The sequence below is a fragment of the Cetorhinus maximus genome, chromosome 9 (genome assembly GCF_964194155.1).
Source record: "Cetorhinus maximus chromosome 9, sCetMax3.hap1.1, whole genome shotgun sequence".
Taxonomy (NCBI): domain Eukaryota; kingdom Metazoa; phylum Chordata; class Chondrichthyes; order Lamniformes; family Cetorhinidae; genus Cetorhinus; species Cetorhinus maximus.
Window position 1 is genome coordinate 94,822,642 of NC_135887.1, and position 570,748 is coordinate 95,393,389.

The 570,748-nt window shown below is 43.0% G+C and overlaps 5 protein-coding genes and 1 pseudogene across 14 annotated transcripts in view; 5 read left to right on the forward strand and 1 right to left on the reverse strand.

The window, feature by feature from the left end:
* Window positions 1-36,680, forward strand: part of ush1c (Usher syndrome 1C) — a 279,860-nt gene extending 243,180 nt beyond the window's left edge. For both annotated transcript variants that reach the window (XM_078549127.1, XM_078549128.1), the window contains 3 exons: window positions 19,168-19,277; window positions 29,519-29,574; window positions 34,238-36,680. In XM_078549127.1, coding sequence (XP_078405253.1) covers window positions 19,168-19,277; window positions 29,519-29,574; window positions 34,238-34,250 — 179 coding nt within the window. In that variant the 3' untranslated portion in view covers window positions 34,251-36,680. The remainder of the gene's footprint in view (window positions 1-19,167; window positions 19,278-29,518; window positions 29,575-34,237) is intronic.
* A 21,230-nt stretch (window positions 36,681-57,910) lies between these two features.
* abcc8 (ATP-binding cassette, sub-family C (CFTR/MRP), member 8) lies at window positions 57,911-349,738 on the forward strand. Of its 4 annotated transcripts, none has more exons than XM_078549123.1 (41): window positions 57,911-58,038; window positions 68,088-68,250; window positions 68,360-68,501; window positions 75,043-75,164; window positions 93,668-93,834; window positions 113,883-114,125; window positions 126,044-126,232; window positions 130,275-130,439; window positions 162,216-162,371; window positions 181,266-181,400; window positions 183,961-184,123; window positions 212,469-212,509; window positions 213,598-213,743; window positions 215,816-215,921; window positions 216,207-216,317; window positions 225,408-225,483; window positions 240,564-240,669; window positions 243,004-243,027; window positions 249,616-249,654; window positions 252,117-252,215; window positions 263,442-263,526; window positions 265,432-265,512; window positions 273,589-273,726; window positions 278,312-278,437; window positions 279,478-279,583; window positions 284,287-284,534; window positions 296,574-296,740; window positions 299,721-299,790; window positions 302,618-302,775; window positions 305,045-305,137; window positions 320,529-320,631; window positions 325,556-325,669; window positions 328,153-328,273; window positions 328,391-328,521; window positions 331,527-331,605; window positions 334,476-334,584; window positions 337,112-337,215; window positions 343,348-343,481; window positions 344,639-344,701; window positions 349,187-349,346; window positions 349,522-349,625. In XM_078549123.1, the coding sequence occupies exons 1-40, from the start codon at window positions 57,952-57,954 to the stop codon at window positions 349,319-349,321; spliced, it is 4,845 nt and encodes a 1,614-aa protein (XP_078405249.1). In that variant the 5' UTR covers window positions 57,911-57,951; the 3' UTR covers window positions 349,322-349,346; window positions 349,522-349,625. The 4 variants fall into 4 exon arrangements, with proteins under 4 accessions (XP_078405249.1, XP_078405250.1, XP_078405252.1 ...); XM_078549124.1 differs by having other exon boundaries at window positions 349,187-349,350; window positions 349,522-349,611; XM_078549125.1 differs by lacking the exons at window positions 57,911-58,038; window positions 349,187-349,346 and adding an exon at window positions 59,127-59,449 and having other exon boundaries at window positions 349,522-349,738.
* Window positions 349,739-357,580: 7,842 nt separating this feature from the next.
* LOC144684838 (ATP-sensitive inward rectifier potassium channel 11-like) lies at window positions 357,581-358,922 on the forward strand. Its single transcript, XM_078549129.1, has one exon. The coding sequence runs from the start codon at window positions 357,649-357,651 to the stop codon at window positions 358,882-358,884; it is 1,236 nt and encodes a 411-aa protein (XP_078405255.1). The 5' UTR covers window positions 357,581-357,648; the 3' UTR covers window positions 358,885-358,922.
* A 22,868-nt stretch (window positions 358,923-381,790) lies between these two features.
* Window positions 381,791-398,921, forward strand: LOC144684230 (uncharacterized). 2 transcript variants are annotated; one of them, XM_078547866.1, is made up of 3 exons: window positions 381,791-382,380; window positions 396,168-396,344; window positions 397,555-398,921. In XM_078547866.1, exons 1-3 carry the CDS (start codon window positions 382,206-382,208, stop codon window positions 397,740-397,742), a joined length of 540 nt encoding a protein of 179 aa, XP_078403992.1. In that variant the 5' UTR covers window positions 381,791-382,205; the 3' UTR covers window positions 397,743-398,921. The 2 variants fall into 2 exon arrangements, with proteins under 2 accessions (XP_078403992.1, XP_078403993.1); XM_078547867.1 differs by having other exon boundaries at window positions 398,541-398,921.
* An 8,087-nt stretch (window positions 398,922-407,008) lies between these two features.
* accs (1-aminocyclopropane-1-carboxylate synthase homolog (Arabidopsis)(non-functional)) lies at window positions 407,009-463,840 on the reverse strand. 5 transcript variants are annotated; one of them, XM_078549131.1, is made up of 17 exons: window positions 463,671-463,834; window positions 460,864-461,043; window positions 459,851-460,525; window positions 452,883-453,529; window positions 450,346-450,405; window positions 447,419-447,489; window positions 444,264-444,333; window positions 430,484-430,550; window positions 428,021-428,118; window positions 427,290-427,367; window positions 424,425-424,525; window positions 422,994-423,083; window positions 422,045-422,090; window positions 418,339-418,480; window positions 416,411-416,553; window positions 413,805-413,958; window positions 407,009-412,671 (listed from the first exon to the last, which is right to left on the reverse strand). In XM_078549131.1, the coding sequence occupies exons 3-17, from the start codon at window positions 460,509-460,511 to the stop codon at window positions 412,391-412,393; spliced, it is 2,709 nt and encodes a 902-aa protein (XP_078405257.1). In that variant the 5' UTR covers window positions 460,512-460,525; window positions 460,864-461,043; window positions 463,671-463,834; the 3' UTR covers window positions 407,009-412,390. The 5 variants fall into 5 exon arrangements, with proteins under 5 accessions (XP_078405257.1, XP_078405256.1, XP_078405258.1 ...); XM_078549130.1 differs by having other exon boundaries at window positions 460,864-461,058; XM_078549132.1 differs by lacking the exon at window positions 460,864-461,043 and having other exon boundaries at window positions 463,671-463,840.
* Window positions 463,841-543,832: 79,992 nt separating this feature from the next.
* Window positions 543,833-544,347, forward strand: LOC144684231 (large ribosomal subunit protein uL24 pseudogene; annotated as a pseudogene).
* Window positions 544,348-570,748: the final 26,401 nt, after the last annotated feature.

The following is a 570,748-nucleotide window of genomic DNA, read 5'->3' on the forward strand; positions in this document are numbered from 1 at the left end:
TAAAGTCAAACTAAGACAGTTATCCAAAAATGCAAAATAAACATATGTATTATTTCAAATTGTGACAAGAATTATGGGCAGGATTTCCCCCCATCGGGGGCGAAGTTGAAGTGCGCGCCTCTGGGCGCCATTTTACGTGGGCGGAACAATTAAGACCCACCCAGCGTGACATCCGCACAGAAGCACTATGTGCTCCCTGTGCGGGCAGGGGAGGAGGGGGAATCCCTAAACCTGAGAGTGCACTCTTTCACGCATGCACACAAAAGAGCGCACTCATCTCTCTGAGCCTAAGTGCTGCCTCAGGGAGATCGGCTGTACTGTCAAAAATATTAAAAATAGAAAAAAAAAATCCCTGACATGTGACACTGTTACATGAGTTGGGACATGGCCATAATTTTTTTAAAAACTTTAATAAAATTTTTAAAAACCTACATGAAACCTCATCCCGCCAATGGATGAGGTTTCATGCTTTTTCTAATTCCCGCCAAGGCTCCTGGCCTGCCCGCTAACCTTAAGGTTGGACGGGCAGGTCCATTAATTAGTTAAATGACTCTGTCAATGACCTCAATTGGCCATTGACAGGTCGGCGGGCACACAGCTGGTTTTGCTGCGCTCCCGCCTACCTGAAAATTTAAATGGGGCGCAGTGACATCAGGAGTTCTGCCAGACATTACCGCGCGTCATTTTACGCGTCAGCGAGTGGGCCCCTGCCCCTGCTCGTCGATGGGAAAATCCTGCCCTATATTTTCAGAGATAATCCTTTGTAATGGTGAAATAGTGCCTGTCTCAAAAATCCTTGGTAATGAACTGAAACCAACTCAAATATGAACAACTTTATTCTGAGACTTGAACATTTTATTTTCAAAGTTGAATAAGCTCTTGACAGCCCCTGTGCAACTCCATGAATAGATGAACTTCACTCTTTTAAGGACTTGAAAGGTTGAGAGAGAATTCCTAATTGAACCAGTGAAGTATCATGTTTTACTAACTTTATTGGAAACCTGTCCTTATCCCAATTTAGATAAGCTCTGATTTCTAATTCAGTTTGAGTTTCATCCTGATCAGCATAGAATCCTTGCTATATTTGGTTGTATTGAGAATATGTCATTAGGCTAGATTTTATGAAAGTTGTAAGTAAAATGTGAGCTAGACGCCTTAAACTTGGAAGCTACCTCAGTGACTGTAGCATTCCTCTGTCTCGGGAGTTCAATATTTTGAAATTAGATAAATGTGTCAAAACCAATGGCAACATTTAAGCCAGATAAGTCTCACTTCGGGGCTTGAGTACAAAAGTCAAAGCTGCAATTCCATTGCAGTACCAAGGGTACGCTGCAATGTTGGAGGTGCCATCTTTTGAATGAGACATTAAACCAAGGTCCCATCTGCCTCTTTGGCTGAATGTAAATGCTCCAAGGCACTGCTTCGAAGAACACCAGGGAAGTTATATCCAGTATCCTGGCCAATGTTTATCCCTCAATCGACATCATAAAAAAGCAGATTAGCTGTTCATTCTCACATTGCTTTTTGTGGGAGTTTGCTACGTGCCTATTGGCAGCCCCGTTTCCTACATTACAACAATGACCACACTTCAAGGAAGTATTTCATTGGCTGTAAAGTGCTTTGAGATGTCAGGTGGTCGTGGGGAAAAAAGCACCATGTAAATACAAGTCTTTCTTTTTTCTTTTTACATATGATTGTGCAATAGTGCGAGCACTGATGCATTAAAATCAAAGTGCCCATACAGGAAAAAACAAATACAATAAACTCCAAAAGAGTTGCCCCAATACATGCAATAAAAACCCCAAAACACTCATTCATGAAAAAGAGAGACCCACATTCAGAAGAAAGTCCCACATAGATGGACAATTGGTGAACACAAGTTAAAGTAAATTTTATTTGATCCTCAAAACTTAAATTATTCAGAGCATAAAGTTTAACCTCCCAGCTGCAAGCCACTGATCGATATTGGCACAGTGTTACTTCAGTCCTCAATTAGGCCACACCGATAAGGAACTGGAAACAGCTATTTGACTCGAGGCTCATGGTCATCAGTCCAGATGCAGCCATGCCTATGGGAAAGGCATGTACTCTCAACATTTGTCTGGAGGCAGTACTGGGACAGTAACAACTTTTTGAACGTCATTTGACTTAGCTTATACCTTAAAAAACTTACCTGCTGTCAGCCTTTGCTCAGATTGGGAGCAGTTTATGCAGCCCTTACAATGACCTCTGACCAACAACACCAGCAGGGGCAGCAACAGCAGCTGACATTTCCACAGCCACCTGATGCTCCACATTGGCTTGCTGAAAATTAGATTCAGATGCCTTGACAGATTTGGCAAGGGTGGGCATCCATCAGTGTGCAACATATGTCCAGAATAGCAATTGTCTGCTATGCTGTGCACTATATGGAGTTGCAGGAAGAGAAAGCTGCAGACCACTTGGCATCTCCTGAGGAGGAAGAAGAGGAGCATAATGTGGCCAAGGTCGCTACAGCCGCACATCTAGCTTCCAGTAAGCCCGCAATAGCTTCATTGAGGCACAGTTCAGGAAGGCAGTGGCATTGTCCCTGAGACCCAGGGACCCGGGACTCTGAGGACCCGGTCTTGAAACCCACCATGGTGGATGGTGAAATTTGAATTCAACAACAATCTGCAATTAAAAGTCTAATGATGCCCATGAAATCATCATCAATTGTCATAAAAACCCATCTGGTTCACTAATGTCCTTTAGGGAAGGACATCTGCCGTCTTTACCTGGATTGGCCTACATGTCACTACAGACCCATAACAATGTGGTTGACTCTTAAATGCCCTCTGAAATGGCCTAGCAAGCCACTCAGTTGTACCAAACCACTACAAAGTCCATAAGGACTGAAACCGAACTGACTACTCAGCATCAACTTAGGTGCCGGAAACGACACCGGCAAACTCAGCCCTGTTGACCCTGTCTTCCCTAGTAACTTCTGGGGGCTAGTGCCAAAATTAGGAGAGCTGTCCCACAGACTAGTCAAGCAACAGCCTGACATAGTCATACTCACAGAATCATGCCTTACAGATAATGTCCCAGACACCAGCATCACCATCCCTGGGTATGTCCTGTCCCATCGGCAGGACAGACCAGCACAGGTGGTGGCATAGTGTTATACAGTCAGGAGGGAGTTGCCCTGGGAGTCCTCAACATCGACTCCGGACCCCATGATGCCTCATGGTATCAGGTCAAACGTGGGCAAGGAAACCTCCTGTTGATTACAACATATCACCCTCCTCTGCTGATGAATCCATACTCCTCCACGTTGAACACCACAGCCTTGGTTCAAACATGGACAAAAGAGTTGAACTCCCAAAGTGAAGGGAGAGTGACTGACCTTGACATCAAGGCAGCATTTGGCCAAGCGTGGCATTGAGGAGCACTAGCAAAACTGGAGTCAATGGGAAGCAGGGGGAAAACTCTCCACTGGTTGGAGTCATACCGAGCACAAAGGAAGATGGTTGTGGTTGTAGGATGTCAGTTATCTCAGCTCCAGTACATCACTGCAGGAGTTCCTCAAGGTAGTGTCCTAGGCCCAACCATCTTCAGCTGCTTCATCAATGACCTTCCTTCCACCATAAGGTCAGAGGTACAGATGTTCGCTGATGATTGCACAATGTTCAGCACCATTCACAACTCCTCAAATACTGAAGCAGTCCATGTCCAAATGCAGCAAGACCTGGACAATATCCAGGTTTGGGCTGACAAGTGGCAAATAACATTCGCGCCACACAAGTGTTAGGCAATGACCATCTCCAACAAGAGAGAATCCAACCATCGCCCCTTGATGTTCAATGGCATTACCATCACTGAATCCCCCTCTATCAACATCCTGGGGGCTAACATTGACCAGAAACTGAACTGGACTAGCTATATAAATATTGTGGCTACAAGAGCAGGTTGTAGGCTAGGAATCCTGCGATGAGTGACTCCCCAAAGCCTGTCCACCATCTCTGAGGCACAAAAGTCAGAAGTGTGATGGAATACTCCCCACTTGCCTGGATGACTGCAGCTCCCACAACACTCAAGAAGCCTGATACCATCCAGGAGAAAGCAGCCCGCTTGATTGGCACCACATCCACAAGCATTCACTCTCTCCACCACAGTAGCAGCAGTGTATACCATCTACAAGATGTACTGCAGGGATTCACCAAGGCTCCTTCAACCGCACGTTCCAAACCCATGACCACTATCATCTAGAAGGACAAGGGCAGCAGATAGATGGGAACAACACCACCTGGAAGTTCCCCTCCAAGTCACTCACCATCCTGACTTGGAAATATATTGCCGTTCCTTCACTGTCGCTGGGTCAAAATCTTGGAACTCTATTCCTAACAGCACCTACACCACATGGACTGCAGCGGTTCAAGAAGGAGGCTCACCACCACATTCTCAAGGGCAACTAGGGATAGGCAATAAATGCTGGCCCAGCCAGCGAAGCCCACATCCCACAAATGAATTTTTTTAAAATATGAAGTGCTGAGGGTGGCAAGGGCACAGGATATACTCTGGGGAGGGGATTTCAATGTCTATCACCAAGAGTGGCTTGGTAGCGCCACTACTGACCGAGCTGGTCAGATCCCAAACAACATAGCTGCTAGACTGGATTGGCAGCAGGTGGCGAGGGAACCAACAAGAGGGAAAAACAAATTTGTTCTCATCCTCACCAACGTGCCTGCCCCAGATGCATCTGTCCATGACAGCATCAGTAAGAGTGACCACTGTACAGCTCTTGTGGAGACGAAGCCCCATCTTCACATTGAGAATACCCTACACTGTATTGTGTGGGACTACCACTGTGCTAAATGGGATAGATTTCAAACAGATCTAGCAGCTCAAGACGAGGCATCTATGAAGCACATTGGCCATCAGCAGCAGAATTGTACTCAACCACAACCTGTAAACTCATGGGCCGGCATGTCCCCCACCCTACCACTACCACCAAGCTAGGGGATCAACCCCCTGGTTAATGAAGAGTGCAGGAGGCCATGCCAGGAGCAGCACCAAGCATACCTAAAAATGAGGTGTCAACCTTGCATGCCAAGCAGCACATGATTGACAGGGCTAAGCGATTCCACAACCAAAGGATCAGATCTAAGCTCTGCAGTCCTGCCACATCCAGTTGTGAATGTTAGTGGACAAATGAACAGCTCCATAGAGGAGGAGGTGCCACAAATATCCCCATCCTCAATGATGGGGGAGCCCAACACATCACTGCAAAAGATAAGCCTGAAGCATTTGCAACAATTTTCAGCCAGAAATGCCGAGTGGATGATCCATCTCAGCTTCTTCTGGAGGTCCCCAGCATCATAGACGCCAGTCTTCAGCAAATTCGATTCACTCCTCGTGATATCAAGAAACACTGAAGGCACTGGATACTGCAAAGGCTGTTGGCCTTGACAATATTCCAGCAATAGTGCTGAAGACTTCTACCCGGCAAAGTGGAAAATTGTCCACGTATGTCCTGTACTCAAAAAGCAGGATAAATCCAACCCAGCCAATATGCCTCATCAGTCTACTCTCAATCGTCAGTAAAGTAATGGAAGGGATCATCAATAGTGCTATCAAGTGGCACTTACTTAGAAATAAGCTGCTCACTGATGTTCTATCTGGGTTCCGCCAAGATTACTCAGCTCCTGACTTCATTACAGCCTTGGTTCAAACATGGGCAAAAGAGCTGAACTCCCAAGGTGAGGTGAGAATGGCTGCCCTTGACATCAAGGCAGCATTTGACTGAATGTGGCATCAAGGAGCCCTAGCAGAATTGGAGTCAATGGGAATCAGGGGGTTAACTCTGCATTGGTTGGAGGCATACTTAGTACAAAGGAAGATAGTTGCGGTTCTTGGAGGTTGATCATCTCAGCTTCAGGACATCACTGCAGGAGTTCCTCAGGGCAGTGTCTTTGGCCCAACCATCTTCAGCTGCTTCATCAATGGCATTCCTTCCATCATAAGGTCAAAAGTGCGAATTTCACTGATGATTGCACAATGGTCAGCACCATTCATGACAACTCAGATATTGAAGCAGCCCATGTCCAAATGCAGCAAGACCTGGACAATATCCAGGCTTGCGCTGACAACTGGCAGGTGACTTCGCTCCACACCAGTGCCAGGCAATGACCATCTCCAACTAGAGAGAATCTAACCATCACCCCTTGACATGGCATTACTATTGCCGAATCCCCCACTATCACCACCCTGGAGGTCACCACTGACAGAAACTAAACTATATAATAGCCGTATAAACACTGTGGCTACAAGAGCAGGTCAGAGGCTGGGAATTCTGTGGCGAGCAACTTACCTCCTGACTCCCCAAAGCCTGTCCACCATCTACAAGGCACAAGTCAGGAGTGTGATAGAATATTCTCCACTTGCCTGGGTGAGTGCAGCTCCCACAACACTCAAGAAGCTTGACACCATCCAGGACAAAGCAGCTACTTGATTGGCACCCCATTCACAAACATTCACTCCCTCCACCACTGATGCACAGTGGCAGCAGTGTGTACCATTTACAAGATGCACTGCAGCAACTCACAAAGCCTCTTTGGACAGCACATTCCAAACCACGACTGCTACCATCTAGAAGGACAAGGGCAGCAGATGCATGAGAACACCATCACCTGGAAGTCCCCCTCCAAGTTGCACACAATCCTGACCTGGAAATATATCACCATTCCTTCACTGTCACTGGATCAAAATCCTGGAACTCTCTTCCTAACAGCACTGTGGGTGCACCTACATCACATGAACTGCAGTGGTTCATAAAGGCAGCTCAGCACCACCTTCTCAAGGGCAATTAGGGATGGGCAGTAAATGCTGGCCTAGCCAGCGATGCCCACATCTCTTGAATGAATAAAAATACACATACAAGCGTAAAGCCATAAGTAACACTGCATGCTCTGGCCCTATCATGCCCCAGCACAAAGCATTCCCGCAGTCATAAATTGCTCCTCTCAAGCACATCGTCCACACGTATTCCACTCTGGGTGTGCCATTCTGATGAAGGCTTTTGTCTACTGGGAAATTGGAATGCATCAGTGAAGAGGGAAAGGCATTAAAAAAACTTTCCTTGTTTAATTTTTCACAAATGAAACAATATTTACATAGTTAGAGACAACTAAGTGACCCCCCCCGTGCAAATAAGAAGTCAAAAATCTTTCTCTTCCGCTTTCTTCACTTCGGTTTAGTGATACTGTTGTGTCTTCAGCAGAGCTAAAGGAAGGTTGCCCATTCCTTTGCTTTGACAAATGAGATGCCTGCAGCCGATGCCCTCTGGGGTTTTGAACCCATGAGGGCCCTGCCAAAGACTTCCCACCTGCACCTGTGAAGGGGCTGGAAACAGCATGTGGGGCTCTACCACCGTGCTAAATGGGATAGATTTCAAATGGATCTAGACGGGGCATTCATGAGGCACTGTGGGCCATCAGCAGCAGCAGAATTGTACTCAACCACAACCTGTAAACTCAGGGGTCGGCATGTCCCCGACTCTACCACTACCACCAAGCTAGGGGATTAACCCTGGTTAATGAAGAGTGCAGGAGGGAATTTCAGGAGCAGCACCAAGCATACCTAAAAGTAAGGTGTCAACCTGGTGAACCTGTAACACAGGCTTCTAGCATGCCAAGCAGCATAAGCAGCACATGATTGACAGGGCTAAGCGATTCCACAACCAAAGGATCAGATCTAAGCTCTGCAGTCCTTCCACATCCAGTCATGAATGGTGGTTGGCAATTAAACAACTCAATACAAGGAGGAGGCTCCACAAATATCCCATCCTCAATGACGGGGGAGACCAGCACATCACTGCAAAAGATAAGCCTGAAACATTTGCAACAATTTTCAGCCAGAAATGCAATTATTGAGCATCAGCAATGGAGAGATGGGGGTGGTCCAGAGACCTGGTGACAGCATTAGATAATACACTGCCACTTGATACTTAACTGTCAGTCATGTTGAATTCATGTCCCCTATAACAGAACTGTTATGATCTGCACTTTGCTGAGTTTGTACCCTTTCTCAACGTCAGCTCTGACACACGTCTTTTGATGTCCCATAATTCATTCATGGGTGATGGAGAAGCTGCTGAGGGACTAGGTTGAGGAGATCTAGAGGGGGTGAACATTCTTAGGTTGTAAAATGATAAGGTGCTCATCACATTTGAGTAGGAGCAGGTGTGGGAGACAGGGACAGTAGTGGAGAGTTCTCATTGGAGGATGTAGCACACTCCAAGCTCTGCTCAGCTGGACACAGATGCTGAGCATTGAGGGTTATCCTTCAGGTGTGAAATTATGTTGCAGCAGTGGGAAATGTGTGTGGTTTTGTCAATATTTCCTGCAGGCTGTGCACCCTCGGAGATAGACTGGAGGAGTCCATCCCAAACATGAGTACCACAATGTCTCAGGCACTTGTGCTGGTGTCCACTTCCATGGAAAGAGCATCACGGAGTATCATTTACAGAATGGCACCAATAACATGGCAGCTCAGACCAATGACCTACCCACTCTCTGCCACTTTACAGTGGATGGAAGAAAGCTTTGCCATAGGTGCTCAATTGCATTAAAAGGGAGGCAGAGGTGACAAGTTGGACTCTTGACTTAGAGACAGTCTTTCAGTCTTCAGCATCTGTCATGGTATTATCAGCTTCTGATTTCTTTTGATGACGGGGCAACAGCTGGGAGAGATAGTGTTACAAGTAATGTAACCAGGCCTGTATTATGTGTCAGAGCAATACACAGTGTATCAATTTGCATATTTAGTGAACAGTAATAGTAGCTATTATATTTATACATAATTAATTGCTTTGTAAAAAGATATAATGCACAGACTTGTTTTCAAGAAATCTGCATTCCCTTAAATAATATATTTTCTGTGCGCTCATGTTTATGTACGTCATGCTGCTCTCACTAGAACCATGTCCAATGGTGCAGTTGTCACCATTTGCTGATAAGTTGATGAGGTGAAAAGTGAAGCAAATTCTGCTGCACTCCATATGCCCCCCCCAAAGGACTTTGAGCTCACAGCATGGAATGCTTGTTTTCGAGAAGTCTCATTCACAGAATTTATGTCAGAATATGAAGGGCTAAACCTTTATAAATAACCTTTAAATTATATAATTTTACACCATGAAATCTTAAAAACATTTGTTACAGTTCCATAAAATTGACTATTATTTCAATCTAGTTTTTACTGAAACTCGTTAAAATGAAGTGTTAAGTTTCAGCTTCCCTTGAAATAGCTTTTAATAGCATTAACAGATTATTAATACAATTGCTACAATTTTATTGTAATCTACAAAATTTGAATTTATGGATATGTAGATGGTTACACAACATTACGCAAAACCTCTATCAATGATCATGTTATGCAGAAGAAAGGTTGAGGACATTCATTGAGGCTTGGCAATAGTCCAAACAGGAAAGAGGCAATGCTATGGCAAGTAACAGAGAGGCTGCTTGATGGTCAATGAAATGTTTGTGTGGATTGTGGTCACCATGGGAGTAACGGATGTTGATTATAGTCAGTGAGGGTGCTTTACTGTGAAACGAGACTAATAATAGTGCTGAAATTAAAGATTTTCATTTATGGTAAAGTTATTGTTAGCAGTTTACCATGCAATGGAGAATATTGGCTTCAAAAATGTCTGTTGGTTTAGGACCATCATTGACCATGTATTGTGCAATCTCCCAATCTTCATCCTAATAAACATCATGGCATAGACATTTTTATTTAGAGACAATGTGGGAAAAATTCACAAAGCACTGGTTTCTGGCACAAACTGAGCAGCGCTATTGCAAATAAGGACCTCAGATCTGACCTGCATGAATCCATCAGGCTGTGGATGCTAATCAGACGTCCTGAAGCACCTTGCTAGGTTTGCCTTAGGAATTTTAGCTGATTCCAATTGCAAACTGGTCCACTGGGCGTGGGGAGGGAAATAAACCAGAGCAGGCAGAGTCAGACAGGTCTTCCTTATTTTTGTAAATTGTAAAACAAACACCTTATTCCAATGTAGTTGGAAACTCTTTCGAGTTACCAACAGTCACAGATTGCAACTTCTTTCGAGTACAATCACAGTTCTTGGTTTTTCCAGGAGTGGGACATGAACCCACAACCCTCTGATTCAAAGGCGAGGGTGCTATGAACTGAGCCACAGCTGACACACCTTATTGTGTCCAACCTCCAGCAGTCTCTTTAAGTACTGCTAGTTATCCCATTGAAGACCTGGACAACACAACCAGGAGGAGAATGTGCAGCACAAGCTCTAACCAGTTGATGAACAATACTGATTGGGGTCCTATTAACATTTGCATTTTCAGGGCAACTAACATGTGTTTTTTAACTAATACGTGCACACCTGGATGTTACTGGCTTCCAATTTGTCAGCTTCACTTGAAGTAACTTTTAATAGAATTAACAGATTATTAATACTATTGCTACAATTTTATTGTAATCTACAAAATTTGAATTTCTGGGTATGTATGCGGTTACACAATAGGGAGACGGAGAGCTAGAGATCGTGACCCAAGAGTTGTTGCTAAAATTTCATAGTAATGAATGGTGTCCTAAACAACCTTCTGTCTGTGAATGAAATTAACAATTTACTGATTCATTGTTCATGTATCAATGTTATATAAACATTATGCATTAGTCCTCATTTAGTTGTGGAAAATGGTGATTTCCTAATTTACAATACTGGATTGGGGTTAGGAGAAATTCCATTACTCAAAGTCGTTGAAACAAGGAATGGTTTGGCACAGTGAGTATTTGAGGTAAAGTCCATTGCATCATTAGAAATATTGGAAGAGAAGTAAGCTATTTAGTCTTTCAAGCTATTCAGTTATATCATGGCTGATGTCTACCTCAACTCCATTTACCCACCTTTGCTCCATATCCCTTGATAACCTTACCTGATAGAAAATTATCTATCTCAATCTTGAAGCTTTCAATTAACTCTATTAAAGGAAAGTGGATAAAGTAGAAAACTATACAGATCTATAGTAGGGCATTAAGATTAATTTTGAATTGCTCTAGCAAAGAACTGACATGCATAATGGGCCAAATGGCCTCCTTCGATGCATAAAATGAGAAGATACATGACTTTCTGTGTATATCTTTTTCTCTGTCTCCTCGTACCTCAGGTGTTTTTTTGTCTGTTAGCATTAATTCAACTGTTTTACTTCAAATGTTGGTTAGGAGTAACCTATGGAGTTCCTCCTTTCCCTCTGATTTTCCTCTCCCATGCTACCTATCAAGAAGGGTCCAAAGTGCCAACTTGTCATGTGCAGGATTATAGTTATGAACTACCCTGCTAGTAATTCATGGGAGAATATATAGGAATATATGTTGGGAATTATTGCTTGAATAATTTATGGGCAAAAAGACCATAAGACCATAAGGTGTAGGAGCAGAAGTAGGTCATTTGGCCCATCAAGTCTGCTCCGCCATTCAAGGAGATCATGGCTGATCTGATAATCCTCAACTCCACTTTCCTGCCTTTTCCCCATAACCCTTGATTCCCTTACTGATTAAAAATCTGTCTATCTCAGCCTTGAATATACTTAACGACCCAACGTCTACAGACCTCTGCGGTAAAGATACACTACCCTCTGAGAGAAGAAATTCCTCCTCATCTCTGTTTTAAATGGGTACCCCCTTACTCTGAGATTATGCCCTCTGGTCCTAGACTCCCCCACAAGGGGAAACAACCTCTCAGCATCTACTCTGTCAAGTCCCCTAAGAATCTTATCTGTTTCAATAAGGTCGACTCATTCTTCTAAACTCCAACAAGTACAGGCCCAACCTACTCAACCTCTCCTCGTAAGAAAATCCTTCCATCCCCGGGATCAACCTAGTGAACCTTCTCTGGACTTTCTCCGATGCCAGTATATCTTTCCTTAGATAAGGAGACCAAAACTGTTCACAGTATTCTAGGTGTGGTCTAACTAGTGCCTTGTATAGCTTTAGCAAGACTTCTCTATTTTTATACTCCATTCCCTTTGAAATAAGGGCCAACATTCCATTTGCCTTACCTGCTGAATTTGGTGAGTTACTCTGTAGTTTTTTTGTATCCTTTATAAGAAAGGTGAAATGGTGCAGAGAAAATAATTTATTTGTTAGCTTTACAAATTTTCTTGCCTTTCCTCATCTGAAGACCATAAACTATGGCTCCAGACTAAAAAGTGAATGCCAACAACTGCTTACATCGGTGGCACATTCGAACGAGACCTGTTCCATCCTCAACTAATCTTCACATACATGCACTTTCCAAAAGGTGTCAATGGATAGTGTACACAAACATGGCGTTTGGCTATATCATTTTTCTTCACACCAAGGATACTGAGGCCACTTACTGCCTATTATCGTTAATTTTTCTTCTCAACAACTTTCTTTGTTCAAGTTAGTTACAGTTCCAATAAACAGTGTCATGAAAATGTCATAATTTTCATGATATTATTGTGATTTATTGTAAATGTAGGTTAATAGTGAGGTTTGGATTATTTTTTCTGTGTGGATGTATGTGTGGGGGTTTTAATTGAATTAGAGACAGCTAGTCTGGAGCTTTTGAGTGATCAAAAGGGAAGCTAGGTTTGAAATGTTAAATATGTAAACATGGCTGAAGATTTAGAATGTGAGGTGTGAGGGACATTTGCATTTTTAGATAAACCAGAGTAGTTTGAATTTCAAAGAGATGATGAGATGTTACACCTAGTCATATGAAGCTGTCAAACAGTGTATTTATTTTTCCCAAAGGCTACTGATAATATGAGTACTATGAAAGATTTATATTATGGAAAAAGTAAAATTACAAAGACATATTGGAAGAATGGAATTTATATTAAAAAGGGAGAAATATATATAAAGGAAATGAGGTTATGTGTAAGGAGGAAGGAATTCTAAGATCTAATAAGAGTGAAAAGCCTCCAGCCTCTATGCATCAAGCTGCTGTCTACAGGAACTGAAACTAAGAGAATTCACTCTGAATATCACTGTCCAGGGTATTGTGTGCTTTGCCTGGGTCTGTTAAAATCAATTCTGTTCTTACTGTTGCCTTAACGGAGGTGTAACTGGAATTTAGATTAATTAGGGGATTTAGGAGTTATTATAATAGTAATTTATAGACCAATGCATGTGCTTAAAATCTTTTCTTCTGTTAATAAATATTTAATTTATTTTTGAAAAAAAACCTCTAAGAGTCGATGGATTTGTTACTACTGAATTCAAGGTATGCGCCTCGAAATAAAATACAAATTGAAAAACAGTTGTGGCAGCTGTTTCAAGTTTCCCTCTGGGATTTGAGCAGCTCGACATTTGCTATCCGCTGTGCCATAACAATAGACTAAATACCTTAGAAAACAAACTTGCAGCTCAGTTCTCTGCCACAGGCAGATTAATGTAACCCGGATGATTTTGATTTGAATAAAGCCAAGATAGTCTTATTTTGTGCCCAGGGGAGATTTTATTAATTGTAAAGTAGTAATTTAGAGATAGTAAACTATTTATTATTTTTTTTGTGAGGAGTTATCATAGCATAACATCTATTGTATTATATTAGTGCTATTTATTCACTTGCTCATCTATTATTTAATAAAGTCATTTACCAATTAAAGCCTAAAGCAAGGTCTGAAATGATGCTCCCCTACTTCTCAAAGATGTGAGAAAGATCCTGTGGATGCATGGGAAATTTCCATTAATTAAAAAATAAAAGTTTCTATTCATTAGTCTGGGCACGTTATCAAAAGCTTATATAGATATTAGGCCCATTGAAGATACTGTCAAGACTGAAGGGAGATAAGCCTCAACCGTAGGAGTAATGTATGAAATATGAGGGTAGATCTTAACTTTTGGACAACCAATCAGTGAAGACTGCTCCCCATCCTGGCTCTGAAGGGATCAGTACCATTTTGAGGCCCAGGCCTCATTAAAGTTGAACAAGCAAACTACCCACCTGAAATAAGCATCACACCACTGCTCACCTGATTCAGGGTGGTGCAATATCATGAGGCTTCACAGCCACTTGGCCGGCAACAAGTTAAATTCTAGGTGAGATCACACTTGTTGAGGAGTGGAAGCTTGGGCTGGCAGCAAAATAATATATAACTTGCCCTTGTCTGGGGTCTCCTCAGCAGTATCCCTGGTAAAATTGGTTAGAGAGGACACTGGGTACCATCTGATCACATCTGGCCTGATATGGTAATTGGGGTCCTATGTATGTCCTAGGACCCCAATTTGTATATTAAAAGACAACTACTGCCTAAAACAGGTGAGAACTTCAGCCACCCATCATTAGGCCCCTGTAAAAATAATAGCAGAGAGACCATTGCTGTTTATGGAATATTAAATCCACTGGCACTATCAACACTGATTTTGCTACTTTAAAATCAACACCACAAGCTGAATAACCTGGAGTAAGAAGAGCAGGAATAAGTGTATTCTCCAATAAGCAGTTTATGATTATTTGAAGAGAGTGATTTCAAATGAATGTGAATGCCCCAAGACAGACAAATATGGCTGTAGCCACAACTGCAGTCTCAGAGCAGCATTGGCATTACCAGTGGTTATGAAAGTGACCCTGGCCATGAAACTTTATGCACCATGCTCTTTCCAGGCCGCCTTGCCAGAGAGAAGCAGGTGAAGCCGGCATGGAGCTTAAAGAGGATTGTAGGTTTCCCCTACAATGCAGGGTGTCTTTGAATACACACGGGTTACTTTGTGCGTGTCTCATGTCAACTCTCAGATGTACCATACATAGAAGAATTACACTCCCTCAAAATCTAGATGGTGTATGACCCTACAAAATGCATGATGCAGGTCATTGCCAGCTTTCCTGGCAGCAGTGATGATGCCTTCATTCTGTGACAGTGGATATACAATTTGTATTTGAACCACTAAGATAAACCAGAGGGTGGTTACGGTGGGGGCAGGGACTATCCTTTAACAACAAAGCTCATGTCTCCTCTACAACCTACATACACGAGTAGCATGCAAATAACGAAAGCCATGCTGCCACACAAAATGTAATAGAGAGGCTATTAGGGTGCTTAAACTATGCTTCTGCAACCTGGACTCTTCTGGAGGAGCTCTATAGCACTTGGCAGAGGACATGTCAAGAATCATGATAGCCTGCTGTAATTGTAAAATCTCACCATTAGAAAGGCACAGCCCTTGCCAACAGCTATATAACAACCAACTGAGGAGGACGAACAGGAGGAAAAGAGGAGGCAACCAATGGCCAGGTTGTCGAGGATTGACATATTTAACCATGGCATCAGTAAATGGGATCCCAATTTCCCATTTACTAACAGCCCCACGCCTTGTCTCCCCTCTGTGCTGACCATCACAGCATCCACTTGTCCGTAATGCAAAAATCAATGCTACCACAACATAAATATTCCAAATCAAATTTGTAGATCAAACCACGCCATATTGCAACAAGTGTCAACTAATCATTTGTAGCTACCCCAGTGGACTCAGATGGCTGGCAGAAAGCTGATGATTTTTGGTGAGTGTGACTGCAGGTGGCCTTACAGGGCAACTTTGAGCAGCTCTTGCCCTAGAAGGCCCATTTCAGATTGTGTCATCTTGGCTTGGTGGCATCAGTCAGGGCTAGCTAGCTGGCAGGCAACAGTAAGTGCATTGGCGGAGTTACAGTAGTGGGAGCACGAATGGTGTCATCATGAGGAAGGACAGCAGGTTCTTGCTCAACAGAACTACTGTCGTTTCCAGGGTGATGCTTCACCAATCCTAGTGATGCATTGGAGGACAGATTTCTGGGCTGCTTGACACACTACAAACCGTTTTGAACACTGGTATCCTCAGCCATAATGGCAGTAGTCTGAGCTGATCTAGCAATGACTTCAGTCTGAGCTTCTACTGCAGCAATCAGATGTTAGGTTTCTTCTGCTTGTGCTGCAATAGAAGCTGAAACATCAGACTTGGGGTTGGCATCCAGTTCCACACTGGATTGGATGGGCTCCAAGCTCTGTTTAAAGCCCTGTGTCAAGTTGGTGCAGGACTTCTCCATGTTCCATAACATTGACCACAGGCTATCTAGTAGGCCAATGCACTAAGCGTTTCATTGTGCACACACATCGGCCTTCTTCCATAGGCCACTTTGCGAAAGTATCACCTAATAGGTGCAATAGAACTTGTGTGACCTTATCCTCTAACAGGTTGACATCTGTATTACCAAGATCACCTGCCCTTGTTTGGACCTCTTGTGCTGGGTGTCTCACTGTGTAGATACCTCCTCTAAGCTACCTTCCTAAGTACATGCAGCATCAGTATCTGAACTGGTGGCTGAGAGTGTGAGAGTTAGTGAATGTGCTGCTTCTTCATTGTCTTTCTGCTCTTCTGCCTCTTGCTCTTCCACCACTGCCAGGCCAGGTGGAGCCCTTGCATATCTGAAATGCAAAAGGCACAAGAGTAGAGTTGTGAGGGGCAGGAGAGAGGGAATGACAAGAGCTGCATGCTTTCACCATCTGCATCTTGTAAACCAGAGGAAACTATGGAATGAGGGGGGAAATGGGGTGTGAAAAAGAGGATTAAGTATGAGCATGCTATCATGTCGATGGTTATAACCAAGTCACTGACCATGGCCTCAGTCATTGCCTCTCTAAAATGACAACCACCATCTCTTCCATGGGAAATACATGCAGCCGTGCCTGTATCCCTCCAGTTAGACACTGCTTCCTCTGGTAGTATAACGTATTGGGCAGGAGAATGTCTATGCTTATTTAAATGGACTTCCAGAAGGCATTTGATGAAGTTCTTTATAAGAGACTGTTAATTAAGGTTGACACTCATAGGATTGAAGATAAATTATTGAACTGATTAGGAAATTGGCTGAATGGCAGTCAACAGAGGTTGGGGATAATGGGCAGGTGCTGGCAGAATGTGACACGGATGTCTGCTCACTATTCCAGGATCATTCTGGAGTGCAAAGAGTGTTCACTTGATCCTATTCCCACTAAACTGCTGATCACCCAACTTCCCCTCCTGGCCCCCATGTTAGCCAATATTGTAAATAGTTCTCTCTCTTCAAGTGTTATCCTGCTCCCCTATAAATCTGCCGTCATCATCCTTTCAAAAAACCAGCCTATGATCCTTCTGTCCTTGCAAGCTACCATCTCATCTGCAAACCTCCCCTTTCTTTCCAAAGTCCTTGAAAATGTTGTTTCTTCCCAAATCCATTCCCATCTTTCCTAGAACTCGATGTTTGAATCCCTCCAATTGGGGTTCCCTTACTCCCACAGCACTAAAATGGCTCTTAGCAAAGTCACAAATGATGCCCTATGTGACTGTGACAAAGCTAAACTTGCCCTCCTTGCCCTTCTGAACCTGTCTGCAGCTTTTATCATGGTTGGCCACACCATCCTCCTCCAGTGCCTATCCAGTGTCATCCAGTTGGGTGGGTCTGCCTTCAAGTGGTTTGATTCCTATCTCTCCAACCCAGAGACATAGAATCACTTGCAATGGCTTCTCTTCCTGTTCCTGCGCCGTTACCTCTGGTGTCCCCCCCAAGGACCTAACCTTAGCCCTCTCCTATTTCTCATCTACATGTTGCCCTTGGTGACATCATTCAAAGGCAGGATCTTAATTTTCACATGTATGCTGACGACACCCATCAAGCAATGTCTTGATTTTAAAATCCTCAACATTATCCTGCCTTGCCTTGCTCCTCCCCATCTCTGTAATCTTTTCCTACCCCACAATCCTTCAAGATATGTGGGCTCCTCTAAACCTGACCTCTTGTACATTTCCAGTCATAGTTGCTTCACCACTGGTGGCTCTGCTTTCAGTTGCATAGGACCAAAGATTTGGAATTGCCTCCCTACACTTCTCCACCTCTCAGCCTCATTAATACCTCTATGTGGCTGGGTGTCATACTTTGCTTTATAAAACCCTGTGAAGTGCCTTGGGATGTTTTATCATATTAAAGGCACTACATAAATATAAGTTGTTGTTGTGTCCTGCAAGAATGTGTGTTGGGGCCTCAACCCCATAATTATTAATCACTTAGTTGATAGGATAGAAAGCCACACATTCAAATTTGCCGATGATACAGATAGTGAGTATTATAAGTGGTGTAGATGAAAGATTAAGATTACAAAGAGATAGATATTAACAGATTAAATAAATGGGCAAAATTACAGAAAATGGATTTCAGTGTGGGCAAATGTGAGGACCTAAAAGCATAGAACAGCACACTCTCTAAATAATGAAAAGCTAAAAAACAGTGAAGATCCAAAGAGGCTTGGGCGTGCAGCAACAGAGATCATTAAAATGTCATGAACAGTACAGAAAATAATTTAAAAGGCTGATGTAATTTTGGCGTCATATTTAGAGGATTAGAGTACAAAGGAATAGAAGTCATGCTTCAGCTACACAAATCCCTGATTAGACCACACCCGGAATACTATAAACAATTCTGGACACCACGGTTTAGGATGGATGTATTGGCCTTGAAAGGAGTGCAGGTAGATTTACCAGGATGATATCTGGACCCCAAGAGTTAAATTACAAGGAGAGATTACACAAACTAGTATTCCCTGGAATTTATAAGATTAAGGGGCTGACTTGATTGATGTTTTCAAGATCTTAAGGACAACATATTGTGTAAGTAGAAAGAAACTATTGCCTCTATTTGGGGAGTCTATGACTTGGGGCATAACGGTAATCAAAAAATTAGAGCCAGACCTTTCAGAAGTCAAACTAATAAATACTTGTACAAGCAAAAGGTGTAGAAGTTAGGAAAACTCTTTCACAAATGGCAATTGATGCCAGATCCATTGTTAAATTTAAAACTGAGATTGATGGATTTTTGTAAACTAAAGATGTTTTGGGATTTGGGGCAAAGGCAGGTTTGTGGAGTTAGGTCACATATCAGCCATGATCTCACTGAATGGTGGAACAGGCTCAAGGTGCTAAATGGACTAATTGTTTTCTTTCTTGCTCAGACTGACCATGGCTGTTGTGTCCAATTTCAAATTATTGCGTTTTCACGAGCCTCATTTAAAAACAGTCAAAGCATAGATGTTGTGCAACCAATGCAAAGCTTTAATGGTGCACTGAAATAGATTATAATGCTTTTTGTCTTGAAATCTAATCTTTGTTATTTTTTCCAATTGTCTTCTTTAGGTGGAATTGTGAGGGGAGATCAAATAATGGCTGTCAATGGAAAGATTCTCACTGATGCCACCCTACATGAAGCCCAGATGACACTGGCAAAGTCTTGGAATAGTGGTGGTGTAAGTATTCTTATCCTTCATATTGGTTATTTAACGTGTGACCAAAAAATAACCTAGCAACGTTTTTAATAAAGGAGCAAATTGGATCTAATTCAATTAACTTCAGACACAAAATTCACTATTTTTGTCCCCTCCCTGCAGAGAAACCTCTAATTACTCATGGTCCACAAATATAGTTAATTTTCGCTAATGACACTCAGGTCTACCTGACCACCATATCTTTCAAACCCTCTACTTCCTGTGTTGTGACACTCTTCTCTAACATCCAATCTTGGATGAGCTGCAACTGAACATTGGGAAGACCGCCATTGTATTGACCGCCTGTAGCAAACTCCATATTCAATCAATGATTCGAATCCCTTCTGTAGCCACTGTTTCAGGCTGAACCAGACATTTTGTAACTTCAACATCCTATTTAATGTAATGATGAGCTTCTAAACTCATATCTTTCTCAACCACGAACACTACCTACTTTCTGCCTCCAAAACTCTGCTAATCATATCCTTATCCAACATTTTGTCCTGCTCACCCTTCACTTGCATTGTATTATGTTCCCCAACTTCCCTTAACACCAGTTTCTTTGAGCAAACTTTTTATCTCACATCCTAATATCTCCTCCTTTAGCTCACTTTTTTTTTTGTTATTATACCACAGTGAAGCACATTTGGATGCTTTCCTATACTAAGGCCATAGACATGCAAATTGTTATTGGCCTGGATTTTGTGGTGTAATTAATGGTTAAGCCATCAGTGCTCCCCATTATTAAGGAGTAAACCAGGCAGCAACTGCCAGCCTCCATACGTGTGCAATTAAACATGGAAATCATGAAGTTTTTGATTGATTTGCCCTGCTTCTCTACAAGCTTTGCTGCACTGCTATCTCGCTGAGAAGTTTAGCATTCAAATGCATGAAGAGCATGAGATTGCTGTACTTACCCACTAGATATTCATTAAGCATGCTAGCGAAAGTTAGGGCTTGTCTATTCAAGTGTAAGTGACACTAAAAGTTTACTTTTAGAAGTATGGAATCTCATTCCTTCAGATTATAATAATTGTAGGAGATACTATTAAAAATTAAAGTAATTTTATTTAACTTTGTTCCATTTCTCTCTCTCTTTTAATGCCATCTTTATTTCATTTTATTCTGCTTCATGCACATGATTTAATATTGAATTAAATATACTTAAATTTCCTGGTTTAGACACTGCGGGTGGAATTTTCCCCTCCAGCCCGGGCGGGTCTGAAAAATTTGGAGGGAGGCCAAAAATAGGAAACCTGCCGTTGGGAAAACAGCCTGGAATTTTCCCTCACCACTTTCATGGCATGATGGTGGCGTGTCGGGTTTCCCAATGATCCATAGCAGGAACCTCATTTGCATGCATTACAATGTCATGAATGCTCATTAAAAACACTACTCGCCAGAATCACGTAGTCCCTCCAATCTAGCAGCACGTCAGTCAGAAATTAGACTGGTCTGAATCACTTTTGGAAATAAGTGGCGTGCAGCTGTCAGCTCTCACTTCACTCATGACTTCAAGGTGAGTGCAACACTCGAAGCCTACCTGCAACAGCACCACTCCGAGTTCTCAGCAATGTCAGTGAGATGCTACACTGATGGGGGTGTAGGATTTCTCTCCTCACTGATTTCCTCCCTTGTCCAGAAGGGTGTTATCTGGGGCTCAGGCAGGGAAGCAACCCAGACAGAGACCTGGGTGGGGAAGTAGAGGGAAGGAGACACGGGACAATAGTCAAAGGTAGGTTTGGGGGAGTTGGGGGGTAAGGAGGGATAGAGACACGGGAGACAATGGGCAAAGGTTGGTTTGGGGGAGTGGGGGGAAAGGAGGGCAGGAGACATGATGAACAATGGGCAAAGGTGGGCTGGGAACATAACTACACAAATTAGAGGGGAAGCACGCAGACTCAGGAATATGAGTGGTTGTGTTAGTTTGGCACAAGAAGGTAAGGTTTGGATTTCCAGAAGGCATTTGATAAGGTGCCACATCAAAGATTGTTACAGAAAATAAAAGAGCATGGTGTAGGGGGTAACATATTAGCATGGATAGAAGATTGGCTGGCTGGCAGAAAGCAGAGAGTATGCATAAATGGGTCTTTCTCTGATTGGCAGGATGGGACGAGTGGAGTCCCATATGGGTCTGGACTGGGGCCTCAACTTTTTACAATTTACATCAATGACTTAGATGAGGGGAGTGAAGACATGGTAGTTAAATTTGCAGATGACACAAAGATAGGTAGGAAAGTATGTTGTGAAGAGGACATGAGGTTTCAGATGGATATAGATAGGTTGAGTGAGTGGGCAAAGACCTGGCAAATGGAGTTTAATGTGGGAAAATGTGATGTTGTTCACTTTGGCAGGATGAACAAACAAGCAAAGTATTACTTAAATGGAGAACGGCTGCAGAATTCTGAGATGCAGAGGGATCTAGGTGTTCTAGTACATGAGTCACAAAAAGTTAGTATGGAGGTACAGCAAGTAGTTAAGAAGGCAAATGGAATGCTCTCCTTTATTATGAAAGGGATTGAACATAAAAGGATGTTAAGCTTCAGTTACACAGGGCATTGATGAGACCGCACCTTGAATACCTTGTGCAGTTTCGGTCTCCTTATTTAAGGAAGGATGTAAATGCATCGGAGGTGGTTCAAAGGAGGTTTACTAGATTGATACCTGGAATGAGTCAGCTGTCTTATGAAGAAAGGTTGGACAGACTGGGCTTGTTTCCACTGGAGTTTAGAAGAGTTAGGGGGGATTTGATTGAAGTATACAAGATCCTGAACAGCCTTAACAAGATAGACGTCGAAAGGATGTTTCCTCTTGTGGGTGAGTCCAGAACTAGGAGGCACTGTTTTAAAATTGGGTGTCGCCCTTTTAGGACAGAGATGAGGAGAAATGTTTTCTCTGAGGGTTGTGTGACTTTGGAACTCTCTACCTCAGAAGGTGGTGGAGGCGAGGTCATTGAATATTTTTAAGGCAGAGGTAGATAGATTCTTGTTAGGCAAGGGAATCAAAAATTATTGGGGTTAGATGGGAATGTGGAAATCGACACACAAGATCATCAGCCAAGATCTTATTGAATGGCGGATCAGGCTCAAGGGGCCGAATGGTCTACTCCCGTTCCTATTTCTTATGTTCTTATGCTTGCACAAAGACTCATGGAGGTGGGGGGGGGGAAAGGATTTCACATGAGGGACAGGTTGCACAGAGACTCATGGAAGGTGGAGGGACACTGTGTTGTCAGCAGTCAGGTGGTCTCCTCTATAAGTGACCGTGCACACAGCCTCGAGATGGGAGGGGTGATATCCAAAGTTTGCATTGGGACATCTACAGTTATGGTTTCAGGTGGAGGATTAGAATATCAACCACAATGACAATGGGATCCAGGATTATTGGAGGAGGCTAGAAGATAACAGGAGGCATCTCTACCTGCACACTGTGGGGTTCCAGGAAGATTGGAGGGACAGTGGCAGTCATGCAGGAAGGGTTAAAGTTGGTCTCATAGTAGAATCTGAGCACCACCATCTTGGCAAGTTGAAGTTATGACTCAGTCAGAAATCGAAACTGGAAAAGAATCTGGACAGGAGGGGTCGGAGTCAGTGTGGGAGCAGCCCAGGGCTGCACAAGAGGCCCCATTTCATGGGGTAGCCTCAACCTGCTTGCGCTCAAAACATTGAAATGAAGTCAGATATGAGAGAAAAATGGAAGATCACTTTGAGAAGGCTCCATTGGAGCCATTGCCATTTTTAGCACTCTAAAGAGAGACTGCAGAAATCATTGGCTTCAGAATGCGGTCACTCCATTTGAGCATCAACAGAGAGGTATGTGAGAATGTTAATGAGGGCAAGCATCAAGGGGGCACAGCTGCTGCATATGTGCCACATCATCAATGAAAGCTTGTAGATGCATATGCACAATGCTTTCAAATGACAAGACCATTCTCATGAACAGCAAGCATATTTACAAAAGTGCATGATACTTACAATGATTTAACATCCGCGACCCAGAAGTGAAATCAAAGTTTCTTAATTTTTCTAACCCTCCCGTTACGTCTAGGTACAGCCTCGACATCTGCAGCAGAGGTGGAGATATCCTGCAGACTGGTACACCTTGTTGTTTTTTATTACTTTGATGATGACCTCTAGAGGGTTGGGAGCTGGAGGCCCCCGGCCAGCTTTGGGTGTCCTGCTGTGGAGCAGGTGCACCCTCCTCGGCCTGCGGAGCTGTAGCTGATGGGGTCACAGGCAGAGGGGATTGGGATCGGTGGGACACTCTCACAGTCACATGAGTGGATGGCCCTGGGTTGTCCAGCTGCTGGTCCTCCTCCCTGTGGGTGCCCAAGGGCTCTTGCCTGACTCCCTGGGGAGAAGGAGCATCTGGTGGGAGGTCAAGGTGCACACCACCCGCCCCCCCGCCCCCCACCAACCCGGCCCAGCCACTGATGGATCCCACCAGTGTCTCTAGTGATGGAATGCAGGTCTGAGTGCAAACCCAGCAGCATCTGCAGGACCAGGGTATCCAAGGCAGTTGCCACCCTTCCCATGGTAACCTTGAGGCACTTGCATGTTGGAGTCACGACATCAGACAAAATGCGAATTGACTCCTCCATCCTACACTCTAGTCTGCTGACTGCCTCTTGCAGCTCTACCTGGTTTTCTGAAGCCTGTTATTTCATCTCCAGCATGTTTGACAAGGTCATTTTCGGAGGTGCATCACCTGGCTCAGACTCAGCTGATGCCTGTTCTCCAGCAGTCCTCCGACTGCCAGAGAGCTGGGCTGTCACTGCTTCTGACTGCCGTGGAGAGATATCTGTGAGGTGTTCCCTAGAAAGTGACCGCAAACCTACTCTACAATTAGGATCCTCTGAGCTGGTGGAGGATGCAGGTGAATGGAGTGACATGTCTTTCTCGAATGGATCCTCAGATTCCTCGTCTGAGGTGGCCTGGGTACTGGAGCTTGTGTTGACTCTGCTGGTGAGTCTGGGCTTGCTGCTGCCTGTAAGAGAGAGCAGCTGGATTTACTCCATGAACAGACTCAATACAACATTTCACGTCACTCACTGAGAATGCCAAGATGTGATGAACTTATGGAGGCCTCCATACTGGCTTGCTGGGAGAAGCCGATCTTGCCTTCCCCACAGGAGAGGTCCCTGTCCTCCCCTGCCAACTTAGTGGTATCCTCCTCTGCTGAGGTCCTCAACCCTCCTTCCTCTGGTCTGGGATCTCTCCCTCTTGTGCGCAAGCTTGACCTGGAGGAAGACAAGTAGATGCAATATGATAAAAAGAGATGGAGAAGAGCTTGGGATGTATGCATGTCTACTATGTGTGCTAACCTTCCCCAGTAAGGGGTGAGGGTGGAGTTTGTGCATCATGATAGCTGAGATGCTGGTGATGTTATAGTGCCCGTGAAACAATCAATGGTGATGTGTCCCCCACTGATATTGTAAGAGATCCCTGAGCAATGTAACACTTTGCGTGCATGATGTCATAATGAGACTGAGAGGTTGGAGTGAGGAGAATGTTGACTTACCCTGGTGGAGTGGATGAGATCATTCATCTTCTTCCTGCACTGGATTGCATTTCGAGAGTGGCAGCCCAATGCGTTCACTGCCCTTGCAATGGCCTCCCAGGCCAGTGAGGTAAGGCTGGTGGGCTTCCTGGAGCATCCCTGGGGTAAAGGGCATCCCTGTGTTGCCATACACCTTCTATGAGAGAGCCTCCAGGGATTCAAAGCAAAACCTAGGCTTTCTTCTTTGCAGCAGCTATTTCCACACGACCTATCCTGAAAGCTGGGCTGAAGAGAGTGAGGGTGGCATTTAAATATGGCGCCCGGACCATCGAGCCCATTAGGTGACAGTGGGGCGAATGAGTCAGTTCCCAACCTGCCCCATGATTCGGAGAGAAACTGGCCTATGCATAATTAATTAGCAAAAGGAGCGCGAAACCGGTTGTGATTTCCTGCCACACCACCCAGTGGCAAATGTGTCGCAGAACCCGTTTACCTCCGCACTTAGTTTCAAAAATGGAAAATTCCACCCTCCATGGCTCAATAAAGATTATTTAACCTGATTGGTTGAAAAGACACATTGTTACTTGTCCTGTTCACACTGGTCCCAATCCCTTGTAGAGTACTCTGTGCTGTATCAGATTCCCAATAACCACATTGCAGGTCAAAAGCCCATGAGAGCTTTTGGGCAGAATATGTATAATGGATGGTGAGTGCCATTTGTTCACCACTGACCACAAAATCCAGGCCAATATGCTGTTTGCAGGACCATGGCAGTAGGTAGTAGTTCTTCCTTAGCACTCCCCATAGCAAGCTAGGTACTGACTTAAGTTATATGTTGACAGGAGCATAATAGCACATAACATATTGTGTACTTCCAAATTTCTTTCTTTCACTCTCTCTTTCCTTCTTGAGCTTCTAATTTGGCCTCTTTTTCCACCCTTTTTTCCTCTATTGCTGGAACTCACCTTTCTCACTGTATCTCGCTTGTATCATCCTGATGACTTTTATCTTTCATTGTTTCCACCTCATTTATTCTGCCTTTCCACCCTCCCCGTCCCATCCCTGACACCACATCTCTTCTGTGTCCTGAATATTTCCATCTTTGTGTGGGTCTCACACGTATTCCTGCATTGACAGGCTGAATATGCATCCCTTGTTTTTTGAAAGGCTTAATAGTGTTTACAGAAAGAGGGAACATGCATTGAGTTGGTTGTATCTACAATTGTGTTTGTCGACATTAAAGATAGAGAAATATACTGATCCAAGGGTTATTTTTTTGTTATTTTCCTGTGACTGCAAAAACAAAATTGATTTCAGTTTTTTCTTTATTTGTATATTGACTGGAACACTGTGGTGGAAAAAAGTCACAGATGGTGAAACAATAAAACTGTTTCTCTGACGAATGGTTTTAATGAATTCCAGCTTTCAAAATCTCCAGTGTCATTAAGTAATTGATTACTTTAATTTCCAGGTGATAAGGTGTACATAATGGCTATATCTGGAAAATGAAATAGCTTGTATTTAAATAGCACTTTCAGCATACAAAAACCTCCGAAAGTACTATACAGTAAAGAGTAAAAAAAATCCTTGCCCAAGTTAAAGGAGGTATTAGGAAGGATGGCCAAATGTTTGATCAAAGAGGTGATTTTAAAGTACTGCCTTAAAGAAGGAGAGGGGAAAATGGAAAGGCAGGGGTCTAAATATTTGCTTGCTCCCGTTTTGAAGCATGGAGATCACAATTCACACCACTCTGTCCACTCCTGGTGCCATTGAGGTAGGCAGCCAGGCAAATTTTGAACTGCTTTCTCCTCTCCATGATTGTAGTGTTCAGCTGATCCTGCTGACTGGCTGAATGCTCAACAGGGAGCCTAGAGGCACATGAGGCTAGCACATGTTCCAGCTAGCCTCCAACTCCTAAAGGCAGTCTGACTCCCTAAAAGGGAGCTGCACTGACTGAAAGCGGGCAGCTACTGACTGAAACAATGCAATTGTCTGTAATTGGAACCAAAGAAAATGGAACATCAGGACAGAGAAAGAGCTCCCAGGTACCTGGATGCAGTGCTGGAGGCTGGAGGCAGTCATGAAGGCTGACAGGATGAGACGGGCCATGTTTCTGCAGAGGTCCAGGAAGCCCTCATGGAATACCCTTTGAAGGAATAGGAGTGGATGAGCAAGGAGGTCAATCCCCAGAGTCTGGGCACAAGGACCTGGCAATAGTGCTGAAAGAAGTTTAATGATCTCACATAGGTGGTCAAGGTCAGTCAATGCATCTTCAAAGGACATCTCCAACCACCAACCTCATGCTGCTCATTGCACCACACCCCCATCTGCAGTTCCTGGCATTCAAAACTAGATCTAACATAATCAGTACTGCACCTCATCCTCACATCTTCCAATAACACCAGACTCACACCTACCTCTTGCTGCTTCCACATACCTTCAGCTATTCAGCTGTACTAGGAATATCAACCAAAAGCATTGCAACACAATAACTGACATTCTTTCCTCTTTCTTGCAGGACAAGGTCATCCACAATAGAAGGAAACAACAGAGAACAAGCTGGAAACTGGTGCACCTGCATCCTCTAAATAGATGATGCTCCTCTAGGGTGCCAGCTGGGCAGGACCCGAAGTATCTGGCATCATAAAGAACATTCAGGATGACAGGATGTTCCTGTCTTATGCTTCTTTTCAACTCCCACCTCACCATCATCCTGCTACCTGTGAATTGCAAGTTGCAGATGGTATGACCTTGAACCTCTTGCTTTCCAACCTGCCCCCTTCCCTCAACTGTGCCTTTCTGATTTTCTGCTTTTAGTTACCCAAGAACAGCCAGCTGACCAACCACAATAGCCTCAGGAGAAAGGATGAGAGCAACACATACCAGTGATGAAGAAGCCCGGTCACTCGATCTCACTCACACAGCCACCAGCTCAGATACTGGCACTGTGTGAACTGTAGAGGCTGACATAGAGTTGGTATCAGTACTTGGTGAGTCACCAGGCATGAGTGGCCTGCAGCCAAGCTAGGGGAAGGATAACACATACTCATGTGCTTGTTCATCGGAGGGCAAGGTCACAGATGAGGCCAGCTACCTGGACTCAGATAAGGTCTTTGATGAGGCGGCGTGTAGGAGGATACTGATGAGAATGCACACTGAGATGCTTGGTGCCTTGACAAGCCTGTTAAACAGCCTCCTGTCACCATCAAGGAACTTGAAAGAGTCCAGCTCCAGCATAGTTGAAGGCATCACATAAAGCTTGGTGCCTATCTTTCTATCATGGAAGTAGTGGTCAGATCCATGACTGCAGTTGTGGGCCCAGCCATGATGCAGTGTCTGGTAGCCACTGTCTCAGCTTCCACTGCAAGATAGGTGGAAGCTACCCAGCATCTCAGTGCTGCAGTGGAAGCTCAGACATAGGTCATAAGATCCCTGCTTGTGCATTGCAGTCTCAGGCTGCTGCCATCATAAGCCACATAAGGAGGTATTTGAACAGATGTCCAAAAGCTAGGTCAAGCAGGTAGGTTGTAAAGAGTATGTTAAAGGAGGGAAGGGAAGTAAAGGGGCAAAGAAGTTTAGGGAGAATTCCAGAGTCATGGCCCAGGTAGCTGAAGGCACAGGTGCCATGCTGGAACGATTAAAATTAGGGATGCTTAAGAGGCCAGAACTGTAGAAGCAGGTTACACTGATTGAGATGTCCAAGAACATTGGAGTATTTGGAAACAAGGATGAAACTTTTAGCATTGAGGTGTTGCCAGCCTGTTCATCTAAGTGGATCAGCAAGGACAGGAGTGCTGGATGAACAGGACTTTGTGTGAGTTAGGAGGCAGGCAGTAGAGCTTTGGATGGCATTGGAATAATCAAGTCTAGAAGTAACATAGGCATGGTAAGGGTTTCAGCAACAAATGACTGAGATGGGCGGAGTCAGGCAACGTTACAGAGATGAAAATCAGCAGCCTTAGTGATGGCGCAGATGTGTGGTTGGAAGTCCATCTTGGGATCAAAAATTACACCAAGGTTGCAAGCAGTCTGGCTCAGCCTCATACAGTTGCCTAGGAGAGGAATGGAGTTGATTGCTAGGGAACCGAGTTTGCGGCAGGCACTGAAGACCATAATTGGATGTGCATGGTACCCTTTCACCCTAAGTTTAGCACTGACCATATTATGCTTTGCTCAAGCAATCTGTTGTTTAGTTTAATTTACCATAAAACGCCATAAATCTATTGGAAGTAAATTGGAACTGTTAAAATACCCCAGAAATTCCTTTCTATAAAGCTCCAGTGCAAGAAATTGAGAGGAATCCAACACTAAGTGTTTTGGTCCCAATTCCTAAAACCTGATGCTGGGTGGCCACGCCATTGGTACTGGAAATCCTTGGATTCTTTGTTCATTCCTCTGGCTAGACATTTGACCAATTGATGCATGACAGTGAAACTGGATCCTGTCATCAACTGACATGCCCAGACACTTTCAGGAATTAACTGGATTCCAATCAAGGGTAGGATCAGGCTGATTTTCCCTTTTCTGACTCTTAGGAGATTTAGATTATGTTTTTCGCTCCTTTCAAAGCCTGGCTGAGACCACTTAAGTCAGCACAAGCCTCATTCTTCCTGGTCTCTAAATGGCTGCTTTTGTCCATTAGAGAGACACCAAAAACCTTTTTTCAATAGTAACTTAAACCTTATTTTATTACCAACTGTAAAGCTGTTGTATTTCTGTTACAGGACTGGATAGACCTTGTTATTGCTGTGTCCCCACCAAAGGAATATGAAGATGAAGTGTAAGTTTAAGTTTATAGCCAGACTTTGGCGAATCTCTCCCTCGTGCAGTATTAATTGGTTATGCAAATTACCATTTTTATATTCATCTTTAAAATATTTTCTCTCTTTTTAATGTCACCACTCTACCCCTAACTGCTCTTCAAAAGAAAGAACAGGCAAATGACTTGTCTCTAGGCCTCCGCAAATACTGCTGTGAAAATGACCTGCAGCCCGAGTTGGGGTGAGGACAGGGAGGGAGGAGGATGGAGGTACAATGTGCTTGTCACTTAACTGCCCTCTGAAGTGGCCTAGCAAGCCACTCGGTTATATCAAACTGCTAGTGGTTCCAGAAGAAGACCCAGCACAACCTTCTTAGGGCTATTAAGGATGGCAATAAATACTGGCCTTGCCAGCAATACTCACATCCTATGAATGAATAACTTTTTAAAAGCTGTTAATCTTAAATGAACACCAACTACTGAACACATTGTGTGAATAGGTATCATAAGCAAATCATGAACACTGTGGCTCAAACAAACATGCAGGTTCCTTGAACAGAACAGTGTATTATGGGTAATTTCAAGGCTTAGAAGTAAATTGGCAATGATACCTTGCACATCTGTCACCCTGACTTCAGGAAACATGAAGTTTCTAGCAGGGATTGGCTTTCATTTAAATCTTCATTAATTCTAAGTGAAAATCTGCGGTTGCTTAAATGTATGTAGGAGGCACATGAATTAACCAGGCTTTTAGTTACCTCTTAATCAATAGTTGATGACAAAGCAGCTGAATCCTGTTATGTCCACTACATGTATTAAAATGTTGTTGCATCATTAAAGTTCAGGGCAGTGAGACTTACATTGCTATTTGTTGTGCACTGAGGATATTTTTTTTTTATTCATTCACGAAATGTGGGCTTCGCTGGCTGGACCAGCATTTATTGTCCATCCCTAGTTGCCCTTGAGAAGGTGGTGGTGAACTGCCTTCTTGAACCGCTGCAGTCTATGTGGTGTAGGTATACCCACAGTGCTGTTAGGGAGGGAGTTCCAGGATTTTGACCAGGCTTTAGTTACCTCTTAATCAACAGTTGACGACAAAGCAGCTGAATCCTATGATGTCCACTACATGTGTTAGAATGTTGTTGCATCATTAAAGTTGAGGGCAGTGAGACTTACATTGCTATTTGTTGTGCACTGAGGATAATTGACTGTGTTTGGACCAGACAGTACAGCTTAGTTTACAACTTTCTGCTGAACCTGATCACCATTATCAACTGATCCTCAACAATGTCCAGGTAGCTGATTCTGTGCAGTATTTCTGTTGTTTTGGATCAATTGTTCTTAGGATGGTGCACCTCCTATACTTTCTGTGCCCCAAGTCGCCAATGCTGCTGCTAAACTAAAAAGTAACTCACATTTGGTGCTTCATTCGTCTGTCGAACTGAAAACTCCCACATGCTCTCATATCACTGCTGTAGTAAAGTACTGCAAATTCACCACCCTAAGACCCATAATTTTGGTGCTGCATGCATCATTTCGTGTCCAAAATGGCATCTGTACCATGTACCAGTTTAGCTGCAGCCACACTACCCGCATTTTGAATAGGTCAGTTCTAGAAGCATGTGCTGGATGTAGGCAGATAGTGATTTCCTTCAGCATGAAAAGCCGATTTGACTCTAGCAGTGCCATTTGCAGCTGCAATGGTCCAGCTGGTGCCTGCTCTTAACTTGCACACCTGTCATGCATTCAGCAATAGGAAGGACTCCCACCAGCACTATTTAAAGGGATCGCCAACTATTCTCAGGTTAGTTGCTGATTGATTTCTATGGGCTGCTGTTGAGTTAGTACAAACCAGCCAATACTTCTTTTGTCATTTAAAGTTGGCAGAGTTCAAAGTGGTTCTAACTTTAAGGGTTCTGCTCAGACCACTTGCTCCCAGCCATGGGTGGTGTTGTTTCTGTCTTGCTTGCCTGCTCAAAGAGAGGGCGAAGGAGGCCATATTCATCCACGGTCTTAGGGGAGCAATTCTCCTACCTAAACCTCATTGAGGAACAATGCATTAGATGCCTTCATTTTGCTAGTAAAGTGTTCATTGAAATTTGCCACTTGTTTCAGGCAGATCTGTAACATCAGAGCAGGGCAAGGATAGCACTTTTAGGCTATAGCAGGAGCCATCTCCAACGTCTCGCAGTTCGCTCTTCACTGCTGCATAATCTTGGCACTCAGTATGCAAAGGGAGACAGGCAGAGTGTGCATGTAGCTTTGCCAGGATAACAAGCTTCTCCATAGTGCAGGGCACCATTTACTGCATCTAAATTCATAGATGTAACGCAACGCAAAGGGTTCCAATCCTCAATGTGCAGTTGGTGTACAATGATGTTCAGTGCATCATGCAGATGCCTTTATTCTGCTGTACCGTCAGCATTTCAGACACCACAGGAGACCAGAGGATAGTTACTGGGTAATGAATCTTCTGACCATCTGGCTCATGACTCTGATGTGCAACGCACACATACATGGACAGCATGCATTTAATGAGAGCCATGCCGTCACACACAATGTCATTGAGTGAACCATTGGAGTGCTCAATCACATTTCTGATACTGCCTGTTGGAGCTCTACAATGCTCTGGTTCATCATGGCCTTGCATGACCTCACCATCATGAGGACACAGACCTTGCCACTAGGTATATGGCTAGCAGCTGAGGAAGAAGAGGAGGAGGAGAAGGAGAGGAGGAGAAGGAAAGGTGGAGGCAACCAACCTATCACATTTCTGGACAACCTGTCCATGATTAGCTCATCTGACTGTGATACCAATGAATGCCATCCCAATTTCCCATTCAGCAATGGTCCCGCACCTTACAAACAACAACAGCATTCCTTTGGTTCAATGCTGGAATAAAGGCCACCACAAAACTAATGTTACAAACCACCTTTATCAATCAAAACTATGCCATATTGCATACAAAAGTCAACTAATTACCCTTGTACATTCATTTGTGCCTATCTTCCGTGTGCCATCTTCTGAAGTGTGCACAGTACAGTATCTGAGCTGTTTGCTATGAGTGAGATTGAGTTACAGTGTTTCATCAACATCTGTCTCATCTTCCTCTTGCATTTCACACTTCTGCACCACTGCCTGGCCAGGTTACGGTTCTTGGATTTATGAAAGGAGATGTGTGTAAGGGTAGGGTTGAGAGGAGAGGAAAAGCATGAGGTGCATACATAGACCATCTGTAGTTTGTAAACCAAATGAGATTGTGGGAAGAGGGGGGAATAGGATGTGAGGAGGAGGATTATTTATGAGCATACCATCATGTTTGATGCTTTCAGCCCCACTTCTGATCATGGGCTTAGTGATGACCTCCAATGATGGTGCACATGATCCCCTCGACTGGGGTAAGAACATGCAGCCATGCCAGCCCCCTACTGGTTAGCTCCTGGTGAATGCGGTTGTCCTGAGGGAGTAAGGGAAGTGCGTCAGTGAGTGTGGTGCAATGTGCTTTATGTGCAGTGATGTACCTATCATTGTCAAATAGCTGGCCAAGTGTAAAAGCTATGAGGCGTGCAATAGTGCTAAGTTTGTGAAGTTGAGGTGAAGCTATGAATGTGATGTATGGTTCAAGATTGGTAGCAGATGTTGGTGGGTGAGTGATAGGGGTGTAGTGCACTGAGCAGTGTATGAGGCTAGTGGTGCAGTTGATGGGATATAACATTTGAAGATACATTTACTGACCTTCACAACTCATGTGAGATTATTGAAGTTCTTGCAGCACTGCATCCAGGTCCTTGAGGCTACACCTGCGACTTGGCAATCTGGTCCCACTGCCTTCTCAGGGTTTGCCTGAAGGGCCTTGTGACCCTCTGGATAGAGGATGACTTCTCTCCTCTCGTCCTCCTGCTGTACCAAGGCCTCCAATGCTATGTCAGAAAATCTTGGCGCCCTCTCTCTGCCATGTTGCACCATTCCTATGTCTTTCCTGGATCAAACTAACCTCAGGAATTATTCCCAGCAACTGGTTTTACAATGCATAGGCTAGCTTGAACTCATAGCCATTCAGCAGCACATTTACTGATGGTTTCATGCTGCAATCATTTAAATGAACAAGAAGGATGAAGTTTGCAGCTACCTACTTGGAAGCAACAGGGTTGGGTTAATCACGCATCATGATCCCCGCACCCGTTTTTGCTGCAGAAGTTCATTGGAGCAACTCCAGGTCTGCTCTAGAATTCAGAACTCTCTTTTTGTTTATATCGAAATCGTTTTTTGCAATTTGTTTTCAGTAAAACGTTTTATTCTTCAAACAGTATTACAAACTGGTTACAGTTTAAGTTTGTCGACCTTGTTGATAATGTTTCTTTCTGACCTATTGATAACTTTGGAATTGATTTGGGGTTATGTGAGAGGTTAATTTGCAAGAGAAGTAAAACAGGAGCCCAACCCACATCAAACCTACCCACCTCCAGTTGTAACGGAGGCAGGAAAGGGCAGTCCCCAACCTGCTCATGGTTTCAAATGGTTGCCAAAAAGTAGCATTGGATGAGACCCTGAAACAGGTCAGCTGCTGATTAATCTAAGGCTTGAATGGTAGATTGCACAGGGAGACCAAGCAAAGGGCAGAGAAACCATTTTTTTTAAGTATGTGAAAAATTGAATTAATTCAACACTTATTTTTTTTTATAGGACATTCTTTTGACAATGAAGAGACATAAGTCACATTACAAGGACGAATCCTCCTAGAATCAAATCATTCCCATAAAGGCCAATGTTTGAATGTATGAAAATAAAATTGAAGAAAGTAAATCAGATTAATTAATTTTAATGTAATAATGATAATGTTGAAAGATTATTGCTATAAGTAGTAAATAGAAATTGAACATATTTTTTCTAAATGGAATTAACAGGAATATTTAGTTGAAGTTTGTGATTTTTCATGTACCTGTGTCAAATTTGTTTTCATTTGGAGATCATATTGGAAGGTATAGGCAAGAATGATCTGACATACATTTTCAAAGAAATCTCTATTATGATGCAAAAAATGAACATAAAGCTGAATTAAATGAACCATTATGAGCAGAAATGTATACTAAACCTCATAAGCCTATTATAATAAGGTTTGACTGTAGTATCCTAAAGCTGCTCTAGATCTGCATGTCTCTGATGTTGTTCTGCTGCCAGAATTATATAGGTAGGCTTCCATGGGTTGAATCGCTGCAAGGCTGGATGTAGAGATGTACACCAGTTGAGCTATCTGCTTTTATCTGATATTGAAAGCCAATGTACCAGCTAAGAAAAGTACAGTTGAGGTCCAAGAATGAAACCTCACCTCAAAGCCAGATGAGTAAACCTTCTATTGCTCGATAAGAATAAACTCCACTGATCTGAGAGCCTTTAACAATGCTTTTCAAATGGAATCATCAATGATGACATTATTCCAGTGCTTTTGTTGAAAGTAGTTGATTGACAAACTGAAAGCAGGAACTCAGGAAGGGAAGTGTCTTGTGAGAGAAGGGCTCAGGTGGGAAGCAAGAGGTTCATGGTCACACCATCTGCAACTTGTTCATTATGCCAAATGGCAGAATGTGTGTGTGCTGGGAGTCAGGAAGGAACCTGTTGTCATCCTCAGTGCTCCTTACAGCCAGTACCCTAATACAAAAAACCACCTCCTCTGTAGAGATAAGGAGACACAGGTGTCCTTGTCCTCTGCCAGCTCTTCCCTGTTCCTTTCTATTCTGTTCCACCTTGTCCTTCAGGAGAGATGACAGAATGTCATTATCTGTGTAGCACTGTGATTGGGTGATGTGCCTGGCATAGCTGAATAGCAGAAGGTATGCAAAGTTAGTGACGGGTGAGTGTGAGGCTGGCAGCATTGACAGGTGAAGTATCTGGATGTTATTTGTAAGTCCTGAGTGCCAGGGCATGCTGCTGGGTGAGTGTTTGGGATGTGGTACCTTAAGTAGCATGAGAGACTAGTATTGTGGCAGGTCGGTGATGTCATGTGAAGATGCACTCACCGACATTGACCACCCATGTGAAGTCAGACCTCGTGTGGCACTGCTGCCAGGAGCTCGGATTCAAACTATAGGAGTTGGCCTTCTTCACCATCTGCTTCCACTCCCTTTGACAGGTAAGCTTTGAGAGTCTTCTGCCCCCCTGCTGGACCTTGTGTCTCTTCTCCTCCCCTCTCTGCACCACTAATGCCTCCAACGTGCCATCCCTCAATCTCAATCCTTCTGTGTGTCCTGGTGTTCTGTTTGTAGAATTTCCATTGCAGCAGTCTTTTTTCCCCATCTGCCCTTCAAGAGGCAGCCAGTCTTTAAGAAAAACAGGCTGCCCATGTCACAGGGTGCGTAGCTATTCTGCCAGTGCCTCCTGCTAAGTGCAGAGCTTGCCAGCAATGTTCAGATGGGGGGACCAATGTTGGGGGCACCGGAACTTGCGCAACAATCATTCAGATGAGGTGTGCAGATTAATTTAATGTCTTACCCACCTCCATCTGGACAGGTGTCCACACACCACAAATTGCAACTCATGTGCCCAAAAATTGGTGCTAATGAATTTGTGACCCACACTTGCATATGGTATGGCTCCACATCAGAATGGAACTTGATTAATCTTGACCACACTATTTATCGACACTCGCCACTGTAATTTCTAAAAAAAAATGCATCCCATCAATTGTTCTGAAGTGATTCCAGTGATTTTTGATCAGTTACAGTTTGTACTTTTTGTACAATTAATATGTGACATGAAAATTAGGCTCAACAACAATATACATCAGTATAGAAGATTGTATATATTTAATTAATTAAAGTTATGACTGCTGAATCACTTACACACAAGAATTAAGTGGGTGTATTTCTAATAAAGTCTGCATTATTTAAAAAATCTTAGATTAAAAGTTTGAGCACACAAATAGCAAATAGTTTAGTTATCTATTGTTCTTCACACTGAGTATGTTGATATTAAAGTTGCATTGATCCAAATTTCTGATCATAAATGTTTTTCAAATTAATTCCCTGGAACCATGGAAGTCAAATTTCTTTATGCATGTGCTTAAATACATAGTAACCTAGTGCTCCTAGGGGATGGTTGTAACCATAAAACTATTAAGAAAACCATAACCATTCACAAGCTTTTAAGATGGGGAATACTTCTGCTGCTCAGCTGTTCTAAATGAAAACTGTAATACTTGTTTTATTGTTGGGATTATTTATATTATCCATAATTTGGATATATGTGGACCATGAAAATTGAACTCCAAGCTTGTGGTCTAAAATTCTGCCTTCGTAGGGCATTTACCAGCTTGATGGACCATATTTGACAAAACATTTTTTCTTGCATGCTTGGTTACTTAATGGAACTGTGATGCTGTGATATATTTGGTAGTTCCAGTTAAGGAGCTATCACTGACATAAGTGCATTGGGCTGGACAGTTTCATTCTGCACTGCAATTTTTATGTTCAACAAGTTCAAAAAATGTTTTGGTTGCTTAACACCTGAAAGTAGCCCTCACATTCAAAAGGAATGACTGTTGTTATATCAGATATGGAAGATTTCTAACTATCATAAAGCCACTTACGTCTATTACTCTCCATCCAAACAGGCATATGAAAATTGTATGAGGAGAACATATAAATACAGTCTACAGGTTTATATACCCTAGCCAAGAAGGAATAATTGATATTCTAGGAGCACCCTTGCTGCAAAGCATTGTTGTATTGATTGTAATATTATCACAAACCTCCAATTTGATCTTGGGTAAATAATCAAAGAAACTGATACCTTTTGCATTCAGCAAGTCAATAAATTGTTCCATGGCAGCTTTCCCAAGGCTATAGAATTTCAAAAGCATATATCCTATTTTTGATAAATGAGTAACATCAGTGGTAAGACTGGTGAAAGATTCTATATCATCATCTTTTGGGATGGGGTATTTAACATATCAGTCAGGATACTGATCAACCTTTGAGCATCTTTCTCATAATTTCCCTGCTTTTTCCAGTTATGTTTTGTGATAACATGTTCCATCATCAAGTATGTCAAGATGTCTTATTTATGTTGAAAGATATGTTCTAAAACAAGTTACTAGGAACTGCTAGTGAACTCCACTCTGTTGAATTGAAAATTAATTCTTCCTTTGGTTTTGCTGTCAATTTTTAGCCTGCTCCAATGCCAACTCAAGCCACTCCTGGCTGAAAGAATTATTGTTTCAAGAAACAGGATAGTTTCCAAGTAGAAATTAGTGTAGTGGATTTCACATACTGTATCTCACAATGTTTACGAGCAATACAGCTTATTGTCCTTTGTTTTTGTAGCTCAAAGGAGTTTGAATGGTATATTTGAGGCTGACTTTTCCCAACTAGCAGTCAACCTGAGACCATAAGAATACAAATGCCAGGAATTTTCTCAAAGCTGCTCCCAATGCATCACAAGTTCACCAAAACATAATTTTTGCGTGGCTATGTTACATCAGTGGAGCTGGAGCAGCTCCGAGGAAATTATTGTCCAAAGTTAAGAGGCTCGGTGGTAGTAATTCAGCATTTAAGGATCAATTTTATATTGCAGATCAGTGTTGTTGGCATCTTGAGAATAATCATTTGTAATTACTGTAACAGATAACCTGGTGTACAGTCTTTTTGACCCTGGGTTGCAAAATATTTACCTAGATATTGGCAGGCAAAGGCAGACCCTGGACCATAAAAGACATGAGACCTGCTTAACGGAGTAATCAGTGGCGTGCATCCAAAGAAAGTATCTAGTATAAAAACCCAAAAACATACCAATTGGCTTCATTAACAAGCTAAAGTTAGTGACTTTACAGGAAAAGAGATACGGCAACTAGACCAGAGAATAACTCACACTCTTTAGCCTTGCAAGTGGTAGAGAGCCTTTTAGGGATTAGGAAGTGAGCCACTCTTCATAAATACCCTGGTTTTACCCTGGTCTTGTACCCACAAGAATAGGGCAGAAGATGGATATTGTGACCTATTGTGAGGTCCAACCCACCATCTCACCGTGGCCTACGCCCTCTTTCTCCAGATGTAGCCCCTGCAGTGGTCACCACTCCTGGGTGGTGAGGTTGCTGAGCTGCTGACCCTCTGATTAACTGGCAACTCTTGGCATGTTGCCCACCCTAGTGACAGCTGACAAAATGCAGCCCCAGGACCTGCTGTCCGCTAAAACGGTTTTGAGCCCCTACCCCCACAATACTCAGACCCACCAGCACTAAATCCAGCTCAGATTTCCTCCTAAATTCTCATACTGCTGTAATACAGGCCATCATCTACTCTGTAACCTCCTCCATGGAGATGGTCATAAGGGATTTGGCTCAAAATGTGAGGGAAATTGTGTTCTCATTGCTCATCAACACACCCAGCCTGAGGTCTAACAACCCTCGGACATCAAAAAGCATGAGCCCAGTAAAAGGAGAATATGGAAATAGTTAACAAATATTAGTGTAATTCCTCCAGATTGTTCCAGTTACACAGTAGCCAGCCTTTTCCCTCATTTACTGATGATCAGCCTGAAAACACCACATAATTTACTGAGCTGAAAACACAGGCTATTAGGCAGGCTATTTGGAAGAGGAAAGACTCAGGAAGAGTTAGATACAGACAAGATGTAACATTAATCCATAGCATGTTTAAATTCAATTCATTGTTAAAAGACTGAGGTTTTCAGGATGGTGTTTTGCTTGAAGTGAGAATTTGTTTTTCTAGATGTCTAAAGACTCTCCAATTATAGAGGCAGGCCAAGATGAAGCGATTAAATTAGATTGTTAGATTGTATAATAGCTTTAGGGGACAGTATCCAGAATGTGGTTTCTGTATTAATATATACATCATTCTCAAGATGTGGATATCATTGACACGGTGCTGGATAGTTTAATAAAACTGAGTGACTTGCTAGGCCACTTCAAAGAATAGTTAAGAGGCAACCACATTTGTGGGGGACTGGTACCACGTGTAGGGTAGATCTATTTTTGGAAAGATATCAGTAACTATTTGGTTTTTCACAACAACCTGACAGCTTCACAATCAATCACTTTTATTGCCATGTTATTTCCATTTAAAAATAACTAATTCAAATTTGAACTCATATTGCTGGATTGCTTACTAAGACGTCTGGAATACTAGTCCAGTTGCAAAACCATCACGCTATCATGCTTCTCAATATCATTTCCTGTTGCTGCCTGCGTGCTTTGGGGCCTTTCCAGAGTTGTTTCCACTTCAACATTTCCACTTTTTCAGAACTGGCATCTTCCTGGTCAGCCAGCTGGCTTCCACTATCTTTTGAAATATTATGCTATAAAAATCCTAGTTACCCTGGAACAATCTATGCACTTAAACCTCGGATTCAGAATCTCAATGATGTTCTCCACAGGTACTCTGGTTAAGATATGAGTCTCATGTGTTTCCCTGGACCTGTGGGGAAGCCTACATGTCTGTCAAAGTTAAGGGCGTGGACCTGCTGCTCCCTGGCATCCAATGAGAAAATTGAGTACGTTGGTTAGCCACTGAAAACAATAAATTGAAGTCTGCTGGATGCAACATAATTAATGGTAGGAATAACAAAAAAAAGAAGTAATAAATCTAACAATAAATTACCTCTCCCTTCAAATTGTTGGTCTCTTGGGCCTAAAAGCACTCAAAACAATATTTGCTCTTCCTTAAAATCCTGTTTGCATGTGAGTAGTCTGTAGATGACCTGTGAATTTTGCTAAACCAGGAAATCAGGTCTCAGATCATTGTGACCTTGTCAGCGAAAACAATCAGACTCATTGCAAACCACATTCTGGTGCAGCCATGTGAAATCCAGATAAATATACTACCGGAATCTAGGGGACAACGCTATGGAATCGGTGAAGCGGTATTCCAGGTTTGCACCCATATTTCTGGTTTGTTGTGTCACTGACCAGAAAAATTGGTCTAGTTATTTGGTTTTGCATTCCAATAAGAACCTATATTACAGATTGGCTAAAATAAATATAAGAATTTTCTCCATATAATTTCTGCATTGTGAGCATTTTTCCATCAAAGGACGTCCTCATCTAAAATATGGAATATGTAATTATGAGCTTCTCGGTCCAGGATGTAAAATGAGGTGAGTAGCAAAGTTATCTCGTCTATCAATATTGCTATTACATGAGGGTTGTTGGCCTCAAATAGTACAATGTACCAGGGTACATTTTTTAAAAATCTTGATTTGCATCTTAATGTTACCAATAACAAACTGAAGGTCCAAGTTCTTTTTTGTCTGCACTCCTGTTAACTGACTTGCACTTATTAAAATAAACCAAGATTAGACTAGTACTTTTTCAGTATTATAACGACTTTTTCCCATCATACCTATTTAACATTCACAGCAAAAAGGCAGTACCCATAAAAAGTCCAAGTCTCCAATGAACTGAAACTTACACATTACAGGACTAACAACCACTCTTTTATCATAGAAACCAAATGGAATGACACACCAGTAAATAAATATATGTTTGCCATCTAATGACTTGTTTGTTTTGATCTGGGCCAAAATAGAACCGATCCTTAGGGCAAAGTTTTCTTGATTTCATACCTACAGAGTCAGGGTAGGACTTTTGGCTGCAGACCTGAATCTGCCATGATGTTCACTCAGTTTCTTGGGCTAGAGGTCATTTTACTTTCATGACAGGCCCTTAGGGGTATCCCAACAACAAGTGGGAATCAGCAATGGCTATCAAGGGTATCCAAGAAGTGTTGGACTGCCAGTGCAGCACTAGAATTAATTTATTGAGGCATAAGAGCCCCAAAATGCTTCAATGCATCTCCCATTGAAGGCCTTTGTGAAGAAACAACTCTTCAGGAAGTAAGAGCTAGGTAGGGACCTGATTGGAGAGATGGAATGCCTATCCTAATCCCTCTTCATTTATCATGTGGGGCCATTCCAAATGCTGTCCCAGACCAAACCTGCAGCTTCATTTGGTGGTCCTGCAGTGTAGGCCAGCAGATGTCCCAACAGGAGCTGCTAGGAGAGCGGCAGAAGAGATAAATTGAAGTTGGAGTGGTAATAAAGGAAAAAATCTCCCAAATCACTAATGTCTGATTTTATTCCACAAATAAAATACCGATTGACTTACAGGGGATCAATAGTTAGATTTGATGGCGTTCAAAGGCTACTGGATAACACAACTGGAATTTTCAAGCCACAGATACAATGAGTTTCCTTTGGAAAGCTGAACAAAATGTTTGATTAAGAATAATGTTTACGGTGTCATGAACATAAAGTTAGGTGAAAATGTGATAAAGGCCTTTGAAACCTCAGTTTTGATGTCTTATTTATATGGAATGTGCACTTTGGAAGAGTAAATATATTGGCCTTGATTTTCCTCCTAACATCCCAAAATAAGTCAGGATAATATTGGAAACAGTGCAGAAAATCAGGTGGCAAGACCTAAAACTGTCACCCTGACAAAATTTTGTTTTTTCTTCCATTGCGACCACTAGGGCCAATGTGATGAGGCACAGGTTCATGGCACATTTCCTTTCTGTGCACCATGTTTTCTCTGCTGCCTGAGACTCCAGTGAAAGTTAACAGTAGGCCTGGAATCAATGCAGTAATGGCCACAAATGTTTTAAATGGAGCAAGAGAGCTCATTGGAGGATTCCATTTGATAGATTGCTTGCCAGCTGAATGTCTCTATCATGGCTCATCCTCTATCTCAATGCCATACTCCTGCTCTCTCCCCATGCACCTTGACGCCTCTAGAGTCGAGAAATCTATCTATTACCTTCTTAAGTATATTCAGTGACTTGGCCTCCACAGCCTTCTGTGGTACAGAATTCCACAGGTTCCTCTTGCAATAAATGCCAACATACAATTTGCCTTCTTAACTGCTTGCTGCACCTGCATGTTTGCTTTCAGTGACTGGTGTACAAGGACACCCAGAGCCCTTTGCACATCAACATTTCCCAATCTCTCACTATTTAAATGATACTCTACCATTCTGTTCTTCCTACCAAAGTGGATAACTTCACACTTATTCACATTATACTGCATCTGTCATGTATTTGCCCACTCACTCAACTTGTCTAAATCACCTTGAAGCCTCTTAACATCCTTGTCACCACTCACATTTCCACCTAGTTTTCTTTTGTTGGCAAACTTTACATTCACATTTGGTTCCCTCATCCAAATCATTAATATATATTGTGACTAGCTGGGACCCAAGCACTGATCCATGCAGTATCCCACTGGTCACCACCTGCCACTCCAAAAAAAGACTCATTTATTCCTACTCTGTTTCCTGTCTAACCAATTCTCAATCCATGCCAATATGTTACCCCCAACCCATGTGCTTTACTTTACACACTAACCCCTTATGTGGAACTTTATCAAAAGCTACCTGAAAATCTAAGTACACTGCATCCACTGGTTCTCCCCCATCTATTCTGCTAGTTCCATCCTCAAAAAACTCCAGTAGGTTTGTCAAACATGATTTCCCTTTCATAAATTCATGCTGACTTTGTCTAATCCTGTTGATATTTTCTAAGCATCCTGTTATCACGTCCTTTATAATAGGCTCTAGTATTTTCGCTACTATTGATGTTAGGCTAACCGGTCTGTAATTCCTTTTTTTTCCCACCTTCCTTTTTTACATTTTCCGCCCTACAATCTAACAGTACTGTTCCAGAATCTACTGAATTCTGGAAGATGACAACCAACACATCCGTTATTTCAATGGCCACCTCCATTTTCACCCTGGGATGTAGATTATCAGGCCCTGGGGATTTATCAGCTTTCAGTCCCATTAATTTCTCCAGCACTATTGTTTTACTAATACTAATTCCCTTCAATTCCTCTTTCTCACTAGACCCTTGGTTCCCTCGTATTTCTGGGAAGTTATTTGTGTCGTCTTCCATAAAGTCAGAACTAAAGTAGTTGTTTAATTGCTCTTCCATTTCCTTGTCCTCTCTTATAAATTATCCTATTTTGGACTGTAAGGGACCTACATTTGTCTTCACTAATCTTTTTATTTTTACATACTTTTGAAGCTTTTGCAGTCCATTCTTATGTTCCTTGCAAGTTTACTCTCATGCACTATATTTCCCCTCTTAATCAATCTCTTGGCCCTCCTTTACTGAATTCTAAACTGCTCCATATCCTCAGGTTTGCTTATTTTCCTAGCAACTTTATATGACTCTTCTTTGGATTTAATATTATCCCCAATTTATTTTGTTAGCCATGGTTGGGCCACTTTTCCTGTTTTTTTGCACCAGAAAGGAATGTGTAACTGTTGCAGTGCATATATTCATTCCTTAAATATTAGCCATTGCCTATCCACTATCATGCCTTTTAATGAAGTTCCCAAATCTATCATAGCCAACTCACCCTTCATACCTTTGTAGTTTCCTTTGTTTAGATTTAGGACCCAAGTTTCAGATTGGACTAGTTCACTTTCCATCCTAATGAAGAATTTATCTTGTTATGGTCACTGTTCCCTGAAGGACCCTGCACAACAAGATTATTAATTAACCCCTTCTCATTGCACAATACTAAATCTAAGATAACCTGTTTCCTAGTTGGTTCCTGGACATACCGGTCTAAAAAATCATCTCGCACACATACCAGGAATTCATCCACCAAAGTATTACTTCTAATTTGTTTTGCTCTGTCCATATGCAAATTAAAACCACCCAGGATTACTGTAGTACCCTTCTTGCATCTCTAATTTCCTGTTTAATGCAGTCCCCTACCTTACCACTGCTGTTTGGAGGCCTATGGACAACACCCACTAATATTTTCCGCCCCTTGTTGCTCTTAGTTCTACCCAGACTGACTCTCCATCTAGATTTTCTGAGTGAATATTGTTTCTCACGATTGCACTGATTTCATCCTTAGCTAACAATACCACCCCGCCTCCTTTTCCTTTTTGTCAATCCTTCCTAAATATTGAATACCCTTGGACATTCAATTCCAGCCTTGGTCACTCTGCAGACATGCCTCCACAATCAAAATCACATTGTGCCCATTTACATCTATTTGCACTGTTAATTCATCTACTTTTTTTACAAATGCTCTGTGCATTCAGATACAATGCCTTTAGACTTGTCTTATTAACATTTTTATACTTTTTTTTTACTATGGCCCTATTTGCTGCTAACCCTAGTTTCGTCTGCCTTACACTTTTGCTTTCTACTTTTTTTGCCTTTCATTTCTATCTTTGTTTCCTTCTCTCATGTCTCCCCGCTCAGATTCCCAACCCCTGCCACTCTAGTTGAAACCCTCCAACACAGTACTAGCGAATGCCCCTGCAAGGATATTGGCCCCGGTCCTGCTGGGTGCAACTCGTCCAGCTTGTACACGGCCCATCTTCCCCAGAATCAGTCCCAATGCTTCAGGAATCTAAAACCCTCCCTCCTGCACCATCTCTCCAGCCACGCACTCATCTGGTCTATCCTCCTATTCCTGATCTCGCTAGCACATGATACTGGTAGTAATCCTGAGATTACTACCTTTTGATGTTCTGCTTTTTAATTTATTTCCTAGCTCTCTATATTCTGCTTTCAGGACCTCTTTTTACCTATGTCATTGGTACTGATATGGACCACGACTTCTGGCTGTTCACCCTCTCCTTTCAGGATGTCCTGCAGCCGCTCAGTAACATCCTTGACCCTGGCACCAGGGAAGCAACCTACCATCCTGGTGTCACGTCTGTGACTGAAGGATCATCTATCTGTTCCCCTTATGATATCACTATTGCTCTCCCACTCTTTCCCCCTCCCCACTTTGTAGCTGAGCCACTCATGGTACCACAAATTCGGCTCTTGCTGCATTCCCCTGATAACCATCTCCCCCAGAAGTATCCAAAGTAGAAAATCTGTTAGAGAGGGAGATGGACCCAGGGGACTCCTGTACTACTTGGCTTGTGCTTTTACTTTGTCTGGCAGTCACCCATTCCCTTCCTGCTTGCGCACTCTTTACCTGTGGTGTGACCACCTCACTGTACATGCTATTCACGAAGATCTCAACCTTGCAGGTGCTACACAGCAACTTCAGCAGCACCTGGAGACACTTCCTGCACACACAGTCGCCCTGAACACTAGAAGTGTCCTTGACTTCCCACATCATACGGGGGAACATTCCATGTGGTCCAACTTCCCTGCCATGACTGGTTCTTAAGTTACTCCCTTTACTTTTACTTCCTCTAGTTTAAGGAATATTGAGGACACTAGAAATACTCACCAGGTGCTACTTACCAAGATCGCCATTCCTCTTGTGCTGGATCCCAGTCCCACACTGGTCTTGGGCCTGGTTCTCCCTTGCTCTTTAAGGCTGCCACTCCTCCCACGTTATCAAATGCCAAAAGCAAGGAGCATGTCTTTTGCTTCCTCCTCTAACTCCCTTAATCACTCAACTCCCAGCACTCCATGCTAAGTTGCACTACATGGGCTGCCTTTATATGCTCCTAAAACAAAGGCTAGCTGACCCAGTTACAAGGACCAGTTTCAGCTGCTTCTTTAATTAACAAAGCCCAACTGCTCATCCAGTAAAAACGTTGTTAAAACCCTGCTTAAAGCTGGGAACTTTAGAATTTAGATTTCAGTTACATGGTCATGACATTAGATTTTTACAGAAAGATTTTAAATATATATTAAGACTCCTTACTCACCATCCGCTAGCATCTAGTCCTATACTTAGGCCTATACTTACTGTTATGACAATAGTCGATGTTATTTGCTGAGCAAGCCAAATCCCAGAGGGAAACTTATCTTACTGATCATAACTTTTTTTGTATTAGAAAGTGAAGGGAAAATTACTGATCCCAGAAGCATTGAAACCCAGAAACATTTTTTAGTATTTTAAAATTAAAATATTTATGAACACAAAGGAAAAAAACAAACACATAAGGTTAACATTACACAGTTGAATCGGTCTTACAAAACATTCCCCAAAAAAGCCCACTTGGTCAGAACACACAAGTAAACTACTTGGCAACAGCTCCCTTATAGATTTTCAACCATAAAAATCCAGTAATATTACCCGAGGCAAAAACTGCTGCTACTTTAATAAAGTATACCACACGACTTCTCACTCTTCTGCTCTGCTGTGGAAATCCAAAGGAGGTTCAGAAACAGACTGCTTTCTGAAAACAGACTTTTCTGGATTGAAACTGGATGGTTGCTTCGAATTTACAACTTTTCTCAGCACAGAGGTGGTCACATGACAACTTCCCCACATAGCAACCTCAATTCAACTCAACATTTCCCTTAAATATTTTTTTTTCCTTTCATCATAAACTCCATTGTCCTAAGCACCTCTTTGAACTCAACTTTTCCAAAATATAAAAATCTTTCATGTCTTCTTATTGCCTCCACTTTTGGGTCAAATGAAATTAAATTGCCTCCCCTTGTTTAATTATGAAACCTTTGCAAGTTGTAAAATTCCCTTAAACTCCCTTTGAAAATTAGCAGCTGAAAAGTTAAGTCCGTACCTATCACCTAATGCAAATCTTAAAACCCAACCTATTTACTTATAATTCCAACTTCATTATAGTCTCTCATTACAAATGCGTGCATCTGACACCTTCACCTTTTATCTCTCAGTTTCCATATTTATGCTGTTTTTTATTAACCTTCCCCCAGTTTAATTAATTATGGACACAAGCACACACATAGCCTCTTTACATAATTCTGCATATTCCCAAAAATATTAAAATAATAACATCCATCTTCACACTTACTAACCAATCAACTTACGGGACTCCTGTGACGTCACTTTTAGATTTTATCTGTAAACGCCTGGTTCTCTCTATCTGAACTCCTGCTTTATGGCCATCCCCTGTAGCAAAGTAAGAGCCAGCTACTGGAGGCTGAGGAAAGGTAGAAAATGAAAGGATCACCATCCCTCTTCGCCAAACTCCCTCACTCACCAACTCTAATGTAAGCACACTAATGCAGCCAAAAGCAGCACTCCAGTGCAGACGCCTGCCATCAGTGCATAATGTCTCCCATACAGCAAACTGAACGAAGTTTATGGCAGGCTCAGGGCAGCAGATGAAAATCCTTCACATGTCCCTTTGGACAGGAAAAATAAAATTCAGTTAATTATATTTTCCTAATGCCAATAAAAATTAAACACACAAAGCCAATGAATTCAGGAAACATTATAACATTTTCACTTGCCTAGATTAAATGGTTTAACCTTTGTTTATTAGGTACATAATTTAAAGGTAATTAGATGATTAGATGAAAGTCTTCCTTTACTTTCTGACAAATGTTGCCTTTATTACAGGAGTGTAACCGTCACCCATAATTTGTCTAGTTTGGAAATAAATGTATCAATATTATTTCTTCAACCCACAACAAGCTCACCAAGATTCTGGAAATCCATGGATTCTGCATTGGGCAGAACAGCCTTGGGCCTAGGAAAGTGGTCAGAAGTTCATCCAAGAGGGGAGCTTTGTGCAAAAACCCCAAGAATTTCAGAGTGAGTTGATACGATCACTTTTGGATATTCTCAGAAAAATATAGTAATGAATTCAAAGATGGCGGTGCCAACCCTGGTTGGACATATTCCCGGAAGGTTTGCCACATGATCTCCTGCCTCCAACAGCCCTATTCCTGCCAATTTTCCTGCCATTGGTTGCCCAGCATATCCATCCTAATGCTGCCCTGCATTCCCAGCCCATTTGAAAGTATAACCATTCATTACTCAATTGGATTACACTTGACTCTCATTCAAACAACCTTTCTTTCATCTTCAATATTCTTCTCATTAATGAACAGAAATTTAAAATGAAACACACACGCACAACACTTTCTTATAATGTCCTTATGGCTTTTTTTCCAGGTTGCTTGTAGTAGTGTCCTAGATCTAATCTTCAATTCCCAGAAATTCCAGGCCAATCCTGAAAGGTAACCCATAGTGTGTTTAACTGACTCCAGAACATCTAAGATGATTGGTATGAGTTTGATCATGTAAGTGACAAGAGTGCTTTTCTAAAATATGTTGCATAGATTTACAAATATTGCCCTTTGTTGCAGCTATTCAAAAGTTTATGAAACTTGCGAGCATTTACAAAAACTTGTATTTTTATCTTACCTGTGTGATGCCACATCAAACAGACAACAACTGTACATTATATTAATCATGAAAAATATGGTTACGGAGTTCCAATGCCTCATCCCAGAGCTAGCATTTGAACAAGATTTCCTTGCATTTCCCCCAACTTAGTCTACTGCATTCGTTGCTCCCAATGCGGTCTCCTCTACATTGGAGAGACCAAACGCAAACTGGGCGACCGCTTTGCAGAACACCTGCGGTCTGTCCGCAGGAATGACCCAAACCTCCCTGTCACTTGCCATTTTAACACTCCTTCCTGCTCTCTTGCCCACATGTCTGTCCTTGGCTTGCTGCATTGTTCCAGTGAAGCTCAACGCAAACTGGAGGAACAGCACCTCATCTTCCGACTAGGCACTTTACAGCCTTCCAGACTGAATATTGAATTCAACAACTTTAGATCTTGAACTCCCTCCTCCATCCCCACCCCCTTTCCGTTTCTTCCCCCTCCCTTTTGTTTTTTCCAATAATGTATATAGATTTTTCTTTTCCCACCTATTTCCATTATTTTTAAATTTATACCTTTTATGCCCTGTTAGTCTTATTTCACCCCACCCCCACTAGAGCTGTACCTTGTGTGTCCTGCCATCCATTCTTAATTAGCACATTCTCTTAGATAATATCACCACCTTCAACACCTCTTTGTTCTTTTGTCTGTGACATCTTTTGATTATCTGCTCCTATCTGCTTGCTTGTCCCTACAACCACCCCCCTCCCCCACTTCTCTCCCCCCACCTTAAACCAGCTTATATTTCACCCCTCTCCTAATTTTACTCAGTTCTGTCGAAGGGTCATGAGGACTCGAAACATCAACTTTATTCTTTTCCACCGATGCTGCCAGACCTGCTGAGTTTTTCCAGGTAATTGTGTTTTTGTTTAAGATTTTCCTGATTTGGGTGGGTTTTTGCCAGATTTCAATCCCTCCTTCAGTGCACAAGTAAACTGCATGTCTTATCTAGTGAATAACTTTAAGGGAAACAATTGTTTAACGGAAAAATCAAAATTATAACGCAATGTTAAATTGATGAAGTTTTCAATAACCTTGGAGATAAGAATTTATTGCAACTGAATACCTGATTCTAATAATTTATCATTCACTTCATGTATACTAATATATGGAGAAATGTTGCTTTGCTACACCAAAGATCGTAATGCAACATTACTGAAAACTAAGATAAAAAACTAGGGGCAGAATTTTCTGGCTGACGTGCGGGTGGCGGAGCCCGCACATCAGTGCTTAAAATGTCGTGCGAGCGTCCCGATGTCAGCGCACGGCATCGCAATATTTTGGTCGGCGGGCGTGCTATGCGGACGGTCGCGCGCCGGCCATTAATTAAAGGCCTCGTTAAGGCCCTTAACTTGCCAATTTTGACGATTTTGAGGGGCCCGTGCGAACTTTAGCTCGGCGCATGGGCGCAGCGGGCAGGCGGGTAGGTGATATTTTATTAAAACTCATGCACTGGCGGGATATGTGGACTCAGAGGGGTTGTTCATGTTTTTCATGAAGTATTTAATGCAGAAAGTGTTTTAAACTTGCCTGTGTGATTGTTAGTAGTGCACATCGATTTCCAAGAGCTTTTTGTGTACTTTGAAGCTTCACCTCACCAGTCTGCAGACAGTTATCTTTATCGGGCCTGCAGCTTTCCGGAGGCCTCCATTTAGCCTGAGTATGGGTTCTGACATCTCCAATGGAGGCAGCTCCTCTGAGGAGGAAGAGAGGGATAGAATAAGGAAGAGGCCAGGAGTGGACAATCAGCCTCCAGGGGAGCCACCTTTGGCAGGGCCAAGAGGTCGTCCAAGGTGGAAGAGGCCGCAGAAGACACCACTATCCTGCTGCCAGGTTATACAGGCGGTGAAGCAGCAACCTCAATATGACTGAGGTGCAGTGCCGAAGGAGGCTCCGTCTCTCAAGGGAGACAGTCAACTATATCTGTCAGATGATTGGCCCTGAGATCTCCCCTAACTGTGTGGGTGGACACCCCATGCCAGCGGCTCTGAAGCTCACAGTTGCCCTCCACTTCTATGCCTCTGGCTCCTTCCAGGGCTCAATGGGTGATCTTTGCGGTGTCTCCCAATCAGCTGTCCACACTTGTGTCAAGCAGGTTACAGATGCTCCGTTCAGATGGGCATTGACCTTCATCCACCAGGCAACTCAGGCACAGCGAGCCAGAGGCTTCACTGCCATTGCTGGCTTCCCCCGCGTCCAGGGTGCAATAGACTGCACACATGTGGCCATCAAGGCGCCAGCAGGTGAGTGCGGTGCCTTCGTCAACAGGAAGGGCTTCCACTCCATGAACGTGCAGATAGTGTGTGATCACAGGATGCAGATTCTACAAGTTTGTGCAAGGTACCCAGTCAGCTCCCACGACGCCTACATCCTCACACACCCCGAGGTGCCGGGGCTCTTCAGTGCTCTGGCTCGGCTGGATGGATGGCTGCTGGGTGACAAGGGCTACCCCCTCAGAAGGTGGTTCATGACGCCACTACGCCATCCAAGAACAGAAGCTGAGGAGCACTACAATAGGAGCCACGGCACCACAAGGGCTGTGGTGGAGAGAGCCATCGGTCTTTTCAAGATGCACTTCCATTGCCTGGACCGCTCAGGGGGCGCACTGCAGTACCCCCCAGATCACGTCTCTCTGATAGTGGTAGCATGCTGTGTTCTGCACAATCTTGTGCTGGAAAGGGGGGACGCAGTTGACGATGAAGACCTTGACGCAGTGGATGAGGCTGCACATGATGTATCCAGCAGTGGCCCAGAGGATGAGGAAGCACAGGGCGATGATGAGGGGCACCATGCCGACCCGCTACTACACCAAGGAGGCAGGGACACCCGGGACAATTTAATCCAGTGAGTCTTCAGCTAGCTCCACACACATGGATCAGCAGGACCAGCATTGCCTGGCGCTTCCACACGTGGCACTTATGTGCTACATCTTCCAGCTCATCAGCTGCAACTAAGGGCTTAGTGCAGAAACATCAATGTACACTCAAACACTCATGATATGTCTGTGAAACATACAAATGCAGCACAAAGAAACACCCTCAGTCATGGTCAGAAAACTGGACTTTATTCCGTCCAACATCAAAGAGAAACGTCTCTATGACAAATATAACTGTTTGTTTCCTAATCAAGGGCCAACACAAAATCACCAGTGACATACCCGTGGAGTGCCTAACATGCCTTATGCTTTCGTTTGCGGGCGCTACGTCTTGGTGCCGCCCCATCACTTGGAGTGGCTTGTGAGACAGCCTGCTGACTCTGCTGTCCTGTTGGCGTCGATGACCTTGGCGGGTGTCCTCTGGCCTGTGGAGCCTGTGATGGCCCCGCCTGGGAGGGAGTGGCCAGTTCCAGAACTGGCACCTCCCCAGTTGTCACAGCCTCAATGGATGCAATGGTCACTGGCAGAGAGGCGGAGGAGCTGCTGCCCTCATCCGGAGTGCCCTGAGAGGAGCTCGCAGCAATGACAGGCAGCTGCTGCACCAACGTGAAGTCACATTGGACCTCCCTGCTCACCGCAGATGCATGGGCACTGAGCGCCAACAGTTGGAGCCCAGAACATCTCCCACATTGGGAATGACCACCCGTGGCCATTGCCGCTGTGAGGGCTTGAAGGTCAGAACGTAACCCAATCAGAAGCTTCTCCATCCGATCGAAGCCCCTCTCCATGAGAGTCGCCAATCTCTCAGTGGAGGAAGCGTGAAGCTCTGTCCTGAGGTTCATGCCTTCACTGACACTCTACCTGGATTCCTCCACCACAGAGACCAACTAAAGCACACTCCTCATGCAACCCTGCCAGATGCAAACGCGAATCCTGCCGCTTGTCCTGCAGCTGCTGCATTGGTGACAATTCCAGAGGCACATCATCACTGCCCGACTCAGCATGTGCCTGGTCCCCTGCAGCTCTCCGACCGCTGGCACCATCGGCACTCTCTGTCCCTGCCATCTCCTCCAGCGATTGTGAAGTGCCCTCTCCACTATGACCCAGGACACTAGCCGACGTTAAATTCCCCACCGAAGTGTTTGTGGCTGCATTGGTGCCTGGCTGGCTAAAATAATGTGCTGCAAGTTGCACGTATTGGCCCTCAGGTGTGGAGGGGGGGCTCCGGTCTCGTTGGCTCCAGCCACACGGTGGTGATGCTGAAATTAACAACAAGGACAGTGCATCAGTTAGCATACAGTCAGTTAAACCTTCCATCCCTTTCTCCCCCAGCCTCATAAGTCGCTCACCCTTCAAAACCCTAAGGAGACGAACATTGGTGGGGTGGAAAAGAGTCAAGAGGAGGCCCAAACATTAGATACGCATACAGACAGGCTGGTCAGATGGCCTAAGGAATGCCACATGGAATGTTATGTGCCATTGGAGTGGGGAGAGTGCAGAGGTACCTAACCTGGATGCATGCTGGCCTGTTGCGGTGATGAGGAAACATTGCAAACACTTGCGACATTTGCCGTGGAGCACAGGAGATTGACAGGTTACATTATTGACCTTCATACAGTTATGAGGGGCATAGAATGGGTGGGCAGAAGGCAACATTTCCCCTTGGTGCAGGGGTGAGTAACGTGGTGGCATTTATTTAAGTTGAGTGCCCTGAGGTTGACGGGTGAGGTGCTGAGGACCTTTCGGACAGAGTAATGTGGGGCGCACTGGCTGAAAGGGTGGTGGAGGTACCAACCCCCCTAAGAGGCAAAACGTCTTTTGCTGTGCAGCAGCGATGCCATGGCATGTTAGGCCATGGGGATAGTGGTCACACATGGGATAAGGCGACTTTGGAAGGTGCTGGAGATGCGCATCCTCAAGGGGATGAGAGACCTTTGTATATGACCCACACGTCAGAGTGTCTCAGTCTGTGAATGAGCAGCGTAGCTGCATTAACGATTGCAGCAACCATTAGTGCTTTAGATGGTGGGCAGACAAGTGGATGGGACTGTGGACTTCAAATACCTGGCCACTGCACCCCAGCCTCACCGAGACCTGTCACTCTGGCCGCCTGCCTCCTCCCCAGCTCCATGGCCTGCTCCTCAAAGGTCGTGAGGTGCTGGAGCACGGCATGCCCACCACCAGTCCTCTGGTGCTCCCTGAGATTGTGCTCAGTTTTTGCCTGCAGAACAGAGAAGAGGATTTATTGGGGCTGATCACTCATGTACTCTGCACACACATGCCACATCCCAACCACAGTGGCCCATCTGAGGCCTCCAGCGGTTCCTGTCCACACTACTGGTGATCAGTCCCTAGAAGATAGTACGGCTGGTCCCAACCCCTCCCCCAACGGCCACTTTACACACATTTGGTGTCCATCACTTTGAATAACACATGAGTCTTAGCGCCCATGGCAAGGAGGCGCAACTAGGTGTGGCGCCGAGGCCAGCAGATGGCTCTTGGCCACAACACCTTGAGGCTCCCCTTCCACCATCTCATCACCATCAATAAGACATGTGTTGGAGTTCTGAGTATGTGTCTAGCTGCCTCCCCTGTAGGTTGCCCCCACACTACACAAATGCGACAAACACCAACATATGCTGCAGGGAGAACCCATCTTCTTCTCAACCACTAAGGCTGATGTAAGCATGGTCACTATCTGTTTGCCCACCCAGCATGCGCCAAATGCCCTATGCAGTAACAACACTAAGACGTGGTGGGGGCAAGGGGGGGGGGTGGGGGGGGTGGCGGGGGTGCTCAAAGGCTAAGGCTAAGGCTACCTGCTGGGTCAAATGGCCAAGGCTGACATGGTACTCAACCTCACCCTTCCAGAGTGCAACAAATTATTGAAGCGCTTGCGGCACTGTGTTCCGGTGTGCTGCACATCGTCATGGGCACTTACTGCATCATCCACCTCCTCCCACGCCTGCCTGGTGACATGGGGGGCCCTCCTCCTCCCATCCTCCAGATACAAAATATCCTGATGGCTGGACACCTCTTGGAGGAGAACAGCAAGGCAGGCATCTGAGAACTGAGGGGCATAATGGCCCCCCGCTGGCCTATCCTGCAGCCTGCCCCCCTCCTCCTGCTCCTGTTCCTGCTCCTGTCCTCTGAGAGCAGCCTGTCTCTCTCTGCGAGTGGCCATGGTGCACTGCCTCAACAAGGCTGCCTGGTCACTCTTTATACAGACTGTGGGTTCCCCATTGGAACCGGCGTTCTGAGCACGCCCGCCTCCACAATGATTTTCCCGTTCTACATGGGAGTCACTAACCTGCTGGGTGGGCCTTAATTGGCCCGCCCACGCAAAATGGCAGCACAGCCCGTTTCGGCGGCGGCAATCGGCAGCCCGCCCGCCGCCGAGTCGGTCGAGCCCGCCCGCCCGTCAAGGGCAAAATTCTGCCCGATATTTGTAAAATATCTTCACTACAGGATTTGTTATTTTGATTCTGCTTTGTTTATGCTACACCACAAAACCTGGTGCCAAGGAGCTGTGATTGCTGCTCTAAAACCAATCACAAAGAACCAAGAAAGAATATAGAGGAGAAGATTGATTGATTGAAGATTGAATCCTGATTGTCATTTCAGCTGTGTACCAGTTTAGCATCAGCAGCTTAAAAATTTGATTCTATTTCTGATGCTTATTCATTCATTTTTAATATTTAATAGGTATTTCCTACCTATGCAGCCTGAATACTTTGCAGTCCTGATGCTCATTTGTCAACAGAGTGTGAGTACTTCTCATTCTGTTTTCTACCCAGATGCCTTTCTGATGCATGCATTCATTTGTCCTCCCAGTCTATTTGCCTTGAGTGGGACATGACCACCTGTTAACTTACCCAGTGCAATTGTTTCCTGGCTGGCGCATAGTAAAAAAAAAAGGAGCAGAAGATGGACAAGGAGAGTGCAAAAGCAGATACTAAAGAAGGTGAGTGAATGTGAAGGAGAGATGAAGTGCGGAAGCAGTGATGGAGAAGAATGAAAGAGTAAAGTGGAAGTAAAGGAGGAAAGTGAGAAAGACAAGAATTGAAGGGAAGCCAAAATTGGCGAGTCAAGGAGTGAGCAGTGAAAAAAAACAGAGGAGTGAATGAGATGAGAGACAAAAAAGATATGGGGAAGAAGGCCAAAATGGACAGAAGTAAAGACATAGAGGTACTTTTTTGCACACTTAGCAGTACCCCTATGCTTAGCTAGAGAAGCTAAGCATTTTTGGACGCTTAAGCTCAAAAGTGAAATGTAGAGAAAAGAGCTGAATTCCAGAGGTAGTGAGGGAGAGTGACTGCTCTTGACATCAAGGCATCATTTGACCAGGTGTAGCATCAAGGAGCTCTAGCAAAATTGAAGTAAATGGGAATCAGGGGAAATTCTACACTGTTTGCAGTCATACCAAGAACAAAGCTAGATGGTAGTGGTTATTGGAGGCCAATTACCTCAGCCTCTAGACACCAATGCAGGAGTTCTTCTGGGTCATGTCCTAGGTCCAACCACTTTCAGTTGCTTCAGCAATGACCTTGTCTCCACCATAAGGTCAGATTTGGGGACATTTACTGATGATTGTACAGTGTTCAGTACCATTTACAATTCCTCAGATATTGAAGCAGTTCATGTCAGTATGAGCAAGACCTGGACAACATTCAGACTTGAGCTGATAAATGGCAAATGACGTTCATGCCACACAAGTGCCTGGCAATGACCATCGCCAACAAGAGAGAATGTAACTATTTGCCCTTGTCATTCTATTGCATTGTCATCACTGAAACTCCAACATCAACATCTTGGGGGTTACCAGTGACCTCAAACTTAAATGGACCAGCCATACAAGTACTGTGGCCATAAGTGAAGGTGAGCAGCTGGGAATTCTGCAGCACGTAACTAACCTTCTGACTTCCTAAGGCTAGTCCTTCATCTACAATGTCAGGAGCATGATGAAATAATCTCCACTTGCCTGGGTGAGTGCAGCTCCAACAACACTCAAGAAGCTCAATAACATCCAAGACAAAGTAGCTCGCCTGATTGACACCCCATCCACCACCTTAACCATTCACTCCCAACATCACTGGCACACAGTGGTAGCAGTGTGTACCATATAAAAGATGTACTGTAGCAACCTGCCAAGGCTCCTTTGACAACACCTTCCAAACCTGAAAGCTCTACCAGGTATTAGGCAAGACAACCAGAAAACTGGGAACACCACCACCTGCAAGTTGCCCTCCAAGTCACTCCATCCTGACTATATTGTGGTTCCTTCAGTGTCGCTGGGTCAAAATTCTGGAGCTCCCTCCCTAACAGCACTGTGGATGTATCTACACCACATGAACCCCAGCAATTCAACAAAGTGCCTCATCACCACCTTCTTAAGGGCAATTAGGTCTGGGCAATATATAAAAACCTTTCCAACAAAATTGGAGATCTATTTCAGAGCCCTGCCAGGAGATATAGGGACATGCTTCAATTAAGCTCATTCCTTACATCTTCACCCTGCTTGCCCTATCTTCAAAGCCTCTTCAGCTGTGCATTCTCTATAGCATCTCTTGCCTACTGCTGAATGCTTCTGCTTATCACTATTGCTACTATTGAGCCACTGGAACATGCCTCTGTTCTGTACCTTGTCTGGCTGTTAACAGGCTTGGACTAGTACTTTTGTCCTGGACTTATACTTGAAGCCCAACCATGTTTCCTACTCTCCTAAACCTTCCAGCTCTACCTTCACCTCTCCGACCCCTATGCTCCCAATCTCCTATTCAATGTTCCCAGAAGCTGCTCCTTCCTTCACAACACCCAGCCTTATTCTAGTTCTGATTTTATTTTAGTGTCTCCCAATTTGCTTCCATAAGGCAGCACACGTCTAGACCAGTGTACCTGTCCCCAGTGTTATTCTCATCTATACCATACTTTTCAAGGCTAAGCTGCTTCAACTGACTTCATACCCATATACCTCTTGTTCCCAACCTCTCCAATGTATCTATCATCTCTGACTGATTCCATATCCCAATGCTTCCCAGCTCTCCTTGAACCTCAGCTTAACAGGTACTATTGATATCCAAATTCCCTCTTAAATACCTCCAATCTTTTGAGAACACCCAGGTGCCAGCTCCATCTCCGCTTACCTACTTCTCTGAGGCCTCGAATCTGATCCTGAGAATATTCCCCTGGCTGGCTGCCTTCCCACGCCAAAACTTTAATACTCCCAGAGTCATGGCACTATCAAAATATTTCCAGGTCAAAGACAACAATCTAACTGAGTTTTGTCAGATCACAGGTTCAACTGTTGCCCACTCTGCCTCAGGCCATGAGGGGATCTCTTCCTGCTCTTCCCCATGCTAGTGGCCAATCCTTTGAATCCTGGACAGATCCGTATCCACAGCTTCTTCGCTGCAACCTATGTTGCTGTACATCTACAATCCAGCCCCATCCGAGCAGCTGCACTTAAGTTGCCTCCCGTCCTGTGCATCACATTGTCTTTCAGAGGTAAGACGCTCTTTTTTAAAACTATGGCAGCAAAAGAACGCCTGAGAGCATCATTAAGACCTTCAATACAAGGGAGAGGGGTTACTGCAGAAAGAGTGAAACCGAAATAATGGGAATTAAGGTCGCGATAAACAAAGGGATACCAGAATGAGAAAAATATGTGATCCGCATCACCAAAGGATGGGGGCGGGAGAGAGGGAAAGAGTGTGGAAGACAGTGTGAAATTGCCGCCAACATAGGGTGCAAAATAAGCAGAGATAGTCACAGGAATATTCTGTGTTAATGATCGGTGATGTCGGAGTTTGACTGAAATGCTAGACATATGATAACAAGCAAAAATTGTTTGGAAGGTTTCTAATAGCGGGACTTTGAAAACCTCCAGTGTGAGGTTGGATTGAGTTTAATTGTTTCTAAAACAAGGTAAACCTTTCTGTGACTATTTTAAATCCCAATATATTTAGATCAACTTCTATTTCTTTAAGAGTTGGAATCGTGATGGATAAACTATGTTAAATAAGAAGTGATGAAACACGAATAAGGCTTGCAAACGTGAAGTCTTTATTTATCCTATTAATGATGTTTCTGTAATGATGTAGTTGGAAAAAGTTCTAGATATTTGATCTTGGGATACTTGTTTGTTTACTAAAGGGACATGCTGATGGACTTTGGGTTGCGAGTGTTCTTTTTGAGCATTCCAGAAACCTGGGATACCTGTCCGGTAACTTGTGTGAGACTAGCTATAAAGGTGCTCCCAAACTGGTACAATGTTGGCCTTTCATTTGCATTGAAGCGAAAGAAATACACATTCTGTAAGCAAGTATGACATCAGATTGCCTAACCCCAGGGTAGCCGTTTTTTTTACTCCTTTACCTTGCTCAAAGCTTCCGCCAAATGATGGCCAGTACCACGGAGAGCGTTCGCCCGCTCTCTGCTCCATATACTCAAACACCTTCCCGCATTGTTTAACATTCAAGCGGCCACGGCCCAAACCAAAATGCAGCTCGCCAACGAAAAGGGATCTATTTCTTAGCTCTCTTTGTGTGTGTGTGTGTGTGTGTTCCATTCGCTTTCCTGTTGTTAGTACGATGGGCAGTGGCATCGGGAATCCAGTTATCAACCTGAACTCAGCCGACCAAAGCGATGTGGACAGAAGCTGAGTGCGAGCCGCTAAAAATATAATCCGAACGAGGGAATGTCAGTGTCGACCTACTTCGGGAAAAAAAAAGATGGAGTTTAAAGCATAAGAAAGCAGGATATTTCGGTGACAGGTTTCACTGCCATGTTACTGTGCCGTTTCCATTTTCGCGACTGGTTCTTTTAGCGATGTCTTCAATGTGCGTGAACGTCTTTGTAATACTCAGTATTTACAGCCTAAAGTCTGCAGTAAAAAATGATAAGCAGGTATAAAGAGGTAAGTTTTAAGAACATCAGCGTTTCATGATCATCGCAATTATGAAAAACTTGCGTTGTGTCGCCCTTCAGTAAGAGTTGCCTTTGTGCAGTTTGGGTTTGGAAGTACCTGGTTAGAGTAACCAGGAGGTACATGGGAATCGTCCTCCCGGCTCTAGAGGCCTGCTGCAGACATGTTGTCAGCCCCTTCTCAATGTGAATGCTCATTCATCGTCTTGCCTATTATATCCATTTTTAAAAATGCTATCTGTTTTAAAACAGAAGTGAATCCCAAATTGCAAAGCTCGGTAGGTCCCGGAGAGTCAGTCCAAAGTGGGGCATTTTTTTCTTAAAATGACGTTTAGCACGAAGACGCCACTCCAGTTATTGAACCAATGAGTGAGGGGGAAGGGGAGGGACAGGAATACTGCAGCTGGGCATGAGGGAAGGTCAGGTAGCGAGATTAAGTCATCTCTTTTCAAGGAATCACCGAATTCAGCCGCGTTTGAAACGAACACCGTTAAATGCAGTCGGCATGTGCACTGCAGTATTTCTTTCCTATAGAGCTCAGAGTCACTTTTTTCCAGAGCGCCCTTTAACCTTTCATCATTATTTTTAATATTGAATATTTTTAATTCTGCTACTTATCAGAATGACATATTGATGTACTTGAAAATTCACATTCTTCCAGCAAAAAAGCACTGGAAAATTAAGACAACGGGAAGAAAACATTTCTATCCGTTACACATTTTGTATCATCTGGTCATGTTTAGGTAGGTTTTAATTTATGTCTGGTTACATCATCAACTTAATGCTCATAAGAATGCAGTATGTAGGTCAGCTTGATGTAAATTGGACAATGGGAATTGATGTCAACATCAACATAATGCACACATCCTGGTCCATGGACTTTATATTCTTTATACTTGTGTACAATAGATGGCACCCCGCCAGCTATATTGCTTGTTACACAACTGCGGTCTTGATTTTGTTTTCAGCTCTGTTTCGCCTCGATTATATCACATGGCAAGGAGTCCCATGCTGCGAATGAAGTATAAACGGGTTCGCTCTAATTCTATCAGTGCCATGCTTGGAATCGCTACTAGTGGGTGTGTAATGCGATGTGGCTGTAAATATATCCTGACTAAAGGTCTCACAAAATATTTCCATTCTTATGTTTAACATTACTATCTGAATAAGTAGCCCAAATGTTGGCAAAAGTACTATAAGTTAATTAGCAAGACCATGAAAAGATGGTGAGACACCCATGTCCTCCCAGAGGAAGCAGTAGCAGCTGGTGACAGGGACCTTTTATCCCAGCCATTTTCCCATTGCTGGTTTGTACAGATATATCCAGCAGATTTATTTTATTCATTCATGGAATGTGGGTATTACCAACAAGGCCAACATTTACACGATATTACATAATGCAATCCGAGTGTAATTCACTGCTTTAAAAACCAGTGCTTAAATTGAATTGGCCCTTTTGTACACTTTTAAGATTCTTCCAATCTGAGGGTGTAAATCAGGCTTGTCCAACTGGTGGCCCACAGGCTGACTTGTGGCCCTTGAAGCAAGTTTTCAAATGCCAGTCAGACAGGGGAGGATTCTGCAAGGAGCTGCTCCTCCTATCACAGGCTAATCCTCATGCACGTTTGCTGTAAGAGGCTCAAGAGGGAAAAAAAAAACTGTGATTGGAGGAGCAGTGAACACCAGCAGTGGTGAATTTGCTGTGGAGAAAGAGGTTTGCTTTTGGGGGGACCAGAGTGCCAGTGCTCAGGGGCGGACCAGAGTGCCAGTGCTCAGGGGCGGACCAGAGTGCCAGTGCTCAGGGGCGGACCAGAGTGCCAATGCTCAGGGGTGGACCAGAGTGCCAGTGCTCAGGGGCGGACCAGAGTGCCAGTGCTCAGGGGCGGACCAGAATGCCAGTGCTCAGGGGCGGACCAGAGTGCCGGGGCTCAGGGGCGGACCAGAGTGCCGGGGCTCAGGGGCGGACCAGAGTGCCGGTGCTCAGGGGCGGACCAGAATGCCAGTGCTCAGGGGCGGACCAGAGTGCCGGGGCTCAGGGGCGGACCAGAGTGCCGGGGCTCAGGGGCGGACCAGAGTGCCGGGGCTCAGGGGCGGACCAGAGTGCCAGTGCTCAGGGGCGGACCAGAGTGCCAGTGCTCAGGGGCGGACCAGAGGGCCAGTGCTCAGGGGCGGACCAGAGTGCCGGTGCTCAGGGGCGGACCAGAGTGCCGGGGCTCAGGGGCGGACCAGAGTGCCAGTGCTCAGGGGCGGACCAGAGTGCCGGGGCTCAGGGGCGGACCAGAGTGCCAGTGCTCAGGGGCGGACCAGAGTGCCAGTGCTCAGGGGCGGACCAGAGTGCCAGTGCTCAGGGGCGGACCAGAGTGCCAGTGCTCAGGGGCGGACCAGAGTGCCAGTGCTCGGGAGCGGACCAGAGTGGCAGTGCTCGGGGGCGGACCAGAGTGCCGGGGCTCGGGGGCGGACCAGAGTGCCGGGGCTCGGGGGCGGACCAGAGTGCCGGGGCTCGGGGGCGGACCAGAGTGCCAGTGCTCAGGGGCGGACCAGAGTGCCAGTGCTCAGGGGCGGACCAGAGTGCCAGTGCTCAGGGGCGGACCAGAGGGCCAGTGCTCAGGGGCGGACCAGAGTGCCAGTGCTCAGGGGCGGACCAGAATGCCAGTGCTCAGGGGCGGACCAGAGTGCCGCGGCTCAGGGGTGGACCAGAGTGCCGGGGCTCGTGGGTGGACCGGAGTGCCGGGGCTCGGGGGTGGACCGGAGTGCTGGGGCTTGGGGGTGGACCGGAGTGCTGGGGCTTGGGGGTGGACCGGAGTGCTGGGGCTTGGGGGTGGACCGGAGTGCTGGGGCTTGGGGGTGGACCAGAATGCCAGGTTCCGGGGCAGACAAGGCTGCCGGGGGGCCGGGGAGGAGAGGCTGGCTGCGAGGCCTAGGAGTGAGACACCATGGGTCAGTGGGGGTATGGGGCAGTGGTGGAGGGAGGGTAGGCAAGAGGCTGGCTGCTGTGTGAGAGATTGAGTTTGTGTGTGTGTGTGTGTGTTGGGGGGGGGGTGGAGTGGAAGATTGAGTGGTATGTGGGAGGGTGAGTATGTGTGTGTGTGTGTGTGTGGGAGGGAGGGAGAGAGTGAGTGAGAGTGTGTGCGGGAGTGAGTGATTGAGGGTGTTTGTGGGCATGAGTGTGTGTGTTTGGGAGTGAGAGAGTGAATGTGTGTCTGCCTTACTCCTGTCTCAGGAGTGTCACTCACTCTTACCACCACACGCCAACAAGTATGCACACGAACTCTCAGTGGGCGAGGGTGTGTGTGTGAGTGAGTAACTTGAGACTGGGAGTGAGCCTGGCAAACACACACTGATCCTCTCACTCTGGTCATTTTGATTAATTACTCTGTTTTTTAACTTAACAATTTGTTGCCATGACATTGCTTTATTTTTGCTCAGCAATTGTTTATTTTCTTAATACCTCAACTTTTTTTTTTGAAATTCAGTTTAATGTGCCAAGCCTCATCTCCCCAAATTTTGCTCATTGGCCCTTTGAGTGAGAAAAATATGGAAATATGGCCGCCCAAGCAAAAAGGTTGGACAAGCTATCACTATTATGAAAAACATTCCAGCAGCCAATGAGCTTCAATGTAGAACCTCTGATTGATCCTAAAGTATATTTTTTTTATATGGGGTACCTATATATTTGGCAGTTATCTGCTGAAAGTTATGAGCAATCCTACTGTGAAATTCATGCCAGTTTTCAAAGTAATTGTATCTAATGGGTAGTTTTCTTGAGTGAGTGTTATTACCACTAGATGAAAAGTCAATTGTCTATTAATATTAAGGCTTTCAGGTAGATTATAATTTAACAGCATTCATAGAACTGGGTCAAATACTTTACAGTTACACTTAGCTCTAGAAGTTGAAAGTAGCTGCCTTGAATTTTAGGATTTTAATTGGCAAATAGTTGCTTCCCATTTAATTGTAAAAAGGGGCAATCAATGCAGAAGCATTTGCTTTAATTGCTTTAAAGTTACTGTTCTCAACTTAGAACCTATTCACTAAACCAAATATTTATAAATGTTATTGATTACTAGGTCTCAAAGTATCAATATAAGGGGCAAAAGTGTATGGAAAATAGCAACTAATCAATACTGGTGGGCAAATGTATCCAGTGAGTAATGTTAGAGGTGAAAATATAGAGACTAAAAAGTGATTACTGTTTACCACTGTTGTGAAGCTTAGGCTATCATGTAAGCAAAGGTAAAACAGATTCTCATTATGAATAAATGTTTTAAATCAGCAGCCAGAGACAATAAACCAAGTATTGACTGTAAAGGCTATGAAATAAACTGTTAGGGTTCTGAAGTAACTTTGAAATAATATCCTTAGCTATTGCTCCTGGCTGTTTTGGTCACTTCCCTTTTGATATTAAATCAGTTTTATTTTTTTGCTCAATTCTCATTTGATGGTAAATAGTTTCTTATCTGCCACAGTCAATATTTGTATGTATTATGTAACTAAATTTATGTAGTCAGATCTTTATGGTTATAGATATAAGCTATTGGCCAGGAGTCACAAGGGTGGGAATTTTGATGCTGTGATAAATTATTATTGAAATTTTGGATTAATCTTACAACCTAAAGAATAACAGTTCATTTTACACTGCCTGGAAATTGCACTGCACTGTACATGTTGATTTATTATATCATGGATCACAAGTTTATTTCAAAGGTAGGAATTATTTTCACTGTCAATGTTGTTATTTATTATTATGTGGGATGTGCGTATTCTGGCAAGGCCAGCATTTGTTCCTTATCCCTAACTGCCCTTGAGAAAGTGGTGGTGAGCCGCCGCCTTGAATCACTGTAGCCCATCTGGTGTAGATACACCCACAGTGCTATTAGGGAGGGAATTCCAGGATTTTGACCCAGCTACAGTAAAGGAACAGCGATATAGTTCCAAGTCAGGATGGTGTGTGGCTTGAAAGGGAATTTGCAGATTGAGGCGTTCCCATGCTGCACTTGTCCTTCTAGGTAGAGGTCATGGGTTTGGAAGATGCTGTCAAGGGAGCTTTGTCGAGTTGCTGCAGTGCAGCTTCTATATGATACATACTGCTGCCGATGTGCATCAGTGATGGAGGCAGTGAATATTTAAAGTGGTGGAAGGGGTGCCAATCAAGCGAGCTGCTGTGTCCTGGATTGTGTTGAATTTCTTGAGTGTTGTTGGAGCTGCACTTTTCTAGGCTAGTAGAGAGTATTCCATCACATTCCTAACTTGTGCCTTGTAAGTAGTGGAAAGGCTTTGGGGAGTCAAGAGGTCAGTTACTTCTCAGAATTCCCAGCCTCTGACTTGCTCTTGCAGCCACAGCATTTATATGGCTAATCGAGTTCAGTTCCTGGTGAATGGTAACCCCCAGGATATTGATGGTGGAAGCTTCAGGGATAGTAATGCCATTGGATGTCAAGGGGAGGTGGTTAGATATTCTCTTTTTGGAGAAGGCCATACCTTGCATTTGTGCGGTACTTTCCACCTTTAAGCCCAAGCCTGGATATTTTCCAGGTCTTGCTGCATATGGGCAGATTGCTTCAGATCTGAAGAGTTACGAATGGTACTGAACAATTTGTAATCATCAACTTCTGACCTTCTGATGGAGGGAAGGTCATTGATGAAGCAGCTGAAGATGGGTGGGCCGAGGACACTACCTGAGGAACTTCTGCAGCGATGTCCTAAGACTGAGACAATTGACCGCCAACAACCACAACCATCTTCCTTTGTGCTAGGTATGACTCCAAACGGCGTAGAGTTTTTCCTCTCATTCCCGTTGACTTCAGTTTTGCTAGGGCTCCTCGATGCCACATGTGGTCAAATGATGCTTTGATGTCAAGGGCAATCACTTTCACCTCACCTTTTGAGTTAAATTCTTTTGTCCATGTTTGGTCCAAAATTGAAATGGGAAATGAAGCTGAGTGGCCCTGGGGGACTCAAAATGAGCATCGGTGAGCAGGTTATTGCTGTGTAAGTGCTGCTTGATAGCACTGTTGAATGACACATTTCATCACTTTATTGATGATTGAGAGAAGACTACTGGAGCAGTATTTGCCTTTCATTCCTGGGATCATTCTCGTGAACCTTCTCTGGACCCTCTCCAGGGCCAGCACATCCTTCCTGAGATATGGGGCCCAAGATTGCTCACAATATTCTAAATGTGGTCTGACCAGAGCCTTATAAAGCCTCAGCAGCACATCCCTGCTTTTATATTCTAGTCCTCTTGAAATAAATGCCAACGTTGCATTTGCCTTCCTAACTACCGCGTCAAACTGCAAGTTAACCTTAAGAGAATCCTGGACTAGGACTCCCAAGTCACTTTGCACTCCAGATTTCTGAATTCTCTCCCCATTTAGAAAATAGTCTATGCCTCTATTCTTCCTACCAAAGTGCATGACCTCACACTTCCCCACGTTGTATTCCATCTGCCACTTCTTTGCCCATTCTCCTAACCTGTCCAAATCCTTCTGCAGCCTCTCTGCCTCCTCAATACTACCTGCCCCTCCACCTATCTTTGTATCATCTGCAAACTTAGCCAGGATGCCCTCAGTTCCTTCATCTAGATCATTGATATATAAAGTGAAAAGTTGTGGTCCCAACACTGACCCCTGTGGAACTCCACTAGTCACCGGCCGCCATCCTGAGAAGGACCCCCTTATCCCCACTCTCTGCCTCCTGCCAGACAGCCAATCTTCTATCCATGCTAGTACCTTGCCTCTAACACCATGGGCTCTTATCTTACTGAGCAGCCTCCTGTGCGGCACCTTGTCAAAGGCTTTCTGGAAGTCCAAGTAGATAACATCCATTGGCTCTCCTTTGTCTAACCTACTCGTTACCTCCTCAAAGAATTCTAAAAGATTTATCAGGCATGACCTCCCCTTGATGAAACCATGCTGACTTTGCCCTATTTTACCATGCACTTCCAAGTATTCTGAAATCTCATCCTTAATAATGGACTCTAAAATCTTACCAACGACCGAGGTCAGGCTAATGGGCCTGTAATTTCCCGTCTTTTGCCTCACTCCCTTCTTAAATAAGGGGGTTACATTAGTGATTTTCAAGTCCTCTGGGACCCTCTCTGACTCCAGTGATTCCTGAAAGATCACCACTAACGCCTCCACTATCTCTTATCTCTTCAGCTATCTCCTTCAGAACTCTGGGGTGTAATCCATCTGGTCCAGGTGATTTATCCACCTTCAGACCTTTTAGTTTTCCTAGCGCCTTCTCCTTGGTAATGGCCACCATACTCACCTCTGCCCCCCGACTCTCTTGAACTTTGGGGATGTCACTCGTGTCTTCCACTGTGAAGACTGACGCAAAGTGCCTAATCAGTTCCTCCACCATTTCTTTGTTCCCCACTACTACTTCTCCAGCGTCATTTTCCAGTGGCCCAGTGTCCACTTTTGCCTCTCTCTTATCCTTTATATATCTAAATAAACTCTTGCAATCTTCTTTTATATTACTGGCTAGTTTACCCTCATAGTTAATCTTCTCCTTCCTTATTTCTTTTTTAGTTGTCCTCTGCTGGTCTAAATATTGGTCATTAGGGACAACTCCCCTTCTCTTCTAAATGGTGTTATGGGACATTTTATGTCAACACAAGAGGGCAGTTGCAGTCTGATTAAAAGTCTCATGGGAAAGATGGTATTTCCAACTGTACAGTACTGCACTAGGGTCAGCTTTATGATTTTTGTACTCAAACCCTGGAGTAGAACTTGAATTCACAACCCCCTGACTTAGAGGATAGAGTGGCCACCAAGCAAGTCGCTGTTCTGTTTTTTCGTCTGGGTGTTAATACTTGTCTTGTTATGCATCTGTGAAGCACTTTATGATGTTTCATTGGGTTAAAGGCATCATATAAATGCAAGTTGTTAGGTCTGAGGCATGGATAAGGAAAACAAGTAGGTGGAGCTGATCCATGAAAACGGGAGGGGCTTGTTGGATCTAAGGTTGATTTTTCTGTTCCTAAAATTTATTATGTCGCAATGTCGTATTTTTTTCAGCAAGAATTCCCCCTCACTTTGCTTGTCGAAAAAGTATATCTGCTTACCATTTCTCAGTGATGGCGATACCCTTGTAAAACGTGACTTTTTCAGAGCAAGGAATAGCCCGAACGGTCACGCACTACTTAGTAACTGCATAGCACAGTTCACGTTAAAAAGGACTTGTTTAAAAAATGAATTGTTTAGGTGTGTAAAAGTTTGTTCACGGCTATGCTGAAAAATTATTTTCAGTTTTAACTTCCAATACTAATTATTGAATGCTTCACAACACCGCATATTCTGATTAAATGTCTTTGTAGATAGCGCTCGTTTTATCTATGCGTCCCTGGCCAACTCTGAGCGGCTGGCAGATTTGCTTAGGATTGCAGAAGTGAGTCGCTGCTGCAGTCGTTGAAGTTGGATCCTGTTCTTGTTTTATCAGCGAGAAGTACTGATGTAATGAGAGAAATGGATCTGGACACTCACTAGTCGGGAACGCTGACAGCTCATTGACAGCACATCCTGCTTGGGGATTCTCGTGCTTTCTTTTATTTTGTCCCGGATCGTTTTCGTAATGGTACTCTGAAAATGTGCTAAAGCTTGTCCTTTACCCCTCTCCGATTTGACCAGAACCCCAGTTCGACCATGTCCTTGTCGTTTTGTGGCAATGACAACGACACGGCTGCCTACAATGTGGACAAAGGAGTGCTCAACAACGGCTGCTTCGTGGACGCTTTGAATGTTGTCCCACATGTGTGGCTGCTCTTCATCACCTTTCCCATATTATTCATAGGTAAGCTATGTGAAGCAGAAGCTATTTCGATTGAATGAGATGTTTACATATTCACAGCATTGTAATTATAAAAATCTATCTAAAATGTATGCACTCTTTTGGGTTTAAGGTTGGGGAAGTCAGAGTTCCAAAGTCCACATTCATCACAGCACGTGGTTGCATTTTCCTGGGCATAATTTGCGATGGATCCTCACTTTTATACTCATGTTTATCCTGGTGTGTGAAATAGCAGAGGGAATCGTTTCAGATGGGTAAGTGACCGCATGTGTTTTCTAGATCGCCTGGGGCTATTTTTATTGATTGAGCTGAGCGCGTTTTTCGTCTCACTGCCTGCGCCAGTTGTCATCTTGCAACTGTTAACTTGAGCGCCAGAGAGAGGGAGAAGTGTCTTGGGTTTGACCCTGAGCAGAAGTTGCATCGGGAAGCCTGTACCATGGTTTGAGTAAAAGAACCTGTAGTGGGTACATGTTGGCTTGGTTATGGGTGCGTTCCCTGTATCGAGTTTAAAATAGACACGGGCATCATAGCTTTTCTTTAAATTATAAATTAAACAGCGCGCAAAATGCCTCCAGAATATTTAAATACGGGCACCTTTCAATGTGTCAACATTGAATTCTTCACAACTTTGAACTAATTTTTTAAATAAAGTTTTAAACTTCCACAAGATTTCCACCTGGGAATTTTTTTTAAAAGGAAGACCTAGCTTAAATAAAATCATGAAGAACCAAATATAATTTGCAACTAAGTAATTGTTTAGAAGAACAGACTTTTTCAATTTTTAATATTAGTTACTTTTTAAAGACCATTGAATACAGTCAGCCAAATCCCTTCAAAAAGGGAGAAGTAGCTTCTCATTGAAAACTATGAAAAATTTCTACCATCAGGTTATATTGATAGATATAGGCAGAATTCAGAACAAGACAGAGATAAATCAAATGAATTGAGGTGGATCCTGTATTTAAATCAGCACAGATAGGATAATACAAACTCTGGAGAGTGAACCCAAAGTAAAATTAATCTGGGGCCAACTGAATCGATGCCCCAGTGTGCCTGAGTTCACAGGACAAACCTTTACATAATTTGGCCCTAATTGTGTGCTTTGGAACTGTGAAGGCCACTGTGGAAAATTGAAATCTCATACTGGTTCATCAGGGGGGTGCTATTCTCTGTTTATGATTAAGATACAACACTCAATAGATTTACTCTGCATTTAACCCATCTTGTACTTGACCAGGAATTGGTTAATGCTGAGACTCTAAAATGTGAAAGGAGTCTTGCTCAAATATTGGCCGAACTAATGGTTAGATGAAAGGTCTTGAAGGTCTCTAGAAGATATTAGCAACAAATCTCAATACTTCCAATATGGTCAGGTTTCCAAAGGTATAATTGTATGGTTTGACAATACTAATACATTTTGATTTAAGCATGTACAGATGAAAAATACAGTGATTGATCTTTCCCAATTACTCAAGTTTTGATGTGTATTGTCATGGTCTAATATGAAGACAACAATACCTGCTTTAAAACAGAGCAAACTGACAATGATGAACTTCTTATTGCTGCTACTATGTTCCTTCCTGGTCAGGGAAAGTGAAGTTTGCTGTATGCATGCATTCAATTCTGGGTTACATTCTAATGCTAGTAAAAAGAGATCAGTGCTGTCAGCTCTTTGCTGCCACTGGAATGTTTTGAAATTAATGTTCAGGAAGTTTTTGTTGAGCAGATGCAGTTACATGTGGTTACAGGCAGAATGAAGCACAGAGTCTGATCAGGGACTTTACTCACACCCTCTTCCCCAGAAAGTGATGGAAGCAGGGTCATTGAATATTTTTAAGGCAGAGATAGAAAGATTCTTGACTAGCAAGGAAGTCAAAGGATATCGAGGGCAGGCAGGAATATGGAGTTGAGATTACAATCTGATCAGCCATGATCTTATTGAATGGTGGAGCAGGCTCAAGGGGCTGAATGGCCTCTTCCTGCTCCCGATTCATATGTTTGCATGTTTGTCTGTCCCACATGTAATGTGGTTTACTTCCAAGTATATTACTGCAAACTAATAGTGGAACCAGACCATTATAAAAATTGCTTTTTATTGGTCACAGAATATTACCTATAATTGTTTGACCTGTGGAGAGTAAAAATTGCAAAGGGGTGTTTTGCAAGATTATAATGTAGCCAAAACTTTGATAGGATTTCAGACTGTAAAAATGAAACTAGAAAAGTTTTTGTGTGTAACCTGAGTACTGACTTTGTGTATTGGGTTGAAAACCCCTGTTATGCATTGCTTTGTCATTGCTTGCTTTATAGTATCACTCAGAAATCATTTGCAAATATTTACTATTGGGTAGTTGTTATGTCATGTGACTGAATAGTGAGGTACAGCAATAGTTAGAATAATATATATATCATGCTGGTCCAAATTTTCAGGTCAATGGCAAAAGAACAGTGCTCACTATTCATCTTGCTGATAGCTTCCCACAATGTTTTTGTGTGTTTAAAACAGAGACTTGCTCTCATCTGGTGTCAGCATGGCACCCTCTACAGGGCATCTGTGGCTTCTGTGAGCAGGACAGGAGACAGCAAGGTTCTTCAACCAATCAGTTTGAAGAATCCTCACTGAGCTGTGCAGTGTTGAACCAGGACGTATGACCTAGGAAGTATAAATTAGATTTAAATCATGTACAGAAAATGTAATAAAGATTGGGAAAGAAAGATGGGATTAAGAGAGAGGGACAAAAGAAACAGACAGGAAAATTAAAGACAAAATATAATTGGTTTTAAATCTCCAACACTAAATTAACTTCCGATGAAATGAGATTCCACAATCTAAAATTAAATTTTCACAGCCAGAGAGGTTGTTCGGAAGTAATTATCACTTATCACAATGTTAAAAATCCACTTATCCCTGAATGCACCAACCATAATATTTTCCAGCCTGTTTATAGGGGAACTATAGGGAAATTGCCTGAAGTTCACACCATTACATTTATTTCAGTGTTCATTCTATTGGTGAGGACTGTACCGGTCATCCTGTGGAAGAGCGGAACATCTCTGACAGCAACTTATGGAATTTTGTGTTTAACTATGTACATATAGACATTAGAATTTGCTGTCTAATTTACTGTGCTGTTCATCTCACTGTTATTATCCATACAAAAACTGGTCTGTAATGTAACACAAATACAATAAAATCTGGTTTTCTAGTAGTTTTTTCAAAAGTGAAAATCATCACCAGAGCTGAAAGATCAGTATAAGCAGTACTCAATTTGTAATGCCATGCATTGTTACTTCATACTCACTGGCACATTAAATAGATGATTAATTATCTGCTTAGTTGCTGCTTTTGATATCAGTTGTTAAGGCCAGCTGCTCTTAATATCACTTTTTAAAATCGTGTTCACTCAGTCCTATATCATCATCCTGAGCAGAACACAGCTCAGATTTTTGAAAATCTGGTTGGGGCCACAAAACATTTTGCGCAGTGTTAATTTGGAACTGGATGCGTGAAATGGAAACAGTAGTAATAATAAAAGCAGTTGATATTAAAAGAACAGATACAAAGAAGAAAGGATGAGCAGCTGATTAATTGGAAATTAACAAGAAGCTTGAGTTAAAGGTGTCTGCACCAACAGTAAATTAAGATATTATAATTGTTACAATCTCTGTAGAGACCCAATAACTTTTAAAGAGATTCAAACTTCCAGTCATTAGCTGAAATGATGACATAACAAGATTTCACATTTTAAAACGTTTAATGACTATGGCCCAGCAAGCCAACAAATTAAGAAATATATGGAGTTAACGTTAATGTTAACTCTGTTTCTCTCTCCACAGATGCTGCCAGCACTGCTGAGCTTTTCCAACATTTTCTGTTTTTATTTCAGATTTCCAGCATATGCAATATTTTGCTTTTATTTTAGTGACTAAAAGCACCGTTGGCTAAACATTATTTTCTTTTTGTAGGCACTTATACTTTGACCCTATGCTCCTGATCTCTCTGTGCTCCTGATATTTCCGTGCTCTTGCTCTCCTCATGACTCTCCTCTTCCCATCTGCCAGCTCTCTCTGTTCTCCTGCTCCCTTAGTATTCCTGCTCTCCCCTTGCTCCTGCAGTGTCTCCTCCATGCTCTGTTTTCCCCATGCTCCTGCCCTCTCCATGTTCTGTTTCCTTTGTGCTCCTGCTTTCTCTGTGCTCCTGCCAAAGATAGTCAGACTTAGCATTGAGGAGCAGGCACACCCATCTCACTAATATCTTTAAGTAAATGCTTGTTATCTTAAAAGCATTATGAAAACATTCTTTACATGTAGCATTTTCATGTTATGAGTATTATATAGTAGCATAGTATTACAAATCACACAAGGGGTCTGCAATTACTAACCCTTTTGAAAAGGGGTGCCTGAACCACAATTTTTAATAACCACTACACTGGATTGATTCCTGGGATGAGAGGTTTGCCCTTAGAGGAGAGATTGAGAAGAATGGGACTATGTTAACCGAAGCTTAGAAGAATGAGAGGGTGATCTCATTGAAATATATAAGATTCTTAGCAGGCTTGACAGGATAGATGCTGTGTCCCTACCTGGAGAGTCTAGAACTAAGGGTCATTGTCTACAGATAAGGGGTTGGCCAGTTGAGACTGGGATAAGGAGAAACTTCTTCACTCAGAAGTTTGTGAATCTTTGGAATTCACTGTGCCAGAGGGCTGTGGATGCTCCCATCAGTGTCTGTATTCTAGACAGAGATCCATAGGTTTTTGTGCACTAAGGCAATCAAGAGATATGGAGATAGAGCAGGAAAGTAGAGTTGAAAGGAAATTTCAGCCATGATCTTATTGAATGGCGGAGCAGGCTTCAAGGGACTATATTGAATGGTGGAGCAGGCTTCAAGAGACCATATGGCCTACTCCTGTTACTCTTTTTTATCTTCTAATGATACTAAGTAACTATCCATTTTCTGAGTGCACCCAATATCCTAAAGGATTTGAAATGCCAGAGGTACTTGATAAGCTCACAATTCGCAAGACTAGCAAATCTGAGATAAATGGTATATTAGCTATAGTGAGGAAGGAGACCAAAGAATAAACTACTGAATATGAAACATAGGTGCCTAATATTTCATTTATTCTTTCATGAGGCATGGGTGTCACTGGCAAGGCCAGCATTTGTTGTCCACCCCGTAACTGCCTTAAACTGTTGGTTTGCTAGGCCATTTCAGAGGGCAGTTAATTATTAACAAAAGAAAAGATTTCAAGCACAAACATAGGTCTACAAATTTCTACTATAATAACTCCTAAAACCCCTGATTAATCTGGCTTCCAGTTACACCCATGTTAAGGCAACTTTAAAAACAAATGGATTTAAACAGAACCAGACAAGTCACCAGAGTACCCTGGACAGTAGAATTCAAGTGGCTTTTCTCAGCTTCAGTTTCTGTAGACAGCAGCTTAATGCACAAATACTGTCAGCTTTTCACACTTCTGATAGATCTTGCAATGCTTTCCCTGACACATAGCCTCATTTCCCTCTATACATGTTTCTCCCTTTTAATGCAAATTCCATTGTTCCCATATGTCTTTGGAACATTACCTTTCTCATAATATAAATCATTTCACGGTGCTAATATTATTAGTAACCTTGGGGAAAAATAAACACACCGCTTGGCCTAGCTTCTCTGGCTAGGCATAACATCTTGCCATCTCCTTGAAATTCAAACCACCCTGATTTATCTAAAAATGTAAATTCTCCTCACCTCACATTATAAAACTGCAGCCATGTTAACCCATTTAACATTTCAAATCTAACTTCTTTTGATGAATCAAGGCCTCCAGACCATCTGTCTCCAATTCAATGAAATCCTGCACATACACTCACACACACAAGCTATCTAAACCCCATTATTAACCTACTTTTACAATAAATCACAACAATATTATGAGAATTATTATACTTTCATGACATGCGCTCATATTGTGGTTAAAAACTTCATAAAAAGTTAAGCCTTGTTCAATGCGGTGTTACTGGGTTTTTAATGGTAATCTGGCAAATAACTACTGCTGAACAACTGATCTGGTCCTTAAAAAATGATTTTCTATTTGTGGAATGGTGCTATATGTCTCGATTATTACAAAATTTAAAAAGTATATATTTTTAAATGTTTGTCCATAATATAGCAGCTTCAACCTTAGCCCCTTGTATATGTTCCAAACTTTATTTTGCTCTTTTTAAAAACATGATGTCAATATTAGTGCTTTTAATTTCCTGGTTAGACATGTGTGAAACTTCTTTAGTGTAATTGACAGCTTGATGACATCACTGCAGCTTGACACTGGGAATCCCCTTTAAATAATGCTACAATCAATTGCATGCCAAGAAAGGTAAAGTTCTCATCATGATTGCTAAATCTCTCAGCGCTGCTTTCTTCAAGAGCAGCAGCTTCTCTGCTGACTGCAAAATCAGGGCCATTTGTGAACATTATTCCTCTCAGTGAAAAATTCCTTTTCCAAATGCGCTACAAAATTTACATCACCAGGAATTTCCTCAGAGGTTCTCCCTATTAGCCACTGTAACTGCACAGAAATCCTGTCTATTCCTGGTTTCTGCTGCTGTCCTAGTGAATTTACAACAGTTGATTGAGAGAACCCCAGAGGAAATTTTTGGGAATAAGTGTGTGAACGGTAGTATGATAGGTGTTAAGAACCTTTAAAATAATTACATATTCTGATTATTTTATAAGTATTGTATTGACATTTTGCCAAGTTCACGATTTTGTATCCCTTTGTTTCCATGTTCTAGGTTTACTGACTCACGTCACTTGCATCTCTATATGCCGGCTGGTATGGGCTTCTTGGCTGCAGTAACATCAATTGTTTATTACCACAACATTGAAACATCAAACTTTCCCAAACTATTACTAGGTAGGTTTTTCTTTACGAGAAGAGACACTGTGAAACTGAAGCATATCTATGGGACAGCAAGACAATCAGAAAGTCAGTGGCATTTTTTTTTTGCATAACTGTTGGGTCAGAAAAGCACTCTGACATAAATGAGATGTCCTTTCAGAGGTAACAGTAACACAAATAGCATACTCAATTACAAATCTGATGAAGCTGCTATCTTTAGAATATTAATTTGTCAATTATTGTCGTTCTTAGATGAGTGACTACTAATCCATTATGTGGACCTGAAAAGGAATGGCTACCCTATAAGATCTCAACCTGATGATTTATTTTAATATAAGGTAGTTTGTATATAGATTGAGTTTATTTGTCCATACCTGGAGCATTTATTTCAAAATAAATTCAATACTCTGAGGTCGATCAGCCCCAGCATCGAAACACACAGTTTGCAGGAGACAATTCAGTCCATTATGTCTGTGCCCGCTCTTTGCCAGAACAATCCAAAACTAATCCAATGATGCCTTCCCTATAGTCCTGTGTCATCCTTTTCTATAAAGCGTTATCCACTTTTTCTCCTTAAATGATTCCATAGTCTGAGACATTACAACTTGCTTTGGCAAAGCTTTCCATCTGTAAGACATTTGTTCTTCGCTTTTTCCTCTTTCTTTTAGCGACAATTTTAACGTGATAGCTTTTCATCACTGATTTCTCAACTAGGAACAAAACTATCTCTTTAGTAACCCTTTCAAGACCATCATGAAATTTAAAAAGTGAACCCCTTTTTATCCTACCCTGTGTATCTTAAATTTCTCCTCATAAATGTAGATGATAATTACAGCTATCATCCTATTAATGAAGTTAATAGAGAGGAATGAGAAATATGGCATTGTGTGACTACTTGTGTAGTAATTTCATCTTTATCTTTCAGAATGTAGGAATCAAGCTACACATTACATAATATAAAGGATGTCACTGTAATTCTTCCCTGTTGGCATTCAGATCAAAATGAAACAATTTATCAAACTAATGAGGCAGATTTGTGAAAGTGGAGCACCGACAGCACTCCCTTGGAGTTATTAAAGTAGCTAGGGCCAGGATTTTACAGTCAGCGTGTGGGGGCAGGCCTGACACGCCGGCACGTAAAGTGACACGTGATGACGCCGGGCGTGTGTCCCAATGTCATCGCGCTGTCTCGCAATGTTTTGTTCAGTGGGCGTGTGCCATAGTTGGCTGCGCCTGCCAATAATTGATAGGCCTATTAAGGCCATTAATGAAGTAATTAATTTCAAGTTTACACTGCCCGTCCAACCTTACGGTTGGCGGGCAGGTGAAAAGGCCAAGCGGCCTTTATGTTTTTTAGGAAACCTCATCCACGAGCGGGATGACATTTCCTAAAGCTTTTATGAAAAAAAGTTTTTCTGAAAAATGAAAAGATGTCCCATCTCATGTGACACAGTTACATGAGAGGACATGTTTCATTAAATGTTTATTACATTCATTTATTTTTTTCGAAAGTGCTTCAGTCTCCCCGAGGCAGCTCTGTGCCTCCGCTGGACCTGACTCTCCCTCCTCCCCCCGCCCTCACAGGTAGTGCTCAGCGCTACTGCTCACATATTACACTGGGTGGGCCTTAATTCGCCTGTCTGCGTAAAATAGTGGTGCAGAGCCGATCGTGGGCAGCGGTTGGGTTCCCGCCTGTTCCTGCTGAGCCTGCCTGACGCGGGAAAAATTCAGGCCTAGATGTTCAGCTGCAACTAAATATCATTGTTTTTGAATGCGTGGATTAAATGTATAATCTTAAGGATAAGATTACTTGAATGCCACAGATTTTTGGCAAACATTTGGATGTTGTCTACCATTTAAGGTGCTGCATAACAGGTACTCCTTAAACAAGAGGAACATTATCATATTAGGACAAATGATCATTACTGTAGTTGAAGTGTACTGTTGCACAACCATGCTATGCCATGTTCTCACCTTGCATCTACAAGTATACTTTCCAGCAAGAATTACAATCAGGTGTTCGAATCTTGGCTATTTTTTTCACCCATCTCTGCTCCAGTGCCATTAGAGTCAATTGTAATCCCTCAATTGCTCTCCTAGCTAAGATCACAAGAATTTAGGTGTTATAAGATACAAGATGAGGATGGTCATTTATCCTAATTCATCTATGAGAACAATCGTACCATCCACCCATTTCTCTTTCTACTCATTCCTTAAAAGGTTTCAAGGCTTTTGCCTTATCTAAGCGCCCAATCCGAGTGTTGTTCACTTTTTGTTTGGAGAAGAACCTCTTGGCCTCAGATCCAAAGTTTCTTAAACTCATTTAAAAATGTGCCTCTTTGCCCTATTCCCAAAGTTTAATTTAAAGTAGCTTCCAGATGACAGCTTTCAAAGCTATATCTCAGTGAGAAGAACAGACGCAGTACTCAAAATGTAGTTTGGGCAGAGCACTGTACAGTTTGCAAACTTTTCTGCCTTGTATTTTATTATTTTGGTTCTGTAGTTCAGTCAATACAAATTCAGGATCAATCTGGACAGGCTGGAGTAACTTTAACCTAAAAGAGCGAGTGGGTTTTGGAGTGGGCAGGAGATTAAAAGTGCTGAAATTGACCACATACTGCTAAGCTAGCTTGAGCCCACCAACTTCTACTTTTAATTGCGTTGCGTTTGGCTGTGCATGAGATTGCACCTTGGGTTGGTTGGGTTGCCAATTTCAATATTTTAAGAGGTAATTAACAGCTATTTTAACTGGAGTTTTTAACTTTAACTGTGAGTGCATTGGTTTTGCGTTCAAAATGAGCAACAGCATCAACAGGCACAGCACGAGTGGAACCAGCATCCCCTCACTGACATGCTGCTCCACAGGAAAGAGGGGATGAGCACAGTGATGAAGTTTGCAGGAGATGATAGCCCCAACGCAAGTTATGTAGGTAGAGTTCCAAGCTTCCTGGATGTGTCTGAACACTGGCGTCTCAGGAGGCTCATGGTATCACATCAAGTAGCCACAGATATTTGCAGCCTGGTAGAAGAAGACCTGCTGCCAAGTGGAGCTGATGCTACGTTTTGCCAATGCTTATCAAAGTGACCACCACCCTCAACTTTTTTTGCCTCTGAAACCTTCCAGGGATCTGGAAGGAGATATCTGTAGCATTTCAAAATCTGCTGCCAAAAAGTGCAATTGCATCACACCGGTGACTGATGCCAAGCTTGGGAGTACAGGCTATTATAAACACTTTGTCATCAATGATGCCAGTCAGAAGAGCAGACATTGCAGCTCTGGTTGCCTTCCCACAGGTCTAGGAAGTCATTGACTGCACATGGGGCAATCAATACACCCTCAGATCATCCTGGAGACTTTGTTAATTGCACTCCATCAATATTCAGCTTGTGTGCAACCATAAAAATGGTCATTATACATGTAAGCGAAATATTCCTGAGGATTTACCGTGATGCTGTTGTCCTGCACCAGTCCACCCTCCCTGAGCTCTTAGGAGCTTGCCGCAGAGTTAGTATCTGGCCCTTTGGAGACAAGGGCTACAAACTGAAGATATGACTGGTGACATCTGTTCAGAATCTAAATAAATAAGGTGCAGCAATTGGAATGCTGAAGATGTGGTTCAGGTGGAGAAACTTAAAACAACCATTATCACAAGAGAAAAAGTACTAGGCAAACTAATGGGACTAATGGCTGACAAGTCCCCTGGATCTGATGGCCTGCATCCTTGGGTCTTAAAGGAAGTGGCTGCAGAGATAGTGGATGCATTAGTTGTAATTTTCCAAAATTCACTAGATTCTGAGGAAAGTCCTAACAGAAAGCCACAAATGTAATGCCCCTAATCAAGAAAGGCGAGAGACAGAAAGGAGGAAATATAGGCCAGTGAGCCTAACATCTGTCATTTGGAAAATGCTGGAATCTATTACTAAAAATGGAGAACATTTAGAAAGTCACAGAATTGTTACAGCACAGAAGGAGGCCATTTGGCCCATCATATCTGCACCAGCTCTACAAATGAGTGATTCACCTAGTGCCATTCTCCCACCTTCTTCCGGTAACCCTGCACACTCTTCCTTTACAGATAACAGTTGAATTCCCTTTTGAATGCCTTGATTGAACCTGCCTCTATCACACTCTCAATCAGTGCATTCCAGACCACTCGCTGCATGAAAACATTTTCCCTTATGTCGCTTTTGCTTCTTTTGCCAATTACTTTAAATCTGTGCCCTCTCATTCTTGATCCTTCAAGAATGGAAAATGTTTCTCCTTATCTACTCTGACTAGACCCCTCATGACTTTGAATACCTCTATCAAATCACTTTTCAGCCTTCTCTTCATAACTGTTCCTTGTCCTTGGAACCATTTTCATGAATCTTTTCTGCACTCTCTCCAATGCCTTCACATCTTTCCTAAAGTGCGCCACCAGAACTGGACTCAATACTGCAGCTGAGGCCGAGCTGGCGTCTTATACAAATTAACCATAACCTCCTTGCTCTTGTACTCTATGCCTCTATTAATAAAGCTTAGGATACTCTCTGCTTTATTAAACACTCCCTCAACCTGTCCTTCCACCATCAATGACTTATGACGATTACATCCAGGTCCCTCTGTTCCTGCAACACCTTTAGAACTGTATCCTTCATTTTATATTGTCTCTCCACGTTCTTCCTACCAAAATTAATCACTTCATATTTCTCTGCATTGAACTTCATCTGCCATTCGTCCACCCATTCCAACTTGTCGATGTCCTTTTGAAGTTCTACACTATCCTTTTCACAATTCACAATGCTTTCAAGTTTCGTATCATCCACAAACTTTGAAATTGTGCCCTGTATGCCAAGGTCTAGGTCATTAACATATATCAGGAAGAGCAAGAGTACCAACACTGACTCCTGGGGAACTCCACTACAAACCATCCTCCAGCCTGAAAAACATCGATCAAGCACAACTCTCTGTTTCCTGTCACTCAGCTGATTTCATATCCATGTTGTTACTTGCCTTTTTATTCCATGAACTATAACTTTGCTCACAAATCTGTTGTGTGGTACTGCATCAAATATCTTTTTGAAGTCCATGTACATCACATCAACAGCACTGCCCTCATCAACTGTTACCTCTTCAAAAATCTCCAGCAAGTTAGTTAAACATGATTTTCCCTGAACAAACCCATGTTAGCTTTCTTTAATTAACCCACATTTGTCCAAGTGACTATTAATTTTGTCCCAAATTATTGTTTCTAGAAGTTTCCCCACCACTGAAGCTAAACTGACTGGCCTGTAGTTGTTAGTTGCTGGACTTACCTTTACACCCATTTTTTAACAAGAATGTAACATGTGCAATTCTCCAGTTCTCTGACGCCACCCCTGAGCCCAAGGAAGACTGGAAAATTATGGTCAGTGCCTCCGCAATTTCCATTTTCACTTCCCTCAGTATCTGTGGGTGCAACTCATCTGGCTGTGGTGCTTCATCAACTTTAAGTATAACCAACCTATCTAATATCTCCCCCTTTTCAATTTTAAATCTTAGTGTATTAATTACCTCCTCTTTCACTGTGGCCTGGGTAGCCACCTCTTCCTTGGTAAAGACAGATGCAAAATATTCATTTAGCTCCTCAGCCATGCCCCCTGCCTCTGTGTGTAAATCCCCTTTTTGGTCCTTAATCATCCCTACTCCCCCTTTTACCACCATTTTATTATTTAGATATCTAGGGAAGATTTTGGGATTCCCTTTTATGTTAGCTGCGTGTCTCTTTTCATGCTTACTCTTTTCTTCCCTTATTTGCTTTTCACTTCCCCTGTGAACCTTCTATATTCAGCCTGGTTCTCCATTGTACTATCCACCTGACATCTGAGATAAGCATATTTTTCCTTCTTCATCCTAATTATCTCTTTTGTCAACCGGGGAGCTCAGGATTTGTTTGCCCTACCTTTCCCCTTCAAAGGAAGATACCTTCAATGTGCCCAAACTATCTCTTCTTTGCAGTAGCTCATTTTTCAGCTACTTTTTTCCTGCCAACCTTTGATTCCAATTTACTCGACCCAGATCCATTCTTACCCCAGTGAAGCTGGCTTTCACCCAGTTAATTATTCTTACTCTAGATTGTTCCTTGTTCTTTTCCATTGCCAACCTAAACCTTATGATACAATGATCACCACTGCCCCCTAAAAGTTGTCCTACTGATATTTGATCCACTTGGCCCACCTCATTCCCAAGAAACAGGTCGAGCAATGTCTCCCCCTCTTGGGTCCCCGGGGGAGGTCCCCCAATTTATTAACATCCCGAATGGGACCCTAATTTTGTTATGCTCCTGGGTGAGAAGGAATGAGCTGACTCCCCTTCTTTATTCAACCCTCTCAGTTGGTAGCAACAAGGTTAATTTAAAAGGGATCCCTTCCCCCATGGATACCTTTTTGTAGTCCAAGTGCATTATCTTTTAGAAGGAGCCAATTTAACAAGGCTTTCTTGAGTCAAACCTGAGAAAAATAATAAAAATGCAACAAACATACACACAGATCAGAAATGAGAAGTTAAGAATCCAAGGGCAGAATTTTCCCTTTGGCGTGCGGCAGCGGGCCCATAGACATCTGCATGTAAAATGACGCGCGGTGATGTCGGATGAGCATCCCGATGTCACCGCGCATGATCGCGATAGTTCGTTGGGCGGGCACACGATGAAGTCCGATGGGCGCCCGCCATTAATTAACGGGCCACTTAAGGCCCTTGACTCACCAATCGATGCCGATTTTTCGGCGCCCGTGCAATCCTTGGGTTGGCGCAACGGACAGGCGGGTAGGAGACACTTGTATAAACCTCATCCACGGGCGGGATAAGAGAGCTCACTGGGGTCGCGAGTGTGCACTGTCAAGTATTTATTTTTCAAAGTTATTGAAACTTGCCTGTGTGATCTGCAGTACTTCAAAACGCATACCAGCTGCTTCGTTTGGACTCTTAACCTTCAGGTCAGCACTCTGCAGTGAGGAATCTTTTTTGGGCCTACAGGTTTCAGGAAGCCTTCCCATAGCCTGGGAATGGGAGCTGAACTCTCCACTGGAGGCTTCTCCTCTGAGGAGGAAGGGAGGGCTAGAAGGGGGAGGAAGCCAGGAGTGCACATTCAGCCTCCAGGGGAGCCACCTTTGGGAGGACAGGCACAAGAGGCACAGGGCCAAGAGGTAACCCAAGGCGGACGGGGTCGCAGAAGACGCCACTATCCTGCTGCCAGGGTTTACAGGCGGCGAAGCAGCTACCTCAATATGTCCGAGGTGCAGTGCCGAAGGAGGCTCCGTCTCTCAAGGGAGGCAGTCAACTATATCTGTCAGATGATTGGGCCTGAGATCTCCACTGTGGGTAGACACCCCATGCCAGTGGCCCCGAAGGTCACAACTACCCTCAACCTCTATGCCTCTGGCTCAATCCGGGGGTCGTTGAATGATCTTTGTGGTGTCTCCCAATGAGCTGTCCACACTTGTGTCAAGCAGGTTACAGATGCTCTGATCAGGCGTGCATTGACCTTCATTCACTTCCGTTGGGACCAGGCAAGCCAGACACAGCGAGCCAGAGGCTTCGTGGCAATTGCTGGCTTCCCCCGCGTCCAGGGTGCAATAGACTGCACAAATGTGGCCATCAAGGCGCCAGCAGGTGAGCCTGGTGCCTTCGTCCATAGGAAGGGCTTCCACTCCATGAACGTGCAGATAGTGTGTGATCACAGGATGCAGATTCTACAAGTCTGTGCAAGGTACCCAGGCAGCTCCCACAATGCCTACATCCTCAGTCACTCCCAGGTGTCGGGGCTCTTCAGTGCTCCGGTCTGGCTTGATGGTTGGCTGCTGGGTGACAAGGGCTATCCCCTCAGAAGGTGGCTCATGACACCTTTCGTCCATCCAAGAACAGAAGCTGAGCAGCGGTACAATAGAAGCCACGCCTCCACAAGGGCTGTGGTGGAGAGAGCCATCGGTCTTCTCAAGATGCGCTTCCAAAGCCTGGGCCGCTCAGGGGGCACACTCCAGTACCCCCCAGATTGTGTGTTGGTGATAGTGGTTGCATGCTGCGCTCTCCACAATCTTGCGCTGGAAAGGGGGGATGCTGTGGACGATGAAGACGTCGACGCAGTGGCTACGGCTGCACACGATGAGCCCAGCAGTGAGTCTGAGGATGAGCAAGCACAGAGAATTGCTGAGGGGGTAGACGCTGACCCGGGCATACTGCAGGGAGGCAGGGACACCTGGGAGCTTTAATCCAACGAACCTTCAGCTAGCACACCACAGATGGACCTCCAGGACAAGCCTGGGATGTAATCTCCATACTTGATGCTTAAGTGCAAAATCTTCCAGGTTAGGAACAGTAACTAAGGGCCTTGTTAATAAAGCTGAATGCCCAACAAAGCACTCATTACATTTTTGGAAACCATCCACATGCAGAAGAAAAGAGGCAACCTCAGCCATGGTCACATATCTGAATTTAATATGTCAAGCAAACAAAGTTATGCAAAAAAAAAAGACAACAGTGTTACAAATCAGAACAAATCATAAGGACCTCATCTTGGGCCAACACAAAAGCACCAGTGAAAAACCCATGGTGTGCCTAATGTGCCTTATGCTTTCGTTTCCAGGTGCTATGTCTTGGTGCTGCCGCATCGCTCGGAGTGGCATCTGAGACAGCCTGCTCACTCTGCTGTCCTGTTGGCCTCGATAACCTTGGTGGTCATCCTCTGGCGCATGGAGACTGTGCTGGCCCTGCCTGTGAGGGAGCTGCCAGTTCCACAGCTGGCATCTCCCCAGTCATCGCAGCCTCACCGGATGCTACGGTCAATGGAAGAGGGATGGAGGGGGTGCCGCCCTCATCCGGAGCGCCCTGAGAGGAGCCCACAGAGACGCCAGGCAGCTGCTGCACCTACATGATGTCGCTTCGGAACTCCCTGCTCACCATGGATGGATGGGCACTGAGCTGGGAAACTTGATGCCTAGACCATTTTCCACACTGGAACTCACCAGCTGAGGTCAATGCTGATGTGAGGGCTTGCTGGTTAGAGCGCATCCCCAGGAAGCCCTGATGGGTCTCCTGGAGGAGCCTCTCCATGAGATTCACCACTCTCTTCATGGAGGACATATGGCGCTCGGATATGTGGTTCATTGCTTCGGCGATCGTCTGCGTGGACTCCTCCACCACAGAGACCAAGCCAAGCATAGCCTCATGTATCTCCCCAAGATACTCCCTCACACCTGGCCGCATTTCCTGCCTCTGCTGCGCCGTGGACGATTCCAGAGTCACATTATCAGGCACCAACTAAGCATGTGCTTGGTCCCCTGAAGTCCTCAGACTGCTGGCACCATGGACACTCTCTGTCTCTGCCAGCTCCTCCAGTGACTGTGAAGTGCCCTCACCACTGTGCCATGGGACGCTAGCCGTTGTTTGACTTCCCACCGAGTATCTGCACTGGTGCCTGCCTCGCAGAGATGGTGTGATGCTGGTGAGTCCGAGACTTCAGGGCCCTCAGGTGTGAGAGGGGGCCTCTGCTGCTCCTCCTACCGGCCCTGCTCTGATAATGCTGAAAGGAAGAACAAGGACATTGGATCAGTTACCGTGGAGACAATGACAAAGTGCATCCCTGTTCACGGATGTTGTGAAGTACGCTGGGCAGGCCTTAATTGGCCCGCCTGCGTAAAATGGCGGCGCGGACCCGATCGTGAGCAGCGATCGGGTCCGCACTGCCCGTGCCCACTCCAGCTCCACCCGCCAACCAGAAAATTCAGCCCCAAATAAAAGTTTTTAAAAATATACAAATCAATCTTTGGCTTGTCTGTGATGCATAGATGGTGGTACATTGTGGCCGTTAAGTTGGGTGATTCCGGTAGAGCTGACTTTGGCAGTTTTGCAGTTGGTTTGGAGACACTTGGCTCTGTAGGATAGTGAAGAAGCTGTTCTGTTTCCTTTTTGATTGTGGCTTCCACTGAGCCTCACCTCTAGCAACAGAGAGGGAGGGAGCGAGCGAGAGAGAGAGACTTTGCCTGCAACTGCAGGGGTGACTAGTTGGTCTTCTTGTGCTGTCACTCTCACAGCACACTAGCACACACTGCACTGCTCTGCAGCTAGTTTAACCCATCTTCCCGTGTGTATTCCTGTAAGGGAAAAAAAAAACATGTCTTGCACATGTTTTCGTTCATCTCCAACCATTTTACACATTCTGAGATATAAATCAACAGAAGATGGATTTTAGATGACCGCTGAGACATGGTAATCAGTCTTTTGTCTCTGCAACCACAGGAGATTAAAGTTCAGCCCTTTGCATCTTTCCTATCTCCCTTTCAAGTGTCTCTACTTGAAGAAGCCCCTGGCAACTTTTCAGGTGCGACATTCCATGGAAAAGAATCTGCACAGGAGGGGTCTGAGGCAGTGTTGGGGGAGCTCAGGGCTGGACCAAGGGGCCCTTTCAGGGGCCACCCTCAAACTGCTTAGAGTCTCAACATTGAAATAGAGTCAGAGCTGAGAGAAAAGAGGAAGACTCCCTTTCAAGTGTCTCTACTTGAAGAAGACCCTGGCAACTTTTCAGGTGCGACATTCCATGTTCTCTCAGTCTGTCAGTTTAATCCACACAGGAATTTTTCAGAACTTTACGCCACTTTACATTATCAGCCATCTTTTGCTCAATGTCCATGCTTGTATCGACTTTCACTTCCCAGAGCACAAAGATACAGGGTCCGCCACTCATCTTTCCAATGATCGGGGCCTGGTGAATCATAAAGGTTGAAGGCGCAATTCCGAATGCTAAACTTGTTCTCGATGTTACTTCTGGTAAAGGCCTTTCAGTGCACTAGCATGGCACCAAGGGACAGAAGCCTGTACCTTACCCCTCTTGGAATCTTGTGACTAGCTGTGTGGCATTGGTACATCTTCCACATTGTGCTTCTTCGATGGCATCTTCACGTGGAAGCAGACCCTCATCTCCCAATTCAAGTTGCTGCCCTTGCTGTTCTTCATCACCCGAGGAGCTCTCAGCCTTAATGCCTCCCTCTGGGAAGGGATCCCCCCTTTGAAGCGCTTGGTTGTGAAGGGCACAACAGATCACGATGATTGGGGACATCTTCTGTTGAAGAGTACTGCAGAGCCGTACCTGAGCAGTTCAATCATCGGAAGCACATCTTAAGGATGCCAATGGTCTGCTAGATGGTGGACCAACTTATTCGCCACATTGCATCTCTTCTCCAAGTGACTCAGAGGACAAAGCACAGGTGTCATGAAGCATTGTTTGAGCGAGTACCTCTTATTCCCAAGCAGCCATCCCTGTTTTCACTGAGGCCCTTTGAATATATGAGGCACCTGGGAGTGACTCAGGCTGTTTGAGTCATGGTAACTTCCAGGGTACCTGGCACAAAAGTGCATGACGTGCTTCTGATGATGGCACACCAGTTGAGTGTTGATGGAGTGGAACCCTTTCCTGTTAATGAACATCAGGAGCTGGTGCCATGGAGCTCTCAATGCCACATGTGTACAATCGATTGCACCCTGAACTCTAGGGAAGCCTGAGATAGCAGCAAACCCCAGAAACCTAGGAGCCTGGCTAGCTTCAAGTGTGAACTTTACTTAAAGATGAGCCTTACTTACTAGAGGGCATCTGTCATCTCATTTATACATTTATGTGTGGAGGACTGTGAAATGCCGCGTAGGTCCCCTGTGTATCCCTGGAACGATCTGCAGACCAAAAAATTGAGTGCGGCAATGACCTTCAGGGTCATTGGCAGGGGATGTCGTGCCAGTCTTTGGGGCATTAGATCCTACCGCAGAACATGGCAGATGTGATCCACCACATCTCTTGACAAGTGCAGACAGGTGCGGCATTGTCTTTTGCTCATCTCCAGATAGGAAAGTCTTCTTCAGTAGACCCTTGGTCGTGCGAGTTGCCTCCATGGGATAGAGGTCTAACCGCCTCATCCTCTTGGGTGTTTCTGGGGCTCCCCTGAACCATTGACCTGAGGCCGGGCCTCCTCTCGAAGCTGGATTAGATGTGGACCCTCCTTCTCAATCAGATCACTGCCACCAAGAAGGCAGCATTGAGCACAGGCTCCATTATTCAATCCTCCTCCTCCCTGGGGACGGATAGATCCAACAGATTAATGAATACTGGGCAAATATAGTAGACATCCAACTCGCAAACAGAAAGCCACTGTCATGCCCTAGAGCTCCGTCTGCACTGCTAGCTGTTTGCTGATACAGTCTTGTAGCTGAGGCACACACTCACAGATCTAGGTGACCATGATGCCAACCCTGATACTTGACATCTGAATTCCACAGAGGTTGGAAGAGGTTTGGATGCTTTCTTGAAATGTGCACCTCACCAAAGGCATTTCTGCAATTTATGATGTGGTTTGCTGATCAAGCCCAACTTCTCAACTTGCACTTCAACAATGAATGGATACCCTTTGGCCTGTTAACCATGCCAGCTGGAGAACACACATTAGAGGTTTTAATTGCTGATCTCACAGATATTCAGCAGCTGCGCTTCCATTTCGGTTGCCTGCATTTTCCATTCTCACATACCTCTCTGCTAATGCTCAAATGGAGTAGCTGTATTGTGCAGCCTATGACTCCTGCAGCCTCTCGTTAAAGTGCAACAAAATCCAATGGCTCCAATTGCACCTTCTCAAGGAAGTCTTCCTCTTTTCTCTCAGCTCTGACTCTGTTTCAACGTTGAGACCCTAAGGAGTTTGAGGGTGGCCCCTGAAAGGGCCCCTTGGTCCAGCCCTGGGCTCCCCCAACACTGCCACAGACCCCTCTTGTGCAGATTCTTTTCCAGTTTCAATTTCAAACTGTGCAATAATTTTGGGCTTTCAAGATGGTGGTGCTGCATTTTTATTTCGAGACCAGCTTCAACCCTCTCCCTGTCAGTGATCCCTTCAATCTTCCCGGAACCTCACGATGTGCAGGTAAAGCTCTTTCTGGTTATTCCCCAGCCTCCAATAATCTTGAATCCCATTGTAATTGTAGTGGATATTCCAGCCCTCTACCTGAAACTATCCCTGTTGATATCCCCATGCCCCATGTGGACTTCACCTCCCCCTACCTCGAGGCTGTGTGCACAGTCACATACAAAGAAGCACCCCCACCCACACCCCCCACCTCAGGAGAGCTTTGAATATCCCCCACTTTATTATGTTTTCCCCATTTACAGGCTGCAGATGCCTCCCCTAACCATGACCATCCCATCTGCAGCCCAGTATCAAGCTAGACAACCCCATGGCCACTGACTGTAAGACCAGGACCGCACCCTGCACACCAAGCTGCGCCTTATCCCAGTTGAGCACACAGGTGTTCCCCCTCCCTGGAGCAGGACTATGACATGTGTGACATGCATAACCCTATAGCATGGCCCACAGAGCCCCAGGACTGCCTTTAAACTCTCACCCCTACCTCTTGGTCCCAGACCAAGGACTATGACTGTCTTTCAATGAGCTCTCCCATTCCTTCTTTACTGATGACAGCACAGTGTCCCTGCCACCACTCCATGAGTCTCTGTGCAATACATCCCTCTTGTGCCACAGTAACGCAACCCGCGCCGCGCCGCCCCCCACACCCCTCTCCCCCAGCCCTCTTATTCCAGAGTCTGCATGCATCCCCTCCCATTTATACAGTTCAATTCCCATCTACCCCCTTCTGTGTCTCCGTTCCAGTTTTCCAAGTTGGGCTCCAGCTTCCCCACCCCCAGTCTCCCCTCTGCCTGCCATTTTCCCCTTCCCCCACAACCCCACCAATAGCCCATTGTCCCCGTGTCTCGGTCCTCCTCCCTCCCCAACCCCACCACAGCCCATTGTCTCCCATGTCTCGTTCCTCCTCCCTCCCCAACCCCACCATAGCCCAATGTCCCCCATGTCTCGTTCCCCCGTGTCTCAGCCCTCCTCCCTCCCCAACCCCACCACAGCCCAATGTCCCCCATGTCTCGTGGTGGTGTGGGGGGGAGGGGGTTGGGAATGGTGCTCTGTGCACATCGGGGGCAGTCCCCCAAGGTGTTACACCCACCTTTGTCACTTCCCTCCTGGCCACCAAATCCTTATGAAATATGTAAGATTATAAGGGGGCATGACAGGGTAGACGCTGAGAGGATGTTTTTCCATCATGTCAGAATCTAGAAGCAGGGGGCATAGGTTCAGAATGAAGGGTCTCCCATTTAAGTCTGAGATGAGAAAGAATTCCTCCCTGAGAGTCACGAATCTTTGGAACTCCATACCCCAGGTAGTTGTGGAGGCTGAGCCATTCAATATCTTCAAGGCTAAGATAGACAGATTTTTGAATTACATGGGAGTCAAGGGTCATGGGGAACAGACAGGAAGGTGGAGTTGAGGCTACAATCAGATCAGTCATGATCTTATTGAATGGCAAAGCAGGCTCCTATTTCTTATGTTCTTACACTATAGGCAGGATTTTCCCATTGGCGAGCAGGCCCCAACCCCACTTGCTGACGCCTAAAATGACGTGCGGTGACATCGGGCAGAACTCCTGTCGTCACCGTGCCCCATTTAAATTTTCCGGTAGGCGGGGGCGCAGCAAATTCAGTTGAGGCTATTGACAGAGTAATTAAACTAATTAGTGGACCTGCCCGTCCAACCTTAAGGTTTGCGGGCAGCCAGGAGCCCCAGCGGGAATTAGAAAAAGCATGAAACCTCATCCACGGGTTTTTAAAAAATTTTAATAAAAGTTTTTGTAAAAATTATGGACATGTCCCAACTCATGTGACAGTGTCACATGAGGGGACATGTTAGGGAATTTTATTTTTCTATTTTTAGCTTTTTTACATTTAGAGCCGATCTCCCTGAGGCAGCACTTAGCCTCAGGGAGATGAGTGTGCTGTTTCATGCACATGCGTGAAATAGCACACTCTCGATTTTGGGAATCCCCCACCCGTACAGGGAGCGCACAGCGCTTCTGTGCAGATGTCACACTGGGCGGCCCTTAATTGACCCACCCACGTAAAATGGTGCCACGCCCCCAATCAGAGGCACCGATCAGAAACGCGCCTATGCGCGCCCGCCCTTCAACTTTGTCCCCGATGGGGGGAAAATCCTGCCCTATCACCTTTTCTGACCTGAGTAGGTAATTAAAACCCTTCTGGCACTGCATCCAGGAGCATGGCACCACACTCCTGCTGTTAATCTCCCCTGCAATCTGCAGCCACACCTTTGAGTTCTCTAGGGCAGGCTTCTTCTTTCCATTGGCAGGGAAGAGAATCTTCCAGAAGTCTCTTACAAACTGCTACATCAGCTCTAGGAAGACATCTGTGAAGGGAGATGCACGTTGCCACATTGGGAACCCATTTCTGCAGTTTCTTCCGTTGTTGAAGTACCTGGACAATTCTTCAACTTTCATCTTCGCAGTGTCTCATTAAATGGTTCAACTGAAACAGATTTATACAGGTCAGCATCATGCCCGCTTGAGCTAATTGGTCAGAAATACCAGAAGTTAGATGCCTATGCAGTGATTGGATTAACAAGTCTTTGACAAACATGCTGCAGAAATGTCCAGGTTCTCCATGCTTTATCTTGCTCAAGCACGTGGCCCAGTTAAAAATCCAACCATTGTCTTTATGATGTAGTACTATATTATACAGCGTGCTTGATCACTAAGTTATTGAGGAAGCCTGAAGAGGCTTTCCTATTATAAACTACTGGTTTTGCACATTCTCTTGACATTCTGTGCAGTATGAATTTAATTTGAATTCTTGAAACTCTAGTATTATGAGACAGGCAATTATATCCAGTTATGGCTATTGAGTCATTTTTAAACTTAGCTTTTGACTGTTAAAAGTTAAATTTAGGTCCACTCAGGACAAAAAAAATGTTTAGAAATGATAAGTAGAATTATGTTTAGCTGGACTAGTTTTATAATGCTTTCATTCAAGGAAGGAAAGGAATAAAAATATTATTATTGTGAATTACTGCAGGTATTCATTTGATTTAATAGGGATAATTATCTGAGGACTGGTTCACTTCTTGCAAAGTTATGTCAGAACATTAGGGTGAAAATACTGTGGTCCCAGCTCTGGGCTTCCTAATTTTCGCTGTCTCATACTGGCATGTCATCTCTGCAATAATCAGTGCCAGAGGCAAAATAGGAATTAGAAACCAGTTGTAAAAGTGCATTTAAAAGTTTAACTATGGACTTTGTAAAAAGATGGAAATTATTTCCGTTGTAATAAATTCCAATTTTATTCATGAGTTAGGAGGCAATTATTTGGGAGCCTAATGTAGTACATATTTAACGTGTCATCAGTTCCTGCAGAATTACTGATTGGAAGTGTTATAGTGCTGAATTTACACATTAGTGTTGCTTAGTTTGTAATTCCATCAAAATTGGTCCTTAAATAAGACTTGTGCAATTTTTTTAAGGTTCATCCCTTGCATGTACAGTGCCTTCCCAACAATTATTCAAAACTAGCATTGTAGAAAGGCTCTGAGTGCTTATCTTTTGTGGCAGATAATTTGATTCAGAATGGAGTTGCAACACACAATATTTTAATTAGAATGAGCATCAGATTCAGTGCTACACTCGTACTGCAGTTGCCTATAAAGGATCAGCAGAATAACAGAAAACAGCCATCAGTGATATTGGCCCAGATTTTTGCCAAGTCAGGTCAACACAGAAGCCATATACAAATGGCGGGCAGGACCTGATTCTGGGATTTCTGCTCCCATTCCCATTTCCAGCAAGTTTCACCAGCACAGGATAAGCCAGCACAAAGTACTCCTGCCCTTTCCTGCTCGATTACAGGGTTAGTCAGTTCAGACATCCCCTACGCTTACACTTTTGGTGGATTTGAGCCCCTTCTGCAACATTCACAGCGTCTCAGAGGAGTCACAAACCATGAGGGAACTCTAGTCTCGAGTCATCAACCAAAAAAAAACAGCCTTTCAACATTCCCATTGAAGTACATTGGCCCTTTTACCTTCTTATAAAGCTGTCAATCACTGTCATTCTCATTATCAATGTCAGAAGCTTTTCTTCACTTCACACCTCTTGATCTTCTGTAAATAAACACACAGGCAGTTCAAAAAAATCTTCAAAGAAACAACAGGTTATTTCAAGGTAATAGACATGCCAATCAAACAAAGCCTTCCCTCCCCTCTGCAGCTGTATATACATTGCTTGCTGACATCTAAGTGCATTAGCCATTCTTGGAATTCAACAAAACATTCATACTGAGGCCATCTGGTCAGCCTGCTTTTGCTGATAGTCTCAGATGTCTCCAGAGATGCAGGCCTGACTCCATCCCGCCCCGCCTCCACGAAGCAAAAATATAGCGGGGTGGGGCGGGGCTCCTTGTGGTTTGTGGAGTTGGGAACTTCACTGACGCCTGATTCCCGTCTCCCTGACAAAAATCTGCCTATTCAGTAGCACACATGATGTGCATTAAGAGCCAGAAAGCATGTAACGCAGTGAATATGGTTTCCTGGGTAAAACAGTTTAGGAACAACGAGGAACTTTGAGGAAAATGTGGCTAAAGAGAACGATTGTCATTGAAATGCATTTCTTTTCAATCAAGACTTTTGGGTGCATTCAAAAATCTGTATAACAGTGCCAACGCCCTAAGAGTTTGAAGAGTTACTGACTGCATGCGCATTGCCAATGAAATCTCTGTGCACAATTCAATGCCCTTCATCAACTGTTAAGGATTTGATTCTATTGTATTTATGGCTAATTTTTGGTCATATTCCCCAAAGATGTCAAAGTTAAGGGGATGAACTGATTTGGTGTGTTTAATACAATGGAGGAGTTTGGAACGGTACATGCCAAAGAACAACTCTTCTGTTACATTAATTGTAAAGAGCTAGGAACTAATTGTTATTAGAATGTACATCCAGGGTGCCACATTTACTGCAGGTGCGGAGCTCAATGTATCAGTCCACCAGCTATATTGAGAGCTGTAAGAAATATACTCGATGAAGTTCCAGCATTTTGAGTCCAAAAATTGTGGTTATTTCAAATTCTGTCATTGGAAGACATAACACATTCTATTTTTCAGATCAAGGATAATTTTTGCATTTTATATAATTTTTAAAATAAAACACTAAAACATTCTAAAAGTAAATCTGGCAATTTTTTTTTCTCATGAGAGGGCATGGATGCAAACCATGAATGGAAAATAAGATTAATTATGGAGAAAGGATTTGGATTAAAAAGATCAGCAAAATGCATCAGCTAAGAAAGAGGGTAAGGGTAACGAGGCTTTGATGGACCAAATGGCCTACTCCTGTTCTTATGTTTCTATTTGGGAGCTTCTTAAACACAGATTAAAACATAGATTAAAAAGTTAACAATTTAACAGCACAAATCTGCAGATATCAAAGCCATTATTAAATCTTGATATATGTTACTTAAAGGCTTTTGTTTAAAATTTATTGTTTTCATAGACACAAGACTTGAATTATGAACTCTGCTGTACAAAAAATGTTAATTGTTATAACTGGGGAATTACAAGTTTGTTTGCATTTTTTTACAGTTTAATAAGATGTTGCTATCAGTTACCTGTGTGTTTGTTTTGCAGCTTTGTTGGTCTACTGGACTTTAGCTTTCGTTACAAAAACTGTCAAATTTGCCAAGTTTTGTGAGCATGGAATTGGACTGAGCCAACTCCGGTTCTGTATTGCAGCACTATTGGCCATATTGTATGGTATGTTATTGGCTGTGGAAGTCAATGTCATCAGAGTACGGGTAAGTGAGCAGCCATTCTTTTTCCTTTTCCAATTTTCTTCTCCATGTCCAAAGGCAGTGTGACATCTAGCCTTTACCACCTCATCCAAATGACTATTCTGCATGTACAACACCACCCAGTGAGGATCAGCAGGCTATTTGATCCTAGGGGATTCTCATGTGAACCAAGTCCAGTTCCTCATCCATCATTAATGGACATGCATTTTTGCTAGGGAGTCACAATTTGTCATAGGAACAGAGTAACAGGGTGAGGCCATTTAGCCCCTCGAGACCATTCTAGCCTTATCCACCTGCATTGTTTCTATATCCTTTTATATCCTTGGCTAGTAAAAGTCTATCAATCGCAGAGGTAAAATTATTAACTGACCAGCTTTTTTGTGGTTCCACACTTCCAGCATCCTTTCCCTAAAGAAATGTTTCCTAACTTTTCTGCTGAATGCATGGCTCTAATTCTAAAGGTATGTCCTTTTGTCCTAGACACTCTTACCAGGAATTTGCAGATAATAAAGCAATTATTAAATCTTGATGTATGTCACTTAAAGGCATGGAGATTTTTGTTTTCTCCCCATCTCTAGTCTGAAACATTGAGGCAATCCTAGCACTGCTAGAGCCATCCCAACTGGAATCAATTTATTCAGTACAAATCATAGAAACGCAGTGGGTAGATATTTACCATTGAATAGTCTACCCATTCAGCTTCCCACAAGATTACCCTGATATACAGTATTTCTAAATCTAATAGCTGAATCTTACAAAGAATCTGACTTTAAACATTGCTGGTGTGTTTGATTTAGTAACATACGGGATGTTTCAATCATCCACTAAGCTATCAGAGAAGCTTTGAGGGTCCATTCATAAGTTCACTGCAAGTTGATGAGAGTTGTTTTATAACTACCTTGCCAGTTAGTGAGACTTAGCATAAATTTTGCAGCTTATAATGTCACAATGTGGATTGGCCTGACTCTTACTTAACCACATAACATATTACTTTAAAAATAATGTCATCCAAAATCTAACCTCTTCAATAATAGATAAAAACAGAAATTGCTGGAAATAGTTAGCAGGTCTTGAAGCATCTGTGGAGAGTGAAGCAGAGTTAACGCTTCAGGTCAAGGACCTTTAGTATTGCTGAAAAAAGATACATGTCAAAGCTTTTCATCTTGCACTCATCAGGACACTTCGCAAAAATACCAATAATAGGGGGAAACAACAATTTATACTGTATGAAAAGAGAGTGTTGATTGGTTGGCTAAGTTGACTCTAATTGGTAGAGACAATGCCAAGGACCTTTCTTCAGAACCTCTCCAACTTGGCACCAGATATCAACAGCATACTTCATCTGGATAGTGTCATGGCTGGTCACGCAGTAATTCCTCTGGCACGTAATGTAAATGTAATTACTAATGCAACCCACTTAACGTGAGAAAGATCACATGTTGTTTATCAATTTGAAAAAATGTGCAAGATAATGGACTACTTCTGAACATAGATTCTTGATGCACATTGCATGTATGTCACAAGCATAAAACTGGAGGTAACTGTAACTTAAATGAGTTAATGAATTGATACTACTTAAAAAGTGGACAGTAGATCATACTTCAGCCAGGTTTATTTGCAATCTAAACAGTAGAAGGGTGACTTTTATAAAGCTTCACTTTCAATATAGGATGCAGAATCAGCCTCTTAATGCTATAACTCTTTCTTGTTTGGACAGGGGCAAGAAGCTGCCACTACAACAGGGACCTTCATTGGTTGCCAGGCCCAAGAGCCGAGAGCAACCAAGGAGACAGACTGCAACAACTGGGAGAAACATACACTGTTTAACTAATCTTCTCTCGCTAATAAAAACATCTCTATATAAATGTGTGCACATACACAGCTAAACTGTATCTCCCATGTTGGTGTTACGGACACGCGCTGTTATGTAAAAAAGCTGAACACCAGGAGAGGAGTCTTGTAACGTTCTCCTTAGATATAATCAATTTGAAGAAATATATAAAAATTAAATAGAAGTATTTCTCTGCATAGAATGCAAAGCTTAATTTTAAAGAGCTGTAATACTCCTGGAGAGGCTGAGCAAACCAAAATATAAAAACTCATTTTTAGACTCCGATATTTAATAATTAAAATACAGGAATTATGCAATTACTAAATCAGTTAGTCCAGAAATGTTATTAAAATAGAAAGAACTTGCATTTCTATAGCACCTTTTGCATCCTCAGGATGTCCCAAAGTGCTTCACAACCAATTAATTGCAGTAAAGTTCTGCAGCTCACGACTTCTTCTTTCATGATATCATTTACCCATGCAAAAATCCTTATTCACATGATCGCCCATTGCAGCCCCAAATCTTTGCCTATCCACGATTTAAGCAAACTAAAAACAATGAGCTCTTGTAACAAGTCAGTTCTGCGTGCGTGTGTGTGTGTGCGTGTCCGTAACACCAACATGGGAGATACAGTTTAGCTGTATATGTGCACACATTTATATAGAGATGTTTTTATTAGCGAGAGAAGATTAGTTAAACAGTGTATGTTTCTCCCAGTTGTTGCAGTCTGTCTCCTTGGTTGCTCTCGGCTCTTGGGCCTGGCAACCAATGAAGGTCCCTGTTGTAGTGGCAGCTTCTTGCCCCTGTCCAAACAAGAAAGAAAGGGAGTGTGTGTGTGTGAGAGGGAGAGAGGGGGGGCCAGCAGCAGCAGCAACTTCAATTCTCCTGACTGTCACTTGCACAACAACAACCAGCAACAGAACAACAAGCAGCAACTTTTTAAACATACACCTTCTCTCACCCAACGTCACCCTGAGCCAGGCGGGGAGAAGAGAGCACTCATTAAAGAGAGAGAGGGGCTTTAAAAGGGCCATCGATGAATGGGATCCCGGAATTTGACCAAGGTTAAAGGTTGAGAGGAGGAGTAAAGGGGTTAAATGTTGGTATTATAGACAGTGAGCTGTCTCCATACTGGACAGCAATATGATGTTGTCAATAACTTGGAGAGAGAGAGGTCTAGTCCTATAAACCCCGCTTTATCATCTCTCTCCTGTAATGGTGGAGTGAAAGGAATTGGCTCAGGCCTCAGACCATGATTTTTGCGTTTGGTTTTCTGTCATGAAAAAGCAAACAAGAAAATAAATAAGGAGGAAGGGAAGAGGGGAACTGGATCGGAGAGAGAATCATGTTTAAAGGTGAAAGGATCAGCTGGTGCCTTCAGTACATGAAAGTCTCTCAGTGAGAGAGAAAAAACCCAATTGACATTCAAATTTAAGGATGGCTGGAACCTATCTAATTCACTCCCATTATAAAGTATGTCTGCCATTCGTGATTTCACCCTTTGGGAACGTAACCCCTGTGAATGGCAGGACTTCACTGTACTTTGAAGGCCATCATTGTTACCAATTTTCACACAATGAGCTGAATTTAATGGCCATGGTGGTGGCCTCATTCACTGGACAGAAAACCAGTGGCAACCTTGCCATGGCCATTTCTGGGAGTCCCAACAGGATTAAATACCTTACAAGCAGCCAGCTGCCTACTGCTGGTGTTCTCAAGCCTTTAATGGCAAAGGATCTGCCTCCAAGAGGTGCTGACCAATCAGATGGCTAGCTTCACTTCCAACAGTGCCACTAGGAACTGTGGCAACAGCTGAGGCTGCAGTGATAGAGGCCTGAGAAAAAGGTAAATTCAGCGGGCTTGCCAGAGACATTTGGCAGACCCCAGTGAGGGGCAGGGCTGTCATTCTGGAGCTGTTTTGCAAAGTAGGCCTTGCAATTGGGAGGGTCCTCAGTGGGGCACAGGATGCCCAATGAGGAGCACCCCCCCCCCCCTCCCCATGTGGCATGGGCTCTCTCTCACTGCTGGTAAAATGCCAGCGACAATGGGATGAGGCCCTTAAGTGGCTCTCAATAGTCCTAGGGGCAGGAAGGCTGAACTCAACCTTCTCTTCCCCTGATTTAATCAGGGAGGGGGAGCTTGGAAGGCGATGGGCTCTCCACCCCACACCTTTCCACCTGATTATATACACCTATCCCCAACCCCCCCCACTTCTGCCTCCCAGGCCTCTCCTGGGATGTGGGCATTAAATTCTTCCCAACTTGTCCAATTAAGCAGCATTTCGATACGTGACCAGGTAATCTGTTCTTTTGATATTGTGGGTTGAGGGATAAATGCTAATCAGGACAATGAAAAACTCACCTGTTCTTCAACTAGTGCCAGCCAAACCTGTGTCCACTTGAGAAGGCAGACGAGGCCTTCTTGTCTCACCTGTGAGATTGCACATCATACAATTCAGTATTTCCATGGGACAGCATTCAAATGGCAGGTTTAATGTGCTTTAGTCCTGGAATGAAGCATAAACCAACAACCTTTTGACTCCAAAACAAAAGGGGATACCATTTATTCCCAGCTGACACTTTAGATGAATAATTCGATGATTAATTAATGATTTTTAAAAATGAGGATAGGCTGCCTATCTTTTCTCTCTGTGAATTGATACATTTTGGTAGGAAGAACAAGGAGAGGCAATATAAAATAAAAGGTGCAATTCTAAAGGGGATGCGGGGACAGAGAGACCTGGGAGTATCTGTACACAATCTTTTAAGGTGGCAGGACAGGTTGAGAAAGGTATATGGAATCCTGAGCTTTGTAAATAAAGGCGAGATGTACAAAAACAAGGAAGTTGTGATGAACCTTTATATAACACTGGAGTGTTGTGTCCAATTCTGAGAACCGCACTTGAGGAAGGATGTGAAGGCTTTAGAAAGTGTGCAGAAAAGAAGTACGAAAATGGCTCCAGGGATTAGGGGCTTCAATTACATAGGTAGATTTTAGAAGCTGGGATGTTCTTCTTAGAGAAGAGGAGATTTGATAGAGTTGTTCAAAATCATGAGGGATCTGGACAGAGTAGATGGAGGGAAAATGTTCCCAATGGCAGAAGAAACAAAGGACCCAATATAAGATAAATGGCGAAAAAACCAACAATGATACATGGATATTTGTACGCAGTCAGTGTTTAGAATCTTGAATGCACTCCCTGAGAGTATGGTGGAGGCAGATTCAAAACAGAATTGGATAAACACCTAAGGAGAGAGAAATTGCAGGGCTTTGGTGAAAGGGCTGGGGAGGGGTCTGGCTGATTTGCTTTTGATTGAGGGAGCTGGCACAGACATGATGGACCAAATAGCCTCCTTCTGTGCTGTAACAATTCTATTCTATGTTTAGCTAACAGTGTACAGAAGGTGAGCACCTGTGCCCAAACCTCTGGCACTGCTGTTCTGAGGGGAATTGAATGAGAGCAATCCAGGACAGCTTTCTCTCTGATCTTTCTCTCTCTTTTTAGGGAAACTAACGTAACTTACAGTGTAATCTCCCCACCATCCAATTCAACATCAGCGGCATTGAAATGAGTTAATGTTCACTGTGCTTTTCCACTATCCCATACTTTCAGACCCAATTGATCTACATTTTAACTAATGCTGTACAATTTTTAAAAATCACTCAATGCTTAATTTAAAAAAAAACCCAATTTAAGCCAACGTACCTTTCTAAAACAAAAGCAGAATCACCTGGAAAAACTCAGCAGGTCTGGCAGCATCGGTGGAGAAGAAATCAGTTAACGTTTCGAGTCTTCATGACCCTTCTAACTCCTGTGCTGATTTGAATACGAAAACACTGATGCTTAATTCCTTGTGCATCACTTAATACGTTTGTGTTAAATTCTTGCTTGAGCTATTTTAATGTGGTGATTACTACATCAAAATAAACAGATTAATTATAGTGTAGAATGACACACAGGCATTTAAACAAATTTGCTGAGTAGTGTGATCAAAATAGGAAATGGGAAAAATTAATATTCTTTAAAATATAGAAGTTGATATCTGCAGTTTCATTTATGCTGAGTTCCCTGACCTCTGTTGGTGGCGTTATGTGGAGGAGAAAACGTGGGAAGCAGATTATGTGTTTTCTCATCGGGGTAAAGCAACCCACGTCGCTGTTACAGAATTTAAGGTTCAGAGCGGCATTGGCTAAGGCCTGGTAACATGCTGCTTACCTGTCTTTTTGACGAAGAGAAACTGGAAATTATGTGTTATGTAAGGTGATTTAAAAGTGGCAAAGGAAAATAGTAACATATTGGAAAGCAATGTAAATAATTTCCAAGCACAGACACACAGAAGAATACAAGGGAATAGATGCATAAATCTGAGACCTCCTTGTGCAAGGGAAAATTGGGTAAACATTTGAAGCAGAGAAAGATACAGGATAATGAGGTGAGGAGAGGGAAGTGATATCAGTTTGGGCTAGCTCTAGTAACAAACAAGACATAATGGACTAAATGGCCTCTTTGCCGTAAACTTTTATAGCTCCAAGGGTGGAAAATAATCTTTAAGTTTTAATAGGTTTCTGAAAAATTTCATATTTCTGTAGTTTCCATGCTGTATGCTTTCTTTACATTATATTTACACCCTCTGGCAAATCTATGACAGCTATTGCACCCAATTTCTATGCATATTATCACTGGCGTTTCACTGTTCCACTCCTTTATGTCTTCAGCCCATACTGTACAGCCAGCAGCTTGAGAGAATTGATATAGCATGGATGAAAAAGCACGCCAAAAAGGGATCGATTAAAATGGTTATACTCGAGCTTGTGGTTAACTGCTGTAAAGGGGAATCCCCTTCAGCGTGAAACATGAGCTCATATACAGCGACGTACACGTAAGGCCCTGGACTCACCAATCGACGCCGATATTTTGACACCCGTGTAATCTCCGGGTCAGCGCAACGGGCAGGCGGGTAGGACACATTTGTATAAACCTCATCCACGGGCAGGATAATATGATCGAAATGAAAATGAGCAGCTTTGGAGCCTGCAGAGATGATCTTGAAAATGTGTCATATTGCACACAAAGACAGTCAATTGGTATATGTATAAAGTAGGAAGCAAAGTTCCACAAGTGTTTGGAGTTTTGATTTGTGAAACTTAGGTGAGTGTGGGGGTAGGGGAAATGCACTGGCAGAAACTTTAAGTAAGTTTTCCGCATAACATTTTATGAGTTGAATGGAACCGAAATAGTACAGCATAGTTTGTGAAAGGGACAGGTTTATGGGTTTAATGGCCACCTCTTACTTTGTACTTTCCAGTGTATGTTAGTCTTTTCATAGGATTACATTCCCTTTGTGGTATAGTTTGTAACAACTGCTTTAGGCTAAATTAATAATATACAACCCTTCTCATGTTTTTGTATTTAGTATGTTTGTCTCTGTGCATTTCTTAAAAAAAACCTACTTTTAAATACTCATGTTTGGAAGTTTGCAGGAGATTTTCCCCCCGGGGCAGAGTTTTCCCGTTGGCATGTGGGGGCGGGCCCCACACATCTGCGTGTAAAATGATGCTCGGTGACGTCGGGCGGGCGTCCCAACGTCACCGCGCGCCATCTCAATATTCCGTTGGGCGGGTGCGTGATGGTATCCACTGCGCGCCCGCCATTAATTAATGGGCCACTTAAGGCCCTGGACTCACCAATCGACACCGAGATTTCGACACCCGTGTGATCTTCGGGTCAGCGCACCGGCGCAACGGGCAGGCGGGTAGGACACATTTGTATAAACCTAATCCACGGGCGGGATAAGAGGGTTCAGTGTGGTCATGACTGTGCTCTCTCAAGTATTGATTTTTCAAAGTTACTGATACTTGCCTATGTGATCTGCAATACTTCAAAACGCATACCAGCTGCTTTGTCTGGACTCAACCCTCAGGTTAGCACTCTGCAGATGAGGGATCTTTTCTAGGCCTGCAGGTTTCAGGAGCCTTCCCATAGCCTGGGAATGGGAGTTGAACTCTCCACTGGAGGCACCTCCTCTGAGGAGGAAGGGAGGGCTAGAAAGGGGAGGAGGCCAGGAGTGCACATTCAGCCTCCAGGGGAGCCACCTTTTTGAGGACAGATGCAGGCACAAGGGGCACAGGGCCAAGAGGTAGTCCAAGGCAGAAGGGGCCGCAGAAGACGCCACTATCCTGCTGCCAGGGTTTACAGGCGGCGAAGCAGCTACCTCAATATGTCTGAGGTGCAGTGCCGAAGGAGGCTCTGTCTCTCAAGGGAGACAGTCAACTATATCTGTCAGATGATTGGCCCTGAGATCTCCCCTAACTGTGTGGGTGGACACCCCATGTGAGTGGCTCTGAAGGTCACAGCTGCCCTCACCTTCTATGCCTCTGGCTCCTTCCAGGGGTCGGTGAGTGATCTTTGCGGTGTCTCTCAATCAGCTGTCCACATTTGTATCAAGCAGGTCACAGACACTCTGTTCAGGCGTACATTAATCTTCATCCACATCCGTTGGGACCAGGCAAGGCAGACAGCGTGCCAGAGGCTTTGCAGCCATTGCTGGCTTCCCCTGCGTCCAGGGTCCAATAGACTGCACACATGTGGCCATCAAGGCGCCAGCAGGTGAGCCCGGTGCCTTCGGCAACAGGAAGAGCTTCCACTCCATGAACGTGCAGATAGTGTGTGATCACAGGATGCAGATTCTACAAGTCTGTGCAAGGTACCCAGGCAGCTCCCACGATGCCTACATCCCCAGACACTCCCAGGTGCCAGGGCTCTTCAGTGCTCCAGCCCAGCTTGATGAATGGCTGCTGGGTGACAAGGGCTACCCCCTCAGAAGGTTGCTCATGACGCCTCTCCGCTATCCAAGAACAGAAGCTGAGCAGCGTTACAGTAGGGGCCACGCCTCCACATGGGCTGTGGTGGAGAGAACCATCAGTCTTCTAAAGATGCACTTCCGATGCCTGGACCGCTCAGGGGGTGCACTCCAGTACCTCCAGGCCGTGTGTTGGTGATAGTGGTTGCGTACTGCGCTCTCCACAATCTTGCACTGAAAAGGGGGGATGTTGGCTGCGGCTGCACGTGATGAGTCCAGCAGTGATTCCGAGGATGAGCACGCACAGGGAAATGCTGAGAGGGTAGACGCTAACCCAGGCATACTTCAGGGAGGCAGGGACACCTGAGAGGCTTTAATCCAATGAGCCTTCAGCTAGCACACCACATATGGACCTCCAGGACGAGCTGGGCTGTGGGCTCCATACTCGATACCTAAGTGCAAAATCTGCCGGGTTAGGAACAATAACCAAAGGCCTTGTTAATAAAGCTGAATGTCCCACAAAGCACTCCTAATATTTTTGGAAACCATCCACACGCAGAAGAAAAGAGGCATCCTCAGCCATGGTCACATGTCTGAATTTAACATCGCAAGCAAAGAAACCTAAGCCAAAAAAATGACAATGGTGTTCCAATTCAAAACAAATCATAAAGATTTCACCTCGGGCCGACACAAAGCACCAGTGATAAACCGGTGGTGTGCCTAAGGTGCCTTATGTTTACGTTTCCCGGTGCTATGCCTTGGTGCTGCCCCATTTCTGGGAGTGGCATCTGAGACAGCCTGCTGACTCTGCTGTCCTGTTGGCCTCGATGACCTTGGCAGTCATCCTCTGGTGCATGGAGCCTGTGCTGGCCCCACTTGGGAGGGAGCTGCCAGTTCCAGAGCTGGCATCTTCCCAATTGTCGCAGCCTCACCGGATGCTATGATCACTGGGAGAGGGGCGGAGGAGCTGCTGCCCTCATCTGGAGTGCCCTGAGAGGAGTCCGCAGAGACGACAGGCAGCTGCTGCACCAACGTGAGGTCACTTCGGACCTCCCTGCACACTGTGGATGGATGGGCACCGAGCTGGGAAACTTGGTGCCCAGACCATCTCCCACACTGGCACGGACCAGCTGAGGTCAATGCCGATGTGAGGGCCTGCTGGTCAGAACACATCCCCAGGAAGCCCTGATGGGGCTCCTGGAGAAGCCTCTCCACGAGAGTCGCTACTCTCTCCATGGAGGACGCTTGGTACTTGGGCATGTGGCTCATTGATTTAGCGAGCGTCCGCGTAGACTCCTCCACCACAGACACCAAGCCAAACATAGCCTCATGTATCTCCCCCAGATGCTCCCGCACACCCGGCTGCATTTCCTGCACTTGCCGCGTCGCGGGCGACTCCAGAGGCACATCATCAGGCACCGACTGAGCATGTGCCTGGCCCCCTGCAGTCATCCGCCTGCTGGCACCATTCGGCACTCTGTTTCTGCCAACTCCTCCAGCAACTGTGAAGTGCCCTCACCACTGTGCCCCGGGACACTAGCCGATGTTCTAACTCCCACCAAGGTGCTAATATCTGCGCTGGTGCCTGCCTAGCAGAGATGGTGTGATGCTGGTGAGACTTCAGGGCCCTCAGGTGTGAGAGGGGGCTTCTGCTGCTCCTCCTCCCAGCCCTGCTCCGCTGATGCTGAAAGGAAGAACAAGGACATTGGAAGAGTTAATGTGGAGACAATGACAAAGTGCATCCCTGTCCCCCGGATCATTATGCGCTCATCCTGCCAAAAGCAATGGTCAAGCCATGTTGCAAAATTAAATCACTTAGCATTCAGCACTGCTATGGCTGTTGGGAGAACAATGCTAAACTCACTGCTGGGCCTACATATCTGGCCGTGGCACCCCAGCCTCACCGTCATCACTGGACCTGTCCGCATGGCACCTCTCCAGATCCAGGGCCTCCTGCTCAAACCGGCTGAGGATGGGTAACTGCGCCTGGCTGCCACCAGTCCTCACACGCTCTGCCACATTATGAGCATTCTTCTCCTGAAATGAGAGAAGAGCATTGATTTGTGCAAGTTGTACATGGACTCTCTTCACACACGGCCCACCCCAAACAGAGTGGGATATAACAGGGCTCCAGTGCCTCCTCACCCTGCTGCTGCCGAACACACACAAAGATGCTTGGTCTGCTCCCCATCCCCCCTCCCCCCACTTGGACACATGCTGCCTACATCACATTAGGCACCACATGGTATATCCTTCCATAGAAAGGAGGCACAGGCACGTGGAACACTGAGGGGATCAGATGATTCGTTGCCACGCCACCTTGAAGCTCCCCTCCACACATGTCATCACCCTGACTTGGACGTGTCCTGGAGTTCCAGCACTGCGCCTAGGTGCAGCTCCTCCAGGTTGCCCTCAAAACAGTCAGGTGGATCTCAGTGTACCACATGCTGCAGGCGCAGAACCCATCTCTTCACCACCCTCTCAGGCTGTCCTTGGCATAGGCAATATCTTCTGGCCCACCCAGCAAAGCACACATGCCGTCAATGATTCAATGCAGTCACTACACTCAGACTTGGTTGGGGGCAGGGTGGGGAGGTAGGCAGCAGGTGGGAAAGCCGACCTGCTGGGTTAAGTGACCAATTCCAACATTGTCCTCACCCTTCCTGAGAGCAACAGGTCGTTGAAGCGCTTGCGACACTGGATCCAGGTGCGCTGCACCACGTCGTGGGAGCTCACCACCTCCGCCACCTCCTCCCAGGCATGTTTCACCAGGTTGGAGGGCCTCCTCCTCCTGTCCTGGGGAACCAGCACCTCCCGCCGTGCTGCCACCTCTTCGAGGAGGGCAGCAAGGCAGTCATCGGAAACACAAGGGGCAAGAATGTATGAGAAGGTATGGATGCCGGACAAGGTATGACCAGGGTTTCTTGGTCTTGAAGGGATCGGGAACCTTTGGGAGTGAGGTGGGAGAGTGAGGGGATGAGGTGCAGGTTTCGGAGGCCAGACAGGGAGGCACAAAGTTGGGGCGGGGGTTACAAGCTGGGGGTGGGTGCTCCTGATGCGCACAGGACACCCTGCAAAAGATGCATTAACTGTTCCTTCCTGCCCTTTCACCAACTTGGTGAAAAAACAGTCCTTGTCACTCTCACCCACCTTCCACTGCCAAGCATATTATGGCAGTGGAGGTGGATTGAAGCCATTAATTGACACTTCATTAGACAATTAAGGACCTCAATAGGTTTGAAGACTACTGGGCACCTTACCCACCACCCCATACTATGGGGACCAGGCTGGGGGTGGGCAGGAATTGATAGGCTACCCATCCAACCTATTTTACTTGCTCCCCTGCTGAGAACAGGCCTGCCAAGGAGCTATAAAACTCACCCCAGGATTCTATTCTATGTATTCTGTTCTGCCATAGATGGATCTTCCACACACACTCACATGAAGACATATCAGAGGTAGCTTCCGAGCTACCCTAGAGTGACCTCAGCAGAACACTTATCAGTTAAGACCTGGTGTGAATCCCACTGAGGCCCCAGAAAAGATCTGGGAAGTAGAAATAAATAAGTAATAAATCCTGGACCAGATTACTGACCTGAATTTAAATGTTAGTGCTTGCCATTGTAGTTGTAAACTTAAACAAAAACAAAAATACCTGGAAAAACTCAGCAGTTCTGACAGCATCTGCGGAGAGGAACACAGTTAACGTTTCGAGTCCGTATGACTCTTCAACAGAACTAAGGAAAAATAGAAAAGAGGTGAAATATAAACTGGTGTAAGGGGGGGGACAAGTAGAGCTGGATAGAGGGCCAGTGATAGGTGGAGATAGCCAAAAGATGTCATAGACAAAAGGACAAAGAGGTGTTGAAGGTGGTGATATTATCTAAAGGAATGTGCTAATTAAGGGTAGAAAGCAGGACGAGCAAGGTACAGATAGCCCTAGTGGGGGTGGGGTGGGGGGAAGGGTTCGAAATAGGCTAAAAGGTAGAGATAAAACAATGGTTGGAGATACATTTAAAAATAATGGAAATAGGTGGGAAAAGAAAAATCTAGAAAAAAAGCAGCAGGCCATGTTCCAGTGAAGCTCAATGTAAACTGGAGGAACAGCACCTCATCTTCCGACTAGGCACTTTACAACCTTCCAGACTGAATATTGAGTTCAACAGTTTTAGATCATGAACTCTCTCCTCCATCCCCACCCCCTTTCCGATCCCCCCCTTTTTTCCAATAATTTATATAGATTTTTCTTTTCCCACTTATTTCCATTATTTTTAAATGTATTTCCATCCATTGTTTTATCTCTACCTTTTAGCCTATTTTGAACCCTTCCCCCCACCCCACCCCCAATAGGGCTTTCTGTACCTTGCTCGTCCTGCTTTCTACCCTTAATGTCACCTATTAGCACATTCCTTAGATAATATCACCACCTTCAACACCTCTTTGTCCTTTTGTCTATGACATCTTTTGGCTATCTCCACCTATCACTGGTCCTCTATCCAGCTCTACTTGTCCCACCGCCCCGCCCCCCCCCCCACCTTAAACCAGCTTATATTTCACCTGTTTTCTATTTTTCCTTAGTTCTGTTGAAGAGTCATACAGACTCGAAACGTTAACTGTGTTCCTCCCCGCAGATGCTGTCAGACCTGCTGAGTTTTTCCAGGTATTTTTGTTCTTGTTTTGGATTTCCAGCATTTGCAGTTCTTTGCTTTTATCGTAATTGTAAACTTCTTAGCCTTTTTCTGACTTTGATCTTCTTGATAAAGCGGCTCAGCTTCCAATGAGTGGCGACCGCCTTTGATGTACCCTTACAAGTGCAATTCACTTGCGAAAACCATATTAATTATCCCACCTCCGCATCGAAGCCTGATTTGGGCAGCATTAAGTTCTGCTTTGCTGCAGTTGCACCAGTGGAGCAGGCCCTCAGAATTCTGGTCTCTGACTATATTGCAGGATATTCGCTATTTTGTTCGGAAGCTATTGCCATGCCTGACCAATCTTTGCTTTCCATTGTCATCAGCTTTATATCCAATTGCTACTTCATTTTTTGTGTTTCCAAAAATTAACTTGTTTTGATCATTTTTAATGAAAGTGGAAACCCCTGGTAAAGACATTTTTATGTAAATGAATCATTTACTCCTAAAGTTAAACATTTTCTAATTCAATCCATATGTATTACTGCTCAGGTATTGCTGCCAGTGGTCCAATAGGCAAATAAAAGCAATCTATTTTAGTGCATTAGTAACATTAAAAACATAGTTTGTTGTACTTAACCTTCAGAAACACCTAACTGACGTTATTTAATGAACGGAAGCAACAAAGCAAATGCATAAGTGTGTAGATGTGTTTTTTATTTGATCGTGCTGAGGACTTCAGAACTGTTAAAAATAGCACCAACATCCAGATGTACAAACCACTTTTAACTCAGTGCTGCAGTTAGTGATTATGCAAAGTTGCTAAAATCATTTGAATAATTTAGTGTGAGAAATATTTCATGCTAGTATCCTTTGAAGCACAGTAGTTTCCATTTCATAATTCATCGCAAATAGAGGTAACACTGGTTTCGTGCTTGGGTGAGATTGTGTACTTGCTGCAGACATGCTTCAGTGAGCAGTCTGTGCCCTGACACAGTAACCCGTTGAGGATTATCAGAACTGAACACAAAAACGTAAACTCAACACATGGATATCTAGGTCTGGCAGCATCTGTGGAGAAAGAAACAGAGTTAACGTTTTGAGTCCATATGACTTCTTCAGAGCTAGAGTCATATGGACTCGAAACATTAACTCTGTTTCCCTCTCCACAGATACTGCCAGACCTGCTGAGTTTTACCAGCATTTTCTGTTTTTATTTCAGATTTCCAGCATCAGCAGTATTTTGCTTTTATCATGGGGGTTGGGGGTTGCCTGTGGGGTGGAGGAGGGGCTAGGGAGAGAGGGGGTGAAACCAGATGCTAAATGGGTAGCTCTGAAGATGAGTCATACGGACTTGAAACGTTAACTCTGTCTTTCTCTCCACAGATGCTGTCAGACCTGCTGGGCAGAATTTTACGAGGTGGCAAGCGGGGGCGGGGCCCGCTCGCTGACGAGTAAAATGACGTGCGGTGACATCGGGCGGAACTCCCGATGTCACCAAGCCCCATTTAAATTTTCAGGAAGGCGGCGTAGCAAAATCAGCTGCGCGCCTGCTGACCTGTCAATGGCCACTTGAAGCCATTGACAGATCAATTAAAGTAATTAGTGGACCTGCCCGTCCAACTTTAAGGTTGGCGGACAGGCCAGGAGCCCTGGCGGGAAGTAGAAAAAACATGAAACCTTATCCACAGGCGGGATGAGGTTTCATGTAGGGTTTTAAAAATTTTAATAAAGTTTTTATGGAAATTATGAACATGTCCCAACTTAATATTTTTGAACGTAGAGGCGATCTCCCTGAGGCAGCACTTAGCCTCAGGGAGATGAGTGCACTCTTTCATGCACATGCGCGAAAGAGCACACTCTCGATTTTAGGCATTCCCCCTCGCCTGCACAGGGAGCGCACAGCGCTTCCCTGCGGACGTCACGCTGGGCGGACCTTAATTGGCCCGCCCATGTAAAATGGTGCCGCACCTCCGATCGGGGCCGCCGATCGGAAGCACGCCCACATGCGCCCGCCCATCAACTTGCCCCCAATGGGGGGAAAATTCAACCCACTGAGTTTTTCCAGCATTTTTTTGTTTTTGTTTCAGATTTCGAGCATCCGCAGCATTTTGCCTTTATCTTGCTAAATGGGTGCATTGCTAATAAGGCTAGCCTGTTTGAAAGTCTGAGTTAGCACACAATCCTAATCACTGGTTGCCTTAATTTGAATTTGCCCGGAGTTGCTAAACCAGAAATCTGCAGGTTTAGCACTCAAGTACTGATTAGATGCAATTTTTGTGCAGCAGTAAATGTGGACTCCTCACACTCACTTTCACAGAAGGTGTGGAGTGCTCTGACTGACACACAGTGCCACGTTGCAGGTTGACTTGGGGACCAAGGGAGACAGCATACTGGTATTCAGGTGCAGCATTGGATGTTCTGGTGGAGGAGGTCCTGAGGGGATGTCCTTCAGGGGAGAAGGTGCAATTCCACCCTCTCATCCCTCTTCTGCAGCAGCTGGTGGTAGAGTAACACAGCACTTACTCTTCTTAGGTGAAGTCCTGAGAGAATTTATGGAATGTTGCTGGTGTATTGATGAAATCTTGAGCTACTATCCCAGGAAGTCTCCTGGCATGTTTCCGAGGTCTTCTTCATATCTCTAGCAGAAATAAATATGAAATGATGAGTATCCCTTTAAATAGTTCTTGAAATCAATATCAACGCTGTGTTTATTCTCAAACAGCTAGATGCTGTAAGGAGACGGTGTTAGTTGAAGTGCTTGTCATTAATATGCCATGCAGCCACTTTAATGATGATTAGGAGGGATTTTAAGTGACAGTCAACTTTTAAAGAGCCTCTGAGTGTTCATTCCTAATGCTGACTTCAACTCTTTTCCCAAGATGACTTCTTAACAAATGCAGGCTAATCAGCAGCTTGAGACCCCCACTTGGCCACCTTGGAGGCTCTTTAGCACCTAAAGTGTTCGGCAGAAATAGTTCTGACAGATAGTGCAGTATATTGCTTTAAGTTTCCAACACAGAGCATCTATAGTCTTGGCTTCAATGCCAGCAGGAAACACAAGTAAAGGCATGACAATTCTCAGAGGAAAAATCTGAATGGTAGAACCATAACGTTTGGAAGAAAATCAACACTTATATAGTTTGGGAAGCAAACTTGCTGGTGAGATGGGAGAATGATATAAAATATGTACAAGACAACATATAACTTTGGCTTAAAATTTGCAAGAAGTAATTGCCAGTATATCCTGCACTGTTCCACTCAGCCAAGTTATCTCTTACTGTTCATAACCAGTTCAATTAAATTCTTTAAACAGCTACAACTCAATAGAATCTCATGCAAGCAACCCCAGAAACCCCTGTACATTTAATGTTATATGGAATAAAATAAACAACGTTGCAGTGTATCTTGGCAACATAAGGTCAAAAACTCAAGCTTTGCTCCCATGGTTTCTGACATTATGTGAATGTTTAGCAGATTCTTCTAAGTACCCCTTTAGTTTATAGAGCAAAGTACTATACTTATAAAAAAAAATCATGAATTTTCTAACCTGATTGGAGACATTTAAATCAGGACTTCCTCTCTGTAATGTTGCTCATGGCATTATTACCTCTATTCCAAAGATGATCCACTGAAATCAGTGAAGGTCGTGAATCCAGATCAGCCAAACATGATTAATAATCAACTAAGTTGTTGGGCCGGAAACCTATTTCCATGTTGTAACTTTTATGTCTTTCTATATATGTTGCGCATTTGCCCTGGAACTCCAGGGTTGAATCACTTAATCAGGTTTCCAGCCCTGCAATAGTACCAAAGCAGCTCTTACCAAAGTAATAGTTTGGTAGTACAGAATTTGAGTATTGCTGAAAAAAAAATTTTTTGTTGAAGCTTTTTGTCTTGCACTCACCAGGACAATTTGCAAGAAAATACCAATGTCAGAGGAAACAACATATTCATACTGTGCGAGAAGAGAGTGCTGATTGGTTGGCAAGTGGACTCTGATTAGTAGAGGCGTTGCCATGGAGAATACACCAGTTGATGGTGACTGAACATTAACTGTCAAGCATTGTTTGAAATTGAAATTTACACCAGGCAGCTTGACTCTGATTGATCAAGACATTGCACTGGGGGATGAAACTGTGAATGGCTGCCACTTATTTTGTTTAGCTGAAACAGGCACAATGTATGTACATGTTCTTTCTGTCTGCAAAGACAGGGCCCTGTGTATTAATATATGTAGCTTCCAGTACATGCAAATGTGCCACACTGTGAGCCCAGCTAACAATCTTAAATTGGTTGTCAGCACAATTCTTAGCACATGTTGGATAATTTAGAAAATGTTGTCCAATCCCAGAACCACATCTAATGTTGGACACTGTTTTGAGTTTTGCAAGCACGGGCTGGTTGGGTACGGTCTGTACCCTGCTCGTTGCGAACACCGGAAGGGACGTGCTGTTTGATATGATCTACCAGTCTTTAGGACGTACAGCCTACATATCTAGCATCACACTGGAACTGAAATTCATATACCCACATTACTCATTTGTGTGATAGGCAGAACGTCTTTTTGGCTTGATAGCAGAATCCTGTTAGTGGTGAATACCACTCGTGTTGCTACTGCATAGTAGCAGCATGAAACAGCTAGCTACACCTGTTGCTCAAATTTTTGAGATACCTTGTCCTTCCAGTGTAATCTGAGGTAGACTGGGCACTCTTCAGGGTCAAAAGTGACGGCCTTGGGCCAATTCATGAGTTTGCGTGATATACAGCGCAGAATGATGTGATCAGGGTAGCCATTATCTCGCAGGATATCTCTGATGCGTCCTATTTCAGCATCAAGCTTGCATGGTGAGCAAATGGCTCGGGTTCTATTTACGAGGTTGGCAATAAAGCCAATCTTATGGTGCGTGGAACTGTAGGAATCCCAACTCACATATTGACCAGTGAAGGTAGGCTTGCAGTAGACTGTGGTAGAGAACCCCCTGGCGGGTTTCTGAACTAGTACATCACGGAAAGGGAGTTCATTTGATTGCTCCATTTCAAAGGCACAGGATGAAGCCTATTAAGACACACAAGGCTTAAGACACACTGCCACTATGCAGTAGCAACACGCGCGGTATTCACCACTAACAGGATGCTGCCATCAAGCCTAAAAGACGTTCTGCCTATCACACAAATGAGTAATGTGGTATATGAATTTCAGTGCCAGTGTGATGCCAGATATGTAGGCCATACCTCTCAAAGACTGGCAGATCATATCAAACAGCATGTCCATTCCGCTGTTCGCAAAAGGGCAAGTTACAGACCGCACCCAAATAGCCTGTGCTTGCAAAACTCAAAGTACAGTGTCCAACATTAGGTGTGGTTCCACAGTTGGACAACATTTGCTAAATAATCCTCAGTGTGCTAAGAATTGTGCTGATAACCAATTTAAGATTCTCAGTCGGGCTCACAGTGTGGTGCATTTACTATAAGCTAAGTATATTAATACACTGATCCCTGTCTTTGCAGGCAGACAGAACATGTACACATATTGCACTTGTTTCAGCTAAACAAAATAAGTGACAGCCATTTGCTGGTTCATTCCCAAGGGCAATGTCTTGACCAATCAGAGTCAAGCTGCCTGATTTAAACAATGCTTGACAGTTAACTGTCAGTCACCATCAACTGGTGCATTCTCCCTGGTAACGCCTCTACTAATCAGAGTCCACTTGCTAACCAATCAGCACTCTCTTCCCATACAGCATAAATATGTTGTTTCCCCCTGACATTGGTATTTTCTTGTGAATTGTCCTGATGGGTGCAAGATGAAAAGTGATGACAAAGAAGTCTCTTTTTTTCAGCAGTACTTTTACCAAAGTCACAATTGACATAATCTGTGACTGTGACAAAGGTAAACTTTTCCTCCTCATCCTTCTCCAACTGTCTGCAGCCTTTGACACAGTTGGCCACACCATCATCCTCCAACAACTCTCCACAGAGATGGTTGAGACTGTTCTCACCTGGTTATCATCTATTAACAGTTTATGTGGAGGATAAGCACCAGCATAGAGCTGTTAGATCAAAGGGCTTGTTTCTGTCCTGTAAATACTATGTAATATCTAACATTCAGGCCAGACGCATTGGATATGATGCATATATTAGATATAAAGTAAACAAATGAGATTGATCTAGTTATAGCACGGATGAAAGAAATAATTCATACATTCCTTATTATAATTGATACCTTTGTCAAAATTCTTCTTCCCCATAAGTTGACTTGGGTATGGTTTTCATTACTAAATAAAGCTTGTTTACTCCTTCATGCTGAGAAACCATTGTAGAATTCTATTATGTATATTTAAGCAGAAGGATAATATTCACCCCAAGCAGAGTGTGTGTGTGTTGTGTGTGTTTGTGAGAGAGAGGGTGTGAGTGTGTGTGCCTGTCTGTGTGCACGAGAGAGATCAGAAATAGCTTCTGCTGTGATGCTGCTCCACAGTCAGAAAGCCTGCTGAAACTCACTGTTTGGACCCACACTTGGCAAACTGATACCTGTGTGAAGCACTAGGGGATTATTAAATAACATGAAACTCCACCCCCATTATATTCAGCACCTTCAGGGGAGAAGGGAATAAAATTGGGGAGAAAAATGCACAGTGTGTACACACCTTTTTTGCATCATAATGTTAACAAAGAATACTAACGACTCTTAATTTACTAAAATTAGGAAATATTGTAAACTTTCAACTTTATTACTGTTTACACAGAAACAATCATTAACTCCAGAATTTATTTTTCCTGCTTTAGCGCTATATCTTCTACAAACACTCACGAGAGGTGAAACCTCCTGAAGACCTGCAGGATTTAGGTGTCAGATTCTTGCAACCATTTGTGAACCTACTCTCCAAAGGCACTTACTGGTGGATGAATACCTTCATAACAACGGCACATAAAAGACCTATTGACCTTAAAGCCATTGGCAAGCTACCTTTTGCCATGAGGGCTGCGACCAATTATATGCACCTTAAGGATGCATACGAAGCATTAAAGGTAGAGCACTCAAATATTTGACAGCTTTTTGTTTAGTCTTGCATTTTATGCTTTTTTTTAGAGTTTATTGCTGTGTAATCGGCTCCATTAATTATTCAGTTTGCAACTATACCTTGAGACTTGGCACTGGCACATCAGGAATTTCATAGAATCAGCTGCAAGTCTATGCTCTGCTAGCCTATTTTACCCAGGGAAAGGAGTGGAAGTGTCACAGATTACCTCAGTGCAGCCAAGCCAGGGAGGAAAGACTAAGCCTGATTCCCTGCTTCAGATCACGTACAAGTGACACCTGCTACAAGGCATTCATATGTAAATATCAGGGAGAACCATTTATGGCTTGACTGTGAAATCCTACAATGGTTAAGCAGCCTATCAACACTCAGTTTTAAGGTCAGACTGAACAGTGGCCAATTAGTTGAGTATCACAGATGTACTGCCACCTATAATGCAGCACCCCTACATGAGCCACCACTCTCAGAGAAGTTAAAAACTGATAGAAAAAAAATGAAATGACAAAGAAGCTCATTTATTTGTCATTAATGCTTCTAGACCAATCTATCAATAAACCTATTAAAAAAAAATCTGAAACTGTATAAGTTACTCACATCTACACAATCGCCACACATCCTAGAAATTGGTTACTAAAATGATTGGCACATTTTGTTCATAACAGATATCACTTGTGAGGTTTCATGCTTAATGACAGGGCCAAAGGGTTGATTTTCCAACTACATATGGCTGGCGGATGAGGGCCTCTCATCTGTTGGGAGATTTAGTGTCAATTCTTAAAAATGGTAGATTTGATTGATTTGAATCTTACCAACAGAACATCCACTACTTCTGAGCAGGTGAATTTAATGATGATATCTATTTCACTGACAAAGTCACAAACTGATGCTATTGACTTAATGATAGTAGCCCCACTGTTTTACCATTATTCTGTTTGTTGCATGGGATAAGGGCTCCCCGATGGCAAATAATTCTAACATTCTTTCTGTAAATAAATAGTCTCCATATTTGCTGACTCTGGAAAGTTAGAATTTTGTTTCTGCCAATTGATAATCACTTATGGGGCAAATTATGAACTTCCCACAGTTTCAGATTTGATTTCAGAAGGACATCTTCAGTATAAGTAGATCATTCACCCATTCATTCTTCCCAAATGTAAGCAGAACTCTCAGGACTGAGACTGCAATTAAGAAGTACCCTTAAAAAATGTCCTGATAATCAAACAAACTAAATGAAGGCTGGCTGAAATCCAATTTGCTTGTGACATTAGCTTTTTACTTTTGACTCCAAATGAACGCTCTTGGACACCAACCCAATTTATTTATGACTTGAACTTGTATCAGAAAAAAGCCAGCCTGTGCTGCTTTCAAAGACAAGTAATCATTGTGACAGGTTATGTCAAAGGCACCACTGCTCCAGCTAGATAAATAGCCAATCTAATTACTATCACCATTTTTCAAGATCAGGGAGCTCCATTCTGTCAGCTATGCTGTAGCCAACATCTAGATATCTTTATTAATAAATTCCATAATTTCTGGAAACTATGATATAAGTAAATTATATTCCATAGGGTGAATGCAAAAATAGTCCCCTGTAGCTTCATACTACCGGCTGTGAAGAATTGTGAGTTGTAGCCTTTTTGATTTTTCAATACGGCCTTTGGAGAGGAAGTCATCTGTACTACACTACGTTACTTCATACCAGCATTAATCATTGGCACAATTGTAAATATCTTCATAACAGCTGCAGATCTCCTTTCCCTTATAGCCACATTTCATGATTCACATTCAGAGTAACCACCCAAAAATAAAATTATAAAGACAACTTAAGAATAAAAGACGTAGAGTCAATTTTCCCACTGGCATGTTTTGGCACTGTGCCATACCATGCCATCTGATGGCAGAATAGAAGAGCTTTTGGTTCTATAAAGAAAGAAAATTAATTTTCCAGAATCTATTTTATATCTGATGTTGCACCAGACACTTGTGCATGTCATATATTGTAGTAGTTGGCTTGCAGATGTTTGAAAAGCTGGATTTTTGATACTATTCTCTTTGGTGTGCCATTGATAGCCAATATGGAATTACATATAGAAATCCAAAGTGTTAGCCCTAGTCATATAATGAAGTACCTAATGAACTATTGATATTCCATAAAGACATCACAAAAAAAGATTTGAATTATCAGAAACAATCTGTCAGTATGAAAATCTATATTTGTTCATCTTGTAAGGTTACAAGGGCTAAACTCTGACCATTCAAGTGATTGTTTGATGCTGTGATGATGGATTGTAGGGTTCTGTGGAAGGGGGAGCTAAATGGGTGAAATGGCTTCCCTTATCTGTATTTTTTAATAAAGAAAATTCTTAAGATCTGAAATATAAATGGATATTGCTGGAAATGCACAACTGCTCAACATCTGAAAGAAAATAAGCTTACATTTCAAATGTAACTCTTTATTGGAGTGGAGAATTCTGACATTTAACAAAATGAAGTGATTTTTTTTTCTTCATTCATGGAATGTGGGCTTCACTGGCTGGGTCAGCATTTATTGCCCATCCCTAGATGCCCTTGAGAAGGTGGTGATGAGCTGCCTTCTTGAACTGCTGTCGTGTAAGTACACCCACAGTGCTGCTAGGAAGGGAGTTCCAGGATTTTGACCCAGCGACAGTGAAGGAATGGCGATATATTTCCAAGTCAGGATGGAGAGTGATTTGGAGGGGAAGTTCCAGCTGATGGTGTTCCCATCTGTCTGCTGCCCTTGTACTTCTAGATGGTAGTGATTGTGGGCTTGGAAGGTGCTGTTGAAGGAGCCTTGGTGAATTCCTCCAATGCATCTTGTAGATGGTACACACTGCTGCTACTGTGCATCGGTGGTGGAGGGAGTGAATGTTTTGTGGATATGGTGCCAATTGAGCAGGCTGCTTTGCCCTGGACAGTGTCAAGCTTCTTGAGTGTTGTGGGAGCTGATGTCATCCAGGCAAGTGGGGAGACATCACTGTTAATTTTAGCCAATGTTTATGATTCAGCTGTTCCCACAAAATACCTATTGAAATTCAATTGGGAGACCCAGATCATAGAATCATCTCTCAGACACGTCTAAAGACACCCAGGAAGGTATAAATTCTCTTTTATTGCAGAACAAGGGTGCCAAATTTTCTTTGTACTTTATGATCTGTTATCAAAATCATATTGTCAGAAATCTTGTTAAAAAGGCAATTTCATCAAAATTCAGAAAACTATTGTATAACTCTGACTCCTTGAGCCTTATGTTCAATCCCTCACTTCAGAATTCATGCTTTCTAGTGGTACAAGTTAAGGGATAACAAAAAGGTTACTTTCCGGTCGAAAGTGGACCAGCATTCTCTACTGTCCCCTCAATTACACAAGGGGTAAAAATTCCATAAGGGTTTTTCTGACCTCCATTGAAATTTAGACAGAAATCCTGAAGAAACAGCGTAATAAAGATTTATGCCATTTCTCCTGGGTAATGGCCTGAGTTCCGAGAATCCCGATGGAAATTCTGTCTCTTGCTCTCTTAATATTTTTGTCTATATAACTACGACTGCACTTGCAAAGTAATATTTTACATAAAGCACTTTGAGACATTGAATATGATAGGTTATTATATAAATGCAAGAATTATTGCTATTTATCAGATGAATCAAACTAAATTTGGTAAAATCACAAAATTGGATTGGTTCTGACTTTTTTCCTGAAAGTTTTTGTTTTAATTCCATCTTTTAGAGAATAGAACAATGCCTTTGGTATCCTTATGTGTCTACCACTAGCTAATTATGTATCATTTTAAACCTAAATTAGCAAATGATTCACCCTGTTGCTTGTTTCCTATACCTGTGGTTTGCCTAATTACATCAGTATTTGATGTAATGAAGGAAATGCGAGAGCCAAGAGCAAACCAGATGATCTCTGTATCAGTTAGAGAAATTACTACTAATTCCTTGAACTTCAGGGTTACCTGTGTTGTGTATTTTTATTTAATGTTTCACAATAGTCATTCTTCCTTATATGTTCTTTCCAAACAATGCTGAATCCAGTGAAAAGAATTATAAAAGCTCACAATAGATATTCAGTGGAGATTTTTAGCAAGATATTAAAAGTTTGGGTATCCTCTTTCATTAAGTTTCAAAATCAAATTTCAAAACCCACAAGAAGTGTGCCTTCCAAATATCTCTGGCACCATTTAATTATCCAAGTAGCTTTATTGACATTGACTTCAACTTTGAAGATGAGATCACCCTCTAAAAATAATACAGTACTTGGGCTATATAAAGATACACATACACACACAGAATGCCCTTGTCTCTGTGCAATGATAGGGTTGGAACATATCAACCTCAATGCACTAAAGATTGAAAGCATGATGCAGTCTATTTTTATCTCTGTATAATGACCAAACCAAGAGCCATACTGATTCTACCTAGGGATAGGATTGGCCATTGAACCCCCCAGCTCATTTCATCGTTCAGTTAGATTATGGCTAAACTGTACCACTTATCTGCCTTTGTTCCACATCCGTTGATATGCTTGCTTAACAAAAAAATTCTAGTGATACCAGCTTTGGAAATTTCAATTGTCCAAACAGCCACAGCCTTTTGAGGGAGAGAGTTCCAAATTTCCACTACCTTTAGTGTGGGTACTGCTGACTGCCATTGGATCAACAAACTCCACCCTTCTCTGCATCTTCCTCCAGCATGTCCATTCACTTCTGAACAAGGCCTTAACCATCCATAACCTTATTGTGGATGATGGCATTGACATCACAGACTTGATAGAAATTTGGCTCACAGCAGATGGCAGCTTCTCATACTAGGCTATATTTACCATCACCAGCCAGGTCCAAATCAATGCAATCAAAATCCTTATTAGCTCCCACCTAAAATCAGCAAGATATTCTCACTCCTCCGCCCCCATCCTTTGCACCAAGCAAATTCTCAACCTCAATGATTTTTATCCCCAACTAAACTCACCTTGCCCGCTAATATTCTCTTACCCAAATTCATGGCCTCCCCTTCACTATTTCACATGGCCTCTCTTTTTCCATCATCTCTAGTTATTTCCTTGTGTCCCTTACCACTTGCATCTCCCACCAACCACACTTCCTCCCCTGTCTGCTTCTGGGGGGGGGGAAAAAATCTCCAAGTCACTTAAAACGGCATTTTCAAATTCCTAACTGTCTAGCCTTTGGCCCTCATTTGCCATGATACTTCTAACCATTGATTTGCTCAATCAGACCCTCAATGTTGCCCCTGATGCCCTTGTACCCAGCAACTAATCAGATTCATAAGTTGCATCCTCTGTGATTGTGACCATTTTGCACTATTATTCCTCATCCTTCTCAACCTGCCTGCAGCCTTTGACCACACCAACTTCTTCCAATGCCTCTCCTCCCTTGTCCAGCTTAGTGAGACTACCACGCCTCAATTTTGAAATTCCATCATTGTCCTACATGATCGCTATAACCTCTTCTATGCCAACAACTCTCCAAGAACTCTGCATTTTTCCAATCCTAGACTCTTATGCACCCCCCATTCCCTCCAACCCACCATTTATGACTGTTGTTTAGCTTTGGTACTGCCTAACTAAAGCCCTCCTTTGAGACACTGTTTAAAACTTACCTCTTCAACTGATTTTAGACAGGTAGATCTTTAGTTAGCTGATTTCTCCTTCCCTACCTAAATAATTTAGTGACATTTGTAATTTTCAATCCGAATACATAATTCTTGAATGTAGAGTGCCTTGGAAAAATCTGATCAATTCACCTGCAATTTTCTCCCCTGTTTATCTTAATGCTCTGGCTGGGAAACCATTACTTCCTGGACACGTGTACATCTAACTTCCCATTATTTTCTCTACCTCCATTTAAAAAAAAGGGTGGAATTTTCTCTTTGGGCGCAATCAGCAATCTAGGCGCAAATTGTGCTAGTTTTGAGAAGAGGTTTTTTTCCCCTCAAATTTCCATTCCAAGTCATTTACATACCTTTAAACAGAAAATCAGCCATGAACGAATACAAGTGAGCAGTACTTTAGAACATCACACTTTAAAAATGTTGTTTCAAAATATACTCCTTAATATATTTAAATGGTAACTTGGTTATTAATGTAGCTGAAAAAAGAATTTATCTCAAAAATAAGCATTTTATTCGGTGTTTATTCCATCATCTGTGAGTAAATTGATTTTAAGTAACTGAAAATGGCTTTAGAAAACCAAACAGAACCATTTTCAACTTGTATTAGTGTACAGTAGTCAGTTTTGCAGCAAATTAAAAATAAATATGTTCAAAAACTTCTAAAGTGGGCCTATAGGTGTTCTTATGTCTAAAAAAGAAGCTTAATTATTGGAACATGCCCAAAGGCACGCAAACAGGCACAATTAGCAGAAACTCACATGCCTTACTTCAACTTGGGAGTGTGGACAGTTTTGTAGACAGGTTTGGCTTCTAGTGTTACTTTTTTTTTTAAAAGTAGCACTAAAGATTACAAAAGCCTGATCTTCAGATAACTTTTCTCAGCAGAAACATTTAACTTTTACAAGGCAGCAGCAGCAACTACACGTGTGCATCAAACTCCATAACTAAAGAAGAACTTTCTTCTAGAGGTTCCCCACGCAGTTAACACATTAGTTTGCATAGATCATGTGATCTTACAACACAGGATTATTCTAAAAGCTACAGTCCTACATTTCCCAAATCTATAATTACTACTTTCCCCCCCCTTTAACTTTTTGGTACATTTTGCATTTACAAGGATATTTATCTCATGACATTACAATATTTACACAGATCATGAAATTATAAGGTGGTTTCCAGATCCGTGTGGAACTGCACAGCTCCATGACTTCAGATTATTTTGTAGGAAACACATTCTCTGGAACCGCATTAACATCTGGTACCTCATTAGTGTCTTCCGCTCCAACAGAGACATTGGGTATTCTTTGTCCTTGGTTAAGCAGCTTCAACAGGAACTACCGGTTCAGTAATGCTTACAGGTGGAACATCATTTTGTTGGGGTATCTCTCTTTTCCTTAAATGATTCACATGCTTACGGGTGATCCGGCCCTCCACTTCCATGTGGTACGACAATGGTCAGGTCACAGAACTCACTTTAGCAGGTAACCACTTTGGTCCTCCACCCAAATTCTTTACATATACTGCATCTCCAACAGTAAATTGTCGCTCACAACTATACAAATCATGAGTCACTTTTTGGTTCCCTTGACTGTTCTCCACCTTCCCCTCCAAATTGGGAAGTATTCAGCTTAGTCTAGTCCGAAGACAGCACCTCATCAGTAATTCTGCATCTGCTTTCTACAAGTCTTCTTTTTACCACAGAATTTAGTCTCAGCCTTCTTTTTGACTTCACTGTCGGCCAGACTTCTCTCAGATGCAATCTCAACTTGTTTTGGTTCAGTAGTTGAACTACCCATGACTTCATTATCTGCTCACATCTTGGAAAGTTCTATGACTTTTGCTTTTAAAGCCTCTTTAGCTTCATTTAGCTGATTCTTCAGCTCCTTTGTCTCATTCTTATATCTGTTGGCTTCTTCCTGGAAACTTAAGCATTGCTGCATCTTTCCCGCCAACTGATTCTTCAGCTTGTTCAGAGAGGTGTTAAATTCTTCCTGTTTCTCTTCATAATTTTTCAGAGGCACAAACTTTGACCGGAGGGATTCTTTTGTAGTGTATGAAGGTCTTTCAACAGGTTTTCTTTTTCTTCCCAAAGTTCGCTCACTTCACCTTGAACTCTGTCATTCAGCAGAGTCTCTTCGGCTTCTTCTGTTGTTTTTCCATGCCATTGTTTAAAACAGTCTTCATTTCTTCAGGCTGCTGAATGCTTACACACTCTTTTTTCATCCTATTGCAGTCCTTGGACTCTTCAGGCTTTTTCTGAAGTACTTTGCCTTGTTCCTTTCTCAAGAAAGGAACTCTTCCAGTTTCCTTTTGAAATCTCACCGGCCGATCAAGGTTAATTTCCCTCAACCGATTTCGACCTAGAAGGCTTGGTCTTCAGCCTTCTAATACTATCACTGGTAGTTGTGCCGATTGGTGTCTTTAATGAACAGTTGCTCTGGTGATACCTTTTACTTGGATTTCTTCGTCTGTGTACGTTTTCAACTTGGCAGATATTTGTTCCAAATTTAATTGTTGATCACCTTTATTTAAATATCCGAAAGTGTATTCTTCTACACTATTACAGTGATAGAAGCACCCATGTCTACTTCCATTGTTAATGGTTTACCATTCACTTACATTGTAACAAACATTGGCTCTGTCTTCCTAACTTATATATTGGATAATGAATAAATGTCAGAATTGGTTCTTTCTGGTTCTTCCTACCTATAGACTTCATTGGACTTCATTTGTTGTTTGGAGGCCTGTTTAAATCTTGCTTTGCGCTGCCTCATTATATGCCCACTTCTGCGACAAAAATAACATTCTACTTTTTAAAATTGCCAATCGCTAGAAGACTGATTGTTTCCACGTCAATGAAAGTTATTTTTCAATTCAGTTGCCAAGCTCTTTCCTTTCATTTTTCAGTTAGCGGAGACAGTTTCCCGTCCGACTAGGAGAACGACATCATTTTGCACCCCTTGAATTGCTTGTGAATCCCTTACAGTGTTTTCCATCGCCAGCGCTATTTCTAACGTTTTCTTAAAATCAAGATTCACTTCAGCCAGCAATCTCCGCTGAACAGAGTCTTCCTGCATGCCACATACTAAACGATCTCTGAGCATGTCATCCAGGGTTTCACCGGAATCACAATATTCCATTAGTTGTTTTAATTTCATTACATAGGTAGCAATTGTCTCCCCCAGGGCTCTATTCCGTGAATTGAACCTGAACCTCTGCGTTGTGACTGAGGGCTTAGGTTGAAAATGACCCTTAACGATGTCTACTAATTCACTGAAAGTCTTCAAATCTGGGGCACTGGGGGCCATTAAGCTTCAAATTAAACTGTAGATCTTGCTCCAACAAATACTCAGGAGAATCACTCTCCTGTTTTCCTTGCCTGTGATTTTGTTTGCTTGAAAGGAGAATGCAAGACATTCTATATATTGAGACCAATCATCTGTGGCTGGCTCAATGGGATTGATTATGCCAAAGTCTGGCATTTCAGATGGGTATATCTTCTTTAATTTTTAACGAACTTAGATACTTAGAATCGCTGGTCAAGGTACAGCACTGAATCTGATTTATCCTCATCACCAGTCTGTTATAGAGTTGATCTTCAGACAACTTTTCTTAGTGGAAACATTTAACTTTATTTACAAGGCAGCAGCATCAACTACATGTGTGCATCAAACTCAATAACTAAAGAAAAACTCTCTTCTAGAGGTTCCCGCAGTGCTAACACATTGGTTTACACAGATCATGTGACTTATAACACAGGATTATTCTTAAAGCTGCAGTCCTACATTTCCCAGAACTATAATTACTACAGCGACCCAACAGAAACCCCTGTGTTCAGTCCCCTAAACTCCCCTTCCCCCTCTCACTTTGATGTATTTGTCAGTTCTCTTTTACTACTGGTATTTTGTCATGCACCGTGAAAACAAGTACAAATTTAACTTATCGTTATTTTGCATATAACCTCAGCAGCAACCGTCTTTCATGAGCCATAATTCCTCGTTGCCGCTTTCTTTTTCTTAACATATATATATATAAATAAAAGCTTTCACTGTTAGTTCAACAATTATTCTGCTTCTCTCATTCTATGTGAAAATCAAAATTTCCCATTATATCACCTTCAGCCAGAAATACAAAGTGGATGATCCATCTTAGCCTCCTCCTGAGGTTACCACCATCATAGATGCAAGTCTTCAGACAAATCGATTCATTCCACGTGACATCAAAAGATAGCTGAAGACACTGACAACATGACAGCTATAGTATTGAAGATTTGAACTCCAGAACCTGCCATGCCCTTAGCGAAGCTGTTTCAGTGCAGCAACAACAGTGGCATCTACTGACAATGTGGAAAATTGCCCAGGTATGTCCTGTATACAAAAAGCAGGACAAATCCAGTCTGGCCAATTACTGCCCAATCAGTCTAATCCCAAAAATCAGAAAAGTGATGGAAGCTGTAAATGACAGTGCTATCATGCAACACTTACTCAGCAACAAACCTGCTAACTGATGCTCAATTTGGGCTCCGCCTAGGCTATTCAGATCCAGACCACATTACATTCTTAATCCAAACATGGACAAAAGAGGTAAATTCCAGAGCTGAGTGACTGTACTTGACATCAAGGCAGCATCTGACCGAGTGTGGCATGAAGGAGACCTAGACAAATTGAAGTCAGTGGGAATCAGGGGAAAAGCCCTCTGCTGGTTTGGGTCATACTTAGCACAAAGGAAGATTGGTTGTGGTTATTGGAGGCCAATCATTGTTAGCCTAGGATTTTGCTGCAGGAATTCCTTAGGGTAGTGTCCTAGGCTTAAACATCTTTAGCTGCTTCATCAATGATATTCCCTCTATTATAAGATCAGAAGTAGGGATATTCATTGGTGATTGCACAATGTTCAGCATCTTTCGCAGCTCTTCAGATATTGAAGCTGCCCGTGCCTACATGCAGCAAGGCCTAGATAACATTTAGGCTTGGGATGATAATGGCAAGTAACATTTGTGACACACACATGCCAAACAATACCATCTTCAACAAGAGATAATCTAACCACATCCGCTTGACATTCAACGTCATTGTCTTCGCTGATTCCCCCACCATCAACTTTCTGTGGATTACCATTGACCAGAAACTTAACTGGAAGAGTCAAGAAGTACTGTGGTTACAAGAGCAGAGGCTGAGAAATTTTGTGGTGAGTGACTCCTCCTGAGGGGGGAGGCAGTGGCATAGTGTTATTGTTACTGGACTAGTGATCCAGAGACCCAGGGTAATGCTCTGGGGACCCAGGTTCAAATCCCACCATGGCAGATGGTGGAATTCAAATTCAATAAAAATCTGGAACTGAAAGTCTGATGATGACCATTGTCATAAAAACCCATCTGGTTCACTAATATCCTTTATAGAAGGAAATTTGCCATCCTTACCTGGTCTACATCTGACTCCAGACCCACATTAATGTAGTTTACTCTTAAATGCTCTCTGAACGAGGGCAACCCCACATCCCGTGAACAAATTTTTAAAAATTCTATCCACCGTCTACAAGCCACAAGTAAAGAGTGTGATGGAATACTTTCCACTTGCCTAATGATTGCAGCTCTAACAGCACTCAAGAAGAACAACACCATTCAAAACACTACCTTAAACATTCACTCCCTCCACCATTGGTTCACAAAGACAGCAGTGTGTCCTCTCTAAAAGAAAAACTGCAGCAACTATGCAGATGCTTTTGCAGCAGCACCTTCCAAAATTGCAAAATTGTTGTTCTTTCATTGTCAAAATCCTGGAACTCCCTCCCTAACAGCACTGTGGGTGTACCTACACCACATGGACTGCAGCGGTTCAAGAAGGCAGCTCTCCACCCCCTTCTCAAAGACAATTAGGGATGGGCAATAAATACTGGCCAAGCCAGTGACATTCACATTTCAAGAATGAATATAAAAAAATGGAAAATATTAATAACAAAACTACATTTTGTTTTGCTACAGGTTTCCTTGATCTCTGTATTTATACATCTTCCCTACTATGTCACCACTATCAGGAGATTAGCATACATCTCCATTCTTTACTGTTTCTGATTCTACCCCGTATTTCCACTGTCCGATCACCCTTAATGAAACTTCTTCTTTCCACTGTGGTAATTAACAATATTGCAAAAAAAGATATATCACAAAATGGTTTGATTTGTTTCAAGTATGGTGGTCAGTTATGCAACTTTATTTGCATAAAATAAACAGCAAACGTTGTTCATTTTCCTTCTCTTGCAGAAAAAGAGTGGTGTCAGCCCTCAGGGCTCAAAGCTGATCTGGCGTGTGCTGCGACAGGCATTTGGTCATCCCATCGTTCTCAGCAGTACATTTCGCATTCTGGCAGATTTGCTGGGGTTTGCAGGCCCACTCTGCATCTCTGGGATTGTACATCACCTGAGTGATGAAAACAAAACCTTCCGTCCACAGGTATGGTAATTTAATCACTGTTGCAAAACACAGTTCTAGCACCAGGCTAATGTAAAATCTGTTTTATACAACTCGTGTGGTGAATTCCATCCATCTATGAATAACCAGCAAACGAGCATACAATACTTATTTTTTTAAAGCAAAGTACTGCAGATGCTGGAAACCTGAAATAGAAACAGAAAATGCTGGAAAAAGTCAGCAGGTCTGGCAACATGTGTGGAGAAATAGTTAATGTTTCGAGTCCAGTATGACTTCTTCTAATGCCGAGTTTTTTTCCAGCATTTTCTGTTTTTAATACTGATTTGGCCTGATAGTTCACATAAGATCAGTCACCGTGGTCTTGTTCACAAATGGAATAGATGGAGTGTTCCTCCAATTTGTTTAGAATGAGGACTAATTACAAGTAATATTAAAATTTCTCCATGCTATGTTAAACTCACACCCTGCAAAATGCAATTAAGTTGGAATATTTCCCTTTGCATATTATTTCCATGGCCCTTGCTGCACTGTAACCACTAGCATTTGATTAACTCTGTGGTACAACCCTTAGTGCCATTCCTAGCCAGATATTCTTACAGTTCTTTCAAAAAATTGCTAATTTTTGCAACATTTACTGATCTATCTGGACTCTACACACATCCACCGGAAAAAAAACCCCTTCTAGTCTCACTCTTGCTTGTCACTTATTAATTTGATCCTTACCTTTCTCAGTTCTATGCTGAAGTCCAAAACAGATAATTGGGATCTACAATATTCACTCTATGCAGTGTTTCAGAACCCTTCTTTCAATTTGCCTCTCTCAAATGAAAATCCCCTGATAGTATCTGATACCAATTGATTCCTCCATTAAATAACCCTGCCTATCATTATTCTCTCTTTCATAGTTCTGTAAATTCTGATGGTTCTCTGTATATCTGGAAGCCAATTAAATTTTTTGGAAATCATTTGATTTCTTTATAGCAGTTCAACCCAGCACACAATGAGACAATTCAACTAGACTTCAGATCAGCCTTAATATGGATGAGACACAATGGGCTGGATTTTAAGTTGCCAATGGACAGGGTGGGGGCTCCAGTAGCAAACTGATAGTCCAGAGGTCATACAGGTGGATTGATAGAACCTAAGTGAATCTTGCAAAGATGAGGGCATCTTGGGTAGCAATGTGCACTGCTGCTGGTGCCTTAACCCCATCATATTCTGCCTCCGCCTCCTTGGAGTTATCTGAGGAAGCTTTGTGCTCTGCGCCTTGTTACAAAGGACCCAGACCTCGCTGTCACTTGCCATTTCAACACACCACCCTGCTCTCATGCCCACATGTCTGTTCTTGACCTGCGGTAATGTTGCAGTGAAGCTCAACACAAACTGGAGGAATAGCACCTCATCTTCCAACTGGTCACTTACAGCCTGCCAGACTTAACATTGAATTCAACAACTTCAGATCATGAACTCTCTCCTCCATCCCCACCCTCTTTCCAATTCCCTTTTTCCAATAATTTATCTTTTTTAATATATTTTTTCTTCACCCACCCATTTCCATTATTTTTAAATGTATTTCCATCCATTGTTTCATCTCCACATTTTAGCCTATTTCGATCCCTTCCCCCCACCCCACCCCCACTAGGGCTATCTGTCACTTGCTTGTCCTGCTTTCTACCCTTAATGTCCCCATTAGCACATTCCTTAGCTAACATCACCACCATCATCACCTCTTTGTCCTTTTGTCTATGACATCTTTGGTAATCTCTTCTTCGCCTCCACCTATCACTGGCCCTCTATCCAGCTCTACCTGTCCCACCCGCCTCAACCAGCTTATATTTCACCTCATTTCTATATTTCCTCAGTGCTGATGAAGTCATACGGACTCGAAACATTAACTGTATTCCTCACCACAGATGCTGTCAGACCTGCAGAGTTTTTCCAACTATTTTTAGTTTTGTTTCAGATTTCCAGCATCCGCAGTATTTTGCTTTTACCTTAGTTGTAACAGCTATTGGTTTTCAAATGTATTATGTAGAATTTTCCCTATTAGAGCATTGCTAAATGAGGATTAGCAGGGTTTTTTTTTACCAGTTACTGTGCATCTGGTGATTTCTTCATCATTCATTTCTTTAAATGATGTCAGCATACTTTAACTTTAATTATGTCAGTGATTGGCGCCATAATTTTAGGATCCCCATTGAAACCGATAAATTTTAAAAAGATAGTTGAATTCCCAGTGACTGACTTAAATGAATTGTCATGATGTCAAGTTTTAAGACATTTACTGTAAAAAATAAACTAAAAGCAACACACATCGACTAAACATTTCCCAGTAGGCAACTAAAACTCTAAACTACAGAAAAGATAACCCTTATTAATGTTTTAACCTGACTGATAACACCACACTGAATTCATATACAATACAGCCCATTCTGCACAGGATTACAGTCCTTATAGAGAAAAGTTCACCATCACTCCCAGATTCTAACAGTTTCATGTCTCCTTACTTCAGTCGTAATGTCAAGTGACTGTTGAGAGGCGCTTCCTTCATCGCTCCCAGCTTCCATCGGTTTCATGTCTCCTTGCTTCGCCGGTCGTAATGTCAAGTGACTGTTGAGAGGTGCTTCCCTCAGTTTTTGGAGAATTTCCAAACCAACTACCAGCAGTAAGATCCACTCTGGCAGTTTCTCCTCCTGACCTAGCCAGGGCAAATTATCCAGTGTCTTTAGATTACCATGGGATCTTCGACCAGAGACTGTCCTCCCTCCCACATTTTGCCTGTTAACCTGCAGAGAACTTGCAGCCTTTATCTCTCTGCTAACCACACCAGCTGCAGCTTTTGTCTCTCTGAGACCTCTCTCTCTTTTTCTCTCCAAAAGCTTGGAGATGCCTGTCCACAGTTAGCCCAGCTGCTCCTTTGTTTTCAGGTGTGAACATTCTGCACATTGCTCTGAGTAAGCCACAACCTGGGCCCCCTGGCCTCCATAATAACCAAGTCAAACAGGCTTGTTGGGCAGAACTCAATAGAATACATGCCCCTCTTCACTACGTCATTTTGCCTTCAGTTAAAGGGAGAGTTTAAAAAATAAAAATCATGTAAAATCTTGCATTCATATCACAATAGTCCTTATCAAAAACACTAAAAATAGTTTAAAGTGGTCCTGTGATGACTCACTTCTTGCTCAATTCGAACATTACAGAAATTGCTGTTAACATAAAAATGCTTAACAATAATTCAACACAAATTGTATGATATGCCCTTTTAGTGTCTGTTTTTTCAGTGAAGGCATTATCCAATAGGTTAGCACCTCCACTAAAATAGTGAACTTAAGTCTTTAATATGAACATTTTAAATGTTCATACAGTAATATTAATAAGCTGGATTTCAAGGTACAAGGTAGGTCTGATGTTCAGCTCAGCATGAATCCAGTCTAATCTGAACCTGAATCTGAATAAGCCCTAGAGTTCTTTTGAATGGATGCCTCAGTTATACCTGACAACTTTGATCAAGCTCATTAATGCTGGCAGAATGATTCAAGGCAATACAGTGCCCTGACGTTTCAATTCTGAATGTTAAAATTATATGCACTCTCTTTGAAGTTAGAAGTCTTCAGATTGATGTCATTCAGGTTAGTCCAATGCCACAATAGCTGGATAGATTATGTTCCTTGGGGAATGCTTTCATGTTTTGATGCATGATGCGATTTGATTTTTAATAAATTCTTTACAGCTTATTGTTATTGAATATTAAAAACTAAAGTTGAATGCTAATTCTGTGTTGTGGCTACTTGGTGATTAGCCTAGTTTCTGCGAAGGGGCAAACACAAAACACTGAAACCATGAGTATGGATGTGGTTAAAGCAAGATTGTCTAGCTCAGGATTGAATCACTGTTTAAAAAAAAAACATTTTAACTAACTTTACCTCCATGTCCTTATTTCTGTCCTACTAATAATTTTACTGAACCAAATTATTTTATGAATGTTCTAAGGAAATTATATTTTGCAGGTTTCACAGTACAGTCATTACTGCTGAATATTTACAGACTTTTTTGGTTTTTATAGGTCAAATTGCTGGGTGTTTACTTCATTTCCTCACAGGAGTTTTTGGCCAATGCTTATGTTATCGCAGTCCTTTTGTTTCTTGCCCTTCTTCTGCAAAGGACATTTCTTCAGGCATCTTACTATGTTGCTATAGAAACCGGAATTAACCTGCGAGGAGCAATTCAGGTATTGTTTTTATATGCTTTCCATTCAGGAGATCCAAGATGAGCAATTTCCATTAGGCTACTTTCTCATTCAAAATGTAAAGAATTTTCCTTCCCAACAAATGGTCTTAGAATAATGTAATTGTACATTAAAATTAGATTCCTGGAATATTCACTTTAATAGAAAAGATTGTTTTTCTACATATACATTATGCTGAGTGGACGGTGTGGTGAATTGTCACGTTGTATATTCTCCACCAGGAGAATATATAACCAATGGGATGAAATTCTTCTCTTTCTGCCTTCTGTAACTGTAAATTAAGTGTTGGTAAATCCAAACATAAAGTGCAGCATCAACACCAAAATTGACAAAAGCAATCTCAAGTTGACACTAAGGAGTAATAATAACTCCAATGTCCTTGCTGCTGGTATGTGCCCGGAATTCAAGTCACAAATTTGCACTCTCCTCGTCCTAACTTTCTCTTAATTATCATTAATAACTATGAAGAGGGAGAAATCCGTTCACTAGTGCTACTTGAATTGATGTCACACAGACTTAAGTCGATTCCCCATGGACGTGCATAACCGTGGGACACCACTTGTGTGCCCTGCACCGGTCTCCTCATTGAAATCAATGCATGGGCTGATCCTGCGATGCTGCCTTTCCCCCAGGGAACTGACATAATTTGTGTGGCACTCCTTGAAGCAGTGCTGCGTGAACAAATGTTTTCCCCAAACTTTCAAGCTGGCAATGCATATTTTTGCAATATTTGCTCTTGGTACAAACCAATGTGCACCAGAACTTTTACCTCTGAATTGTCAGTCTGAATTGGAGAAAGCTGTAAGAGTGATTTATGGCAACTGGGAAAAGTTGTGCTGTTATAGTAGAGGTATCTTGCTCAGGGATTCCTTTGCTTAATCTGCAAGCACTTGGTCCAATTGTCAATCCCATGAGCAATGAACCTGTGAAAAATCGAGCAGCACGATGAACCAAAGAACAAAGAGCCTTTATCCTAGCATTGAAACCTTGATAAATGTAAAAAAAGACATACAAATATGAAATTAAGAAATATATTGCAAGTCTTGTGTCAGTTTGGGAAGCGACTCAAGCATTTTCACTTAAAAATTCACCCACTTAAGAAAGGAGATCTAAGCAACTGAAAATTTGGAAGATCTTCCTGAAATTACACTCGTGGCAACAAATGAACAGCAAATAGAAACACTGGTCAAATTATTTTATCCAAAATTATTAGTAATGTTATGAAATTGCTATGCATGCCTCAACTACTTCCATGATATGTCAACCTCACAGGGAAACTTTCAACTGTTGGCTATATCAGTCTCTCACCTGTGAAACATATGATCAGCAGATGAAAATCTGTCAGGGGCCTTATGTGCCCATTCACCCACCTGAATCAATCTTCGGGTAGGTTATTAAATGGGAATCCAGTGTACCTTACAACTGCAGACAGAAAGCTACATAAAGCTTCTAATCAGGCTCCAACATCTGTTGCAGAGCTCTGCAACTTTTTTTGCAGAAATGAGCGAATCGTGTGTAACACATGCCAGACCCGCTTTCACTGTGGTCCTTAAAAGCACTGCTGGAGGTCTCTTCCAAAAAGGTGTTTTGGATTTTGGAAAGATTTGTATGGGGCCAGACAAAAATCTTCTGGCCTGCTGCTCATCTGTTATCACCCCAATCAGCATAGAAATGCACTTTAAATATTCATCTGTGCTTTTGCAGTATATATGCCTGAAAATGTAATTGAAACTGCTTATTAAACAAAGTCCTATTACAAAGCTCCTGAACTCTGCCACTGCATCAGGCTGAAGTTACCTATTATTAAGTGGAGAAGCTAAAAATCCCTGATTAAATTTCATAGGAAACAAATTGTTCTGGAAGGGTGACATGCTGGCACATTATAATGAAATATCAAAATACAGTACCACCAACCACTGGGGCCTGATCTTGCATTGTAATTTTCTCACGCTACTGGGTGCCATTATTAACTGTATAACTGGGTGAATGGAGAGAGAAATGGAAAGTAAAGCAAGCTTAACCTCAGAATGCATTTTCTCACAGACAAGAAAGGACAATTAGAAGAAACTAATTGTGCATATAAAGATTCAGTCACACTGCTTTTACTCTAGTTTACATAGACTATTAAGGAGTCCAACCTTATATATCATACAGCCATGTAAGAACATTCTGAACCCTTCTCCACTAATAAACAGGGGCTACAATATTAACTATTAGCAGATGGAACCACATGGCAAGAAGGCTGTTCCAGTGCATTTACCACTGGACTCAGGTAAGAGTGGGCAGGGAAACAATGGCAATGAAAGGAGAAGGGATGCAGAACAATGCATGGCAGTGAAAGGTGGTGAATGACTGAAAGGGGAGTGGATAGCAGTGAGAAGGAAAATGTATAGTACAGAAAAGTAGAAATAGATTAGTTTAAAAGAAGGGCAAATGGGTAACAGTTAAAGGAGGAGCGTTGATTACACAAAGTGGTGGGAAAGAATGGTGATGAAGGCAAAGAAAATGAGAAGTGTTAGTAGGAAGGTGGGGATTAGTGAAGATGCTGGTACTTTGGCAAAGAGGAAAGAAGTTGAAAGTCATGCATTGGGATAGAACAGGAAGAAGAGTACCACAACTGACTGAGGATAAGTGAGAAGGATGTGAAGGAGAAAGATGTTCACCAATGTGAACAATAGGGACAAGAACAGTGTCAGGTTAAAATAGGTAACCAGGAGAAGATTATCAGATGTTCTAAGTTGGAGAAACAAAGTACCACATTGAATTGATGTAAGAGATGTAAAAGACTGCAAGTATGAACTAGAAGGTTTAAGGAAAGAAAATATTCTGGGAAATGGTATGTGGTTGGATGAGGTTGTGGCCCAGATATTGGGTTCACATTGAGGTTATCAACGCCCATTGTTGTTAAGGAGTAAATTGGACACCAATTTATAGTATCTACATGGGAGGTGTCAGCTGTGGCTCAGTTCATAGCACCCTCGCCTTTGAGTCAGAAGGTTGTGGGTTCATGTCCCACTCCCAGAAAAAAAAAGTCAAGAACTGTGAATGTACTCAGAGTTACACAGTTGTTGGAAAAGATTTATAGCATCTACATGGGCCTGAATCGCGTAAAATTGCACGAAATGTCGTCAGGATGTGTGCAATATTGAGGTTGGCAGGCGCGTGCAGGAGTCAGAAGTGCACCCGCTGACAATTAAGTGGGCAATTAAGCCCATTAGGAGGTAATTGTCAGTGGTTTCACACGGCCCGACTACTTTTATGGTTGGCGGATGGGCCAAACGGCCAGGCGGCCTTCACATTTTCATTACAAACTACATCCAGGGAGGGGTTAAATGTCCAGGGTTAAATAAAATAAAAGAAGACGTTGGAGGGATGACCTACATAGTCTGCTACCAGGTGTTTGAAATTACAGTATTGTCACAGTTTGCAGCAGTTTATTGAGCTCATTTCATGTTTAAATTACTGCAGCTTCCTGTGGCAGCTCCACAGCAGCTGTCAGCCTTCAGGGAGCACAAGTCCACACTCTCCCTTCTCTCTGGCCGTTAATTGGGCAGCCAGCATGAAATTGCGTTTGGGGGCCGATCGCAGGTGGAAGCGCATTTCGCTTCTGCTTCCGGGCCCGCCAATCGTGCGCGCCCAACGAAACCAAGATTCAGGCCATGTGCATGGTCAAACATGAAAATCAGGAAGTTGTAGGCCACTTTGCTCCGTGTCTCCTCAAGCTTTGCAATCCCAGTACCTCACTAAGAGATTTCACATTTAAACACATGAATGACATGAAGTTTCAGTGCTTACCCCTAGATACCCACTAAGCACATCTGAAAAAGTTAGGTCTTGTCCATTCAAGTGTAAATGAATTATTAACAACATGATAATTCTTTATCATTTAAAGATTCCTGTTAATGTTTATTTAATTCATGATTCGTTTGATTTTTAAACATTGTTGGAGATTTTTTTCAAAAATTAAACTTAATTTTGTTTAACCTTTACTTTCTCTCTCTTAATCCTACACTTCCTTTCTATCTATTTCACTTTCTATACATGATTTTTCATTACTTCAAACTCACACTTCCTAGTATAGGCTCTCCAATCCCAGTGAGAATTCTTCAATCTGTTTTGTTGAAGAGGTATGCTGTCGCTTGCCCTGTTCACATGGGTCCTAGGTCCGCTGTAGAGGGCGCTACCTTGTATCAAATTCCCAACGACTGTAAAAAGCCACTCAAATGTCCACAAAAAGTCTTTGGGTAGCTGTATGCATAATGAATGGCAAGTACCATTTGTTCATTATTGGCTATAAACTCCAGGACATATTGGGCTGGGTTTTCATCGAGTTGGGATGATGCGGAAGCTCCTTAAAAATGGCAGATGTGTTCTGATTCCAGGATTCTGGACCCCATTCCAGAGTTTCTGATTTTTGGGAGTGCTCTTTAAGGGTGCAGGCTGGTTCAAGTCATGAGCCCACAGCCTGCACTCCCGACCTGGCCGGCTCCAGTATGGAGAGAGGCACATCCTAGTACACCACAATTTTCAAGGAGTTGCTTTTCAAAGGGTTATGGTTTACAGTACCTCAGAGGTGTCAAGAACCATAGTCTGCTTGGGGGAATCTTTTGAAAGGTAAGTTCAAAAGGTCCTCCTCATGCCTCCCATGCAAAGGTATGCCCCCCCCCCACCCCAACACACTACCTATGACTCTTTATGTGCCCCATGCCAAGGTATGCTCCCACTCAACTCCTATTGCACCTCATGCCTCCATGCAAAAGTAGACCCCATCCACCCCCCATGGCCACTCATGCCCCCAATGCCAAGGTATGCCCCCCACCCAATTGCTATGGGCCCTCATGCCCCCATGCCACGTATGTCCTCCAAACAACCCGAAGACCACTCATGCCCCCATGCCTCGCTATGGTACATCCATGTCTACTCACCCACTATACACTGTATAGAAGCAATCAATGCTATAGTGTCAGCAGGATGTATAAAAAGCTTTTTAAAAAAGTGATTGATTGAAAACATTCCACTTAAAAAAATGGAGTTTTATTACAGCCCAATAAAATTGTCAATCAGCCAGATCGTTTAAAGTATCAATATCTGAAACTGCAAGCACTTGAAACTTCTTTAACTTGCGTAAATAAACATTTTTTTATTCATTCATGGGATGTGGGCTTCAGTGGTTGGGCCAGCGTTTTTTGCCCATCCATAGTTGCCCTTCAGAAGGTGGTGGTGAGCTGCCTTCTTGAACTGCTGCAGTCTATGTGGTCCATGTACACCCACAATGCTGTTAGGGAAGAAATTCCAGGATTTTGACCCAGCGACAGTGAAGGAACGGTGATATATTTCCAAGTCAGGATGGTGAGTGACTTGGAAGGGAACTTCCAGGTGGTGGTGTTCCCAAGTATCTGCTGCTCTTGTCCTTCTAGATGGTTGTGGGTTTGGAAGTTGCTGTCGAAGGAGCCTTGGTGAATTCCTGCAGTGCATCTTGTAGATGGTACACTGTGCGTTGGTGGTGGAGGGAGTGAATGTTTGTGGATGTGGTGCCAATCAAGCGGGCTGCTTTGTCCTGGGTGGTGTCCAGCTTCTTGAGTGTTGTGGGAGCTGCACTCATCCAGGCTAGTGGGGATTATTCCATCACACTCCTGTCTTGTGCCTTGTAGATGGTGGACAGACTTTGGGGAGTCAGGAGGTGGGTTACTCATCGCATGATTCCTAGCCCCTGACCTGCCCTTGTAGCCACAGTATTTATATGGCTAGTCCAGTTCAGATTTTGGTCAATGGTAACCCCCAGGATGTTGATAGTGGGGGGATTAATTGATAGTAATGCCATTGAACATCAAGGAGCGATGGTTGGATTCTCTCTTGTTGGAGATGGTCATTGCCTGACACTTGTGTGGTGTGAATGTTACTTGCCACTTGTCAGCCCAAGCCTGGATATTGTCCATGTCTTGCTGCGTTTGGACATGGACTGCTTCAGTATCTGAGGAGTGGTGAATGGTGCTGAACATTGTGCAATCATCAGCGCACATCCCCACTTCTGACCATATGATGGAAGGAAGGTCATTGATGAAGCAGCTGAAGATGGTTGGGCCTAGGACACTACACTGAGGAACTCCTGCAGTGATGCCCTGGAGCTGAGATGACTGAACTCCAACAACCACAATCACCTTCCTTTGTGCTAGGTATGACTCCTACAAGTGGATAGTTTTCCCCCTGATTCCCATTGACTCCAGTTTTGCTAGGGCTCCTTGATGCCACAATCTGTCAAACATGGCCTTGATGTCAAGGGCAGTCACTCTCACCTCACCTCGGGAGTTCAGTTCTTTTGTCCATGTTTGAACCAAGGCTGTAATGAGGTCAGGAGCTGAGTGGCCCTGGTGGAACTCAAACTGGGCATCAAAGATCAGGTTATTGCTAAGCAAGTACTGCTTGATAGCACTGTTGCTGACCCCTTCCAATACTTTACTGATCATCGAGAGTAGGCTGATGGGGCGGTAATTGGCCGGGTTGGATTTGTCCTGCTTTTTGTGTACAGGACATAACTGGGACATTTTCCACATGGCCGGGTAGATGCCAGTGTTGTAGCTTTACTGAAACAGCTTGGCTAGGGGCACGGCAAATTCAGGAACACAAGTCTTCAGTGCTATTGCCGGAATATTGTCAGGGCTCATAGCCTTTGCAATATCCAGTGCCTTCAGCCATTTCTTGATATCATGTGGAGTGAATCGAATTGGCTGAAGATTGGCATCTATGATGCTGGGGACCTCTGGAGGAGGCCAAGATGGATCATCCACCCAGCACTTCTGGCTGAAGATTGTAGCAAATGCTTCAGCCTTACCTTTTGAACTTATGTGCTGGACTGCTCCATCATTGAGGATGGGGATATTTGTGGAGCCACCACCATTCATGACTGGATGTGGCAGGACTGCAGAGCTTAGGTCTGATTCGTCAGTTGTGGGATTGCTTAGTCTTCCTATGACTTGCTGCTTATGCTGTTTAGCACGCAAGTAGTCCTGTGTTATAGCTTCACCAGGTTCACACCTCTTTTTTGGATATGCCTGGTGCTGCTTCTGGGATTCCCTCCTGCACTCTTCATTGAACCAGCGTTGATCCCATGACTTTATGGTAATGGTAGAGTGGGGGCTATGCCAGGCCATGAGGTTACAGATTGTGCTCAAGTATAATTCTGCTGCTGGCCCACAGTGCCTCATGGATACCCAGTCTTGACTTGCTAGATCTGTTCAAAATCTATCCCATTTAGCACAGTAGTAGTGCCACACAACACGACAGGGGGTAGCCTCAATGTGATGACAGGACTTCGTCTCCACAATGACTGTGCGGTGATCACTCCTAATGTTACTGTCATGGACAGATGCATCTGTGGCAGGCAGGTTGGTAAGGATGAGGCCAAATATGTTTTTCTCTCTTGTTTGTTCCCTCACCACCTGCCGCAGACCCAGTCTAGCGACTATGTCCTTTAGGACTCGGCCAGTAGTGGTGCCACCAAGCCACTCTTGGTGATGGACTTTGAAGTCCCTCACCTAGAGTACACTATGACCCCTTGCCACCCTCAGTGCTTCCTCCAAATGGTGTACAACATTGATTCATCAGCAGGAGGTTTCCTTGCCCATGTTTGACCTGATGCCATGAGACTTAATGGGGTCTGGAGTCAATGTTGAGGACCCCTAGGGCAACTCCCTCCTGACTGTATACCACTGTGCTGCACCTGTCCTGCCAGTGGGAACAGGACATACCCAGGGATGGTGATGTTGATGTCTGGGACATTATCTGTAATGTATGATTCCTTGAGGATGACCATCAACATGCTGTTGCTTGACTAATCTGTGAGACAGTTCTCCCAATTTTGGCACTAGCCCCAAATGTTAGTAAGGAGGACTTTTCAGGGTGTTGTCATTTTTGGTGCCTAGGTCAATGCTCAATGCTGGGTGGGAATGTGTCGTGGGAGTCATTTCTTTTTTGTGACTTTGTAGCCACAACTGAGTGACTTGCTAGATGGGAATGTAAGTGCAACCACATTGCTGTCAGTCTGAAGTCACATGTAGGCCAGACCAGGTAAGGACAACAGACATTAGTGAACCAGATGAGGCAGTGGTTCCATGCTCATTGTTAGACTTTTAACTCCAGATTTTTGTTGAATTCAAAATCTGCCATGGGGGGTTTTGAACCCAGGTCCCGGATCACCCTGGGTCTCTGGATTACTAGGCCAGTGACAATACCACGATGCCATCGCCTCTCCCTGGAACAGATAGTGTAGATTAAATAGCCAGACCTGTCAATCAAGCAATGTTTCCCTTAGTCTTAAGTGTTTCAACAGGCTAATGGATTTCTGGGCTCTCACCCAAGAATACATAATGAGGTAGCATGGATGGGGCATGGGAGTGTGTGAGGCTGAGGTGAGGACAAAACAGGTGAGGGTTGGAGGGCTTCTCTATTGTTTTATAACTGGGAAGAAGCCCCACAACACCAAGGCAGACCATTTAAACAACATGCCTCCACATCCAGAGCCTCCGTGGCTGTCTCCAAACTTTATCCTGGGTCGGTTGGCCTGACTGCAGCCTGCACCAGCCCCTCACCCCCCACCCATAATAACAATCTTCCTCTTGTGGGCACTTTCTCCCAAGGCGGGTGTGCTGAGCCAGGAATTTACCCGACTCCCGCTACCCATCTCAAGGATGAAAATCCAGCCCAACGTCTTTCTGAATTGGTAGAAAGGGTTAAAGTGTATTTGTTAATTGGTGTAATGAGAAGTTAGATGTGAGAGGGTGATTGTTGAGATAACATTTGGGTAATAGTCCTGTTGGTTTTTTGCAAATCCAATTGCCATTTTTTAAGTAATTAATTGTGAAGTACAGAAGTGCTGAAAATGAAGCCAGGTTCATCATTTGCAGTGTAAAAATTCAGAATATCTGGGCAGCCCATACCATCAGATTCATGAAAAATTGACCATCTAGTTTACCCCAAGTTTAACATTTGAGTCCAAGCTTTTATGCACTTATCTACTTCCCCCTCCAGTACAAGGAAAATGATATGCCTCCTTTCCTTACAAGGTGTAGCCCTTGAACAATTCAAGTTCTGAACACTATTTAATACATATGACATAAAGCAAGGCCACACAGTATGTCTTTCATCTCTTTAACTCCTGGCCTCTGTTGAACCTTCCCTTTTATGCCTAGCTGGCTGGGGAAGGTAAGCTTCCAGTGCAGGTGCATTTATCTTTAAAGGTGAGTTACTTAAAGTGACCATACCCTTCCTCTGGGTGCAAGATTGACGTTGAGGGTTTTTCCATACGTTGATGGGAAACAGACTGTTTCCAGGTCCTAAACTTGCCCCTAGAGGAAACAGTTACACATTGGGATTAACACAGAGGAATGCCCTTAATTGGCATGGAGATAAGTTCCCCATCCAATTTAATGGAGGCAGACAGGCTGTTGAATCTGGAGGGCCACCCTTAAGAGGACCAGCAAGCTGGAATGGCAGGTAAGTAAAAGAGAGTGCACTTCAACATGGAGACCAATTTTTAAAAACTTTAATTAAAGGTTCTTGCAGCAAGGCCATCACTTTGAAGAGGGGAGAACGTGGAGGTCCTCTACAGGGCAGCATGTGGCTGGTCTCACACCCAGACTGACAGAGAGAGCCTCTCGATCAGCCTGGAGCACTGGCATCCTTACATGCTGCTGAGTGTCCACCTCCAGGCACATAAATTGGCCCCCGTTGGTGTGGGTGACTGGAACCCAGTTGTAAAATTCCAGTTGGCTTCCTTCAATTGGACTTAACAAGCTCTTAACGGGACTAATCATCTACCCTCCAAATGGGGGCAGGTAGCCCTACCAGTCCTGAACCTGTCTCAGCTAAAATGGCCAGCGCCAAGAACCCCGTATGGAAACTGGCACCCAGGCCGGACCTGAAAATTCAACCCATAGGCCTTCAATAGCTGTCACACATCTACATCCCACCTCCTCCCACCCAACTCCCACCACTCAGCATGGAGCCATCTGGCAGCTTGCACCATGTGCTGGAGGGGACATTGGCATGTGCATCAGTCTGGTGCTCCAACTCAAAAGACAAGGACTGGAGTGACAAGAAGCAGCAGGCAACATGCACATTTTTTTTTGTTTGTTGGACTGCATTCATTTGAAGGTCACTCTAAGAGAAACTGACACCCCAGCTACTAGTACCTTAAGATAGTACCCAATGATCTATCTAAGCTGTGTAGGAACCCAGGAGTTACTGTACAGGCTCCTCGCAAGCTGTCTCCAAGATACTGTGTGTGCAAGACTGTGCAAAAAAAATTAACAGTATATGGTATTGAAATAAGTAGACCACGCACAATAAAAACAATTTAGAGGGATCGTTTATAGTGCCCTAAGTTTTATATCGTCTATTTAACTAATCGGCATTCCTTCTCAAGTGTAGCATACCAATGTTCTATACTGTAGTGTACCAGCACTCAATCATCCTGCTACAATACCTACAGATTAATTTCCAAATCCCCTATAGTTACATCGGGCCATCCTTGAGTTATCAAACTTGTGGGACTATACAGTGGTTTGTAGCTGTTGGTCAGCTTTTTCAGGTTAGTTTGTACACACTGTGTTAGCTGTGGCTGCTGAGTAGTATAGGGAGAAGGAACAGGAAAAAATAATGTTAAAGATAATCTAACCTATTCTGTCAATACCTACATATTGGAGTATCTGATTATGTTAGATCACAGGGATTTAGTTCAAAGTAAATTATTTATATTAAGGAAAAAATGTACTGGAAGACAGTACCCAAGGAATAAACTAGATGTATAACTTCTCTTGAAAGGAGCATTATCTCAACCTCTTGTTCCCCCACATGTTTCGTACTGTTTTTACAATAGGAGCAACTGGGAAACATAATAGTTTTCTTTGCATGAATTCTCCCTGCTATAACAAAGCATCTTAATTGCCTTTTTAAATATTTAACTGGACTCTTACAGCATTTATAAGCTTGAAGGTATAATTGAACCAAAATCAGCACAACAAATATATCCACTAACACGCCACTAGATACGAGTTACATTCACAGTACATATCATTATGCATAGCTTCTGAAGTTTGAGGATATATTGTGAACAATTAAGACTAGGACTATTAATCCAAGTCTAGATGAAGAAAATGTAGTGCAGTGCAGAAACAATGGTCTGTGCTAAAATCAAATGGTTCTGTGGCTTGTGACAGTGTTCCAAATAGAATCAGTCAAGAATCAGTCATAACAATCAGAGTGCACTGCTATGAAGGTCAAATAGATAATTCAAAATATAATTGATAGGACACATTGCAAATCTCAGGAAAGCAAACAACTTCTTTCGGTCTCAAAACGTGTCCCGATATCTAGATAAATTCTAATAGCATGCTCAGACTAACAAACTGGAAATATTTCTGTTAATTATTTTAGCTACTGAGGCAATCTTGTACTTCCACATGAATTTTCTTCTATGTTCTAAAAAAGCATCATATCAGACTTCATGTTAGGTTTTTAATGGCTAGCTAGCTGGCTGCAAGACAGATAGTTAAGATTTGGGATAAAGGTGGATATTCAGAGTGGCAGAAGTTGGAAGTGGGAATCCCACAAGGATGCATGTTGGAAACTGTTGTTGTTTACTGTTTATATTAACAATTTAGACTTTGGAATAAAAAACATATTTTCTAAAATTATAGATAATAGTAAATTGGGGGTGTGGGGATGGGGGGGGGGTTGCGAAATAGTCAAAACTGAGGAAGACTGCAACCAATTATAAGAAAATGTTAATAATTTTTAAATTTGTTCTTGGCATGTGAACATCTCTGGCTCATCACTGGTTGCTCCCGAAAAGGTGGTGGTAAGCTGCCTTCTTGAACCACTGTAGACCATGTGGTGTAACTCTTTCGAGTACATTCACAGTTCTTGGCTTTTTTTTTTGTTCAAAGTCCTGGAGTGGGACATGAACCCACAACCTTCTGACTCAAAGGTGAGGGTGCTATGAACTGAGCCACAGCTGACACCTCTAGACCATGTGGTGTAGGTGCACCCACACTGCTGTAAAGGAGGGAGTTACATTATTTTGACCCAGTGTCAGTGAAGGAGTGGCAAAATAGTTCTGAATCAGGATTGCAGAGGTCTGTCAAGAAGATATAATAATTTTCATAATGTCATTGGAATTTATTGTAAAGGAGTAATAAAAGGGTGGGTGTGTGTCTCTTAATTGAATTAAAGGCAGCTGGTCTGAAGGCCTTGATATGTCAGAAGATAAGCTAGGCTCAAAATGTTAAGTAGGTAAACGTAGGCGTAAAGAGAACACCTGCATTTTTAAATAAACTAGACTAGCTTGAATTCAAAAGAGGGGGCTGAAATGTTTCACTTAGCCAGGAGAAGTTAAGGAACAGTGTGTTTATTTTTCCCAAAGATTACAGGTAAAATTTGTACTTTGATGGATTTATATTATTAGAAGTAAATGTCCAAAGACATAATAAAACAATGGGAATTTGCACTCAAAGAAGAAATATGTATAAAGGAGTGAAGGTTGTGTGCAAGGCAGGCATTCTAAGATCTAACACAAGTGTGAAAAGCCTCCAGGATCTAAGCCTCAAGCTACTGTCTACAAGGAACTGAAGCTGAGAAAAACTCACTTTGAATTCAACTATTCAGGGTATTGTGTGTTACTCTGCCTGGGTCTTTTACCAACCTATGTCACTGTTGCTTTAACGGAGGTGTAACTGGAGTTTAGATTAATTCGGGGATTTAGAAGTTATTGGAGTAATTTGTAAATCTATTATGTGCTTAATATCACTTATTCTATTAATAAAGGTTTAATTTAGTTTTCTAAGAAACCTATAAGACTTGGTGGCCTTTTCACTGAATTCAAAGTGAGGAAGGCTGGGAACTGAATATTTAGGATGGACAGGCAAAAAGGAAAAGGAGGTGTTGTGGCATTGTTAGTTAAGGATTAAATCATTGCAATAGTGAGAGAGGATATTGGCTCAGAAAATCTAGATGTAGAATCAGTCTGGGTGGAGTTAAGAAGCAACAAGGGGCAGAAAGCATTAGTGTGAGTTGTCTATAGGCCTCCAAACAATGGTGATAAGGTAGGGGACAGAATTAAACAGGAAATTAGAGATGCAAGTAAGAAGGGTGCTACAGTAATCATGGGTGATTTTAATCTACATATAGACAGAGCAAAACAAATTAGTGATAATACTGTGGCAGATGAATTCCTAGAGTGGTTTTTTAGACAAGTACGTTGAAGAACCAACTAGGGAACAGGCTATCCTAGATTTGGTATTGTGCAATGAGAAGAGGTTTATTAATGATCTTGTTGTGCGGGGTCCTTTAGGGAATAGTGACCATAACAAGGTAAAATTCTTCATTAGGATGGAAAGTGAATTAGTCTGATCTGAAGCTAGGGTCCTAAATCTAAGCAAAGGGAACTAAGAAGGTATGAGGCATGAGTTGGCTAAGGTATTTTGGGGAACTTCATTAAAAGGCCTGACAGTGGAGAGGCAATGGCTAATATTTAAGGAGTGAATATATGCATTGCAACAGTTTTATATTCCTTTCTGGCACAAAAACACAACAGGAAAAGCGGTCCAACCATGGCTAACCAAAGAAATTAAGGATAGTATTAGATCCAAAGAGGAGTCATATAAAGTTGCTGGAAAAAGTAGCAGGCCTGAAGATTGGGAGCGGTTTAGAATTCAGTAAAGGAGGACCAAGAGAGTGATTAAGAGGGGAAAAATAGAGTACGCAAGTAAACTTGCAAGGAACATAAAAGCAGACTGTAAAAGCTTCTATAAGTATGTAAGAATAAAAAGATTAGTGAAGACAAATGTAGGTCCCTTACAGTCCAAAACAGGAGAATTTATAATAGAGAACAAGGAAATGGCAGAGCAATTAAACAAGTATTTTAGTTCTGTCTTCAAGGGAAAGACACAAATAACTTCCCAGAAATGCTAGGGAACCAAGGGTCTAGTGAGAAAGAGGAATTGAGGAAAGTAGTATTACTAAAAGAATAGTGCTGGAGAAATTAATGGGACTAAAAGCCGATAAATCCCCAGGGCTTGATAATCTACATCCCAGGGTACTAAAGGAGGTGGCCATGGAAATAGTGGATGCGTTGGTTGTCTTTTTCCAAAATTCTGTAGAATCTGGAACATTCCCGGCAGATTGGAGAGTGACAAATGTAACCCTGCTATTTAAAAAAGGAGGGAGGGAAAAGCAGCAAATTACAAACTGGCTAGCCTAATATCGGTAGTAGGGAAAATGCTAGAGTCTATTATAAAGGATGTGATAACGGGGGACTTAGAAAATATCAACGGGATTAGACAAAGTCAAAGTTAACGTTTCGAGTCTGTATGACCCTTCTTCAGAGTTTCTTCAGCTCTGAAGGAGGGTCATATGGACTCGAAACGTTAACTTTGTTTCTCTCTCCACAGATGCTGTCAGACCTGCTGAGTTTTTCCAGCATTTTCTGTTTTTGTTTCAGATTTCCAGCATCCACAGTATTTTGCTTTTATCTTAGTCAAAGTCAACATGGATTTATGAAAGGGAAATCAGGTTTGACACACCATCTGGAGTTTTTTTGAAGATGGAACTAGATAAGGGAGAACCAGTGGATGTTGTGTATTTGGATTTTCAGTAAGCTTTAGATAAAGTCCCACATAAGATGTTACTGTGTAAAATTAAAGCACTTGGGATTGGAGGTAGTATATTGGCATGGATTGAGAATTGGTTAACAGACAGGAAACAGACAGTAGGAATAAATAGGTCTTTTTCAGAGTGGTAGGCGGCGACTAGTGGGGTACCACAGGGATTAGTGCTTGGGTCCCATCTATTCACAATATATATTAATGTTTTGGATGAGGGAACCAAATGTAATATTTCCAAGTTTGCTGACGACACAAAACTTGGTGGGAACATGAGTGATGAGGAGAGTGTTAAGAGGCTTCAAGGTGATTTTGACAGGTTGAGTGAGTGGGCCAATACATGACAGATGCAGTATAATGTGGATAAGTGTGAAGTTATCCACTTAGTTAGAAAAAAAGTTTTTGTTACAGATGCTGCTAGACCTGCTGAGCTTTTCCAACATTTTCTGTTTTTGTTTCAGATTTCCAGCATTTGCAGTATTTTATTTTTAATATTTAAATGGAGATAGATTGGGAAATGTTGATGTATAAAGGTCCCTGGGTGTCCTTGTACACCAATCACTGAAAGCAAGCATGCAGGTGTAGCAACCAGTTAAAAAGGCAAATGGTATGTTGGCTTTCATTGCGGGAAGACTTGAGTACAGGAGCAATGATGTCTTACTGCAGCTGTACAGGGCCTGGTGAGACCACACCTGGAGTATTGTATGCAGTTTTTGTCTTCTTAACTAAGAAAGGATATACTTGCCATAGAGAGGGTACAGCGAAGGTTCACCAGACTGGTTCCTTGGATGGCAGGATTGTTATATGAGGAGAGGTTGGGCCAACTAGGCCTATATTCACTGGAATTTAGAAGAATGAGAGGGGATCTCATTGAAACACATAGAATTCTGACAGGGCTGGACAGACTGGGTGCAGGGATGATGTTTCCTCTGGCTGGGGGTCTAGAACAAGGGAGCACAGGATACAGGGTAAGCCATTTAGGGCTGAGATGAGGAGAAACTTCTTCATTCAGAGGGTGGTGAAACTGTAGAATCCTCTACCATAGAAGGCTGTGGAGGCCAAGTCACTGAATATATTTAAGAAATAAATAGATAGAATTCTGGTCGCCAAAAGCATCAAAGGGTATGGGGAGAGGGCGGGAGTATGGCATTGAGAAAGAGGATCAGCCATGATCATATTGAATGGTAGAGCAGGCTCAAAGAGTCGAGTAATCTACTCCTCCTATTTTCTATGTTTCTATGGGGTGCCAATCAAGTGGGCTGCTTTTTCTTTGGTGATATTGAGATTCTTGAATGTTGTTGAAGCTACACTTATCCAGGCAAGTAGAGTGTATTCCATCACACTCCTGACTTCTGCATTGTAGATGGTGAAGAGGCTTTGGGGAGTCAGGAGATGAGTTACTTGCTGCAGAATTCCAAGCCTCTGACCTGCCCTTGTAGCTACAGTATTTGTATGGCTGGTCCAGTTCAGCTTCTGGATCAATGGTAACCCCAGGATGTTGATAGTGGGGAAATCAGCAATGGTAATGCCATTGAACGTCAAGGGCAGATGGTTAGATTCCATCTTATTAGTGATGATTATTGCCTGGCTCTTGTGTGGTGCGAATGTCACTTGCCACTTATTGGTCCAAGTCTGAATGTTGTCCAAGTCTTGCTGTATACGGACACACACTGTTTTTGTATCTGAGGATTTACAAATAGAGCTCTTTAAATTATAAAAGGTTTTAACTGAATAGACACAGTAGGAGTGTTTACACTTATGGGCAAGAGCAAACTATAGGTCTTCATTTCAAGATAGCCACCAAGAAATTGAATAGGGAATTCAGAAGAAATCTGTTTACCCAGGAAGTGGTGAGGAAGTGGAACTTGCTATCAAAGGGCAAATAATATACATACATTTATGGGAAAGCTAGATAAGCACATGAAGGAAAAGGGTGTAAAGGGTTATGCTGATAGAGTTAGAAAAGGTTGCAAATGCAATTGCGATTTTAATACCATGTTAAATTTTAATTACTGCCAAACTACACTCTGGCGCTGAAAATTTAATTTTACAAGTGTGGCATCTCATTCCTTCGGATGTAATTATTCTTGAAGATGTAAAATATATCTAAAAGATTTTTCTTCCTTCTTTCTGCCTCTTTTATCTCTCTCTTTCACATACACATTCCCATTTTCTTTCCCTCCTTATTTTGTCTTCTGCACATGATTTTACATTGAATTTGGTATTCTACCTTTCACTTCCTAGCTCAGATTCTGCATTCCTCAGTAAGGATTCTTCAGTCTGATTGGTTGAGAAGACATGCTGTTGCTTGCCTTGTTCACACAGGTCCCAGATCTCCTGTAGGGGGCATTGCGCTGGAATGGATTCTTAATTGCCGCAAGTTCCAATGCAAAAGCCTGTAGAAATTCTGTGACCAGGTGTAAGTAAAATTCTGGCCACAGTATTTCTTTGGTTCATTATGGTTATATCCTCTCCCCAGCCTTTCAGTAAGAAAGTCCAGCTGGATGTATTTGTAAGATTTTTACACCATTAGGCTGACCGTTTCCCCTCAGATTGCAAATTTTCCTGGGCCTAAAAGACAAGGTAAAGGTTAATGATTCACTTAACTGGTCTCTACTCCTTTATGCTGCCTTAAGGTTTCAAAAACTTTCATTGGTGGTGTTGAAGGGGATTGAGCTGGGCCTGTGGCTACCTTAGGCACAGACAAGTTGAAGCCATGTTAATGAAGTGGAGGCTATTCCTGGCTCCCCTCCTCATTCTTCTAGGTCTTACAAAACAGAGGCATTCTGATAAATAGGACACTATGGTCTGCCTTTGAGCCCCTGCCTGAGGGTATTCAGAGGGTCACATGACAAGTCAAAGATTCAGAGTTAAGTATAGATCCCCCAACCCTGATATTTAAATCTAATGGAGATATCTGGGATATCCACCAGCAGCCAGAAAGTCCCAAATTTGGAGGCCAGATATATGGCTGCACGCTTAAAAAGTCTGCAGCTAAAAGAAAATTACTTGGTGCAGGATTTTACAACCGAAAAGGTCACTGTGAAACCTGTTGGAGTTCCAGTGAGCTGCCTACTACCAATTTATGCTCAGAGGAGCATTAAGTCACTCAGGGTGAAATTTTCGCCCTCATTTGGGGACGGGGTACCACCCCTGAGAGCTGCTGGCTAGTCTGATTGGCTGGGAGCTCACTGGTCCCAGCAGCACCACTGGGTGTGGTGGCCACTGCTGGGACTGCATCTAGTCACAGAGAAGAAGAGCCAGAAACCAGATGACAGATAAGTTGTGGAGGAGGGAGAGATGTTCTCAGCAGAGCCAGGAGATGAGATGCTGGGGAAAGCTTTGTGGGGAGGGGGGCTGTGGAGGGTGCATGGGCCAGTGATGGAGGGGTTACCAGGGGTTGCACAGACCTTGGGAGGGCTTTGATCAGAAAAGGAGGGAAGTAATGGAGGTGCCTCCCCCATTTCCGCCAAGGCCCAAACAGGCTTGCCTGCCTGGCTTCCCACTCATTGCCAACCTTCTCTCGCCAGTCAAAAATTTGAGGCTGGGTGGGAAGTGACCATTAATTGGACACTTAAGGGCCTCAATTAGGTTCAGGTGGGTGAGCATATGAACAAGGAATAGGAATAGGCCATTCATCCCCTCGAGCCTGCTCTGCCATTTAATAAGATCATGGCTGATCTGATAGTAACCTAAAATCCGCATCCCACCTACCCCTGATAACCTATCACCCCCTTGCTTACCAAGAGTCTATTCACCTCTGCCTTAAAAGCATTCAAAGACTGTGCTTCCACCACCTTTTCAGGAAGAGAGTTCCAAGGACACACAACCCCTCTGAGTGAAAAAATTTCACCTCATCTCAGGAGCACCTGAGGCCTGATAAATCACAGCCAAGTCAGGGGCAGGCAGGCGGCACCTTCAGCAGTGCAGTACCCCCTCAGTACTGCACTGGAGTCTTAGCCTTGATCTTTACTCAACTCCCAGAGTGGGACTTGAACCCGCAACCTTCTGACTTAGAGGCAAAGATGTCACCAACTGAGTCATGGCTGACATAGCTGTACTTAAGTTTCCTGCGTCTCCCATTGGCAATTGCAAGGCTTGCTCTGGGCTACCCTGAACTATTTTAATACCTCGGGGCAGGAATTCACACACTTTGGGCTCTAGATGGGGGCACTACCTTCTCAAGGGCAATTAGGGATGGGCAATAAATGCTGGCCCAGCCAGCAAAGCCCACATCCCGTGAATGAATTTTTAAAAAAGGAAAATTACTCTCTCATGCCTTGTGACTGAGGTGAAGGAACCTCTACCAAGTGAACACAGAATTAATGATCTAATTTTGTCAAGAAAATGTTCTGACTTTCTTTTCACCTTCTGGTGGGAATTTTATGGCATGGTGGCAGCGGGGTTGGGGCCATAAAACGCGTCGAGCCATTATAAACTCCATTGACTTGGTGAGAATGTAAAATCCCACTGCCATAAGAATTCCACCCTCTGTGTGTAGATATGGCTAATGATATGGCTGAAAGCAAAAATTCAGCAGACAACTAGAGGATGAAATCTGTGTAATGCTCCATCTACACGTGTTTCAAAGTGAAACACTAAGGTGCTGTCTCCTAATGTTAGTTTCCTCATTGTTCCATCGGGGAGAATTTTCGGCTCTGGGAGGTTTCTGCGCTCTTTCGCGCACTCCCGAATCAGGGAATACCCCTCCCCCCCCCCCCACCGCCCGCACAGGGAGCACACAGCGTTTCCGCGTGCGCGTCACACTGGGCGGGCCCATAAAATAGCGGCACGGACCCAATCGGGGGTGCCAATCGGGACCGCGCCCACCTGCCCCCGCACAACCCCCCCAACGGGCGGAAAATTCCCTCCATAAAGTAATTAAAGAGGGTACAAGCCTCATAACCTTAAGGCTTCATAACCTGATTCTTTCATGGCAGAGCTTGATTCTCTTCTAATTACTAAGTTTGGATGAAAAATAAAGCAGTTTATTGAGTTACAGCAACATTATGAATCATGAGCTACACTTAAATTAAGCAGACATAGAGACTTGCAGGGAACATTAAGGCAGCAATTAAAAGTCATTTAAACCTGATAACTGGGAGTGTGGAGGTGATGGGGAGGGGGTAGTGGTCGTGCGAGAAGGTGTGAAAACCAGACTCTAGACAGGACAAACTGTAGGGTGAAAGCTAGTTAATTGCTAACTTTGAACATAGTAACGCAGAGAGACATACTTGGACCAGAGCCTAGGAAAAAGCAGACACTGGCAGATTTAAGAGAACATAAATCCATTTTAAGGTACTAATATACGAACACTGGAAGCGTGAAACATAAGATGCCAGAGCTACAAATAATATGCAATTTAATAGACTGTCTCAGTAATGTGTTGGAAGTTTTTCGATCTCTTTCAGATTGTCAAAAGCCAGCCAATAAATTAGAATCACGAACAACAACACAGGCAGCCTTGCTTTTGAAAGAGAATGCTGTACAGGCAGTCAGGCATCAAAAGACTTTAAGAAGGAAAGAATACAAAAGAAAAGGTTTAGAAGATTAACTATAAATCAACCAAAACAACCTGCTGAAATTGAGTGGTGTTGTATATTTGTCATATCTTATGCAAAAGCAAATTGAATTGATAGAAATAAGTGAATACATTTGTAATTGTTCTGTGCGTTTACCAATTGGCAAATGAAATAGCTTAGCAATTGATATTAAGCCTCAAGTTAGTCAACTTCCAGAAAAAATAAAGCACAGACCTCCTTTAATGTAGCTATTCATGCCACTAAGCCTAAGGAGGTATCTGTAATAGACCCAGATTAGGGAGGTTCACAAGAATGATCCCAGGAATGAAAGGCTTAACATATGAGGAACATTTGAGGACTCTGGGTCTATACTCGATGGAGTTTAGAAGGATGAGGGGCGATCTGATTGAAACATACAGAATACTGAAATGTCTGGATAGAGTGGACGTGGGGAAGATGTTTCCATTAGTAGGAGAGACTAGGACCCGAGGGCACAGCCTCAGAGTAGAGGGAAGACCTTTAAGAACAGAGATGAGGAGAAACTTCTTTAGCCAGAGAGTGGTGAATCTATGGAATTCATTGCCACAGAACGCTGTGGAGGTCAGGTCATTGAGTGTTTTTAAGACCAAGATAGATAGGTTCTTGATTGGTAAGGGGATCAAAGGTTACGGGGAGAAGGCGGGAGAATGGGGTTGAGAAACTTATCAGTCATGATTGAATGGCGGAGCAGACTCGATGGGCCAAATGGCCTAATTTTTGCTCCTATGTCGTATGGTCTTATTAGTAACATGGGTAATTGAAGTCATTAGAAAGGAAAATCAGGCAGCATATATATAATGAGCAGCCAATTTTCTACCTCCTGTTTTGTTGAATTTTACTTCGTAGTCTCTCAGTTTCTGTGTTACTTGCAGCATAGGGCCAATCAAGTTAGAAATAAAGCCAGAGATTTAAACTTCACAGTGATATTAAGTGTCTTGGTTAAGCAAATTGATGAACTAGTGTAAACAGTCTGAATTAAATAAACCTTGCTCAGAGCCTTGTATTTATCCAAGGATCTATCCTTGTCCCTTCCCCTCCTATTTTTATCCACATGCTGTGCTCAGCGACATCATATAAAAACACAGCATGAGTTTCTGCAAGCAGACAACGCCCAGTTCTACCTCAACACCAGCTCTCTTGATCCCTCCAATATCTCTAAATTGTCACACTGCTAGTCTGACATCCAGTAGTAGACGAGAAGAAATTTCCTCCAACTAAATATTGGGAAGACTGAAGCCATTGTATTCACTCCCTACTTAAAACTCTGCTCTGTAGCTACTGACTTCATACCTTCGCCTGGCAGCTGTCTGGAGGTGAATCAGAAATCTTGGTGTCGTATTTGACTCTGAGTTGAACTTCGAACCACATAGCTGCGCCATCACTAAGACTGCCTATTTCCACCTCTGTAACATTACCCCACTTCACCCCTGCCTCTGCGCATCTGCTGAAACCCTCATCCATGCCGTTGTTACATCTTGACTTGAATATTCCAACATTATCCTCATCTGCCTCCCATGTTATACCTCCATAAGTTGAGGTCATCTGAAACTTTGCTGCCCAATCCTAACTCACACCAAGTCTGATTCATCCACCACCCTTGAGTATGCTACTCCTACTCTGACTCCCAGCCCAGGAATGTCTCAATTTTAAAATTCTCAACCATATTTTCAAATGCCTCCATGGCCTTTTCCCTCCCAAACTCTAGAAGCTCTTTCAGCCATACAACTCTCCAAGATATCTGTGCTCCTTCAATTCTGGTCTCTCAAGAATCCCTGATTTTAATCAGCTCACCATGGCAGTTGTGCCTTCAGCTGCCAAGGCCCTGAGCTCTGGAAATTCCTCACTTAAATTCTTTGCCTCTCTGCCTCTCTTTCATCCTTTAAACACTCATTAAAACCTACCTCTTAGACCAGGTGACCAAATGTTTGGTCAAATATTAAACCTAATTTGATAATATTCCTGTGATATGCCTTGAAAAGTTTTGTTATGTTAAACTCACTGGGCGGAATCGTCTGTGCCTGCTGGTGGCTGGCGTGATCAGTGGCATGAGTGGACAATGTGGCGAGATGGCCAGAAATCGGTTTCACAATGTCATGAAACCAGTTTGCGATCGTCTGCTCTGCCTTACAATGGCGGGCCATGTTTCCCACTGTTGGACGACAGGAACCTCATCGTATTACATCTGCGACTCCTCAGATACTGAAGCAGTCAATGTCCAAATGCAGCAAGACCTGGACAATATCCAGATTTACGCTGACAAGTGACAAGTGCCAGGCAATGACCATCTCCAACAAGAGAGAATCCAACCATTGCCCCTTGATGTTCAATGGCATTAACATCACTGAATCCCCCACTATCAACATCCTAGGGGTTACCATTGACCAGAAACTGAACTGGACTAGCCATATAAATACTGTGGCCACAAGTGCAGGTCAGAGGCTAAGAATCGTGCGATGAGTAACTCACCTCCTGACTCTCGAAAGCTTGTCCACCATCTACAAGGCACAAGTCAGGAGTGTGATGGAATACTCCCCACTTGCCTGGATCAGTGCAGCTCCACAACACTCGAGAAGCTTGACACGATCCAGGACAAAGCAGCCCGCTTGATTGGCACCCCTTCCACAAACATTCATTCCCCCCACCACTGACGCGCAGTGGCAGCAGTGTGTACCATCTACAAGGTGCACTGCAGGAATTCACCAAGGCTCCTTAGACAGCACCTTCCAAACGAATGACCACTACCATCTAGAAGGACAAGGGCAGTAGATAGATGGGAATATCACTACCTGGAAGATCCCCTCCAAGTCACTTGCCATCCTGACTTGGAAATATATCACCGTTCCTTCACTGTTGCTGGTCAAAATCCTGGAACTCCCTCCCTAACAGCACTGTGGGTGTACCTACACCGCATGGACTGCAACAGTTCAAGAAGGCAGCTCACCACCGCCTTCTCAAGGGCAATTAGGGATGGGCAATAAATGCTGGCCCAGCCAGTGAAGCCCACGCCCCATGAATGAATAAAAAAAATATATCATTATAAGCCCAGCCTGTTAGAATCATTTCGCCCCCCCCTGCCGCTGGATCACTTGCCCCAATCATGCCGATGTGTTTCACAACAGCATATGAAAGGCGAGCACCTGGTGGGCTGCACTTTGAAGGGAACTCAGAGGTGAGTACACAGTAACGTTGCGAAGCGCTCGCCCAGGTCACCTGTTGGACTTCAAGGTTGAGACGCGTTGTGCGGGGTTGGGGGGCGGGGGGGGTGGGGGCGCGGGTGGCAAGGGCTGCCCTGTGGTTGTGGCGAAATGGGGGGGAGAGGCAATGCAGAGGCATGAATGTGCCACCAAGTGCTCCAGAGCTTTTCACCCCTCGGGCACAGACTGCAAATTAATGAGTGTTTCAGTGGACTGCAGAACAGTTGGATGACTGGGCAAGTTGTACAATCTCCTTGCTAAAGCTGGCTGTGGAGTAGTCACTGGCGGAGGTGCTCACAGCCCCTTACAATGTCATCATCCCGGTTTGGACCAGTCTCCCCCATGGTTCAAGCTAACAGTGCAGCCTTGCAGTGCGGGTTAGGAGAATGCCTACGCCTGAGATGGGAGTACAGCATGCAGTCCAATGGGCAAAGCTGCTGCTAATCGGCCAGGTAGAGTGGGACGGAGGCAGTTGGGGTTTTGGGCAGCCATGCAGCTGGTCATCTCTGGCCATCCAAGTGGTGGCCAGCAATCTCTGGGATGCATTACGGGGCCTTCAGACTTAACCAAGACAGATTTTTAGTACGCCCATGCTAACCCACGTGTCTCTGTCTTTTATCCTGCAAGAAGAGCACATCAGGATCATGGAGCCTGGTGACCTAGCTGTATGCCTCATGGCTTACAGGGAGCGAAGACAGTGGAGAAGAGAGTGACTGAGGCACCTGGCTGTGCAGAGGGAGGAACAGCACCCTCAGGAAGAAGGGGCAGTTGGGGCTCTCTAGCTAGACCCAGGGTCTATAGACGCCACCTTTCATTCCTGCAGATGGCCAAGAACCAGTGTCACCGAAAACTGTGCATGTTTAGGGAACTGGTCGGTCATACCTGCCACTTGCTGCAGGATTTGACGCCACAGTGACATGGAGGGCATCCGCTGCCAGTGGCCACGAAAGTGACTGCATTACCCAGTTTCTATACCAGTGGTTCCTTTCAGGGCTCCACAGATGACCTCTGTGGGATATCACAAGCCTCCACCCACGAATGCATCCTTGAGGTCATGGATGCCATCTTCGTGAGGGCACACAACTTTGTTCATTTTGCCCGGGACCAGGACAACCAAGATGCAAGAGTGATTGGATTTGCCCAGATTTTGGGTTTCCCACAGGTGCAGGGTGCCATCGACTACACTCACGTGGCACTCAGATCTCCATCACAAGATACGGTAAACGACATCAACCGCAGGGATTCCATTTGCTGAATGTGCAGCTGGTGTGCGACCACCACAAATGCAGCCTGCAGGTTCCCAGGGAGCGTGCACAACTCCTACATTCTCAGTCGGTCACAGATCACTAATGTCTTCCAGGGTCCACAGAAGCTGCAGGGATGGCAACTCAGGAACAAGGGCCACCCACAGAGGATGTGGCTGATGACGCCTGTTCAGACTGCAGCAGAGCAAAGATATAGCAAGGCTCATGCTGCAACTTGCAGCTTGGTGGAGCAAACCGTTGGGATGCTGAAAATGAGGATCCGGTGAATGGACCGGTCTGGTGGACTCCTGCAATATAGTCCACAGAGGGTGTCACTCATCATCATTGTCTGCTGCGCCCTTTACAACCTGGTGCTGCAATGGGGAGAGGAGCTGGCTGAGGAGTAGATGGATGTGCAGCTGGTGTGCGACCACCACAAATGCATCCTGCAGGTCTCCTCCGATGAGGAGGATACTGACAGGGATGAGGCTGAGGAGGTCCTTGAAGGCGACAATGACACGGATGAGGCCTTCACACTGCCAAGATGAAGCAGGTATGCTCGGGAGGCCTTCATAGCTGCTAGATTTGTGGAGGATGATGACAACATGCAGTGAGGAGACCCTATAGATCCTCACACTGCATCGATAAACGTTTGACTCTAGTTTGGCTTATGGCAGTGCACATACCCTCCATGATAATGTTCCTTTCATGGAGACGCAGTGGAGGCCCAAATAGTCCCTTGATTGCAGAAGGATTGTGAGGACATGTAGTGAGGACACTTCATAGATCTTCACATAGCCTCTGAGAATATCTGGCTCCTGTTTGGCCGAGGGCAGCTCGCTTGCAGTCTGTGATCAGGGTTATATCATGGACATGCAGCCATGAAACTGTAAAAGCATCTGATTCTTTGTCTGCCATCAGCACCTGACCCCTTCAGGAGCACAGCGTCACTGGTCACAGATGCTGAAGCGATGGAGGCCAGCCCCACCTTAAAGGTGCTGACAGCACACAGAGAGAATGACAGTACTCTGCGACGCCTGTCCACAATATTCTTGTAGGAATGACAAGCACTGTCAAGGTGCAGGCATCAGTAATGTGTCCAGGGAGCCTGAGGCTGGACCATCACTTTGGTCTGAATGCTGCACGAAGCACAGGGAAGAGGCCCTGGACTGAGACACCTGCCCTTTAACTTGTGCAGAAATGTTTCACATCTGATCAACACGATCACTGCTCATCAGAACAAGGTACCATAGGCAGGGAGACATTCTTCGGAGCTTATTGACAATAATGAAAGGTACGTACAAGTGATTAACACCTGTGCCAGGCTGTGCAACTACATCTTCTTAACTTTCCTAACCCTGCCACTATGTCTTGGTGCTCCCCAGCCATCCTCAGCAGAGGCGGAGGCAGCCTGCCGACTGCTATGTGCTGTCTGTGATGACTTTGGCAGGCATCCTCTGGAGGGCTGAGACTTGGAGGGCCCTGACCTGCTTCTGGGGTCCTGCTGTGCGGCAGCGGCACCCTCCTCGGCCTTTGGAGCTGGAGCTGCTGAGGCCACAGGAAGAGGGGATTCGGATGGGCTGGTCACTCCCGGAGTCACCTGGATGGATGGCCCCAGGGAGTACACATGCTGATCCTCCTCCCAGTGGGTGCCCAAGGGCCCTTGGCTGACTCCTTGAGGAGAAGGGGTAGATGGAGTGAGATCGAGCTGCCCTGCACCTCTCTCGCGTACAGACTGTTGGAGGCCAACTATGGCATCAGTGATGGAGTTCAGCCCACGTAGCAGTGCAGGAGTGACGTCCTGGACCAAGGTCTCCATGGCAGCTGCCATCCAATCTGTGTTGACCTTGGTGTGTTGCCATGCCAGCAACATCCCCTCAGCCTGAAGGCGGACGGACTCCTCCATCGTGCCTTGCAATCTGAGGAGTGCAGCGGACATCCTTTCTTGGTGTTCCCGAGCTTGCCTTTGCAGCTCCAGCAACTGTGACATGACCGAGTTCAGAGGCTCATCATCTGATTCGGGCTCAACAAATTTCTGGCCTTGAGCAGCCCTCCGAGTGCCAAGAACCTGGCAAGTTCCTGTCGCTACCTGCTGCAGATCAGACAGTGCCTTGTACTCACCAGATTGCGATCCCGGGGCTACTCTAAAGCTAGGTCCCACCGAGGGGTGCTTCTCTGCACTGGTGAGGGTGCGGATGAGCGCTGTGACGGGACTCCAAGGGTGCCTCCAGTTTCCTCTTCAGAGGTTTCTTTGGGGCTTGATTGGAGGCCCTGGGTCGTGGACTCCCGTCAGCTGTTTCCCAGATGTGCCTGCAAAAGCAAAGAGAGATAATTACCACATGGCAGTGGCCTGTGAAACAGGACACATCACTCACAGCATGGTTGTCTGATTGATGTTGCACTACTGGATTCTCACTTGGTAGAGCAGCGCCGATCTCACTGTCAGCACAGGAAGGGTCCAGATCGTCGCCAGACAGCTGGATGGCTGTTTTCAAAGTCTGTGAGGACCTTGATTTCTGGCATTGCTCCACCGGCCTGCAACCTCTCCCTCTTCTGCCAACTTATTCTGCATGAATAGAGATGGAGAGAGTGTAAGCAAGACGCCTGCCAGGCCAGATGATAAGTACGCCTGGCATGTGTGTGTGGCGAGTGCTCCTTCGGGCAGGATGAGGGTAATGACAGTGTGTGTGAGACAGTGAATGGTGATGTCCCTTGAACTGGCAGTGAGTGAGATCCCTGAGGATGTGTAATGGGTTTGTGAGTATGCGCGTGAGTATGCAATGAGAAGAGTGACTTACCCTGGTGGAACGGAGGAGATCATTCATCCTCTTGCGGCACTGGGTGGCTGTCCTCTTTTGTGGGGCATTGGCGCTGACCACCGCTGCCACCATCTACCAAGCCAGATTGGCGAGGTTGCGCCCTATCCTGTAGCCAGAGTGGAGGTAGGGGACATCACGCTGGGCCTCCACTGCATCCAAAAGGTGCTCGAGGGATGCGTCATTGAAGCTGGGGTCTGCAGTCTTCTTGTCTTTCAGGACCATGTCTTCTGTGCAGCAGTCCTGGGCTGGAAACACTGAGCGGTGTGTGCATGGCTGCACTTTAAATATGGCGCCTGGCATGCTGAAGCAGCAATGTGATGGTGGGCGACTGAGAGCCTGCCCGCCATGAAAACGGCATGTTTCCCGGGAATGCATAATTAATGCTGCGGGTTTGGGACAATACAGCATGAAAAGCCGCTGTTGTGGCTACCGCACTTAGTGCAAATCTGGGACAATTCCACCCACCATATCAATACAAGGCGATGATGTTGTTTGCTCAGTGTATGCAAAAAGTCACGGTGAGTTTTAGACAGTGAGTTTAGACAGTAGGCCATCAAGGAAGATGAGTTTTGCTTGGTTGAAGGATCTGACTATGGAAGGAGAGGAGTACAATTTTTTTTTTTCCCTGTGGCCTCAATCTCACTTCTGAGGCATGTTTCTTGCGGGAGTTAAAGTTAAGAACAAGAAACCCGCAGGTTACCTGTATTTTTAAATTAAAACTGCAGAACATTTTTGATTTTCTTTTTCTGTAGTTTCCCACCTTTGGCCAGCCTATTGACTGGGGTTGTTGGGGTGCGAGTGCCTGGAGGTTCCAATCGTGGGATTGGAGGGGGTGGTGAGATGGTTATTCACAGTGTCTGATTGTGGTTAGGGTGGAGTTGATCACGGCGTAGGTGGGAAGATGGTGTTGGTTGAGTGGAGAAGATGTTGGTCAGCGTGGGAATAGACAGTGGGGGACAAGGTGGAGGTCAGGGGAGAAGTTTGTGGTTGTGGGGAGCAGATGTTGTTGAGAGGGTGCAATCAGAGACAGGAACCCAATTGTGCAACAGGGAGGATGAGAAGCAGACTGACTACAGCAGCTGGGAGGTTGGTTTACTTTGTAAGCTTGTTGGGTCTGGAGGAACCATTCCTGGTTCTCCTGGCCCATTCGCACTGCTTTAAATGCACTTACTGGTTTCATCCCTCCTCGTTCCCTTTCACCTGCCAAGTTTCCCCAGACCTAGGAAATACTGTGGTTAAAAATAGAATCACCAGGCACCACATTTAAAGTGTAGCCGCACGCACACCACTCAGTGATTCCAGCCCAGGACTGCTGCAAATAAAACACAGTCCCATGTGAGGTTGCTGCACATCCTGCAGCGAGAACAGGGTAGAGGAATTCACAGTGAGCCTCCACTGCACCCAAAAGGCACTTGAGGGACGCCTCATTGTATCTGGGAGCTACAGTCTTTTTGCCTTTTAGAGCCATGTCTTGGGTGCAGCAGTCCTGGGCAGGAAGCAGAGAGGTGTGTGCACGGCTGTACTTGCTGCAAATAAGACATGCCGTATTGTCCCAAGCCCAACTTATCAATTATGCATTCCCGGGAAACATGCTGTTTCCATGGCGGGCGGGCTGTCAGTCTCCCGCCACGCCATCATCTCGCCACTTCATCACGATGGGCGCCATATTTAAAGTACAGCCGCGCGCACACAGTGCTTCCAGCCCAGGACCGCTGTAAAGAAGACATGGCCCTGAAAGGCAAGAAGACTCCAGCCCCCAGGCTTAGTGAAGCATTCCTCGAGCACCTTTTGGATGCTGTGGAGGCTCACCATGATGTTGTCTACCCCCGCTCTGGCCACAGGAGGGGCAACAACATTATCATTCCAGCTTGGGTGGCGATGGCAGCGGTGATCAGTGCTGCACAGAAGAGGTTGGCCAGCCAATGCAGGTAGAGAATAAATTATTTCATCTGTGCCACCAGGATAAGGCAACCATCTCCACTCTCTAAACTCACACACTCAAGCCCATCCCACATTCACTGGCATCTCACTCACTGCCAGCTCAAGGGACATCACCATTCACTCTCTCACAACTCCATCTGGCCTCATCTGCCCTGGAGACTGCCTGCTCAGCCCACACCATCTTGAGGCCACTTGCACAGATCACCTTGTGGCCCCATCCAAACCCTGGGATACCCCCCTTCCTCAATACAGCCCTCACCCTGTAGCCTCTTCCCTTGCCTGAGGCCACTTCTCCCCCTTCCACAAGCAAGCCCTAGCCCTGCAGCCATACAAAGCCACCCCCGCCTTATGGCTGGCCTGGTAGGTAGAGTCCTGCCCGTGAGCCCCCTTAAAACTGTTGTGGTGCTGTCTGCGAAGCCTGGCACTGATGACTGCGAGTGCTGCCTGAAGCAAGGTAGGCAAACAAACCTCAAAGTCTTGAGTGAAGTGCAGCTCATCAGGTGCACATCACTTACGTGCGGTTTTGAAACATGTCAGCGTGCAATCACGCTGACCTGGGCGGATGTTCCATCATGGGGGCATGAGTCCTGTGGCCCAGCCTTATAATGATGTGCTGATGTATTACAATGGGGTTCCTGGTTCCCAATGTCCAATGGTGGGGAATATGGCCCACCATCAACGGGCTGAGCGGAAGATCACAAACTGGTTTCACGACGTTGTGAAACCGATTTCTAGCTTCTTGCCATGTGGTCCATCACGCCGCCAAGCATATCCGATGCCAGTGGGCACAGACGATTCCATCCACTCGTTAGAATGAAGGCATGGAGCCTCATTAGAATACTTAAATGACCAACCCATGCAAGTAGATTGGTCAACCCTCCCCTTGTCCTTTCTCTGTTAAAACCAGAGGTGGGTGGATTTAAGATAGGCTGGGTGCCTCATTCGGATTTTAACTTTTTAACCTCCACCTAAATCAAACCCACCCATTTTGGGGATTAAAGTTACTCCCTATACTTCTGTTCAGAGGCAAGTTTGTCTGTAATTTGGATGAAGCTATTTTGGTGGTTGTGGTCCTATAGAATTAAATTCCTCTAATTGATGGTGAATAAATGAAATAGAAAAAGAAGAGGATGTTGCATCACTAGAAATGGATTATCATTCACTGATGATAGAAGTTACTGTAATTCTTTCTGGAGTGTGGGAAACGATAGGACTGATTTTAGCTTGGTTCACCAGCTGGGAACAGCATCGACATTGGCAGTCTACACTTAATGCCCCATTCCCAATCCAATTCCTCCCATCACAATATTGCCCAGGGCCTTTACAAGGCTGGTCCAGTTGCCTAACTGAATCAGGTGTGGGCTTCATTAAATTATGCAAATCCAGTTTCTGTGACATACAGGATCCTGATGACAGTTTCAAGGTACTCACAAGTAGGACGTGCGCTGTACACTCTCCACACATTTGTATTGAGTGCTGAGCAGCCGAACCAGTGGTCTTTAAGGGGCCACTGGAGGCCATTCACAAAATAACCCAAGAAATAGGGATTTCTTTTTAGCAGACCCAGTATTAGCAGGAGATTCCATTAAAAAAACCCTGGCTGCTGCTGACCTTCCTAGAATTGCTTCCCTTTCACATGGTCAGGCTATCGGCTGGTCAATTTCCAGTCCTTCTAGAAAAAAATGAGCTGCAGTAAGATACCTGTAATTCACAGGCGGAATGGAAATGACTGGATGTGACTGTAACAGTTATCAACAATTACGCTTTATCAGAGAGACCAAACGTGTTTCAAAACCGCACGTAAGTGATGTGCACCTGATGAGCTGCACTTCACTCAAGACTTTGAGGTTTGTTTGCCTACCTTGCTTCAGGCAGCACTCGCAGTCATCAGTGCCAGGCTTCGCAGACAGCACCACAACAGTTTTAAGGGGGCTCACGGACAAGACTCTACCTACCAGGCCAGCCATAAGGTGGGGGTGGCTTTGTATGGCTGCAGGGCTAGGGCTTGCTTGTGGAAGGGGGAGAAGTGGCCTCAGGCAAGGGAATAGGCTACAGGGTGAGGGCTGTATTGAGGAAGGGGGGTATCCCAGGATTTGGATGAGGCCACAAGGTGATCTGTGCAAGTGGCCTCAAGATGATGAGGCTGAAACTCCTTTTTCTTTTTTCATTAAATAAAATGTATTTGAGTTCAAACATTTCTACTTTGTTTATGGTTATTATCGCTTCAAATTCTTCACTTATGCAGCCACTTAGTTTTACTTGGTTCAGAAGTTGAAAATTCAACTGTGAAGGATTTTTCTGATGGTTTCTCACACCAACTGCATTTCATTTTCTTTTTACTTCAGACAAAGATCTACAATAAGATTCTTCGTTTGTCAACCTCAAACATGTCCATGGGGGAGATGACCGTTGGACAGATCTGCAATCTGGTCGCCATAGATACAAACCAGTTGATGTGGTTTTTTTTTCTCTCTCCAAATCTATGGGCCATGCCTGTGCAGGTAATAACATGATACATATATGTTAAATCTCTGTAGTCACGGACATCCCAACTTTAATGATGGTTGTGCAGATATATAACATCAATCAAGATTGTAGACGTACCTGAAAATGAGTACAATTTGCATAAATGAAGTATATACACATTCCTACTAAATCCACTGGCCCGAGAGACTACAGCCCTTCCAGTGTCCTCCCAGTGTAACTTTAACAGGGGTTTGCCAGAGGGCTAGAAATTAGGCCAGACTGAATTTAGCAGGCCCTGGTCCTGCACTGCAATTCCTGCCTTTTCCCCCTCATGAGGCAGAGAGTCCAAAGATGGGGAACTGAGAACAGTAACAGGCTATGAGAGAGTTCTCATACCTCTGTCCTCTCAGTCAGTGGAGACGAGGTGAACAGCGGTTGTGTCTGAGGAAACCAGGTGTACCTAGCTACTGAATGGCAGAAGAATAACCCTGGAGGGCCAGACTCAGATTGGTGACTTTTTAAAACATCTTTACATGTGACCTTCTTACAAAGCACGGTTGCTGAAGATGTCTTCTGAATGACAAGGCCCAACATCTCTCCATCAGATCAAATATACCAATTTCTTTACTGAAAATGGTTCAGGATCTTGGAATAGCATATTTCAAATGGTAGAACTCTTACCTCTGAGTTAGAAGATTGTGAGTTAAAGCCCACTTCAGGACATTAGCACATAATGTACAATAGAACATCTGAATTAGTTCTTCATTGTTAACATCTCAATGCTAAATATGAATCTTAAGCCAGAGCCTTTTCAGGTAGAAGTAAAAGATCCCGTGGCATTGTTCAAAAAACAGGCAACTCCCATGGTGGCCTTGCTAATATTTTTCTAAACTATCACCACCAGATTAATTGGCTGTTCATCTCATTTGCTGTGTGCAAATCAGTTGTCATATCTGCCTTCATAACAACAATAGCTGCACTTCACAAAGTAATTTATTAGAATTATAGTTCTTTGGGACATCACAACCCTGACAACATGATATGAACACCTTAAAAAGGTAAATCATTTCATTCATTCTTTCACCCTTTCTGTTTTATTTTGTTCATGCAAAAGTTGAGTTTTGGTTAACAAATGGCATAGACATGAAAATATTGCTGCTTTCTGTGGTGAGCACAAACATGTTGTAAGAATTCTAAATCTCAACAAGGATTAGTTAATGGAACACTAAAGTATCTATGGCTTGGATATTAACAAGGGAAAGTTACATAGACAGGAGGGGGCAAAGAGGAGAAGGGTCATGGAGGTTCATCTCGGAAGCCTGGGTTTCTGCCCATGATGTGGAGTTCAAATCCACAGTGCTCATCTTTTGCACTGGACAGGTTCCCTACCTGGAAGTCAGCCTGATTGGCGGGCTTGGTTTATAGTTGGGAAGTGAGGACTTTGGCGCAGGCTGCAGGAAAATAGAGTACTGCTGCATGACTCAGGGGGTGTGGGGGAGACTCCAACTCCAATCCTCGACTTTGGGCTAGATTTATGATTGGAGGGCCAGGGAGGAAGCACCTTTGTTCCTTCTGGCCCACAAGAAGTGCTGTAATAACACTTAACTTTTTCCCCTTTCAGCTGCAGAGTTTTCTAAGGTCTGTGAAGCCTAGTCGACCACTGTAAAGCCAGTGAAGCAGATTAAATCAGAGGCTGCCAGCCTTATTAATTTTGTAGTACAGAACTTGAGTATTGCTGAAAAAGGACACATGTTGTCAAAGTTTTTTGTCTTGCACTCATCAAGACAATTCACAAGAATACCAAATGTAAAGGGAACAACAAATTATACTTCATGAGAAGAAAGTGCTGATTGGTTGGCAAGTGGACTCTGATTGGTAGAAATGTCCCCATGGAGAATGCACCAGTTAAATAATGACTGACAGTTAAATGCCAAACTTTGTTTAAGTTCAAATCAGGCAAGTTAACTCTGATTGGTCAAGGCATTGCCCTGGGGAGTGAACCAGAGAATAACTGTCGCCTATTTTGTTTAGTTGAAACAATTGCAATGTGTGTACATGCTCTTTCTATCTTCAAAGTACAGGGCCATGTGTGTTAATATATGTAGCTCCTAACATGCATAAGTACGCCGCGCTGTGAGCCAAACTGATAACTTCAAACTGGTTGTCAGCATAATTCCTAGCACACTCGGGGCAGAATTTTGCCCTTGGTGGGTGTGCGGGCCCCAACGGCTCGGAGGCGGGCAGACAGCCGACCCCCGCCGCCAAAACGGGGCCCGCCGCCATTTTGAATGGGCGGGCCTTATTTGGCCCGCCCAGCGGCCTGCCCGATAGGAAGTGCTGTGTGCTTCCTGTGTGGGGGGGAGAGGGAATCATCAGCTGTCAAAGTGCGCTCTTTCACGCATGCGCACGAAAGAGCGCACTGCTCCCTGAGACAAAGTGCTGTCTCAGGGAGATTAGTGACAGTCAAAAAAACTTTAGAAATAGAAAAATAAAAATATTATTAACATGTCCCCCTCATGTGGCAATGTCACATGAGATGGGACATGTTAATAAATATAACATTACATTTATTAAAGTTTTTAAAAACGGACATGAAACCTCATCCCGCCAGTGGATGAGGATTCATGTTTTTTCAGAAGCCCGCTGGGGCTCCTGGCCTGCCCGCCAGCCTTAAGGTTGGACGGACAGGGCCTTTAATTACTTTAAGTGCCCTGTCAATGGCCTCAATTGGCCATTGACAGGTCGGCGGGCGGACAGCTGATTGCACTGTCCGCCAGCCTTCCTGAAAATTTAAAGGGACTGGGATGACGTCAGGGGCTCCTCCCAACGTCATCCCGCATCATTTTCCAGTCAGCGATCCGGCCCCGCCCCCAAATCGCCGACGGGAAAATTCTGGCCAGGGTTGTTTAGCAAATGTTGTCCAGTCGAGAAATCATTTGGTGAGCAATAAAAATTGTAGTGTTGTGGACATCCTGAGAATGAGTTCAAATAAAAAATATATTTTTGATAATAGATCTAGAGATTCCTAAGAAGAGTCTTTTTTTTGCCAGACAAAGGTAGGCTATATCCACATGTCCAGAATGCACAAGATTGAAAAGATAGAATGCTTACATTGCTTGATCTCTTTAAAGGCTTGAGTGAACACGGTTAACTCTGGAATGGAATTGTGCAATGTCCTTGGACTACCTTCAACATTTTTGAGACCAATGGGCACCACAAGATACAAGTTGTTTTATTGATGATGGAAATAATATCATATTCTTACTTGATGCACAGGTTTCTAGTTTGTTAGAAGCAGTTGTTTTAATGGGGCTCTCCCAAGAAGACACCTGTTGGGAATTGGTTATGTCTGTGACATTCACTGATTTTGATAAATAAACAAAGGAAGGTAGGCTGTGTGATTTACTGGGGAGTGCCATTGCCACTATTTCCTCTGCATTAGGAGTTGAGAGCATCACAGTACTAATAAAATGCTTAACATTTCACATATTAACATACACCACAAATTTCCTGTCATCAAACCCATTGGGAAAATCCCAAAAGTTAAAGCATCAGGATACTCAGAGGGTGAATCCAAAAGGCTGTCTCAAAATCATTTGTAAAGTGAGTGCACATATGCAGGCTAACGATCCTCTCTTTTGCTGCACTTATGTTACAGTTCCACTGCCGTGAGAATACAGCCTTTGGTTGCAGTGATGTAATATAAATGAGGCGCTATTAATACTTCCTGTGGAATAAAATTTTATCTTGAGAAATGCTTTTGGTCTGCTCTGCGGATCCAGGCCAGCCATGTGATTTTTTACATTGCTTCTAGAAACCATCCCACAGCAGACAAATTCCAGACCACTGGCAGCTATGGGTTACTGCAAATAGAAGATTCAATTCACAAAACAAGGCAACTTGAATGATGTAATCAGATTTCCCCATTTTATATGTTTATTTATGCTGACTTTTAAGCTATCATTGGTGACGAGACAAAAGTATATCCCAATGTGTTTCCTCTTTCCAACATCAAAAGAACCTACCTCAGTTACTTCAATCCTGACCTTGTATATATAATATTGGTTGAAGATGGAACCAAACATCAAATCTGTGTAGGGTGGCCGAGTTGTACTATTAGTGATGGAGTTGAACTGCAGACACTTCTTGGTTGGAAACATTAAGCTTATTTACAATATGCTCAGCAGAAACTACACGTGTGCTTTCAACTCCAATTGCATCTCTACACTCACTGTGGAGGTAGCCCGCGCTACTTTCCTATTGGTTATTACAGATCATGCGATCTTCGTTAACAAGTATTATCCTTAAAGGTACATTGCACACTAAATAAAATCATAATTACTACATTCCTCCTCCTTTAACTCGACTATACATATTATATTTACAAGTACATATTTTTCAAGACAGCATAATAACTGGATAAGGAATTTGCAAGTTGTCTTTCAGGTGGTTTCCTGGTATGTGTGGAATGTCACAACTCCACAACTTCAGATTCTTTGTCAGGAACCTCCTTTTCCAGAGTTGCCTGAACATCAGGTGCTTCGGTGGGCACTTGGAGTTCTGTATCCTCAACTCTTACAGGGACATCAGACATGTCAGTCCTGGGTTGAGCATCCTCAACAGGAAATGCAGATCTGGTCATAATCACTGGTGGAACCAAATCTTGGTGATTTGTCTCTCTCCTCCTTAAATGGTCTACATGTTTACGGATAATCCGACCTTCCAGCTCCACATGGTAAGATAAAGGTCCAGTCACCGCACTTATTTCACCCGGTAACCACTTTGCCTTCCCTGAGGTTTTTCACGTATACTGGCTCTCCCATGGTAAATTTCCTCTCACGACTATGCCAGTCATGTCAAGTTTTCTGGCTTCCCTGGCTCCTTTCCCCCTTCCCCTCCAAATTTGGCATCGTTAAGCTCAATCTTGTCTTGAGATGGCGTTTCAACAATAACTGCGCAGGTGTGTGACAACTTATGTTGTGTGAGTGGTAGCCCTGTAATGAAAAAGAAAGCGTGCTAGGTTGATTGCCGAGGAATCACCAGTTAGCTTTTTCATGCCTGCCTTGAACGTTTGAACTGCCCTTTCAGCCAGTCCGTTTGAGGAAGGGTGGTACGGTGCAGTTTTCACATAAGTGATACCATTGAGGCTGATAAACCATTGAAATTCAGCACTCATAAATGCTTTACTGTTATCGGAAATGACTATTTCTGGTAGTCCGTGAATGGAAAAACCCTGACTTAGTTTCTCAATTGTAGCGCCCGACATTGGTGTCTTCACCTCATATACATCCAACTATTTTGAATGGGCATTGATAATGAGCAGAAACATTGTTCCCAGGAAAGGTCCAATGTAGTCAATGTGTAACCGCACTCAGGGTCTAGCTGGCCACTCCCACGGGTGAAACGGAGCTGTCACTGGCAACTTTTGCAGTTGCAGACATTGCACACACTAAACTCTATTTTGCCATCCATCCCAGGCCATCGTAAATAGCTGCGTGCTATGGTCTTCATTTGGAAAATTCCTGGATGGGCACTGTGTAGCTCAATTAAAAGTGGCTCCCTTCCCTTTGGAGGAACTATCACTCATACTCCCCACAATAAGATGTTATCCTGGCTGGTTATTTCATGTCTTCTGTTAAAGTACAGTTTCATTTCATCAGATATGGGGGCCTGTGACCAACCATGTAGCACTTGTTCTCGTACCTGAGATAGGACTGGGTTCCCACCTGCCCAGTCTCTGATCTGTCGAGCACATACCGGTAAGGAATCTAAGAAATTTAACAGTAAAACAAGTTCCTGTGGAACTGGGACATGTTCATCATTTTCTTGTAAAGGCAATGACTGAGGGCATCAGCGTTTGCGATTTGATTGCCAGGCCCATATACAAAAGTGTATTTGTATGTTGCCATAATTAAGTTGTATTCTTGCTGAGGCTATGGATGGCATAGCCTTGTCCTCACTAAACAACCCTAGCAATGGTTTGTGGTCTGAAGCAATTGTAAAATAGCAGCTGTGTATGTACTGGCGAAATTTCTTGACACCAAAGATGATGAATGGGCCTTTTTCTACCTGCAAGTGTCCTTTTTCCGCTGTGGTGAGCATTCTTGATACAAAATCTATTGGCCGTTCCATGCCGTCGTCCATCCGATGAGAGAGCACTGCTCCCACTCCGTAGGGATGTGCATCACATGTCAGCACTAATTCTTCCATCTGGTCGTAATGCACTAATAGATTGTACAAGTGCAGCAATTGTTTCGCCTTTATGAAAGCTTCTTTTGGGGGCACCTCCCATGACCGACGTTAGTTCTTTTTGAGTAGAGAATGCGGGGGGGCCAGCACTGTAGACAAATTGGGTAAGAACCGCCCCTAACAGTTGATCATTCCTAGGAATGAGCTCTGAGGCGTTATTTGGTCCAGGTGCCTCTCTTATGGCTCTCATTTCTCCTCAACCGGGTGGAGGACTTGTGCCTCAAATAGATTACCTTCTTTGCTTGAAACATGCACTTTTCTTTTTTCTAGCACAGACTTTGATCTCAGCCTTCTTTTTGACTTCACTATTGGCCAGACTTCTCTCAGATGCAAGCTCAACTTGTCTGAGTTCAGTGGCTGAGTCTCCCAAAATTTCATTTTCTGTCTGCTTCTTGGAAAATTCTGCGACTTTTGCTTCCAAAGCCTCTTTGGCTCCAGTTTGCTGATTATGTTTGCTAGACAATTAGCTTCCCTGAGCTGGCACTGCCTTGGAGTTTATCCGAATTCATGTCTCCTCGCTGTATCCAGCTATACATGACTCCCAGGGCTTCCTGTGAGCCCTCTTCGATTATTAGAGCTGGACCTGAGCCCTCTGATCACCAGGGCTTCCCCTGAGCCCCCTTCGATCATCAGGGCTTCCCCTGAGCCCCCTTCGATCACCAGGGCTTCCTCTGAACCCCCTTCGATCACCAGGGCTTCCACTGAGCCCCCCTTCGATCACCAGGGCTTCCACTGAGCCCCCCTTCGATCACCAGGGCTTCCACTGAGCCCTCTTCACGTTTCTTCTGCTGTGCTTTCATTCTCCTGTTTGAGACGGCCTTCATTTCTTCATATTGCTGAATGATGACGCATTCCTTTTGTATTTGATCTTGAACGACAATCAACTATTCTTTCAACTGTTTAATTTCTTGTTGTCCTCCCTCTGGGGTCTCCTGTTGCCCTTGGCGGAGTTGCCCTCTCTCTGGGGTTTCTTGTTGCCTTCCACAGAGTTGCCCTCTCTCTGGGGTCTCTTATTCCCTTCTGTAGAATTGCCCTCTCTCTGGGGTCTCTTGTTGCCTTCCACAGAGTTGCCCTCTCTCTGGGGTCTCTTATTCCCTTCGGCAGAGTTGCCCTCTCTGGGGTTCCTTGTTCCTTTTGCCAGAGTTGCCCTTTCTTTGGGGTCTCTTATTCCCTTCCATAGAGTTGCCCTCTCTCTGGGGTCTCTTGTTGCCTTCCGCAGAGTTGCCCTCTCTCTGGGGCCTCTTATTCCCTTCCGCAGAGTTGCCCTCTCTTTGGGGTCTCTTGTTGCCTTCCGCAGAGTTGCCCTCTCTTTGGAGTCTCTTATTCCCTTCGGCAGAGTTGCCCTCTCTCTCTGGGGTTTCTTGTTGCCTTCTGCAGAGTTGCCCTCTTCTGGGGTTTCTTGTTGCCTTCGGCAGAGTTGCCCCCTCTTTGGGATCTCTTATTCCCTTTGGCAGAGTTGCCCCCTCTCTCTGGGGTCTCTTCCAATTTTCTGTCCATAGCCATTTTTCATGTATTTACCACTTTAAGTGTATTGCCACTGCCAGTCACCATTTTTGTAACTTGGGCTGTCTCTGCAGCTGTCGGCTTTTCTGTGCTGTATTTCCTGTGTTTTTCGGGTTTTGGCGGGATTCCCGTGATCGTGAGATTTCTTCTATTTTAACTTTGTAAAACTTCGTTCCTGTTTGGAAAAAATACAGCAGTGATTTCTTCTCCCTTTTCTGGGCGATTCTGCAGGGTTTTTTTTTAAATCCAAAACTGTAGCACTGCTCTCTGCCCTGATTGTTGCCTTTTTAAAAATGTTTTGCTCACCCATCTTGTGGATTCTCACTCAGGGGTCTTGCAATTTGATATATTTTTTTAAACATTGGGAGTGCTCTGGGAGATTTCTCAGCCATTTGGATCGGGGCCCATTTTTTCATTAACTTAAAGCGACAGCATACCTGGTGAGTATATCTTCCTTTCTTTATAACTTGATTTCTTCTGTTCAATCTTGTTTTATCCTCATTGCCAGTTTGTTGTGGGGTGGCCGAGTTGTACTATTAATGATAGAGTTGAACTGCAGACACTTCTTGGCTGGAAACATTAAGTTTATTTACAATATACTCAGCAGCAACTACATGTGTGCTTTCAATTCCAACTCCATCTCTACACTCACTGTGGAGGTTGCCCGCGCTACTCTCCTATTGGTTACTACAGATCATGTGACCTTTCTTAGCAAGTATTATTCTTAAAGGTACATTGCACACTAAATAAAACCATAATTACTACAAAATCCTTATTTATTTCTGCTTATTTTTCTTATTTTGTTGACAATTTTCCTGAACTCTCTGAACACTGCTAATTGATCTTACAGTTGTGGAAATTTAACCCTTCTACTCTAACCACTGATTAATTATCACTAACGTTCTACTTAACAACAATGGCCTTCTATCTGAGTGCCTACCATGCCTTCTTAACAGGCGGATTTGGATCAGAATGAGAGTTTGGCACCAATCTGGAATCTTGCAGAATAGTTTGAAGATCATGACAATGATCGATGCAAGTGTGAGATGTTTACAGGCTCCTGTCAGATTTGCCACACATGGTTAGAGCTTTCATTGTCTGTGTCTCTGTTTGAAACCTCAAAGGACAAAGATAGTTATCCATGTTAACACTACCATGCCTGCTCATCTAACTGGAGCTCCATGTGTCGTCTCCAATTTTATGGTTACATAAAAAAATGTCTTAAACTTGTGTATAGGGTATTATTTGTCGAATCCCAACTGCAGTTATATCATGAATTAGAATAGTGAGTTATGAATAATTGTTCCAACTTTTGAGGTGCATAGTTATTCTCTGTTTTGCTTCTCTTGTCATTTTCTGAGACCCCCTGTTTGACGCAGCAGCCATGCATGTGACAGCAGGCGGACGACATGTTCCTAGACATCTGTTAAGACCATTTTTAATGCTGTAGTAGGAGGGGACAACTATTCCATTCTGCCTCTTTCCCTAGGGATGAAAGTACCAAATATTCATTCATTATCTCCCAAGTATAATCACGAACTCAAATTTAAGATTGGGTGGCAGGGATAGGAAAAGAATGTTCATGTTGAGATAAGACAAAGGTGCTGAGCTAACTTTAGAGCTAAGGGATGTAATGGGAGCTTGGTGCTGTATTTAACTCGTGCTGCAACTGATCTGATGCTCGACTAATCAAAGGGGTAAGATGTTCCATTCTCCAGCCCAAACATAATTCATTGTGATGAAAACAAAAATTCACCCAAAAACTGGAATTGGAAAAAAGATAGTTAGCAAAGCAACATTCACTCACCTGTGTGAGTCTTGTCAAGAGACTTGTTTTTCTCAATGTCAGCTCGCTATATATTTTCGCGGAATTTTAAGGGCTTCTCTGGGAATGAAGATAGAAACAATGCTTATCCTGCCCCAGGCGTAGGTCTATCATTGGCATGCAAATGAGTTGGGAAGAACCGCTTGCCTCGTTTTCCTTAAAAGATGTTCCAACGCAGGGCGTCCAGTGAAAATGGGGGCTGTGGCCTGTATCTGGATTCCTATCAATCAAGGAGCAAAGCCAAAAGTTGTGCAATAATTTTGAATGCTAACCCCACCCCCTCCACCAGGGTGTTTGAATACAGTCACCGCTGATCTCCATCAGCAACCAGAAGATCCTAATCTCAGAGGCCCAGTAAGCTGCAGATTTGTAAATGGCCAAATTGCTCCTGGGTCTGGACAGCAGCAGTGCACTTCAGACTTACTGCCCCTGCCTAAAACATGAAGGCGGTGAGGGGTCGGGTGGGGGGGGGGGGCAGTGAGGAGGTGGCTGCGACATGCAGGAGCAGGAAATTCAGCTCTACCATCTAAAAAGGAAATTGTATGGTCATCCATACCTCACACAGAATTTCATTATTTTTAAAAGCTAAAATTGTTCTAAAGCAAATATATAAATCAACTGCATTAGCTTTTGCATTCCAACCATATATTCATGTCATCACTGACACACCTATTTCTATCTCTTTGACATTATCTGACTCCACCTGCACCCAGCTTAACGGCTGCTGAAACTCTCACCCATGCCGTTGTTACTTGTACACATGACTATTTCAATGGTCTCCTGGCCAGCATCCCACATTCTATGCTCCTTAAATATGATGTCATTTAAATCTCTGTTGCCCATGCCCTGATTCTCATCGAGTACTGTTCACTCATCACCCCTGAGCTCACTGACCTAAAATGGCTCCCACCTAAGCAACTGCTAGTTTTTAAACTTTTCATGCTTGTTTTCAAATCCCTCTATGGCCTCACACCACTGCCACCCCCACCCCCACCCTACCCTCAACCTCCATCTTTGTAATCTCCTCCAGTCCCAAAACCCTCTGAGGTATCTGTACTCCTCTAATTCTGGCTTCTTGAGGATCCCTACTTTTAACCCATTGGCTGCTGTGCCTTCAGCAGCCTAGGGCCTAAACTCTAGAGTTCCCTCCCTAAACCTCTCCCGCTCTCCACCTTACTTTTCTTCTTTTTTGACTCTTCTGAAAACCTACCTATTTGACCAAATATCTGCCCCAATATCTTCTTATGTGGTTTGGTGTCAAGTATTATAAGGTTGTTGTGACGTGCCCTTAGAAGTTTTATTAAGTTAAAGATGCTATGTGAATACAAGTTGTTGTTGATATTGTGTATTTTTGACCTTTTTTTGGCTTTTTGTATTTCAATAACATTTGCTTGAGGGAGGTGTCCTAGGATTTATTTTTTGGTAATCACATGGATGGAAGGGCCTAACTGTCAGAGATTTAAGCTCCCTCAAGCTGCAAGGCATGTGACAGCCAATAGTAGTTCAGTGGAACAGAGGCTTTGAAGAATTTGAAGACTGTAGTTTAATTTCCAGAAAGAGATCAAAAATCCACAGTGCTGCCAAAACATCAGCACATGGGTGTTGGTGAAAGATAGAGACAGATCTAGAAGCTGGTGAGAATTTGCATTTGGACCTGCAAACAATTTCAGAATTGGATGTGATTCTATGGGCTGTGGTTATACAGTTTACTCTATCGGTTTTTGAATGGTAGCTAAACAATACAGAATGCAGCCAGCAACAGCCCTGTTGTGCTGCAGGCTTCTCCTTGCTGAAAGTTACACTGTCCAACTGAACATCATGCAATGAAGCTCCGCTCAACTGGCTGATAACTTCTCATTTTTCTGAGAGTGCAGATGGGTACACCTGCTTTCTGAGAAAACCAAGAAAAAGCCACTACACGTTTAAATCTGCCTCCATTGGAATTATACTTCTACAGTTCCAAACCCAATAAGTGAATAATGACATGACTCACTTACACTAAATTTCTGCCCTGGAAAATGAACCCAATGCCATAGTGGATTTTTCATACACCTAGCCTGGTCATCAATAAATCAAACAAAATAACACTGCCTTATTTAGCAAAGGAAATAATCTGTAGAACTTTAGACTTTTGAAGGATATTCAGTAAATTGCACCACTTTAATGCCTACATCCTATGGTTACTTTTTAGACATAAGACTTTAATTGTTTAATTATTAGAATTGTCAAGTTAATATTCCCTTATTTCTACTCCATGAGGCTATGTCAGTTGTTAACTTCTGAAGCCTCCAAAGAATTAATTGCAAATTGCTGGGCAGTAAAAATAAGCGCTGACTACATATCTGAGGATTTGCATTGCTGTGCACTAAAAAAACACGGTTTGATGTGGATTTTAGATGGAAAGAAAGCCAGTTACAATTGTGTAAATGAGACCATCAGACTGCAATATGAGGAATTAGAAAACTTTACATCTTGTGGCAATATTGTAGGAAGAAATGACAGGGAATTTATAATTCTTTTAGATAAATCCTCACATCTTCCTGTGCGTTATTTATACCAGGAACAAGATTCGATGGGGAGATTTATTGTAATTGAGCCTCTGGGGGCTAAAGCAGAGCTATATTTTACCTGGTAGTTAAAAAGATCATCAACCTTAGAACAGCTGATGAAGATCACGCTCCAATAATAAAGTCAATGACTGCTACACAACATCAGCAGATTCCATTTAATTGACATTCCTCAGCAAGCAGCTGTTGTGAAACATTATCCTGTTGTCACATTTGAGATCTGAAGGCTGACATTAACTTTTAGCAATGGCAGAGAACAGACCGTAGAGAATCAGCTGCCCATTTACACACCTCGCCCAGTTTTCCTCTTGAAGTCAGTGGAAAGGAAAATTGAGCTGGGTGAATAATTTCTGCCCAATCTGCTACTGCATATTTATTATCACCACTAAAAGTTAAAGAAGGGAATTTTCTGGTCCTGCCATCGGCAGGTTTTGGGGCGGGCGGGAGCGGAAAATTTGGAGAGAGGCAAAAAAGTGGATTCCCGCTGCCGGGAAATCAGTTCAGAATTTTCCCCTCACCACTTTCATAGCGGGCTGATGGCAGGTCGGATTCCCTGCTGATCCATGTTGACAACACCATTTGCATGCATTACATGTCATAAATGCCCATTAAAAATGCTACTCACCGGAATCATGGGGAGAATTTTCTCCCCATCAGGGCGGTTGGGAGGGAGCAGGCACGGCTGGGCACTGCCATTTTGCGTGGGCGGGCCAGTTAAGGCCCGCCCAGCATGACGCGCACCCGGAAGTGCTGAGCGCTCCCAGTGTGGGCGGGGAGAGAAGGCTGAGTTGGGGCCTGCGCTCTTTCGGGCATGCGCGCTAAAGAGCGCAGAAACCTCCCTGAGGCACAGAGCTGCCTCAGGGAGATTAGTTTGATTTTTAAAAATTTTAATGAAGAAAAAAAAAATTTTAAGACATGTCCCCTCATGTGACAGTGTCACATGAGCTGGGAGATGTCAATGAATTTTAATAAAAACATTTATTTAATTTATAAACCCTTCATGAAACCTCATCCCCCCTCATGGATGAGGTTTCATGATAAATTTGAAGGCCGTCTGGGCTCTTCGCCTGCCCGCCAACCTTAAGGTGGGATGGGCAGCTCAGTTAATGATCTTCATTGGAATCTAAATGGTCTTAATAGGCCTTTGACAGTTCAGCGGGTGCACAACCGACTCCACTGCGCGCCCGCCGAACTGAGGATCTGAATGGCCCGCGGTGATGTTGGGATGCACGCCCAACGTCACCGCCCATCATTTTACGTGTCGGCGAGCGAGGCCCACCCCCGCTCACCGAACAGAAGATTCTGTCCCATGTTCTCCCTCCCAATCTTTGCAGTGGGAAATTAGACCAGTCTGAATCACGTTTGGAAATGAGTGGCATATAGCTAGCCGCCCTCACTTCATTTGTGATTTTGAAGTGAGTGCAGCATTCAAAGTCTACCTGCAATAGCACTGCTCCTGTTTCTCAGCATTGGCAGTGTAACGCCACACTGGTGGGGGTGTGGGGTTGGTCTGCTCATGGTGGGTCCTCCATACTCCGGGAGGACAACACTCAGTGTGTGCAGTGGCTCTCAGACAGGGCTTTGAAACAGACCGGCATTGCAACCGGCTGCTGGGGGGTTGGGGTGAGGGTAGATGATGGAAACATGGGGGTCAGTGGGGTTGGAAAGGGATGTGGGGAAAGGATGATGGAAGGATGAGTTGGACAGAATTCTCTTGGAGTGGGTTAGGAGGGAGATTCATTGAAAGACAGTCATAGTCCCTGGCCTGGGGCCAAGAGATCGGAATGAGAGATTAAAGGCAATTCTGGTGCTTTGTGGACCTCATAGTCAGGGTGAGAGATTAAAGGCCATGCTACAGGGCTATGCACGGCATGCACATCATAGTCCCGCTCCAGGGAGGGACAAGGCCTGTGTACTCAATTGGGAGAAGGCACAGCTTGGTGTGCAGGGCATATTCATCATCTTACAGTTGATGGCGATGGATCTCTCTGGCTCAGTGCTGTGAACATACAAATATATGAATTAGGAACAGGAGTAGGCTGTTCAGCTCATGAAGCCTGCTCCCCCATTCAATAAGATCATGGCTGATCTGATTTTAACCTCATATTCCTGCCTATCCCCGATAACCTTTCATCCCCTTACTTATCAAGAATCTATCTACTTCTGCCTTAAAGATATTCAAAGACTTTGCCTCAACCACCTTTTGAGGAAGAGAATTCCAAAGTTTCACAACCCTCTGTGAGAAAAACATTTTCCTCATCTCTGTCCTAAATGGACGATCCCTTATTTTGAAACAGTGACCCTGAGTTCTAGATTCCCCCACAAGAGGAAACACCATTTCAAAATTCACCCTGTCAAGACTCCTCACGATCTTAAATGTTTCAAACAAGTCGCCTCTTGCTCTTCTAAACTCCAGCGAATACAAGACTAGCCTGTCCAGCCTTTTCTCATAAGACAGCCAGCCCATCCCAAGTATTAATCTAGTAAACCTTCTCTGAACTGCTTCCAATACATTCACATCCTTCCTTAAGTCACGAAACCAATATTGAACACAGTACTTCAGATGTGGTCTCAGCAATGCCCTATATAACTGCAGCATAACCTCCCTATTCTTGTATTCAATTCCTGGGCTGCAGATGGGATGGTTATGATTAGGGGAGGCATCTGTAGCCTGTAAACGGGAAAAACATAATAAAGGGGGGGATACTCAAAGGTCTACTGGGGGAGCTGTCCTCTGTATGTGACCGTGCATGCAACCTCGAGGTGGGGAGAGGTGAGGGGCAGAGGGATGTTAACAGTGATGGGTTCAGCGGGGAGGGCTGGAATGTCCAGCAAAATGACAGTGCGACCTAGGGTTGCGCGGGGGGTGGGGTGGGGGGCGGTGGGGGGGGCTGGAGAATAATCGGAGGGAGGTTTACTTTGGCCTCTCTCTTCCTTTTTATGTATTTAAAGAAGCTGTTACTGTCTGTTTTTATATTATTTGCTAGTTTACCCTCAAAGTTTATTTTCTCCCTCCTTATCCTTTTTTTGGTCATCTTTTGTTGGTTTCTAACACTTTCCCAATCCTCTGGCTTACCACTAATCTGTGCCACATTGTATGTTTTCTCTTTCAATTTGATACTACCCTTAACTTCCTTGGCTAACCATGGTTGGTTTATCCCCTTCCTAGAATCCTTCTTTCTGACTGGGATATATTCTCTTCATGAGAATCTTCAGGATGCCAATGGTCTGCTTGATGGTGGACCATATCGAGCTATACGCCACATTGTATCTCTCTGGCACTTTGAGGATGACGCACAGGTGTCATGAGCTATCTTTTACGCGGGTACCCCTTATGCCAAGCAGTCGTCCCTGTATTCACTGAGGCCCTTTGAATATGTGAGGCGCCTGGGAGTGACTTAGGATGCATGAGTCATGGCAACTCCCAGGGTACCTGGCACAAAAGTGCATGATGTGCTTCTGATGATTGCACACCAGTTAAATGTTGATGGAGTGGAACCCTTTCCTGTTAATGAACATCAGGGGCTGGTGCCATGGAGCTCTCAATGCCACATGTGTGCAATCGAATGCACCGTCTACTCTACGGAAGCCTGAGATAGGAGCAAACCCCAGAAATCTATGAGCCTGACTAGCTTCATTGAGTGTGAACTTCACTTAAGGATGAGTCTTGCTGTAGAGGGCACCTGTCACCTCCTTGATACAGTTATGTGCTGAGGACTGTGAGATGCCACATAGGTCCTCTGTGCATCCCTGGAACAATGTGCATTCAAAAAAAATTGAGCGCAGGGTGACCTTCAGGGGCACTGTCAAGGGATGTCCTCCCAGTTTATGGGGCATTAGATCCTCCCGCAGAATGTGGCAGATATGATCCACCACATCTCATGACAAGTGCATATGTGCATGGCACTGTTTTTTGCTCATCTCCAGATAGGAAAGTCTTCTTCGGTAGACCCTTAAGCATGCGAGTCACCGCCGTGGGTTGGGAAAATAATACTGAGGAACCAGGAAATGGCAGATGAGTTGAATCAAAATTTTGCATCAGTCTTCACTGTAGAAGACACTAATAGCATTCCAAAAATACTAAATAATCATGGCACAAAAGTGGGGGAGGAAATAAATACAATAACTATCACTAGAGAAAAAGTGCTAGGGGAACTAATGGGGCTAAAGCCTGATAAGTCCCCTGGACCTAATGGGTTGCATCCTAGGATATTAAAGAAAATAGCTGCAGAGATAGTGGATGCAATGGTAGTAATCTTCCAAGAATCCTTAGATTCTGGAAAAATCCCAGAAGATTGGAAAACTGCCAATGTAACGTCCTTATTCAAAAAGGGAGGGAGACAAATAACAGGTAACTATAGGCCAGTTAGCTTAGCATCCCATCATTGGGAAAATGTTAGAGTCTATTACAAAGGATGTAATAGCAGAGCATTTAGAAATGCATTATATAATTAGGCAGAGTCAGCATGGCTTCATGAAGGGGAAATCATGCTTGACAAATTTATTAGAATTCTTGAAGGAGCTAACAAGCAGGATAGATAAAGGGGAACCAGTAGATGTAATATATTTGGATTTCTAAAAGGCGTTCGATAAGGTACCGCATATAAGGCTACTTAATAAGATAAGCGCCCATGGTGTTGGGGGTAGTACATTAGCATGGATTGATGGTTGGCTAACTAATAGAAGACAGAGAGTTGGGAAAAATGGGGCATTTTCAGGATGATAACCTGTAACTAGTGGAGTGCCACAGGGATCAGTGCTGGGGCCACAATTATTTACAATATATAATGACTGTGATGAGGGAAGTGAATGTAGTATTGACAAGTTTGCGGATGACACAAAAATAGGTGGGAAGGCAAGTGGTGAGGATGATACAAGGAGTCTACAGAGGGATATAGACAGGTTAAGTGAGTGGACAAAAACTTGGCAGATGGAATATAATGTGGGAAAATGTGAGGTTATGCATTTTGGCAGGAAGAATAGAGGAGTTGAATATTATTTAAATGGAGAAAGACTGCAGAAAGCTACAGCACTGAGGCATTTGGGAGCCCTCATGCATGAATCCCAAAAAGCTAACATACAAGTTCAGCAGTTAATAAGGAAGGCAAATGGAATGTTGGCCTTTATATAAAAGGGAATGAAGTATAAAAATAGGAAAGTCTTGCTAAAACTATACAAGGCACTAGTTAGACCACACCTAGAATACTGTGAGCAGTTTTGGTCCCCTTATCTAAGGAAAGATATACAGACATTGGAGGCAGTCCAGAGAAGGTTCACTAGGTTGATTCCGGGTATGGAGGGATTTTCTTACGAGGAGAGGTTGAGTAGGTTGGGCCTGTACTCATTGGAGTTTAGAAGAATGAGAGGCGACCTTATTGAAACATATAAGATTCTTAGGGGGCTTGACAGAATAGATGCTGAGAGGTTGTTTCCCCCTGACGGAGAGTCTAGGGCCAGAGGGCATAATCTCAGAATAAGGGGCCACCCATTTAAGACAGAGATGAGGAGGAACTTCTTTTCTCAGAGGGTAGTGAACCAGTGGAATTCTTCAGCGCAGAGGGCTGTAGAGGCTGGATCAGTAAGTATATTCAAGGCTGAGATAGACAGATTTTGAATCAGTAAGGAAATCAAGGGTTATGGGGAAAAGACAGGAAAGTGAGTTGTGGATTATCAGATCAGTCATTGAATGGCGGAGCAGACTCGAAAGGCTGAATGGCCTATTTCCGCTCCTACGTCTTCTGGTCTTTTGGCCAGAATTTTGATGTTGGTGTGCAAGGGCGGGCCTAACACACCGACGAGTGAAGTGACGCATGGTAACATCGGGCATGCATCCCAACATCACTGCACGTCATTTACATCTTTCGTTCGGCAGTTGCGCACCACTTTTAAGAGGCCTGTTAAGGCCATTAAAAAACCAAATAAAGTAATTATCAACGATGGCCATCCAATCTTAAGGTTGACAGGCAGACGAAGTGCCTAAGCAGCCTTCGCGTTTTTCAGGAAACCTTATCTAAGGGCGGGATGAGTTTCCTGAAGGATTTATTAAATAAATAAATTATTATTGCATAATTCATAAACATGTCCTAGCTCATGTGTAAATAATTTTTATGTTTCTTTGTTCAAAAATTTCAACATGTACTTAATCTCCTTGTGGCAGCTCTGTGCCTCAGGGAGATTTCTGCGCTCTTTCGCGCACATGTGCGAAAGAGCACAGGCTCCGACTCTCCCTCTTCCCCCCCCCTGCACAGTTAGTGCTGAGCGCTACTGGCCATGCCTTAATTACTTACTGGCCTTAATTGGCCCGCCCACGTAAAGTGGCGATGGAGAGCTGAACGCGGGCAGCGATCGGCTCCGCGTCTGCGCCTGCTCCCGACCAGCCCGCCCAACATGGGGAAAATTCTCCCCTATGATTTTAAACATGGCTGAGTTATGCAGCAGACTCCCATTGTGTTTAAAACATACTTTGAGACCATTGTAAACAGCTCAGATGTTTCTACTGCAGTAACAGAAACAGCGCCTCTTACAGCACAGACTCAGGAATTGAATACAAGACCTTTCTAGCCTATATAGCTCAATTCCACACTGGAACCAGTCAGGGGAACCCTGATGTCTGAAATCTTATTACACAATGATAACTTTTTTCTTGATGAGGAGTGGTATAGAATGATACAGAATGAAGATAATGGCTATAAACTCAGCAAAATATGGACCACATGGAATTCAGGTAGTTTAAGTTGTAGAGTTAATTGAATATCTGTCTAAATGGTCATTTTGTTTTATTGCAGATTATTGTAGGTGTGATTCTTCTCTACTACCTCCTTGGAATTAGTGCCTTAATTGGAGCAACAGTTATTGCAGTGCTGGCCCCTGTCCAATATTTTGTAGCAACCAAATTCTCTCAGGCCCAGAGAAGCACTTTGGTGAGTTTTACTGAATCAAATGTTGGTTTGTTTATTGGAATTATTTATGTGATTTTTATCCCCTCACAGCCACAAACGTTGTATTTACCAATGATGCAGGCAAGCAAGAGACCTGATCCCAAAATCATACCCATGCTGCTCTGTAACAAGCCACTCATTGGTAGGGTGAAAGTGAGTAGTACAGGTTAGTCCAGCATCCAGTTCATCCATTCTGAGAGAAGGATCTTCTATTTGGCACCCCTCTTTTAATGACGCAATCAAGAATGGAGCTTTGTTATTTGTGCTAAACTGTGCTGTTCTACAAATCCCAAAATATAGAACTGCTTACATTCCTGAGTAATAATAGAGAATAGAAGGATGTCAGTGGCTGTCAAATCCTTAAAACTCTGAAACTACAAATTTCCTTTCATCTGTAGTTTTCTTGGCAAAACTATATAATTTTTTTAACAATTTTTTTCAATAAAATTAAACCAATATGAAGGGGGTGTAGCTGGCACAATGTACTGTATAGTACCAATGTGCCATGCTTAGTACCAATGTGCCATGCCACAGAGTGTTGGGACACTTCAACATTCGCCTGAGTGCCTATTTTTAGACACGTTGCTTTGAAAACATACCGAGTGGAAGCAAACATTTTAACACAAGAAGGTAAAGATGGACTAATTCCAATTCTTTTCTTACACAGCTCCTTACAGCTCCTTGTAGCTGAGAACACCTTTAGCAGAATTCTAAGGGGAGTCACCTGATTTCACTCTTGTTGTTTGTCATTCTGTAGCTGGGGGAGAAAATAAAAGTATTGAAACTCCCACCTGAATGAAACTATTAGGCCCACCCAAGTTTCTTTTTGTTTTTTTATGAAATAATATAACACAGAGATCTACACCTTGTTAGAAATGGAAAGTAATACATTTGCTGATAAGTGGGTGGGCAAATTGAAATAAGTTTTGGACAGAAAAAGCCCATTTTCTGAGATAATATGTTTTCAGCTCCTTGACATCAATTAAAAGGTGCAGGTGTTTGGGGACGGAATGGTGAGTTGGATCAGTTATTAAGATAAAATTTCATCCTGGACAGTGCTACAAGTTGGGCAGAAACATGTGGTCTGCCTTTTGTATAGCCCATCCAATATTCTGTATCATTGGAATATAAGGGGCAGACCATGCAATTCAGCCTGCTTTTGACTACTTTCCCAGGGTATATCAATATCCCAGTCTTTTACAGCTGAGACTATGGTTTAAAACCACTTAAAATAATGGACAAATACCTCCTCAGTCTGTTATGTAAAATTAGTGTAGTTAGTCCTAAACCAGCTTCTAGGGAGAATGGATCAACAGGATAAACTGACCTTGATTTGGCAAACATGGCAGATCTGTATTGTAGTTCACACTGCTCTAAGTCTAAGACATCTAGATGCTGCAACCCTAATGCTCTGCACATCCCGACATCAGTTCATGCTCCCCAGTAGCTAATTTCTTTTGTTAGAAGAGTGCAATGCAACCATCCATTTAACTGCTAACATTTAAACATTCCATCAGAAGTTTTAAAAGTTCTCAAAATCTGTGGTACAGCAGACTGGAGTTATAGCACAGCTGGCATAAACTCAAATTGGCTTAAAGAGATCACCCACAACTTGATTTCAATGCATTTGGGTGTTATATTAGTTTTTTTATGTGTGTATACTCAGGAAACACACTGTGCATCTATATGAAAATGGCAGCGTTACTATATCGTAAACATCCTATGTAAAATGAGTTTGAGCCCCCCTCTCCCTATCTCTGTAACCTCCTCCAGCCATACAACCCTTAAAGAACTGTATGTTCACCAATGTGACCTCTTGTGCAGCCCTGACTTCCTTCACTGCACCACTGATGGCAGTACTTTCAGTTGGCTAGGCCATTGACTCTGGAATTCCCTCCCTAAACTGTTCTACCAATCTATCTCTCTCTCCTACTTTAAGACAATCCTTAAAACCTACCTCTTTGACCAAATATTTGGTCAGCTACCCAAATGTCTCCTTCTATAACTTTGTGTCAATTTTTGTCTGATTATGCTCCTGAGGATATTTTGCTACTTTTAAGGCACTTTATAAATGCAGATTGTTGTTCTGTGTTGTTGAGTCAATCTGAGCACAATTCCTGACTGGCAGAGCAAAATGCTACACAGAATTAACAAAAATTGAAATTCATCTCATTGAGAGAGATCAGTACAGTGTGTGAACTAAGAGAGAGAACTGGTGCTTTTAAAGCACATTTCTCTTCTCAGGCTAAAGCACATAGTTTGAGCAGAATGGAGAAATCTTTATTTTTGCATATACCTATGGAACATTGGAATGCTTGGTGCTGATGTTTGTTACCGAATGGAAATGTGCTCCATTCTCCAGCAATGATTTTTCTATCCTTCAATAGCAAAATTAAATAATGAACTTGAAAGAAAAGGACAGTATCATATGCAGTGAGGTAATCATCAGGGCTGACAGACTGTTGTTCTGGTCCTTAGATGTTCCTGTTAAATTAATTTGCCCTTCTTCAAGTCCAAATGTTGGTTTTCTTTCCTCTTGCAGGATTATTCAAGTGAGCGCTTGCGGAAAACTAATGAACTGCTACGAGGAATCAAATTACTTAAGCTCTATGCTTGGGAGCAAATCTTCCATAAAAGCGTGCAAGAGACTCGACACAAGGAACTAACAAGTCTCAAGTCTTTTGCCCTCTATACGTCCATATCAAGTAAGAATCAGTTTACTTTCATTTTAAAAAGTGCAAAATCAGTTTGATGTTTACTTATGTTAAGCTGTCTTGCGCTTATTGAATGTGTTGGATTTGTTTCATTTGCTTTACACTTTGTATAACCAGGAGAGGTTATGCAATCATAACAGGACTACTTTTTACAAAAGGGAAGCAAACTGCATAATAAGGTTTAATTAAAGTTTAATGTGTAATTCCATCTCCTTAGCTGAGATTAAGTGGTTGAGAAATAATTTATTCTATAGTTATTGAAAAGAGCTACATGTTAGATATGAATGATGATTTGAACATTGTTACCCAGAACAGAGTTCTAGAAGGTCATAATGAATAAACTAATCTGACAATAAGGATGTCAAAATTAATTATATATATTCTTCTTGTACATAAACGTGTCACCAATCAAGAAGCTGGAACAAGATGCCTTTCAACTTGTTTCACAGTGCCCCATCATCTGATCAATTCTGTAAGAAACTTGTGGATTCAAAGTAGTTTCTTTTTATAATATTTTTTATGCTCATCATGCTGAAAATATCTTCCCGCCTTACAAAAGATCAAACATTTTAAACAAAGTTTGTTGAATCCCACTTATTGTTTCCTGTTAATAATAGTCATAATAATTAAACCTAAGTTGTTTTCTTTTTGGCCCAGCAATGGGGAATTGCATGCAGATATATCTCTGATTGTCATGGAGCTCTGCTTCAGAGGCCGTAGATGCTGATGGGGAAGCCATTCGAGTGGGGGAGGGAGGGCACAAAGGAATGTAATGGTAGTAGGAGACAGTATAGTAAGGGGGATTGACACTGTTCTTTTGATAAGGAGGGAAAAGTTAGAATGAGAGAGTAAGCTAGCTAACAATATAAAGATGGATAGCAAGAGTTTCTATAGATATTTAAATAAAAGATCTCTGACATCTTCCAGAGTTCAAAGAGACTGCAGGGCTGGCTCCTCGGGGACAAAGGATAACCACAGCAATCTGGTTTACTCTTAACAGTCCTCTGAAATGGCTGAGCAAGCCACTCAAATATGTTGGCATGCCGGAATTCAAGAGCAATTAGGGATGAGCAACAAATGCTGGCCTTGCCAGCAATGCCCACATCTCATGAAAGAATAGAGAGGAAAAAAATTTACATAAATGATTTGGACCCAGGAATCCAAAGTACAATTGCAAAATTGGCCGACGACACCAAATTGATAGGTATACTTAATACAGAGGAAAACTGTAACAAAATACAGGAATATGTTAATAAACTTGCAGAATGGAATTGGCAAATGACCTTCAATATAACTAAATGTGAAGTGGTATATTTTATTAGGGAGCATAAGGAGGCCAACTCCCTTGGAAAATAAGTGTCCAAAAATGAAGTAGAGGAGCAGAGAAATCTAGGGTACAGATATACAAATTGCTGGAAGCAGTAATGCAGATTTATATAGCCATTAAAAATCAAATAAATCACTCGTGTTCATTCCTATAGGAATAAAATTGAAAAGCACAGAAATTATGTTAAACTTGTGTTAGACCACATTTGGGGCACTGTAAACAGTTCTGGTGTCCATATTATAAAGAGGTTATGGAGGTACTGGAGTAAGTGTACAAGCGATTTACAAGAATGATACCAGAGCTCAGAGGTTATACCTATCAGGAAAGATTGAACAAGCTGAGGCTGTTATCTCTTAAAAAAAGAGAGGACTGAGGGGTTACTTGATAGAGATCTTTAGTACTATGAAAGGCTTTTAAAGGGTGAACGTAGAAAGGATGCAGATAAAACATGACCTAGGGGCCATAAATAAAAGATAATCTCTATTAAATCCAGGAGTTCAGGAGAACTTCCTTTACTCAGAGAGTGGTTTGAATGTGGAAATCGCTACCACAAGTTGGGGCAACTAGTATTTAAGGAAATGCTTGATTAAACACATGAAGAAGAAAGGAATAGTAGGCTATGTCACTGGGCTTATATGAAGAAGGGCGGAAGGAGGCTTGTGTGGCGTATGGTCCTGTTGGGCTGAATGGCCTGTTTCTGATTTGTAAATATTATGCGATATCTTTTACACATAGAGATAAGGCTTTAATAGCTTCTCTGATATACCCAGTCCCTGTGTAGTCAGTGCCATATCTCATATCATATCTAGCCTATTGTATATGGACCTGCTGAGTGAGCCAGCAACTTACGCTTTCCTCATAACAACACATACTGGACAACCTATTCGTCCCAGTAGTTTGTTGCGATCTTCGAAAATTACTTTTCAAAAATTACTTTCTTACTGCTGTTAAAGAATTGTTTTGTTTGGAAAATTGAATTTTCAAGCAAACAAGTGATTCCAAACTTTACCAAGGCCCCAAATAAAGGTGCGAGATAACTTTCAGCCAATACTTTGATCAAACTCACAGGTGAAGAATGCAAGGTACTGCACCAAAATGAACCCAAAATATCAGTGAGCATGTATTGAACTGTCTACACTCGTAAGTACTAAAAGCTAATCGTACCAATCATCGGTTATGCTTGTGCTGCTTCTAATTTTCCACAGAGTTTGCTGCAGTGTATTCAAATGACAAATCCAGCAAGTTTTCAAGTAAGACAAAAGCAAAATACAGTGGTTGCTGAAAATCCGAAATAAAAACTGAACATGCTGCAAATATTCAGCAGGTCAGGCATCAGCTGAAGAGAGAGAAATAGAATTAATGTTTCAGGTCAATAACCTTTCATCATAACTGGGAAAAATTAGAAATATAATAGGTTGTAAGCAGGTGAAATGGAGGAGGGTGGAGAAATAACAAAACGTCTGTCCTTTTACCTCCTCTCTCCTCACCATCCAAGACCCAACACTCCTTCCAGGTAAAACAGCAATTTACGCTGTTTCAATTTAGTATACTGTATTTACTGCTCACTATGTGGTGTGCTCTACATTGGGGAGACCAAACGCAGATTGGCTGACCACTTTGCAGAGCATCATGTTTTAGTCTGCAATCATGTCCCCAAGCTTTTGGTCATCTGTCATTTTAATTCTCCAGTTTAGTCTCACGCTAACCTCTCTCTCTATCCTCTGCATCCTGCAGTGTCCCAATGAAGGTCAATGTAAGTGTGAGGAATAGCACCTCATGTTTCCATTAGCGACTTTACAGCCTTTTGGATTCAATATTGAGTTCAAAAATTTCAGGTCATAGCCTGAAATTCACCTGCTTATAACCTATTATATTTCTAACTTTTTCCAGTTCTAATGAAAGGTTATTGACCTGAAACGTTAATTCTATTTCTCTCTCCTCAGCTGCTGCCCGACCTGCTGACTATTTGCAGCATGTTCAGTTTTTATTTCGGATTTCCAGCATCCACAGTATTTTGCTTTTGTAATACTTGAAAACTTGCTGGATTTGTCATCTCCTGCCCTTGCATGGAGAGGTGCTGTGAGAAGGGGAGGTGGTACTGGGGGCATTGAGGAGTGGATCAGAATGTCACAGAGGGAACAGTCTCTTCAGAATGCTGAAAGGAGGGGAAGATATGTTTTGTGGTAGCTTCATAGTGGAGATGGTGGAAATGGTGGAGGATGATCCTTTGTATAACAAGACTGGCGGGGTGAAAGGTGAAGACAAGGGGAACTCTATTATGGTTCTGGCAGGGAAGGAAAGAGGTAAGAGCAGAAATATGAGCAATGGAATGTTCATGGTTGAGGGCCCTGTCAACCATGGTGGGGGAATCTTCAGCTGAGGAAAATGGAAGACATATCAGAAGCACTAGCATAGAAGGTTGCATCTTCAAAATAGATGAGATGGGGACAGAAAAGCTGGGAGAGTGGAATGGAGTCCTTACAGGAAACATGGTGTCAGAAAGTATAGTCAAGGTAGCTGTAGGAGTCAGTGGGCTTATAGTGAATATTCATTGATATTCCCCAGAAATGGAGACGGAGAAGTCGAGGAAGGGAGGAAAGAGTTGGAGATGGACCAGGTGAAGGTAAGAGAAGGGTGGAAATTGGAAGCAAAATCGATAAAACTTTCCTGTTCAGGCTGAGAACACTGCAGGATGCAGAGGATAAAGAGAGAGGTTAGCGTGGGAGTAAGCTGGAGAATTAAAATGACAGATGACCAAAAGCTCGGGGTCATGATTGCAGACTAAAACATGATGCTCTGCAAAGTGGTCAGCCAATCTGCGTTTGGTCTCCCCAGTGTAGACCACACTACATAGTGAGCACCGATACAGTCATCAAGATGCCAAAAAAGAGCTGAGGGGGGTCTGAGTTGGATTAGAACACGGAATGTTCCACATATCCCACAAAGAGTAAAGCAAAGGTAGGACCCATGTAGGTACCCATGGCAACACCTTCTATTTTGGAAGAAATGAGTTGAGTTAAAAGAGAAGTTGTTCAATGTGACAACAACCTCAACAAGGCAGAATGAATGTGGTGGCGGATGGAGAGCCCTGAGACCGTCCTTGTGGGGGTTGGAGGTGTTGGGAATTGGGGCGTTTGTAGTGAAGAGGTGCTGGTTAGGGCCAGCAAATTGTTTTAGAGTAAGTTTGTGATGGCGAGATCAGTGTGCAGAAAGGCAAAATCAATCTACCTGGTTATTTGGAAAATTTCCCAGGAATGCCCTGTACACAAAAAGCAGGACAAACCCAACCTGGCCAATTACCACCCCGTCAGTCTACTCTCCATCATCAGTAAAGTGGGAAGTGGGAAGGGGTCATCAATAGTGCTAACAAGCGACATTTGCTTAGCAATAACCTGCTCACTGATGCTCAGTTTGGGTTCCGCCAGGATCACTCAGCTCCTGACCTCATTACAGCCTTGGTTCAAACATGGACAAAAGAGCTGAACTCCAGAGGTGAGGTGAGAGTGACTGCCCTTGACATCAAGGCAGCAGTTGAATGAGTATTTCACCAAGGAGCCCAAGCAAAACTGGAGTCAATGGGAATCAGAGGAAAACTCTCCACTGGTTGCCTAGCACAAAGGAAAATGGTTGTGGGTGGTGGATCATCTCAGCTCTAGACATCACTGCAAGAATTCCTCAGGGTAGTGTCCCAGGCCCAACCATCTTCAGCTGCTTCATCAATGACCTGTCTTCCATCATAAGGTCAGAAATGGAGATGTTCACTGATAATTGCACAATGTTCAGCAGAATTCTCAACTCCTCAGGTATTGAAGCAGTCCATGTCCAAATGCAGCAAGATCTGGACAATTTCTAGGCTTGAGCTGACAAAGCAAGTGGCAAGTAACATTCACGCCACACAAATGTCAGGCAATGACCATCTCCAACAAGAGAGAATCTAACTATTGCCCCTTGAATGGCATTACCATCGCTGAATCCTCCACTATCAACATCCTGGGATTTACCATTGACCAGAAGCTGAACGGGACTAGCCATATAAATACTGTGGCTATAAGAACAGGTCAGAGGCTAGGAATCCTGTGGCGAGTAACTCACCTCCTGATTCCCAAAGCCTGTCCACCATCTACAAGGCACAAGTCAGGAATGTGATGGAATACTCCCCACTTGCCTGGATGAGTGCAGCTCCAACAGCACTCAAGAAGAGGGGCACCAGCCAGGACAAAGCAGCTCACTTGATTTGTACACCTTCCACAAACATTCACTCCCTCCACCACCGATGCACAGTGGCAGCTGTGTATGCCATCTACAAGATGCACTGCAGCAACTCACCAAGGCTCCTTAGACAGCACCCTCCAAACCCACAGCCACTTCCAACTAGAAGGACAAGGGCAACAGACACATAGGAACACCACCACCTGGAAGTTCCCCTCCAAGCTACACACTGCCTGACTTGGAAATATATCAATGTTGCTTCACTGTCACTGGGTCAAAATCCTGGAATTCCCTCCCTAACAGCGCTGCTAACCTACACCACATGGACTGCAGCGGTTCAAGAAGGCGGCTTACCACAACTTTCTCAAGGACAATTAAGGATGGGCAACAAATGCTGGCCCAGCCAGCGATGCCAATAACCCATGAATGAATTAAAAAAAACTCCCGATCTGCAACTTTTATTCTATTTTTCTGTCCTCATCAGTGGAACTGTGCTTCTCTGATAGTGAACACACTTGCTGTTCGTATACTAATTCAAATAATGAAAACCCTGCAGATTCCTGGGCACCTCCCTGTAAGTAAATCACAAACATAACATTTTCTCTAGCCTTAAGTGTTTAGCATATGAGGGTAGCATATTGTCAGATTGGCAATAAGCTCCTCTACCAGCTCATTCATTTGAGAATTGTATGAGTTAGATCAACATTGCTTTATTTGGAACTTTCGGCATAATTGAGTGACTAGCTAAGGCTTAAAATTTGATTCGTGGTCAGGCAGAACCTCTTTTGGCAGCCAACTCAAGTCAACATTTGCAGCAATGTGTAGGCCACAGATCTGCACTCATGTTAGCAAGAGCGATCACACCTAGACACCTCACACTCAAAGACTGAATTTCCACAAATGTTCTCCCAATCGTCTGTTGTAACTCCATCTGGACAGGAAGATTATATATCCGTAACAGAGTTAGCCCAACTTTCTACTTTGATAAGTCCGGAGGACATACAGTTCTTCAAATGGTTACTGTAAATACTGGTATAAAGGTTGAATTTTTGAGCTGAAGCTTTTAGGCCAATAGTCATGGAGTCAACTTTTACATGAGTAATATTTTTGAAGGACTGGCATATGTGCTTGATTTGGGCCAAATTGACCGGATAACCTCTAGTGATCAGGAGGCTGAGGTATTGCTAAATTAATTTCAACAATTTTTCATCCATTATAAAAGACAGCTGAAACCTGTTAAATAAACTTTTCAAATATGACCCTCTGCTCAATATTCTTAAACATATACTGATGCAAACAAAACCTAGCCTGTAATTGTATTTCTACTGCATTTTATAAAAATATTCTTCCTTTGCTATAATTTTTGAGTGATATTATAGTGAGCCTACCTTCTCCTGTTGCACTATGCAAAGTTCCAATATTCTCTCCCCTTTTCAAAAAAAAATAAATCAGCATTTCTAATCTCAGCCACTAACCCATCACTGTAATTATCTCTAACTTTTATGACTACTGGGAATTATTTTTTGCTATCGTTGCGAAGTATTTGATTGGTTTCACTCTTACCTTTCCAATTGTAGCCTGAGCGTTTAAAGCAATGGCTTCTCTCTCCCCAGTCGCACATTCCATTTGGTTCTGTAATTTTTGGGCTTTGATCCCTGAAAAACTAGGGTTGACTTTTACATGAGTACATACGGTACAAAAAGGTAGTATACATGTGTCATGGTGCTGTACTTGATGCACGTTTGTGTGACATTGCAAGATTGAATCAGTGAGTGATGCAAAAAAAAGAGAATGGTGTCACTCAGGTTGGGGAAAGTCTTAAAATTCACCTTACTTCACTTCCTTTGTGCTTTAATTTCCAATGATTTTGACAGTTGCCTTTTTGAACGTATGCGTTTCTTCTCCCTCCTGATACACGTCAGCACCTCCTCCAAGTGGAGAAGTTGCCTAGAATTTCTGCAATCATCTGTCATATCTTCAATGGAAGATGGGTGGAAGCCCTGGAGAAAGGCCATAAATCATAATTAACACTGCTTCTCTGGGGCTTCCATCAATATTCTGTCAAAATTATGGCGGAGTAATAGCACAGAAATTCTACCTCCTATAGTGTTGAAATGTCAGATGTCTCAAGGGTACATGCAATGACATCGAAGTGCTAATCCTAGCATCCCAGTGTGTGTTTATGTAAAGGAACAAATGAATATGTCGTGTGCAGCTAGGTTTTATTGGTAGAATTCATTTATGACAAGTATGGCATGATTGCCAATTGTGACTTTATGATTGAAAGTGCTTCAGTCTACAATATGGGCTCACATATTGAATAATGAAAGAATTGTGAGGTTATCTGAACACATTGCATACGGCAGCAGTCAATGTTTCATATTTTGAGAGGCAATTTTTGTATGTCATGCATATTTTTCCAATCTATTTGCAACTTGGTTTGTTTTAGCTTGGCAAATATTTTGATACCTGAAAATAGCTTGTACATCTGTCTCTATGTGCACTACACTGTGATTTTGACATTCACAATAATCATCACCTAGGCACTCTTGACTCTGAAACCCAAAGTGCGTAGGCCAAAAACATTTCAATACTTAGGGTAGGAATTTGAACTGCCTGCCTTTCTACTACTACAGAACCCACAAAGAAGTGATAGGTAGCATAAGAGAAACCTATTGTAATTCACCAAGGAAATGCACGAGTGATAAACAAAATGTTACATTATGCTGTTAAGTTTCTTTTTCTTACAATAACATATAAAATTTATTGCCTAACACCATTTCTACATCTTGCTTATTACTGTATCCTGAGGGTCAATTTGCCCTTTCATTTCTTTCATGATATTACATGACAGGACCTATTATCAGACGTGCATTGGGTGGATGTGTGGTTGAAAGATTCTTTAGTGCAAAGAGAAGGTGCAAGGTGTTAGTGCTGGAGGTGGGCCAGAGGATTTCATTTGTGATGTTTTCCTGTGCGAGTCACCACTTGCTGAATTTTTGAGCTTTTAGGACATCCATGGCACCCCAGGCAGCAATGTATGTAGTTAGGAAATGGTGCCCCATCTTAGTATTCCTCCACCTCAATGTTCTCTTTATCTGAAGATGAGTGATGAGTACCTTCATTCACCTCCACCTGCAATGATCTTTGTTGCACGATATTATGAAAGACACAGCACACCACTATCATTCAGTACCACCTCACTGTGAGTACCGATGAGCCCTTCCAGACCTACCTGGGCACCTAAAGTGCATTCTCAACATTTCATTGGCTTCCTTCATGATGCACCTGGTGGACACATGGTCTGGTTGGAACACTCCTGCTCCTCACAGGTGCTATGAGCTAGGTTTGAAAAGGACATCCTTTGCCTCCTATTTATCAGCCCTTAAGTCTGCTGGCTCGAACAAAAAGCTCTGGAATGTCCAACTGCCCCAGTGTGAAAACACCATGGTGCACACCAGCATGAACCTCTTCTTGAGGTTCTACGCCTCTGCACTGATATAGTAATATCCCTTGTCATTGATAAAAACTCATGGTTGCTATGGCAGCACTCAGATTGGCACATGTCTGCAATAGATTGCATCCCTTACCTTCAACAGAACTGAAAGCTGTTTTAACCCGTTGTTTGCTGATCCTAAACAGCAAAGTACACTGAAATAGTTGTGTATGAATCCACATTCCCACTCACTCTTGCCACAATGGTAGTGTCTCCTGTGACCTTAACTCCTCCCTTGTGCACTTCCCTCCTGTGCACCTGCTAATCTCACCACAGTATGTCATTGCTGCCCTGAATGATGATAATCTTCCTATTCTGATGTATTGTCACAAACATCCAAGGCACCTCCCATCCCCTGTGAAAGCCTCCAAAGTTTTCTCATACCTGTAAGACGACAAGCACCCTCTGGTAAGCATTCATGAGAAAGAATTGACAAATCAGTTGTAAGAATTCAGCATTTATTAAGTTCAGGTTATCTGGATTTGATGAGCCTCCATGAGATGTACCTTTTTACCGGTCGGTCTTCCAAGGCTCAGGGAACCGGTGCTGGAGACCGAGGAATGTTAAAATTCTGTGAAAAGGCTCTCATTTGCACTCAGTTATCACCTTAAATAATGTCTTCAGTTCCCACCTGCCTGAGCTCACGTGCAGATTCTGGTGAACAGATTACTCCCTGCAGCCAAACACTCTCAACAAAACCCAAAAGTCAGGTTGCGGTTGTGGTTATTTTTTTTCTCCAAATTTAACTGTGCATCCAATCCTAGCCAATGTTACCTGTAGCTCCTATTTACTGTGTGCAGTCTGAAACAGTCAACAGGCACCTACCAGTCCTGTTAAGATTACCCATGTGTGTGACCCATTAGTACCTGATTGGCATAATCCTGACTGTTGCGCAGCTGCACACTTGCATAGCTCAGAGGGAACATTATCCTCTTACCCACACGTTCCTGCCTGTTAAATTTTTCCCTCAAATTAATTTTAGCCATTAATCTTGTAAGACAAAGGAAAGTCCAGGTTGGTGAAACTAATCTAAAGCAAAATGTGATTCAATGTAGTTTCGCACTGCACCAGGGTAAATAGGAAAAACTCAAGGGGGAGAATTTTCTCCCTGGCAGGGGGGGTTGTGCAGGAGCGGGTGCGGGGGTGCGCGCAGCCAGTCATCGCCCGTGATCGGCTGGGCAGCACCATTTTACATGGGCGGGCCAATTAAGGCTCACCCAGCGTGACGTGCACCTGGAAGCGCTGAGCGCTCCCTGTGCGGGCGGGGGGGCCTGTGCTCTTACACGCATGCGCACGAAAGAGTGCAGAAATCTCCCTGAGGCACAGAGCTGCCTCAGGGAGATTAGTTTAAGTTTAAAAAATTATAATGAAGGGAAAAAAAAATTTTCAGGACATGTCCCCTCATGAGAAACTGTCACATGAGCTGGGACAGCTCTATGAATTTTATTAAAAACTTTTTCAAACCTTTAAAACCCTTCATGAAACTTCATCCCACCCTTGGATGAGGTTCCATGAAAAATGTGAAGGCCGCCTGGGCTCTTCGCCTACTCGCCAACCTTAAGGTTGGACGGGGAGCTCAGTTTATTGTTTTAATTGATAGTTAACTGGCCTTAATAGGCCTTTGACAGTTCAGCGGGCGCGCAGCCGACTCGGGTGCGCACCCGCCAAACTGAAAATCTGAATGAGGCACGGTAACATCGGGACGCACGCCCGAATTCACCGCACATCATTTGACGCCTCGGCGAGCAGGGGATTCTGCCCAAGATTCTGCCCAAGCTTTTGAAACCCAGTCTGATACAGCACAATCTTTGATACAGTTTGCACTGCTTCCAGCTGCTTCACTGATCTCTAAACCATATAAAACATCCTATAAAATACCACATGAATTCCCCTACTGCAACATGTATTTTTATGTGGCTCTCAAAGACAACATCAATTGATGTAGTGAACCTTAGACCACAGCACAAAACTGCTGAGAGTTAAGTGCTAATTGCTATTAAATTACCAATCTCACAGGAGCCCACAGTATGTGTTATGTGGGTAATGGTTTATGGAGATGCTCCTCTCAGCTTGGAGCTAAGACACACTATTGGGATAGAATAGCCTGATTCCATATCTAACTGTGCTGTATATGTGAGTGTTTGATGCTCACATTGTGTGCAAAAATAGAAAAAAATATTCTATTCTTCAGCTCTATTAGCTGTCCCATCACTTGGTTCCCATTAAAATTTAAAATATCAATTTACACATGACTATTTTGCATGATTCTCATTAAGGAAGTATGAGATGAAGATATATACTTTCCAGCTCAATTGTTTTCTTGTTGATATGGTCAAGTGGTCAGTGTCTGTTTACTTAACATTTCAAGTATATTGGCAGCACCAAAGAAGGGCAATACTAACAGGCAGAAATATGCTTGGTAGTAAACAGAATGGTTTGCAGTATTCAATATTAACATATAAAGATAGGCAGATCCAGCTTCATGACCAATGATACCCATGTCTAAAAATAATAAGGTCTAAGACAAATCAAATGACTAAAGACAAATCAAATGACTAAAGGTAAATATTACTTTTGTCAAAGTGTTGCAACAAAAATATGAGGCCAATGAGATTGAACATGACTCGATCACAAGACTGCCTCTAGGAATACCAGTAGATACTGAATTAGTCTCATGCAATCACAGAATGCTATTTATATAAAAATATTGTATAGATATCACTAGAGCCAATCACTGCAAACTCGTGAAAGGACCAAGTATGAGCAGGCTCTGAAGAAGAGTCATATGGACTCAAAATGTTAACTTCATTTTTCTCTCCACAGATGCTGTTAGATCTGCTGAGTTTTTCCAGAATTTTCTGTTTTTGTTTCAGATTTAACGCATCCACAGTATTTTGCTTTTATATAAGAATAAGAGGGCATAGATTTAAAGTAATTGGTAAAAGAAGCAAAAGCGACAGCGGAAAAACTTTTTCACGCAGCAAGTGGTTAAGGTCTGGAATGCACTGCCTGAACATACGAACACTGCACGAACATGTAAATTAGGAGCAGAAGTAGGCCATTCAGCCCATCGTGCCTGTTCCGCCAATTAATAAGATCATGGCTGATCTGTTTGTGTGTCGAATTCCACATCCCTACCTACCTCCGATAACCTTTGATTCCCTTGCCCAATAAGAATCTATCTACTTCTGCCTTAAAATATTCAATGACCCTGCGTCCACCACCTTCGGATGCAGAGACTTCCAAAGTCGCACAACCCTCTGAGAGAAAAAAATTCTCTCATCTCTGTCGCAAAAGGGCAACCCCTAATTTTAAAACAGTGCCCCCTAGTTCTGGACTTACCCACAAGAGGAAACATCCTTTCTATGTCCACCTTGACAGTACCCTTCAGGATCTTATATACTTCAATCAAGTCACTCCTCACTCTTCTAAACTCCAGTGGAAACAAGCCCAGTCTGTCTAACATTCCTCATAAGACAACCCAATCAAATCTAGTAAACCTCCTTTGAACTGCCTCCAACGCATTTACATCCTTCCTTAAATAAGGAGACCAAAACTGCACACAATATTCGAGATGTGGCCTCACCAATGCCCTGTATAACTGAAGCATAATATCCTTACTTTTATGTTCAATCCCTCTCATAATAAAGGATAGTATTCCATTAACCTTTTTAATTACTTGCTGTACAGCATACTGACTGTTTGCGACTTATGCACTGGAACACCTAGATCCCTCTGCACCTTGAAATTCTGCAGCTGTTCTCCGTTTAAGTAATACTCTGTTTTTTTATCCTTCCTGCCAAAATGAACAACTTCATATTTTCCTACATTACGCTCCATCTGCCAGATTTTTTGCCCACTAACTCAACCTATCTATCTCCGTCTGCAACCTCCTTATGTCCTCCTCACAGCATACTTTCCTATCTACAATAAAAGCAAAATACTGCAGATGCTGGAAATCTGAAGCAAAAACTAAAATTGCTGGAAAAACTCAGCAGGTCTGACAGCATCTGTGGAGAGAAGGACAGAGTTAACGTTTCGAGTCCATATGACTCTTCTTACTTCCCTACCTATCTTTGTGTCTTCTGCAAATTTAGCTACCATGCCTTTACTCCCCTCATCTAAATCATAAATTCTGATATAAATTGTAAAAAGTTGAGGCCCTGGCACAGACCCCTGCAAGACTCCACTCGTCACATCCTGTCGATCAGAAAAAGACCCATTTATACATACTCTCTGTTTGCTGCCAGCCAGCCAATCTTCTATCTTTTCTACAACATGAACTTTTATTTTCCACAATACCCTTTGATGTGGCACCTAATCAAATGCCTTCTGGAAATCCAAGTACAGTATGACTACAGGCTCCCCTATATCCACAACGAATGTTACTCCTTCAAAGAACTCTAATAAATTGGTTAAACTCAATTTCCCGTTCATAAAACCGTGCTGACTCTTCCCTTGAGTTTCTCTAAGTACCCAGCTATATCTTCCTTAATGATTGATCCTAAAAACTTCCCCACGATAGGCGTCAAGCTAACTGGCCTATAGTTTCCTGTTTTCTGCCTCTCTCCTTTCTTGAATAGAGGAATTACATTTGCTATTTTCCAGTCTAATGGGACCTTTTCAGAATCTAGCGAATTTTGTAAAATTAACACCAACGTATCTTCTACCACATTAGCCACCTCTTTGAAGACCGTAGCATGAATTCAATCGGAGACTTGTCAGCCCGCAGCTCCATCAGTTTGCTCAGTATCACTTCCCTAGTGACTGTAATTTCACCTTCTAGCGCCACCTATTACCGGAATGTTTTTTTACCTTCTATAGTGAAGACAGAAGCAAAATATTTGTTTATTTCATCCGCCATTTCCTTATTATATTCTATTAATTCCCCACTGTCACTCTCTAGAGGACCACCATTCACTTTACCTATTCTTATCCTGTTTAAATACCTGAGACAGAATTTTGCCGTCGGCGAGCTGGGGGCGGGGCCCGATTGCCGACGCATAAAATGATGCGGGATGACATCGGGTGGAACCCCTGGCCACTTGAGGCCATTGACAGGATCAATTAACCAATTAAAGGACCTGCCCATCCAACTTTAAGGTTGGCGGGCAGGCCAGGAGCCCCGGCAAATAGAAAAAACATGAAACTTCATCCACCGGCAGGATGAGGCTTCATGTAGGGTTTTAAAAATTGTAATGAAGTTGTTCTTGTCACATGAGGGGACATGTAAGGGAATTTTTTTTTCCTATTTTTGATATTTTTAAAAGTCCAGGTGATCTCCCTGAGGCTGCACTTAGCCTCAGGGAGATGTGTGCTCTTTCATGCGCATGCACAAAAGAGCGCACTCTCGATTTTAGGGATTCCCCCCCGCCCGCACAGGGAGCGCATAGCGCTTCCTGGCAGACGTCATGCTGAGCGGGCCTTAATTGGCCCGCCCATGTAAAATGGCGGTGTGGCCCGCTTCGCTGGCGGCGATCGTCTGCACGCCCGCTGGAGATTGGGTCAGGCCCGCCCGCCTGACAGGCAGAAAATTCTGCCCCTGTAGAAACTCTTGCTGTCCATTTTTACCTTTCCAGCTAGCTTCCTCTCATGCTTTAATTTCTCTCTCCTGATAACCTTTTAGTCATTCTCTGCCATTCTTTATATTCTGGCCAATCATCTGGCCTGCGTAATGCTTTCCTTAACTTCTTTAGTTAACTATGGATGATGGGTTCTGTCCTTAGAACTTTCCTTTATAGTCGGAATATACTTATTCTGAGTATCCTAAAATATTCCCTTAAATGTCTGCCACTGCTTCTCTATTGATCTATCCCCTAGCCTAGTATCCCAGTTCACTTCAGCTAGTTCAGCTTTTATGCCCACATAATTGCCCTTATTTAAGTTTAAGATACTAGTCTTAGACCCCCGCTTTTCTCTTTCAAACTGAATGTAAAATTCAACAATATTGTGATCGCTGCTACCTAGTTGGGGGGCTCTGGGGTGATTAATTAACCCTGTTACATTACACAATATCAAATCTAATATAACCTGCTCTCTGGTTGGTTCCAGAACATGCTGCACTAAAACACTATCTCAAAAGCATTCTATGGACTCCTCATCCAGGCTACTACTGCCAATCTGATTTTTCCAGTTTATGGACAGAATTTTTCATTTGGCGGGAGCGGCAAGTGCGGTTGCGGAGCCAATCGCTGCCCACGATCAGCTCCACGCTTCCATTATACGCAGGCGGGCCAATTAAGGCCCGCCCAGCGTAGTACACGACTGGTAGCGCTCAGCGCTACCTGTGCGGGCGGGGGAAGGAGGGAGAGTCGGGACCAGCGCTCTTTCACACATGTGCGCAAAAGAGCACTTCAATCTCTATGAGGCATGGAACTGCCTCAGAGAGATTGAATCGATATTAAAATTATTAAATGAAAGGTTTATAAATTTATTTAAACATGTTCCCTCATGTTACTCTGTCACACGAGTTGCAACATGTTTTTTATATTTATGAAAAATTTTTATTTACTTAATAAAAGCTCTAGGAAACCTCATCCCGCTCGTGGATGAGGTTTCCTAAAAAACGTGAAGGCCATAAGACCATAAGACATAGGAGCAAAAATTAGGCCATTCGGCCCATCGAGTCTGCTCCGCCATTCAATCATGGCTGATAAGTTTCTCAACCTCATTCTCCCGCCTTCTCCCCGTAACCTTTGATCCCCTTACCAATCAAGAACCTATCTATCTCGGTCTTAAATACACTCAATGACCTGGCCTCCACAGCCTTCTGTGGCAATGAATTCCATAGATTCACCACTCTTTGGCTGAAGAAATTTCTCCTCATCTCTGTTCTAAAAGGTCTTCCCTTTACTCGGAGGCTGTGCCCTCGGGTCCTAGTCTCTCCTACTAATGGAAACATCTTCCCCACGTCCACTCTATCCAGGCCTTTCAGTATTCTGTAAGTTTCAATCAGATCCCCCCTCATCCTTCTAAACTCCATTGAGTATAGACCCAGAGTCCTCAAATGTTCCTCATATGTTAAGCCTTTCATTCCTGGGATCATTCTCGTGAACCTCCTCTGGACCCTCTCTGGGGCCAGCATATCCTTCCTGAGATACGGGGCCCAAAATTACTCTCAATATACTAAATGTGGTCTGACCAGAGCCTTATAAAGCCTCAGCTGCACATCCCTGCTTTTATATTCTAGTCCTCTCGAAATAAATGCCAACATTGCATTTGTCTTCCTAACTACCATGTCAACCTGCAAGTTAACCTTAAGAGAATCCTGGACTAGGACTCCCAAGTCCCTTTGCACTCCAGATTTCTGAATTCTTTCCCCATTTAGAAAATAGTCTATGCCTCTATTCTTCCTACCAAAGTGCATGACCTCACACTTCCCCACGTTGTATTCCATCTGCCACTTCTTTGCCCATTCTCCTAACCTGTCCAAATCCTTCTGCAGCCTCCCCGCCTCCTCAATATTACCTGTCCCTCCACCTATCTTTGTATCATCTGCAAACTTAGCCAGGATGCCCTCAGTTCCTTCATCTAGATCATTAATGTATAAAGTGAAAAGTTGTGGTCCCAACACTGACCCCTGCGGAACTCCACTAGTCACCGGCCGCCATCCTGAGAAGGACCCCCTTATCCCCACTCTCTGCCTCCTGCCAGACAGCCAATCTTCTATCCATGCTAGTACCTTGCCTCTAACACCAAGGCTCTTATCTTACTGAGCAGCCTCCTGTGTGGCACCTTGTCAAAGGTCTTCTGGAAGTCCAAGTAGATAACATCCATTGGCTCTCCTTTGTCTAACCTACTCGTTACCTCCTCAAAGAATTCTAACAGATTTGTCAGGCATGACCTCCCCTTGATGAAACCATGCTAACTTTGCCCGATTTTACCATGCATATCCAAGTATTCTGAAATCTCGTCCTTAATAATGGACTCTAAAATCTTACCAACAACCGAGGTCAGGCTAATCGGCCTGTAATTTCCCGTCTTTTGCCTCACTCCCTTCTTAAACAGGGGGATTACATTAGCGATTTTCCAGTCCTCTGGGACCCTCCCTGACTCCAGTGATTCCTGAAAGATCACCACTAACGCCTCCACTATCTCTTCAGCTATCTCCTTCAGAACTCTGGGCTGTAATCCATCTGGTCCAGGTGATTTATCCACCTTCAGACCTTTCAGTTTTCCTAGCACCTTCTCCTTGGTAATGGCCACCATACTCACCTCTGCCCCCCAACTCTCTTGAACTTTGGGGATGTCACTCGTGTCTTCCACTGTGAAGACTGACGCAAAGTGCCTATTCAGTTCCTCCGCCATTTCTTTGTTCCCCACTACTACTTCTCCAGCGTCTTCCTAGGGATGAATTTTTGCTGTGTCTCCCAAATTACTCCCAGAAACTCCTGCCATTGCTGTTCCACTGTCTTTCCTGCTAGGCTCATCTCCCAGTCAATTCTGGCCAGCTCCTCCCTCATGCCTCTGTAGTTGCCTTTATTCAACTGTAATACCGTTACATCTGATTCCAGCTTTTTCCTCTCAAATTGCAGGGTAAATTCTATCATATTATGGTCACTTCCTCCTAAGGGTTCCTTCACCTTAAGCTCCCTTATCAAATCTGCCTCATTACACATCACTAAATCTAGAATTGCCTGTTCCCTAGTGGACTCCACCACAAGCTGCTCCAAAAAGCCATCTCGTAGACATTCCACAAATTCCTTTTCCTGGGATCCACTACCAACCTGATTTTCCCAGTCTACCTGCACATTGAAATCCCCCATGATCACTGTAACCTTGTCTTTCTTACACACCTTTTCTATCTCCTGGTGTATCTTGTGCCCCACATCCTGACTACTGTTCGGAGGCCTGTACATAACTCCCATTATGGTTTTTTTACCTTTGCGGTTCCTCAACTCTACCCACACAGGTTCTACATCATCTGACCCTACATCATTTCTTGCTATCGATTTAATTTCGTTTTTTTACTAACAAAGCAATCCCACCCCCTCTGCCAATCTGCCTATCTTTTCAATAGGATGTATATCCTTGGATATTTAGCTCCCAATCCTGATCCCCTTGCAGCCATGTCTCCGTAATGCCCACCACATCATACCTGCCAATTTCAATCTGTGCCACAAGCTCATTTACCTTATTTCGTATACTGCATGCATTCAGATACAACACCTTCAGTCCTGTATTTCCCGTTCCCTTTCTCATTGTCATCCCTTTATCTGATGTGCTTGAAGTTAGATTCCTAGCCCTTTTCAAACACTCTGTCCTATTTTGTGTTCTGGAGACTTTAATAGCCTCTCCTGGGCTCTCCTTTCTTTTCAGTTTTTTCATAATTTTCCATGAAGTTGAATCCACCCCCCCACACGTTAACCTGCTGCTTTGTTTCCCATTAGTCATACTTCTTGGAGTTTTACCCTTCCCCCCACCCCACCCACTTTCTAGTTTAAAGTCCTGTTGACCACCCTATTTACCCTTTTCGCTAGAACATTGGTCCCAGATCGGTTCAGGTGGAGACCGTCCCAACGATACAGATCCCTCCTGTTCCAATACTGATGCCAGTGCCCCACGAAATGGAACCCTTCTTTCCCGCACCACTCCTTTAGCCATGTGTTTACTTCCCTTATTCTCGCGTCCCTATGCCAATTTGCACGTGGCTCGGGTAGTAATCCGGAGATTATAACCCTTGAGGACCTATTCTTTAATTTAGTTCCTAGTTCCTGATAATCCCCAAACAAGTCCTCTTTCCTAGTCTTATCTATGTTATTTGGCCCAACTTGGACCACAACAACTGGATCCTCCTCCTCCCTCTCCAATATCCTTTCAAGCCGGTCAGAGATGTCCCTCACCCTGGCAACATACCATGCGGGACTCTTGATCCTGTTTACAAAGGATGCTATCAATTCCCCTAATTATAGAATCCCCTACAACTACCACTTGTCTTTTTGCTCCCCCCTCTTGAATGGCCTCCTGTGCCACGGTGCCGTGGTCAGCTGGCTCATCCTCCCTACAGCCCTCTTCCTCATCCACACAGGGAGCAAGTACCTCGTACCTGTTGGACAAGGTCAAGAGCTGAGGCTCCTCTGTTCCTGAACACAGGATCCCTCTACTTGCCTCACTTGCAGTCACACCCTGCTGACCCTGACCACTGACCGGACTTGAGGTACTTAATCTACCGGGTGTGACCGCCTCCTGATACAAAGCGTCCAGGTAACTCTCCCCCTCCCAGATGTGCCGTAGCGTCTGGAGCTTGGACTGCAGCTCATCAATTCTGAGCTGGAGTTCCTCCAGCAACCAACACTTGCTGCAGATGTGGCCACTTGGTCTTTTCGCCTGCCCGCCAACCTTAAGGTTGGACGGGCAGCATTAACAAGCACAATAATTACTATGTTAATGGCCTTAATAGGCCATTTACATTTTGGCGGGCGCGCAGTCAACTCCGGCGTACGCCCACCGAACGAAATATCGCGGGACTGCACGATGACATTGGGACGCATACCCAACGTCATCGTGCGTCGTTTTACGCATCGGCATGTCAGGCCCGCTCCCACTGAAAAATTCTACCCTATATGTAGATGAAAATCAGCCATGATTATTGCTCTCCCTTTGTTACAAGCACCCAATATTTCTTCTTGTACACTTTGTCCTACATTGTGGTTACTGTTAGAGGGCCTGTAGACAACTCCCACTAGTGACTTCTTTCCTCTACTATTCCTCATCTCCACCCAAGCCAATTCTGATCTCCTGAACCAAGGTCATCTCTAACAATTGCACCAATGCCATCCCTGATCAACAGTGCTACCCCTGTCATCCTGCAGCCATGTCTCTATAATGACTATCAGGTCATATTTATTTACTTAAATGTACGCCATCAATTTATTTACTTTGTTATGAATGCTACATGCATTCAGATACAGAGCCTTTAGTTTTGTCTTTTTTGTTATCTTTGTAACATCTAGGCTTGACTATTACTGTATTCTTAGGTTTTATCTCTCTGTCCCTTCCTGCTATTCTATGACCCTCATTTCCCTTATTACTATTATGGTATCCTACCTTGAATCTACCCCTTGATTTGTCACATCCCAAGCTTGATACCTCACCTCCATAGTTTATTCTAAAGCTCTCTCAACTTCCCTAGCAATGTGATTCGTGAGAACACACATCCCAGCATTGTTCAGGTGTAGACCGTCCCAACAGTACAGCCCCCACTTTCCCCAATACTGGTGCCAGTGCCCCACAATCTAGAGCCCACTTCTCCCACACCAGTCTTTGAGCCACGCATTTGTCCCTCTAATCTTTTTTGCTCTATGCCAATTTGCATGTGGCTCAGGTAATAATCCAGAGATTAATACCTTTCAGGTTCTGCTTAATTTGGTTCCTAGCTTCTCATAATAACTGTGCAGAAACTCCATCCTTGTCCTGCCAATGTTATTGGTACCTACATGGATCACAACGACTGAATCATCCCCCTCCCACTGCAAGTTCCTCTCCAGCCCCGAGCAGATGTCCCGAACCTGGCACCGAGCAGGCAACACAACGCTCTGGACTCTTGTTCTTTGTTGCAGAGAACAGTGTCAATCGCCCTCACTATACTGTCCCCTACTACCACTACATTCCTGTTGTCTCCCACTTGAATGGCTTCCTGTACCATGGTGCCATGGCCAGCTTGCTCATCCACCTTGTAGACCTTACTTTCGTCCGCACAGGTTGTGAGTACCTCAAACCTGTTTGACAATTGCAATTTGACATGTGCAGGATTATAGGGTGAAAGCAGGAGAATGGTACCAAATGAAATGCACATTTGAAGAGCCAGTGCAGACATGATGGACTGAGTGGTCTCCTTCTGCCCTGTAACATTTCTGTAATTCTATTAAAGGTATTAATTGCCAAGCACTCTGATGGATAAGCTTGAAATATGAGTTTCTGCATAAAATGGCACAGTTACATTATAATTTTTCATTGGGTAGAATTTGCACAACTGATTTCTCGGCAACCCTGTTTGATTCCTAGTGTGCCCCAATAAATATTGAATGAAGTCTTTCATCCCAATTTTAACCCTGCTTGCCTGGCAGAATTGATGTGGGAAAGGGGCTAAAATAGTGAGTGGGCACTTCCTGTTACGTTTGTGATTTTAACTCCTGAGTTTTCTGGACCTTTGAGGTCATCCGTTGCAGACAGCAAGGCGCCTTATTAATATAGAAATGTCAAGGTCCAGTGATATAATTCAGAACCCAGTGTGATTTTAACTGCAGATTGCTTGCTGAAGGCCAGGAGAGACCCTGGCAAATGCTTTCTTAATTGAAAGTTTTCGTTGAGTGTCTGGAGGAACAGGAGTGGACCTCCTAAGTCTTGAGTTCCCCCACATCCCCATTCACACTTACCATTGGAACCCCCCCACCCCACTCAATAATTTACTTTAGTGTTAGGGACCATTCCCTAAGTGCCCAGAGAGTTCTACCATGCAAAATCCTGTTCATGGTCTGTGCTTCACCCACACAGCTTTCAGGAAGGGTTAATGCAGAAATGTATAAAGGAGGTTCGAAGGTTCTGTTTGCCTGGGCCTTAACTGAAGCCATTGTTGGCACTTCCCTCCTGCCACAGTGCCTGCACAACACAATCCTGCCCAATGTTAACATTGATGCTGTTGTAGTGTCCAGGTCAAGTTTCCGAACAAAATCTGATTTCTTACCCAAACTTAAATCTCTTGATTCAATATTGAATCAGGAATCGATCTAATTAGCTTTTGAATACTTTAACTGAGTTAACACTCACCGCACTAGGTGGCAGTATGTTCCATAAATTGATTATTAAGCATGAATACGTTGCCCTTGTGGGTTAACTTGCAGTTTCTTTGATTTTTATTGATCTCCTTTAGTTCCTCGAGTTTGGTTTTGCACATTAAGAAGCTCTCCATTCACTCCATTGGTTCATAATGGTTCAAGTCCAATCTAACCAGTAGGGAGAAATCTGGCTGGATAACACTGGCAAAGCCATCATACATCCATTCACATTACCTTGCACTGGGACTCAAGGAGTCTATTATATTTTATATTTTTAGTAACCTCATTTCAGCAGCCTTTGTTAGTTTTAATTTTATTTGAGCACCTTTAACAATGACGTACAGGATAACAGAGAACTAGAAAGGAATCAAAATTATTAATTCAATTGAAACCATTGATAATGTTTCTTAATGTATGGTTGTCAAAATGCCCCAGCATCTAAGTTCTCCTGAAACTTTACTGCAACCCAGATGTTATGGAACAAGAAATGTAATTGATAAGTTCTTTATGGTCTGTATTTTCTTTAGTGAAACCACATACTTTGGGGTTTTGTAGCAGTGGTAAACAAAGTAAAATAGATGGAAGGCATATTATCAGAGCCCAGTCCCAAAGAGTGTTCTTCTGGTAAACCCAACACTCAGTAAGGCTGAAATAAGAACAGAAAATGCAGGCCAAGCAGTGTCTGTGGAAGGAGAAACAAAATTAATCACTGCACTTTCCCGCAGGCATCAGTACCCTGATGTCGGACCCATATGGGGGTCCCAAGCCCGTCCATGTTGTCAGTGCACCATCCCATTAAGGACAACAGGCAGGGTCCTGATGCTGCAGGCCCAATCAGAGGGCCCAGTGCAATGTAAGGCCCCATCAGGAGTGGTGGGCACTACCAAGGCAGCAGGTGAGCAGAAGGGTGACACAACATGGAGGCGCCCTTGGCTACCTGCATTGAAGTCATAAATTAAAGGCACAAAGCTGGTAAACCATCTTATTGGGTGAGGGGGCGAGGAACTGTCCACAGACCTAGTCACTGATTGGACAGCAATCTTTCAACTCTGCAGCTACATCATCCAGGCATAGAGTCTCCAACTCTGTTGGCTCCCTTGCTTATAGCTGTGAGGCTGCCTTGATTGAGGTGATGACCTCCACACACAACGGGGAGGCCGCTCCGATGTCAGTAAAATATAGGCGCCAGCACAAAATGGCTCGAAAGTGGGGCCTTAATTTGACTAATTGGCTGCCTGCTTCCATGTAGCAGTCAGGAGAGCCAATTCTCAGCTCACCCTAGGAATGTGCCCTGGAGGTTGGAAAGTGTTGGGAAGCCATCCCAATGCTGCCAACCCATATTTTCTATGAGCCCCCACCTCCAATCCCATTGCCACTGGGTCAGGAATTCCAGCCCAATGTTCCAGGTTGATGAAGATTTATCAGAACTGGAAAAATGTAGAGATGTAACAGAGTTTAAGCAACAAAGCAAGAAGGGGAGATAAGAACCAAACGGAATGTCTATGATTGGGTCGAAGACAGGAGTGATTAAAGGACAAAAGAGATGATGGAGCAAGGCCAAAGTGAATGGTAATTGGATGAATAAAGAAACAAAAGATAAGTCTAGAAGAGATGTAAATGGGAAAAGCAGAATCAGTACCAACAGCCTAGTGTCCAAAACAAAGGGGACAGAGTTTATGATCTGAAGTTGCTGGCTCATTGTTGTGTTTGAAAGGCTGTAAAGTGTCTAATTCAAAAGATGAAATGCTGCTCTTTGAACTTACATTGAGTTTCATTGGAATGGTGTTGGAGGCCAAGAACTGAGAGGTCAGAGTTGGGAGTGGGGCAGAGGATTAAAATGATAGATGGCCAGTAGCTCAGGGTGATTCTTGCAGACTGAATGGAGGTGTTTCACAAAGCTGTCACTCAATCTGCATTTGGTTTCTGCATTGTAGAAAAGGCCAGATTGTGAGCAATGAATACAATATACTAAATTGGAGGAGTAAAAGTAAATTACTGTTTCGCCTGGAAGGAGAGCTTGGGGCCCTGGAAAGTGGGAAGGGACGAGGTAAAAGGGTACGTGTTGCATTTCCTGTGCTTGAATGTGAAGGGGGAGAGGGGAGATAGTTGGGAGTGATTTAGGAGTAGACCAGAGTGTCATGGAGAGAATGATTCCTTGAGATGCTGAAATGGGCAGGGAGAAGAGATGAAGATGTGTTCAATACTGGCATCTCGCTGGAGGTGACAAGGTGAAGGATGATCCATTGAATGTGGAGGCTGGTGGGTGGAAGGTGAAGACAAAGGGAAACCTATTGTGCTTCTGAGAGGAAGGAAAAAGAGTGAGAGCAGAAGTGGAGGAAATGGGATGGACGAGGACCTTGTTAATCATGCTGGAGGGGAATCCTTAACTGAGAAGAATGGAAGACATAGTGAAGCATTGATATGGAAGATGGCATCATTAGAACAGATGAGATGGAGAAACTGGGAGAATGGAATAGAGTCCTTACAGGAAGTATGATTGGAGGAAGTGTAGTCAAGGTAGTTATCAGAGTCAGCAGGCTTACTATGGGTATTGATCAATGGCCTGTCATTCAAACTGGAAATAGAGAAGTTGGAAAACACAATGATCTGTTGCAGTAATACTTCATGAAAAAGACAATTAATTTAACATTTTCTTTAGCTATTATTTCATGACGTTTACTATGAAAACCCATATCCTAAACAGTTGGCAGTAAAAGTAAAAACCTGCACCGTATCCTTCATGCAAGAGAAGATGGGAGTGTACACTCTGCCCTCATTAGAAACAAAAACCTCTTGGTTCAGCATAAGCAATGTGTTGTTCTTTAAAAAATCTGCCATCTTGCAGATGAGTCACTGTTTGGGTAAATTTTCCATGCCCGCTGGTGTGTCGGGCATGCTTGGCAGCAGACAATATGGTAAAAAGGCCAGAAATCGGTTTCACGATGTTGTGATCGTCCGTTCAGCCCATCAATGGTGGGCCGCGTTTCCCACCGTTGGACGTCGGGAACCTCATGGTAATACATCTGCATATCATTATAAGGCCAGCTCGCTGGAATCATATCCCCCCCAGTGGATCGTCTGCCCACGTTGGTGTGATTGCACACTGGTGCAGAACACGTCTTGACAAGTGTGACATGCAAAAGTCAGGAATTACCACCAGGGCCTTGCTCACATCGCGCACATCCGTTGGAAAGTTACTGTTGAGAATCTGCTCACAACGGATGATGGTCAAGGGAGTGGAGAGGAAGGTCTAACTGTGTTTGGGAGAGGAAGATGTACCGGGGGTGGGAGAGGAAGGCCTAGGATCGACTGGGAGAGGAAGGGGTGTCACAGAGGGGTGAAGTTGGGAGGAGGGGGGAAACAAAGGTGTCAGGATGTGGTGAGGTTGGGGAAGGGAGAAAATTTGTCAGGGGGAGGTTTGGAGGGGGAAGGAGTATGAGGGGAGGACAGGGTAACTTGGGACGGCAACTGGGGGGGTAGGTGTAAGGGGGGTGGAAGATGTAAGGGAAGGAGTTCGGAGGGTGGAAGGAGTTTGTTGGGGGAAGGAGTGTGGAGAGGGGAGTGAGTCCAGGGGGAAGAAGGAGTGCAGAGAGGGGAAGGGGTCCAGGGGGAGGAAGGCACATAGAGAGGGGAGGAAGTCCCGGGGGTGGAATGTGCGTGGAGAGGGGAGGGAGTCTGAGGAAGAAGGAGTGCATAGAGGGGAGGGAGTAAGGATGGAGGAAGGAGTATGGAGAGGGGAGGGAATAAGAGTGAAGGAAGAACTAAAGGTGGAGGAAGGAGTCAGGAAGGGGGAAGGAGTTAGGCTGGAGGAAGAAGGGTATCTGAAGGAGGCAGGAAGGGGGAAGGAGTGAGGTTGGAGGAAGAAGGCTGGAGGTAAGAGTCAGGGAGGGGAAAGTACTAAGGGTGGTGGAAGAAGTAAGGGCACCTGTAGGGGTCAGGAAGGGGAAAGGACTAAGCGGGGGTGGTGGGGAGTCCAAGGTGGGGGAGGACTAAGGGGGCAGGAGTCCAGGTGGGGAAGGAGTTCCAAGGGGGGAAGGGTCCAGAGGGGGGAAGGGCTGTGGAGGGGTTAAACGTCCAGGTGAACGTGCAAAGGTGGCCTCTGATGAGTCCATGACTACCTCCTGGGGAGCTAACTGAGGGTGGGCGTGGTACGAGGAAATGGTGAGAATGACAGAGGGCAGAGTGAGGTGGTAGGGTGAGGGTTCAACAGTAACGGTAGAAGGGACGGCGAGGGTGGTTGGTGGAGGCGGACACGGACCCTTGGGGTGGGAAGGAGGAGGTCGGGGAGGTGAATGTGGATGGGGGTGGGATTTTCAGGTAGGTAGGGGACGTAGACATTCATGTGAACATCCCTGAAAGCAAAGGGTTGTGGCTGGTAGGTCACGGAGGGGAGGTAGAAGTTGATGCTGAGTGGGGGGCAACTGTGTTGGAGGAGAGGAAATGAGTGACTGGGGGAGGGGAAAGGATGGTGGGGTGAATGAAGAACTGAATCAGCACCATGTTGTTTAAATTGAAAGTGAAACGAGAGTCGTAGTGGACAAGATCAGGTGCTGCATGGAAGTGTGATCAGTTGGTGGGCGGAGATGCAGGTCAGCTCAGTTAGACAACTGAAAGTTAGCCTCAGCAGGCAGCATAGAAAATGCTCAGGACATTGAGGTGAGTATGATACGTGAAGGATCTGCGTGTGTAGGAGAGTGCTTGCACGAGGCTCCAAAAGGCCCTGCTACACACACACAAATCCCTCCAGAATCACACATTGGCTAGATGCTCCCTCTGCAGTGACAGGGGATGAGGTTGAGGGGCTCACAGGCAAAAGGGACTCGGAAGGAGAGGACAGCCTCTGAGGTTACTGAGCGGATGACACATGGGTGTCCAGCTGCCATTCCCCCTCCCATCGGATGCCCGGGGGCCCCAGCCTGACTCCTTCAGGGGAAGGACCACCAGGTTGTGAAGCCGAGCCTGCTCTAGATTTAGGTCCCACCGAGATGTGTGTCTTTGCACTGGTGGAGCGTGTGGATAAGCGCTGTGACAGGCCATCCAGGCTGCTTATTTCCAGCTCTTCAATGGAGGAGGTGTCCTCTTGGTTGGAGATGAGGACCTGGATGGAGCTGAGGGATTGGCTGGCTAAGGGTGTCAGTCGCTTGGCAGAGCTCCCTGTGAACCAGAGTAGAGATAACTAGTGCGTAGCAGCAGAGTCAAAAGCAGGAGAGAGAGCACTCACTTTTACATTGAGAGGTGGATGATGTGGTACAGGATCCTCACGAGGGTGTTTGCTGCCAGCCTCACCATCACCGTAGGCACAGTCCAGGTTCTCACCAGTCACCTTGATGGCATACTCCTCAAAATGAGTGAGGGGCTTAATGTGGGCCATTCCATCCCCAGTCTGGGACCTTTCCCTGCTGATGTGTGTCAGCTTCTCCTACATGGAAACAGGTGGAGAGAGTGTGAGCAGGACATATGGCACTGCATGGAATGTTGGTGTGGTGAGTGGAGCCATGGACAGGATGAGGACACGAGCTTGAAAGGTTATGAGCCTGATGGAGATGTGAGGGTGTGTGTGAGAGTTAGTGGTGTTGCCACTTGAGGTGTGAGATCCCTGTGGATGTGTAATGTGTTTGTGAGTCTGTGAGTTGAGAGTGATGAGAAGAGTGACTTCCTTGGCGGAATGGATGAAAGCAATCATCTTTTGCGGCACTGGGTGGCTGTCCTCTTTTGCGAGGCATTGGCACGGACCACCACTGCCACCACCTCCCATGGTGGATGGATGGTGCTGCTGGCCCTCCTGCAGCCACAGCAGGGGTAGAGGACATCATGGCGGGCCTCCACGGCGTCTAAAAGGTGCTCGAGGGATGCATCGCTAAACAGGGGGGCTGCAGTCTTTTTACCTTTCGGGGCCATCCTGTCTTCTGTGCAGCAGTCCTGGGTGGAAGCAGAGAGGTGTGCTTGTGCCTGGACTTTTAATGTGGTGCCTGGCGTGATGAAACGACAAGGCGATGGCATGGTGGGTGAATGAGAGCCCGCCCACCATCGATATGGCGTGTTTCCCCAGAATGCATAATTAATGCGGCGGGTTTGGGACAATACGGCGTGTGAAACCTCCATTCCAGCCAGCGGGCAAAATGTCGTTTTCTCTGCCCACTGCCGCACTTTGTGCAAACCTGGGATGATTCCGCCCTTTGTCTTTGTAGTTTAGTAGTAACATTCCCCCACTTCAATCTCAATGTGACTTTGCAGCAGGCTGGTTTTTTCAGGTGGTCCCCTTTTGGTTCTACTATCAATGAGGATGGATGGACAAGGATAACTGTAAGTGAAGCAAGTAGATGTCTAAGTTACTGCGACAGGCATGCATCATAGTGCAACACTAAAGTAGATGCTCCCAAATTGCAACTAACCTGTGATAATTTAGAACCCTGGGTCCTATGTCCTGTAAAATTCAAGCCACGTTACCAGAATGAAACACATTACCTGTTGTACTGTTAGTACTGAGCTGCTTTTACCTTGTAGCTTCACAAGGTTTTCTTTTATTTGCAGTTTTCATGAATGCAGCAATACCCATTGCAGCAGTTCTCACAGTAAGTAGCTGGTATTTAATTTGCTCTAACACAATGTATGATTCCTTTGCAAATATTAGCCTTGCACTATGGAGGCTGAAGTTATCAATATGTTAATAATTCAAAAATACACACAGATACAATTTACTAAGTAACTAATTTCTAAATCTTTTTTGGAGGCCAAGACTCCTTTTATTTAACTATCTGGCCTATGCCGCAAGTGGCTGACCCACTTCCGACTCTGCTTATTATCCCCCTGGGAACTGATGAGGCTAGTTTATCTAAAATTGCCATGTGTCTTATGCTCCGAATGTTACACCTAAATATTTCCTAAATATTTTCTTTTAAAGTCCTGATGGTCTTCTGGTGCAGTGCAGTCTGGCAAATATGGTGAATGAGACCCAAGCCTCAAAATTGCTCCAGCCTCTTCACTGCTGGTATGGGGTCAGTTGGCAACCCAAAAGTTAAAATCGACCTCCTTGAATTTTTGTACCTTTAAACGATGATTAATAATGGCCACACCTACCCGGAAAGAGTGGAAAGTAGTTGCCAACCTCAGGAAAATTAGTTCAGGCGCAGGGAGACCTAAACTTTCCTTGTGATCGAGGTCGCGAGGAGCACTCCTGCTGCTCTTGGTCCCACCAAGGAAAAGTAAAAATCCTACCCAAAAGACCTCTTTAGCTTTCTGATACACTTCACGCTGGTCTTCTTGTGGAAAGGTTGTGGCATCTGTGTCATGGTCTGTTTATAGTATTGGCTCCCGATGAACATGCATGACTTAGGAATCTATCGACTTTGGCATGGCCACTTAGCTGCCTGTACAGAAATATCCATTAGTATCTTGGAAAGGTGGGATCCAGGCAGCTTTCTGGCAAGTAAGTAACCCAGGCATTTTTAATGCTCACCCTCCTGCTTTTCATTGGACAGTTAGAATTAGAATCTCCAACTAAAAAGTGTTTAAATCCAAGACTCATTTCTGTTCAGGAAAGACTGAATTGTGCTTGTTCAATTTTTTGTGTGATTGCTTTGCAAATCTAATTTTGACTTCAAATGTATTTTTATTCACTCATGCAGAGGTGATTTCAATTATTTTTCTAATTTTCCAAAAGACTTTTGTTGTTCACACCCGCCTCTATGAGAATGCAGACCTCTCGCCAGCAGTGGCCTTCGCCTCACTCTCCCTCTTCCATATCCTGGTCACACCCCTCTTCCTGCTCTCCAGTGTGGTTCGCTCTACTGTCAAAGCTTTAGTGAGGTAAAATACCGTTCAAAGACCATAATGTTTGATCCTTTGGTCCACTTGATACTGTCACAATGCATGGGTGCTAAAACTGAGACAACAACAACAAGAGCAACAAGTGCACTTATGCAGTGCCTGAAATGCACAGCGCCCGAGGGAAGCTCAAATCAGCAGATCTGTCTCCATATAACTCCCCCCCTCCCCCCACCCAACACGCACCATTTTCACTTTGAGGAGGCAGGGGCGGGATCGAGTCAAAAATTGCAGGCGCCGGGAAAGAGGGCAGGAATCCTGGAATCGGGCTCCCCCGCAATTTTAAAAGGCCTCCAGAGTTGGCCCGACTCGGTGAAAATCCAGCCCAAATAATCAATTGGACCTGCAAACTGGCCATAGGTAATTGGTTTTATAATGCAGTGTTTTCCAAATTTTTTCCCATGTGACCCCATCTTAATACCTCAGACTTCATGTGATGCCAGAGTGAAAATATGGGGGGTGCAAGAGGTTTTGAGCATGGAGGGAGGCTTCAGCTGTTGAGTGGGGGCCCTTGTAGCTGTCGGAAGTCAGTCCAAGCTCCACAACATCCATCGCTGCACCTGAACAAAATCTCACCTGGGGTCACAACTCACCATTTGGAAAGCCATGTTATAGCCATGTAATCAATTATGTCTTCATCCCACATATTTTTCCCTTAATACCTTCTTTAGGGTGGGGCTGGAAGCTCAGGGGGCAGCTGGAAATTGGCCCAGGAACCTTAGGAGTCCAGGGACCCACCGGAACTGTCCTCAGCATATCCTCAGTTCTGCCAAGGCCTTTGGTAGTTTAAGTTCTCGCCAAGAATGAGAGGCAGGGGAGACCCAAGGACTCCTTGAGGTCCTTGGCTGTGGAGGTGGTGGGAGGGGAGGAAATGGAGGGCAGTGCGTGGGAGGACTCCTGCTCGTCCTGTACCACAGAGTCTTCATTAAATAGAATATAGTGAAAAATTTACCTTGGTCTCTTCTAGCCAGTTAACCCTTCTTCTCCTGGGTTGCATGTTGGGTCTCACACAATGCAGGACACCTCCTGACACAATGTTAAAATCACTATTGAGCCACAACTTCTGCACTTAAGCATGCCCATAGCTGACTGTAGCAAGAGCCTTGGTTGACTGGAAAGTCAGGGAAGATCAAATGGTGCCAGGCAGGAATGGACCTCTGACTGGTAAGTTGACTCAATCCAGTCTTAACACCTCTGAAGCACCATTCTTGCTGAGTGGGGGGAGTGGGGGTGGGTGGGGGGAGTGGGGGGTGGCTAAATTTAAGTCAGTTTAAAAACTACTGGCCAGAAATAATTCGGATTAACTTTTATATCATTTAATCTATAATGCCTATACCAAAGCATTGATGGCACCAAGCGGAGAGACTTACCTAAGAGGAGTTACTAAGTCGAGCAGGCAACTGAATTGATATGCAGATTCTGAAAGGAAAATTAGCATAGGTTTCTGTTTCGGACCACATTGCAGTAAGTGCTGCTGAAAGATGCATGTTTAGGCAATAGCTGGTATGTTTTACTACACATGCTAGTGTTAGCAAAAAAAAGTCAAAATGTGTTTCGTAAGCTTTAACCAATAAAGGAAAATATATAAAAGCAAAATACTGCGGATGCTGGAAATCTGAAATAAAAACAAAAATAGCTGGAAAAACTCAGCAGGTCTGACAGCATCTGCGGAGAGGAATACAGTTAACGTTTCGAGTCCGTATGACTCTTCATCAGAAAATATATTCCTGAGTTAGAACTGGATTAGGCCAATTGAAAACCCTCTTCTCACTCATCCCAGTTGGCTGAATAACCAATCAATATGCACTACATACAACAAAAATACATATTTAGGCAACAGAATGGAATGCAGCCAATGCCTGTGGACCTGTACTGCAACAAGTGTCCAAGAGAAAACAGGGTAACATTTTTAAAAGGGTTTGAAATATTTCTCACATCAGATTAAGCTGTTTTATCAGTTATCAATGCATGGCTAAGTAAGTGCACTGTCACATGTTTTCCTGACCCTCCCAGTATCTATTGATCCGCTATAAGTCATTATATTTTTCTTTCAGTGTGCAGAAACTAAGTGAATTCTTCTCGAGTGAAGAAATTGGAGAGGATCACAGTAAGGTTGTGTTGCAGCTGAACAGTGAAAATAATAGCAAGTACCAGACTGTGGTGAGTATAAATTGACATTGCTGCAATGCTGCCAGCCAGCTCCTCAATGCTATCACCTCTTTCTATCATTCCTGCATCCTCACAATCTGCCATGAAATGGAGTGACCCAGTAACTGAAATCCATCACATTCATTCCTTATATTAATCGCATCCGTATTGCAATTCACAAGCTATAACAAATGTGTTTATAGAATTCAAGCTATATGTGCCTGTGTATATTTATTTAATTAGCACTTCTCATGCTATGAACACTTACCCTTCCGTTTTCCACTCACTCCTGCACAGCCCCTTAAAGTTATTAACCGCAAACGGCCCAGCAAGGAGGAATGGCACAGTTATGAACCTCAGTCCAGACAGCAGATAAACATCACAGAAGGAGATGACGTTTTTATAAAGGTGAAATAATTGTCAATTATATCTACCTCTACAACAATTACTGTACTTGCTTTTTTTTATCTTTCTGAAGATGAAGATTGTTAGTTTTATAGTTTAGGTTTATTTGTTTTTATGATGCGCTTATGTTTTAAAAGAAAGTATTATTATTGTTGCAATTATGTCAGGTCTATGAAGGGCAAAAAAAAAAATAGCTGCCGGAGATGTAATCTGAAATAGTAAAACAGATCACAGATTCATTTGAAAAATTGGAGCACCACCTACTTTAAATTTACAACGAATGACTTCCATCAAAACTAGGTAACAAAATATGTGGGCGTTATTTTTAATTAATGAAATTTAACAGGCTTGTTCTGCACTTCTTTGAGTGAGTAAATGATTAAAGAAGTAATCTCTGTAATTTAAGCCATGATAGAAACATGCCAAATGCTGAATAACACCCATTAAAGACAACAATGTGCAGTGCTATTTGGGATCTACAGTAAAGTACCTGCCCCTGCAATAAATGCTTTGGGTCCAGTGTCACCCTACATTTCTGCAAAGCTCATTACCCCACATACAGTAGTTTCCCCTTTTAGTCATTTTTGTGTTTCTGATTGTTTAGGATTGGGGGAATTTTATTTTAAATCATAGGCATCATGAAGGACATAGAGGGTTCAAAATACATAGGTATATGGCACTAACTATGTTTTCAAGTGTTGCTGAATAGACTTATCTTTCTGGATAAGTACATTGCATAAACTGTGTTTGGCAATAATTTATCTGTGAAGAAGGTAGGACTCTATGCAATTGTTGCACTATCTCTCAGAGTTTCAAAGTTCAAAATTTACCACAACTTCCATTACCCTAAATCACTTTCTCTGATCAATCCAGTTTCATCTTGATCGTGCTAGTATTATACACTTTGCTGATGGCCATTGATACATATAAGGCAAAATAATATTTTTTATGCACCAGAATTCTGCATATCCTGAGACAACTGAAACTGGTTTTTATTTGGTTTGAGTAACAGTACTATGGTGTATGGCTGGTTCAATAACTCTTGTTACTTAAATTGTAAGAAACAAATTCAAATGGAGTTCAAAAGAGGCCTCACACCACACTTTAACAAATGACTGAAGTCACAGCTAGCAAAAAGGAAGATGGCTGAGGTTGTTGGAGGTCAATTATCTGAGTCCCAGGACATTGTCTCAGGAGTTCCTCAGGGTAGTATGAAGGTTAGTTGGATGGCCCAACCATCTTCAGTTACTTCATCAATGAACTTTGCTCCAGCATAAGTTCAGAAGTGTTAATGGTTGCTGATGATTATACTGTGTTCAGTTCCATTTGCAACTCTCCAGATAATAAAGCTATTCACAGCTGCATGCAACAAAACTTGGACAGGTCTGATAATGGCAAGTTATATTTGCATACACAAGTGCCAGGGAATGATCACCTACAACATGAGAGAATCTAACACTCCCTTGACATTCAACAGCATTGCCATCACCAAATCCCCACCATCAACATCCTAGAGATCACCATTGACCAGAAATTTAACTGGACCAGCCAGATAAATACTGTAGCTACCAAAGCAGGTCAGAGGTTGGGTATTCTGCAGTGTGGTAACTAAGTCCCTGACTCCTTAAAGCTACCATCTACAAAGTGTAAGTCAGGAGTGTGATGGAATACTCTCCACTTGTCTGGATGAGTGCTGTTCCAACAACACTCAAGAAGCTCAACACCATCCAGGACAAAGCAGCCTTAAACATTCAGTCCTTCCACCACTGGGGCATTGTGACTGCAGTGTGTACCATCCACAAGATGCATTGCAACAACTTTACCAGGGCTTCTTCAACAATACCTCTACCACCTGGAAGGACAAGGGCAGCAGGAACACCGCCATCTGCAAGCTCCCCGCCAAGACAAACACAATCCGGCTTGGAAATATATGACCATTCCTTCATCAGCACTGGGTCAAAGTCCTGGTACTCTTTAATTAACATTACTGTGGGTGTACTTACATCACACTATAGCATTTCAAAAAAGCATCTCACCATCACCTTCTCGAGGGCAATTAGGGATAGGCATTAAATGCTATGCCAGCAATGCCAACATCCCATGTAAACAGAATAAAACAAGTGGAATCCAACAGAGTTGGCTCCAGTCACACTTCCATGTTTCAGAGAGTCACCTTCCTCCCAAAATGTGCCTTTAATTCTCCAGATAAGGCAAACATAACAAATTAAAAATGGGCAGCAAATAAAACCTGATTTTTAGAAGAAATATACATATACCCAATTTGCATGTGCTATTTTTACTCATGGGCTGGACAACCGATGTTTAGAAAAAAGGAACACAAGGAATAGGAGCAGGAGTAGGCCATTCGGCCCCTTGGGCCTGTTCTGCAATTCAATACGATCATGGCTGATCTGTGTGTGCTTTAACTCTACTTTCCTGCCTGTGCCCCTTAACCCTTGATAATCTTGTAGGTCAAAAATTTGTCTAACTCAGTCTTGAATACATTAAATGACCCAGCCTCTACTGCTCCCTGGGGTAGAGAATTCCAAAGATTAACGACCCTCTGAGGGAAAAAATTCTTCCTCATCTCTGGCTTAAATGGGAGGCCCCTTATTCTGAAACTGTGCCCCCTAGTTTTAGATTCCCCCTTGAGGGGAAACATCCTCTGGCATCTTTGCTGTCAAGCCCCCTCAGAATCTTACATGTTTCAATAAGATCACCTCTCATTCATCTAAACTGCAATGAGTATAAGCCCAACCTGCTCACCTTTCCTCATAAGACAATCCCTTCATCTCAGGAATCAATCTAGTAAACCTCCTCTGAACTGTCTCAAATGCGAATATCTTCTTTTCTCTTCCCACACATAGTAGCACATGAGGCAGATGAAGCACATGCATACTGTTTATTCCTGGAATGGGTCGCTAGCTTATGGCCAAAGGCTATAGCTTGAGGGGTGCCACTCTGCATCAAGCATGGCTGACCAGGTGAATCTCCCACTCTTATTGTCTGACATAGCCATATTGGAAGGAAATTACAGGTTGATAATCAACCTGTTTGACCACATTATGAACACACCGTCCGTGACCATCAAGTCCTGGAATGGGACATGAACCCAGAACTTCTGGCTCAGTGGCAGGGATGCCACCCACTGCACGACAAGACCTCCAAAGCAAGTATATCCCTCCTTAAATGAATAGGCCAAAATGGTATGTGAAAGTTTAGGTGTGATCTCACCAATATCCTATACAGTTGTAATAAGACTTCCCTACTTTTATACTCCATCCCCCTTTCAATAAAGGTCAGTATTTCATTTGCTTTCTTAATTACTTGATATACCTGCATGCTAACGTTGTGTGATTCATGTATGAGGACACCTAGAACCCTCTGTACTGCAGCATTCTGTAGCCTCTTTCCATTTAAATAATATTCTGTTTTTCTATTCTTCCTACCAATGTAGATAATCTTACATTATACTCTATCTGCTGAACTTTTGCCCACTCACTTAACCTATCTATATCCCTTTGCAGACTTTTTATGTCATTCTTACAACATGTTTTCCCATTTGTTTTTGCACCTTACGCAAATTTGGCTACAGTATACTCTGTCCCTTGGTCCAAGTCAATAATATAGATTGTAAATAGTTGTAAATAATATCCACTTTCCTCTATGCCTCAGAAACCTGGGCAATAAGTAAAGACCTGTGGAAGAGGCCTTTGAAACATGGATACTGAGACATAAGCTAAAAATTGCTTATTCAGGCCATAGGACAAATGAAGAGGTGCTTGAAATAGCAAGAACAAAAAGAACTCCAAAAGTAACATCTAGAAAAGAAAATGTCAGTATTTGGCCATTTGAGCAGGGCTGAAAAGCTACAGAGATCTCTGCTAGAGATGACAAACATCACAGAGCAGTTGCAGACGAGCTATAGCAGATGTGTGGATGGCACAAGACGGATGAGCTTGACATACCATGACACCAGATCCCCTGATAGGAATAGCTACAAACAGCAGCAGAAAATAGTTGAGGCCACAGCACTGATCCCTGTGGTCCCATTTGTTACAGTTTGGCAATCTGAAAAGTACCCAATTTATGCCAACTCTAATTCCTATTAGTTAACCAGTCTTTTATCCAAGCTATTATGTTATCCCCAACACCAAGAGCTCTTGTCTTGTGCAGTAACCTTTTGCATGGTACCATTGGAAATCCAAATACACTGTTTCTATTGTTCCCTTTGATCCACCTTGCTTGTTAACTCTTCAAAGAATTCTCTTAAATTTGTCAACCGCAATTTCTCTATTATAAAATTATTTTGATTCTGCTTGATTGTAGGATGATTTTCTAAATGTCCTGCTATTACTTCCTTAATAATGGATTCCAGCATTTTCCCAATGACAGATGTTAGCCTAACTGGCCTACAGGTTCCTGTTTTCTGTCTCCCGCCTTTCTTGAAATAAGGGCATTACGTTTGTGGTTTCCCAATCTGCTGGGACCTTTTCAGAATCTAGGGAATTTTGGAAAATTACAACCAATGGATTCACTGGACGGAATTGTCCCAGATTTGCACTAAGTGCAGTAGAGGACGTAAAAAAAGACATTTTACCAGCTGGCCGCAATATGCAGCCACAGGAAACTTGGCATCTCACTGGCAGATAGCCTCCGATTTTCCCGCCACGCCGTTTCCTCACTATTTCCTCAAACCAGGCGCCATATTTAATCTGCAGCTGCAAGCACACTTCTCAATGTTTGCAGCCCAGGGCTGCTCCAGTGAAAACATGGTGCCAAAAGCCAAGAAAAGTACAGCCCCCTGATTCAGTGGTGCACCCCTGGGAGGCCTTCTGGATGCCATGGAGACCCGCTGCGATGTCCTCTAACTCCGCTCTGGCTACAGGAGGCCCATTAGTCTCACCACTCCAGCTTGGGAGGCAGTAGCAGAGGTGGTCAGTGTCAACACTGCACACAAGAGGTCAGACATCCAGTGCAGAAAGCAGATGAATGATCTTATCTGTGCCACTAGGATAAGGTAACATCTCATCACTCTAAACTCTCATATCACAGGCCCATCACACATTCACTGGCATCTCACTCACTACCAGCTCAAGGGACATCACCACCCACTGTCACACACAAACCCTCAGATCTCCATCTAGCCTCATCTCCTCTGGAGATTGCCCCCTCACTTTCACCATCTTGAGGCCACTTGCACAGATCAACATGTGCCCTCACACACACCCTGGAGTACCCTCTTTCTCCATTACAGCCCTCGCCCTGCAGCCATTGAAAAGCCACCCCCACCTTATGGCTGGCCTGGTAGGTAGAGACCTGCCCGTGAGCCCCCCTAAAAGTGATGTGGTGCTGTCTGTGAAGCCTGGCGCTGATGACCACAAGTACTGCCTGAAGCAAAGTATGCAAACAAACCTCAAAGACCCGAGCAAAGTGCAGCTTGCCAGGTGCATGTCATTTGAGTTGTGAACCACGTCGGCATGATGCCGAATGATCCAGCATGGGGGATGATTCTAGCAAGCTGGGCTTATAATGGGATGCTAAGGTATTGAAATTGGTTCCCAACGTGTGGTGGCGGGAAATGCAGCTCGCCATTAATGGGTGGAGTGGACGATCGCAAACTGGTTTCACGATGCCGTAAATCCAATTTTTGACCTTCCCACCATATTGTCCGATCACGCCCGCTGCCAATGGGACCGGACAATTCCGCCCACTATCTCTGCAGTCACTTCTTTTAAGACCCAAGGATGCGGGCCATCAGATTCAGAGGACTTGTCAGCCTTTCATCCCATTAGTTTTGCTGGTACTTTTTCTTGAGTGATAATAATTGTATTAAGTTCCTCCCTTTTGCCCCTTGATTTTCTACTATCCTTGGGATGCTTTTAGTGTCTTCTACCGTGAAGGCAGGTACAAAATCCTCGGTCAAAGTCTCTGCCGTTTTCTTGTTTTGGATTATTAATCCCCAGCCTCATCCTCTAAGGGACCAACAATCACTAAAAGAGTGACTACTAATGGAGCAAAGAAACAACAATAAGCAATGGAACAGTCAGTAGGTATGTCTAAGGGCTAAGGTTAGTAATAACAGAGGATTTTGAAAGCAAACCTTTATATCAGTGTCCTGAAGCACAGGGAGCCACTGGAGCCAGGGAAGTGTTACATTTATGGATAATGGATGAGGCTTCACCATCATGGGGAAAGGGAGACATGGAACAGTGCAAATGGAGAAAGCAACAATTCTAGTAACATAGAAAATTAAGATGGCTTTGTTTTTGCTGAAATTAAGCTACGTTCCATTCACCCATCACCCTCACACTTACCAACCTACTTAGGAGCTCCCAATTAAACAACACCAATGCTCTTACCATGTTCTCAAATCCCTCCAGAGCTTTGGTTCTTCCTAACACTAATCTCATCCAGTTCCACAACCCCCCCAAAAAAACGTGATCATCCAACTATAGCCTCCAGAGCATCCTCAATTTCAATCATTCCCTCATGATTGACCAAAGACCTAAGCTCTGGAACTGTCCCCACCCAAACCCTTCCTTCCCACCTCCTCTCCCCTCTCCAAAGACACTTCCCAAAATATACGTCGCTTACTAAACCCTTGGTTCTCCCCTCCAGTGGCTCAGTGTCAGAATCAACGACACTCCTATGAAGCACCCAATTCCATTACCTTAGAGGCACTTAACATAAAAACGAACAGATTACACACTCCAATGATGGACATGATATGGTAATTCACTAATGAAGATCAATAAAAGTGACGGTACTGGCTTTAGGGAAAATCTTGTTTGGCAAATAGAGATTAGTGTAAATTAGGTATGAGAAGTGACGTTGAGTTTTGTTTTCTTTAGTGCACCTTGTCAAATAGATTTAAAAACCTTAGTTAGATCCAAGATGTATGCTTGGTCATCATTCTCTAGCATTATGAATGAAGTTTTTCATAACCAATCAATAGCCCTCATCCAAGACCATTCATTGCAAGTACACCTAGGGATAAATCCTTTGCCTGAACGAGTGCATGTCATTTAAATTACAGCAGCGAGCTGCAGACACCTAATAAGTGACCTCAAGCAGCTTGCTGGTGAAGAAGATTTGAAGAGCAGGCTTCTGTAACGTAAGCATGGCCCTGGGGAAAGTGATGAAAGGGGAGGCGACTGGGAAAGAGGGTGATTGTGTCAGGAAGGGTAGCAGAGGTCAGGCAGGAGGGATCAGGGTGGGAGGGTGGGTAGTGATTAATTAGGTTTAGGGATGATAGAGGCAAGGATTAGGGCTAGAAGGCTGTGTGGGGAATGTGAAGGCTGAAGATGGAGGTCGGCGGAGGACAGAGGCTGTGATCAGGGGAGCCAGAGGGAGTTGGGGGTTAGTGACATTGCTGCTCCTCGCTGCTCCTCGCTGCTCCATATTCAGTTAAGCATGTTTTTAAACATTTACCCTTTTGGTAGTGGCCTGAAATGGTCCTACTGAGGACTGCCTGATAGGATATATGTAAACCTGATTTTCCTGAATTCAGTGACACTGAAGCTAGCATCAGCATCAGCTGCCTCAGAGGATGCTGATATTGCAGAAAGGGCTTCAAACAGATGATAGGCCTCTTATTTGTATATCCAAAGGAGCTAAAACCTGTTTCAGGAATTGGCCTTGGATACCCAGGACTGAATGTTAGTTCGGAGACAGGAGCAGGAGTAGGTGCTGTTTTGAGGTCAGGAAACCCAGAAGTATGGCTTTTCAAAAAACTGCAGTGTGTCTTTAATTTTTTTCTGTAGGTTTCTGCCCACAGAGGCTGGCCTTGTGTCGGGTAAGAGATCCTGCAGCACAAGGTGGCAGCCGAGATGGGCTGAGAGCAGCTAGGTCTAGTGGGGGATGTGAGAGGGGTGGGAGAGATCATGGGGGCTGGTAGTGGTGGTCAGAGTGGGGAGTCTCCAGTTGTGAAGTGGTTTGCCACTGTGGAATGGAGGTCCGATCAGAGGGGGATCGAAATACAGGGCTTCAATTTGCAGGTGGTGGGGATGATTCCTGTGGTGGGGGGAGATAGCAGACTAATGAGACTGATTACAGGACTGATGGGTGTGATGGTGATTAGATGGTGGTTGGGGGAGGGGGTCCGATTGTTGGAGGGTATTACTGGATGGCTAGCTGGGCCTGAAGGAAAGCCTGCTGCTTCTGGCCTACAAGGAATGCTGTAAAGATAATCACCTCATTAAGGCCATTCTTGCCTCATTTTGTTTGTTTGGTTTCCCTGTGCTTCTTCAATTCTATTCTTGGGAGGTGTCAGCTGTGGCTCAGTTCATAGCACCCTCGCCTTTGAATCAGAGGGTTGTGGGTTCATGTCCCACTCCCGGAAACCAAGAACTGTGATTGTACTCGAAAGAGTTGCAATCTGTGACTGTTGATAACTCAAAAGAGTTTCAATTCTATTCTTGGGAGGTGTCAGCTGTGGCTCAGTTCATAGCACCCTCGCCTTTGAATCAGAGGGTTGTGGGTTCATGTCCCACTCCCGGAAACCAAGAACTGTGATTGTACTCGAAAGAGTTGCAATCTGTGATTGTTGATAACTCAAAAGAGTTTCAATTCTATTCTTGGGAGGTGTCAGCTGTGGCTCAGTTCATAGCACCCTCGCCTTTGAATCAGAGGGTTGTGGGTTCATGTCCCACTCCCGGAAACCAAGAACTGTGATTGTACTCGAAAGAGTTGTAATCTGTGACTGTTGATAACTCAAAAGAGTTTCAATTCTATTCTTGCAACACTCAAAGATGCAGAACAAATACTCTCCCAGGTATTTGTGGCGCGGCTGAGGCTACTGAGCTGTCGGCCAGCAGCTCTTGGGGGCTGGCTGTTGTCCTTAATTGGGTGGCAGCCACTTAATTAGTTGCCGTCCACAAAACTCAAGCCCCACTGCCCGTCTGTGCAAGCTGGGGACAGGCATTTCCTCCCAACGTTGGGAGCTCCGCACAAATGGTAAATTCCCGGTGAATGTCAGCGTATTCTGGGCATGTAAGAATAGCTGTTCCTGAAACTGTAATGTTGATCCCTGATGTTTAAGAGCTAATTGTATTTTACAGGTTTTCCTAATACATTTTAATGTGACTGCAGGTGACAAATGGATTTTTTACCTGGACATCTGATGGAGCCCCAACTTTGTCTAACATTGAAATCAAGATCCCTCATGGTAGGACAGTGAATGAATTAAATTAATAATGAATGAAAAATGTCTCAGTAATAAACTTGTTGTATTGACTGGGCACATGCACTAACCAGCTCCTGTTACCTGTGGATAGTGTAGAGTTGAAGCTGCTGAAATCAGGAGTTGTGCATTCCATTCTGTTGAACCTAGTCGTGCTATTCAGCTGAGTTTGTAGAAATGTCCAAATTCACATTCTGAGGTGCATTGAATTCTTGCAAATTTGTGACGAACAGGAACCAGTTAACCCCCAAGTTCGCTTTACCTTGAACTGCCAGCAATGTCACTGCGATGAATCTCTATGATCCGCCTTTGTTTATGGATTCTGAAATGGAAACAGAGATAGCCATGATTCTAAAACTAGGGCTGAGTAGTGTTAATAACATTTAAAAATTCATTGATTTAGAATACTCTATCACCAAAGCATTGCAGCCTGGGCCCTGCAGGATTCCAGCGCACTCCCAACAAAATTGTAACATTGGAAAAGGCTCAAGAAATATATCAAAGATTCAAATACATTGGGTTCAAAAGTTTACAGTTAGTTTTCAGGAGGACTGTCTGGGGTGGATGAGACATAGCAGCTTCCTGAAGGGCAGAAATGGGCCCCACCTCAAAATGATAACTTTGTCAAATAAAAAATTAAAATCTACATTATCAGGCATTGTTAGAGGGCTAAAATAACTAAAATTGCTGGAATGGGTTGTTGGGTAGTACCGTGGGGAAGCTAGGTACCTCACATCTTTAGATTGGAGCAGATGTTAGAATTTTTGGCCTCTTTAGGCTGATGGGCACCCATGATGGGCTCATAATAACCCAGGTGCTTGCTGGCCCCATGGTAATTAGGTGTCCCATCACAGAATCACACAGTACAAAAGAGGCCCTTCGGCCCATCGAGTCTGCACCGACACATGAGAAACACCTGACCTACCTACCTAATCCCATTTACCAGCACTTGGCCCATAGCCTTGAATGTTATAACGTGCTAAGTGCTCATCCAGGTACTTTTTAAAGAATGTGAGGCAACCCGCCTCCACCACCCTCCCAGGCAGCACATTCCAAACCGTCACCACTCTCTGGGTAAAAAGGTTTTTCCTCACATCCCCCTAAACCTCCTGCCCCTCACCTTGAACTTGCGTCCCCTCGTGACTGACCCTTCAATTAAGGAGAACAGCTGTTCCCTATCCACCCTGTCCATACCCCTCATAATCTTGTACACCTCAATCAGGTTGCCCCTCAGTCTTCTCTGCTCCAACAAAAACAACCCAAGTCTATACAACCCCTCTTCATAACTTAAATGTTTCATCCCAGGCAACATCCTGGTGAATCCCCTCTGCACCCCCTCCAGTGCAATCACATCCTTCCTATAATGTGGTGACCAGAACTGCATACAGTACTCCAGCTGTGGCCTCACCAAGGTTCTATACAACTCCAACATGACCTCCCTACTTTTGTAATCTATGCCTCAATTGATAAAGGCAAGTGTCCCATATGCCTTTTTCACCACCCCACTAACATGCCCCTCCGCTTTCAGAGATCTATGGACATGCAGGCCAAGGTCCCTTTGTTCCCCAGAACTTCCTAGTTCATTGAATACTTCCTTGTCAAATTACTCCTTCCAAAGTGTTTCACCTCACACTTTTCAGGGTTAAATTCCATCTGCCACTTATCTGCCCATTTGACCATCCCATCTATATCTTCCTGTAGCCCAAGACACTCAGCCTCACTGTTAACCACCTGGCCAATCTTTGTGTCATCCTTGACTTTCCCTGACTATCCCTGACTTTATCCCTGACTTTAATACTTTGGTGGAGTCAGTGCTAGAGCACACAGGCAGGCATGTATTTTTTATTTGTTTATGGGATGTCGACAGCGCTGGGAAGATCTGTATTTATTGCCCATCCTTCATTATCCTCGAGAAGTTGCTGGTAAGCCACCATCTCAGCCACTGCGGCAGTGTGGTGTAGGTATACCCATAGTGCTGTGAGGTTTGGAGTTCCAGAATTTTGAGCCAGCAATAATGATGAAGGAATGAAATTATATTTCCAAAGTCAGGATGGTGTGTGACTTGGAGGGGAACTTGGTGGTGTTCCCATACCTTTGTTCTTCTAGGTGGTAGAGGTGACAATTTTGGAAGGTGCTGTCAAAAAAGCCTTCGTGAGTTACTGCAGTCTATCTTGAGAATGGTACACACTGTAGCCATGATGTGCTGGTGATGGAGGGACTAAATGTTTAAAGTGGTGGATGGGTTACCAGTCAAGCAATCCACTTTGTCCTGTATGGTGTTGAGTTTCTAGAATGTTGGCACTGCACTCATCTAGGTAAATGGAGGGTATTGCATTGGAAGTCCTGTGTAGCTGTTAGGATTGACTCGTCAGGCAATTTTGGGGCCATTATTTATTACTACTGAATAGATTTCAAGAAGAAAAGTTTTGCTTGAACAACCTTATAGAATTATTTGAGAAGGCAACAAAGAGAAGGCAAGTGTAGTGCTGTAAATTTCCAAAAGGCTTTCAGTAAAGTATTATATAATAGACTAATGAATAAAGTCAAAGTATTTGGAGTTAGGTGACAATTAGCAGAATGGATAGCTGGCTGGCTAAAAACAAAAAGCAGAGAGTAGGGGTAAAGGGTATTTATTCAAAATGGCAGAGGGTGGGAAGTGGAGTTCCATGAAGATCAGTGCTGAAACCACTGCTATTTACAATTTGGAATCAAAAAACACAATTTTTAAATTTATGAACAACACCAAACTGGGAGGATTCCCGAGTAGGACTGCAATAAATTACAAGAAGACATTAACAAACTTGAAAAATGGGCAAATAGTTTGAGAATGAATTTCAACGTAGATAAATGGGCAGTATTGCATTTTGGTACGAAAAATGCACAGGTTACTTGGAAGTTAAGAATCCAAATGGGTTAGATCTAGAACTACAAATACACAAATTACTAAATGTTGTGATGCAAGTCAATAAAGCCAGAGTAAACGCCAGAAATTAATGCTAAACTTGTATCAAAGCTTTGCCAGATTACATTTGAAGTACTGTGTGCAGTTCTCGTGCTGGCTTAATTCATCAAACATTTACAAAAGCAAAATACAAGTACAGCAATGTCATCAACATATTAGTTGTATGGTAAGTTTTGGCAATGGTATTAGCAAATTAGCTGTAACCCTGCGACACTTCACATAGTTCTATTTGAAGTGCAAAAGTACATTTTTTTCATTTGTGTATCCCTAATTGCCCTTGAGCAGGTGTTGGTGAGCTGCCTTCTTGAACTGTTGCAGTCCTTCTGCTGTAGGTACACCCACAGTGCTATTAGGGACAAGAGTTCCAGGATTTTGACCTAGGGACACTGAAGAGATGTCGATATATTTCCAATTCAGCATGGTGTGTGACTTGGAGGGGAAATTGCAGGTGGTGGTGTTCTCACACACCTGCTGGCCTTGTTCTTAAAGGTGGTAGAGGTCAAGGGTTTGGAAGGTGCTGCCTAAGGAGCCTTGATGATTTCCTGCAGTGCGTCTTGTAGATGATACACACTGCTGCCGCTGTGCATCAGTGGTGGAGGGAGTGAATGTTTGTGGGAAGGGGTGCCAATCAAGCAGGCTGCTTTGTCCTGGATGGTGTCAAGCTTCTTGAGTGTTGTTGGAACTGCACTCATCCAGGCAAGTGGAAAATATTCCATCATACTCCTGACTTGTGTCTTGTAGATGGTGGACAGGTTTTGGAGAGTCAGGAGGTAAGTTACTCACCGCAGGATTCCTAGCCTCTTGTAGCCACAGTATTGATGTGGCTAGTCCAGTTCAGTTTCTGGTCAATGGTAACCCCAAGAATGTTGATAGTAGGGGATTCAGCGATCGTAATGCCATTAAATGTCAAGGTGCAGTGGTTAGATTCTCTCTTGTTGGAGATTGTCATTGCCTGGCACTTGTGTGGTACGAATGTTACATGGCACTTGTCATCCCAAGCCTAGATATTGCATTTGGACATGGACTGCTTCAGTATCTGAGGAGTCGCCAATAGCGCTGAACATTGTTCAACCGTCAGCGAGCATCCCCACTTCTGACCTTATGATGGAAGGAAAGTTATGATGGAAGGAAGATTACAATTGACTTCAGTTTTTACTAGAACTCCTAAAGGCCACACTTGGCCAGTGGCAGTGTCTTCACCTCACCTCTGAAATTCTGCTCTTTTAACTATGTTTGGACCAAGATTGTAATGAGGTCTGCAATTGAGTGGTTCTGGTGGAACCGAAACTGAGCATCAGTAAATAGGTTATTGCTGAGTAAATGCCATTTGGTAGCAGTGTTGACAGCACAATCCATCACTTCTCTAATGTTTGAGAGTAGACTGATGGGGTGGTCAGTGGCCGTGTTGAATTTGTCCTGCGTTTTGTAGTCAGGACATGCCTGGAAATTTTTCATATTGTCGGGTAGATGCCAATATTATGGTTGTATTAGAACAATTTGATAAGGGACATGGCTAGTTCTAGAACACAAGTCTTCATTATTATAGTTGGGATGTTGTCAGGTCCCATCGTCTTTGCTGTATCCAATGCACTCGGCTGTTTCCTATCATCAAGTGGAATGAACTGAATTGGCTGAAAGCTGGTATTTCTGATGGTAGGGACCTCAGGAGGAGGCCAAAATGAACTATCCATTCCACACTTCTGGCTAAAGGTGGTTGTAATCACTTCAGGCTCATTTTTACACTGATAAGCTAGGTTCCGTCAACTTTGAGGTGGGGATAGTCATGCAGCTTCTCACTGGTTGCATAGTTATCCACTATCATTCACAACAGGAAGTGGCAGGACACAGAGCTTTGATGTTATCCATTGGCTGTGGGATTGTTTATCTCTGTCTATCGCATTCTGCTTCCCCTGTTCGTAGTCCTGTGTTGTGGCTTCACCAGATTAACATCTCATCTATGGCTATGCCTGGTGCCACTCTTGCCATCCTCTCCTCCTTGAACTAGTGTTAATCTTCTGGTTTGTTGGTAATGGTAGAGTGAGGGATATGCTGGGCCATCAGGCTATGGATTTTAATGGAATACAGTTCTGCTGTTGCTGATGACCCACAGTGCCTCAGATGCCCTGATTTGAGTTTCTAGATCAGATCTGAATCTTTTCCATTCACCAGTTTGTCCCACTCCCCTGCCGTTTTTTTTCTTTTCAAATAATTATCCAATTCCCTTTTAAAGGCCACAATTGAATCTGCCTCCGCCACACTGTCAGGCAACGTATTTCAGATCCTAACCACTCACCGTATAAAAACGTTTTTCCTTATTTCACCTCTTTTTCTTTTCACACTTACCATAAATCAGTGTCCTCTGGTTCTCAAACCTTGCGCCAATGAGAACAATTGGGAACAATTTCTCCCTATCTATTCTTTCCAGACACCTCATGCGCAGCATTCTGTTCTTTAAGGAGAACAGCCACAGCTTCTCCAATCTATCCTTATAACTGAAATCCCTCAGCACTGGAAGCATTCTTGTAAATCTTTTTTGTGCACTCTCTAATGCCTTCACATCCTTGCTGGTCCTTCCTAGAGCGGAATTTTCCACTTATGTGACTAAGTGCAGTGGCAGGTGGTTTTGGCGGTGCCCACCCCACTGACTGGCATGGCGGGAACTCGTGCCCAATTCAGCGTTTGGAGGATCGGGCCGAATCACCTGGCAGGTCGGGAGCTCATTCGTCTGCCCGCCGTCAGCTGGCAGGGTCGTAAGTTCAGGTGTCGTATTTAAAGGCCAGCCCAAAACATAATCTCACTCTCTTCAGCCCTCCTGTCTGTAGACACATGCAGAGATGTCTTGCAGCCAGAAGAAGAAAGCCAAGACCCTAGATAAGAAGGCAGCGCCCTGCTTCACTCACCAGGTCCTCCAGGCCTTGATCAGAGGGGTGCAGGTGCACGGGCAAGCCCTGTATCCCAGGGATGGCTGCAGGAAGCGCAGCAGCCTCGCCTCTCCAGCCTGGGAGGCCATCGCTGAGCAGGTCAGCGCTGCTGGCTACTGCACCCGAAATGTCACCCAGTGCAGGAAGAGGATGAATGATCTCATCCACTCTGCCAGGGTAAGTCATCCTTCAACACCCTCCAGTATTAAACTCTCATCATGGCATCATGCACTCAAACAGCTACTCTCCTCAGGGATCTCACACAACCATTAGTGGGAGATACATATCAACACTCATTCTCTCACCAAGACTTTCACATCTCCACCATCCCATCTATCATGTTGCTCACACTCTATCCTCTGGCCCTTCTGGGGAGGGCTCACCACACACAGGGGACATGCATCTCACCCAACCTCCGCTCCATCCCTTCTCATCACATGCCTTTCTTTCCTCTGCATACAGGTCAAGCTGGCACACAACAGACACGAGAGATCGCAGACCGGGCGAGGGACAGCCGACATTATTGCCCTCAGTGAGTTTGAGGAGGCTGGAGCTGAGCTGGATGGAGAGGACAGGGATTGATCCTGTGGGGAAGGTGAGATCGGCCTCTCCCAGCAGCCTAGTAAGGATCACAGCTCCATCTCCTCAGCAAATCATGATATTCACAGTGAGTCACATACAGTCTTATCTAGCTCATGCTCATTAACTGAAATTCTATTTTCTATTTTCTTGGCACCAGCAGATTGAGGACCACAAGCCAGTTGAGCACCAGTGCGAGCCCCCGGACCATGTCCGAAGACGAAGTTCTGGAAGAACAATCATGGCGCTCACATGCACCCTCCACCAACTCAGACACACATGTTCGTGGGGCACAGATATAGATTAGGCTTAGCCTCACTTTCTAGAGAACACCTCACTGACACGTCCCTGCAGCAGTCGGAGGCAGGGACAGCCCGGGGCTCTGGCACTTGGAGGGCTGCCGGAGACCACCCACCCACTCAGCCCAAGTCAGATGATGAGCCTCTGGAAGCGGGTGCCACTCAATGCTGGAAATGCAATGACAGGTGGCGGAACATCAGGCAGAGATTCCACAGTCACTCAGCAGACTGGAGCGAGCAATGGAGGAGTCCGTCTGCGTTCTGCCTGGTATCGTGGCTCCGACATGCAAATGCCTCAAGGTCACCATGGGAAGGCTGGTGACCACCAAGGAGACCCTGGCTCAGCAGGTCTTGCCGGATTTGTGTGTGATGCTGCACTCCATGGCCTCACATCCTGCTGGGCACCATCAAGATGTAGGTGACATGGGGACGAGGCGCCTTGACCTCCCTCCGGGTGTACCATCTCCTGCAGGAGTCAGGCCCTCGGGCACCCACAGGGAGGATGAGTGTCAGATGTACACCCCGGGGGCTTCGTCTCAGGAGGCAGCCGCTCACAGCGCCGTCTGCCTGTGACCCCATCCACTCCAGCTTCTTAGGCTGCCGAGTGTGCTTCTGCCCCTGAGCAGGTGACCCTTATCAGGCCGGGGTCCTCCAGGCCTCGGGCCACCAGAGGATGTCTGCCAAGGTCATCACAGATACCAGGCCGTAGCAGTCAGCAGGCTGCCTCCACCGCTGCTGCGGATGTTGGGGCTGCACCCAGGTGTAGTGGAAGGGTTAGGAAAGTTAAGAAAAATTGATGTCAGTTTTGAGTCATGGGTGTGCTAAACATATGAAGAAATTACACTTCTGTTAATTCATTTGATGGTTATGTGAATATTTTGGGCAACTGAAGGTGTTGTGATTTTGTATTTGGAATCCTCTTATTTTGATGTTTAGCCTTCCTCCCACTCAGTGATGGTGTCCCAATGTGAGATTCACATTCCTGTGATGTCAACCTCAGTTGAACTGGTCTCTGCACCCCCTTGTGTGATGTCAGGGAGGTGTGTTTAAATCTTTATTGGATGTGTGTGATGTAAGCATTTCTAACCCTTCTTCCTCAAGGAACACCATTGAGTGAGGGCAGCTCATCAGCATTGATATTCTAGCGGAATTTGTGTCTCCTCAGTGGTAGTGGCAGAAGAAAAGACATGTATGGGAGGAGGAGATCTCTAGGCATGAGCACATCTCAGTCGCAGCAGTGTTTGCATCGTTAGATGGCGGCAAAGGCTTCAAGTCTTCTCTTGCATCACTCTTGTTCCTAAGTGGGCTCTCAGTTCCCAGAGTGAGCTCACTCACAGGCTCCCAAGGACCACAGCAAAGACCATGGCCTGGCGATTCATGGGCAGAATGTGCAAGTGTGAATGCGGGAATCGTCCTCACTGCAAGTGGGTGGATGTCCCCGGAGATGAAAGGAAATGGAATTGAGGCTAGGAGAGATGTGGCCTTATTCCCTCACTTAACTTTACTTTTCCTGGACCTGTCAATGATTAACGTATCACAGGCACATCTCCATGTCTTCCTTTCTCCATGGTGTGATCGCACTCATACTGACCCTCAGCAGCCATGTGGGCCTTTGGATTATCATCCTCCATTGAGCTCTCATCCTCCTCCAGTTCATCCTCTGGCAGGGGGTCACCTCTTTGCATTGTCAGATTGTGAAGGGCACAACCCCTACTGCAATGATGTGGAAAACCCTGTCGGGGGTGTACTGTACTGAGCCACTTGAGCGGTCCAAGCATCTGAAGCTCATCTTCAGAAGCCTTATGGCTCCTCCATTATAAGGGAGCAGGTGGAGCTGTGAGCAGCATTGTACCTCTCCTCAGAATGACTCTGAGGGCAACACACCAGTGTCATCAGCTAGCGCTTCAGTGGGTACCCCTTATCCCCAAGCAGCCATCCCTGTAGACATAATTGCTTCTCGAAAATCTCAAGCCCCTGGGAGTGACTCAGAATGTAGGAGTCATGGCAACTCCCAAGGTACTGGGCAGAAATGTGAAGATCCAAAGGCCCAGGAACCTCACATGGCTGCTGAGGGTCAGTATGAGCACAAATGTGCAGTATGTGCTTCCGGTGATCACACACCAGTTGTACATTGATGGAATGGTAGCCCTTGGGGTTTATAAATATTAGGAGCTGCTGCCATGGAGCACGTATAGCCACATGGGTGTTGTCTATTGCACCCTGCACTCTGGGGAAGCCTGAGATGGCAGTGAAGCTGGTGAATCTTGCAGCCTGGCTACATTCACTGAGCAAACCTGACATAGTGATGGGCCTTCCTGTAAGGGCATCTGTGACCTCCCTTATGTATCGATATGTTGCGGACTGAGAGATGTCGCACAGCTCCCCTGTTGATCCTTGGAAAGAACTAGAGGCCAAGAAATTTAGCGCTGCGGTCATCTTCTGAGATACCATCCAACTCCATCGGTGTCAGGCCTTCACGAAGAATGTGGCATATGTGATGTACCAGAGCCCGGGACAACGCAGACGTGCACAGCATTGCCTCTCACTCATTTATAAATAGGAGACTCTTTTACCATAAACCCTAAAGACAAAATTTTACATTTGGCATGCAGGCACATGCCCGACACTCCGGAATATAAAATGACACGCGATGATGTTGGGTGTGCGCCCCTACGTCATCACGAACTCGTGCAATATTTCGTCTGGCGGGCACATGCTGGAGTTGGCTGTGTGCCCGCCAATAATTGAAAGGCCTATTAAGGCCATTAACTAGGTAATTAAGTTGAATTTTACGCTGCCCATCCAACATGACAGTTGGTGGCGAGGCGAAAAGGCCAAGCAGCTTTTAAGTTATTTAGGAAACCTCATCCACGAGTGGGATAAGCTTTCCTAATGCTAATACTGATGAAGTAAAAACTTAATTTTGAAAATAAAAGCATGTCCCACCTCATGTGACACAGGGACATGAGGGGACATGTTTCATTAAATTTTTAGTGTCCTTATATATTTTTAAAAGGTGCTTCAATCTCCCTGAGGCAGCTCCGTGCCTCCGGGAGATTGAAGCGCTCTTTCCCATGTATGTGCGAAAGAACGCTGGACCCGACTCTCCCTCCTCCCCCTGCCTGCGCAGGTACCACTCGCGATCCACGCAGGGCAGGCCCCGCCTGTGTGAAATCGCAGTGCAGAGCAGATCGCGGGCGACGGTTGGCCCCAATACCACCCCTGCCCGCTGCCCCTGAGCCCGCCCCGCCCCTGCTGAGCCGGCCCCCCCGCTGAACCCGCCCCGCCCCTGCTGAGCCTGCCCCCCTGAGCCCGCCCCCCCGCTGAACCCGCCTCCCCGCTGAGCCCGCCCCCCGCTGAACCTGTCCCCGCTGAGCCCGCCCCCCGCTAAGCCCGCCCCCCGCTGAGCCCACCTCCCCGCTGAGCCCGCCCCCCGCTGAACCTGTCCCCGCTGAGCCCGCCCCGCTGCTGAGCTTGTCCCCGCTGAGACCGCTCCCTGCTGAGCCTGTCCGACGACTGGGAAATCCTGGCCTAGGTCTGGCATGTGGACCCTTTTGTCTGGGCCTCTCCTCCTGACTCTCCAGTTCATGCTTTGGCTCCACTTGACCATGTCCCTCCTGTTAGAGCCCGCCCCCCCCGCTGAGCCTGCCCCGCCCCCAGCTGAGCCCGCCCCCCCCAGCTGAGCCCGCCCCTGCTGAGCCCACCCCCCCGTTGAGCCCGCCCCCCCGCTGAGCCCGCCCCCCCACTGAGCCCGTCCTGCTGAGCCCGCCCCCCCCGCTGAGCCCGCCCCCCTGCTGAGCCCGCCCCCCCACTGAGCCCGTCCTGCTGAGCCTGCCCCCCCCGCTGAGCCCACCCCTGCTGAGCCCGCCCCCCCACTAAGCCCACCCCCCCCGCTGAGTCTGTCCCCCGCTGAGCCCTCCCCCCGCTGAGCCCGCCCCCCGCTGAGCCCGCCCCCCGCTGAGCCCGCCCCCCGCTGAGCCCGCCCCCCGCTGAGCCCGCCCCCCGCTGAGCCCGCCCCCACGCTGAGCCCACCCCCCCGCTGAGTCCGTCCCCCACTGAGCCCGCCTCCCCGCTGAGCCCGCCCCCTGCTGAGACCGCCCCCACGCTGAGCCCACCCCCCCGCTGAGCCCGCCCCCCTGCTGAGCCCGCCCCCCGCTGAGCCCGGTCCCCGCTGAGCCCGCCCCGCTGCTGAGCCTGTCCCCGCTGAGACCGCTCCCTGCTGAGCCTGTCCGACGACTGGGAAATCCTGGCCTAGGTCTGGCATGTGGACCCTTTTGTCTGGGCCTCTCCTCCTGACTCTCCAGTTCATGCTTTGGCTCCACTTGACCATGTCCCTCCTGGTAGAGCTGTGCGTGGAGTCGCCTCTCCCTCCTTCACCTTGTCTTTTGCATTATGACCCTGACAAAGGTAGCATTGAGCCTGGATCCATCTGTGCGTTTGCCTTTTCTCTGGAAGGAAACACTGAAGACATTAATGATTCAAGGGGCAAGAAAATAAAGCTCAGAAGATGAAACGCATGGAAACTGTAAGGATCCATGGCTTTTCCTGCCCTACTTTCATGGTGGCTGATGCCACCTTGTCTCTGAGACACTAGCACACACATCGAGGTGACCAAGATGGCATCGCAGATATGTAACATCTTGAGCCCTGTGTGGGATACTAAAGTTTAATTGAGATGAGTGACTCAACCTAGATTTGTGCTCCAATCTCTGATGTAGCATATTAATGACCAGTTTTTAAAAATTCATTTACAAGATGTGGGCGTCACTGGCTAGGCCAGAATTTATCGTTCATCCCTAATTGCCCTTGAGAAGGTGGTGGTGAGCTGTCTTCTTGAAGCGCTGCAGTCCCTGTGGTGTAGGTACACCCACAGTGCTGTTAGGGGAGGTAGTTCCAGGATTTTGACCCAGTGACAGTGAAGGAACAGCGATGTATTTCCAAGTCAGGATGGTGAGTCGCTTGGAGTGAAACTTCCAGGTGGTGGTGTTCCCATGTGCCTGCTGCCCTTGTACTTTTAGATGGTAGTGATCATGGGTTTGGAAGGTGCTGTCAAAGGAGCCTTGGTGAGTTTCTGCAGTGCATCTTGAATATGGTACACAATGCTGCCACTGTTCATCGGTGGTGGAGGGAGTGAATGTTTGTATCCGGGGTGCCAATCATGCGGGCTGCTTTGTCCTGGATGGTGTCAAGCTTCTTGAGTATTGTTGGAGCTGTACTCATCCAGGCAAGTGGAGAGTATTAAATCACACTCCTGACTTGTGCCTTATAGATGGTGGACAGGATTTGGGGAGTCAGGAGGTGAGTTACTCGCTGCAGGATTCCTAGCCTCTGACCTGCTCTTGTAGCTACTGTATTTATATGGCTAGTCCAATTCAGTTTCTGGTCAATGCTAACCTCCAGGATGCTGATAGTGGGGATTCAGCAATGGTAATGCCATTGAATGTCAAGGGACGATGGTTAGATTCTCTCTTTCTGGAAATGGTCATTGCCTGGCACTTGTGTGGCACAAATGGTACTTGCCATTCATCAGTCCAAGTCTGGATATTTTCCAGGTCTTGCTGCATTTGGACATGGACTGCTTCAGTATCTGAGGAGTCATGAATGGTGCTAAAAATTGTGCAATCATCAGTGAACATCCCCACTTCTGATGTTATGATGGAAGGAAGGTCATTGATGAAGCGGCTGAAGATTGTTGAGCCTAGGACGCTACCCTGAGGAACTCCTGCAGTGATGTCCTGGGACTGAGATGAATGACCTCCAACCACAACATGGTCAATGAGTGGCTACCCTTGGTGAACGGGTGACAGGCCTTCATTGATTGAATGCTACATATGTTACAGCTGTACTTCCTTTACTATTGCTTGCACTCTCAAATTCTACATTCCTGTGTGTTACTATTGAGATACAGCGACTGTGATGTGATGCCACTGAGTTCTGAGTAGCCCCTTAACAGTGCTAATGAATCAATGGGTACAACTGATCCAAATTTCACACTGTATGTTTTATATGCAGTACCTACCATGATTGCATTGTAAAGAGATAAGGACTTGCTGAAGCTCTGCACCTCTAACTAACAGAATCACCATTCAATGGGCTATATAGCATTTCATTGATAAATTAAGGAATATGATGGCTATGGACTCTCAGATTTTGTGGTAAGCAATGATGCATAATATAAAACTTAAGAAAAGCTCAGTGTCATGTGTCTGCCTAACAATGACTCAACCTAGAGCTTTTCAGTGACCTTATAAGGAACGGAAGACCGTCCTGCTTGAAGGGAGGTAAGCAGGATTTCTTTGGGGTCAAGATAGTTGTAAGATAGCATGACTGGTGATAGAACATTAGGAGAGAGTCAACCTTCCATGGTAGATTTAGTTATCTACTCCTTGAGCCAGATAGCTCCAGGTTGTTCCAGAGTACTCATGAACACTGACCAGCCAGCATGGCTCACTAATGGGCAGTAGGAATCTTTCCATGCAGTTCCAGATAACCCTGTAAGGACCTGCCGAAATAGAGGGAGTCATAACCACCTAGATGTGCAGTAGCAAACTTGCCAATGTGCAGGTAAATTACTTAGTTTTAGCAGTCTGATCTCTAGAAGTAAGCCTATGCTTTGCCAACCTATGCTTCAGCTTTCTGCTGGGATGATGAGGAAAATGTTTGCACCACATATAGACAAACAGAAACTATACCTGCGTAGTTTTCTAAGCTGCTCAGTTTTCAACCATTAAACATAATGGATTTCTGCATGTTTTAGATCAAATTTAAAATTTTGTGCCCGCACTGGGATATTATGTAGAGAAAACTATTAGATTGAGCCCTGAAGAAGACCATCATGGATGCTGTTGCCCTATTAAACTTCAGGTGAGCTACTTGAACACTGAGAAACAGGTTTTATTTGGGTCATCTGCACAAAACTGTGTGGTCATGCTAGAGATAGTGTTGAGCCTAACTACCCTGGTGTGTTTCTTCTGATATTCTGATAGCATTATTCTTCAATGACATTTGGCCAATTAGAAATGTCATCACCATGTCACTTAACATGTTTATAAATGGGATTGTTTATAGGTGCAGGGTTACATTTTGTATCTCATATTCAAATATCACAATATATTCATAGATGATGATGGTCATTCAACATGTTCCAACACATCCATCCAGAAGAAACCTACACTGCCCGAAAGCTGTTAGTACTTGTTTCTTAAATTATTCTGGGATTTTCACCTCCACCATCTTTCACCTCCACCCAGAAGTTGATTCTAAATGTTAAACATTCTTTATGTCAGAACCTTCTGATAACACTCTTGAAATTACATTTTACTCATTTGAGCTTGTGTCCCCTTGCCTTACTCTCAAAGTTCAATTTATGTGTTGTCCAATACATTAGCCACATGTAGATAATTGAGAATATAGAAGTGAATAACTGAATTTATGATTCATAAATAAAAATAATTATAGACATGTTCATATCTGGCACATGGTATGGAGGGGAGAGCTGTCTTCATGGTCAGCTTGACCAATTGGAATAATTGCTCCAGCAGAAGAAAGCAAGTTCAATTAATAACCAGCAGCTTCAATAGGGTGCCACATGGTAATGGACAAGCAGCATCCAACCGAATAGAGAGTAGGGATGGGTCTGCTGTATTTTGTTAAGTGAATCAACATTCTCATCAATCAGTCAAAGGAAGCCAAAGTACCATTCACAACTCCTGGAGAAAAATCTAGAAGCTGCACAGAGATATGCTGTGCCGGATAAATTTGTGGCAGAATTTCAAGAGAAAGACTGCAAAATTTTGCAATGAATTATAGTAGATATTTGTAAATACACACATGAAGTGAATTCACCTATATTGTGTGAATGTATGTCATTTTGTACCAAATTTAGTGCACATGGCCAAAATGTTGTCAGTGGAGCCATACATGTGGCTAGTCAGCTATGGGACAACAATGACTTATAATAATCTTCTGGATTCACCTTTTTGATACAATTTATGATCCTATGTCCTTTAAAAGAATCAGCTTTCTGACATCTCCTTTCCAAGCTGAAAATCCTGAACATTTCAAGTCTTTTCTCATAACTCAGACCTCTGACGCTAGCCCGAAAGCTCCATGAGCAGGTGATTTTCTCCATCACTTAATCTTTGTGCATTTTGGTTATTAGAATAAAGCTGCAGAGAAAAACTAAACAAGAGCCAAAATTACCTTCTCATTACATGTTCATTGACCAGAAACAACTCAAACTGCAAAAAATGCTGAATCAATGTATAGGTAATGTACAGTTAAAAAGTTTCCCTCTTTTCTCAGGACAGCTAACTATGATAGTTGGTCAGGTCGGGTGCGGCAAATCATCCCTTCTCTTGGCGGTTCTTGGAGAAATGCAAAAAAATTCTGGAAATGTCTACTGGAACAGGTATTGAAGCTGCTGAATGATATTAAGATGTGTGGTCATTTGGTAGTACAGAATTGAGTATTGCTGAAAAAAGAGACATGCTATCAAATCTTCTTGCCTTGCACTCATCAGGGCAATTGCAAGAAATTTCCAACAGTAACAGGGAAGAACAATTTATACTGCGTGAGAAGAGAGTGCTGATTGGTGGAGGCATTGCCATGGAGAATGCAGCATGGAATAGTTAACTGCCTAGCTTTGTTCAAATTCAAACCAGTCAGGTCGACTCTGATTGGTGAATGCATTGTCCTGAGGAATGAACCAGGGAATGACTGTTCCCTAAGCTTTTATTTAGTTGAAAAAGGTGCAATGTGCGGATATGTCCCTTTTGTCTGAAAAGGACAGGGCCCTATATGTGGCTTCTAGCATGTGTAAGTGAGCCACACTGCGAGCCTGACTGGTGATCTTAAATTGGTTTTCAGTGTAATTCTTAGCACAATCAGGATTCTTAAGCAGGTGTTGTTCAATCAGGAAATCACATCTAATGTTGGATATTATATTTTGAGTTTTGCAAGCATGGGCTGGTTGGGTATGGTCAGTACTTTGCCTGTTGCAAATAGCCAAAGAGACCTGCTTTTTAATACGATCTGCCAATCACTGGGATGTCCAGCCTAAATACCTGGTATCACTCATTTAATCTCCTTGGCAACACCTCCACAAATCAGAGTCCATTTGCCAATCTCTTCTCATGCAATGGAAATTGTTGTTCCCCCACTACTGTTGCAAATTTCTTGAGCTATCCTGATGAGTGCAAGATGAAAATCTTTGATAGCATGTCTCTTTTTTCAACAATTAAGATGTGTCCTAAAATGTAACAGCTTTGGTAATATGTTGAATCCATTATAATCAGCCATAGGCTTCATGAATGTTCTCCAGACCTTTATATCCCAGAGCCACTTTTGCTTTGCTCTGTGAACTAAATGATATTCAAAAGTTCCACACCCAGATTATAATTTTAAGCAATAAGGAGACAAAATAAATGTAATCATGGAATTAACAGGGAAATTATACTTCAAATAAAAAAAAATTTACTTTAAATAATAGATATAACAAAGATATGTTTTATACAAACTCAATCATTCCCCTTTGGCATATATGGCATTATGTAGCTACACAGCTACACTATATGCATTCTTTATTCATGCAAGGTAGGTCAGGAGTCCTATCCAACAACAGCATTCACCACCAGACTTCATGGATACAATTATCGTCAGGAAGGCACACTTCTGTGAACCCTCTCTTCCTTGGGTCATGACAGTCCTGATGGTGTAGTTTTCCACAGTTTCTTTTCAACCAACCAACCAATAACACCCCATTCATGGTTTGGCCACTTTTGGGAGAATAACTAGCTCTTTATCATCTCCGAAATAGTCACACAGCTTTCCAGATTTAAAACCTTTTTAGCCAGCTCACACAGTATCTCCAAGAACTCCTGCCTCCTTTTCTGCCAAACAGAAAAAAACTGGCCTCTTCCTGAAAGTGATTTGCTTCTTCTCCTCACAAGAATTCCATGTGTTCCTCTTTCGGTCTCTGTCTACTTTCTCTTTGTGTCTGTGTCTGTGTACTGATCTCCTTCACCCTCCAGCTCCTCTTTTTGTAGCTGTTCTTGTTGTGTACAACTCTCCTTTGTGTCTGCCAGCTACATGGCTTCTTTTTTAACTTCCTTCCTGTTGGTACTGATTCCAAGTCAAGTTGCCAGGACACCATTTGAACTAGTATTGCGCATTATTCAAGAAAATTACAATTGATCCCTTTACAATTGATGCAATCTCTTAAGTCCTATACAGACAATCTTAAGACTTAAATATTCAATATTAAATATCTTAAATATTCCACAGATATTTGAAAGAGTTTACTGTTCTGTTTTCAGGTTAAAAGTTGTCACACAATTATGTGGTATCTTTATTCATTCTGTTTGTCTTTTGGATGAAATATGAACTGAGGCCCTCTGCTTTCTCAGGTGAACCATAAGATCCCAAGGCACTATTCAATGAAGAGTAGATGATTTTTCCCAGTGTTCTGGCCAACTTTTGTCCCTCAACTGATATGTAAAAATAGATGAACTATTCATTTATTTCTTGGTTGGCAATGGGACCTTGCTGTCAGTAAATTGGCTGCCACATTTCCAATATTACAAAAGTGACTAACACTGCAAAAATACTTAATTGGCTGGAAAGCACTTTGGAACATCCTGAAGTTGTGAATGGTGCTACATACATGCAAGTTCCTTCTTTTTTTAATTCTTTATTCTGTTTTTCTAACTTGTTCGCCTTTATGCTCCTCTGGCATTCCTGACAGTGAACGCATGGAAGGAGAAAGCAGGTATGGTCTCCAATTCTGTTTACTGTATTCTACAGCCCCAGTACACTTCAGCTTTAACTCTTCAGTTCAAGGACAAGATTTAAAAAAAGATTATTTTAGTCAAAAGCATAATACTGCAGATGCTGGAAATCTGGGGAAAAGATGGAAAATGCTGGGAATACTCAGCAAACCAGGCAGCACCTGTGGAGAGAGAAACCGAGTTAATGCTTCAGCTTGATGTCCTTTCATCAGATAAAGCGTTAACTCTGTTTCTCTCTCTATAGATGCTGCCTGACCTGCTGGTGATTTTTGTTAACTTCCCTTTATCACACTCTGGCTTGCTTATGACCACGTGTTGTTTATTTCCATGGATTGGTGGTTTATAAACAGAGTTTTTTGTAGAAAGCAAAATACTGCAGATGTTGGAAATCTGAAATAAAAACAGAACATGCTGGAAATACTCAGCAGGCCAGGCAACATCTGTGGGGAGTGAATGTTTCAGGTCAATAATCTTTACCCTGAGGTGTCAACCTGGTGAAGGTACAACACAGGGCTACTTGCATGCCAAACAGCAAAAGCAGCATGCAATAAACAGAGCTAAGTGATCCCACAACCAACATATCAGGTCTAAACAAAAAGCCACTGCAGATGCTAGAAATCCAAAACAAAAACAGAATTACCTGGAAAAACTCAGCAGGTCTGGCAGCATCGGTGGAGAAGAAAAGAGTTGACGTTTCGAGTCCAACATGACCCTTCAACAGAACTGAAGTATAGTTAGGAGAGGGGTGAAATATAAGCTGGTTTAAGGTGGGGGGCGGGGGGAGAAAAGTTGAGGGGGGCGGTGGTTGTAGGGACAAGCAAGCAGTGATAGGAACAGATAATCAAAAGATGTCACAGACAAAAGGATCAAAGAGGTGTTGAAGGTGGTGATATTATCACAGATGCTAGTCTTCAGCCAATTCAATTCACTCCAACAAATGGCTGAAAGCATTGAATACTGCAAAGGCTTTAGGCCCTGACAACATTCCAGCAATAGTACTGAGGACTTGTGTTCCAGAACTAGCTGTGCCCTTAGCCAAGCTGTTCCAATATAGCTACAACACTGGCATCCAGCCGGCAATGTGGAAGACTACTCAGGTATTTCCTGTACACAAAAAGCAGGACAAATCCAATCTGGCAAATTACCTCCCCATCAGTCTACTCTCAATCATCATCAAAATGATGGAAGGGGTCAGCGACAATGCTATCAGGCAGCACTTGCTTAGCAATAACCTGTTCATTGGTGCTCAGTTTGGATTCCACCAGGGTCACTCAGCTCCTGACCTCATTACAGCCTTGGTTCAAACGTGGACAAAAGAACTGAACTCAAGAGGTGAAGTGAGAGTGTCTGCCCTTGACATCAAGGCTGCATTTGACCGAGTCCTAGAAGGAGCCCTAGAGAAACTGAAGTCAATGGGGCTCAGGGGGAAAACACTGGTTGGAGTCATACCCAGCACAAAGGAAGATGCTTGTGCTTGTTGGAGGCCAGTCATCTCAGTCCTGGGACATTGCTGCAGGAGTTCATTAGACCATAAGACCATAAGAGGTAGGAACAGCAGTAGGCCATTCGGCCCATTGAGTCTGCTCCACCATTCAGTGAGATCATGGCTGATCTGATAATCCTCAACTCCACTTTCCCACCTTTTCTCCTCAACCCTTGATTCCCTTACTGATTCAAAATCTGCCTGTCTCAGCCTTGAATATACTTAACGACCCAGCCTCTACGGCCCTCTGCGGTAAAGAATTCCACAGATTCACTACCCTCTAAGAGAAGAAATTCCTCTTCATCTCTGTCTTAAATGGGCGTCCCCTTACTCTGAGATTATGCCCTCTGGTCCTAGACTCTCCCACAAGGGGAAACAACCTCTCAGCATCTATTCTGACAAGCCCCCTAAGAATCTTATATGTTTGAATAATGTCACCTTTTGTTCTAAACTCCAATGAGTACAGGCCCAACCTACTCAACCTCTCCTCATAAGAAAATCACTCCATACCCAGGATCAACTTAGTGAACCTGCTCTGGACTGCCTCCAATGCCAGTAGATCTTTCCTTAGATAAGGGAACCAAAACTGTTCACAGTATTCCAGGTGTGATCTAATTAGTGCCTTGTATGGTTTTAGCAAGACTTACCTATTTATACTCCATTCTCTTTGAAATAAAGGCCATCATTCCATTTTCCTCTACTGATGATCTGCTGATCTTGTATGCTAGCTTTTTGTGATTCATGCAAGAGGACCCCTAAATTGCTCTGTGCTGCAGCTTTCTGCTGTCTTTCTCCATTTAAATACTATTCAGCTCCTCTATTCTTCCTGCCAAAATGCATAACCTCATATTTTCCCACATTATATTCCATCTGCCAAGTTTTTGCCCACTCACTTAACCTGTCTATATCCCTCTGTGGACTCTTTATGTCATCATCACCACTTGCCTTCCCACTGATTTTTGTGTCATCCACAAACTTTGCGATAGTCATTCACTTCCCTCATCCAAGTCATTAATATATATTGTAAACAAATGTGGCCTCAGCACTGATCCCTGTGGCACTCCACTAGTTACAGGCTGTCATCCTGAAAATGCCCCTCTTATTCCAACTCTCTGTCTTCTATTAGTTAGCCAATCCTCTATCCATGCTAATATATTATCCCCAACACCATGGGTTCTTATCTTAATAAGTCGCCTTACATGCTGGACCTTATCAAATGTCGTTTGGAAATCCAAATATATTACATCTACGGGTTCCCTTTTATCTATTCTACTTGTCATCCCCTCAAAGAATTCTGATAAATGTGTCAGGCATGATTTTCCCTCTATGAAGCCATGCTGACTCTGCTTGGTTATATTATGCATTTCTAAATGCACTGCCATTACATCCTTTATAATAGACCCTAACATTTTCCTAATGACGGATGTTAAGCTAACTGGCGTATAGTTTATTTTGTTTCCCTCCCTTTTTGAAGAAGAGTGTTACATTGGCAGTTTTCCAATTCTCTGGGATTTTTCCAGAATCTAAGGATTCTTGGAAGATTACTACTAGTGCATCCACTATCTCTGTAGCTACTTCCTTTAATACCCTAGGATGCAACCCCTCAGGTCCAGGGGACTTATCGGCCTTTAGCCCCATTAGTTTCCCTAATACTTTTTCCCTAGTGATAGTTATTGTAGTTATTTCCTCCCCCCACCTTGTGCCCCTTGATTATTTAGCATTTTTGGAATGCTATTAGTGTCTTCTACCATGAAGACTGATGCAGAGTATTTATTCAACTCCTCTGCCATTTCCTGCTTTCCCATTATTATTTCCCCAGCCTCATTCTCTTAGGGGCCTATGTTCACTTTGGCTTCTCTCTTCCTTTTTATATGTTTAAAGAAGCTCTTACTGTCCGTTTTTATATTACTTGCTAGTTTACCCTCAAAGTTTATTTTCCCCCTCTTTATTTTTTTTGGTCATCTTTTGTTGGTTTTTAAAACTTTCCCAATCCTTTGGCTTACCACTCCTCTTTGCCACATTGTATGTTTTTTTTAAAAATTTGATACTATCCTTAACTTCCTTGGTTAACCATGGTTGGTTTATCCGCTTCCTAGAATTCTTCTTCCTCACTGGGATATATCTTTGTTGTGAGTCATGAACTATTTTCTTAAATGTCTGCCATCAGGGTATTGCCCTAGGCCCAACCATCTTCAGCTGTTTCATAAATGATCTTCCTTCCATCATAAGGTCAGAATGGGGATGTTTGCTGATGATTGCATAATGCTCAGCACCATTCGCGACTCTTCAGATACTGAAGCAGTCCATATCCATATGGAGCAAGACCTAGACAATATCCAGGCTTGGGCTGACAACTGACAAGTAACATTCATACCACACAAGTTCCAATGACCATCTCCAACAAGAGAGAATCCAACCATCTCACCTTTACATTCAATGGCATTGCCATCGCTGAATCCCACACTAACAACAAACTGGGGGTTACCATTGACCAGAAACTGAACTGGACCAGCCATATAAATACTGCGACTACAAGAGCAGGTCATAGGCTGAGAATTCTGAGGGAAGTAACTCACTTCCTGACTCCCCAAAGCCTGCCCATCATCTACAAAGCACAAGTCAGGACTGTGATGGAATACTCTTCCCTTGCCTGGATGAATGCAACTCCAACAACACTCAAGAAGCTCAACACCATCCAGAATAAAGCAGCCCACTTGATTGGTGCCCCATCCACCACCATCAACATCCACTCCCTCCAGCACCAATGCACAGGGTCAGTAATATGTACCATCTACAACATGCACTGCAGAAGCGCACCAAGGTTCCTTCAACAGCACCTTCAAAATCAGCGACCTCTACCACCTGGAAGGACAAGGGCAACAGATGCATGGGACTACCACCACTTGCAAGTTCCCCTCCAAGCCACACATTATCCTGAATTGGAACTATATCACCATCCTCTCACTGTCGCTGGGTCAAAATCCTGGAAATCCCTCCCTAACAACACTGTGGGTGTACCTACACCACATGGACTGCAGCGGTTCAAGAAGGCAGCTCACCACCACTTCTCAAGGGCAGTTAGGGATGGGCAATAAAAAATGCTTGTCTAGCCAGTGATGCCCACATCCCGTGAAGAGAATAAAATATAAATAAATAAATAAATGATTTTTCCTTTCAGTTTGCTGTTCGTTAGTGTTCTTTGTGTTGTAAGAAGAGGAGGTGTTGCTGGCATTGTACAACCTAGGTGACACTGAGGTGTTCCTACCAACTGCTATAATTTTTTTTGAATACTCTAATATCATTCCAGCCTAGGACTTCTGCACAACAGTCTGCCCCCACTCCCAATCATTTGAAACACTTTACTAAAGGTTAAGCGTTGTCAGCTTTCTTTTATTTTGATGTCTCTTGAGCAACTGGTGCTCATTTTTAAAATGCTAATGCAACTTTCCAAGATAGATTAGGCAAGTATGGGAGCTGTAGCCTTTGGTATATGTGTCTAGACGAATATTCAATGGGCTGAAGATAATTTTCTTGACCAAGATATCATGTGAAATAAGGCTTACACCTAATAGACCTAAATATGATGGTAAATTTTCCATCATCTGTGATTTCTCAATCGTGAATAGATGAAAAGTCACATGGTAGAATGTGGAATTTCCAAATGTTTCCTCTGAGCATTTACTGCAAGCACAGATGCAGAAATTTTGGTCTCTAATTCATAAATAGAGATTTGTTCTTCACACAAGGGACGGAAAAGGGCAGAATAATATAATACATTGAGCATAATATTGATGCAGATCAACAGATATAACATTATATTTGGTGCATATTTGTTGCAATTAAAATGAAGATAAACTAAGATTTCTTACTTAGAATTCCATTGAATTTACAGCACAAAATAGACCATTCAGCCCAACTGGTACTATGCTGATGCTTATCTCCCAGAGGAGCCTCATCTTACTCCATTTACTTCATCTTTCACTATCAACATATCGCTCCGCTACATTCTCACTCATGTAATAACTAGCTTCTTCTCAAATGCAAAAACCTATTCCACCTCAACCACTCAATATGGTACAAAGTTCCACATTCTCACTACTCATAATAACCAAGTTCATAAAAATTACTCTTAAATTTAACTATTGCAGGATACTAATTGGGATTTTCATTGTAAAACATGTCACCGTAAAACAAAATGTGTCTCTCTTGATTATAAGGAGTTCAATCATAATAGGCTTTTTTTTATTTCAAAGGAGAACCAAATTTGACAATTTTATAAACTGGGTAGTGAGTTTGGAACAAGACAGTTGAAGCAAATTAATTAATTTAATTAAGTGTTCTATCTGTTGGACTTCTAATTCTTTAATCTTAATATCACTAGTACATGTTTCACCCAATGTTCTTGCAAAACTCAAATGATTAATCAGCTCAAAGTATTTCAGTTTGAGCTCAGGACCTGTCAACAGTTCTCTGCCTCCAACCATCCCAAGAAGAAAATGGCTAGTTTACCAAAGAATGGTAGAAAAACAGTCTAATGTAATGTGTATTTAACAAACATCTGTTAAAGATTTCAAAACTGGAGCATCAAATCCCCTGCTGGCAGAGCCCTTGATTAAACATTATGAAAAAGCACTGCCATCTGTTTAAAGCTGAAGTGCAAGCCGTATGTTTGAGGAATAAGAACAGAAACTATAAATGATGAAATTCAGCATTGAAACAGTAGAAGCTTGAAATGACAATCCAATCAACATCTGAAATAAAAATATGGGTTAATATTTTCAATCGAATCATTTGTCAATTCTTTTTCCAAAATGGAAACGGTAGAGGAAAACAATTGGTGGATATAGTATGCATTTTTTGCAAAGGAGCAGTAATGAATTGGAAAGCCGTGTAAATGGCGACACACTTGTACAAAAGCTATTCTCATTCTCTTGAAAGGTGCAGATGCAGGCAACTGACCAGCTGTGTATCTCCTGCATTTTCTGTTTGTATTTATGCATTTTGGAGGAATTAACTGAAGTAGTAAATGCTCCACTGTCCTAAAGAGACATAATACTTTGTCCTCTTTCTGTTTAAAATATTGCAGCAGTACCGAGGAGGACACAGCTGTTGATGTTGAAGTGAGGTATATCACTTTCTTTCCTGATCACTGGAAAGTTGTCCTCTTGCCCAAATCCCTCCTGGTGTTGCTTCACAATTTTGGATATTAACAGATTTTGTTGGATGTGTCTCCTAGGTTAGGGTTGCCAACTCTCTGGAATTCCCCTGGAGTTTCCAAGAATTAAATATTAATCTCTAGGACACTGTTATGAGCAAACCTATAATATCATAGGGACATTTTTAAAACATTGTAATTTTTTCATTTTCTTGGAATGTTTATTTGTTTGAAAATATTAGAGATGAGATCAAAAGGCCGTTTGACTGGGTAATTAAGGGCTGTTTACTTTCAAATTGGTGTGGGAAGGAATACACTGCAAGGATAGACATGGTTGGTGACCAAGGGTAGGAGTGTGGGATAGGAGGCTGTATGAGCCCTCCAGGAATATGTTCAACCAGAACTGGCAACCCTACCTAGGCTGCTCTTGCTCACTGGTGATATCTTTGCATCCTCTGTCTAGTTGCCTGTCATTAATGCTTTTGTGGCAGGCTTCATTGGTCCTATATGTGTTCTGTGTAAAGTTAAATTTTTAACTTTCATTTTAAATTCTTTGTGCATTGTTCACACTGCTGTGTTTTGTTGTGCACTAAACAAATATACTTGTAAGTTGGTTTTTTGAAGTTTAGGTTCTACAGCATAAAAACATATTACTATACTTAGGAGTTATGTTTCTGGACCAAGAAATCTCCTCTCAAAAGGTCTGTTTAGTTTTGCATTCTAGCTTTATTTTTTCCATCAATATTTTTGCTTCCGCTGCAAGTCTTGGTAACTTTTTCTCTGCAATTTCTTTGAAACCCAAATCTAAAAATGCAAAGGAATGAGATCAAAACAAGCACACATGCATATTCTTAAAGTGCCAAAAATGTGTGAAGTGTCTGGTTAAATGAATATATCATCAGCATTCTCATGCTGTTGAATTCTATAAGCCCTCACCGAAAACATTAGTCCTTTCCATAAAAGGAATATTTTCTTGCTCAACTTTTGGCAATGGAAAAATCTGAAATTGTAGTTTAAGTTATGAGAATATTTCTTTGGGAAAATTTTTCTGAAATCCCTGAAAGGTAATGACAATTAAACAAATGCCACAAGGTTATGCATTTGATATTGTATCAAATATTGGAAGTACTATCAGGTAAGAGATCTATAAAATTGGCGTCGTTGTACCTAGTATTCATAAACATTGTTAAATAGCTGTCAGCCTGTATTGGTGCTTGTAAATTTGACAATTCTAAGCACAAGAGTGGACAAGTCCTTGATATTGTTACAATTATGAGGTTTATAAGATTGTTATATTTTGGGACTGTGACTTAATTTAGGGTAAAATGAAGGGGATTGAATGACCTGTGCTGAAGTCTGCTTGACAACAGGCCTAGATGATCAGTGTGTTAAAGATTAAAGGAAGGCCCAGATTGTTTTCCTGGGAAGTTGTAAGGTCTTCACACCGGGAGGCAATGGCAGCAGCATCTGTGTTGACAGTGGTCTGACTGTTAGTCTCCAAAGTTTTAGTAAGGTGTTGAAAAATCAAATTGTAAACAGCTGTGCTTTAAACTGTCCATTTGATCCCACGATAGAATAGCTGGGGTCAAAAGAATAGCTAATCAGCATTTCTACCTGGGTACAAGTCCCATGTGAGTCACATTGTCATGGAGGCAGGCTATAAGAGGGGGAGGGTTTTTACTCACAAACAAGTTAGTCTGCCAGGATCTGGGAGAGAAGGAGTAGCTAGAGGCTGGAAAGCTCTATGGTTCACTGTGCAGAAATGTGGGTGGAAGCTTGCGCTCACGTTGGAAAGACCAAATTTGTGAGAATTTGAAACAGAGCTGGGAAATTCACCTAGCTGACGCTAGGGAGAGAACCGTCAAGAAAAACCTTCATCCATGGAAGACAGTTTTTGGGTTGGAAAGGAATTGAAGTAAACCGTTGGGAGAGCTAAGAATCAACGTGACTCAGTCCAGGAAAATCGGATGACTACTTAAGGGACAATGTAAAGTATACCTGTGAAGTGGGTTTTTTGGCTGAGTTGGGAATAAAAGGGGAAAGTTCTGTTCTGTAGTTTAAAGTATAAGCTGCTGACAACAATAGTGTTTCGTTAATGGTGATTTTAGTCTGCTACAGTATAAGCTTTAAAACATGAAATCTTGTTGTGTACAAGAGCTGAAAGAGAATAAAAATCTCTTCAAGTGTCACACAGGACAGGATCCTGGAAGTTCTGAATAGATGATTGTGATCATGAGCAAAAATGCACCACAGTCTCTCAAGTGTGGCTGCGCCATGTGTTATAATATAATCAACCAGGGTACTGGTGAGGCAAGTCTTTGCAGTGTGTCTGTCATCTAAATATATGACACACACTTTATTAGCACATATCATAGCAGTTTATTGATGTGCACTGTGCATGTATTTTATAAGCTGTTTTTGTTATCCGCTAGGAGAAGGAGTGCTGTAGCTTATGCTGCACAGAAACCCTGGATATTGAACACTACAGTAGAAGAGAACATCACCTTTGGCAATCCTTTTAACAAACAAAGGTAATAAACCTTGTGTAAAGTGTAATTTGTAGAATAGGCATGTAGCAGCATATACTCTTTAACATGGAACCTCTTCTCTCTATATTTACTTGATCTAGTTCATTAAATAATGAAATGAGGGTTTGACATTAGTGCATTGGTATTTTGTAGACTGGAGGGAGCAGGATTCTTGCACAAAGTTTCTATATGGCAGGTCCCAGATCTTATTTAGATTTGATTCAAGGAAAGTCACAGGGATCGATTATAACCCTATCAGCATTGTAGAAACTGGGTAGAAAGGCTATTAAAAACAAGCACATTAACTATCCAGTCAAGCCCTTTGTTCTGTGTCCCATTTTAATCTGCAGGCAGATGAAGTGCCAACTTAAAGCAGGCAGAGTTCTCATAGATTAATGCAAATCGGGGTCATATTGAATCTATTGTATTTTACCTGGGCCCTGAGCAGAAAAGCCACCATGGCTTTTGCACCAGACGGACAGCTGTCAGAAAAGACTGAACAAGCTGGGAACTTTCTATAGAAGAGAGAAGACTGAGAGGGGACTTGTTAGATGTCTTTAAAATTATGAAGAGGTTTGATAGGATCCATATGGAGTAGATAGCCTCGGGTCCCACTGGGGACAGGGTAGGTCAGATGGGAGACATGAAGGCCCTGGCCATCTTAAAGACAGGGCCTTACTTGAATAAATTTCTGCAGGGTCCCACCTGACACCTAGCCAGATTGGCTACCTGGCCGGTGGGAGGTGGTTGAAGTCATGTGAATGGTGTTATGATCCTTGGATGGACCCCAGCATGCAGTGGGTGGAGATCCGGCTATGGACCAATTATATTTTGTTTAAAGTAGTTAACGGTTGAGATTCAAGACACCTGCTTTTGGAATAAAGCCACAAGATTCCACTGTTTTTGAACAAACAAAAACATAATTTACTAGACAAATTCAGAAAGATAAAACAATTTACAATATGTGCCTTATACACTAACATTCGGGGTAAGTATGAGGTACATGTGAATTAACGGATGAACTGTAGTCAAACACACCACATTACAGAATAAGTGACAGGTGCAACCAAAACAGTGTCCATGGATTTCTAAAGAACCCACCCAGACATCAATAATCACCAAATCAAACAATCTTGTTGAAATTCTGTCTCACAAGGGATTCCCAGCTTCACCTTTGAAGAACTCTCCTTGGAATTCTCTCCAAAATTTGCTCCCACTCGGATGGCTTTAACAATAGCCCACCTCAAAGTGTTTCAATCTCACCTTCTGAGATCCCTTCCCCCTGGATTACCAAGCCTGCATTTCAGCCTCTACTTACTGGCATAATTTCAGCTCTTTGCTAGACAGCTAGCTTCAGCTTCACTGAGCTGGCACGGCTCCTGAGTTTATCCAAACTTCTCTCTCCCAGCTGTTTCCAGCTATATATGACTCACAAGGCTTCCTGTGAGCCCTCTTCAATTACCAGGGCTTCCCCTGAGACTTCTTCTTAGCTTCTCAGGGCAAACAGCAGCACTTTGGCTGCATGGAGCTTCTTCCTCCTGCTCCTGACTCTCCTGAAACTGACTGCCTCAAGAAGAATTGTTCACTGACCCTTGAACTGTTCTGGTGACCTATGAAAACACTCTCGGAGGGTCCCACCCTTGTTACCAGGCAGGAACCAATGTAACAAGCATTGGAACATCCTGCACCTTAAATGTTACAATCTCCACAGATGGTTAATTTAGCACCCATGGACACACAGATCAATGGATTTCATGACAACAGTCTTTGGCAGTCACGGAGGGATGGGTGGTGCTCTGGGCAGGGCTGGTGGGGATGGGGGAAGAGAGGTGCAAGGAGATACCTGCAGCAAAGATTGAGAGGGATCGGAAGTCTATGGCAGAGATGGTCCTGCTTCAATTCCATAACTTTACTAGAAGTGCCGTGAAAGCATTGACAAAGTTAGCAGGACCAACTCCAAGAAATATCCAACTCTAGTCTAAAGTTTTCTTCCCATTAAAGAATGTATATATCAGATGAAGATTTATCAATACAAGATGAAGATTTCACAAACATCACCAAGAGGAGTAAAGAAAGCAAATCAGTTCAATAAGTTCAACAATTCAGTTGTGCCCTGTGCTGTTTGTATTTTTCTCTCAACAATCAGAAAATAGTAGATGGCATGTAAGAAATAGAAAAAAAATATTTAATTTATTGTTTTCTACTTTTAACTTTGTGAAGTTAAACTTTAGATTGAGCCAAGAAAATATCCCCTGCACAATGTAGGATAACCTGGTCTATTACATTATGACCCATTCGTGACATCTGAATGCCTACCCTATTCTCAAGAAAAAAAAATCAAATGATTGTGATTAAATAATGTTAGGCTCCTCGAGTTCTTTTCACAGAAATTAAGGAAAGTTGTTCATTTTTATGTATTTTTGGAAGTTTTCTTTGTGATTGTTCATTTTTCTCCAGAGATTAATAAATTGGACAGAGTCTATACAATTGCAGTTCAAAGTAAAGCTAGCTATATCCCTTATTTATTGTGTTGTTCAGTAGGATTGAAACAGTTTATTAAGGCAGATAACAACCAATAAACAAAATAGTATAGTAACTTAAACCATGTGTATAGAAACAGAGCAGAGGTTGAATCAATTTAAAAAGAAACTGAATCCATTACCACTGGTAATTGAAGAGGGCTCAGAGGAAGCCTTGGGAATCATATATAGATGGATATAGCCGGGAGACAGGAGAACAGAGAAACTCATTCTCTCTCATAAAGGGAAACATCCACTCTGTCAAGTCCCCTCAGGATCTTACATATTTCAATAATATCACCTTTGATCATACATAAAATGGATTCAGTTTATTTTAAAACTTGATTCAACCCCTGCTCTGTTTCTGTACACACAGATTAAGCTATTATACTAATTTGTGTATCTGTTATTATCTGCCTTAATAATCTGTTTCAATCCTACTGAACAACAATAAATAGTTTTACTTTGAGCCTCCATCATGTAGTTATGTCCAATGTATTAATCTGTGGAGAAAAATGAAGAACCACTAAGAAAACTTCCAAAAAGACTTGAAAATGAGCAACTTTTCCTTAACTTCTGTGGACAATCCATGAAAAGAGTCAAGGAGATATGAGCCTAACATTATTTAATCACAACCATTTGATATTTTTCCTGAGAACAGGATAAGCATTCAGATGTCACCAACGGGTCAACAATAACGTATTAGACCAGGCTATCCTAGATTGTGCAGGGGATATCTTAACTATACTTTAGAAAAAATGTTTACACTTTTATACTTTTACTAAGCTGTATAAATAGAAATGAAAAGAGCTAGAGGTACAAAGATTTGCATTTCCAGAACTTGGCTGTATTTTGGCTACCATTTGGTTCAAGATTGCTTCAAGATTGGATTGAAAGCTATGGAGTCAATGGACATAAAAATAGGAAGAGATATAAAACAGGCTGCTTAGTTGCTATCACCCATTTGGCACTATCACACCCACACTCTCACACACACACACACACTCTCACCTCAATCAGCTCCCATACGAGTATACGAATTTAGAGTAGGAGTAAGCCATTCAGCCCCTCAAGCTTGCTCTGCCATTTGATAAGATCGTGGCTGATCTGATTGTGGCCTCTACTTTCCTGTCTACCCCATATACCCTTTGACTCCCTTGTCAGTCAAGAATCTATCTAACTCAGTATTAAAGATATTCAATGTCCCTGCCTCCACTGTTCTCTTGGGAAGAGAATTCCACAGACTAACAACCCTCTGAGAGAAAAAAATTATCCTCATCATTGTCTTAACTGGGAAACTCACTAATTTTAAGCTGCAGGTGGAGTCGTCTAAGATTTGCATAAAGTGTGGTAGCGGGCAGGAAAAAGGACGTTTTACCCGCTGACCGCAATGGTGGGTTTTCGTTCCATCATTCCATTCCTGGTGCATCCCACCTCATTCATAACTCATTCACGGGAAACACATCAAATCGCTGGCAGGCGGGCTCAGAATTGCCCACCATGCCATGACTTCAGCCCTTCCTCACTCCAAGTGCCATGTTTAAAGAGCAACAGAGCACATGCCTACTCCATGTCTGCAGACCAGGATTGCTCAGGGCGACAGATGGTCCCAAAAGCAAAGAAGATGGCAGCCCACCTCATCAGTCTCAACTCACACATTCACAAAGCCATTATGTATCCACAGGGATCTCACACCTCAAGGGACAACACCACAGCCCTCACATCTCCATCAGGCTCATATCCCCTGGAGCTCGCGTCCTCATCCCACACATGGTTCCGATCACCACACAAACATCCCACGCAGTGCCATGTATCCTGCTCACACTCTCTCCACCTGTTTTCATGCAGGAGAAGCTGGCTGACAACGGCAGAGGGAGATCCCAGACCAGGGGTGGAGTGGCCCACATTAGGCCCTTCACTCACTTTGAGGAATGTGCCATCGCACTGACTGGTGAGGATGTGGATAGTGCCTGCAACGACAGTGAGGTTGGTGGCACACACCCACATGAAGATCCTGCACCACATCATCATCTCTCAATGCGGTTGTGAGTGCATGAGTGCTCTCTCTCCTGCTTTTAACTCTGCTGCCATGCATTAATTATCTCTACTTTGGTTCACAGAGAGCTCTGCCAAGCGACAGATGACCTCAGCTAGCCAGTCCCTCAGCTCCATCCACGCCCTCACCTCCAGCCAAGAGGACACCTCCTCCATTGAAGAGCTGGAAATAAGCAGCCTCGGAGACCCATCACAGCGCTTACCCACACCCTGCATCAGCACAGAGACACAAACCTCGGTAGAACCTAGATCTATAGCAGGCTCAGGTTCACAATCATACACGTGTCCGCAGCAGGAAGAGGCAAGTTCAACCAAGCTCCCTGGCACTTGGAGGACTGCTGAGAAAGAGGCATCTGTGAGGTCTGAGTCAGCTGACGAACCTCTGGATTCGGCCTTCCAACTCATCCTGGAGAGCCAGCAGAAGGCAGAGGAATATCATGCAGAGCTGCTGGAAGTTCTCAACAGACTGGCATGCAAGTCGGAGGAGTACGTCCACCTGCTCTCTGGTGAGGTGTGGCCCATGTGTGCGCGTATGGAGGTCTCCCTGGGAAGGACAGCGGACACCGTGGAGACCCTGGCCCAGCAGAACACGGAGATGCATACAGACCTGCGCTCCAATGCGGTAGCTATGGGTGAGTTCCTGCAGTGGCAATGCGAGAGGGAAACGGGGCACCTCAATGTCCCTCCAGGTGCTCCTTCGCCTCAGGGAATCAGGCTGGTGCCCTCGGGCACCCAAAGGGAGGAGGAGTGGCAGCTGGGCACCCCTGGGTCATCCACGCAGGAATCTCAGAGGCTGTCCTCTCCTTCCAAGTCCCCTTTGCCCGTGAGCCTCTCAACCTTGTCCTCTGTCACCGCAGAGAGAGCAGCTATCCCACAAAAGGACAACCAAAGCAAGCCGGGGCCCTCAAGGCTTCTGCTCTCCAAACGACGCACACTGAAGTCATCAGAGGCAACAGGGCCTTGGGCCAAACATTGCACAGGCTGTCTCCACCCTTGCTGTGGATGTCAAGGCAGCACCTAGAAGCAGTGATGGACCTAGAAAAGTTACAAAATTCCAATCACAAGTGGTTACACAGATGAACACCTTTTGCCACTTTATAATCTGAAAATATATTCACTTTCACTGAATAAGGTGTAATGCTGGCTTTCAGCTTCATTGACAGGCTTTGCTAGTGCTCCCACTGCAACCCACACCGCCCCCCCACTCCCATCCACATGGACCTCCCTGACCTCCTCCTTCCCACCCCCAGGATCTATGTCTGCATCTGAGTCCCCCCTTCATCACACTCATCTCACTGTCTTGAACATTTTCAATGCTGCCTGCTGGGGTTCTCTTTCTGTTGTCCATCTGAGCTGACCTGCATCTCCACCCATCCACCGATTACACTCCCAAGAAGCACCTGTACCCGTCCAACATGAGGCTCTGCTCACTTTTGATTTCGACAGCCATGTAGCTGTTAAGTTTCTCATCAGCTCTCCGGTCCTTTCCCCCATCACTGTTGACCCACTGGCATCACCTTCCACCTCCCCAGCGTCACCTACCAACCTGAACCCTTGTCATTCCAGGATGTCCAGATGAACATGCACGTTCCCTACCTTCCTGAGAATCCCACCCCCATCCACATTGACCTCCCTGACCTCCTCCTTCCCTCCCCCAGGATCCGTGTCTCCCTCTGAGTCCCCACCAAGCACCCTCACCATCCCTTCTGCCGCTACTGACGCACCCTCACCCTCCCACCCTTCTAGCTCACTCTGGCCCCTCTCATACTCACCATTCCCCCCTACCACACCCACCCTCAGTTCGCTCCCCAGGAGGCAGTCATTGACACCACAGACCATTCCCTTATCCGTTCACCTGGATATCCGCCCACTTACTCCTTCCTCCATCCTTCCTCTTTCCTTCCTCCGGACACTTCCCCCCTCTGAATTCCTTCCTTCCCTTGGACTCCTTCCCCCCTCCAAACTCCTTCCTCCCCCAAACACCTTCCTTCCCTCCGGACTCTGTCCCCCTCCGAACTCCTTCCCTTACACTTTCCTCCACCTTTACACCTACCTCTCCACTTGCTGCATTCTCCCCCATTAACCCTACTCCCCCTATGCCCCCTCCTCCGCCCTCCCAATCTCACCCTCCCTGACACCTTTGTCCCCACCCCCCCAACCTCACCCTCCCCACAGCATGTGATGTACATGTTCCCCCAGGGTCTGATAGCTGTAGGGCTCTAGCATCTTCTGCTCCTTGGATGTTCACAAACTGAGCAAGGCCCTAATGGTAAGTCCAGACATCTGCATGTCACACTTGTCCAAACATCTTCTGGGCCGGCATGTTTTCCTGCCGGCGTAACGGTAAATCTGGCGTCGGGGGGATGATTCCAGCTGGGCTTTACTTTGCATCTCATTAGCAGGATGCAAAGCGGATTCGTGCTGGCCTCCAGTGGGATTGGTGTTCCACCAATGCAGACACTATCAGATGATCCCACTGAGATTTCACACCAGCGTGAAACCGAATTTTGGCCTTCTCTCTACATTGTCGTCCCTCTGCCCCCTGGCCTGCCTTCACACCTGATGCCAATGGGACAGAAAATTCTGGCCTGTGTCCCTAGTTCTAGTCTCTCTCATAAGGGGAAACTTCTTTTCAGCATCCACTGTCAAGTCCCCTCAGGATCTTACATGTTTCAATAAGATCACATTCTTCTAAATTCCAATGGATACAGGCCCAATCTGTCCAACCTTTCCTCATAAGACAAGCCCCTCATCTAAGGAATCAGCCAAGTGAAGCCGTTCTGAACTGCTTCTGGTGCAATTATATACTTTTACTTAAATAACGAGACCAAAACTGTACACAAGTGGTCTCCCCAACACCCTGTACAACTGTAACAAAACCTCCCTACTGTTATATTCCATTCCCCTTGCAATAAATGACAACACTCCATTTGCCTTCTAATCACTTGCTGTACCTGCATACTAACTTTTTGTGATTCAGATTCCCCTGTACATCAGAAATCTGCAATCTCTTTTCATTTTAATAATATACTGCTTTTCTATTCTTCCTGCCAAAGTGGACAAGTTCACATTTCCCCACATTGTACTCCATCAGTCAAATTTTTGCCCACTCACTTAACCTATCTAGATCCCTTTCTAGACTCCTTATGTCGTCTTCATAACTTACTCTCTTAACCTATCTATCATCAGCAAATTTGGCAACCATACTTTTGGTCCCTTCATCCAAGTCATTGATATAGATTGTAAACAGTTGAGGCCCCAGCACTGATCCCTGTGGCACTGCAGTAGGTACATCTTGCCAACCTGGAGGTGACCTATTTGTCCCTACTATCCATTTCCTGTTAGCTAACCAATTCTCTATCCATGCTAATATGCTGCATCCTACATCTTGAACTCATATTTTGAGTAGTAATTTTTGATTTGACACAGGGAGGTGGTGGCATAGTGGTACTGTCACTGGCCTATTCCAGAGACCCAGAGTTTGAATCCCACCATGGCAGGTGGTGAAATTTGAATTCAATAAAAATCTGGAATTATAAGTCTGACGATGACCAAGAAATCATTGTTAATTGTTATAAAAACCCATTTGGTTCACAAATGTCCTTTAGGGAAGGAAATCTGCTGTCTTTACCTGGTCTGGCCTACATGTGACTCCAGACTCTTAAATGCTCTCTGAACAAGGGCAATTAGGGCTGGGCAATAAATGCTGGCCTAGCCAGCGATGCCCACATCCCATGAACGAATAAATTTGAAATAAACCTTGTTAAATGCCTTTTGGAAATCCAAGTACATCTACAGGAGTTTCCCCTTTATCCACATTGCAGATTATTTCTTCAAAGAACTCTAATAGTCAAACACAATCTCCCAACTCTCAATGTTGTTAAGACTTGTCTATCTGGAACTGTGTGGCATTTTTTGCAATCAGATCTGTCACAGGTGATCCAGAAAGCTCATGGATGACTGTGAAGAAATATTGGGAGGAATCTTGTTGAGGTGTGGGGGTCTGACCTGACGGCTGGAGAGCTGGGGAGAGACCTGTGCTGCCTTGTTTTGGGAAGGCCCACAACCACAAGCCAATCAGGCAGTGGCGAGGTCAGCGGTGGGTGTTCCCCTGGAATGAAGACCTCGGAGGCGTAAGACTCGCCTACTGAGAGCTGCCAGCCAATCACCGACCAGCAGTTCTTGTGCTCAGCAGTGCCACAGGGGAGTCCACAGTTGCTGCCAGAAGGACAGGCACCGGAGTCCCAGGATCACGGATCGACCCAGGTCATAGGCAAGTAATGTGGAGTGGGGAGAGGGGTAGAGGGGTGCAGAACGTCATTATCAAGGGCTGGGGAGGGGTGCCTCTCACCAGCATCCCCCCCTCCCCTCCTTCCCTATGCCCAGTCCCTCGAGTGCCATTGATCAAGGGAGCCCCCCCAGTGGTAGGAAGCTGTCTGCACAGTTTTACCTGTCATGCATGCCGCATGTCAATAGGCCCACCTGCAGCTGGGTTAATACCAGCGGTGGCAGAGTAAGGCCCTTAAGGGCCTCAATTAGCAGCAGGGTGGGAAGGTTGACCATGGGCTTTCCTGCCCAGAACATAACTCTGGCAGAGGTGGGAATGCGGTGTGGTACACTACCTTCCTGCCTCCAATCCCACCACTGCTTCCAATCCCACCACTAGCAAGAGCAAAAGGTCCTGGCCATAATAAGCATCTTTATCAGATGCTCTACAGTTTAGCGTACATTTGTAAATGCCTTTCTTTCCCCTTCCATCAGCCAGAGAGAGCCTTACAGTAATGACCTAATGCTATTAACTATTTTAATGGTATTTGCTTAGTTTGGGTCATAATGATGCACTATACTTCACATATGGTGCTTTTAATGAAGGTTGTACTGTCACATCAAACAGTAAATGCCTCTCTGTCAATATTTGCAGCATTTTAATGGCTCAGTAAGCGACGTCTAGCAAGATGGCAATGTTTTGCAAACCATGATAGATGGTGTTTTTTTAGGTGCTGCTATTAGATAGTTTGTTCAATAGTTTGATAACAATATATTTCTCACTGAGGATACAGTGGATTGGGGAAGAGTTGTATATATCCGAAGTCTCATGAGTTGGGAGCACACAAAGAGAAATAATTGAAATGATTCAGTATTTACACCAAGTTTGGTGAATAGAATAACGTAGAAATCTTGTGTTTCACCTTGATGGCATAGGCTTTATTGCAGCCAGGGTGGATGGAAAAGCAGCTCTCCTCGTCAATGACATATTCTCTATGTGAACTGAAGCTAGCCAAAATCCTCTTCTAATTGGACATAGGTCCACAAAACAGTATTTTTCAAAAAAAAAAACCTAGGCCGGGATTTTCTGGTCCCACCCGTGGCAGGGCCTGTCACGGGCGGGACAGAAAATTCGGAGAGGCAGCCAAACATCCATTGACTTTTGGCGGGAATTTCCAGCCCTGCCACAGGCGCGATGTCTTGTGCTAATTCAGCTGTTGAGCAACTATTGGCCATAAGATGAGTCTTTTATGTTCCTTCAGTTTGTTTTCTTGTTCTTCCATTGGGGATGGGTTGCTGGAGTAGAAGTAAATTCTGAATTTCATCTACCTTGAGATTTCAGGGGTATTACTAGCACCCTGTTTTGAGTCAGATGCTACCACCTTAGTCCTGCTGTTTGACCAAACAAAACTCCTCTCGTTAACATTAGAATGCTGGATAAATCTTATTGTGAAAGAACCAACAAATCAGTAAGTCAATTCTTTGTCAACCTTTAAACTAAAAGAATAAGAAGCAACCGCTGCAGGTTAGGGTTTTTTTTGTATTTTACTTTCTACTCGTAGATTATTGTGACATATTACACCATTCCCTGATGTTGAGAGTGGGAAAAGAGCTGATCCCACGTCACAGGTAATCTCTTTACAGTTGGCCATTATGAATGGTGTTTGCATGGCTTATATTCATTTCCACCCCTGCCCCCCCTCCCCCCCAACCTTTCTTCTTTTGGGAAAGCATTCAGCCCCTGCTTAGTGATAGTAAGGCTTAGATAGAAAATTACAACCTGGATGTCATATCATTTTAGTACAAGGCACAATATGTAATTATTATTGATTTTGTTAAATATTATTTTCCCCTTCCAAGCATTAAAGGTAAAAATGTTTTAAATGTCATTCATCACTACATTCTTTTATACTGCACCAAGTGTAATAGTGAAGCAATGTTAGACTCCCTGTTTGATTTTAGTTATAGACTGGTTAGACTTCAGGGTTTATGTTAATCCAGAGTTAAAACTGTTACATATGGATCGGGTAACAAAACTATAAAATAATTTTCTAATATTTTGGGATGAGGAGTGAAATATGGTTTAATCAGCCCTACACACAACAAGAGCATAGGAATAAATCACTGCCTTGTAATAATTATATCACTTACCTGGATTAAATCATTGCTTTCTTTCGCTCTGCTAAAATATACAAGATTGTGGAAAATAAAATATTGCCACTATCAGCAAAATAATGCAGAGCTGTACTCTTGATGTCACTAGGATCTATTAGGCTTTCAGATAAAATCAGTGATTGCCAGCTGAGCAGTATGTGTTTGATTTCCCCTGAATCAATTAGCTAGATATAATAAATTCATCCTCATTGACTCTTTGCTGCTCTCTCCACAGGTATAAAGCAATAATTGACGCTTGCTCACTTCAGCCAGATATTGACCTCCTTCCGCAGGGTGATCAGACACAGATTGGGGAGAGGGTCAGTAATCACATTGCTTATGTTTGCTTCTTTTTTTAAAAAAATGTTTTTATTAAAGAAAAAGAAGTATGATTGAGTAGAAGCCTATCACTGGGTTTTAGCCAGAATTTGTTTTTCTTCGTTTTTCCATGCCTGACAATTGATAGAAACAGCAATTTACAAATATTAGCTGTCCATTGAAAGAGTGATAGGGCAATTGTTGTGGGAATCACACAAATATCCAAAATAACACAAACCTATGAGAAACAGCCACTTCCAAGATCTACCACACTCCAGCAAATAAAAGGAGGTACATAATGAGAAAATGTCATTTCTGCCAAGCCTGTTTCTCCATATCTATGCTATCAGATACTTGGCTCTACACATTTAATTTCATCCGGGAAAATTCCACATAATGATTTAACAATCCGCAAATGTAATCAAGCAAACCTCCAGAACATTTACCCACTCATCAACCCTTCACAAGCGATATTCTCACTGGCTAATAGCACTGAATATATCATTTACTACAGAGTACTTCCCATCTCATACATGTCCGTATAACCTCCAGAGATTTTCATCACATCTTAAGAAAAATAAGAGCTTATATTTCTATTGCATTTTAACGCATTTCTGAAAAATCTATCAAACAGCTTTGTAAACAATTAATTACTTTCAAATGTAAGCAAACGTAGCATCCACTTTGCACACAGTAAGGTCCCATCAATAGCATACAGATGAGCAAGGAGTTAAAATCAACTCTTTTCTTCTCCACCGATGCTGCCAGACCTGCTGAGTTTTTCCAGGTAATTCTGTTTTTGTTTTGGATTTCCAGCATCCGCAGTAGCTTTTAGCTTTTTGTTTTTATCTAAGGAGTTAAAATCGCTGAGCCCTAATGCTGCTGAGATCAGGACCCTTTGCCACTCACTTCAGTCCTGTCTGTTGGAATCCCACCCATAGTTAGAATTAAGGCTATTCAGTCACTCTAAATGCATCGTTTTAAACATTGGCCGGGATTTTCGGGACCCGCAAAGGGGGATGCAGCAGGCCAGCCAAAAGTCCGTTGACTTTCAATAGGACCGAAAGGTCCCGGCAGCAGGTGGGGCTGGAAAATCCCAGCCAAAATCAGATTGCCCCAGACTCAGCACGTCTCTAAAGTAAGCAATTTAATAAGCAATTGTTTTTTGGTGATGTTGGTTGAGGGGGGAATGTAGGCTAGGTGCCAGAAAAAAATTGCTGCCCTTCTTGGAAAATAAGATCATTGACACTCATTTGAACTCATGAAAAAACCAGGCAGGTCCTCGGTTTAATGTTTCATTAGAGGGATAGCAGCCACTGTTACTGCACTGAAGTGTTAATGTGAGCCCATACTCAAGTCCTGAACTGCAGTTTTAAATCAATGGCTTTCATGATTCAGAGGAAAGTAGGCTACCAGTTGAGCTAAGTTGAGTTGTAGATCTTTAAATCATCATTGTGGCTTTTTATGAATGCTTTTCGATATATCATTGTGCTTAGGTACTCCGTAACTGGGGGATCCCCCACAGGATACCCTGAAGTTGTTGCTTACTCTCTACAGGCACCCCACCCATCTTGCATGCCTGCACAGATGCCAGAGCAATACTATTACATGTATTTTGCTATCCCCTGTGGAGCTCTAATGGATATGTCTAGGAAGGGAGGAGATAAGAAATGGGCAGTGTCTTGTTAAAATCCTTCAGTCCATTGGGTATATCATCAGGTTAAGTAAGTGTTTTACTGGTGTACTAAAATTGAAGGATGTGAGCCTCTTCATTTCATTCTTTTTAAACGTTAATGGGTTTGTGGGGAATTAACTCATGTTTATATACCTTGTCCCCCTTGCTGCAGTTAAGTGGCTAAATTGAGATTCTCATGGTTTGATTATTTTTTTCCTCTGATGTTCCCCAGGGAATTAATTTGAGTGGTGGACAGCGGCAGCGTATTAGTGTTGCAAGATCCCTATACCAACAAACTAATGTGGTATTTCTGGTGGGTTCAGTTATTTGTTTGTTTCTATTTAAAATGCATGTGTTATGCACTGGATTTCTTTATGTTAAGTCACTAATTTTCATTTTCTAACCAGTAATTAAATATTATAGATTAAATATATATTCAGATTCAATTTAAATACAATCCACAAATATCAAAAATTGTCTGTTTTTAAAGGACTTAAGGTGGAATAACTTTTAACATAACAACATAAGAAGTAGCATTAGTAAGCCATATGACTGCTAGAGCCTGCTTCACGTTGAGTAAGATCATGGCTGATCTTGTACTTCAACTCCGCTTTCCCACATGATCCCCATACCCCTTGATTCTCTTAGAGTCCAAAAATCCATTATTTCATTCTCGAATATACTCAGCAACTGAGCATCCACAGCCTTCCGGGGATAGAGATTTCCAAAGATTCACAAAATTCTGAGTGAAGAATTTTTTCCTCATCTCAATATTAAATGGCCAACTCCTTTTCCTGAGATTATACCCCCTACTTTTAGACTTTCTAGTGAGTGGAAACAGTCTCTCAACATCTTCCCTATCAAACCATCTCAGAATCATACATGTTTCAGTGAGATCACCTCTCATTCTTCTAAATTGCAGAGAGCATGGGCCCATTCTACTCAACATATCTGCATAGGCCAACTTTCTCATCACAGGAATCAATCTACTATATCCTTAGATACAGAAATGAAAACTGTACACATTACTCCAGGGGCAAAATTTTTAGTTCGGCAGGCGGGCGCATGCCCAACCCGCTCGAGTGTAAAATGCCACACGTTGACGTCAGGCAAGCGCCCCGACATCAACGCGCAGATGCGCGATATTTCAGTTGGCGGGCACACGCTGGAATCGGCTGCATGCCCGCCAACAATTAAAAGGCCTGTTAAGGCCATTAAAGTATCAGTTGACTGATATTTTTCGCTGCCCATCCAATCTTATGGTTGGCCTTCGCATTTTTAGGAAACCTCATCCACAGGCGGGAAGCGCTTTCCTAAAGCAAATGAAAATAAAATAAAAATTTTTAAATGTAATTAATAATCATGTCCCTGTTCATGTGACAGAGAGATTATGAAGTGTGTAACAATGATATATGCTAAGTTTGTGCTCGCCACCACTCACCGTCCCACCCTGCCCACACAGGCAGCACTGAGGGCTGCTGCTCGCATTTCACGCTGGGCGGGCCTTAATTGGCTCACCACCGTGAAATCGGCTTCCAGCCTCGATCGCAGGTGGCGGTTAGCTTCCCAACAGCCCCCGCCGAGCCTGCCCGACAAAGGCAAGATTCTGCCCCAAGTGCATTCTCACCAAAGCCATGTACAATCTCAGCAACACTCCCTTATCCTTGAACGCCAACCCCTTTGCAAGAAAGGCCAACATACCACTTGCTTTGCTAATTGTTTGCTGTACTTGCATGTTAACTTCTATGTTTTCTGTACAAGTCCCTCTGAACACCAACATTTAATAGTCTCCCATCATTTAAAAAAAATCTGTTTATATGTTCTTCACACCAAAGTGGGAAATCATCACACTTCCACACATTGTACTCCACCTGCGACCTTCACACTCACTCACTTAACTTGTCTATATCCCTTTGCAGATTCCTTCTATCCTCCTCATAGCTCTTTCCAAGCTAGCTTTGTGTCACCAACAAACCTGAAAACTTTCCACTCATTCTTGTGATCTAACTCATTAACATAGATTGTAAAAAGCTGATGCCCCAGCACTGATCCTTGTGCCACCCAACTAGTAACAGCCAATCAGCATAAAATGACCTGTTTATTCCTACTTTCTGGGCAGGATTTTCTTTCCAAGAGTGGGAAGTAGAAGTTGGGACAGTTTCCAGATCATGAAAACTCCACCCTCCCCCCAGGGGAGCTAGGGGCGCAGCAAGTTCCGGAGCACAAGACTTCAATACTATTGCTGGAATACTGTCAGGGCCCACAGCCTTTGCTGTATCCAGTTCTTCAGCCATTTCTTGATGTCACCTGGAGTGAATCAAATTGGCTGAAGGCTGGCATCTGTGATGCTGGGAATCCCTGGAGGAGGCCGAGATGGATCATCCACTCGGCACTTCCGGCTGAAGATTGTAGCAAATGTTTCAGCTTTATCTTTTGCACTGATGTGCTGGGCTCCTCCCTCATTGAGGATGGGGATATTTATGGAGCCTCCTCCAGTGAGTTGTTCAATTGTTCACCACCATTTATGGCTAGATGTGGCAGGACTGCAGAACACCTTGTAGATGGTACACACTGCTGCCGCTGTGTGTCAATAGCGGAGAGAATGAATGTTTAAGGTGCCAATCAAGCAGGCTGCTTTGTCCTGAATGGTGTGAAGCTTCCTGAATTTTGTTGCAGCTGCACTCATCCAAGCAAGTGGAGAGTATACCAAGACTTGTGCCTTGTAGATGGCGGACAGGCTTGGGGAGTCAGGAGGTAAGTTACTCACCTCAGGATTCTCAGCCTCTGACCTGCTCACGTTTATATGGCGTTTATTTATATGGGTACCAGTGAAATTTCTGGTACATGTGCATCCTTCATTGATGCTAAGAGGTTACTTGTTCCAGGCTGCGTCTTCAATGAATATGTTAACACAGGCAGCTCAGAATGAGTTTCAGGCCATGCCATTGCTCCCATTACTGAGAGGTTCGCTCAAACCGAACTGGAAGCAGATGATCCCTGACATAAATGGCATCCTGACAAGACCCACCTCCCTTTGCAGCAGGGTCACCTTGGTGTTCAGCATCTTCTTCCTTTGTGTCCTCTTCCAAGCCCTGCTCCTCCTCTTCCTTTGATGATTTGTGTCCTTCCAGTGCCTCACACTCTTCAAGGTCCACAACTCTCTGGAGGGCCATGTTGTGGAAAGTGCAGCAGACCACCACAGTGAGCGAAAACCTTGCAGGAGGGCATTGCTGAGCATAACTGGACTGGTCCAAGCACCAGAACCACATCCTTACAAGCCTCATGGGGTCTGCTCAGTGTTATCCTCGTGAGCAAATGACTTTGTTTGTATCACTTCTGTGTCTCTGTGTCAGACTGTCGTGGAAGGGTGAAAGCCATCTCTTCAAGGGATATCCCTTGCCCCCAAGAATCCATCCCATCTCTAGGAAGTAGAATTAAGAATGGCGGGAGCCTAGACTGGCGGAGGTTGAAGGAATCATGGAAGCTACCAGGAAAACGAGCGCACATAAGTTCTTGTCACAGACAAACTGAGTGCTGAAAGAGTGGAAGCTGTTCCTGGTGATAAATTTCATTGGCTGGTCTCTGGGCTCCTTGATAGCTACATGGGTGTGATTGATGATGCCCTGCACCTGGGGCAATCCAGCCATGGCAGCAACACCCACTGCCCTCTAGATGCCACATCTGCCTGGAGCCGAATGTACTGCCCACTGTTGCAAATAGGGCATCAGTGACCTGCGAGATGCAGTGGTGTGCAGCCATTTGCAAGATGCCACCAAGATCTGCAGCTGATTCTTGGAAGGAGCCAGAAGCAAAGAAATTCAATGTCATAATGAGTTTGATGGCTACTGGCAGGACATGGTAAGCAGAGCTGCGAGTATGAGGTCTTTTGATGTCAAGGGCACAGATCTCTGTAATCGTTTGCCTGGGGAGTCACAGTCTCCTGCAGCGCTGGTTCTCTGACATCTACAGATTGCTCTCCCTTTGACAGTCTTATTCCTGTCCCTCGTTCCTCTCCCCTGCCATCCTCATGCCTGGGGCTCTGCCCTTCCTGCAGGGGATGTTGCTGTTCATTGCCACTGGACCTGAAATCTGAGAGTTTGCCCCCATTCACCAGCTTCCTTTTGTTCAGATGGTCCCCCAGTGTATTTGGCAGCCTTTCCCCTTCTCTTATTCCTCCTATGCTGTTCAGGTGCTTAATGCCCACTCTTCCCACAACCTGCTCTCAGCCGATGGCACCTGTTTCCCAATGGCTGAATCCTCCTCAATATTGTTTACCCTTTCATTGGGATCATCTAATTACCTGCCTGCCAGGACTGGCTCCCCACTGTGCATCCACCTCCATTCAGCTGGTTTGCCCCAGACAGCAGTAGCAGCCCATGTGCCCCTGTGAAAATCAGAACTTGCCCTTAACAAGCTCTCAATGAGCCCTCCAATAATGTTAATAGACCTTCCTAATTGATTCGGTGGGATAGCGTGGCCGCCCTCCTCCTGCACTGATAGAACTCGCCAGCAGCAGGAATGGCATTGGGAAAGCACACACGCCTGCCAGTGCTGGCATTTTGGTACCTCACACACCTTTATTCCTACCTCCAGTAAGGCCTGAAAATTCAGCCCTCTGCTTCTGCCTTTTAACTAATCCTCTACCTATCATAATTTATTACCCCAGACCATGTGAGCCCTTATCTTGCATAGCAACTCTTCATGTGGCACCTTATCTAATGCGTTTTGAAAATCCAAATATACTACATTCACATAAGCTGAAAATACTTTTGGCATAAGAAAATAAGAAGTAAGACATAAGAGTAGGTCGTATGGATTCTTGATCCTACTGCAACATTCAATAAGATCATTGCTAATCCCATTATTCATCCTGCTAGCTATATTCTCAAAAAATACAAATAGATATGTCATTTTCCCTTTCTTAAAATCACGTTGACTCTGCGTAATCATATGATAAGTGTTGTGCTACCACTTTCTTAATAATGGATTCCAGCATTTTTCTGATGTCAGGCTAACTATCCAGTAGTTCCCTGTGTTTTTCTCTCCTTTCCTTGAATAGAAGTGTTATATTTGCTACTTTCCAAACAATTGGGACCATTCCAGAATCTGGGGCAATTTGGAAGATCACAACCAATGTTTCCACTATCTTTGCAACCACCTCTTTTAGAACCCTAAGATGTAGACTATCATGTCCAGAGGATTAGTCCCATAAATTTCTCTGGTATTTTTTCTTATATTAATTACTTTAAGGTCCTTACTCCCTATTCCTCACTATTTCTGGTATGCTGTTTGTCTTCTACTGTGAAGACAGATACAAAATATTTGTTTATAGTCTTTGACATTTTCTTATTTCCCATTATAATCTCTCCTGTCTGAACCACTATGGGGTTCACATGTAGTTTTGCTACCCCACCTTTTTTGCATATTTATAGAAATTCCTATAATCTGTTTTTATATTTCTTACTAGTTTACTCTCATATTCAATGTTTTTCCCTCCATAATGTTATTCGGCCAACCTCTGCTTGTTTTCAAAACTTTCCCAAGCCACGGGCTTACTATTCTGCTTGGCAACATCATAAGCCTCTTCCTTTAATCTCATAATATCACCTGCCTCTTTAGTTAGCGATGATGGAGGGATCACTTTTCCCGTGAAGATTTTATTTCTCAATGGAATCTTTATTCGTTGAGCATTATGAAATATTCCTTTAAATTGTCACCAATACTTAGCCACGTTCATACTTTTACTCTAATTTCCCAATCTATCTTAGTCAAATTGCCTCTCATACCTATGTGTTTGCCATTCGTTACCTTAGTGTTCCTTGTTTCAGACTTAAGGATGCCACTCTCGAACTTAATGTAAAATTCTATCATTTTATGATCACTCTTCCTCAGAGGATTCCTTACTATGAGATTATTAATTAACTCTGTCTCATTGCACAAGACAATATCTAAGATGACTCCTTCCCTGTTCAGTTTCATGAGGTATTATTCTAGGAAACGGTCTCAAATACATTCTATGAACTGGCCCTCCAAACTACTTTTGCCAATTTGGTTTGTCCAGTCTATATGAAGGTTAAAGTCTCCTATATTTATTTCATATCTTTTGTTACAAGTTCCTTTTCTTTCTTGAATGATACCATGTCAAACAGTATAACTACTGACAAGAGGCCCATAAATTACTCTCACTAGTGTTTTCTGAACTTTGTTATTCCTCAATGCCACCCATAGAAATCCTACTTCCTATTCTTCTGAACCAAGAACCTTTCTCACTTCTGTCCATATGTCATCCTTAATTATCAGGGCTACACCCCCCCAGCCCCATACTCTTTCATTTTGGCTGTCCTTTTGCAATATCAAGTACCCTGAAGTATTTAATCCCAGCTTGGGTACTGTGTAACCACATCTGTGTGACGGCTTATCCATTTATCTTTATTTGTGGCATTAATTCAGCCTAACTTGTTACGAATGCTTTGTACATTCAGATAAATTATCTGTAATTTAATTTCTTACTATTTTCCCTGATTTGACCTAATTCACTGATGCACTATTAGCTGACCCATCCGTTCATTCTCTACTTGTCTTTACCCAAATAACTACACTGCTTATTGCCTTGACTTCATATTTATAAATTTTTCCTCACCTGAACCCTTCCCACGCCTACCTTGAGGCTAATTTAACCCTCAAAAATGGCCGGTTTTGGGGCAAGTGAAAAGTCAAAATTTAAAAACTTGCAAACCAGTTTTAACAGAGGCAGGGCAGGGAACTGGCAACCAATTCATTCTCAGAAGACATCCAGGTGATAATACCTTTTGAAGAAGGATGCGTGTCTTCATTTTAAGTGCATTTTTATTTGTAGGTTGTGTTGATCACATTTCCAGGTCCTGGGAGAGCCAGCAAGAAGGGTTCGATCTGAAAGCTAATTTCTTTCAGTTCTCGTGATCTGGAGGAGGAGTGCTTTTATTGGCCCAACCATCTATCTGACCACCCCAACTACCATTTCCTTCCCTTTTTCCCTCAACAAGAACTCCATCACCTCCCAGCTCAACACCGGTCTCTCATTGCCTCCTTACTTGCCCTTGGCTACGTTGTTCTGCTGCAGGCTTTCCTGCCAATAAGGCTGGGTGTTGGGCAGGAAACAAGCAGAAAAATATACAAAAGATATCCCACAGTTAAAAACATCAGTATGACTGGGAAACTCACACTTGAAGTTTCCATTTCATAACTTTTTGCTCCATGGATCCAGCCCTATAAATATCAGGGCCATTGAGTCGGATCTTGCTGCAGAAATAATAGCATGTTAATGACACATGCTGGTATTAATTCACAAATTAGCCATCAAATTCAGGGATTAAGTGACACAGTTTGAGTTGCAAATCTCCAGAACTTGCTGTTTAATTTACAACACACTGCCTTTTGCATCACATAAGCGACATCTTGCCTTTACCCTCTCGTTATTTTTGAGAACTTGCTGCATTTGCACACTAGTTTCCCATGAAATTTGTCTCAGAAATTTCAGGCAGTAACTTAAAGTGGCCGGCCTGTATGCAGCCTGGGAGGGATCTTTTCAGTTGCCATGTGGCCAAGCAACTTTGAGGGAACATTGGTCCTTGATACCCCATAACCCTCACCGTGCTGTATAAGTTTGCTCCTCCAGCAAATTGATGCAAAACCTTTGAACTGAAGGGTGCACGAGAAAATCTAACTAACTTACTCACCAATTCCAGTGAAATTTGGTGCATTAATTTGCAGGAAACTGAACCAAAATAAATGTAGCCCTTTTTCTCGCATTCATTTTATTTAAATGTTCACATCTGAGAGCTTAAAATAAGATATTCAAGCATTGGTGATAATGCAGAAAAGAGCTAAAAGGGCAATCCCTAATGTCAGAGAGACTGAGGCATGTGGAAAAGTTTTGACCCAAGAGGGACCAACATAGGGCACCTGAAGGAGAAAAATAAGATATTAACCAGTAGAGTAAAGGTAAGCCTAAAATGTCACTTCAAGTCAACCCATAAACAGAGAAGAAAAGAGCACAAGTTTAATCAAATGAAACACAAATTTAGTACTAATTTGGGAAGTTCTTCACACAATGAATGATCAACAATTGGAATGGATTTCTGATGGAGTAGGTAACAAGAGAACTTTAAATTAATTTAAGGAAGAGCTGCTATACATGGATCTCTTGTGAAGTAAAGTTTTAGACCTTTTTCTCTGCTTTTCTAACAGGCAATCAAGAAGCAATAAGCCATAAAGATGTGTTAGCGAATTTTTGGCAAAGCTTATAAATTCACACAATATTTTTGTTATACATAGGTCATTTTAGTGCATCCTCCAGTGAAGTTGAGAGAAGGTGCTAAATTGAATGTTAATCAAATTTTGGTTTTGGTAGGATGACCCATTCTCAGCACTAGACATCCACCTGAGTGATCACCTTATGCAAGATGGAATCCTGAAGCTGCTGCAAGAGGAAAAACGGACAGTGGTGCTGGTCACTCATAAGCTACAGTATCTGCCTCATGCAGACTGGGTGAGGCAGCCTCCATTTTATATTTTTCTGGTTTTGTAGATGATGTTTAGGGGGCTGCTAAGCTCAGTTGATTAGACAGCTAGTGTGTGGTTGAGAATAATACCAACTGTGTGGGTTTGATTCCAGTTCTGGTCGACTTGGGACCTGTCTTCTTGCCCTGTCCCTGAGAGTGGAAGGCAATGGTAAATCACCATTGACAAAAAAAAACTGTCAACTTTAAACAGCTCAGGATGAAGCATCAACTGACATTGAGCCAAGGACCTGCCTTCAGGCAGATCACACATTAATGATATGATGTCTGCAAAAATCTGATGATTAAGCCTCTCTGTATTGAAAACATCTATAGAGTTTTAGTATAATTTTGATATTTATTATATAAGGAACTACCTTGAAATGATTAGAAATTATGGTACAACATTTTCTTTGTTAAACATGCACCTTAGAAACTTCCAGTAGTAATCATTGTAAAGTTATACAGTTATTACTTAAGGTCATAAATCATCTATTTGTCATGTAAAAATTCCTGGTGCGTGAATATGAGTAGAGAGGGAGCCAATGTAGACCAATGGAGGAAACTTGAGGGGAGAAAATACATGTTGGGGCAACAGGTGGAAACTTACCTTGGAATAAAGTACTGTTGTTTTGGCCCATGCCTGAGTCCATTTAACAGAACTCTTAAATAAAAAGTTGCTTTTTATCTCTAATCATTTATATACATCTGTCAATATTGAGAAGAAATGTGGGATGGCAGCAATACTGTGCCACAGCTGGAGAAAAAGCTTAGAGGAGTTGCTGGAGCATAGATTGCTTTGCTGCTAGAGGGTATTTGAAGCAGACATTATTGCATCCTTCAAAAAAAATGCGTTACATGTTTTAAGCAAAGGAAATTTCAAGGCTCTGTGGAAATTGCATTGGGATTTGTTTTGGACTGTTCTAGCAAATAGCTGGCACAGGCATGATAGGGCCAAGTGACCCTCCTTCTATGGCCCTATGGATACTTCTGTGCCATTTTTAAATTTGGAATCCTGAGACGAGGTGCACACTCGGAGGCCTGCATTCTTTTTCCTCGAATCCAGCAACAGAGTTTGGAAAGCTAAGTGCAGCACAACTAGTGATAGAATAATAAAAACAGAAAATGCTGGAAATACTGAGCAGTTACGGCAGCATCTGTGAAGTGTTAATGTTTCAGGTCAAGGACTTCCTTCAGAATCCCAGAAACGTTGGCTGGAATTTTCCGGCCCCTCACACCAGCGGGATCTTCTGGTTCCACTGAATGGAAATTTCAGTGACTTGCCAGCCCTGCCACTGGGGAGGGGGGCCGGAAAATTCCAGCCATTAGCTCTGTTTCTCTCTCTCCACAGATTCTGTCAGACATGCTGAGTATTTCCAGTATTTTCTGTTTTTATTTGAGATTTCCAGGATCTGCAGTATTTTGTTTTTGTTCTGGGGGCAGAATTATGATCTGTTTCGATAATCAGTTCAGCATGATTTACAATTGTGGGATTTACTAAACTGTTCGTGAACAATAATATTCCTTTGGATAAAATGTTAAACCAAGGCCTCACGTGTCTACTCGGGTGGACATAAAAGATCCCATGCTACAATTTTGAAGATGTAATATTCATACTGCACCAACCTTTATGTTGATTTTGCATTGTAATTCTATCCCAAATGATACTTTCTATGGGCCCAATTAGCAAATCATCAGTCTGTTGGATGGTTGAATTTGCAATTAAGTGCAAAATTTTATACACTTTTGCAGGTGGGTTTACAGGCAGGTATCCCGTAAAATGTCATGGGTGCCTTTCCTGGCACCTACCTGTCCACCCATGCTCCCGCTAAATTTTACAAATGGCGGGGGAGCCCTTGGGCAGCCCACCTATCCTTGTGCCAACTGAGGCCTTTAAGTGGCCATTAATTGGTCATCTAAGGGCCACCTGCCACCTCTACCAGTATTTTATGAGCAGCCGGCTGAGGCCTGCCAGGTGGGAATCACAGCAGGTAACACTGCTGAGGGCATGTGGCAGGAAGAGGGCAGTTGCCGCCTTTATAGACCACCTGTTTCCATCAGATGCCCCACCACCCATGCTTTTATCAAATCCACATTTCCCCTGCCCCACTTCCCTGTCCAACCCAGCCCCCATCTCCCTCACTTCCCTCACTGGGTCCTGCCAGTCTGGCCTCGTTGATACCCACCCCCACCTCCAATTAGCCTTCCATTTGGGTCCAGCGACGATCCTCGTTGGGGACTGGCTGCACTTCCCGCAGTGGCCACTGAACCTGGTGGTGCTGCTGGGATCAGAGATATGCTGACCATTTGATTGGTTGGCAGCTCGTGGAGGCAGAATTTCCTCCTCAGTTGGGGGCGTAAGTCTTATCGCTAGCTGATTAACAGCCCGACAGATATTAAATTGCTGCAGGAGGAAGGGACTGGGCGGGAGAGGATGATACGCTTGACTGTGCTTCCGCCCACGCTACCCATTAGTTCCCCATAAAATTCTGCCGCAACACTGTTGCTCACCTAACATATATTTAAGAATATAATGGAGGAAAGCGTTGTTAATGTTCACACTGCAATAACTTTTGACACCATGGTCTATTACTTACTATGGAGATTTGCTTTGCAAATCAACAGAATGGGCATTTTGGAGCAGGATATTTCAGGAACTGAGGCCACTGAAAACTTTACAACGCTGCAAAACCAATTCATTTTATTATTCTGCTGAGGGACATAGAAAATACACTTCGGCCAGAATTTTGACATCAGCGTGTGGGGCAGGCCTGACTCGCTGACGTGTAAAATGATACACGGTGACGACAGGCATGCATCCTGACATCAGCACTCATCATTTACATATTACGTTCGGCGGCTGCGCACCCGCCAACCTGTCAACGGCCTATAAAGGCCATTAAAAAAAACAATTAAAGTAGTTATCAATGCTGCCCGTCCAGCCTTAAGGTTGGGGGGCAGGCAAAGAGCCCAAGCGACCTTCGCATTTTCCAGGAAACCTCATCCACAGGCGGGATGAGGTTTCCCGAAGGTTTAATAAAATCAAATTCTGCTAAATTGACAAACATGTCCCAGCTCATGTGACACTGTTGTCACATGAGGGGACATGTGTAAACAATTTTTACCTTTCTTAATTAAAAAATTTCAATATGTACTTAATCTGCGCCCTTTCGCGCAGGCTCCAAATCTCTCCCCCCCACCCTCCCCACCCCCCTGCCGCCCGCACAGGTAGCGTAGCACTACCAGCCGTGCGTCATGCTGTGCGGGTCTTAATTGCGGGTCCGCCCACATAAAATGGTGGCGCGGAGCCAATCCCAGGCGGCGATCGGCTCCATGCCCTCCCACACCTGCTCCCGACCAGCCCACCCGACATTCAGAAAATTCTCCCCTTAGAAGTTATTTTGATCCAGTTTATATTCTTTTTAGGTATGATGGGCTGGACTTTACGTGTCCCCACAAGGCATGTTTTCTGTTGGGGGGGGTGGGGTGGTGGCACATAAAAATAGGGTAGATGCCAACCCCGCCACCTTCCCACTCACTCCCAAGATCACCCCCATAATACGGGGGCAGGGTGAGTGCCAAAATTGGGGTATTTAAATAAATAATCGAGGGTCAATTGAGCTTGTTAACAAGCCAGTTGACCCCGATGATATGCTGTCCACACTGTAATACGGTTAACATGGGCAGTCGGGCAGGAATGGGCAGGACACTTCTTTTAAAAAAACTTATTAAAAGGGTGGGAAGGAATGGGAGGTGCTATCTTCGGGGGGAAGTGCCCTTTATGCATCGGGGAAGGCAGCACCCCCCTAAGATAGTACTACCCCTTTCTTCCTATCTGCCTGCTCTGTACGACTCACTAACCACATACCTCGCATCTCCCCCCAACCCCAAACAAGCTGCTCAATCCCTCCCTTATACCCAATACCCCAGACTTCCCTTGCTCTGGGTTCCACATGCCTGCTTTTTGGGCCAGCTTGCTGTCCTGGCAGTGCCCAGTAATGAGCTCTTGGTGCTGCCGCTGCTGGGACTGTTGGAGCTGCCAGCCAATCAGATTGGATGACAGCTCCTACGGGCAGGACTTCCTCCACAGTGAAGGGCAGAAGTCCGACATTGCACCAATTTAGCCCGCCCGCAGAGCATTATGGCTGTGGGGCAGGCTGGCATGGAGCATGTTGGCTCCATGCCCAACTTTTCTTCTGGCAGGGGATGGGGCGTGGGTGGGTGGGGGGGTGGCGTGGGTGGTGGGGGGTGGAGAGCTTGGGTGGGTGGGGGGGGGGGGTGTGGCAGTTGTCCATCACCCCATAAAATGCTGCCTGATATTTCAGCAATTCATCCAAATTACAATAAACCATCTAATTTCAAAAGGTTTGCTTTGAAGTCTTTTTCTCATGTACAAAATGATAACCAGTTTAAGACCCCCATTCTTGTTCCTAGTTCAGGATGCATGTGCTGTTTATTATTTATTATGTTTAGGTCACATAATATTTTCATATAGAGTATAATTCTCAATAGCATTTACCATTTGCACTATTTATAATTTCTATGTTTTCTTCAATGTGATTTGTATTTCCACAGATTATAGCAATGAAGGATGGCACAATTCAGAGAGAGGGAACTCTCAAGGATATCCAGAATTCTGATCCAGAACTCTTCGAGCTTTGGAAAACACTAATGAACAGGCAGGATCAGGAACTAGAAAAGGTCCTTTAATCTTCAGATAGAAAGATGAACTTATATTATCATACCGAAACAAGTTTGAGCCATTTTTGGCGACTGACCCGATTAAAAATTTTAACCTAAGTGACAAAAAGAAAAAAACACCACAATATAATACAAAAGAAAAATGCTTCATTTTGTCACAAGCTAAATAGATTGGTATTTTCTTTATCAGTGGTGATCCAGTGTACATCATATTTTTCCAAAGCAAAGGGGAGAATTTTCTCCCCGTCGGGCAGGCCGGTGGGGAACGGGCGTGGGCGGGGGCGGAGCTAATCTCGGCCCGCGATCGGCTGTGCGCTGCCATTTTACATGGGCGGGCCAATTAAGGCCCGCCCTGTGTAACACACACCCGGAAGCGCTGAGCGCTACTTGTGCGGGCAGGGGGAGGAGGAAGAGTTAGGGCCTGCATTCTTTCACGTGCGCAGAAGTCTCCCTGAGGCATGGAGCTGCCTCAGGGAGATTAACTTAAGTTTAAAACGTGGAAAAAATAAAATTATTCAGACACGTCTCCTTCATGTGACAGTGTCACATGAGCTGGGCCATGTTTATGAATTTTCATAAAAATTTATATTTAATGAACGAAACCTTCATGAAACCTCATCCTGCCGTGGATGAGGTTTCATGAAAAATGCGAAGGCCGCCTGGGCTCTTCACCTGCCCACCAACCTTAAGATTGGACAGGCAGCTTTCACAATAGACTTAGTTAGTTCATTAATGGCCTTAGACAATTTGGCGGGCGTGCAGCTGACACCACTGTGTGCCCACCGAACAGAAGATCAAAATGACGCGCAGTGACGTCGGGACAGACGCTTGACGTCACCCCACATCATTTTACACGTCAGCATGCTGGGGCGGGCCACACACGCCGAACAGAAGATTCTGCTCAAAGTACCTGTATAGCACCAAACTTTCATTCTAGGGGTTAGTGTTGAATCCAGTCTTGGCTATTACTTCAAATATTGCTTTTTATTGTTTGCTCATGTTGAGCGGTAAAAAGATAAAATTGTTACTTTGTTCTACAGGAGACTGTAGCTGGAAGCAAAACAGCATTGGAACGGAAGAACCTGCGGAGAGCAATGTATTCCCGGGAGGCCCTCCTTAAAACGTTGCAAGAGGCTGAAGATGAAGGTATTCATCTAATTTGTAACAATCAAACAGTGGGCAGAATTCTCTGTAAAATTGGATTCATGCTGGTGTCCTGTGTAGTACAACTCACATACATATAAATAAATGAGAGGCAATATGAAGAACACTCCTTTATGAGCGCTTTCTTTTTGAAGTTTGAAATTTCAACAATTTGCCCAAAAGTGTACAAATAGAAATGGTATTGCAAGAAATTACTTTTAGCTTCTGTTCTGGGTTTGATTGCACACTAGGAAGTTCTGAGGAACAAAGGGACCTTGGCGTGTGTGTCCATAGATCTCTGAAGGCGGAGGGGCATGTTAGTTGGGTGGGGAAAAAGGCATATGGGACACTTGCCTTTATCAATCGAGGCATAGATTATAAAAGTAGGAAGATCATGTTGGAGTTGTATAGAACCTTGGTGAGGCCACAGCTGGAACACTGGGCAGAATTTTCCTGTCGGCGATTTGGGGGTGGGGCCCGCTTGCCGATGGGAAAATGACGCGGGATGATGTCGGGAGGAACCCGCAACATTTCCCCATCCATTTAAATATTGAGGAAGGCGTACGGACAGTGAGATCAGCTGTCCACCTGCCGACCTGTCAATGGCCAATTAAGGCCATTGACAGGATAATTAAGCTTGTTAAATTCCCTGCCCGTCCAACCTTAAGGCTGGCGGGCTGGCCAGGAGCCCCAGCGAGCTTCTGATAATACATGAAACCTCATCCGCTGGCAGGATGAGGTTTCATGTCCGTTTTTAAAAACTTCAGTAAAGTTTGTGCTTCTTATCAACATGTCCCATCTCATGTGACATTGTCACATGAGGGGGACATGTTAATAATTTTAATTTTTTCAATTTTTAAACCGTCAGTAATCTCCCTGAGACAGCACTTAGTCTCAGGGAGATGTGCACTCTTTCGCATGCATGCACGAAAGAGTGCACTATGACAGATGGGGAATCCCTCCCCCCTCCGCACAGGAAGCGCATAGCACTTCCTGTTGGCAGGCCGCTGGGCGGGCCTTAATTGGCCCACCCACTCAAAATGGCAGCGGGCCCCATTTCGGCGGCGGAGTTCAGCTGCCCACCCGCCGCCAAGCCGGTGGGCCCCGCCACCCATCAAGGTAAAAATTCTGGCCACTGTGTGCAGTTCTGGTCGCCGTTTTCGTTGGAGCAGAGAAGACTGAAAGGCGACCTGATCGAGGTGTACAAGATTGAGGGGCATGGACTGTGTGGATAGGGAGCAGCTGTTCCCCTTAGTTGAAGGGTCAGTCACGAGGGAACATAAGTTCAAGGTGAGGGGCAGGAGGTTTAGGGGGGATGTGAGGAAAAACTTTTTTATCCAGAGGGTGGTGATGGTCTGGAATGCACTGCCTGGGAGGGTGTTGGAGGTGGGTTGCCTCACATCCTTTAAAAAGTATCTGGATGAGCACTTGGCACATCATAACATTCAAGGCTATGGGCCAAGTGCTGGTAAATGGGATTAGGTAGGTAGGTCAGATGTTTCTTACATGTCAGTGCAGACTCGATGGGCCGAAAGGCCTCTTCTGCACTGTGTGATTCTGTGATTCAGACTGTTAATTGAAGTGTATTTGGGCAGTACAACCTAGTATTTAGTGATCATAGACCAATAATCAAAATCGCCTTTAATTCCATGCTGATTTTAAATTAGTCTTTCCCAGAGGAAGATCACAAACATAGCTGCTGTAGGAAATGCAATTATCGCACTGGAGGTATTTTTAGTTGGAAATGTGTTTGGAAGAGAACAATAGACTGTACGATGTAATAAATACATGCTGTACCTCACTTGAAAGTTCTTTATTGAGTACTGAAGTGGAAAAGTGTTCCATTCACCAGTACAGACATTCCTTACTGTAATGAGCACAAAGGTGCATCTAGATGTGGGCCCATGCTAGAACAGATAGTTCGCCTGAATTTCCCTACCTCAATATCACTGAAATCAGAGATATACCTAAGAATCAGGAAGTAGAAGAGGAAGACCATAGTGGCTAGTTGCAAGAGGCCACCCAGATCATCTGGTGGATTACAAATAATCAGTAAATTATTTTCTAGAAATGTGTCACCAACTGCAAAATACCTATCTCTATTTGAAAATAGAACAAAATATTTTTCTTGCTGTATAACCCAGGTTTGCACATGTTAGGTGCCACTGTTTCCTTTACTGTAGATTGCCTTTATACACACAAGTTTTAGTTCAATGCAATAGGTAAATAATGAGAAGCATTCAATAATTATCCATCCTGACATATATTATCTTCCAAATAAGGTTTCCTTTAATGGCTTGTGATTTTAATATCAAAGTTTCTGTTATGGAGGAAAATGTCTTCTAGAGCTGTTCTCTCTGAAGATAGGAAATCACAGGGCCTGAGAAGATAATAGCACACGATAATAGTGAGCAAATTTAGCAATCGCATAACAGAATAAGGAATATTTTCTACCATCTAATCACACAAAAATAATTTAGAAATGACACAGTGCCAAAAAACTATAATTGCAAAATTTCAATACAAAGCTACTAAAGCTTCAATGGGGAGGATTTTCCCCTCGTCGGGTAGGTGCAGCAGGCGGGCCTAAGAGCGGTTGCGCAACAGTGCGCTAGCCGTGATCAGGCACTGGCCGCTATTTCACACCGACTGGCCAATTAACGGGCAGCCAAGGTGAAACGTGCGCCGAGAGCCTCAGTGCTGCTGGGCCGGGCGGGAGGAGCAGGGACATGTTTTTAATTCAAGTGTAAAATTTTTATTTGATTTTTATTTGCTTTAGGAAACCTCATCTCGCCCATGGATGAAGTTTCCTAAAAATTTTTCACCTGTCCGCCAACCATAAGGTTGGACAAGCAATGTAAATTTGAATTTAATTACCTTTTTAAAGGCCTTAGCAGGCCTTTTAATTGTTGGCAGGCGTGCTGCCAACTCCAGCGTGCACCTGTCGAGTAAAATATCGTGGGATTGCGCGATGACATTGGGACGCTCGCCCAACGTCATCACACATCATTTTACGCTCAGTCGGGTTGGCGCTTGCCTGCCCACCGAGCTTAATATTCTGCCCACAAGCACAAGAAGGAGGTAGGAGGGAAAAGTAATTTAAAACAGAGAAAAAAAAAACAAAGATAGGGATATTAATTCAAGTGAATGTTAGAGTCCAAATGTTAGAGTCCAGTGAGGGTTCCTTCATGTAGGAGTCATAGTTCAGGCAGGTTCAGCTAGCTGAAAGCAGGAGTTGCCAAATTCCTTCAAGGTTGGTAATGATGCAGCAAGGTGAGGTTGGTATACAGAGACTTAATCCGTTATACAGGCAATGGCAGGAATCTTCCAGAGGAGCAAGCCTTGAGGAGGCTTAGACTTGAGGCAGGGTTTATTGTCAGTCTGGAGTCCTGCTTTGGTGTTGACAGGCTGGATGTTAACAGCAGACTGCCCTGGGAGTCCAGGAATGTAACATTAAAACTTTCCAAAAGCCAAAGGAGCTTCGGTCATACGGTGTTGCCCATTGATGAGTCAATTTCAGGTTAACAATCAGTTTCTATGGGGAGAATTTTCTCCCCATCGGTGGGGGGGGGTTGTGTGGGAGCAGGCACGCAGCTGATCGCCGCCATTTTATGTGGGCGGGCCAATCAAGGCCCGCCCAGCGTGTCATGCACCCGGAAGCACTGAGTGCTCCCAATGCAGGCGGGGGGAGAAGGCTGAGTCGGGGCCTGCGCTCTTTCGCCCATGTGTGCAAAAGAGCACAGAAATCTCTCTGAGGCACAGAGCTGCCTCAGGGAGATTAGTTTCAGAACCAAAGATTTTAACAAAGAAAAAAAATTTAAGACAAGTCCCCTCATGTGGAAAGTGTCACATGAGCTGGGGGACGTTTTTGAATTTTATGAAAATTTTTTATTAAGCTTTAAAAACCTTCATGAAACCTCATCCCACCCGTGGATGAGGTTTCATGAAAATTGTGAAGGCCGTCTGGGCTCCTTGCCTGCCCGCCAATCTTAAGGTTGGATGGGCAGCTCAGTTAATTGGTTCAATTAGATTTCAAATGGCCTTAACAGGCCTTTGACAGTTTGGCAGGTGCACAGCTGCCTCTGGTGCACGCCTGCTGAACTGAAAGTCAATATGACGCGCTGTGACGTTGGGACGCACGCCCGATGTCACCGCGCGTTATTTTACGTGCCACCGAGCAGGCTCCGCCCCTGCTCGCCAAGCTGAAGATTCTGCTCTATGTTTCGGGTCAAAGCCTATTGTTCACCTAGGAGATAGATGGTGGATATTAGTGCCTCCACAGATATAATGAGTTTTAATGGCTCTCTCTCTCTCTTTGTTACAAGTCCAGGCTGGGGAGAGAGATCACCTGTTGCTCCCTTGTTTCGTTGATTGTAATGGGTCCACAAAATGATAGGAGTGAGATCCACAAAAATGAGGGTTGAGCTTTGTCCCGTAATTACTGTTGGAAGTTTCCAGAACTGTAGCCAAATTGCAAATCATCTGCTCTGCAGCAGCCATGTTTTTAGTCCAGCATAGTCCATTTTTAAAAAAACAGAAAGTAATGTTTGATTTAAACAGTTTATGATCTCTTTCATGTCTTATGGATATGACAGGAAACCTTGCACATTCTTGTCTGTTCGGTTATAGGCATTGCAGCAAATGTGAAGGAAAAAATGATATATTAGCCCACTGTCCTTATGACCTCCTTTGTATATTTGTTACAGAAGATATTACTGAAAGTGATGATGAGGACAACCTTTCATCTGTCCTGCGCCAGAGAGCAAAGATGCCATGGCGCGCTTGTGGGAAGTACCTGAGCTCTGCAGGTTGCCTTTTGCTGCCCCTGCTGATCTTCTCACAGCTCTTCAAGCACACAGTGATGGTGGCAATCGACTACTGGCTAGCAAAATGGACCTCAGATGCTATTCAAGTTAAGATTGAAGCAGAGAAAAGAAACTGTTCTCTAATCCAGGTAAAGACTGCAAGATTTCATAGTGAGCTTTTCAGCCATTCTCCCATTATGTATGTCTCTCTTTACCACGCCCAGCTTTACAGACAAATGTCAGATATTCAGCTTGCTTCAAAACTCTAGAAGAAGAAACATTGCAACGTAGTTAAGACAGGATTTGATTCTGTACCCCCAGACATATTGTGGTTTGACACAATCAGCTTGGCTTTCACGCAATATTTATACGATAATTGCAATGTAAATAGCTTGGAACAAAGGACTTAGCAGCAGGAGCATCAATTTGATCCTTCAAGCCTGCTCTTCTATTCAATAAGATCCTGGCTGATCTGATTGTGGTCTCAACTCCACTTCCTGTCTGCCCCCATAACTCTTAGACTATCTTGTCTATCAAAAATCTATCCAATTCGGCCTTGAATAAATTCAATGCCCCAGCCTCCACTGCTTGCTGGGAAGAGAATTTTGCAGACTAACAACTGTCTGAGAGAAGAAAATCTCCTAATTTCAGTCTTAAACTGTATCACCTAGTTCTAGTCTCCCACACAGAGGAAACATCCTCCCTATCAAGGCCCCTCCAGATCTTATATGTTTCAATAAGATCACCTATCATCCTTCTAAACTCCAATGAGTATAAGCCCAACCTATTAACCTCTTCTCATAACATAAGCCCTTCATCCCAGGAATGAATCGAGTGAACTTTCTCTGAACTACTTCTAATGCAATTATATCCTTTTTCAAATAAGGAGACCAAAACTGTACACAGTACTCCAGATATGGTCTCACAAATGCCCTGTAAAGCTGCAGTAAAACGTCCCTACTTTTATATTCCATTTTACTTGCAATAAACACCAACATTCCATTTGCCTTCATAATCACTTGCTGTACCTGCATACTAACTTTTTGTGATTTGTGCACCTGGACACCCAGATCCCTCTGTACCATCAAGTTCTGAAATCTCTCTCCATTTAAATTGTTTACTGCTTTTCTATTCTTCCTGCCAAAGTGGACAAATTCACATTTTCCCACATTATACTCCATTTGCCAAATTTTTGCCCCACTAATTAAACCTGTCTATATCCTTTTGCAGACTCTTTGCCAACTCTTGACCAACTTACTTTCCTACCTACTTTGGTGTCATTGGCACATTTAGCAACTATACATTCAGTCCCCTCAACCAAGTCATTGATATAGATTGTAAATAGGTGAAGGGCTAGCACTGATTCCTGTGGCACTGCACTAGTTGCAGCTTTCTAACCCCAAAATGATCCCTACCCTCTGCTTTCTGTTAGCTAACCAATCCTCTATCTATGCCAATATGTTACTCCCTACACTATGAGTTCTTATTATGTGTAACAACCTTTGATGTTGCACCTTATAAAATGCTTTTTGGAAATCCAAGTACACCACATCTACATGTACCCCTTTTTCTACCTTGCTTGTTACTTCCTCAAGAACTCTAATAAATTAATTAAACACAATTTCCCTTTCACAAAACCATGTTGACTCTGCCTATGATTTTCTAAGCATCCTGCTATAACCTCATTAATAATAGCTTCTAGCAATTTCCCTATGACAGATGCTAGGCTAACTGGCCTGTAGCTTCCTGCCTTCTGCCTCCCCCTTTCTTAACGAAGGTATTACATTTTATATTTTCCAGTCTGCTGGGACCCTTCCAGGATCTAAGGAATTTTGGAAAATTATAACCAATGCCTCTACTATATCTACAGCCACATCTTTTAAGACCTGAGGATACAGGCCATCAGGTCCTCAGGACTTGTTAGCCTTTAGGTCTAATGGTTTTCCCAGCACCTTTTCCCTGGTGATGGTGACTGTCTTAAGTTCCATCCTCCCATTCATCTTCTTATTTTCAAATATCTTTAGGAAGTTTCCTAAGTCTTCTACAGTGAAGGTAGATACAAAATACCTGTTGAACACCTCCGCCATTTCCCCAGACTCAATCTCCAGAGGACCAACACACACTCTTTTCCTTCTTAAATATTTATGGAAACTCTTCCTGCTTTTATATTTCTAGCTAGCTTTCTCTCATACTTTGATTTTTCCCTCTTCATTCTTTTTAGCCTTTCTTTGCTAGTTCTTAAAATCTGTCCAATCTTCTGACCTACCACTAACCTTTGCAGAATTATACAGTTTCAATTTGTTACCATCCTTAATTTCCTTATTTAGCCAAGGATGATGCATCCTTCTCAAAGAGTTTTCTTTATTACTGGGATAAATCTTTGCTGAGAGCTAGTAAATATCTCCATAAAACTTTGCCACTACATCTCAACTGGCCTATCTTTTAATCAAGTTTCCCAGCTCACTTTAGCCGACTCTGCCTTCATATCCTTACAATTACCTTTATTTAGGTTTAAGAAATTAGTCTTTGACCTAAACTTCTCACCTTCAAATTGAATGCAAAGCTCTATCATATTATGGTCGCTGTCGCCTTGAGGCACCTTTACTGAGGTTATTGATTAATCCTGTCTCATTGTACATTAGGTCTACTGGTTGGTTGTAGAATGTACAGCTCTAAGAAATTGACTCAAATACACTCTATGAACTCATTTTCCAGGCTACCTTTGCCAATCTAATTTGCCCAATCTACATGAAGATTAAAGTCACCCATGGTTGTTGCAGTACCTTTCTTACACGGTCCTTTTATTACTTCCTGTATACTCTGTCCTAAGTTTGACTACTGTTAGGGGCCTATAAAACCACTCCCACAAGTGACCTCTTTCCTATTTCTTAACTCTACTGAAGCTGATTCTACATAGTGCTCCTTCGAGCTAAGGCTATCTCTCACTACTGTACTAATGCCATACTTAATTAGAGCTACACAACCACATTTTCCTAGCTTCCTGTCATTCCAAAATGCAGAAGTTGAAGTCAGTGGGCTGATACTAGATAGACTTTTTGCAGGCAATGTTGAACCATTTGTTGGATGGCTTAGGAACTTCTCAAGTTTCATTTGTAAACTTTTCAATATTAACAAACAGCTGACTATCCTGTAAAATATTTCCAATCATTAAAAATTTAGATAGCGGTTAGCAGAGCTCTGCATTGCTGCAAGTACACATGTACAGATTACAGCTATGCTTAGCCAGTAAGCAAGCTAGAACTAACAATATAGTCTTGAAAAAATATATAACATTGGCTGAGACCAGAGTTAGTTGAGGACAAAAAAGATGTTCTAAAGAATATGGAAGCATATATATAAAGCAATGAAACACCCAAGATAACAGCAAAGGCAGAATGCGCTTAGTGACCTCCTTCTGCGCTGCATAATTCTATGAAACCAAGGCTGCAAAATAACTTGCTCCTGATATGTTGCCAAATGGAATTAACTGAATTTTCACATTTATGGCCAGGTGTTAGTGGGTCATTTCTTTTTCCAAGTAACTCTGGCCAGCAACTAAAGCTTCAGTGCTATGCAATCCAGCAAGAGTGAGACAAGGTCATCTGTTTACCCAAAATGATCTTCCTTTATGAGTGGTGAATGCAAGTTCTGATATCTGCTCCATATTTGAAAAAACAACAAATACAATTCATTTTTGGAGTAAATCCTGGCAGCCAGTGCATTTAGTCTACTTTACTCAGCCACAGATCCCTGAATCTACTTTAACACACTCACAATCAAAGGGCAGATTGGTCTGATGCAACCTATTTACTTGGCCTCAAAGGATGAAAATGATAAAATAGAGTTCATTAGCTTAGTTGGCTAGATGGCTAGCATATGCTTCAGAATAACACCAACAGCACAGGTTCAAATCCTGTTCCAGCTGAGGTAGACTTGGAACCTGTCTCCTTGCTCTTCCCCTGAGAGTGGAAGGCAATGGTAAACCACCATTGACAAAAACTGCCAAGAAAACAGCTCAGGATGAAGCAGCTGCAGATAGTGAGCCAAGGACTTGCCTTCACGCAGACTACATATGAATGAATTCATTTGCTATGTACTGGCATTTTGCATTTAATTCCCACTGCTCCCAGCATAATTTAAAACTGTCTAAGAGCATGAGCAATTACTTAAGTCGCTGACGGGAGCAACTGCCTAATGATCCCAAGGATGTAGATTAAAAATAATCCTGTTATCGAGTGTTGTCAGGTACAGCATATCATCTAATGACATGGGTAAGTGCTGCTGTGGCTGCTAGCCTAACTGTAATTATTTCAGAGCATCGAGGAAAGCACAGCAAAGAGATCCGTTTATTTGTTACTCTGCCAGACTGCCCTGAAAATAACCTTTCATGTATACAGTTGTTCAGTCTTAAATCTGCAGAAGAACAGTTTACTGAATAATTACTATTGGTGAATTTTGAATTATCGTCTGTCCTGCCACCCACTCAACTCAGAGAGCTTAGTGGTTGAACTAAAACTGAAAGAATGATGCCATTGTAATGCAGAAGGAAGTAGTCAGTGCTAACTAACGTCGCTTCCTATTGTTTCCCTTTTCGGGGAAGTTTCATCAATGATCTGTATTATAAACTGTCTGATAAACTGTTTGTTACCACTGTTAATATTGCAATCATCTTGTTAAAACCAATTGGTAGTTAAACAGGTGATGGGCATTAATTATCCCAACTGAATAGAATAAAAAAAGTACAGCTGGAACACTTTGTGTAGAAGCTACTAGGAAGTTAGTAGCACTGAGGAGTTGTGTTGGAAATAAACCAGCTTTAACCAAGAGACCAGTCTGGATTAATTCTTTCACCACAACCTCTTATTGTGAGTAACAGCCACCAGTGTTATCTCAATGCAGCCAGATCTGTTGACCTTAATTTCTGGAGACCCTAATGTATTTTGGGACTAGTGCCGCTGCCTTTCTTGATATATATTAATGAACACTAGACTAGTTGTACAGGGCAGCATTTCAAAATTTGCAGATGACACAAAACTTGGAAGTATTGTGAATAGTGAAGAGGATAGTGATAGTCTTAGAGAGGATGGAATGACTGGATAATTGGCAGATGAAATTTAATACAGAGAAATGTGAAGTGATACATTTTAGTAGGAAGAATGGGGAGAAGCAATATAAAATAAAGGGTACAATTTTAAAGGAGGTACAGGAACAGAGAGATCTGTGAGTATATGTGCACAAATTGTTGAAGGCGGTAGGGCAGATTAGGAAAGAGGTTTAAAAAGTGAACCGGACCCTGAGCTTGATAAATAGTGGCATAGAGTACAAAAACAAGGAATTCCAGAAACTAAGGTCAACAGATCTGGCTGCAATGAGATAACACTGGTGGCTATTACTCGCAATAAAACGTTGTGGTGGAAGAATGAATCCAGGCAGGCCTCTTGGTTAAAGCTGGTTTATTCCCAAGACAACTCCTCAGTGCTACTAACTTCCTAACATAAAACTACTAACTTCCATTATAAAACACTGGTTCTGTCTCAACTGGAGTATTATGTTAAATTCCGGGCACTGCACTTTAGGAAGAATGTAAAGGCTTTATAGAGTGTGCAGAAAATGTTTACACAAATATTCCAGGGATGAGGGACTTCAGCTAAGCGGATAGCTTGGAGAAGGTGAGGTTGTTCTCCATAGAAAAGAGAAAGTTGAAAGGCAATTTGATAGAAGTATTCAAAATTATGAGGGGTCTAGACACAGTAGACAGGGAGAAATTGTTCCCGTTGATGGAAATGTTGAGAATCAGATGACACTAAGTTATGGTGGTTTGCAAAAGAAGCAAAGGCGACATGAGGAAATATTATTTTATGCAGCAAATGGCTAGGATCTAGAGTGCACTACCTGAGAGTATAGTGGAGGCAGATTCAATTGTGGCTTTCAAAAGGGTCTTTGATAAGAACCTGAAAAGATTGGCAGGGCTAAGCGAAAAGGCAAAGGAGTGGGACTAGCAGAGTTACTCTTGCAGATAGTGACACGGACATGATAGGCCAATTGGCATATTTCTGAGTTGTAACTATGCTATGGTCCAAGGAAGCCTTTGTAATAGAGGTCCTCTCTATTGTTGCGAAAATGCAGACACACCCAGAAATTGGAAATTCCGCCTCAAACAGGGTGGTGTTTTATAGACAACAAAAACAGAAAATGCTGGAAAAACTCAGCAGGTCTAACAGCATCTGTGGAGAGAAAAACAGAGTTAATGTTTTGAGTCCGTATGACTCTTCTTCAGAGCCCTTCATCAACCGAACGTTCTTCCACTCACTCAATGTCCAAGGGATTTGTGACCGCAACAAGGTCTTCCTTCAAGTGTGTGCAAGGTTTCTTGGTAGCTGCCACGACTCCTTCATAGTAAGGAGCTCCTAACTCCCGCAGCTACTTCAGCCATCAATGCAGATTCATAACAAAAACAGAAAATGCTGGAAAAACTCAGCAGGTCTAGCAGCATCTGTGGAGAGAGAAACAGAGTTAACATTTCGAGTCTGTATGACCCTTCTTTAATGCAGGTCCATAGTTGGCTCCTAGGGGACGAGGGCAACCCATTAAAAACTTGGCTCATAACCCCCTTTAGGACCCCTCAAACTGAGGCAGAGCACAACTGCAACAGCAGCCATGACGTCACAAGGCGTACAATTGAGCAGGCTGTTGGCATTTTAAAGATGCACTTCAGATGCCTTGATTGCTCAGGTGGAGCCCTGCAGTATGCCCCAGCAATTGTATCAACATTGTGCAGCGAAGGGGCCTAGAAATTGATGACGAATATGTAATGGGCAGAGCTCCAGCCTCGGAGGAGGAGGACAAGGAAGATGAGGAGGAAGAGGAAGCCCCTGTCCATTCTGATGATTCCCAAAAGAAGGAGGATGAGGAGGCCACTGTTACAAGGCTATACCCCTTTATCTTTTGAAAATATGATTTTTCAACTTTCAACTGACTAGAGGTTTTGCAATTTAAACTGAGACAGAGGAAACTGCTCAAAAATGCAAGGCCACATTCCAAGGTGAAGGTGAGAAACCAACAAATCACCCAGAGTGTGAAGAGAGAGACATTCCCTCTAATCTAGACACCCATCGGAACTCATAACTGTAAGGAAGAGACATTAGAAATGATAAGTACTGGATATTGAAACAATGGCTGCCACAGACAAACACACCTAAAACCTCTTGGAAATACAAAATGGGTGAAGTATTTCAAGGCAAGGCTACCCAGACACTAGAAAGAGATTGCAAGTGACACGGGGTGTCAAGAAAGTCTTCAGCAGAGGAAACAGGCTGAGGGCTGCTCTCTCTCCCCTTTGGAATAAGAGTGTTGCCCGGTTCAAGAAGCCAACTATACTAGAAACCTACCAGTGAACCGAGATCTCATAATAATTGCAACATTTTCTACATCGGACTGCATCCAAGAAATCAACTAACCTAAATTGGCTGCAACATTTAAAATCTACGTGCGCACGCGTCTCTGTGTGTGTGTGTGTTAGAATGGTTGCACGAGGGCCGAATGCTTGATGCCGCATTTTCATTATGTTTCTCGAGTTTAGTGCTTATTATATTTGCTCTTTCTTTCACTCAAGAAAACCTTGCTTCATTTGTTCCTTATTGCTCAGAGCTTAACCAGTTAAATACATTCTGATTTGGAAAAAGAATATCCTCGTGAAGAAGAAACTTAAACCTTTGTTGTGACCAACCGTGAGGTTGAATAGAGGGGTGCCAGTTCACCCCTTCTCACCTGGTCATAACAGCTGCCAATGGCAGAGCAACTGGGAGGCATGGCCATGTAGCCAGTGCTGACTCTGTGCAGGAGGAGATCATCACCAGATTTATCCTCGTGCAAAATCAGTTCACAGAAGTTCTTCCTATCTCACATTTGCAATCAGCCAGACCCTCATGAGCAACTTCCAAGTAAAGAACTGAAAACTCAAAAGAATTGACGCCATAATTACTCAGGGAAATGCCATCCCCCATGAAGCAGAGAATCAACATCAATGATTTTGAATCAGTTACATTAAAATGGCTGAAACTCTCATATCATAACTATGGGCCTCAACATTATACAAACACACATGATAAGAAGCCTTTGACAACCTGGCCCCCTCACATAAATTCCAGTGCCTGTAAATGAGATGCCAAAGCTGCCACCTTGTCCATAATCAAACCATGCCCACAATGCTGAGAGTGACATGACTTAAGACACCCTTTACATGCTGAGAGGATTGCACATGTCAGAAAACATGCAGATGAGACATATTGTGCAGGATGAGTCCATAACTGCAACAGCTCTTTGAAAAACTTGTGCACATCCATTCCAGCCAATGGCCCAGTTTCTGAGGTGAATGCCATAGCCACATTCCAGGCCTCCATAAACCTCTGCTTCCCTTACAAAGCACATCTTTTATCACCTAGAATGCAAAGTAGTTGGAACAGCAGACAAGCAGTATTTCCTGGAGCTTACATGGCCTGTCGAGCTGCAATGTTTAGACCTAGGCCAATATGTGACACTGCCTTGTGGATGAGTACATTGCACTCAGCACACATGCTCGAGATGCACCTGCTGCCCAGCATCTGTTCATAGAGTCTGATCACTGAAGCTTTCTTAAAGTCAAGTTTGGATGAGCAATGAAAGATTCAAGGAGCATCTCAGTGCTTGAGCCTTTAAACACTGGAATCGTATGTGATAGGCCAGAGGAGGTAGAAGCCCTCCAATGCCTCACAAATATGGTTACACCCTTGCCCCTGATGACTTCATCTCAAGCTGGAGCTCAGCATGTCGCCTTCATTATCACTGATAAGAGCACCCTTCATTATGTTACCATTCTTTTGAAATTCTGTAATGTACAAATACAGACTAAGGCATCTACAAGTGGTGCACATAAATATATTCAAAAAGTGCTCAAATGTGATATATACAGAGTGAAAAGTGTAACCACGGTGAACCCATCAGTGCACTCAAACCCTCCTACAAAGTGCTCTGCCACATGTTCTCTTGGAGGAGGTGGAGGCAGGCTGCTCACTTCACGTTCGATATGGCATTGAGGAGCATGGTGACCGACATTGTCGTGCAGGCAGCCATTGAGAACCTCTTTCAGACTGCAGCCTCTGCATCTCTACATGGACAACACTAGCACATGTGGAGCAGCCAAGGGCTCTGGCAGAGGTGCTGGGGAGGTGGAGGAAGATGAGGGTGCTGAGGAGCTCCTGGCACCATCATCCTCCTCAGTTGCCTCCAAAACCCTGGATTAGCTAGCCTTCAGGTGGAATTGAAGGGATTGGCTGCTAGTGCACAGCAGTCATCAATCCAGGCAACCGCTATGCCAACAGCCCTGTTAAGGGTTTACTTCCCCTTAGTCACACTGTTATGCTGTGACAATGTGCAGATGTGAGGAATCTGGTCAAGGGTCAACTGTGTGAGTGCATGCTAGTAGATGGGTGGCAAGAGAGCAAGTGGATGGGCTATTAACCATGGCGCTGTTCATCATTTGTCTACTGAGTCTTGGCAGCTAACTGCATGACTGCAGAATATCTGTACCGGGTGTGGTGGCAAGAGAATGCCATCTCCATGCTGTGCCTTGTGAATTCACCCCATGCATTCAGCACCTCAGTATACAGTACACCATGAATAGGCAGCAATAATAACAATTTTTTCCTAGGGAAAGCCCATGATAGGTCATCCGTCCCAGGTCAGCTTACAGTCAGACATTTAGGGCAGGATTTCCCAGTCGGTGTTCGGGGGGTGGGACCCGCATGCCAACGTGTAAAATGATGCGGGATGACGTCGGGCAGAACTCCCGACATCACCCTGCGTCATTTCAATTTTCAGGTCAGCAGGGGCGCAGCCGAATCAGCTGTGCGCCCGCAGACCTGTCAACAGTCAATTGAGGCCATTTAGAAAGTAATTGCAGTAGTTAAAGGACCTGCCTGTCCAACCTTAAGGTTGGCGGGCAGGCCAGGAGCCCTGGTGGGCTTCAGAGAAAGCATAAAACCTCATCCACGGGCGGGATGTGGTTTCATGTAGGTTTTTAAAAATTTAATAAAAGTTTAACTAAAAGTGATGGACATGTCCCAACTCATGTGATAGTGTCACATGAGGGGACATGTCAGGAAAATTTTATTTTTCTATTTTTAACATTTTTGAATTTGGAGCCGATCTCCCTGAGGCAGCACTTAGCCTCAGGGAGATGAGTGCGCACTTTCGCGCTCATGTATGAAAGAGCACACTTTCGGCTTAGGGAATCCCCCCCCCACCCCGCCCGCACAGTTGGCCCGCCCACGTGAAATGGCAGCACACCCCCGATTGGGGGCGCCGATCAGAGGCGCATCTGCACGACGGGGGGGAAAATTCTGCCCTTAGAGTTCCCACTCACCTGACAAATCAATGACATCTCCTCCAAGGCACAGGGACTTCACCATAGACATCCAACCTCTCAAATGGGCCTTTCTGAGGGCCCACTTTTTATCTGTGCCCAAGTCACCCAACCCTTCATTACTTCCAGGGTCACTTGCCCCAGCTGCTAACATAACCAGCCCCTCCAGACTAAAATCTGACATTTAGTCAGACATTTATAGAAGTCGGGTTCATGGAGCCGGGAATTCTCCCAACTCTGCGCACCCAAATCGTGTACAAAAATCCAGGCTTAAGAGTTTGTATACTGGATTTAGCCCAATGATTCCCAGGGGATTTTCTTTTTTCTCTTCAATTTTTGTGCATTATTTTATCAGTTCCTGAAGTGGAAAATATTTTCACAACTTACTCTAGATTCAGCATTTACTGGCCAGCTAAGAGTAAGGTGCAGAGTAAAGCCCTTTCTGCCCTGACACAATAATAAAGCTTACCTCTGCTGACAGAAGGAAAGCACCTCTCCTCTGACTTTATCAGTGTGGTATGTATACTACTTGTATGATACATGTAGCCTGTGACAACTTCATGTTCTGTTCTATTCAAATGGTTAAACACAGGGTTCCATTGACAAATATGCATGATCTGTATAATACATTTATACTTTTTAATAGATTTAACAGTGATTTATGAGACATCATTGAGCATGTTTGCATTTGCAATTAACTGCAGTACATGGCTCTGGCACATACAGGGTTAATGTGGGACAGAGTACATTACCGACCATACTGTGATCTAATAAGGCACATGATCCTGACCTAGGGTCAGTATGGTGTTGAGCAGAGACGTGTTAAGACCGAGACATGGAGATAGCTCCTTGCCTATACCCTTTACTGTATATATGTATATAGTTACAAGCAGTTAATAAAGACTTGCTGTTAACAAGCTTGCTTGCTGAAAACTATGAAGACTTCATTAACAGACACACTCTGTGACCATCACCATCCCAACATGAACCCCTTGCAAAAAGTTGCAATTGGACCATTGAAGGGCTCTGTACTTGGCTACATCCATAGCACATTCTAAGACTCAGTGCCTTTTTTACTTGTCTATATGAAATATAGATTTTAAAGTGACAATTACAGAATTACCTACTTATGGCTTTTTTCTTTCATTGCTATTTCAGCAGAAAATAAAAATCCCAGCTGCTTAAGTCTATTGACTAGTATGTTAGTCCAGTTCAGAGATAAATCATTCATTAACTGGGATTTAAAGCATAAAGTTGCAGTTCATAAACAGGAGCATCAACAGCTCCTGCTCAAAAAAACACGTCAATAATTATCATCCATTTTTGTGATATATCAAAAGGCTACAAGTGTTTTATTAATTTAAACTGACATTAAGGTGTTCATTGCCATTTATAGAAATAAAAGAGAAAATTTAAAAATATTTTGGAAAATTAAGCAACATGACTGAATATTTCTGAATGGGACTTAGAGCCTGCCAGAAATCTAGGGATATATTTACACATTTAACAAGCAATTGTAAAGCATTGTTGGGACAGAGCACAGACAGGAATATCAGGCAGGGGGATTGCAGCCTGAAATGGATCTTTTTCCAAATGTTCCTTTTATTAATTTAAAAGTGAGGAACATTTGGAAACCTTTGCCACAGGTTTGCACTTTATGGGGCTCTGTTAGTAATACAGGTAAATCCCATGAAACTCACTTTAAGGAAACAATCTTGCTAATTTTATTTCTCTGGTGGTCAGTATTGTATCCTTGTACATTGCTTTTATCTTATATTTGCTGCTCCAGGACTGTCGCTTCAATCATTCCTCCTACACCATAGTGTTCAGCATTCTCTGCTGCCTGGGAATTGTCCTCTGCTTAGTTTCCTCTATTGCTGTGGAATGGACAGGTCTCAAAGTGACTAAGGAACTACACAAGAGTTTGCTCAACAAGGTCATCCTGGCACCAATGAGGTATTACATTCCTTTTTAAAATGGTATTCCATTAATATTGACTTAAAATTTGAAGGACGTAATTTTAACCCTGATTTTAATCAGGAAACTGACATGACTCAGATTACCAGCCGCTTTTCACCGTTTGATTTCAGTTCACCAGCATGTGGATTAAGCTGGAGTTACTCCCATAGTTTAAAAAAGGCTTGTGACATTTATGTGGTCTTTTTTTAATTCATTCATGAAGTGTGGGCTTCGATGGCTGGGCCAGAATTTATTGCCCATCCTTAGTTGCCCTTGAGAAGGTGGTGGTGAGCTGCCTTCTTGAACTGCTGCAGTCCATGTGGTGTAGGTACACCCACAGTGCTGTTAGGAAGGGAGTTCTAGGATTTTGACCCAGCGACAATGAAACAACAGTGATATATTTCCAGTCAGGATGGTGAGTGACTTGGAGGGGTACTCCCAGGTGGTGGCGTTCCCATCTATCTGCTGCCCTTGTCCTTCTAGATGGCAGTGGTCATGGAAGGCGCTGTCTAAGGAGCCTTGGTGAATTCTTGCAGTGCATCTTATAGATGGTACACACTGCTGCATCGGTGGTGGAGGGAGCGAATGTTTGTGGATGTGGCCAGGTTGGATTTGTCCTGCTTTTTGTGTACAGGACATACCTGGGCAATTTTCCACATAGCGGGGTAGATGCCAGTGCTGTAGCTGTACTGGAATAGCTTGGCTAGGGTCACGTTAAGTTCTGGAGCACAAGTCTTCAGTACTATTGCCGGAATATTGTCAGGGCCCATAGCCTTTGCACCATCCCGTGCCTTCAGCTGTTTCTTGATATGACGTGGAGTGAATTGAATTGGCAGAAGACTGGCACCTGTGGTGTTGGGATCCTCCAGATGAGGTCGAGATGGATCATCCACTCGTCACTTCTGGTTGAAGATTGTAGCAAATACTTCAGCATCATCTTTTGCACTGATGTGCTGGGCTCCTCCATCATTGAGGATGGAGATATTTGTGGAGCCTCCTCCTCCAGTGAGTTGTTTTAATTGTCCACCACCATTCACGACTGGATGTGGTGGGACTGCAGAGCTTAGACCTGATCCTTTGGTTGTGGGATTGCTTAGCTCTGTCTATCACTTGCTGCTTATGCTGTTTGGCATACAAGTAGTCCTGCGTTATAGCTTCACCAGGTTCACACCTCTTTTTTGGATATGCCTGGTGCTGCTTCTGGGATGCCCTCCTGCATTCTTCATTGAACCAGGGTTGATCCCCTGGCTTTATAGTAATGGTAGAGTGGGGGATATTCCAGGCCATGAGGTTACAGATTGTGCTCAAGTATAATTCTGCTGCTGCTGATGGCCCACAGTGCCTCATGGATGCCCAGTCTTGACTTGCTAGATCTATTTGAAATCTATCCCATTTAGCATGGTGGTAGTGCCACACAACATGATGGAGGGTTCCTCAATGTGAAAATGGGACTTCGTCTCCACTACGACTGTGTGGGTGTCACTCCTACCGATACGGTCATGCCCAAATGCAACTGTGGCAGGCAGGTTGGTGAGGATGAAGTCAAGCATGATTTTCCCTTTTGTTGTTTCCCTCACCACCTGCTGCAGACCCAGCCTAGTAGCTATGTCCTTTAGGGCTTGGCCAGTAGTGGTGCTACCTAGCCACTCTTGGTGATGGACATTGAAGTCCCCCACCCAGAGTACATTCTGCACCCTTGCCACCCTCAGTGCCTCCTCCAAGTGATGTTCAACATGGAGGAGTACTGATTCATCAGCTGCAGGAGGACGGTATGTGGTAATCAGCAAGAGGTTTCCTTGCCCATGTTTGACCTGATGCCATGAGACTTCATGGGGCCCAGAGCTGATGTTGAGGACTCCCAGGGCAACTCCCTCCCGACTGTATGCCACTGTGACGCCACCTCTGCTGGGTCTGTCCTGCCAGTGGGACAGGACATTCCCAGGGATGGTGATGGTGGTGTCTGGGATATTATCTGTAAGGTATGATTCTGTGAGGATGATATGTCAGGCTGTTACTTGACTAGTCTGTGAGACAGCTCTCCCAATTTTGGCACTAGGTCCCAGGTGTTAGTAAGGAGGACTTTGCAGTGTTGACAGGGCTGAGTTTGCCCTTGTCATTTACGATGCCTAGGTCGATGCTGGCTGGTCCGTCCAGTTTCATTCCTTATGAACCTCATTACGGCAATTGCTAGTGTTTTTCAGCCAAAGTTAGAGAGCCCAAATGTGAAGTAAGTAGGTAGCTTAGGGAACCTGGAATTTTCTAAATCTGCCAACAGTCTATAATGGTTTAATATAAAAGCAAAATACTGAAGATGCTGGAAGTCTGAAATAAAAACAGGAAATTCTGGAAAAACTCAGCAGGTCTAGCAGCATCTGTAGAGAGAGAAACAGGGATAGTGTTTCGAGTCCGTATGGCTCTTCTTCAGTCTAATGGTTTATCTGCTTTGATGCAGACCACTGAGTTTCCTGGCAGACGGATAAAGTAATGCTATTATTTCTTGTCAGAATTTCACACTTTAAAACAAATAAATTGGTCAGTGCATAGCTGGTTACAAATAGCTACTGGTGATAATTTTCAAAAATTGCAATGGTAATCCTGATCCCAAAAGGAATCAACACAATTGATCCATGCAAGTAATTTGCTTCATGTACCAGGCACTACAAGGTAAAAATGAGGAAGTTAGAAGCTAGGAGTGACAAGGGAAATTACACAAGAGTTTCACTCTTAGGACAATTAGAGTTATGGGCAAGTGTCTCACAACATGTAATTTAAGCGTTATTGAGAACTAATTGCTGACTCAATTATACTGCTGGTCAGTCACCAGAAATCACTGCAAATAGATGCAAACTGAGCATTGTAGCAGAAATAAGTCTTATGGGCAAGTCAAGGGAATGAAGTAGAGCACTGTAAAATGCAAAGTAACCATCAGCTCTGAAACTTCAGTGCAAATTCCTTATTGGCGCCTGTTTTCCTTCAGGTTCTTTGAAACCACCCCTCTTGGAAACATACTGAATCGATTTTCTGCAGACACTAATATCATTGACCAGGTAAGGCACTTCTATAATTTTCCAGAAGTCCCCTATTGTGACAATTTTCTTGCATTATGCCAGAATGATCATGAAACTCCAACAGGTGAAGGTGTAAAGATCAAGTAATTACCACCTAGCAACAGCCTACAGTAGTTAAGAATTGATGTAAAGATGTAAATAGGATGACCTGCAAAGATTTAGATGGTAGAATGGAGACAGTAATAGTGTAACCTTTCTTTCACATTCAAATAAAGAGGGACGGCTTTCTCCTGGATTATTTTAATTTAAGATGGTCTCTGTGCATGGATCAGCAACTTAATTATAAATTATAAGGTGCAGGTCTTTCATCTGTCATTTTGTCCAACTTCATGTTTCCAATCTATTAAAAATGTACTTATTACCCGTGACACTGTTGCGATGTCGAAGCATCAGAGCATTTCTCAGATTTTGATTTGAATTCTCCATAATGTTTTGTTTTGATTGAGGTGGTGTGTTATTGGCACAGAAATACCAGCTTACTTTACAATTCCTGAAAGCTCTCCCGTGCGAGACTCCAGATTTATCTCCCAGCTGCTGCAACTGAATGTACTATAATGCTGAATGCCTTTTGTCTAAATGTCTATATTCTACATAGCGATATGCTTTTCATATATACATGTCATGTCCACAGTATTAACCTGTTGTCACAGTGAAATTCTGTTAGACTGGGCAAAAAGTCTGATTGCTGTAATTAAACAATACCTAAAATCATTCAAAGTTTAAAATTGTTGTTTAATGAGGTATGTCCACAGATTGAAAATTACTTGTAAATATCTGGCTCCAAGTCAGAAAAAAAGTGATGTTATTCAGCTCAGTTAGTGGAACTCGGAAGAGTTAACAGGCTGTAGGTTGTTAAATCTATTATAACACTTGAGCACATAATCTAGGTTGAGATGTCAATGCAGAACTGATGGCAGACTGCTGGACTACCTTTCCACTGCGTTCTGGGTTTGCGGCTCCACTGAGCAATCCATGCTATGTTCCCTGACTGCCGCTTACCTGGGGGCCGGATGCAGGGATCAATGCAGTATCATTTGTTGTATTGGTCCCTGCCAGGTGCACAAAGCTACTGAGATGTGGACACAAAGGAGAGCTGTCCCTTCTATCAAAGCTGCACATCCTGGGAGATTGTCCTCAGAGCCTCACCTGGCTATGATGTTACTGAAACCTTTATAAGTGTTTGCTCCTGAGTTTCAGGTTCCACAGTTATGAAGCCATTGTTACCTTTGTATTTAGCCTCAATGGGGAAAGGGGCATTTCCCACTCTCCACTCCTCTGGATGCACCATTATAGGTGAATCCCTCAGTGTCAATTCCTCACTACCCCTAACTAATATCCCTAGGTGTAAGTCTCTGAGCTGGTACCTGGGAGAGAGAAATCATGTACTACAGGCAGTAACTTTTAGGATGTTTGAGACAGAGAAAGATGGGCTGGATTGAGTCAAGTGGAAGTGTTGCCTGGGATAGTATCCTCACCTTCATCATCATCCACCTTGTGAGATGAAGGGGAATAAAGACCCTTCTTCTCTCCCAGCAGCTGAGGCTGTATTTCTGTGGTGGATCTGCAGGGAAGGATGATAGCAGATAAGAAAGGATGGGCACAACCCCCTCAGGATAAAAGGAGACCTATGAGCCTATCAGCAGCAAATGTGGGAAAGGAACAGTATGTGACTGGAGGAGCAGCCCCTTGCAAAATCTTGAATTTCACTTACCTGTCTTACTGGCATTTTGAACAGTAGCTCTGAGGGCCATATAGAGGGGCTTCGCAAGCTGCTGCTGGTTGAACAAGCCTGGATTAGCATAACTTCCAGATTTCTGTATTCTATACCTCTATTTATAAAGTCCAGCATCCCATATTGTCTATTAACTGCATTGTTAACCTTCAGAGATTTCTATACAACATGCTCAGGTCTCTCTCTTGCACCCATTTTAAAATTGTACCATTTTGCTTGTACTGCCTCTCTTCATTCTTCCTGCCAAAATTGTCACTTCACACTTTTCTTTGTTGGAATTTATCTGCCTTCTGTCCATCCATTCCGACACCCTCTCTCATCTTCCTCATTGTTTCCTTCCTTTTATGTCATCTCAAACTTTGAAATAGTACCCTGTACCTCCAAGTCAAATTCATTAATGTATATCAAAAACAGCAGTGACCTGAGTACTGAACCCTGGGCAACAACTCTGTGTATCTGCCTCCAGTCTGAATAGTGGTCATTCACAAGCGTCTTAATTTTGCATCCACGCTGCTACTGCCTCTTATTTCCCTTGGGCTTCACTTTTGCTAATAAACTTAATATGTGGTACTTTATCAAATGCCTTTTAAAAGTCCATATACTCAACATTAACTGAGCTGTCCTCATCCACACTTTATTACCTCATTAAAAATCACAAACAAGTTAGTCAAACATAATTTCTCCTTAACGATGTTTTGCTGGCTCTCTTTTATTAGTCTATGCTTGTCCAAGTGCTGCTAATTTTCTCTTGATTATTGTTTCTAAAATATTTTTGTTAAACATTGAGTGCTTCTAACATCACGGCAGAAGTGCTATAGATTTGATTTAATGAAGCTATACCTCTATGAGGAAGCTAATCTGACATTAGTAGGGATACCCAGTCATCTTTCAGTAGCAACCTCATATGTTCAGTTTCTTGTCACAGTCAGATTCTTGATTCCTCACCGATAGTAACAGTACTGTTCAAGTGATAAGTTGTTTTGATTGATAGATTTTAAGGATGGGGGCTGATGGTGAAATTCTGCCCTTTTTGATTTTGCATGGATTGATGGCTTTCATGTGTTTTATTTTCAGCACATTCCTGCCACCCTGGAGTGTCTCAGTCGATCAGCTCTTCTGTGTGTCTCTGCCTTGGCTGTGATCTCGTATGTGACCCCTGTCTTCCTCATCACCCTTATTCCTCTTGCTGTGGCTTATTACTTCATTCAGAAATACTTCAGAGTAGCATCCAGGTAACTGCCATCAGGAACTGAATTTGCTGTTGTATAGAGAGATATACAAGATCAACTGGTGAAGGATGAAACTGAAGCCACTCTTTGCACACTTTTTTATATTATTTAGAATTACGCATTACAAGCATACACCTCCTAACCCAACAACTACAGTTTTAATCTGTATTCTTATAGGTGCTTAAGTAAATTCCCAGTTAATTCCCACTACAGTATACAGTTAACATCTCCAATGGCTCTACTCTGTCATCCAGGTGGGTGGAACTGCCCTAGCTTGGTTCCATTCTTATATATGTAATAATAGCCAGAAAATCATCTCCAATGGCTTTTCTTCCCACTCTTGCTCTGTCACCTCTGGAGTTCCCCAAGGATCTATTCTTGGCCCCCTTCCATTTCTCATCTGCATGCTACCCCTCAGCGATATCATCCAAAAACATAACATGAGGTTCACATGTATGCAGCTGACACTCTGCTCTATCTCATCACTGCCTCCTTAAGCCCCTCCATTGACTTTGATTTGTCACACTCCTTGTCTGACACCTGATACTGGATGATCAGAAAGTTCCTCCAAATAAATATTGGGGAGGATGCAACCATTGTCATTTGTCCCTGTCAGAAACTCTGTTCTCTGTTTTCATCTCTGATAACTGTGTTAAGCTGAGTGAGACCATTTGTTGTGTTTGACCCAGAGTTGAATTTCCAACTACTGATCCACATCATCTCTAAGACTTCCTACTTCCACCTTCATTATTTTGTTTGATCCCAGGCTTCCCTCAGCTCATCTTCTGCTGAAACACTCATCTATAACTTTGTTACCTCCAGACTTGACTATTCCAATGCTCTCCTGTTTGGCTACCCATCTTCCACCTTACATAACTTGTGTTCATCCAAAACTCTGCTGTCTGTATCTTAACCTATTCCAAATCTCATTCACCCATCACCCTTGTGCTTGCTGACATGCACTGGCTCCTCTTCCAGCAATTCCTCAATTTTAATATCTTCATCCGTGTTTTCAGGTCCCTCCATTGCCTCACTTCTCCCTATGTGTCTCCTCCTCCAGCCCTACAAATCTTTGTGACCTCTGCACTCCTCCAAATCAAGACTTTTGAGCCCCTCTGATTTTAATCACTCCATCATTGGTGGCTGTGCTTTCAGGTGCCTTGGCCTTAAGCTCTAGCATTACCTTCCTAAACATCTCTGCCTCTCTAACTCACTCTATTCTTTTCAAATGCTCCTAAGAACCTACCTCTTTGATCCAGCTTTTGATTGTATTTCCTGACCTCTCCTACTATAGCTCGGTGTCAAAAATGTTTTCTGCTAACATGAAGTTGCACTGCTATATGTGACTTTTCTGTGTTTAAAAACACTGCATATATGCAAGTAGTTGTTATTGCCATACAGATCGATCTTTTTCTTTGGAGATATTGAACAAAATGATCACACTAGTTTCATGTTTTGGTGTGTGTGGCTTTAATGCTTGAATCCTATTGTGAGCATTTTCAAAGTGGAGAGATGTGAGATACACTTAAAGAAAATTAAACTACCCTCAAATTTATTTTATATCTCATTAAAATTCAAAGTATAAACATTGGAACTCAACTACCAGCACACCTGTTGTATCAGCAAAATGCAAAAACGGAAATAGCACAATCCCTTATTGCAATAGAAGAATTTCATAACTATGTATAATAGTCTTCTTTCTTCCCACACCTAGTGGCTTATGAGGCAGACAAAGTATGTGCTTATGTCTGTTTCCATAGCCAGTTTTTCCTGGTACAGGTTGCAAGCCTGACACCAGAAGCTGTAACTTGAGGAGTGCCACTCCACATCAATCATGGCTGACCAGGGCTCTCTCCCGCTCTTACAGCCTGCGATGGACGTAATGGAAGGATTTACAGGTTGTAAGTCCATGTTATGAAAACACTTTCCGTGGACATCAAGTCCTGGAGTTTGACATGAACCCAGAGCTTCTGGCTCAGAGGCAGGGACACTACCCATTACGCCACAAGGCCTTGTTTCATGAATAATATTATCACTGGTAAATTCTGAATTCTTCCTTTTTGATTGAACAAATTGGATATTCTGATCCCACATGTGCACCTTTCATACAATTCAGATGTTCAAGTTAGTAATTAACAATCTTATTGTAGCTGAGGGTATATCAGAATATATTCCAGTGCATCTGAATTAGAATGTCCATCATGTCAATGAAGCGGTGGGATAAGATCTTTAACACTTCAATGGAATTCTCTTCATTCTCCTGTTTCTGCAGAGACCTCCAGCAATTGGACGACAGCACACAACTTCCCCTATTATCCCACTTTTCTGAGACTGTGGAGGGTCTAACCACAATACGAGCCTTGAGGTAAAGCAATATAAACTCAGGTTAAAATGGCATTGTTATTCTGCCAGAATTTGTTGTATAGAATGTTACCTATTAATAATGTGCCCTATAATCCTCTTGCTGCTGTTTGTTACTTCATCCAGATATACTTCAGAGTGACATCCAGGTAACTGCCTATTAGGAATGGAATCTGTTGTCGTGTAGGGAATTAATATAACACAACCAGTCTAATAATATCAAAATGTAGAATATTAGTACTTCTTGTAAAATTTACTATCATGAATTGTGACCAATTTTACATAATACTATTTTTGGCACAGTTACCCTGTAGAGTTATTGATCAAGGGATAATATTAGTCCTGTAGACAATTGATAAATTTTGGATTGTACTTTACTAAGGAGTGTGTATGTGGCTTTCAAATTTGTGGGATGGAGAAGGGCAAAATTGTGACAGTATTTATGTGAACGGCCGGTATTTGGAGCTGAATCCTATTCTACCAGGTTTTCACTCCATGTACAATGTGTCCAAATTGACTCCCACCTAATAAGTAGAAGGCAACCACCACTCAAAAAAAAAGTCTAAACATGCAAATGATGATTTTAGGATTGAGTAATCTCCCCGTCCTAAATCTCCAATGTCCTGAATCCCATACTTTCAATATGTATCTGTCTAGTTTTAACAGTTCCAAAGGGCACCTAACCTACCCAAAGGGTATGTAATGTCCACCAAAGGCAGCTGACTTCCACCAAAGGGCATCTTACCTTCCTCAAAGTTGTCCAGAGACCAGATCAAAGGGGTACCTTACTTCTCCAAAGGGGTACCAAATGAATCCACAAAGTTCAGACCTGCTGTTACCTGGCCTAACCCTAATCTGCACACTTATGGCCTACCAATATCCCACTTCAGTGGAGGCAGCTGTTGATTTATATGGCCAGCTGCCTCCGTAAACCAGGCATACATGAAACATGTCTTTCCCCCAATCCCGTCCCCATGAATACCCGCTCTTCTGATCTTTTGATGGAGTGAAGGTCATTGCTAAAGAAGCAAGATGGTTGGGTTCAGGAGATAACGTTGAGGAATTCCTGAAGCAATTTCCTGGAGCTGAAATGATCAGCCTCCAATAACCACAACCATCTTCCTTTGTGCCTGCTATGACTCCAGCTAGTTGAGAGTTTCCCCCCGATTTCCATTGATTTCAATTTTGCTGGCATACTTGATGGAACACTTGGGCAAATACTGCTTTGATATCAAAGGCAGACACTCCCACCTCTTCTGTGAAATGGAGCTCTTTTGTATTTGTTTGGACCAAAGCTGTAATGAAGTCAGGAGCTAAGTGGCCCTAATGGAACTCAAACTGAGCATTCGTAATTGGGAACTAGCAGCAAATCTCCTGAATCTTTATTGATTGCCAGCATTCAACATGCAAGGAAGCTTCAACAGACAAACATTTATGGTAATCTGTAATGCAGAAGAAATTAAGGAAGGAAGGGGCCTAAATAGCTGAAGACACGGCCCCTAAAGGTAAGACAGCACCTGGCACTGTTCCTGTTTCAGCTCATCTCCTATTGAAGCCTCAAGATTTGTCACCTAAAGACTTAGCCATTCTTATCGTCTCTTCGATGGCCTCACTTATTTAAAACTCTTCCGATGTATACACCCCATCCCAAGTCCCACTGGGTGTCAGAGGTCAAGCTTTCAACTGCCTCTCCAGAAAGGGAACATGAACAAAATGCATGTTCTGTGTAATTAACAGACTGCTGAGAAAGGCTGATTTGGTCCTAGGCCAGTTAAGGAGAAAATCAGTCCAGAGCCTGTCTCGATTTGATTTGGTAATAAGATCAGGCCAAAAGAAAGGTTTACTTTGTCCATGAGCAGTGTGGTGATATATTTATTTTGCTGCTAGAAGTGATTGTAAATTAAGCTAAAATGAGATTTTTGCTATAATTGTTGCTCCACATCTTTACTCAATGACTGTAAAATAATAATGCATATCTAGCCTCATCTAACTATAGACTTAATCAGTTTGCTGTTCAGAAAATTAAAAAAGCACATATGCAGCAGTACCTATGAAGGGTATGAAATCTGTCACCACATTAGTGCTCTGGTGGTGAAAATCAAAATCTACCATTTAGTGTTGGGAAATCGAGGAATGTAAAAGAGCAAACATTGAATGCTATTTTATGAACTTTTATGAAAAGACTTATGATCTTTTACAATCCTGTACCTTCTAATGTTCCAGGATATCATTGTGGCATTGGGGAGACAGTGGTGTGGTGGTATTGTTGCTGGACTAGTAATCCAAAGACTCAGGGTAATGCTCTGGGGACCCAGGTTTGAATCCTGCCATAGCAGATGGTGGAATTTGAATTCAATAAAAATCTGGAATTAAAAGTCTATTGATGAAACCTTTGTCGATTGTTGTAAAAACCCATCTGGTTCACGAATGCCATTTAGGGAAGGAAATCTGCCACCTTTACCTGGCCTGGCCTACATGTGACTTCTCACCCACAGCAATCTGACTCTTAAACGCCCTCCGAAATTGCCATGCAAGCCATTCAGTTGTATCAAACTGCTACAAAGTCTCAAAGGCATGAAACTGGACGGACCACCTGGCATCAAAATAGGCATCAAAAACGACGAAGGAAAACTCAGCCCTATCGACCCTGTAAAGTCCTCCTTATCTGGGGGCTAGTGCCAAAATTGGGAGAGCTGTCTCACAGACTAGTCAAGCAACAGCCTGACACAGTCATCCTCACGGAATCATACCATACAGACGATAGCCCAGACACCACCATCACCATCCCTGGGTATGTCCTGTCCCACCAGCAGGACAGACCCAGCAGGGGTGGTGGCACAGTGGTATACAGTCGGGAGGGAATTGCCTTAGGAGTCCTCAATTTTGACTCTAGACCCCATCAAGTCTCATTGCATCAATTCAAACACGGGCAAGGAAATTTCCTGCTGAATACCAAATATTGAGTCCCCACAGTTGCTGAATCAGTGCTCCTCCATGTTGAACAACACTTGGAGGAAGCACTGAGGGTGCCAAGGGTGCAGAATTTACTCTGGGTAGGAGACATCAATGTCCATCGCCAAGAGTGGCATGATAGCACCCCTACTGACCGAGCTGGCCGAGTCCTAAAGGACATAGCTGCTAGACTGAGTCTGCGACAGGTGGTGAGGGAACCAACAAGAGGGAAAAACATATTTGGCCTCATCCTCATCAACCTGCCTGCCACAGATACATCTGTCAATGACAGTATCGGTAGGAGTAACCACTGCACAGTCCTTGTGCAGACAAATTCCCATCTTCTCATTGAGAATACCCTCCATCGTGTTGTGTGGCACTACGACCATGCTAAATGGGATAGATTTCAAACAGATCTAACAATACAAGACTGGGAAACCATGAGGAACTATGGGCCATCAGCAGCAGCAGAATTGTACTCAACCACAATCTATAACCTCATGGCTTGGCATTTCCCCACTCTGCCATTAACACCAAGCCAGGGGATCAACGCTGGTTTAATGAAGAGTGCAGGAGGGCATACCAGGATCAGCACCAGGCATACCTAAAAATGGGTTGTCAATTTAGTGAAGTTACAGCACAGGACTACTTGTGTGCCAAACAGCATAAGCAGCAAGTGATAGACAGAGCTAAGCGACTCCACAACCAATGGATCAGATCTGAACTCTGCAGCCCTGCCACATTTAGCCGCAAATGGGGATGAACAATTAAACAAGTCACTGGAGGAGGAGGCTCCACAAATATCCCCATTCTCGATGATGCCCATCGTGTGAGTGGCAAGTGCCAATTGGATGATCCATCTCGGCCTCCTCTGGAGGTCCCCAGCATCACAGATGCCAGCCTTCCACCAATTCTACTTACTCCACATGATATTACAAAATGGCTGAAGGCACTGGATACTTATTCTGGCAGTAGCACCGAAGAATTGTGCTCCAGAACTTGCCGCGCCCCTAGCCAAACTGTTTCAGTACAGCTACAACACCGGCATCTACCCAGCAATGTGGAAAATTGCCCAGTTAAGTCCTGTACACACAAAGCAGGGCAAGTACCACCCTGCCAATTACCGCCCCATCAGTCTATTCTTGATCATCAGTAAAGTGCTATCAAGCGGCACTTGCTTAGCAATAACGTGCTCATTGACACTCAGTTTAGGTTGAGCCAGGACCACTCAGCTCCTGACATCATTACAATCTTAGGGCTGAATTTTTAGCTCAGCAGGTGGGCGGGTACACGCCCGATCTGACCAAGCATAAAATGACGCGCGATGTCGTCAGCAAGCATCCCGACTTCATCGCGCACGTGTGCAATATTTCAGTCGGCGGGTAAGTGCCAGAGTTGGCAGTGTGTCCAACGACAATTAAAAGGCCTATTAAGGCCATTAAAAAGGTAATTGAAAGAAATTTTTCATTGCCCGTCCAACCTTAGGGTTGGCAGGCTGGCAAAAAGGCCAAGCGGGCTTTGCATATTTTAGGAAACCTCATCCACGGGCAGGATTAGGTTTTCAACAGCTAATAAAAATAAAATAAAAATTTTTAAATTTCATTTATAACATGTCCCTGCTCATGTGACGGGGACATGTTTTATAACATTTTCAAAATCTTTATTTTTAATGTCTTACACTGTTCACAAAGCTGCCTCAGGGATCATTTCCAGTGCATACCCGCGCGCATGCACAAAGTTTGCTGCTTGCATTAAACGCTGGGCGGGCCTTAATTGGACCGCCAGGGTGAAATTGCGGTCTGGCCCTGATCGCGGGCGGCAGTCAGCTTCCCAACCGCTCCCACCGAGCCCACCTGACGGGGGAAAAATCCTCCCATTAGTTCAAACATCAACAAAAGTACTGAACCCCAGTGTGAGGTGAGAGTGACTGCCCTTGATATCAAGGCCATATTTCACCAAGTGTGGCATCAAGGAGCCCGAGCAAAACTGGAATGAATCGAAATAAGGGGAAAACTCTCCACTAGTTGGAGTCACACCTAGTACAAAGGAAGATGGTTGTGGTTGTTGGAGGTCAGTCATCTCGGCTCCAGGACATCACTGCAGGAGCTTCTCAGGGTAGTATCCTCGGCCCAACCATCTTCAGCTGCTTCATTAATGACCATCCTTCCATCATAAGGCCAGAAGTGGGGATGTTCGCTGATGATTGCACAATGCTCAGCACCATTCATAACTCCTCAGATACTGAAGCAGTCCATATCCAAATGCAGCAAGACATGGACAACATTCAGACTTGGGCTGACAAATGGCAAGCAACATTTGCACCCTACAAGTACCAGGCAATGACTATCTCCAAGAGAGAATCCAAACATCACCTCTTGACATTCAATGGCATTACCATCACCGAAACCCCCATTATCAACATCCTGGGGGTTGCCATTGACCAGAAACTGAACTGGACTAGCCATGTAAATACTGTGGCTACAAGAGCAGGTCAGGGGCTAGGAATCCTGCGGCGAGTAATGCACCTCCTGTCTCCCCAAAGCCTGTCCACCATCTACAAGGCACAAGCCAGGAGTGTGATGGAATACTCTTCACTTGCCTGGTTGAGTATAGCTCCAACAACACTCAAGAAGCTGGATACCATCCAGACAAAGCAGCCCGCATGATTTACACCCTTTCTACAAGCATTTGCTCCCTCCACCACTGACAAAGTAGCAGTAGTGTGTACCATCTACAAGATGCATTGCAGAAACTCATCAAGACTCTGTAGATAGCATCTTCCAAACCCATGATCATTACCATCTAGAAGGACAAGGGCAACAGATAGATGGGAACACCACCACCTGGAAGTTCTCCTACCTAGAGTCACAGAGTCAAAGACGTCTATAGCACAGAAAAAGGCCCTTCGGCCCATCGACTCTGCACCGGTCAAACAAGTACCTAACTATTCTAATCCCATTTTCCAGCACTAGGCCCATAGCCTTGTATGCCATGGCATCGCAAGTGCACATCCAAATACTTCTTAAATGTTATGAGGGTTTCTGCTTCTACCACCCTTTCAGGCAGTGAGTTCCAGATTCCCACCACCCACTGGGTGAAAAAATTCTTCCACACATCCCCTCTAAACCTCCTTCCACTTACCTTAAATGTATGACCCCTGGTTATTGATCCCTCCACCAAGGGGAAATGTTCCTTCCTATCTATCCTATCTATGCCCCTCATAATTTTATACACCTTAATCATGTCCCCCCTCAATCTCCTCTGCTTCAGGGAAAATAACCGCAGTCTATCCAATCTCTCCTCATAACTAAAACTCTCCAGCCTAGGCAACATCCTGGTAAATCTCCCCTGCACTCCCTCTAGTGCAATCGCATCCTTCCTATAATGTGGATTCCAGAACTCAACGCAATACTCTTGCTGTGGCCTAACCAGTGTTTTATACAGTTCCAGCATAACCTCCCTGCTCTTACATTCTATGCCTCGGCTAATAAAGGCAAGTATCCCATATGCCTTCTTAACCACCTTATCTATCTGTCCCGCTACCTTAAGGGACCAGTGGATATGCACACCAAGGTCCCCCTGATCCTCCATTTATCGTGTATTCCCGTGCCTTGTTTGTCCTGCCTGTGTGCACCACCTCACACTTATCTGGATTAAATTCCATTTGCCACTGATCAGCCCATATCCTCCTGTAATCTAAGGCTATCCTCCGCACTATTTACCACTCCACCAATGTTCATGTCATCCGCGAACTTACTGATCAACCCTCCTACATTCAAGTCTAAATCGTTTATATATAGCACAAACAGCAAGGGACCCAACACCGATCCCTGTGGAACCCTACTGGACACACACATCCAGTCACGAAAACACCCCTCGACCATCACCCTCTCCTTCCTGCCACTCAGCCAATTCTGGATCCAATTTGCCAAATTGCCTTGGATCCCATGGGCTCTTACCTTCATTATCAGTCTCCCATGCGGGACCTTATCAAAAGCCATACTGAAATCCAAGTAGACTATGTCAAATGCATTGCCCTCATCTACACACCTGGTCACCTCTTTGAAAAATTCAGTCAAATTGGTCAGACATGACCTCCCCTTAATAAAACCATGCTGACTGTCCTTGAATAATTCATGCCTCTCCAAGTGTAGGTTAATTCTGTCCCTCAGAATTGCTTCCAATAGATTCCCCACCACTGAGGTTAGACTGACTGGCCTGTAATTCCCTGGTTTATCCCTTCCTCCCTTCTTGAATAACGGTACCACATTGGCTGTCCTCCAGTCCTCTGGCACCTCTTCTGTGGCCAGATAGGTATTGAAAAATATTACCAGAGCCCCTGTTATCTCCTCCCTTGCCTCACTCAACAGCCTGGGATACATTTCATCTGGGCCTGGAGAATTTTCTACTTTTAAGCCTGCCAGACCATTTAGAACCTCTTCCCTTTCTATGCTAATTTCTTTAATTATATCACAGTCCTTCTGCCTCATTTCCATACCCACGTCGTCCCTCTCATTTGTGAACACCAACACAAAGTATTCATTTTAGAACCCTACCTACGTCTTCCGGCTCCACACGCAAATTACTACTATGGTCCTTAATGGGCCCTATTATTTCCCTAGTTATCCTCTTACTCTTAATGTACTTGTAAAATAACTTTGGATTTTCCTTTATTTTACCTGCTAATGTTTTTTCATGCCCCCCTTTTGCTCTCCTAATTTCCTTTTTAAGTTTCCCCCTACACATTCTATACTCCTGTAGGGCTTCTGCTGTTTTGAGCCCTCAGTGTCCGCCACAAGCCTCTCTTTTTCTCTTTATCCAATCCTGTATATCCCTCGACATTCCGGGTTCCCTGGATTTGTTGGTTCCACCCTTTCTCTTTACTGGAATATGTTGGCCCTGTACTCTCCCTATTTCCTTCTTGAATGGGTCCCACTACTCTGACGCCGATTTACCTAAAAGTAGCTGCTCCCAGTCCACTCTGGCCAAATCATACCTGATCTTATTAAAATCGGCCTTCCCCCAATCTAGAACTCTGATTTCTGGCTCATCCTTGTCCTTTTCCATAACAACTTTGAAGCTAAAGGAATTATGATCACTATCTGCAAAATGCCCTCCCACTGATACCTCTACCACTTGCCCGGCATCATTCCCTAAAATTAAGTCCAGGTCCGCCCCTTCCCTTGTAGGACCTTCTACATACTGGCTTAAAAAGCTCTCCTGGATGCTTTTTAAGAACTCTGCTTCCTCTGAACCTATCACACTATGACTGACCCAGTTAATGTTGGGGAAGTTGAAATCCCCCACTATTACTACCCTTTTATACTTCTCTGAAATTTGCCTACATATCTGCTCTTCTATTTCTCTCTGACTGTTTGGGGACCTATAGTACACTCCCAGCAATGTGATTGCTCCTTTTTTGTTTTTCAGTTCTACCCATATGGCTTCATTTGAAAAGCCTTCTGAGATTTACTGCTGTAATTGATTTCTTGATCAATATTGCGATACCCCCTCCTCTTTTACCTCCTTCCCTTTCTTGCCTGAAGATTCTATATCCTGGAATATTGAGCTGCCAATCCTGCCCCTCTCTCAGCCATGTCTCTGTGACAGCAATGACATCTTACTTCCATGGGTTAATTTGTGACCTCAACTCATCTGCCTTATTCGTCAGACTCCTTGCATTAAAATAAATACCATCCAACCTTGCCAAACTCCCTTGTGCCTTAACTGGCCTATAATTTCTATGCTTTCCAGACTCACTTGCTCTCTCTTCTAATTTTTGCTGTGCATCTTCCTGTGCTGATCCTCTTCTCAGGGTCCCATCCCCTTGTCAAGTTAGTTTAAACTTTCCCCAACAGCACTAGCAAACCTCCCCACAAGAATGTTGGTCCCATTCCAGTTCAGGTGCAACCCGTCCACCTTGTACAGGTCCCACCGCCCCCATAAACGGTCCCAATGTCCCAGAAATCTAAAGCGCACTGACTTGCACCATCTCTCCAGCCACGCATTCATCTGGACTATCCTCCTATTTCTATACTCACTAGCGCGTGGCACCGGAAGTAATCCAGAGATTAATACCTTTAGAGGCCCTGTTTTTTTAATCTGTTTCCTGGCTCCCTAAATTCTGCTTGCAAGACCTCATCCCTCTTTCTACCTATGTCATTGGTACCAATATGTACCATGAGTCTCCTACCACTATTACTCGTCCCCTCTTTTTCCTCCCCCACTGTGAGCTGAGCCACTCACAGTGCCATGAGCGTGGCTGCATTCCCCAGAGGAACAGTCACTCTCACCATTTTCCAACATAGAAAAATGGTTCATGAGCAAGATGCACCCTGGGGATTTCCTGACTACCTGTCTGACACCTTTCTTCTGACTGATGGTCACCCATTCCCTCTCTGTCTGCACTTCCGTAAGCTGTGGGGTGACCACGTCTAAAAACGTGCTACCACGAAACTCTCAGCCTTGCGGATGCACCTCAGTGCCTCCAACTGCGGCTCAAGCTCCAAAACTCGGAGCTCAAATAGCTGTAGCTGCTGGTATTTCCTGCACACGTGGTCGGTCAGAGCACAAGGAGCATCTAGGACTTCCCACATGTTGCAGGCAGTACATAACATGGGACTGAGCTGCCTTACCATGCCTCTAGTTGAAAAAAAACCCTTACTTTAAGTTAAATACAGTAAAAAAAAAACATTAAATTATTTATGTACTTTATAAAAAAACTAGAACCCTTACCTTTCCTTAGTTTAATCTATGTTAAACTGGAAAAAAAAACTGGAGAAAGACACTTACCCACTATTCACCAATCAGCTCTCACCTTTGTGCTGACGTCATGTTTTGAAGCTTCCCCACACTTGTGCTGGTTCTGATCTCTCCGCCGCTCTCTCACACTGTCTTGTGATGTCACTCTTGTTATTTTCAACAAGAACTGACTGCAGGACACTCTTCCCAGACTGCTTCACCGCGATGCTGACTGCAGGACATTTTTCCCAGACTGCTTCACCACGATGCTGACTGCAGGACACTCTTCCCGGACTCCAAGCCATTCACCATCCTGACTTAGAAATATATCTTCATTCCTTCATTGTCACTGGGTCAAAATCTGGGAACTCCCTCCCTAGCATTAATGTAGGTGCACCTACACCACATGGACCGCAGCAGTACAAGAAGGCAACTCACCACCACCTTCTCAAGGGCAACTAGGGATGAGCAATAAATGCTAGTCTAGCCAGCAAAGCCCACATCCCTTGAATGAATAAACAACAATAAACCCAAGAAACATGGAATGACAAAAATCTCACTCATAAGATCATAAGAAATAGGAGCAAGTGTAGGCTATTTGGCCTATCATAGAAACATAGAAAATAGAAGCAGGAGTAGGTCATTCAGCCCTTCGAGCCTGCTCTACCATTCAGTATGATCATAGCTGATCCTCAGTGTCAATGCCCTACTCCCGCACTCTCCCCATACCACTTGACGCTTTTAGAATCCAGAAATCTATTTCCTTCTTAAATATATTCAGTGACTTGGCCTCCGCAGCCATGTGTGATAGACAATTCCAAAGGTTCCCCACCCATCTCAGTCCTAAATGGTCTACCCCATAGCCTGAGACTGTAACTTATTGTTCTAGACCCCCCAGCTAGAGGAAATATCATCCCTGCATCCAGTCTGTCCAGCCCTGTCAGAATTTTATATGTTTCAAAGAGATCTCCTCTCATTCTTCTAAACTCCAGTGAATACAGGCCTGGTCGGCCCAATCTCTCCTCATACGACAATCCTGCCATCCCAGGAATCAGTCTGGTGAACCTTTGCTGCACTCCCTCTATGGCAAGTATATCCTTTCTTAGGTAAGGAGACCAAAACTCCAGGTGTGGTCTCACCAATGCCCTGTATAGCTGCAGTAAGACATCCTTGCTCCTGTACCTGAGTGCTCTCACAATGAAGGCCAACATACCATTTGCCTTCTTAACTGCTTGCTGCACCTGCATATTTGCTTTATCAGTGATCGGTGTACAAGGACACCCAGGTCCCTTTGTACATCAACATTTCCCAATCTATCACCATTTAAATAATACTCTGCCATTCTGTTTTTCCTACCAAGGTGGATAACTTCACACTTATCCATGTTATACTGCATCTGCCATGTATTTGCCCACTCACTCAACCTGTCTAAATTGCCTTGAAGCACCTTAACACCCTCCTCATCTTTCACATTCCCACCAGTTTTTGTGCCATCAGCAAACTTGAAAATATAACATTTGGTTCCCTCATCCAAATCATTGATATATATTACGAATAGCTGGGGCCCAAGCACGAATCCCTGTAGTACCTGACTAGTCACCGCCTGCCACCCCAAAAAAGACCCATTTATTCCTACACTCTGTTTCCTGTCTGCTAGCCAATTCTCAATCCATGCCAATATATTACCCCCAATCCCATGTGTTTTAATTTTACCAAATTTTAATTTTACCAAACTTTATCAAAAGCTATCTGAAAATCCAAGTACACTGGTTCTCCCTTATCTATTCTGCTAGCTATGTCCTCAAAAAACTCCAGCAGGTTTGTCAAACATGCATTCATTTTCATAAATGCTTCATAAATTGACTTTGTCTAATCCCATTGATATTTTCTAATTCTCCTGTTATCACATCCTTTATAATAGGCGCTAGCATTTTCCCTGCTACTGATGTCAGGCTAACCGGCCTGTAATTCGCTGTTTTCTTCCTCCCTCCTTTTTTAAATAGTGGGGTTATATTTTCCACCCTCCAATCTGCCCGGACTGTTCCAGAATCTACAGAATTTTGGAAGATGACAACCAACACATCCACTATTTCCATTGCTACCTCCTTTAGCACCCTGGGATATAGATTATCAGGCCGTGGGGATTTATCAGTCCCTTTAATTTTTCCAGCACTATTGTTTTAGTAATGCTAATTTCCTTCAACTCCTCTTTCTCACTAGACCCTTGGCCCTCTAGTATCAAGCCTACTCCACCATTCAATAACATCATGGCTGATCTGTTTGTGGCCTTAATTCCACTTTCCTGCCTGCCTCCCATAACCCTTGACTCCCTTGTAGACCAAAACACAGACTGTGAATGATCTGTTTGATTGTACATTGTACCATAGGCACACAAACATAGATACAAACATACGAATTAGGAGCAAGAATAGGCCACTCGGCCCCTCGAGATCACTCTGCCATTCATTAAGTTCATGGCTGATCTGAATGTGACCTCAACCCCACAATCCTGCCTACCCCAGATAACCCTTCACCCCCTTGTTAGTTAAGAATCTATCAAGCTCTGCCTTAAAAATATTCAAAGAGTCTGCTTCCGCTGCCTTTTGAGGAAGAGAGTTCCAAAGACTCACAACCCTCTGAGAGAAAAAATTTTTCCTCATCCATCTTAAGTGAGCGCGACCTCTTATTTTTAAACAGTGACCCCCTAGTTCTAGATTTCCCACAAGAGGAAACATCCTCTCCACATCCACCCTGTCAAGACGCCTCACGATCTTAAAGGTTTCAATTAAGTCACCTTAAGTCTTAATTAACTCTTAATCTTCCAAACTCAAATGGATACAAACCTAACCTGTCCAGCCTTTCCTTATAAGACAAATCTCCCTTCCTGGTATTAGTCGTGTAAACTGTCTCTGAACTGCTTCTAATGCACTTATATCTTTCTTTAAATAAGGAGACCAGTACTGTACACAATAATCCAGATGTGGTCTCACCAATGTCCTGTACAACTGAAGCATAACCTCCCTACTTTTGTAATCAATTCCTGCTTTCTGTCTCCCTCCCTTTTTGAATAGAGGAGTTATATTTGCTATTTTCCAATCTAATGGAATCTTCCCCAAATCTAGGGAATTTTGGAAAATTAAAACCAGTGCATCAACTATCTCACCAGCCACTTCCTTCAAGACCTTAGGGTGAAGTCCATCTGGCATGGATAAATATCCACTAATCCTGTAAGGCATTTAAGGAAAGCTCCAGAATATTAGAGGAATATTTGACAAATGAACTTTCTTTTGACTATGGCTTTTTAAAGTTTCCCTCCTGAAGGCACTGATTCCTGATAGAGTGCAGTTTCACCAAGAACTTAGCTTTTACCTGTTAGCCTAAACTATAAATGTTTATATGCCATTTGATCATGGACAGTATCCCAGCCAAGCCACTTCTCTTCCTCAGACAACCACCCATGTGCATTTGTCAACATTGCCATTGGCTCATCATCAGGAGCAGCAAGGTTGTCTAATAGCTTTCTTGCTCCTTTAGTTTCTTATGAACTCCGTATAGACTGATAACTTGTTTTTAAAAAAATGAATTTCCAGTGACTGACTGAAAGTATCACACAAGATTTCAAGTTTAAAGGCTTTCACTATAACAAACTAATTGAGAGCAACATTGACTGACCACTTGTTGGTAGGCAACTTATACTTTGAACTACAGAAAAGAATTCCCCATATGACTTTTAATACAACTGACAATCTGATGCCACAGCTCTGCTTTGCTCTGTCTCTTAAGTGGACAAATTGTTCTCCCAGAACCAGTCCAAAGCCAATCTCCGCTCCCAATGGCCTGCTTCCTTTTTCCTTTCCTAGCTGGGAAACCTCAAATCCCAGTATGACTTTCACTGTCAGGATTACACTGTGGATTCCTTCCCTCTAGCCCAAGCGCGGCAAATCTTCCAGCCTCCTTTAAATCCTCATAAACTCGGTCTCTTCAATCTGAGCATGGGCTCCTACCTGCAAGAGAGTCAGCATTTTCTCTGCTTTAGATACAGGACTGACTGCCTGTATTTCCGGTTTTCTGTCTCTCAGATGGCTGCAGACAGACTTGTCTATGTAACGATCAATAATATCTTGGGAACTCCGTAACCCAATACTAAAATGGCTTTCTATGGACATTTCCCCTCTCAAGGCTCATCTCCATGGAAAGTAAATCACACAGGTCTTGTATCCAGGTAGAAATGCGAGCTGTTTAAAAGGCCCACCACTGCACTCTGGAACTTTGTCCCATTTGCAGTAGAGGTAGTTAGGTCCTTTAGCCCTCAGCCCTCCACGTACTCCCCTTGGCCAATCTATGCACCCAACCCTTCCAGTGGGCACACTCAGACCCTCCATGCCAACATATGCCCCTGTCTTCCCTTTGCCTTTACACACTCTATGCCAAGCCACCCATTTTCCACCATGGGCAGACCTCAGGAACCATGCCAAAATGAAATAAAGTTCTAAGTATCTGTTACAGACTTCACTATATAAAAACACTCTCATTGATAAAAGACCATTCAATGCGTTTAAATTCCTTCAAGTACTTAATGCAGTATAAAAACAAACATTAGTATTCATAGCTCCACATCAAAGACATCTAATCCCTAATAACCTCTTGAAGTTGTCAATCAAATTGTGAATTTACAGCATCCCTCACATTCCTCTCCACCCCATGGCAATAATGAAAAGTTGTAGAAGCAGTCAAGCAGTAATAATACTATAACGAAAGCCCTCAGGCTTATTTCAACAAACTGCTATTGAACGAAACACCAATTTTTTTTCAACTGGAAATCACAACAGGCTGCTTTTTCTTTCAAAATTTGAAGAGCAGGGGATTTAAATAACTTGACAGCTTGACAGTTCCACAGAACTTATTCACCTTTTATGCATATTCAAATCTAATTTTACAAATTGTAAGCAACACACAGCAGGAAACAGATCCCATTTTTGCTGGACCAAGGTCTGTTCGAACTCAGCAATGAGCTCAACTGGCCCTGCAGGGTTTGGGTTTCCCCATGTATGAATCACACCCAGCCCCATCCTCACCCTCACCGGCCAAAACAGGATCTGTTGGGAATAGGTGTGGGACTTCCAGATCCAGGATCCCAGCGCCACTTTGGCTAAGACGCAGAGTCTCCACAACTCCACACCAATCCGGGCCTTACAATGTACCTATGGTCAACACAACTGCTCATACATTGTCTAGGTGTGAACACCTAGCACTTCCCTTCTAGTAAATCAAGCTGGACCCTGTCTCCATTGCAAACAAGCCACCTAAGGCTCGTTGTTGGGCAAAATTCAGAGCAAGTTGCATGAACCCCTTCATTCCTCCATTTTACCTTAAAAAGAGACAGTTGTATGTATAACAATTTGGGTATTGATGTTAACTCAAGAAATTCTATTGTACACTCTGATTGAGCTCAACTAACTCAGCACAGACCAAGAATGGAACCTGAGGGTATGTGCTCTGTGTAAAGCAACTACATGCTGTGCTTAATGGTAGGATTACTGTGAGCTAATATAGCATTTCTGAATTGAATGCAGAATCAGAATAAATAATTTTAGTTGCTGAATAAATATTGTGGGGAAGAATGCTTAATTTCCCTAATTTTCACCCAACATGTACACCTAGTAAACCTCCTATCAATAGAATCTATATGGCTGTATTTTCAGGGAAGAAAATCGCTTTAGGCAGCAGCTGCTGGAGCTCACCGACACTAACAACATTGCCTCCTTGTTCCTCACAGCTGCCAACCGCTGGCTAGAAGTTCGCATGGTAAGGCTTTCAGGCCCTCTGTCTTTAATGTTGATCATTGTCTTTTTTTAATCTTTGTTCTCACTTTGATGGAATTAGAATTTGAGCTGTGCATTTAATACCTGTACTATAGTTTACCAAAGAAAAATGTTCATCTTCACAGACCCATACTTAAAAAGGGCTTGATGAAGATATTTATTTTGAATTCAATTAATTTACTTTAAAGTAGCCAAAGCCTTACTGAAATCTACTCTTACACTGCCACACACTTCACAGTTTTTAACCAAGAGACAGTGAATGTGTAACTCCTGAATTGGGACCTGATCTCATTTTAAATGGAAGCACTGTGGGACCTCCTGGAAGGTGACACCTCATGATACTATCTGGCATCACGTCTAGCTGAAAAATGTTCAGTTAATTGAACGTCATGGGCATTTCATAAATGAAAATATACCCTCTTTAAAAATTTGGAGATATTGTTGCTTCTGTCTGCATATTCAGTTATTTGAAATTTCCAACTGAAAGCAGCATGCTATAGCTGCTGCAAATGAAATCAGCATTTCAAAGTTAGAATGGTGTGGTTCTTGCAGATGATGGCGTTCCCATGCACCTGCTTCCCATGTCCACCTAGGTCACAGGTTTCAGAGAGGTGCTGTTGAAGAAGCTTAGGCAAGTTGCTGCAGCGCGTATGGTACATGGCACAAACTGCACATACAGTGCATCTGTAGTGGAGGGAGTGAAAAAAGTGGTGAATAGGGTGCCACTCAAGCGGGCTACTTTGTCCTGGATGGTGTTGAGCTGCTTGAGTGTTGTTGGAACTACAATTATCCAGACAAGTGGAGTGTATTCCATCATACACCAGACTTGTGCCTTGTAGGTGGTGGAAAAGCTTTGGGGAGTCAGGAAATTAGTCATTCGCTGCAGAATACCTAGTCAAAGTATTTATGTGGCTGGTTCATTTAATTTCTGGTCAGTGGTGATTCCTAAGATGTTGATGGTACGGTATTCAATGATTGTAATGCCACTGAATGTCAAGGGGATGTGGTTAGAATTTTCTCTCTTCTTAGAGGCGATCATTGCTTCGTACTTGGTGGCACCAGTATGACTTGCCACTATTCAACCAAAGCAAGGATGTTGTCCAGATCTTGCTGCATGTGGGCGTATACTGCTTCAGTTTCTGAGGAATTGTGAATGGAATTGAACAAGTGCAATTATCAGCATGCATCCCTTTTTCTGAACTTACGTTGGAGGGATGGTCCTTGATGAAGCAGCTGAAGATGGTTGGTCCAAGGGCACTGCACTGAGGAAGCCCTGCAACGATATCCTGGGCTGAGATGATTGGCCTCTACCATCCACAACCATCTTTTCTGCAAAGAATGACTTCAACCAGTGAATAGTTTACCCCCTGATTCCCATTGACGTCAATTTTAACAGAGCTCCTTGATGTTACTCTGGGTCAAATGTTGCCTTAATGTCGTGGACATTCACTCTCATCTCAGCTTTGGAATTCAGCCCTTTTGTTCATGTTTGAACCAAAGCTATAATGAAGTCTGGTGTTGAGAGGTCTTGACGGATTCCAAATTGAACAACTACCATTTGATAACAGTCTTCCATCACAATGTGATGATTAGAAGTAGACTGATGGGTTGGTTATTGGCCGGATTGAATTTGTCCTTTTTTCTGTGGCCAGGACATATCTGGGCAATTTTCCACTTTGTCCAGTTGATGCCAGTGTGGTAGCTGTACGGGAACAGTTTGGCTAGATGCGTGATTAGTTCTGGAGCGCAAGTATTCAGCACTACAGTTTAAATGTTTTGGGGGTCCTGTAGCCGTCTCTGTATCCAGTCCCCTCGGCCATCTCTTGACATTATGTTGAGTGAATCAAATTAGCTGAAGACTGGCTTCTGAGATGATGGGGTCCTCATGAGGAGGCCAAGTGCGTTCACCCACTCGACACTTTTGGCTGAAGATGTTTGCAAACACTTCATCCTTGTCTTTTGCACACATGTGCTGGACTCCACCATCATTGTGGATAATGGAGGGTCCTGCAGCCTCCACTACCTGTTAATTGTTTAACTGTACACTAACATTCACGTCTGGATGTGGCAGAAATGCAGAAATTTGATTTGATCTGTAATTTGTGGAATCGCTTAGCTCTGTCTATAGTATGCTACTTCACTTGTTTAGCATGCATGCAATTCTGTGTTGTAGTGTCACCAGATGGGCACCTCATTTTTAGGTACATCTGGTGCTGCTCCTGACATGCACCTCTACACTATTAATTGAACCACTGTTAATTCCCTGGATGGATTGTAATGATAGAGTGAGGGATATGCCAGACCCAAAGGTTTGAGGTTGTGGTGGAATACAATCGTACTGCTGCTGCTGATGGTCCACAGCACCTCATGGATGCCCAGATTTGAGCTGCCAGATCTGTTCTGAATCTATCCCATTTACCATGGTGTGCCACACAACACAATAGATGGTCTTCCTTGGTGTGAAAATGAGACTTTTTCTTTCTACAAGAATAGTGCTGTGGTAACTCATACCAATGTCATGTTCATCTGCATCTGTGACAGGTTGATTGATGCTGATGAAGCCGAGTGAACTTTTTCCCTCATGTTGGTTCTCTCACCACCTGCTGCAAGCCCTGTCCAGGAGCTATGCTCTCTCGTACTCAGACAATTTGGTCTGGAGTGGTGTTACCCAGCCACTTTTGGTGATGGGCATTTAAGACCCCATCCAAAGTACATATGTGTCCTTGCTACCCTCTGTGTTTCTTCCACATGGTGTTAAACATGGAGGAATACTGATTCCTCAGCTGAGGAAGGGTGGTAGGTGGAAATCAGCAGGAGATTTCCTTGGCCAAGTTTGACCTGATGCCATGAAACTGTACAGGATCTGGAGATAATATTGAAGATTCCCTGGGCCACTCCCTCCCTCCTATCTGTATACCACTGTACCACCACTTCCAATGGGTCCAACCTGCCAGAGGGACAGGATATACCCAGGGATGGTGATGGAATACTTTCCATTGCGTGGATGGCTGCCGTTGCAACAATATTCAAGAAGCTCAATACCATCCAGGATAAAGCAGCCTGCCTGATTAGTACTTCACACACTCACTTAAGCATCCACCAACTCCACCACTGGCATGCTATGGCTGCAGCAAGTGCTTTCACCTCCAAATTTACCTTCATGTTCCCCTCAAAGTCACATAATTCCCTGACTTGGACATATGTCGTCACTGGATCAAAGTCCTGTAGCCCCTGACATAACTGCATCATGGGAGCATCTTCATGCACTACAGTGGTTAAAGAAGAAGGTCCACAACTATATTCTAAGGGCAACCAGGGATGGGCAATAAATGCCCGTGACACTCTTGTGCCATCAACTATTAAAGCAAACTTCTCTATATTCAAAGGTACTAATAAGTTTACTGCCACTATAACTACTATTATTACCACAATCATTATGACTACTGCTACAATCACTATTACAGCAACAAGCATTTATATGGTGTCATTGATATAGAAAAATGTCCCAAGACATAAATGAAAAATACTGGATGTTGAGTCAAAGAAGAGGATATTGGGAGGAGTGACTTGAGTATCTTAAGAAGTAGAAAGTAGTGGAAAGACAGAAACACTTAGGAAGAGAATTCCAGAATGTGGGGCCCACATGTCTGATGGTGCAACAGCCAATGGTGGGGTGAAGAAAGAGTGATTTTTTTTTAACCAAAAAATGAAGAGTTTGAAGGTGGATTTTCATGCTTAAGGAGTTTACAGAGAAAGGAAGGGTGAGGCCCTGGATGAATTTAAACACAAGGATGTAAATTTTTAACCTAAGGAGTTGGGAAACTTGGAGCCAGTGTAGGTTACTTTGTAGAGGCACAGAATAGTATAACCACCAGAAAATGTAAAAAGAGCAATTAATCATCACTTTCCCAAAGCTCAACACAAAACTGGGGGCTGAGTTTTACCGGCCCACAGGAGGCAGGGCTGGGGGTGCTGGTAAAATCATGGTGTGCTGTGTTGGACTGGCTTCCTGACCATGTACTGCCAGTTGGAAATTTTACCAGCGGCAAGACCAGAATCAGACAGGCTGCTCGCCCCAAGGATTCAGACAGAGAATTTAACATTTTAAAGGCCCTATTAAGGACTATTTTACTGCTGTTGATATTTTGCTGGATTGCGGATTGATCCCCGCCACACGAAGAGGCTGTCAGCTAAATGGAAGCAGCCTCCCATTGGCAGCACAGGACGGTGGGGGGTAAGTGTTTTTTAAAGCAAAGAGGGAGCTGTGGGCAGGGAAAACAGAACCCGTGGCCCCAACAATACCCCCGGAGAGGTTTCCCCTCCAGCACTCGGCCCTGGAATTTTTTTTTAAAATTGCCTACCTTTTGTAAGCTGCAGGGCCCCTGCCTGCCTCAGCAGCCCTGGTGGCATTTTGCTGGCCCTCCGATTGGGCTGCCAACTCTCATGGGTGGGCTGCCATCCCAAATTGGACAGCAGCCCCAACGGCTGCCATTTAATTGGCCACTGCCCATAAAATTCAGAGGGTAGTCCCACCAGCCACCTGCACATGTTGGCAACATACGTTTCCTGCCAATGTCAGGCCACCCACCCAATCAGCAAAATTCAGGCCTATGTCCCTACAACATGTTCATACTGAGTTCGTGACTGCATTCTGTTCTGGAGGCCAAGTGTCCCTGTTGAGTTCCTTTATCAATAGCTACAAACCAGTCAGTGTATTATCCCATCAAAATTTAAAAATTGAATGGTTGCTAGATTCCCATAAAGCATTAAATGTTGCCTGCTTCCTGTTCAGTATTTTTCTGTAATTCTGCTCAAGCTCTGTGTTAGTGCATATCTACTCATTCATTATTGCTTTGCTTAAGCACTAATATTACATGGCTGGAATGATGTTTCTTACAATTTCTCAGGAATACATTGGAGCCTGTGTAGTCCTGATTGCAGCAGTAGCCTCTATTACCAACTCATTGTATTATGGGCTTACGTCAGGACTCGTGGGTCTGGGACTTACTTATGCACTTATGGTAAGAATATTTTATTGATCTTTCTTTGTAATTGGATAAGCTGTCAGTACTTAAAGTTGATAAGGCACTGGGACCAGAGAGATGCATCCAAGAATATTAAAGGAAGTGAGAGTGGAAATTGCAGAGGCACTGGCAATAATCTTTCAATGTTCCCTGGATTCAGGAGAGCTGGAGGACTGGAGAATTGCAAACGTTACGCCCTTGTTCAAAAAAGACTGTAAAGATCTGCCCTGCAATCACAGACCAGTCAGTTTAACTTCGGTGGTGGGGAAACTTCTAGAAACAATTATTCGGATAGGATTAATAGTCACATGGAAAAATGTGGGTTGATTCGGAAGAGTCAGCATGGATTTGTTAAAGGAAAATTGTGCCTAACTAACTTTCTGGAGTTTTTTGAAGAGGTAACAGAGATGGTTGATGAGGGCAGGCCATTGATGTGGTTTATATGGATTTGCAAAAGGCATTCGATACGGTGCCACACAGCAGACTTTTGAGGAAAGTTATAGGCCATGGAGTAAAAGGGACAATAGCAACGTGGATACAAAATTGACTGAGGGATAGGAAACAGAGAGTAATGGGTATTTTTCAGGCTGGAAGAAGGTTTGTAGTGGAGTTCCCCAGGGGTCGGTACTGGGACCCTTGCTTTTCCTGATATATATAAATGATCTAGATCTTGATGCGCAGGAGACAATTTCAAAGTTTGCAGACGGCACACAACTTGGGAGAATTGTAAACTGTGAGGAGGACAATGTAAAACTTCAAAAGGACATTGATACATTGGTGGAGTGGGCAGATAGGTGGCAGATAAAGTTCAATGCGGAGAAGTATGAGATGATGCACTTTGGTATAAAGAACATGGAGAAACAGTATAAAATAAAGGATATTATTCTAAAGGGTGTGCAGGAGCAGGGAGACCTAGGTGTATATGTACATAAATCATTAAAGGTGGCAGGACAGGTAGACAGAGCTGTTTCTAAAGCATACTATTTTCTTGGCTTCATTGATAGGGGCATAGAGTATAAGATCAGGGAGGTTATGATGAACTTATATAAGACACTGGTTAGACCTCAGCTGGAGTATTGTGTACAGTTCTGGGACCACACTATAGGAAGAATGCATTGGAGAGAGTGCAGAAAACGTTTACGAGAATGGTCCTAGGGATGAGACACTTAAGTTATGAGGAAAGATTGGAGAAGTTGAGACTGTTTTCCTTGGAGAGGAGAAGGCTAAGAGGAAACTTGATAGAAGTTTTCAAAGTCATGTGGGGTCTGGACAGAATAGAAAGGGAGAAACTGTTCCCACTGGATCGAGAACCAGAGGGTTCAGTTTTAAAGTGTTTTGCAAAAGAAGCAAATGTGAGGTGAGAAAAAAACCTTTTCACACAGCGAGTACTTAGGGTTTGGAATGCAATGCCTGGAAGTGAGGCAGGTTCGATTGAGGCATTCAAGGGGGCATTGGATGATTATTTAAATAGAAACAATGTACAGGGTTACACAGAAAAGGCAGGAATTGGCACTAAGTTAAAATGCTCAGAGAGCCGGTGCAGATACAATGGGCCGAATGGCCTCCTTCTGTACCATAACAATTCTTTGATTCCCTAATTTTGTGGCACAATTAAAGAAAGAAGGGAAAGGAGCAAAGGGGATATAAGAAGGCAGGTAGTAGGATCAATCTATGAGAAAGGTTTCTGATAGTTTTAAGGTTCTTAAGAATCAGGTAAGAATTATGTGGACATAAATTGGGAGGTAAGGGGAGCAAATTGGAAAAAAGTGCATCTGTGAACTGGAGGAAAGAAGAAGGTGAAGAGTACTTCTGTGAACTGAGAGTAAGAAGAGTCCCTTTTTGAACTTGGGAGAAGGAGTGCTTCTGTGATTTGAGAATATGGTGAAGATTCTCAGTATGAACTGGAGGACAGAGGAGATGAAGTGTCATTATGAACTGGGGAACAGGCTCGGGCAGGTCACATTCACCTTTTGAACTCAAATAATTACTAATTTTGTACATTTCTCTTGTTTGGTGCTGATAAATGTTTATTTAATTTGCCAAAATGCATGGTTTGGAATTCTGTCAGCATTAGGCATGCATTTAAACAAGCTGTATTTATTTGGAAATTGAGTATGATTATTTGAGACATCTCTAAATTAAAAGAAATTAAGTGCTGCAAGGGTAAATTTACCATTGATTCTAATTGTTGCTTATATTGCTGTTAAATCTGAGATTCTGAAAGTAGGACTATTTCATCAAGTTGCCTGAGGTTTATATTAAAGCGTAAGTAGAAAAAATGTTGTGCATTAATGATGTTGAGCCCAGAGGTGCTTATTTTTTTATAAATTGATTATTTATGTAATGTTAAGTTTGTTAGTGGTGGAAGGTCAACACCGCCTTATGTTTTGCTTTTCATATTGACAGTATATCCAGTTTGGCTTTGCTGGATGCTGCCAATGGCAATATGGTTAATATTTTTTATTGGTATCTCTCTCTAGATTTCAAACTACTTGAATTGGATGGTACGCAATCTAGCAGATATGGAAGTGCAACTGGGTGCCGTGCAAAGAATAAACAATCTTCTTAAAATTGAAACGGAAAATTATGACGGACTTCTTTGTGAGTATTCTCAGATGGCACATTTTATAGGGAAGTTAAATATAACCAAGCAGCTAATTTAATGAAGGAAACACCTAACCATTGTTTTTTTCCCCCATCCTTGTTACTCTGCTACAGCACCTTCCCAGATTCCTCCAAACTGGCCAGATGAGGGTGAGATTAAAATTCAGAATCTCAGCGTCCGGTATGACAGCAGCCTAAAGCCAGTGCTAAAGAATGTGAATGCCCACATCAGCCCAGGACAGAAGGTAAGTTGGTATACCTTGTTTAGTTCATATGAAACTAGCCAAATGGAGATAGATTAAATACTCCTGTTAATTGGCCTTCAAAGAACTGAATAATAATTTAAGGGCAAAAGACATGCTGCACCATGCTGGGCACACACCAGGAATGGCGCAGGAGAACTCTTGCCGCCTAAAGAAAAGTTTGGCACTCTGGTAGCTGAGTACACCGTGTCATAAGTTAATTGGTGGGGGTGGGGGGGGGGGGGGCGCAAGAGTTGTATTCACATTCTCCATATGGCATGTTCCTCATCTTAACTATGGCATAAAAGATGGCAGAGAATGCTGATCCAATACTGCAAGAATAATGGGAAACTTAACAAGAAAATGACCTGCCATGCTGATGTATATGTTTGCAGAGAGCTTAAGAGTAATGCTCATACAGTACATTACAAAATAGCTTATGTTATGAGGACAAATAAATGAAGTAGATTTTGTTTTAAAGCACTGCCCTTTTGGCACAGTTAATGCTGGGGTGTGAGTGCTGGAACAAGGGTAGATTTCAGCGACATAACGTTCTTTTTGCCCTCTAGTTGCTCAAATAATATCTCTGGTTCGATTGCAATGTTGCTTCTGTTCTCAGCAGTCTATTATGCAGGAGCCCAGCAGCAAGACTGGGCTCTGCACAGGGATTGTATTTGTGTAGTACATGCTGTAGCAAGATTTTGAACAGGGTCTTGTTGCATGAGAGTCATAGAGCTGCTAGTGCAGGGTAAAGCATCCTCAGGCAAAGGAATGTGTCTTTCGGATGGGAGAGAAACATTTTAAAAGGAAAGAATTCAGGTCTGTTATGTTTATTTTCATTGTTTGTACCTAGGAGAATTAGTTATTTTTTCATGAAGGCAGTTGGAGCATTGAAGTCCTCTGAGTCTGAGCCAACAAATGTTTGATGTGTATTTATTGATACCAGACCAAAAATTGGAATATTAAGAACCTTAAAGCCAGTACAAAAATAAATTAAAACATACAAGTTAATATCAACAAAAACAGAAAATGCTGGAAAAACTCAGCAGGTCTGACAGCATCTGTGGAGAGAGAAAAACAAAGTTAGCGTTTCGAGACCTTATGACCCTTCTTCGGAGCTGAAGAGAAGTGGAAATGAAATTAAATTTATACAAGTTAATATCAGTAATGGCCAATGGTAAAAGATGAGGTTAACTGAAAATGGATTAAAGCGGTTCCTGACTATGACATTCTGACACATAAGAATCTGCAAGATTATTGATTTCTTAAACAAAAGTCAGCTTGGTTCAGTAGTAGCACTGCGCTTATCAGCCAGAAAGTTGCAATTTAAGTCCACACTGACTGGAGCTCCCAATTTAGGTAGACATTCCAACGTAGCACTGAAGGAATGCTGAACTGCCTGGCCAGCTGTCCTTTGGATGGGAGATTGAACTGAGGCCCAGCTATCTGTTCAGGTTAGCATAATTTAACAGAGCAGGGAGTTCTTCAGGTATCCTGGCCAATATAGCTCTCTCAATTAATAACACCAACAAAAATTAATAAAGTCATTCATGTCATTGATGTTTGTCGAATTTTGGTGGTGCAAAATGGCTTTGCCTGCCTATGTAACAGTAACTAATTGCATGAGAACTTTGTAATGAGACAAGACACTAGCTTCGATTTTGAGGCCAGTAGCAGAGGAAGAGTGTTTAACTTCAGTGTGCTTACAGTTGCCCACAGACTTTTTTGGTTCCTTATGGTTTGAACTTATGGTTCCTAGAGATCATTTCCAGGGGATCTGTGGTACATGTGAGCAGGTCAAACAATAGCATGGTTTTTCAACCAATCAGACTGAAAAATATTCACTAACGCGCAGGCCTGGATTTTCACCGAGTTTAGATGACTCTGGAGCGCTTTAAAAATGGCAGGCGGGTCCCGATTCCAGGATTCCCAAACCCATTCCCAGGCTGTCCGATTTTTGTATTGCTCAATTTTCGCACTGTGTATGCTTGGCTGAGAGCCCAGTCATCAATTAGAGTACTAAAATGCTCAAGCCCCAAGGAAAACATTGCTTGATTGACAGCTCTGCCACTGTGATCTCTGCTGGTCAATTTCACAATGCGTGTTTGCACAAGATAAAGGTTTCAAGGGTCTGGATGATTGACACTTCTATTGCCCTGTATTAAAAATAAGTTTTCTATTAAGAAAGTGGAAAATGATCAATTAATTACTTTTTTAAAGTTTTGTTTTACATATCCTACTATCACTATAGGGTTCATTGCTTCTATACAGTGCATAGTGGGTGCATGGGCATGGAAGTGCCATAGCTTGCCGTGGGTGGCATTAGGGGCCATAGGGTTGTTTGGTGGGACTTACTTTGGCATGGAGGGGCATGAGGTGGCATGGGGAGTGTGTGCAGGGTAAGGGGGTGTGAGGAATGGAGGGCCTTTCTGTTTTTATTTTAACTGGGATGGAGTCCCACTGCACCGAGGCAGGCCTTTTAAACAGCCCATTCCGCACCCAGCAGCCCCTGCGGCTGCCTCTCACCTCTTTCCCAGGTTGGCTGGCCCAATTCCAGCCCACACCCGCCACCCCACCCCTCCCCTCCCCTCACCCCCGGCAATGAAGATCCCACCTTTGCAGGCACTTTCTCACAAGGCAGTCAGGCTGAACTTGGAGTTTTCCTGACTCCCCCTTGGTGATGAAAATCCAGGCTGCAGGGTATAAACCAACAAGTATAAATACGAATATTTAATTAATTGTAACATCAGCAGAAAGCAAAATAGAGAGGGAACGGTAGATGAGATTAAGAGAGAGATGTAAAAGAGACAAAGAATTTTTTAAAATTTAATTTTCTGCTAGCCTCACCATTGTTCTTAACACAAAAACCAGACTATTATATATGTGGGAAAGCGTGATTTTTTCTAATTTAATATTTGTTACTGTAACATGCCTTTGGTATTCGTCTCTGAAGGCGTTACTATGTATTATGTTATAACATTCAATATTAGAATGTATTTATTGCACAGGTTGGAATCTGCGGACGAACTGGCAGTGGGAAGTCTTCCTTTTCTTTAGCCTTTTTCAGGATGGTAGATACGTTTGAAGGTAAAAAATTAACTTGGCTTTGTTCTGTATATTCTCTCATTCAGTTTCTTCATTTGTACCTACCGATCATACCCTTCTAGAATGTATTCTGTCTAGAATCTGAGCTACAGCCATTGGTACTTTTAGATGCATTGGCTGGCAGCATATAGTTCAAAAGAGCCATGGTAATGGCAGTACTGTCCAGCAGAGTGCCAAAGTAAACCCGTAGTCGCAAAAGTCGACCTTCCATACACAGATCAGCCAGTCTATAATTCTATTATCCATCCAAAATATTTTCCAGGAATGTTCTGCGCAGGATTTCCTGACCCACCATCCTCAGTGGGGAATGCATCCCAGCCAATCACAGCTGCCCCACAGCTATTTAATGATCCAAGGAGCATTGATTGGCTGGAGATTGGACTGCCCCCTTGGGCAGAAGTCCAGCCCCAGAGAGCTGCTGGCCAAACTGATTGACCGGTGGCTCTCTAGCCCCTGCAATGTCGGTGGCAGCAGTAGCTAGGACTGGGTCTACAAGCAGTCCCCAGATACTTAAACCCGGAGTTGAGGACCAGCTAAGTGCAGAGGGTCCTACGCTAGGAGGAGAGGTGAGACTGCGGGGTGGGGAGAGGGGAGTGGTGTCTTGATGGAAAGGCTGTTCAGTCAGGAGTATCCACAGAGGGAAGAGCTTGGGTGGGGGGTGGGGTTGGTTGCCTGATGTGGAAAGGGGCCTTGAGGGAGGTGACCCCTTTTCTGCCTGAGGCCAAGCAGGGTGACTTGCTGGGCTTCTCCCCTGCCCCTGAACTCCTCCCACCAGCTTCAAAATTGCAGCTAGGCGGGAGGCCACTTAAAGCCTCAATTGGGATGAGGATGGGCAGGCCACATAAGTCTTGCCCACCCCATGTAAAATTGCTCACAGGGTGGTGGTGGGTGGTAAGGTGGCGCAAAGGGCACCCAGAGAATTTTACGGGCCATCCCACCTGCAAACCCACCAGCAGGGGACCGTAATATTCTGCCCTAAGTGTGTAAAACAAAAAAAAAGTGTTTTGATTATCTGTTACCTTGACAGCAACCTTATGTTATACTGTTCGCTTTACTGGTCACTCCTGCAAGTAATCCAAGTTTCTCGCATTCAGGAATGTGCCCACAATGGCCATTATCTACCTATATAAATAATGTAACCTAGAGTTTAAGAACAGGACTCCCAAGTGATCCAAACTGGTTATTGTGTCTGTCGCATATGCCCTCAAATGTAATTCTCCAATTAAGCAGGCAGCTTAGTTAGATGATGCTAAATATCAATTAATTATTGGGCTACTTTATTTTACAGACAGAAACTGAACACATAGGGCAGGGCTTTTCAGATAGCAAGGTTTCTCAGCCTGCCACCCAAAGAGTCACCCTGCCAATACTGGCTGCCCTGCAGCCTTCTAATGCTCCTTTGGCTGATGATAAGACTTCCACCCTCAAATTGGGAGGAAGTCCTACCTCAGAGAGTTGCCGGCCAATCTAATTAGCCAGCATATCTATAGTCCTGGCAGCAGTGGCCAGGATTGGGACTACAAACAGTCCCCAGATTCAAAGTCCTGCAGTCAAGGACCAGGTAAGTGCATGTGGTCTCATGATGGGGAAGGGATGTAAGGCCCAGGGAGGTGGGGAGAGAGGGGTAGAGGTGTCGATGGAGAGGCTGGGGTGGGGAGGTCGGGAGGGAGCATATGCGGGGTGAGACCTTGTGGAGGGGCGCCCAATGTGGAAAGGAAGCCGTTGAAAGGGGCGCCCTCCTGCCTAAGGTCTGAGCAGTGACTTTCCAGACTTCCTATCCTGCCCCTGAACTCCTCCCACCAGCGTCAAAATTGAGGCCGGACAGGAAACAGCCCATAAGCGGTCTTTAATTGACCACTCGAATCCTGGAACTCCCTCCCTAACAGCACTGTGGGTATACCGCACCACATGGAGTGTAGCAGTTCAAGAGGCGGCTCACCATTGCCTTCTCAAGAGCAATTAGGGATGGGCAATAAATGTTTGTCCAGCCAGTAATGGTCTCACCCTGTGAAAGAGTAAATTAAACAAACTTGTGTGTGATAATAAAAGCTTTTGCCCAATGATAAGGTTGAGGTGGCAATGCGTTCACATAATTGAAATCCTTATCACCATGCTCTGTAATATTGTAAGGAATTGCATTCATCATCCCACATTCTCACAGGGCCTTACATCTTTCTCCTTTACTCAAAACAGTGCTGTTTTCAAGATTCTGCATTCTGCTTTTATTAAGCATTTGCTTGGGGTTTGCCCACTCCTAGTGTCAGCTATGGCTCAGTTGGTAGCACTCTCACTTCTGAGTCAAAAAGTTGTGGGTTCGTGTCCCACTCAAGGACTTGAGCACAAAATCTAGACTGATACTCCAGCACAGTACTAAGGAAGTGCTGCAATGGAGGAGGTGCCGGCTTTTGGATGATGTTAAACCGTGGCCTCGTCTGCTTTCTCTGGTGAACTTGAAAGATTCCATGTCATTATTTCAAAGAAGGGCCTGATGTCCTGCCCAATAATTATCCTTCAATAAACATCACTAAAATAGACTGGTCATTATCACATTGTTGTTTGTGGGAGCTTGCTGTGTGCAAATTGGCTGCCGTGTTTCCACAATACAACAGCGACGCTTCAAAAGTAGTAGTTTACTGTAAAGTGCTTCAGGATGTCTGATAGTTGTGAAAGGTGCCAATTAAATGAAAGTCGTTTTTGTTTTAGATTTTTAACATCTATTTAGTTTTATGTATTGAAACTGAACACACCATTTACATTCAATTTATAATCTAATGTGTATTATGTGCCATGAGAGTTTTTAAAGCATAGCTTAAAAGCAATACTTCTGAGTGCTGTTGTCTTTTGCTGCATAGGGAGGATAATTATTGATGGAATAGACATTTCCAAACTGCCGCTAAACACTTTACGATCCAGACTTTCCATCATTCTTCAAGATCCTGTGTTATTCAGCGGTTCAATACGGTGAGCGTTGACCATCAGGCCATTTGAACCTACTGTTAATAATTCTGCAAAGGCCATTATACAGTTTGTGTGAGTCAGCCTCTGAAGCAACTAGCTTCAATTCTTTAAAATGGCTATTGCTTCCAATTGTTGTTTTTTGTTTATTATGGAAAATTTTCATCCATACAATTAACTATGTTCGAGATTTTCTGGTATTAAATTTTAATGAGCCTCTGTTAGTTCAGGAGCTAAGGTTGGCTTGCTGCTCCGCTTTCTCTATTTCTATTTACATGATGTTAGAAATTTCTATAATAAACACACCCTGAATAATTACCCACAAGGAAAGTATACCACAGGAAGCAATGAGACATAAATGTCTGTAACAGGGAGAGAGACCTGATTATTCTGTGATGGTCTGTATGCTTACACAAATAAACATATGCTGTCCCATTGGTGTAAATCACTTGTGGAGATTGCCTGTTTACAAAGTTTGAAGGAAAGCTCACCCTGATGAGCTTTAGCATCACACTTTAGTTAGTGCCTCATAATTGGACATAAACTGTTTACATATAGGCTGTTTGGTTACTTCGCTGCCCATTCCCTATGATAGTACTGAAAGAATTTCTTTTTCATCTTACTACTTTAGTTGTAAAGTTTAACAAATCTTGTTTTTGTGTTGAATCACTGACATCGTGTTAGGCCAGCATCAATCACCAGGTTGATGCTGATCCCTCCGCAAATGAGTTAGACTCAGCTTCCAGTCAATATACAGACCAAAATACTAGTGTTATACCAACACAAACTAGGGTGCAATGGAAAAGGAGAGTGTCAGCAGGGGCTCAGTATGGGGACGGAGGGGGTGGAGGAGAGTGTCAACAAGAAATGGCAGATGGACAAAAGGAGACAGCAGCTTAAACTGTACTGTTATGGTGGGAGGGTGAGGTTTGGAGGAAGCATGGATGTATGGTTGGAGAGGAAAGGGGAGTGTCTGCCAGCTTGAAGTAAGGGATACACAGGGATGAATGCCAGGTTGAAACGATGGGGACAAGAGGAGGGAAATATTATCAGGAGCTGCAAGGGATGGAGGAAAGGAGAGTGTTTGTGTGAATTGAATAGGGATTTATTTGGGGTAAAGTATCTCTGTGAACTGGGTACAAAGGGGATGTCTCTGTATACTGGGAAGGAAGGGGAAGAGCTGGAAGTAAAAAAAGCTCTGATTTGAACACTGAGTGGAAATCAGGTGGGCAGCAGGACCAAGATAGGCAACAAATTGATCTGAGCTCATCATCATGAGGCCTTGCCCATTTGAACTCTCCAACCTCATTTGCTGGCTCCTTTCAGTTAGCTGTCCATTAGTTAAACTGGTGAGAAGCAGCAAAAGGTAAGAGTGGAATATCAGGTGGAAACCAAATAAATGGCCCCTGACACTGAATTAAGGGAGTGTGTTGCAGGAGGACATTACAATTTGGAAAGGGAGAAACCCAGCACAGGGGAGCCTTAAACTTTTCTTGTGGGACCCAAAGAAATGCTCCTGTAGCCCCAACACTTCTTTTTGTTATGTTTACTTGCTAGGAAAGCTGCAAAATTTCTCCTGCTCTCATCACTGCTTGAAATAGTAATCAAAGCCCAGTCTACATATCTAAAGATAGACTCCAGCAATGCACAGGGTACGGGTCCTAGGGCACACTCAGCAGCATTAGGTTCCAACTAAAGAACAGATTTTCTGATTAATCCAGTTTTTGCGAATGGGACTGACCTGTAAATAGATCTCTATTTTGAATAAGATGCTTCTCTTGTAAGGACTGAGACAAGAGTGATATTTCTTTGATGATCTGTCAAACTCTTTACAGAAGAGGTTAACCTAGGCTTTCCCCTATTCTCATCTATAACACAGATCATTCATAATATGTGGACAGAGAAATAACAGTAGTTCAGGTGACCACCTTACTGACTGAGGAAGATGTGGGCCTGATCACTACATCTGGGCCTTACTGTCAATTAACCTATCAGGATAAAGTATTGAATATCTTCATGCTGAGGATGATAGTTAAATTTGACACTGCATCCTGCATTGCCATTTAATTTTCTGACTCTGGTATTTCTAGTTTCAAACTGGAAGTCCTCTTTTCAGCTCAAAGGTCTGAACCCATATTAGCAAGGAAAAATCAGATTTTACATCGGCTAACAACATTGGAACTTGCCTTTTCTTTATACTTGAGAATGGTATTTGCAACCTTGAAAAGTTCTTTACTGAACTTATCTTAGAGTTCATAGTAATCCAAAATTGAATACAAAGAAAATAACTTTAAGGTTCAAAATAACTTTTTAATCTGGTCCCCTGATTACAATGTTGTCAAATACTGACTTATTTATAAACAATCAAACCAAATAAAACTGACATTTTCATGGGGTAAGTGAACATTAAATATTCCATTGCAACTAAATTGACCAGCAAACCGGTTTGCAGATCGTTGACCAACATTTTGTAAGGCAGGAACCAGAAGAACTTTTTGCAAAGTTGGGACTGAATCCAAGTTTCTTTTTGTAGATTTAATTTGGATCCAGAGAAAAAATGCACAGACAGCGTGTTGTGGGAGTCCCTGGAGATCGCTCAACTCAAACATGTGGTGAAAGCATTACCAGGAGGCTTAGGTAACATAGGCAATTAAATAATTTGCAAGAGAAGCACATGGAAGCCACTAACAAAATTTGTGCTTTCATGATAGCTAATCTTCAATTACATTTGAGAATAAATGATTTCTATTTGCTCTCCTTTGTTTCTTTAGGGATTGTGTTTCTTCGAGGATATCAGTTCATAAATAGTTTTTATATGCTTCAATTCAAACTTTCCAATAATCCACAGATTTAGTGTTAAAGTGGTTTTATTCATAATAAAACATAAAGCAATTAATTTCAAAATAGCATAATAAAACCTCTGTAGTATTTTGTATGTCTGAGCACCTTTATCATGTAAACTTGACCTTGGGCAAGATGTTTTGGCCTGGGGCTTAAGTTTATATTTTGATATAGAGCCATCATTCTGTTAGCTTCAAGTCTGAATGTCCAAACAATTATCCAGCTTGAGGTTTGTACGATGGAAAGAAAGGTGTGTGAAGGAAAGCCACTGTATGTGAGGGAGAGAGTGTGTGTTTGAGAGAGAGAGTACAGAGAATGGATGAGGGACAGGGAGTATATGAGAGAAACAGAGACAGTATTTGAGGGGAGAGAGAAAGTGTGGTGAAATTCATCTTGGCAGGTAGTGTAAAATGGCCACAAGTGATTGGCAACCCATTTAACAGTCTGCCTGGTTATCTTTCTGTTCCAAAAGAAAATTTGGAGGAAGAATGCTAAAAGAACGGTCAATTCAATACTAGCCATTTTGAGCAACAGCATAAGTTGAATTTCACCTCCATGAAGTCACATATCATGAATGTGTTTTTTCCAGATGATTCCAAGACCAGATGTGGTATGTTTGGACAAGAGAATACTATTTTCAAGTTTTTATTTTTAGTTAAGAGTGAGAGAGGTTGCTGAGCGAAAGGTCGGCAAAGTGAGAATGGAAAACTAAATGTTTACTGCACCTGCCCTTTCAATGTATGAGAATCCAGAAATGACTGGTTCACAGAACAGATTTATTTAGTTATCTTTAGTTTATCTGTCTACTTCCATCGAATAAGGAAAAAATAATTTAGTATTTTTTTTAGGAACCAATCAAAAATACTTGCTTCACTATGAGCTGGAATTTACTGTTGGGATCAGGAAATGTGAGTCAGACCATTTCCTGGATTTCAGAAAACCTGGGCCTGTCACCTCTGACCATACCGTCATATTTTCATTTCTGGAGATGTAGGCGGGCAGGGTTCAGGTTTCCTGAATCCCAAGGTGGCATCATAGGAGTGCGGGTGCTGTCACTTAAAAATAACAACCATCATCCTGAAAAAAAAGCTCCAGATCAAATACAAAAATACTTTAATCCCCTCAAGTGGTCATTTAGTTATAAAAACAAACAGACATCTATTCAGTAACCACAACAAAAACAGATACTCCTTTAAAAATCAACTGCCAAAATCTTATCCATTTCCCTCTTGAAAACTATCAATCAGAAGCCTTTTATGTTCATTTACCAATGTGCTCAATTTTTAAACCATCATCTTTCCCAGAATCATCAACATGCACTTGATTGGAGCCAGATATTGCAGCTAGACAAGAGAGGCTATCTGGGATGTGATGGGAATGAGGAATATAGTGGCAATGGTGGAGCAGGGCAGGTGGACGACTGTCAATCAAACTTTGTACACAACCCCACTGAAATAAGCGGTTCAACAGCTTTTGAAACTCAGCCAAACATTCATAATTTCAAGCATTCAGCTGTCAAAAGAAACCATTACAGCTCTAAACAATGGAACTTATTGAAACTGGAAAAACAGGTGGCCAGATTTTTCTCTAGGTTACACCAGAAGATGTCCAGTAGCAGGTGGCTGTTCTTTTTTAAGTGAAGGCTGCAGACCAATTTGATTTTTCAAATTTAAAGAACTGTGGACATTTAAATCACTTCAGATCATGACACTAGAGTTCTCAAGCATAGTTTTCTTCAGTTTTGAATATATAATAACACTTTTTCCAATGGAAAAAGTACTTTAATGCATCTCAACACTTATACAATTCTGATCAATGTAATAGTCAACTTAACCTTTGCAGGACAGAGCCCTGTGATCAATCACTACAGTAAAAACACATCTAACTTATAAACAGAATCTAATAACGGTATTTGAAGTTGTCAAAACTTCTAACATTTAGCTGTCAGAATGTTCCTGACTCACCAGCTTCAACCAAGGAACCTGAACTCTCAAACAAGGCAGGTTTTCAGAAGCCTTCCAAAACTCACCTGGCCCAATGAAAATAATAGGGGACAGGAAATATAACTTTCTCCTAAGACTGAGAATGGCTACCCCAATGCCAGAGGACATGTGTTTGGGGTCCTGATCCAACCCTAACCCAAAACTCTTCCCGCCTCTGGGAAGACTGCGTGGCTCCAATTTTATACAGGAAATTTAAATTTTCTGTGAAAAAAAATAAAGTTTTGGTGCTTCACAACCCTATTTCCAACTCCAAGGACACGAAAGTGCAGCCCAATGTCTAATCAGAACCCTTACAAACTTCTTTAATTAAAGATGTACACTCCTCCCATTTCGACACCAAACACTCCACTTTGGAACAGCATCACCCAAGACACCTTTGCTTCCTCCTGATCCCTGATTTCTTACTCCCTTTCAGACTGGGTCTCAAGACCCATCTATTGTGAGCCCAGGCAGTACAACTACATCTTAACTTTCCTAACCCTGCCGCTACGTCTTGGTGCTCCCCGGACTTCCACAGCAGAGGTGGAGGCAGCCTTGTCTGTGATTACCTTGACAGCATCCTCTGGAGGGCTCAGACTTGGAGGGCCCTGGCCTGCTTTCACGGTCCTGCTGCGTGGCAGTGGCACCTTCCTCAGCCTGTGGAGCTGGAACTGCTGAGGTCACAGGTAGAGGGAATTCAGATGGGCCGGACACTCCTGGACTCACCTGGATGGATGGCTCCAGGGGAGACACTTGCTGATCCTCCTCCCTATGGGTGCCCAAAGGTCCCAGTCTGCCTCCTTGAGGAGAAGTGGTAGCTGGAGTGAGATCGAGCTGCCCTGCATCCCTCTTGCATATGCACTGTTGAAGGCTAATTATGGCATCAGCGATGGAGTTCAGCCCGTGCAGCTGTGTGGGATCAATATCCTGGACCAAAGTCTCCATGGCGGCTGCCATCCTACCAGCATTGACTTCAGTGCATTGGCATGCTGGTGCTATCACCTCAGCCTAAAGGTGGACGGACTCCTCCATTGTGCCTTGCAATCTGAGGAGTGCAGTGGACATCCCTTCCTGATGTTCCCAAGCTTGCCTTTGCAGCTCCAGCAACTATGACATGATCGAATCCAGAGGCTCATCATCTGACTCAGACTCAGCAAATTCCTAGCCTCCAGCAGTAGTCCTCTGAGTACTGGAGGCCTGGGAAGTTCCTGCCTCCATCTACTGTAGACCAGACAGTGCGATGTGCTTACCAGATTGTGATTCCAAGGCTATTCTAAAGCTAGGTCCCATCAAGGTGTGTGTGTCTGCGCTGGTGGAGAGTGTGGGTGAATGTTGTGATGGGACTTCGGGGAGGGTGCCTTCAGATTCCTCTCCAGAGGTTTACCCGGGGCTTAATTGGAAGCCCTGGGTCATGGTCAGCTGTTTGGCAGATGTGCCTGCGAAAGCAAGGAGATATAATTAGTGCATGGCAGTGGCCTGTGAAACAGGACACATCACTCACAGCATAGTTGTCTGATAGACATTGCACTGCTGGATCTTCACTTGGTCGAGCAGCGCCAACCTCACCGTCAGCACAGGAAGGGTCCAGATCCTCATCGGCCAGCTGGATGGCTGTGTTTTCAAAGTCCTTGAGGGCCTTGATTTCAGGCATTCTTCCACCGGTCTGTGACCTCTTCCTGTTGTTTTGTGTCAGCTTGTCCTGCATGAATGGGGATGGAGAGAGTATAAGCAGGACACCTGCCAGGCCTGATGATAAGAATGCCTGGCATGTGTGGGTGGTGAGCGGTCCCATGGACAGGATGAAGACAATGAAAGTGTGTGAGAGAGTGAATGGTGATGTTCCTTGAACTGGCAGCGAGTGAGGGCCTTTTGGATGTGTGATTGGTTTGTGAGTGTGAGAGTGATGAGAAGAGCGACTAACCCTGGCAGAACAGAGATCATCATTCATCCTCTTGCGGCACCAGGTGGCTCTCCTCTTTTGAAGGATGTTGGCACGGACCACCACCTCTCAAGCCTTGTTGGTCATGCCACTGCACATCCTGCAGCCAGAGCGGGGGTAGAGGACATTGTGGCGGGCGTCCAAAAGGCATTCCAGTGATGTGTTGCTAAACCTGGGCGCTGCAGTCTTCTTGCCTTTCGTGGACATCTTCCCTGCAGTAGTCCTGGGCTGGAAGCACTGAGATGTGTGCACGCAGCTGCTCTTTAAATATGGCGCCCAGCGTGATGAAGCTGCAAAGTGATGGTGGGCAGGCGATTGAGAGCCCATCCGCCTTGGAAACAGCGTGTTTCCCGAGAATGCATAAATTATGTGGCTGGTTTGGGACGACATGGCGTGAAAACCCGCCATCACAGCCAGCAGATAAAACATTGTTTTACCCACCCGCTACCACACTTAGTGCAAATCTGGGACTATTCCGCCCTTTATTTCTAGGGACTGGCTGTTTACCCTATGTCAATTACTTGGCTCTGGCCAATGACCAAAGGACAGGTATCCAAGGCGTCACCTCCCTCCCATCCATCACTTTGGCTGAGGTCATCTATTAGCTTATCTCATGCTGAGTACCATTTGTTAACTTCTGCCAGATGCTTGTAGACATAAGAATGTACACAAGGCGCCACAAGACACTTGGTCAAAGTCTACTGATATGCTCTGGACTCCTTTCTGAAGAACAGTTATATGGATCTAGTATCAGTGAATTGCAGGTATTCATAAAAACATTTTGAAGTACGAGTCAGCACCTGTGATGTTAGTAACCGTAGGAAGCATTAACTCAGCAAACACATCTTATTGGTTACTACTCTGGGCCATAAGAAGGAGATAAATCTGAGGTCTGACTCCTGATTTGTGTTCTTAGCTAATCCAAACATGGTCACAACAGTAATAGAATCACTACGGTTGGCTTTTCTGTTGTCATGTTAAGTTGGGAGAAAACTCACCCATGGTCCTTGCTCCCAACTACCAAGCAGCTATGCCTACTGGAAATGTCCGTGTCTGGACATCCACTGAAGAAAGGGTCATATTTCAACTATGATGGCTGCTAGTAAACATGATAACATTTTTACTTATTGAAAATCAAGGATAAAGGCAGAGAATAATGTGGGAGTACAATTTGTGCCAATGATTTGTTGAGGAATAAGGAATGAAACATTTGTCAATAAGATGCATTATTTTTATTTTAATTGCAGAGTGTTTGAGGGGGAAATGTTTATCTTATATAATGTGGTTTCATTTGAATATATCCAGAAAGAGCTCCTGGGGCTGAAAATTCAGGAGGAGTTCAGTGGAAAATTTGCAGGTGTTGCTGGTACACTCGGTTCTTGCCTTCCCTGACTAGGATTTGTGTGGTCTTGTTGAGGACGGAGTAGCTCAGAGCAGCTGCCTGCCTCAAACAAGGCATAAGTAAGGTTGTGCCTAAAGGTAGGGACTTACAGACCAGGTGTTCCTGCGACTTGACCCAGCAGAGAACTTAGCACTAGTGCCCTCCCACACCACCCTCATCCCTAGCCCCAGATCTTGACTGGAATGCTGTCACATTTTTTTCAGCCAATGGTCTGTGATGGGTTCCAATAGTGGTGCAGGCATCTGCCTCCATTATTTAAATTAAATGGCCTCCTGATGAACCCACACACTTCGGCACAATTAATGCTGGAAGTCACACACCGACACGTTCTGACACGTATTATCAGGCTCTTTGTATTTGGCCCAAAGTAATTTCAGTTCTGAAACAATAAACAAGGCACCAATAATTTGCAATATGTTTAGACTGAGTAAAGGGAAAAAATAACCACATATTCCTTTTTCACACCATACCAGAAGCATAAGAGCCTCTTGGCCTTATTGTATGTAATATGAAAATTTATTTATTGAAGTTTAGGTGTAAGTTACCCGTCACCTCAATGATTATCATGGTTCCTAATTTATTTTATTTTCACCTTTGAATATTAGATGCTATAGTTACTGAAGGAGGAGAAAATTTTAGCTTGGGTCAGCGTCAACTGTTTTGCTTGGCAAGAGCATTTGTGCGCAAGAGTAGTGTGCTGATCATGGATGAAGCCACAGCCTCAATAGACATGGAAACAGTAAGTACCAAGGTTCAGCTTCCACTGGTGGATCATTCATTGTGTGACATCATCCCAGGGTTCTGTGAAATTATTCTAGGAATTGTAAAGATATTTTAAACCTGAAAATTCCAAAGTTTTGCATCATAGCTTTGACTGGGAATCAAAAATAACCCCATCAAAATATTGTAAAGAGGCCAGTTAGTTCAACATCTGGGGAAAGAAACTTTAGTCTCTCTAATTAAAAATGAAATTACCATTTATCTAAATATTCAGAAATATTTAAATGTAGTCAGTGCAGATCTCAAAAGGAACATTTGTGCTTGACAACCCTGAAAATCCATGAGGAAGTACCAGACAAGGTGGATAAGGCAATTATAATTGATGCAATGTGCATGGACTTTTTTGAATGGCTTTTGACAAGGTATCACATGGGGGATTGGTAAAGAAATTTCAAGGGTCTGGAATTAAGGGAGAAACCGCAACCTAGATTAAAAATTGGTAATTAAAGATAAAACAAAGAGTAGAGGGCAGTTTTCAGAGAGGTTTGAAGTGGCTAATAGTGTCCAACAATTTTCAGTCACAGAGCCATTTCTTTTCACCGTCTGCATCAATTATTTGTATACATAGGCCTAGAGGTAGTTATGTTGAAATTAGTAACTTATAAAATAGGAGTTTTAATTAATTCTTCAGATGACCAAAGGAAGGCGTAAAAGGATAAATGATAAGGAGGGGGAAAGTGAACAGATGGATTTCAATGTCACTAAGTGTGAGGTGACATTTTGGTAAAAGAACTAGCAGAAGAAGTTATACTTAATGAAAGTATGCCCAGTGGTTGGAAGAACACTGGTTCACAGGCTGCACCCAAACTTGATAAGGCTGTGGAAAAGATATTAAAATTCTAGGTTATATCTCAAGAGATAGATAATATAAAAGCCAAGAGATAATAATCCTGTATAAATTCTTAATAAAATCTTCAATTTGGAGGATCACATCAATATGCTGTGGTGTAAATCTATTCTCAAATCCTGTCCTGAAGCAAAGTGAGCAATCTTTCTCCAGAAAGACTCATGTAGCACAGTAAAAAAAACCTGTAATATGGGTATTATGAGAACTGTAGTTATCGGTATGTAGAATTTGTTGGAAAAGGAATTAACATTGATTGTTATCTTTCATAGGAAAATATTTTACAGAAGGTTGTGATGACAGCCTTTGCAGATCGGACAGTGGTGACCATCGCAGTAAGTATTACCTGCTTTATTGGTTTCACATTCTGCTCAAATTTGGAATGGTCATGAAGTTTCCAGGATATTAGGTGCCATTGATTGTAGATGAAATAGGAGTTTAAAGAACAGGATTTTAAATAGGAAGAAAGTTTCCCCCCCACCCCCCCACCGCCACCCCAAGGAATTTCAGTTGAACAGAACACAATTTTTGACTGTCTTGTACACTGATTTGAGCAGGGATTTTTTAAAATTCACTTTGGAATGTGGACATCACGAACAAGGATTACATATTTTGCCCATGAGAATATGGTGGGCCACCTTGTGATCTGTTACATCTGATGTTGGACTGGAGTCCCTACAGGGCAGACTGAGTAAGGATGAGTAACCAGTTGGATTAATCTGACAGCTTCATAGTCACTTTTACTGATTATTTCTTGTTTAAACTGAATTCAAATTCTTATGGATGGGGTGAGGGTTGCTAGGTAGATTTGAGTTCAGTTACAGTCCAGAAACATAACCACTATACTACTGGAGGTGACATAGTGGTATTATCACTGAACTAATAACGTGGAGACCCAAGGTAGTGTTCTGGAGACCTGGGTTTAAATCCTATCATGGCAGATAAAGCAAAATTTTGTGAAAATTCTTATTCAATAAAAAGCAAATGATGAGCATCAAATCATTATCATAAAAAGCACATCTGGTTCACTAACGCCTTTAGGGAAGGAAATCTGCTGTCCTTATACGTGACCCACCCCAGATCCAGAGCAATGTGGTTGACTCTTCGCTGCCCCCACTAAAATGGCATGCAAGCCACTCAAACAGCTGGACGGACCACCCAGCATTGACCTAGGCACCGGAAACGACAACAGCAAACGCAGCCCTGTCAACCATGCAAAGTCCTCCTTACTAACAGTGTACCATCTAAAAACTCACCAAGGCTCCTTAGGCACCACCTCCCTAACCATCTACCATGCTACCATCTAGAAGGAAAAGGGCAGCAGACACATGGGAACACCACCACCTGGAAGTTTCCCTCCAAGCCACTCACATTCCTGACTTTCATTGTCACTAGGTCAAAATCCTGGAACTCCCTCCTGAACAGCACTATGGGACTGCAGTGGTTCAAGAAGACAGCTCACCACTGCCTTCTCAAGGGCAGTTATGGATGGGTAATAAATGCTGGTCTAGCCAGTGATGCCCACATCCAATGAATGAATTTAAAAATAAAGTAACATCTGGGGGCTTGTGCCAAAATTGGAGAGCTGCATCACAGACTAGTCAAACAACAGCCTGACTCAGTCATACTCAAGGGATAATGTCCCAGATATCACCATCACCATTTCTGGGTAAGTCCTGTCCCATGCAGTCTCATGGTACCAGGTCAAACATGGGAAAGGAAACCTCTTCCTGAATACCACACACCATGCTCCCCACCCCTCCCTTCATTCTCCCAGTTGATGAATCAGTACTTCCCCATGTTGAACACCACTTGGAGGGAGCATTAAGTGTGGCATAGGCACAGAATGTACTCTGGGTGGGGGACGTCAATGTCCATCACCAAGAGTAGCTCGGTAGCACCACTACAGACCGAACTAGTGGAGTTCTAAATGACAGCTGCTAGGCTGGGTCTGCAACAGGTGGTGAAGGAACCAACAAGAGGGAAAAACATACTTGACCTCATCCTCACCAACCTGCCTGCCGCAGATGCATCTGTCCATGACATTATCAGTAGGACTGACCAACGCACAGTCCTTCTGAAGACAAAGTCCTGTCTTCAAATTGAGAATATTCTCTATCGTGTTGTGTGGCATGACCACTGTGCTAAATGGGATAGATTTTGAATAGATCTAGCAACTCGAGACTGAGCATCCAGGAGGCGCTGTGGACCACCAGCAGCAGCAGAATTGTATTGAACAACAATCTCGGGGCCCAGCATATCCCCCACTCTACCATTACCACCAGGACAGGGATCAACCTTGATTCAATGACGAGTGCAGGAGGGCATGCCAGGAGCAGCACCAGGCATACCTAAAAGTGAAGCCCCAAACTGGTGAAGCTACAACACAGGACTACTTGTGTGCCAAACAGCATAAGCAGCAAGTGATAGACAAAGCTAAGCAATTCCACAACCAATGGATCAGATCTAAGCTCTGCAGTCCTGCCGCATCCAGTCGTGAACGGTGGTGGACAATTAAACAACTCACTGGAGGGAGGAGGCTCCACAAATATTCCAATCCTTATTGACGGGGGAGCCCAGCACGTCAATGCAAAAGATAAAGCTGAAACATTTGCAACAATCTTCAGCCAGAAGTGCCAAGTGGATGGTCCATCTTGGCCTCCTACAGAAGTCCCCTGCATCACAGATGCAGGTCTTCAGCCAGTTTGATTCACTCCACATGATGTCAAAAATGGCTGACGGCACTGGATAATGCAAAGGCTGTGGGCCCTGACAACATTCCAGCAATAGTACTGAAGACTTGTGCTCCAGAACTTGGCACACCATTAGCCAAGCTGTTCCAGCACAGCTACAACACTGGCATCTTTTCGCCTATGTGAAAAATTGCCCTGGTATGTCCCTACACAAAAAGCAGGACAAATCCAACCCAGCCAATTACCTCCCCAACAGTCTACTCTCGATCAGCAGTAAAGTGATAGAAGCAGGCGGCACTTGCTTAGCAATAACCTGCTCACTGATGCTCAGTTTGATTCCACCAGGGCCACTCAGCTCCTGACCTCAATGCAGCCTTAGGTCAAACATGAACAAAAGAACTGAACTCCAGAAGTGAGGTGAGAGTGACTGACTGCCCTTGACATCATGGCAGCATTTGACCAAATGTGGCATCGAGGAGCCCTAGCAAAACTGGAGTCAATGGGAATCGGGTGAAAACTCTCCACTGGTTGGTGTCATATCCAGAACAAAAGAAAATGGTTGTGGTTATTGGAGGTCAATCATCTCAATTTCAGGACATCACTGCAGGAGTTCTTCAGGGTAGTGTCCTAGGCCCAACCATCTTCAGCTGCTTCATCAATGACCTTCTTCCCATCATAAGGTCAGAAGTGGGGATGTTCGCTGATGATTGCACAATGTTCAGCATCATTCGTGACTCCTCAGATACTGAAGCAGTCCATGTCCAAATGCAGAAAGACCTGGACAATATCCAGGCTTGGGCTGACAAGTGGCAAGTAATATTCATGCCACACAAGTGCCAGACAATGACCATCTCCAACAAAAGAGAATCTAACCATTGTCCCTTGACATTCAATAGCATTACTATCACTGAATCCCCCAATATCATCATCCTGAGGGTTACCATTGACCAAAAATTGAACTGGACTAGCCATAAAAATACTGTGACTACAAGAGCAGGTCAGAGACCAGGAATCCTGTGGTGAGTAACACACCTCCTGACTCCCAAAGCCTGCCCACCATCTACAAGGCACAAGCCAGGAGTGTGATGGAATACCTTCCACTTCACTGGATGAGTGCACCTCCAGCAACAGTCAAGAAGCTGGACACCATCCAGGACATAGCAGCCCACTTGATTGGTACCCCATCCACAAACATTCACTCCCTCCACCACTGATGAACAGTGGTAGCAGTATGTACCATCAACAAGATGCATTGCAGGAACTCACCAAGCCTCCTTAGACAGCACCTTCCAAACCCACCACCACTACCATCTAGAAGGACAACAGCAGCAGACACATGGGAACATCACCACATGGAAGTTTCCCTCCAAGCCACTCACCATCCTGACTTCAAAATATATCAAGGCTCCTTCACTGTCGCTGGGTCAAAATCCTGGAGCTCCCTCCCTAACAGGGACTGCAGTGGTTCAAGAAGGCAGCTCACCACCACCTTCTCAAGGGCAATTAGGGATAAGCAGTAAATGCTGGCCTAGCCAGCGATGGCCGCATCCCATGAATGAATTTTTAAAAAATATGTAGAATATCAAAATAATTTTTATTACTGTGTTTGCGATAGACAATCAGGTACAATAATGAGGGTGAGCTAATGTTGGGCTTGCTTATATTAATGGTGCAGCAGTTAAAATTTCCCAACTCAATCTGGCCAAGAGCAATATTAAATTACAGGCCTCTCTGTCATAGAGATTCAGGATAGCACATGGTTAAAAGAGCTGGAAATATTCGTATAATCTAACTAAATAGAGGCACAGGCATGAGGGATTGAATGATCTACACCTGTTACCATGTGCCTGTGTGACAGGAAGGTTTGAGTAACTGTTGGTTTGTAAAGGTAACTGTTGTTTAAAATTAGTTTGATGATTGGAAAAGAAAAAGAACAATGAATGTTATTAATGGGGTCAATTTAAATTGCATGGTACAAAATTCTGATTTGGTATTTTACAATGGCGAAGGTGGGATGGGGTAGTAATAATGTATTGTACACTATTAAGACAGTAGATATTATGGAATCTTTGTAATGTCCTGGCTCATCTCAGACTTGTATGAAAGATTTTTACCTTTTTTTTGTAGCATCGAGTTTCGCTAATTCTGGATGCGGATCAGATTATAGTCCTGTCAGAGGGCAAACTAGCAGAAAATGATACTGTATCCAATTTACTGAGCAAGAACAGCACCTTTGCCTTTTTAGTCAAGTACAATAAGTAGAGATGGTCGCAAATTGGCCTGCTGGGTTTGTATGGGAATGCTGTGTTATCACTCACACAAATAAGACTTGTATTCTGCTTTCACACTAACACAGGCTGTGTTTTATATTTCAGCATTGAGTGGCTAACCAATGTTCATACTTTTGAAAAGGCCCCTTGATTTGCAGTAAATCATGCTAATTGGGTGTTTCTGTTTTCCAGCATCGAGTGCATACAATTTTGAATGCAGACTTGGTGATTGTGATGAAAAGAGGAATTATCCTAGAATATGATACTCCCAGCATACTCTTGGAACAAAGGGACGGAATCTTTGCCTCTTTTGTGCAGGCAGATAAATGATACACAGCAATAATTGCATTCTGGAGTTGCTTTTGTAATTTCATTTGATCTGTAAATAAAATTGGCACATTTCTAATGACTGTGTTGCAGTGGTATAAGTTGTTCACCACCATCACAACAAAATGTTAAGTCACACCATACCGAGCACAATTTAATACAAAAGGATTACTACAATACAAACCTAAACTCTACATTAACATAAAACCATTTCAAACATCAAACAAAAGCAACATTTAGTATTACCATTACTTAAGAGAATTCCATAAGCTTCTAAATCCTATAAAGCTAATACACATAACATGCATTTAACACCATATACATTCATCAATCAATCATAATTCCCAATTCGGATCAGCAAAAATGTTCTAAATTCTCTAGTATCTACTTTGTAAACATTCCATCTCACAATACTTTGGAAGCATACCCCAAATGTTATTCATTCCATACATAAAATTAATAACATCAAATACATAAACTAACAATTACATATACAACACTACAAGTTTTAGTCTGTATTCTCTGTTTAAAGTTATATAGCACTGTTGGTTATTTATATACAAGCAAATCTTCTTTACCTGTGATGCATTTCCACACAACAATAGAGAATACATTTCTCATACCTCAGAAACACTTAATCCACCTGCCCTTTAATTCTGAAACTATTTCATTGCATTGGTTGTGCCATTTATGTTATGTTATTCAGACAATATACACAAAACAAACACAAAGGTCTACCATTGCTCCTAGAAAAAAGACAAGCTGAATAATTTTGTCAATTCATTTAAGAGTCAATGTTTACCCCATTACAAATATTACACATACTTTGTGGACTACTACACCTAAAGTAAATATATGGTAAAATTACTCCAGTAGGTATACCTTTCTTAACTACTTATTAATCCATCACAATACTAATGGGAACAAATGGGGCACTGCCTACAAAAGGTACACAAGTAAATGCAGTTGAAAAGGGAAACAAAGCTCCCACCCCCCACAAACAAAAATCAAATTCCCACTACAGCACAACGCAGAGTGGGGGGACAACGACGCGGTTTGTAAGGCATAGATGCCATTCTATTTAATGAGGTTAAACTGCTAATTTAACATGGTGGTGACACTCGGTGTAATGGACTCGGTCCCGCAAATAATCGACCACACTTACAGGGTCGTTATCTTAGCCGTGCGTTTAATACTCACTTGTTTAAGGAACCGAGGGCTTTATTTTACGTTCGCTTGGAAATTACGAGATGTAAACACTCAGGGGAGACCTGCGCTGACATTGCTGGAGGGAGAGTTAAAGAAGCCGCTGTTTTGGACTGATCTGAGACAGTTCTCACTGACTCACCTCCAAACACCAACACCAGGTAAGAACGTGGGGTGTAAATTCAAGATATGAACGTATCTTTCTCAGGGTGAGGAATATTGTCAATCAGGTATTCAAACCAAATGGGTGAGGGCTGGTCCTATCCCCTTCAATTGTAGTAAATGATAAGAAATGTAAAGACGCACGTGGAAAGATCGGAAAATCCACAGCCCAATCTCCAAGTATGTTGAAGCTGTGAGCTACCTCGAGCATTTTGACGTTTTGCAATGTGCTAGCAGACTCTACTGTTGCCCGGTGCCATTCGTTTCTAGTTATTTGGTCACTCGAAGTAACTAGTTGTGAACACAGCTCTCATGCTTTTGGCTTTTCATCTCCTGCGCCCAGGGGGCATTCAGAACAAGTAGCAGGCGCAAGTTCCACTCGGACGAAGGTCTATTTGATGCTGGATTGGATGAGTAGCTGGGCTCCCGATCTATTCCCATTCGGGCAACACATCACAATCCCGTAGCACCCTGTGCCACAAATATCTACCAAGCCGGTCAACGAGATAAATGCAGAAGTTAGATTTAATCCGATTCTTTGATAGCTGCAACAATCTAACATTCACACGTAATGTTATCCATCCCACACTCTGCAACTGTGCACCACCAGAGTCAGCGATCACAACAACCAGCCAGGGCTCTATTTGGAGCTCAGGAACATGAACGCAATGAATACGAAGCGCCCAGTTTGCCGATGAACTATTCGCGCCGCAAACGTCCCCCCTGTTCAATGCCGTACCCTTCCGTTACAATACCTCAGTAGCTCTGGGTTACTAAGATTACTAACGCACCTGATAGCCATAATTTGGCTAAATTTTTGTTGCTTGCTACAATTGCCCCGCTATACGCCCACCACTGGGTCCAAGGACCCTACAACGTACATTGAAAATGATGATTACAAATAAAAACAGAGCTAATTATTCATTTGGCGAGATTAATTTCTCTTCGAAATCTATAGATGCCTGCAACAGTCCACAGCAAAATTCTTTAACAAGTGATTCGAATTGAATGATGGTCTAACTGAGCTGCTGAAGGGGCGTAACTTTACAATTAGAGTTCGGCCATCCATGAAGCATTTCTTCACACAAAGGCGAGTGAAAATCTTGAACTCTACCCCCACGACACCACCCCCCCCACCAAAGTTGTTGAGGCCAGGTCAATTGAAATTTTCAAATCTGAGGTTGATTTTTTTTGTTAGGCAAGGCTATTAAGGATATGGACCCAACGTGGGTAAATGGAGTTAAAACACCAATCAGCAACGGTGTAATTGAAACAAGATCAAGAGGCTGGACGCAATTCCTGTTCCTTTATTTTCACTCATAACTGCATTCAGAACACCAGCCACTTACAGTATCATGTCAAAGTGCTGTAAAGCCATTGGAAGTGATGAGATGATTATCCCAAGCGTTAGGAGACTGAATTATGAGGAAGGACTCCAGGAAATCTGGGATTATCCGCCTTGCCGAGAACATAAATATATGAAAAGCTAAATCCAGAGTTTTACCTCACACTAAATTACGACAGAGGGTAAAGATGTTTTGTTTATAAAGAGAACATAGCCCGTTCCTACCCTATAGGATTTGCTTTTTAAACTGTGTTTAGGTGTATACAGCTCTGTCATGTTACAGTTCCAGCAAAGCAGGAGACAGGCTATTTGTGCCTATCTTGAAACGCAAACAGCCTAAATAAATACATCCTCGGACAGTTAATACTAACATAAGTCTTAGGACACTACAGATCTCGTTTTGTCACCTGAGTATGTGGACATTCAAGTGCTAAATGCCAGCACGAAACAATTTCAGGACAAAAAAAGTCACCCTTAAAGCTTCCTGTGACCTTAAATTACTGAAGTTTTGCTGCTCTTAACGCATATTTAAATGGCAACTTTGGCCTTGCTGTTAAGCGGTTCCCACAGGGGACCAAAAACTGCAGAACAAGTGGCGAGTTGGTGGATCCACCTGACTACAGAAAGAAGCCTGCTTATGAGAGGTGGTCCTCTCACAGTCACAGAATCATACAGTTCAGAAGAGGCCCTTCGGCCCATCGAGTCTGCACCGACACGTGAGAAACACCTGACCTACCTAATCCCATTTACCAGCACTTGGCCCATAGCCTTGAATGTTATAAAACCATAAGACATAGGAGCAGAAATTAGGCCATTCGGCCCATCGAGTCTGCTCCGCCATTCAATAATGGCTGATAAGTTTCTCAACCCCATTCTCCCGTAACCTTTGATCCCCTTACCGATCAAGAACCTATCTATCTCGGTCTTAAATACACTCAATGACCTGGCCTCCACAGCCTTCTGTGGCAATGAATTCCATAGATTCACCATTCTCTGGCTAAAGAAGTTTCTTCTCACCTCTGTTCTAAAAGGTCTTCCCTTTACTCTGAGGCTGTGCCCTCAGGTCCTAGTCTCTCCTGCTAATGGAAACATCTTCCCCACATCCACTCTGTCCAGGCCTTTCAGTATTCTGTAAGTTTCAATCAGATCCCCTCTCATCCTTCTAAACTCCATCGAGTATAGACCCAGAGTCCTCAAACATTCCTCATATGTTAAGCCTTTCATTCCTGGGATCGTTCTTGTGAACCTCCTCTGGACCCTCTCCAGGGCCAGAACATCCTTCCTGAGATACGGGGCCCAAAATTGCTCACAATATTCTAAATGTGGTCTGACGAAAGCCTTATAAAGCCTCAGCAGCACATCCCTGCTTTTATATTCTAGTCCTCTCGAAATAAATGCCAACATTGCATTTGCCTTCCTAACTACCAACTCAACCTGCAAGTTAACCTTAAGAGAATCCTGGACTAGGACTCCCAAGTCCCTTTGCACTCCAGATTTCTGAATTCTCTCCCCATTTAGAAAATAGTCTATGCCTCTACTTTTCCTACCAAAGTGCATGACCTCACACTTCCCCACGTTGTATTCCATCTGCCACTTCTTTGCCCATTCTCCTAACCTGTCCAAACCCTTCTGCAGCCTCCCCGCCTCCTCAATACTACCTGTCCCTCCACCTATCTTTGTATCATCTGCAAACTTAGCCAGGATGCCCTCAGTTCTTTCATCTAGATCATTAATGTATAAAGTGAAAAGTTGTGGTCCCAACACTGACCCCTGCGGAACTCCACTAGTCACCGGCCGCCATCCTGAGAAGGACCCCCTTATCTCTGCCTCCTGCCAGACAGCCAATCTTCTATCCATGCTAGTACCTTGCCTCTAACACCATGGGCTCTTATCTTACTGAGCAGCCTCCTGTGCGGCACCTTGTCAAAGGACTTCTGGAAGTCCAAGTAGATAACATCCATTGGCTCTCCTTTGCCTAACCTACTTGTTATCTCCTCAAAGAATTCTAACAGATTTGTTAGGCATGACCTCCCTTTGATGAAACCATGCTGACTTTGCCCTATTTTACCATGCACATCCAAGCATTCTGAAATCTCATCCTTAATAATGGACTCTAAAATCTTACCAATGACCGAGGTCAGGCTAATCGGCCTGTAATTTCCCATCTTTTGCCTCACTCCCTTCTTAAACAGGGGGGTTACATTAGCGATTTTCCAGTCCTCTGAGACCCTCCCTGACTCCAGTGATTCCTGAAAGATCACCACTTAAGCCTCCACTATCTCTTCCGCTATCTCCTTCAGAACTCTGGGGTGTAATCCATCTGGTCCAGGTGATTTATCCACCTTCAGACCTTTCAGTTTTCCTAGCACCTTCTCCTTGGTAATGGCCACCATACTCACCTCTGCCCCCCGACTCTCTTGAACTTTGGGGATGTTACTCGTGTCTTCCACCTTGAAAACTGATGCAAAGTACCTATTCAGTTCCACCACCATTTCTTTGTTCCCCACTACTACTTCTCCAGCGTCATTTTCCAGCGGCCCAATGTCCACTTTTGCCTCTCTCTTACCCTTTATTTTTCTAAAAAAACTCTTGCAATCTTCTTTTATATTACTGGCTAGTTTACCCTCATATTTAATCTTTTCCCTCCTTATTTCTTCTTTAGTTGTCCTCTGTTCGTCTTTGTAGGCTTCCCAATCCCTTGGTTTCCCACTGCTCTTCACCGCATTTTATGCTTTCTCTTTAGCTTTTACACTGTTCCTGACTTCCTTTGTCAGCCATGGTTGCCTCGTCCTCCCTTTAGTATGCTTCTTCTTCCTAGGGATGAATTTTTGCTGTGTCTCCCAAATTACTCCCAGAAACTCCTGCCATTGCTGTTCCACTGTCTTTCCTTATTCCTTGATTATGACGTGCCAAGTGCTCATCCAGGTACTTTTTAAAGGATGTGAGACAATCTGCCTCCACCACCCTCCCAGGCAATGCATTCCAGACCGTCACCACCCTCTGGATAAAAAAGTTTTTCCTCACATCCCCTCTAAACCTCCTGCCCCTCACCTTGAACCTATGCCACCTCGTGACCGATAGTGTTCGTGTATAGACTATCATTCCAGTTCCATGTCAACTGGGGTCTAAAGGGTGCCAAGACATGTTTTGCAAACCAATCCAGAGTGCATTTAAACTCCCTTCCAATCCTCTAAACACTTACATTTCACTTGCCTGGAAACGTCACACGTGTTTGTAAACATATTTGCTCAGAACCCTTTCCTAGACAGGAAAATTGAACATGAAACCCTCAATACACACATAGTTGGCAGAGTCAAGACCACCTGGGGTGCCTTCATATAAATAAAAGTGGCTTGGATTTCGTGGTAAAAATAACAGCGAGGCTATCAGCACGTATTGTTATTAAAGTGTAAATTGAACACCAACTGTCGACAACAGCACGTGTGCAGCTAAATGTGGAAATCAGGAAGTTGTTGTTTGCACGGTCCTATTGCTCTAGAAACTGTGTAATCGCAGTATCACGCTGATAGACTTGGCACTGGAATGGCAAAGAGTTGCTGGACTTTAGTGACTCACCAGAAATGTTTCACAAGAAAATTTAGGCTTGTCCATTCCAGCACATCTTTTAAAGGTGTGATAAATCTTAATTACTGCCAACCAACTTCTCTGGCACTGAAAATTAACTAACAATTGTGGAGTCTCATTCGTTCACGTTTTAATTATTGCTGGAGAATGAAAAATATACAACTTTTTTCAGCCTTTTTTTCTGTTTCACTTCTCTTTTAAACGCAATCTTTCTCTTTATTTTATTTTCTGTACCCAAATGTGAAACTGAATTCACTATTCCCATTTACACTTCCAGGTTCAGACTTTACCCTACTTAGCTTTCTTATAGCGCATATCCACACTTTTTTTTGTTTTGAGGAATAGTGGGGAGATGATGGAAAGACTCCCGGGCTAATTATCAGCCCGCTGAACGGCGTTATTCTGCACACAGGTTTCAGATGCCCAATAGAAGGTGTTGTGCTGAAATGGTTCTCTGATCAGCACAGATTCCAATGCAAAAGCCCGGAGTAAGTCTGTGGGCAAAATAAATGGCTGGCGCTCCTGGTTCACCGCTGACCACAAAACCCAATCCCGTAACTGGAACCACTGCCGCATGACTAATCCCTCTACTGTGCTAGAACTCACTGCTGACAGGCAGGTTCAAAATATCAAAGGTGATGGGACAACCCCCGCCTCCCCCCCAACAGTTTGTCCTGCCATTCAAACACTGATAAACCACACGGGGCAGGAGATGGTCCGGACACGCTGGGAAACCTCGGGTACACTGCGATCTCTGGCAGTATGTGTGCAGAGAGAAAGAGTTAAGAGAGTTTCCTTGTTCGAGCCAGACATTTCTTTTGCTTCTCTCTCCACAGTATTTGAGTATGTCCAGCATTTTCTCTTTTTTTAATCGTAATTGCTTCAAGTGGGACTGCGGCGTCCCTCCATCAATTCTGGTTGGTCCTTAAAAAAAACCAGGCTGCATTCGCGCTCGTAAAAAATTGAAGCAAAAACGCCCAACTGAAATGCAGCGCCAGTGACATTCACAGCAGAGGAGAGGACCACAAGGAATTCTTCCCAGTTTACACAGCACCAATTCTGATCAGAAATGAATTGCCTGCAAACGGCGAGCTGTAAGTTCAAGTCCAGAGAAGAGCTGCAGCAAAGTACGAGTCAGGGGAGAGGGTGGGGAAGAGAGGGGAGAGGGTGGGGAAGAGAGGGGAGAGGGTGGGGAGGAAAGGGTCACAGGATGAGAGGGAAAGGGCGGAAGGAGAGGGACAGATGGTGCGGGGGAGAGGGAAAAGGAGAGAGCGAGAGGGAACAGAGGGGTTGAGGGGGAGGGGAGAACAGAGGGAGAGGGTGGGGGAAGAGGGGCATGGGGGTGAGGGGGAGAGAGAGAGAGAGACAGATGGTGGGGAGGAGAGGATGGGGAAGAGGGAGAACGAGAGGTGGGGAAGAGGAGCGGCTCCCCTCCCTCTGGGAACAGGCTGGGAGGAGCCGGGAGCTGGTTCTGAACCCTCAGCATTGAGCCAAGCTGTCTGGGTTGATTCGTTCCCCGGACTGCCCTCACTGTTCCCTATCGAGTTACTGGTGTGATTGGCGGCGCCAGCCGGGGCTGCTGGAAGCCGCGATGTCCCCTCCCCGGCTCACAGAGCGCTAGCCGGGCGGAGCCGAGGGCAGTGTGAGCCGGGTCAGCTTCTCCCTCTCTGTCTCCCCTGTCTAATGGGCCGGAGATGTTGGCCAGGAAAGGCCTGGTGCCCGAGGAGTATGTGCTGCGGCTGGTGGAGGACGTGTCGCGGCCCCGGTACCGGGCCAGGGAGCGCAAGGTCCGCTTCGTGGCCAAGAACGGCGCCTGCAATGTGGCTCACACCAACATCCGAGAGCAGGGCCGCTTCCTGCAGGACGTCTTCACCACCCTGGTGGACCTGAAGTGGCGGCACAACCTGCTCATCTTCACCATGAGCTTCCTGTGCAGCTGGCTCCTCTTCGCCATGATCTGGTGGCTCATCGCCTTCGCCCACGGGGACCTGCACCGGGCCGGAGCCGGGGCCGGCCCGGGCCCCGTGCCGTGCGTGACCAGCCTGCACTCCTTCACCTCGGCCTTCCTCTTCTCCATCGAGGTGCAGGTCACCATCGGCTTCGGGGGCCGCATGATCACCGAGGAGTGCCCGGCCGCCATCACCGTGCTCCTCGCCCAGAACATCGTGGGGCTGATCATCAACGCCATCATGCTGGGCTGCATCTTCATGAAGACGTCGCAGGCCCACCGCCGGGCCGAGACCCTGATCTTCAGCAAACACGCGGTCATCGCGCCCCGCAATGGCCGCCTCTGCTTCATGTGCCGGGTGGGCGACCTCCGCAAGAGCATGATCATCAGCGCCAGCATCCGCCTGCAGCTGGTCAGGAAGTCGGCCACCGCCGAGGGCGAGGTGCTGCCCCTCGACCAGATCGACGTGGAGATGGACAACCCGGTGGCGGGGGGCAGCATCTTCCTGGTGGCGCCGCTCATCATCGCCCACGTCATCGGGCAGGGCAGCCCGCTCTACCCGCTCTCGGCCGCCGACCTCCACCGGGGCGACTTCGAGGTGATCGTCATCCTGGAGGGGGTGGTGGAGACCACCGGCATCACCACCCAGGCCCGCACCTCCTACCTGGCCGAGGAGATCCTGTGGGGGCGCCGCTTCGTGCCCGTGGTCAGCCAGGAGGACGGGAGCTACTCGGTCGACTACTCCAAGTTCGGCAACACCGTCAAGGTGCCCATGCCCGAGGCCGAGGCGGAGGCCGAGGGGGAGCTCGAGCTCGGGCCCGGGCCCCGGCCGCCGGGACACGCCGCCCGCGCCGTCACCTTCGACATCTTCCCCCCCGGCAACTCAGTGAGGAGAAAGGCCTCAGGCCGGCGGTCTGATCAAACTGACCCCGGGGAGGAGGAGGAAGAGGAGGTGGAGGTGGAGGGCAGGAGGAGGCCATAAAGACACAGGCACCTCTCCCTCTCTGACCCTCTCCCATCCTGCAGGGAGATTATTTTTTTTTATAACGGGATCTCTTTCAAATGGTCCTTTTTATGCGGGGGGGGGGGGGTGGGGGGTGGTTTGGTGGGGGGCGGGGGTGGAATCTCTTTAAAATGCATTAGTTTCTGAAGAAACTTTGTAAAGCAATAAATCTTGAGCGTCGGGGTGATTTGAAATCGCTTTCTCGGGCCTCAGGGGGTGTCGTAGGGCCCCTAGTGCTGAAGTTAACAGTTCCTCAGACTTAGCGCAAATAGACTATTGGACGGATTTAGTTGAAAGGGAGGCCACAGCTCGCAGGGTCTCAGAGGAGAACATTGCGGCTGAAGGACAAGACAGAAATTCCCAACCCCGAAGAGGGTTGGAGAGTGGTTTACAGTAAATCACTGTTAGATCTGTCCGAAACAAACTCGGCCGTCTTATAACCATGCGGGTTTAGAACCGAAGAGTCCCAATCGATCAGTAAACAGATAGTCAGTGTACACAATCCCTCTCTCAATCATAGCAATGTTCTGATTGGAAACACAATTAACCAGATATAGGGTTTACATCCGGCCCGACTACAGCACCCTCACCTCAGGCACTAAACACATAGCATTTGTCATGTGTGTATCTCAAACCAGTAAACTCCCGAATATATAACAAATGGAAAGTCCAGCTTTCGGACTGTTGCTTTTTCGGCAACACGTCGGCGGTAAGGCTCTCTCTCTCTCCGGTGGTTTCCCTATTCAAGCAGCTGGCTTCCTCAGGCTGCATAAACACTTTACAAACCCATTGCAATGCAAGTGGACACATTCTTCGAATCGAGTACATGGAAGAGTCTATCCTTCCGTGCGTTTTCGTTCAAACCACTGCACTTTTTAAATTATTAGAATGGCAGACTAAATGTAAAAATGTGTGAGCGTTCACCAGGTGCGACGTTAATTCCTTCACGCTATCGTTAAATAAAATAACACTGACATTTCCTAATATGCCACCAATTATGAAGAAGTTACAAACATTCATTCGTTTGGGGGAAAGAAACGTAAAACGGACGAACGAAAAAAGACAATCTGTAAATATTGAATCTGCTGTCGAATAATTCCGTTTAATTCTGTGGTAATTCGTACATTCACAATAAACAAGAATGAAGAGGTCGTCCTGGAAAATACCCTAATATCTGATTATTAAAAATAAATCTAGGGGTACATACAACCAACATTGGAGATGTTTAAAAATTTACTATATTTCAATTTACCTCAAGAGTCGAATTGAAACCAAAGCAAATCCTTTGGGTTTGGAGGGAGACTCGTTCACAAGGCTCAGTCCTCCATTCTGAGAGAATTGTACTACAGGGCCATTGGGCTCTAATTCCTTTCAGTCAACATCTTACTAAAGTAGTAAGACAATTAGCAGAAGCTGATCATCCTAAATCTTATTTGTGGCGATAATGTCCGCCCATCTAGATTCCCAGGATAAACTTACTACATTTACTATTTATTTTTTATATAATAGGTCTTTAGTTTCCGGGCTGAAATTTACCCAGTCACTGAACCCATACATTAAAAAAAACGCTTTCCCGATTACCAAAACAGATAGTGTATGATAATTAGGAGCAAATAGTTGAGTGCAAGTCAGGGAGTTTACAACTGCTCTTAGACTGATGCATATCTTCGGAGATCAGAATACCGGAGATAATGCCTAGTGCCATTATCACAAACAAAGTTTACAAGCAACACTTGGGAATTCCAATCTGGAACCAGATTATCTGACCAGCATCTTGCGAATATAAAAGTAGCTGTACAAGTGCTCCCATGTAGGAGTGGAAACCCATTTCAAAAATAAAGCTAAGCCAAGTGCAGACCCCCTTACATGAACAGCAAGATTTGCAACTGAAACGGTTGATGCGAGAGGCAAACTTTCCAGTAGAAACCGAACTACCTGTACTTAGATGCAGTAGGGTTTGTTTATGGTCCAGCATTAGTGTCAGTTCTTGCTTTGTAGCAATATTAAATTTACAGTCTAACACAGCTCAACTTCAGAGCCCAATAGTGAGACTCCTGGAAAAGGTAATTTCATTGTTTGACTTTTGATACTGCATGAAGTTTAACACCACTAGTTTAAAAAATGCTTGGGCATCTTTGATCATCTAGACACTTTTTAAAAAAAAACTTAACTGGCTTAAATATTTAGAGAATTCAGATGCTCCTACTGTGCATTGCAAACATTTATAATGTAACTATTATGAAGCACACATGTATCAATCTCCCTTATGTATAGAACAAATGTAATTGGAGGCTGGTACAATAAATTAAATATTGCTTAGAATTGGCTAAGTAGCTACAGTGTAAATGCACCATAATATTAATGGTTTCTTAAAATGGACAGAACTGTGGAATGCAATCCCTCAAATTCTGCAAAGAAAATTGGAATTGAAATAAATTTGACTTAGTTGGTATTAACCAGTTGTGGTAAATATAAATGGATTTGTGAACAAATAACAATCCTTTAAAACATGAATTAATTGCAAGGACATTGTGTGGTATTTTGTAGAAATTAAATCCTATGTTTCACACCTGCTGCATGAAACAAGATTGAGAAATCATTCAGAAAGTTTTAAATGCTGATAATGTACAAACAATTTACAACATAACAGTTGCGGGTCCTAAATTTAAAAAAAAAACATATTGGAGACACGGGGCTCCAGGAAAGAGAAAACCCCTGTGTAAATTGAAAACACAGCAACCTAGAAAAGCTTGTGTTATACCTGTATAGACTACCTTTCTTGCAGGTAATTCTGCCAACAGCATTGTTTAACGTTGCCACACAGTTAATACCACACATTTCAGACTTTCAGGGAGAGGTTTCTTTTGTACCAGCAAAACGAAAATTAAACCTTATCGTTTTATAAGTTTAATTTTTAAACAAAGTTCTGACTAACTTCCAAATAGAAAACAGTTAATCTAATATTTTAAGTGAGGTTGACCAGATTTTCATCCTGAATCAATTATTTTAGATTTGAAAGTGCACTGCGTAGTACATTTTGAACCATACCAATCCACTATTATGCTGTTTACTTGTGATGCACTGGTGCATTGTAATCAATGATTCATCGCTCCACAGAACACAATAAGGGTTATTTTTAGTTAAATCTTTAAGACTCCAATTAATTCAGTTTAACAAATCTACCTAATAGTCATTTAATTTTCTTTCAAGTGGTCGTGTTCACACCTCTTAATCAGTTTTCCAAACCAAATTGCAAACATCTTATTCTAATTTATACTTCACTCTATTCTCACTACATCTGAGCTCCTAAATAGTTAGTTTGAACATGAAGAAGACAATCAAGCAGTCCAAGTGCTGGCAGCGACTGTGGACTCAGAAAATCTGCCCTCTGGAGTCAAGCTTTTGTAAGCACACAACTCAAATCTGCCAGTCTGGCAGACAGTGAGGCTCCAGTCTACAGTTTGAAGTGGAGTAAGCAAAGGCAACTTAATTTAATTTCTAGCGATTTCTCAAACATATTTATTATGTATATTTACAATCGTAAAATGTCTCCCAAATTATTTTTGACTTCTTACTCTTCAGAAACCTAACCCTCAGAAATAAAGTATTTTTCCACTGCCTTTGATTTTGTTACTTACCATCTACAAATTCTCTTTCCATCCTCAAGTTACATAATAAAACAGACACATTCAAAATACAAACAAGATATAACATCTGAAACTATTGCTATGAGTTGGATTCTTCGTTACCCTTGTTTAAGCTGCATGGCGCCCTCTATTGCTTTGTGAGCTAATTTCATACTTGAAAAAAATTCAGAACTGACTTACAAGAAGTCAATTTGAAGTTTTTAATTAAAGGTTATATTCTGTTGTTCAATAATGTCTAAAAAAAATTCTTAGTTATTTATTTAAATGAACATGGATATACAAGTAGTGTAAAATTTCCCCAACACAGCTCTCCACTGTCATTGCCTCAGAAAGCAGAGGACCAGACTTAGTGCTATGAGGCAATTTGTACAACACCAAACTGAATTGTGAAGAAACGAGAATGAGAAGAAACATAGGTTTAAAAATCATGTAATTACTGATCTACCCAAAATGTTTATCCATCTTTTAAAATAGCCTCTTTCTTGCTTTATGTAGGTTGTGCATCAGTCTGTATACCTTAAAAATTCTGCCTCATTTACCATTTCAATCCAGAAAGCAAATAATATTTATTACAAGGCATACATTTCATTGGAACATTGTAATGCTCATCATTTTTTCCCATTTTAGAAGACGTAAAAAATAATGTTATCCAGGTGATTTACAAATCTCAATATTAATGGAATAGTCAAGACCAGAGGTAACAAAGGCATGAACGAAAGTTCCAGCAGCAGATGAGCTAAGGCAGGGGAAAAGTCAGGTAATATTGCAAAGGTAGAAAAATAGGATTTCTTAGTGATTGTGCGGATGTGTTTTCAGAAGTTGATCTTGGCATCAAGTACGGTATGGTATCAAGGTTACAACCAACCTGGTTCATCCTCAGACAGTTGCCAAGGAGATGGATGGAGCTGGTGGCTAGGGAACTGAGTTTGTGACAGAGACTGAAGAAAATGCCTTCGGTCTGCCTAATATTCAGTTGAAGAAAATTTTGTACTGGATGTCGAATTAGCGGTCTGACAATTTAGAGTTAGTGAGGTGGTAGCCAAGTAGAATTGTGTGTCATCAGCGTACATGTGCAACTAATGCAATGTTTTTAGATGATGTTGTCAAGTGGTAACATGTAAATGAGGCCAAAGATAGATACTGGGGAACATCAGGAGATAACGGTACAGGAGGAGAAGGTGATTCTCTGGCTATGAATTGATAGATTAGAATGGAACCATGCAAGGACACACTAGCTGGATGACCGTGGAAAGACAATGGAGGATGATTGTGTGATCAACTGTAAAACGCTGTAGATAGGTTGAGGTGAATGATAGAGGATGGTTTGTTATGGGTTCTTCACCTATATATCAGACCAAAGGATGTTGACAATTGAAGGTCACTGCGTTTGTCAGAAGAACCAAGAAAGTACAACACGAATTATTAAGTGCTTTAATTCTTACTTAGTATCAGCTATAACTCAGTTGTTAGCACTCTTGCCTGAGCCAGAAGCTTGTGGGTTCATGTCAGCTGTGGCTCAGTTCATAGCACCCTCGCCTTTGAATCAGAGGGTTGTGGGTTCATGTCCCACTCCTGGAAAACCAAGAACTGTGATTGTACTCGAAAGAAGTTGCAATCTGTGACTGTTGGCAACTCGAAAAGAGTTTCCCACTACAGAACAAAAATTTAGGCTGATACTCTAGTGCAATATTGATAGACTGCCGCACTGTCAGAGGTGTTAAGCTACAATAGCTGTTTGGCAATAAAGACTGAGACCAAAACTGGCTTCTTCAAACAGACTTTTATTCTTTTAGTGCATAAAACTCTACAGAGAAATTTGTCTCACCTGTTATCCCTTTTATATAAACGAATGGGTACTTAGGTTGTTAACTAATAATTGGCAATTGAACTCCTTTTAAGTGTTTCCTTCCCCAACAGATTCCGCTCTTCTTAAAAGTAAAGTAATCTTTTAAGTTTATATAATCACAAAAAAATTATATAATGAACGTCAATATGTATTTTCCCAATCAATAAATTCACCTTATTCCCCCTCAAAATTTTTTTTTTAAAGCGAACAAATGTATCGATATGTCCACACAAAAGGACTATTCCTTTTTTTTTCTTAAAAGAAAAAGACGACCTTCTTTAAGGATCTCTAATAACTTTTTGGAGCTCGGTCCTCTTTTAGTGAAGCAGTCAGATAATTGGTAGCTGCTAACAATCCATTTGATCTTGGTAATCTCCTTATTCTCGAGCATCTGTTCTAAGCTTGCAATGTCAATTCGCAATCTCTTTTTGTTAACGCACTTCGTGGAGTGAACATTTTCCCAAAGTGACTTATTGTTTATAAGACATTAGATGGGTACTATTCCAGAATACCTTTTTCCATTCAAAATTTCTGCCAGCATCTTTGATATACAGAATGCCATATCTACTGCCCCAACAAGGGTGAGAGTTTCTGCTGCCAAAGTACTTTTTACAAGTCTTTGTATCTTTTTAGATTCCTATGCCAAAGGGCAACATTTACCTTTCCTCCATGCGAAATATTATAAATCCTCCCTCACTCAAAAGCCTATCACACTGATTTGCCTAAGATGCATCACTACACACAATCAGTTCCACTTTTCTAAGATCACCCAAAGATGGGAATTTCAAAACACCCTGCTCCATTTTTAATTTTGTCAATGTTTTGTTTATTCGAATGATTCCTTCAGCTTTGAATCATTTTAGTGCTCAATTCCAAAACGTCAAAACTGATGTCCGGTCTTGTTTGTTTGCCTAACCAATTGAGTTGCCCAATTAGACTTCGGAGTTCCTCTTTTTCCATTTTAGAAGCTGCTGTATCTTTCTGGGAGGCCCTACCACGACTAATTGCAATGGGATTGATGTTTTCCGAGTAGCATTGCTGATGTAAAATGACATGTGATCCACTTCTTTACTTTCTATGATTGCCGACTGGCAGAACCTTGAGGCAAAATCTACAAAATGCAAAATAAAAATGTTCTTTTCTTTATCCCACACCTTTAAATCCATCACCACAACTTCATTGAAATCCCTCGCTAAAGGTAGACTCACTATCAGCCATGACGGTGTCCTATATTTCTTATATATATATATATATATATTACATCTATTGATTATCTCCGTGATAAGTTTAATGTACTCTCCATCCCTTAACAAAATTTTTATTCTTTGTTAAGGGTGGGCAAACTGCCGACACAATTTTAACAATTAGCTTTTTGTCTTCTAAATTCCTATCCCCTGATGCCAATAATACTTCTTTAACCTCCTTAGTGGAAAAGTTAGGTTTTTTTAAAGGAATACAATAGAGTCCAGATTGCATAAATTGCAAATCCAAAGGTTTTCCAAATACAGTGGTCTTGTCGTTCTCCATGTCTAGCTTCATTTGCGCTTTCTTCATCAATGGCCTGCTCAACAGTAATGGTATTTTGCTAACTACGTCCGTGCTGATGAAATGATGGACTGCAGCTAACTTACAGGGAATCACTATCCTTTTTAAAGATTTTAAGGTATTATCATCTCCAAATCTAAAACTGGTGGAACTCTCAAATTCTTTTAATCTTATTATTTTGATCATTGTCACTTAAAGGAGTCCAGGTAGAATTTTAACCAGCCTATTCCACACACAGTTGATGTGCATCTGCTATCTAGCGCTGCATAGTTGAAGGACTTCACAACCAAGACATTCATCACTGGGCTGAAACTTCATGTAGCTAATATAATGCTGTCTCTTTGGTCAATACCTCCATCTTCATCTTCTGAGTCTTCGATCTCATGTTTAATTTCAAACACCTTGTTACATCATTTTGGACAGTTCATTGCATATTTTGAATTGCATCTAAAACACCGATTGACCACACCCTGGGCATTTCTGGGGTTCATTCTTTTGTTGAAATTCCCCAATTCTTTTCTCCTGCCATAACTGTCCAAGGTATTTCTGTCCTCATTGTTTCTAGTTACAAATCGCCATCCCGTTAACATTGTATTCTCCATTTTCTGTCTTATTGCCGAATGACCCGTTTGTGCCATGAACGCTGCTGGGAAGGAATGTTTTGCGTGGATTTTTTTTTAAGAGAGCTTCTGACATCTGTTCTAGCAGTGTGTGTCTTTCTGCAAATTTAACTCCCGTCAGAACTAGAAGCCTGTCCGTATTCGATACTCTGGCATAGTCTAGTAACTTAAATGCCAGCATTGATTGGAGAATTTCTAGATGGAATTTTTGTAGTCTTGCATATATTCTACTGAATTCCATTATTTAATCTTAAATGTAACTATTCTCCAACTTTCTAAATTTGTCAAAATCTGACCATGCTTCATAAGCACTTAATAAGTCATCCTTCAGATAGATCTTATCCATGAAATCTAATAATGCTTCCAAACCTTCATATGTATTCAAATGCTCAGGCTCCAACTACAAAAATACTTTGCATCTTATTTTGGTTTTGAATAGTAACAAAAGTGTCAAGCCCATTCCTTTTTTTTTCTTCGGCAAGGATATAACCAGTGTCCACAGAGTTAATTCATTCTTCCATTGCTCATAGGGTTCAGACTCTGAAAGCATCAGTGGGTAATCATACGCTGAAACTCTACACTTTGATTCAGCCATCCTCCAAAGCTACTCCAAACCACTCTTCTCAAAGTTAACTCCAAAGACAGTTTTTGTCCGAAGAAAGCTTAGTTTCCAATCTTTCACTTACAAGCAGCAACCATTCTCTGCTACCACTGTTAAGCTCCAATAGCTGTTTGGCAATAAAGACTGAGACCAAGACTGGCTTCTTCAGAGTTTTTTTTTTAGTGCATAAAACTGTACAGGAAAACTTATCTCACTTGTTATCCCTTTTATTTAACCGAATGGGTACTTAGGTTGTTAACTAATAACTAATAATAAACTAATTCAATTAACAATTGAACTCCTTTAACTGTTTCCTTTCCCAACAAAAGGTGCCATCATTTAGATGAGATGATAAACTGCATCACCGTCTGCCCTCTCAGATGAACGTAAAATCCCATGATGCTTCAAAGAATACTGAGGGAGTTAACTTTGGTGTCCAGGCCAATATTTATCCCTCAACCAATATCACTAAAATTCAGATTTTTAGGTGATTGTCACCTTCCTGTTCTATGATCTTCCTAAGTTTCCCATATTATAACAGTGACTATACTTCATTAGCTGTAAAGTGCTTTGGGATATCTTGTTTTGTGAAAGGGGCTATATAAATGCAAACCTTTTTTTACAGAGGCCTCAAATCTAAATCTTACACAGAGATACATTACTTGCATCGATTTATTTGGTTTATCTGTGATAGTACAATCGGATCCATGGCAAGCTTTGGTATCCATGATTCTGGGAAGAGTAATGTGATTTAAAACAATTATAAACTACTATCAATACATCACTTCATTTAACTGTTCATATCATAATATCCCATTACTAGCTCTGTGTGGAAAAATGGATTTTTGCCTACATTGATTTTTCTAAAACTTAATATTTTGTACTGCTCAAAGCATGTAAGAATGCCTAAGATCTCATAAAAGTTTTATTAAAAATGAACATTACTAGCTCATCTCCATGTGAGCTGGCTACAGTGGTCTTCTGGGGACAATTATGTATTCTAGCTGTCAATTCGATAGAGCTTTCACATTCATTATGAGAAATTGCTCTCATTCAATATTGAATTCTCATGAAATCCTAAGAGGCATATCATTTGTTGCTTTTGGTGTCAATTTGTCCACAAACTACCTTGGTAACAATCAAATGTTGGGCCCCAGTTTGGGGTAGTGAGTTTGACAGCTGTTTGCAAGCTTTTTGAAAGTGGGTAGGGTCATTGAGTCCTTTGAGTTTTTTTCATTCATTCACAGGATGTGGGCTTCACTGGCTGGGCCAGCATTTATTGCCCATTCCTAGTTGCCCTTGAGAAGGTTGTGTTGAGCTGTCTTCTTGAACTGCTGCAGTCCATGTGGTGTAAGTACACACAGAGTGCTGTTAAGGAGGGAGTTGCAGGATTTTGACCCAGCGACAGTGAAGGAATGATGGGTGACATGGAGGGGAACTTCTAGTTAGTGGTGTTCCCATCTACCTGCTGCCCTTTTCATCCCAGTTGGTAGTGGTCATGGGTTTGGAAGGTGCTGTCAAAGGAGCAGGTGCCTAGGTCAATGCCGGGTGGTCCGTTTGGTTTCATTTCTTTTTTGTGACTTTGTAGCAGTTTGTTACAACTGAGTGGCCATTTCAGAGAGCATTTAAGAGTCAACCACATTGCTGTGAGTCTGGAGTCACATGTAGGCCAGACCAGGTAAGGATGACAGATATCCTTCCCTAAAGGATATTAGCGAACCAGATGGGTTTTTACAAAAAATCAACAATGGTCATCATTAGATTTTTATTGGATTCAAATTCCACCATCTGCTGTGGCAAGACTCAAGCCCAAGTCCCCAGAGCATTACCCTGGGTTACTAGTCCAGTGACAATACCACTATACCATCGCCTGCCCGGTTGAAAGCTCAATCCAGTGCACACCTCTCACAGAATTATTTTGGAAGTCAGCAAACCTCAATAGGTGAACTGCAAGAATTGAAAGGCACTTGTTTTAGCCAGCCAAGCCAAGGAGGTAAACAAAATAACATTTACTATAAGTGGATTTCTGTTCAGTTTCTATGAGACAAAGCAGCCTGCTTGATCAGCAACCCACCCACCAACTTAAATATTCACTCCCTCCACCACTGACACACATTGACAACAGTGCACACCATATACAAAATGCACTGCAGCAACTCACCAAACCTCCTGCAACAGAACCTTGCGGACCTTAACAGACACCAACAGGCCCTAACACACCCAACACACAAAAACAAACACTAATAAATCCTAACAGACTTTAACAGACTCAAGCAGTACCAAACTGACCCTAACAGCCACTGAGAGATCCAAAACAAACCAAACAGACCCTAACCAAGTCTAACAGTCCCTAATAGACCCTATCAGACGCAAACAGACCCATCCTCAACATTGACTCTGGACCACATGAAGTATGATGACATCAGGCCAAACATAGGCAAGGAAACATCCCGCTGATTACCATCAACAACCCTCCCTCAGCTGATGAATCAGTACTCCTTGCTGAATACTACTTGAAAGAAGCAATGAGTGTAGCAAGGGCACACAATGTACTCCAGTTGGGGGACTTGCATGCCCATCACCAAGAGTGGATCAGTAGCACCACTACTGATTGAATTGGCCAGACCTGAAAGACATGTCTGCCAGACTGGGCCTGTGTTGTGTGGCACTACCACTGTGCTAAATGGAATAGATTCATAACAGACCTGGCAGCTCAAAATTGGGCATCCATGAAACACTGTGGGTCAACAGCAGCAGCAGAATTGTATTCAAGCTCAATATGTAACCTCATGGTCCGGCATATCCCTCACTCTACCATTACCATCAAGACAGGGGATTAACAATGGTTCAATGAGGAGTGCACCAAACGTACTTAAAAGTGAGGTGCCAACTTGGTGAAGCTACTACACAGGACTACTTGCATGCCAAACAACAGGAGCAACATAAAATAGACAGAGCTAAGGGATCCCACAGCCAACAGATCAGATCTAAGCTCTGCAGTCCTGCTACATCCAGTCGTGAATGATGGTGGCAGTTAAACAATTGACTGGAGGAGGAGGCTTCACAAATATTCCCATCCTCAATGATGGGGGAGCCCAGAATAACAGTGCAAAAGACAAAGGTGAAGCATTTGCAACCATCTTCAACCAGAAGTGCTGAATGGATGATCCATCCCGTTCTGCCCAAGGTCCCCAGAATCATAGATGCCAGTCTTCAGCTAATTCAACTCACTCCACATGCTATATAGAAAAGGCTAAAGGCACTGCATACAGCAAAGGATATGGGTGATGACAACATCTAGCAGCAACACTGAAGGCTTGTGTTCCAGAACTAGCCACACCCCTAGCCAAGTTGTTCCAGATCAGCTAAAACACTGCCATCTACCTGACAATCTACCTACCACCAGGCAGTCCAAGAGAAACAGGCAGGTAGTTCAGGAGTCCCCTGGGGTCCTGCTCGCAAATCAGTAGTCCATTTTGGAGGCCAATGAGGGCGCTGGTTCCTCCAGGGAGTGCAGACAGAGCCAAGCCTCTGACACCACAAGCAGCCTGTCTCTACAGGAGGGGAGCAAGAGAGGAAGAGCAATAGTAATAGGGGATTCTACAGTCAGGGGAACAGATAGGTGCTACTGTGGCCATCAACGTGACTCCAGGATGGTGTGTTGCCTCCCTGGTGCCAGGGATGTCACTGAACGGCTGCAGGGCATCCTGAAGGGGGAGGGTGATAAGGCAGAGGTCATGGTACATGTTGGTACCAATGACATAGGTAGAAAGAGGGATGAGGTCTTGCATCAAGAATTCAGGGAGTTAGGCAGCAGGCTAAAAAGCAAGACCTCTCGGGTTGTAATCTCTGGATTACTCCCAGTGCCACGTGCTAGCGGGCATAGAAATAGGAGAATAGCACAGATGAATACATGGCTTAAGAGTTGGTGCAGGAGGGAGGGTTTTAGATTCCTGGATCACTGGGACTGTTTCTGGGGAAGGTGGGACCTGTACAAGCGGGATGGTCTACATATGAACCAGAGCAGGACTAATATTGTTGCAGGTGGGCTTGCTAGTGCTGTTGGGAGGAGTTTAAACTAATTCAGCAGGGGGAGGGAACACAGAATGTTAGCAGAATAGGGACACATCATAATACAGTAAAACAATCAAGTCAGAGGGAGTACAGCTGCATTCAGTTTCAAGGGAGTAAGGCAAGGCTAGATGGCCTCTACTTTAATGCCAGGAGTATTACAGGTAAAACGGATGAGTTAAGGGTGAGGATTGATACATGGAATTGTGATATAGTAGCCATCACAGAGACGTGGTTGAGGAAGGGGCAGGATTGGCACCTCAACATTCCAGGATATAGAATCTTCAGGCGAGACAGGGGAGGGAGTATAAGAGGAGGAGGCATTGCATTATTAGTTAAGGAGTCAGTTACTGCAGTAAGGAGAGATGATATCTTGGAGGGGGCATCGAATGAAGCTTTGTAGGTAGAGCTTAGGAATAAAAAAGGGGCAGCCACATTGTTACGTATTTATTATAGACCCCCAGGTAGTCAGCAGGAAATTGAGGAGCAAATATGTGCACAATTAGCGGAGGTGTGTAAAAACAATAACATAGGGTAATTATATTAGGTGATTTCACCTTTCCCAACATTAATTGGGATAGACATAGTGTTAAGGGCTTGGGTGGAGTGGATTTCTTGAAAATTAGGTCAATATGGAGAGGGTCCAACAAGGGACGGCGCAGTGCTGGACCTAATTCTGGGGAATGAAGCCGGACAGGTGGCTGAGGCAGTGGTGGGGAGCATTTTAGTGATAACGACCACAACATGGTGCAATTTAAGCTTGTTATGGACAAAGAAATAGACAAGTTGCAAAAAAATGTTTTGGTTTGGGGGAGAGCGGATTTTCATAAAATAAGGCAGGATCGGGCCAAGGTAGACTAGGAACAGCTACTTGTGGGGACATCTACAGAGGAACAGTGAGGGGCGTTCAAAAAGGAAATGGGGAGGATACAGGCTCAACATGTTCCCTCTCGGGTGATAGGAAGGAGTAACAAGCCCAGAGAACCATGGATGACCAGAGATATTCAGGATACGATGAGAAGGAAAAGAGAGACTTTCAGCAGGTACAAGGGAAGCAAATCAGCGGAGGCGTTAGTGGAATACAGAAAATGCAGGGTGGAGCTTAAGAAAGCAATTAGGAGAGCAAAGAGGGGATATGCGAAAGCTCTGGCTGGTAAAAGTAGGGAAAATCCCAAGATATTCTATAAATATATCAATGGGAAGAGGATAACCAGGGAAAGAGTAGGGCATCTTAGGGACCAAGGGGGCAATCTATGGGAGGAGCCAGATGACATCGCTACAGTGTTGAATGAATACTTCACATCCGTCTTCACCCAAGAGAATGAGGGTGAAAGTATCAAACTCGGGGAGAGAGACTGCGAAGTTCTTGAGCAAATTGATATAGGGAGTGACAAGGTATTGGAGGTGTTGGCAGGCTTAAAAGTGGACAAATCTCCAGGTCCGGTTGATTTGTGTCCCAGACTGCTGAGGGAGGCAAGGGAGGAGATCGCAGGGGCTCTGACCCAAATTTTTAATTCCTCTCTGGCCATAGGGGAGGTGCCAGATGACTGGAGAACAGCAAATGTGGTTCCGCTATTTAACAAGGGTTGTAGAGATAAGCCAGGGAACTACAGGCCAGTGAGTCTCACGTCAGTGGTAGGGAAACTACTGGAGAAAATTCTGAAGGAGAGAATCTATCTCCACTTGGAGAGGCAAGGTTTGATCAGGGATAGTCAGCATGGCTTTGTCAGAGGAAGGTCATGCCTAACAAATTTGACTGAATTATTTGAGGAGGTGACCAGGTGTGTAGATGAGGGTAGTGCAGCTGATGTAGTTTATATGGATTTCAGCAAAGCCTTTGACAAGGTCCCACGTGGGATGCTTATAAAGAAGGCAAATGCACTTGGGATACAGGGTAATTTGATAAGGCGGATTCAAAATTGGCTTAGTTGTAGGAGACAGAGGGTGATAACAGATGGATGCTTTAGTGACTGGAGGACAGTGTCCAGTGGCGTACCACAGGGATCTGTGCTGGGTCCCCTATTATAAGTCATTTATATAAACGACATAGATGACTATGTGGGGGATAGGATTAGTAAGTTTGTGGAAGACACAAAGATTGGCCGGGTGGTTAACAGTGAGGTTGAGTGTCTTGGGCTACAGGAAGATATGGACGGGATGGTCAAATGGGCAGATAAGTGGCAGATGGAATTTAACCCTGATGTGAGATGATACACTTTGGAAGGAGTAATTTGACAAGGAAGTATATCATGAACAGCATGACACTAGGAAGTTCTGAGGAACAAAGGGGCCTTGGCGTGTGTGTCCATAGATCTCTGAAGGTGGAGGGGCATGGTAGTGGGGTGGTGAAAAAGGCAAAAGAGACACTTGCCTTTATCAATCGAGGCATAGATTACAAAAGTAGGGAGATCATGTTGGAGTTGTATAGAACCTTGGTGAGGCCACAGCTGCAGTACTGTGTGCATTTCTGGTCACCGCATTATAGGAAGGATGTGATTGCACTGGAGGGGGTGCAGAGGAGATTCACCAGGATGTTGCCTGGGATGAAACACTTAAGTTATGAAGAGAGATTGGATAGACTTGGGTTGTTTTCGTTGGAGCAGAGAAGGCTGAGTGGCGACCTGATCGAGGTGTACATTTTGAGGAGTATGGACTGGGTGGATAGGGAGCAGCTGTTCCCCTTAGTTGAAGGGTCAGTCACGAGGGGACATAAGTTCAAGGTGAGGGATAGGAAGTTTAGGGGGGATGTGAGGAAAAACCTTTTTACCCAGAGGGTGGTGACGGTTTGGAATGTGCTGCCTGGGAGGGTGGTGGAGGCGGGTTGTCTCACATCCTTTAAAAAGTACATGGATGAGCACTTGACGTGTCATAACATTCAAGGCTATGGGCCAAATGCTGGTAAATGGGATTAGGTAGGTAGGTCCGGTGTTTCTCACGTGTCGGTGCAGACTTGATGGGCCAAAGGGCCTCTTCTGCACTGTGATTCTGTGAATGTGGAAAGTTGTCAGAATAGCCGAGTCCAGAAAAAGCAGGACAAATCCAATCTGATCAATTACCGTCCCATCAGTCCACTCTCGATCATCAGCAAGTGATGGTAGGTGTCATAATTAGTGCTATCAAGCGGCACTTGCAAGTATTAACCTGTTCACCAATGCTCAGTTTGGGACTGCCCTGGAGATCATTTGACCAAGTGTGGCGTCAAGGGGCCCTAGCAAAATTGAAGTCAATGAGAATCAAGGGGAAAGCTCTCCACTGATTGGAATCATACCAGCACAAAGGATGATGGTAGTGGTTGTTGGAGACCAATCATCTCAGCCCCAGGACATTTATGCAGCAGTTACTCATGGTTGTGTCCTAGGACCAACCATCTTCAGCTGCTTCAGCAATAACCACCCCTCCATTATAAGGCCAGAAATGAGGATGTTTGCTGATGATCATGCAGTATTCATTACCATTCATCATTCCTCAGATACTGACACAGTATGTGTGCAAATGCAGCAAGACTTGAACTCTGACGATGAAACAAAAGGCTGGAAACTGCTGGCAGCAATTAGCTGATCTTTAATTATTCATCAATTTCAAAAAGCCCACCAATTTCACTATGGGAAAGAATTGGGTCAACAAGAGAAAATTTGCTTTTATTCTGCATATTGTTACAAATGTGGAATTTTATAAGATGGTTATGTTTTAAACTGTCTCCATTGATTCAGGGTAAAATTGAATAGTTGAGAGGGGCATCGCAACACCTACTAGTTCTGCCAGGAAATAATCCCATGTCACTTGGTTGCCATGGGGACATGGGGACCCAGAACAAGCCCTAATGAAAGCAAGGTGCAAATATGTAACACCTGGAGACAAGTGAAAGTGCAGCTGGCCTAGCTGCTGCAAGACTTACTGACTCAGAGTCTCTGGACAGAGAGAGAGAGAGAAAATCCTGCAGACAGCAACATAAAAACAGCAGCTGCCCTTAGCTATCAGGCAGAATGCTAGTAGGAGCTTTTTCTCTGGTCGAAGAGATGTAAGTTTTGAGGAGACTGGAAGATTTACCCTGGAATGGCTGAAAGAAGGAGTCGCCAGAGTGGGTATTGCTGCTGGAAGTCGGTTTGTGAATTCTCAGAAAACTGAGGAAAATGAATTTTCACATGCACTGGTTGCTATGACTCAGTAAAACAGGGAGAAGTGAGCCTGTTGGAAGCTGAGAGTAACTGTGGACTGGTTCCTGTAAAGACCACAATTCTGAAGGGAGTGTTAATGTTAATGCAGCATGGGGGCTTTCAGTCATCTTAGGAAGTAAAGGGGGGGATATCTTTTCTGTTGTTCAATGTATTATTTTCCTAATAAATAATGTTTAGTCTGTTCCGTCTGGCTGAACTTGTTCTCACACTGAATAATTTCTCCTTTAACTCCTCACTTCCTCCAAATAAAAGGTGTGGCTATGGGTACCCGCATGGGCCCCAGCTATGCCTGTCTCTTTATGAGGTATGTGGAACATTCCTTGTTCCAGTCCTACTCCGGCCCCCTCCCACAACTCTTTCTCCGGTACATCGATGATTACTTCGGTGCTGCTTCATGCTCTCGTCGGGACCTGGAAAAAATTTATTAATTTTGCTTCCAATCTCCACTCCTCCATCATTTTCACATGGTCCATCTCTGATACTTCCCTTCCCTTCCTTGACCTCTCTGTCTCAATTTCTGGTGATAGACTGTCCACCAATATCCATTACAAGCCTACCGACTCCCACAGCTACCTCGACTACAGCTCCTCACACCCCGCTTCCTGTAAGGACTCCATCCCATTCTCTCAATTTCTTCGCCTCCGTCGCATCTGTTCTGATGATGCTACCTTCAAAAACAGTTCCTCTGACATGTCCTCCTTCTTCCTTAACCGAGGTTTTCCACCCACGGTAGTTGACAGGGCCCTCAATCGTGTCCGGCCCATCTCCCGCGCATCCGCCCTCACGCCTCCTTCTCCCTCCCAGAAACATGATAGGGTCCCCCTTGTCCTCACTTATCACCCCACCAGCCTCCGCATTCAAAGGATCATCCTCCGCCATTTCCGCCAACTCCAGCATGATGCTACCACCAAACACATCTTCCCTTCACCCCCCCTGGTGGCATTCCGTAGGGATCATTCCCTCCGGGACACCCTGGTCCACTCCTCCATCACCCCCAACTCCTCAACCCCCACCTATGGCACCTCCCCATGCCCACGCAGAAGATGCAACACCTGCCCCTTCACTTCCTCTCTCCTCACCGTCCAAGGGTCCAAACACTCCTTTCAAGTGAAGCAGCATTTCACTTGCATTTCCCCTAACTTAGTCTACTGCATTCGTTGCTCCCAATGCGGTCTCCTCTACATTGGAGAGACCAAACGCAAACTGGGCGACCGCTTTGCAGAAAACCTGCGGTCTGTCTGCAAGAAAGACCCAAACCTCCCTGTCGCTTGCCATTTTAACACTCCACCCTGCTCTCTTGCCCACATGTCTGTCCTTGGTGCATTGTTCCAGTGAAGCCCAACGCAAACTGGAGGAACAGCACCTCATCTTCCGACTAGGCACTTTACAGCCTTCTGGACTGAATATTGAATTCAACAGCTTTAGATCTTGAACTCCCTCCCCCAACCCCACCCCCTTTCTGTTTCTTCCCCCTCCCTTTTGTTTTTTCCAATAATTTATATAGATTTTTCTTTTTCCACCTATTTCCATTATTTTTAAATCTATAACTGTAATGCCCTGTCAGTCTTTCCACCCCACCCCCACTTGAGCTGTACATTGAGTGTCCTGCCATCCATTCTTAATTAGCACATTCTCTTAGATAATATCAACACGTCTTTGTTCCTTTGTCTGTGACATCTTTTGATTATCTGCTCCTATCACTGCTTGCTTGTCTCTACAACCACGCCCCCCCCAACTTCTCTCCCCCCACCCCCCACCTTAAACCAGTTTATATTTCACCCCTCTCCTAACTTTACTCAGTTCTGCTGAAGGGTCATGAGGACTCGAAACGTCAACTCTTTTCTTCTCCGCCGATGCTGCCAGACCTGCTGAGTTTTTCCAGGTAATTCTGTTTTTGTTTTGGATTTCCAGCATCCGCAGTAGTTTTTTGTTTTTATCTCAATGTTTAGTCAATGTTGATTTTAGTTTGTTCATTACTGTAAGGCTTAAAACGTGAAATCTTGTTGTGTGACCCTTTGAGTCGATCACCGGGAATTCAAATCTCTTTTTCAAAGTCATCAGTTTCTAAAGGGATTGTAGCAAAATTAACATGATCAATTACGAGAAATACCGCAATTCACAGTTTGGGAACCACTGCTCTTGGTGGTAGAGGTCGCAGGTTTGGAATGTACTGTCGAAAGATGCTTGGAGAGTTGCTGCAATGCATCTTGTATGGTACACACTGCTGCCTCTGTGCATCAATGGTGGAGGGATTGAATGCTTAAGGTGCTGGATAGGGTACCAATTAAATGGGCAGCTTTGTCTTGAATTGTGTTGAGTTTCTTGAGTATTGTTGGAGTCGCACCTGTCTTGGGGTAGTCCCTAACAGAGCAGTCTGCAAGAACGCTTCAGCCACTGGCAGAGTGAAGAAGCTTCAGTGCTACAGACCCAGAGCAGTGGGTTTGAGGGAGATCCATCACTACCAAGAATTCACTGAGCCGCTCATCTGCAAACTGCCCTTCAACGTCTGGTGTGAGAGATCATTTAGGACTTCAAGGCAGACCTGCTCTTCCAAAGCTCACCATCTTTGTCCTGCAGGACACCAACAAGGCTTACCTGGTGCTCTTTGAGAGCCAAACTGTGTGCCTCCATGCCAAGCAAGTTGCCATCATGCCTAAAGTCATACAGCTGGCCTGCCACATCTGGGGGTGAGCAAGCCTAAAACCTGATTTCAGCACCAAATGCAGCAGCAGGTCTTTTATGAGCCACCAACTTGACAAAGGAAAGAGCTGCGATCTCCTGTAACCAGTGATCTCAGTTGTCTAGTTCCAGTAGTAGTGCAGAACTTTAATTAAAGGGTGCAAGTCTAATCCGATCTAGAGTTAATTAAACAGCATTTTCAGTACCTGGGTTCACATGCTTTCTTAGATTAATATGTGGCGCTGCTAATTTATAAAGAACGTTGATTTCAGCCACACTATATTAGCTGTAAGGGATATGTGTGAGCAGAATGGATTAGTAAACAAATGCAAGTAAAGAAAATTAAAGGACAGGGTGTTGATTAAGAATTGCTTTTGGATTGACTGGGTGGGGGTTGGGACAGGGTGCTTCAGGTTGCATCTGTTGACAGTACATTCATGAATTGATGGTGTGTTGCTGGCTTCCTTGTAGGCCTTTTGACGGGACGTGTGATGGGGTCATTGGTTGGGGCACTGTGGGGCGGTCACATTGTTGGGTTGTTTGGATTAGAGGAGTTAATGGCCCAGTTACCAAAGGCCTGTGATTTCATCACAGATTGTCATATTTATGTAACATATTACACATTTTTCTACAGAACTTTGATAATTATATATTATTACTATGCAGCTTTATTGCTTTTTTTTAATTGGCATCTGGAACCACATTAATTTTCAAGTGCTAAGAAGGGGTCACATTGGAAAGTAGATTGGGAAGCATTGATCTAGAAGAACAAGTGGAGCAGATACATGAGAACACCACCCTACAAGTCCACCTCTAAGTCATACACCAACCTGATTTGGGACAATATCGCCATTCCTTCATTGTTGTTGCTGGGTCAAAATGCTGGAACTCTCTTCCTAACAGTACTGTTGGTGTACCTGCACCAGATGGACTGCAGGGGTTCTAGAAAGTGGCTCACCACCATCTTCTTAAGAGCAAATTAGGGATGAGCAACAAATTCTGGCCTTGCCAGAATAGAAAAAAGACCTAAACAAACCCAAGCAGACCCAAACTGATTCAACCAGAACCTAAGAGATCCAAATAGTCCCTAAGTGTCCCAACCAGTCCCAAATAGTCCCTAAGAGTCCTAACCAGGCCCAACCAGACCCTAACAGTAACAGAACCTAACCAATCCAATCCAAATAGACCCAAACAAATCTAAACAGACCATAAAAGACTGTAACAGATCCTAACGGACCAAACAGACCCTAAGAGTCCCAAACATAACCTAAGGGACCCCAGTGTCCCCGAGAAGACCCTGTTTGCGTCTGTTAGGTTCTGTTTGGGCATCTTTGGGTCTATTTGCACCTGTTTACATTTGTCAGGATCTGTTGAGCTCTGTTAGGGTCTGTTTCCATCTGTTTGGATCAGTTAGGTATTGTCAGTGACTGTTATATGAATATCAGTGTCTGTTTCTGTTGGTTAGGGTTTGTTTGGGTCCATTAGTATCTGTCAGGGTCAGTTGGTATTGTTGGGTGTTGGTTACAGATCGGTATCTCTTAACGAAGTCTCCGTAGTCTTCTATAGGTTAACTGTAAATCTTTATTAACTACTAGAACTATTTACACATGTAGAGTAAAGTGTACAAGCCAGGAGCTGTCTCCATGCTTAGTTCTGCACATGTCTCTGTATAACACCACACTGACCCCTGAGTCTGGGTCACGTGTCTTCTTACCTCACTGTGTGGGCGGTACGGTACTCAGTCCCACATTAACCCTATATGTTCCAGATCATTATACTACAGTTGGGGCCTATTACGGCCTATCATGGACTGTCAGGATCTCTCAGGGTATGTTAGGGTCTGGGCCTGTTAAAGTATGTCAGGGCCTATTACCATCTGTCAGGGTCTGTTATGGCTGTTGGGGTCTGTTAGCATTGGTCAGGTTCTCTTAGGGCCTGCCAGGGACTGTTAGGGACTGCTGGAGCCTGTCAGGGTATCTTAGTACCTGTCCAGGTCTGTTAAAATCTGTCAGGGTCTATTAGGATTTGTCAGGGTCTGTCAGGACAGCTGGGGAGGACTCCTTGTGCCATTAGTGGCTTTGTCAGATAATATTCTTATTAATGTTTTGACCAACTAACAAACCAACAAACACAAAGTAGCTGATTAAGATAGAATGCTGCTTTAACAGGCCAAAGCTAACAAAGCTACTTCCTCCAGAGGATGAAAGCCAGATGCTCATTGAAATGTTGGTGAATACATGACTTTACAGTCCCTCTGAAAACATTGGAAACCACACAGCCACCCTTTACCCTTTACACTCAGCAGCCCAGAGACAACTATTTGAGTGAGTACCATAGAACCATAGAAAAGTTACAGTGTAGAAAGAAGCCATTCAGCCCATCCCCATCTTGCCTGTGCTGGCCAAGTACAGGTAAACTATCTATGAAACATGATAGCATATGGCTTCACTAATTCTAGAAACAGTTGATTTCTTTTGCCGGTTTGGGGTGACTATGGTACACCTGAAAGTTTGGCCACAATTTAAAGAGGTCTGCTGATCAGGCGCATCTGCAGGAAACATGCACCTGTAACATGTGGCAAGACCAATAGTATGGCTGCAGATATATGGGGGAACGGAGATGGGAAGGATTGCTGGGCACTCAAAAAAGATTGAGGAAATTTGGACATATTATACTTACACCCAAAATTCTGCAAACGTTTAGGCTGTGTTTTTGTTTAACACCCAATTGCGTGCCATTGGGCACAAACACACAAGAAATTCCAGGCCATGTGGACTTAATATTAAACAGATAAAAATCACAGAATGGTTACAGCACTGAAGGAGGCCATTCAGCCTGTTGTGTCTGAGTTGGCTCTCCTAAAGAAAAATTTAGTGCCACCTTCCTTCCTTCTCCCTGTAGCCCTCCACATTCTTCCTTTTCAGATAATATTCCTATTTCCTCTTAAAGGCCTCAGTTGATGCTGCCTCCATCACACTCTCAGGCAGTGCATTCTAGAACTCAACCACTCCCTGCATGAAAAAGTTGTTCCTCATGTTTCCATTGCTTCTTTTGCCAATTATCTTAAATCTGTGCCCTCTCCTTCTGGATCTTTTCACCAATGAGAACAGTTTCTCCCTATCTACTCTACCCAGACCCCTCATGATTTTGAACACCTCTACCAAATCTCCTCTCAATCTTTCCCAAGGAAAAGGTGCCGATCTCTCCAATCTATCTACATAACTGAAGTTCCTCATCCCTGGAATAATTTTTGTGAACCTTTTCTGCACCCTCTCTAATTAATAGATTAACATTTCTTAAAAATAAATAAGTGACTGTATCTCACCACAGATGACTGCTGCCTAACACTAGGCGTGTATGTTGTGTATGGTTGATTGTTGATGCTTTTATTAATATTCAAAGAGGCGTTTACCAGAAAAACGTCGCCTGGGAAAACCCCATTTATAATGGAAACATTCTGATGATTTCTTTAAAACATCAAAGTTGATCCAAAAATATAACCCAGTAAAATCACCTTTCATGTCAAATGGCTAGGATTATACATACAGGATGGTGTCAGGCGTATGTGTGTATGTCTAACTTGGAATTGTTTAAATGGTCTATCTGTGCACTTAATGAAGGGGCAAGAATAGAAATATCAGAACATTTTTAGGTTTGCTTCCTGTGGTTTGATGTCAGTCTCCGCCCCAAGTTGCAGTTTCATTTCTCTAGTTTTGCTGTTTAGCGCCAGAATCTGTTTGGCCGTGGTTGTCCCAGGTTGTTGGCCATCCAGGGTCAGAAATTCTTTGTCCAGTCGCCTACCATCGCGGGTCAGGTCCTCGATCGCAGGGGGATTTCCAAAAGCTGCTTCAGAACTAGCAAGGAAGCACTGGGATTTCCAACAGGTCCTTGGGGTTTTTAAACTCAACATCAGTGAGTCATACTCTGGATCAGAGATGTGAAAAGTTTCAGTCAGCCAGTCTCAACGCCACTGAGTTGCCGACATCATTTCGCAGTTGACAGGAGCGGTTCTTTCTCAGTCCACGCTAGTATTCAGCCGCCCACCTCCCGGTACATCCCACCCCCACCCGCCTTTCCTACCAGCGGCAGATTGAACGTTGACTCGGAAAGTTAAAGATGAGAGGAAAGGAGCTGAGATGCAGGCTGCTGCAGAACCTCACTGTCATAATCGGCTCTATCACTTTGATTTACTCGGCTTGCAGCCCCACCTGGTATCAGAATAAGGGGCTGTGGCACCCGCTCAATACCCCAGCAGCTGAAAATGCTACACTTCACCACCAGCTCAGCCGAGGTAAGAGATTTCATCATAGACCTGTGGTTATGTGTGTGCTGTGTCCTAAACAAGTACAGGGTAGGATCGTGTAGTATCATCGAAAATGCAGCGCAGAAAAAGAGCCATTTGGCCGATAATGTCTGCCGGCTTCTCTAAAAGAACCAACTCGTAGGCATAGCCCCCGCCCCTTGCTCTTTCTCCGCCTGGCTAATCTGTCTCATCTTCCTGTTCTACTCACGGCAGCCACTGCTAACCCTGTGGGCTCTGCCAGTGGGATCAACTCTCACCACCCGGTGCCACATCTCCCTCCAGAATGTCTGTTCACTTGGGGCAAAGCTCTTGCCATCCATGAGCTTATTGTAAACGATTGAGTCAACATCATGGGCTTGACAGAAACCTGGCCGAGGAGTGATGCCACTTCTCACCTTAAAGCTGCCTCACCTGGCTACACCTTTTGGAACATCACAGTGTGACCATGGTGTAGCTCACAACCCCAAATCACACCTTGCTCTGCCGCCATCCTTCTCTGACACCTTTCCTTCCTTTGAACATCTTGGGCCGTAACTTCGGAGCTCCAGGGCAGTCTCTGGGGGTGATCCCAAAGATACGCTGGGGAACCCACGCCAAACCCACGCCAAACCCACCCCCAGAAGTTCCCAGGTAAGGTTTGCACGGCAATTACCGAGAAGTACAAAATTCCGATGGGCAATTGCCTGCACTGGGAACCAACCGGAAATATGATTTATATCGCAAACTTCAGATGGTTCTGACTGTCTTGCATCAATAGTTAGCTAGAAAAAGTTAGAAGAATGAAGACCACTTCTAGGTAACTATTGCACAATCCAAAAACGACCCTCCCCCCACCAACAGGACTTCCCCCACCCCCTGACTAAACCCCCATGGAATTACCCACCCACAGGAATCCCCCATGGAACTCCCCCACACTCTACCTCACCCATGAGACTCTACTTGCACACACAGGAGACCCCCATCCCCAACTGCCCCCTGGGACTCCCCACAGCCCCCAACAACCCCCATGAGACTACCTGACCACAGCACTCCCCCACCCCAAAGGGCTCCCCCACAGGACTCCTTCAATCCCTGACTACCACTCCCATGAGACTCTCCTCACACACACAGGGCACCCCCAGCCCCAACCCCGACTGCCCCCCCAGACTCCCCACAACCCCCCCACCAGACCCAACTTCCCTCCCGCCAACTGCCCAACCGTCTTTCTGCCAACTGACCAACCTTTCCCTGGACTGTCCGACCCACCCTCCATTTGCCAACTAGCTGAGCCCCTCCCCTCCCTCCAACTGCCTGCCCACCCTCCAACTGTCAGCCCCTGCCCCCAGTTGTCTGATCCCTACCCTTCCCTGATTGGCAGGCTCCTCTGTCCCCCAGACTGGCTGATCTCACTCCCCCTCTCCCCAAGTGCCTGACCTCCTGCCCAACCACCTGACACCCAATGCCTGATCCACCCCGCCCCCCTCCTCATATTCTAACCACTTACCTGACAAACTTATCTTCTCTCTGGCTTGAGACTCTTTCGAGTTACCAACAGTCACAGATTGCAACTTCTTTCGAGTACAATCATAGTTCTTGGTTTTCCAGGAGTGGGACATGAACCCACAACCCTCTGATTCAAAGGTGAGGGTGCTATGAACTGAGCCACAGCTGACACCTCCCTCTCTGGCTTGAAAGTGGCTGGACCTTTAAAGCTACCTGATTTATGGCAGCTGGTGCCGTAAAAAAGTGGGCGTGGCCTTCTTGTGTCTGATTCTGAAACCCTCGACAGAACGCCCCGGGAATGCGCTGCTCTGAGTCGGAAGGTTGGGCGAGAAAGGATCGGAAAGATTTCAAGGTAAAAAATTAGGAGCAGAGTGGCAATCTGATTCTGATTGCCACTCCACGGCAGTTCAGGCCCTAATCTTGTTCCACTCCCTCAATCCTTTAAAATTCTCATTCTCTTCAGCCTAACCCAGTACCATGCCAAATTTATCATTAAGATATCTTCACTGTTTTCCTTCTTCAGCTTCTGCATCAAGCAGCTTCTCATCCTCAATGAATTCAACCTCCATCTAAACCAATCATTCTCTCACTCTTTCCCTCTCTCTCTTTCCTGTGGTCACTTGCCCTTCTATCCTCCCATAATCTTTCCTTTTATATAAACTCCCCTGCCCACATTCACAGCCACTTCCTCGATCTTTCCATCTCATATAGCCTCCGCTCCTAGAATATCAATCACAGAGAAGGCGACCATTGATTATTTCCTTATAACGCACTTCAGCCATATCCCCTATCCCGCTCCCAGTGTTAAAACTTTCCTCCAAGTCACTAATACTGGTCCTTTCAAATCCCCAACTGTCTAGCCTTTTGTCTCCCATTCATAATGACAGATCTGCTAAATCATACCCTCACCTCTACCTTTGGTGTCCTAGTCCCCATTGAAACTATTGCTCTCTTTTACTTTGGTCGTTCCCCTGGTCCACTCACCTCCTCTTTGTTAAGTCCAAGGAACACAGACTTGAGTGTTAATGACAGACAATTGTTTCATCCATTTACCACCAGATCTCGCTGGACCACATAATGCAGCATTGGGTCCTGACCTTGTCTGCCATAACTGTCCACTATTTCTATAACCCCAGGCTTCTCTTTTTCACTCAAAATGGTCTTCTGAAACCCCCATCCTTGCCTCTTCCACTCTCACCTCCAACAAATGCAAAGAGATCATAGACTTCTTTGTCATCAAGATTGAGACTATCCAGTTTGCTGCCTCTGCCATACTAACCTCGACTTCATCTAAGATTTCCCTGTGTAGCCCTGAACTCATGTCTTTCTCCTGTCTCCCCTTGTGACATCTCCAAGCTCATCCTGTACATGAGACCCACTTCCTGCTCCATGGACCATATCCCCATCAAACTGCTGACTACCTAGCTTCCCTTCTTGTTAGCTGATGTTGCTAACGATTACCTCACTTCAAGTACTGTCCCCTTCCCCTTCAAATCTGCTACCACTCCTCACAAATAAAAACATCCTTGGGCCCTTTTTCTTTGCAAACTACTGTCCCATCTCCAACCTCCCTCTCCTCTCAAAGTACTTGAACCTCCTAAATCCATGCCATTTTTTCCTGCAACTGCATGTTTGACTGCCTCCAATCAGATTTCACTGCTGCACCAGTATTGAAACAACACTTATCAGAGTCATAAATCACATTTTCTGTGACTGTTCCGTCACTAAGGACATCATCTTTGCAACATATCCATTCCTAGCACAGCTCATCTGCTGCTGAAACCGTCAACCATGCCCTTGTCATCTCCAGAATTGACTATTAATATGCTCTCTTGGATAGCTTCTCATCCTTCACCCTCTGTAAATTTGAGCTCATCCAAAACTCTGTTGCCTGTATTCTAACTTCCACTAAGTCCCATTTAACCTGTGCTTGCTAACCTACATTGGTTCCCAGTCCAGCAATGCATCAATTTTAAAATTCTCATCCTTGTTTTCAAAGCCCTCCATGGTCACGCACCTCCCTATCTCTGTAACCCCCTTCAGCTCTATAATCCTGCGAGATCTCAGTGATCCTCCAATTCTGACCTCTTGTGCATCCCTGATTTTAATCGCTCCATCAATGCTAGCTAAGCCTTCAGCTGCATAAGTTCTAAATTCTGGAATTCCTTCCTTAATCCTCTCTATCTCTCCCTCCTTAAAACCTATCTCTTTCATCAAGCTTTTGATCATCTGTCCTAATATTTTCTTATAAGGCTCAGTGTCAAATTTTGTTTGATAACACTCCCTTGAAGCACATTTTAGTGTAATACGAGAGTTACATTGTTGTTGTTGTTGTAGAACCCTGCAATTTTTTTTTTCTTTTCAAGTATAAATTCGAAGCCTTTTTGCACGTTTTTATTGAATCTGCTTCCACCACCCTTTCAGCAAGGCATTCCATTTCAGAACAACACACTGCATGAAATAAATTCTCCTCATCCCCCCTCTGGTTCTTTTGTCAGTTATCTTAAAATTGTGTTCTTTGTTTACTAGCCCTCCTATGTGCAGAAACAGTTTCTCCTTATTTACTTTATTAAAACCTCTCATAATTTTGAACAACTCAATGCTACACCACTGTCAACATGACAAGGCAGCACTGAGAAACCGTTATGGTTGTTCAATGTATAGTGCATTTCACCCAATCTATTTTTTGCAAGTTTGTTTCAGTCTCTAATTATACAAGTTTTAAAAGGTCCTCATGTCATCATCTAGTAGTAACTAACAGTGCAGTGAATTGAATTTTGAATAATTTGCTCAAATTAAATCAGGTTCCTCAGGGTAGTGTCCGAGGCCCAACCATCTTCAGCTGCTTCATCAAAGACCTTCTCTCCATCATAAAGTCAGAAGTGGGGATGTTCGCTGATGATTGCACAATGTTCAACAGCATTCGCGACTCCTCAGATACTGAAGGAGTCCATGTCTAAATGCAGCAAGACCTGGACAATATCCAGGCTTGGGCTGACAAGTGGCAAATAACATTCGCGCCACAGACATGTCAGGCAATGACCATCTCCAACAAGAGAGAATCCAACCATCACCCCTTGATGTTCAATGGCATAACCATCACCGAATCCCTTAGTATCAACACCCTGGGGGTTACCATTGACCAGAAACTGAACTAGACTAGTCACATAAATACTGCGGCTACAAGAGCAGGTCAGAGACTAGGGATCCTGCGATGAGTAACTCACTTCCTGAATCGCCAAAGCCTGTCCATCATCTACAAGCCACAAGTCAGGAGTGTGATGGAATACTCCCACTTGCCTGGATGAGTGCAGCTCCCACAATACTCAAGGAGCTTGACACCGTCTAGGACAAAATACCCCAATTGATTGGCACCACATCCACAAACATTTACTCCCTCCACCACCGACGCACAGTAGCAGCAGTGTGTACCATCTACAAGACGCACTGCAGGAATTCACCAAGGCTCCTTAGACTGCACCTTCCAAACCCACGATCACCACCATCTAGAAGGACAAGGGCAGCAGATAGATGGGAACACCACTGCCTGGATGTTTCCCTCCAAGTCACTCACCATCCTGACTTGGAAATATATTGCCGTTCTTTCACTGTCGCTGGGTCAAAATCCTGGAGCTCCCTTCCTAACAGCACTGTGGGTGTACCTACACCACATGGACTGCGGCGGTTCAAAAAGACAACTCACCACCACCTTCTCAAGGGCAACGAGGGATGGGCAATAAATGCTGGCCCAGCCAGCGAAGCCCACATCCCATAAATGAATAAAATAAAAGGTACCACACAATAATCCTGTAATCCTACACTCAGGAGCATCAGTGCACAAAGGGAGTGGGGAGGAACAGATTCTGTCTAGAAAATTTCATTAGCTCCAATGAAATCAATGAATTATATTTTGATGGCATTCCCCACATACAAAATTACGTCTCAAGGTGTTAAATTTACAGTGTCAAAAACAGAAAATGTGAAAAAACTCAGCAGGTCTAACAGCATCTGTGGAGAGAAAAACAGAGTTAACGTTTCGAGTCCGCATGGCTCTCCTTCACAGGTTGCTTGAAAACAGTGGACAAAAAGCAGGGGAGAAAGGGGAGAAACAGGAAACAGAATTACAGATTTCCGAAGAAGAGTCATATTGAACTCGAAACAGTAACTTTGTTTCTGTCTCCACAGATGCTGACAGACATGCTGAGTTTTTCCAGCACTTTCTGTCTTTATTATCACAGAATCACAGAATTGTTACAGTGCAGAAGGAGGCCATTTGGCCCATCGTGTCTGCACCATCTCTCCGAATGAGCAATTCACTTAGTGCCGTTCTCCCATCCTCTCCCCGTGACCCTGCACATTTTTCCTCTTCAAATAACAATCTAATTCACTTTTGAATACATCAATTGAACCTGCCTCCAACACACTCTCAGTGCATTCCAGACCTTAACTACTCACGGCCTGACAAAAGTTTTCTGTCATGTCGCTTTTGCTTCTTTTGCAAATTACTTTAAATCTACACCCTCTCATCCTCGACCCTTTCGCAAGTGGGAATGGTTTCTCACTATTTACCCTGTCCAGACCCTTCATGATTTTGAATACCTCATTCAAATCTTCTCTCAACCTTCTCTTGTCTTCTCTTATCTTCTCTTATCTTCTCTTGTCTTCTCTTCTCTTCTCTTCTCTTCTCTTCTCTTCTCTTCCTAACTTCTCCAATCTATCTTCATAACAGATCCTCATCCTTGGAACCATTTTGGTGAATCTTTACTGCATTCTCTCCAGTGCCTTAGCATCCTTTCCAAAGTGTGGTACACAGAACTGGACATAGTACTCCAGCTGAGGCTGAACCAGTGTCCTATACAAGTTCTACATAACCTCCTTGTTCTTGTACTCTATGCTGCTATTAATAAAGCCCAGGATGTTGTATGCTTTATTAACTGCTCTCTCAGCTTATCCTGTCACCTTCAATGATTTATGCACATATACACCCAGGTCCCTCTGCTCCTGCACACACTTTAGAGTTATACCCTTCACTTTATATTGTCTCTCCATGTTCTTCGTACCAAAATGAATCACTTCACACTTCTTCACATTAAACTTCATCTGCCACCTGTTCACCCATTCCACCAATTTGTCTATGTCCTTTTGAAGTTCTACACTATCCTCCTCCAGTTCACAATATTTGCAAGTTTCGTATCATCCGCAAATTTTGAAATTGTGCCCCATACTCCAAGGTCTAAGCCATTAATATATATCAGGAAAAGCCAGGGTCCCAACACTAATCCCTAGGGAACTCCACTACAAACCTTCCTCAAGCCCAAAAAACACCCATTAACCACTACTTAGTATTTACTGTCACAGCCAATTTTGTACCCATGTTGCTACTTTCCCTTTTATTCCAGGAGCTATAACTTTCCTCATAAGTCTGTCGTGCGGCACTGTATCAAATGCCTAAAAAAGGAAGCCTGGAAGCCAGGTTCAGGAGAGGAAATTTTTGAAAGCAATAAAGCAAATGGCAATCCAGAACAATTCAGGGAGATTGAGAGAGCGAGGGCATAGTGACTAAAAGAGTAATCACTACACATAGAATTGTGGACAAGAGAGAACCAGACTCACTCAGTACCAAAGGTTGAGGCGGGTGCTACTAGCATAGATTGCTGAGGAGGGGTGTGGTGAGGTCAGGAAAGATCTTGAAAAGATGAACTTGGATCTTTTGCTGGGTTACAGGGAACTAGTGCAGCTTAGCAAGGAAAAGGATAGCTGAATGCTGAACCTTGTGTAGATAAAGGCATGAGTTATGTATTCTAAATGAATAGTCCTTGGTAGTACAGAACTTGAGTATTGCTGAAAAAAGAGATATACTGTTGAAGCTTTTCATCTTGGACTCATCAGGACTGATGCAAGAATGCCAAATTTCAAATGTAACAATTTATACTGCATGAGAAAAGGGGTGCTGATTAGTTGGGAAGCCAGTTCTGATTGTTTGAGATGTTGCCATGGCATATGCACCAGAAAGCTATTGTCCCCCATATTTTTATTTATTCAAAAAAGGTGCAATGTCTGGACATATTCCTTTTGCCTGAAGAGGACAGGTCCCTGCATATGAATATATGTAGCTTCTATCAAGCATAAGTGCAAGTCCGGCTGATAATCTTAAATTAGTTTGGTAGTGTAATTTTTAACACACTCAGGATTGTTCAGCAAGTGCTGCCCAATCACAGAATCACATCTAATGTTGGACATTATGTTCTGAATTTTGCAAGCACAAATAGGTTGAGTACTCTGCTTACTGCAAACAGCTGAAGGGGCATGCTGTTTGATATGATCGGCCAGTTGTTGGGACTTACAGCCTACATAACCTGGCATTGCGCCGGCACTGAAATTCATATATTACATTACTTATTTGTGTGGTAGGCAGAACGTCTTTTTGGCTTGATGGCAGCATCCTGTTAATGGAAAATACCACTCATGTTGCCACTGCATAACAACAGCGCGAAATGGCTAGCTTCATTTGTTGCTCAAATTTTTGAGATTACCCTTCCAGGGGTGAATTTGAGGTAGACTGGGCACTTTTCAGGTCTGAAAGTGGCAGCCTTAGGCCCATTCATGAGTATGTGCAATACACAGGGAGCAATGATCTGATTGGGGTAGCCATTGTCCTGCAGGATAGCTTTGATGCGTTCTATTGTGGCACCAAGCTTGCACAGTGAGCAAATGATTTGGGCTCTATTTACAAGATTGTCGATAAGGCCAATCTTGTAGGGCGTGGAACTGTAGGAATTCCAATGCATAAATTGACCAGGGAAAGTAGGCTTGCGGTTGGCAGGAGTAGAGAACGCATCAGCAGATTTATCAACTAGCATGCTGAGGAAAGGAAGTTCGTTAGACTGCTCCATTTCAAAGGTGAAATTGAGCATGAGATGGAGCTTGTTGAGGTGTGTAAGGAAATTCTTATGTACAACTGCAGATTCCGAATCTGTGTTCATGAACTCAGCAATTCACGCAGTTGAGTTCAGCTTTAATGGCCACATGTATGCCCAAATGGACGGTGTTGCCATGGGCTCCCCTCGAGGGCCAGCTCTTGCTAACATTTTCATCGGCTTCCATGAGAAATGCGTTCTCGATGGAATGACCCCCAACCTCCTACCCCTTACATATTTCTGATACATAGATGATACGTTTATTATAGTTGACTTCTTGAATCTGCCCTGATGAGTGCAAAACAAAAAGCTTCAACATCATGTCTATTTTTTTCAGCAATATTCTAAATGACCTGAAATTTTTACACTGGCCCTTTATCAGGAGAGTAAAACAGACCAGTTGTTGTTTTTTTCCCTAATTGCAATCATGGTTGTTCTGCTGCAACTGATAACCTTAATCCCAGCAAAGTTTAGTCCATATTTGAGCACACCAAACCCAAACTCTTGCATCTCTCAGGACTGACACAAAGTGCGTTACATACAATCGATTCCTTTGCGTAATTGAACGTAGCAGAATTCTACAAGGATCATTCCACATGCAATGAAATGACCGACCAATTAAGTGCTCTGTTCTTCTTAGGTAAGTGTCATATGAGCTTAAACGTCCATCTGAATCACCAGACAATGCTATCTGAAGGATAATTCCAACTGGTTGCAAAGCTGCATTTCATAATTGCTGGACCTGCATGGCCACTCATTCTGTAGCCTGGGATCTCTGAATGAGAGCAAATTCCACTGCCACAATCTTCTATCACTAGCAGATATCTGCAAGGACTAGAGCTTTGTGAATGTGTCAAAACATACTTGTGCAGAGCTCTGTTATGCTGTAGCTCAGTGCCAGTAAGCCAGGCCTACTTTGATTTGACATCTACATCAAAGATTCTATACAAATACAAGTTTGTCCAGTGATACCAGTTCCCTGTAGCATAATTTGGAAATAATTTAATTTAGAATTCTGTGAAGACTTTGACTTTCAATCAGGGGATGAATGTTACAATGTGCTAAGACCAGCAAGTAGCACTTCTCGCTCATGCAGTCATTTCTGATACCACTGATTTCATGTTTGAACTTTTTTTATTCAGTCACGGGATGTGGGCTTCGCTGGCTAGGCCAGCATTTATTGCCCATCCTCAGTTGCCCTTTAGAAGATGGTGGTGAGCTGCCTTCTTGAACCACTGCAGTCCATGTGGCGTAGGTACACCACACAGTGCTTTTAGGAAGGGAGTTCCAGGATTTTGACCCAGCGACAGTGAAGGAACAGTGATATATTTCCAAGTCACGATGGTGAGTGACTTAGAGGGGAAGGTCCAGGTGGTGGTGTTCCCTTCTGTCTGCTGCCCCTGTCCTTCTAGATGGCAGTAGTCGTGGGTTTGGAAGGTGCTGTCTAAGGAGCCTTGGTGAATTCCTGCTGTGCATCTTGTAGATAGCACACACTGCTGCTACTGTGCATTTGCAATGGAGAGAGTGACCGTTTTGTGGATGTGGTGCCAATCAAGCGGGCTGCTTTGTCCTGGATGGTGTCCAGCTTCTTCAGTGTTGTGGGAGGTGCACTCATCCAGGCAAGTGGGGAGTATTCCATCACACTCCTGACTTGTGCCTCGCAGATGGTGGATGGGCTTTGGGGAGTCAGGAAGTGAGTTACTCATCACAGGATTCCTAGTCTCTGACCTGCTTTTGTAGCTTCAGTATTTATAAGGCTAGTCCAGTTCAGTTTCTGGTCAATTATAACCCCCAGGACGTTGATTGTGGGGGATTCAATGATGATAATACCATTGGACGTCAAGGGGTGATGGTTGGATTCTCTCTTGTTGGAGATGGTCACTGCCTGGCACTTGTGTGGCGTGAATGTTACTTCCCACTTGTCAGCTCAAGCCTGGACAATTAGGACATGGACTGCTTCAGTGTCTGAGGAGTTGCAAATGGTGCTGAACATTATGCAATCATCAGCGAACATCCCCACTTCTGACCTTATGATGGTATAAAAGTCATTGATGAAGCAGCTGAATATGGTTGGGCCTAGGACACTACCTTGAGGAACTCCTGCAGTGATGTCCTGGAGCTGAGATGACTGACCTCCAACAACCACAACCATCTTCCTTTGTGCTAGGTATAACTCCAACTAGTGGAGAGTTTTCCCCGATTCCTATTGACTCCTATTTTGGTGGCTCAGTTCATAGCACCCTCGCCTTTTAATCAGAGGGTTGTGGGTTCATGTCCCACTCCCGGAAACCAAGAACTGTGATTGTACTCGAAAGAGTTGCAAACTGTGACTGTTGATAACACGAAAGAGTTTGACTCCTATTTTGCTAGAGCTCCTTGATGCCACACTTGGTCAAATGCGGCCTTGATGTCAAGGGCAGCCACTCTCACTTCACCTTGGGAGTGCAGCTCTTTTGTCCATGTTTGAACCAAGGCTGTAATGAGGTCAGGAGCTGAGTGGCCCTGGTGGAACCCAAACTGGGCGTCAGTGAGCAGATTATTGCTAAGCAAGTGCCGCTTGATAGCACCGTTGATGACCCCTTCCATTACTTTACTGATGATCGAGAGTAGACTGATGGGGCGGTAATTGGCTAGGTTGGACTTGTCCTGCTTTTTGTATACAGGACATAGCTGTGCAATTTTACGGGTAGGTGCCAGTGCTGTAGCTTTCCTGGAAAGCTTGGCTAGGGGTACGGCAATTTCTGGAGCACAAGTCTTCAGTATTATTACCGGAATCTTGTCAAGGTTCCAGTGCCTTCAGCCATTTCTTGATATCACGTGGAGTGAATTGAATTGGCTGAGGACTGGCATCTGTGATGCTGGGGACCTCCCGAGGAGGCCGAGATGGATCATCCACTCGGCACTTCTGGCTGAAGATTTTAGCAAATGCTTCAGCCTTATCTTTTGCACTGATGTGCTGGGCTCCCCCATCATTGAGGATGGGGATATTTGTGGAGCCTCCTCCTCCAGTGAGTTGTTTAATTGTCCACCACCATTCACGAATGGATGGGGCAGGACTGCAGAACCTAGACCTGATCCGTCGGTTGTGGGATCGCTTTGCTCTGTCTATCACTTGCTGCTTATGCTGTTTGGCACACGCAAGTCGTCGTGTGTTATAGCTTCACTAGGTTGACACCTCATTTTTAGGTATGCCTGATGCTGCTCCTGGCATGCCCTCCTGAACTCTTCATTGACCAGGCTTGACCCCGTGGCTTGATGGTAATTATAGAGTGGGAATGTGCCGGGCCATGAGCTTACGGATTGTGTTCGAGCACAATTCTGCTGCTGCTGATGGCCCACAGCGCCTCGTGGATGCCCAGTCTTGAGTTGCTGGATCTGTTTGAAATCTATCCCATTTAACACGATGGTAGTGCCACACAACACGATGCAGGGTATCCTCAAGTTGAAGGCAGTACTTTGCCTCCACAACAACTGTGTGTTGGTCAATCCTACCATACTGTCATGGGCAGATGCATCTGCAGCAGGCAGGTTGGTGAGGATGAGGTCAAGTGTGTTTTTCCCTTCTGTTGGTTCCCTCACCACCTGCCACAGACCCAGTCTAGCAGCTATGTCCTTTAGGACTGGCCAGCTCAGTCAGTAGTGATGTTACTGAGCCACTCTCGATGATGGACATTGAAGTCCCCCACTCAGAGCACATTCTGCGCCCTTGCCACCCTCAGTGCTTCCTCCAATTGATGTTCAACATGGAGGAGTACTGATTCATCAGCTGAGGGAGGGTGATACGTGGTAATCAACAGGAGGCTTCCTTGCCCATCTTTAACCTGATGTTTTGAGACTTCATGGGGTCCAGAGGTGATGTTGAGGACTCCCAGGGCAACTCCCTCCCGACTGTATACCACTGTGCCGCCACCTCTGCTGGGTCTGTCCTGCCGGTGGGACTGGACATACCTATGGATGGTGTTGGTGGTGTCTGGGACATGATCTGTAAGATATGATTCCCTGAGGATGACTACGTCAGGCTGTTGCTTGACTGGTCTGTGAGACAGATCACCCAATTTTGGCACAAGCCCCCAGAGGTTAGTAAAGAGGACTTTGCAGGGTTGACAGGGCTGAGTTTGTGTTGTTGTTTCCATTGCCTAGATCGATGCTGGGTAGCCCACCCGGTTTCATTCCTTTTTTGAGACTTTGTAGTGGCTTGATACAACTTGAGTGGCTTGCTAGGCTATTTCAGGGGAGAGCCAACCACATTGCTGTGAGTCTGGATTCATATGTAGGCCAGACCAGGTAAAGACAGCAGATTTCCTTCCCTAAAGGACATTAGTGAACCAGATGGGTTTTTACAACAGTCGACAATAGTTTCATGGTCAGCATTAGACTTTTAATTCCAGATTTTTATTGAATTCAGATTCCACTGTGCTGGCATTCAAACCTGGGTCCCCAGAGCATTACCCTGGGCCTCTGATTACTAGTCCAGCGACAATACCATTATGTCATTGTCTCTGATAGTGCTTAATTCAGAGACTCAGTTTCTGCCGCCTCCAGAGCTATTTAAAGTGATGCAAAATTTACAGAGTTCTGTTTCGATTCTGATCACCATTTTGTAATATAAATCTAATAAACCATGATCCAGAATTATAAGGCAGATGCTTAAATGGATAAAGTCATGATGCAGGATATTCTTCTTCTTAGCACATTTTCAGTATATTTACCCCCAATTCAGATTAAAATTCTTCCTGCATTCAGTTTTCATACAAGCATTGTCCTGGGCAATTGCTGGCGGGCAGGCTATCTACTTCCAGGATGCATGTTCAGGATGTGAGATGTGATGCAAATGTGATGTGAGAAAAAACTTTTTCACACAGCAAGTGATTCAGGTTTGGAATGCACTGCTTGGAACTGTGATGGAAGCAGGTTGAATCAAGGCATTCAACAGGGCATCAGATGATTATTTAAATAGAAACAATTAGCAGGGTTATGGGGAAAAGGCAGGAGAATGGCACTGAATCATAATGTTCACTTGGGGAGCAGACACGATGGGCCGAATGGCCTCCTTCTACACCATAAGAATTCTGTGATTCTGAGCTGCTGTTAGAATGTGTAAGCAGAAACCCAGCTTTCAGGTGCCTTTCCACTACTCGCTGGAACTGGGAGGTGACAAAAGCACCACAATGGGTGCAATTTGCACAAACCGCAAAGACACTTTGCATCCAATTAATATTTGCCCCCTAAGGTGTGGAGGAAATTGTCAGGAAATTAGGGCTTTGCTTATTAACTGAAAATAATTTTTTAGGAGAAACGTTATGGAATTTGAATCAGAGAATTGTGTTCAAGTGTTGCTTGTGCTTTTTGTTTAGTTACTATTGTTTTCCTTTTTAGCTGTGGAAGCGGAGCGTGTATTTGGGGTGATTGCAAGTGTGATGGCAATCACAGCTATCTGTATGTCTCTGCTATTCATCTTTTGCTGGAACCCAGATACCAACAGTGAATCCAAGATGAATCCTGGGCGGATACTGCATCCAGGAAAACTGCTGATTGTAATACTGGTGCCAACTGGTAAGAACAAAGTCACTGGAGCTCCTCAGATCATTTACTTGGTTAAAGACAGTGAGTAACAGAGCCATGCAGTCCAAGAAAGTCTCAGATTCAATCCCCTATACGTGCCGTTATCAGCTGGAATGGCAGTAAGGGTACTACAACTGACACCAATGTCCTTCTGTTAATGAAGGAAAGTTGAGCGTTCTCAACACTGATCACTGTTTGGTTGAAAGTGAATATGTTGCACACCAGGTTTGATAGCCCTGTGGTGAGTAACCTGCCAACACTCACTATCAATGTTATGTCCAGTTATAGGTTTCCCACCTCAGCTTCTGTACATGGACTAAAGATGGAACTTGAGACTTTACTGCTATGTATGGCCCATTTACCCACTGAGATGTAATAGATTCATTTTGATATGATCCTGAACAAAGGGGCCAAACTGAGCTTTTTATACCAATTGAGCATTCGATTGATTTTATAGACAACATACTACAGCTGATGATCAATCATGTAGACAGGGATAAGTCAAATTGACTGCAAAGTAACCTATTGACAGTTTTATTTTGTGTTCTATTTACTGATCAGCAGTTATGAGGACTTCGACTCCCTTGTTACTGTTGAGCTGGTGAACATGAATTAGTATTATTGAGAAGGCTCATTTTCATTTTTATTCATTTCTGGGATACGAGCATCACTGGTAAGGCCAGCATTCATTGCCCATCCCTAATTGTACTTGAGACGGACGGTAGTGGAGAAGCTTCTTGAACCACTGCACTCCACATGGTGGAAGCCCTCCCACAGTGCTGTTAGGAAGGGAGTTTCAGGACTGTAGATTGGGCACACTGCACAATGCACATCAGTGCTGGAGGGAGTGAATGTTTAAGGTGATGAATATAAATAACAATGACTGTAAAATTTATCTGAACACTCAAAAGCATTGCTATACGTTACTTCAAAAAAATATCAGAAGATCTACTGACAGATTTGAGTTGAGCTGCTGTCTAACCTCAGCCATAAACCATCATTGAAAGGTACCTGGAAAAACACTGTCACATCAAACAAAACGATCTGATTTAGGTTGGACATTTTTCATTGTAAAACAATTTTTAATGGGTTATTTTTCAATTGCCATCTATCACAAAGAACTTTATATCAATAGTAATTGCATGAGTTACCAACCTGACCTTTGCAGGAATATTAAAGTTTTTCATGTTTTTATTTTCAGCATTACTGTATCTCATCGCATGGGCTTTGTTCACCAACCGTCACATGGAACAAATCAAGAATGATATCACACAATTTGGCATTGCATACTGGTTGGCAATGTGTTCTTGGTTCATGCTGCTAGTTATTTTACCAATGATCTACTTGATAGAGCAGTGTTCACTCCCAGAACCTGAGGCTCTAATATGAACAGGAGCTCAATATTTCAGGAGGGTATTTAAATATTAGAATCATGTGAATCTGTATAAAGTCTTTCCAAATACTAACGGTTAATGGACCGAGGATTATTTTTGTGTACTGTTTTGAGATTTAGGGAGATTGTTTCAAATTCAGACTTCTTTAGGAACTGCAAAAGTGATATAAATTAACATTTATATACTGTACTGTACCATAACATATTCCCAAGTCATGACATCAGATGCATACCAACTTACCAGCTCCACAATTTCTTGGGCAGGCCTTATCATGAAAATCTTGCTTTTCCTTCAACAGACTATTGTGAAGGACCAAGACCCCACCCTGTATTTTTTAAAATCAAATATATAGAGAGATATGCTCATTGCTATCACAAAATTTCAAACTGGACAAAGACCTAAAATGGCTGAATCTATATCTGTCTGCGACCTTGAATAAAAGAAGCTACCTGCAGTATTGGGAAACTCGCACATTGTTATCCCTGAAGAGCCAAAAACGACCGACCCCCTTTGGGCTGCACAGACCAAATTCAAAGGGAGTTGTACAAATGCTAACTGCATTTCATAACCCAGGCTGGCTCATCTGCTGAGACAAAGGGCCCCACAACCTTTCTTTCAATTCTTAATGGTTGGGACATTCAACAATCCCAGGGACCCAGATGAGGGAAACACGTCCTTTGTCAAAGACAGTGTGGAGAGGTGGGAGTCATGTGACATGAGCCTCTGGCTTTGGAACCAGCGATATTGCCTTGCCAAACTGCAAAGCCAATCTGCCTTTTTACCATTTAATTAGCAGCATCACAGAGAAGGAACTCTGGCCCAGTTTGGACTTCTGGGCCCGTCTACACTGCTTCTACTAGAAATTCTGTACCATCACTTACAAGGTTGATTCATCTCTGCATGCCCATCTCATAGTGTGAAATAAACACCAGTGGAAAAGTGAATTATCTAGCTTCGGTTTTCAGCTCACTGACCTCCATGAAGGAATACCTCTTTGGATTTTGATTCTGGACTCTGGAACCCACATAAACAATATTTCTTTCTCTGTGGTCTCTGTACTTAATTCTTTCTTTTCTCTATCTCTCTTTTACTGTACGAATGCAAAGGAGGCAACATTGTGACCCTCCTCCCATTTTTTGAATATGTGCAAATAAAGCCCTTTGAGCTCATCTTATCTTGAGTTTGCTGTGGGTTATTAATAGAAAATTGGATCACATCAAAATCGGTTTTGGAAATATGCCACCACTTGTAAAGGCAGAAGCAAAGCGAAAACACATTTCTGTTTATGGACGGGTGGTGAGTGGAGGAATTACCGCTGTTTAAATTAACCCCCTCCTGTCATAACAGAAACTTTGAGCTCAAATCGGGATCATCTATTCCATGTTAAGACATGAGCCAAATTTGATATAAAAAAGTCAATGGGAAACCAAGGGACAAAAACTTGGCCTGGAATGAATTTTAAAACAGTAACTTACCACAGCAAATTCCTTTTCCCTAATACTAAGAAAATGGTAACCTTTGGTGCCAAGATGTGGGTCAAGCAAGAAATTTGAACAGTGAAACATTAGCGTCCCGGAGCACAGAGCAACTGAAAGCTGTAGCTAGGGAGGTACAGTTAAATTTCCCAGATAAAGTGAAGAGGAGTGAACTGATCCAGTTGTTGGTAGAACATTTGGATCTCACGTTGCTAATACAGCAGTTTCATGTAGAGCTCAACCACGACTCTGCATCCCCTCCCCTAGCCAAATTTGAACTGGAAAGGTTCAGAATGCAGTTAGAATTTAAGGAGAAGGAAAGAGGGGGAGAAAATGAAGAACAAGAAAGAGAAAAGAATTCAGCTCCAAAAATTGGAAATGGAGCTAGCAGCTCAAAAGGAGAGAAAAATCAGACAGCTGGAAGCTGCGAGGGAAAATCTCTTTTTGCCTGGTAACACCTCATATCTCCCTAGCTTGGAGCCACTCTCTGAGGCCCTCACGTAGGCTAGATTCATTCCCAAATTTGAAGAGAGCAATGTGGAGTCATTTTTTGCCACTTATGAGAAAGTAGCAGGACAGCTAAAACGGCCATCAGATACCTGGACATTTTTAATTCAAGGGCAGTTGTCAGGGAAAGCCACAGAGGTCTACTCCATGCTGACTCCTGATGTGTCCATGAATTATAAGCAGGCCAAGGCTGTCATCCTAAGTGCCTATGAGTTACTCCCGAAGACATATTTCCAGCAATTCTGGAACATTTCTAAGAAGCCCACACAACCCTACATCAGGTTGAACGGCTGAAGCAAATTGTGTTTGACCAATGGGTAAGGTCCCTAAGAATCCAACGTGCCTATGAGAGGTTGTGTGAGTTGGTATTGCCAGAGGAATTCAAAAATTGCTTATCCTCCAGATATCCTATAGATGCACATAGAGGAGCAGAGAATCCTCAGAGCTAGGGGTGCAGCAGTAACAGCAGACAACTATGATCTCACCCATGGGCCTGGAAACCCAGGCAGACCCTTTCCAAACCATTCCCATGAACATTGGAAAGATAAGCAGAAACCTGCAGGACAGCAGAAAGCTGGGGAAGGTCCAGAGGCCCAAAAGGGTGAAATAGCACCCATAAACATTGAATGAAAGCTGCTGGAATGTAGCCAGGCCAAAGCCCGGCTAGTAAAGTTAAAAGAGGAAACAGCCTCACAGAATAACCCTGAATTAAGCAGGGACCAAAGAAGTCCTAGAGCAAGGAAAGAGATAGTGAGGGAGATGCCCCACATAGTTGAACAGCCTGAATGAAGGCAAGCTATTAAACCAGGAGAGACAAAAGTTAAGGGAACGCCGCAAAAATGGCTGGCAGAAACCTTCTTTCTGATATTAAATAAGGGAAAAGGGAGTTCTCAAACCGTTGGGCAGATAGGGAGTGAGATGCCTCCCCCAGCTGGAGCTGCACTTCCACTTGAGGAACACTACTGTTCCAAGGGCATGGGACAAGTTGGGAGAGCACCCTTTCCAAAGGCGCCAGCTAAGGAGCCATCAATTGGTCTGGCTGGCAGCTTTATGGTGAATTTAAACGGGGACCAGGAAAGTTCCCAATTGGTCCAGAAAGTGAGGCGATGCCTCATTTAGTTGAAAAGCCACCAGGAAGTACAGCGAGAGCTGACCATCCACCAGAGGGCAGTCATGTTCCAGAAAACACGGAGTCTACTTCCCAACTGACCAGCAGAGGGATGCCAACCTGATTGGATTTCATACCCACCCATCCTAATGCAGAATCACGAGGCAACCTGACAGGGTTGCCCACTGCATTTAAGATAATCCGTAACAACCCCCCAGGCTACAGCACTGTAGCCCTATCTGGTATAGAAGCAGGAGGGGCCCTTTCCAGAAGGTAGTCTTCCTATCAGCCGGGTCCAGAAAAGCTGGTCCAAGTTCAGGGGCCTACTGCCCACCTGCTGCCATGTCAACCTAAAGCACCTAGCAACAGAAGCTGGAACACCCCAGTTGTGCTAGTGCCTGAGTGGGTCCCTGAACCGGAACCCCATTAAACCACAATGTGTAAAGAAGTTCACTTTAAGAATGAGCATTACTCGACTATACGTGAATAATCTACCATTAAAACCGTTACTTCTGTCAATCACTCCATGAGTGAATGGCTAATTTTCCTTACCCTAATCCATGAGTGCTAAGACTACCTGTGACACCTATTATTTTCTGACTATGAAAGCTGCTCACAGCCAGACATTCAGGTAACAGCATGAACAATTAAAGTCGTTGTTTCGCTGATGCTTGAAGCAGAGTGAGGGGTACAAGTATTAACATTGGTAACTTAAATAACTCTGCATCAAGAGAGGACTGCAGAATACTTGAAATCCTCTTTGAAAATAATTATTCTTCATCATTACACTATCCCTTTTTGGCCACGGACATGTCTAGAACACTTGTAATGAAGCAAATATTGTATCGGTTTCTGCACACTGCACTTCAGTGGTTAACAATAACCTTGCAATGCTGAAGATACTGGACATAACAAAATACACTGTTGGCCCCAGTATTCAGGTCTTTATATACAGAAGCAATACAAAAAAAAGCTACCACATTTGTAAATCTTCCGAGCCTTCAGACATTGCCCTGCATGTTTTACTTTTAAAACCAACATTCACCTTCATGATATAGTTTTAATCATTTGCAGGGAAACAAAGTACGAGCGGAAATGCAGCAGCCAATAGTTGCGTGCCTGTGAGGTGAGCACTAACAAGAGGAAATGCAAGATTGAAATACTTTGAAAAAGCAATATAGTCTTCCTGCCTACAGAACAGGAGAAGCTGCCAATTTGATGGAGGACTGATAACAGTTTGCTTAACTACTTAAAAACAGCATGTGCAGCAACCATTTTTTCTCAACAAGCATTTTCTCTAGTATTATTTTTGCCACCCTCATTAATTCCTCTCCCACCCTCCTCCTGAAGGCATTGAGCAGTATAGTGCCCAAGTATGCGCCCCGACGTCATCACACGTCATTTCGACATTTTGTTCGGCGGGCAGGCACAGGGGACGAACTGTCAACAGCCTGTTGAGGCCATTAAAAAGCAATTAACCTTGTTAAGAACGCTGCCCGTCCAACCTTAAGGTTGGCGGGCAGGCGAAGAGCCCAAGCGGCCTTCGCATTTTTCAGGAAACCTCATCCACGGGCGGGATGAGGTTTCCTGAAGGTTTTACAAAATTATTAAATAAATTTTGCAAACTTCACAAACATGTCCCAGCTTATGTGGCACAAATAATTTTTTACTTCATTTACTGAAAATTTTATCATCTATTTAATCTTCCCGAGGCAGCTCTGTGCCTCATGGAGATTGCTGCGCTCCTTCGCGTGCATGCGTGCAAAAGAGCGTAGGCCCCGACTTTCCTTCCTCCCCCCGCCCACACAGGTAGCGCTGAGTGCTGCCGCTCACCTATCATATAGATTGGGCCTCCATGTAAAATCGCGGAACTCTGCTGATCGCAGGCAGCCAGACGGCTTCCCAACCACCCCCCGCCAATCCCTCACGCCAAGGGCAAAATTCTGCCCATTATTTTTTTTCTCATGGCTTGTTCAAACTTGTGTCATGGTAAATGTAAACTTTGACCATAATTTGCTGTAGGAGTGAAGTCAACACTATATCAACACGTCTTAGTACATTCAGGCCTTTAAATTTTTTAAATGGCAAGTTGCTGAAAGTGTAGGCTGATATCCTGTTTTGCTGGCTGCAGAAACTGTGCATCTCCTTAACCAATCAGATTGAAGAGCTGAAATTAACAGCAGAAGCAGGGAAGGAAGTGAAAAAAAAGTGCAATAGAATGAGTGAAGTCAATGATAAATCAGGCACTGAAACAGAAATTAAAAATTGGATTAAGAGGGAAAAAAGGTCAAAGGAAAAATGAAAACAATGGCCCAGATTTTGCAGTCAATGGCAAAGTGGCAGCATTTGCTGCTAACCATACTGAAAATTATAAACTCACCTAGCTCATTGACTGAAATGAGATTTTTGAATATAATATGACCTGCTGAGGTGAGGAACAGAGAGCTCCTCCAGTAAAGCACATTCTGGGTGAAGCCACACCTACAAATGATGCAATGATCTGAATTAATTGCTTGGCACCAATAGAGTTGTATCCCAGTGAGGAGTTGGTAGGTAGGTAATCAGCCATAGCCCACAAGGAACCCAGACATCTCTATTATTTGTCTATATATAGATTGAGTGGCACCATTCCACATCAAGCATGGGGCAGGCAAAGAGGCAGGTTACAAGTCTACCTCAACCAGAATGGGAACTGAACCTATGATGTATGATGTTATTCTAAACTGCACATTAGCCATCTAGCCAACAAAGTCAACCAGCCTTCCCTGCAATAAGTAGACAATTTCAAAAGAGAGAATTGGGAAAACCCTCCCTATCAGCAAAATTAAAGGTTAACAAAAAGGCAAGGCTGGCAGTGTTAGTGACTAGAAAGGAGAAGGCAGATAAGTTAGTAAACACAATTTGTATCCAAGTCATATGAAAGAAAGGTCCAAGATATTAAGTCCTCAGTCTGTGCTGAATTAAATTATCTCAGGCAGGTTGTCGCGAACAGTGTTACAGTCAGTTTCATCACCCTTGGGTGGATGAACAGGGAGGGAATCAGCCAGGATATTCACTCCTGCTCATTGTTCATTGATGAAGGGGTCATCATGACCTGAAACATTAATTCGGTTTCTCTCCATAGATGCTGCTTGACCTGATGAACATTTCCAGCATTTTGTTTTTATTTCGCTGTTGGAAACCGATCAGGTGTGTGGATATTGAGGGAGTGCAGTTTGTGGAGTGTCTAAAAAATACTTGACATAGAATCAGCTGTAGGTAAAAACAAGAAGTAGTTTTATTCAACACAAGTATGGACATGGGGAAATGCTCTTTCAGAGTGCTCTAAGAAAGTAATTGGAAGTTACACAGCTTCTGTCGATTATTTATACCATCTTTGGGACACCTCATCATTAACTCACAATGTTCCTATCTTGTATGCCTTGTTCAGTACATTAAAATAATAATTACAAATGAGTTTACAATACAAACATGACATGACCTGTCCAGTACATCTGCAATTACAGAGGAATTTATCGAACAATCACAGAATGACCTGACCTTTAGCACAAATGATGTCCATGTTTTATTCCAAAACATGAACTTTGCTTAACTATCCTGATGTTTCACTGTAGTGCCTAGTCATCTGCATATCTTAGCTTGACAGAGGCCAAGTAATCAGTTTATTATGGTATAACTCATGGATCACTCATCAACTTATTCTATCCCAGCTCAAAAGTCATATTCCTTTAGCTTATCATGGACTGACCCATAGACTAGTCATCAACTTTCTGGCCTGGCCAAAAGATTATATTCCCTACTAGATCCATTCTAGTGTATTTTTTACTGCAAACACTTTTAAAACTTATATCCGCAACTTGGCAGAGCCTGGGTGATCCCATGATGCATCTTGATATGCCATTCAATCTTCCCATTTGGCCCTTGGCTACTGCCCCCAAGATGGCCAACTAATGCTAAATTATCCTAAGCTCCTCACCCCATCACTGCTGGTCAGGCAGGCAATTAGATTCACACAGTCATATTTCCTAAACTTCTTTTAGCATATTCTGTTTCTCCCCAAGCTTGCACAATGCGTTGGTTACTACTTTAGCAATGGCTCGGTTCCAATACTGCCAGTACCAGGTACAACATTCGAACTTAAGTCTGATAGCAATTAGCAATTGTACTACCACCAGTATATGAGAGCTAATTCTGATCCCAGGATGAGCGTCCACCCTAATGCCAGTCCCTAATCACCCAAAACCACAATGCGTCCTCTAGCTCAGTTTTCACATCCTCTCCCAGTCATTTGACTTCCTGTTGAATTCAGTGGTACTGCTTCATATCCAGTAGATATTCCAGCAGCTTTGGGATTCGCTTCCTCTTGGGAAGCACTTATCTCAGTAAGTCCTCCTTTAAATCATTGGTTATATCCACCCACTCCTTATGAGGATGCCATGTGTGGGTTATTGCCGAATGTCTGATTGTTGTTGGGGCCCAGGGGTAGAAGCAAGAAACTTGAGTTGATCACTGGGCATTGGATGTTAGCATTGGTATTCAGGTTCATTGGTAGTCATGCAGCATTCCCCTTTTCCACAGTATGCCACCTGCGTTGGGTCATGGCAGGCACTGGAAATTTCAAGGGTACAGTTTAGGGTGGTGTTAAAACTGCATGTAGCTTTCATCCCCATTCCTATGGGACGTGGGAAGACAACATAATTCCCTTTCTCCCTACACCCAACCAGCGAGATTCCTGTAAAGAATGCTCCCTTCTAGGTTGCATTTTTGGACACAGAGCCCTACTTTAGCCAATTGCCATCTCTTATGATCCTGATATTTTCTACCTTGTGGAGGAGTTTGGAGCCCTCTTCCTGTTAATTAGGTATGGCCAAGGCAATTCCTACTAGTCACAAGTGTATGGTGACACAGTGTTTGGCTGTTGAGTATGCTCGTTTCCATCCTCTCAGGGTACACAAGGAATAATTTCCACCTTAGAGTGCCCAGGTCTGTAACGTGTCATCTGTGATCCAGTCTGGCAAATCTCCATTGTGGTGTTGGGCTAGATTGTACTGGATTTCTCCCAACAACCATGTGCAATAGGCTGTGCACACTCGGTCCCTGCCTGCGTGAGTGGAGGCCTGATGTAGGGATTCTGAGACCTGGTTAATTGTGTGGGCATGGTCTTCTAGAAGAACTTGCATGGATCCTAGTAAGGTTCCAACCAAACTTTCTCATGACATCTTTGGCAGTCTCTTCTTGGCCTCCACCTATCACTGGCCCCCTGTCAAGCTCTACCTGTCCCACCCACCCACCTCTACCAGTTTATATTTCATCTCATTTCTATATGTCTTCGTTCTGATAAAGGGTCACACGGACTCGAAATGTCAACTGTATCCCTCTCTGCAGATGTTGTCAGACCTGCTGAGTTTTTCCAGGTATTTTTGTTTTTGTTCTAGATTTCCAGCATCCGCAGTATTTTGCTTTTTTCTCCTTCCTGTCTGTCCTTGTCTTTCCAATTCATTGGCTCTTAACATAAGATCCCGTAATGTGGAGGTCAGATGATTAACCTTGTCATCTATCCCCACTATATCCAGGGATGTAATAGTAGACATCCCTGCACCATTGAAAATGACTGCGTCATTAATTAGTTCTTGTTTAGGGCAGGGCACATTCAACCATGCACATGTTCCGGATGCTCAGAGGGCGTCAGATACTACCATATTGAGGAGTCGGTGATAGGACAGCGTCTGTGTCTCATACCACTCCGGTAGTTCCATTTGGCTAATATTATGTGCAACCGATACTATCTCGTGATGTACGTTCTCAAACAGATTCTCACCGAAGTCTCGTATAACGAGTCCATTCTGGGGTCTAGGGTGGATTTGGGGGTACTAAATGTTTAAGAGGCTTGGAGAAAACAGACACTTAAAATCCACACACTATACCACCAGAAACTCCAGGAAATTTTCAGAAATGCCAAAAGTCTCATGTAATTTACTTTTCTTCCCTTCAATGGAAAAATATCACAGCTTCTGTCTGATTCATTTGTTGGTATCTATTGGGATTCAAACTTGCAACTATTATTCTGTTTAAAATAAGCAAAAATATAACAATGTTATGCAGATCCAATGTTTTGCAGGTATTGAGTTACTCGAAACCCAGTTACACACAATGCAGAGTCGAAATAAAATGTTAAAGTTGCAATAATGTATAATTTTACTGGACATATAGATACACGGTACAAAATAAAAACTAATTTTCTAATAATGATTACATTAAAAAGTGACATGTTTCAAATAGTTTACACAATCTATAACCATATATATCATGTTGCATCATTATAATACAGCATTGGATGTAATACGTTTTACAGGAAATACAATTGCCTTCTCTCCCTCGACAGGATTCACATTACATAGATGCACAATTAAACCTCACTTAATGTCCACATACATTAGCTCCAGGTACAGTAGTTAGGCCACCTGGGGACCTAGTAGCTGTGACAAGATTTTAATAGGAGAAGTGACACATCATGTTTGTATCCCTCAGATAATGAAGCCATTTGAATTACTGAATGGAACATTATACGTTAGTGAATGAAAGAAAAATGAAAGGCCAATACTTTAAAAAAAAAATCATACTTCTGTACTCTGTAGTATGTTTGCTACCATGAGAGAATGCAAACTCCAGGAATTTGATCAACTTTCAAGGCTTAGTGTGAAATAAGCAGGAAGGTAATGTTTTCACACATGATCAGGTTAGTGTGACAGAGTATGGTGAGAAGTGCTTCTCAATTAGTTAAATTTTATCTTTTTTAAATCCCCATTTCAAGCAAGTCATTGCTTCTCATTCATCCTAGACAACAAGAAGTTAATTAATAGCCATATTTTCAAAATCAGCAAATACACACTCTGGATGTTACCGTAAACTTTTCACACACGATGGATTTGAACGTCACACTGCCATCAATTTAACCTCACATCTCACTCTGCCAATTAGCAATACAAAAGAACTCCATTGTGCATTGTGAGAAGTTATTCCTCCAAAACATTGTTCTCTTCCTGCATAAGAGTTACATTTAGAAAGAGTCAGGTGATATAAATTATGAAGGTGCAATGTAATTGGACTGCTGAACTGGATTTCACTCGCAAGCTTTGTTAACTATACCTTGATATATCCCATGTTGGAAACTAAATATTTAGAGAAAAAGGGAAAAAGAACCTGCAAATGCTTAAAATCTGAAATAAAAATGGAAAATCATAGAATTGCAGGATGATATAGCATACCAAGATTCTATTCAGCCTATCGTGCCCACTCTTTGGTGAGGCTATTCTATGTCTCACTCCCCTGCATTTTTTTCTTTCAAGTATTTATCCAAATGCTGGGAATTCACAGCACCCTTAAAACTCTACCTCTAAAGAGAAAAGATGGATAACGTTTCTAGAAAACACTTTCAGATGAGACTATGCCAAAAATGTTAACATTTTTTCCTATTTAAGTCACTTCTTGTCTAAATTGAACACAAAAATTACTTTAGTGAAAAAAAGACAACTTTGGTGTTCTTGACAATAGCTGTAACAATATCAGATTCTCTAAAAAGGGGACATGTGAAGATTAAAATCTTCAATGACATTGTTTAAGTTGCTTTTACCTTCAAAATCAAACTGACCAAGAATAGATATTACCCTAAATTGAGCTGTGTAAGTCAATTTCATATGTAAGAGGGCCCCGTTTTCCCAGCCCCAGAAATCATGTTTTTGCGTGTGCTTGGTGTATAAGTCAATCCCCATTTTTGCAGGGATTTTGACAGGCTTCAAAGTGTGATTTAAACCCTGACATCAATGGCAAATATAAATCAAGGTGTTTCAGCAAAGCATTCGCATAAATAAAAAATGGAAGTTTCCTCCAAAAAGAACCAAAGAACAGTCCTTGTTCAAATGACAAAACCTAAATTTCTCCTACAAAAGTAGTTTGTACGCCATGTAGAATTGCTCAAAATGAAATAAATAAGTGAGGCATGCAAACATTGCAACATAGGTTTAAATAAATATGGCATAAAATGCAATTAAAAGTTATTAAAAATTAAACAACTGACATGCAATGGAAATTAATGCATATTCAAATGTAATAATGTAAAATATTCTTTGTTCTATACAAATAACACTTCAAAGTAAAAGCAGCATAATTTTACTGCAATAAAACATCTTCTAGAGTAACATAATCAACAGCTTCAAATTGGCCATGAAATCTCAATGTAACCCAACAAACTGAAAAATAATTTTCAACAGATCATAAAATAGGAGTATTCCACATGATGCACAGAAACATAAATTTGAGAGTCCTTCCAGATAAATGTTTGAGGGATTTTTTTCAGAGTTTAGATTGCTCTAATCCCTAACACCATCTTGTTATTCTTAAAACTCTAGGCTTACGTGAAATACAGTGCAGGGTCTTCATAATAGTTTATAAAAGTTTACAATCATGCTGTGTGCACTACCTTCACTAAGTCTGTCCTTTTTCCTTCAACAATTTGCTTCCATTCAAAACAACTGAAAGCCACAACTAAGGAGCCAACCTTTGATTTCATTCATGAGAGCGACAGGGAGAGGCTAACATGTTTCTGGCAGTCACAGGTCACATATAGTCTTTCCCACAGGGAATTATATGATAGATTTCAATGCTTATCATGACTCGTTTATTGATGGCAGTTTTCTGTGGCCATTATCAACTTCTTCCTAAAATCAGGAATTTTATTTGACCCATAAATTTGCAAGACATAAATGAGCTAAATTAAACTAAGTTGCTGTTTACCTGCTTCACTGAACAGCAGGTCTACATTCCGCTGTGGAGATAAAAACATCAGAAACTCTAAATAAGAACAGATGCTAGAAATGGACAATCAGCAACTAAGAAAATCAGGTTAATATTTCAGGTGCAGCCATTTGTTAGAACTACATTCAAGTCTGATTGATCTGTAGATTTTTTTCATTTTTACTTCATTGCTGCTACATTCAACTTCACGATTTTCATCATTCTAAATACATACAAGTTTGAAAGCTTTCTAACATTAGATGCATGAGAAAAGACTTCTTTGTTGCTCTCATGGGCACTCTCTCCTCTCTAAAAATACACAAAAATATACATTACACTGAATGACAATTCAATTAATACATCAACTTCAACTCCTAAGTAGTCATGAGAAGCATTGAATGGAAAGCCTTGTGCCCTTCACCAACCTTTTAAAACCTGAAACGTGACCCATCATTCACAATTATGGCTAATATAGTTTATTTGGAATTTAGTTTATTTGCAACCTGAACACAATGACTAAACTGGAATCCTCACTAGTTCCACAGAATAGCACTGGAGTTAATTTTACAGAATTGACACCTGTAGGGGTGGCAGAGGCTTATCAAAAATATAAAATACATATTTCACCACCATTTGTTTTAATAATCAAGCTGAGGGAGGTCAGAGCTGGGGAAAGGAACATGTTGTCACATTAACCACCAATAGCAACAGAAAGCATTGCCAATTTGAGTAATAACAGGTCAGATTCAGAATAAAGTTTTCTCCTCTCTGCTTGAACTGCTGAGCTCAAAATAGAATTGACGAAACATTAGCACCACATTTCCTTTTCCTCATTTCAGTCATTTGGTAGCTCTGGGACGAGATTGCCAAATGCTGTTGAGGCAAATCACTGGCAGTTTAGTACTTCAGTCTCACGTCCAACAGAAATTGGATTGAGTTTCCATTTCATTGAGAATCCTTCCAGTCAGCAAAGAGAAGGGAACTTCATATAGTGAACTTGGTTTCAATGCAGCCCAAATAACAGAATGAAGCAGCAGCTGGAAGATTTCCTCTGATTGCTGTGTTTAGCTGTGTATGATTTCCAACATTTGCTTTACTTAGTGAAATTGCAAATGCATTATAAAAAAAATGCTCACAATATGATTCGCACAGCAGATTGGCAATTAGAGGAAACATTCTGCTCCCAATGTCATTAATGTAACACGTTGCATTCATATAGTGCCTTTGACAAAGTGAAACATTCCAATGCGCTTTATAGGAGGGCAAACAAACAAAAATTGACAGCAAGCCAAATGGAAGAGATATTAGAATGGGTGACTAAAAGCTTTGGCAAAAAGGTATGTTTTGAGTATCTTAAAGGAGAAGGGAGGTGGCAAACAGCTGTAGGAATAGAATTCCATAGAATAGAGCCTTGATGATCGAAGGCACAGCCACCAAGAGTGGGGCAAAGCAACTGGAGGGTCCACAAGGGGCAGTGATCACAACACACAATTACCTCAATCACTGTGACACCCAGGCTCTACCCTCCCCCTCTCCTACTCATGATAGATATAATTTTTTTCTGACAAATTCTAAAATATAGATATTTGTTAACACTCAATACTTTCTGGAGATCCAAAGATAAGCAGCTCTGTAAATTAGTTTTATTGCAAAACTTGACCCATGAGGAAATGAACCCGTAGCTTTATTTGTACAGGCAAATACTCACCTTGTTCTTTTAATAGATGCAGATATAAAGTCCATGGTAATGAACATTGTACATGGTCTGTGTGTCTTGTTGATTAGAGGGATGGCTATAACATTTCATTAGTTTCATTGGGAGTGAAGGGGAACAGTCACTCCCTTTTTCTCAGTATGGCTTTGGGACCCATACTTTAGAATGGTCAGATTGCTTTGTATTGGTGCCCCATGATTGTTTGAATCTTGTACAAAGGCATTTAAAAGAAAAAGAAACTCTCTTGCACATTTTGTAACAAGAGGTGCAGAGATGGAAATAATAATATCCTACCTAAAGCACAAGATAGAAAATCTTCTTTATTTTTGTCCTATTGGTGAATAAAAATCATCTTTATGAACTAGGATTTTTTATAATTTAGCAATATGTGATTAGATCAGCTAGTTTGGGGACTTTATGAATGGATGACAATACTAGCAAAATATTTTTAAGATCAACTGTTTTCTATTGGAAAAGATAAAAAAAGTAATGTTTTCAATCATTAAGTGGACATAAAAATAAGCAGAATATACTGAGTTTCTCAGCACACCTCTATCTTGTCTCTTAATTACTTAAAATAATATCCTGAGTGTTAGCAATGCTTTATGCACTTTATACCATTCGACGTGTGAGATTCACAGGGAGAGAAGGACAGGGATATATAGTTTATTTTCCTCTGTCTCCCCATCCCTTCAATCTCAATTCAAAATCAATTAATGAAATTGCGACTACCGACAATGCTATAGTCTCTTGAGAGTGAAACTTGCGAATGCATCACATGACAAGACAAGGGGACTTGGTTATAGTAATAAATGAGTTTTCTTGTACTGGGGAGGGTGGAGTGCACGGCGAAACTAGAGACAGATGGAAAAATACAACTTATAAATAACAGCAGTGTTATACAGCACCACTTCAGCGTTAAGACATTTTGCCAACCCATCAGTTAAGTGTGGGAGGGTCATGTGAAATGACCTACAAGCATTTTACAAATTTGAAAGTAATCACTCATGCGTTCCAATTAATGCATTCTCTGAAATTACAGGAACAGATTATTTCTCCGCAAGTTTACAGAAAACTTCATAAACTTCTGGATTCTCTTGAGCAAACTGTTCAGGTGTGTTTCTCTGTAACCAATCAGTTGTTCGGATCTGTTGGCGCAGAAGTCCAATTAGACCATCAAGAGCAGGATCTGGAGGAGATAGCTGGACACCAATTTCGATGACATCCTCAGCAATTTTGGTTCTATTCTCAGAATCAGAAATGGGTCCTCGTTCAATTGACTGGATTTCTGAATCTTGTTCTTCCAGAACCTTTCTAAGCCTGTGCATTCCTAAGCAAAATATTGAAACCTCAAGTTAGTTATGGAAGCAACAATTATTGAAGTTTAGCAAAATAAAATGAAGAAATTACTTTTAAACATGCTCCACTGAGCTACTTATTACATTAAAATGCAGACCGTAAAGTTATTTTGAATTTCCTTGTAGCTCCCTTCGAAGCCTTGGATTGACTTAAAATCGCCAAAATGGAACTTTATGAGGAATCATAGAGGCTAAATTGGATAGGCCCTGAAAATGGGTCCCAGGATCGCAATACACAATTATCCTGCATCCATTCACTGCAATGCAGGCAGCACTCCAACTTCATTCTCACTTGATCGGGCACCAAGTGCCTTTGAAAGAGGGAACCCTTGGTTTCCCCCCGCAACCCCAACCCAGTCATAGCAAACCCAACAAGGAAAGTTGTGCCAATCGCATTTAAACCCTCACTAACCCCTAAATTCCAGCTGATAACTGGTATCAGCTGGCTCCATAATGAGATTAACTGGTATCTGGGTGCAAAGCAGGTTTCACCCCAGGCCCCTTCCCACTGAGGCCTAATTGTGGGAGGTTTACCCGCCACCAGGAAGTAGACATGTGATCTCTCCCCGATTAAGTGGACCCATCTGCCATTTTCTGCACCACACGAGGTTGCATTGAATAAAAGCCAATTTTAATTTTTGTGAAGAAATTGGTGGAGCATACATAACGCACATGGGCAAAAGCAGATTTAATAAGTGTGCTTTGGCAAGATGTTGTAGTGGCGGAGGTAGGTGTGGGGGAGACTTTACTACTGAATTCCAGCATTACTATTAAAATTAGAATACAATATTGCATACAGTGATCTTTGGTTTGTAAAAAGGGACTTCAATCCAATAATTCCAATAATCATTGCTTTCTCTTTCAGAATATTAAAATGTGCATAAATTTGAAACTGCACCATCTTGCACCTGTTGATTAATCAATGCAGTATTATAAACATTAAAATTTGTACCAAAGTCAATGTTCATATCATACATTCCTCAGCTAAGCAAATAACACTTGTGGAAAATATACATTTAAAAGTGATGGATTCACTAAAGAAAGAGAAGATAGAAATACTAGGTTAGAACTAATAAGGCAAAGTTTCAGTTTTCATTCTACTCACCTAACTGCAGCAGGTGGGTTTTGTCAGCAAATACAACACGGAACCACCCAGGCTCACAGCATCCAAATGATTTCCCACTGGTGAGAAGAATTTTATTATCGATGAACCGTTTCCATAGTTTTTCCTCTTCTTCAAATGTTGGATTCTTTAAGTACTGAATCAGAAGAAATAGGTACATTATATGTCTGTGATTTTCACTGCTGCAGTACACCCAACATAAGCGGCTTTTAAATCCCTTTCAAGGATGGGAAAGGACTCAAAGCAGCTTGTTGAACAGAGGGGAAGTGTATGTGAGAACACAAATGTTACTTTAACGAGAAACTTCAATCAATCAAATTTAACTGGCAAGATCCAAGTATTTCAGAATCAGGGTCGGTAAAGGTGATGAATGATTCTTCACAACCCAGTCCATCAGGAAACAAGAAGAGGCAGTAGACAGTCATCAAGCGAGGTCCTCTTCAAAAAAAGCCAGGCTCGATTCCTCTACCCTTGCAACCATGGTCTTTAAATGTTTTGTAACCTCTCAAGTTAGTCCTCACCATTCCCACAATTCCCTATTTGAATTTCTCCAATCAGGTTTCCTCCTCTGCCAACCAATCATCTCCAGATTCAACTATTTGGTTGAATGACCTAATTAATATATAAGTACCTTTAATTAGAACTTGAGTGGTACTAATCCTTTGTATTTTCCACAAAATAGCTTCTAATAATACTTATAAATATAACAGTCCAAATTTGTCACATATATCATTAAACTTTGCAGTGATCATGGTAAGAAGGCTCAAAGCTGCAGGAAGCAATACATTTGCCAAAAGCTGCAGGAAGCAATACATTTGCCAAACACACAGACCAGAGAAAATGCCTCCATTGTGCACAAACTACTTCTCCTTCACTGCTGCTTTGTTACAATGTGGATGATTTTCAGACAGGCCTTTAAATGGACATCCATTACCCCATCCCATTTAAAGGCCTGTCTGAAAATCCCACAGGCAACTTCCCAGAATTCCAACCAAGGCTCCATCCTGAATCACTCAGTTCCACGGTAACAGGGGTTAGTTGAGATGTTCAATAGATATTTAAATTAATTAACTTATAGCTTCAAAACCAAACCCCATGAGTAATTTATATCTCTAATGGAATTCCCCCAAAGAAACCCCCTTGTTTACAAAGATGCTTTTAGCTTCTTTGATCCGGGAACTACATGACTAAACCCCTTATGAAGACAACTGTGGACATTTCACTTTACCAAGAAACTGAGGAAAAATAGCCCATGTTTAGTGCTTTCACAGTTCGATCTCCGAACTCTTTACGTAAAAAAGGACTATCCTTTGAGTGATAATAATCTTAGAGATGTTTACCCATTTCTCAAACCAAAGTTTTTCCACTTATCTTACAATTAGAACTTTAATTCCTAAAACTAAAAGTTATTTTCTAAAACATATAAAATATGAAATCAGATATTTGGAACCCTATCATCGAACAAGATTTCTCTTTTTATAACTTTTACTTTAACACAAATCAGAATCAAAGTAAATTAAACATGCAAATCACAATAATTACACATAGAATAGCAGATGCCACAAAGACTCGCGCAAATCAAAATGCCTCCTTTCTCCAGTTCTCCCCTTTCCTCTGCTCTGTGAGCCACATGTACCTCTATATTTTAACTTCCTTCCTGTTGCCACCACTTCCAGGTCAAGAGTTACCAGGTCACATGGACCAGTATTTCTTATTATCTAAAACTTTAAAAAAAAATTTGTTCATAGGATGTGGACGTCATTGGCTAGACTAGCATATGCTGCCAATCCCTAATTGCTCTTGTTCAGGGCATTTAAAAGTCAACCACATTGCTGGTAGGTCAGACAGGCAAGGACAGCAGATTCCTTCCCTAAAGGACATTAGTGAACTAGATGGGTTTTTACGACAATCGGCAATGGTTTCATGGTCATCATCAGACTTTTAATTCCAGATTCTTATTGAATTCAAATTTTACCATCTGCCATGGTGAACCTGGGTTCCCACAGCTTTACCCTAGCTCTCTGGAACACTAGTCCAGTGACAATACCACTATGCCACCTCCTCTCCTATCCAATTGATACAATCTCTTAAAAGTCCTTTTCAAAACATATTTTTTAAAAAGCAATTACAGACTCCCAAGCATTTTAAAGTAAATACAAAATTTTCTTACTGTTACTGCTTTGGGGTCAACACAGCTTCAATGTACTAGTATGATTTTTTTCCATTACCCCACACACACACCAAAATTATTTCCTCAGTTAACCTGCCAATTTGGGCCAAGTTATGGACACTCATCCACTAGAAACACTCTGCGGCTCTGCCAAACTCACTTTACCTAAAATATACTACCGTGAAGGGGGACCTTCACTTCGGGTCTGAAATCAAATCTAAGATCCAAAAGTTAAAAGCGTGAATTTTCAGAACAACCCAGCTCCTTTAAATGTTGCTGAAAATATATGTATGGAACCATGAAAATGTCTCAATTGTCATAATTGAATAAATTACAATAAATCCCAAGTTCATTCTTTTACTTACATCGATATTAATAAAAAGACAAAAGCAATGTCAAAAATAATAGCACAGAATACCTTTCTAAAATCAGCCCAAATATAGAGGCCTGCGTGCCGGTTCAGGAAAGGAATGCCCATTGCTGTGAGTTCATTTGTTATACACTTGTGGGCAGTTTTCAATCTGGCTCGATTTGTTGGCAAAAACACCTGGCTGATCCAATCTATAGAAAAGCGGGGGGGAAAAAAATCAAATCAGTGGATGACTGTGGATTGATTGAGGCTACAAGAAAATTTCCAACCTCTCAGAAAAATAACTTACAATTATGTAGTGCTTTTCACAACTTCAGGATGTTCCAAAACACTTTACCGCCTATAGAGTACTTTTGAAGTGTAGTCACCATTGTAATATAGGAAACATCATAGCCAATTTGCACAGGGCAAGCTCTCACAAACAGCAATGTGATAACTACCAAGTAACCTGTTGTTTTAGTGATGTTGATCAAGTGATGACTATTGACCAGCACACTGAGAAGAACTCCTCTGGCTCTTCTTCTAAATAATGCTGTGGGATCTTTTACATCTACCTGACACTAGCATCAGGTCATCTAACATCTCATCCAAAAAAATTTCAGTACTAGGTTTTTGTGCTCAAGCCTCTGGAATACGGGACTTGAACCCACAACTTTCTAACACCAGAGGTGAGAGTGCTACCAACTTATAAGGAAAATCTGATGTTTCAAGATTCCTCAATTCAAAGGTTCTCACACTGTAAATCTGCAATTTGTGGAGTGCTACTTAATCGCATTACTTTAGAAGCTGAATAAATTAATAGCCTTATGAGCCCTTTTCTATATAAATTTCGGCATTAACATCAATAATCACAACTGATATTTTTCACACAAATACATAATGTTTTGCTCAGTACAGCATCATGTAAAATGCTGCTCAGAAGGGAAGTATAACTCAATAGGTCAAGCAGTTTGTTTATAACTGGTGTTGCCAATGATGTGAGCTCTCTAACCTCAGCTGAAGCGCTACACAACTTTAGTCTTTGGGCTCAATATGGGGAACAGAACATATTCCAAATGTGACAAATGGAAAATGCATTATTCAACATCTGATATCCCCTGGTGGCTTATGGTCGCATCAAGCAGCCAGTACAACTGGCTACAAAGTGGGTATTTTGTTTCCTCGGATCCTTCAAAAACACAACGCGACAATAGACGGAATTAACCTAATAAAATAGGATTTTGATGATTGCAAAATCTTTCAAACAGATAATCTGGCCAGAATCCCTCAAGGCACAGATTGCGGCATTACTTTTTTTTTTACAGGATCAGAAGATACAAGCTTGATTATTAACCTATAAAATACAAATCTGAAGAGCGTCAGGTTCAACAGGATGTAACTTTACTAATTTAATAAGTGGCTTGTTTCACTGACTGCTGAACATTCTTAAATCTAGAGAGAAAATACAAAAAAGTGGGTAAAAACATCTTCATTTTGGAAAATTAAATACAAAAAAAAATTACCATCTTTAAATTCTTTAGTAGAGGTGTTATTGCTATGTTGATGTACGTACTCCTTAGCTGAAACCATAGTCTACAATGTCAGTACGGCATTGTGACCAATTAAAGGGAAATGTGTCCTGGTTAATCTGAGGCAAAAGCACCCTCTATGGCCACAGTTTGATATCATACCAAGACAAGTAGGTCTCAGCTTCAATCCCTTGGTCAATGCTGATTTCAAGAAATGTAATTGACCTCGGTGCCCCTTGTAATAATGTAGCATCTTTAATGTAGAATAATCACCAGCTGCTAATGATGGCTGGTGATCTTTGACCCCTGCTTGCCAGCATTCCAGTCATAACAGCTTTGCAAGAGGAGGAGGTGTTCAATCCATGCAAGATAAAAACCTGCACGTGGAACACTGAGTTCACTGCTTATATGACACATATATCCCACACAAACATAGAATAAAGCAACTCTCCACTGTGATAGACTTACCTCGGTCTCTCAGTAACTGTGCTATCATATGTTGCGTGGGACCTGGAACACCATGGAAGCACGACAACTGGCCAAGGGCACTGATAACATCTGTATTCTCAGTGTACAGTGTACCGACTCGAATTCCACTGGCTGCGAAATCCTAAGAAACAATAAAACCAATTTAATTTTTACAGTTTCTGGTTTTGCTCTTTTCTGTCACCTCGATTTGCCACACGTTTCTGCACAACCTCCTTCAGCAAGTAGGCCAAGCAGCAGGTCAGCAAGTTCTCTACAATTCGAAAAGAACTGCCATCAAGTGCTCAGTCAATAGGATTTGCACTTCAATGAGATTCAGTGTCAGTTTCTATTATGCCGAGTACAAGATTTTGTACCTATAAGACTCACCATTCAAGAGATTCTCATAAAGCATTGTTGATGGATTGAAACATAAAGTGACATGTTTTAATACTACAAGTACATGTATTAGGTCAACAATCACACAAGAGTAAAACTCAACAACAACTTACATGAATATAGCATCTTTAATGTAATGAAATGTCCTGAGGCACTTCACAGGAGCATTAGAAAACAAAGTATGACACCAAGCCATATAAATAGATATTAAGTCGGATGGCCAAAAGCTTAAAGAGTTAGGTTTTAAGAAGTGTCTTAAAAGAGGAAAGCATGGTGGAGAAACGTCGAGAGGGAATTCCAGAGCTTGGGGCCTACGCAACTGAAGGCATGGCTACCAATGGTGGAGCAATTAAAATTAGGAATGCACAAGAGGCCAGAATTAGGTTATTCCTTCTCCAATATTCAGTATGTACTCTCTTTGGCACTTAGCATTATGACTATAATTAAGCTCAAACATCTATGACCTAATAATTCTCTAGCCTTCCAAATTTGAGGCCACAAAACAAGATATTTACATTATTGCTTCAAACATTCCCCTTCTGCTGTTCGCAACAGGCAAGGAACAGACCATACTCAACCGGCCTGTGCTTGTAAAACTCGAAACACAGTGTCCCAACATTAGATGTGATTCTGTGATTGGACAACATTTGTTAAATAATCCACAGTGTGCTAAGAATTACACTGACAACGAATTTAAGATTGTCAGTCAGGTTCACAATGTAGCACATCTGCACGTACTGGAAGCTACATATATTAATACACAGGGCCCTGTTTTTTGCAGACAGCAAGTACACACATTGTGCCTGTTTCAGCTAAACAAAATAAGTGACAGCCATTCATTGGTTCATTCCACAGGCCAATGCCTCAACCAATCGGAGTCAAGCTGCCTGGTTTAAATTTCAAACAATGCTTGGCAGTTGACTGTCAGTCACAATCAGCTGGTGCATTCTCCATGGCAACCCTTCTACCAATCAAAGTCCACTTGCCAACCAATCAGCACTCTCTTCTCATCTCATATAAATTGTTTTTCCCTTTACATTTGGTATTGTTGTGAATTGTCCTGATGAGTGCAAGATGAAAAGTTTTGACAAAATGAGTCTCTTTTTACAGCAATACTCAAGTTCTGTACCACCAAACAACATTTACAGTAACTGCTGTTTGTAGTCACATACTGCCAAATCTGAGGATTCATACAAACATTTTCTACCAGCACATAGTTGAGCATTCTTTTCATTGGTTTTCAACAAAACCTCTCAGACTTGAAGGTTTTACATAGAAATGTAGGAAATTCATGGCACTGAAGGAGACCAATTGTGGCTCTACCACCCAAAAAAGAACTATACAGCCTGAACCTGCTTTGCAGCTCTTGGTCTGTAGCCCTGCAGATTACAGCACTTCAAATGCATATTCAAGTAATTTTAAATACAATGCAGACTTCTGCCTCAACGCCCTCTCAGTCAGTGAGTTCCAGATCCGCACCACCCACTGGATGAAAAAATTTCTCCTTAACTGCTTTCCAATCCTTCTACCAATTACTTTAAATCTATGGCCCCTAGTTATTGATCTTTCTGCTAAGGGAATTAGGTCCTTCCTATCCACTCTATCTGGGCCCCATCTCAATTAAATCTCCTCTCAGCTTCAAGTTCCAAAGAGACAACTCCAGTCTATCCAATCTTTCCTCATAGCTAAAATTCTCCATTCCCAGCAACGTCTTTATAAATCTCCTCTGTACCCACTCTAGTACAATCACATTCTTCCTGTCATATGGTGACCAGAACTCTATGCAGTACTCTTGATCTAACTAGTGTTTTATATGGTTGCAGCATAACGTCCCTGCTCTTACACTTTATTTCAATAAAGGGAAGTACTCCGTATGTCTTCTTAACCACCTTATCAACCTGTCTTGCTATCTTCATGACATGTGGACAAGGTCTCCCTAATCCTCTACATTTCTCAGTATCCCACTATTTATTGTGTACTCCCTTGTCTCATTTGCCCTCCCCAAATGCATTACCTCATACTTCTCTGGATTAAATCCTATTTGCCACTTTTCTGTCCATATGACTATTGACATAAATATAATTAGGTCTTTTTATGACATAAGCCTATTAACATTCAACCAATTCCTACCTATTCACAGTGGCAAATTCTATTTGCAATAATAGATGTAACTTTTCTCTACACCTCATTCTTGATATTTTAACAAGTATTCTACTTCTCTAACAAAATAACATTTCCAAATTGGTGACTTTGGCACCTCTGCAACAGCATGGTCATTACTAATTTTAAACGTGTTATTTCCTTTCTCCAATTTACATTCTTATCCCCATTCTGCTTGGGTGCCCTTGCACCACTTCTCAGCAGGTAGGTAGACAACCTGCCCCAATCTCTCTCAAACGTTTCTCACTGCCATGAGGAAATATACAAGAGTCACGGGGTTACTTAGTCTTGAATCCTAAAAGAAATATAAAAATCATAAAATATCACAGCAGTAAAACAGGCCATTTCACCCCTGATCTCTTATATTGATGCTTTTCTTCACGGGTTACTTAATATCTCTCCTCAGTAGTCTCCATGCTCTTCAATATTACTCTTCTGCAAGTCAATAACCAACTCCCTTTTTGAGAGGTTTACAGACTGCTTCAACAATAGTTTGCGAAAGAATTACAACCTTTAAAGATTACAACCTTTATCTTACATTTCCAACTAATAAAGGTATCTAGCCGTCATAGCGGTTGGTAATGTTATATAGAATTTACAGCACAGACACAGAGTATTCAGTGCAGCTGGCACTAATGCCTCCTCCTACCCTAGTCCATTTAACTCCATCAGCATACCTTTCTATTCCTTGTACTTACCTAGCTTCCCCTTAAAAGACATCTACACCATTTGCCTTAGCCATTGCTTGTTGTAGTGCATTTCACAGTCTCACCATTCACTGCACAAAGAAGTTTCTCCTGAATTCCTTATTGGAATAAATTAATATAACAGAAGAGTTTTTTTAAAATCTAGGTTGAAACTCGTTTTCCCCAGTATAAAGTCTTCGTACCATGTAGTCATCTCATACGAAGAATAGCAGAAACATATTTCTGAACTCCACTATTGCCATTCTGACAATTGACTCTCTGTTCCAAATTGAATCCAGCAAAGACTGTACACTCATCATGTAAGGTATATACCTGAATAGTGTTGCTCTCTGGCATAATCTGCTAAAATGCTAACTCATTGTTCCACATTGCTGTTTTAACATATGACATGCCTCTCATGCATTCATACAGAATTAACCATTAGTTCCAATCAGATGCTTTACCTTGCTAATTCCCCACATTACATGGGTTCTCTGTGGATCAGGGAGCCTGAAAAACAGCCATAAATTTTGAATACTTAAAAGTAAATGGAAATAGAGCAACACAAATAGAGTAAACAGCACAAAATAAAATGTATCAATATACATCTTAAATTTGTTACATTTTCATGCAGAGAAGTTTAAAAACTAAGTCTGGTGGTCAATCTATGATTAATATTAATGCAATTATTCCACTCCCATATAAAGAGTAGCTAAAGTACCACAGTTAAATCAAAAAGACTGCTCAGGCACCATGCTATGCCACAGTGTACTTACTACACCTGTAATTCACAACTTTTGGTGCACCAATGTTCCACATTGTCTCAGTTTACATAAAAAGAGTTGACACAGGCCTCGATTCAGTGTAGTGCAGTCAGGTATAATTGTAACTAAGCATGAGTGATTGAACTCCTTTTAAATGGTTTTGCTGTGCAAGCTGGTTTTGTTTCACCCAAGAGGGAATTTCAAAAGGTACAATATTGACAAGAAGAAAAAAACTTGCCAAGTCAAGTGTAGTTGAAACAGGCAGATCAGCAAAGATGCTATTGATGAAGGAGGAGAGGTGTTACTTTGGACTGAAGATTTTTTTTTCCCCATAGGTGGCTTCAGGTAACTGTAAGCCAATACTCCAGTGGGCTCTAGCAAACTGCACCTAAGCTCCTTATTTGTGGGTAAGGGGGTGTGTGATTCTATGCGGGAAGAATGTGCACTCTGCATCAGAAAAAACAGAAATTCTACATGTAAATTTCTCAGTAGCTTGGTTTAGAGACCTCTAAATGACGATGATGGGTTTCTATACATACAAATTCTAGATGATAATGAAAAAAATAGCAAGTACTACAACACTTACTTTCAAAGTAACAAAGTAATTATCACATTATTCACGATATTTAATGTAAAACAAAAGACTCACTTGTCAAAGCTGAGGACACTTTGGAATGAGTCCACATCACCAAATACCGATAACATGTAGACTTCATCCACAATTACATGCAATTTGTATCTACACCAGGAAAGAAAATATAAAGTGGTTAATCAGAATACACAAAAACCTCAGTCAGTTCAAAGGAGAATTTTGATCTTTATATCCAAGGGGTATTTACTTATAAATAATTCAGGGAGGACCCTGTACACCTTGAATTCGGGACAAGACTTTCAAGATTTCCTGCTCTGTCCTTAAGCGCCAGAACATCCTAAACTTAATGTGTCCTTTGTCTAAGTATTCATTAGTTACTTCAATTACACCATTATAAATCATGTGAGGTAGATCTTGACTCAGTGCATTAGTGTAAAACTGTAATAGCAAGTCAACAGCCTGTTTTACATCTCTCCATATTTTTATTTTCATTGAATTCTACATCTTGTGTAATATATTTTCATTAGAACTCCTAAGTAACTCGCTTGGAGGTGTCTATCAATGCTAATTTGTGTACCAGTGACCAGGAACTGCATTGGAGTGTCTGATAGGTCAGAGAAGGCAGGATGGACCTGACATCAGATTTCCCTGTCTCCTTATGGACAAGTACCTGTCCTCTGCTTGGTGTCTACTGAAAGCACGTTGGAAAATCAGGTGGGGAAATTACAAGAACAAAACAACAACCTACCACTCCATGATGCAACATGAATTAGCTCTAGCGTTTTTGCACTACTCAGATGCACTTGAGACATAGTAGATCCTTTTACTAACTTGAAGTAACCTAGCCAGAAATACTTAAGTGAGAGAACACTCAGTGCCAGCCTCTGGGCTCAAAATGATACTAATTTTTGCATGCAAACATGCAAGAAAATAAGTTCAATCTCATCAGCACACAACAACGATGTGTACACATCAGGAGTTGGGGGAATGATGGGGAGGAGGGGGAGAGTAGAAAATTATTGAATTCACTTTATAGTAGAATAAGACACAATAGTGGTAATTGTTGAAGATCTTCTTCAGCATAGGAAAAAACATTCTTAGCTCTGATAAAGATTCAGACTAACGGCCATCAGCGGAGGCTGAATGCAATTATAAATAAGGGAAAAAATACAAGCTCAAAACTAAAAATAGTTAAATCCAGATTTATTTTGTGAAGTGAAGTGAATTATTTGAAATCAAAGCTGAAGAGTGAGTAGAAGCACTGAACGGGAAGTTTTAATGTTTTTCAGAGCCATACGTGAAAATAAATCACACTATTTCAAATGCTGTACTGATAGAAACTACAAGCCTACAGGGGCTTCACGATATCCAATTACTAACCATTTTAGCAATTTTTAAAAAAAAATCATGCAGTTCCTTACAAACCTTCATTGCTGGTCTGGCCAGAGATTGTTTAGGACTCTCTCATTGCTCCAATGGAAATCTCACCTTTTAGCAAATTCAAGAAACTCTTTCATTTCTGTTGCTGAATAAATATCACCCAAGGGATTGTGGGGGTTTGTCAAAATCATGGCCGTGACCCTGGTACCCTGTGAGTACACAAAATAAATCATCAATGCCAACCCAAAACAATCTCCTACAAAAAGCTGGTCAAATCAGAATGCATCTATTTTAGGATTTCACATAATTACAAAATATTAACACCATCAAAATAATCCCTTCCCTTCATAAGAGTTGAGTCATACTAATTACAATAACTAAAATATAAAGTGCAAAGAAGCAGAGATAGGTTAATCTATCAGGTTCAGATATGTCAACTTTTCTCTTTGCAGGTGCTAACAAATCTGCATCTTCCTTTTTTTGTCCCTGGTGTACACCATCTCCCATTCCTGCTTTTGTCTCTCAAATTGCACAAGATAGTTTGAATTGATCAACAACAACTTGCATTTATATAGCATCTTTAACACAGTAAAATATCTCAATGTTCTTCACAGGAGTGTTGTCAAGCAACTTTTGGCTTCAAGTCACATAAGCAGATATTAGAACAAATGAGTAGAAGCTTGGTCTTAAGCAGCACCTTGAATAGAGATGAGTAAAGAGGTGGAGAAGTTTAGGGAGAGAATTCCAGAATTTAGGACCAAGACAGTTTTACACAATTTTACACTTCATCTTTGGAAACCCAGCAAACACCTTCAATCATTCGATTTCTATGGATATCACTCAGAATGGCACTGGAGGATGGGTGGACGAAGAGTTCAGAATTCTATTTGGCAAATAGGTTAACAGTACTAAATTAATCCTTTACCAAGTTCCATGACAAGACATACCAAGTGTTCAAAATCAACATTGATACATGTCATTTTTGGTATGTTCTTTTTCTCAACTGCCCCACCCAGAGTACACAGAAACTATACCTCTGATCTAGGAACCATGATCCAAAAACAACTCAATAACAGTTGCAAAATAAGTGGGAGCTTTTCTTTCAGGATGCCAAGCGTAGGTATTCCACTGAGGGAGTGAAACAACTGGCAAGAGGTTGAATAGAATTACTGAAAATTGTTGAGGTTTTCCTCAAATTTTTGAATCAGTGAGAAGATACCGACTGAACACAGTGGAAGCACACAGAGTACTGAGGCACGACCTAATGCTGATTTTGAAAACTTGAGTCAAGAAACCATCATCAGGCTGGACAGAAACAGGACTGAAGAACAAGGCATTGTTCAATGTAAATCACTTTTCATCTCCTTTTTCATAATGTTTTGATCTGAAAGCATGGGAAACAGACTCTCATGCCTTACACTGTCATTTTTAAAAGCAAAATCTTCTTAGTATAGGGATTAAAACTACAACAGTGAAGGAGCAGCTTAGGCTGAACCAATGCTTAGTGCATAGGAAAGGCAATAATCATAGCTCACCATCAGAATATGAGAATTTCAGCTAGCGAGGAATGGTATGTAAAAAGTAGCAAACAGGAACAATTTTCTGACACAGATAAAATGGTCTTCAAAAGTCACTGATCAGATATTTTGATTCCCATTATAGATTTTCTTCAAACACAGGATTACACATAAACATACGACTTAGGAGCAGGAATAGACCACTAGGCCCCATGAGCCATTCAATAAGATCATGGCTGATCTGAATGTAACCTCAACACCACATTCCTGCCTACCCTGATAACCTTTCACTCTTTAAAAAAAAACAAATTAATCACTGGGGTTTATTTCTAGAGGGATAGAATTGAAAAGCAAAGAAGTTATATTGAACTTGTATATAACCTTTGTTAGCCCACTCTGATCATCATGTTGTAAAAAAGGATATAGATGCACTGCAGATGGTACAAAAAAAGACTTGCAAAGATGGTAACAGAATTAAGAAAATATACGTAACAGGAAAGGCTTAACATGCTGGACTATTTAAGGAAAGGTTGAGGGATGAACTGATAAAGACCTTTAAGAAAAATTTTGATAAGGTCGACGGTGAGAAAATGTTTCCACTTATGGGGGAGTCTAAACCTAGAAGTCATAAATATAAGGTAATCAATAATATATCCAATCGGGAATTCAGGAGTAACATTTTTTTAAATCATAATGGTAATAATGTGGAATGTGTTACCAGAAGAAAAAGTTGGGGCAAATAGGATAAGCGCATTTAAACGGAAGTTACATCAGCACATGAATGAGAAAGGAACAGAACAAAACATTGATTGGGTTCTTCTTACAAAAAGCATTATGCTGGGAGCATTAAAACTTTCAATTGTCCCTTCAACAGTCGCCTTTTCCTACATCTATAATATAGGTCATTAAATTAGACTTCTATGTGATGTACCCATCAGTCAAATTGCTCAAATATTTAAGTGACATAAGCAAGAAAAAGTGAATGAACTGAACTTCATTTTACACAATTAGATGAACTAGAAATAGATTTAAAAGCATAGACTGCACTCCAATCACTAATCAAGGGGAGGATAAATAAAGAGTAGAGGTAATTATTCCAGGTTTGTTAGTTAAGAATATCAAATAAGACACATCAGAAGAAACACCATTAGGAATGCCTAAACGTTCAATTACTGAGACATTAATACATTTGTCAACTTTTGTATCAGCTTGTCTACATGTAGCAAACCTTTGATATAATGTCATTTGTTCTGTAACAGAAGAAAAGCATGAATTGGTCAACTGAAGCTACAGACATTGTACAATCACTGCAAAATATACAAGATTTTGCTTTAATAATACCCAAAATTTTGATGGATGTTCTGTTAAATTCTCATTCTTGAAACCTATTTAGAAAATAAAGCAATGCTATAACTAAATTATAGGAAAAATGAACATTTCTGAATCAGTCACTCACCTGTAACTGTGCGATTTGCATTGATTTTTCAAGCTTTCCCACTGTTAGTTGAAAAGGACGTGTATCTCCATCCGTCACCTAAAACAAGGCCATCAGAGGTTCACTGCAAGACCTAGCTTTATATCTACAATTCTCTATGTAGCAGCTTCCTCATGTTCTTTGGGATAGACAGTAAAAGTGCAGGAAATATAAGTGTTGACTAAGAGATCACACACCACTGCATTTGCAAAATCCTATGGGCACAACTCACTCAGTCAAGGAATTGTAGATAGTGGGTTAAGAGGAGAATTAAAAAAGAACATTTGCACCACTTGATACCAAGGTGTGAGATATGCTGTCAGTCAGACATAGACTTTGCCTGAACATGATTCCAGAGGTGGAAGTGCAGTTTTGTAATGCAGTGAATCACTGATTGGCACACTTATTCTGATCACATTCACCAGTGTACTAATGGTTAGGTTAGCTGGCAATATCGATCCAACAAACATCTTGTAGAACACACAAAATGTTACAAGTTTTAAAATTCTTTATACATAATTGTTCAGGATATAACTCAGAGAGAGCTAACGGTAAAGATTAACCTGTGAGTTACTCAGTTGTTTAGTTTTCATTCACTTAAACTGAAGTTCAGCATTTTATACGTGTTTTAACAATTCTTAACACAAACAGACATTTAAAAAAAATCACATTTTGCAGCTATTCTTTGCAGTTTTTTTGTGTGATCTCCTTACTTTGCTCTCCAAATGCACAAGGAGTGGTTTGACTGTACTGTAGAAAAAGATATCATCCTTGATGACACCATAGTATGGAGCAGGTAGTAGAATTCTATCTGTCAAAATAGAAACAAAACCAGGCAGAACAGTGAATTTAATAATAATAGATGATCAAAAGACAAAAGTTAAAATTATTAACCTGCTGAATCAACCAGTTCCATTTACCAACGTAAATGTTGCAATTAACTAGTAGCACATGGGTTAATGATGATTTAAATTAGTAAGCCCCAATACAAAATACATTTTCCTGTTAAGCATCCTAGGTTGGGAGTAAGTTGGGGGTTTAGATTAGTGTCAATGATGGCAATATGAGGAATGCACTGAAAGTTAAGATTTTATTTATCACTTCCCCAAATATTTCTCTGAGTAACCAGTAAAATGTTGTTTATTTAAGATATCCCCAAATTTACTGAAACAGGTTATTTGTGCAATTACTCTAGGGATGTGGGTGATGTTGGCATGGCCTCATTTATTGCCCATCTCCAGTTGCCCTGAGTATATAGCAGTGGGGCATCTCCTCAAACCCATGCTCCCAAATGATGGTAAGTTGCAAACGACAGGACTGCAAACTAGCAATGATAAAACAACAGTGGTATATGTACGAATCAGGATGGCGAATGACTTGGAAAGGAACCTGGAACTGATGATGTTCCTAGGACTTTCCTGTTCCTGTCCTTCTCAGTGGTAGAGATCATGCAGCTGGGGGACATTCATAGTAACATTAGTGGTTGCTACAGTATTTACTTTTTTAGCGTATGTGTCGTCACAGAGCCAAGCAATAGCCTTATCAGTGGCTACATGGAGTTCTTTAAGCCCACCTTCAGGTTTAGTCAACAGACACTCTTCAACAATGAGAGTCATAGTTTGGTCTGCACCACAGCTGCAGCCTTGATGGTCTTGGTGACTCCATTGATGTTGGGTAGCTACACAGAGGCCTTGGCCTGTCCGGAAATGGTTTCTTAGGTCTCACTGGCACTGTGGGAGATGAAAATCGGGTGACCCAGCAGTGGGGACTACAATGAGAGGGTGGTTTCTGGAAATGTTTTCTCCTGCCATTGGTCCTCAGCTGTTACTCCTCGGCACGGTGGGTTTAACTATGCAAGGTGACAAGACGGAAGGTATACTGCTGGTGGGTTGAGGAGCTCCTTGAGTATGGACAGGCTTGGGTTGAAGCAGACCTTCTCCAGTAGATTGCCCGTTGCATTTACCCTCCTGATGTTGGGAAGGTGGTGGGTAGTGGGGGATATGTTGCTCAGGACTGGGAGCCGGGAAGACGAGTTGGTCAAAGAGTACCTGTAATGATACGCAATGTTGAGTTGAGTTGCACATCGGTCAGTTTGGTGTGGGCAGATTGGTACCATACTGGGGTGCAGAGATGCACTGCAGGAATTCACCAAGGGTCCTTCGACAGCACCTTCAAAACCCACAACCACTACCATCCAGAAGGACAAGGGCAGCAGATGGATGGGGCCACCACCACCTGCAAGTTCCCCTCCAAGTCACTCACCATCCTGACTTGGGAATATATCGCCATTCCTTCACTGTCACTGGGTTAAGATCCTGGAACTCCCTCCCTAACAGCACTGTGGGTGTACCTACACCACATGGACTGCAGTGGTTCAAGAAGGTAGCTCACCACCAGCTTCTCAAGAGCAACTAAGGATGGGCAATAAACGCTGGCCCAGCCAGCGAAGCCCACATCCTGTGAATGAATAAAAAAAAAGTGTTCTGCAGTTGAATAAGTGATAGCGTGTTGAACCAGAGCAGAGGTCCTTAGAGTCTTTACCCGTCATTCCCATGAGGTTTACTGAGCAGGTTATTGCTGGTTTCAATTTTTTCTGCAGTCTTGATGAGGTGCTGTCTATACAGGAGGGTTGTGTCAAGGGTGACGCCTAGATAAACAGGGTTGGATCATGCTTCAGTCTCTGGCCATCCAGGGTGATGTGCAGTTCCCATTTTGTGTTGGCATTGTGAAGGTGGAACGTGCTAGAGACTGTTTTACTGATGCTCGGTTTTTGGCATCATGTCTTGCAGTAGAAGATAGCTGTGCCACAGGTGCAACCGTAAAGAAATCTGCTCCAGGGCAATGCTGTTTGTGATTGGCCTCTGACAACCAGGACCATCCTCCTCTGATGGGTTTTCCCACTGACTCTAGTTGTGCTAGGGCTCTTTGTTGCCAAACTCTGTTGAATGTTGCTTTGATGTTAAGGACAGTTAGTTACCCTCACCTTTTTTCCAGGTTTCAGAACTTGCGTCAATGTCTGATCAAGGCAATGATGATGGCAACTCAAAAGTTGTAATTTTACTTTTACAGTGAAGTATCAAATGTTGAGAAACAATATCACACCCAAGGTACAATTCCTAAAAAACCTAAGGGAAATTCAAATGTTTTGCTGCTCAAATAAATCAACCTTCACTTACCTCCAGGATCACAGAGCACAGCGGACAGTGAAGAAAACAGAGAACCACAGCCATTAACCACCACTATCTAGAATAATGGAAAAAAGTGTAAATACATCATTCTTGGTTAATTAACATTTCATGAACAAGTCTCTCCATTTTGGGAGGAGGAAAGAGGACTTCAGCATTAAAAAAGCATTTAATATTCAATTGTACAAAATCCCCTGCATTACATACTAAGTAATCAAATTTTGATTCACAGAAGTGTGAATCACAGGATGGAGATATCCACTCCTACTATTTAGGTATGCATCTGGTTTTTTACTGATGGTTCATATAAATGTTACTCAGAGACACCAATAGAAACCCATTCATTGGGTTAATAAATCTTCAACCAACAATCAGCCAAATTCAGCTGAATTACAGAATGGTTACAATACAGGAGAAGGCCATTGGTCAATCATATCTGTGGCTGCTCTCTGTGAGAGCTACCCAGCTCATCCTATTCCTCTGCCTTCTCCCCACAGCCCTGCAATTTTTTATCCAATTTCCTTTTGAAACCTATGATTGAATCTGCCTCCATCCCACTCTGTCAGCGCATTACAGATCCTAACCACTCACTGCATAAAAATTTTTTTCTCATGTCTCCTGTTTCTTTTGCTATTCACCTGATAAAGATGAGTAGCAAAGGTGAACAGTCCCTCTGCACCTGCACCCCCTTTAGAATTGTATCCTTTATTTTATGATGCCTCTCCTTATTCTTCCTACCAAAGTGCATCACTTCACAGTTCTCTGCAATAAATTTAATCTGTCACCTGTCCGCACAAGTCCTCTTGAAGTTTATCACTATCCTCCTCACAGTTCACAATACTTTCAAGTTTTGTGTCATCCACACATTCTGAAATTGTGCCCTGATTAAGAAAAGCAATGGTTTTTCCGATCCCTGTCCAAAAGACATTCATGCACCACTTCTCTTTGTTTCCTGTCACTCAGCCAACTTCATAATTATGCTGCCACTGTCCATTTTATTCCATGGGCTTCAACTTTGCTGACAAGCTTGATAAGTGGCACTTTATTAAACACCTTTTGGAAGTCCATGTATACCACATCAACTGCTTTACCTTCTATTTCTTCATCAGAAAACTCAATCAAATTCGTTCAACACAATTTCCCCTTAACAAGGCTGTGCTGCCTTTCCTCAATTAGTCCACATCTGTCTAAATGACTGTTAATTTTGTACCGAATTATCGCTTCTAAAAGCTTTCTTACCAGTGAGATTAAAGACTAGTTTGAAGTTGCTGGGTTTATCCTTTTTTGAACAAGGGTGTAACATTCGCAACTCTACAGCCCTCTGGCATTACCCCTGCATCTAAGGAGGATTGGATGATTATGGCCAATGCCTCCACGATTCCTCCCTCAGTATCCTTGGATGCACTGATCTGGTCTGTGACTTATCAACTTTACATACAGCCAACCTTTCTAACACGTCCACTTTAACAATTTTGAGCCAGTACAGTGTCTCAACCAGCTCCTCACGACTTTGGCAACATCTTGTACCTTGGTAATGACAAACGCAAAGTAGCCATTTAGAACCTCAGCTATGTTCTCTGCCTCCATGCATTAATCCCCTTTTTGGTCCCTAATCAGTTCTGCTCCCCCTTTTACCTCTCTTTTACAGAGGAACTGGCCATAATTTTCCAGTCTTCCTTAGACTCAGGGGTGGTGCCAAAGGACTGGAGAATTGCAAATATTAAACTATTGTTCAAAAATTGAAAACAATGGAAAAGCCCAGTAATTACAGGCCAATCAATTAACTTCGGCAGTGGGAAAACTTCGAGGAACAATGATTTGGGATAAAATTAATAGTCACATGGACAAATTTGGGTTAATTAAGGAAAGCCAGAATGGATTTGTTAAGGGAGAATCATGTTTGATTAACTTGCTGGAGATTTTTGAAGAAGAAACAGAGAGGGTTGATGAGTGTCATGTTGTTGATGTAGTGAACATGGATTTTCAATGGCATCTGATACCATACAACAGACTTGTGAGCAAAGTTATAGCTCATGGAATTAAAGATACAGTAGCAACATAGATACGAAATTGGCTGAGCAACAGGAAACAAACGGTAGTGGTTAATGCATGTTTTTCGGCTGGAGGAAGGTTTGTAGTGCAATTCCCCAAGGGTTAGTGTTGGGACCTTGCTTTTCCTGATATATTATAATGACCTAGGCCTTGATGTACAGGGCACAATTTCAAAATTTGCAGATGATACAAAACTTGAAAACACTGAACTGTGAGGAGGAAAGTGTTGTCAGGAAAAGTCGATTCCAGCCACGAATCACTTACAGATTATTGAACTTTCTAAGGAAGACGTGTGTGTTTTTAAAGAAATACAAGCAAGGACACTGAGCAAAAGATGGCTGATAATGGAAGTGACCACTTTCCGGAAAAATCCCTATGTGGATAATACTGACAGAGAGACCCTGAGAGAACATGGAATGCCGTATCGGAAAAGGTGCCATGGCCTTCTTCAAGCAGCGACACTTAAAAGGGAGATAGGAAAGATGCAAAAGACTGAACTTTAATCTCCTGTGGCTGCAGAGACAAAAGATTTATTACCATGTCTCAGCAGTCATCTAAAATCCATCTCCTGTTGATTCATATTTCAGAATGTGTAAAATGGTCAGAGATTAAAGAAAACTGACTCTGGGCGCAAGATATGTTTTTTTTCTATTACAGGAATACACAGGGAAATTGGGTTAAAATGGAAGCTACAGAGCAGAGCAGTGTGTGCTAATGTGCTGGTGTGCGACAGCAACAAGACGACCAACCAGCCACCCTTGAGTTGCTGGCGAAGTCTCTCTCTCTCTCTCTCTCTCTGTCGCTGAAGACAAGGTAATAGAAGCCACAATCAAAAAGGATATAGGACAGCTTCTTCAGTTATCCTGCAGAACCAAGCGTCTCCAAACCCAGTGTGAAACTGCCAAAGTCAGCTTTACCAGAATCACCCAAATTAACAGTTGCAAAGTTTCACCATCTACGCCTCATGGACTAGCCAAAGGCTGATTCGTATATCTTTTAAAGTATTTATTTGGACTCTTAACTTCTCATTTCTGATCTGTGTGTATTGTGTTGTGTTTTTTTTATTTTTCTCGGGTTATAGTAACTAACAAACCTACTCTTTCTTTTACTCAAGAAAGCCTTGTTAAATTGACTCCTTCTAAAAAAAAATACATTTGGACTGGAAAAAGGTATCCATGGGGGAAGGGATTCCTTTTAAATTAACCTTGTTGCGACTAACCGAGAGCATTGAATAAAGAAGGGGAGCCAGCTCATTCCTCCTCACCTAGGAGCATAACAAAATTGGGGTCCCGTTTGGGAAGTTAACAATTTGGAGTATCTTGTCTGGGACCTTAACAAATTCGGGGACCTCACCCGGGGACCGGTCGTAAGTGTAGAACTTCAAAAGGACATAGGTAGGTTGGAATGGGCGGACAAGTGGCAGATGAAGTTCAATGCGGAGAAATGTGAAGTAATTCGTTTTAGTAGGAAGAATAGGGAGAGACAACATAAAATAAAGGGCACAACTCTAAAAGGGGTGCAGGAGCAGAGGGTGTATATGTGCATAAGTCATTGAAGGTAGCAGGACAGGTTGAGAGTATGGTTCCTAAAGCATCCTACAGTATCCTAGGTATTATTAATAGAGGTGTAGAGTACAAAAGCAAGGAGGTCATGATGAACTTGTATAGGACACTATTTTGGCCTCAGCTGGAGCATTGTGTCCAGTTCTGGGTGCCACACTCTAAGAAAGATGTGAAGGCATTGGACAGAGTGCAGAAAAGATTCACAAGGGTGGTTCCAGGAACGAGGAACTTCAGGTATGTAGATAGATTGGCGAAGTTAGGACTGTTTTCCTTGGAGATGAGAAGGATGAGAGGAGATGTGATAGAGGTATTCAAATTCATGAGAGGTCTAGTCAGAGTAGATAGAGGGAAACTGTTCCCACTCATGAAAGGATCGAGAACAGGAGGGCACAGATTTACAATAATTGGCAAAAGAAGCAAGGCGACGTGAGAAAAAGCTTTTTCACAGTGAGTGGTTAAGGTCTGGAATGCACTGAGAGTGTGGTGGAAACAGGTTCGATCAAGGCATTCAAATGGGATTTAGACTGTTATCTGAAAAACAAGAATGCAGAGTGTAAGCACAGCAAATAATATGTAACTGAGTTTTTTAAACCTAATCATGCTCTGTCTAATGGTGTGTTTGAAACAAGAGCTAATAACTAACAGAGTACACTTGCAATTAGGGTGACAAAATCAGGTTAAAGATAACATGTAAAGAAAATGTGATTATGGCTGGAAAATGGCATTATCGCTTGTGCAAAACATCATGTGATGGTTGTATGGGGCTGAAACTGGGAACAGAGATTGAAAGGAGTGGTCAAACTTGGTGGATAAATGGATTGAAGATAAAGGAACCAGACGTATTGTGTCATACGTGAATCAGGTTTCTCCGAGTGCGGCGGCCAGTAATAACGATAAAAGAAGAGATGTGCGGGCGAGTCCAGCGGAACCAACCAGTGGTGCTGGGGACGCCTACACACACTTCTCCCCCATAGGCCAGATGCCAGTCAGAGAGAACGGGTCACGTGAACACAAAGCCAAAATTGACAAGATAAAACCTGCAGAGCATGAGACACAAGCTGGCTAGCTCAGAAGTGATCTGATTCACCACTTGGAGACAAAGACAATGGACTGATCATCCCTCTTGCTCTGTTCTCAAATAAGGCTCCTGACAACCAGAACCAGTAACGATTGTAAGTATAAGAATTTGCTGGTGAATCAATAAAGATTCAGTGCAATTCTACTCAAACTTGTCTATTGTGGTTGAGTGGGATTTGACTTTGTCCATTGATATCAGGAGTAAACCTATGAACCTGGGAGGGTACTGTCAGAAAGGAAGGACAGCCTACAGGATTGGCGAGTCAGCCTGGAGGTTGAAGGTAGAGACATGACTAAGTCAGGGAAACCATCAATGGCGGACCGGACAGGAAAGTTTATAAAGAAGAAATTGCTGCAAGAACAGTGGGTGAGGAATATTAGAAATAGCAAGGACCCCATTTCAGCGGCAGGAGGATGAACACAGGACTCCACACACCGAGCTACGGTTGAGAAAGCCATCTGGCTGATGGCTTATCAACAGAAAGAAGAACTGCTGTGGGAAGGTGTAGAGGCGTTGGAGAAAAGGGTGAAGGAGAAGGACATTGTAATAAAGAGATTATTAAAGGAATTAGAACTAGAATGGAAAGGACAACAGGAGGGTTTGGAATTTGTGTGTCTGTGCTTCAGTGCCTGTCAATGAGCGGATGTTGGAAAAATTAAATCCAATTCTGTTGTACACTTGTGCTGAGTAAGAGAGAGTGGGACTTTGTCTCTTTGATTTCTCTGTGTGACTGCAAGCCAGTGTCTGAGTCACTTAAAAGTTGCTTAACCCCTTGTGATCTGTTTCTGTATGTGGCTTTAAATCAGTCTGTTGTATAATGTGTTTCAAAAGCTGTATTATTTTTTCAATTGGTGTGAGAAAGAAGCTATGATAACATGAATATTGGACTGTAAAAAAACCATAGTGTTCTTTGTTCTGAGAAAGAGATAAAGGGTGGGGGGGGGGGTCCTCTCCCATGCTGTGTGAGGCCGCTGTTAGGTTTAAATTTTGTCTGAAGTTAGGATGTTATACTGTGAAAATTCACCAAAGAAAGAAGACCATGGGAACCCAGGACTTGTTTTCTTTTGTTTCTTTGTAAAACATGTGCTACGTTCATTGGTTTGAGTTGATAAAGTTAAAAGGATATTTTGGAGACAGAGTCGGATGCCTCCAAAAAGGAGAGAATGTATGTGTGTTAAAGATTTTGTGTGGATGAGTATGTTTTCAAATTTCTCTTGAAACTGAAATTTTTATAGTGGTAAGTTTTACTACTTTTGAGTTAAAGTAAATTTCACAATGGGAATTGTGATATTTATCTTAATCCCTTTTAAGTTAGATAAGAATGAAGTAAAATCTTCAAGGCAGGGACCTGGAGTCATGATTACTGGCCAGAATCATGACTCCAGGGTACTTTGATAAACACATGGGAATTTTAATCTGGATACGAATTCATACATGTGAGGGCAAGGTAGTTTTAATGTTTGGTAAGGTTGATTGAAATCTGGGATATTTGAAGTGTTCATGGCTAATCCTAATTGGATTGGTTTTGGGTTAGAAACTTGTTACAAAGTTTAAGGATTTTGGAATTGTATCCCTAAAAAAAGAGAAAATGTTGAGATTGGATATTGCTAATTGGGACTTGAGTACAGACTGCCAAAAGTAGGGGAAATTAAAAAAGAGAGCTTGGAATTTTAAACAATTGGAAGGGTAATTTAAAATACTGGTCTGAAGAGAATGTTAAGAATTCTGTCAAGTGTGTAAAAGATATCATGAGAATTCAAAAAGTAGAAACAATTCCTGTTGTTTAAAATTTATTTATACTGGGCATTACAAAATTTTTAAGTTTCTCAATTGTCAGATATGTTTGGACAAATTAACCCATTTTTCCCCAAACAAAATGGATCTTCTGTGTTTTTCTTACAGGTAAACTGCAAGTAACAAGAGCTGCAATAGCTTCAACGAATAGTCATGGACTAAAGACCTTTTTTTTTAAAAAAAGGGAACGAAGAGGAATTTGGCCTTAACCCATTCAGGCCTTTGGTTATTGCCCAAACAAAGTGCTTGAGTATGGGAAATCTGATGTAAGCACACTGACCAATGAGTGTCAAAACCAGTAAGTCTGGGCACAAGAAATTGGAATTGATTAATTAATTTTAGTTCATATGGGTTGTTACTCTAAACATTTTGAGAGAATATGATCTGAAATTCAAAGGGATTCTAGGAAAACAAAAAGCCATACACAGACCATCTAGATGGTTTCTATGGATATAAAAAAGGGGTTTCTTTTGAGGAAGAAGTGAATTAAATATTACAAGAAATCTGTCTGCCCAACAACACTGTTATTTGGATTTAGAACAATTTTGAGATGTAAAAAGCACAGGAATTGCAAGACCCCTGAGTGGGAAACCACATGGCGGGTGAGCAAAGGCATAGAAATTGCAAGACCCCCTCAGTGGGAAACCAAAAGATGGGTGAGCAACCCCTGAGTGGGGAGCCACAAGATGGATACAGATAAAGGGAGAGCTGGAGGATCTTTTAAGACCATGCACGATGTAATTTTAATGATATTGAGCGAGGTGATCTGCAGGTCGGGAGTGTCATATCGAAAGAGATATCAAACTGATATTATTCAGAGATCACATTCAAGTTACAATGGATAAGCTGTTTCACCCCAGAGAGATCAGTGATACTAGAGATGGATTTTGGCACTGATATTCAGATCCATTCCTGGATCTGTATTGCTTCTCATTTTTTGTTAATGTGTAATTCATTATTGTATTATATTTATAGTGTGATTTGAGAAGATGTAGATGTAAGAAAGCCAGGTGTCTACATGGTTGTATATAATTCCAAAGAAAGAGAAGGGATGTTGTAAAATGGTTAACTGCATAGATAAATATGTATGTAACTTAGCTAGTTAAGGGTGAGGAAACACTTACAGTCACCCATGGTTGGCAAAAGATATTTGACTGAGCATTTCATTTTGGATATGATATTCCGCCATTACCGGAGCATTTAACAAAACTGTAAAAGAGGTGGCGCTTTCACAAAACCATTATTATACACTCCAACAGCAGTATAGCAAAATGAGAGGCGGGATCAGGGAGATAACTACCCCACCTTGGTGGGATATTGGTCTCAATATCAAATCCCCCTTGGATTTGAATTGTATCACATGTATTAGTAATTGTACAGTTAGTTATGGTGTTATATCTGAGGGGCAAGGGAAACTACCCCGGACTCTCAGAAAGGACAGCAAGGATGCCGATGTGTCCAAAGCCAAGCTGAAGGAGACACTACTCCTTCACCTGCTAGGAGGAGTAGTCGAAGGAAATGACAACCCACTTACTGGGACCCATATGACTGGAACCTAGGAACACAGAATTTGTAGATAATAATTATAATCCCACAGATGGGCAAGGCGTTCTCTAGGCCTTAGCCAAAGTTTGGTGTTTTGGTTTAACTGGTACCTCGAAACAATGAAGTGGAAAACCTGCCTTTTGATCCTGCAAGGGATTGTGATATCCCAAGAGGCGTGGATGAGGATCGGGGACGTGGAGGTGTTGGGCCGATATGCTGCAAGTGAGGGCTCACCCTTGATTTTAACCAGCACGGAAGGTTACTATAGTCTGGGCAGAAACCATTTCATCTTGACTCAAATGTATGTTAAAAGTGAACAGTGAGTCTGTATGGTGTAAAGACAGAATTAATATAACCATTCTTAAGAGTGGAAACGCAAGTGAACAGAAGAGACCTGTATGTATGATTTTCACACAAATGGTACTAGCTACTATTGTCGTAGTGGGAATTGTGGTGACCAGAATTTGATTAATCCAAAAACAATCGTCAATATAATAGTAAGAGATAGGCCCCGACTTACCAAGAGGATGTCTGAGAATGTAGCAACATGCTCTAAATTAAGCCCCCTAAGAATGGGAAGGTGTTGTACCAAGGAGTCCATCAGGAGATAGTCCCAGTAGCGCTAAATATAAGTCACTATGCACTCCCGGAATGTTGTCCGAGGAAGACTAGGGAACTGTGGGCAGCTTTAATGCATGCAACGATAAGGGAGGGGTCCTGGTCCTTCACGAAACCCCCAGAAAAGGGGGCCTGGAAGAAGTGCTATCGAGGAAAAGATAGACACATAAAGCGGAGCATGATAGAGACGGGATTGGGAATAATTAACTCCAGGACATCAATGATAAATAGTTTGGATATTGAAGAAATGGAGGAACAGCTAGAAGGATTGAGTAGACAGATGAAAAGGATTATGCAGGAAGAAAACACAGTTGGAGGAAAGGGAGCACATAAGAATGGGGTAGTAATGTTGCACTTACTGGAAATGTTAGACAACCTAGAAGAGCATACAAGGACCATCAATAACCTGATGAGGGAAGACCAAAACACTTCGAAAGAGGCACCCAACGAGCGGACCATCAAGTAACAATGGCATCTTATGTAGACAAAGGGGCATATTGTGCAACTACTACCAAATCAATGTACAAAATTGGTAATCTCTCGTGCTCCATAAAGCTATCCACTTTCTGTTTGATTCCGTCCACTGACGTGACTGTTGCAGAGCGAACACTATTGGCGATCAAGCAGCATAGCCAAACCCAGCTGGATATTCAAGATAGGACAGTGGATGATCTCTGCCTGTACATTGAATGTTTTGTTTATGATATCCCACCCCTACCAGAACACCTCCATGAACTGCAGAATGAAGTTCGAGCATCCAAGGAGGTGTTCTACCAGCTAGAACAGAGAACCAGAGAAATAAATAAGGACATTAAAAATCTGGGAAGCCCATCACGGTATAACAAACTTTGGGATTGGGGACTGAATGTACAAATCCACCCATGGATCAGTATTATTTCACGTGTATTAGTGGTTGTACAATTGGTAATTGTGATATATGTAACCGTGCTGATAATTTGTACTAAGCGCAGGATGCGTTGGGAAGAAAAACGTAAGTGGTGAGGCGGCAACAGCCGGAGAAGAGGCAGTTGGTGGTTTAAGTCTTATTCCACGAAGTGTAAAAAGTTTTAAAAAGGTGGAATGCTGCAAGCACAGCATAAAATATGTAATTGAGTGTTTTAAACATAATCATGCTCTGTCTAATGGTGTGTTGAAAACAAGAGCCAATAACTAACAGAGTACACTTGCAATTAGGGTGATGAAATCAGGTTAAAGATAACATATAAAGAAAATGTGATTATGGCTGGAAAATGGCATGCGCAAAACATCATGTGATGACTGAATGGGGGCTGAAACTGGGAGCGTAGAGTGGTCAAACTTGGGAGACAAATGGATCAAAGATAAAGGAACCAGATGTATTGCATCACACGTGAATCAGGTTTCTCCGAGTACGGCGGCCAGTAATAACGATAAAAGAGATGGGCGGGCAAGTTCAGCGGAACCAACCAGTTGCGGTGGGGACACCTACACACGCATCCTCCCCCATAGGCCAGATGCCAGTCAGGGAGAACTGGCCACGGGAAAGGGCAGTCGAAATTGACAAGATAAAACCTGCAGAGCACGAGGCACAAGCTGGCTGGCTCAGGAGTGATCTGATCCACCAATTGGAGATGAAGACACTGGACTGATCATCCCTCTTGCTCTGTTCTCAGATAAGGATCCCAACAACCAGAGCCAGTAACAATTGTAAGTATAAGATTTTGCCGGTGAATCAATAAAGATTCAGTGCAATTCTACTCAAATTTGAATATTGTGGTTGAGCAGAATTTGACTTTGAGCCATTGATATCAGGAGTAAACCTATGAACCGGGAGGGTATTATCAGAAAGGGAGGACAGCCTACAACAGGATTATGAGGAGAAGGTGGGATAATGGCACTAAATGAGCTGCTCATTCTCTGCAACGTAACAATTCTGTGATTCTTTTACTATTTACATGCCTACAGAAGACTTGTGGGCTTCATTTTATGTTGGCTACCAGTCTCTTCTCATACTCTCTCTTTGCTGTTCTTTGCAGCTGAGAACTTTTCTACAATCCAGATATTTAATTGTTTCTGAATTGCTAAGTATTGCATGCTTATCACCCATTGCAACAGGATGACCTACTGAATCAATATATTGCCTAAAGGCATGACATTCAGAAGATGCTCTTCCAGTGGCATTTTAAAACATAAAGCCCAGACACAATGTTCAGAAATGCTCATTTTTCATTTATTCTTCTTAAAAAATAAAGCCTTCTACAAAATCACAGTGAGGATACTAACTTGTCTAAACCAATCTGGGTATATGGTTCTGTGATTCTCCAATCTTCCCTATAAAAATGTCATTTTACTGAAGATTTTTAATTTCAATATATACTTTTCTATCTTAATAACTCTTAAAAAGTTATTTTAGTTTTACTGCACTTGCTTATATTTTCAAACTTATTCCTGTCACTCGATATGCTGAAGTCACATTTCCATCTTATAGCTTATGAGGATACTGTACTTAAGACTAGGAGAAACTACTTTGTTATGACATCCATTGTTACCATGACTATGATGTATTATATCTTCTTGTCCTCTCATAACATCTGAAGGACAAGTGTTTTGAAAAACAGACACTTTCTTAAAACCCAAAGTTTCTCCAAAGTTTTGGTCACTGCTCCTCACCTTTCCCTTCCTAGATACAAGAACATTTTCCTTATTCTGTATTTATCAGTAAACTTCCTTGTGACGTTCTTTACATGGAAACGTGCTCTATAAATGCAAGCTGTCACTACTGCTGAAAATGTTGTCTGTAGGTCAGGTATGAGAACACTCAAACATATTTGGGCTAAAGAAGGAGGCAGACATTGCTGACGGTCTGCACTTACACTGTTGCATGGCATGTGATGGGTGTTTGTTCTGTGATTGGGGGGTGGTGGCAACTCAGTCATGCATTTTATGTTGAGCTGCATGATGAGTTCCATAACTTGTGAGCACTGATACCCACTGTCTATCTAGCAAGAATTTAAACTTGAGAGTTGTTTAGTGACTATCCAATTTAAAAAGGAAGTAAGTGGGGTCTCTTTGGGTTTTGATGACAATAAGGTTGCATGCCTGATTATGAAAATTCAAAAGTCATGGTCTGTGATAATCTTGCTAATTTGATACCTGAATCCGGCAGGTCTGAGATATTCCAGGGCACTCTCAATGAGTGACTACCCAGCTCATCTCATTAGCTGAATCTCCAAGGTTAGATTCATCACAAGGAGCTAAGCTCTAGCAACCTGGCTGCAGATAACCCACAAACCAGTGTCTTAACGTGTTGAATGGTCCTAGTGAATAAGCAGTAAGAAGTTTACTAACATTATACACTTATAAACTGCATGGCTTTAGCTGTTTAAAATCCTGTAGTACCTGTTTTGGGAGTCCTCAAGCTAATCTGTACCTAAAGTCTTTGGAATTAGAGGAGTGAGCCCCCTCAGGAGAGAGCATAAAATGCATATTGGATAAACGGAAATGTTATATCTGTTGCTTTCTCATTAGCTTGGTATGAAAACTTCTTAAATGGGCTTCCACATGTGTCAAGGCACCCAGCTAATGAAACCTATGTCCTTCACGTAATGTTAATTTTGTGGATCACTAGTCATTACAAAGGACAAACAACGCACCCTAAACATTAAGTAAATTCAGTCCCTTGGGGGAAAGGTCAAATTATCAGAATGTCTATTACAAAATAACTCAGATTTGTATAGCGTCTTTAGTATGATAACACATCCCAACTGTCTTCAAGATGGATTGAGCAATAAAGTAGTTAATGAAAAGTACAGTCAAAAAGGAAGGTTTGAGGGAATTTTAAAGTGGTAAGATGTTTTGGAAGAAAGTGCCAAAGGGTGAGGCCAAAATACCTGAAAGCTCTGCCACCAAGTGGCAATGTTGGACAGAGTGGGTATATGCAGATAAGCCTAGATTCAAAGAAATGAATGAAGGGTGAGCAATGGTAGGCTGACATAAGGTTGTAAACAAGAACAAAAATCTTGAAATCATACGGATAGGGATATGAGCAAGACATAGTGCAAGGCAAGGGGTGGGTAGCAAAAATTAGTTTATATTAGGAGGGGCTCAAGATTGGAAAATGGGAGGATGTTTGAGAAGTCAAGTTCTGACGAAACAAAAGAATGGATATGGGTTTCAAAAGTGGAGGGGGCTGGGAAAGCAACAAAGGTGGATAGTGTTGAGATGAATGTATACTGTCTTGATAATGAACAATATTGAATTCGATGTTCAGCACAGGATCGAACGGAATACTGAGGTTGTTCACTATCCAGTTCAGCCCAAATGAGTATCTGGGGCGAGGTTGGAAATTTTTGGTGGGAGCTGAATGCTTTGGTTTCAGTTTTCCAAATGTCCAACTGGAGAAAATTCTGGCCCTTCCATAACTTTATACATCACAATGACCACCTTCCCTCAAGGTAAAAAAGATATAAAATATATAGTCAAGTAGTTAAATTGAAGATTTCCACAATCGGTTAGAAAAGACCCACCAAAAATACTGTTCACCATTGTGTTGACACTTTTGTACTGAGCAAAATGATTACAGGAGCTACTCTCCCTGAACTACTGGACAATTCTGAAATGGTCAAGAATTGCCACAAGAAACACATTACTGGTTGCATACATTCACAGCATATTAGTTACCATGCAAGAGCCCACTGGGCATCAAAAGGCCTGATAGAAACAGCCATGTTTCCTGGACTTAAGAAGACTACCATCTTCAGGGATAAATTAACCTGAAGGCTGGTGAAAGTGTTGGAATAGAAAATCACACCATTTTCTACAGTTTTCCAATCTTTAACTTAGGAAATGCATTTCTTGGAGCAAGTATTTGCCTATCACGATGCTGGTCTTTTCATTGGAAAAACACATTTTGAAAATGCGTTCTTAAAACAGGGTCTGCTTCACAGAGCATGTTTAGTAAGCTCTCATTATTACCAAATCGACTTATTTCCACCCCGCCCCCCAATAGCTAAAGCAAAGCTTTGTATCCTTTGTGGAGGAAAACCACCAATGTGTACAAAGGAAGTTGAAGCTCTCTATCCCAGTTAATAATACTTGAACAGCTCAATAGTCATATTCCTGTTCTTTACTGGCAACTACTCACGTTCTCAGGCTTGAGGGGCACTGATGCCTTACAGTAGTACGTCAAAAACCTTCCCACTTGCACTCGGAGGCTGAGATAGCAGTAAGACAACAGACAAATGTTATGGATTTGTTTCTTACGCATTTCTCTCAATACACAGATTCACAGGTACAAAGTTAATCATAATAATAAAAATACAAAGAAATTTTAAAGGGAATAAAATCTGAAAGTCTAAGTTTTCCAAAATGCTTACTGCAGGTTTCCAATTTTTTTCTTAAGTTTTCATTAGAGGATTTGGACATTACTGGTAAGGAATTTACTTATTGCTCATCCCTAGTTACCTTTGAAAAGATGGTAATGAGTCACCTTCTTGAAAAGCTGCATTCCTGTGATGAAGGTTCTCCACAGTGCTGTTAGATAGGGAGTTTCAAGATTTTGACCAATATACAATGCAGGAAAGGCAATATATTTCCAAGTAAGGATGGTGTGGTGTTCCTATGCACCTGCTGCCCTTGTTCTTCTAGGCAGTAGAGGTGACAGGTTTGGGAGGCGCTATTGACCAAGACTTAGTGGGTTGCTGCAAAGCACTTTGTGAATCGTACACACTGTGGTGATGGAGGGAGCGAATGTTAAGTTGATGGATGGGCTGCCTGTCAAGCAGGCTACTTCATCCTGGATGGTGTTGAGCTTCTTAGTATTGTTGCAACTACACTAACCCAGACAAGCAGAGAGTACTCCTGACTTGTCCCTTGCATGTAGAGGAAAGGAATCAGGTGATTTATGCCCCAGTTTTCCTTTTTCAGGTTTTCAACTTCTAGCAAATACAGCATTGTTTACCCTTCTAATCCATCTTTAGCAGGGTCTTAAATTTGGAGGAAGACAAACAATCACAGCAAACTTCCAAAAATATTTTTGGGGTGACCGTTTTGGAATTTATAACAATCTGCCTTTCTATAGCACCTTTAACATTGAAAAATATCCCAAGGCACTTCACAAAGATGTGATAAAAAATAAATGGATGCTAAGCCAAAGGGGATTTAGAAGGAGTGACCAAAAACTTGGTCAAAGCTGTGGAGTTTAAGGAGGCTCTTAAAGGAGTGATGGAGAGGAAGAACAGGGAAAACTAGAGAATGGGCTTAGGTGGCTGAAGGCACAATCTTCTGTAGTGGACCTTGGAAATGGTGGTGGGGGGTGGAGCGCGGGGGCAGAAGTGCACAATGGTGAGTTTCTAAGGTACATATTGCAGTATTGAAGGAGGTCACAGAGGTACTTTCAACTAGTTACATCTAATTTCAACAACTCTGCATATAATTGGTGAGCAATAGTTAAGCTTTAAAAACTTATATCACATTCAAAGTTAAGACGCAAGTTTGGATTCAAAAGTGTTATCCATGAATCAAAAAAAGCAATAGTCGAGATCTTTCGGTCAGTGTCGATGCTGCGCACATTGACGCCCACAAAGATTCCTACCACACAACTTCATTACGATTTATCAGCCGGAACTTCCGATCCCAGCTGAATCATCCAAGAGTGAGCACACACCTTCATGAAGAAGCCTCCAAACGCAAGAAAAGACGATCCCAGGCAGGACACGCCCCCTTTTCATGACAGTAGCTGCTAGGTTCTGGTATGTTTTCAAAGATCTCAATGCTTTCAGTGAATGAGAGGGTAAATGAGCGAGTGGGTGGGCGAGATGGTGAGAGGGCAGCGGAAATCAGCCCATCAGAAGCTTAAATTTCCCAGGCAATTTCAGTGCATGCGTGTGCTGAGTCATGATGCGCATCTCCAAACTTACATCCGATACCTGACAATCCAGATACCAGAAGATTTGGGCCAATATTATGGTAATGACTCCCATAGGAAAGGAGTCCTACATGCCAATGTCTATATTTGGGTGGCGTTTGACGAGTTGTCAAACCAGTGCATTGACAACACTGGGCCTCAAGTGATTTAGCTTCACCTCACTTTTTCCAAAAAAGCTGTGAATGGAGTTAAACTTCTAAATATGGCTGCAGGGTGACAGACGGACAGAAATTAACTGGGAGTTAAAATTCTATGCGCTCTCTAGTGTCTTAATTGCAGAGCAGTATTGATAGCATTTAGAAATAGTGCTCTTGGGTGAGAATTAATCTTGGCAATTGGGGTCTCATCTGCCAGTTTTCCAAATGGCAGGCACCCCATGTCGCCTCCATTGGGGAAGGCCCGATGAAATGAAGTGCCTGTCAGGCGCTTAATTGGCCAGCGTTAGGCCTTCTCCTGGATTCAAGGCCTTGGGACAAAACCCCACACGCCGAGAGCTGCCAGCCAAGCATCAGAAGAAACTGTGGGGGTGTGGCAATCAGCAGCATGGTCAGGTCCCTCGATTAGACACTGAGTGCCTTTCAACAGTCTCCCAGTATGGTGGGTCCCTTGCCCACCGCTGGCTGAATACCAGCAGCAGAGGCTTGAGGCCCTTATATGGGCATTAGTTGCCTATTTAAGGGCCCCAATTAATGTCCTGATGGGATGACCATCCATGAGCCTTCCCGCCCTGAACTTGAAACAGGTGGAGGCAGCGAGACAGCAGGGTACCCAATCCGTACCCTCCCACCCGATCAAATGTTGTGCCTCCCCCACTTCCATCTCCAAACTCATCTCCGAAGGGAGTATTAAATTCCAACCCTTGCTTCTGTCTTCAGCGACAGAAATAAGCATGGTCATAAAGGTCATTGAGAAGGAAAAAAGGTAGAAAAGATAGCAATGGAAAGCTGATTTTTTTAAAAAGGAAGAATGTGTATAGCATCATCCATGGCTTAAATTGCATTATAGATAACAAACAGTCCTCATTGATCTTTTGTAGGCAAACATAATAGCCAAAGTATATGTAGCAAGGCCCCATAAACAGCAATAGTAGTATTCATCGAGAAAGCCTCTGTGTCCTTCAAATTTTGGCATGAGATCTTTTATGTCCAACAGAGACCTTTGTTTCATGTCTCATCTGAAACATGACGTCTCTAACAATGCATGTTCCCTCAGAACTTCACTGGACTATTATGACCTCAAATCCTGCACTGGAGCTTGAATCCATAACCTTTTGACTCAAACGTGATTGTGTTGTCGTTGATCCAAGTTTGACAGTTTTTACTATCAGATGGATGTCATCTAAAGTTGGTAATTAGCACAGTAAAACTACTTACAACTCATGTCCTTTCCAATCAGGATACTGCAAGAGTGGGGGGTCTATCTGAAACATGTCAGCCTGCGTCAACTGCAAACAGGAAAGAGACCAATTAGCATTTTTATTGAACACAATGAAAAAGGAATAATCTTTTAATAGCTATAAGTCTATATTGAAATGGTTTGAACCTTGTTCTGTGTGTGTGTATTTAGAAAGTTTAAACTGCAAAGCATAACGGATTCTGCACAAAAACAACAGAGAAGCAACCAGAAACAAATCTTGGAAATAAAACTTGGCCTTTGTAATATTCAGTGAATTTATGAAATAACAGTTGCATTTCAGTTGTGCTTTTGTTGGTAAAGAACATTCCCAGTTGCTTCACAGGTAAACAATGAGCAGAATTTTGTCGGGTGGGCTTGGTGGAGGCAGGCGGGGCCACCCGCAATCAGGGCTGGACCGCGATTTCACGCTGGCAGGCCAATTAGAGCCCACCCAGCATGAAACGATGCTGCGGCACTCAGCGCTGCCTGCGAGGGAGGGAGGGAGCAGGGAATTTTGCGCATGCGCGCAAGTGCGCGCTGGAAAAGCTCCCTGAGGCACAGAACTGCCTCAGGGAGATGAAGAGTTCTGAAAATCAAAAATAAAGCATTTTTAAATGTAAAAAAAATGTTTTAAAAATGTTAAAATGTTACAAAAGATGTAAAATTTTTAATTTTATTTTTATCTGCTGTTGGAAACCTCATCCCGCCCCGTGGATGTGGTTTCCTAAAAAGTGTAAAGGCCGCTTGGCCTTTTCACCTGCCCATCAAACGTAAAGTTGGACAGACAGCAAAAAATTTAAGTTAATTAATACTTTAATGGGCTTAATAGGCCTTCTAATTGTCAGCGGGCGCGTTGGCAATTCCCGCGTGCGGCCGCCAAGCGAACTATCGCGCGACTGCGTGTTGACATCGGGACGCTTGCCCGACATCATCGAGTGGGTCAGGCACCTGCCCACCCACCGAGGTGAACATTCAGCCCATAAGAAAAATAGTTGTTCATCCAGGAAGGTTGAATTTAGAAGGGGCAATCAAAGGCGTACCCAATGAGATGGAGATTTGAGAAGGTTTCTTAAAGGAGACGAAGGAAGTGGAGAGGCAGAAAGGTTTAGGGAGGAAATTCCAAAAAGTAGAGTTCAGACGACTAAAGCTTATGCTGCCAGTGGTGGGTAAGCTGGTAACTTCGGATCAAACTGATGAGCCTTGGCTCAGTCAAAATGGTATCTATTTTCTGTTCTGTTAGCTTAACGTACAGATCTTGTCACTCTTCACAGAATAAAGATACAGCAGCGAAAACATAGTTTAAAGTAGTTCTAATGCATTTTGTTTTACTCTTAACGGAAGGATTGTAAATACTCAAAGTGTAGTCCTAAAACAGGAGAGCAACAGTTGTAAAATACATAGCAAAGACTTCTTGTGATGTGTTATAGATTTTTTAAATCAATTCAATTCTATTACACCAGCAACTTGCATTTATATAGCATATTTAACATAGTAAAACAACCCAAGGCACTGCATAGGAACGTTATCAAACAAAATTTGAGACCAAGACACAAGGAGGCATTCTGGCAGATGTGGATAGATATTAAAACAGATGTAGCTAGGTTTTAAGGGGTGTTGTAAAGAGGGAGAGGACTGGCTTGGTGGGGGTGGGGGGGAATTCCAGAGCTTCCCAGGCAACTGAAGGTACAACTACCAATGGTGGAGCAAGTAAAATCGCTGTCCCACAAACAGCAATGTGACAAATGACCAGTCTGTAGAAAACATTCAACTGGCCTCAACTGGAGTATCCTGTCCAGTTCTAGGCACTACACTTCAGGGAGGATGTGAAGGCATTAGAGAGGATGCAGAAAAGATTCACAAGAATGGTTCCAGGGATGAGGAATTTAGTTACATGGATAGACTGGGGAAACTGGGGCTGTTCTCCATGGAAAAGAGAAGGTTGAGAGGAGATTTGATAAAGGTTTCAAAATCATGAGGGAATTAGACATGGTAGATAGGGAGAAACTGTTCCCATATGTGGAAGGATCAAGAGCCAGAGGACAGCAATTTAAGGTGATTGGCGAAAGAAGCAATAGTAACATAGGGAAAAACTTATTCTTAGGCAATGAGTAGTTAGGATTTGGAATCCACTGCCAGAGATTGTGGTGGAGGCAGAATCAATCATGGCTTTCAAAAGAGAATTGGATCATTATCTGAAGAGGAAATATTTGCAGAGTGATGGGGAAAAAGGAGAGTGGTGCGAGGTGAATTGCTCTTGCAGAGTGCCAGCACAGACATAACAGGTTGAATGTCCTTCTTCTGTGCTGTATCCATTCTATGATTCAATTACAAGCTTAAAGTTACTGTTTTTTCTACAAACACCATTTAAATGTGGAATGATGCATGTAGTGAGGTCACAAACCTATTGGTCGGCAGCCCAAGTGAAGGGCGGAAGTCCTGACTCCAGCCAATTAACACTCCATGGAGCATTGAATAGCTGTGGAGCTGCTGTGATCAGCAGGGATGCGTTCCCCACTGACTTTTTGGGTGGCGGTGTAGGAAGTCCCACCGCCCGAAAAATCCTGCCCATTCTTAAAAACTTGAATTTCCAACTCGTTTCTGAAAACAATCAATCACAAAACAGTGTGTAGAAACCACTGGGTGGTTTCACAGCCACCAATTGGTGCACAAGCTCTGAGCAGTCTCCAACCAATGGGCTTCCAGCAAAACTGACTTGGGAACAGACCAAATGAGTTTTATGCTAGAAACGGGAAGCAATCCAGCTCACAATCTGACAATTGGAATCTCCTGCCCAGTGCCTTTTAAGGTGTCGATATGAACAACACTGGACTGAAAATTGGCAAAGCACTTTGGAGGTTATAGAGTTTTTAAAACTTTTTTACTGTCAAAGTAAAAATGCACATACCCTTTTGGAAAGCAGATCAAAGCACAGCTTGTTCTCACTAGTTCCCAGATTAATAATGCCCTGCAAGATGGAATGAAAACAAAAAGAAAATAATAATCTACAATCTCAACAAAGAGCTGCACTCAGACTTACTTTAGAAACTCACCCATATGTTATCAATTCACAATGTGGGTGCTAGGTCATTCCAATCCAGTTCCAGGTCAAACTGAATTTAAGTCACATATAGTGCTATAATGTAGGATTTTCATTGCCTGTAATTTGGAACATTAATATTTACCAAATTTATAAATACACAAACAGTATTCAAAATAATAACTTACATTACTGGAAAAGAATTTGCCGGCTTTCTGAAACCAGCAACCTATGCTTTCTTATGGGAAGGGGAGGTAAAGAGCGAACAGGTTTTACCTGATCTCTGTATTAGATACACTTTGGTTGGAAGGCTTTCTCCGATTAATATTTGCAGAGAAATCAAAAATCTATTCTTTCAGAAACATTTTGCAATTTTACCAGAAATAGTGAACAAAGGATGTTGTCTCACTATGTCTTTGATGTTGCTGAAACAGAGAATCAGAGGAACCTTTTCTCCAGGAATTGAATAAACATGTTTAAGATACCGATTAAAGCTTCGGCAGAGTGCAGAGGTAGGGTGAATTGCTGGGAGGTAGTGATGAAACTACACACAGGAGAAAAACTGAAATAATTTTAACATAGGCTGAACTCAGCTGTAAGCCAGTTAGCCTAACATCAGTCACAGGGAAATTGCTAGAATCCATTATTAAGGAGGTTATAGCTGAATACTTAGAAAATCATAATGTGATCAGGCAGAGTCAACATGGTTTTGTGAATGAGAAATTGTGTCTTATTTATTAAATTTCTTTTGAAGAAGTAACAATCAAAGTGGATAAAGGGCAACCTGTGGGTGTGATGTACCTGTATTTCCAAAAGGCATTTGATAAGGTGCTACATCAAAACGTTAACTGCACAAAATAAGAGCTCATGGTGTAGGAGGTAACATATTAGTATGAATAAAGGATTGGTTAGCTAACAGGCAGCAAAGAGTAGGGATAAATCAGTCTTTTTCAGGTTGGCCAGCTGTAGCTAGAGGAGTGCCACAGGGATCAGTGCTGGGGCCGCAGCTTTTTACAATCTATGTCAATGACTTGGATGAAGAGACCGAATGTATGGTAGCTAAATTTTCTGATGACACAAAGATAGGTAAGAAAGTAAGTTGCAAAGAGGAGGTAAGGAGTCTACAAAAGGGATATAAATAGATGAAGTGAGTGGCCAAAAATTTGGCAGATGGAGTATAATGTGGGAAAATGTGAATTTGTCCACTTTGGCAGGAAGAATAGAAAAACAGCATCTTATTTAAATGGAGAGAAGTTTCAAAACTACATGAATTGAAAAAATTAGTAGCAGGTGCAGCAAGTGATTAGGAAGGCAAATGGAAATTTGGTGTTTATTGCAAAGGGAATGGAATATAAAAGTAGAGAAATTTTACTGCAGCTGTACAGGACATTGGTGAGGTAACATCTGGAGTACTGTGTACAGTTTTGGCCTTTTTATTTGAAAAAGGATATAATTGCAATAGAAGCAGTTCAGAGAAGGTTCACTAGACTCATTCCTGGGATGAAGGGCTTATCTCATGAAGAAAGGTTGTACATTTGCCCATTGGAGTTAGACGAATGAGCAGTGATCTTATTGAAACATAAGATCCTGAGTGGACTTTATAGGATGGATACCGGGAAGATGTTTCTCCTTGTGGGGGGAGACTAGAACTAGGGGACACAGTTTAAGAATAAGAGGTCTCCCTTTTAAGATGAAGATGAGAAGAATTTTTTTTCTCTCAGAGGGTCATTAGTCTGTGGAATTCACTTCCCCAGAAAGCAGCGCAGGCTGGGTCACTGAATTTATTCAAGGCAAAGTTAGACAAATTTTTTGATAGACGAGGGAGTCAAGGGTTATGGGGGGGCAGACAGGACAGTGGAGTTAAGGCTACAATCAGATCAGCCGTGATTTAATCAAGTGGCAGAGCAGGGTCAAAGGGCCAAATGGCCTACTCCTGCTCCAAAGGCCTATGTTCCTAGGTCTGTCACAGCTGATTTAGTTATCAAGAACTGCACAAAAGCAATAAACCTGTGTTGACATAAAGTGGTGCTTAAAAGAAGATTGTTAAACAAAGATCAGGATTGGAACAGTGCACTTTTCACCCTAATTTACCATCATATCTATTTAAGGTTATAATCCTAAAGACAGTGCCAAATGTGTGCAATTTTATGTTGCGCAAATTCATTTTTAAGAGAACATCCAGGCCTATGGAATAAGTAGATCCCCTCAATGTATCTTAAAAATGAAACTCAGGTTCTTAAGAAAAAAAATCAGTGATCTTGCACATTCTGAAATTCAGTTTGGAGATATCATAGCATACCACCACCTAAATACCCCAAACAACAATTAAATGAATACAAATGGAACCCCAAAGACCACATCTAGACAGAACCTTAAAGATATTTAACCTGGCTTAATAGGCTTACATTAGGGTTTTTATCTTCATCATGCTTATCTGCATGGTAGGCAGCATAACCTTCCTGAATTATTCCACAGGAATTAACAATTTCATTTCCTCTCTTTGATAAATAGATGCTAAATTCAGGTTGTTGGAATGTTGGATTAAGTTCTACATCAGACATAACATCTTTCAGTCCATTAGGTAGAGATTTGCTCTGATGTTGCACTACCCTACTGCTACTATCTTTAGAGGTAGAAGCCGAGGGTGGAGGACCAGCTGTCTCTGTAGCTTGGCCAGAAGACTGTGGGAATGCCTGGCTGAGGTCCAAGCCCAAGGTCTGCATGGAGCCACCATGCCGAAGTGCATTCACCATTTGAGCAAATGTGGTGAACATTCTGTACTCATGCTCCCTCTCCAGTTCCATCCGACGCTGCTCCAGCTGCAGCCGCCTGTCTTCCAGTTCCATGTCCCGTTGCATTCTTCGTTCCTCCATTTGCAGGAAACGCTCCTCCACAACTCTTTGTGCTGTTAGAAATTTGAGAAGAACGTCATCCAAAGGATCCTTCACCCGGGGGGGCTTCCTTTTCCGGCGAAGTCTGTGAAGTGCAGAAAAGGCAGGTCCAGAGGTATGCATCCCAGAGGAGGTACCACTTACATTTGGGTCCATATAACCTGCAGATAAAATCATAAACTACACGTTTAATGGGACTTTTTAAACATGCACACAAGAAAATAAAGGGTAATTGTTTTTAAAACAAGAAATCTAGAACTGAACTCTGGAAAGTCATTTGTGTTCCAGTTTGCTTTGCTTTAGCTGTGCAGTGCTGCTGGGCAATAAACTGCCTGGACACATTCATCTTTTAAAATGGTATTTTTAATATAAAAGTTAGTGTGTTCACAAAAAGGAATGGAATAATCAACTGGGTGTGGTTCCTGAAACCTAAAAACAAGGGAAAAAAGCAATTAAAGATAACTGCACAAGTGATGGCAAACAAGCAACTGACCAATTAAAATTGGTTTGGGACTCAAATCAGGGATTTTTTTTTCTGTCCATCATGTTTTCCCCCTCTGTCAATAGCTGTCAATGTTTTTCCACAGTAAAATTCCTGTGCTTTGTCCAAATGACCATGACTCAGCTAATTCTCAGGATTGGGAATGATGGCAGTGGTGTTCATAGATAAGCCCAATCCAATATTCACCCAACAACCACAGAGCATATCTCTAGTGGGGGATTGGTAGATAACAAATCAGCAGCAGAAACCCTCCAAGGGTTTTACCCACCCTAACCCAAGGATTTTAACATTCTTGCAAGCAACTTGGTCGAGATCAATTAACTCAGGATGGACCAGGAACCTCAACTTGGGATCTTCCTGTTCTGTATACCTCAGGTACTCATTGAATAAATCTGCTAATCCATTGGGGAAGCCTATTTATTAGTCAAATTTGATCATTAGAAATGCAATGGTACTGGCTAACAAAACACTACACCTTACACATGTGTTGTCCATCTTAAGAGACATGAACTTTTTCAAAATCTGTGAAAAAAACATTCCACCAAACATGGAATTGACATTTTATGATGCTTCCAGTAACTATATACCACCGAGCAGATACACTCAGACCTGCAAATGAATACTATGGCTTGATATTGGTACTGAATATGCCGCAATGACTTTCCAGTCTCATCACATTGATAGATTGGTGAAGTTCAGTGAATTGCTAACTTTTACTGAAATTGATTCAGAAACAATGAAAAATCCTCAAAGCATCGAAATACGGCTGCAGCTTGTGGTCAATGTAATGCACCTGTAAACAAGATGTTATTTTTCTTTGTTATTTCATGGGGTCTGGGCATCGCTGGCAAAGCCAGCATTTGTTGCCCATCCCTAACTGCCCTCGAAATCAGTGGCTTATTAGGCCATTTCAGAGTCAACCACATTGCTGTGAGTCTGGAGTCACATGTAGGCCAGACCAGGTAAGGGCGGCAGATTTCTTTCCCTAAAGGACATTGGTGAACCAGAAGAGTTTTTTTTATACAACAGTCGATGATAGTTTCATGGTCACCATTACTGAATCTAGCTTTCAATTCCAGATTTATTAACTGACTTTAAATTACACCAGCTGTCGTAGTGGGTTTTGAGCCCTTGCCCCAGGGCATCAACCTGGACCTCTGGATTGCTAATTCAGTGACAGTAGCTTAATCTGTGTCGAAGGTCAAACATTTCCCTGAGTTGCTCTATAATTCAGATCTACACCAACTGAATTTGAAATTCAGCCAAATCAGAGAGAAATATACTCACTTAAAACATTGTGGCAACATTAAAAAGTATCAAAATTTAAAGAAATTATTGAAGAAGGAACTCATGTGCCAGCAGTGGCTTGGTGATAAGCACTTTCTTCTAAGGTTGTTGGCTGAAGTCTGACTAAAGGATTTGAGCACATAACCTAGACTAACTAATGTCCCATCTAGGAGGCCAAGGGCAGCAATTGCATGAGAAAACCACCACCTCCAAGTCACACACCATCCTGACTTGGAGATACATCACCGTTTCTTCACTTGTCGCTAGGTCAAAATCTGGAACTCCCTACCAAACAACACTGTGGGAATACTTTCACAACATAGACTGCAACAATTTAACATGAGGAATCAGCAATAAACGACAGCTTTGCCAGCAATACCCATATCCCTTGAATGAATAAATAAAAAAGTACTGAGGGAGTGCTGCACTGTTGGAGGTGCTATCTTTTGGATAAGATGTTAAACCCTTTGGATGAGGCCCTGTTAGTCTCTCAGATAGACATAAAATATCAAAGAACAGAGAAGTTCTCCCAGAGTTCAGGCTAATATTTATCCCGTAACCAATAAAACAGATGATCGCTGATTGTAGGACCTTGCTATGTGCAAACCAGCTGCCATGTTTCCGACACAGTGACTACACTTCAAAAAGTACTTAATTGATCATAAAACATTTTGGGTCATCCAGAGATCTTGAAAAGCGTCATGTATATATTCAAGTTTCTTCTTTTACAATTCCATCTGGTCAGAAGGAACTTAAAATATTTTCTTGCCAGTGGAGAGAAATAGATTTTGAAACCCTGGTTGTTTTGTCTCCTATGCTCTCTGTCCCTGAACCAATGATATAATATTATTCACCTGTACCAACCAGAAAAAAAATCTGTAAAACAATGATAAACATAGAGACTAAATAGAAACTTAGCTAATGTAATAAAAACAAAAAACTACTGCGGATGCTGGAAATCCAAAACAAAAACAGAATTACCTAGAAAAACACAGCAGGTCTGGCAGCATCGGTGGAGAAGAAAAGAGTCGACGTTTCGGGTCCACACAACCCTTCAACAGAACTGAAGTATAGTTAGGAGAGGGGTGAAATATAAGCTGGTTTAAGGTGGGGGGCGGGGGGAGAGAAGTTGAGGGTGGGGTGGTTGTGGGGGCAAGCAAGCAGTGATAGGAGCAGATAATCAAAAGATGTCACAGACAAAAGGATCAAAGAGGTGTTGAAGGTGGTGATATTATCTAAGAAAAGTGCTAATTAAGAATGCTAATTAAGACAGTGTCCTGCCATCCATTCTTAATTAGCACTTTTCTTAGATAATATCACCACCTTCAACACCTCTTTGATCCTTTTGTCTGTGACATTTTTTGATTATCTGCTCCTATCACTGCTTGCTTGTCCCTACAACCACCCCACCCTCAACTTCTCTCCCCCCGCCCCTCAACTTCTCTCCCCCCCGTCCCCCCCCGCCACCTTAAACCAGCTTATATTTCATCCCTCTCCTAACTATACTTCAGTTCTGTTGAAGGGTCGTGTGGATCCGAAACGTCGACTCTTTTCTTCTCCACCGATGCTGCCGGACCTGCTGAGTTTTTCCAGGTAATTCTATTTTTAACTTAGCTAATGTTCCTGGGTCAAATTCTTCAGTAACAAAGGAAATCTTGGCTCCTACCTTAGAATAGGTATCTGCTTAATTTCCAGCAATACAATCTTCAACTTGTGCAGAAAGCTACAATCTGTGATGTATATATAGGGCAAAGTACAATATGCTAAGTGGCTACTGATTTACCTCAAGTCACAAGGGCATTTGATCCCAGAGCTGTCAGCACTTCAAATATTGTGTTTTATAGCCTATTCGTCACACAACGATTTAGTTCTTTTTTTGTCACAGTACTAAAACTCTAAATTCAACTTCTCTGTTAAGCTTCTATTTCATTGGGCTCTGTTACTGTGATTCTGCCCTACTTTCAAACTGAAGTATAGCTTTCAAACAGAATCGCTCCTTTGCTCTTTCCTTCAAATATTTGCTCAACCCAATATTTTACGATGCCATTACCACAAACCATGCTTAGTAGTCACACATAGGTAGTTAAAAGCACCTTGTTTTACCTACCACACCTTCTCAGCTTGCTTTCATTTATTTGCCGTGAATACAGTGTCATGAAGTGTTTGAGCATCAACTGATCATGGGGCAAAGCAACCAGTAATGGTTTTTAAATATTCCTTTCTAAATGCTATGGTTTTATATTTTGTTTGAAGCAATCAATTTGATCAGAGGAGAGGTGTACACAAAATGTTTCAAAAATATTTATAGTGTTTAGTTTGAAAGAGAAATGTCCAGTCAACACTAGAAAATCACAACATCGGTGTGTAAAGACTGAGGATAGATATCCTTAGGTAAACTAGCTCTCATTGCTCAGATCTACGCAGAAACTGGATTTTTCATGCCCTCTGGAGTTTTTATGAAATATTGCAGAAATTAGGTGAGAAATCACATTAGGTGCAGTAAATGTAGAGTCCTGTGGGTTTGTCACACATCAGCTCAAATCAGCCACTCACTATTGAGGTAATTTTTGGTTTACCTTCACTTGTACTTTACTGCTGGAAGTTTTAAAAAATGCGCAGAGCACACTTATGCCCTTTGTACACTTGGATCTTGTTGCTGCACTTGCTCTACTCGTAGCGCAATCCCTAGTAGAGAACTACTAAATAAAAAAAAGTTCAAACTGTTGAGTCCACTCCTGATGGAGTCTCAACAATGGAGTAAGAACCACAGTTAACATAATGCCCTAACTATGTGTGCTACAATATCACAATGCATTAGTGACACTGCTTACATATATTCGCATGGGCCAAACACCTCAAGTCAACAGGTGAAGCCCTACAGATAGATAAAATATACACACCAAATTATACTGATACTTAAATATGCATGTACACCAATGCTCCCGAGTTTCAGCATAAGATCCAACATCCTGGATGATACAAACTTGATTATTCTACTTTGGTTTTCAAAAATGTTTCCATAAATTGTCACACAAAAGGCTACTAAGTAAGGTTGAGTCTTGTGGGATTGACTGGCAGATTTAGCTTGCATAATGAATTGGTTGCTTTACATATTCAGAGGGTGGTTATTAATTATAGTATCAATGTGGGGATGGTCATTAATGGACTACTGCAGGAAAGGAATATGAAAGAAAGGCTTGCGTTTATATTAAACCCAGGACCCCTCGAAGTGCTTTAGAGCCAATTAATTACTTTTCAAGTGTAGTCACTGTTGTAAGGTATGAACTATATCAGCCTATTTGTGCATGGCAAGATCCCACAAAAAACTGTGCACGAATAACGAGAGAATCTGCTTTTATGTGTTGTTTAAAGGGTAAAGATTGGCATGGGAAACAGAGAGAACTTTCCCTGCACTTCATGGAAATCGTGCTATGGGATCTCTTACCCGACAGGTGGTTTGACATTTCAGCTGAAAGATGTCACCGTTGCAGTATTCCCTCAGTACTGCATCAGAATGTCAACCTTGATTGTCCGTTTTCAAGTTTCTGGAGCAGAACTTGAAAGTGCAATCTTCTAGCTCAGAGGCAACAGTGCTACTGATGAGCCATGGCTAACAACCCAGGAGATAATGTTAGTGCCACTGCTCTTCATCACCTCAATTAATGATCAGGCATCAGGGAAACAATCTACAATTTTGATCTTACAAAGACATGTGAGGTTAAATAAATAGTCTGCTGGGGCATCTAGGCCCATTGGGCAAAGGGACCAGTGTTGGGCAGATGTTTTTCAATACAGTCAAATACAGCATGATGCATTTGGGGCCAGGCTGATTTCAGGTATGTAAATATAAAACATAGGGCTTGTAGTTCAAGGCCGCTATCATGAGGTTATTATATGGAAAATATGCTGTTTGGAATGTATAACATAAAACTAAAAGAACAATTCTGACAATGTATCAAGTCTCGATTTAGCTACATCTACAACACTATGCTCAGTTTGCTCAATCACATGAGGCTCCCAGAAAAATCCAGAGGAGGGCACTTGACTAACACCAAGTTTAAACACATAGCAGTAAATCAAATGTTTGTCAATTGGGCTTCACTGAGCAAAACAAGTACTGTAACATTTTAAGCAGCACTGGAATAAAAATTGAATAATACAGAAAAATAGAAAAGGAGACAAATAAAAGGAACAAAGGATTAAAACTAAAGAAGAGAACGTGGAAAATATAAGAGAAAACACAAAACAAATGAAAAGGGCAAGAAGAGACAGAGTGTGACGCATAGTGATTATATCAAAAACAAAGAGGGAATGGAGGGACAGAGAAGGTGGGAGAAGGAAAAGACACTGAAAGAGGAAAAGAGCAAATGAAAGGGATTGTGGGTAGCTGAAGTGGAGGAGGCATGTGGCAGAGCCAGCCGGTGGGGACAGGACAAGGAAGGGGGAAACAGATGGGCCAGATTGGGAGGAAAGCAAGAGCCAGACCCAAGGTGAGGGAGAGGAGGAGGGAATTAGCCAGACGGAGGGAGAAGAGGGGAAGAGCCAGAAGGGGTATGGGTGGGATGAAGTGGGAGGAGAACAGCCAGTTAGATGCAAGAAGAGAGAGGAAGATAGAGTGAGAAAAATAGTGAAAGACTCAAGTAAGGCAGAATAAGAGAGAACGCTCAGAGAAGGGTAGATGTTCAGCACCAACCTGATGGAGAAATGGCATTCTCCGTAGGATTGTCCACTCTAGCAGCTGGTGACCCGTCATGATGTCCCCCATCCAACAGACTCCCATCCATTCCATGATCATCCCCAGTTTGCTGAAGTACAATAGAAGGGGGTGGTTCAGGTGTCTCACTGCGCTCGTCCGAGTCCACTTCTTCACATTTAATATCCATTAGTTCCTGAGGATGGTGTGAATGAGAAATACCATGTGGAGGAGAAGTAAGATGATGGTGGTGGTGATGATGAATGTACCCATCTCCTGCTGCCAGAACACCTGGTGGTATCTGCTGTGTTATCACAGTGTTACCCACAGTACTGTAACAAATGTTTGGCCTGTTGGACAACACCCTATCCATCACCTCAAAAAATTTCCAAGTCCTTCCTCCCCTACAGATCTTGTTGTTATCCTTAATTCTTCTGTATTCAAGTTTCATTTTTTTGATCTTCTCCCTGCACTGGTCTCCTGTTCTGTGGATACCCTTTTCCCTTAAGACTTCAGCTATCCTGTTGAAGACATGCTGGTTTCTCAGACAACTCTCCAATTCCATCTGAACGGACTCATCAGCCCAAAGCTGTAGCAGCTCCACCACCTCAGGATCTGACCAGTTACTCCCACGCTCATATTTCTTACCTCGGAAATCCATCACGTCTCATTAGGCTGAAAAACATTAACAGCAAAACTGTACATTTTAAATACCTTGCTGCAACATCATTTTACTATCCAACAGTAAAAAGTAACTCATTTCTGAAAATATAAGTCATGATAAACCTTTATCAGTGTAGTATGCATTTATTAATTGTGCTCAAAATACAAAGCTGTATATCACCCAGATGATTTACATATAGTTACTAACAGTTTGGGAAAGTATAACTTGTCTTCTATTTACGTTAGAAGTTTGCATTAGAAGTAAGACCATCATGAAGCCAAATACTGTTAACCTAATATTCTGGCTTCAAATAGAATTCATACTTCCCAAATGATAAATTCTGACTTACTTCAGTGTTATAATAAAATACACTTGCAAGATTAGTTTTAAGATAAGCCCAGGAGGGAATGGACCTGAATCATACTGGCAGCAGTCGTATCATCACCATGAAGAACAGAAGGAGAGGTCTGCCTTAAGATGATATTGTTGTATCCATAGCCTGGCTTGCAGAGAAGGTGCTATGCAGAACCTAATTAAATCAAAACTGGTTTGGATGAAAACAATTCAAAATTAATGTGAAATTTCTGCAAGATTGCATGTGAAACAGTATTTCTTACAAAGCATCTTGCCTTATTTCTAACATAGAAATGAGACGGTACAATATTTTTGGATTTTTTCTGGGGATAGCTCAGTCAACAAGTAAGAAAATACATCAAGCTGTACATCAAGGGTCAAGGTACACAACTACCATTCAGCTATTCCAGCCATTTTAAAATAGAGCAAAATAGGTGTAAACATATTTTTGGTATTGTACAGTTACAGGTCAGCTGTGTCACCTGAGGGAATTCAAAGTAATTCCTTGATATGGATAAGAAATTGGCCAAAAGGTGGAAAATAATGGGCACTTGTTAGAGGAGTTATGTTGGAGTGGGGGAGAAAGCACTGAGCCGCGTGCATCAACAATCAGTGTTTGGATCTCAATTGTTTCTAACTTAAGTCATGAACATGGACTCAGAAATCAAATGCAAGTTGAGTTTGCATATTATCTGAATTATCTGAACTATCTAAATTAGAAAGGGAATTGAACTGTCCAGCTCAATCTGTAAATTATGAGATTTAATTCAGACTGGTGTGTAAAAAAGCTTATATTTATATAGCACCTTTCACGGCAATGGGACATCCCAAAATGCTACACAGCTATGAAATACATTTGAAGTGTAGTCACTACTGTAATGTAGGAAATGTAGCAGCCAATATGTACACAGCAAGCTCCGACAAACAGCAATGTGAAAATGACCAAATAATCTGTTTTTTGCTGTGTTGATTGAGGGACAAATATTGGCCTAGACACCAGCGATAACTTGCCTACTCTTCTTCAAAATAGTGTCATGGGATCTTTTACGTTCACCTGAGAGGGCAGATAGGAACTTAGTTTAACGTTGCATCTGAAAGGTGGCACTTCCAACTGTGCAGTGCTCCGTCAGGACTACACTGGAGTGTCAGCCTTGATTTTGGACTTGAACCCACAACCTTATGAGACTCTTGAGGCAAGAATGCTACCAACTAAGCCACAGCTGACACACCAGTACTGAACATTAGAATGAAAATTTGGTAACAAACATGAATGGTGTTGAAATAGCTAGGGACAAAGTTGAAAGTGACCTAGGAGTTTTCGTTACCTCAACACTCAATATGTCCAACCAACGCAGAGCAGCAATTCACAAACCTAACAGAATGTTGAATATGTTAGCCAAAAAAGCAGAATAGAAGTCAGAGGAAGTCATGATCAAACTATATAGGCTCTGGTTAGATCATATCTTGAATACTTTGTTCAGGTCTAGTCACTGAGACACAGATATTGAAACATTGGAAGCAGTGCAAAGTGGTTCAAGACTGATGCCTAATGTGAAGGCATCTGACAAGTTTTGGGCTTATCAGTAAGGAGAGAAGGCATCTGACAGGTGATCTCAAAGAGGAATATAAGACTATTAAGATAATTGAAATTGTAAATCCAGAACATAAAAATTCTGGAATCATTTTAGAACCATTTGGATGGTGCAAGTGGGGAAGGGGGGCAGATTTTGTATTTTTCCCCTCTATATAATCCCAAAATTCCTGTGGTCAAAAGAATGGAGATGACTCCTTAAGTGACAGTTCCATTAAGAGCTTGAAGCAATAATTTAGACATTGTTAGGCAGACTTTAGGCATCAATGTCATCTACACTGCTGCATAATGCACATTTTTACCATATCTGAAGTAATCTGTTTCCCCATCTATCAAAATATCATCTTTAAAAAGTCTTTTATGCAATATTTTGGAATTTTATTTGCCCTTTGCTTAAGGACTCCGAAGTATTCGGTTCATTTACATCACCTGAAATAGTCAACATCAGATAAATCCAGGTGTCAAGAGAGTTTGCTGTTCTTTCTTGCAACCCCAAAAAGGAACCAACCATTTTTACATTCCACTAACTTAATGAAACCAGAATGGATGGGCTAGGGTTGATCTTAAAGTGACGAATTGAATGCGAGTTCATTATTTCAGCACAGTGGGTGTTTTTTTTTGTGGAAACTTATACTATTGAGAATGGAAGAACCGCCTGAAAACACAGGCTCGGTCAAAGTGGGCGAGAGGGAGCGCTGCTCTGACTTCTTAGAACGACAGGAGTTGATTGCGTTGGAGATGAATGAAGCCTGCGGTGTGGGAGGAGCAGGGCTGACTGACATCAACTTGATAATAAACCTGGTTAGTAACAAAAAAAAAGATAACCGTCTACAATAACAGTGTAGCACTGTCTGCAGCCGGCAGCCCTCCAAAAAAAAAGTTTAGCAAAATCCGCACGACAGGAAAAAAAAATGGAAACTGTCATCTTTAAAATGCCAAAAATTAAAAAAAACTCTTATTTGTGTTCCCCCCCATATTCTGTTTTCTGCAGTATTTCGGAATTTTATCTGCCCTTTGTTTCAGAACTGCAAAGTATTCCGTTCATTTACATCACCCGAAATAGCCGTCTTCAGATAAACCTCCCAAGTACCAAATACGCCGACCCCAGGCTTTATTACCATTCGAGTTATCCCGCGTAAATTTCGCCCAATTCCGCCGACTTTCCCCCCCCCCCCCCCCAATTGGTCAGATGCTTGCATTGGCCAATTTACCTCATTAATTTGGTGTTTTACGATCTCCTTGCCGGTTCTACCTTTATTCTTATTTTAAATACGTGAACTGTTAACGCGGTCCGACCTGGCACGGCTCAGATCAGATCAGCACGGCTCGGCTCGGCACGGTCCAGACCCGGTTACAATCCCAAAAATTCAACCAAGGCTTTCTCTAGACAAGTGATTTACATCCGGGTTGACGGCACATGCGTGCTGTCCTTATTCCGGGATAAATTTGGTCCGTGTCAGTCAGGCGTTGTTGCACAAGGAGAGCTACTGGAAACAGGGGGAGATTGTGTGTGATGGGGAAAGGAAGCGCAGAGCCGGATGGCCAGCAGTACACGGACTGGTAACAACATCACTGTCACACTTTGGTTATACAGAATGGCTCAGATTTTTGAATCGCTTAAGCAGAGAGATACGCACCCAAGTTGTCAACTTCACGAAGTTTAGAAGTCCTTCAAAAGAGAAGTATAATGTTGAAGGGGTTTTTTTGTTTCCTCCTTTCTGATTGGTTTGCCATAGTTTTGCAAATAACTCTTACCAGCTTATTTCTTGGCTTTCAACGGGGTTGTCAGTTATGATCGCTGCCATACCGTTAAACAGTAGCTGATACTGGGTTGCCATCTGTTTGGTGTTGGATTCGTCACTACAGTTAATGTGTGGACTATTAGGAAATTGCTGAATTATAAATAGGACGTCCAAGGTATTTCGCTAAGAAAAAATTATAAGTTGAGTGCCAACTTCATCAGAAAGAGAATTCAGTAAAAGCTCTCTTATGAAGTAGGCGTTTTAACTATTTTGTTATTGGCACTGAAAGACATATCAGAACTTAAACTATGATCATATACGCTGTCCTACTTCTGCTCATTGAGTCTGGACTTGAGGCATGCCTCCTATTATAACACATGTGCAGAACACTGGTAATCTGTTACATATGTCCCTCATTATTAAATAACTGCCCTCCAAAAGTACAAATTCATTGAGTAAAATGCTTTAAGATATTTTAAAGTGCTAAATAAGTTTATTATTTCTGAAGTTCTGCACCCACACCCAAACTGAAAAGGCAAAAAGGTGTGCTGGTATTCTCTAATGCCACCAGCAACAGTAGTTATAGATCAGATGAGATGAAGTACTTCTTCAATGTTCAATACACTTACACTAGGTTGCTAAATGTGATATATCCCTCTCAGGATTCGGCCATGTCCTAACTTTTATAGCACTGCTATACTTTTGAGTGTTTTTCTGTATATAAATAAGAATCTCTCAAGAAAATGAATAAGTATACAACATCACTACAGTGTTATGGCACAGTGGATGGTAAATGCTGAGCTGTTGAAATCCCAGAGGGAAACTTGAAACAACTGCCACAACTATTTTACAACTTTTAATTATTTCAAGATGCATGCCTTGAATTCAGTAATAATAAGACCACCGAGTTCTTAAAACTAAATTAAACTTTTATTAAATAAAAAATGATTTTAAGCACATACATGGGTTTACAAATTGTGACTATAATAACTTCTAAATCCTCTAGTTAATCTGATTCCCAGTTACACCTCCCTTAAGGCAACAGTAAAACACATAGATTGAAACAGACCCTGGCAAAGCATACACACTGGACAGTCAAATTCAAAGTGAGTTTTTCTCTGCTTCAGTTCCTTGTATACAGCAGCTTCAGGCTTAGATGCTGGAGGCTTTTCACACTTGTGTTAGATTTTGAAATGCCTGCCCTTACACACAGCCTTCTCTCCTCTATACATATTTTCTCCTTTGAATGCAAATTCCCATTGTCTATGTCTTTGGACTTTACCTCTCTAATAATAAAAATCTATCATAATATTAATTTTGCCAGTAATCTTTGGGAAAAATAAACATACTGTTTCTTAAATTCTGTTGGCTAGGTGTAACATTTCACCCCCTCTTTTGAATTCAAGCTACTCTGGTTAATTTAGTAATGCCAATGTTCCCTTTACACCTCACACTCTAAAACTTCACAGATGTTTACCGAGTTAGCATTTCAAACCTTGCTTCTCTTCTTACATCAGAGCCTTCAAATCAGCAGTCTTTAATTCAATTAAGCTACACACACACACACACACACACAGATCCATAGACACAAACCCCACTATTATTCTGCTTTACAATAAATTCAAATAACAATATGAAAATTATTATATCTTCCTGACATCCTCCTTCTTCTTAAGAAATGAACCGTCATAATTAAAAGAGACGGCTTCATTTTCTGAATCCATCTTACATTACCTTCTATACCTATTTACACTATTACATTACCAGATGCATGCATTAACATGACAATATATATACAAATCCTTTGTATCAACAGAAATCATTCCAGTCCAATGTCCAGGTTTTAAATGTCCAATGTTCCCTTTAAGCTTCAAACTCTTGACAATGCATCTGCAATCAGATTTTCTCGTCCAGCCACATGTATAAACTGTAGATTAAATGGTTGCAGTAATAAACTCCATCTGAATAGCCTTGCACTTCTGTCTCGAAATTTGTCCAAAACTTTAAAGGACTGTTGTCTGTATAAACAATTGTTTCTGACTAATTGTTTGCAATGTAACTTTCAAAATGCTGCAATGCTAACACCAGACACAAAATTTTCTTTTCGATCATTGAATATCTTCTCTGTTGTACGTTCAACTTTCATGAAAAATACCCCATCAATTTCTCAATTCCAGTGTCATTTTCTTGTAACGGTATGGCCCAAATACCTATATCGCTTGTGTCAATGGCCAACTTGAATTGCTTGGCATAATTGGGTACTGCCAAAACTGGAACTCATTTCTTGCTATCATGACTCCATTCTCTCTCCCCTTGTCCAGTCTCTTCCCACCTACATCCACGAATCCTCTCATGCCCTACATCATATCAACAATTTCCAGTTCCCTGGCCCCAACCGCCTCCTCTTCACCATGGATGTCCAATCCCTCTACACCTCCATTCCTCACCAGGATGGTCTGAGGGCTTTCCGCTTCTTCCTCAACAGAGGCCTAAACAAACCCCATCCACCACTACTCTCCTCCATCTGGCTGAACTTGTTCTCTCACTGAACAATTTCTCCTTAGACTTGTCTAACTTCTTCCAAATAAAAGGTGTGGCTCTGGGTACCCGCATGGGCCCCAATTATGCCTGTCTCTTTGTGGAGTATGTGGAACATTCCTTGTTCCAGTCCTACTCAGGCCCCCTCCCACAACTCTTTCTCCGGTACATCAATGACTGCTTCGGTGCTGCTTCATGCTCTCGTCTGGATCTGGAAAAATTTATTAATTTTCCTTCCAATTTCCACCCCTCCATCATTTTCACATGGTCCATCACTGCCACTTCCCTTCCCTTCCTTGACCTCTCTGTCTCAATTTCTGGCGATAGACTGTCCACCAATATTCATTATAAGCCTACCGACTCCCATAGCTACCTCGACTACAGCTCCTCACACCCCACTTCCTGTAAGAACTCCATCCTATTCTCTCAGTTCCTTTGCCTCCGTCGCATCTGTTCTGATGATGCCACTTTCCAAAACAGTTCCTCTGACCTGTCTTCCTTCTTCCTTAACCGAGGTTTTCCACCCACGGTGGTTGACAGGGCCCTCAACCGTGTCCGGCCCATCTCCCGCGCATCCGCCCTCACACCTTCCTCTCCCTCCCAGACCCTTGTCCTCACTTATCACCCCACCGGTCTCCGCGTTCAAAGGATCATCCTCTGCCATTTCCGCCAACTCCAGCATGATGCCACCACCAAACACATCTTCCCTTCGCCCCCCCCTCCTGATGGCTTTCTGTGGGGATCGTTCTCTCTGGGACACCCTGGTCCACTCCTCCATCACCCCCTACACCTCAACCACCCCCCCCCCACCACCCACAGCACCTTCCCATGCAACCGCAGAATGTGCAACACATGCCCCTTTACCTCCCCCCTCCTCACCGTCCAAGGGCCCAAACACTCCTTTCAAGTGAAGCGGAACTTTACTTGCACTTCCCTCAATTTAGTCTACTGCATTCGCTGCTCCCAATGCGGTCTCCTCTACATTGGAGAGACCAAACGCAGACTGGGTGACCGCTTTGCGGAACACGTTTGGTCTGTTCGGAGTCATGACCCAGACCTCCCTGTCGCTTGCCATTTCAACACACCACCCTGCTCTCATGCCCACATGTCCGTCCTTGGCCTGCTGCAATGTTCCAGTGAAGCTCAATGCAAACTGGAGGAATAGCACCTCATCTTCCGACTAGGCACTTTACAGTCTTCTGGACTTAATATTGAGTTCAACAAATTCAGATCATGAACTCTCTCCTCCATCCCCACCGTCTTTCCGATCCCCCTTTTTCCAATAATTTATAATTTTTAAAAAAAATTTTCTTTTCCCACCTATTTTTAAATTTATTTCAATCTATTGTTTTATCTCCACCTTTTAGCCTATTTCGATCCCTTGCCCCCACCCCACCCCCCACTAAGGCCATCTGCCACTTGCTACCCTTAATGTCCCCATTAGCACATTCCTTAGATAATATCACCACCGTCAACACCCCTTTGTCCTTTTGTCTATGACATCTTTGGCAATCTCTTCTTTGCCTCCACCTATCACTGGCCCTCTATCCAGCTCTACCTGTCCCACCCCCCTCTACCAGCTTATATTTCGCCTCATTTCTCTATTTCCTTAGTTCTGATGAAGAGTCACACGGACTCGAAACATCAACTGTGTTCCTCTCCGCAGATGCTGTCAGACCTGCTGAGTTTTTCCAGCAATTTTTGTTCTTGTGCCAAAACTGGTGTCGCAGTTAATACAGTCTTCAACCTGTCAAATGCCTTCTGACACTCCTCTGTCCATTGAAACTTCTTGTTTTTTTGAAATTTTTCAAACTGGAGCAACCACACTGCTAAAATTTGGTACAAATTTCTGTTAAAACCCACTCATGCCCTGAAATCTCAAAACTTCTCATTTTGTTGTAGGCACTGGGAAACCATGAAAGCCTTGACTGTCACATCTCTCAAAGCCACCTTACCACGTCCAATGGTATGGCCTAGATACGTAACTTGCCCTTTTGCAAATTTGCTTTTAGCCAAGTTCATGACCAAATTAGCTTCTTGTAATTGACAAAACAATTATTCCAGATGCTGTAAATGCTCCTCCCATATCTGACTGAGAACTATCAAGTCATCAATATAAACAGCACAATTGCTCAGTCCTCCAATTACTTTGTTTGTCAGTCTTTGAAATGTTGCAGGTACGTTTTTAAACTGACTTTAAACTGATATAGTCCATCTGGCATCACAAAAGCCGATATCTCCTTGGCCCTCATCTTATCTAATTTGATTAGAGGAAAATCAATTTCAGAATCCTGCATTTCTACCTCTTTCTCATTATCTACCACCACTAACACCTCCTTTTGGTCCTCTTCCCTGTCAAAGTACTTTTTAGGCATATTTACATGACACATAGTCTGCTTCTTTCTTCTATCTGGTGTATTTATTAAATAATTTACTTCACTCCATTTCTTTTAAATCCTGTAAGGCCCATTAAACCTTGCCTTTAACGAGTCACCCAGCACTGGTAACAGAACTAACACTTTCTCCCCAGCAACAAAACTACAAGCTATAGCTTTCCTGTCTGCCCTCACTTTCATCACTTGCTGTGATATCTTTAAATGTTCTCTAGCAAATTCACATTCTCTATCCATTCTTTCTCTGAAGTCTGATACATAATCCAGGAGAGTAGTTTCTGAATTTTGACCCACCAATTTTTCATGAATCAATTTCAGTGGTCCCCTTACCTCAGGACCATAAACTGGTTCAAAAGAATTAAAACCAGTTGATGCATTAGGGGCATCTCTAATAGCAAATAACAAAAATGGAGTTCCCCATCCCAATCCTGTGGATAATCCTGACTATATGCCCTCATCATTGTTGTTAGAGTTTGATGTTGTCCTTCCAAAGCCTCTTGTGACTCAGGATGGTAAGCTGTTCACTTAAACTGTTTTATCCCCAAACTGCTCATTACTTCCTTAAACAGCTGTGACATGAAATTTGAACCTTGATCTGAATGTATTTCTTTAGGTAAACCATATCTTGTAGAAAATTTAGTTAATTCTTCCACAATTTCCTGTGTTGTAATATTTCTCAAAGATATCGCTTCAGGAAACTTTGTAGACATATCCATTATTGTCAGTAAGTACAGATTTCCACATTTAGTCTCATGGAGGGGTCCTACACAATCAATCATGACCCTAGTAAAAGGTTCTTCAAATATTAGAATTAGAAATAAAGTTGCCGGCTTAATCACCACTTGTGGTTTCCCTATCACCTGACATGTATGACATGTTCTACAGAATTTGACTATATTCCTATGCAATCCAGGTCAATAAAAACATTTTTGTACATACACTTGTGTCTTTATAATTCCTAAAAGTTTCCCCATTGGAATTTCATGAGCCTCAGCATCTCATTTCTATATCCAAATGGTATTACAAACTGATGCACCGCCTCATCAGCCTACTCTCGATCATCAGCAAAGTAATGGAAGGGGTCATCAACAGTGCTATCAAGTGGCACTTGCTTAGCAATAACGTGCTTACTGACGACTAGTTTGGGTACAGCCAGGGCACTCAGCTCCTGACTTCATTACAGCCTTGGTTTAAACATGGGCCAAAGAGCTGAACTCCCGAGGTGAAGTGAGAGTGACTGCCCTTGACATCAAAGCTGCATATACCAAGTGTGGCATCAAGGAGCCCTAGCAAAACTGAAGTCAATGGGAATCAGGGGGAAAAATATTGCTGGTTGTGGTTGTTGGAGGTCAGTCATCTCGGCTCCAGGACATCACTGCAGGAGTTCTTCAGGGTAGTGTCCTCGGCCCAAAAATCTTTAGCTGCTTCATCAATGACCTTCCTTCCATCATAAGGTCAGAATTAGGGATGTTTGCTGAAGATTGCACAATGTTCATCACCATTCGCAACTCCTCAGATACTGAAGCAGTCCACGCCCAAATGCAGCAAGACCTGGACAAAATCCAGGCTTGGCCTGACAAGTGGCAAGTAACATTCACGCCGCACAAGTGTGAGGCAATGACCATTTCCAACAAGAGAGAATCCAACAATCGCCCCCTGATGTTCAATGGCATTATCATCACTGAACTCCCCACTATCAACACTATCAACATCCTGGGGTTACCATTGACCAGAAAATGAACTGGACTAGCCATATACATATTGTGGCTACAAGAGCAGGTCAGAGGTTAGGAATCCTGTGACGAGTAACTCACCTCCTGACTCCCCAAAGCCTGTTCACCATCTACAAGGCACAAGTCAGGAGTGTGATGGAATACTCCCCACTTGCCTGGATGAGTGCACCTCCCACAACACTCAAGAAGCTTGACACCATACAGGTCAAAGCAGCCCGTTTGATTGACACCACATCCACAAACATTCACTCCCTCCACCACCGATGCACAGTAGCAGCAGTGTGTACCTTCTACAAGATACAATGCAGGAATTCACCAAGGGACCTTCAACAGCAGCTTCCAAACCCATTACCACTACCAGCTAGAAGGACAAGGGCAACAGATAGATGGGAACACCGCCACCTGGAAGTTCCCCTCCAAGTCACTCACCATCCTGACTAGGTAATATATCGCCATTCCTTCACTGTTGCTGGGTCAAAATCCTGGAACTCCCTAACAGCATTGTGGGTGTATCTACACCAATGGACTGCAGTGGTTCAAGAAGGCAGCTCACCACCACCTTCTCACGGGGAATTAGGGATGGGCAATAAATGCTGGCCCAGCCAGCAAAACCCACATCCCATGAATGAATAAAAAAACCTCCCTCCAGCTTTCATTTGCTGAAGCATGATAAGGCCACCATGTTCTCTTTAAAACATTACCCTTAAGGTAATAACATTCTGGAATACACTTTGCCTCTGTTTCTGAGTGAGCTGTCTGATATAACTGTTTTATTTGCAAATCCTTTTTCTGTAACTCCACTAACTGCCTTGAGTTAAACACCTCAGCTGAATTGTACTCTGTTATTTCCTCCTGAACAATGTTATCAAACACAGTGCCAGATAATTCGACTTCCACACCTTTTCCCTGGCTTTGAGCTTCCTGTATCTTTTGATTCAACCTATGAGCCTGTGAACTTGTCACACAACCTGGAAACAATCCAGAATGCTGTCTCTGCAACACTTCTGTTGAAAACACTTCTACAGGCTACTCAACTATCATAAGCATCACCCACATCATTACCCAAAATAAATTGAAAGCCTGCAATGGGCAATTTTTCCATTACTCCAACAATCACTTTGCCTGTTTTCCACTTACTCCTTATATTTAGCTTCCACAATGGAATAGGTTTAGCATCTCCATGAACCCCACTTATTATCACATGTTCCTGCAATACCCCCTCTGAACAACAAATATCACCATCCCACAACATTAAGGATTGTTGTTCTTTAAACTTTTAACATCTTTACCTACTCCACCCTGGAAAGACTTTGCTTTCACATATAAATTCTTTAACCATTTCTGCTGCAACCTGCTGCTCTGAACTCTCTTGGGTAGGTTATGAACATATTCCCACTTGTTTACCTTTCACTGATTCTTCCTGTTTTACCTGTACACAACCGATTGTTTTTTTCCTGTGCCTGAACCTCAGAACCCACAGTACTTTTACTTTCAGAACTTTTCTGCACACCAATAATCCCAACAGATTTTCTCCCTGCAATTTCCAACACACTGACTTCATGTGTCCAACTTTATTACAATGAAAACGACTCAATTTTAGAATGTCACTTCTACCCTCAGCACCTTCCCTTTTATTGTGACAAAAAAACTTCCTGTGAATTTCCAAATACTCCTCTTCCCTGACTATCTACCTTTTTTGCACCTTCCTACTTTTTATCCATTTCTAATTTAAAAGGGTGACGAAAAAAGGTTTAGCTATATGAACTAACTCATAATCATCAGCTATCTCTGCTGCTTGTCTTAGCATTTCAACCTTTTGTTCCTCCACATGAGTTCTCACTACCGAAGGAATTGAATCTTTAAATTCTTCCAAAAAAATTACCTCTCTAAGAGCTGCATATGTCATCTCTATCTTTAATACCCGTAACCACCAGTCAAAATTACTTTGTTTTACTCTCTCAACCTCAATATAAGTTTGCCCAGGCTGTTTTCTCATATTCCTAAATTTCTGCCCGTATGCCTTAGTAACCAACTCATAAGCACTCAAAATAGCCCTTTTTAATCACATCATAGTTCACTGACATTTCTTCTGAGAATGAACCATAAACCTCATGTGCTCTCCCCACCAACCTGGATTGTAACAATAATGTCCAGTTTTCCTGTGACCATTTCATCTGTTTACCTATCTTCTCAAATGAAATAAAGAATTCTTCCACATCTCTTTCCTGAAACTTTGGAAGAGCTTGTACAAATTTCTGAACTGGAAATAAGTCCTTCTTCACCTCCTGGTGCTTTTTTTAAACTGTCAGCATTTTAAGCTGGAATTCATCTCTGTTTTTCTCTTTCCTGCCTGTCTAACCCTGTGATTTCTAATTCCCTTTGAAATGCTCTCTCTCTCTTTCCTTTCCTTTTTATGCTGCCTCTAGCTCAAGTTTTTTCATTTGCAGCTGAATTTGAGGCAATTCCAATGAACCATCCCTTGGAGAACTTGGTCTCTCAGATATTCCTTCCAATTTCAAATGCTGTGCTATACCTTCAGTTATGTCTGATTTCCTTACCCCTGCAGGTAACCATAATTGTAATTAATCTGCCAATTCCATTAACTTAGCTTTATTTGCCTTTTGTAAACCAACCATAGGAATAACTTCAACTGCCAGACATTTCTTAGCAACTGCCAAAGCCATTTTGCAGTTTCATCACTTAAAAAAATCTCACACCAACTCCTGAATTCAAAGCGCTTCTCATACTCGTAAGCTTAAGATTCACCAACTCCAAACCAAACCAGGGATTTCAAATATATCCCACAAAGAGCACCCAATTTTGTTATGGCACAGCAGGTGGTAATGCTGAGCTGTTGAAATCCCAGAGGGAAACTTGAAACAACTGCCACAATGAGTTTACATTTTGTATTTATTTCGAGATGCACGCCTTGAATTCAGTAGTAATAAGACCATCGAGTTTTATAGCTTTCTGATAAAATTAAATTAAACCTTTATTAAATAAAAAATATAATTTTAAGCACATGCATAGGTTTACATATTATAACTATAATAACTTATAAATCCCCTAGTTAATCTGACTCCCAGTTATACCTCCATTAAGGCAACAGTAAAACACAAAGATTGAAACAGACCCAGGCAAAGCACACACCCTGGACAGTCAAATTCAAAATGAGTTTTTCTCAGCTTCAGTCCCTTGTAGACAGCAGCTTGAGGCTTAAATGCTGGAGGCTTTTCACACTTGTGTTAGATCTTAAAATACCTGCCCTTACACACAGCCTTCTCTCCTATATACATATTTTCCCCTTTGAAAGCAAATCCCCGTTGATTCACTATGTCTTTGGACTTTACCTCTCTAATAATAAAAAGCTATCATAGTACTAATTTTACCAGTAATCTTTGAGAAAAATAAACACACTGTTTCTTAATTTCTTCTGGCTAGGCATAACATTTCACCTCCTCTTTTGAATTCAAGCTACTCCGGTCAATTTAAAAATGCAAATGTTCCCTTTACACCTTGCATTCTAAAACTTCACCGATGTTTACCAATTTAGCATTTCAAACCTAGCTTATCTTCTTACATCAAAGCCTTCAGACCAGCTGTCTTTAATTCAATTAAGTTCCCCCACCCCCCCACACACAGACAGACCCATAGTCACCGACCTCACTATTACTCTACTTTACAATAAATTCCAATAACATTATGAAATTTATTATATCTCCCTGACAACAGAAAAAAGAGGGAACATGAACAGTACATTGAAAAAGCAAATTCCATGCAGCATTCGTAATTTTTTGATGTTTTTTGTATTTATCCTTCAAAATTCATCTTTTTTTTAAAAAGGGGAGTTAGATTGAGAAAATAGTGTCTTCATTTCACATGTAGTTGCAATTAACCTACATGTCTCAAGCAGTAATTAACAATTACTTTCTCTACCTGTTAACAGGTACAATAAATAGTTGCCTTCAAAATTTATCTGCAATTTCAGTTATTGGGAAACAAGTTGTATAACAAAAATTGTAAATGAAGATTTTCCGTAAAGCAATTTGAATGAATTGTGGAGAAGCGTGACCCACTGGCCAATTCTTGCAACTACATGCAGACTCTATAAACAGTTTTATTTTTGGTTACTATAGCATCTCATTGTAAAATAGCAGTTATTATGGCATCGCACATGGAAACAGATGATGTGACAGAGAACATGGCCCTTCCAGAGGAAGTTGGTGCATGACCTAAAGTACAAGAGAGCAAAATTGTCATTGCAGATCTTCTACCAAGGTTGTGGATTCTATAGAAAGGAACAGCAGGATCATTGGACTCAAGGATCTATGCAAGAGAAAGAGAGAGACTTACTTTTATAGGCAAATGGATATTTTTTTCAGTAACAAGGTAAACTTTGTAGGGGGGGAATCTTCATCTTAACTTTCTGGATGCACAGATGTTGACCAACAATTTTGAGGTAGCCTTTGGGGAGATTTGGGAGAATTAGTTCAACTGAAGGTTAGAGTGGATAAACCAGAAAGTAGTACTATTAGATACCCAGATTTTCCAAATGTAAAGCACAAAAAATGAATGTACCCAGAGTCAGCTTTCTGATAGATCATCAAAATATTTCTATACCAATACAAGAAGTCTTAGAAATAAACTGCTGGAACTACAATCTCATGCAGCATTAGAAAACACAGATTTATTGGTGTGACGGAGACATTGCTAGAGTTAAAGGACAATTATATTCTGCAATATGGTAGTTGACCATATTTTAGGAAAGGTAGAACAGGTCAAAAGAGAGGAGGTGTAGCATTATTTGTCAGAGGTACTCTGCCTGCTATGTCACAAAATATTAACATATCAGTACATATTCAACATATTAGTTGAAGCTGTTTGGAATCAATGAGTCTAAACCTTAAGCTTATGATTTGCACTTGTTACGACCTGCAAGACAGGCATCCCTGGTCATGAGGAACTTTGTTCACAATTTCCTTGGTTTTCTAACCTGATCCCAATTTATCTCATGGAAGACTTCAACTTTCCTTGTGCTAAATGATCTGACAGTAAACCATCTAATGTACTGGAGGGAATGGCCAAGACTTTTCTGGACACCTCAATAATTTTGTCCTTTCTGAGTATATTGATGAGGCAATTAGGGATAAACAAACTCCAGATCTGTTTTTTTGAGGCATTGACCCAAGTGCTCTGTCAAACCATGTGTTGGGGAAAGCCTACCAGCTCTGATCATAAAGTTTAATCTTATTGACCAATCTAAGGCTGCAGCCTTAATCCTGATACAAGTGGAGTAATCTAAACTAATTAAGAAGGCTAACTTTATAAAAATGGCAGAGACCTGGGCAACCCTACTAGATCAGCCATCAACATCGGGGATGAGTGAGTCCTATCTAAAACCATTTCAAACAGAATTAAACCACGTATATGCCAATAGTTAAAAGTGCACATGGCAAAACAAAACATTTGACAAGAAATGTGCAGAAGCAAATTCAGTTGAACAGAAGACATTCTATACCGTTAGCATTTACCCCAAGAGAGCAGGAAAAATTATCACATGCAGTCAAGGAAGACAACAAACAGCCATAAAATTAGTCAAGAGCTCTCAAGAAAGGAAGATGGTGTGTAATTGCAGCAGTAATAGCAGAAGCTCTTTTTTAAAGCAATGTTAACAGTCAGTAAACCATGAAAGATTGTATAGGATCGCTACAGTATACTATAGGGCAGATTCTCAGATTGTGACAGAGCTGATAAATGATGGCTTTCATCAGCCTACACTCCTGTGGATGATACTTATGTTTCCTTTGAGGGTGGTCTGTATTGAATATCATTACTAATATTAAATAGATGGTGATGTCACCCTCAGATAGACTAGGAAAGCATAAAATTGATAGGGCTGCTGACCCAAACAATCTTCTTCCAAGGATGATCAGAGAAATAGGAGAGGTGCTTTGTCAGCCCCTTGCCCATATATTCAATAGAGGGAAGGATAGTTCCCTCAGATTGGAAACTAGATCAAGTTGTTCTTATTTTCAAAAAAAATGGAAACAAATCAGAACCAGGCAACTACAGATCTATCAGCATAATGCCATTATTGGGAAGATGCTTGAAGGGATTGTAAAAGATGCTCTTTATGATGACTGAAAAAAAGGAAGGGGACATTAGAAATTGACAACATGGCTTCCAAAAAAAAGTCATGCCAATCAAATTTGATAGAATTTTTGAGGAAGTCACTAGGGTAGTGGGTGAAGGAAATCTGGTCAACATTGTCTACCTAAACTTTCAGAACAGTTTTGATAAGGTACCTCACACTAGGTTACTTCGCATGATTAAATCTTATAGTATCAGTAGAAATTTGAAAAGCAATTGGCTCAAATTCCAGAGCCAACAAGTTGCAGTTAACAGATATAGTTAGCTTGGAGGGATGATACCAGTGGTGGTCCCCAGGAATCGAGCCTAGGCCAGCAAATCTTCATAGTCTTTATTAATGATGTGGAGAGTGGTGTTGGGAGTATGGTCAGTAATTTTGCACGTGACACCAAAATCTGTGCAAGGGTTAAGTCAGTAGGGGAGCACAATCAAATAAAAACAAAAAAATTACACGGGCTAGGGGAACAAGACACACATTGGCAAATGCTGTTTAATTTTGATAAACATAGCGCTGTGCACATTGGTAGGATCAACACAGAATACATGTACCATTTGCAGGGAACAATATTTATTGAAGGGGTTGAGAGACAAAATGATATTGGTATTATTGTCCGTAGGTTACTAAAGGTTAGTGACCAACATAGAGAAACCTCAGCTAAAGCTAACAAGATATTCTTTTGTATTACTCGAACCGTTCACAATAAATCAAAGGACACCATTTTGACTCTGTATAGTTCACTGATCAGGCCACATCTAGAATATCATGCCCTGTTTTGGTCCTCCCACTTTTTGGGTGATATATTGGCCTTTGAAAAGGTCCAGAGGGGACCTACAAGTATTAATGAAGAACCTCAGCTAGTCAGATAGGAAGAAGAGCCATGGAATATTTATTTTAGATGGCATAGACTCGAAGGTGGCCTGGTAGAGGTCTATAAAATAATTAAAGGGTCTAGATGGTGTCCCTATTGATTATTCAAGTTTAAGAGATTAGAGAGGACCAGAGGACAAAAGTAGAATGAAATAGATGTCAGGTGACTCTTCTTTTCTCAGAGAAATGTGACTCTCTGGAATACAATGCTGTGGCGGATGTGGACTTTCTGGTTTCATTAAAAAGGGAGCTGAACTGGTTCTTGTCTGGGGCAGGGGTTGCACTATATAGCAGGTAAATGCCGTTCTATGTAACATTTAGTCCATGCGATTTTCTTGACTGGTTTTAATTGCCTGAGAGGGTATGAGAGGAATTTTACAGTCTTTTGTTCCATACTGGAATTAGTCTTTTTTTTTTGCCTCTCCCAGGAGATTAAGTGGCTCTAGAGAAGGTTGAGGGAGGGGGGAGGGGGATGCTGGGAAAATAAAAGCCTGAATTTTCACTCCTGGGTTGTGGGTTGGGAGCGCAGAATCGGGACATTTCCCAGCTCTACAAACCTGACCCAGGAGAAAGTGCCCCAGAAGTTGGGATTTTTGTTCCAGAGTGGAGGGGTTCTCTGGGACACGGGCTGGGTGACACCAGAATGTGTGCGGAGGCTGCCAGGTGTAGAGCTGGGCTGTGTGGAAGGCTTGCCTCAGTGTACCGACACTTCCAAGATTTTATAAGAGCATTAAAACAAAAAACAGCCCTCCAGTCCTCACCCCTCACACCCCTCACCCCCTGATACACTCCACATATCCCATCCATGCCAACACATGCTACCTCATGCCCTCTACCCACCGGCCATGACCCCTCATACACTCCATGCCACCTCATGCTCTCTACTCACCTCCCATGGCCCTTCATACCCCCATGCCAGTCAATGCCCCTCTACCCATACCCCATGCCCCTCATACCCACCATGCTAACCTATGCCCCTCTACCCACTCCAAAGGCCCCTCATACCCTCTACCCCCGAACCCCTTATACCCCATGCCCTCCACCTATTCCCCATGGCCCTTTATAGTCCCTATACCAACTTAATGCCAACTCATGCCAATACATGCCCCCACCCACCATCCTTTCCCTTTACACCTACCATGCCAATCCACCCAGTATCCATCATGGGCAGATCTCAGAAACCATGCTGAGATTATATAAAATAAAGTTCTAAGTGTCTATTATAGACTTTATTTTTTAAAAATACTCTCATTTATAAAAACCCATTCGTTACATTTCCATTCCTTAAACTACATAATCCCTTATAAGAATAAGAACATTTCATTCAATTGCTTAATCCCTTATAAAAACAAACATTGGAATTAATTGTCCCACTTCAGAGAGCCTATAACCACTTGAAACTGTTAATCAAATTGTGAAATGGAAGGCAGCCCACTGTGATAAGGGAAGATTGTGAAATCAGGTATGCAACACAAATCCAGTAATAGCAACCCTCAGGCTTATGTCAACAGACAGAGCGAAATAGCAAGCAATGATTTTTTTAACACTTCACACAGTTATTCAAATATTTAAAGAGCCGGAATTTTAAATACCTTGACAGCTTGTTAGTTGCTTTTGACCGTTCCTCTTGACAGCTCTTTTGACATTTCCAACGTGTTTATACAGTTCTTACGCACACTCGTGCCCAGTTTTAATAATCCCAAAGGGCAGCCTACCTCTCCCAAAGGGCACCTGACCTCCCCCAAATGTGTCCCAGGACCATATCTAAAGGGATGCTCTCCCTCACCAAAAGGGTACCCCACCTCTCCAAAGGACTCCACAAAGTTTATACGTGCTCCTACAGGTATAACCTTCACATATTGTGTTTCCCACTCCTGGCTCATGAAAATCAGACATGACTGAAGGCAACCACTGATTTATATGGGTAACTGCCTCCGCAAAACCTGCATGCACAAATCCCAAACTGGCCCCATTCCCACCCCCATGAAAATGATAGTTGCCATGATCAGGGGCAGTACTTCCAGATTTCAGCTTCCTCCGCCATTTTCGCAACAATGAAGAGGCTCTCCATCATTGCGAAAATCCAGGGCAAAGTCTTAAGCCATGATGATCCAGCTATTAGGATGTGGGGCAGGCAGGTTTGATGGATCAGCAGTTAATTTCCTGCCCATCAATTTCCACATTCATATCATACATGTGTAACACCAATATCTTTAAAATAAAAAATACTTATCTGTTTGGTAGACAATTTTTATTTGTTTATAAATACTTTTGACAAGCAGAATCCCTTTAACTTACATTCATGCACTAAGCATTCCTCTGGTGCTAAGTGAAATGTGTCCACTTGCATTTTCTTCTCCCAACTATGTGATAACCCTTTGACATGTGTATTTAACGTTCGAGGAGTCCATATGCTGCCTTGAGATTTCTTTCCCTTCCTCTTAAGCAATGTGTCCTATTTCAAAGTTAAGGTCTGCATAGAAATGTGGTTGAGTCATTTGTGTAGATATGAAGTACCTGTCCTTCTAGTATCCTACTGCTCCCGCCATAAAATCAACTTACATTTATATTAGCACTTATGTAAGTAAAATCACGAAATATTGATTTCAATGGAAATAAAATTTGGCCAGCTTCTATAACAGATGCTAATTTTAACCCTGGACAGAAATTGAAAATCTCCCCCTATGTGGTTTAATCTTATCAACAAGCCTCCTACACAACACTTTTTAAATGTCTTTTAAAAATTCATAGATACAACACCAATGACATTTCCTTTATTAAAATATTCCATTAATTCTTTATAAAACACTTTTACATTTGTCAGACATGATTTACCTTCTCCAAATTCATTTTGCTGTCCTTAATTAACCCACAACTTACTGGGTAAGTACTAGTTTTATCTTATAATATGGATTCTAGAAATTTATCCATGTTACACTGGCTGATCTATAGTTATTAGATATATCCCTCTCTTCCTTTATGAACAGAGAAGTTACATTGGCAATTGTTTGGCACACCTTCCATTTTCAAGGCTGTTTGAAAGATTGTAATCAGAGCCTTCGCTGTTTCCTTCCTGACTCTCCAAGATTCCAGGATGCATGCCATCAGGGCCTGGTTCTCTTTACACTTTTAGTTTTAGCATAATTTCCTTGCTTTTGTACTGTTTGGACTGGGTTTTGTGCTCTCCCAGTGGGTTCGAAGTGGGAGGGCTCTTAAAATCCAGCGAATGGCCTGCCCATGGCCTACCAACCCGCCCCCAGCTCGTCTGAAATTTTACGTTGGCCGGGAAGGCATTGGGTGGCCTGCCCACCCTTGGGCCTATTGAGGCATTTAAGTGACTAATTAATGGTAATAGTTGTATGAATACAAAATTGGTTAAGGGATAGGAAACAGAGATTTGTGGTGAATGGCTGTTGTTCAGGCTAAAGAGTGGTATTCAATGGTGTTCCACAGGATTCAGTTCTAGGACCACTGCTGCACCATCCTCACACCTTGCTGAGAACCCGCCCCCACAACCCCACCCACTCCAACCCTGGACTTACCTGGGCTCCTCGAAATGATGGGATTGCCTATAGTCCCAATAGTGGCCACTGTGACCATCTGGCATTACTGGGACTACATAGCTGCCAGCCAGGGGGTGCAGGGATCACAGCCACCCCATAAAATTCGGCCCCATGACTCTATTTCCAAAGTCCAGGATCCTATATGCTTTATTAATTGCTTTGTTAACCTGTCACACCATCTTTAAATATTTCTGCACAAAAACCCCCAGGTCCATCTATTCTTGCACCCCTATAAAACTGTATCATTTGGCTTTTATTGTCTCTACTTTCTGCCAAAATGTAGCACCTCATAAAGTTCTGTGTTAAATTTAATCTGTCATTTGTCCACCCAGTCCACCAGCCTGTCTATGACACCCCCCACCGCTCCGCTCCCCCCACCACCCCACCCCTCCGATGTGTACTGCTGATTCTCTTTGTGCTCACTATAATTGCAAGTGTGCCCTGTATCCTAAGCATGTTATTATTGTATATCAAAAACAGCAGTGGTCCTGGAACTGAATCCTAGGGAGCAATATTGTCTTCCTCCAGCGTGAAAAACAGTTATTCACCAAAACAAAAACAGAATTACCTGGAAAAACTTCCACGAAACTTCCCACCTACATCCGTGATTCCTCTGACACCTTACGTCACATCAACAATTTCCAGTTCCCTGGCCCCAACCGCTTCCTCTTCACCATGGACGTCCAATCCCTCTACACCTCCATCCCCCACCAGGATGGTCTGAGGGCCCTTAGCTTCTTCCTTGAACAGAGGCCCGAACAATCCCCATCCACCACTACTCTCCTCCGTCTGGCTGAACTTGTTCTCACACTGAACAATTTCTCCTTTAACTCCTCTCACTTCCTCCAAATAAAAGGTGTGGCTATGGTTACCCGCATGGGCCCCAGCTATGCCTGTCTCTTTATGGGGTATGTGGAACATTCCTTGTTCCAGTCCTACTCCGGCCCCCTCCCACAACTCTTTCTCCGGTACATCGATGATTACTTCGATGCGGCTTCATGCTCTCGTCTGGACTTGGAAAAATTTATTAATTTTGCTTCCAATCTCCACCCCTCCATCATTTTCACATGGTCCATCTCTGACACTTCCCTTCCCTTCTTTGACCCCTCTGTCTCAATTTCTGATGATAGACTGTCCACCAATATCCATTACAAGCCTACCGACTCCCACAGCTACCTCGATTACAGCTCCTCACACCCCGCTTCCTGTAAGGACTCCATCCCATTCTCTCAGTTCCTTCGCCTCCGTCGCATCTGTTCTGATGATGCTACCTTCAAAAACAGTTCCTCTGACATGTCCTCCTTCTTCCTTAACCGAGGTTTTCCACCCACGGTCGTTGACAGGGCCCTCAACCGTGTCCAGCCCATCTCCCGCGCATCCACCCTCACGCCTTCTCCTCCCTCCCAGAAACATGATAGGGTCCCCCTTGTCCTCACTTATCACCCCACCAGCCTCCGCCATTTCCGCCAACTCCAGCATGATGCCACCACCAAACACATCTTCCCTTCACCCCCCCGGCGGCATTCCATAGGGATCGTTCCCTCCAGGACACCCTGGTCCACTCCTCCATCACCCCCTACTCCTCAACCCCCACCTATGGCACCTCCCCATGCCCACGCAGAAGATGCAACACCTGCCCCTTCACTTCCTCTCTCCTCACCGTCCAAGGGCCAAGTGAAGCAGCATTTCACTTGCATTTCCCCTAACTTAGTCTACTGCATTCATTGCTCCCAAAGCGGTCTCCTCTACATTGGAGAGACCAAACGCAAACTGGGCGACCACTTTGCAGAACACCTGCGGTCTGTCCGCAAGAAAGACCCAAACCTCCCTGTCGCTTGCCATTTTAACACTCCACCCTGCTCTCTTGCCCACATGTCTGCCCTTGGCTTGCTGCATTGTTCCAGTGAAGCCCAACGCAAACTGGAGGAACAGCACCTCATCTTCTGACTAGGCACTTTACAGCCTTCCGGGCTGAATATTGAATTCAACAACTTTAGATCTTAAACTCCCTCCCCCCATCCCCAACCCGTTTCTTCCCCCTCCCTTTTGTTTTTTTCAATAATTTATATAGATTTTTCTTTTCCCACCTATTTCCATTATTTTTAAATCTACAACTAATACCTTGTCAGTCTTTCTACCCCACCCCCACCAGAGTTGTCAGTCTTTCCACCCCACCCCCACTAGAGCTGTACCTTGAGTGTCCTGCCATCCATTCTTAATTAGCACATTTTCTTAGATAATATCACCACCTTCAACACCTCTTTGATGCTTTTGTCTGTGACATCTTTTGATTATCTGCTCCTATCACTGCTTGCTGGTCCCTACAACCACCCCACCCTCAACTTCTCTCTCCCCCCACCCCCCAACTTAAACCAGCTTATATTTCACCCCTCTCCTAACTATACTCAGTTCTGTTGAAGGGTCAAGAGGACTCGAAATGTCGACTCTTTTCTTCTCCACCGATGCTGCCAGACCTGCTGAGTTTTTCCAGGTAATTCTGTTTTTGTTTTGGATTTCCAGCATCCGCAGTAGTTTTTTGTTTTTATTCACCAAAACTCTGTTTTCTGTCCCTTAACCAATTTTGTATTCATACTACTACTTCCCATTTTAACCCATGGTCTTCTATTTTGCTAACAAGATTTGATACTTTATCAAAAACCTTTCAAAAGTCTAGACGCTCATCAACTGCACTGCCTTCATCCACCTTCTCTGTTACCTCATCAAGAAACTCAACCAACTTCGTCAAATACAATTTTCCTTTAACAAATCCAGGTTGGCTGTCTTTTATAAGCCCATGCTTTATTAGTGGCTATTACTTGTAAGGTGGATTATTGTTTCTAAAAGTTTCCCACCAGCAACATCAAAATGACTAGGCTGTAGTTGCCAGGTTTATCCTTCTCCCCTTTTTTTTGAATGAGGGTATAATATTTGCAATCCTCTTACACCATCGCTGTACCGAAGGAGAATTGAAAGGTAACGGTTAGCACCTCTGCAGGTTTCACCTTTACTTCCCTTGGCTACCGAGAATGCATCACATCCAAACCAGGTGACTAGCTTAATTTCAATACGGTCTGCATAGTACCTCCTCTGTATCTATTTCTATCTCATCCAGTATCCCAACAAACTCCTTGTTTACCATATCCTTAGCAAAGACCTCTTTCTTGGTAAACACCACTGTCAAGTACTCACTTGACACCTCAGCCATACCTTCTGCCTCTACCAACTGATTTCCATTTTGATCTCTGATCAACCTCACGGTTTCTTTGACAAAGCTTTTACTGTTAATATGCCAATAGACAACCTCTGGATTCCCTTTTATGTTAGTCGCTAATCTCTTCTCATACTGTCTCTTTGTCCCTTTTATTTCATTTTCATTTCTCTTCTGTACATTTTATATTCAGCCTGATTCTCCATTGTATTATCAAGCTGACACTTGTCATAAATCTCATTTTCCTGTTTCATGCTACCTTTTAACTCCTTCACCATCCAATGAGCTCTGGTTTTGATTGGCTTTCTTTTCTCCCTTTTGAGAATCTAGTCTATACCAAAATCTCTCCTCTTTAAAGGTCACCCATTGTTCCAACACATTCCTGTCTGCTAGTCTTTGAACACAATTTAATCAGGCTAGAGTCATTCTTAATTTACTGGAACTTACCTGGTTCAGCATTTTTATGCTATGTTGTCCCTTGTCCTTGTCCATTACGAATCTCAGTTTTATGATGCAATGATCCCAAAATGCTCCCCAACTGAATCATTCCCCACTTGACCCACTCCCAGGCTAATATTCAGCAATGCCCCTTTCCTTGATAGACAGGAAACATGCTGATTAAGAAAGTTTTCGTGAACACACTTCAGCAATTCTGCCCCCGTCAAGAAAACAAGAAACTGTAACATTTTTCATCTGATAATATCACTGTCATATTTCTTATGTACTAGAAGATATGCTGTTGGGGGTTGTAAATATGGTAATTGGAGTAAGAGCCAGAGAGTCTAAGACCAACAGTAGGAAGTGGTTTTGATATGTTGATGAACCAAGAGGAACTTCAATCAGAGTTTTACATAAAGCAATAACAGAAGTAGTTTTGAATTGAGTTGTTTTAGTTCAAAGGCAGATATATGCAGATTGTAAGAGGTGTAAGTAAGATAAAGATAGGGTAAATTTGTTTTTTCAGCCTAAGAGTTCAGGTAAAGAAGCGAGTAATCAATTCTAGGAAGAAAGCATTTCTGAAGAGACTGGTTGTGATAATAGGGAAATCAAAGGGAAGGAACACATTTAAGGAAATACTGAAGCGTAGGTGGGGGTAGCCGCTTAGATCTCCCAGAAGACAGCAGGATAGTTGGCCAGACCTGCCAGAAGACAGTGTGAACAAGGCCAGACTGGGAGAACCAATTGGTGCCAACTTCAGAGGACACCACAAAGGAAAAGGCACTGTGTGGTAAAAATAACTGGAATTCTATAGATTTTAAAATCTACAAGAATAGTTGCTGAACAGAAAAGGGGAAGGTTAGCTCTGCGGGTAGTTAAGTTAAGATCTTTTGGAACTGTTGTAAAGTACTGTTAACTGTGTACAGCCATTCTTGTGTTTAAATGTAATTGTGTTTTTTTTTGGCTTTAACTTCATTAATAAATGTTTACTCCACTATAAAATCATCACAGGTAGTCTGAGACATCATTTCCTGATTTCAGAACTTCTCCTCATATTATACTACAGTAATTGTAGCTTTAAGGAATGTAGTGACTGTAGATTTAAAACTTATTGTGTTGTATAATATCACATGACAGTGTGAATCTAAGCGCAGGGAATCGTAGAGTAGGAGTTCTTCTTCTAGTTGTGGAGCTTGATGGAAGCATGTAACTCCTGCTGCAGCCTGTAAATAAAGTTCAATGTTTCTAATGAGGAACCTGTCTGGAAAATCAAGTCCATAACAAACTGGCAACAAGGATAAATTGGGTCCGGCATTGTCCCTTGCCCAGCGACTGTAAGTATCTTGTTCAAACAGAAGATATGCCACATTTTGGCAGGATTGACCCCCTTCGAACCATCCATAGAGGATTGGTGTCATTATATAGAACAATTTGGGTTCTATTTCCAGGCAAACAAAATAACGGGGGAGGAAAAGAAGAGAGCAATTCTCCTAAGCGTTTGTGGGAGCAAAACCTATAATTTAATCTGAAGTTTGACAGCCCTGAATGCCCCCAATTTGAAAACCTTTAGTGAATTGTTAGACCTCATTAAGGGACACTTTCAACCCAAACCCTCAGTCACCATGCAGAGGTTCAGGCTTAATTTGAGGGTTAGAGCCACAGGGGAGACCATTACTACATACGTGGCTAAATTGAAACAACTGACTGAACACTGTGATTTCAGGGAGACCATAAGCGATGTGCACTGGGATCGATTGGTCTGCAGTGTGCAATATGATGCCATTCAACGACAATTATTACCTGAAGTAAACCTCGATTTTAAAAATAGCACTCACAATGCAAAGTGCTGAACGGAATGCATAGGCTATGCAAGGTGCACAAAATGGAGCCATTTTCCAGTTGGGGTGGGATTGAACAGTCGGGTGTGGCGCGAAAAGCCGGGACTCTGCCACGAAGCAGGAGGCAGTCCCCGCTACCAGAAAATTTAAAATAAATACAGGAAACAGCTCAGCAGCAAATCTGAAAATGAATTGTTACCAATGTGGAAGCAATCATACTCCTGAAACTTGCTGTTTTAAAGAGGTGGAGTATTATTTTTGCCATAAAAGAGGGCACATACTGAAGCACTATAAAGCAAGATTGAGACAGACACCCAAGCAGCGAATTAAATTAATCAAAGCGCATAATGTGGAAGAACCAGAAACCCCCAATTCTGATATTTACTCCCTATTTAATGTAAAAGTAGGGAAGACAGAGCCAGTCACTGTTACTCTACAGGTAAATGGAAAACCTTTAATGATGGAAGTGGACACTGGTGCTTCAACCACTGTAGTGGGAGGGCACACCTTCAAATATTTAAACAAGGATACTCAACAATTGAATTTGGAGCCAAATCGAAAACTTATACTGGCAAAACTATCCAAGCGAAGGGCATTACCATGGTACCTGTTTATTGTAAGCACTAAACAGCACAACTCCCAATGATGGTAGTAGAAAGTGAAGGACCAAGCCTTCTAAGTCATGATTGGTTGAAAGAAATTAAACTAAATTGGTCTGAAATTTTCCAGCTATGAGTAGGAGGACTGCCAGAGCTGCTAAAGGTTTTTCAAGATGAACTGGCAAGAATCAAAGGCCTACAGGGTAAGATCTACATTGACTCGGAAGCAACTCCTCATTTATTTAAAGCAAGGCCAGTGCCATATGTTATGAGGGAGAAGGTTGACACCAAATTGAACTGTTTAGAGACAATGGGGGTCGTACAGCTGGTTCAGCTCTCAGAGTGGGCAGCACTTATAGTCCCTGTCTTAAAACCAGATCAGACCTGTGGGGATCTGTGGGGATTATAAATTAACAGTAAACAAAGCAGCCAAGTTGGACAAGTACCCTATCCCCAAGATTGAGGATCTCTATGCTAAATTAGCAGGAGGGACAACTTATACTGAACTAGCTTTGAGTCACGGTATCAGCAGCTGGATCTGGATGATACCTCCAGAGAATTTGTGACCATTAACACCCATAAAAGGTTATATCAATACATGCGTCTGCCCTTCGGTGCTTCTTCAGCCTGTGCGATTTTCCAAAGGACAATAGTGAGTTTGCTGCTAGGACTACCTCAAATCGTGGTCTACCTGGACGATATCCCAATAATGGGGTACATGGAAGCTGAACATTTGGCTAATTTGGAGGAAGTCTTGAAATGATTTTTGGAAGCAGAGGTGCACTTAAGAAAAGAGAAGTCATTTATTTGGGCAACTGGGTGGATGCCCAAGGGTTACACCCGATAGAAGGAAAAGTTAAAACTATCAAGGAGGCACCTTTGCCTAAAATTGTCTCTAAGCTCAAGTCATTCTTAGGTGGTTATTATTATGGTTGATGCCTATCTAACTTATCAATGGTCTTAGCCCGTCTACACTCATTATTAAAGAAAAAACAGTGTTGGGTTTGGAAGTCACACCATGAAGAAGCCTTCACGAAAGTTAAACAACTCTTGCACTCTTCAAACTTGTTAGTGTAATACGACCTGACATAGGAACTGGTATTAACCTGTGACGCATCCCACCTTGTTCTTTGGGGAGGTGATGGCGTAGCGGTATTGTTGCTAGACTAATAATCCAGAAACCCAAGGTAATGCTCTGGGTTCAAATCCCACCATGGCAGATGGTAGAATTTGAATTACAAGTCTAATGATGACCATGAAACCATTGTCGATTGTTGTGGCCGGGCATGGATGGTGATATCGAGAACGTGGTTACAATACCTAACTGTTGCAGCGCCTCTACACCCGTGGGAAGGACCTGGGTGAGCCTGCGCATGGGTTATGTCAGTCCTTTCCAGACACCACGTTCCTACTAATAATTGACATGCATTCCAAATGGCTAGATGTTTATGGGGGTTAGGTCACCAACGTCAGGTGCAACTATAGAAAAGTTACACCAAAGCTTTTCTATGCATGGATTGCTAGAAGCAATTGTCTCAGACAATGGTACTGTGTTTACTAGCCCTGAATTTCAACAATTAGTGAGCCTAAATGGTATCAAACATGTAAAGATGGCACCATATCATCCATCATCTAATGGATTAGTTGAGAGAGAAGTACAGACTGTTAGAGCTGGAGTGCAAAAATTAACAGGAGGATCATTGGAGACTAAACTTACATGTTTACTGTTTCACTATAGAATGACACTCCCCCCCACCCCCACCATTGGAATCAAAAAGCAACTCATGATTTGCATAATTGTTAGCAAGAATTTACTGTTGGTGAAGCAGTGTACTTCAGTGGTGGATTGAGTTGTTTACCTTATATAATAGCTTCTGTGACCAGACCCTTGTCGTACCACATAGAAGTGGAAGGCCAGATCACCCGCAAACACGTGGATCATTTGAGAAATGAGAAGCCCCAACAAAATGATGTTCCACCTGTAACCATTTAAGAACCTGTGGTCCCTGTTGAAATTGTTCAACCAAGAATAGACATGCAAAATGTTTCTGTTGGAATAGGTAACACTGAACTCCTTGTGCCTAAAGAGATACCTGATATTGCTGCAATTCCAGATTATGTGGGCCCTGTAAGAGATTCGAAGTTCTGGAGCTACGATGTTCCACCCGGATCATGAAACCACCTTAGAGACTGAACTTATAATTCCATGACCCATGTATATATTTGTAAAGTCATGAAGGTAGATGTTCTTGTAAATACAAACTGTACAAAAAAATTTAAAGGGGGAGGAATGTAGTAATTACAACTTTAAGGAATGTAGTGACTGTAGCTTTAAGATTTATTGTGTTGTATAGTATCACATGACAGTATGAATGAATCATCTCTTAGTGTGGGGAACCATAGAGTGTAAGTTCTTCTTCTAGTTGTGGAGCTTGATGGAAGCAAGTAACTGCTGCTGCAGCCTGAAAATAAAGTTTGATGTTTCTAATGAGGAGCCTGTCTGGAAAATCAAGTCCATAACATGCAATTGCAAAAACCATTTTGGCAGCTGTTTCAAGTTTCCCTTTGGGATTTAAGCAACTCACTATTTGCCATCAGCCATGCCATAACACCCCTCTATTCCCTTCACTGCCTGATTCAACCTTGGGGTAGTTAATGTCTCCCATTATCAGTACACTATAGTTCATGCACCTCTCAGTAATTTTCCTGCAAATCTGTTCCTCTAACTTCTTTCCACTGTATGGTAGCCTATAAAATACATCAAGAAGTGCAATTACTCCTCTATTATTTCTTAACCTCAATCAGGTTCTGCCTTTAAAAATAATTTCAATAACCAGCTTGCTTGGCATTTGTATTCAGAGCTATTAACTTTTAATGACTTCTTTTTAAATCTCAATTTAATTTCTCTATTCTAAATTTTGATACACTACATTTGCTTTTTGTGGGAAGATCCTTAGTTTCCAACTAATCATCTCCTGTTTTAAGGTTTCCTATATTATTTGTGAATCCCTTATTTGCCAATTTTTCTTTATAGCTCATTGAAGTTGTCTCTCTTGTCAATTACCTTTAATTACCTAATTATGTGGTCATCACTTAAGTGCTATCTACAATTATATCACCTACTTGCTCTACTGTATTTCCTAAAACTGGATCCAGTCAAGTCCTTGGACTAAAAATGTACTGTATTTGAAAACACTTATGAATGTATGTCAGATACTCTTTTCCTTCATTACCACTTTACTCCAACTGAGTATATATTTTGTCAATTGTAATTATTATGGCCTTGTTCCTGCAATTTTCTCCAAATTATCAAAATACCTTTTCCTCTATCTTGTTCATACTGTTTGGTAGTCTATAATACACTTCCAATGGTATAACAGTTTCGTCTCTTATTCCCCAACTCAAAACAAATAGATTCGGCTTTTGCACTGTTACATAGCCCCATTCCTATTTCTAATGCTGTACGGAATCTTTGATTAACAATGACAACTTTCCTTTCCTCTCACATTATCCCTTCTGAACATTATGTGACCAAGAATATTCACTTCTTAATCCGAGCTTAAGTCATGTCTTTGAAACATCTATTTTAAAAGTGGACATTCCAAACCTGCACCAATCGTCCTGAAGAATAAAGACAGCAAGCACACAGAAATACCACCATCTGCAAGTTCTCTTCCAAGCCACACACCACCTTAACTTACAAATATATCACTGTTCTTTATGTCAGTGGGTCAAAATTTTGGAACTCCCTACCTAAATGTGCAGTGGGTTACCTACACCACACAGACTGCAGCAGCACAAGAAGTCGGCTCTCCAAAACCTTCTGAAAGGAAATTAATTATGGGCAATAAATATTAGCCTTGCGAGTGATGCCCACATCCCATTTTTTAAAAATTCAGCGTACATGTGATTCAGCTGACTCACAAAATTAATGCTTGCATGTTTCTAGTCATAGGAGTTTTATTCAATAATAAATAGTTGTTTGGAATTTAGAAATTTCCATTTAATAGCCAGAAGCATGTGGGGAATTTGGGGAGGCATGAAGAGTTTTAAGGAGTGCACTGTGCCAATTTGTTCTGTCCAAAGATCTCAAATGTACATCATAGGACCCCAAAGTCTATATTAAAGCAGGCTTTCTGCCTGAAGCAGGCAGCTGCTTCAGCTGCCCTGTGGTAGGCCCCTATAAAAGTGGTAGCAGACAGAGTCCAGGAGTTAATGGGGCAATAAGACTACTGACTCCATTTTGAAGGCATTCCTACCTCATTAACACTAATTTCGCCAAGTTAAAATTGATCCTCAAACATTTATTAGGTTAAAAAAAGTATTACCATACACAAAGCCACAGTCATGTTTCACAAATTTTTGAACCTTTTGCCACAGAAAGGATTTGAAAATGAATTAAATTTAAAGAGTGTGTTTTAAATTAAAGCAATTCACACAGGTTTAAAATTCTCTTTAAAGCCATATATTATGGCTGTGAAGATGGAGAATTTTATTTGTTAATCAAACTGTATTGAAGATGTGTTTGTACAAAAATCAGGTACAAAAGATAATTCATAATCTTGTCCAGGTTTCCTATGAACATTCACACTTGTTATCATTGGATAGCCTATTCATTTGAGGCCAGCAGCTGAGTGTTGAGAATTCAAATCCTTTCTGTGGAAAAAGATCCAAAAAATTGTGAAACAGTTTTTGTCTATATCTGGCTTTATTTTTTTAACCCACTCGAAGGTTTGGGATTTGATTGACAGTCATGCTGGTGAATCATTGAACGGGGAAGAAGTTGGAGGTATAAGGCATCCGCTTTCTGGAAAGAGAGAGAAGAAAACAATCTTCAAGGTCAGTCAGTCAAAAAAGAGACAAGAACAAACAATTACATTTATACAGTCCTTTTCATGGCCACCGGACGTCTCAAAGTGTTTACAGGCAATGAAGTCAGTCAGTTGGACTGTCTCCTGAAAGAAAGGCAATCTATTGTAGGTCTACTGTGGAACAAGCCAATGTAAGTGTTAGCCTGTTTCAATATTAGACTGACTAAAAGAAAGCATTTGTTAGCTCTTTAACTCAAAGTAAAGCAACACAGTTTATTATTTTTCTTATTCACAAGAGGGATTTGAATTTAAGTGAAGGCAGTGAGTAAACTGTTACCCTAAATATTCACTTGGTGTCTCTCTAATTCAGGAGCCAGGAGAAGACATAGCCTGCTAGCACTGTAAAAATGTCAGATACAGTGAAAATGTGTAAACCAAACTGAAAAATATATCATGGCACTTGAGACTGTTTCAAGTCACCACAGTTGCAGGTTTAGGTTCTGGATTTGCTTTACCATCCCAGTTGTCAACGTTTTACTCATTTTCAAATATGTTACAAAATGGAGTGCCATGTAGCAATGGGTATTCTTCCTTAAAGCGACATTAACTACTCCCCTTTCTCACTTGTTTGCCAGGAATTCCCATGACATTCCCACTGTCCTTTCATTAGTATCTGTCATGGTGACATACATCAGGTACTTCATATGTTCTTAAATCATGTGATTTGTAAAGAATTTGAATAGAGTTTATAGCCGTCAATCATACAGAAACAATGAAATGAAGGTCAAACCATTTAAACTCTTCACAAATGTTACTGAAAAGATTATATAGAGGCCGCTTGCCAATTTTGTATAAAACTGATTCTTTTTTAATAAAACCCTCCATTCCTTTCAGCTAGTCCTACTTAGGACAATAGTTCTACATCAGAGCCTCATTATTTAAATAGAGATTTCAGAATGCAAAACTACACATCAAATTCAGCTGCTATACTGATGCTGGTTAGCAGAGGCAAGGAAATATTGAAAGGAGTGATAAAATAAATAAACTGAAACACAAACTCCCAGAATCTGAAGTTAACCATTTATATATATATATATATTATATATACCTTGAATGTCCAATCAGCTTCCTCTGCTGCAACACTCCCTTCCAACAACCCACCTGGCCAAATTTCCTTTAATGCTTCTTCTGCCCTCACTCTGAACTCTTATCTTTCTCTAGTTTCTCTCCTATCTCCCCTCATGCCCTCTCTGAGCTCATCTTGTCCATGTAACCCACCTCCTGTTCCCTCAATTCTCTCTTTCTCTCTCTCTCTCTCTCTCTCCAGGTACCATGCCCTAAGAGGGCAATCAAAACCTCCATGTTAATCTTGCTCTAGACGCATGGATAATCTTCATTGGTGGTACATCCATCTAGTTTGCCAGGCTCCTAAACAGATCATTCTTTGTCTACCTCGATCTCTTTTACCATTGATCTTCCCCATCAGCATCAGACTTTCTAAATTATGATTTCTTTTTGCGTGCCTATTCCAACGGTCTCTTCCTGATCTTTGTCAGCAGAGTTCTTTTGGTCTCATATGTTACTAGCACTTCTTCATTGGTAGTGTGACTTGTCCAAGATATCTTCATTATTCACTTCAAAAACCACAACTCTGCAACCTCAATTCTTCTCTGCATTGCTTCACTGATCATCCAACACTCGCTTCCATGTGTCAAAATTGGTGCAATGTAGAATTCCAGGATTCTCAGCTTTGTTTTCATGGCTAATTTTGAGCTGTTCATAGTCTCTTTCATTTTTCAAAATACATCTTTGGCCATTCCAATCCTTTGTCTTATTTCTTGGCCACACTTCGCGTCCGATGTTAACATACTTCCTAGGTGACAAAATTAGTCTACCTGTTCGATCTTTTCATTCTGGTCTTTTTGGACACTGCTGGACATTGTATTTTCTTATAATTTATGCTCAGCCCTTTCTTCTCACTTTCACTCACTACTCTATCCAAAATCTTTTGCAGCTTCTCTTCAGAGTTGGCAATAAGAACAATGTCATTGGTGTATCTTATATTATTCAAGTTGTAACCTCCAACTAATAATCCAGGAAGGTTTTCAATCTCTCTAAGAATATTTCCACTGTGCAAACGGAATTAATCTGGGGAGAAAACACACCCCTGTTTGACTCCTCTTTTAATCTTCACAAAATCGCTTAACTTGTTCTCAACTTTTACAGCTGCACTTTGTTCCCAATAAAGATTTCTTATCACTGTAAGATCCTTGCCATCAAGTTCAAGAGACTCTAACATACTCAGTGGTTCTGGATGTTTCACCTTATCAAATGTCTTACTATAATCAATAAAATAAATGAATACATCTTTTTCATCTCTATGGTTCTTTCTGATAGCATGCATACCATTAAGATAGCATTTCTCATTCCTCTATCTTCCAGGAAACAACACTGGAAAGCTGAAATTCCTGGCTTTATCTTGTTCTTGGTCCTATTCATCAGTACTCAAAGAAGGATCTTAGGAATGTGACTCATCAGACTGATAGAGGGATGGAGTTCACATTCAATTGCTCCGGGCTTTTTAGTGACCGCAGTAAATATTGATTTAGTTAAGTCTTCTGGGGTTTCTCCTGTGTTGTGAACTTCATTAAAGATAGAGTCAGTTTGTCTATTCCAACCCTTCTAAACGTTTAATTTGTTCAGTGACTATTTCATCTGGGCCTTTGGCTTTATTGTTTTTCATGTTATTTAGTGCTGTTCTTACCCTCGATCCTACTGCCACTAAATTGCCGATCACCCAATTTGCCCCCTTGGCCCCTATGTAAGCTGACATTGTAAAAAGTTCTCTCTCTTCAGATGTTGTTCTTCTCTCTTTAAATCTTCTGTCATCACTCCTCTCAAAAAACACAACCATTGATCCCACCATCCTTGTAAATAACCTTCAACCTTCCTTTTCTCTCCAAAGTCCTCGAACATGTTGTCACCTCCCAAATCCATTCCCATCTTTCCAGGAACTCCATATTTGAACTCCTCCAATTCAAGCAGCCTGATAGTATACTCACAAGTATATTCTCAGTCCTCAATTACTGATTATGTCATGTAACTTACAAGATTAATATCATTATTTTGCAGCACATTTATTTATAGAGAAACATTGTTCCAAATTCTGCTATTATAATACAGCACATTACCTCACATTAAGAAAGGATCCAATAGTTTCTGTCACTGCCACAGCACCAAAATGGCCCTCATCAAAGTCACAAATGATATCCAATGTGACTGTCACAAAGATAAACTTTCCCTCCTCATCCTTCTTGACCTGTCAGAAACCTTTGACATGGTTGGCCACAACATCCTCCTCCAATACCTCTTCACTATTGTCCAAGTGGGTCAGACTGCCCACATCTGGTTCTATTCTTATTGATTTAATCGTAGCCAGAGAATCACTTGCAATGGGCTTCTCTTCCTGCTTCTGTACTGTTACCACTGGTGTTTTTTTAATTCATTCATGGGATGTGGGCATCACTGGCTAGGCCAGCATTTATTGCTCATCCCTAATTGCCATTGTTCAGAAGGCATTTAAGAGTCAATCACATTGCTGTGGGTCTGGAGTCACATGCAGACCAAGTACGGAGAGCAGATTTCCTTCCCTAAAGGACATGAGTGAACCAGATGGGTTTTTACAACAATCAACGATGATTTCATGGTCCTCATTAGACTTTTAATTCCAGATTCTTTTAATTAAATTCAAATTCCACCATCTGCCATGGCAAGATTCAAATCCAGGTCCCTGGAGCATTACCCTGGGGCTCTGGATTACTAGTTCAGCGACAATGCCACTACACCATTGCCTCCCCCTTGTCCCACAAGGATCTATCCTTGGCCCCCTCCTCCTTCTCATCTACAAGCTTCCCCTTAGTGACATTATCCGAAAGCACAGCATTAGTTTTCACATGTATGCTGACAATACCCTCTACCACACCACCACTTCTCTCCACTCCTCCACGATTGCTAAATTATCAGACTGCTTATTTGACATCCAGTACTGGATGAGCAGAAATTTCCTCCAATTAAATATTAGGAAGGCTGAAGCCATTATTTTCAGTCTCTGCTCCAAAACCATTCCCTTGCTATTGATTCCATCCCTCTCCCTGATAACAGTCTGAGATTAAGCCAGTCTGTTCAGAACCTTGGTGTCACATGTGATCCTGAGATGAGCTTCTAAATTCATATTAGTGCCATCACCAACATCCTATTTCCATCTTTGTAACATTGCCCGACTTTGCTCCTTTCTCAGTTCGTCTGCTGCTGAAATCCTCAATCATGCCATTGTTACCTTGAGACTCGTCCATACCAATGCACTCCTGGCTGGTCTCCCACATTCTACCCTCCAAAAGTCATCCAAAACTCAGCTGCCCATTTCTTAATTCGCACCAAGTCCCATTCATCTATCATCCCTGCCTTCCCGGTCAAACAACGTCATGATTTTAAAATTCTCATCCTTGTTTTAAAATCCTTCCATGGCCTTGCCCCTCTCTCTCTCTCTGTAATTTCCTCCAGCCCCATAACCCTCTCTGATATCTGCGCTCCTTAAATTATAACGTCTTGTTCACTCCCAATTATAATTCTCCACCATCGATGGCCATGCATTCAGTTGCCTATAGACCCCAAGCTCTGGAATTCCCTCCCTACACCTCTCTAGCTTGCATTCCTTGTTTGAGGCACTCCTTAAAACCTACAACTTTGACCAAGCTTTTGGTAATCTGACCTGATATCACCTTATGTGACTCGGTGTCAAACTTTATCCTATAATGCTCCTTGGAAGCTTCTTGGGACATTTCATTACATTAAAGGTGCTATATACTTATAAGTTGGTGTTGAATTTTTTTAACGTGGGAAGTGAGTTTGGAGCTATGGGCCAGAAACTTATCTGTGTTGGGCGGGCTGGATGGGAGCGGGTGCGAAGCTGATCGCCGCCTGCGATCGGCTGCGTGCTGCCATTTTACATGGGCGGGCCAATTAAGGCCCACTCAGCGTGACACACAGCCAGTAGCACTCAGCGCTACCTGTGCAGGCAGGAGGAGGAGGGGGAGGAGGGGCCTGCACTCTTTTGCGCATGTGCACGAAAGAGCGCAGAAATCTCCCTGAGGCATGGAGCTGCCTCAGGGAGATTAAGTACATAATAAAAGTTTATAAATAATAAAGTTAAAAATTATTTAGACATGTCCTTTCATGTGACAGTGTCACATGAGCTGGGACATGTTTATGAATTGTGCAAAAATTAATTAATAATTTTATAAAACTTCAAGAAACCGCATCCCACCCATGAATGAGGTTTCCTGAAAAACACAAAGGCCGCTTGAGCTCTTCGTCTTCCCACCAACCTTAAGGGTGGATGGGCAGCCCTGTTAATTATCTAAATTATTTCCCTAATGGCCTTAATAAGCCTTTGACAGTTTGGCCGGTGCAGAACCGCCACCGGCGCACGCCTGGCGAACGAAAGATCTAAATGATGTGCGATGACATCAGGACACACGCCCGAACATCATCATTTTGTGCGTCAGCGTGTCGGGCCCACACCCCGACGGCAATATTCAGGCCATGATATAGCCAGGGTTTAGATAGCATATACAATACCCACTGAACTTCATTTAAAATTGTAAAATGCCATTCAAGCAGCCTGATAGTATACTCACAAGTATATTCTCAGTCCTCAGTTACTGATTCTGCCATGTAAATTACAAGATCAATATCATTATTTTGCAGCATATTTATTTATAGAGAAGCATTGTTTCAAATTCTGCTATTATAACACAGCACATTACCTCACATTAAGAAAGGATCCAATAGCTGTTATACTTCTAAAATCAATCTAAAAATCCCACCATCAAGTGATATAATTGATTAAACTGAATCAAAATACACACAATAATATCTTTAATATGCGAACCATTGTATCGTATTATAAATATTACAAAATTCCCAGAGGCACCTGTGGTCTATTGGGAGATAAGTTTTCATTACACTTTATTACAAAAGTTAAGGGAAATACAACAGGCTGTTCTGGTGCTTGTTACAGTGAGTGGTCATAGTGACTCACATGAAAATTGTGTTAACGCTGTTCGAAATGGGGAACTGTTTAAAAGGAGCTGAGTGTATGCAATAAATTAACTTCAGGAATTGAACAGTATTTAATCCTTCGTAAATGAGTGTCCAAACTTCTTCTTTCCACAGGTGAAAGTGATGCATATCATGGAGGCCCAGTAGCTAAATCAGTGTTCCCATTCATTTGAATTTATCTGAACAGCCTGTTATATTTTCTTTAAAATTTGTAACAAAGTCCCTTGTCTCTCCTTCACAAGTTTCTCATGATGGATGAGCTGAGATTGGGTACTTACTGTACAGGACCACAATGAATGCAAACTTATCTTCCATTAGACCACAGGTGCCTGTGGGAATTATTACAATATTCAAAGCCTTAACAGGATAAGCACAAGAGGAGAAAGGCATTATCAATCTATGCACTGAAATCGGAAAATAACCGTGCAGAATCAGCATATTAAAGATGGAAGAAGAATCATATCGGACTTGAGAGGTTAACTCTCTTTCTCTCTTCACAGATATTGCCAGACCTGCTGAGCTATTCCAGCATTTTCTGTTTTTATTTCAGATTTCCAGCATCCGCAGTATTTTACTTTTATCACATTACTGTGTCTCTTTTGAACCAGTTTAACCAATATTGTCACTTGATGGTGGGGTTTTTAGATTAATCTTAAAAATGTAATGACTACTGGATCCTTTCTTAATGTGTGGTAATATACTGCGCCCATTATATGACAGCATTCATTGCTACCAGCACCAATGAAATGTGTTTGTATTTTACTGCTATATTATTGTTATTGACCAGTGAGTCCCCTCTGCCTGTGACCCCAGCAACTCTAGCTCCTCAGGCCGAGGAGGGTGTGCCTGCCCCACAGCAGGGGACCCAAAACAGGCCAGGGCCCTCCAGGCCTCGACCCTCCACAGGACACCTGCCAAGGTCATCACAGACAACATGGCATAGCAGTCAACAGGCTACCTCCACCTCTGCTGCTGATGTCAGTGATGCACCTATACCTAGCAGTAGGGTGAGAAAAATTAAGAAATATTGTGAGAACAATGGTGGCACAGGTGTTCACTCACGACATATTTTGCAAATCTGTAAATATATTGTGCTTTTCTGAAAGTCTCCTCTAATGAATGGTCCTTCTACCTAATGCAATGCTCCGAGGTCATACAAGTGTAACAGATGTCCCCCCACCTCCTCACTTATCTTCCATCATGTGCCTCAGATCTTTGGGGCAGAATTTTCTGCCTGTCGGTCAGGTGGGCAGGCCCGACCCAATCTCCGGCGGGCGGGGAGCCGATCCCCGCCGGAGAAGCGGGCCCCGCCGCCATTTTACGTGGGCAGGCCAATTAAGGCCCACCCAGCATGACGTCCACCAGGAAGCGTTATGCGCTTCCTGTGCAAGCGGGGGGGATTCCCCAAAAGCGAAAGTGCGCTCTTTCGCGCTTGCACACGAAAGAGTGCACATCTCCCTGAGGCTAAATGCTGCCTCAGGGAGATCGCTGACAGTTCTAAAAACATTAAAAATAGAAAAAAAAATCCTTAACATGTCCCCCTCATGTGACAATGTCACATGAGATGGGACATGTTCATAATTGACACTAAAACTTTATTAAACGTTTTAAATCCCTGCGTGAAACCTCATCCCGCCGGTGGATGAGGTTTCATGTTTTTTCTATTCCCCGCTGGGGCTCCTGGCCTGCTCGCCAACCTTAAGGTTGGACGGGCAGGTCCTTTAATTGTTTAAATGATTCTGATTTTGCTGCGCCCCCGCCTTCCTGAAAATTTAAATGGGGCGGGATGATGTCGGGGGTTCCCCTTGACGACATCCCACATCATTTTACGCGTCGGCGAGCGGGCCCCGCCCCCTGCTCGCCAACGGCAAAATTCAACCCATGATGTTTCACACAATCTCAGTACAGTGAGTCACCTTTCTGTCCACAGCAGCGACATGAGCAAAGCCTCTTGCTCTATCAACATGGTGGTCGGGCAATGCATATCTAAGAACTGACTCAGAGGATCATATGTGGCCTCAGGGAATAGATTTGCAGTTATTTTTTATTCTTCTGATGTGCTGCACTGAAGTCTGTTCTCTGTGCATGTTATATGCTTTAATGGCGACCCGCATTGGAGTCATTCTAACTCGGTGCAACGTTCAATGGCCTCCATGTAATGTCTGTCAGGCTTGGGTGTGGGTTACATTTCAAATAATAGTCGGGACCTTAGCCACTCAAGGCGGCCTGCTGTGTAATGCTATGACCGTGTGTACAGCCAGACATCACCCTTATAATAGTTCCCACTCTCCACCTGCATGATGCAAAGCTATGGACCGAGCTAGTACTTGGTAACTCCTGAAATGTCTGCTAGACGGCCATGACTATACAAGATTAGAGGCATGTGTCAAGGCTCCTGTTGCCGACTATTAAATGGGAAAATACCACTCTGGACCTGAAGGTCTGGCTAGCATGGCTTGACATAATCGTGAGCAATCAACATGGTTATCCGATCGTGACAGTGCCATCACTGTCCCAGCCTTCCTTGTGTATGTCTGAAACTGCTGGAATGAAAAGGTGGAGGTCTCGAATGGCCCTAGAGTTAATCTCCACTACATCTGATGTGTGCACTTTATTATCAATGAAGTTATGAAGTAATCCCTAAATGCAGTATCAACATTTACTGGGCCACTTAACACCCAGATGTCAAGGCAACACTGGACATGAATGTCGGAAACTCCAGACGAAGGCTGGGTCATGAGTGCTTGCCCATGCAGATGATGTCCATCAGATGATGGTGCTGCTGAAACTCTCTCAGTGCACACAAGGGTGACCAGACTCACTGCATCCTAAGGAACAACCTCATGCTGGGCACTCAGGATGAGGATGAGACCAGAACATTACTCTTGCATGAGGGATGGCCTGTGGAGAGATGCTGCAGTCCGGATTCAGATCAGTCCTCAGACGTACACACGAGAACCAGTGATTGATGATCGTCCTCCTTGAGGCGCCTTGCAACTCTCCAGGCATACTTCCATGAGTGCACTGAGGTTTGCACTGTTGCTCCTGCCTGTTAAAGGCTGCCATAGGCATTGAAATGTTGGCATGATGCTTGAAAGGACAGCAACATGTCTAATTTTTTTGCAGTGCGCGCTGGTGGAGTTTCCATCCCACAGCATAATGGTAACATGCTCCAGAGGCTGGCTAACCTTCCAAGGATGAGGCCATGAGACAAGATTGTAACTACTCATTCTGAGATTGATGTCCTTCACTGAGACACTGAAGATAGCAAAGAATGTGGTAATGTCGAGCCTGCATGGAGGGGACGGGTGAAAGAGGCTCATATGAGCTAGTCATCTTCATTGTCCTGGAACCTTGGGTCTATAAGGATCTCACGGGCATGTCTGTCACATCTGGCCCATGCTATGGCCTCTTCCTCTGGGGCCTCAACATCCTCATCCTCATCAAGCTCATGCCTTTCAACATCTTCCTCATCGGAAGAGACATGCATCTTCTACCTCTCTATCTCTCCATCGGTCAACTCATCCCCCCCCTTTGGAGTGCCAGGTTGTGTAGAGCTCAGCAAGCTAAGATGATGTGGGACACCCTCTGGGAAGAGACCTGACGAGTGTGCCTGACCATTCCAGACATCTGAAACACATCTTCAGCATACCAATAATCTGCTCAATCAAGGAGCATGTTGCAGAATGAGCCGCATTGTATCTTTCCTCTGAAGCACTCTATAGCCATTGAATGGGCATCATTAGCCCCATATTTTGGGGTGGCCTTTATGACCAATGAAACAACCCTGAATGCAATGAGGGCCCTCAAAGAACTGTGGCATCTGCTGGTGACTCAAGATGCAAGAGGCATACGAGCTCCCAGGGTATCTCACACAGACCTGCATAATCTGCTTTTGGTGATCACAGATCAACTGCACGTAGAGAGGGGAAGCCTTTTCTACTGGTGAATCATGCGGCTGCTGCCAGGGAGTTCTTAATGCCACGTGTGTGCAGCTGTGGGAAGCCAGAGATTGCTGCAAATACCACTGCTGGCAGCCTGGCTGGTTTCATCCAGGGAGAACTGGACGTAATTGGGTGCCTTACTGGATAGTGCATCGGTGACCTCTTGGATGCATTTATGAGCGGAGGATTGTGATATTCCGCAGAGGTCCCCAGTAGAGCCCTGGAATGAGCCACTCGCAAACAAGTTGAGTGCGGCCATCACCATTAGAACCACTGGCAATGGATGGCCTCCCAGACCATGCAGCATCAGATCCTCCTGAAGAATGTGGCAGGTGTGAGCCACAACATCCCTTGACAAGCGAAGGCATCTTCAGCACCATCTCTCACTCATCTGAAAGTATGAGAGGCTCTTTGGTACAAGCTGGGTCACGCCAAATGCCTCCATGGAACTGGTCTCTCTGCCCCAGCTTCTAGGTCTTCGTGGGATCCTGCTGGCCTGTGTTCTTCATGGTGGGGCTTTACACTTTGTCCTGCCTAACGGCAATGGGCCCTTCTCCTCCTCCTCAGTTGCAAGAGAGCATGAAAAAGGCAGCGTTGCCTACTGCTTCTATTGTGCACTCCTCCTTGTCTCTGTGGAAAAATTGAACATAACCTAACAATGATCACCTTCCATCACCAAGCTAGGGATTCATTGTGTAGCCCTTCAACTGCCCTCATTCCAGGCAGATCCTCCCTTGCAGTTGTCGCACAGCCTTAAGGATCACTAGAAGCTGAGTACCACCCCACCCCACCCCCCCACCCAATGTCCCAGGCATGACAGCGCTTTCACAAAGCAGGTTGGATCTGGATGAGTACAGCCAGGTGCTATAAGCCTCAGTCAGGGCACCATCAGCCTGCCTCCTTTGGAGTAGACAAACCAACATTTGGTCCCAAGCCATAATGGATTCAAGAATGCGCACCATGAGTTAAATTGCCCAAATCCTTCAATTGACATTTGAATCTTCCTAACATATCTCACTGAGCCTTGCTTTCCATGTCCTGAAGTAGAAATTATTATGGTGCTCCTTCAATCGGCCCAAAAGTGCATTATCGACTCCTCCCACAAGCCCTCAGACCCTTCTCCGGTGATTTGTTTCCTAGATTATTTTTTAACTGCATCACTCCATCAGCTGTCGAAAAGGTGCTGATCCACCAATACTATGAGACCGGCTTCCAAACCTCCCTGTCACTGTCCAAGTCCTTCCTATCATCCTGGAAGAGCATCACGTACAAGTTTCCCTCCCTCCGATCACTCTCCTGCCTCTCCCTCTAGCCCTGGAATCCATTGTGATTCGTGTAGATATCCCTGTCCTCCTCCCAAACTGTTTTCTGTGGATATTCCGATGTCCTTGTCGACCTCACCCCACCCCATTTATGTACAGTGGCCTACCCAGACTCCCCCCATGAGACCATCAATTGCCTGCTTCTTACTTACCAGTTCCCCATTTACAGGCTGCAGATGCCTCCCCTGACTGTGACTGTGACATCTGCGGCCCAGTACCAAGCCACCAACCTCCAGGACCCAAATGTGAGAGGGACTGATCTGCACAACATGCTGTGCATGACTGTCACAGCACAGACAGGCCCTCCCCCTCCCTGCACTGGGACCAGGACATGTGCACCAGGCACAACATTGTAGCATGGTGCACACAGCCCCAGGACTGGCTTTGCTTTCTGGCCCCAACTACGTGGTGCACACAGCCCCAGGACTGTATCAGACTTATCCCCTCACTTCCTTATACGCCCCCCCACCCCACCCCCAGTCTTCTGTCACTGTCTGCCCCTTCCCTCCTGTGCTCCAATCAAGCCCCTTCCCCCAGTCATGTGTTGCTGTCCACCCCTTCCTTCCCAGGCTCCAGGCAACTCCCCCACCAGTCAAGTGTGTGCCTTCCAGCCCCTTCCCTTGCCTTCCTGCTGGTCTTGTCTGAGCAGCCTTGGTACAGAGTTGGAGCAGCCGCGAGCACAGTACAGTGAAAGGTAGGCAACTGCTGTGCGTACAAACCTCGAAGTCGCGAGTTAAGTGCGATTTGCTAGGTACACATCAGTTATATCTGGTTGTGATTCACGCTGGTCTAATTAGCCACAAGAGTGGCCATTAGATTTGGGGGGCGGGGGGGTGGTGTTTCTGGTGAGTTGACTTTTTAATGAGAATTCATGAGATGCAAAGACATGCAAAAATGGTCCCTGACATGATGCAACCCAACCCACCATGAAAATCGGGAGTGGAAAATTGCAACCCATTTTTATGCCAGCAGGAAACTGACTTTTGGCCACACTCTGTATTTTTCGGTCCTGCCCGCCACAATGTCTGCTGCTGGCAGGACCAGAAAATTCCACCCAGTATTTCAGATATGCCAAAGCCCTGTACAATTTTAGCATGACTTCTTAATTCCTATACTCTAACCCCTTTGCAATAAAGGTTAACATGTCATTTTTCTTCCTGATTGTTTGCTGTACCTGCATGCTAACTTTTTGCGTTCCTTGCATGAGCACACCCAAGTGTCTCTGAACATGAATATTTACAAGTTTCACACCTTTTTAAAAATATTCAGCTTTTTCATTCTTACAACGAAGTGAATTATTTCACACTTCTCCACATTATTCTCCATCTGCAATCTTGGTGTTCACTCAATTAACCTGTCTACATCTCTTTGCAGCCTCTCTGTGTCCTCCCCACAACTAACCTTTCCACCTTGTTTTGTATCGTCAGCAAACTTAGATGCATTACTTCCTGTCTCTTCATCTATATCATTCATATAGATTGTGAAAAGCTGAGCCAGCACTGATCATTGCAGAACTCCATTAGTCACAGCCTGCCAACTTCAAAAAGCCCTGTTTATGCCCACTCTTTACCTTCTGTCCATTAACCAATCCTTTAACCATGCTAATATATCACCCCCAACTCCATAAGCCCTTTTCTTGCCGATTGATGTTTGTGTGGCACCTTATCTAATGCCAGGTACACTACCTATTAGTCACACCCTCAAAAAGCTGATAAATTTGTCAAACAGGGTTTGCCTTTTGTAAAACCATGTTAACTTGTTCTAATCATGCTATACTTTTCTAAGCGCTAAGACTGGTTAAGACTTCCTCAATAATAGTTTGCAGCATTTTCCCAATGACTGACGTTAGGCTTACTGGCCTGTAGTTTCCTCTTTTCTCTCCCCTCCTTTCTTGAAAAGTGGTATTACAATTGCCAACTCCCAGGACCATTTCTAAATCTGAGGAATTTTGGAAAATCATAGCCAGCACATCCACTATCTCTTTAACTATCTCTTTCAGAACCCAGGTTAAAGGAAATAGGCCACCAGGTCCCAGGGAATTGTCAGATTTTAGTCCCTGAGGTTTCTCCAATACATTTTCTCTGTTGATGTTAATTACCTTAATTTCCTCACTCTGTTTAGCCCTTAGGTTATGCTCTATTTCTGGTATGCAACTTGTGTCTTCTACAGTGAACACAAAGTATTTGTCCAATGCCTCTGGCTTACATATGAACATACGAAATAGGAGTAGGCCTCTCAGCCCCTCGAGCCTGCTGCACCATTCAATAAGATCATTGCTGATCTGATTGTAACCTCAACTCCACATTCCCCTCTAACCCTGATAATTTTTCTCCCCCTTGCTCATTAAGTACCTACCTACCCCTGCGTTAAAAATTTTCAAAGACTCTGCTTCCACCGCCTTCTAAGGAAGAGAGTTCCAAAGACTCATGACCCTCTGAGAGAAAAACTTTTCCTCATCTCTGTCTTAAATAGGCAACCCCTTATTTTTAAACAATGACCTCTAGTTCTAGATTGTCCCACAAGAGGAAGCATCCTCTTCATATCCACCATGTCAAGACCCCTCATGATCTTATATGTTTCAATCAAGTCACTTCTTACTCTTCTAAACTCCAGCTTAGCCTGTCCAGCCTTTCCTCATAGGTATTAGTCTGGTAAACATTCCCTGAACTGCTTCCAATGTATTTACATCTTTCCTTAAATAAGGAGACCAATACTGTACACAGTACTCCAGATGTGCTCTTACAAACGCGCTGTATAACTGAAGCATAGCCTCCCTACTTTTGTATGCAAAGTGGCTTAGCCATTTCAACCTCATGGGTCGTATCACCTCCTGTAGGGCTTCTGAAACATTTTCAGCTGTCTGCAACTTTGCAGGTTCCTGCTGCCGAATTTGTTTGGTTTGCTCAGCCTTTCTGGACTGTTTTTGAGTTTCGTGGGGTCCAGCTTGTGAGGTCATTCCCTAGCAGAAGGTCAACTCCTTGCGTGGGCATGCTTGAGATTACACCCATCATCTGTGCCTTTAAAATAGCTGTCCTTAAAATCTATAACATCATAGTTACACATTCATGACAATCTTATTGCCATGTTTTGTGCATTCAGATAAAAAACCTTTATTTTCATTTTTTACAACTATTCCCTGCATTGACCTTATTTGCTAATGTACAATTGAATATAAACTCTGTATCCCTTCCTGTCCCACTCTGTTTGACTTTATCCACATTGTTCTGTTTCTTCGACCTTTCGCTTCGGATTTCTAAATCTCCCTTCACCTAAACCCTCTCTCCCCCATCTCCCTCTGTTTGTTCAAAGCCATGTCCACAGCCCTAGTTATACAATTGGCTAGGTCACTAGTCCCAGCCTGGTTTAAATGAAACCCATCCCAATGGAATTGTTCCCCCCTTTCCTGAGTAGTGATGCCAGTGCCCCATGAATTGAACCACAAGTTTAATTCTCTAATCTTCTTGGCCTTATGCCAATAGGGGCATGGTTTAGGGAACAATCCAGAGATTATTAACTTTGATGTTCTGCAAATAATCAAGTAAATTGGAGCCTAACTCCTCAAACTCTCTCAGCAGAACATCATTCCTGGTTCTACCAGGTCATTGGTTCCTACATGGATCACAACAACTGGATCCTCCCCCTTTCACTCCAAGTTCCTCTCCAGCCAGAAAGAGATGGCACTAAGCAAGCAACACAACTTTTGGAGCTCTTGGTCATGGTTGCAGTGAACAGTATCGCCCTGACTATGCTGTATTCTATCACTAGCACATTCCTTTTTGCTCCCTCCATTTGCATGGCATTCTACACCATGGTGCCATGGTTCACTCATCCATCCTAAGGTCTTTCTCCTCATTCAGTAAGGTAGCAAGCACCTCATTCCTGTTGGACAGAGTCAAGGGCTGAGGCTCCTCCATCACTACATGCTGGTTCCCCATACCTGCCTAACTCGCAGTCACACCTCCTATCCTTGACCAGATCAACTCTAAAGTCCTGCCTAACTTAAGGAGTGCGATTGCCTCCTTGCCTCCAAAGAGTCCAGGTAACTCTCCCTCTCTTTGATGCCCCACAATGTCTGCAACTCAGGCTCCAGCTCACCAGCTCTGAGCTTAAGATGCTCAAGCTGCAAACACTTACTGCAGATACGGTTGCCCAAGATTGCAGTGCATTCCATAGATTCCCACATGCTGCAGTCACAGCACACCACCATTCCTACGATGTCTGTCTAAACTTACCATTTAATTTTTCAATTAGCTGTCATTTTACACAGCTAAAATTACACTCTCCTAGCTTGGAGACAAAGGAAGAAGACTCACCAGCTACCAGAGGCAGAAAAAGGTAGAAAAAGGAGCACTGCTTTCCCCCTCTGCACCAAATTCCGAAGTGAACCAAATTCCCAGCTTCGCACTTGGTCAACACTGCACTTTGGCATCCCCTCCCCTCCATATATCCCCTTACTCAGTGCAGTTTGCAAATCTGTTAGATATTCCCACATGAACCAAATTCATGACTTTGCACTTGGTCTACATCACACTCAGGTGTTGTCTCCTCTCCATGTGTCTCCACTCCCTCCATCCACCCACCTATCTCCTGCCTGGGATCTATCTCCATCTGGCACAGAGGCTGGACATTCTGCCTGATACTATGGCGGTCTGAATCCATCAGGCTCCCCGAGTCACTCATTTTTCACTTGCAGCCCTCCAATCAAATGTTAATGAGGCCTGGCCTACAAAAATACCAGCAATCCTATGCCCCACAAAATACTGTCATATCCAATTATTTCTGAGGTTTGTCTTCTGCTTCTGATGTTGCCTCAGTCACAAATTTTTTTTAGTATGTTTAGTTTTTAGCAAGTCAGCATTGTCCAACTTCACATCCCACAAATTCAGAATGCGTGCTTTGCTTCACAATAGATAACTGAAAAAATAGTTGCACAACAAAGGATTCACTCAGCAGATGGAGAATCGTGAGATAATGAAACTTATGTTCAACTGAATAACTTCTCATTTTTTTTCCCACCCCAACAGTTTCAGAAGTTGTTAATTCACCACTAGATGTTGTGAAAAGCTATTATTAATCACAAATGCCCCCCAGCCATTCCTTGAAAATGACTTAGAAACATTTTGTTATGACTGTTCAAGATTATAAGATGCGGTCAGTATTCTGTGCATTATGCAAAAAAAATAATGCTGGTTCTAATCCTTAGCATATAATTCAGTGATGTCATTGACAGCTGTACCAAAAGGTATATGTTGCGTAGCATGTTAGCTGCAATGCTACACTATTGGACTTTGGATTTGATGAACAAGTTTGAATTCCTGAGTCAACAAATTCATTCAAGATCTGGCTATCTCAACAAGTCATCTGCAGAAAGAAATGAAATACTGCCTTGCCATCATTAGATGGCACACTTGCTTTAAAATACATACTAAAGAATGGAGAATGCTATCCAGCAGATGGAGAATTGTGAGACAGTGAGATCTCTGTTCAATTGAATAATTTTTAATTTTTTCAACCCCAACAGATTCAAAAATTGACTTACAATACAAGTCCTTTTTCACTCATTGAATGCTGATATTAGGTAGTACTGACACAAATTTAGCACTGTTTACTACATTACTTAATGAAATAAACAAAGTTAAATGATCTATGAAATCACATGCATATGGATTTAAAGATGCATGATCGCTTTGTGCTGACCCACATAGAATAGTTAATTACAATATAAAGTTATTTTCTTGTTCTGTGCACTGGATATTGGCACAGTGCTCAGCAGACTGTTCTAATACGTTTTGTGTGAAGTATAAGTCTACATTTCAATTGGCAATGTTCCATGTGCATATTGTACATAATTCTCTTGCTGAGAGTTCAGACAGCTTTCTTTCCAAAGCTCCCTTTCCTAGAGCCTATTACTAAAAAAATGTATACAGTGGTATGGAGTAGAGTCAACACTCTGCACATTTTTTATTTTCCCATATGGAGAAAAAGTTCAATTGAGGCTGCATCATGAGGGAATTATAAGAATGATTCCCTGTCCTCCAACTCCATTCTGCATCACTAGGTTGCTTAACTTGAGCAACATTTTCTATCCTCTAAAGGTTGATACTGCAATACTACTTAACCGAACATACTCCTGTAAAATGAAATCTATTTCAGGTATTTTGTAATTTATGTTAGAAAATTGAGCACCACAATCACAAAATTACATACATTATGACACATGACTGTAAAACTGAAGTCCTTCAGCCCATCATGGAAATGTATCTAATATCTCATTTATGCTCAAGCTACATTCAGAACATAGATCAGACCATTCAGAGGCATTAATCCCACTTTAATCATGGTGACATTTCACTATCAGTAACAAATATGGCTTAATAAAGCAAAGGAAGAAATATTCAACACCTGGCTGCCTATTTTTCACCTGAAAAGCAAGCAGCCAGCATTTGAAAGTTGGGGAGGCACCTTGCTTGTCACACTGACACTCTAGGCCCCCTGATGTCATATTAAGATGGGCCTGTAAATTGGAGAGGAGCCTGCCCATCTGCAACAGACATGAAGTTTGCTTAACTTTGAAAACCATGGTCCTATATCATTTGTAGGATTGCAAAATTCAGGTATAAATGTTATAACAGGGACCTCTGGCAAAAGACTCTCATGAAAAGGCACAGGAAATTTTGAGTTTTTATTTTTGAGTGGTTCCATGAAAGAAATAATACTCCTCCTGGTCCACAAAATATCTCCAGCCCACTGCCAGCCATTCGAGGACCTCTTTGAAAATGTCGTCCCCCCTCGCTGAACTCAACCTACCAGCTACTCAGTGTAGGAGTTGGACAATTTCACACCATCCTGACAGAAGAGCTCAGGTGGTGAGATCATATGATGCCCACATCCCACCAGCAGTATTTAAATAAGGCCCAAAACAAAATTTGGCAATCATTTCACTGACTTTGTTTTAAATTTTAGATGCAAGTCAAGTTTCTTCCTAGCAGCCAACATCGGCCTGCCTGCACCTCAAGCTCCTACTTCTAATCTGCATACTTCTTAATCATGCCTCTTACATTTAAATTTAAATCAAAAATAAATACCACAAAAAGCAAGCGACCTAGTGTTGAGCTTATCCCTCAGCCATTATTCTTTTTTCCCTGCCACTCCTGCCACTCAGCCAATTTGCCACTTTCCTTTGGATCCCATAGGCTTTTACTTTTCAGACCAGTCTTCCATATGGAATCTTGCTAAAAGCCTTGTTAGAATCCACTACATCAAATCAGTCAACCCTCATTGTTAGCTCCTCAAAACATTCCAATCAAGTTAGTCAGACACAAATTTCCCTTAACAAATCCATGCTGATTGTCCTTGATTAATCCATGCCTTTCAAAATAATAATTTGTACTGTCCCTCAGAAATCTTTCTATTAGCTTTCCCACAAATGGGTCACTGTAATTAAGTCACTATCCCTTCCCCCCCCCCATTTTAAACAATGTTAGCAGTCCTCCAACAACAGCTTTAGCCAGAAGGGATTGAAAATGATGATCAGAACCTCCACTATTTCCTCCATTGCTTCTCTTCACAACCTGGGATACATTTCATTCGGGCCTGGCAGTTTATCTAGTTTCAAAGATGCTGAACCTAGATATTTCTAGGTTTATGCCAGATATTTCTTCTCCATCATAACATCATCCAATATTTCACACTCCTCTTCCTTAACTACTCTTCTTCTTCTTAGGCAGTCTCTCGGGATCGAGAATGGCTTGCTCTCACTCCAGTTCATCGGGTTTTGAGATGGCTGATAAGTCCAATGCATGATCCGCAGACTCTGCCACAAGTGAGGCAGGTGGTGCTCAGAGATTTTCCAGATGAGCTGTTTGGAGGTTTGTGCGCTCTCTCCGACACTTCGACTTCACCTCCGTGTGTCCCCAATGGAGTCTCTGGATGTGTTCTGTGTCTTCCCAAATGAACTTTCTCCATTTTGGTCGGTCACAAGCCAGGGACTCCCATGAGTCGACGGGGATGTTTGGCCTCTGCAGGGACACTTTGATGACATCCCTAAAGCATTTCTGCTGTCCTCCCAGGAGTCTCTTGCCACAATCGAGTTCCAAATAGAGCAGTTGCTTTGGGATTCTGGTGTCAGGCATACAAATGACATATCCTGCCCAGTGGAGATAGTATTGAGTGATTAATGTCTCGATGCTGGGCATGTTGGCTTGGGAGAGAATGCTGCTGTTGGAGTGCATTTCTTGTCACTTTAGCTACAACGTCTGTATCGTTTCCCCTCTTTTGTGAAGACAGATGCAAAGTATTCCTTAAGAACCATGCACCTGTCTTCCATCTCCACTTAACAGTTACCATTTGGGTGTCTAATGGGCCCTAATATTTACTTCATTATCGTTTTGTTCTTTATGTATTTATAAAACATCTTTGGATTTTCTTTGATGTTACTTGTCAGTATTTGTCATGCTCTAGCTTTGCTTTCCTAATTTCCTTTTTAACTTCACCATTGCATTTTCTATACTCCTCTAGGCTTTCTGCAGCATTGAACTCTCAGTGACACAAGCTTCCTTTTTCTTTAACTTATCCTACCCTCAATGCTCTTTGACATCCGGTGTGTTTGGATTTCGGAGTCGCATCCATTTTCTTTGCGGAAACATATTTTTGCAGAACACATGTGTCCTTCTTGAAAGACTCCCATTGCTCTGACACTGATTTACTTTCAAGTAGTTGTTTCCAGTCCACTTTTGCCAAATCACATCAACAACACCAGGGCTTTGAGAGGAAACTTTGGCAGATCAGTAGGAGTTTCATATTGGCAGGTATTCAGTCCAGCTTGCTGCAACTCTACCATTGGCAGGAAAATCCATGCCTTAGTATTTGGGAGAAAGAAAGCATTGTACCCTGAATACTATTGTTCAATCCACAAGATTTGGAATTTAAACCCAATTAATGACTAATAGGGATCATAAGCGAAATAGCTAAAAGTAAAATGCTGCAGATGCTGGAAATCTGAAACAAAAACAGAAAATGCTGGAAAAACTCAGCTGGTCTGGCAGCATCTGTGGAGAGAGAAACCGAGTTAACGTTTCAAGTCCATATGACCTTTCTTCAGAGTGCAATAGATTTAGAAATAGATTGAGAAATAGAGTGAAATAGATTTAGATTCACACCTGAGCCCCAAGCTACCCTTATAATTTCCAATGGTCCATGATTAAAGTAAAAATACAGCCTGCTCCATGCAAAAAAAAATTCTACTTTCTTCACTTACAGAATTGTGCTGCACCTATTTTACAGGTGTATGGCAAGTGTACTCATTTGACGCTAGAAGTGCAACTACATTGGTTAGGATTCCTCCATAATTGTTCAGTGTGCACCTGAAACTGAAGTTATAGACCCACTGAGTTTGTGCATCAGGACTCAACAGCTGTTTCAGGCACTCAGGAATCAAACCTTATTGTGGAGCCAGGAAGAGGGGTCATGCTCCTCCCAACTCCACACTAAAGCTTGCTTACAGGTCCTCACGATTGCCTCCTTTGCCACCCAGGATGCCCCTGAGGACCTAGAGCCAATTGTGATGCCAGAGCTGTGAGAGCAGTGGGGGTGGGGAGCCGCCAGAGCTGTGAGAGCAGTGGGAGAGGGGAGCAGTTCAGAGAAGGTTTACTAGATTAAATATATATGATTTTATTGAATGGCGAAGCAGGCTTGTAGGGCCAGGTGGCCTATTCCTGCTCCTAATTTTTATGTTTGTACCTATGTTTGTATAAGCTGCCAGAGCTGTGACAGCAGGGTGGGAAGGGAGTTGCCAGAGATGTGAGAGTGGTGGTGGGGGGAGAGGTTGCTGCTGGAACTCTTAGAGTGCGCAGACACGAAGAGATAGGGTACTGTGCATGCATGGAACCATGGAACCTGAGAGGTGGGACAGTGGACTCAGATACAGGACTCAGATACATAAAATAAGGGACAGTTGGCTACCCCGCTTACCTCTAGCCTGGGTCACTCTGTGATACTGGGACTCTGGTGCCTGTCCTTCCCGCAGCAGCCACGGCCTCCCCAGTGCTGAGCAGAAGAGCTGGCGGCCCCTGACTGGCCCAGCCGCTCTGAGTAAGCAAGACTTCCACCCCCAGGGTCTTGATTCCAGGGGAAGGCCTGCTGCTGGCCTTGCCAATGCCTGATTGGCTTGTGGTTTGGCGGGCCTTCCTGAAAAGAGGTAGTGCAGGTCTCTCACTGGCTCTCCAGCTGGCAGGACAGACCTCCACACCTCAACAAGATTTCGCCCCATATCAGCTCTGTTGTGACTGTTATGACTAGGTTATTAATGTATGATTAAGTTTTGCATCCGATTGCAATGAACATTAGTGATCAATAAAAGACATGAATGAGATAACAAGGAATTACAAGATTATCACAGCTGCCTCCTAACCAATTTATTGTAATTAGGAATGTTTTTCAGAAACATTAGTCTAGAAACTGGACTATGCATATGTGCACCTAGTAACCCCTTGTCACATTCATCTGCCTCATTGGGATTATGCTGGCAAGCTATGTGTGGTCCCAGAGGTAGCCTGCTACTTATGGTGGTATTTCATGGGGTAGGGGGTCACAGGGAGAAGGGTGCAGGGGGGTTGGCAGCAAGGCCAGGGGGGTGGCTCTTAGCGGCCCCCTCCCCCACTTCCTGATGTTGAGTCCCTTGATCAGGCACTGAGTGCCTTTGATCGAGGAATGCCCCTCCCCAGAGGTGACAAACTGGCCACACAGTTTTACCTGTCGTGCACACCGCATGGTGACAGGCCCGCTTGCAGCTGGGCTAATAGTAACGGCGATGGGATGAAGCCCCTAAGTGGTCACTAATTGGCCACTTAAGAGCCTCAGAACTTAATTCTGCCGGAGGTGGGAAGGCTGCAGGGTTCCTGTATCCCTGCCTAATTACACGCACTTCCCGCTCACCACCAGCGAGAGCAGAAGATTCCACCCATGGTTCAACAGCACATAATTTAATGCTTCAGATTTTCACAGAGCAAATAGCATAATAATCTATTCTTATGCTTCCACTCTGTTTCAATTAATGAAGATAGAATGATGAAATGCACAGGAAATCAATTTGGTTCTGAATGAGCTTATTGCTGGCAAAAATCATACTTACCCCTTATAGGAATCCATTGTGTTGTATGCATATTTTAATTGTCATCGCAATACTGGTTAAAAGGTTAGTTATGTAAAAATGGAAATCCAGATTTTCACCTTCATATAACCTCAATTGACAGATTTACCTGTTTACCTAATTTCTGGAGAATTAGTATGGGACGTGCAGAGAAATTAAATCAATTTCAAAAAGAACTTGGTATTGTTGAAAATAGATGTCAGTCAGAATCTCAGTGGCGATCTATGTAATCAGTTTAGTTTTCTAGCAGCAAAGAGCCCTAAAGAAAACAAATGGGTAAGTCAGTTTTGATGAGTGCTGTGTGAATTACTCAAAATCTCTCCACTCGTACATAAAGCTGCATCAACAATGGATGACATTTTGAATACGAATTAATTAAGTTTTTTTTGAGCTCTTTGCTGCTGACACCCAGGGAATTTTGATTTTCCTTTAATATTCTCCTTAACACTTCTACTTATTCATTTTGATTAGAAATGCATTAAGGAAATTTTTACTTCCTGATAGTTTCAAAGTTCAAAAATGAATAAGGAAAATAATTCACAAGGGATTGTTGACTATATTTGAGGCCAAAGACAACTAGTGACCAAACAAGATCACTTCATGATCTACACTGATTACTGAAGTTAGATCTCAATCAGTAATATTTTCATAATACTTCCTGTTGTAATGTTTCGTACAAGTAAGTGATTTATGAGTGTTTATATATTTTATGAGTTTATTTTCAGACGAAGGACATTTTGGGGGTAGAATAAAGAATGGATGAGGTCATAAGTTGACTTGCATTTGTACTTACTTCTCCAAATGAGAGTGCAGTGAATGAGTATAAGAACGAAACTCAAGAGCAACTGGGGTCATTGTTCAACTTGCCACTGGAGCATAAAGCTAATATTGAGGGTCAGGCACCAATTAGAGAAATAGTCTGAGTTTTCTCTTCATTGATTTTAATCAGAAAGGAAAGTTGGAAAATTTCTGTTGGTGCCCAAACCACAAAGCCAATGTTGCACATGTCCCTTTGTTTTTCAAAAATATGAGTTTTCAATTTTCAACTGACTAGAAATTTTGCAATTTGAAATGAGACAGAGCAATCTGCTTAAAAATGCAAGGCCACATTGGTGAAGGTGAAAAACAAGCAAATCACTGTCAGGGGGATATGAAGAGAAAGATATTTCCTATAATCAAGGCACACATTGAAACTCATAACTGTCTAAGGAAGAGATGTTAAAAATGCAATGTACTGGATATTGAAACAATGGCTGCCGCAAACAGACCCACCCAAAACTTCTTGGAAATACACAATGGGTGAAGTATTTCAAGGCAAGGCTGCCCAGCCACTTTAGAGAGATTGCACGTGACACAGGTGGTATAAAAAAAAGTCTTTAGCAGAGGAAACAGGCTAAGGCTGCTGTCTCTCCCTCTCTCTCTTTTAGAATAAATGTGTCACACGGTTTGAGAAGCCAACACTACCAGAAGCCTACCAGCAAACCGAGATCTTGTAATAATTGCAACATCTTCTACAACTGATCACATCCAAGAAAGCAGCTCACCCAAAAAAACCAACAGTGCTTAAAATCTACCCCTCAATGGCAATCAAAGCACACTTAACTGCATATTCTTTTACCTTTTTTCTATTGGACTCTAACTTCCTTATTTCTGATACCTGTGTGCGTGGGTCCAAATGACTGCATGAGGGCCAAATGCTTGACATTGTGATTTTATTATTTTTCTCAGGTTTAGGGGTTAATAAATTTGCTCTCTCTTTGACTCAAGAAAACTTTGTTTGATTGGATCCTGGTTGCTCACAGCTTAACTTAGCTAAATACATTCCGATTTGGAAAAGGCATATCCTTATGAAAAAGAAACTTAAACCTTTGTTGTGACCAACCATGGAGGTTGAATTGAGGGGATCCAGTTCACCCCTTCACACCTGATAGTAACACAGGCCAGCAGTATGTTGAAAATTACCCTGGTAATTTTGTTCTCATTGTGGTTGAATGAAAATGTGCTCAGAGACAATGGCCCAGATTTTGTGGTCAGCAACAAAAGAATGGTGCACGCCTTTGACGATGCCGACAGCTGCAAACAGTTTTTGCAGGCAAGCGGAAATTTGCTGTCATCAGGCATCTGATCCACTGTGGCACATTTATAGTTGCTATGTAGTGGATAAATAACGGGTAAGTACCACAACTTCGTGCCCTCACAGGTATTTCAATGCCGAGTTTATTGATGACATACCAGTATAGCACAGCCTGTAGAGGAGCAGGGTAACTGAGACTGCAGCTTCCAGATTTACACATCTAACTGTGCACGTGTGGATTCAGGAAGTTACTGTCTGATTTATTCCATTCTAATAATGAGTGTTGATAGGCATAGTCGTCATGTTACTGGACTAGTAATCCAGAGGCATGAGTTCAAATCCCAACACAGTAATTGGGGAATTTGAATTCAGTTATCTAAATAAATCTGGTATTTAAAAGCTAGTACCAGTAATGCTGGCTTTGAAATTAATGGATTGTTGTAAAAACCCATCTGGTTCACCAATGTCTTTTAGGGAAGGAAATCTGCTATCTTTACCCAATCTGGCCCACATGTGACTTCAGACCCATTTGACTTTTAGCTAGCAAGCCATCCAGTTGTACCAAACTGTTAGGCAATTGGGAATGGGCAAGGAATGCTGCTTCGGAATGCTGGGAGGTTTCTAGACACGACGATGTAACCATCAAAAGATTTTGGCAGACTTGATGCACCAGCTGGTCTTCTTGTGCCATCAAGTTCATATGTTTCTAATTTCAATGCTTGCTTGACCATTTATTATTTCAAGAACTGATCAGTAACCAGGTGAAATACCTACAGTATATATAATCTCCGACATCCTACTTTATCTGTAAATGTTTTTAAGTATCTACAGAATTTAGTATCTTGGTTGGACTCATACATATGGACGATGGAAAAATGTAATTATAGGAAACCGTCACATGTTCTATTTCCACATTAAGCCATGTAAAACTAACAAAAAATAATAATCACAAGGCAGAACCACACAAGTAGAATGAATACTGGATCAAACAGGAACAGCTATTTTGGTTCTGTGTCTGTAAGTCTCATTCTAAAATATCAACACTGTTCCCTTCATCTGCAGTCAGCATTTATAAATAGACTAGAACAAATGTAAATTAATTCCATCTTTCTGTCAGATACCTTTGACATGTATAGTCAACTTCACAATAATTGACAGTATGATAAATATGCTTTATGCATACTTCGAATACTTCATGTACTTCAATAGTACTGCCAGCAACTCATTTTACTGCTAAAACTTGCTTAGTTGATGTCTGTCAAATTGAATTTGGGACTGTGAAGCTCCCTGACCTTGTTGTTACTTTTTTAGTAGCAATGAATTGAATGTGTGCTGCTAAGTCTTCTCATCATTATCTATTCTTCAGTCAAAACCTTCCACTCACTACCTTGTAGACAGAACACCCAACGCCGAATATCAGATCACTTATGATTTACGCATGTTTGCATCCAGGAGCTGTAAACCGATTCACAGTTATGTTGTAGACTGTGATGAGCGAAGTTTTGCTGCTAACAACACAGCTGACTCAATGGTAAATACTCCACAATGCTGATTACAGCACAGCAAGTAGCTGTCAGTATGGAACATGTTGTTTCTCTAGATGCTTTCTCAGTTTCTGAACAGACTTGAAGTGAACCGTAACGTAAACTGACAGACACCTGACTGATTTATTGACTTCCCTGGTTACATTGTGCTTTTGTGTTTCCTTCTATAGCTTTTCACTTTTTCACAGAATCCTTTGCGTATTATTTATCAGCTTTTTGACAAGTCTACGGACAATGTAGTGTACTCCAGACGACTCAACAAACCGAAACCTGCTCCAGTAATAAACTGCGAAATAAAAGGTGAAAATCAATTACATCCATTTTAAAATAAACGTTTTTAGATTATCAGTTTAAGGGTTCTGTTTCTCGAAGTGCTACTATACCAAAGAAAAGATTGACAGTTTTTTAATAAGACCATTGACCTTAATGAGCAGCCTGCACGATTACATACATTTGTGCACCATATACACTTGGAAAATACATTTTCCAAGTGTATATGGTGCACAAAGGAAGGGGATAGATAAATAGATAAAAACAATAGGAATAAGAGAGCATTATATCATTGATTTGTCAGTAAAACTGGTTTTGATGATCTTACATCCAGTTTCTATAAGAAACTTTTCTCACCACCTTCTCAGAGCAATTAGAGATAAGCAATAAGTGCAAATTTGCCAGGATCACTCACATCCTGTAAATAAATTCTTAACATTTACCAATATTTTGATAGTTGCCAAGATATTAGCTGTACATGTATGATAGCATCTGCAGTTGCTGATGAGTGTGTTAATTTCTGAACATTATGTATTAATATAGAAAGCTTAGATTCTATTTAGAAAGGCTTCCTTTTATGTTCAACAATATTTGATGGGGTAGATTGATTTCAAACTCCCTACGCTTTTGTACAATAGAACAATCTATATTTCAGAGTGCTTTCTATTCTCGTTTTCAAGTGGTCATTTTACTGGAAATGTTTCATGCTTTTTTCTGCTCAATATAGAAAACAAATAGAACTTCTGACCTTTTTTTTGTTAACAGTACTGTAATCCATACAGAGACATTCTACCTTTTCACAATGCTGCCAAAAGCATTTGACCACCTTTTATTTTATATCCAGCATTTTGAGAATATTCATTGCATTTGAAAAGATTTTTGGAAAGAAAAGATCCCATTATGGTGTATTTTCCACCCTGAAACCATACATTTATAAATTCCTTCCAATCTGCAAACTTCCCTTGCTGAACAGCAATTAAATGGTCCCCAGGTTGCCTTGATTCAGAGCAGTTTGACTTGGTAATCTTGAAGGGTGCATGCCAAGTCACTTTAGCAGCAGAATAAAACATATGCATTACATAATGTAAAACTCCTGGCAATATAAAACAGCACATCATCAGGCTTATCATTAGCAATGCCATGAGGGACTCACTAGTTTACCAGAAGAAAGAAAGAACCTCAGGCTGAAAAATACATGGGAATAAGTTGTAAAGTTTAATTGCAATCCTGCAATATGGTGGCCTTTGTAAACATTTATCACCTTGGAGAAATCTGATATTTGGTAATTTTTGCCTTCCCACTGTTTCAACAATAATGTATATTAAATTACCATTAAAGGACATATCAGAATTTTTCCAGTTCCAATGACTTCTCATTATTCATTCTCAGCAAATCGGGGCTCAACAAACTGTTAATTTTCCCATATATAATTATCTATTCACAATCAACAACAAATTACATATATATTGCTAATAATGTTTTAGACCCTCACAGGTTACCTAACAAAGGAGCAGTTTGGGAACCTTAGAAAAAGGAAAATTCTACTTCCATTAATATGCCATTTTATCATATACTCTATCAAAAATCTCTCAATTCACTTAGGGCAGAATTTTGCTCTTGTCGGGCGGGCTCGGCGGGGGCAGTCAGGAAGCTGACAGTAGCCTGCAATTGAGGCCGGAAGGCGATTTCATGCTGGCGGGCCAATTAAGGCCCGTCCAGCGTGAAAGCCAGCTGGAGAACCTCCAAGAAGGGGCGGGTGTGGGCGGGGCCTATTGTCTGCGGGGTCCAATAGCAATCCGCCGGCCGGTTCAAAAGCAGTGCAGCCAGCCCCAGGGAGGCTGCATGCGTTGGAGTTGCAGCAGCGACATGGCTGCGGCCCAGAAAGGAGAATTCATGTGGGAGGTAAGATCAGCGGGGTAGTCGGCCCCGCATTTCTCCGACGAATGCCTCGCTGTACTCCTGGAGGAGGTGGCTGTCAGAAGGGACACCCATGTCTCCAGAGATGGGAGGAGGAGGCCACTGCACCTTACCAAGAGGGCACGGGAGGAGGTGGCATCCCGGGTGAGCAGCCACAACATGGTGCGGCACGCCTGGCTCCAGTGCCGGAAGTGCTTCAATGATCTGCTGCACTCAGGAATGGTGAGTCTCGTGTTGGCATGGGTCAGTATGGAGAGCAGTTAAGGTCTGGCCATCCCCCTGTGGAGCTCAGGGGTGTCAGAGTCTGACTGGCACCTGTCAACCCGGAGTTGGCTAAGTGGGTGAACCCTGGCTGCTTGGACTGAGTGCCTTGCGGGTCGAGGGCCATGAATTGGGTGTACCATGTGAGGTGTTCCTCAGGTGAGGTTGGCCAGTCTACAATGGCACTGCAGGAAGAGAGTGGACTAATCAATGCTCCTCTAGCCTTTCAGGAGAAGACATCCCATAACAGTATTGAGAGGTGGCGGACTGGCAGGGGACCCCCACACCTTATTCTCACCCGCTATGAGCAGGAGGCCTTGGAGATCGAGAGGCGGCATGCACCTCAATCAACCGGCCACAGTGAGGTTGGGGTGTCAGATGAAGTTAAGAGTGCAGTGCACTGAGGTGAGAATGCTTGTGCAACCATACTAGTGTACTCTCTTCTCGAACCTGGAGTCCCCACTGATAATCAAAAGACGAGGGCACCATGATGCGGATCTCCATTGTCTCACCAGGGTGCCTGGCATGCACAGTGACAGTGTGATGACTTAAACTAATGACATGTTCTTCTTCTCCCTTTTAGGCTCACCAGCAGGTGGTTGCACTCAGGACCCTGACCCTAGAGGACCACCATGCTCCTCATGCACCTGCATCACACCCACTCTGTCAAGCAGGCACCAGCGCAGATACCAGCACCTCGGTGGGCATTAGATCACCATCTAGTATCTCGGTGCACATTGGTGAGGGCACTTCACACTCGCTTGAGGTGCAGGTGGAGGCAGAGAGTGCCCAGGGCGATGGTAGTCGGAGGTGCTGACGACCAGGACAATGCTCAGTCGAAGGCTGATGATGGGCCTCTGGAGTCGTCCATTAGGCAGCAGATGCTGGATGTCCAGCGGGGTGTGCAGGAGGATCTGGCAGAGATCCATGAGGGTATGCGTGCCATGGTCTCCGTTTTGGAGGAGTCTCTGCGGAGCATGACCACTGCATTGACCCTCATGGCCGAGCGCAATGCCTCCTCCATGGACAGAGTGGTGACTCTCTTGGAGAGGCTGTTCCAGGGACACAATCAGGGGTCCCTGGGTTGCGCTCAGACCTGCAAGCCCACACACTGGCAATGGCCTCAGCTGGTCAGTGTCCGGGCGTGAGATGAATGGGGCATCCAGTATCCCAGCTAGGAGCCCATCCATCAATGGTGAGCAGCAAGGTCTAGAGCACCACAGGCTCCACTGGCCAAAGAACAACCGCCAAGGTCACCAAAGCCAACAAGACAGCAGAGTCAGCAGGCTGTCCCCAATGCCGGTGCCAGTGATGGGAGAGCACCTAGACGTAGCACCCCTAAACGCAAGTTTAAAGCAGCTTAAGCACAAGACAGGCTGGTCACGGGTGATATTTTGTTCCCCATTTTGCTTTCAGTTTTTTAATGGTGTGACTACCAACACCGGTTAATGTTCAGTTCAGGAATCTGTCACTTCTAACATTAAATGACATTTGATTTGTGTTATTGGCCTGAGTATGCTTCATTTGTTCCATAGGTGCTGGGTAGGCCATTATTTAATGATGGACGTGTGTCTCCTGAAAATTTATTGCACAGGCACTGTGTGTATCTTGGTGGCCAAGGGATCCTCTCTGGGATCGAGGATGGAGGCAGCAGACTTAGTAGTGGTAGTTCTTATTTGATAGCCTAGCTGAAGGAGGGTTGGATCAATGCATCCCAGGTGTCCCTGCCTCCCTGGATGTTACCCAGGTCTGCCTCCATGCCCTCAGCATTCTCCTCACCGTGCTTATCCTCGGACTCACTACTGGGCTCATCATTTGTTGCCTGTTAAGCTGTGTCAATGTCCTCTTCCTTCACTGGGTCCCCCCTTGCCCATGCCAGATTGTGGAGAGTGCAGCATGCAACCACTCTGGGGGTATTGCAGTACGCCCCATGAATGGTCCAGGCATCAGAAGTGCATCTTGAGAAGACCAATGGTCCTCTCTCCCACCACACTTGTGGAGGCATGGCTCCTGTTGTACCGCTGCTCGTCCTCTGTCCTTGGGTGGTGGAGAGGCATCATGAGCTACCTTTTCAGGAGATAGCCCTTGTCACCCAGCAGCCATCCATCTAGTCGGGCTAGAGCACTGAAAAGCCTCAGCACCTGGGAGTGTCTCAGGATGTAAGCATCATGGCAGCTGCCAGGGTACCTTGCACAGACTTTCTGAATCTGCATTTTGAGATCACACACTATCTGCATGTTCATGGAGTGGAATCCCTTCCTGTTGACGAAGGCACTGGGATCACCCACTGGCACCTTGATGGCCAAGTGTGCAGTCGATGGTACCCTGGACGCGGGGGAACCCAGCAATCACTGCAAAGCCTCGGGCTCGCTTAGCCTGGCTGGCCTTATCTGTGCAGAAATGAATGAAAGTCAATGCATGACTGAACAGAGCTTCTGTCACCAGTTTGATGCAACTGTGGACGGTTGATTGGGAGACTTCACACAGATCCCCCACTGAGCCCTGGAAAGAGCTGGAGGCATAGAAGTTGAGGGCCGCTGTGACATTCAGAGACACTAGCATGGGGTGTCCATCCACACAGCCGGAGCTGTTCTCAGGCCCGGTAATCTGACAAATGGAGGTGACGGTCTCCCTCGAGAGGCGGAGCCTCCTTCAGCATTGCCTGTCAGACATATTGAGGTAGTTGCATCGCCGCCTGTAAACTCTAGCGGCAGGATAGTGCCGTCTTCTGTGGCCACTTCCTGCTGGCCCTGCCCCCCTTGTGCCTGCGCCTCTCCTCCCACAGGTTCCTCCCCTGGAAGCTGCAGTGGGACAACTGGCATCCTCTCCCTTCTGCCTCTCTCTTCCTCTTCAGAAGAGGTGCCTCCAGTGGAGACCACAGTCCCCATTACTACGGTTATGGGAAGCTGTCTGATACTTGGAAGGGCCCACATGGTCTGAATCCTCTGGGGACCTGGAACACAACAATGAGGCCTGAAATGAAGCCTATAAATGCTCAGGATGAAGCTCTGAAGCGAAATGAAGCTTTCCAGTTCACATAAGCAACCAGCAGCACACGATTTCCAAAGTTCCTCATTACTCATATTGACAATGCTGCTGACCCTTCTTATCCTGCCTATGGATGAGCTTTTGCAAATTGTGGCCTGTCTGTCTGCCCATTTTTCCCGTGCAATGGCCAAGAAATTGCACAAGCAACGTAAAATCGCCGACAGTTGGGGTGTCAAGGGCCTTAACTGACCTTTTAATTAATGGCGAGCCCAGCTCTGTCTCCCATGCGTGCCTGCCGACCAAAATATTGCGAGAGTACGCGTTGATGTTGGGGCGCTCGCTCGACTTCAACGGCGTCATTTCATGGCTCGAGTGGGTAGGGCATACGCCCGCCCGCTGAGGTGAAAATTCTGCCTTTAATTTCTGCTGAATTAAATTTTGGAATGTAGTGATATATGTAAAACTTACTCCTCAACCTCAAAAATAGTCATTATTCTCCTTTTAAAGGAAGTTATGTTATGTTATGTTATGTTAAACATCTTACATTTCTTCTCTCTTACACCATATGATCCAGTGTCTCGTATATTAACTTCCTTTCATACAAAGCAGCTTGGCAAGGCTGAGCAATCTGTCAATGCTTCCCATTGCATAGCTTTAGAGATTACACTTAATGTTGTTACACCAGTAACATGGCAAACCTTTCTCTTGACATCTTCTGTAAAAAAAAGGCATTTAGATACAATTTTGGTACTTATTATAGAATATAGTTCCATCATAATTATCAGTGGCTTACTGCCCAGTTTAATAGAGAGGAATAAAAGCATTTTGGCAATTTGGCATCTGATTTTGTCAGTGGGAAAAGACAAATTCTCAACACCAGCTTGAAATATAAGTGCAATGGAACAGCTAAGGCAAGTTACCAATGCCAGCTCCAGATTGACACTGTTTAGCGTTCTTAACACTCTATAGTATACCTTGAGTAAACTCGAGAAAATAGGCTTCTGAGAGAAAGATGAGCTTTTCTGATGCAGACAGAATTCTGAAACAATGCTTGCAGTTCTGCTCATATATTTTGAAAGAGGTTATGTGAGACACATAAGGTCAGATCTTAACTTGGGACTTGCATCATTGAGATAGCGACATGGAGAATGAAAAGTCACCATGACATCACCAGCATAAGGCCAGGGCAAGTTTAACGTTTGGGCTTATCTTAATATGATTGTCAGGCTGACCATGCAATTGGTTTGGATATAAGCAGCCCACCTACTTTCTCCATTTAATTGTTGGCGGGCCAACGAAGGCCAACTTAAAACAGGATTTTTATTACTTACTTTACTTTCAAGATATGGGCTTCAATGGCAATGCCGCAATTTATCACCCATCTCTTTGTTTTCCGTGCAAACATGGTTAACCTTCTTCTTAAACTGCTGCAGTATGTTTGGTGAAGGTGCATCCATAATACTGTCAAATAGCGTTCCAGGATTTTGACCCAGCTACAAGAAGAAGTGGCCATATATGTCTAAATCTAGAATATGCATGATTTGGAAGGGAACATGATAGTGTGTCCATTAAAGGGAGACTATATTCCCCACTTTTGAGTTTGTTCCAATACTGTGGACATGATTCATCAAATGATACAGCACAGGAAGCCATTTGGATCATTTGGGCACTGCCGGTCTTTGATAGAGTCAAGCAGTTAGTCTAACTCTTCAGCTCTTTTCCCATAGCCCTGTAACTCATTTCCTTTCAAGCATTTCAGACAATTTATTCCGTATGCAATAACTCGCTATGTGAAAAAAGAATGTTTCCTCATGACTCTTGGTTCTTTTGCCAATCACCTTAAATCTCTGTTCTCTGGTTATTGATGCTCCTGCCACTGGAAACAGTTACTTCTTGTTTACTCTATTAAAACCATTCATGATTTTGAACACCTCTATCAAATTTCCTCCTAACCTTCTCTGCTAAAAGAAGATCAACATCAGTTTCTCCTGTCTATCTACATAACTGAAGTCCCTCATCCCCTGGTACCATTCTAGTAAATCTCTGCTGCACCCTGTCTAAGGCCCTGAGATCTTTCCTAAAAAGTGTGATGCCCACAATTAAATACACTACTCTAGCTGAGGCTTAACTAGTGCTTCATAAAGGTTTATCAAACTTCCTTGCTTTCGTTCCTTCTTTTCTTGTTAAAATCCTGGACCAGACTCTAAGCTTTTTGGTACGATCTGTTTAAGGATCAGTAACTTTTACTGTAAAGTAGACAAAGTTTGAGATTCAAGGTATTTTCTAAGAGGATAGAAAAGATTCCACAATTTCTGAACAAACAAAATAAACCTTACTATACAAAGTCAGAAAAGTAAAACAACTTACAATATCTATCTTATACTCTAACATTCAGAGTTAGAAATGTGAATTAACAGGAAAACTGTGATCGAACACACTACACTACACAATAATTGGCAAATGTGACAGACAGATTCCACAGATTTCTCAGCAACCAACCTAGATGTCAGTATCCGCTGTGAGTTACATAATCTTGGTAAAACTCTGTCTCCCTTATGAGGGACTGCAAGTCTTCACTCTTCCCTTTTGAAGATATAGCCTTGGAATTCCCTCTGAAAGTTAATCCAACTCGGACTGCCTCAATGACTGCTCACCTCCCAGAGATTCAATTTCATCTCCCAAGACTACATTCCCCAGATTCCCGAGTCTGCACTCCAGCACCAACTCATTGGCACAACATCAGCACTTCAGCCACACTGAACAGAACACCACTGCTCCAAAGGATTATATTTGCCCCAATGGCCTACAGCACAGAGTCACCAACTTTCTGCTGCCTTTTCACTCTCCAGGGCTTCTCCCGAGCCCTCATTACTTGAAGCCTGCCAAACACAGTCTTTTTACTGCTAGGGGTCTCTTTCTTTGCTCCTCTACCAGTGGTTCCTACCAGTTGTCTCCTCCACCCAGTGGCTCCTTCCTTGGTTCTCTCCCTCTCTCTCTCTGAGACCTCCCCCTGTCCCGAGACTCACTTCTGACATGGTGCCCCACTCCTGGGTCCCCTGATCCGGTTTTTGCTCTGTTTCCTCCTCAGGCAGGTGCACTGGGCACATGTCCCCTGCCCAAAGAACAATAAAATGCTGGACTGCGCAAGTACATTGGCAGCATCTTCTTCTCTAGTGAAGCCAACTGCAAAGTACTCATTACACCTTTGCTCAGTCAAATGCCTTTTAAAAGTCCATATACACATCAAATGCACTACCCTCATCAACCTTCTCTTTTACTTCAAAGAACTCAATCATGTTAGTCAAGCATGATTTTCCTTTATAAATCCCCGCTGACTTTCATTTATCGGCCTATACTTTTCCAAATGCTAATTCATTATGTCTGAGAACCTCTGTCTCCACAACTCGATCTCCTTGTTAGTTTCCAGTCGGCTTCACCTTTCCTTCAACTACGCTTTTACTATTGCCATGTTCATAGAAGACTTTTGGGTTACCTTTAGTGTTAGCTGCTGATCTATTTTCATACTTTCTTTTTGTCCCCTTATTTCTTTTTTAAGATCACCTCTGCACTTCCTATATTCAGTGTAGTTTTCTACTGTATTATGAACCTTACATTTGTCATTAGCCACCTTTTCTGTCTCATTTTATCCTCTATTTTTAGTTTCCCAAGTTTCTCCAGCTTTGGATGCCCCTTACTTTCCTTCTCATGCTTTGTACCCAAACCATCTCCTCTTCGAAGGCTTCCCATTCTACAATTTTAAAAATTCATTCATGGCATGTGCGCTTCATTGGCTGGGCTAGCATTTACTGCCCATCCCTAATTGCCCTTGAGAAGGTGGTGCTGAGCTGCCTTCTTGAACTGCTGCAGTCCATGTAGTGTAGGTATACCCACAGTGCTGTTAGGGAGGGAGTTCCAGGATTTTGACCCAGCGACAGTGGAGGAACAGCGATATAGTTCCAAGTCAAGATGGTTTGTGACTTGGAGGGGAACTTGCAGGTGGTGGTGTTCCCATGAATCTGCTGCCCTTGGCCTTCTAGGTGGTAGAGGTCACAGGTTTGGAAGGTATTGCTGAAGGAGCCTTGGTAAGTTACTGCAGTGCATCTTGTAGATGGTACACACTGCTGCCATTGTGCATCAGTGGTGGAGGGAGTGAATGTTTAAGGTGGTGGATGGGGTGCCAATCAAGTGGGCTGCTTTGTCTTGGATGATGTCAAGCTTCTTGAGTTTTGTTGGAGCTGCACTCATCCGGACAACTGGAGAGTATTCCATCACACTCCTGATTTGTGTCAGGACAAGCTTTGGGGAGTCAGGAGGTGAGTTACTGTTTTGCTACCACCTTTTGTCTCCAATTCACCTGTGTGAGATCCCGTTTCAATTCACAGAAGTTGGCCCTCCTCCAGTTAAGCATTTTTTGATTATTTTTTGTCTTTTCCCATTAGTATTTTAAACCTAATGATATTATGATCACATTTGCCCAAATGCTCTCCCATTCAAACATGTTCCATTTGCCCCACTTCATTCCACAGACCTTCCTTTCTTGCTGAAAACACATGAAATAAGAAAGTTCTCTGGTACACATTTCAGGACTTCCTCTTTGCCCTTTAAACTGTTGCTATCCCTGTCTATATTATAACTGAAGCCTCCCATTATCACTATTCTGTAGTTATTGCATCTTTCTGTGATTTGCTTGCAAATGTTCTCCCTTATCTCCTCACTATTTTGTGGCATGTAGTATACAGCCAGTAGAGAAAAGCTCCTCTATTTTTTCTTAATTCTAAATACATAGGTTCCGTCTTTGATCCCTCATATTCATCATCCCTTTCCAGTCCTAGAATAGTTCCTTTGAACAATACTGACATCTTCTCCACTTTTTCCTTCCCTATCTTTCCTGAATCCCTTGTCTCCAGGAATAATTCCCAATCCTTCTCATCTTTGAGCCAGGTCTTTGTTATTGCCACTATATGATAGCCTCATGTGGCAACTTGTGCCTGCAGCTCACTGACCGTATTTACCACAGTATGTGCATTTATACAGATGCATTCTAAACACATTTTAGACACTCTCACATTTTCCTCTGGTCTGATACACCCTATTTCTGAACTATTTTTATTCTAGTGCTATTTGTCTCTCACAGTCCTCTGGACAGATGACTGCCACAGTACCAAAATGATTCTTGCTAAAATAATTAAGTATTGGTAAGACAAAAGCCTTTGTCTCTGGCCCCCTCTTAAAGCTCTGCTTCCTACTCACCAACTCCACCTCTCTCCCTGCCACTGTCAGAAGCTGAACCAGATGCAATCTTGTTGTCATATCCAGCCCCCAGATAAGCTTTGTACCATAAATGCACATCATCTCTAAGACTGCCTATTTCTACCTCCATAACATTACCTCTTTGCCCATAGGATGCCAGTTGTGACTTTAGCAAGAATCATTTTGGTACTGTGGCAGTCATCTGTCCAGAGGACTGTGAGAGACAAATAGCACTAGAATAAAAATAGTTCAGAAATAGGGTGTATCAGACCAGAGGAAAATGTGAGAGTGTCTAAAATGTGTTTAGAATGCATCTGTATAAATGCACATACTGTGGTAAATACGGTCTTACCTCCACACTTGAACCATGCTAATGCATTCCTGACCAGTCTATCACAGACAACGTTCTGTAAACTTGAGGTCATCCATACCCTGCTGTCTATGCCCTAACGTGCATCAAGTCCTGACCATGTGCTCGCTGACCTACTTTGGCTCCAGTTATGCAACACCTTAATTTGAAAATTCTCACCCTTGTTTTCAAATTCTCACTGTCCCCACCCCCCCACCCCCACTCCCCCCACCACCACTACCTATCTCTGTAATCTCCTTCAGCCCCACAACCCTATGAGAAATCTGAACTCCTTTAACCCTGAGCTTGAGCATCTCCAATTTTAATTATTTCACTTTTGATGGCCTTGCCTTCAGCTTCTTGGGACCTAAGCTCTGAAATTCCCATCCTCTCTGCCTCTATCTCACTTTCCTTCTTTAAGATGCTACGTACCATTTTGAACACAATTTGGCCATCTGACATATATACCCTCATGCGATTTGCTGTCAAATTTTGTTTTATAATGGACATGAAATGTCTTGTGACAATTTATTATATTAAAGGCACTTTATAAGGATGAGTTGTTGTAATGAGTCAGAGGAATGCCCCCATTTTATCTGATGCCTCCGTCAATGATCTCAGAGCAAGGAGTGAGGTGCAGTTTCCCCAACACCTGTGGGAATTAAGCCAGGACCAAATATGATATGGAGGTGGTTGAAAGGATTGCCACCAGCAACATCACTTCCTAGATCTACTTTGGGACAGCACATGGTAAATTACTTCACAAGAAAAGTGAGAATGAATATTTTACCTCACCAAATCTCTCAGCAACACTTTCGCCCTTTGTCATAAAATCCGATTACAGCCACGAATTACTTACGGGCATTTTAAACTTTTTAAGGAAGACGTGTGTGTTTTTAAAGAAATACAAGCAAGGACACTGGCAAAAGGGTGGCTGATAGTGTAAGGTGACCACATTCTGGAAAATTCTTATGTGGATTATACTGACAGACCTGTCCTGAGAGAACATGAAATGTCACACCTGAAAAGGTGTCATGGCCTTCTTCAAGCAAAGACACTGAAAAGGGATAAAAACAGAGCTCTGAAGAAGAGTCATACAAACTCAAAACATTAACCCTGTTTCTCTCTCCACAGATGCTGTCAAACTTGCTGAGTTTTTCCAGCATTTTCTGTTTTTTTTTCAGATTTCCATCATCTGCAGTATTTTCTTTCACATTTATGAGGGAGATAGGAAAGATGCAAAAGATTAAACTTTAATCTCCTGTGGTTGCGGAGACAAAAGACTGATTACCACGTCTCAGCAGTCATCTAAAATCCATCTCCTGTTGATTTTCATATCTCAGAATGTATAAAATGGTCAGAGATCAAATAAAACAGACTCTGGGCACGAGATATCATTTTTTTTCCCTTACAGGAATACAGCGGGAAAAATGGGTTAACAGCTTCTTCAGCCATACTTCAGAATCTAATATTTCCAAACCAACTTCAAAACTACCAAAGTCAGCTCCACTGGAAACACCCAACTTAATGGCCGCAACATAACGCCATCTACACCTCACAGACAAGCCAAAGACTGATTTGTATATCTTTTTTAACTTTAAATTGGACTCTTAACTTCTCATTTCTAATCTGTGTGTATGTGTGTTGCATTTTTATGATTTTTCTCAGGTTTTTAGTAACTAATAAACTTACTCTTTCTTTGACTCAAGAAAGCCTGGTTAAATTGGCTCCTAAAAATAAAAATACATTGGGACTGAGAAAAGGTACCCACGGGGGAAAGGATCCCTTTTAATCAACCTTGTTGTGACCAACCAAGGGGCTGGGCTAAAGAAGGGGAGCCAGCTCATTCCTCCTAACCCGTGAGCATAACAAAATTGGGGTCCCATTCAAAAGTTAACAAATTGGGGGACCTCACCTGGGACCAGTCGTAACACCTTCCATCACCATTCTCAATAAATCCCTCTCCTCCATCACATCATTCAACATACAATCTCAAGGGCAAATTGTAAAACCTTTCTTTCTCATTCCAACATGCTCAACTCTTTCACTTCATTTTTTTCTTTCTTTTATCAATTGCCTCCACACTAACATTAAGAACAAAAAAGTGAATTAGTGCTTGGCATGGGACAAGTAATGAATTAGCCAGCATTGCTAAAAGATGACTGGTGTTGCTAAATGATAAGAATAGTTTTCTATAAATAAAACCAGGGTGGCTGCAATACCTCTTTTTTCACAGTTGAATTCAGTTCTGATTATATTTATATTACTTGCTAATGAGTAGCAAAGCATTTTCCGCTTTCACATTTAAACAGTTGTCTGGTTTCTTCAACCTAACTGCACACAGATGGCATCACAGATCTGAGTAAGAACTACTATCTGACTGAGTATGAAATACTGTTTTTTTTCTAGACATGGGGTAGAAGCATCCAGATCAGGTTAGATCATATATTTTCAGTAGGCAGGATTGTGCTCATTGCTGCTGTGAACCTGCTTTACTGAAATCAGATCTGTAGAAATTAAACTCAACTTTCATTGTCACTGTAGCACAAAATTACATTGCTGCATTTCTGCAAAGCACATCTGTGCGTGAGTAAAAGCAAAGATAAATTTACAATAATATACAAAACATACAATATAAAAAATTTTAAAAAAACTCAAAATAAAATAGGCTCCTGTTACAGGAGCTTGAAGTTCAGGTGACCTCAAAAGAAGTGAAAAATTGGAAAAAGACTATATAACATACAGTTTCTCACTCCTTTGAAGTTAAATCAGGAACCAAAGGAATCAAATATGCATCTTTATCAATTTCAAAAGGCTGTCAAACATCCTGCAGCATCAGCAGATTTAAATTCAATCGCTTGGTTCTATCCTGGGATGAAAAGAATTGGTCCTAGTACTCTGGATAAACTGTAAGACATTCTCTCATCTGTATGCAATTATCTTTCCAGCAACTAAGAATAAAACACATACATAAGCAACATCGCACATAAAACATTAGGATAGTAATGCCATTCTGGCTCATAAAACAGACACTGATTTATATTCCCAGATTGTTCTGTGCCAACCTTAAGTGAATCAGGTTTTAACTGTAATGAAATGGTGGAACAAAAAAAGATACCTTATACAAAATACATTTTGTCAAAAGGGGCATGGCCGCATTTGTAAGATGGCAATTCCAACAACACAGCACTCTTACAGCACTGCAGTAAAATGTCAGCCTCTAATAACTGCTCAAACCCCAGAATGTGCTTGAACCAGCAAAAAAATTACATAGGGCTGGATTTAATGTTCCCACCACTGCTCCTGCCAGCAGGGCTGCAAGCCGTCGGTGATCTGCTGCAAGATCTTGGCAGCCGCCTAAACCCAATCATATGGAGGTCAGTCGATTAGTGCCAGTGATGTGGGGTTAGTGCCAGAACATGTGATGAGGTGGACCTGACATCAAGAAGCCTGCATCACCTGATGGCCGTGCAGGCAACCATCATGGAATGACAGATCCAGGGACCACTCAGTGGATGCCTTGTGTTAGTACAAACCTGCAGACCATCACTGGCACTATGACAACAGTGTTGCAGTATGCCAGCAAGAGGTGGACAATGCGCTGGGACCTCCTTCTGGGAGCACTTCCACCCATGGAAAGAAGGGAGGTGCCACCCTGCACTGAGGGAAGTATGAAGCAGCCAGCTGAAGAACTCGAGGGGACCTCTCATGGCATTCCGAGAGTAGCCAGTAGCTCCCCCTCCTGCCAGTAACCCAAACTTCTCCAGCAACTGTAGCCACAGAAAGGCCTCCTTCACTGGTGCAGGAGCACCCCACCTTGTCCTGGCCCATCCAGGCCATGGGGATATCTGCCAATGGCCACAGGGCATGAAGAACAGCAGGCTGCCTCAAATTCATCTGCAGATGCTGGAGATGAATGTTGCCTCAGCACTCGCAAACATTTTAAGGAGGACACATAATCACACTATTGTTCCACTGGAGTTTCTTCAAATTTGTCAATATTGTTCTGTGTATTTTTAATTCATCCTGGTTGTGTTTTTCAGATCAATGTGATTTGGTTATTGAGGTCATCATGATATTAGGCAGGGTAAGAATGAGTAGACTGCTCAGCAGATGTGTCACGAGCATTATGCGTGGCTGCCTCAATGGATGAGATCATTATGTCAACATAAAGGGACGAGTTGTCTAGAGTTTGTGTGTTATGGAGATTTAAGCCAATGGTTGAGTGAGGAAGACCTTTGTTTGGCAGGTCCTCATGCATGACCAGGCGCTGAAATTGAGAGAGGATAAGGTTGTCTCGTGCCTCCCTTATATCGACCTCCACCCCTCTGGCATCTACACCACGATGATGCTGATGTCCCTCTGCCAGAGCCATCTCCTCCTCCCCATTCCCATCATCAGATGAGATCTCTGTCACCTCTTCCTCATCTGGGTTCAGGTGTTCTCCCCTTTGTAAGGCTATATGTGAGAGGATGCAGCACACCACATTGATGTATGAGACTTTCTCTGGGTTGTATTGAAGAGCTCCCCCTCACCTGTCGAGACAACAAAAAAGCATCTTCAATAACCCTTTTGTCTGCTGTATGATGGCTCACGTGGAGCCGTGATTGGTATTATACCTTTCCTCTGCTTTAGAGCGAGGGTTTCCCATGGGCATCATGAGCTGTTCTCAAGGATCCATTCATGAAACTGCTGGTTGGAGGAAACAGCTGTGGCACCTGGGACTATCGCAGTATGAAGGAATCATAGCTGCTTCTTGGATACCTAGCACGCATCTGAAGAATCTCTTTCTGGTACTCACACACTCTTTGGAAGGCAGAATCTCTTCCAGTTGATGAAATCAGCTGGCTGTTCATAGGGTGCCTTGATGGCGATATAGATCCACAGTCGATCACACTCATGGATTGCACTCGTGGAAACCCTGCCATGGCCGCAAAGTCCATGGAGTACTCAACCTGGCTGGCCTGATCCATTCAAAATTTTATGAAATCACCAGCCCTCTTGAAAGTAGCAATGGTGACCTCTTTGATACAGTGGTGTGTGGCTGCCTGTGAGACCCTATACAGGGCCCGGTGGGACCCTGGACGGAAACATTAGCATAGAAATTCAGTGTGCCTGTAACTTTAAGTGCGACTGGCATGGGGTTATCACCATCGCCAATTGGGCAAAGGTTGGCTGCATGAGGGTGCCTAGCTCTGTGATGGTCTCACAAGAGAGGTGGAGTCGCTGCTAGCACTGCCTCTCAGCTATTTGCCGGTACGTCAACCTTTTGCGAAAAACTCCAGGCTCAGCCAACTCTGGCTGGACAGATTCCAAGAGATGTCACATGACTTCCTACCTTCATTTGCTCCTACCTTCATTTGCCCCTCCCCCAGACTTCTGCCATTGGTCTCTCAGTTAGGTTCAGAGCACCGGAGCCAGGGCTGCCTCAGTCCCCCAGGCCCGAGCACTGGCTATATTTCAGGCTGCGCCCCATTTCTGCCTCTCACCCCGGCCAGCCTTTTAGCAAGAACTAACTCCATGGCTCAGGGCTCCCCATCTGCACTTTCCCATATCAGAAGTGGCTGCCCAGGCAACCCAGACAATCCCCAGGCTCTACAGAGAGAGCAGCAGTCTCAACCTGGCTCTGGGGCCGTCATAATTACTGGAAGAAGAACCAGCGCTCTGCGGACATCCAGTGGCCATCAAAGCCCCAGACAAAAGTTCCGGCTTCCTGCCAACCCTATCCACTTGCTCACTTTATCTATATCCATTAACATTTCGCATATCCTAAATATCCTGGATTGCTTTCAATGGTCACCGGGAGATAGATGCCGTTTCCAGTTGACTCCTGGCCGATCGGGAGGTTTGGCAACCCTATCAGGTGCTGTCTTCTGCATCCCTCCTGCTGCTTGGCTGCTAGTTCTTGTGCTGCCTCATCCGGCTGCTGATGAGGGACTCTTCTGGTGCCTCTGCATCACTGTCATTTTGCATGTCACGGACACATTCAAATCTAAGTGTATTCAGCATTTCTGGGTGAATTAATCCTATTGTGAGTCCCTGCAAAGTGAGGCCACAATTTTGCACTGCCCCTTAAAGAAGTGATTTTCTGCTCCTGCAGTGTATGTGGCCAATTTAAGGGCCTGGCCCTCTGACTACCAAATGTCAGCTTTCTGTGACAGGTTCCACCCTCGGAGCTCCAAATTGTTCAGGTTGAATATAACAAGATAATGATAGATTCAATTTCTGTGCAGGTCAGTTCCAAAGTGACACCAGCTCAGGCAGACCCCCTTATAAGCTGCCAGGTTTAATCGGTGGGTTTCAGCATCCATGGGAGACCCCCAGGGTTTTCATGTAATTTGGGGTCTTGAAACTGAGTAGCCTGGGTGTTTAATTGCAAAACATGGGCATGTAATTTGGAATGCACAACATTGAATTCAACTTTAAATGGCTTTATGGAGGTGTCAGCTGTGGCTCAGTTCATAGCACCCTCACCTTTGAATCTGAGGGTTGTGGGTTCATGTCCCACTCCCGGAAACCAAGAACTGTGATTGAACTCGAAAGAGTTGCAATCTGTGACTGTTGATAACTTGAAAGAATTTTTAAATGGCTTTAACAAGGCTCATTATCAAGGCTCATTAACAGACGACCAGGTGACTTTCCTGCATCAATACCATCCCACCAGCAACTTAGTTGCGGGAGGTCTTCCTGCTGCTGGCAAACTGATGTGCAGCCTCCAACGGATTTAGTGCCCTTGGCTGCCATCTTTCCCATTGTGACAGGCTGGACCAAATTCCACCCTTAGAGTCTACAACAGAAAAACAAGACATTCAGCCCAACTGGTCTATTTATGGTCAATTATGCTCCTCATGAGTATCATCTCATCCCACCTCATCCAAGCCTTTCAGCATATCAACTTCTGACTCAGGCAAAAATTTTACCAATTGAGCCAAACTTGCATATATACTGCTAATTCTTACTAATCATGATCAGAAAATGGATCAATTTATCTGCCAAGACTGCTTCTCATTTGAACTGTGTTATTTTAAACAGCATGCCACCTACCAGCTGCTTGCCATTGACAACTGACATTTTATAGAACCTTTTGCTGTCAGCTTAGTTTCTGGTGTTTTATAAACAAACACTTTACAATGCAAAAGAAAGCACAAAACACTGTAGATGCTAGAAATCCGAAATAAAACCAGAAAAAGCTAGAAATACTCAGCAAGTCAGGTAGCACCTGTGGAGAGGTTAACATCATGACCTTTCATCGTAAATTTGCACACATTAAAGTCCTACAAACAGCAATGAAATGAGTGACCAATGATTTTTTTTCTGATATTACACAAGGAACAAGAACACGGGAAGAACTCTCTGCTTAGCATCCAATTGTATGATATGTTAGTTTAACATCTTGTTTGAAGGATGACACCTCCAAAAATCCTGCATTCCCTCTATACAAAGGGTGAGGCTTACTTACATGTTGTCTGTGTAGTATGCCTTAAATCCACAACCTTCTGACTCAAAGCAAAGTGTGCTATCACTGATCCAACCTGACACAATAGTTTCAGAATTCAGTGATCATTGGGTTCAACGACTGTCTGGCATATACATCTGCTATATGTCAGATATGTAAGGATATCTGGCATTCATCTCTCCCCATTAACATTGACCCTCTTGTCAGTTGATCTGATATAATTGATGTTAACCTGGTCTAGAACACCCGAGGCTTTGCAAAGGAAAGTCACCATAATGAAGAAAATAGAGTGTATTTTATTCATCCACCAGTTATTCACTTATGTAAGAACTGTATTAATTTCTATTAATTTTAATTATGAGTTCAGGTTATTAAAGGGGAAAATTTATTGGAACAAGCCTCTAAATGTTTGTGAGCCTTACAGTGATTTAAAGCTGCCAAAGCTTATTCGGAGAGAAGATAAGATTAGTGAAGTATTTTCATTTAATTGTTTATTGTAAATTTTTATATTGTAATATGAAGAATCATAATATGATTAACTACTCACAACAGGGAATACTAAAGTTCTTTGATTCGTTTTATAGAATTTGATTCACATCACAATTTTAATCTCAAACTTTTAGATCCAATCTCATACACTTCTATAATATTAGATGGAACAAATTCTTTCCATGGTTGAAGAATTATCTTAATGTTCACATGTAATAGACCTATAAAGAGTTAGCAAAACAATTCTACAAAACATTAAGTAATTTGAAGACATCATTTTCAACACAGGATGTCACAGTCCCAAAATTATACAGTTTTATAAATTACTTTATTTTCCCATGAGGAATTAAATATTGAATCACTGGGACAATGCTGAGAATCTGACTCCATTCAAATGAAATATTAATATATTTTCTGCATAAAAACAGCAAATGTAAGAAATGCATTTGCCAATCAACATCTGAAAGAGAAAAGTAGATCAATTTTGCAGGTAGGCCTTTATCAGAAACATTGGCTGTGTGAAAACACTAGCTATATCTCCACTCCTGATTTCTATCCTTTTCCTTCCTTTTTGTTTTTGTCCATTATCTAAATATGCTTCAGACCAGACCTGTTCAAACAACACACTCAAAATCTCAAGCTGTCTCTACTTAACTGTTGTTTGTGGATCCGCTATACGTTTTGTGCTGAGTTTTCATTTGTGTTCTTATTTCAGTTTTTTTTTTGGATTTTCACCTATTTTAATCTCAGAATAAATTCCAACTCATGGTGAGCTTGGGCACTTTTCAATGCTGAGACAACCTACCAAGCAAGTATCAGCAACAGTTGTACTCTATCACTACTAGTTACCAATGGTTTATTATTCTATTTCAGTTAGTATAAAAAGGAAATGCATCCATTTACTAAGGATTGAATACATTTAAACAAAAGACATGATTGCTCAATGGGGAGTGAGCTATGTGCGCATGGACATCTTGCGTCATTAAGTAAGATCTAAATAGCTCACAAAGAAAGAAAATTACCTTTCAGAACAACTATGATAACTAGTATGTGGTTCATAGTAGAACAATATGTTACATGTATAGCTATTATTTTGCCATCTGATAGGTTATGACTTTGTAATAAGACTGAATGGTTTGGCATTAAATGAATGATGTCACTCAAGTGAATTGAGAGGACAGCTTTTGTGGGAAAGAAAAGATCATATGAGTGCAACCAAGGATCCTTTCCTGCAGTTGGATTAAGGTGCATGCCTGTCCAGGAGACTTTTTCCTCCTACATCTAACTCATACTATATCAAACCAGAGAGTTCAGTGGTAATATTAGGATCAAAAGTGAAAAATATTCCATTCCCTAACATTGATGAACAGAAAATTAACCAAGAATATTAAACAAAGCGTAAAATCTAGTTTGTTACTTATTTCTTTTGGAACAGAAGAAACAAAATTCATTTACCTAGCACCTTTCATCTCCTCCAAATGTCCCTAAAGGGCTTCACAACCATTGAATTACTTTTGAAGTGTAATCACTGTTATTATATAAGCAAACATAGTATATACTTTGTGCACAGAAAAGTCTCTTAAACTGCAAATTAGTCAACAAGCAGTGAATCTGTTTCTTACAGCGTTGGCTGGGGAGGAAGGTCAACAATAATTTTGAGGCTTGTTAGAAAGAGTTAATAAATAGAGGGTAACTTATCTATCAATATTGTGACCTATACACTGCATCTATGGTAGGTTTTGTGAAATCTAATTCTTAAAAAAACACTGCTTCATCAGTTAATAGTCCATAACTAAAATGTAAACTCGAACTGACTTGCCTTATCTACAGAAAAGATATGCCAGTGAAAAATCCAGAGCCTACCATGTGAGAAATCAAAATTAGAAGTTCATCCTCTATCACTTATGTGACAATTTATATTGAATTAGCAGTCAGAAAAAGCAATACCTCTCTTTCTGCTTTGGACTAAATGATTCCATTTGTATAAATAAGTAAATAGGAGGTCAACGCAAGGACCATGCTCTACCACTAGCTTTGGTTTATTAAAATTAATTCTTCCATTTGAAATTAGGCTTCTATTTCTCCTTAGACAAAAGTTCAATATTTTCAGATTTTTTTTTTTAGAAATAAAACGTGTGCTTGTAGATAGAGTGAAATTCCTGGTTTTGTGCTGGCGCAACTGGGCACCCTTCCAACTGGTTCACTCACAGCTATATTTCTAATGTGCTGATGGAGCAGTAAGGTAATCATTGCCGAAATAAGTAGTAATAAAATTTATAACACAAAATTAACTGAACAAAATATAGTTGCTTGGTAGTACAGAACTTAAGTGTTGCTGAAAAAAGAGCCTTTTTTTGTCAAAGCTTTCTCATAGTGTAAATTGTTCCCTTTACATTTGGTATTCTTGCAAATTGTCCTGATGAGTGCAAGACAAAAAGCTTTGACAAAAAAGTCTCTTTTTTCAGCATTACTGAACAAAATATAATTCTTAATTGGTAACCCATTTTATGTGAGATTGTGCTGTGACTCAAAAATGATGGCCCTGATATCTATGGGGAGGCAGGGAAGATATCGGGGAGGCCGATAAAGGCTAAGGCACCAGGGTGTGTTACAGATTTCCTGATGACCATAATGGCAGGACCTTATTAATATTTTGTAGCACTGGTTCCCATTCTGCAGCTAGCCAAATTGACAACCTGACTGATGGCCAAGGGAGAACACTTGTTCTCACCACAGCCAGGGCCCTTAGAAACGGTCCTGCAAAATGAAGTGGGGAGCATTGTGGGGGGTAGGTGGAGGAGGCCCTGCACTTGGGGGGAAGGAGAGAAGCTGTAATCAGGGGTAGTTGGGGAGTGGAGTGGGGTGGTGAGAAAGATGTCACGAGCAGAGGTGGGGGAAAAAGAATTGGAATGGCAGTAATTAGATCTTGGGGAAGTCAAAGGCTTCCTTAAGAGGCCTGGAGGTAGGGGAGCACTTCTGCTCCTCTTGGTCCATAAAGAATGTTGTAAAAGGCCTTATTGAACCAGCAACTCTTGTTTCCTGGCCTTTGGAAAACCTGTACAGCAATAGCTAATTCTGGATCAGGCTCCCATATGGGAACCTGATTTAAATATGTTAATTAATTGTCCATCTCCCTGTTGCAGCACACCAGAACGTCTCAACATTTGCCAATGTAAATAAAGCGGTGAGAATGTTCATGGCATGTTGGTGACGTGTTTCCAGTATTTAATTCTTTAACACCTCCGACTTGCTCCTGCTCCTTGAAGCTGTGATGGGGTTCATGTTGAGGCTGATACTTGAATAGAATCAGAAAAGCTAAAGCGGCATGAAAAATATGGCTATATGCAGGTTCCATTGCTCTAAGCTGGTGACATGCAAGAGCTGAAGAAATAAGCATTTGTTACAATTCCTTTCTTTATCTTTATGAGTTTTTTCATGGAGTTCAAGAATAGAATCCCAGTGTAGAAGGGGACACTGCATACGCAATAGGTCAGTATGGGGGAATATGATATGGTGCTCAGCATGGTTTTAGAAAATGGATGTCCAGCCTGAATGAGTTTTTTGAAGAAATCTCCCAATTAGTAGATAATGGCAATCCAATGGATATTATATACCTTGATTACCAGAAAGCCTTTGATAAAATGCCTCATTGACAGCTATTGGAAAAGATTTCTTAATTTCAGGCTGGTGATCATTTATTATGTTGTTTAAGAAAGTAGTTACAGGATCATAGGCAAAAGGTCATTAGCAAAGAAAATGGATTAGCATTTAGTCAAATCATGAGCAGAGTGCCCCAGAGCTCCATGCTTGCACTATCGCTATTTAAGATTTTCACTAATGGTTTTGATAAGAGCATAGCCAAAGTAGAAGCCAGGGGAATGTCTATGGGTGCAGTCTCTATGGATTTCTAGAAGACTTTCAATAGGATTTCATATAAGAGGCTGTTAACTAAAATTAAAGTTCATGAAATATAAGACTTATTATTAAACTGGTTAGGAGATAGGAGATTCTACATCCAAATTTGCCAATGACACAAAGATTCATGCCACAGTAAGTAGTTTAGACAGGTGCATAAAATTATAATGAGACATTAATAGATTAAGTGATTCAGAGAAGCAGTGGCAGCTGAATTCCATATAGGTAAGTGTGAGGTCATTCATTATAAAAAAAACATAGATCCAAGTTTTACAGAAAATCCTCACTTAAAGTCCTAGTTGTATTCCTTAAAATCGAGACCTAAAGTGAAACAACTTTAAGTGAATCATTGGTTCCCTTTAGAATTGATGTTAAAACCAGAGTTGGGTTCTTTCAGACTTTTCTCGCCTGAAAAATCCAATACATAAGTTGAAATATTGAACTGTACCTGTGCAGTGCAGAGCATTCCCAGCTGAAATAACTTGTAAAATAAAATAAATCACTAAACATAAAATAAATACTCCATAAATTCAAATTAGATAACACATGCCAGTCTCTCTCTCTTAAGTAGTCCCTCAGGTTCGGGGATAACTTGCTTTCTCTCCAGTTCATCGGGTTCTAAGACGGCTTATAAGTCCAACGCATGATCTGCAGACTCTGATACAATGTGGGGCAGGTGGTGCTCGGAGGGTCAGTTAAGTGAGTTGTCTGGAGGTTTATGCACTCTCTCCGCCACCTTGGCTTCACTTCTGCATGTTCCCAATGGAGTTTCGCGAAGTGTTCACTGCCTTTCTGAATGAACCTTCTTCATTTTGGTTGGTCACCATGAGTCAGTTTGGCTGTTTGACCTCTTCAGGGATGCTTTGAGGACATCCCTAAAGCATTTCAGTGAAGGTGGCTTTGAATGATTAGTGTTTTGATGCTGGAAATGTTGGCTTTGGAGAGAACCTTGCTGTTGGACCATGTTTCTTGCCACGATATTTGGAGGATTTTTCAAAGACACAACTGGTGGTGCTTTCAGGTGCGTGCTGCAGGTTATCCTAGTCTCAGAAATATAGTTAGGAGTGTGGAGATCACTGCTGCCCGATGAGTCATGACCTTAGTCCCAGGTTTGAGATCTTGGTATTCAAATGCTCTTAACCTCAATCGGCCAAAGGCTGAGTTGTCACATTGGTGATGATGATGAATTTCATTGTCTATGTCTGCCTTTGTCAAGAGGAGGCTCGCAAGTTATGGAGAATGGTCAACATTGATCTTAATCGACAGGAGGAGGTGTTCTGCTGAGGGAGCTGGTTGGAAGACTGCGGTTTGCGGGTATTGTAGTGAAAGGTTTATTTTCTCATACGCTTTCTGAGTGAGCGCAGACATAACAGTCTTCTGCATACAGATGCTCAAAGACTGAAGTTGGAGTGATTTTGGTTTTGAATTGAAGGTGTTGTAGGTTGAATAGCCAGGCCCTGGTGGAGTTAATGGAATGAAGGGCCAGGATCATCAACAACCTTGAAAAATTTATCTAAACACTGTTGAACAGTTTTCATCTACTTCAGCTGGTAGATTTCCTTATAGTAGTTGATGCCATAATTGATCACCCTGTTCACTTAGGCACTATGTTCGCTGTCTGGGTCATTCTCCATGAAGATTTCTATTGCCCCTCCCATGAGTTGGAAAGCTCTTGACAGGTGTTTCTTTGACAAAATTCGAGGGGTGGTATTTCAGTGAGATCTTGCTCTTCAGCTTGTTGATTCTTGAGTTGTATTAAGGCATAATTGGACAATTCCTCTCTATGGGACTCAAGCAATTCCACCATGTCAGTCCTATACAATTCATCAAAGCCAACTTGCCTCGCCATGGTGATGGTTTCACACTGAACTTCAAGGACAGTGTCCTGAGACCCTCCATGGTCACTTATATATTCAGGCCATGCTCTCTGCCACACACCATTCAAACACAACAACGTAACTTCATCACATGAATCAGTGATGTTGTTGATACCCTTAAGGATGATATTGGCATGACAAAAATCCCTGACTGATGGCGTATTCTCACCATCTGTTGCCTTGATGAGCTTATCTTGGGAGGAGGTACTGCATTGATAGTAGGCCTTGAATGTTTCTATTGATCCTTGATCCTTGACTGCAGCAATGAAGTCATGTTGGGTGGCAGGAAAATCATCTTCACATTTTTGGGCATGTCATCAAGGCTGATAGGATGACCTGGCATATTATCTAAGAGGAGCAAAATCTTCACGACGATATTTTCTCTGCGACAATATGTATCGGATGGCATACAGCGAGAACCATTCTTAAAAGAGTGCCCCATCATCCAGGCTTTCTTATTGGAATGCCAAATGACATACAGATATTCCATTGTATAATCCTGTAAAGCCTGTGGTGTGTCGGACTAGAACACCACTAAGAGTTTGAAGCTCTTTTCACCGGCGGCCATAAAAGCTAGAACAGGAGGCCAGTGTGAAGTTCAATCCCTTTGTAACATCTTCCCAGAGGAAGAACCGCAAGCGGCACTTCAGTGCTCCATCTTACACCCGCAGGAAAATTATGTCCTCTCCACTCTCCAAGGAGCTGAGGCAGAAATACAATGTTCGCTCAATGCCCATAGGCAAGGATGATGATGTTCAGGTCGTCAGAGGGCATTACAAGGGTCAGCAGATCAGTAAAGTTGTCTAAGTATACGGGAAAAAGTATGTAATCTATATTGAGCGTGTCCAGCGTGAAAAAGCCAATGGTACTACAGTTCATGTTGGCATTCACCCCAGCAAGGTGGTGATTACAAGGCTAAAGCTGGACAAGGATCACAAGAAGATTCTGGAACGCAAGGCCAAATCTTGCCAAGTTGGCAAAGATAAGGGCAAATATAAGGAAGAATCCATTGAAAAAATGCAGGAGTAATTGAATGCTTCAACTTTGCTACTTTCAATAAAGATTCAAAAACAAAAAAAAAATAAGAGTTTGAACCTGAAATCTCCTGCAATGTTCCCATCCAGCAGAACAGTGAGGCAATATTTGGCAGGTTTAAATCCTGGCATCATCTTCTCCACTTTGGAGATGTATATTCCCTGTGGCATACGCTTCCAATAAAGCCCGTTCTCATCAATGTTGAAGACTTGTTTCAGTGAGTAGCCACTGTCTTCAATGCTTCTCTTACCGGCACTAACCGCTTCACCTGTCACTTTAATGTTATGCAGATAGGGATGTTTCTAGAAACGCTCAAACCGTCCAAGGCTAGCATTGAAACTTTCCCCCTCCTCATTCCATAAGTTGTCATACAGGCATTTAACTTTTGCTTGAATGACCATCAAACTATGAGGCACCTTGCGCTGGATTTTGTCTTTAATCCAGACTTGATATATTTAAATTCTGAGGAGAACAATTTCCATCAAATGTAGGAATCTATATGTGTATAAAAATTCTGAAATTTGAAATACAGTTGCTATAAATGATGTACCAAAGAGTGTTTGGCCAATTACTTGATGCATTTTTATTTGAAAGGCACCGTTATATCACAAAAATTTATTTCTGTTAAAAATTATTTCAGCTGTGTCTGCTCTTCTTCCAAATTGCAAAAATGACAATGTCCTTAACAAGACAGTTAAAAACCATTAGGTTCTGACTATGTTGCAGCATTAGCTCCTTGTTTATTAACAACATGGGCAGTACTCAATTGCTGTAATGTAATGGGGACAAAGACTGATATTGTTAGCTTTAATAGCTGTAAAATCCTCTCATAGTAGAGCCAGGCTTGCATTGAAATGTGACAGCAGCACTCGCCATTATCTCTTGTGAACCAGAACTAGAACTAGCTGTCACTTGCACCTAAACTTCTATTTTGTTTAGCCTATGTTGATCTAAAATATTCAAGCGTACTTGAAGCTAGTTTTCCAAAAAAAAAATTATTATTTAGCAATTATTATCCCATGCAACTTGATCAAGAATGAAAAAAGCACTTTATCTATTTGTTTAATATAAAAGCTGTAAGAAATGTAAAAGAGATTTAGCTTTTTATCAAAAAGGTACTGTCATCCTGGAGGTGAATGGAAAAGTAATGATGGATGTTACTAATGGCAACAGCTGACAGAAATAATCACATTCATTGCTGTCCAACTATAAGGCTGTGAGTTTGAGACCAGAGGTTACATGCAATCATTTGTATCTGCTGTGAGCTATGATGGGTTTCAGTTGGGTCATTGGATGAGGGAAGAAGAAATACTAATACATATATCATGCCAAGTAAATCTTGCTTTTGCCACTTGATTACGCATTGGTATTAATAATACCTGTGGAAAAATTCTTGGCTCAGACCAATCTACCCTCTCTTAGCTGAAGAAAATTATGTGGCAGCAAGCCACACCCCTTGTGGAGAAGCATGCAGAAAGACAGATATAAATATATAAAATATAAACAGAAAACGCAGAAAAAAACATAGCATTTGCGTCACTATCGGTGAAGAGAGAAAAGAGAACTCAGTGTTTTGGGCATAGATCCTTCATCACAATGGGAAACATTGAAATAATTGAACATTTCTAACTCCAGCATTTTAGCTTTAAGACCTGTTTTTGACTGATGTTACTCTTATGTTTCATGAACAAACATTGATACAAAGTTACACTTCTTAAAAAATACAGGTTGATGCACAGGTAAGTAAATCAGCTAAAAAAAATGAACGCGTGGCTCAAAGGTTGATGTGGGAGAAATGGGTTTCGATTCATGGGGCACTGGCACCAGTACTGGGGAAAATGGGAGCTGTACTGTTGAGACACTCTAGACTTGAACCGTGCTGGGTCCAGTGTTCTAGTGAGTCATATAACTAGGGAAGTCGAGAGGGCTTTACACTAACTAGAGTGGGGAAGGGAACATGTAGGGGAAGAGTGAGTAAAATAAAGGGAAATTTCAGGCTATATATCAAGGTGCTAATAAAGGTAATGATAATCAGACTATGGCAGGAAGGGACAATATTTGCAAACTTAAGAGTATGGCAACAGGTAGGGTCAGACTACAAAACAGTTAAAGAACTGAATTAAGGACTCTGTATCTGAATGCCTGCAGCATTTGCAATAAAACAGATGATTAGAAATTCATATGTATGACCTGATAGCCATTACAGAGATGTGGCCACAAGGAAGCCCAAGCAGGGATCTACATATCCAAGGGTATGTGACATTCAGGAAGGACAGGAATCTGGGAAAGGGTGGTGGGGTAGCTCTGTTAATTAAAGAGGGCATTAGTACTGTACGAGAGGTGACCTTCGTTCTAAAGATCAAGGCGTAGGGCAGAATTTTGCCTTGTCAGGCGGGCTCGACAGGGGCAGGTGGGGGCGGTTAGGGAGCCGACCACTGCCTGCGATCGGGGCTGAACCACGATTTCACACTAGTGGGCCATTTAAGGCCCACCCAGCATGAAATGCATGCTGCAGTGCTCAGCGCTGCCTGTACAGATGGAGCAGGAGGACGAGCTGGGAACTTCCAGCATGTGTGCAGGTGCACAGAGCTGCCTCAGGGAGATGAAGAGTTCTGAAAAACAAAAATTAAATAATTTTTAAATGTTAAAAAACATGTCTCCTCATTTGACTCTGTTACATGAGCAGGGACATGTTATGACCGAGATGTAAACATTTTTTATTTTATTTTTATTTGCTGTTAGAAACCTCATCCCACCCGGGGATGAGGATTCCTAAAAAGTGTAAAGGCCGTTTAGCCTTTTCACCTGCCTGCGAACCATCAGGTTGGACAGGCAGTGAGAAATATAAGTTAATTAATACTTTGATGGCATTAATAGGCTTTCTAATTGTTGGCGGGCATGCTGCTGATTCCCATGTGTGCCCGCTGACCGAACTATCACACGACTGCTCATTGACGTCAGGATGCTCACTGATGTCATTGCTCATCATTTCACACTCGGGTGTGTCAGGCACGCGCCCGACACAGAGGTGAAAATTCTGCTCAAAGACTCAGTTTGGGTGGAACTAAGAAATATCAAAGGGCAGAAGACATTGGTGGGAGTTGTTTTTAAGCTGCCAAACAGCAGTGGTAATGTAAATCACAGTATAAATCAGGAAATTAGAGGTGTGTGTAACAAGGATAATACAGTAATCATGGGGGATTTCAATGTACATATATACTGGGTAAACTTACTTAGTACTAATATTGTGGAGGATGAATTCTTGGGATGTATGCAAGATAGTTTTCTAGAGCAGTACATTGAGGAACCAACTAGGGAACAGGCTATTTTAGATCTAGTATTGTGCAATAAAAAGGGATAATTAATAATCTTGTTGAATAGGAGCTTTTAGGAAAGAGTGATCATAATATGATGAATGTTACATTAAGTTTGAAAGTGATGTAGTTCAATCAGAGATTGAAGGGGCATATGAGGGGCAAATTGGCTATGGTAGATTGGGAAATTATGTTAAAATGTATGAAGGTAGACAGGCAATGGCTAACATTTAAAGAACTAATACATAGTTTAGATCAAAAATACATTCCTTTAATGCACACAAACCCAGCAAGGAAAGTACTCCAACCGTGGCTAACGAAAAAAAATCAAGGATTGCATTAAATCAAAGGAAGAGGCGCATAAATTTGCCAAAAAAATGTAAACCTGAGAATTAGGAGCATTTTAGAATTTTGCAAAGGAGAACCAAGAAAAAAGATTAAGAAAGGGAAAATAGATTCTGAGAGCAAACTAGCAAGAAATATAAGAACGGACTCTAAGAGCTTCTATAGGGATGTAAAAAGGAAAAGATTAGCAAAAACAAATGTTAGTCCATTACTAGCAGATTAAGAATTTATAATGGAGAACAGGGAAATGGTAGAGAAACTAAACAAATATTTTGTGTCTGTCTTCATGGAGGAAATACTTCAAAACCTCCCAGAAATAATGGAAAATCAAGGGACTACTGTAAATGAGGAACTGCAAGATATTAATATTACTTTAAAGAAGTACTAGACAAATGAATAGGACTTAAATTAGATCATTCCCCAGGACCTGATGATCTACATCCCAGAGTGTTGAAAGAAGTGGCTGCAGAGATAGTAGATGCATTGGTGGTCATCTTTCAAACTTTTATAGACTCTGAAATGATACCTGCAGATTGGAAGGTGGCAAATGTAACCCCATAATTTAAGAAAAGGAGGGAGAGAGACTTGTAAGCCTAACATCAGTAGTAGGGAAAATGCTTGAATCTATAATAAAGAATGTGATAACAGGACACTCAGAAAATAATTGTAGGATTGGGCAGAGTCAACATGGATTTATGAAAGGGAAATCATGTTTTTCCATGAGTCTTTTGAGAATGTAACTAGCAGAATAGATAAGGAGGGACCGGTGGGTGTGGTTTATTTAGATTTTCAGAAAGTTTTTGGTAAGGTCCCACAAAAGAGGTTATTAAACAAAATTAAAGCACATAGGATTGGGGGGTGGTAATACATTGGCATGGATTGACAAGGTCCCACATGGGAAACTTATAAAGAAGGCAAAGGCACATGAGATACAGGGTAATTTGATAAGGTGGATTCAAAATTGGCTTAGTTGTAGGAGGCAGAGGGTGATGACAGATGGATGCTTTAGTGACTGGAAGCCAGTGTCCAGTGGCGTATCACAGGGACCTGTGCTCGGTCCCCTATTATTTGTCATTTGTATAAACGACAAAGGTAACTATGTGGGGGATAGGATTAGTAAGTTTGCGGATGACACAAAGATTGGCCGGGTGGTTAGCAGTGAGGTTGAGTGTCATGGGCTACAGGAAGACATAGACGGGATGGTCAAATGGACAGATAAGTGGCAGATGGGATTTAACCCTGAAAGATGTGAGGTGATACACTTTGGAAGGAGTAAGTTGACAAGGAAGTATTCAATGATCGGTATAGCACTAGGAAGTTCTGAGGAACAAAGGGACCTTGGCGTGTATGTCCATAGATCTCTGAAGGCAGAGGGGCATGTTAGTGGGGTGGTGAAAAAGGCATATGGGACACTTGCCTTTATCAATCGGGGCATAGATTACAAAAGTAGGAAGGTCATGTTGGAGTCGTGTATAGAACCTTGGTGAGGCCACAGCTGGAGTACTGTGTGCAGTTCTGGTCGCCACATTTTAGGAAGGATGTGATTGCACTGGAGGGGGTGCAGAGGAGATTCACCAGGATGTTGCCTGGGATGAAACATATAAGTTATGAAGAGAGGTTGGATAGACTTGGGTTGTTTTCGTTGGAGCAGAGGAGACTGAGGGGCGACCTGATCGAGATGTACAAGATTATGAGGGGCATGGACAGGGTGGAAGGGAGTAGCTGTTCCCCTTAGTTAAAGGGTCAGTCACAAGGGGGCATAAGTTCAAGGTGAGGGGCAGGAGGTTTAGGGGGGATGTGAGGAAACACTTTTTTACCCAGAGGGTGGTGACGGTCTGGAATGCGCTGCCTGGGAGGGTGGCGGGTTGCCTCACATCCTTTAAAAAGTACCTGGATGAGCACTTGGCGTGTCATAACATTCAAGGCTATGGGCCAAGTGCTGGTAAATGGGATTAGGTACGTAGGTCTGGTGTTTCTCATGTGTCAGTGCAGACTCGATGGGCCGAAGGGCCTCTTCTGCACTGTGATTCTGTGATTGAAATCTGGTTAATGGACAGAAAACAGAGAGTAGGAATAAATGGGTCATTTTCAGGTTGGGAGGCTCTGACTAGTGGGATACCGCAAGGATCAGTGCTTGGGTCCCAGCTATTCACAATCTATATCAATGATTTGGATGTGGGGATTAAATGTAATATTTCCAAGATTGCAGATGACACAGAATCAGTTGGAAGTATGAGTTTTGAGGAGGATGCAAATACGTTTCAAGTTGATTTGGAGAGGCTAAGCGAGTGGACAAAAAATTATCAAATGCAATACAATGTGGAGAAATGTGAGGTTATCCACTTTGGTAAGAAAATCAAAAATAAATGGAGAGAGGCTAAGAAGTGTTGAACTTCAAAGGGACTTGGGTGTCCTTGTTCACAAGTCTCTGAAAGCTAACATGCAAGAACAGCAAGCAATTAAGAAAACAAATGGACGGTTGGCCTTTATTACAAGAGGATTTGAATATAGGAGTAAAGATGCCTTACTGCAATTATATAGAGCCTTGGTGAGACAGCACCTGGGGTATTGTGTGCAGTTTTGGTCTCCTTACCTAAGGAAAGAAACACTTGCCATAGAGGGAGTGCAACAAAAGTTCACTAAATTAATTCCTGATATGGAGGGATTGACCTATTAGGACAGATTAAATAGACTGGGCCTTTATTCTCTGGAGGTTAGAAGAAAGAGAGGTGATCTCACTCAAATATAAAAAATTCTTACAAGGCTCGACAGGGTAAATGCGAAAAGGATGTTTCCCTAGGCTGGGGATCTAAAACCAAGGGACACAGTCTCAGAATAAGGGGCAAGCCATTTAGGCCTGAGGAGATGAGGAATTTCTTAACTCAGAGGGTGGTTTGGAATTTGGAGTTCTCTGCCCCAGAGGGCTGTGGAGCCTCAGTTGTTGAGTATATTCAACACAAAGATCGATAGATTTCTACATATTTAAAACATCAAGGGATACAGGGATAGTGCAGGAAAAAGGTGTTGAAATAGAAGGTCAGCCATGATCTCATTGAATGGTGGAGTGTGCTCAAAGGGCTGAATGGCCTACTCCTGCCTATTTCTTATGTTCTTGTGTAAATACTTACCAATAACCAAACTCATTCCTAGTTGTCCTCTCCTATATTGCAATTGTTGTTAAACTAAAGCTGTTCTATTCACAGGAAGACAATGCTCCTCACAGCACAAACTCAAAAAGCTTACCTCCGAGTTCTGCTTGAGCACCGTCTGTTAAAGCCCCAACTTGTTGAAGCCAAAAATTGGCATTTATAATACTCTACATGCTGTGTTATTATTTTCAACTATCCTGATCTAGGGACCAGACACCAGAAAAATCAAAGGGTGATCACTTTTCTCAATCACTGCGCTGCATGCTCCTTCAGTTGTACATCTCTGCAACAAGTGGAAGAGACCCTACTCTTACATAAGTAGGACTATGATGATTAAGGTTTTTGTCTTATTTTCACTTATACTAATATATGACTTGTACTTTGCTACAAATAATAAAAAGGTTAAGTTGCTCGTTGCAAGAATATTTCAGGGTGTGGATGATATTTAGCAAGGAAAGGTTTAGTCAACAGGAGAGGACTTTTGCTAGAAAGGATTGTTTAATGACGGGTCAATGATAAGAAATTAGCCTATGTCAGAAGCAATCAAGACAATGAATAACAGATCAGTTAGGAAACTGAAGAACAACTCTGATCACCCCACAATGAAACATCATGATTATAAAGATGATGTGCATGACAAGAGCCCCATAAAGATCTTAAGCTTTTCTTCACAATTCTTAGAGAGAGGCAAGAACAAAAGAATTGATGCTGGTACATTTTCTACCCAGAGCAAAAGTGGGTAATATTGTTTATTTCTCTGTATGAATATTGCTTGAGATATTGGGTGGAACCATCCCAGATTTGCACGAAGTGCGATAGCAGACAGGTAAGATGACGTTTTACCCACCAGCCACAATGGCTGCTTTTCACATCGTATCATCCCAAACCTGCCACATAAATTATGCATTCCCAGGAAACAAGCCATTTCCTTGGCAGGTAGGCTCTCATTCACCCACCACACCATCACCTTGCTGCTTTATCATGCCAGGCGCCATACTTAAAGTCCAGCCTCAAGCACACCTCTCAATCCTTCCACACTGCTACACGGAGACATGGCCCGAAAGGCAAAAAGACTGCAGTCCCCATGTTTAGTGACACGTCCCTCGAGCCATTTGGATGCAGTGGAGGCTCGCCGTGATGTCCTCCACCTCCTCTCTGGCCACAGGATGGGGAGCAACATCATCAATCTGGCTTGAGAAGTGGTGGCGGCAGTGGTCAGTGCCAACGCCCTGCAAAAGAGGACAGTCGCCCAATGCTCCATTCGGCCAGGGTAAGTCACTCTTCTAATCACTCTCAATGCACATACTCACAAACCCGTCACACATCCACAGGGCCCTCACTCACTACCAGTTCGAGGGACATCATCTTTTCATTCTCTCACACACACCTTCATTGTACTCATCCGGCCCATGGGAACAATCACCACCCACACGTGCCAGGCATACTTATCATCTGGCCTGGCAGGCGTCCTGCTTACACTCTCTCCATCTCTATTCATGCAGGACAAGCTGGCACACAAAAACAGGGAGAGGTCACAGACCGGTGAAGGATTGCCTGAAATCAAGGTCCTCACGGACTTTGAAAACAGAGCCATCCAGCTGGCCGGTGAGGATCTGGACTGTTCTTGTGCTGACGATGAGGTCGGTGGTGCTCTACCAAGTGAGGATTCAGCAGTGCAACATCCATCATGCAACCATGCTGTGAATGATGTGTCCAGTTTCAAAGGCCACTACCATGCACTAATTTTCTCTCCTTGCTTCAGCAGGAACATCTGCCAAAAAGCTGCCAGAGTCCATGACCCAGGGCCTCCAATCAAGCCCTGAAGAAACCTCTGAAGAGGAATCTGAAGGCACTCTCCTTGAAATCCAGTCACAGTGCTCATCCACACGCTCCACCAGCGCAAAGACAGATGTCTTGTTGGGACCTCGCTTTAGAGTGGCATCTGGATCACAATTTGGTGAACACATCGCACTTTCTGATCCACAACATGCGGCGGCAGGGATTTCCCAGGTGTCTGGCACTCGGAGGACTGCTGGAGGCCAGAAATTTGCTGAGCTCGAGTCAGATGATGAGCCTCTGGACTCGGTTATGTCACAGTTGCTGGAGCTGCAAAGGCAAGCTCGGGAACATCAGGAAGGGATGTCCGCTGCACTCCTCAGGTTGCAAGGCACAATGGAGGAGTCCGCCCAGTCTGAGGTGATAACGCCGACGTGCTAACAAACCAAAGTCAACACTGATAGGATGGCAACTGCCATGGAGACCTTGGTCCAGGATGTCGCTCCTGCACTGCTGCAGGAGCGACATCTCCATCGCTGACGCCACAGTTGGCCTCCAACAGTGTGTACATGAGAGGAATGCAGGGCAGCTCAGTCTCACTCCAGCTATCCCTTCTCCTCCAGGAACCAGCCAGGGGCCCTTGGGCACCCATAGGGAGGAGGATCAGCGGGTGTACCCCCAAAGCCATCCATCCAGGTGACTCTGGGAGTGTCCAGCCCACCCGAATCCCCTCTTCCTGTGACCTCAGCAGCTCCAGCTCCACAGGCCGAGGAGGGTGCCACTGCCACACAGCAAAGGCCAGAAAGCAGGCCGGGGCTCTCCTGGTCTCAGCCCTCCAGAGGATGCCCGTCAAGCTCATCACAGACAGCACGTAGCAGTCAGCAGGCTGCCTCAACCTCCACTGTGGATGTCAGGGAGCACCAAGACATAGTCGCAGGGTTAGGAAAGTTAAGAAGATGTAGTTGCACAACCTGGGCACGGGTGTTAATCACTTGTACATAATGTTCGCTATTGTCATTAAACTCCCAAGAATGCCTCCCTGCCTGTGGTTCCTTGTTCTGATGAATAGTGTTGCTGTCACTCATGTGAAACCTTTCTGCACAAGGTAAAGGTAGGTGTCTCAGTCCAGGGCCTCTTTCCTGTGCTTTGTGCAACCTTCAGACCAAAGTGATGGTCCAGCCTTACACTCCCTACACACATAAATAATGCCTGCATCTCAACGCTTCTTGTCACTGCTGCCAGAATGTTGTGGGCAGGCATCAGAGAGTTCCGTCATTCTCTCTGTTTGAGGGCCTCCTGAGTGTGCCTGTCTCATCTGGCCAGCACGAGGACCTCATTGCTGTCATCCTCGCCTAGGAGGACCTCCTCACCCTCATCACTGTTGATGTTCTCCTCATCAGAGGAGACCTCCAGCTCCTGCATCTTCTCCCCCGCCAGTTCCTATCCCCAGTGCAGCGCCAGGATGTAAAGAGTGCAGCAGGCGACAACAATCCATGACACTCTCTGTGGACTATATTGCAGGGCTCCACCAAATCAATCCAGGCACCAAAATCTCATTTTCAGCATCCCAATGGTTTGCTCCACCAAGTTGCAAGTTGTGCATGAACCTCGTTGTACCTTCGCTCTGCTGCAGTCTGAGGCCGCCGCACAGGAGCCATCAGCCACTTCTTCTGCGGGTAGCCCTTGTCCCTGAGGAGCCATCCCTGCAGCCTCTGTGGACCCTGGAAGACGCCAGGGATCTGTGACCAAATGAGAATGTAGGAGTCATGCACACTCCTTGGAAATCATGCACAGACCTGCAGGATGCATTTGTGGTGGTCGTACACCAGCTGCACATTCAGTGAATGGAATCCCTTGTGGTTGACCTTGATAACCCTGTGTTGTGATGGAGATCTGAGTGCCAGGTGAGTGCACTCGATGGCACTCTACACCTGTGGGAAACCTGAGATCTGAGCAAATCCAATCGCTCTTGCATCCTGGCTCTTCTGGCTCCAGGCGAATTGCACAAAGTTGTGTGCCCTCAGGAAGATGGCATCCGTGAACTCACGGATGCATTTAGAGTCATAGAGGTCTACAGCACAGAAAACGGCCCTTCGGCCCATCAAGTCTGCACCGGTCAAGCAAGTACCTAACTATTCTAATCCCATTTTCCAGCACTAGGCCCACAGCCTTGTATGCCATGGCATCACAAGTGCACATCCAAATACTTTTTAAATGTTATGAGGGTTTCTGCCTCTACCACCCTTTCAGGCAGTGAGTTCCAGATTCCCACCACCCTCTGGGTGAAAAAATTCTTCCTCACATCCCTTCTAAACCTCCTGCCCCTTACCTTAAATCTATGCCCCTTGGTTATTGATCCCTCCACCAAGGGGAAAAGTTCCTTTCTGTCTATCCTATCTATGCCCCTCATAATTTTATACACCTCAGTCATGTCCCCTCTCAATCTCCTCTGCTCCAGGGAAAATAACCCCAGTCTATCCAATCTCTCCTCATAACTAAAACTCTCCAGCCCAATCAACATCTTGGTAAATCCCCTCTGTACTCTCTCTACTGCAATCACATCCTTCCTATAATGCGGATCCCAGAACTCCACACAATACTCTAGCTGTGGCCTAACCAGCATTTTATATAGTTCCAGCATAACCTCCCTGCTTTTATATTCTATGCCTCAGCTAATAATGGCAAGTATTCCATATGCCTTCTTAACCATCTTATCTACCTGACCCGCTACCTTAAGGGACCGGTGGACATGTACACCAAGGCCCCTCTGATCCTTGGTACTTCCCATGGTCCTACAATTCATCGTGTATTCCCATGCCTTATTTGTCCTGCCCAAGTGCATCACTTCACACTTATCTGGATTAAATTCCATTTGCCACTGATCAGCCTATCTGACCAGCCTGTCTATGTCCTCCTGTAATCTAAGGCTATCCTCTTCACTATTTACCACCCCACCAATTTTTGTGTCATCTGCAAACTTACTGATCTGCAAACTTGCTGTAGACCTCTATGACTCCTACATTCAAGTCTAAATCATTTATATATACCACAAACAGCAAGGGACCCAACAACAATCCCTGTGGAACCCCACTGGACACAGGCATCCAGTCACAAAAACACCCCTCGACAATCACCCTCTGCTTCCTGCCACTCAGCTAATTCTGGATCCAATTTGCCAAATTGCCTTGGATCCCATGGGCTCTTACCTTCATTATCAGTCTCCCATGCGGGACCTTATCAAAAGCCTTGCTGAAGTCCAAGTAGACCACATCAAATGCATTGCCCTCATCTACACACCTGGTTACCTCTTCGAAAAATTCAATCAAATTGGTCAGACCCTTAACAAAACCATGCTGACTGTCCTTGATTAATTCCTGCCTCTCCAAGTGTAGATTAATTCTGTCCCTCAGAATTGCTTCCAATAGTTTCCCCACCACTGAGGTTAGGCTGACTGGCCTGTAGTTCCCTGGTTTATCCCTTCCTCCCTTCTTGAATAACGGTATCACATTGGCTGTCCTCCAGTCCTCTGGAACCTCTCCTGTGGCCAGAGAAGAATTGAAAATTATTGCCAGCGCCCCTGCTATCTCCTCCCTTGCCTCACTCAACAGCCTGGGATGCATTTCATCCGGGCCTGGAGATTTTCCTACTTTTAAGCCTGCCAGACCATTTAGAACCTCTTCCCTTTCTATGCTAATTTCTTTAATTATATCACAGTCCTTCTGCCTGATTTCCATACCCATGTCGTCCCTCTCACTTGTGAACACCGACACAGAGTATTCATTTAGAACCCTACATACGCCTTCCGGCTCCACACACAAATTACCACAATGGTCCTTAATGGGCCCTACTCTTTCCCTAGTTATCCTCTTACTCTTAACGTACTTATAAAATAACTTTGGATTTTCCTTTGTTTTACCTGCCAATCTTTTTTTATGCCCCCTTTTTGCTCTCCTAATTTGCTTTTTAAGTTCCCTCCTACACATTATATACTCCTTTAGGACTTCCGCTGTTTTGAGCCCTCAGTATCTGCCATCTCCCTTTTTCTCTTTATCCAATCCTGCATATCCCTTGACATCGAGGGTTCCCTGGATCCATTTGTGGATGGAGGCTTGTGATATCCCACAGAGGTCACCTGTGGAGCTCTGAAAGGAGCCACTGGCAGAGAAATTGAATGCCATATTATCCACTCATGCCACCGAACATGTCCGACACCAGCGGGCACAGACGATTCCACCCATTGTGTGTGTCAAGACTCGATCAAACTCAACAAGGATTATTTGCAACTAAAAAATTGGTGTCAAGTTCAAGAACATTACAAAGTGGAAAATACAGAAAAGCTTTACGAGTAACAATCTGATTTGAGGGAGAATGCGTGTTTATTATGGTCAAGGAGCTAAAGACAGTCTATATAGTCAGGAAATTGTTTCACTTTTTGTGTGGGGTTTTCCCTCCTGTAGTATGAGAAATCATGGCAACTGTCGAGAAAACTCTTCAAAACAAATTAACTGATGTAGCCAGTAGTTAGACATTTTCAGCATAATGACCAAAACAGACAAACCATTGAAAAAAAAGATAGAGCATTTATTTTGCAACTATCATGGCCTTTGGACATCCCAAAGCACTTCACAGCCAATGAAGTAATTTTGACAGGGGTTTGAATGGGGTCAAAGAATCATCCTCCACCATTTCTGCCAACTCCGGCATGATGCCATCACCAAACACATCGTCCCCTCACACCAACCTCCCCACCCTCCCTCAGCATTCTGTAGGGACCACTCCCTCTGGGACACCCTGCTCCACTCTGTCATCAACCCCAACACTTCATCCCCTTCCCACAGCACCTTCCCATGCAATCGCAGAAGGTGCAACACCTGCCCCTTTGCCTCCTCCCTCCTCACCGTCCAAAGGCCCAAACACGCCTTTCAGGTGAAGCAGCGCTTCACTTGCACCTTCTTCAATTTGGTCTATTGCATCCCAATGTGGACTCCTCTACATCCCAGACACAGACTGGGCGACTGCTTTGCGGAACACCTCTGGTTGCAAGCATGACCCAGACCTCCCTGTCGCTTGCCATTTCAATACACCTTCCTGCTCTCATGCCCGCATGCCTGTCCTTGGACTGCTGCAATGTTCCAGTGAAGCCCAACACAAACTGGAGGAACAGCATCTCATCTTCTGATTAGGCACTTAACAGCCTTCTGGACTTAACATTGAGTTCAACAACTTCAGACCGTGAACTCTGTCCTCCATCCTCACCCCCTTTTTTTAATCCCCTTTTTTCTACATTCATTTTTAATTTTTATCCACTTATTTTTTATGTTTATTAATTTATCCATGGTTTTATCCCTTCTTCTATCCCATTTTCTATCTTTGTAGTTGCTGTTGTAATATAGGAAACATGGCAAACAATTTGTCACAGCAAACTCCCACAAACAGCAAAGTGTTAATGACCAGATAATATGTTTTTTTTGTGTTGTTAATTGAGGGATAAATATTGGACACCAGGATAACTCTGCTGTTCCTCTTCAAAATAAATCCACCTGTGAGAGCAGATGGGGGCTGAGCTTAATGTCTTATCCAAAAAATAGTACCCCCAACAATGCGGTGCTCAGTCAGTGTTGTAGCTATATTGGAATAGTTTGGCTAGGGGCCCGGTTAGGGGCACAAGCCTTCAACACTACTGCTGAAATGTTGTCAGGTCCCATAGCCATTGAAGTGTCAAGTGCCTTCAGTGATTCTTGATATCACAAAGGGAGAATCGGGTTGGCTGAAGACGGTCATCTGCGATGCTGTGGACTTAGGAAGAGGCCAAAATGGATCATTCACTTGGCACTTCTGGCTGAAAGTGTTTACAAATGCTTCAGCTTTGTCTTATTCATTGATGTGCTGAGCTCCCCAATCACTGAGGATGGGTTTATTTATGGATCTTCCACTTCCTGTTAGTTGTTTGATTGTCCAACACCATTCATGACTGGGCGTTGTAGGACTGCAGAGCTTCGATCTGATCATTGGTTGTGGAATCGCTTATCTGTATTGCATGCTGCTTGCACTGTTTGGCATGCAAGTAGTCCTAGGTTGTAGATTCACCAGGTTGACTCCTTATTTTTAGGTATACCTGGTGCTGCTCCTGGCATGCCCTCCTGCACTCTTCCTTAAACCAGGATTGATCGCTGGCTTGATAAAGTGCATGATATGCCATGAGGTTACAGATTATGGTTGAAAACAATTCTGCTGCTGCTGGTCCACAGCTCCTCACAGACTCCCCAGTTTTGAATTGCTAGATCTGTTCGAAATCTATCAAATTTAGCATGGCGGTAGTGCCACACAACACAATGGAGGGTATCCTCAATGTGAAGGGGAGACTTTGCCTCCACAAAGACTGTGCAGTGGTCACTCCTACCAATACTGTCATAGGCAGATGCATCTACAACAGATTATAGTGGTGAGAATGATGGTAGATGGTAATTAGCAGGAGAATTCCTTGCCCGTGTTTGACCTGATGCCATGAGGCTTTATGGGGTCTGGAGTAAATGTTGAGGACTCTCATGGCAACTTCCTCCCAAATGTATACTATGCCACCACCTCTGGTGGGTATGTCCTGGGCAGGGCAGAGATGGTGTGATGATTCAGTGAGTTAAGCTGTTTCTTGATTAGTCTGTGGCACAACTTTGACACAAATGCCCAGATGTTAGTAAGCAAGGCTTGCAGGGTCAACAGGGCTGGGTGTGCCATTGCCATTTCCAGTACTTAGTTTGATGCCGGTGGTCCGTCCAGTTCCATTCCTTTTTGGCTTTGTAGTAGTTTGATACAACTGAATGGCTTGGTTGTCCACTTCAGAGTCAACCATATTGCTATGGGTCTGGATTCACATGCAGGCCTGACCAGGTAAGGACAGCAGATTTCCTTCCCTAAAGGACATGGGTCATCATTACTGAGACTAGCTTTTAAATCCAGATTCTGTGGTGAGATTTGAACCTGTGTCCCCAGAGCACAGCCTGGATTACTAGTTCAGTGACATTACCACTACCTCCCTTTCCACTCTTCCCCCCCCCCCCCCGCCCCGTTCCCAGTCACCTGCTTAAAACCTATTACAGCTCTAACTTTTCACAGTTCTGATGGAAAGTCATTGACCTGAAATGTTAACTCTGTCTCTCTCTCTCTCCACAGATTCTGTCAGAGTTGCTGAGTATTTCCAGCATTTTCTGTTTTTATTTTAAATTAAAATTGGTGTTTGCTAATGAACGTGACTCATTTTTGCTTGGAAAGAAGCAAAAAGCATAGTTATTGTGTGAAAAAGAGGAAATCCAGAAATATACGAACATATGAAATAGGAGCAGAAGTAGGCCATTCAGCCCCTCAAGACTGCTCCAACATTTAATAAGATCATGGCTGATCTGTTTGTGTTTTGAATTCCACATTCCCATCTACCCTCCATAGCCTTTGATTCCCTTGTCTAACAAAAATCTATCTACCTCTGCCTTAAAAATATTCAATGACCCCACATCCACCGCCTTTGGAGGCAGAGAGTTCCAAAGCCGTACAACCCTCTGAGAGAAAAAAATTCTTCTCATCCCTGACCTAAAAGGGCAACCTCTAATTTTAAAACAGTGCCCCCTAGTTCTGGACTACCCCACCAGAGAAAACATCCTTTCCACATCCACCTTGTCATTACCATTCAGGATCTTACATACTTTAATCAAGTCACCGCTCACTCTTCTAAACTCCAGTGGAAACATGCCCAGTCTGTCTAACCTTTCCTCATAAGGCAACCAGCTCATTCCAGGTATCAATCTGATTAAGGGAATCTAGGAGTTCTTGGGCTGGATTTTACAGCCCCCTTCCAGGCATATTTTCAGCAGGAGGACATGTAAAATATGTTGGGTGGCTAGCCCATGGCCTTCCCACCCATCCTAATGTGGGGGGTTGCTGAATAAGGCATCCACTAGCCCGCCTGCTTTTAGGCCTATTGAGGGCCTTAAGAGGCCAATTATTGCCTACTTAAGGCCCTCAATCCACCTCCACTGCCATAACATGCCGGAGAATAGCAGGTGAGGGAGCGTGCAGGCCGTTTCTTTTACAACTTTCGTGAAAAGGCGGGAAGGAAGGGTGTCATATTATTCAGGGGGCGCTCTGAGCACATCAGGGGTTATATCCTGGCCTCCAATCAGATTTGCTGGCAGCCTTCGAGGGCAGGATTTCCTCCTACTGGGGGCAGAAGTCCGACCCTCAGCTTGTTTAGACCGCTGGCAGTGTGTTATTGCTACAGGGCTGCCTTTTTAAAAATTAGTTAGTTTGGAACAGACTTTTCTTCCGAAGGAGTGAGCAGTACGCCCCCCACCCCCCTCCCCACCCCACAGCCCCCCGCCACCCACAGCCCCCGCAACCCCTTGTTCCTGACAGAGGGAGAGGATCTATTTAAAAGAGTGAAGGATAATGTGGATGGTCCAGTAGAAAATAAAGAGCAGAAACTGGTGTGCTCTTCTACTCAAAAATTCTATAGCATTGAGGCAGGTCAGATACAGTCAATGGCTGCTAGTGTCTCTGAGGATTTTTAAAAAAGAGACTGTGTAGTAGGATGCAGAGTTAACATCAGTAGAGTTAATATCAAGCCTTTCACACCAAACCAATGTTGTAGAAGATTGTCAGTGGTTGGACACTTGTGTTCTGAAAGTATAATAATTTTCATAATATTTTTCTGGTTTGTTGTAAAGTAGGTTTATGGAGGTGAGTTTAATTGGTTCTGTCTATGTGATTTAATTACATTTGAAGTCAGCTAGACTGCAAGCTTGGAACTATCAGAAGAAGCTAGGTGTAGAAATGTGTTTGAAATGCTAATGAGTAAGCATGGATGCTAGCTTAGCATGTAAGGTGTGAAGGGAATTTGTATTTTTGGATAAGTGAAGGGATTGTTTGGATTTCAAAGGGATGCTAGTATGTTTACAACCAACCAGATAAGCAAGGCTAAGGAGTGTGTTTATTTTTCCCAAATTTTACTGACAATATTGGCAATATGAAAGTTTTTGTTATGGGAACGGTACTAGTCCAAAGATATATGGAACAATAGGATTTACATATTAAAGAGCGAAACATATATGAAGGAGAATGAAAGGCTATGTGAGGAGAGGGCCGTGTAAGATCTAACAGGAGTGTGTGAAACAGCCTTCAAGAAGCCTCCAGCCATTTGTGCATATGCCTGTAATGTCCAGTAACTGAAGTTGGAGAAAGCCATTTGAAATCCCACTGTCAAGTGGGTACTGTGTTAACTTGCTGGTCTTGTTTTAAATCTAAAATCTATTTGGGACTGTTGCCTTAAAGGGGGTGTGTAACTGAGAGTCAGGTTAATTAGTAATGTTAGGAGTTGTTATGGTATTAAGTAATTGTAGTCTTACGTACGTGCTTGAAATCTTTTGTTTTGTTAATAAATATTTAATTTAATTTTTTAAATCTCTAAAGGTCTTGGTGGACTCATTACTTTTGAATTCAATGCACATGTCTTCTCATAATAAATAAAAATTGCAAAACCTTTGTGATAGTGGGACCAAGTTTCCTTTGTGGATTTGGTCCGCCTGACACACATCATCTGCCAGGTCATAACACTTGAGGTGCACAAAAGGTTCAGGAAAGAGATGAAGACACTAAAAGCCCACAGCAAAAAATTAAACTTGCCTTGTAAAGCAAATAAGGTGTGTTTTCAACATTTTCTGTTTTCAGTTGAAAAGGAAAAGGCTGCTGGACTTTTTTCAGTCTCTGCATGCGTGTGACAATGTTTGTTGATGGGTACACAACTTTAAATGTTAACTTTCAAGATCAACAACTGATAAGTTGTTTAGGTGAAATTGCTGTGTTTCCTAATTTTGGTTCTGCAGTGATTTCAGAGTAATTGACAGCTTTGGCCTGGATTTTGTAGTGGTAATGATGGCAAAACTGTCAACTTCTGGAGTGTGCACATTCACAATTAAATGCGCAAGTCCAGAATTTGCCATTTATTAGTATATACTTCTCTGGAAGTTCTCCAAAATTCAATCAATCAAAAATCATCGAACAGGCAAGAACTTCTACCCTTACTCTCTTAGCCTCATTGCAAAAAACCCTAGAAAAAATTGCACCCTGTTGAATGAAGTGTAACCGGGTCTTTAACATTGTACTAAGTTCATAATTACTGCTAAATAGGCTCACTGTCCCGGAAAGACTAACTCTATGCTTCTTGAATGTCAAATTTCTCCATTAGGATATGTAATTGCACTTCTAAAATAATAAATAAAATTCTAAAATTGATGATATTTTAGACATGGAATTAAGGTAGAAGCTACCAATTATTTGTTTTGCTGTCTATAAAAGTTAAAAGTTTGAAGTGAAGAGATTCAGTGTTTTCACTCCCTGATTTGCTGTCTATGTGAATACTTTAATATGATTGGTTGCCTACCCTGCTTGATGACATCACTGTTGCTGGACACTTGGAGGTCCTCTTGACTTGACACCAGATTCAAAGTGACATTGTGAAAATGGAAATCTTTGTGCGATCTTCCATCAAGATCATTGGTGAGCCCTGTTGCTTCGCCACTGACCACAAAATCCAGCCATGAGTGTTTGATTATATTATCAAATTATTAAAATGGCTTTTTGTATATGAATGCAACAAACAACTAGTGATGCAAATTATGCAACTAGTCTTTAGGTGGTAATTTGAGATTATAATGAAAAAATTGACATTTTCAGAGTTCATTAATCCATAATAACCTCTGAAGAATAAGTTTGTTAATTTAGAAGTTCATGCCTTTCCCTTTCCCTGATACAATCTCTTGTACATAGCTATTTTACAAGTGGAGTGTGTCCTCTAGCTCATATTAAATTCAAACTTCATATGCAACACATTAATTACAAATAGGGATTTAGCAAAATCTAAAATTCTAAAAGTGTAAGACCATGAAATACTTTTCAGTTGCTTAATTTCTTATAAAAACAAATGTCTATTCATATCCCACATCAAAGAAAGCTAATGCTTTCACAGGCTCTTTAACCTGTCAATCAAACACTGAACTCAGAACTCCCAGCTGAGATAATTGTAGCTTTTGGAAATCAGCAAAGCATTCATAAGGATCACTTAGGGAAATATCAACAAACAACTATTGAAACCGCCAGAACAGAGGATTTTTTTTTAACTCCTTCTGATACCTGCAGCCTTGATAATACTTATCAGTTTAGATGATCTAGATTTCCCAAAAGTGAAACACATCCCTCCTGCGAGTCCTCAAACTCGACTCTGGACCTCATGAAATCTCATGACATCAGGTCAAATATGAACAAAGAAGCCTCCTACTGTTGTCCCTCAGGTAAATCAGTAACCTCCATGTTGAGCACCACTTGAAAGAAACATTGAGGGTAGCAAAGGCACAAAATGTACTCTGGCGGAGGACTTGAATATCTATTATCAAGAGTGGTTCAGAGGTGCCACTACTGACTGAACTGACTGAATCCTGAAAGAACATAGCTGCCAGATTGGGCATGTGGCAGGTGGTGTGAGAACCAGTGCGAGGAATAGGCTACCTGACCTTGCCCTAACTAATCTATCTGACCTAAATGCATTTGTCCACATTGGTAGCAGTGACCACTGCACAGTCCTTGTGGAGACAAAGTCCAGTTTTCACACTGAGGACATCCTACATCATGTTAAATTCCCAACAGCAACTTGGTGAAAGAGGAGACCAGAGCCTGGGCTTTTGCTGCCATGACAGGTAGCTCAAGTCAGGAAATTTTCCGACTCACCAGACCTGCCTCGGAAAAAAGGTACTTGAATGTTGTGATCTTCGTTCTGGGGGTTGGGGGGGTGGGGGGTGGGTGCAGGATGGAGTTGGGCCTGCTAACTCTGGAAGCACGGTGTCAATAGCCACAGGGGCAGGTGAGTTCAGAGGTGGGCTGGTTAGGAAGCCCACTTTGGGACTTCGTCCTAGTTGTGTTATAAGACTAAAGTCTTATACCGCCCTGTAGCCCTCACAACTCACACCCCTCACCCCCCACCCACTACCCCCCCAGCCCCCTCCCCCCCCACCACAGCCTGGTTTATCCTCCTTGCCATCTTATGCCCACTGCATCCACCCCCATGGCTCTTTATACCCCATGCCAACTCATGCCCCCACCCACTCCCCATGGCTACCTATACCCCATGCCAACTTATCCAGTGTGCAACCTAGGCAGACCTCAGGAGCCATGGGGAGATGAAATCGAATAAAGTTCTCAATGTCTAATACAGATTTCACTTTACAGACTTGATAGTGAAAATAACTCCCCTTCATGAAAGCCTATTCGAAGTCTTTTTTAAAATCTCCTCTGCTTAATTTCTTATAAAAACAAACGTCTATTCATATCCCACATCAAAGAAAGCTAATGCTTTCATAGGCTCTTTAACCTGTCAATCAAACACTGAACTCAGAACTCCCAGCTGAGATAATTGTAGCTTTTGGAAATCAGCAAAGCATTCATAAGGATCACTTAGGGAAATGTCAACAAACAACTATTGAAACCACCAGAACAGAGGATTTTTTTTTAACTCTTACTGATACCTGCAGCCTATTTTTTTTTCATTTCATGACAGTTAAGCAGACCTTATTCACCTTTCAAGAGTGTTTATGTCCACTCCATGAATTTGTGACACCCACACTCGGGTTAAGGCTCTTGCAACATCCAAAATGGGGTCTGTGTGCTGAGTTAAAGTGGTCCTGCTGAGTTCGGGTATCCCTCATGCGTGAATCACTCCCACCCCTTTCCCCTACAGCAAAAATCTGATCTGTCCGAAATGGGGGCTGGACTTCTGCATTTAGGTCCCGCCTGCCATTTTTGAAGGTCCGCAGATTTGGTAAGACTCCACGGAAACCTTGGCCCAGAAGTCAATATTCACTCAATTTTAAATTAATTCACAAAATAAGACATTACAAATGTGTAGCTCCTAACCTTACAACCCACCACCAGTGTCAATAAGTATCTCTGTATGTGCTCAAGTAATTGTTCAATGAATGTACCCCACCTGTATTCATGATTAATTTATACAATTAACACACCGTGTTATGTGGCACTACCACTGTACTAAATGTGTTCAGATTCGGAACAGGCCCGGCAGCTCAAAATTGAACATCTACAAGGTTCTATGGGCCAGTGTTCTCTCTAAGTTGTGTACCTGCACAGCTGCAAAACAGTCCATCAAATACCACATACTTAATTATTATAGCCGCACAATCTGATGGTTAAATGAGGTTTACTGCCACTCTAGCCCTCAAACAAAGAACTGGTAGTCTCCCCCAAGACGAGAGATTAATTGACGAGAGCCAAGCCTAACATGATTGATCAGGTGGAATGAACAGTCAAAATTAATTTATGTCAGTTCCTCGAGCTTGAAGCCATGTCAGCACTTGTCTTTCCTCTGGCCCATTTTCTGACCCTCCTGTTCATCGTTTTTCTCCTGCTCCTCAACTCTTCCACTAACCACTTCCCACAACCCCCCTGCTCCCTCCCTCCCACTCGTAGCTCCTCTTGCCCCCTCACTCTTGCTGCCTCTCTCCAGAGCCCTCGCTCACATCAAGGGATGTAGAGAGTGGGAGGGAAGCGGCAAGTAGAAGAGGTGAGGTAGGAAGTGGCGAGCAGGTGGGTCGGGGAGGGAAACAGCAAGTGAGAGAGGAAAGCGGCGAGCAGGAGGCTCAGGAAGGGAAGTGGCAGGCAGGAGAGGGAAGTAGTGAGCAGGAGGGAAGTAGTGAGTCCCGGGAAAGTGGTGAATGGGAGGGAGTGAAGCGGTGAGTTGAGAGAGGTGGTGAATTAGGAAGGTAGCAATCTGGAGGCAGGAAGTGGCGAGCAGGAGGGAACTTGAAAGAGTTACTAAGTTATTAAGAGCTGTTGTTATTAAGTGTTGTTAAGTTATTAACAGTATTTTTGGGCTAATTAATACCACTGATCTAGTCATTCTGCTGCAGCCGGTTTTGTAGAATTATTAAAGGAAGGTTGAGCCCAAAAACCTTAGATGCATTAAAAACACAAGGACTTGCACCCGGAGCTTCTGAATCAGGGGCAGGGAAACTACTCACTGCCCACAAGACCTAATGGTTATGGCACTGAATTTAAAACTGAGAGGTCATGAGGTTCAAATGCCACCACAGTAAATTTTAAAACTGAATTTGGTAAATCTGGTAATTTGTGGACTTATATGTTACTATGTCATTGACAGGGGGTGGTATTCTTTCTTTTTCTTTCATACCTATCGTAACCTTTCAAAAATATGTATTGTATGTAGATTTTTTTGGTGGCACATATCCATACATTGCCTTGATACATTGGTACACATAACAAAATTCATTCCGCACATGGATGGAAAAAAATTAGAGGGAACATTGCTGTGGATCATCAGCAGCAGCGGAATTATATTCCACCATAATCTCTAACCATGTGGCCTGGCATATCCCTCACTCTATCATTAGGATTTTAAAGGAAGTAGGTGAGAACATTGAAAATGCCCCAATGTTCCAAAATTCTCTCAATTTGGGAACTGTTCCTTCAGGTTGGAAGATTGTGCATGTCACTGTGTTATTTAAGAAAGGTAAGAGAGGGAGCCCAGGGAATTATAGACCAGTTAGCCTAAAACCTGTTGTTGGAATATTATGAGAGTCTATAAATAAAGTTAGGGTGACTCAGTACCTTAAATTTTCAGCTGATCAGAGAAAGCCAGTATGGACTTGTAGTAAGACATGCCTGACAAAGCTGGTTAATTTTTTTGAAGGGGTGGCTAAAGGTGTTGCTAGGGGAAGTCTAAGGCTGCTGTTTATATGACGTTCCAGAAGACATTTGATGAAATTCCTCGTAAGAGATTGTTGTCTAAAGTTGAAGTTCTTGGAATGGAAGGCCAGTTATTGAACTGGTTAGGAGATTGGCTGAGTGGCAGGAGTCAGAATAGGGATAATGAACAGGTACTGAAACTGGAATGACGTGACTACAGATGTCCCCCAAGGATCTGTGCTAGGGCCTGAACTATTCACAGTATTTATTAATAACTTAGAGGATGGATAAAAAGCCACTTATTGAAATTTGTCCATGACACAAAGATGGTTGGCATTGTAAGCTATGCAGCTAGATGGGTAAAATTACGAAGTGGTATTGACAGATTAAGTGAATGGGCTTTGAAACTTTGACAAATGGATTTCTATGTCCGCAAATATGACATCATCTTCTTTGGACCTAAAAATGGATAGAACAGGCTACTAACTAAATGGCGAAAAGCTAGAAACAGTGGAGGCCCAGTTAGACAGATTAATAAAATTTTATGGACAGATACAGAAATAAGCAAAAAGGGAATTGAATGCTGGTCTTTATATCTGGTGGACTAGATTACAAGTAGATAGAAGTCATGCTTCAGCTACACAAAGACCTTGTTATGGCGCACATGGAGTACCGTGAGCAATTCTGGGCACCACACTTTAGGAAGGATATATTAGTCTTGGAGAGAGTGCAATGTATAATTACCAGAAAGGTTAAATTAAAAGGGAAGATTACGCAAACTAAGGTTGTATTCCCTGAAATTTAGAAGGTTAAGAGGTGATTTGATCGAAGTTTTTAAGATATCAAGGGGAAAGATTGGATGGATGGAGCTAAACTATTTCTGTTGGTTGGGCACTCTAGGACTAGGGGTAATTTCTAAAAATTAGAGCCAGGCTTTTCAGGAGTGAAATTAGGAAACACTTCTCCACACAAAGGGTGGTAGAAGTTTGGAACTCTCTTTTCAAACAGCAATTGATGCTAGATTAATTGTTAACTTTAAAATCAGATTGCTAGTCCTTAGTTCACTAAAGATTTAAGGAATATGGAGCAAAGACAGGCATATGGATTTTTGTCATAATCTCACTGAGTGGTGGAACAGACTTGAGGGGTTAAATGGCTTACTCATGTTCCTTTGTTTCTCTGGACCAGCCACATAAATACTATTGCAACAAGAGCAGATTAGAGGCTGGATATTCCGCAGTGAGGGCCTCACCTCCCAACTCCCCAAAGCTTTTTCACCACTTACAAGGCACAAATGTGTGAGATCGAATATCCTTCACCTTCTGGGATGACGGCAGCTCCAACACTCAAGAAGCTCAGCACCATCCAGAACCAAGCAGCTCACTTGATCTGTGATCTAGCCACCATCTTAAACATTCACTTGCTTCATCCTTGGTGCAACGTGACCACAGTGTATATCATCTAGAAGATGCACTGCAGCAACTTAACAAAGCTTCTTCAACAGCACGTCCAAAGCTCAATACCTCCACCAGCTAGAAGGGTAAGGACAGCAGGCACATGGGAACACCATCACCTCCAAATCACACACTATCCTGACTTGAACATAGATTGCTGCTTCTTCATTGTTGGTGGGTCAAAATCCTGGAATTCCCAACCAACAGCACTGTGGGAGCGCCCTTGACACTCAAACTGCAGCAGTCCAAGAAGGCAGCTCACCATCACCTTCCCAAGGGCAATTAGGAATGGGCAGTAACTGATGACCTTGCCAGGGACATCCACATACTGTGAATGAAGAAATTAGGAAAATAAGTCATAAAAATGTTAACATTACATGAATTTTTAGCTAGATCATCATAGGAAAATTTAAACTGTTTCTGCTAATTACCTTTTAATTCCAAATAATTGGTTTCAAAGTCATAATGCATTCAGGGAGTCAAAAGGATAAACCTAAAGACTCAATAAATTTTAAATCTAGACATTGTATATTTCATCATTTAGCCAAAAAGAGTCTGCTGTATTCCAAAATAATTAAATGCAGTTGAAATGGGATTTGTTCCATGCTAAGCAGAGAGACCATTTTCCCTCTAATGCATCATACAATCTAAGTCAGTAGTCAGATCCATTAGCAATCCTACACTGGACCTTTAGGAGAAGTTCTGCATCACTCACTCACTTGATTGGGAAAGTGATCACTTATATGGCATACTTATCAAAAGATTAAAAATTGACAAAGCACTCAGCTCAGGAACATTAGCACAACCAAAAATCATTTATGCCACTATCAGCGCCTCCTTTAGCCCTTACCACTACCATTAACACTCCCTTTGTCTTTTTGTCCAAGACGTCTTTGTCAATCTCTCATTAGCCCCCACCTATTGTTGGCCTTCTATCCAGGTTCACCTGCTCCACCCCACTTAATCAGTATAAATTTATCACATTTCTACTTCTCTTTAGCTACGAAGAATGGTTATACAGACTTGAAACATTAAATGTTTCTCTCTCCATAGGTGCTGTGAGACCCACTGAGTTTTTCCAGCATTTTCTGTTTTTATTTCAGAAATCATATTGTTGTGATTCTCTGAAAAATTCATGTCGGAACCTCTAAAATTAATCTGCAGCCAAAAAGCCACCGTAGTTTGGTAACTGTTCATGTACTACTGGGGGAGTGGTTCCTCGTTAAAGGTGCTGTTTTTCAGATAACACTTGTTTAGTTGGATGGAAAAGATCCCATTGCACTATTCAAAGAGAAAGAGAGTTCCCTCAGTATCCTGCCCAACACTTATCTCTCAGTTAACATCAGCAAATTAACTAACTGATCATTTATCTCATTGTTATTTGTAGCCACTTACTGTGCACAAATTTCCTCCCATCTTTGCCTGCATAACAACAATGGTTTCTACACCTTCAAATAATGGATTGGCTGTGAACCAATTTGGAAATCTTAAGGAGTAATTAGTAATTAGCCATAGTCTACAAAGGACCATAGGCATCTTTCCACGTTAGAGTGGAGACAATTGCTTATAGCTTGAGGGACACCAATCGGTAAGTGTGGGACAAGGTGAGGAGGCAGGCTTCCATAAACTACCACAATGTGTATGGGGAGTGAACCTGCACGA

What these genes read in the sequence shown, in the direction of transcription:
- abcc8 (XM_078549123.1), top strand. Translation starts at nt 57,952, where the DNA reads ATGTTGCTGTACATCTACAATCCAGCCCCATCCGAGCAGCTGCACTTA. An exon ending in GAGGGAATCGTTTCAGATGG is followed by an intron (nt 68,502 to 75,042) that starts GTAAGTGACCGC and finishes TCCATGTTCTAG; the next exon opens with GTTTACTGACTCACGTCACT. An exon ending in ACCTGCGAGGAGCAATTCAG is followed by an intron (nt 130,440 to 162,215) that starts GTATTGTTTTTA and finishes TTTTTACTTCAG; the next exon opens with ACAAAGATCTACAATAAGAT.
- LOC144684838 (XM_078549129.1), top strand. Translation starts at nt 357,649, where the DNA reads ATGTTGGCCAGGAAAGGCCTGGTGCCCGAGGAGTATGTGCTGCGGCTG.
- LOC144684230 (XM_078547866.1), top strand. Translation starts at nt 382,206, where the DNA reads ATGAGAGGAAAGGAGCTGAGATGCAGGCTGCTGCAGAACCTCACTGTC. An exon ending in TCACCACCAGCTCAGCCGAG is followed by an intron (nt 382,381 to 396,167) that starts GTAAGAGATTTC and finishes TTTCCTTTTTAG; the next exon opens with CTGTGGAAGCGGAGCGTGTA. An exon ending in TGTAATACTGGTGCCAACTG is followed by an intron (nt 396,345 to 397,554) that starts GTAAGAACAAAG and finishes TTTTATTTTCAG; the next exon opens with CATTACTGTATCTCATCGCA.
- accs (XM_078549132.1), bottom strand. Translation starts at nt 460,511, where the DNA reads ATGGATTTCCGAGGTAAGAAATATGAGCGTGGGAGTAACTGGTCAGAT. An exon ending in ATGAAGATAAAAACCCTAAT is followed by an intron (nt 450,406 to 452,882) that starts GTAAGCCTATTA and finishes TCCATCTTGCAG; the next exon opens with GGCATTATTAATCTGGGAAC. An exon ending in TTTCTTGAATTTGCTAAAAG is followed by an intron (nt 423,084 to 424,424) that starts GTGAGATTTCCA and finishes TTCCTGGTGTAG; the next exon opens with ATACAAATTGCATGTAATTG.